Source organism: Homo sapiens, chromosome 6, assembly GCF_000001405.40.
Source record: "Homo sapiens chromosome 6, GRCh38.p14 Primary Assembly".
Classification (NCBI taxonomy): Eukaryota; Metazoa; Chordata; class Mammalia; order Primates; family Hominidae; genus Homo; species Homo sapiens.
In genome coordinates this window covers 36,586,558-37,134,836 of record NC_000006.12, presented here as the reverse complement: position 1 = coordinate 37,134,836, position 548,279 = coordinate 36,586,558, and the positions used below count along the sequence as shown (strand labels likewise).

The 548,279-nt window shown below is 48.6% G+C and overlaps 9 protein-coding genes, 3 long non-coding RNA genes, 1 other non-coding gene and 5 pseudogenes across 83 annotated transcripts, besides 108 other annotated features; 7 read left to right on the top strand and 11 right to left on the bottom strand.

Moving 5' to 3' along the window:
• Positions 2,540 to 3,457: an enhancer, noted in NCBI's record as "H3K27ac-H3K4me1 hESC enhancer chr6:37099156-37100073 (GRCh37/hg19 assembly coordinates)". NCBI's record gives its function as "activates a minimal SCP1, AML or CMV promoter by ChIP-STARR-seq in primed H9 embryonic stem cells {active_cell/tissue: H9 hESC(primed)}" and the evidence as "EXISTENCE:reporter gene assay evidence [ECO:0000049][PMID:30033119]".
• Positions 3,458 to 4,376: an enhancer, noted in NCBI's record as "H3K27ac-H3K4me1 hESC enhancer chr6:37098237-37099155 (GRCh37/hg19 assembly coordinates)". NCBI's record gives its function as "activates a minimal SCP1, AML or CMV promoter by ChIP-STARR-seq in primed H9 embryonic stem cells {active_cell/tissue: H9 hESC(primed)}" and the evidence as "EXISTENCE:reporter gene assay evidence [ECO:0000049][PMID:30033119]".
• Positions 7,129 to 7,806: an enhancer, noted in NCBI's record as "H3K27ac hESC enhancer chr6:37094807-37095484 (GRCh37/hg19 assembly coordinates)". NCBI's record gives its function as "activates a minimal SCP1, AML or CMV promoter by ChIP-STARR-seq in naive H9 embryonic stem cells {active_cell/tissue: H9 hESC(naive)}" and the evidence as "EXISTENCE:reporter gene assay evidence [ECO:0000049][PMID:30033119]".
• Positions 7,908 to 8,886: an enhancer, noted in NCBI's record as "OCT4-NANOG-H3K27ac hESC enhancer chr6:37093727-37094705 (GRCh37/hg19 assembly coordinates)". NCBI's record gives its function as "activates a minimal SCP1, AML or CMV promoter by ChIP-STARR-seq in naive and primed H9 embryonic stem cells {active_cell/tissue: H9 hESC(naive and primed)}" and the evidence as "EXISTENCE:reporter gene assay evidence [ECO:0000049][PMID:30033119]".
• Positions 8,230 to 8,524: a silencer, noted in NCBI's record as "tiled region #7886; K562 Repressive DNase unmatched - State 5:Enh". NCBI's record gives its function as "represses a minimal TATA promoter and a strong SV40 promoter by Sharpr-MPRA in K562 cells {active_cell/tissue: K562}" and the evidence as "EXISTENCE:reporter gene assay evidence [ECO:0000049][PMID:27701403]".
• Positions 8,887 to 9,865: an enhancer, noted in NCBI's record as "NANOG-H3K27ac-H3K4me1 hESC enhancer chr6:37092748-37093726 (GRCh37/hg19 assembly coordinates)". NCBI's record gives its function as "activates a minimal SCP1, AML or CMV promoter by ChIP-STARR-seq in naive H9 embryonic stem cells {active_cell/tissue: H9 hESC(naive)}" and the evidence as "EXISTENCE:reporter gene assay evidence [ECO:0000049][PMID:30033119]".
• Positions 9,866 to 10,844: an enhancer, noted in NCBI's record as "H3K27ac-H3K4me1 hESC enhancer chr6:37091769-37092747 (GRCh37/hg19 assembly coordinates)". NCBI's record gives its function as "activates a minimal SCP1, AML or CMV promoter by ChIP-STARR-seq in primed H9 embryonic stem cells {active_cell/tissue: H9 hESC(primed)}" and the evidence as "EXISTENCE:reporter gene assay evidence [ECO:0000049][PMID:30033119]".
• Positions 18,697 to 19,286: an enhancer, noted in NCBI's record as "H3K27ac-H3K4me1 hESC enhancer chr6:37083327-37083916 (GRCh37/hg19 assembly coordinates)". NCBI's record gives its function as "activates a minimal SCP1, AML or CMV promoter by ChIP-STARR-seq in primed H9 embryonic stem cells {active_cell/tissue: H9 hESC(primed)}" and the evidence as "EXISTENCE:reporter gene assay evidence [ECO:0000049][PMID:30033119]".
• Positions 24,353 to 25,177: a transcriptional cis regulatory region, noted in NCBI's record as "candidate enhancer chr6.2479 targeted for multiplex CRISPR interference". NCBI's record gives its function as "positively regulates PIM1 gene expression with high confidence in K562 cells {active_cell/tissue: K562}" and the evidence as "EXISTENCE:mutant phenotype evidence [ECO:0000015][PMID:30612741]".
• Positions 29,080 to 29,139: a silencer, noted in NCBI's record as "silent region_17129". NCBI's record gives its function as "represses an Ori minimal core promoter by ATAC-STARR-seq in GM12878 lymphoblastoid cells {active_cell/tissue: GM12878}" and the evidence as "EXISTENCE:reporter gene assay evidence [ECO:0000049][PMID:35858748]".
• Positions 31,467 to 31,516: an enhancer, noted in NCBI's record as "active region_24452". NCBI's record gives its function as "activates an Ori minimal core promoter by ATAC-STARR-seq in GM12878 lymphoblastoid cells {active_cell/tissue: GM12878}" and the evidence as "EXISTENCE:reporter gene assay evidence [ECO:0000049][PMID:35858748]".
• Positions 31,763 to 32,370: an enhancer, noted in NCBI's record as "H3K27ac-H3K4me1 hESC enhancer chr6:37070243-37070850 (GRCh37/hg19 assembly coordinates)". NCBI's record gives its function as "activates a minimal SCP1, AML or CMV promoter by ChIP-STARR-seq in naive and primed H9 embryonic stem cells {active_cell/tissue: H9 hESC(naive and primed)}" and the evidence as "EXISTENCE:reporter gene assay evidence [ECO:0000049][PMID:30033119]".
• Positions 31,955 to 32,134: a silencer, noted in NCBI's record as "silent region_17128". NCBI's record gives its function as "represses an Ori minimal core promoter by ATAC-STARR-seq in GM12878 lymphoblastoid cells {active_cell/tissue: GM12878}" and the evidence as "EXISTENCE:reporter gene assay evidence [ECO:0000049][PMID:35858748]".
• Positions 32,145 to 32,284: a silencer, noted in NCBI's record as "silent region_17127". NCBI's record gives its function as "represses an Ori minimal core promoter by ATAC-STARR-seq in GM12878 lymphoblastoid cells {active_cell/tissue: GM12878}" and the evidence as "EXISTENCE:reporter gene assay evidence [ECO:0000049][PMID:35858748]".
• Positions 32,371 to 32,978: an enhancer, noted in NCBI's record as "H3K27ac-H3K4me1 hESC enhancer chr6:37069635-37070242 (GRCh37/hg19 assembly coordinates)". NCBI's record gives its function as "activates a minimal SCP1, AML or CMV promoter by ChIP-STARR-seq in naive H9 embryonic stem cells {active_cell/tissue: H9 hESC(naive)}" and the evidence as "EXISTENCE:reporter gene assay evidence [ECO:0000049][PMID:30033119]".
• Positions 34,950 to 35,244: a silencer, noted in NCBI's record as "tiled region #7768; K562 Repressive non-DNase unmatched - State 7:EnhWF". NCBI's record gives its function as "represses a minimal TATA promoter and a strong SV40 promoter by Sharpr-MPRA in K562 cells {active_cell/tissue: K562}" and the evidence as "EXISTENCE:reporter gene assay evidence [ECO:0000049][PMID:27701403]".
• Positions 42,992 to 43,610, bottom strand: RPL12P2 (ribosomal protein L12 pseudogene 2; annotated as a pseudogene).
• Positions 50,754 to 51,254: an enhancer, noted in NCBI's record as "H3K4me1 hESC enhancer chr6:37051359-37051859 (GRCh37/hg19 assembly coordinates)". NCBI's record gives its function as "activates a minimal SCP1, AML or CMV promoter by ChIP-STARR-seq in naive H9 embryonic stem cells {active_cell/tissue: H9 hESC(naive)}" and the evidence as "EXISTENCE:reporter gene assay evidence [ECO:0000049][PMID:30033119]".
• Positions 56,884 to 57,412: an enhancer, noted in NCBI's record as "H3K27ac-H3K4me1 hESC enhancer chr6:37045201-37045729 (GRCh37/hg19 assembly coordinates)". NCBI's record gives its function as "activates a minimal SCP1, AML or CMV promoter by ChIP-STARR-seq in primed H9 embryonic stem cells {active_cell/tissue: H9 hESC(primed)}" and the evidence as "EXISTENCE:reporter gene assay evidence [ECO:0000049][PMID:30033119]".
• Positions 61,910 to 62,204: a silencer, noted in NCBI's record as "tiled region #8119; K562 Repressive non-DNase unmatched - State 7:EnhWF". NCBI's record gives its function as "represses a minimal TATA promoter and a strong SV40 promoter by Sharpr-MPRA in K562 cells {active_cell/tissue: K562}" and the evidence as "EXISTENCE:reporter gene assay evidence [ECO:0000049][PMID:27701403]".
• Positions 62,450 to 62,744: a silencer, noted in NCBI's record as "tiled region #8589; K562 Repressive non-DNase unmatched - State 7:EnhWF". NCBI's record gives its function as "represses a minimal TATA promoter and a strong SV40 promoter by Sharpr-MPRA in K562 cells {active_cell/tissue: K562}" and the evidence as "EXISTENCE:reporter gene assay evidence [ECO:0000049][PMID:27701403]".
• Positions 62,973 to 63,042: a silencer, noted in NCBI's record as "silent region_17126". NCBI's record gives its function as "represses an Ori minimal core promoter by ATAC-STARR-seq in GM12878 lymphoblastoid cells {active_cell/tissue: GM12878}" and the evidence as "EXISTENCE:reporter gene assay evidence [ECO:0000049][PMID:35858748]".
• Positions 63,697 to 63,746: a silencer, noted in NCBI's record as "silent region_17125". NCBI's record gives its function as "represses an Ori minimal core promoter by ATAC-STARR-seq in GM12878 lymphoblastoid cells {active_cell/tissue: GM12878}" and the evidence as "EXISTENCE:reporter gene assay evidence [ECO:0000049][PMID:35858748]".
• Positions 63,797 to 63,846: a silencer, noted in NCBI's record as "silent region_17124". NCBI's record gives its function as "represses an Ori minimal core promoter by ATAC-STARR-seq in GM12878 lymphoblastoid cells {active_cell/tissue: GM12878}" and the evidence as "EXISTENCE:reporter gene assay evidence [ECO:0000049][PMID:35858748]".
• Positions 76,607 to 77,106: an enhancer, noted in NCBI's record as "H3K27ac hESC enhancer chr6:37025507-37026006 (GRCh37/hg19 assembly coordinates)". NCBI's record gives its function as "activates a minimal SCP1, AML or CMV promoter by ChIP-STARR-seq in naive H9 embryonic stem cells {active_cell/tissue: H9 hESC(naive)}" and the evidence as "EXISTENCE:reporter gene assay evidence [ECO:0000049][PMID:30033119]".
• Positions 77,107 to 77,608: an enhancer, noted in NCBI's record as "H3K27ac hESC enhancer chr6:37025005-37025506 (GRCh37/hg19 assembly coordinates)". NCBI's record gives its function as "activates a minimal SCP1, AML or CMV promoter by ChIP-STARR-seq in naive H9 embryonic stem cells {active_cell/tissue: H9 hESC(naive)}" and the evidence as "EXISTENCE:reporter gene assay evidence [ECO:0000049][PMID:30033119]".
• Positions 77,656 to 78,542: an enhancer, noted in NCBI's record as "H3K27ac-H3K4me1 hESC enhancer chr6:37024071-37024957 (GRCh37/hg19 assembly coordinates)". NCBI's record gives its function as "activates a minimal SCP1, AML or CMV promoter by ChIP-STARR-seq in naive H9 embryonic stem cells {active_cell/tissue: H9 hESC(naive)}" and the evidence as "EXISTENCE:reporter gene assay evidence [ECO:0000049][PMID:30033119]".
• Positions 83,093 to 83,142: an enhancer, noted in NCBI's record as "active region_24451". NCBI's record gives its function as "activates an Ori minimal core promoter by ATAC-STARR-seq in GM12878 lymphoblastoid cells {active_cell/tissue: GM12878}" and the evidence as "EXISTENCE:reporter gene assay evidence [ECO:0000049][PMID:35858748]".
• Positions 83,804 to 84,822: a transcriptional cis regulatory region, noted in NCBI's record as "candidate enhancer chr6.2470 targeted for multiplex CRISPR interference". NCBI's record gives its function as "positively regulates PIM1 gene expression in K562 cells {active_cell/tissue: K562}" and the evidence as "EXISTENCE:mutant phenotype evidence [ECO:0000015][PMID:30612741]".
• Positions 83,950 to 84,525: a transcriptional cis regulatory region, noted in NCBI's record as "TAD2.SE1.HS7 sgRNA1-sgRNA3 range targeted for Mosaic-seq CRISPR perturbation". NCBI's record gives its function as "positively regulates PIM1 gene expression in K562 erythroleukemia cells {active_cell/tissue: K562}" and the evidence as "EXISTENCE:mutant phenotype evidence [ECO:0000015][PMID:28416141]".
• Positions 89,455 to 89,991, bottom strand: COX6A1P2 (COX6A1 pseudogene 2; annotated as a pseudogene).
• Positions 105,115 to 105,194: an enhancer, noted in NCBI's record as "active region_24450". NCBI's record gives its function as "activates an Ori minimal core promoter by ATAC-STARR-seq in GM12878 lymphoblastoid cells {active_cell/tissue: GM12878}" and the evidence as "EXISTENCE:reporter gene assay evidence [ECO:0000049][PMID:35858748]".
• FGD2 (FYVE, RhoGEF and PH domain containing 2) lies at positions 105,768 to 129,182 on the bottom strand. 8 transcript variants are annotated; one of them, NM_173558.4, is made up of 16 exons: positions 128,952 to 129,182; positions 125,772 to 126,003; positions 123,787 to 123,864; positions 122,983 to 123,131; positions 121,072 to 121,228; positions 120,737 to 120,875; positions 120,133 to 120,191; positions 119,799 to 119,945; positions 118,977 to 119,069; positions 114,217 to 114,296; positions 114,098 to 114,128; positions 113,233 to 113,325; positions 112,467 to 112,598; positions 108,899 to 109,045; positions 107,262 to 107,408; positions 105,768 to 106,889 (listed from the first exon to the last, which is right to left on the bottom strand). In NM_173558.4, exons 1-16 carry the CDS (start codon positions 129,017 to 129,019, stop codon positions 106,674 to 106,676), a joined length of 1,968 nt encoding a protein of 655 aa, NP_775829.2. In that variant the 5' UTR covers positions 129,020 to 129,182; the 3' UTR covers positions 105,768 to 106,673. The 8 variants fall into 8 exon arrangements, 7 of the variants coding, with proteins under 7 accessions (NP_775829.2, XP_047274289.1, XP_047274290.1 ...); XM_047418332.1 differs by lacking the exon at positions 105,768 to 106,889 and adding an exon at positions 108,512 to 108,746 and having other exon boundaries at positions 107,288 to 107,408; XM_047418333.1 differs by lacking the exons at positions 123,787 to 123,864; positions 125,772 to 126,003; positions 128,952 to 129,182 and having other exon boundaries at positions 120,737 to 120,870; positions 122,983 to 123,080.
• Positions 108,479 to 109,416: an enhancer, noted in NCBI's record as "H3K4me1 hESC enhancer chr6:36993197-36994134 (GRCh37/hg19 assembly coordinates)". NCBI's record gives its function as "activates a minimal SCP1, AML or CMV promoter by ChIP-STARR-seq in naive H9 embryonic stem cells {active_cell/tissue: H9 hESC(naive)}" and the evidence as "EXISTENCE:reporter gene assay evidence [ECO:0000049][PMID:30033119]".
• Positions 108,479 to 110,327: a biological region, named in NCBI's record as "MED14-independent group 3 enhancer GRCh37_chr6:36992286-36993485".
• Positions 109,128 to 110,327: an enhancer, noted in NCBI's record as "MED14-independent group 3 enhancer chr6:36992286-36993485 (GRCh37/hg19 assembly coordinates)". NCBI's record gives its function as "activates an origin of replication core promoter dependent on BRD2, BRD4, P300/CBP and CDK7 cofactors, and independent of MED14, by STARR-seq in HCT116 cells {active_cell/tissue: HCT116}" and the evidence as "EXISTENCE:reporter gene assay evidence [ECO:0000049][PMID:35650434]".
• Positions 120,319 to 121,036: an enhancer, noted in NCBI's record as "H3K4me1 hESC enhancer chr6:36981577-36982294 (GRCh37/hg19 assembly coordinates)". NCBI's record gives its function as "activates a minimal SCP1, AML or CMV promoter by ChIP-STARR-seq in naive H9 embryonic stem cells {active_cell/tissue: H9 hESC(naive)}" and the evidence as "EXISTENCE:reporter gene assay evidence [ECO:0000049][PMID:30033119]".
• Positions 122,467 to 122,966: an enhancer, noted in NCBI's record as "H3K4me1 hESC enhancer chr6:36979647-36980146 (GRCh37/hg19 assembly coordinates)". NCBI's record gives its function as "activates a minimal SCP1, AML or CMV promoter by ChIP-STARR-seq in primed H9 embryonic stem cells {active_cell/tissue: H9 hESC(primed)}" and the evidence as "EXISTENCE:reporter gene assay evidence [ECO:0000049][PMID:30033119]".
• Positions 127,047 to 127,216: an enhancer, noted in NCBI's record as "active region_24449". NCBI's record gives its function as "activates an Ori minimal core promoter by ATAC-STARR-seq in GM12878 lymphoblastoid cells {active_cell/tissue: GM12878}" and the evidence as "EXISTENCE:reporter gene assay evidence [ECO:0000049][PMID:35858748]".
• Positions 129,037 to 129,166: an enhancer, noted in NCBI's record as "active region_24448". NCBI's record gives its function as "activates an Ori minimal core promoter by ATAC-STARR-seq in GM12878 lymphoblastoid cells {active_cell/tissue: GM12878}" and the evidence as "EXISTENCE:reporter gene assay evidence [ECO:0000049][PMID:35858748]".
• Positions 129,422 to 129,584: a silencer, noted in NCBI's record as "fragment chr6:36973029-36973191 (GRCh37/hg19 assembly coordinates)". NCBI's record gives its function as "represses an EF-1alpha promoter that drives an FKBP-Casp9 reporter gene in an ReSE screen in K562 erythroleukemia cells {active_cell/tissue: K562}" and the evidence as "EXISTENCE:reporter gene assay evidence [ECO:0000049][PMID:32094911]".
• Positions 135,967 to 136,590: an enhancer, noted in NCBI's record as "H3K27ac-H3K4me1 hESC enhancer chr6:36966023-36966646 (GRCh37/hg19 assembly coordinates)". NCBI's record gives its function as "activates a minimal SCP1, AML or CMV promoter by ChIP-STARR-seq in primed H9 embryonic stem cells {active_cell/tissue: H9 hESC(primed)}" and the evidence as "EXISTENCE:reporter gene assay evidence [ECO:0000049][PMID:30033119]".
• Positions 136,591 to 137,214: an enhancer, noted in NCBI's record as "H3K27ac-H3K4me1 hESC enhancer chr6:36965399-36966022 (GRCh37/hg19 assembly coordinates)". NCBI's record gives its function as "activates a minimal SCP1, AML or CMV promoter by ChIP-STARR-seq in primed H9 embryonic stem cells {active_cell/tissue: H9 hESC(primed)}" and the evidence as "EXISTENCE:reporter gene assay evidence [ECO:0000049][PMID:30033119]".
• Positions 141,738 to 141,938: a silencer, noted in NCBI's record as "fragment chr6:36960675-36960875 (GRCh37/hg19 assembly coordinates)". NCBI's record gives its function as "represses an EF-1alpha promoter that drives an FKBP-Casp9 reporter gene in an ReSE screen in phorbol 12-myristate 13-acetate-treated (for megakaryocytic differentiation) K562 erythroleukemia cells {active_cell/tissue: K562(+PMA)}" and the evidence as "EXISTENCE:reporter gene assay evidence [ECO:0000049][PMID:32094911]".
• Positions 148,037 to 148,246: an enhancer, noted in NCBI's record as "active region_24447". NCBI's record gives its function as "activates an Ori minimal core promoter by ATAC-STARR-seq in GM12878 lymphoblastoid cells {active_cell/tissue: GM12878}" and the evidence as "EXISTENCE:reporter gene assay evidence [ECO:0000049][PMID:35858748]".
• Positions 148,286 to 166,702, top strand: MTCH1 (mitochondrial carrier 1). Of its 5 annotated transcripts, none has more exons than NM_014341.2 (12): positions 148,286 to 148,984; positions 153,165 to 153,249; positions 156,226 to 156,332; positions 156,682 to 156,759; positions 157,146 to 157,203; positions 157,587 to 157,638; positions 159,120 to 159,179; positions 162,041 to 162,134; positions 164,143 to 164,190; positions 164,364 to 164,431; positions 164,723 to 164,798; positions 165,863 to 166,702. In NM_014341.2, exons 1-12 carry the CDS (start codon positions 148,664 to 148,666, stop codon positions 165,932 to 165,934), a joined length of 1,119 nt encoding a protein of 372 aa, NP_055156.1. In that variant the 5' UTR covers positions 148,286 to 148,663; the 3' UTR covers positions 165,935 to 166,702. The 5 variants fall into 5 exon arrangements, 4 of the variants coding, with proteins under 4 accessions (NP_055156.1, NP_001397828.1, NP_001397826.1 ...); NR_130739.2 differs by having other exon boundaries at positions 148,641 to 148,984; positions 157,053 to 157,203; positions 165,863 to 166,696; NM_001271641.2 differs by having other exon boundaries at positions 148,641 to 148,984; positions 162,041 to 162,185; positions 165,863 to 166,696.
• Positions 148,337 to 148,926: a silencer, noted in NCBI's record as "silent region_17123". NCBI's record gives its function as "represses an Ori minimal core promoter by ATAC-STARR-seq in GM12878 lymphoblastoid cells {active_cell/tissue: GM12878}" and the evidence as "EXISTENCE:reporter gene assay evidence [ECO:0000049][PMID:35858748]".
• Positions 148,337 to 149,087: a biological region, named in NCBI's record as "H3K27ac hESC enhancer GRCh37_chr6:36953526-36954248".
• Positions 148,365 to 149,087: an enhancer, noted in NCBI's record as "H3K27ac hESC enhancer chr6:36953526-36954248 (GRCh37/hg19 assembly coordinates)". NCBI's record gives its function as "activates a minimal SCP1, AML or CMV promoter by ChIP-STARR-seq in primed H9 embryonic stem cells {active_cell/tissue: H9 hESC(primed)}" and the evidence as "EXISTENCE:reporter gene assay evidence [ECO:0000049][PMID:30033119]".
• Positions 153,509 to 154,109: an enhancer, noted in NCBI's record as "H3K4me1 hESC enhancer chr6:36948504-36949104 (GRCh37/hg19 assembly coordinates)". NCBI's record gives its function as "activates a minimal SCP1, AML or CMV promoter by ChIP-STARR-seq in primed H9 embryonic stem cells {active_cell/tissue: H9 hESC(primed)}" and the evidence as "EXISTENCE:reporter gene assay evidence [ECO:0000049][PMID:30033119]".
• A 3,297-nt stretch (positions 166,703 to 169,999) lies between the features above and the next one.
• PI16 (peptidase inhibitor 16) lies at positions 170,000 to 186,541 on the bottom strand. 5 transcript variants are annotated; one of them, NM_001199159.2, is made up of 8 exons: positions 186,433 to 186,541; positions 179,906 to 180,157; positions 175,471 to 175,692; positions 173,277 to 173,386; positions 172,863 to 172,951; positions 171,225 to 171,902; positions 170,875 to 171,014; positions 170,000 to 170,451 (listed from the first exon to the last, which is right to left on the bottom strand). In NM_001199159.2, the coding sequence occupies exons 2-7, from the start codon at positions 180,074 to 180,076 to the stop codon at positions 170,893 to 170,895; spliced, it is 1,392 nt and encodes a 463-aa protein (NP_001186088.1). In that variant the 5' UTR covers positions 180,077 to 180,157; positions 186,433 to 186,541; the 3' UTR covers positions 170,000 to 170,451; positions 170,875 to 170,892. The 5 variants fall into 5 exon arrangements, with proteins under 5 accessions (NP_001186088.1, XP_011512677.1, NP_699201.2 ...); XM_011514375.4 differs by lacking the exon at positions 186,433 to 186,541 and having other exon boundaries at positions 170,000 to 170,595; positions 179,906 to 180,099; NM_153370.3 differs by lacking the exon at positions 186,433 to 186,541 and having other exon boundaries at positions 179,906 to 180,099.
• Positions 170,567 to 171,191: an enhancer, noted in NCBI's record as "H3K27ac-H3K4me1 hESC enhancer chr6:36931422-36932046 (GRCh37/hg19 assembly coordinates)". NCBI's record gives its function as "activates a minimal SCP1, AML or CMV promoter by ChIP-STARR-seq in naive H9 embryonic stem cells {active_cell/tissue: H9 hESC(naive)}" and the evidence as "EXISTENCE:reporter gene assay evidence [ECO:0000049][PMID:30033119]".
• Positions 171,192 to 171,817: an enhancer, noted in NCBI's record as "H3K27ac-H3K4me1 hESC enhancer chr6:36930796-36931421 (GRCh37/hg19 assembly coordinates)". NCBI's record gives its function as "activates a minimal SCP1, AML or CMV promoter by ChIP-STARR-seq in naive H9 embryonic stem cells {active_cell/tissue: H9 hESC(naive)}" and the evidence as "EXISTENCE:reporter gene assay evidence [ECO:0000049][PMID:30033119]".
• Positions 175,195 to 175,694: an enhancer, noted in NCBI's record as "H3K4me1 hESC enhancer chr6:36926919-36927418 (GRCh37/hg19 assembly coordinates)". NCBI's record gives its function as "activates a minimal SCP1, AML or CMV promoter by ChIP-STARR-seq in naive H9 embryonic stem cells {active_cell/tissue: H9 hESC(naive)}" and the evidence as "EXISTENCE:reporter gene assay evidence [ECO:0000049][PMID:30033119]".
• Positions 175,695 to 176,196: an enhancer, noted in NCBI's record as "H3K4me1 hESC enhancer chr6:36926417-36926918 (GRCh37/hg19 assembly coordinates)". NCBI's record gives its function as "activates a minimal SCP1, AML or CMV promoter by ChIP-STARR-seq in naive H9 embryonic stem cells {active_cell/tissue: H9 hESC(naive)}" and the evidence as "EXISTENCE:reporter gene assay evidence [ECO:0000049][PMID:30033119]".
• Positions 194,449 to 195,039: a silencer, noted in NCBI's record as "fragment chr6:36907574-36908164 (GRCh37/hg19 assembly coordinates)". NCBI's record gives its function as "represses an EF-1alpha promoter that drives an FKBP-Casp9 reporter gene in an ReSE screen in HepG2 liver carcinoma cells {active_cell/tissue: HepG2}" and the evidence as "EXISTENCE:reporter gene assay evidence [ECO:0000049][PMID:32094911]".
• Positions 205,873 to 262,993, bottom strand: C6orf89 (chromosome 6 open reading frame 89). 11 transcript variants are annotated; one of them, XM_047418339.1, is made up of 12 exons: positions 262,870 to 262,993; positions 256,730 to 256,771; positions 255,705 to 255,829; positions 251,485 to 251,649; positions 240,234 to 240,333; positions 235,204 to 235,411; positions 232,403 to 232,616; positions 220,402 to 220,553; positions 220,144 to 220,283; positions 218,263 to 218,392; positions 215,136 to 215,259; positions 205,873 to 211,490 (listed from the first exon to the last, which is right to left on the bottom strand). In XM_047418339.1, exons 6-12 carry the CDS (start codon positions 235,390 to 235,392, stop codon positions 211,396 to 211,398), a joined length of 1,044 nt encoding a protein of 347 aa, XP_047274295.1. In that variant the 5' UTR covers positions 235,393 to 235,411; positions 240,234 to 240,333; positions 251,485 to 251,649; positions 255,705 to 255,829; positions 256,730 to 256,771; positions 262,870 to 262,993; the 3' UTR covers positions 205,873 to 211,395. The 11 variants fall into 11 exon arrangements, with proteins under 11 accessions (XP_047274295.1, XP_047274296.1, XP_047274293.1 ...); XM_047418340.1 differs by having other exon boundaries at positions 262,926 to 262,993; XM_047418337.1 differs by lacking the exon at positions 256,730 to 256,771.
• Positions 225,750 to 226,044: a silencer, noted in NCBI's record as "tiled region #12138; K562 Repressive DNase matched - State 5:Enh". NCBI's record gives its function as "represses a minimal TATA promoter and a strong SV40 promoter by Sharpr-MPRA in K562 cells {active_cell/tissue: K562}" and the evidence as "EXISTENCE:reporter gene assay evidence [ECO:0000049][PMID:27701403]".
• Positions 248,646 to 248,825: a silencer, noted in NCBI's record as "silent region_17122". NCBI's record gives its function as "represses an Ori minimal core promoter by ATAC-STARR-seq in GM12878 lymphoblastoid cells {active_cell/tissue: GM12878}" and the evidence as "EXISTENCE:reporter gene assay evidence [ECO:0000049][PMID:35858748]".
• Positions 249,046 to 249,125: an enhancer, noted in NCBI's record as "active region_24446". NCBI's record gives its function as "activates an Ori minimal core promoter by ATAC-STARR-seq in GM12878 lymphoblastoid cells {active_cell/tissue: GM12878}" and the evidence as "EXISTENCE:reporter gene assay evidence [ECO:0000049][PMID:35858748]".
• Positions 259,814 to 260,043: an enhancer, noted in NCBI's record as "active region_24445". NCBI's record gives its function as "activates an Ori minimal core promoter by ATAC-STARR-seq in GM12878 lymphoblastoid cells {active_cell/tissue: GM12878}" and the evidence as "EXISTENCE:reporter gene assay evidence [ECO:0000049][PMID:35858748]".
• On the top strand, positions 260,034 to 280,008 carry PPIL1 (peptidylprolyl isomerase like 1). Its single transcript, NM_016059.5, has 4 exons — positions 260,034 to 260,120; positions 262,965 to 263,119; positions 278,183 to 278,251; positions 278,804 to 280,008. Exons 1-4 carry the CDS (start codon positions 260,065 to 260,067, stop codon positions 279,022 to 279,024), a joined length of 501 nt encoding a protein of 166 aa, NP_057143.1. The 5' UTR covers positions 260,034 to 260,064; the 3' UTR covers positions 279,025 to 280,008.
• Positions 266,709 to 267,208: an enhancer, noted in NCBI's record as "H3K4me1 hESC enhancer chr6:36835405-36835904 (GRCh37/hg19 assembly coordinates)". NCBI's record gives its function as "activates a minimal SCP1, AML or CMV promoter by ChIP-STARR-seq in naive and primed H9 embryonic stem cells {active_cell/tissue: H9 hESC(naive and primed)}" and the evidence as "EXISTENCE:reporter gene assay evidence [ECO:0000049][PMID:30033119]".
• Positions 274,507 to 275,008: an enhancer, noted in NCBI's record as "H3K27ac hESC enhancer chr6:36827605-36828106 (GRCh37/hg19 assembly coordinates)". NCBI's record gives its function as "activates a minimal SCP1, AML or CMV promoter by ChIP-STARR-seq in primed H9 embryonic stem cells {active_cell/tissue: H9 hESC(primed)}" and the evidence as "EXISTENCE:reporter gene assay evidence [ECO:0000049][PMID:30033119]".
• Positions 288,424 to 288,593: an enhancer, noted in NCBI's record as "experimental_91463 CRE fragment used in MPRA reporter constructs". NCBI's record gives its function as "activates a minimal promoter by MPRAs in K562 erythroleukemia cells, with activity observed for both the introgressed and non-introgressed 6:36814105 variant alleles {active_cell/tissue: K562}" and the evidence as "EXISTENCE:reporter gene assay evidence [ECO:0000049][PMID:34662402]".
• Positions 293,485 to 294,035: an enhancer, noted in NCBI's record as "H3K4me1 hESC enhancer chr6:36808578-36809128 (GRCh37/hg19 assembly coordinates)". NCBI's record gives its function as "activates a minimal SCP1, AML or CMV promoter by ChIP-STARR-seq in primed H9 embryonic stem cells {active_cell/tissue: H9 hESC(primed)}" and the evidence as "EXISTENCE:reporter gene assay evidence [ECO:0000049][PMID:30033119]".
• Positions 294,720 to 294,929: a silencer, noted in NCBI's record as "silent region_17121". NCBI's record gives its function as "represses an Ori minimal core promoter by ATAC-STARR-seq in GM12878 lymphoblastoid cells {active_cell/tissue: GM12878}" and the evidence as "EXISTENCE:reporter gene assay evidence [ECO:0000049][PMID:35858748]".
• On the top strand, positions 294,839 to 394,062 carry CPNE5 (copine 5). Of its 27 annotated transcripts, XM_047419190.1 has the most exons (23): positions 295,393 to 295,554; positions 296,055 to 296,141; positions 311,377 to 311,446; positions 311,739 to 311,779; positions 312,677 to 312,723; positions 334,767 to 334,870; positions 336,343 to 336,382; positions 336,596 to 336,672; positions 340,188 to 340,247; positions 342,391 to 342,441; positions 342,741 to 342,804; positions 355,880 to 355,983; positions 359,772 to 359,876; positions 369,461 to 369,502; positions 371,845 to 371,920; positions 378,539 to 378,592; positions 381,742 to 381,803; positions 386,570 to 386,616; positions 388,260 to 388,441; positions 389,322 to 389,449; positions 389,687 to 389,789; positions 390,512 to 390,569; positions 391,075 to 391,586. In XM_047419190.1, exons 4-23 carry the CDS (start codon positions 311,758 to 311,760, stop codon positions 391,545 to 391,547), a joined length of 1,899 nt encoding a protein of 632 aa, XP_047275146.1. In that variant the 5' UTR covers positions 295,393 to 295,554; positions 296,055 to 296,141; positions 311,377 to 311,446; positions 311,739 to 311,757; the 3' UTR covers positions 391,548 to 391,586. The 27 variants fall into 27 exon arrangements, 25 of the variants coding, with proteins under 25 accessions (NP_001363818.1, XP_047275146.1, NP_001397816.1 ...); NM_001376889.1 differs by lacking the exons at positions 296,055 to 296,141; positions 311,377 to 311,446 and adding an exon at positions 393,087 to 394,062 and having other exon boundaries at positions 294,839 to 295,554; positions 391,075 to 391,148; NM_001410887.1 differs by lacking the exons at positions 296,055 to 296,141; positions 311,377 to 311,446 and adding an exon at positions 392,351 to 394,062 and having other exon boundaries at positions 391,075 to 391,148.
• Positions 309,030 to 309,324: a silencer, noted in NCBI's record as "tiled region #12831; HepG2 Repressive non-DNase unmatched - State 20:ReprD, and K562 Repressive DNase matched - State 8:EnhW". NCBI's record gives its function as "represses a minimal TATA promoter and a strong SV40 promoter by Sharpr-MPRA in HepG2 and K562 cells {active_cell/tissue: HepG2 | K562}" and the evidence as "EXISTENCE:reporter gene assay evidence [ECO:0000049][PMID:27701403]".
• Positions 323,645 to 323,813: a silencer, noted in NCBI's record as "fragment chr6:36778800-36778968 (GRCh37/hg19 assembly coordinates)". NCBI's record gives its function as "represses an EF-1alpha promoter that drives an FKBP-Casp9 reporter gene in an ReSE screen in K562 erythroleukemia cells {active_cell/tissue: K562}" and the evidence as "EXISTENCE:reporter gene assay evidence [ECO:0000049][PMID:32094911]".
• Positions 328,627 to 329,128: an enhancer, noted in NCBI's record as "H3K4me1 hESC enhancer chr6:36773485-36773986 (GRCh37/hg19 assembly coordinates)". NCBI's record gives its function as "activates a minimal SCP1, AML or CMV promoter by ChIP-STARR-seq in naive H9 embryonic stem cells {active_cell/tissue: H9 hESC(naive)}" and the evidence as "EXISTENCE:reporter gene assay evidence [ECO:0000049][PMID:30033119]".
• Positions 340,049 to 340,713: an enhancer, noted in NCBI's record as "H3K4me1 hESC enhancer chr6:36761901-36762565 (GRCh37/hg19 assembly coordinates)". NCBI's record gives its function as "activates a minimal SCP1, AML or CMV promoter by ChIP-STARR-seq in primed H9 embryonic stem cells {active_cell/tissue: H9 hESC(primed)}" and the evidence as "EXISTENCE:reporter gene assay evidence [ECO:0000049][PMID:30033119]".
• Positions 340,714 to 341,380: an enhancer, noted in NCBI's record as "H3K4me1 hESC enhancer chr6:36761234-36761900 (GRCh37/hg19 assembly coordinates)". NCBI's record gives its function as "activates a minimal SCP1, AML or CMV promoter by ChIP-STARR-seq in primed H9 embryonic stem cells {active_cell/tissue: H9 hESC(primed)}" and the evidence as "EXISTENCE:reporter gene assay evidence [ECO:0000049][PMID:30033119]".
• Positions 356,971 to 357,679: an enhancer, noted in NCBI's record as "OCT4-H3K4me1 hESC enhancer chr6:36744935-36745643 (GRCh37/hg19 assembly coordinates)". NCBI's record gives its function as "activates a minimal SCP1, AML or CMV promoter by ChIP-STARR-seq in primed H9 embryonic stem cells {active_cell/tissue: H9 hESC(primed)}" and the evidence as "EXISTENCE:reporter gene assay evidence [ECO:0000049][PMID:30033119]".
• Positions 362,420 to 362,919: an enhancer, noted in NCBI's record as "H3K4me1 hESC enhancer chr6:36739695-36740194 (GRCh37/hg19 assembly coordinates)". NCBI's record gives its function as "activates a minimal SCP1, AML or CMV promoter by ChIP-STARR-seq in naive H9 embryonic stem cells {active_cell/tissue: H9 hESC(naive)}" and the evidence as "EXISTENCE:reporter gene assay evidence [ECO:0000049][PMID:30033119]".
• Positions 365,638 to 366,169: an enhancer, noted in NCBI's record as "H3K4me1 hESC enhancer chr6:36736445-36736976 (GRCh37/hg19 assembly coordinates)". NCBI's record gives its function as "activates a minimal SCP1, AML or CMV promoter by ChIP-STARR-seq in naive H9 embryonic stem cells {active_cell/tissue: H9 hESC(naive)}" and the evidence as "EXISTENCE:reporter gene assay evidence [ECO:0000049][PMID:30033119]".
• Positions 368,209 to 369,106: an enhancer, noted in NCBI's record as "H3K4me1 hESC enhancer chr6:36733508-36734405 (GRCh37/hg19 assembly coordinates)". NCBI's record gives its function as "activates a minimal SCP1, AML or CMV promoter by ChIP-STARR-seq in primed H9 embryonic stem cells {active_cell/tissue: H9 hESC(primed)}" and the evidence as "EXISTENCE:reporter gene assay evidence [ECO:0000049][PMID:30033119]".
• Positions 374,597 to 375,565: an enhancer, noted in NCBI's record as "H3K4me1 hESC enhancer chr6:36727049-36728017 (GRCh37/hg19 assembly coordinates)". NCBI's record gives its function as "activates a minimal SCP1, AML or CMV promoter by ChIP-STARR-seq in naive and primed H9 embryonic stem cells {active_cell/tissue: H9 hESC(naive and primed)}" and the evidence as "EXISTENCE:reporter gene assay evidence [ECO:0000049][PMID:30033119]".
• Positions 374,597 to 375,590: a biological region, named in NCBI's record as "H3K4me1 hESC enhancer GRCh37_chr6:36727049-36728017".
• Positions 375,401 to 375,590: an enhancer, noted in NCBI's record as "active region_24444". NCBI's record gives its function as "activates an Ori minimal core promoter by ATAC-STARR-seq in GM12878 lymphoblastoid cells {active_cell/tissue: GM12878}" and the evidence as "EXISTENCE:reporter gene assay evidence [ECO:0000049][PMID:35858748]".
• Positions 378,276 to 379,475: an enhancer, noted in NCBI's record as "MED14-independent group 3 enhancer chr6:36723139-36724338 (GRCh37/hg19 assembly coordinates)". NCBI's record gives its function as "activates an origin of replication core promoter dependent on BRD2, BRD4, P300/CBP and CDK7 cofactors, and independent of MED14, by STARR-seq in HCT116 cells {active_cell/tissue: HCT116}" and the evidence as "EXISTENCE:reporter gene assay evidence [ECO:0000049][PMID:35650434]".
• Positions 389,704 to 389,904: a silencer, noted in NCBI's record as "peak5789 fragment used in MPRA reporter construct". NCBI's record gives its function as "represses an SCP1 promoter by STARR-seq MPRAs in K562 erythroleukemia cells {active_cell/tissue: K562}" and the evidence as "EXISTENCE:reporter gene assay evidence [ECO:0000049][PMID:32103011]".
• GPR166P (G protein-coupled receptor 166, pseudogene) lies at positions 396,954 to 397,727 on the bottom strand (annotated as a pseudogene).
• Positions 399,076 to 399,577: an enhancer, noted in NCBI's record as "H3K4me1 hESC enhancer chr6:36703037-36703538 (GRCh37/hg19 assembly coordinates)". NCBI's record gives its function as "activates a minimal SCP1, AML or CMV promoter by ChIP-STARR-seq in primed H9 embryonic stem cells {active_cell/tissue: H9 hESC(primed)}" and the evidence as "EXISTENCE:reporter gene assay evidence [ECO:0000049][PMID:30033119]".
• RAB44 (RAB44, member RAS oncogene family) lies at positions 401,653 to 437,011 on the bottom strand. 8 transcript variants are annotated; one of them, XM_024446435.2, is made up of 15 exons: positions 436,922 to 437,011; positions 436,498 to 436,547; positions 430,395 to 430,613; positions 420,898 to 421,009; positions 419,184 to 419,358; positions 417,418 to 417,564; positions 416,719 to 416,809; positions 416,249 to 416,344; positions 414,287 to 414,474; positions 412,104 to 413,686; positions 408,894 to 408,975; positions 407,146 to 407,260; positions 406,036 to 406,137; positions 404,088 to 404,164; positions 401,653 to 402,834 (listed from the first exon to the last, which is right to left on the bottom strand). In XM_024446435.2, the coding sequence occupies exons 3-15, from the start codon at positions 430,599 to 430,601 to the stop codon at positions 402,744 to 402,746; spliced, it is 3,066 nt and encodes a 1,021-aa protein (XP_024302203.1). In that variant the 5' UTR covers positions 430,602 to 430,613; positions 436,498 to 436,547; positions 436,922 to 437,011; the 3' UTR covers positions 401,653 to 402,743. The 8 variants fall into 8 exon arrangements, with proteins under 8 accessions (XP_024302203.1, NP_001244286.1, XP_024302205.1 ...); NM_001257357.2 differs by lacking the exon at positions 436,498 to 436,547; XM_024446437.2 differs by lacking the exon at positions 436,498 to 436,547 and having other exon boundaries at positions 416,249 to 416,311.
• Positions 408,039 to 408,178: an enhancer, noted in NCBI's record as "active region_24443". NCBI's record gives its function as "activates an Ori minimal core promoter by ATAC-STARR-seq in GM12878 lymphoblastoid cells {active_cell/tissue: GM12878}" and the evidence as "EXISTENCE:reporter gene assay evidence [ECO:0000049][PMID:35858748]".
• Positions 409,937 to 409,996: an enhancer, noted in NCBI's record as "active region_24442". NCBI's record gives its function as "activates an Ori minimal core promoter by ATAC-STARR-seq in GM12878 lymphoblastoid cells {active_cell/tissue: GM12878}" and the evidence as "EXISTENCE:reporter gene assay evidence [ECO:0000049][PMID:35858748]".
• Positions 414,551 to 414,730: an enhancer, noted in NCBI's record as "active region_24441". NCBI's record gives its function as "activates an Ori minimal core promoter by ATAC-STARR-seq in GM12878 lymphoblastoid cells {active_cell/tissue: GM12878}" and the evidence as "EXISTENCE:reporter gene assay evidence [ECO:0000049][PMID:35858748]".
• Positions 417,384 to 417,885: an enhancer, noted in NCBI's record as "H3K4me1 hESC enhancer chr6:36684729-36685230 (GRCh37/hg19 assembly coordinates)". NCBI's record gives its function as "activates a minimal SCP1, AML or CMV promoter by ChIP-STARR-seq in naive H9 embryonic stem cells {active_cell/tissue: H9 hESC(naive)}" and the evidence as "EXISTENCE:reporter gene assay evidence [ECO:0000049][PMID:30033119]".
• Positions 446,981 to 447,060: a silencer, noted in NCBI's record as "silent region_17120". NCBI's record gives its function as "represses an Ori minimal core promoter by ATAC-STARR-seq in GM12878 lymphoblastoid cells {active_cell/tissue: GM12878}" and the evidence as "EXISTENCE:reporter gene assay evidence [ECO:0000049][PMID:35858748]".
• On the bottom strand, positions 447,505 to 458,374 carry CDKN1A (cyclin dependent kinase inhibitor 1A). Of its 12 annotated transcripts, none has more exons than NM_001291549.3 (4): positions 458,267 to 458,374; positions 456,904 to 457,141; positions 450,291 to 450,740; positions 447,505 to 449,086 (listed from the first exon to the last, which is right to left on the bottom strand). In NM_001291549.3, the coding sequence occupies exons 2-4, from the start codon at positions 456,998 to 457,000 to the stop codon at positions 449,037 to 449,039; spliced, it is 597 nt and encodes a 198-aa protein (NP_001278478.1). In that variant the 5' UTR covers positions 457,001 to 457,141; positions 458,267 to 458,374; the 3' UTR covers positions 447,505 to 449,036. The 12 variants fall into 12 exon arrangements, 10 of the variants coding, with proteins under 10 accessions (NP_001278478.1, NP_001361438.1, NP_510867.1 ...); NM_001374509.1 differs by having other exon boundaries at positions 456,904 to 457,049; NM_078467.3 differs by having other exon boundaries at positions 456,904 to 456,935; positions 458,313 to 458,374.
• Positions 451,732 to 451,851: an enhancer, noted in NCBI's record as "active region_24440". NCBI's record gives its function as "activates an Ori minimal core promoter by ATAC-STARR-seq in GM12878 lymphoblastoid cells {active_cell/tissue: GM12878}" and the evidence as "EXISTENCE:reporter gene assay evidence [ECO:0000049][PMID:35858748]".
• Positions 452,132 to 452,251: an enhancer, noted in NCBI's record as "active region_24439". NCBI's record gives its function as "activates an Ori minimal core promoter by ATAC-STARR-seq in GM12878 lymphoblastoid cells {active_cell/tissue: GM12878}" and the evidence as "EXISTENCE:reporter gene assay evidence [ECO:0000049][PMID:35858748]".
• Positions 454,121 to 454,510: a silencer, noted in NCBI's record as "silent region_17119". NCBI's record gives its function as "represses an Ori minimal core promoter by ATAC-STARR-seq in GM12878 lymphoblastoid cells {active_cell/tissue: GM12878}" and the evidence as "EXISTENCE:reporter gene assay evidence [ECO:0000049][PMID:35858748]".
• Positions 455,242 to 455,829: an enhancer, noted in NCBI's record as "H3K27ac-H3K4me1 hESC enhancer chr6:36646785-36647372 (GRCh37/hg19 assembly coordinates)". NCBI's record gives its function as "activates a minimal SCP1, AML or CMV promoter by ChIP-STARR-seq in naive H9 embryonic stem cells {active_cell/tissue: H9 hESC(naive)}" and the evidence as "EXISTENCE:reporter gene assay evidence [ECO:0000049][PMID:30033119]".
• Positions 455,841 to 456,030: an enhancer, noted in NCBI's record as "active region_24438". NCBI's record gives its function as "activates an Ori minimal core promoter by ATAC-STARR-seq in GM12878 lymphoblastoid cells {active_cell/tissue: GM12878}" and the evidence as "EXISTENCE:reporter gene assay evidence [ECO:0000049][PMID:35858748]".
• Positions 456,081 to 456,310: a silencer, noted in NCBI's record as "silent region_17118". NCBI's record gives its function as "represses an Ori minimal core promoter by ATAC-STARR-seq in GM12878 lymphoblastoid cells {active_cell/tissue: GM12878}" and the evidence as "EXISTENCE:reporter gene assay evidence [ECO:0000049][PMID:35858748]".
• On the top strand, positions 456,278 to 457,228 carry DINOL (damage induced long noncoding RNA). Its single transcript, NR_144384.1, has one exon. It is a non-coding gene; the product is annotated as a damage induced long noncoding RNA (long non-coding RNA).
• Positions 457,223 to 458,422: an enhancer, noted in NCBI's record as "BRD4-independent group 4 enhancer chr6:36644192-36645391 (GRCh37/hg19 assembly coordinates)". NCBI's record gives its function as "activates an origin of replication core promoter dependent on BRD2, P300/CBP, MED14 and CDK7 cofactors, and independent of BRD4, by STARR-seq in HCT116 cells {active_cell/tissue: HCT116}" and the evidence as "EXISTENCE:reporter gene assay evidence [ECO:0000049][PMID:35650434]".
• Positions 457,223 to 458,471: a biological region, named in NCBI's record as "BRD4-independent group 4 enhancer GRCh37_chr6:36644192-36645391".
• Positions 458,402 to 458,471: an enhancer, noted in NCBI's record as "active region_24437". NCBI's record gives its function as "activates an Ori minimal core promoter by ATAC-STARR-seq in GM12878 lymphoblastoid cells {active_cell/tissue: GM12878}" and the evidence as "EXISTENCE:reporter gene assay evidence [ECO:0000049][PMID:35858748]".
• Positions 458,522 to 458,611: an enhancer, noted in NCBI's record as "active region_24436". NCBI's record gives its function as "activates an Ori minimal core promoter by ATAC-STARR-seq in GM12878 lymphoblastoid cells {active_cell/tissue: GM12878}" and the evidence as "EXISTENCE:reporter gene assay evidence [ECO:0000049][PMID:35858748]".
• Positions 459,392 to 461,087, bottom strand: LAP3P2 (leucine aminopeptidase 3 pseudogene 2; annotated as a pseudogene).
• PANDAR (promoter of CDKN1A antisense DNA damage activated RNA) lies at positions 459,711 to 461,216 on the top strand. Its single transcript, NR_109836.1, has one exon. It is a non-coding gene; the product is annotated as a promoter of CDKN1A antisense DNA damage activated RNA (long non-coding RNA).
• Positions 467,098 to 467,879: an enhancer, noted in NCBI's record as "H3K27ac-H3K4me1 hESC enhancer chr6:36634735-36635516 (GRCh37/hg19 assembly coordinates)". NCBI's record gives its function as "activates a minimal SCP1, AML or CMV promoter by ChIP-STARR-seq in naive and primed H9 embryonic stem cells {active_cell/tissue: H9 hESC(naive and primed)}" and the evidence as "EXISTENCE:reporter gene assay evidence [ECO:0000049][PMID:30033119]".
• Positions 467,098 to 467,883: a biological region, named in NCBI's record as "H3K27ac-H3K4me1 hESC enhancer GRCh37_chr6:36634735-36635516".
• Positions 467,404 to 467,883: an enhancer, noted in NCBI's record as "active region_24435". NCBI's record gives its function as "activates an Ori minimal core promoter by ATAC-STARR-seq in GM12878 lymphoblastoid cells {active_cell/tissue: GM12878}" and the evidence as "EXISTENCE:reporter gene assay evidence [ECO:0000049][PMID:35858748]".
• Positions 467,411 to 467,705: an enhancer, noted in NCBI's record as "tiled region #2703; HepG2 Activating DNase matched - State 5:Enh, and K562 Activating DNase unmatched - State 4:PromP". NCBI's record gives its function as "activates a minimal TATA promoter and a strong SV40 promoter by Sharpr-MPRA in HepG2 cells, with weaker activation in K562 cells {active_cell/tissue: HepG2 | K562}" and the evidence as "EXISTENCE:reporter gene assay evidence [ECO:0000049][PMID:27701403]".
• Positions 467,880 to 468,661: an enhancer, noted in NCBI's record as "H3K27ac-H3K4me1 hESC enhancer chr6:36633953-36634734 (GRCh37/hg19 assembly coordinates)". NCBI's record gives its function as "activates a minimal SCP1, AML or CMV promoter by ChIP-STARR-seq in naive H9 embryonic stem cells {active_cell/tissue: H9 hESC(naive)}" and the evidence as "EXISTENCE:reporter gene assay evidence [ECO:0000049][PMID:30033119]".
• Positions 471,967 to 472,046: an enhancer, noted in NCBI's record as "active region_24434". NCBI's record gives its function as "activates an Ori minimal core promoter by ATAC-STARR-seq in GM12878 lymphoblastoid cells {active_cell/tissue: GM12878}" and the evidence as "EXISTENCE:reporter gene assay evidence [ECO:0000049][PMID:35858748]".
• Positions 472,040 to 472,539: an enhancer, noted in NCBI's record as "H3K4me1 hESC enhancer chr6:36630075-36630574 (GRCh37/hg19 assembly coordinates)". NCBI's record gives its function as "activates a minimal SCP1, AML or CMV promoter by ChIP-STARR-seq in naive H9 embryonic stem cells {active_cell/tissue: H9 hESC(naive)}" and the evidence as "EXISTENCE:reporter gene assay evidence [ECO:0000049][PMID:30033119]".
• Positions 473,640 to 473,759: an enhancer, noted in NCBI's record as "active region_24433". NCBI's record gives its function as "activates an Ori minimal core promoter by ATAC-STARR-seq in GM12878 lymphoblastoid cells {active_cell/tissue: GM12878}" and the evidence as "EXISTENCE:reporter gene assay evidence [ECO:0000049][PMID:35858748]".
• Positions 492,825 to 496,148, bottom strand: LOC105375038 (uncharacterized). The gene is made up of 2 exons (XR_926759.3): positions 495,173 to 496,148; positions 492,825 to 493,497 (listed from the first exon to the last, which is right to left on the bottom strand). It is a non-coding gene; the product is annotated as an uncharacterized LOC105375038 (long non-coding RNA).
• Positions 495,165 to 495,270, top strand: RNU1-88P (RNA, U1 small nuclear 88, pseudogene; annotated as a pseudogene).
• Positions 501,179 to 501,379: a silencer, noted in NCBI's record as "peak5787 fragment used in MPRA reporter construct". NCBI's record gives its function as "represses an SCP1 promoter by STARR-seq MPRAs in K562 erythroleukemia cells {active_cell/tissue: K562}" and the evidence as "EXISTENCE:reporter gene assay evidence [ECO:0000049][PMID:32103011]".
• MIR3925 (microRNA 3925) lies at positions 512,325 to 512,401 on the top strand. The gene has a single exon (NR_037491.1). It is a non-coding gene; the product is annotated as a microRNA 3925 (primary transcript).
• Positions 519,723 to 519,772: an enhancer, noted in NCBI's record as "active region_24432". NCBI's record gives its function as "activates an Ori minimal core promoter by ATAC-STARR-seq in GM12878 lymphoblastoid cells {active_cell/tissue: GM12878}" and the evidence as "EXISTENCE:reporter gene assay evidence [ECO:0000049][PMID:35858748]".
• Positions 521,479 to 521,679: a silencer, noted in NCBI's record as "peak5786 fragment used in MPRA reporter construct". NCBI's record gives its function as "represses an SCP1 promoter by STARR-seq MPRAs in K562 erythroleukemia cells {active_cell/tissue: K562}" and the evidence as "EXISTENCE:reporter gene assay evidence [ECO:0000049][PMID:32103011]".
• SRSF3 (serine and arginine rich splicing factor 3) lies at positions 529,237 to 540,475 on the bottom strand. Of its 2 annotated transcripts, NR_036610.2 has the most exons (7): positions 540,356 to 540,475; positions 537,869 to 538,076; positions 535,854 to 535,988; positions 534,561 to 535,016; positions 533,647 to 533,685; positions 533,043 to 533,129; positions 529,237 to 532,875 (listed from the first exon to the last, which is right to left on the bottom strand). NR_036610.2 is itself a non-coding variant. In NM_003017.5 (6 exons), the coding sequence occupies exons 2-6, from the start codon at positions 538,072 to 538,074 to the stop codon at positions 532,848 to 532,850; spliced, it is 495 nt and encodes a 164-aa protein (NP_003008.1). In that variant the 5' UTR covers positions 538,075 to 538,076; positions 540,356 to 540,475; the 3' UTR covers positions 529,237 to 532,847. The 2 variants fall into 2 exon arrangements, 1 of the variants encoding a protein (NP_003008.1); NM_003017.5 differs by lacking the exon at positions 534,561 to 535,016.
• Positions 534,388 to 534,887: an enhancer, noted in NCBI's record as "H3K4me1 hESC enhancer chr6:36567727-36568226 (GRCh37/hg19 assembly coordinates)". NCBI's record gives its function as "activates a minimal SCP1, AML or CMV promoter by ChIP-STARR-seq in naive H9 embryonic stem cells {active_cell/tissue: H9 hESC(naive)}" and the evidence as "EXISTENCE:reporter gene assay evidence [ECO:0000049][PMID:30033119]".
• Positions 534,888 to 535,389: an enhancer, noted in NCBI's record as "H3K4me1 hESC enhancer chr6:36567225-36567726 (GRCh37/hg19 assembly coordinates)". NCBI's record gives its function as "activates a minimal SCP1, AML or CMV promoter by ChIP-STARR-seq in naive H9 embryonic stem cells {active_cell/tissue: H9 hESC(naive)}" and the evidence as "EXISTENCE:reporter gene assay evidence [ECO:0000049][PMID:30033119]".
• Positions 537,171 to 537,671: an enhancer, noted in NCBI's record as "H3K27ac hESC enhancer chr6:36564943-36565443 (GRCh37/hg19 assembly coordinates)". NCBI's record gives its function as "activates a minimal SCP1, AML or CMV promoter by ChIP-STARR-seq in naive and primed H9 embryonic stem cells {active_cell/tissue: H9 hESC(naive and primed)}" and the evidence as "EXISTENCE:reporter gene assay evidence [ECO:0000049][PMID:30033119]".
• Positions 537,672 to 538,172: an enhancer, noted in NCBI's record as "H3K27ac hESC enhancer chr6:36564442-36564942 (GRCh37/hg19 assembly coordinates)". NCBI's record gives its function as "activates a minimal SCP1, AML or CMV promoter by ChIP-STARR-seq in naive H9 embryonic stem cells {active_cell/tissue: H9 hESC(naive)}" and the evidence as "EXISTENCE:reporter gene assay evidence [ECO:0000049][PMID:30033119]".
• Positions 540,018 to 540,699: an enhancer, noted in NCBI's record as "NANOG-H3K27ac-H3K4me1 hESC enhancer chr6:36561915-36562596 (GRCh37/hg19 assembly coordinates)". NCBI's record gives its function as "activates a minimal SCP1, AML or CMV promoter by ChIP-STARR-seq in naive H9 embryonic stem cells {active_cell/tissue: H9 hESC(naive)}" and the evidence as "EXISTENCE:reporter gene assay evidence [ECO:0000049][PMID:30033119]".
• Positions 540,188 to 540,417: an enhancer, noted in NCBI's record as "active region_24431". NCBI's record gives its function as "activates an Ori minimal core promoter by ATAC-STARR-seq in GM12878 lymphoblastoid cells {active_cell/tissue: GM12878}" and the evidence as "EXISTENCE:reporter gene assay evidence [ECO:0000049][PMID:35858748]".
• Positions 540,808 to 540,967: an enhancer, noted in NCBI's record as "active region_24430". NCBI's record gives its function as "activates an Ori minimal core promoter by ATAC-STARR-seq in GM12878 lymphoblastoid cells {active_cell/tissue: GM12878}" and the evidence as "EXISTENCE:reporter gene assay evidence [ECO:0000049][PMID:35858748]".

Sequence of the window (548,279 nt, the reverse complement as noted above, 5' to 3'; positions counted from 1 at the left end):
CATCTAGACGTGATTCTGGTCCCCACCAGCTTCTGACCTCATTACTCATTCTGTTTACAGCTTGGCCTCACCCTTCAGACTGCCCTGATTTCCCAGATAGGAATTTGGCTGCCCTCACTGACTATGATTCAGATTTTCGCCCCAGCCACATTGCACCAGGCCCTCCTGTGTCCACACCCCTCCGCTCAGGCTGGCACCCTGGGACCCTCACCTCCTTCCCTCACTGAAACCCCTGTCAAGGATCAGGCAGGTCTCTATAAAATACATCCCACCACGGAGAGTCTGGGCAGGATTACGGAGGATCTTGAAGGAAACTTGGGAAACTCTTGAAGGATTTGGAGTTGGGGGATAACGTGATGAAGGGGGATAGATTAGAAGGAGGTAAGGCTGGAGGCAGGGGCCTCTGTCAATGAGCTATTGCAGTGACACAAGTGACCCAAGGAAGGGCTGAGGGGGGTGCCCTGTGGAAATGGAAGTGAAGCGTGAATGGGAGACAGAAGATGAATCTCAGGACACTTGGTCATTGCCTGGATTTGAGAGGAATGGGGTGAGGAGAGTCGCACACCGCGATTCTCCAAGGTTCCCATATGAAGCATCTGGGAAGCTGATGACTCAAGGACGGGACCAGGGTGCTTGTGAGGCAGTGGAAGAGCCTGGCCTCGTGCCTGGCAATTGGGAATAGGCTCAACAAATGTTTACAGGAGGAGGTATATTTATATCAAACCTCTAGATCTAGTCATTAAAATGTTAATGCCTGGCCGGCCACTATGGCTCACGCCTGTAATCCCAGCACTTTGGGAGGCCAAGACAGAATGATTGCTTGAGCTGGGGAAGGTCGAGGCTGCAGTGAGCCGGGATCCTGCCACTGCACTCCAGCCTGGGTGACAGAGTGAGGCCCTGTCTCGAAAAAATAAAAATAAATAATGTGGGTTTTTTGGGTTTGGGTTTTTTTGAGACAGGATATGGCTCTGTCATCCAAGCTGGAGTGCAGTGGCACAGTCTCAGCTCATGTAGCCTCAACCTCCTAGGGTGAAGCCATGTTCTCTCCTCAGATTCAGTAGCTGGGACTATAGATGCGCCACACCATGCCTGGCTAATTTTTCTATTTTTGTAGAGACAGGGTTTTGCCATGTTGGCCAGGCTGGTCTCGAACTCCTGAACTCAAACCATCTGCCTGCCTTGGCCTCCCAAAGTGCTGGGATTACAGGCATGAGCCACCAAGCCCAGCCCCACAAAAATAAATAAAATAAAATAAAATAGGTTGGGAGTGGTGGCTCACGCCTGTAGTCCCAGCACTTTGGGAGGATGAGGTGGGTGGATCACTTGAGGTCAGGAGTTCAAGACCAGCCTAATCAATATGGTGAAACCCTGTCTCTACTAAAAATACAAAAATTAGCCAGGCGTGGTGGTATATGCCTGTAATCCCAGCTATTTGGGAGGCTGAGGCAGGAGAATTGCATGAACCCAGGAGATGGAGGTTGCAGTGAGCCAAGATCACGCCACTGCACTCCAACCTGGGTGACAAAGCAAGACTCCATCTCAAAATAAACAAATAAATAAATAAAATATTAATGTCCCATGGAAGGATAAAACCAAGAGCCACAGTGAGCCTTGTACACCTTTGTCTTAAGAGAAAGAAGACCCAGGGGAAACCCGGGAATGAGGTTTGGGAGGCCCGCCTCGGCCTCCCAAAGTGCTGGGATTACAGGCATGAGCCACTGCGCCCGGCCTCCATGTACCTTTTTCTTTTTCTTTTTCTTTTTCTTTTTTTTTAAGACAGAGTCTCGCTCTGTCCCCCAGGCTGGAGTGCAGTGGCGCGATCTCAGCTCACTGCAACCTCCGCTCCCGGGTTCACGCCATTCTCCTGCCTCAGCCTCCCCAGTAGCTGGGACTACAGGCGCCTGCCACCACGCCTGGCTATTTTTTTTTGTATTTTTAGTAGAGATGGGGTTTCACCGTGTTAGCCAGGATGGTCTCGATCTCCTGACCTCGTGATCCGCCCGCCTCGGCCTCCCAAAGTGCTGGGATCGCAGGCGTGAGCCACCGCGCCCGGCAGGTCTACTTTTCTTTTTCACCTCTCTTATCTCCTTAGCAATTTAGGCCAGAACAGGAAAGAGTCCCCCAAAGAGAGAAAAACTCTTAAAAGTAATTGAAAAAAATGTTCTTGTGTTCATGTGTGACCATGCATATATATTTTTTTGGATACAGAGTCTCTTTTTTTTTTTCCAGGCTGAATCTTGCTCTGTTGCCTAGGCTGGAGTGCAGTGGCGCGATCTCGGCTCACTGCAACCTCTGCCTCCTGGGTTCAAGCGATTCTCCTGCCTCAGCCTCCCGAGTAGCTGGGATTACAGGCTCCTGCCACCATACCCGGCTAATTTTTGTATTTTTAGTAGAGACGGGGTTTCACCATGTTGGCCAGGCTGGTCTCGAACTCCTGACCTCGGGATCTGCCCTCCTCAGCCTCCCAAAGTGTTGGGATTACAGGCATGAGCCACCGCGCCTGGCCCAGATCAAGTTTTGATAGATAGAGATAATAGTCCCAGCAGCCACCATGTATTTTTCCATTGCTAGGTGCTGTGTTGATGGCCTTGTATTCATTCTCATTGAGTCCTCTCAGTGACTGTCTGTCACATATGCCTATCCCTGTTGGACAGATGAGAAAATTAAGACTCAGGGATTAAGTGACTTGCCCAGCAGTAGTTGCATGTTGATTCCTTTTATTTTATTCTATTTTTTTGTCTTGTCTGATTCCAAGCTGACATTTATTGAGCACTTACTACCTGCCAGGATCTATACCAGTGCTTCACAATGGGTCCTCAGGACCACACTATGTGAGATAATATTCTTATTGTCCTCATTTTTCAGGTCAGGAAGCAGGCTCAGAGAGGCTTAACTTGCAAATATCACACTACTAGGAAGTGGCAGAACCAGGCTGTGACCCCAGGCAGTGGGATTCCTAGCTTTTGACCACTGCATTTCGTCATTAAAAACCCAAGACAACCTCTCTGTGATTTAGTGTTACTCCTGAAGTGATCCCAGGGAAGGACCCTCAGGACACGTTAGATCAAGACTCCAGGGTTTGCTCTGACTGTCTACAGAAGGGAGAGCTGGGGAGGATAGGGCTGGGAGGTTGAATCTGTTAATATCTGCACAGAGGAGGGCAGAAGCAGCTAAGCGGTGTTCGTACTGCTCTGTGTGTGCCCTGGAAATGCAAGCAGCCCTCAGCTTCTGTGGCTGGCCTGGATGGCTGGCAGCAAGCCTGCAGGAGGGAAGCCCCATCTCAGGGAGGGGCAGCCAGACCCTCCGGCAGTGGCTTCCCCCTCGCTGACCTTTAGCTGGAGCTGATGAATTGGCAGCAACTGTGTGACATCAGGGAGACATTTTCTTCTTTGTGAGCTCAGAGCTTCCATTTAAAAATTCCTCAGTCACAGGACAGAGGCTGCAGAAGCCCGGGCAACACTTGTGGTGGCAGCAGGTGATGTGCACTTGTTCCAAGTCCTCCAGAAGTCTGCGTAATCCTCGGGATTCCGGGCGGCTGCTGGGATGGCCATGTAAGGTGCGGTTGTTGGCCTTATTTATCCCTGTGGCGCTGCCAGCTCTTAGAAGCCCTGCAAGGAAGGGATCATGGGGGGGCGGGGGGGAGGGCTGGTCCCATCAGCTGGCGCCTGGGAGTCACCAGCTTCCTCCAGCAGTTTCCTCTGCCTGGCCCCTCTCTACCTTCTTGTCTTTACCCCTGGTGAAAACCAGCACTCAATTTAAAATTAAGTGAGCTCAAAAGTTATCCAAACATGTTTGTCTTGACTTTTGTATGTGGGGCAGGTGGAGTGGAAGGAAGAGAGGCTGCAGTGAGTCAAGATTGCGCCACTGCACTCCAGCCCGGGTGACAGAGCAAGACTCCATGACACACACAAACACACACACACACTCACACACACACTCTTTTCCCTAAACTTGACGGTGGCAGAAGGAACCATTATTTTATTGCAGCAAAGGGCAAAGTTGAAAGGGAAATTAGATCTCTAAATACTCCAAGCCCCTCATTTTACAGAGGAGAAAACTTCCAGCTCAGAGAGGGGAAGTGACTTGCCCAAGGTCTCACCACAAGTTAGAGGCAGAGGCAGGACCAGAACTGATTACCTTGGGCAGGTTAGCTTTTCTCTCTGAGCTTCGTTCCTTCATTGATAAAGTGACACGGTGGGGTTTGATGATGCGCAAGATTTATCTCCAGATCTCAAAATACAGAACCGTAATTGAGTGACTCTCTCAGGCTCCCTGAGGGATCCTAGAGGATCCAGGGGAGCAGAACTCTGGAGAAGGCAGGATATATGGTAAAGAAGGTGGGGACTGTTTGATGAACAAGTAACTCCAGGATCTTGGGACAGACGATTCATTACCTTGGCTAGCTGCCTCTTCACCTCAGTCTCTCCCCCTGCCCTTGCCCTTGGAGAAAAGCATTCATCCCAGAACAGCCATCTTCCCTCTTTTCCCTTCTTCCCAACCCACAGATGTATATATTCCCTAATTTCTGATTATTTACTGGGCCGCTATTACTCTAGCTTATATATTTATAGCTTTCCGGTAACACTCATCTAGGAATCACTCAGTGTGCCAGGTACTAAGTACTTTACATTATCACATTTAATCCTCCTACCTCCATCCTCTGAGTTAGGCTATATTATCCTCAGTATGTAGATAAAGAAACCCAGGCTAGGTTGAGTGCTGTGACTTACACCAGTAATCCCAACACTTTAGGAGGCCAAAGCCAGAGGATCGCTTGAACCTAGGAGTTCAAGGTCAGTCTGAGTAACATAGTGAAAACTTGTCTCTATAAAAAAGAAAGAAAAGAAACCGAGGCTCAGAGACTTACATATTTGCATGTTCTTATAGTTAATAAGTGGGGAATCCCTAAAGTGACCCAAATTTGGCTGGAGACTAAGGGCATTTTTTTTTTATTTATTTATCCTTATTTTAAGATGGGGGTCTTGCTATTTTGCCTGGGCTCGAACTCCTAAACTCAAGCGATCCTCCCTCCTCAGCCTCATGATGCCATCATGCCTGGCGCTGAGCTCTAGTTCCTTTTTTTTTTTTTTTTTTTTTTTTTGTGAGACAGAGTCTCACTTTGTTGCCTATGCTGGAGTGCAGGGGCGTGATCTCAGCTCACTGCAGTCTCAACCTCCTGGGCTCAAGCGATCCTCTTGCCTTAGCCTCCAGAGTAGCTGGGACTACAGGAATGCACCACCATACCAGGCTAATTTTTTGATTTTTTTTTTGTAGAAATGAGGTCTTGCCATATTGCCCAGACCGGTCTTGAACTCCTGAGCTCAAGAGATCCTCCCGCCTCAGTCTCCCAAAGTGCTGGGATTACAGATGTGAGCCACCACACACCTAGTTCTTTTTTCTTTTTTTTTGAGATGGAGTCTCGCTCTGTCCCCCAGGCTGGAGTGCAATGGCACGATCTTGGCTCACTGCGACCTCTGCCTCCCGGGTTCAAGTGATTTTCCCTGCCTCAGCTTCCCGAGTAGCTGGGACTACAGGTGCATCCGCCACCACGCCCAGCTAATTTTTTTGTATTTTTAGTAGAGAGGGGTTTCAACATGTTGGCCAGGCTGGTCTTGAACTTCTGACCTCAGGTGATCCACCCACCTTGGCCTCCTAAAGTGCTGGGATTACAGGTGTGAGCCACTGCGCCTGGCCTAGCTGTAGTTCTTAACCACTGCCCTGGATTGCCTCTCTGGCAGCCCTGAAGCTCTGGCTATGGTCTATTAGTTGGGTTGGATGTAGTAGGTGCTAATGAGACTGTGAGGGCCCAGTGTATTTGTCCTAACTCGAGGCCAGAGACTGCACCCTTGAATGTGACCCCCTTATCTCACAATGAATACGCAGGATTGGGGCTCGGCATAGGGAAAAGAAGGAGGATCGTTTGTGTCTTTCATGACTACTGGACAAAAATTTGAAGTGATCAGGTATCATTTTGTTATGCTGAGTTTTCTAGTAGCTAAAAAGGATACAAGCCCACCAAGTTGTTAACATTGCCACACTACATTATACAGATCTGTTTGCAGACACTTCCTAGTGCAGCAGTTTAAATACTATCCTATAACTGAATCCTGTAGTTTTGGCACTAAAGTACATTTCGGTTACCCTGAGTCATGTTCTCGTGGCACCTCCAGCTGGTCAGCAAGTCACACAAAGTGGCGTGGAGATAGTAGCTGAAAATGCAATCATACCCTGTTTTCGTAGATTCCAGGGATCTGCCAGGAAAGACAATTCTCGAAGAGGTGCCATCAAAGGTCTGAGGGTTGAGAGGCCAGGTGGGTGGGACTTGGTGTGAAGCCATGCAGGTACCCTCAGGGACAAGCCATTCCTTTGTTCATTCCTTCCACATACTCTTACTGAGCACCCATAAAGGCAGGTTAGACCCAAGACTATGTTGGACCCTGAAAATTCTGAAACTATGTTAATATGCTATCAACATATAAGCAAGCTATTATTATACAATGTGAGACTTGCTATCTTAGAGCTATGAGCCCTTGGGGGAGGGAGGAATTAGTTTTGCTGGGCCAGGGGTGAAGTGCTGGTCTCGGAAGGCCTCCCTGGGAAGGTGTCCTTTGAGCTGAGTATGGAGATAAGAGAAGGAGGGGAGAGTACATTCCAAACCCAGACAGAAGCTAGAGCAAAGGTACAAAGGCCTGCGTGACCACAGCCTGATCAGGGAACTTGGAGTCCAGCATGTTCTACAGAGAGCTGGCTTGTCTTTTTATGCAAAGAACTTTTACAGGTATCAGTCTATATCATCATTATCGTCAAAGCTTACATTTATAGAATTGATTCTGTGCCAGACACTGCAAAGTGCTTTACTCACATCCTGTTTTATTTTTATTATTTATTTATTTATTTTTTTTTTGAGATAGAGTCTCACACTATTGCCCGGGCTGGAGTGCAATGGCACGATCTCGGCTCACTGCAACCTCTGCCTCCCGGGTTCAAGCGATTCTCCTGCCTCAGCCTCCCAAGTAGCTGGGATTACAGGTGCCCCACCACACCAAGCTAATTTTTGTATTTTCAGTGGAGACGGGGTTTTGCCATGTTGGCCAGGCTGGTCTTGAACTCCTGACCTCAAGTGCTCCACCTGCCTCAGCCTCCCAAAGTGCTGGAATTATAGGCGTGAGCCACTGCACCTGGCCAGAGGGTGGGCTTTTAAATATGGGGAGGACATGCAGTGGGGATGTTAGGATTGAAAGTTAATCAGATTTAGATTTGGAGGGCTATAAATGCCAGACTGGAGAGTTTGAACTTCATTTTGTAATGGTATAAAGAAAAATGGAGGGGAAAGGAATGTCTGTTCTGCCTGGGCACTGAAGTAGCACATACCTTATCACATTCAGCCTTGGTGAGCAATGAAGGTTTTGAACACAGCACAGATACATTTGAAGAAGGTAAACTGTATGGGATGCAGGATGAATGGAAGTGAAGGAGTTTACAAGTGGGGTTCCAGTTTGTAAGTTATGTGAAAATCCACTGGTGAAGAGTAGAGAGTTAGAGCCTAAATTACAGTGATGGCAATGGAATAAAAAGGGAATATTTAATTTTATCCATTTTTGTTTTGTTTTGTCTTTTGGAGACAAGATTTCAGTATGTTGCCCAGGCTAGTCTCAAACTCCTTGCCTCAGGCAATCTTCCCACCTCAGCCTCCCAAAGCACTGGGATCACAGGCATGAGCCACCGTGGCCAGCCCTGGCCCTGGGACATTTTATATAAATATGCTAATATGTGATAAATGTTTTTTTACAGTGAAATTATTCTTAAGGTTTTTGGAGAGAAAATGTATAAAGGCTTTAACTATATAAAGTATGTGTGATTTTAATAAAATTAATGTAGTTATAGTAGTTATACTGAATTGAACCGACAAATATCTTTTTAAACAGAAACTCTGGTTCATCAGTTTTCCACAATTGATTATTTGATTTTTGGATATTAGTTTTTTTGTTTTTTTGTTTTTTTTTACTATGGACCCCACTTGAACAGTTACAATACATTCTCTTGCAAATATTTTCAGCCCAGAATGCCACTTGTTGCCTGTACCCGAATGAAACTCAGATATCTGGAAGCTTGAATCGGAGCCTAAACTTAGCCCCCTACTGACTTGGAGAAGAATCTAAACTTGGCAAAATGCCTCCATCTCTCTTCAGGCAACGGTCAAAAAGTAGCTCCCTAGCCCCCCACCCTCAACTAATGAACTATATCTAATAGCCTCCCTTTAGAGAGTCCTTTGAGAAAGAGATGGCGTTTGTTTTTGACCTCATTATCCATTTCAGCCTGTCCTTGATGAAAATAATCGCCCCTTAGGCAGGTACATTCCTCACATTCCTCTCCCAGTTAGCTGCTAAGACGTCGTTAACCCCAGTGACCATGGGAAAACGCCGCTGTCTGCTTCAGAGAGTCTAAGGGGAGTGGGCCCAAGATAACAAGAGGTGAAGAGGTCAGAGTGGGAGCCCCTTTCATCTTTTCAGGCTGTTTCCAACCCAGACAAAGGATTCTGTCCAGGGGTGCAAAGCCCACGCGGCTTTATTTTATGGTGTGGCCCTGAAAGGGGGCTGGGAGGGCCGTGTCTTATCTGGATATTGTTTTGGAGGCGAATGCCGGGCTCCCGGGAAGTCCTCGACTCCTGGGGGAATGCTAAGTGGAAGGAAGGGCCAGCAGCCCCCACTTGGGCGGAAGAGACCACCCAGCTACTCAGAGGAGGGTGTGAAGGGCTTGAATGGAATGAGCTGCCCTACAGGATTTATCATTCAGACAGTGAGATTAAGGGTGTGAGACTGTTTAGCTGCTTCAAATCAGGGAAGCTCTTGGATTTGCCGCGAAAGAGAGAAAGGGAAGGGGGCAAGTGGCGGGGGAAGGGAGGTCGGGTGGTGTGGAGACGGACGGCAGGCAAGGACAATTTGGAAATCTGTGGGGGAGGGGGAAGATCCGGATTTCCTCCCATCTTGCCGCTAACCTGCTTTACACTTTGAGCAAGTCACTTCTTCCTTTTGCAAAATGAAGGGATTGGAAGGATACCAGAAGGTGCCTCAAGGGGCTGCCTTGGACTAAGGGGAGGGGAAGACTTGTGCTGCTCCACCTCCTCCCCCATACCCTTTCCCCTAACTTGCCTCATTGACTGTGTTTTATTAGAAAAGCAACACAGCCCGTCGGCCCGGCGCGGTGGCTCCCGCCTGTAATCCCAGCACTTTGGGAGGCCGAGGCGGCGGATCACGAGGTAAGGAGATCGAGACCATCCTGGCTAACAGAGTGAAACCCCGTCTCTACTAAAAATACCAAAAAAAAAAAAAAAAAAAAATTAGCCGGGCGTGGTGGCGGGCGCCTGTAGTCCCAGCTACTCGGGAGTCTGAGGCAAGAGAATAGCGTGAACCCGGGAGGCGGAGGTTGCAGTGAGCCGAGATCGCGCCACTGCACTCCAGCCTGGGCGACAGAGCGAGACTCCGTCTCAAAAAAAAAAAAAAAAAAAGGGAAAAGCATAACACACATTTCATTGTTTGTTTATTTATTTATAGAGATGGGGGTCTTGCTATGTTGCCCAGGCTGGAGTGCAATGGCAATTCACAGGCTCAATGACAGCTTTCTACAGCCTTGAACTCTTGGGCTCAAGCGATCCTCCTGCCTCAGACTCCTAGAAAGCTGGGCCTGGCAACAAACTTATTTATTTACTTATTTTTTTTTTTCTAGAGACTGGGGTCTTGCTCTGCCCCAGGCTGGAGTGTAGTGGCACCATCATAGCTCACTGCTGCCTCGATTTCCTGGGCTGAAGGGATCCTCCCACCTCAGCCTGCCTAGTAGCTGGGACTACAGGCACGCATGTGCCACCATGGCCGACTTATTTTTAAATTTTTTGTAGAGACAGGGTCTCGCCATTTTGCCCCGGCTGGTCTCGAATGCCTGGGCTCAGGCGATCCTCCCGTCTTAGCCTCCCAAAGTGCTGGGATTATAGGTGTGACCCACTGCACCCGGCCCAACAAATTCATTTAATCCAAGTTTTGCTTGATGTAGGAGCCTTCAGAAATGAAGGTCCAAAGACCCAGGGAAAATGGTCTCTTTTTTTGCTTAGGCTGGGTGAAGAATGGACAGCTGTGTAGAAACAGGATTGGACAAAAGGGGATGATCTAGTGGTAACAGACTGAGAGGGAGGCCCAGCAAGGCCTTCTGTGCAGATTCGCCTTGGTCTCCCTGTGTAGCATTCCTTCCTCCAGGGTCTGGGGCAGGACCTTCTGGAATGAAGGTCTTCAAGGGAGAATGGAGGCTGAGCGCGGTGGCTCACGCTGGTAATCCTAGAACTTTGGGAGGCTGAGGCGGGCGGATCAGTTGAGGTCAGGAGTTTGAGACTAGCCTGGCCAACATGGTGAAACCCCATCTCTACTAAAAATATAAAAATTAGTTGGGCTTGATGGTGTGTGCCTGTAATCCCAGCTACTTGGAGGTTGAGACAGGAGAATTGCTTGAACCCAGGAGGCGGAGGTTGCAGTGAGCCGAGATCGCGATGCCGCACTCCAGCCTGGGCGACAGAGCGAGAGACCCTGTCTCAAGAAAAATAAAAGAAGGGAGAAGGGAGAGAGAGTGACCTTTTTAGGTTTTAGGGCTTGCTATTGGGGAGAGGGATCCTAGTTTCCTTTCTTTCCCCTCTCCTCCCCTCTCCTCCCCTTCCACTCCCTTCCCCTCTCCCTCTGCTCCCCTTCCCCTCTGCTCCCCTTCCCCTCTGCTCCCCTCCCTTCCCCCCTCCCCTCCCCTCCTCCCCCATCCTTTTCTTTCTTTCTTTTTTTTTTTTTTTAATAGGCGGAGTCTTACTCTGTCACCCAGGCTGCAGTGCAGTGGCACGATCTCAGCTCACTGCAACCTCCGCCTCCCAGGTTCAAGCAATTCTCCTGCCTCAGGCTCCCAAATAGCTGGGATCACAGGCGCCCGCCACCACGCCCGGCTAATTTTTGTATTTTTAATAGAGGCGGGGTTTCACCATGTTGCCCTGTTGGCCAGGCTGGTCTCGAACTCCTGGCCTCAAGTGATCCCCCCCGGCTCGGCCTCCCAAAATGCTGGGATTACAGGCCTGAGCCACCGTGCTCAGCCTTGGGATTCTAGTTTCTATAACCCGCTTTGGGGAAGGGGAATTTTGTTTTCTAGGATTTTGGGTGGAAGAAGCAAGGGCGAGAAACAGGAGGGCAGGAGGTCAGAGAGAACTGACTTCTGAGGCTGCTTTGGAGGCCTTCCAGCCTCCTTTAGTTCATGCCAAAGTGCCACGCTTTGGAGTGTTGTTTTGGAGCACTAGCAACATCTCCTGTTTGCCCCTGCAGATTGCCCCCCATCCGCCTGCACCCTGCTGGGTGCTCCAGGAGGCTTCTGTGTGCTGCTCCCCTGTCCTCCTCTGGCTTCTGGTTGGGTTTGAGGGATATTCCTTCCCCTTCTTCCTCCCTTCCAGATCACCGAAGACTAACAGAGTCCCTCCATCAAAGCCTGCAGCTCCTGTCTGGGGGCCCTTGAACCCTCTCCAGGTAGTTCTCCCCTCATGTTCCAGCAGGGCCCCCCTTCCCCCTTGACACCTGGCCTAGCCATGGAAACAGCGCCCCTCTGCTCTGTCGCTTTTCCAGAGCCGCCCACACCTTTGTAAATAGCCCCTTTATTAGACCCTTCTCAATTTTCCCAATTTTGAGCGTGCCATCTGTTTCCTGCAGGGAGTCTGACTGTCACGGGATATACATCATTGGTATTTTCCACATTACCACATGTAATCTGTGTGGACCATAGCTGCATAGCATTGTGTTGAGCATATATACCATAATTCAGTTAACCATTCCCTTGTGGGTCCACATTCAATTGGCCTCATTTTTTTCTGTATGAAAACCTCAGTGAAATACTCCTTGCCTGAACTTTCTTTCCTGTCTGGGTTTAAGTTCACAGTAGGTGATTGGTCCTTTCTACAGGTATGTTTTCAGCTGTGATCCTTTGCTGCCCTCAGGAAACTTACCAGTTGACAGGACAAAATTGAGACACATTGTTAGAGCAACAATGGAGTACAATTACATGAGATGATTAGAAATTCAAAGATAGGCCAGGCACGGTGGCTCACGCCTGTAATCCCAGCACTTTGGGAGGCTGAGGCAGGCGGATCACTTGAGGTCAGGATTTCGAGACCAGCCTGGCCAAATGGTGAAACCCCATCTCCATTAAAAATATGAAAATTAGTAGGGCATGGTGGCACACACCTGTAGTCCCAGCTACTTGGGAGGCTGAAGCAGGAGAATTGCTTGAACCTGGTAGGTGGAGGTTGCAGTGAGCTGAGATTGTGCCACTGCACTCCAGCCTGGGCAACAGAGCAAGACTCCGTCAAAAAGAAAGAAAGAAGGAAAGAAGGAAGGAAAGAAAGGAAAGAAAGAGGCTGGGCGTGGTGACTCATGCTGATGCCTGTAATCTCAGCACTTTGGGAGGCTGAGATGGGCAGATCACGAGGCCAGGAGATCAAGGCCATCTTGGCCAACATGGTGAAACCCTGTCTCTACTAAAAATACAAAAAAATTAGCCAGGCATGGTGACACGCGCGTGTAGTCCCAGCTACTCGGGAGGCTGAGACAGAAGAATCGCTGGAACCTGCTAGGCGGAGGCTTCAGTGAGCTAAGATCGCGCCACTGTACTCCAGCCTGGGCGACAGAGCGAGACTCTGCCTCGAAAAAAAAAAAAAAAAGAAGAAGAAAGAAAGAGAAAAAAGAAAGAAAGAAATTAATTCAAAGATAGATGAGAAATGGTTGGTTGGAAAGAGACTTGCTGGCTGTCTGCACTCTCAGGACAGAGCCGTCTAAAGTGGCATTTATCACTGTGGCTAATTTATTTACCAGAGTAAATAAAAAAAATCAGACCCTTGCCTGATTTTGTCTGATTTTTGTCTGGTTTTGTTTGATTAGTATATAAAATAAGAATGCCAATTGTTTCGTTTACGAGTAGAAAAAATAATGTCTATTCTAATGTTATGTGGACCTGAATCTTTGCATCAAGTGGAAGCCCAGTGATAACAGGAACATTGTTTGGGGAAGCTCAGTTTCATTGCAAGGAATGGTCAGATGATTGAAAGCTTTAAGGACATCAAGCTTTACAGGCAGACTCAGCCATCTCCACAGTAGGGATTGCCTTGCCCGTCTTATGGGATGCTAATAAATATTCCAAGCCTGTTGGCCAAAACTCCCTTCTCTACGCTCTGGATAGTGCTCTATAAGCACTGTCACCTGGAGTAACTCCACCTTTTCCCAGCCTTTGACCCTGCATTTAAAGGATGCTTTGCAACTTTCATCTGCATGGGAATCACCTGGGGATCTTGCTAAATGCAGATTCTGATACTATGGATCTGAGTGGGGCCTGAGAGCCTACTTTATTTTTATTTTTAGAGACAGAGTCTCACTCTTTTGCCCATGCTGGAGTGCAGTAGCACAGTCATAGCTTACTGCAGCCTTGAACTCCTGTGCTTAAGTGATCCTCTTGCCTCAGCCTCTCGAGTAACTAGGACTACAGGTGCATGCCACCATACCTGGCTTTTTTCTTTTTTTCTTTCTTTTCTTTTCTTTTTTTTTTTTTTTTTGTTGAGACAGAGTTTCGCTCTTGTTGCCCAGGCTGGAGTGCAATGCCATCATCTCGGCCCACTGCAACCTCTACCTTCCGGGTTCAAGCGATTCCTCTGCCTCAGCCTCCCGTGTAGCTGGGATTACAGGCATGTGCAACCACACCCGGCTGATTTTTATTTTCAGTAGAGACGGGGTTTCTCTGTGTTGGTCAGACTGGTCTCAAACTCTCAACCTCAGGTGATCTGCCCACCTTGGCCTCCCAAAGTGCTGGGATTACAGGCATGAGCCACTGCACCCAGCAAGAGCCTGCATTCTAAATATGCCTCAGCAGATACCAAAATGTGTTCAAGCAATATGCAATGGAGTCTTCTGGAGCTGCTGAGTCTCTTTAAAACAATGTTTATCTCTGCTCTAATCTCCATGAGGTGGTTGCTTTACAATTTATTAGGGTGGGCCAGGCACGGTGGCTCACGCCTGTAATCCCAGCACTTTGGGAGGCCGAGGCAGGCGGATCACGAGGTCAGGAGATTGAGATCATCCTGGCTAACATGGTGAAACCCTGTCTGTACTAAATATATAAAAAATTAGCCGGGGGAGGTGGTGGACGCCTGTAGTCCCAGCTACTCGGGAGGCTGAGGCAGGAGAATGGCGTGAACCCGGGAGGCGGAGCTTGCAGTGAGCCAAGATCGCACCACTGCACTCCAGCCTGGGCGACAGAGCAAGACACCATCTCAAAAAAAAAAGCAAAAAAAGAAACCCCATCTCTACTAAAAAATACAAAAAGTTAGCTGGGCGTGGTGGCGGATGCCTGTAATCCCAGCTACTCAGGAGGCTGAGGCAAGAGAATGGCGTGAACCCGGGAGGTGGAGCTTGCAGTGAGCCGAGATTGCGCCACTGCACTCCAGCCTGGGTGACAAAGCGAGACTCCTTTCTCAAAAAAAAAAAAAAAAAAAAAAAAATTTTATTAGGGTGGTGCAAAAGTAATGGTGGTTTTTGCTACCCCCTTTACTTTTGCACCAATGCAATAATACTCAGGTGGGAAATTTTCTGTTTTAGTTACTAGTTGAGGAGTCACCTGGGTGAGAGGGGACCTTTGCAGTAGTTCCCTAATGCAGCAGGAGAGAGATCCCTGAGGAGGTGCGAGCTTCACCTGGAGTTGAAGGCCTGAGGGTCCCACTTTCATGCTATCTCCCCATGCCCAGGAACTACAGACTAACCACTCACCCTGCCCTTTTTTTTTGAGACAGAGTCTCGCTCTGTCGCCCAGGCTGGAGTGCAGTGGGGTGATCTCGGCTCACTGCAACCTCTGCCTCCCAGGTTCAAGCAATTCTTCTGCCTTAGCCTCCTGAGTAGTTGGGATTATAGGCCCACGCCACCACGCCTGGCTAATTTTGGTATTTTTACTAGAGACGGGGTTTCACTGTGTTGGCCAGGCTGGTCTCAACCTCCTGACCTCAGGTGATCCACCCACCTTGGCCTCCCAAAGTGCTGGGATTACAGGCTTGAGCCACCCCGACGTGCCTCACCCTGCACTTTTACCTAAAACTGGAAATCTCAGCTTATCTGAAATCTTTGTTTCCTCTTTCTACAGAGGAAGAAAAACAAAACCTATCTAAGTATTTGTGAAATGACTTAGCTTGAGCCTTCAAAGTCAGCCCCTCCATAACTTTAAATGAGTAATTGAGTAGACTATAGATGGAGGAATTAATCACCACCATATTACTAAAGTTGTCTTACATTTTAAAAACACTTGACAGTTTTCAGAGCATCTGAACATCTATAATCTTTTAGATCTTTTCAACAACCCTGGAAGGCAGAGCAGGCATTATTATCCCCTTATAATCCCCATTTACTAGATAAAACTGAGCCTCAGAGAGAGGGCAAATGATATATCCAGGCTCAACTAGCTACTAGTGGGTAAAGTTTGGTTAAAGCTTTTTTTTTTTTTTTTTTTGAGACGGAGTCTCGCTCTGTCGCCAGGCTGGAGTGCAGTGGTGCGATCTCAGCTCAGTGCAACCTTTGCCTCCTGGGTTCAAGCAATTCTTCTGCCTCAGCCTCCTGAGTAGCTGGGACTACAGGTGTGCACCACAACGCCCCCCAAAAATAATTTTTTTTTTTTTCTGAGACGGAGTCTCACTCTGTTGCCCAGGCTGGAGTGCAGTGGTGTGATCTCTGCTGACTGCAACCTCCACCTACCGGGTTCAAGTTATTCCCCCGACTCAGCTTCCCCAGTAGCTGGGACTACAGGCATGCACCACCACGCCTGGCTAATTTTTGTATTTTTAGTAAAGACAAGGTTTCACTATGTTGGCCAGGCTGGTCTCGAACTCCTGACCTCAGGTGATCCGCCCACCTCGGCCTCTCAAAGTGCTGGGATTACAGGTATGAGTCACTGCGCCGGGTCCAATTTTTATATTTTTAATAGAGACAGGGTTTTACCATGTTGGCCGGGATGGTCTTGAACTCCTGACCTCATGATCCGCCCACCTCAGCCTCCTAAAGTGTTGGGATTACAGGCGTGAGCCACCGTGCTTGGCTGGTTCAAAGCTTTTATTTATGTATTTATTTATGTATTTTTTTTTTCAGACGGAGTCTTTCTCTGTCACCCAGGCTGGAGTGCAGTGGCTCAATCTTGGCTTACCACAACCTCTGCCTCCCAGGTTCAAGCGATTATCCTGCCTTAGGCTCCCAAGTAGCTGGGACTACAGGTGCGCGCGCCACCACGCTGGGCTAATTTTCGTATTTTTAGTGGAGACAGGGTTTCACTGTGTTGGTCAGGCTGGTCTCGAACTCCTGACCTCAGGTGATCTGCCTGCCTCAGCCTCCCAAAGTGCTGGGATTACAGGTGTGAGCCACCATGCCTGGCCTGGCTCAAAGAATTTATTATAATATTTATTTATTTGTTTATTTATTTTCAAGATGGAGTCTTGCTCTCTCACTCAGGGAGTGCAATGGCATGATCTTGACTCACTGCAACCTCTGCCTCCCAGGTTCAAGCAATTCTCCTGCCTCAGTCTCCTGAGTAGTTAGGATTACAGGCGCCCACCACCACACCTGGCTAATTTTTGTATTTTTAGTAGAGACAGGGTTTCACCATGTTGGTCAGGCTGGTCTCGAACTCCTGACCTCAGGTGATCCGCCTGCCTCAGCCTCCCAAAGTGCTGGGATTACAGGTGTGAGCCACCACGCCCAGCTCAAAGCTTTTAAATGCTCATCATGAGTCCACATCTTTTGCCTCACGTGCTATCTGTCGCCATCCCCGACATGCACACCACATTTGCCCACGTTATGAAAAATTACTCAAGGACCCAGAGTTGGGAGCAGACTTGGGACTGAGACCTGTATTTTCCCTCTTAGACTGGGTCTCATGTCTTCTTTTTTTCTTTTTTCTTTTTTTTAAACAGGGTCTCACTCTGTCGCCCAGGCTGGAGTGCAGTGGTATGATCTCGGCTCACTGCAACCTCCACCCCCTGGTCTCAAGTGATCCTCCCACGTCAGCCTCCCAAGTAGCTGGGATTAAAGGCGCATGCCACCATGCCCAGCTAAGTTTTGTATTGTAGTAGAGATGGAGTTTCACCATGTTTGCCAGGCTGGTCTCGAACTCCGACCTCAAACGATCCGCCTGCCTTGGCTTCCCAAAGTGTTGGGATTACAGGTGTGAGCCACCACACCCAGCCAAGGATCACATATCTTCTTGACTTTCCATGTAAAAATTATCATTGCAACAGTTTTCTTCCTCTTCCTCCAGATATTCTACGATTTTGACCATGCTCATTCTCGCTGCCATCATCCTCACCCAAGTTTTCATCCTCACATGTGAATTATTGCATGGCAGTCACTCAGGTTATTAAGACTTCAGCAGGCCGGGCGCAGTGTCTCACGCCTGTAATCCCAGCACTTTGGGAGGCCGAGGTGGGTGGATCACCTGAGGTCAGGAGTTCGAGACCAGTCTGACCAACATGGTGAAACCCCGCCTCTACTAAAAATACAAAAAAATTAGCTGGACGTTGTGGCGCGTGCCTGTAATCCCAGGTACTCGGGAGGCTGAGGCAGGAGAATCGCTTGAACCCAGGAGGCAGAGGTTGCAGTGCGCCGAGATTACACCACTGTACTCCAGCCTGGGCAACAAGAGCAAAACTCTGTCTCAAAAAAAAAAAAAAAAGAGAGAAGACTTCAGCAAATACTCATGGAGCCTTACTATGTGTCAGGCCTGTGCCAGGCTTGAGGATCGGGCTGACTACATCCTTCTCCCTGCCCTCAAGGGCTTTCCAGGGAAATGGCCATATAGAGGTCTGAAACAGGTCACTACAACAGGGCACGAAAAGGGCATTGATGGGGAGATGTGCAGGGGCCTGAGGAGGGCCAGGTGGCGGCAGGGTGTTCCTTCCTGTTGGTCTTCAGGCCTTCGGGTTCTCTCCTGTCACAGGCACTCAATGTTCTATGCGTCCACTGGTCAAGATCCTTTAGCGATGTTACAGCACCAAGAGTTCAGCTTGGGATTCAGTGTTCTCCACTGTCTGGCCCCTGCATCTCACTGTTCCACAGGATGACCTTCTGTGCCAGTTGCAGCTGCCTCCCAATTGGTGCAGGTATTTTTCACACAGCTTCCTATCATATAGTCAAAGAATCACAGTAGTAACCATGGTACTACTCATTGCCTGTCTGTGGCCCTCCGCTAAGGACTTTATTGTGTTATTTTATGTAATCTTCACATCTCATTATGGTAGGTGTCATCTTCCTCATTTTGTAGATGAAGACACCAAGGTTCAGAAAGTTCAAATAACTTGCCTAAATCCTACAGCTGGAATAAGGCTGAGTAGAACTCGGCCCCCTGGTCAAGCCCAGAGTCATCCTACTATTCCCCTTCCACTCCACTGAGATGATAGGAAGGAAAGAGCAGAGGTTAGGGGTTAGTGATTTTCTCCCTTCATTCTTGCTGCTCCCACACCTGAAATATTCACTTTTTTTTCCTTTTTTTTTTTTTTTTTTTGAGGCGGAATCTCGCTCTGTTGCCCAGGCTGGAGTGCAGTGGTGCGATCTTGGCTCACCACAACCTCCGCCTCTCGGGTACAAGCAATCCTGCCTCAGCCGCGCTAGTAGCTGTGATTACAGGCACGCGCCACCATGCCCGGCTAATTTTAGTAGAGAGTCACTTTCTTTCTTTCCTTTTTTTTTTTTTTTTTTTGAGACGGAGTCTCACTCTGTCATCCAGGTTGGGGTGCAGTGGCACGATCTCGGTTCGCTGCAACCTCTGCCTCCCGGGTTCAAGCGATTCTCAGCCTCCCGAGTAGCTGGGACTACAGGCGTGCACCACCATGCCCGGCTAATTTTTGTATTTTCAGTAGAGATGGGGTTTCACCATATTGGCCAGGCTGGTCTCGAACCCCTGATCTTGTGATCCACCCACCTTGACCTCCCAAAGTGTTGGGATTACAGGCATGAGCCATCCCGCCCGGCTGAAATATTCACTTCCTCCTCCAACAGTGAATGAAACCTGAGAGACAAATGCCTTCCCCTTTTCATCCCTTGACAAACATTTCGGAATCTCCTTAGATGGTCCTTTGGGGTCAGGCATCTGTCTCCCATAGTGGTGAGCAGCTCAAGAATGCTCTCTTGAATTGTGTTCCTTTTTTTGCTGTTTAGCTTCTCCTGTCCCTCTTTTCTGCTCTCTGGAATTTCATTCCTATATAAGCTACCTACATGCAAACTGTTTATTAAGGTTCCCCTCCTAGGGGAACGTGGGTTATGCCATGTGACGTTCAATGCTATGAGACTAAATGAGATCAGCAACAGAGTAAGATAGGGAACAGATCCAAGGACTGAACTCTGCAACCCTCCAACATCTGTTTTGTTTTTAGAGAAAGGGTCTTGTGCTGTTGCCCAGGCTGGAGTGCAATGACGTGATCATAGCTCACTGCAGCCTCGACCTCCTGGGCTCCTTCCTGTCGCAGCCTTCTGAATAGCTGGGACTATGGGCGCCTGCCACCATGTCTGGCTCTCTCTAACATTTAGAGGTGAAGGAGATGAGGAGAACCTAGCAAAGGGGACCTTAATGAAATAATCAAGAGAATATAGTGTCTTGGAAGCCAAGAGAAAAAAAAATGTCTCAAGGAAGGAGGAATGCTCAGCTGATCCTTGCTGAACAGTCAAGGAAGGTGACGATTAAGTGATAGCCTGTAGGTTTAACCACGCTAGAGGGGACTGACAATCTTAATAAAGAGCAGCTTGGGTGGAGTTACGGAATGATTCAAATGGGTTAAAGAGAGAATGGAAGGGGAGAAAGTACAATTGTCCCTTATCCATCCCTCAGTATCTGCTGGGGATTGGTTTCAGAAGGTCCCTGAAGACTCCAAAATCCGTTGTTTTTTTTTAAAGATGGGGTCTTACTATGTTGTCCAGGCTGTTCTTGAACTCCTGGGTTCAAGCAATCCTCCCACCTCAAAAATCCTCCCACCTCTCAAATCACTGGGATTACAGGAGTGAGCCAAGGTTCCTGGCCCCTAAATCCTTGGGTGTGCAAGTCTCTTATGTAAAATGGTGTAATAGCTGGGTGCGGTGGCTCACACCTGTAATCCCAGTACTTTGGGAGGCCGAGGCAGATGGATCACTTGAGGTCAGGAGTTCCAGACCAGCCTGACTAACATGGTGAAACCCCTCTCTACTAAAAATACTAAAAAAATTAAAAAATTAGCCGGGTGTGGTGGGGGGTACGTGTAGTCGTAGCTACTCAGGAGGCTGAGGCAGGAGAATCTCTTGAACCCAGGAGGCGGAGGTTGCAGTGAGCAGAGATTGTGCCACTGCACTCCAGCTTGGGCAGCAGAGTAAGGCGCCATCTCAAAAATAAATAAATAAAATGGTGTAATATTTGCATATAACCTACACATCCTCCCATATACTTTAAATCTTCTCTAGATTAATTTAATAACTAGGACAATGTAAATGCTCTGTAAATAGTGTAAATAGTGTTATACTGTATGTTTTTGTTTGTTTTATTACTATTTTTTGAGACAGGGCCTCTGTTTGCCACCGAGGGGGGAGTGCAGTGGCACAATCATGACTCACTGCAGCCTTGACCTCCCTGGGCTCAGGCGATCCTCCTGTCTCAGCCTCCCAGGTAGCTGAGACCACAGGCATATGCCACCACACCAGGCTAACTTTTGTCTTTGTAGAGGCGGGTTTCCACCACGTTGCCTGGGCTGGTCTTGAGCTCCTGGGCACAAGCTGTCTGCCCACCTTGGCCTCCCAAAATACTGGGATTACAGGCTTGAGTCACCATGCCCAGCCTATTTGTATTATTATTATCATTATTATTTGAAGTAGCAGGATTTGATCTGTGGGCTTTAATTTGCCAACTCCTGCTGTATAATGTTTGAATGCTTTTTGTTGGTTTTTTTATTTTGTTTGTGACGGAGTCTCACTGTGTCACCCAGGCTGGAGTGCAGTGGCATGATCTCAGCTCACTGCAACTTCCGCCTCCCAGGTTCAAGCGATTCTCCTGCCTCAGCCTCCCGAGCAGCTGGGATTACAGGTGCGCGCCACCACACCCAGCTAAGTTTTGTATTTTTAGTAGAGACGGGGTTTTACCATGTTGGCTAGGCTGGTCTCGAACTCCTGATCTCAGATGATTCGCCAGCCTCGGCATCCCAAAGTGTTGGGATTACAGGTGTGAGCCACTGCACCTGGCCCTATTTGCACTATTTTGTTTTTATTGTTGGCTTCTTTTTTTTTCTTTCTTTCAATTTTTTTGTTTGTTTTGAGACAGAGTCTTGCTCTGTTGCCAAGGCTGGAGTGCAGTGGTGCAATCTCAGCTCACTGCAGCCTCCACCTCCCAGTTCCAGCGAGTCTCCTGCCTTAGCCTCCCGAGTAGCTAGGACTACAGGCACACGCCACCATGCCTGGCTAATTTTTGTATTATTAGTAGAGATGAGGTTTCACTGTGTTGGCCAGGCTGGTCTCGAACTCCTGATCTCAGGTGATCCACCTGCCTCGGCCTCCCAAAGTGTTGAGATTACAGGCGTGAGCCACCGCTCCCGGCCTTTTTCAAATAGTTTTGACCTTTGGTTGGTGGAAGCCATGGATGCAGAACCCACGGATATGGAGGGCCGACCACATAAATAATTATTTTATGGCGTTTTCCTATGAAGGTGAGTGGAGAAAGGGGATGCAAGCTGGAGAGGATGCTATGGTTTGAATGTGTCCCCCAAAGTTCATGTGTTAGAAGCGTAATCCCCAATGCAACAGTGTTTTGAGGTGGAACCTTTGAGAGGTGACTAGGCCGGCTGGGCGCCGTAGTTCACGCCTATAATCCCAGCACTTTGGGAGGCTGAGGCGGGCAGATAACGAGGTCAGGAGATCAAGACTATCCTGGCTAACATGGTGAAACCCCGTCTCTACTAAAAATACAAAAAATTAGCAGGGCGTGGTGGTGCATGCCTGTAGTCCCAGCTACTGGGGAGGCTAAGGCGGGAGAATGGCGTGAACCTGGGAGGCCCAGCTTGCAGTGAGCTGAGATCGCGCCACTGCACTCCAGCCTGGGCGACAGAGCGATACTCCATCTAAAAAAAAGAAAAAAAAAGAGGTGACTAGGCCATGAAGGCTCTGTCCTCACAGATGGATTAATGCCATTGTTGTGGGAGTGGTTTTCTCATTGAAGGATGAGCTTGAGCTTGGCCCCCTTCCTTCTCCCGCCTCATTCCCCTCTATGTTGCCCCTATGATGCCTTATGCCATGTTATGATGTGGCAAAAAGGCCCTCGCCAGATGCCAGCCCCTTGACCTTGGACTTCCCAGCATCTAGAACTGTGAACCAAATGAATGTTTTTTCTTTATAAATTATCCAGCCTCTGGTATTCTGTTATAGCAGCACAAAGCAGACTAAGACATAGGGTCAAGAGCAACTTTTTTTAAAAAGATGAGTGAAATTACACATATTTATGTGCTGATGAAAATGATTCAGCAAAGAAGAAAAAACATGACGCAGGAGAGAGGAGGGAGAATGGCTGGAGTGAGGGGATGGGATCTCGTGCTCAGTGAAGGTGTATGCCTTAGATAGGAGCATAGACCATTTATCCCTAAACTACAGAAGGGAAAGCCGAGCATGTGGGCAAATTCTCCCATCTCATGACTTATTGAGTGCTTGACTTGCAAGAGATCATTAAGACCTTGAGTCTGTGCTGCCTAACCTTCCTCTCCATTTTGCAGATGAGACCTAGAGGGAACTGACTTACCAAAGGACACACCAATGATTGTCATGTGTGCACCAATGATTATTTGTTTTGTTTGTTTTTGAGACGGAGTTTCGCTCTTGTTGTCCCGGCTGGAGTGCAATGATGCGACCTTGGCTCATTGTAACCTTTGCCTCCTGGGTTCAAATGATTCTCCTGCCTCAGCCTCCCAAGTAGCTGGGATTACAGGCACCCGCCACCATGTCTGGCTAATTTTTTTTTTTTTGAGACGGAGTCTTGCACTGTTGCCCAGGCTGGAGTGCAGTGGTGCGATCTCAGCTCACTGTAACCTCCGCTTCCCGGGTTCAAGCGATTTTCCTGAGCTGGGATTACAGGTGCCTGCCACCATGCCCAGCTAACTTTTTGTATTTTTTAGTAAAGATGGGGTTTCACCATGTTGGCCAGGCTGGTCTTGAACTCCTGACCTCATGATTCGCCTGCCTCGGCCTCCCAAAGTGCTGGGATTCCAGGCATGAGCCACCGTGCCCAGCCATGCCTGGCTAATTTTTTGTATTTTTAGTAGAGATGGGGTTTCACCCATCTCTACTAAAGGGATTGGCCAGGCTAGTCATTATTAGAGGCAGAGCTGGAAACAGAATCCAAGACCTTTCTTGCACCACCTAGCACATTAGGGTTCTCTCTGTGCTCAGATGTTCTACCCGCCCCACCTGTGCTCTGGGTAGTAGATGCATAGTGTAGGGGCCTCCAAGAAGACATTGGAAGAAGAAAGTGTAGAACCGAGCAAACTTCAGAATAGGATCAATAAGCCATTGGGTTAGGTGATTTGAAAGTCTACTGATGAGTCTAAGGGATCTCCCTAGATGTATTTAGGAGTAACTGAGTCATTGTAAGGAAAGCTATAAACTGGTAAACTGGACTCAGAAAAATCTGTCAAAATGCAGAAAGAGGATAGTGTAAATCCAAGTGCAAACAGAAGGGCGTGGATCCTTCTGGGATATAGATTCCTGGTTTCAAATGTTCCATCAAGCTTTGTTTCCTGATGTGGGGTTTGGAAACATAGTCCCTTTAAGCTTAGATGGAGTTGAATGCTGCTACTCTATTCAGGACTGGATGATGAGTTTCCAGAAGGGAGAGGCCGCAACAAAAGAGGCACAAACAAGCTGGTCCCATGAAGGAGCCAAACACCAGATTTCACCTTGACCTCCAGGAAACTTGTGAAACCACTGCATTCTCTTTCCCCTAATTCCACTCATTTCGAAACATTCTCTGAGCTGTTGTGCGAGGCACTGTGCTTAGTGCTATAGGTATGACGGGTAAGCGAGAGGTGGGGGGTGGTATACAGAACAGATAAACTGAAGGAGGTCCCACCTTCCAATTTTTACAGGCTTCTAGTAAGAATGAGCGATTCACACATTGGACTGTGATTTCATGCCCACTACTCAGTCTCCCGATTACTCATTCTGCTTCTCATTTAGCTCTGTGTTGGACAGAGGGGGCGTGTAATATGGGGGGAGTCTGTGTCTCTAGTCACTGCAAAGATAACTAACTCCCTGACTGTGGATTCAAAGATATAAATTATAAACTGCTATTGGGTACAAATTATTCCCATGTGAGCTTGTTGAGCGTGATCCACTTATCTCTAGGGCTGATCGCTAGTTAAATCCTGCCCAAGTAGCTGAAAGCCTGTTTGTTTTACGACAAACAGGAGACAGGGGCCCTTGCTGAAATTCCTGGTGTAGGATTGAACCTTAAGCCAATGCTCTAATATGTTTGTTTGGAGAATTCTTAAGTGGGTACGGTCTGTAACAGCTGTCTTCTGCCTCTGCACCAAAGCGGTATTGGAAGAGACCCACAAGGTCAGGGTTCTGACTTCCAACACTCAGGCTGTTGAGGATAGGTGGAGGAGATGAGCTAGAATGTCACCAAGAGATAATCCAGGAGACGCTTCTCTGAAGAAATTACCATGATCTCTTCATTTCTGCAGCCCTTTGCAGTTGTTTTCGAAGCATTTGCATTATCACTGATTTCATGGAATCCTCACATCGCCCCACGAAGTAGGTGGAGCAGGTTTTATTATCACTGTTTTGCAGCTGAAGAGACTGAGGCCCCAAGAGGTGGCATGACTTGGCCCAGGTCACATGGCTAATAAGCAGTTGAGCTGGAGCTCGAGTCCAGGTCTCCTGACTGTGAGTCGAATGCCCAGGTGTCAGCCAGCCATTCCTCGGCGGCTCAGCTGCCTCCTCAGCCCCCTTGGCTCTCAGATGAGAGGCCTGGGGTGAGAGCATGGGCTTCACTCCCAGGATGGACTGGGTTTGAGTCCCACCTCTGCCCTAACTAGCTGTCTGACCTTGGGCAAGTTGCCAAACCATCTCTATGCCTCTGTTTCCTTGTCTGCAAAATGAGCAAAATAACAGTACCTCCCTGTCGGGTGATTTGGAGGAGTAAACAAGATATTACAGAGAGAACAAAACACAATGTCTGGCATGGTGCAAGGCATCAATAAATGCTATATTACCCGCTCCCCAAAGCCTATTCTCCTCAAAGACGCAACCCAAAAGAGAATACTCAAGAATCTTGCAGGCCAGGCACCGTGGCTCATGCCTGTAATCCCAGCACTAGCACTTTGGGAGAATGAGGCAGGAGGATTGCCTGAGTTCAGGAGTTCGAGACCAGCCTGGGCAACAAGGCGAAACCTCATCTCTACAAAAACTACAAAATGGGCCTGGCGCGGTGGCTCACGCCTGTAATCCCAGCACTTTGGGAGGCCGAAGTGGGCAGATCACCTACATCGGGAGTTTGAGACCAGCCTGACCAACATGGAGAAACCCCATCTCTACTAAAAGTACAAAATTGGCCGGGCATGGTGATGCATGCCTGTAATCCCAGATACTCGGGAGGCTGAGGCAGGAGAATCACTTGAACCTGGGAGGCAGAGGTTGCAGTGAGCTGCGATTATGCCATTGCACTCCAGCCTGGGCAACAAGAGCAAAACTCCATCTCAAACAAAAAACAAAAATCAAAAATCAAAACTTAGCCGGGTGTGATAGCATGCATCCTGACCCTGGAGTTCGAGGCTACAGTGAGCCAAGATTGTGCCACTGCACTCCAGCCTGAGTGTCACAGTGAGACCCTGCCTCAAAAAAAAAAAAAAAAAAAAAAAAAAAAAAATATATATATATATATATATATATATATATATCTTACAAAAGGTTCCCTGATTTCCTTCCTTGTCATTTCTTGCTCTTCCCCCACCCCTCACTTTGTGATAATGCTACATCAAATTTGGACGGGCCAGGCACAGTGGCTGATGGGGCACAGTGGCTCATACCCATAATCCCAGCACTTTGGGAGGCCGAGGCAGGCAGATCACTTGAGGTCAGCAGTTCGAGATCAGCCTGGCCAATATGGCAAAACCCCATCTCTACTAAAAATACAAAAATTAGCTGGGCATAGTGGTGCACGCCTGTAATTCCAACTACTTTGGAGGCTGAGGCATGAGAGTTGCTTGAACCCAGTAGGCAGAGGTTGCAGTGAGCCAAGATCACGCCACTGCACTACAGCCTGGGTGAAAAACAAAACAATGATAATAATAATTTGTACATCTCTTTTTACTTTTCTTTTCTTTTCTTTTTTTTTTTGAGACGGAGTTTTGCTCTTGTTGCCGAGGCTGGAGTACAATGGTGCGATCGCTGCTCACTACAACCTCCACCTCCTGGGTTCAAGCGATTCTCCTGCCTCAGCCTCCTGAGTAGCTGGGATTACAGGTGCCTGCAACCACAACTGGCTAATTTTTGCATTTTTTTAATAGAGACAGGGTTTCACCATGTTGGCCAGGGGCTGGTCTGGAACTCCTAACCTCAGGTGATCCTTCCGCCTCAGCCTTCCAAAATGCTGAGATTACAGGCGTGAGCCACTGTGCCCAGCCTCTTTTTACTTTTCTTTCTTTCTTTTTTTTTTTTTAGACAGAGTTTTGCTCTTGTTCCCCAGGCTGGAGTGCAATGGTGCAATCTCGGCTCACTGCAACCTCTGCCTCCTGGGTTCAAGCAATTCTCCTACCTCAGTCTCCCGAGTAGCTGGGATTACAGGCATGTGCCTCCACACTGGCTAATTTTGTATTTTTAGTAGAGACGGGGTTTCTCCATGTTGGTCAGACTGGTCTTGAACTCCCCACCTCAGGTGATCCACCTGCCTCGGCCTCCCAAAGTGCTGGAATTACAGGTGTGAGCCACTGTGCCGAGCCCTCTTTTTACTTTTCTTTTTTTTTTATTTTTTATTATACTTTCAGTTTTAGGGTACATGTGCACAACGTGCAGGTTAGTTACATATGTATACATGTGCCATGTTGGTGTGCTGCACCCATTAACTCGTCATTTAACATTAGGTATATCTCCTAATGCTATCCCTCCCCCGCTCCCCCCTTTTCACTTTTCAAAGTGCTTCCCCTCTCTTGGGATCCTCCCGTCAACCCTGTAAGATAAATAGAACCCGAAATCTTCATTCTCTTATTTCAAGTGAGAAAACCAAGGTAAGAGAGGTGAATTGACTGCACTAAGGCAACACCCCTGTTAGCCGAGGAGCTGGGACTCTTCTTTCAGTGTTGATTCCTTGCCGGAAATCTTTGATGAATTGTGTGGGTTTCCTTTCCCACCTTTGACATATAGTAGCTAGGGGACCTCATGGACTTTCTGCAAACTCAGGATTATCTTTGAGAACCCAAACAGGGAGGAGAAAAGTGGTTTGCCTCCACGAGACTCCCCGATCCCACTCGATTTCCCTGCACATCAAGACCTGGGCCTGGGGATTGGAAAGGTAACCTAAGGTAAGGGGTAAATTCCATCTGCAGCCAAAGACCAGCTCTGAGCTGGCTTCCCATGAGCAGGGGAGGGTGGAAAGGTCAAAAGGGTGGTGCTCTTCCTGAGAGTCCAGCGTCGGCTCTGCCACTTGATATCTGAGAACACCTCGAACAAGGCAAGGTGCACCTCAGTTTCCTCATCTCTAACAGGAACACTGGATTAGATAATGTCTCAGCTGACTTCCTGATAACACAAAAGAATTTGCTTGAGGATAACAGTGACACATTATGGACCACTTTTAGAAACTTTTATTATGGAAAATTTCAAAGAAATTCAAAGTCAACAGAACAATATAATGAACCTCCATGTATAGATCCCCCAAATTCAGCAATCATCAGCATTCTTTCTTGTTTCATCTCTACCTCCACCACCTTGCCCACGTGATGGTTATTTCTTTTCCTCTATATGTGGTGGGAAGGGTTTGCTTTGTTGCCCAGGCTGGTCTCCACCTCCTGGCCTCCAGCGATCCTCCCACCTCGGCCTCTCAAAGTGTTAGAATTACAGGCACCTGCCACCGCGCCCAGCCTGGTTATTTAATGATTATTATTATTTTTGAGACAGAGTCTTACTCTGTCACCCAGGCTAGAATGCAGTGGCACGATCTCGGCTCATTGCATCCTCCACCTCCCAGGTTCCAGTGATTCTCGTGCCTCAGCCTTCTGAGTAGTTGGGACTGCAAGCGCATGCCACCACACCCAACTAATTTTTGTATTTTTAATAGAGACAGGGTTTCGCCATGTTGGCCAGCCTGGTCTCAAACTCCTGGCCTCAAGTGATCCTCCTGTCTTGGCCTCCCAAAGTGCTGGAATTACAGGCATGAGCCACCACGCCTGGCCAGCCTGGTTATTTCTTATAGTTCTTTTTTTTTAACTTCTAGTGAAATTTACATACCTTGAAATGCAGAAATCTTAACTGTGTAATGTTGACAAATGGAACCACCCATGTAACCAATGTCCATCATTGGCAAATGATGTACATTGTATTATGTACAAAGTACATAATATGATGTACAAAGTATTAATATAACTGAATTTATTAACAAATTAAACATTTAAATATGACTTTAGCACACTAGGGGTTAGCAAATACTCTCTTTTTGGGGCTGGCTAAGTTAGCACCAGATCTGCAGTCTTAAGTCATTATTTTCCTTCCTGCCTCTACCCATGCTGTCATCCTTGTGTGTCCCTGGAGCTTATGGCTTTCTCCTGCATGCACCTCTATTATGAGGCTTTTATTGTCTTGGCTACAAATTCTTATAAACTTGTTTTTTTTTTTCTTTCCTATACATTTATCCTTCTCCAGGTTTTTTCTTTTTTTCTTTTATGTTTCTCTCTTCTATAACCTCTTTCTCATTCCTGTTGCTGTTTTCTCCTTTAGAGTTCTTAATTTTCTGTGTTCACCCCACCTTCTCTGATCTCACTGTCCTGTATCTTTTGGTCTATTTATATGCTGGACGTTAGACACTGAGCCATAACCCCAAGGTCCAGCCCAGGGCTAGGCACTTAGTCAACAGTGAGTGAGTGAGTGAATGAAAGCGAAGGACGACATAGTCTGAAACCACCTGCAATCTGGTTACAGTAATGTGGTCAACTAAGGAACCCTAACTCGTTACCCTGGACCACATCTTTCTCTTTGCATTGAGCAAGAAGCTATTTATCTGCCCCCTTGGAAGCTCCAGCATTTGAAAGGAAGGAGGCTGATTTCCTGACAAAATGTGACCCAAAGGACCATCCTCCTCCTACTCCCCATCATTTAAAAAAAAAAAAAAGAGCAAGCAGGGGCTATCAGGGATACTTCCTGTTTTCCTCTCTTGAAAGCATCCTGGATAGATGAAACTGAAGGATCAAAGGGACTGCCTCCTCTGGGGCCTGGGGACTGGCAGAATGGCTTTTAACCCTCTGCTGTCTCCCACATGTGAGTGGCATGGGCAGTTGACGTCTTATATTTCCCTAGTAGATTTTGACTTCTTTTGGGCAGGGGCCTTGGCATTCATTCATTCGTCAAACATTACTGTACCTACCAAATCCCAGGCCTTGAGGATCTGGGGATATAGAGATAAATATGACAGTGTCTGGCCTCATTCATCTAACAGTAATGATCCCATGTGCTAACATGATCAAGTATTTTCTCCCTGTGAAGCTCTTACTACATGCTTTTCATGCATTTGGTCCTCACAACAAGCTGATGGGGTATTCTTGCCCCCATCTTACTGACAAGAAAAGCAAAGCTTCTGAAAGTAAAATAACCTGACACAGGCATGTGACTGGTAGGTGTCAGGCCTGGGGTTAGAGCTGAGCGGTCTGAGCAGAAACCATGTTTATGGCTGATACACTAGCCTGACCCTGGAGACCTGCCTCCGTGTTTGAAACATGGTAGTGACTTTATTGCTAGTAATTTTTACAAGTGCATTTTATCTCTAGGCTTGGTCAGGTGGCTTCTGGTGAACAGGTTTGTTTACATCCGACTTACTGTATCATATTGTATTAGAGCATAGGTGAGTCAGCTTGCGGCCCCCTGAAGAGTGACAACAAGGCTGGAAAAACCAAGAGGCAACCTTTGGCCCTATTTGAGGAACGAAGAGAGCGTCAGGCTCTTGCTTCCCCTCTCTCATTTCTGGAATAGATCAGATTCCACAGATTTGTTTTGCTTTTTGTTTTGTACTGCATTTTTTTCCAATCCTGGAAAGAAAGCCGAGGGAGGTTGGGTGCGGTGGCTCATGCCTGGCAGCCCAGCACTTTGGGAGGCTGAGGTGGGCGGATCACTTGAGGTCAGGAGTTTGAGACCAGCCTGGCCAACATGGTAAAACACCGCCTCTACTAAAAATACAACAATTAGCTGGGCGTGGTGGCAGGCGCCTATAATCCCAGCTACTTGGGAGGCTGAGGCAGGAGAATTGCTTGAACCCGGGAGGCAGAGGTTGCACGGAGCCGAGATTGCGCCACATAGTGAAACCCTATCTCAGCTAAAAATACAAAAAATTAGCCGGGTGTGGTGGCGGACACCTGTAATCCCAGCTACTCAGGAGGCTGAGGCACAAGGATTGCTTGAACTTGAGAGGCAGAGGTTGCAGTGAGCTGAGATCATGCCACTGCATGCCAGCCTGGCCGACAGAGCGAGACTCTGTCTCAAAAAACAAAACAAAACAAAACAAAAAAGGAAAGATATTTTCTCCATTTTTTCCGGAGAGGAATCGAGGCTCAGAGTAGTTAGTTAATATACCCCAAGTCACACAGCTAGACAGAGCCAGGATTTGATCCTAGGTTTGACTAACTCCAGACCCTCCACTTGAATTATTCTACTTCCCTGATGCTAAAGTTGGCAGAGAGAGGAAGAAACTCCCTTCCTGCTGAGGTTCCTGACAAACAGTAGGGGCAGGTGAGGGTAGCAAGTAACCCTGAGATCTGCTGGTTAGGGACGCCTGGCACAAAAGGATCTTAAGATGCCTCTGATTCTGCAATTCTATCTCTTTAAGACCCAGAGTTCCCATGCCAAGCCTGCTCTGTGATCCTCAGAGATTTCAGGGGTGGGGAAACTGGATTGAATGCGCTGACATACAAGCAAAAAAAGACCTCAGCATTTTTGCCTCGCCTCGGTGGCTCCGGCCTTTTTTTATTTTTTTTCCCTCTCTCATTTATTTATTACTATGCTATTCCCTGGCCCTGCTGCTGTGTCAATACTGATAAAAGCAAATCACCCCACAAACAGGTGCAGCTGGGAGCTGCCCCTTGGACAGCTGCCAGGGAAATGTGATCGCTCAGCTGGGGTGACCTGCCCCGGCCCAACCCCCTCTCAGGTTCCAGCCCAGGGCATGTGTCCTTGGGCAGTTAATGTTGGTCCACATGTCACAGCCCTGGTATCCCAGTTGGCATCATGGACTTGTGCTGGTGTGTGTGGTTTGGGTGGGGTGGGTATATGCAGGAGAGAAGGGAGGCTCCCAGGAATTTATTTTCTCTTTCGGTTTCTTCCAACAAATTCAGAAAATACAATGTCACCAAGTCCCCCTGCAAGAATTTGAAAATATTTCCTAAGAATATCACTGCCTTATTTGCCTAGGTAAGAAATATTTTTTCCCATTCCCAAATTCACACACACATGCAGTGTAATGATCCAAAAGAAATTTTCTGAGTATCTCCTAGGGCTTAGCTGTGAGTTCACCTAAATAAACATTTTGTGAGCCAACCCTGCTATCCAGAATGCATTTTGATGCTACCAAGCCATGTGACTTTGACTCTGGCTTGGAAAGATTTTATTTCATTTCCCCTCCCCCATTTCAGTGTTTTGTCCCCAAGCATCATTTCCCCACTTCCCTAGGGCACCAGCCTTTCCGGAAATGCCCTAGCTCTGCGTGCAGCCTCCGCCTCCCGGTGTGGAGAAGGCGGTGACAGCGCCGCGCCGGAGCCGCAAGGCGGGCCTGGGCGGAGGGCGAGGGGCCGGGGCGGCCGGGCCAGGCTGCCCGCCTGCCGCAGAGCAGCGCGCAGCTCGGGGAGGGAGGAGGTTGCCATGCAAATGACGCGGCGTCCTGCGGGCCCCCCTTACCCGGGGGCCCTCTGGTTGCCAAAACAGAGCATTCCCCAGAACAGTCGCCTGGAAACGAGCGCTGTCATAGCAGCCTTGAGCTCAGTAGCAGCGAGCCAGCTGTGCTGCCACGAGGAGCTGGGTCAGGATGTTCAGACCTCCTCAGCACCCCCTCCCCACCCAGTCTCCACCTCGGGGAAGGGAGTGGTGGCTTGGGCCACCGTGGAGGGGAGGGAGGGCACTAATTGGATTGGAACACTCCTGAAACACATCAGCTGCTCCTCCCTGGGGGAGGGGGAGGAGGAAAGCTGCAGACTGTCTTTGTGATCGGCTCAGCCTCTCCCTCCCAGCAGCCTCGCCCTGACCTGGTCCTCACTGGCCTCTGCCCACCTATCGCTGTCCTGGGGCACAATGGCAAGATCTTTGTAAAATGGAGGAGGCAGACACCGGATCAGATAATCACCAAAATGAAATTCAGCCTTGATATGAAGGGTACCGTGGTGATGCTACCGGGATCTGACCTGGTTTGGAAGGGTTAGGGAAGAATGCAGGTTTGCCACAGCTCCCACGTACTCTAACTACTTCATCCCTTAACAGCCCCCCGTCTTTCCAGCACCTTTTCTCATCAGCTCAGCTATGCCAACCTGGTCTTCCTTAAACCTTGGGAGCATTTGCTTTTTCCTATTTCATTTGGCACCCAGAGAGCTGCTCATCATTTAAGCGTGTGTGTGCTCACCAATTAAACTACAATATAAACTTTAAGAGGCAGGACCCATGTTATCATTGTCATGGCCCACCTTGACCATGAAGAACGAGACAGGCCAGGCGCAGTGGCTCACGCCTGTAATCCCAGCACTTTGGGAGGCCGAGGCGGGCGGATCACGAGGTCAGGAGATGGAGACCATCTTGGCTAACACGGTGAAACCCCGTCTCTATTAAAAATACCAAAAAATTAGCTGAGCATAGTGGCGGGCGCCTGTAGTCCCAGTTACTCAGGAGGCTGAGGCAGGAGAATGGTGTGAACCCGGGAGGCAGAGCTTGCAGTGAGCCGAGATCGCGCCACTGCACTCCAGCCTGGGCGACAGAGTGAGACACCATATCAAAAAGAAAAAAAAAAAAAAAGAACAAGACAGAGTTTTACAGACCTGCTTGAATTTAGGTGCCAGTGATCTTTGTCAACATAGTCATCACCCTGGGAGGCCTCTGGCGTTGCCTTTGCAACAACTGTTTTAGATTGGCCTTCAGAGACTAGTAAAACCTCTCCTGGGACTAGGGAGGGGAGGAGATTCAGTGACAGCCTGAGTGACAGTAAGCAAACAGGTGGGCTACAGAGAAAGTGGACGACTACTCAGGACACATCGAGCGTTTCATGTGGTCCGGAGGCTGTACGCCAGAGCTTACAGGTGTGACTTAAGCATGTATGTGCAAGGGAGTCCCCTTCCTTCAAATTCCTAAAGGGCCTTGGGAGTCTTATGTACCCAAACAGCAAGTCTTCATTCAACCTTGCTTGGTAAGGCAGCATGTAAATGTGCAATCTCTCTCTCCTCCCTCTTCCTTTCCTTTCTAGTGTATTGAGTTCTGCTGTCTGCCAGGCACTGAGCTAGGCACTGGAGGTTCAGAGAATGATTAAATTAGTATTCTGTATTTATGAGAAAAAAAAATCCTAAACCATATGTAGGGGGCGTTTGCCTTGCCTACAGTCACCAGCATTTTTTGATCAACTTTCCTATTTTGGGTTTTTCCCACATCATAAATCCCACTTCCCCAAAGTAAAGGCCAGAAACTGACCTTCCCAGATGTCCTTGCAACTAACATGTAAGCAGGTGACCTAAGTTCCACCGATCAGATGCACCCACATTAGATTTTTTTTTCATTTTCTTTTTCTTTTTTTTTTTTTGAGATGGAGTCTCGCTGTGTCGCCCAGGCTGGAGTGCAGTGGCTCGATCTCGGCTCACTGCAGCCTCCGCCTCTGGGGTTCAATCAATTCTCCTGCCTCAATCTCCGGAGTAGCTGGGACTACAGGCACGTGCTGCCACACCCGGCTAATTTTTGTATTTTTAGTAAAGACGGGGTTTCCCCATGTTGGCCAGGATGGTCTTGATCTCCTGACCTCGTGATCCCCCGCCTCAGCCTCCCAAAGTGCTGGGATTACAGGAGTGAGCCACTGCGCCCAGTCTTTTTTTTTTTGAGATGGAGTCTTGCTCTGTCGCCCAGGCTAGAATGCAATGGCATAATCTCGGCTCACTGCAACCTCCACCTCCTAGGTTCAAGCAAGTCTCCTGCCTCAGCCTCTCAAGTAGCTGGGATGATAGTTGTGCACCATTACGCCTAGCTAATTTTTGTATTTTCAGTAGAGACAGAGTTTTACCATGTTGACCAGGCTGGTCTCGAACTCCTGACCTCAGGTGATCTGCCCACCTCAGCCTCCCAGAGTGCTGGAATTACAGGCTTGAGCCACCACACCTGGCCTGTTTTTCCTTTTTTAGACAAGGTCTTGCGTGAACTCCTGGTCTCAAGCGATTCTCCATCCTGAGCCTCCCGAGTAGCTAGGACTACAGTTCTACAGTTGTGTACCACCAACGACATGAGTTGTTTTTTGTTTTTTGAGATGGGGTCTCACTCTGTCATCCAGGCTGGAGTGAAGTGGCACAATCTTGGCTCACCACAACCTCCGCCTCCCAGGCTCAAGTGATCCACCTCAGCCTCCTGAGTAACTGGGACCACAGGAGCGCACCACCAGGCCAAGCTAATTTTTTGTATTTTTAGTAGAGATGGGGTTTCACCATGTTGCCCAGGCTGGTCTCGAACTCCTGAGCTCAAGTGATTGTGCCCAAATTGGCCTCCCAAAATGCTGGGTTTACAGGTGTGAACCACTGGCTTCACATGAGATCTTGATTTGGAAGAAAGCAATTGAGGAAGAAAGCATCCTGGGGAAGGGGGCTTTCCATCCTCTGAACCCCACACCCATGGTTGTGCCCATCACTCAAAGGCATGCACTTGCCTCGTGTTGCCTTGTGACATGGTTCCTATTGTTACCCAACAGTCCTATTTTACCTTGAGCAAGGATGACATGCACATTTGTGACTCATTTCATATTGTTCTGCCCTCTCCCATCTCCAGACTCCCAGAGGCACTGACTGTCCCATGGCTGGCATGTGCAGTGCAGCTATTTTTCACATGGGCACAACCCATCACCCAGCATACCGTCAACTCCATGGTGTCTTGGGATTGCAACTTATGTGATTTTTGCCAACCCCCTTTCCTACGGCTTTACAAGAAATAGGATTTTATGATATGCCTGTGGAAAATGAGAATCATATTATTTATTTTCAAATTGATGACTTTCTCCATAATAAAATTATAAGCACTTGCAGACATAGCCCATTCATTCATTCATTCCTTCAGCAGTAAATGAGTGCCTATGGTATGCCTGGCATTGTGTTGAGTGCTGGGACAGAACTGAGTACAGCACAACTCCTCCTTACAATATGTTAGTTTATTAGCAAAAAACAGATACAGGCTGGGTGCCATGGCTTAAGGCCTGTATCCCAACATTTTGGGAGGCTGAGGCCTGAGGATTGCTTGAGCCCAGGAGTTAGAGAGCAGCCTGGACAGTACAGGGAGACCTTGTCTCTGCAAAAAATAAAAAAATTAGCCAGGTGGGGTGGTGTGCACCTGTAGTCTCAGACACTCAGGAGGCTAAGGTGAGAAGATCACTTTAGCCCGTGAGGTTGAAACTGCAGTGAGCATGATCATGCCACTGCACTCTATCCTGGGTGTCGGAGCAGACAAATAAGTGGGGGAAAGGTGGTACAAGCACTCTGATGGCCAGTGTGCAGGGTAGAGAAGGGAGTGGTTGGTTGGGCGCAGAAAAGACTCTTTCATAGGCACAACATCAAGTGCTTATTCTAGGACAGCTTTTTTCTCAGGACTTAATGTATATTCATTCACTTAATCTTCACAACAGCAATAAGGCAGGTGTTTTTTTTTTTTTTTTTTTTTTGTTTGTTTGTTTTTTTGTTGAGACGGAGTCTTGCTCTGTGGCCCAGGCTGGAGTGCAGTGGCGTGATCTCAGCTCACTGCAAGTTCCGCCTCCCAGGTTCACGCCATTCTCCTGTCTCAGCCTCCCGAGTAGCTGGGACCACAGGTGCCCGCCACAACGCCCGGCTAATTTTCTGTATTTTTAGTAGAGACGGGGTTTCACTCTCGATCTCCTGACCTCATGAACCGCCACCTCGACCTCCCAAAGTGCTGGGATTACAGGTGTGAGCCACCATGCCTGGCTTTTTTTTTTTTTTTTTTTTGAGACAAATTCTCACTCTGTTGCCCAGGCTGGAGTGCAGTGGCATCTCAGCTCATGGCAACCTCTACCTCTCAGGTTCAAGCAATTCTCCTCAGCCTCCCGAATAGCTGAGATTACAGGCACCCGCCACCAAACCTGGCTAAGTTTTGTATTTTTAGTACAGACAGAGTCTCACCATATTGACCAGGCTGGTCTCAAACTCTTGACCTCATGATCTACCCACCTCAGTCTCCCAAAGTGCTGGGGTACAGGCGTGAGCCACTGTGCCCAGCCAATACCGTATCTTACAGGTAAGGGAACCAAAGCCCTGAGAGGTGTAATGTCTTGCAGGGTTGCACAGCTGGTGAGTTGCAGAGCTGGGATGTGTCCTCCATACTCTAACATCCATGTGCTTAACTGCTGCACTGCACTGCCTTGAGCAGATTCTGGAAGGTGAAAAATTAGTGATCACCAGGGATCTTTACAGGCTCAGGGCATGGAGTGGCTGCCTGTTTTGTTCAGCTGGCACATGGTGCACTGGGAAATGGTATGGTGTAGAGGGCGGCCATCCAAAATACTTAAAAGTGATAGGTGAGAACTCAGTACCACAAGCTGGGACTTCAGTTGTTCTCTTTGTTCCTTGATGGATAATTTCACTTCTTAAGAGTGGTTGACCTAGACAAAATTGTAAGGTTGGCAGAATGGGCTTCTCCCTAGGCAGATAGAATTTGCTTTGGAATCTCAGGGACTTGGGTTCTGGTCCCCACTCTGCCACTGACCAGCTGAGTGACTTTGGGCAAGTCACTCAACATCTCTTAACCTCGGTTCTCTCCACTGGTAATTGAGAATAATAACCTCATAGTGCTGACATAGGATTAAATGAGATAATGCATGTCAATCAGCTTAGAATGCAAACAAGCCAAAAGTAACATTTATTCAATTTTTAAGTTCACAATATCTCATCTACAACTCCAAACACCTAAAAGCTCTGAAAACGAAACACATTTGGCAACAAAACCTGAGATTTGAGTCTCACTCTGTCACCCAGGCTGGAGAGTGCAATGGCACGATCTCGGCTTACTGCAACCTCCGCCTCCTGGGTTTAAGCGATTCTCCTGCCTCAGCCTCCTGACTAGCTGGGATTGCAGGCACTCGCTATCATGCCTGGCTAATTTTTGTATTTTTGTAGAGATGGGGTTTCACCATGTTGGCCAGGCTTGTCTTGAACTCCTGACCTCAGGCGATCCGCCTGCCTCGGCCTCCCAAACTGCTGGGATTACAGGCTTGAGCCACAGCACCCAGACAAAACCTGAGTTTTTTTTATTCCCACCTAGTGTGAATTTTCCATGTACTTTTTTGCAGGAATATTAAAGTATTTGTTTAAAGTATTTGATGACATCCCAGATTCTGCTGGGGGCTTTGCAAAATATGTGGCATGGCACTGTGTTCCTTTTCTAAAATCCGAAAGACTCTGCATTACAAAACACATCTGACCCAAAGGCATCAGGTAAGGGATTTTGACTAGCATTATCTCATCTCTAGACCACTCTCTCCACTCCCAGTCCCCCTCTTACTCTAACTGTTCAAATGGCCATTGGGCATCTAGAATCAACCCTTCTCTGCAAAAGAAATACACATACATCCATATATCCTTTGGGTCTCTCCATACACCTGTCTCCCTCAGCCAAGCTCCTTTGCTCCCACTATTTCTTCAGTCCTGATTTTTGCCAACCTCATTGAATTTAAATGCCCCCATACCCCTCTACCCCCACGCCCTGGTCAAGAACACAGATTTTAGAGATGGTGCCTTCTCTGAACTACTTTGGTAGTATAGGCCCGGCCAGTCGTTACTGCCTGTGGGCTGCAGAATTATTCCAAGAAGCTCTATGTCTATTTGAACTCCAAATACTATCTGCCAACTGTGTAAGTAATGTCTGGTGTATAACTGTGCTACTCCTTTTCAGCTGTGCTGAAGGCCTGATTGTTTTTTGTCACTATGAATTTTCCCCGTTTACCAAAGCCCAGAATAACAGCTTCTCTCCTTTGCAGGGCTGCAGTCATTTCCAAAGGGAACAAGGGGTCTTCATGCTGGGGCAGGTTACAAACCACTGAGCTGGGCTGTCTTGGTAGTGTGCCATTCCTCCTTGGTGGGGGGGAATCATGAGACCTGAGGTCAAGTTCCAGCTCTTCCCTGGCTGGTTAGATGATCTTGGGGGCAGGCCCTTGTGACTTGGAAAGCTTTGGTTTCCTCATTCTGGAGCAGAGATCATGAAAATTATTTGGCAGGATTGTGAAGAAGATTAAATGAGATAATGAAAGGACTTTGAAAACTGTGAGGTGTTGCACAAATGGAAAGCTTGTTGTCATCTTACACAAATTGTCAACTTCTTTTTTTTTTTTTTTGAGACGGAGTCTCTCTCTGTTGCCCAGGCTGGAGTGCAGTGCCGCGATCTCGGCTCACTGCAACCTCTGCCTCCCAGGTTCAAATGATTCTCCTGCTTCAGCCTTCTGAGTAGCTGGGATTACGGGCACCACCATGCCCGGCTAATTTTTGGATTTTTAGTAGAGATGGGGTTTCACCATGTTGGCTAGGCTTGTCTTGAACTCCTGATCTCAGGCGATTAGCCCGCCTCGGCCTCCCAAAGTGCTGGGATTAGAGGTGTGAGCCACTATTGTAGCTCTTGGAGCCACAATATTCCAAGTGCTCTTGGAGCACTTGGCCACATATTGTCAGCTTCTTAAAGGTGGGAATAGTCTCTTCTGTTTTCTTCAGTTTCCTCAGTGGCACTCCCCACCCCCATTCTGCAATCAACACAGGACTGGCTATAGAGATGGCCTTGTATAAAACACTGTGAAGTAACTTGCACAGTGGCTTAGCAAATAAGAGGTATTTAATAAATGGTGGTTAATATGCACGCATGTACCATCCATTGTGCGGAGAAGCAGTGTAGTGCAGCGATGTAGAGCATGGGCCCTGGTATTAATCCACTCTCTGCCACTTGCTTGGTTAGCACGTGTGACCTTGGGCAAGGTTAGCACTAATAGGCCCTAATATTCTCATCTATCACACATGGCTGATGATAGTAGTAGTTAATTCATGAAGTTGTGAAAACTGAAAGGGTTTAGTCTATGTAACAGAGCCGGGCACGAATCGAGCACTCTGTAGGCATCTGTTGTTTTTGTCTTTTTTTGCAACAAGATCTCAATCTGTCGCCCAGGGTGAGTGCAGTGGCACAATCATGGCTCACTGCAGCCTCGACCTCCTGGGCTCAAGTGATCCTCCCACCTCAGCTTCCTGAATAGCTGGGACTACAGGTGCATGCCACCATGCTCAGCTAAGTTTAAATTTTTTTTTTGTAGAGATGGGGTCTTGCTATGTTGCCGAGGCTGGTCTTGAACTCCTGGCCTCAAGCAATCCTCCCACCTCAGTCTCCCAAAGTGCTGGGATTACAGGGGAGCCACCACACCCAGCCCAGTTGTTATGTAACAAGAGGTGGTTGGTGGCTGGGCGTGGTGGCTCATGCCTGTAATCCCAGCACTTTGAGAGGCCGAGGCAGGTGGATCACCTGAGGCCAGGAGTTTGAGACCAGCCTGGCCAACATGGCGAAACCCTGTTTCTACTAAAAACATAAAAATTAGTTGGGTGTGGTGGCACGTGCCTGTATCCCACCTACTCGGGAGGCTGAGGCATGAGAATCGCTTGAACTGGGAGGCGCAGCTTGCAGTGAGCCCAAATTACACCACTGCATTCCAGCCTGGGAGACAGAGCAAGACTCTGTCTCAAAAAAAAAAAAAAAAAAGAGGTGGTTGGAGAAGATCGCCAGACAGGAAGTCTAGCTTCTGGTCTTTGTTCAGAGTCAGCATAGTCTTCAAAGAGGGTTAGATGCTCAGGCCAGCCTCTCAGGATCAGCACAAATCATGCAGTGGTGAACAGACTTGGGTGTCGTTTCCCCCAGGTGTGGGTGAAGTTCCTAGACTAGACCAGATATCATTGGGTAAAAGGTGTGCCTGTTTAACATTTGGATAAATATCACTATTGTCCAACATACAGAAGTTTCTGTCCACACCACCTCCTGCCAGAACAAGAATGCCTATTTCCCCATGTCCTAACCAACTCATATTTTTAAGTATTTTATTAATTTTTTGACTAGGTAATGTTTGCAGATGACACAAAATTTAAAAAGGTAGGGAAGGGCATGCAGTGAGAGGTCTCCACATTCCCATCGCAGCCATCCCAGTCCTGTCCCCAGAACCACAAACTTTGATCTCAGCCTTTCTGGTAAATGGAAAGTGGTATCTCACTCAATAAATCTCACAATTATGTTGACGTGAAAACAAATTACTATATATTAGGGAGTAGAATGTTGCATGTGAATGAATTTTAAGATTAAACAGGAGACTTCAAAGACATTTCACGCTCTAGGGTGGGGAGCGGCCCTTCTCTTGGGGGAAACCTTGATACAGCTCTGTGTTAGTCTGTGGAATGAATGCCTGAAGATGCCCCCACTCGTCTCGATCACATTGCGGTTTCCCTCATCCCCCAGTCACGTGTTTACCTTCCATCCCTTTGGGCTCTTCCTGCCCTTGGCCTGGTCACCACCTTGCTGCCTTACCTTAAGTCAGTCACCTCCTGCTCTGGGCTTCCTGACTTGTAAAAAAGGGGCTGAACTAGGCCTCATTCCAGGTGTAGCATTCCAAGACTGATCAACTAATTCACATTAAGGTGTAGATGACTGATAACAGCTTAATGTATTACCTCTCCTGTGGGTGGAAACATTTTAAGAGACGCAATTTCTCATCCTCCAAGAATGAATGTGCACGGTGCAATTTCAGGAATGGTCACAGGTGTGTGGGGATGATGTAGGGGGAGGGGTCCCTTTCCTGGCACCCCTCCAGTGGTCACTGTAGGCCCCCACCTGCTCCAGCCAGGGGTGGTGGCAGCCCTGAGGGGAACAAACCTGCTGGCTTCCCTCACACCACAGTCCACATTCATTTCTCTCTGGCAGCGGCCAAGAGCAGGGTTTTGTCATACAGAAAAATGCCTCATCAGGGAAACCCACGTGTGTGGCCTGGAAAACTACCTTGTCCCCTGGGGCGAGGGGTGCGGTGGAGGTGTTAGCAGCTTGATTTCTAGGTTCTCAGGTCAGTTCTTGTCCTGGGTGGGTGAGGAGACCCCCACTGGAGGGCCACTGGCCTTCCGCCAGAGCAGGTGGTCCTGCCACACCTGGATCCAAGACGTCTGCTTTTTACTGAGAGAAAGAGGCTGTGTCAGACACTGTCTGGTTTTGTTGGCTGAAGGAGGTTTGGTTTGGCTTCTGAATTTTCAGGGAGGGCTGATGGCCCGCAGCCACGAGCCACCGTTAGCCTGTGAGAAAGAGGAAAGGCGTTTCTTTAGCTGTGAAGTCTAGGCCACTGCATCCCAGCCCATGTTCCGCACTCACCCCTTGGGCCCTCATGGGGTGCCGTTTTGTCCCACTACTGTCTGGGCCTTTCTTCGGTGCAGGCAGGCGGCTGGGGAAGCCAGTCTGTGCTGCCCCCAGAACAGTGGTGGGTGGGGATGGAAACCAGGGGCTGAGGGGCCCAGGTCAGATCAGTGAGAGATGTGCCTCGCTCTCTGGCAGAACCTCCACTGTTGCATCCCCTCCTCTTTTCTGGACCAGGGCAGCTTCTCCAGACCTGATGATGCTTAACCCGTGAGCCTCATCACAGAGCATTCAGAGCTCTAGACCCTCCCTACGCAAAGGGTGGTGTATGACCAGCCTCATCCGCCTCACCTGGGAGTCGGTTATGCTGCAGGCCTTAGGGAGGTGGGAATGCCATAGAAGCTCTCTGGGGAGGCCCCTCTGAGGGGGAGACTCACCACAGGCCTGGTTCAACAGAGAGAGATGGACACTGGGAAAGGAACGCACGATGGGGCCGCGTGCTGAACTAGGGAGGTGTCTTCCCTTCCTTCCCTCCCTCTCTCCCTCCCTCCCTCCCTCCCTCCCTTCCTTCCTTCTTTCTTTCTTTTCTTTTCTTTTCTTTCTTTTTTTTTGAGATGGAGTTTCGCTCTTGTCGCCCAGGCTGGAGTGCAATGATGCCATTTCAGCTCACTGCAACCTCTGCCTCCTGGGTTCAAGCGATTCTCCTGCCTCAGCCTCCCAACTAGCTGGGATTACAGGCGCTCGTCACCACGCCCGGCTAATTTTGTATTTTCAGTAGAGACGGGGTTTCACCATGTTGCCCAGGCTGGTCTCAAACTCCTGACCTCAGGTGATCTGCCCATCTCAACCTCCCAAAGTGCTGGGATTACAGGCGTGAGTTACCACTCCCGGCCTTAATTTATTTCAAAACGGTTTCTTTTAGTTTTATTTTCATTTTATTTTAAATAGGCAACCCACTCACACAGTTAAAATTCTAAGGGCACAGGAGGGTATGTAAAATACAGTTTCTTTCACAGACTTGTTTCCTAGCTGCTTCCCCTCTCAAAGGCAACCCATGTGGCCCAGGGACATTAGATTACGCCAGTAAAAACATGCACGTGCGCGTGCATGTGTGTGTGTCACTAGACCTTTTATTTTTGTTTTGTTTGTCAAATGATCCTTTATTGAAATATTTTCCTTTGTGCTTAACTAGCTGGGCATTCCACAGCACCACTGTTGATGTCATCTATGATGTCATGAGGGTGGCGGCCATCAACATTGCAGCCCACAGACTGGGCAGTCCCCAGGATCTCTTTAATGGTTCCAGTGAGATCTCTGGCTAAAGATCGGTGCCGCATCCGTGGAGCAATGTTGACGATCTCATCAAAAGTGATATTCCCACTGTGTTTAATGTTTTTCTGTTTCTTTCTGTCTCTTGGTTCCTTAAGGGCTTTGATGATCAGGGCAGAAGCAGAAGGCACCACCTCAATCTGGGCCTGTCTGTTCTCAATGGTCAGTTTCACTGTAATCCTCAGGCCCTTCCAGTCACCCGTTGCCTTGGCAATGTCATCACCAACCTTTTTTGGAGACAGGTCCAGGGGGCCGATCTTGGGGCCCAGCGCAGACGTGGCACTGACTTCACCCCCAGTGCACCTCAGGTATACGACTTTGATCTCGCTGGGGTTGAACTTCGGCCACATGGTGGAGGCGGCTGGTGTTGGATGAACACAGATTCTGGACCGCCGAAGAAAGTTGCACCTTGGCCTCCTCTGAGCTGAGAGCCGAAAAGCCCGCTAGACCCCTTTTAAAAATTCAAAGGTTGGCTGGGTGGGGTGGCTTACGCCTGTAATCCCAGCACTTTGGTAGGCAGAAGTGGGCAGATCACAAGGTCAGGAGTTCAAGACCAGCCTGGCCAATATGGTGAAACCCCATGTCTACTAAAAATACAAAAAAATTAGCAGGGTGTGGTGGCACATGCCTGTAATCCAGCTACTTGGGAGGCTGAGGCAAGAGAATTGCTTGAACCCGGGAGGAAGAGGTTGCAGTGAGCCAAGATCACGCCACTGCACTCCAGCCTGGGCGACAGGGCGAGACTGTCTCAAAAAAAAAAAAAATAAAAATAAAAATAAAAATAGAAAAAAATAAAAATAAAAAAATTCAAAGTTTGGCCCATGGCACACAGTGTATGAACCTTACTTTTCTCACCTAGTGTGTCTTGTAGATCATTCTATATCAGTATGTAAAGAACATCCTAGATTATATTTCAGATGAATATTATTCTACTCTAAAGATAGACCTCAATTTATATAGCCAGGACCCTACTGCTGGACTTTTAGGTTGTTTAATAAATGTAGCCTAATTTTATTTATTTATTTATTTTTTGAAACGGAGTCTCGCTCTGTCACCCAGGCTGGAGTGCAGTGGCACGATCTCTGCTCACTGCAAGCTCCGCCTCCCGGGTTCACACCATTCTCTTGCCTCAGCCTCCCGAGTAGCTGGGACTACAGACGCCCGCCACCACGCCCGGCTAATTTTTTTGTATTTTTAGTAGAGACGGGGTTTCACCGTGTTAGCCAGGATGGTCTCGATCTCCTGAACTCGTGATCCGCCCGCCTCGGCCTCCCAAAGTGCTGGGATTACAGACGTGAGCCACCGCGCCTAGCAATAAATGTAGCCTAATTTTAGAATCTTAGAAAATAGAAGGTCATTTAACCCCAACTCCCATCCACCCTGTCTAGGTTTTTTTTTTTTTTTTTTTTTGGTAGAGATGAGGTCTTGCTTTGTTGCCCAGGCTCATCTTGAACTCCTGGCTTCAAGCTATCCTCCTGCCTCAGCCTCCCTCCCAAAGTGCTGGGATGTGCCCAACCCTGCCAAGGAGTTCTTTCATGGTGTCTGATTGCATGCCTGAGACCCAGCTGCAGTGTCGCCTCCTCTGGGAAGCTCCACCTTCCTCTCCCTCTCATCACCCTTGCACATACCTTAGCCAGAGCCCTAATCACATGATATTATTTAGGCAAAAGCGTGATAACTTTGCTTTTGTATCTTCTCAGCCCTGCCCCTATTGCAGAGCATAGTAGGTACAGAACCAATGTGAATTGACAGTCCTTGAGAGGGGATGCCTCCAAATTCTGCTGCTTGAACACTTCCAGTAACAGGGATCTCACTTCTTGAAAAGCTCATTCTGCCTGTGAAAGGCCGTATCAGACAGTCCTTTGATGGAGCAAAGTCTGTTTCCCATTGGCTTTTCCCTCTGGGTTCTAGTGCATCTTCTAAACACAAATGTAATCCCTCTTCCAGATATTTAAGATAACCTCCTTTCTCTAAGCCAGATACCCATCCCCCTAACCTCCCCTCCCCCCTTTCCTTTGGGCTCTGGTTCCAGATCCTGTGCCTTCTAGCATTTTCCTCTAGACACTTTTTGATTTGTAATATGATTCGTTTAAAAGTGATCTCTGTCCGGGCGCGGTGGGATTCATGCCTGTAATCCCAGCACTTTGGGAAGCCAAGGTGGGCAGATCACTTGAAGTCAGGAGTTCGAGACCAGCCTGGCCAATGTGGCGAAACCCTGTCTACTGAAAATACAAAAATTAGCCAGATGTGGTGGCACATGCCTGTCATTTCAGCTACTTGGGAGGTTGAGGCACGAGAATCACTTTAATCCAAGAGGCGGAGGTTGCAGTGAACCAAGATCACTCCACTGCACTCCAGCCTGGGTGACGGAGTAAGACTCTGTCTCAAAAGAAAAAAAAAAAAAGTGTTCTATTACACATCTATTAGAATAGCTACAATTAAAAAGACTGACCACACCAAGTATTGACCAGGATGTGGAGCATTAAAACTCTCCAGCACTGCTGGTGGGAGTATGAAATGGAACAGGCACTTTGGAACAGTTGGCAGTTTCCTAAAAAATAGTTAAAGATATATCTTTCATGTGACCTAGCCATTCCACTCCAAAATATTTACTCAAGATAAATGAAAGCATATGTCCATTCTAAGGCATATGCTCCTAGCAGCTTTATTTGAAATAGCCAATGTCCATCAACAGTGAATACATCGACTATAGTATATCCATGCCATAGAATTTGAGCAAAACAAAACCTGCTGATCCACTTGAACAGGTATTGATACGATGACAATGAACAATATTGATATATCTCAAAATAATTATGCTGAGTAAAGAAGCCAGATGAAAATTAACAAGTCCATACTGTATGATTTCATTTATATGAAATTATAAAAACTGTAAACTAGGCCTCACATCTGTAATCCCAGCACCTTGGGAGGTCGATGTGGGAGGATTGCTTGAGCCCAGGAGTTCAAGACCAGCAATCATAGTGAGACCTTGTCTCTCTCTCTCTTTTTTTTTTTGAGACAGAGTTTCACTCTGTGTCTCCCAGGCTGGAGTGCAGTGGTGTGACCTTGGCTCACTGCAACCTCCACCTCCCAGGTTTAAGTGATTCTCCTGCCTCAGCCTGCTGAGCAGCTGGGATTACAGGCGTGCACCACCACGCCCAGCTAATTTTTGTATTTTTAGTAGAGATGGGGTTTTGCCATGTTGGCCAGGCTGATCTCAAACTTCTGACCTCAGGTGATCTACCCGCCTCGGCCTCCCAGTGTGCTGGGATTACAGGTATGAGCCACCATGCCCAACCCAGACCTTGTCTTTACAAAAAAAAAAAAAAGATTAGCCGGGCATCATGGTGTGCACCTGTAGTCCCAGCTACTCAAGAGGCTGCAGTGGGAGGATCACTGGAGCCCGGGAATTGTGGCTGCAGTGAGTCGTGATTATACCATTGTCCTCCAGCCTGGGCAACAGAATGACACCCTGTCTCAAAAAAAAAAAAAAAAAAATTCTGATCTTAAAGAGTTGTGATCTTTCAATGAATGGTATATAAAGGAAATAAACTTAGCATTGCAATTGGTCTATCATGGCACTCAATGAAAAAAAGCTATTTTTATAGCTTCATCACTCTGGCCTGTCACAGTATTTTAAAATCTTCATTCTGCGTGTGGTAGACCTCTCATCTTGCAACATCTTTATATTTGATTAGCAGACCTACATGCTTTTTATTAGAATTTCTAGCACAAACACTGAAATGGACCAGGTCAAAACCTGCCCCATGGCACGTCACCATTGAGTCTCCTCCAGACCCTTGGGTTAGGAGAAATGAGTTCAGTATCACATTTTAAAGTGCGACAGCTAATATGCCAGCTAATGTAGGAGATGTCAGAGGAGTGTGGGATGAGCTTGAAAGGGGAGCAGCAGAGGAGTGTGGGATGAGCTTGAAAGGGGAGCAACAGCTGTAGTAAACAGCATGGTGGTTCCTCAAAAACTTAAAGAGAGTTACCATATGATCCAACAATTCAGTTTCTGGTTATATACCTCAAAGAATTGAAAGCAAGAACGGCCGGGTGCGGTGGCTCACGCCTGTAATCCCAGCACTTTGGGAGGCCGAGGCGGGTGGATCATGAGGTCAGGAGATTGAGACCACCGTGAAACCCCGTCTCTACTAAAAATACAAAAAAAAAAAAAAAAAAAAATTAGCCAGGAGCGGTGACGGGCGCCTGTAGTCCCAACTACTCGGGAGGCTGAGGCAGGAGAATGGCGTGAACCCGGAGGGGGAGCTTGCAGTGAGCCGAGATTACGCCACTGCACTCCAGCCTGGGCGACAGCGTGACTCCGTCTCAAAAAAAAAAAAAAAAAGCAGGGACACAAACAGATATTCATATGCTCATGTTAATAGCAGCATCATTCACGATAATCAAATGGTAGAAGCAACTCAAGTGTCCATCAACAGATGAATGGATCAACAAAATATGGCATATACACATAATGGAATAATATTCAGCTTAAAGTAGGAATTTGCATAATGGAATATTATTCAGCTTAAAATAGAAACTTGGTATGTTTTTTGTTTGTTTGTTTGTTTTGAGATGGAGTCTTGCTCTGTTGCCCAGGCTGGAGTGCAGTGGCACGATCTTTGTTCACTGCAGCTTCCACCTCCCGGGTTCAAGTGATTCTCATGCCTCAACCTCCCAAGTAGCTGGGACTACAGGCACCCACCACCACGCCCAACTAATTTTTGTATTTTTAGTGGAGAGGGGATTTCATCATGTTGGCCAGGCTGGTCTCGAACTCCTGACCTCAAGCAACCTGCCTGTCTTGGCCTCCCAAAGTGCTAGGATTACAGGCGTGAGCCACCACACCTGGAAAGCAGAAACAGAACTTCCGAACTTTGAAGATATTATGTTAAGTGAAATAAGTCAGACACAAAAGGACAAAAACATACTGTATGATTCCACTTATATGAGGCGCATACCCATAGAAGCAGAAAGTAGAATGGTGTCTGCCAGAGGCTGGGCCGGAGGAAACAGGGAATGGGGAGTTACAGTTTAATGGGTGTAGAATTTCAGTTTGGGAAGCTTAAATGTTCTGGAGATGAATGGTGGCAATAGTTGCACAACAATGTGGATGCTGCGGAACTGTACACCAAAAAATGATATCAATGGCATATTTTATATTATGTGTATTTTATCATGATTCTTTCTTTCTTTCTTTCTTTTTTGAGACACAGTTTCGCTCTGGTTGCCCAGGCTGGAGTGCCATGGCGCGATCTCAGCTCACTGCAACCTCCGCCTCCCAGGTTCAAGTGATTCTCTTGCCTCAGCCTCCTGAGTAGCTAGGATTACAGGAAACTGCCACCACACCCAGCTAATTTTTTTGTATTTTTACTAGAGATGGGGTTTCACCATGCTGGCCAGGCTGGTCTCGAACTCCTGACCTCAGGTGATCCACCCCCCACCCTTGGCCTCCCAAAGTGCTGGGATTACAGGAGTGAGCCACCACACCCAGCTTATCATGATTTTAAAAGGGGGAGAGAAGCATCATCCTGCTTAGTAGTAGGGAGGGCCTGGCTATGGGTTGGGTGGACAGCTGAGTTGGTATGAGTTGGAGAACAGGCTCACCTTGTCACAACTGGGAGGTGACAGGCGAGGAGGCTAAGCATGCCCTGCTAAGCCTTGAAGTCCAGATTGAGAAATTTGGGTTTGAGATCCTGAGTCACTTCTTGGGTCAAGTCTTTTTCTCCTGGTTAAAAAACAATTTCCTTGGGGTGGAGTAATCCAGGAGCTCTAAAGGTAGCAGGTTTTTGTTTCTTTGTTTGTTTTTGAGACAGAGTCTTGCTCTGTCGCCAGGCTGGAGTGCAGTGGCGCAGTCTTGGCTCATTGCAACCTCCACCTCCTGGGTTTAAGCCATTCTCCTGCCTTAGCCTCCCAAGTAGCTAGGATTACAGACATGTGCCACCATGCCTGGCTAATTTTTGTATTTTTAGTAGAGACAGGGTTTCACCATGTTGGCCAGGCTGGTCTTGAACTCCTGACCTTGTGATCTGCCCGCCTCGGCCTCCCAAAGTGCTGGGATTACAGGCGTGAGCCACCGCGCCCAGCCCAAGGTAGCTGGTTAAATTAATGCGGATTGGTTTAGTCATCAGCCATCGGTAGGGGTTTTATCATCAGAGAGTGGGGACAGATGGCATAGGACATTGTTCAGGAGTCTGACAGCTCTGGGCTTGTGTTGTGATTTCTCCATTCCCTAGCAGTGTGCCCTAAACTAGTGAGTGCCACTGTTTCCTCATCTGTAAACTGGGGATAATCACGACCTTGTGTAACAGGGTTAAAAGGAGAAAGAGTTACATACTAAGTATTTGCCACTTCTGTCTTCTTTCTCCTGCCAAGGAGGAAGGGTGGCAGCTGGCGTGTTTGTATGCTGTTTCAAGAGAGGTGAGGCAGAGCAAAATCCAGAGTAGATCAAATTTCTTTGAATAAGAAAAGATGAAGGCAGGGCGTGGTGGCTCACACCTGTAATCCCAGCAGTTTGGGAGGCTGAGGCGGGCAGATCAGTTGAGGTCAGGAGTTCAAGACCAGCCTGGTCTGGGCGGATCAGTTGAGGTCAGGAGTTCAAGACCAGCCTGGCCAACATGGTGAAACCCCATCTCTACTAAAAATACAAAAACGAGCCAGGCACGGTGGTGCACACTGGTAGTCCCAGCTATTTGGGAGGCTGAGGCAAGAGAATTGCTTGAACCCAGGAGGCAGAGGTTGTGGTAAGCCGAGATCACACCACTGCACTCCAGCCTGAGTGACAGAGCAAGAAGACAGCAACAGAACTAGGTTTGGGGTGTGGGAGGAGAGAAGCTGAACTGCTGTGCTGAGGACTGGGACTTGGGCAGGGATAGAAGCCCCTTGTGTTTTGTGAAAAAATTTCCTCTCTGTGCTTCCCCAAGAGACTCTTAGGAGAGACTTACTATGGTGCTTTCTAAGCAGCGTTGGAATCTCAGCCTTTTTTGAATGCTGGGACGAGCCTCCAGGTGGTCCAGTACATCTGGGTTCCATTTGCAAAATGTCTGACACATTTTAGGAGCTTAACAAAATGCTCAGTTATTCTACAAGAAGACAGATCTGGGAGCTGGAGAGATGAGGGCTGGGTATCTTCAAAGAGCAGACAAAACACCTTCCTGAGACACCAGGCCACTAGGTTAGGTTAAAGGAGTGTTAAGTCCCATGCCTTTCCTCTCTCTAGAGCTGCACTGTTCGGTGTGGTAGCCAATAGCCACAAATATTTGCATTGTATTATTTTATCTTATTTTTTTGAGACAGGGGTCTTACTCTGTCGCCCAGGCTGGAATGCAGTGGCACCATCTCAGCTCACTGTGACCTCTTCCTCCTGAGTTCAAGCAATTCCATGCCTCAGCCTCTTAAGTAGCTGGGATTACGGGTGCACACCACCACACCTGGCTAATTTTTGTATTTCTTAGTGGAGACGAGGTTTTGCCATGTTGGTCAGGCTGGTCTTGAACTCCTGACCTCAGGTGATCTGCCTTCCTCGGCCTCCTAAAGTGCTGAGATTATAGCCGTGAGCCACCATGCCCAGCTATAATTAAAAATGAAAAATAAAAATAAAAAATATGGTTCTCGTTCACACTTAGCCATACATCAAGTGCCCAATAGCCACATGTTGATAGTGGCCACCACATTGCACAAAGCAGATATAGAATCTTTCCATCAGCATGGAAGGTTCTGTTGGACAGCACTGTGCTAGAAAGATGAGGAAAAAGTCCAAGTAAGTCGGTTTGTTTATACCCTGAATTGTTCCTCAAAGGATCTGAGGCAGGCGAGGACAGCCTGAGGCCATCAGACCAGAGCCCTGTGGCTGGAGCGGGGGAAGGCTGGCGTGTGGGCTGAACCCAGTCAGGAGTGGAGCCACAGAGAGAAGCAAGGCCCCAGTGGGCTGAGCTCCAGGACCCAGATAGGAAATGGGAGGAAGGTGGGGGTAGGGTTGTTGTGGGAGTGAGTGTCAAAGGACAAGGCCATGTGCAATCAGATGTTGAGCAATGAGTCTGCTGCGGGAAGAGGCTCCCCCGTTCCTCTTAGCAGCGTATGGTTCTCTGACCTGTTTAATCAAGGAGTCTCCTGTGCCCTGCTGTTCTCAAGTACAGATTCCAAATTCCAGCTAATCAGATGCAATTACAGGATATTGTTGGGTGCAAGTTCTGACTTGCAGCACATCGGGTAGGATGCCAGGCCTGGGTCCCTGCATGCCGCCTGGCTGGTATGTTTTCAGCAGCCGTCCTGGAGGCAGTGGGGCCAGGAGACATCCTTCCTGGTGGCGGTGCTGAGAGTGGAGAGGGTGAAGGGAACCAGGCCTGGGTGCTATCCTGCAGCACTTTCAAAGCAAAGATCTGCTCCAGGGATGGATTCTTCTTGAGGGCAAGTCAGAGTTTAAAAAATATTCATTAAAAGTGACTTTGTGTTAAACTCATTTCTGGGGATTAAAGAAAAGCCAAACTTATATTAAGATCATTTTAATTTAAGCTTTGTTGGGAAGTTAGAAGATATCGCAGGGTGGGTTGGAGTGCCAAGGGAGCAGCTTCTTATTGCTTAATTTGAGATAATGTATTCCCGTAAGTTTTATTTTTACTTTTATTTTGAGGTATAACAGACTCACAGCAAAGCACACTCATCTTTACTGTACAGCTTGATAAATTTTTACATATGTATGTACCCATGCAATCTCCACCCAGATCAGAATACGGAACATTTCCAGCACCCTAAAATGTTCCCTCACCTCCCTCCTGTCCATCAGTCTCGCCCCCGACAGGTAATCGCTGTTCTGATCTACCACCAACAATCAGCTTTGCCTGTTCTTGAACTTCATATAAATGGAATCATACGGTGGGTGCCCATTTGTTCCCTGGCTTCTTTTGCTCATAAGCCTGTGAATGATTTTCTTTCTTTCTTTCTTTCTTTTTTTTGAGACAGGGTCTCGCTTTGTTACCCAGGCTGGAGTGCAGTGGCATGATCACAGCTCTCTTCAGCCTCAACCTCCCAGGCTCAAGCGATCTCACCTCAGCCTCCCGAGCAACTGGGACTACAGGTGCGCACCACCACGCCCAGTTAACTTTTTTTTTTTTTTTGTAGAGACAGGGTCTCACTATGTTACCCAGGCCAATCTTGAAATCCTGGGCTCGAGCGATCCTTCTGCCTCGGCCCCTCAAAGTGCAGGGATCACAGGCGTGAGCCAACGCACCCAGCCAGCCTGTGAACTTTTTTAGGAGAAATTTTTATAGCTACAGATTCATAGTCCTTTACCTGAAACCCTTGGGGCCAGATAGGTTTCCGAATTCAGATTTTTTCACCGTTTAGAAAAAAGCCATGGTGCGCACACTGTATATTATGAAATACCCACCGCAGGATCTGGGGCAGCACCTGGTAAACACATAAATATTTTTAAGCAAAGTCCATGAATATTCACACACTAAATGGTGTAAATAAAGGCTGTAAATAGCCTTGCGTCAGTTGGAGGCCATTTTGTTGCCAAATAAGTTCATGTCAGGTTAAGTTCTGCAGTCAAATGTGTTATGATAAAACTTGTTTTATCATATGGTTTTCAGAAGTTCAGGGATTTTGAAATTGAGAATAAGGGATGGTGGACCTGTTAGTTTTGGACAAGCCTTTGGCTGTGTGGGAGACAAATCCCGAGTAGTCTCCCACGCAGAGGGAAGGTTGCAGAAACCCGCTGCCTCACAGGGGTATGGACTGCACTGTCCACCAGGACAGCCTCTCCCAACCACAGCTCTCAGAAGGTCCAGACGTGAACTCCTGACACCGAAGGCACATCTTTGCTGGGTGGGTATTTTCCTGGGATCTCTACCTTTGCTTAGATTTTCAAAAGAAACCTAATACTTAAATACGGTCTAGAGCCCCAGCTAGAAAGAGTCCTTGAGATCAAAGAATTGCTTAGCTAGAGCCCTCAGTTATAGACCTGAGTTTGTTTCTAAGGGACATGAGTCTCAATTAATTGACGTTTCAGTGATTGGCAGGGGAGGGGAGTGAGAAGGGGCAGACATTGGAGATTGAGAGTGTGGAGAAAGATGGGGCAAGAGAAGTTAGGATGAGTGTGAGGGGAGCCAAGAAGAGAATACACACAGGTCTCCATGCAGGACTGAGCACGGGAGAGATCATCCCAGGGGCTGGGGGTTATGTCTTCAGTTTAGGAGCCTGCATGGAGCATCTACTATGTGCAAGGCGCTGGGGATGCAAAGATGAATAAGAGCTGCTCCCTGACAGTGATACCTATTTATGACTGTATTGCTCCTCTCTGAAGAGCTCTCTTTTCATTTCCTCCCTCCCTTCTCCACCCCACCTCCCCACCAAAGAAAACACACACACAGCCAGGAGTGGCCTTGAGGTTCAGGCCACAGGCTCCAGACCTTTTGGGCTCTTTCCTCCACTCCCAATCAAAGTGTCCGGGTCCGGGGGATCACGTGAGGCCAGGAGTTTGAGACCAGCCTGGGCAACATTGCGAGACCCCATCTCTACAAAAAATTTTTTCTTTCTTTCTTTCTTTTTTTTTTTTTGAGACAGAGTTTCCCTCTTGTTGCCCAGGCTGGAATGCAATGGCACGATCTTGGCTCACTGCAACCTCTGCCTCCCAGGTTCAAGTGATTCTCCTGCCTCAGCCTCCCGAGTAGCTGGCATTACAGGCATGCAAGATCACGCTTGGCTAATTTTGTATTTTTAGTAGAGATGGGGTTTCTCCATGTTGGTCAGGCTGGTCTTGAACTCCTGACCTCAAGTGATCTGCTCGCCTCTGCCTCCTAAAGTGCTGGGATTATAGGCGTAAGCCACCTTGCCCAGCACAAAAATTTAAAAATTAGCTGGTGTGGAGGTAGCACACCTATAGTTCCACCTACTCAGGAGGCTGAGGCGGGAGGATGGCTTGAGCCCAGGAGGTTGAGGCTGCAGTGAGCTATGATCATGCCTCTGCATTCCAGCATGGGTAGAGCAAGACCCTGTTTTTGTTGTTGTTGTTGTTGTTTTCAGACGGATTTTTGCTCTGTCGCCCAGGCTGGAGTGCAGAGGCTCAATCTTGGCCCACCACAACCTCCTCCTCCTGGGTTCAAGCAATTCTCCTGCCTCAGCCTCCTGAGTAGCTAGGATTACAGGCACGGGACACCACATCCAGCTAAGTTTTGTATTTTTAGTAGAGACGGGGTTTCACCATGTTGGCCAGGCAGGCCTCGAACTCCCGATCTCAGGTGATTCACTTGCCTCGGCCTCCCAAAGTGCTTGGATTACAGGTGTGAGCCACTGCGCCCAGCCGACCCTGTCTCTTAAAAAAAATAAAAAATAAAAAACCTGGGTCCTACATCCCATGTTGACAAAGCCCCTTGTAAAGGAAGGAATGCATTCTTTGCTGACAGTAATGTGCAGTTCATCAGGTGATAATGTTGATTAGAGGCATGGAGTGGTGTCACTGGAGTCTAGTTTCTCCCCATTACTTAGTTGTGCGACCTTGGGCAAGTCTCCTGCCCTGAGCCTTAGTTTCCTTATCTGTAGAATGAACTTAAGTCTATACTCCCTGCTTCACAAGGGTGTTGTGAGGATCAAAGGGAAGAATATGGAGGAAGACATAAGTGGTAAGTCTTGCCCATGTCTGAGCTATGCTTGTGATGTGCTTACTGTATTCCCACTTAAACAGGGAAGCTTCATTCTGCACTTTAGCACCTCAGGGATTGTACAGATTCCGTCCCCCTGCTAGGCACCTAGGGGCGCTACAGGGCTGTATGGCCTCATAGGTGACCCAGGAACAGATTCTCTGCACCCCAAATGTGGTTTCACTCTCTGGTTGCAATGGTTCTTTGGAAAATAATAGTTGTTCATTACAGTGTTGTTTATGATAGGCCAAGAAAAGTTATTTTTCACTACAATCCCCAAGCCCAGTGTAGTACAAGTGCTCAAGAAATGGATAAAGACTCACAGACCACACTTCCCATCCTCCTCAATGCCTCCTTTTGTGCTAATGAGGTAGACCCCTTCCCTAGCATGCAAGGATTAAATAAGGAGCTGGGGCAAGAGCCATGTGTAGCCTAGAACCTGAGAGTTTAAAATGGTCTTCAACATGAGCAACAGTCCTATTCCTTGGAATGTTTCTGTACAACAAAGATGGAAGTATGTGGCCGGGCGCAGTGTCTCATGCCTGTAATCCCAGCACTTTCGGAGGCCAAGGCAGGCAGATCACAAAGTCAAGAGATTGAGACCATCCTGGCCAACATGGTGAAACCCTGTCTCTACTAAAAATATAAAAAATTAGCCGGGCGTGGTGGTGGGCGCCTGCGGTCCCAGCTACTCGGGAAGCTGAGGCAGGAGAATGGCTTGAACCCCAGAAGTGAAGATTGCAGTGCACCAAGAGCGCGTCACCGCATTCCAACCTCGTGACAGAGCGAGACTCCGTCTCAAAAAAAAAAAAAGATGGAAGTATGAGAATGCTCATCATAACAGGGTTATTTATAATAGCAGTAAGTTGAAAACAACCATAATAATGTTCATCCATTGAGGGATGCTGGAATAAACCATGGCATACGCATGCAATTGGCTTCTCTGCAGCCATGATGAATAATGCATTTCCTACATGATGTTCCATAGACTCAAGCCCCAAGAGGATCCCTCAAGGGATTTCATGGTGAAATGTGTTTAAGAAGTGCCAGTCTCTGCTTGATGATTCAGAACACACATTAGTAAATTAGAGACTCCAAGAAGTCCTTCAGCAAAGCAGCCCATTTAAGTTGGCATAAGCCTATGCATCTCAAACAGTTCGTGGAAGACTCCCAATTAATAGCAAAATGGTCCTAGTGTTCTGTGGAGCCAATTTGGGAAATACCTGTGTAGCAGACACAACTGGAAAGAGTTGAGTGAAAAATGCAGATTTTGAGAGTCTTTGCAGCATGATTTAAACAAATAAACTTATGTATATTTGTATTTGAAAAACGTCTAGCAGGATGCATGCCAGAACTTTAATAGTAGTTGAGGCCATGGGATTATAGGTGATTTTTATTTTCTTCTTTGTTTTCGTCTTTTAGGTTATTTGGGATCTCTAAATTGCCTTTCATCACTGTATATAACATTTTATTTTATTTTTTCAAGAGATGGGGTCTCACTCTGTTGCCCATGCTGGAGTTCAGTGGCTATTCACAGGCACAGTCATAGCACCATTGCAGCCTGGAACTCTTGGACTCAAGCAATCTTCCTGCCCTAGCCTCCCAAGTAGCTGGGATTACAGGCACGTGCCACCACGCCCGGCTCTATATAACTTTTAAAATTAGTAAAAAAAGAAAAAAAAAAGCCAGCCGTCAAGAAAAGGATCCAGGGACAGCTGAAGACACTTTCATAGTGCTGCTGCACCTAGAGGAGCTGGGGCCTCCAGCTCCAAGAAGAAGCTAGGTCCTTATTTAGGCAGAGACATCCCGAGAGCCCACATTCCAGTGGGAATCCTTCCCAGAGCATTCCTCCTCCAGCACCGCCGCGGCCAGCTGCAGCCTGGCTGCTCCCTCACAGGGCCTCCCTCTCCTTTGGTAGCAGCCGCTGCTGGCCCGGGCCAAGCTGCACATCTGGACCTCATTAAGAGCCGCCAGCACCAAAGCCGGCACATCTGGCCGCCGCGAGACAGAGTGCAAGGCAGGGCAGCAAAGGGGCAGGGGCATGTCAGGACAGGGCTGCCCATGCGGGCTCCAAGGCAGCCAGGGCTCCTCTGAGACATCTGGAAGTGGGAAGGTGGTGGGCGGCTGGCCGCAGACGGTGTGCTGCTTGCTGGCGGGGCTGGCTCTGGCCCCTCTGGATGCAGCAGAGTCGTGCCCTGGCTGGCAGAGGCCTTTTAGGCTGAAGGGGGCAGGTCTGGCAGAGAGACAGGTACTCAGGACTCCAAGCACAGTGCTCTTGCTCTTGGGGAGGGCTGGAACTGGGAGCAGTCTCAGGACCATGTTGAAAAGAAGGACTAGACAGGAATGGGGTTGCCTAGCTCTGTGGTGACCGAGCTGTGTGGCTGCAGGTCAGGAGGCAGGTTTTCTACATCGGGAAGGAGAATTCCCATGTATGAAGTTAGAGGGGTGGAAGTGTAATGAGGCACCTTGGAAACAGAGCTTGCCTGCTGCCTGCTGCCTCCTGCCTTTTTCCTACACGAGGACATGCACAGGTCCCTGGCTCTACCCCTGTGGCACCATTATTTTTCCCTTTGGTGCCTGTGAATCTAAGGCTTTGTCAGCCCTGCCAATTTTTTCTTTGCGACAACAGCAGATGCTCCTAAGATCCTTTCCAAAGTCAGGCAGAGATCAAAGAAACCAACTAGTCGATCGAATGCAAGAATCTACCAGCCCTTCCCCTTTATCCTACAGCCTTAGACCTCAAATTGGTCCCACATGAATGGTACCCACCAGATTCTCCTGCCTCTGCTCTCCATCTTTAGCCCCTGCCCACCACAGCAAGGGGGTCCACGTACCCACACTAGTGCCCTCTGAAGAGGCCACAGCAAGAAAATTCTCAGATCTAGTGGGTGCCTGCCACTGAGGTAGAAGTGAAGGGACTATTGCAGAAAGTAAAAGGGCTTCACAGTAAACAGATGGGTCCAAAACCCAGCTACTTAACTTCTTTGAGCACCAGTTTCCTCATCAATAAGATGAGGATACCTCTTACACAAAGAACTATTTTAGGTTCTGTAATAGAAATATAATAGAGTCGGGCTGGGCATGGTGGCTCACATGTGTAATCCCAGCATTTTGGGAGGCTGAGGTGGGCAGATCACCTGAGGTCAGGAGTTTGAGACCAGGCTGGCCAACATGGTGAAACCCCGTCTCTACTAAAAATACGAAAATTAGCCAGGCAGGGTGGTGAGCGCCTGTAATCACAGCTACTCAAGAGGCTGAGGCAGGAGAATCGCTCGAACCCAGGAGGCAGAGGTTGCAGTGAGCTGAGATCATGCCAGCCTGGGTGACAGAGTGAGACTCCGTCTCAAAAAAAAAAAAAAAAAAAAAGAAAAAAAAAGAAATATAATAGAGTTACATGTTTCTCCAATAGAAATGTAATGTAATTATATTTGTAATGGGGGGGTATTTTACACTTTTCATTCTGGAATGATTTTAGATTTACAGAAAAGCTACAAAGATAGTACAGTGGGTTCCAGTAAACCCTTCACCCGCTTCTCCTAAGGTTGACATCTTGCATAACCAAGGCACATTTGCCAAAACTGAGAAATTAACATTGGCACAATACTATTAATTAAACTACAGACTTTTTTCAGATTTCACCAGATTTTCCAACACATATGTGATTTAAATTTTTCTATTAGGCACACTTAAAAAAGTAAAGAGAAACAAATGATATTAATTTTAATAATATACTTTATTTAACCAAAAATATCCAAACTATTGTCACATCAGCATTAATCAATATGAAAAACATAATGAATGAGATATTTCACATTTGTTCTCTTTTTTTGTTGTTGTTTTTTTGAGATGGAGTCTCAGTCTGTTGCCCAGGCTGGAGTGCAATGGCGCGGTCTCAGCTCACTACGACCTCCACCTCCTGGGTTCAAGTGATTCTCCTGCCTCAGCCTCCCAAGTAGCTGGGATTACAGGTGCCCGCCACCACACCCAGCTAATTTTTGTATTTTTAGTAGAGATGGAGTTTCACCATGTTGGCCAGGCTGGTCTCAAATGCCTGACCTCAGATGATCCACCTACCTCGGCCTCCCAAAGTGCTGGCATTACAGGCATAAGCCACCATACCCAGCCCACATTCTCTTTTTTAATGGTAAGTCTTCTAAACCAGTGTGGATTTTAAGCTCACAGCGCATCCCAATTTGGACACTAAATTTTCCCTGGACATACTTGATGTGCAGTTAGGCATTCACAAAATGTAGAGTGGAAACAGTAGCTTCACATACCCAAGTTGTTCCAAACATACTTAAAAGTTTTAAAAGTCTTCTGATAATGGAATTATCAGTTTTTAAATTTAAAATAAAATTTTAAAAATGCATTTCCGGCCGGGCGCAGCGGTTCATGCCTGTAATCCCAACACTTTGGGAGGCCGAGGCAGGTGGATCACCTGAGGTCGGGAGTTTGAGACCACCCTGACCAACATGGAGAAACCCTGTCTCTACTAAAAATACAAAATTAGCCCGGGCATGGTGGCACATGCCTGTAATCCCAGCTACTCGGGAGGCTGAGGCGGGAGAATCGCTTGAACCTGGGAGGCGGAGGTTGCGGTGAGCCGAGATTGTGCCATTGCACTCCAGCCTGGGCAACAAGAGCAAAACTCTGTCTCAAAAAAAAAAAAAATGTATTTCCTCAGTTGTACTAGTGCTTGATAGTCACATATGGCTAGTGACTGCCATATTAGACAGCCCGGGTTTAGAGGATTAAATGAGATGATGTATGGGGAACTGACCAGCACATGGTAGGTGTTCAGTAGATGGTGTCTATTGTTGTTACTGAAGCCTAGAGTTGCTTCTGATGAAATCCAATTTCTAACGTAATCTTTCATGCGTATCCACTGCCAGGTATAATGGAAGGATGCAGAGAAAGATCTTGGTCAGGGAAGAGAAAAAATGGAGGAGGGATGAGATGAAGACACCTCGTACTTCTGTAGGCCTTTCATGGGCTGGGCTGCCACTCAGGAGCACCTTCACTCTCCTCCATTCAATGCTCCTGACCGTCTTCCTTCAGGGCAGGCACTGTTACTTACCCCTGTGCACAGATAGAAAACCGGGGCTCTGAGAGTTGAAGCAATGGGAAGGCAGGGAGCCTTGAGTTCCCACCCAGCCACTGCTGGTCTCATTCTGAGGTATGGATCCTCATCCCCTCTTGGGGCCTCAGTTTCCCCAAAGGGGTTAAGTAAATGAGAGTGAGGTTGGTTTGGATTACTGGATCTGTCTCTGAAATTTTAGGATTATTCAAACAGGGGACATTTGGCTGGCCCTCATCTTGCAAAATTCACCCAAAGCTGATTTGTAAATAGGTAAATAGATGAGAGCGAGAGTGAGAGAGAGAGAGAAAGTGAGAGAGAGGGAGCGCACATGCACTCGTTTTTCGATTCACAGTTGGGGGTCGCGGCTGCCATGTAGTTTGTAATATTTGTGTCCACAGCAGGTTGGGACACCCTCTTCCAGTCTTGAGGTGCCTAGGAAACCTAATTAATTATGGAATAATGGAGCGCAGCTTGTGCTAATATAGAACCAGGGCCGAGGGAGTTAGGTGTCTCAGGGGATATTTATAACAAGCTGTGGCAGTCTGGTGAGTCACTGCTCTGCTCTCCAAGAGGACACACCTGCCTCCAAGAAGAGGAGGCCGCCACTCTCCAGTCAGGCCCCTCTTCCCGGGCAGGGCTGGAGACACACACACTGTTGGGCAATCCTCTCCACTTCTTTAGTCTCCCGTGGGATACCAATCATTACACTCCATCCCTCCTCCATTTCAGCAGAATTTCCCAGCAACCTCCCACTTCCCAGACTGAGGCTGTGCTGTCCACTGATGATGCTACAGACCATTTGTACCCTGGGAACATCTCATTCCAGAGAGATTTCTTCTGGGAAGGTTTCCTGCGGTCAAGCCAAGCTATGCAGCTAGGCTCTTGGGCAGCTTCCATCCAGGGCCAATTCTTCCTGGACATAGAAAGGCAAAGTCTGGAGAGGGGAAGGGGACAAGCATTTGTTGAGCCCTTTTTCTGTGCTCTTAGGCAGAACACTTGGTATCCTGTAAGCTCACTAAAGTGTCACAATAAGCTGTGTATTGGGTTCCATCATCCATGTTTAACAGATACAGAAACTGAGGCTTAGGGGAAAGCAGCTAAAAGGAATATACAGCTAGAACGTGCCAGAGTCAGGGTTCTAACCCAGGCCTGCCTAACACCATCCTAAGCTATAGGACTAGTGGTACAAGACACTTTACACACACACACTCACTTAATTCTCAAAAAATTGAGTTGAGGGCAAAGTCAAACAGAAAAGGACATATAACCTCCCAACTAATAGAGGGGAAAATTCAATAGCAAAAAGAAAAACATAAAAAACAACAACAAAAAAAAACCCTAATACCAAAAGAAAGGGAAAAAAGGAGAGAAAAACGAACATAGGACAGATGAAATCAATAGCAAGCACAGAGTAGATTTAATTCCATATATATCTGTAATTACATTAAATATAAATGGACTAAATGCTCCTATTAAAATATAAAGATTGTCAGAATGGATAAAGAACAAATCCCAACTCTGGGGTTTACAAGAGATACACCCAAAGCATAAGGGTACAGGAAGGTTGAGGGGAGAGCCGAAGAGTGAATCAGGGGTTTTTGAGGCTGCAGGACACACTCTGTCTTCCAGATCTCAGCCCTCTGACTTGTCCCTTTCTTGCCTTGGCCTCAGTCATCCTCAGTGACTTCTGGCCTAGCAGTGTTGTTCAATGGAGGGCACTCAGGCACTGGCCTTAGATGAATCAACCATGTGACCCTGGACTTTCTTGGGCAACCTGAGCCTTCATGTCCTCCTCTGTAAAATAGAACAAGGATTCATACCTCACAGGGCTGCTGTAAGAATTAGAGACCAGAAAAAAAAAAAAAAAGAACATGTTCATGGCATCTGGCACACAAAATTTGAATTATGTTAATTTTTTGCTATAATACATTATAATTTTACATGTGCCTATGTAGTAGATAAGGCCCTATGGGCTGCCCCTGACAGTCTGATAGAACATGAGAGCCTTTTTCATGTGTGTTTTTGGTGAGGGCCGTGTGTATGTGAGGTGCATCCACTCTTCCTCCCAGGCTCAGAAATTCAAGTAGGGCCGGGGGATGGGGTAACTCTAGGATGCCCTCTTCCTGTTTGTTTGCAAGCCTGACAAATCTGTTGCTCTCTGTCTTTGATTAGGTCATACTCCTGTTCAGACCCTAGCCTTGGTGACTTCCTACTGTTCGTGTGGCAGGGTCCCTCCTGTCTCAAAGGCCTCTGATGGCCTGCCTGCCTGCCTGCCTGCCTTCCTTCCTTCCTTCCTTCCTTCCTTCCTTCCTTCCTTCCTTCCCTTTTTTTTCAGACTGAGTTTCGCTCTTATTGCCCAGGCTGGAGTACAATGGCGTGATCTTGGTCACTGCAACCTCTGACTCCTGGCTTTAAGCGATTCTCCTGCCTCAGCCTCCCGAGTAGCTGGGATTACAGGCATGTGCCACCACGCCTGGCTAATTTTATATTTTTAGTAGAGATGGGGTTTGTCCATATTGGTCAGGCTGGTCTCGAACTCCCGACCTCAGGTGATCTGCCCGCCTTGGCCTCCCAAAGTGCTGGGATTACAGGCGTGAGCCACCGCACCTGGCCTGCTGATGGCATGCTTTCTGCCCCCTCCTTCTACATGTGGACTTGCCCCTGCAGGCAAACCACTCAGCCCTTCCTGCATCCCCTGCTAAGCTTGGTGGGATCTCCTTACCATCCCCATCGAAGGCTGCCCCTCCTCCTTTGTCATTCAGCTTCACACTCCCTGATCTGCAATTCTAAAAACCAAAAGCTCTAAAAAAGCAGACTTCTTTTCCCCCCTACAAGTTTGATATAAACTCATTTGGCCACAAACCTGACCTGACCTGGTGTGAGGTTATTTAAAAATCTTTACGTTGTCTCTCACTGCTCAGGCATTTTCCTGCAGAAATTTGCTGTGTTTAATTAAGGGCACTGCCCAGACCCTGCTGGAGTGTTATGTAGTGTCAGCACATGCATCGGGTGAACTTTCTGAAACCGCAAAGCTCTGGCCCCAGGGCTTTGGGTGAGGGTGTGAGCCTGCCACTGTGACAGCCTGAGGGCCCTTCCTGTGCTGTGCCTTCTGTACTTATCTCCCCTCCTATTCACAGCTCTGCAAGGTGGGCATCAGCCACTCCATTGCACCAATGAGGACACTGAATCCCAAGGAATCCAGCTGGGAAAGTGGCTGAGCCAAGTCCTTCTGAGTGCTCAGCCTCCTGCACTTTCTCTTTTTTTATATCAAGCTCCTCTCCTTCCCTCAAGGGCCAGCCCTCTGCTCCCACACCCTTCTCTATCCTGTTGATGCTCCTGGGACTTTCATGTATTAGAATGCCCAATTTCATTCATTTAACATTATTTATTGCGGGCTTCTCACACTCCAATGTGCACATAAACGTCTTACAGTAATGATCCTAATTCACCTGCTCTGGGTCTGACATTCTGCCTCCCTAATAAGCTTCCAGGTCCTGTTGGACCCCACTTTGGGGAATAAGGGGTAAGGGAACAGGTAAGCATACAGAGTTTTTGTTTTGTTTTTGTTTTTGTTTTTGTTTTTTTGAGACGGAGTCTCTCTCTGTCGCCCAGGCTGTTGTACAGTGGCGCAACCTCCACTCACTGCAACCTCCGCCTCCCAGGTTCAAGCGATTCTCCTGCCCCAGCCTCCCGAGTAGCTGGGATTGCAGGTGAGTGCCTCCACACCCGGCTAATTTTTGCATTTTTAGTAGAGACAGGGTTTCACCATATTGGTCAGGCTGGTCTTGAACTTCTGACCTCGTGATCCACCCACCTCGGCCTCCCAAAGTGCTGGGATTACAGGCGTGAGTCACCGTGCCCGGCCTTGTTTTTGTTTTGAGTCAGGGTCTCACTCTGTTGCCCAGGCTGGAGGGGAGTGGTGCGGTCATGGCTCAGTGCAGCCTTGACCTCCCAGGCTCAAGTGATCCTCCCACCTCAGCTTCCTGAGAAGCTGGGACTACAGGCACGTGCCATCATGGCTGGCTAGTTGTTATATTTTTTTGTAGAGACGGGGTCTCACTATGTTGCCTAGGGTAGTCTCAAACTCCTGGCCTCCAACAATCCTCCCACCCCAGCCTCCCAAAGTGCTGGGATTACAGATGTGAACCACCACACCCTGATAGCATACAGAATTGAATAATAAACACAACTCAGTGGTGGCAGAGCCAGGATTTGAACCCAGCAAGCCTGGCTTCAAAATCTGTGCTGTTAACTACTATGCAGCACACAAGTTGGAAGGTTGGACCCTGTCCGTGGAGTGTGGTGAAGCAATCACTGCAAGCACAGCTGGCGATGCCAGAGCACTGAGGGGAAGGCTGGGCTCCTTTTGACAACACAGTTAATTTTCTTTTTTTCTTTTTTCTTTTTGACATGGAGCCTTGCTCTGTCACCTGGGCTGGAGTGCAGTGGTGCCATCTCAGCTCAGTGCAACCTCCGCTTCCCAGGTTCAAGCGATTCTTGTGCCTCGGCCTCCCAAGTAGCTGGGATTACAGGCACGTGCCACTACACCCAGCTAATTTTTGTATTTTTAGTAGAGACAAGGTTTCACCATGTTGGCCAGGCTGGTCTTGAAATCCTGAACTCAGGTAATCCACCCACCTCGGCCTCCCAAAGTGCTGGGATTACAGGTGTGAGCCACCATGCCTGGCCTCAGCTTGCAGTTTCTCATAGCTGTTCCTAAGCACGCTTCCAGTGAACTGTGGACTAAGAAACCAACTCACCAAGCTCCTTAGAATTACATATAAAGTAAAGGTTTATAGGTACAGAGAGAGGGAACAGCAGTTTCTTGAAGACTCGGATGCTTCAGCTTTTATGCATGGAATTTATAAGGTTCAGTTTGGTTGCTCGTTTACATATCTTTGCTAATTTCCTGGTTCATGGCTATGTTTTTGAGAGTTGAGGGGGCTGGATAAGCATCCTTTCTCTCTGTGATTTTCAAACTGGAATGTGATCAGACTCCTAGGGGAGCTCTTCGAATCTGCAGAGAATCCTAATCCATACTCGGAGGGTGGGATTTGGACCTCTACATTTTGCGAAACTGCATTTGGAACCATCAGCACTTATTGAGCACCTACCGTATGCTCACAAGTGCTGGACACTATGGACAGAAAACCTATGCAGCCATCATGCATTATGTTACTACCAAGCCCTCATGCATTACCACATTTGAGTTGCAGTAGACAAGTTGAAACACATGAAGCAACTAAGGCCAGTTCACCTTCAAACAGAGAAGGCTAGCGGCAGTGGTAGCACAGCACAGTGAAGGCCTCTTCTGGGAGGAAAGGGAGACCACTCAGTGTGATGAAAACAGCCTGGACATGAGGTCAGCAAACCTGGTTCTGAGTTTCTCCTCTCTAATCTACCTGCCAATGGACTCATATCCTCTCTGAACATCAGTTTCTTCATCTATTACATGAGGATAAGGTGTTCTCCCTCCCACGTTTGTTGTGATGAGAGAATGCCTGGGAAAGCACCATGTAAACTGTGAAGTGCTGTTTGCACATGTGCAGTGAGGGTCCTGCAGGCTGCAGGGAGCACAGACCCACTCTGGTTGCTCCAGTGATGAGGCTTTATTGTAAAGCTAAGCAGCAGGGTGGGAAGCCGGGGAGGGCCTCAGCAGACAAAGAGCAGCCCTCCTGGAGGAGAAGAACCTCTTTCTGGAGTCCTTGGAGGCTCAGGCCAAGGCCAATTATGGATCCTTTCTGCCTGATGTCTTCTGCTACCTCCTGGCTTCCACCTCCTGGCCTCTGCCCACTACCTTCTCCTATGTAGCCCTTGCCTGTGGCCCACTTTGTGGTCCTCTGGTTTTCAGGCAGCCCCGTGAGAGACAGTCTGATGGGCTTGGTAAGTCACTGTCCAGTGTAGAAGGTCTCCACTGGGCAGTCTTTTTGCTGGGCTACCTCTCCCGCATATCCAGTCCATAAATGTCTGCCTTCGTGTCAGGCCAAACTTTGCCCTGGCACTTGTGGCCAGGGTGTGGGCTTTTATGTCCCAGCGGTGCACAGGAGCGCCCGTGGGGGCTGTGGGCACAGCTCACTCTCAGAGGCAACAGTGCAGGCTGTCGATCCGTCACAGAATGTGAGCGATTTTTATAGAGGGAAGATGGCACTCATGCAGTTAATCTACCCAGCAAACAGCACCTGCTTGTCACATCTCACGTGCCACTCAGTGAGGGCCAGCTGCAGGCCACGTTGTACAATCCCGGAAGGTTGTGGTGCCCTCGGTCTCCACGTTCTTCGGGTTTCCCTGGTGGATGACACTGTCTTCTCACTGCCCCTCTGCTCCCAGGCACTGGCATTCCCGTGTGTGCTCCCCAGTCCCGTGACTAAAACCTGCCCTTAGCATTTCTATAGAGGATATTCACTGCAGCATTGGACACAGTAGAGAAAGATTAGGACCAGCTTACATGTCCAGAGTGAGGGGAGTGGTTACCTATGATTATGTATATTTCTATGACTGTGCATGTATGAGGGGACTTCATAAAGTTTGTGAAAAAATGGGATTAAAAGATACAAATAAAAAACATAAACTTTTTTCTTAACATAAGCTCCATCGAGTTCAAAATACTTCTGTAAGTGATGATACCAGCCATGTAGTCCATCCCTAAAGAACTGAGCGTCCTGGGAGTTTAAGTGTGTCAATGCAGTCTTTTTAATGTTATTAACTGAAGAAAAATGGCTCCCCTTTAAATAGTTTTAAATTTATTTTATTTATTTATTTGAGATAGAGTCTCACTCTGTTGCCCAGGCTGGAGTGCAGTGGAGTGATCTCGGCTCACTGCAACCTCCGCCTCCCAGGTTCAAGCTCGTGCCTCAGCCTCCCGAGTAGATGGGATTACAGGAAGCTGCCACCATGCCCAGCTAATTTTTGTATTTTTAGTGGAGATGGAGTTTCATCATGTAGGCCAGGCTGGTCTCAAACTCCTAACCTCAAGTGATCTGCCTGCCTCAGCCTCCCAAAGTACTGGTATTACAGGTGTGAGCACTTTGGGAGGCTGAGGCCGGCAGATCACCTGAGGCCAGGAGTTCGAGACCAGGCTGGTCAACATGAAACCCAGTCCCAGTCTCTACTAAAAATACAAAAAATTAGCTGGGTGTAATGGAGGGTGCCTGTAATCCTAGCTACTCGGGAGGCTGAGGCAGGAGAATCGTTTGAACCCAGGAGGCGGAGGTTGCAGTGAGCTGAGATTGTGCCGCTACACTCCAACCTGGGCTACAGAGCGAAACTGTCTCCAAAAAAAAAAAAAAGGAAACAAGTTATAGGAGCCACACCGAGATGTCTAACGCTTTCCGATTGAAACGCTTGCAAAATTGCCCTTGTGTGTTGAGAGGAATGAGCAGGAGCATGGTTGTGGTGGAGAAGGACTCCTTGGTGAAGCTTTCCCAGGTATTTGCCTTGTAAAAGCTTTGGTGAACTTTTTCAAAACACTCTCATAATTAGCATATATTATTGTGATTTGGCCCTCCAGAAAGTCAACAGGCAAAATGCCTGCAGCATCTCAGAAAACGGTTGCCATGATCTTTGCTCTTTTATTTTTTTTATTTATTTGTTTTTTGAGACGAAGTCTTGCTCTTGTCACCCAGGCTGGAGTGCACTGGTGCAATCTCGGCTCACTGCAAACTCCACCTCCCAGGTTCAAGCGATTCTCCTGCCTCAGCCTCCCGAGTAGCTGGGATTACAGGCGCCTGCCACCATGCCTGGCTAATTTTTGTATTTTTAGTAGAGACGGGGGTTTCATTGTGTTGGCCAGGCTGGTCTCGAGCTCCTGACCTCAGATGATCCGCCCGCCTCGGCCTCCCAAAGTGCTGGGATTACAGGCATGAGCCACCGCACCTGACTGCTCTTTTATTTTTATTTTTTGAGACAATGTCTCACTTTGTCACCCAGGCTGGAGTGCAGTGGCACGAACATGGTTCACTGTAGCCTTGACTTCCCAGGCTCAAGTGATCCTCCCACCTCAGCCTCCCGAGTAGCTGGGACTACAGGCACATGCCACCATGCCTGGCTAATTTTTGTATTCTTTGTAGAGATGGGATTTCGCCATGTTGCCCAGGCTGGTCTCGAACCCCCGAGCTCAAGCGATCCACCCACCTTGGCCTCCCAGAGTGCTGGGATTACAGGCATGAGCCACTGCCCCCAGCTGATCTTCACTCTTGACTGGTCCACTTTTGCTCTGACTTTCACCTCTTGGTAGCCATTGCTTTAATTGTGCTTTGTCTTCAGGATCGCACTGGTAAAAGCCCTGTTTCATCTCCTGTTCCCGTTACAGTTATTTGAAGAAATGCTTCAGGATCTTTTTTTTTTTTTTTTTTTTTTTTGAGATGGAGTCTCGCTGTGTCACCCAGGCTGGAATGCAGTAGCATGAGCTCAGCTCACTGCAACCTCCGCCTCCCGGGTTCAAGTGATTCTCTTGCCTCAGCTTCCCAACTAACTGGGATTACAGGCATGCACCACCAAGCCCAGCTAATTTTTGTACTTTTAGTAGAGACGGGGTTTCACCATGTTGGCCAGGTTGGTCTCAAACTCCTGACCTCAAGTGATCTGCCCGCCTCCGCCTCCGCCTCCCAAAGTGCTGGGATTACAGGCATGAGCCACCATGTCCGAGAGGCTTCAGGATCTTGATCCCACTTGTTTGAAATTTCCATTGAAAGCCCTGCTGTTGTCTGCAGCTGATCTGGGCACAATGGCTTCTGGGAACAAACTTCGGAGTAGGAAGTTTGCTCAACTTTAATTTTTCAGTCAGAACTGTGTAAGGTGAACCAGTTGAGATGTCTATGGTGTTGGTTGTTGTTTCTGCTGTAAATCATTGGTTCTTTTCAATTAGGGCGTGCACAAGATTAATTCTTCACAAATTGCTCTAGATGGGCTGCCGCTGCAGGTTCCATCAATCTTGTTTTGTTCCTTATTAAAATGAGTTGGCCAGGCGCGGTGGCTCATACCTATAATCCCGGCACTTTGGGAGGCCGAGGTGGGCGGATCTCGAGGTCAGGAGTTCAAGACCAATCTGGCCAACATGGTGAAACCCCCCTCTCTACTAAAAATACAAAAATTAGCCAGACGTCCTGGCGCGTTCCTGTAGCCCCAGCTACTTGGGAGGCTGAGGCAGGAGAATCGCTTGAACCCGGGAAGTGGAGGTTGCAGTGAGCCGAAATCGCGCCATTGCACTCCAGCCTGGGCGACAGAGCAAGACTCCGTCTCAAAAAAAAAAAAAAAAAAGTCCAGGTGTGGTGGCTCACACCTGTAATCCCAGCACTTTGGGAGGCCGAGGCGGGCGGATCACAAGGTCAGGAGATCGAGACCAGCCTGGCTAACACGGTGAAACCCCATCTCATCTAATTCTTTAAAATACAAAAAATTAGCCAGGTGTGGTGACATGCGCCTGTAGTCCCAGCTACTCAGGAGGCTGAGGCAGGAGAATGGCGTGAACCCGGGAGGCGGAGTTTGCAGTGAGCCGAGATCACGCCACTGCACTCCAGCCTGGGTGACAGAGTGAGACTCCGTCTCAAAAATAAAAAAAGAAAAAGAAATCCTGTCTCTATTAAAAATACAAAAATTAGCTGGGCGTGGTTGTGGGCGCCTGTAATCCCAGCTACTCGGGAGGCTGAGGCAGGAGAATCACTTGAACCTGGGAGGCAGAGTTTGCGGTGAGCCAAGATCGCGCCCTTGCACTCCAGCCTGGGTGACAGAGCGAGACTCCATCTCAAAAAAAGAAAAAAAGAAAGAAAAAGAAATTATCCACTTGTATAATAAACTGCTGATTTTGGGGGGCATTTTCCCCATATACTTATTGTAAAGCATCAGTGATTTCACCATTCTTCCACCCAAGCTTTACCATAAATGTGACATGTGTTCTTGCTTCAATTTTAGCGGAATTCATGTTGCTCTGAAAGGAGCTCTTTTCAAACTGAGATCTTATCTTTCTTAGTGCCTAAAACTAGTTTTTTGTTTTCGTTTCTGTTTTTCTGTTTTTGAGACAGGGTCTCACTTTGTCACCCAGGCTGTAGTGCAGTGGCACGATCATGGCTCACTGCAGCCTCGACCTCCTGGACTCAAGTGATCCTCCTACCTCAGCCTTCCAAGTAGCTGGGACCACAGGTGAACACCACCATGCTTGGCTAATTTTTAAATTTTATGTAGAAAGGTGGGTCTCCTTATATTGCCCAGACTGGTCTCGAACTCCTGGGCTTAAGTGACCCACCTTCCTTGACCTCCCAAAGTGTTGGGATTATGGGCGTGAGCCACTGTGCCCTGCTGCCTAAAACTAGATCTTCTTTGGCCATGTTATAACTTTAGTATGACTTTATTTTGGTGCAAAAGAAAAATTGAAATTCAGGCAGGTTTTTTCATAATACACATTTTTAATGAACTTTTTGAAGACCTCTTGTATACATTAAAGCTATATGAGCAAAGAACATTTAATGACATGGTACAATAATAAAGGAAAGCGTCATTTCCGCATCATTAATATGTGTAAATAGGAATGTGTCTGTGTACCTACATTTATACACTGTACATAATTTACATAGAAAAAGACTGGAAAATTTTATATCAATATGATAGTTGTGGTTATCTCTGGGTGATTTTTTTTTTTTTTTTTTTGAGACGGAGTCTCGCTCTGTCACCCAGGCTGGAGTGCAGTGGCACGATCTCGGCTCACTACAAGCTCTGCCTCCCGGGTTCATGCCATTCTCCTGCCTCAGCCTCCCGAGTAGCTGGGACTACAGGTGCCCGCCACCATGCCCGGCTAATTTTTTGTATTTTTTAGTAGAAACGGGGGTTTCACCGTGTTAGCCAGGATGGTCTGGATCTCCTGACCTCGTGATCCACCCACCTAAGCCTCCCAAAGTGCTGGGATTACAGGCGTGAGCCACCACGCCCAGCCGATTTTTTTTTTAATTAAAAATGTTTTGGGGGCCAGATGTGGGGGCTCATGCCTATAATCCCAGCATTTTGGGAGGCCGAGGCGGGTGGATCCCCTGAGGTTGGGAGTTTGAGACCAGCCTGACCAACATGGAGAAACCCCATCTCTACTAAAAATACTAAATTAGCGGGCACGGTGACACAGGCCTGTAATCCCAGCTACTCGGGAGGCTGAGGCAGGAGAATCACTTGAACCCGGGAGTCAGAAGTTGCGGTGAGCTGAGATTGCGCCATTGTACTCCAGCCTGGGCAACAAGAGTGAAACTCCGTCTCAAAACAAATAAATAAATAAAATAAAACATTTTTTTGGCTAGGAGTGGTGGCAAACGCCTATAATCCCAGCACTTTGGGTGGTTGAGGTGGGAGGATTGTTTGAGGCTAGGAGTTTGAGACCAGCCTGGGCAACATAGTGAGACCTTGTCTCTACTAAAAATTAATGAATATATTTTTAACACTTTTTTTTTGTAACGATAATGTCTTGCTATATTGCCCAGGCTGGCCTCGAACTCTTGGGCTCAAGTGATCCTGCTTCAGCCTCCTGAGTAGTTGGGACTATAGGTGTGCACCACCATACCTGTCTTCTGGGTGATATTTTATAAGCAAGTATTATTTTTGTTTTTTTATTTATGCTTTTCTCTTTTTTCCACATTTTCTACAAGAAATGTGTTACTTTTATAATCAGGAAAACAACACCCATAAATATCATAATCTTTTAAAAAATCCAAACCACGTCCTCCGGAAAGAAAATCACAATGTATTTTTTTACTATCCCATACTCTTTTTTTTTTTTTTTGAGACGGAGTTTTGTTCTTGTCACCCAGGCTGGAGTGCAATGGCATGATCTTGGCTCACTGCAACCTCTGCCTCCTAGATTCAAGGGATTCTCCTGCCTCAGCCTCCTGAGTAGCTGCGATTACAGGTGCACGCCACCATGCTCAGCTAATTTTTGTATTTTTAGTAGAGATGGGGTTTTGCCATGTTGGCCAGGCTGGTATCCAACTCCCGACCTCAGGTGTTCTGCCCACCTCAGCCTCCCAAAGTGCTGGGATTACAGATGTGAGCCACTGTACCTGACTTCCCATAATCTTAAAGGATTCACAATTTCCATGTATTTTCAGGGAAAACAAAGTTTTCTGTTGAAGGAATGATGTCTAATGGTGGAATTTTGGGTATCGGTGATCTGATGAAAAGGCGGCTGGAGGGCGGCAAAGCCTTCTGGTTGCTTTGAAATCAAACCCCAGAGGCCTCCTTCTCTGGTCCTGCTGAAGGGAGATTGTAAGGGTGGCCAGAGTGGAGCCAGTAAAAGTGTCCCGAGTGGGTGGAGCCAGGAAACTCCCCAGAGTGCCTTGTCACCAACATGTTTCATACTTAAAAAGAATGAGAGTGAAATGGACATTTATGTTTTTGATCAAAACAGTGACTGAGTTTTGTTTCCCCTCTTGGGAAAACCCTGCACCACTCCTTCCAAAGGGAAGAGAAGAAGAGAGACGGCATCTTAGTAACTGCTACCATTATGACCTCGGATGGAGAGGGAAGGGATGAGAGGGAGGAGACAGGAGCATTTGCTTTTCAACTTTTGTACTTTATACAGTTAAAAAGAGACAGCCCTAGGCCGGGCGCAGTGGCTCACGCCTGTAATCCCAGCACTTTGGGAGGCCAAGGTGGGCAGATCATGAGGTCAGGAGTTCGAGACCAGCCTGGCCAACATGGTGAAACCCCCCCATCTCTACTAAAAATACAAAAATTAGCCAGGCGTGGTGGTGCACGTCTGTAATCTCAGCTACTCAGGAGGCTGAGGCAGGAGAATTGCTTGAACCCAGGAGGCAGAGGTTACAGTGAGCCGAGATCACGCTATTGCACTCCAGCCCAGGCGACAGTGTGAAACTTCATCTCGGGGGCAGAAAATAAAAAGACAGCACTATGGGTGATTTCTATTTCGTGCATATGTGGGGTTTTTTGGTGGTCCTCAGTTTGTCTATTGCGAACACAAGATACTTTTGCAATCAGGGGTAAAAATGTCATAATGAAAGGGCCAAAGAGATGTGGTTGGGCCATCCTGCTGCACTGTCTGCAGGCCACTGACCACCTTCACTCTAGGCCAGAATCCTCAGGCCCCCTTGGGCAAGGGTGAGTAACAGGGCAGAGAGCAATCAGCCTCGGTCCCCTGCCTGGCCCACTCCAGCCCCTCTGGCCTAATGTATCTCTAACCACTTGGACAGCAGACCTGGTCGGCTCCTGTAGACAGCATGGCCCTGTGTCCCCCAGCCTGACCCTGTCTGTGCCTCCCTGCGTGGTGCCAGCTGCCAGGCCTTTCTGCTTAGCTGGACTCTGGCCTGACCCTCCTGACCAGCCCTTTCCTGGGGCTGGAAATGCCCCCACGTGACACTCACTGGCACATGGTGTTTGGCTGAGTATTCATTGCAGCAACTGCAATCTCAAGAAAGGCGCCTGCAGCCTTCAGGACCGTCTGGAGTTTATTTGGCTGCTATGATCGAGACTTGCCGTCTCAGCAGCAGGTGAACACAGCACAAGATTAACAGAACCAAGAGTGAGATAGGGTGCCCAGCCCCAATTTACCAGGCCACCTGCAAAGGCAACACAGACTTTGGTGTCCTGAGACACCTGTTAAGTCGTGCCTACAGGAATTGTAATCCCAGCTGCATGACCTTAAACACATCCCCTGTGCTGCGCTTCCTCATCTGTGAAATAGATATGATAATGATCTTTTTTTTTTTTGAGATGGAGTTTCATTCTTGTTGCCCAGGCTGCAGTCTAACTGGCTCACTGCAGACTCTGCCTCCCGGGTTCAAGCGGTTCTCCTGCCTCAGCCTCCTGAGTAGCTGGGATTACAGGCACGTGCCACCACACCTGGCTATTTTTTTATTTTTAGTAGAGAAGGGGTCTCTCCATGTTGGTCAGGCTGGTTTCAAACTCCCAATCTCAGGTAATCCGCCCGCCTCGGCCTCCCAAAGTGCTAGGATTACAGGTGTGAGCCACTGCACCCGGCCGATAATGATCTCTTTTATCCAGTTACTCCATCAGGAGCACATAGGCTAATGTATGTGAAAATGCTTTATGAGCTGAAAGTGCTTAAATGATATTTTCTGTGAAAATTCATCATGGTTATTTGAAAAGTTGTTTTATTTATTTATTTTAAATTAATATTTATTTATTTATTTATTTATTTGAGACAGAGTTTCGCTCTTGTTGCCGAGGCTGGAGTGCAATGGCGTGATCTCGGCTCACTGCAACCTCCGACTCTCAGGTTCAAGCAATTCTCCCAAGTAGCTGGGACTACAGGCACCTGCCAACTCGCCCGGCTAATTTTTTGTATTTTTAGTAGAGACAGGATTTCACCATGTTGGCTAGGCTGGTCTTGAACTCCTGACCTCAGGAGGTCTGCCTGCCTTGGCCTCCCAAAGTGCTGGGATTACAGGCGTGAGCCACCTTGCCTGGCCTATTTATTTACTTCAAATCAACTAGTTCTTAAGTGTTTGATACCCACTAACTGCATGTGCCCAGCATTGTGCTTAATGCTTCCAGCAAGTCAAGAAATGTAAGATGAGTATGGCTTGTTGCCAAGGAACTTATGCTCAATTTGAGGAAATGGAGCACTCACGTTGAAAGCCCATTTCCTTTCTGTCAATGAGAGGGAGCACTCCGATTCTTGTAAATCAGTTTCTATCACTGGGCCTAGTTTCCTCAGCTGTGAAAAGGAAATGGAGATGCCCGCCTATAATCCCAGCACTTGGGGAGGCCAAGGCAGGAGGAATGTTTGAGCCCAGAAGTTTGAGATCAGCTTGGCCCACATGGTGAAACCCCTTCTCTACAAAAAATACAAAAATTTACCGGGCGTGGCCATGTGCACTTGTGGTCCCGGCTACTTGAGAGGCTGAGGTGGGAGGGTCACTTGAGTCTGGGAGGTCGAGGCTGCCCCTGTCACCAGGCCCTGGTGTGTGAGCCTGACAGGGTGGGGGTAGCCAAGACAGTCCCCTGGCAATGCAGACAACAGCAGGAGAGAATAAGAGCTGTGCTGAGGGTCCTGGCTGAGCCTGAAGGAGCACAGGAGCCGGGAAGTGTTGCTTCCCCCAGTAGCTGGGCCTGGGGGCGCCTTCCTGGGCCAAGTCTTCTCCACAGGGAGCAGGAGGCTCTGCGAGTCAGCCCGCCCTGTCTCTCCTCCTCCTCCAGGCATGCCACCCTCTCCGCACACAGCAGGGTCTGTGGGGGTGGAGGCTTTTTCCAGACATGTATTTAAGTGAGGAGAGAAAACAAGGCGAGTCGCCTAGGATTTGCCAAGTCAGTAGGCAGGAACACAACCCAGGAGGCCAGAAATAAGACGCTGGTGAGGGTCACCCTGCTCTCCGGAGCTGGGGACGGTTTATAGCCCGTGCAGAACGCGTTATAATCACACTTTTGTTTGAGGATGGCCCTTGATCCCCGGGTGTTGTTGCTCTCCTGGTTGGAAGGTAGCAGAGCCCTGATTGTGGGCAGTGAGTAATGGTGACTCAGGGAAATTCACAAGGACACAGGGAACACCCCCAAAGTCATCCAGGGACATGCCCTGGTTCCCCCTGCCGGTCAGGGAGCCAGAAGTTCTGGTCCCCTTTGTAAAGGAGGAATTTCTAAAGTTTTCTCTGGAACTTTGGCAGAATTCTGTAGGACCTTTCAGGGGAAGCATTCGGCTTTGGGAATTTTTGGGGGGGAGATTACTAAAAGTTTTAAGGCTTTGTATCTATTTATGAATTAGCTTCTTTTCTCTCTCTTTTTAAAATTTTTAATTAATTAATTAATTAATTTATTTATTTATTTTGAGACCAGGTTATGAGACTGGCTATTTTTTTTTATTTTTGGTAGAGACACGGTTTCACCATGTTGCCCAGGCTGGTCTCAAACTCCTGGCCTCAAGTGATCAACCCACCTTGGCTTCCCAAAGTGCTGGGATTATAGGCGTGAGCCACCGCACCCGGCTTTCTTTTCTCTTTTAGCTCCTAATTATATTTGTCTCTTAATCTGATTGGGCATTTGTTACCTTGTATGCAAACAATTCTCCAGAAAACAAATTATGACAATAATAATAACAGCTAATGTTTATTCACCCCTTACGACATGCCAGGTACTGGTCTCTCCGTGTATTTTTGTGTTTCATCAAATCTACAGTTCCATCAATCATTAGACATCACGTTATTTGTGTACCACTAAACGATGCTGCCAATTAATCCTTGATATGCCATTGATTTTCAGACTCACCCTGATTTCAGAAATGTTAAAATGGAGATCAATTTTAATCATCTTAGAATCCATGAAATGCAGTAATTAAATCTCAGTTACCATCCTTGCCTTACAGACGGGTAAACTGAGGGACAGAGAGGTTGAGTAAATCTGTCCCAATCTTACCCAGCAAGTATGTAGTGGAGAGGAGAGCCGAACCCAGAGTTGGGCTCCAAAGCCTGTGCTCATAACCGCTGCACTATATTGTGCCTTAGGAAGTCGGATCTGTTCACCGGCAAGACAGGAGGAAGGACACAAAATAACAGAGGGAAAGCTGGACCCACCCTCCACTCCCTTCTCACTATCCCCAGGGCCAGTGGTCACCAGGTCCTGTTGATGTCTCTTCCAAAAACTCTCCCAGATCGTGCTCCTCTTCTTGCTCCCAGCAGCTGACTCGCTGGTTCTATCCTTCCTTGCATCTGCTTGGACTATTGCAATAGCCTCTAAGCTGTTGCCCATCTCCAGCCCCGCCCACTCCCCAACATAGACACTGGAGTCAGAGTCATCTTTCTAAAATGTGAGTCTGATCTTGTTACTCTGCTTGGAAGCATCTGAGGGATCCAAATCCTAGTGCGTGTTTGCTCGCACCTGTGGCAGCCTCTGTTCTAGGCAAACCCCAACATGGTCCAAGCCCTTGTGGAGGCCATGGTCTCACAGAGAAGCAAGACCCCACGGTGGGCAGTTATGATACGATGTGAAACATGCTTCAGTGGGGGGCGTGCTGGGCCCATGGGAGGAGCCCTTGCTCTGGGACCTAAGGGACCACTTCGTAATATCTAAGCCAAGACCGCCAGGATGCATGGGAATTTACCAGGCAAAGGACAGTGAGGATTTCCAGGCAGAAGGAAGAGCAGTGCAAAGACCCAGACTAAAGAGAGATGTTGGAGCATGGACTGTCAGCTGGGGCACAATCCCAGCTGAGGCTGGAAGGACAGTTGCGTGAGGCTGGCTCCTACAGAACGGGCCTCACCTTTCTCTTTCAGCTTAGCTCCTTTCTGCTCCTCTTCCCACCAAATCCCCCTGCAGCAAGTACTTGTGTCCTGAACAGTCTTCCTCCTCTTCACATGTGCTCCACGGGCACCTCACCCCTGCCCAGCAAACTTATCCACCCAGACCCTGCTAGAAGGTAGCCTCCCAGTGAAAACACCCCTGACCCTTGAGTTATCTCTGCAAGCTCCAAGCCGGGCGGAAGAAGACTGAGGCGCTGGTCTCAGGTTCAACTGGGGGATTTGGGAGCATTTTGACAGAAATCAACTGAGAAAAAGCCAAAGTTCCTACAAAGGCCTATAAGACCCCACAAGTCTGCACCACCTCCACCTCTCTGACCCCGTCTTCCGCTATCTGCCCTGTTGCCAGCTTGCTTCAGCTACGTGTCTCCTGGCTATTCCTGAAACCACCCTGACTCCCACTCCCACCCCAGGGCCTTTGCACTCGCTGTTTCCTGGTATAGTTTATTTCTCCCTTATTTGCACAGCTCCCTTCTTTACCTCCACCTTCATCAGATTTTGCTCAAATACCACATTCTCAGAAAGGCCCACCCTGAACACCCTATTTAAAGGCATGGCCCCCATCTCACACTCTTCCTGCCTTTATTTTTCTCCACAGCACTCACCATCTTCTGCAGCTTATGTGATTCACTTATTTATTTGTTTACTGTCTGACTTTTCCCACAAGAATGTGAGTTCCAAGAGGGCAGGGATTTGGGTCTGCCTGGTTCACTCTGTAGCCCCAGCACCTCGCCCAGTGTCTGGCATACAGTAGGTGCTCAGTAAATATTTGTTAGTCAAATGAATGAATTGTGAGCTCTGACTGTGTGCCTGGTACACTCTGCCCTGGACACCATGGAGGACGGGGAGCTGAGGGAACGAGGTCTCTGCCCCTCAGAGGGTGCCTGCTGAGCTGGTTCCAGCGGGCAGTGGGACAGGTCCCTGACAGCCAGGTGAGTCCAGGTGAATCACCACTAATGAGATGGGGAGGGCCACGCCAAGCGGCTTCCCACACAGGCAGCCGACAGGTCACTGCCTGTCGCCAGGAAACTCCTCAATAAGGATTGAACAGGACCCTGGGCTGGGGCGGAGGAAGTGCCCGCCTCTCCTGGAGACCCCACCCATTCCTGAGGACTGAGTCGGCTCACCTGGGCTCCCCCACCCCCTAGGCCTTGGCAAGATGCTGGTTTCTCAACCTGGCCGAGATTTCCTTCCTAAAAGGAGTTTCGCTCGCTCAGCCCCACGCCCATCCCGGGCAGGACCTGTTTGTCAGCCAGCCCTGTCTGGGTCCCTGAGACTGCAGAGGGAGGACAGCTGAATCTGGAAAACCCTGGGACCTCCCCCGCCCCAGCAGCCCATAGGAGGGTCGGTAGACCAGAGCTTATTCAGGGTATGGACAGACCAATGGGGCTCATTAAACCCAACAAGACAGCGTGGGGTGGCCTCCGTGACCACATTCCACTCACCCCGCCGGAGCCTGGGGCCCACTAGAGTGCCCTGAGCCCAGGCCAAATGACCATCCCAGGGCAGGGCATGGCTGTCTCATCTGCACAATGGGGCAAAGCCTCCTGCCCTGTGGGTGGCTGAGGGCCGGGATGAGATCATGGGTACGCAGAGTAAGGAATGCAGGTGGGCAGCCAGGCCTCCACCCCGCAGCTCAGAAGATGTGGCCGATGTGGCCCATGTCTGGGGAGGAAGCTGTCCAGCCCTTGGCCTACAGTGAACTTGGCCAGTCCAGCACCACCCCCCTCCCTTCCTCTCGGCGGGGGGGCCGGGGGGCACTTGAGGCCCCACCTGGCCCTCCTGCCCCAGAACCCAAATAGCCCCTTGCTGAATTGCCTCACCCCAGCCATCTATGCAGGCCTAAAGTCGCCACCTGTAGTTACTCACATCATACTCATACATCCATAGCTTTCAACAAATGTACTTGGCCAGTCATCAGATGTCCCAGGAGCACTCCTAGCTGCCAGGCACAGGGTAAGACCAACGGACGCAAAGATGGTGGGGCAGGGCCCCATCTCAAGGGGTGCACAGTTTGGGGAGGGTAGTCATAAAAATATAGCTTCCATAAAAGCACCAGCAGGGCCCTGACACACACACACACACACACACACACACACACACACACACACACACACACACAATCTATGAGGCGCTGGAGGGGCTCCTCGGGGGCTCAGAGAAAGGATTGGTTGGCCTGGCAAGGTGAGGTGTCAGGTGGAGCCTCATGGGAGAGCTGCAGCTTGAGCAGGGCTGTCCCTGTGCCTTGCTTTGTCTTTGTCATGTAATCCTCACAACAGCCCTGTGAGGCCAACAGCACAGGGGTCACCATGCCCATGTTATGGGTGAAAAACTAAGGTTCAAAGAGGTGAAGTGACTTGCCCAAGGCCTAATGATGGTGAGTGGCAGGGGTTTATCTGGAATTCCAGTTTCCTGACCCCCATGCAGTGGTCTCTCCTGCCCTGCTGTGAGTTCCTTCCTGTCTTCATGTGTCCATTTGTACAGCGAATCCAACCTGGCTACTTACTAAATGCCAGGCAGTATCTGCGAGCTGGGGACCTTAGAGACAGTAAGGTATCACCCAGGCAGGGGAAGCCACACGCACATACCCAGACAGTGCAATCTCCCATTCAAGTCAACATTCAGCAGATGTACAGTGGAACACCAACTGGGAGCCAGGCGGCACACAGGTGCCAGGGTTGCAGCAGTGAACGAGACAGACAGAGTGCAGTCCTGTGGAGGCTTTCTACTACTAGAGAGGGCAGAGAATAATCGCAGAGTAAGGGAGCACGACGCAGGGTGAGGGAAGAGAGAGGGGCCAGGGCGCTTCTTCAGATGGGCTGATCAGGGAGGGCCTTCCCAAAGCAGATCCTGTTTGCTTATGATTGTTTTGAGATGACAGTTGAGGAGAGGAGCCCTGTGGGTACCTGAGGAAATATGCCAGGCAGGAGTAACGGCAAGTGCAAAGGCCCTGAGGCAGGAATGCACTTGGAGGTGTTCTGAGGAGCATCAGGGAGCTGAGAGGGTGCAGGGGAGTGGCAGGATGTTAGGTGAGGGAGGTGATGGGAGTGCGGGAGGCACAGGTCCTAAAGGCTTTGCGGGTCATAGTGAGGGCTTTGCTTTTACCCCACGTGAACGAGCCACTGGAGGGTTGTGAGCTCAGGGCTGAGCTGATGTAACCTAGGTTTTGAAAGGATCTCTCTGGCTGCTATGGAGAACAGACTCTAAGGGGGTCTTTTTCTTGTCTATGTGTCTGCTTCGTGCATACCGTGGTATCCACTTGACATCGTAGCATAAGCGTTGTCCTTTGATGTTAAAACTCTCAGAAACGGCCGGGCGCGGTGGCTCACGCCCGGGGAGGCAGAGAGTCAAAGAGGGGGCTACTGAGATAACCAGGTGAGAGGTGGGCCAGGGTAGTGGTGGAGAGAGGAGCTGTGGTCACATTCAGGATGTGGAGTTTTTTAAATTAATTCATTTTTTACAGGTGAAGTCTCACTCCGTTGCCCAGGTTGGAGGGCAGTGCATGATCATAGCTCACTGCAGCCTTGAACTCCTGGGTTCAAGCGATCCTCCCTCCTCAGCCTCCTGAGTAGCTGGGACTACAGGTGTGCACCACCATGCCCAGCTGGGGATGTTTTGAAGGTAGCCCCAAATGTACTTGCAGACATCCTGGACATGAGGTATGAAAGAAAGTGAGGGCTGAAGAACAATCCTGGCTCCAAGAGCGGGAGGGCAGCTCTGCCCAGGTCGTGCTTGGCCTGAGGTGCCACATCTTCTACCTGGAGTGTGACGTGGGACATGGCACTCCGCAGGTTGACCAATGTGGAGTTTGGACAGAGTTGGGCCCTTCTTCCCTGCTGGGGGGCTTGGGCCACCTCGTTTAATCTCAGATGTCAGGAATTGGGCTAAGCAGGGTTTTATGTGAGTTGAGCTGAGCAGGCTGTCATCTCCCTCCCACCCTAGGTGGGACCGTCAGCCGGCATATTTTTGGAAAGTATTTTGTCCATATGTATCAAGACTTTTAAACTTTCATGCCCTTTGACCCAGTGAATCCCTTTCAAGGAAGTTCTGCTGGGGAAGCCATCTGAAATGCAGGCAGCACTGATGGATCAAACCCTTCACAGGGGATTATTTAGAATCGCCAAATAAATAAATACACAGCCTGCATGTCCAACAGTAGGGAGTGTTTAAGTCAAGCAGATATAGTCTGGCACCTTGTTGTACTGGATTGTTGTGCTGACCTTAAATTCACGTTTCTGAGAGTTTTTTTTTTTTTTTTTTTTTTTTTTTGACGGAGTCTCACTCTGTCGCCCAGGCTGGAGTGCAGTGGATCTTGGCTCACTGCAAGCTCTGCCTCCCGGGTTCAAGCCATTCTCCTGCCTCAGCCTCCCGAGTAGCGGGGACTACAGGCGCCCGCCACCATGCCTGGCTAGTTTTTTTTGTATTTTTTTAGTAGAGATGGGGTTTCACCGTGGTAGTCAGGATGGTCTCGATCTCCTGACCTTGTGATCCACCCGCCTCGGCCTCCCAAAGTTCTGGGATTACAGGCATGAGCCACCGCGCCCGGCCGTTTCTGAGAGTTTTAACATCAAAGGACAACGCTTATGCTACGATGTCAAGTGGATACCACGGTATGCACGAAGCAGACACATAGACAAGAAAAAGAAATAGACTCATACTGATTAGCTCTGATTGACTGAAGTTTGGATTACTATTTTCATTTTCCTCTTTACAGTTTTCTGCATTGTACTAATTTCTAAGATGGACATGCATTACCTTTCTGACTTAAAACTAATATTTAAAAAAGGGGCCAGGCGTGGTGGCTCACACCCGTAATCCCAGTACTTTGGGAGGCCAAGATGGGAGGATTGATTGAGTCCAGGAGTTCGAGACCAGCCTGGGCAACAGAGTGAGACCCCTGTCTCTGCAAAAAATTAAAGAATTAGCCGGTTGCGCTGGGGCACACCTGTGGTTCCAGCTACTTAGGAAGCTGAGGCAGGAGAATTGCTTGAGTCAGGGAGGTTTAGACTGCAGTGAGCTATGATCGAGCCACTGCACTCCAGCCTGGGTAACAAAGTGAGATCCTGTCTCAAAAAAAAAAAAAAAAAAGGAGAAAGAAAACGTGAGTTCCCAGAAGCTGGAGCACAGTGTTGGCCAAGCCAGGAACTGACAGCCAACTAACCCATCCTTTCCAGGGCTCCAGGGTCCACTTCCTCCGGGCAGGGCCGGCAGGTGCAGTCAGGACAGGGATTATGTTGATAATTGTGGTGGGGAGAGACAGGTCCAGAGGCTCCTCCTTCTGCCCCTCCGGCCACCCCCATCATAGGGGTGTGTCCTCCCTTGGGCCCCCTGCAGCCCTTGGAATTTGCCCCTCTATGTCTTCGCTGGAGGCTGATGCTTCCTGCCTTGTGTGTAACCCTGTGGGTCTCTCCTGACTGACACCAAGCATCCCGTATACACTGGTCCTCACGGTGTAGTCCCCAGGCCCGAAGCATCAGCACAACCTGGGAACTCTTTAGAAATGCAGAGTCACAGGCCTCTCCCCAGACCTAGTGAATCTGCCACTCTGGAGGCGGGGCCTCTGTGTTTTCAAAAGCCCTCCAGACCTAAGTGTGAGAACTGCTGCCTTATGGTAGGGCCCCACTGTGGCCCATGTTTTACACTGACTAATTCATTTTACAGATTGCCATGATTCCTGCTTAACAGACACGGAAACAAGCTCAGAGAGGTTAAGGAACTTGCCCAAGGTCACACAGCCAGCAGAGACAGGGCTGGGAGTGCGAGCCCATGCCTTTACTTCCCCACTCCACAGCTGTGCAGCTGCCTGGACGCCAGTCCCTCCTGCGGGGTCAGGGTCCAGCTCCGTGCTGGGCACACAGATGGCCCCACTCACATGGGTTGGACTAGGGTTTTGGCTCCTGGGTCGGAAGACCAGGCTGATTCCCCACAAGACCCAAGCAGCCCTGACCCCCTGTGGGAGGAAGGAGGTGGGCTCCATGTGCCTGCTGAGGCCCCTTCAGTCTTGACAGCTGCCGGCGGTTTGGACCAACGAACCCGCAGAGGAGGGGCGCACCGCCACCTGCTGGCTGGCATCATGGGTGATGCTGGGGACAAACGCAGGGATCCACAGACACACGTCTCAGGGACACCGTGGCAGGCGTGCACGTGTCTCCTCCTGCCGCACGCGGGTGCACTTGCCCACACGTGGATGTCTGAGCATGTGGGCACGTGGGGCTCTCAGCCACAAGGCCTGGTAGATAGCACTAAATTCACCCATTTACTTATTACCTCATCAAATGTTCATCCAGAGATGCCAAGCCCACTGTTGCTGTTATCCGGGAGCCTATAGGCCAGCTGGGTGTTGCTCAGAGCAACCACCAAGTGATGTGGACAAGGGTCCCTGGGGGATATACTCAGTGAGGTCATGCAGGCAGCCCCTACCCATCTGGACTGGGGCTCAGTCTCACAGGGTGGGCAGGAGAGGGCTGGGTGAAGGAGGCAGAGGCTCGTCACAGCAAAGCCTGGAGGAGGAGCTGGAATGGAGCACAGGGGTCCCTGGCACAGGTCTTGTGCAAGGCCGTGCAGGCTGGACCCTGTCCCCACAGTGGTGGCCGGGCTCTGGTGCCACACCATCCTGACATGTTTATATTAAAGCTTAGTACAAATAAGCTTATACAAATAAGCTTTGGGACCCTTTAGGACCCAAGGATCTCTCGGCCCCTTTGGGGCTGGCCTGAGATGTGATTTGTACCTGTGCACTGTCCCCCTTGCCACAGCAGCTGCCCTTGGATATATCAGGGATGAGGAGAGGCATCCCCAGTCCCAGAGAGAAGCCTGTTTCTGATCTCCGAATGGACGCAGCAGATAGCAGTCACCGTTAAGTCAAGCATTCCTGCGTGCCCAGCAAAAGACCATTTTTCTTAATCTACAAGGCCATCCGAAGCAGCTCACAGGGTGTGACCTATTCCAAAGCACAGCTCCACGTGCCCGTGAGGTCCCCCAGGACTCCACGGGAGAGTCAGTGCCTCTGTGGGGGATGGGAGCTGGATGGATGAGCTTTGCTGGGTGGTGGGCATAGCTGGGGGTCCAGAACGCAGACACAGAACGATCCTGGTTGGAGGGCTGGTGTGAGTGGGGAGGGACCCATTGGCAGAGCTGAGGGGTTGGTGGCTCCCAAACAGGAGTTGGCAGGCGGTGCTGGAAGAGGAAATGTTGGCAGCTCCCCAGTTCTGCCGATGGGCTTAGATGGAGCCTGTGACTTTATCAATGGCCAGTCCTCACTAGCCTGGCCCCCGGCCTGGCCCCTGACCTGTGGTTTTGCTCAGCAGTGCAGCGGTGGCGGCTTCCGAGAAGCCCCACCAAGACTTTCCTGTCAGGGCAACGCCAAGTTCCTCTTACCGAGGAAGGGGAAGTGGCGGGGTTTCTCCTAAGGCCTTTCAGTTTCTTTCTAAGAAGGTGGGTGTTCCAACCCCAGGGCCCTCAGCAGAGCCAAATGTTAAAGGAAGAGAAGTTGATCTTCGGGGGCTTCCTCACCCCAGTTCCAACCGAAGTTCCTTTGTTGGGGCCCACAGCGGACATTCCGAAAGAGGAAATGAGACACGTGCGTTCCACAGGCCCCTTCCCACGCCCCCTCCTTTCTCCCTTCTCCAGGGACATACTCCTTGATACCCTCCCTCCCCACCAACATGCACACTTAGGAAGTATGGCCTGCTACCCTTGGGGGCATCCCAGGTAGAAAACTTGCTTTTTCCACCTTCAAAGCTGAACTCTTCTGAGTCCGGCCTCCTCAGGACCCTGCTGAGTGACTAAAAATCTAACCCAGGGCTGGCCATGGTGGCTCACGTCTATAATCCCAGCACTTTAAGAAGCCAAGGCGGGAGGATCACTTGAGCCCAGGAGTTCAAGACCAGCCTGGACAACACAGTGAGACCTTGTCTCTTAAAAAAAAAAATTTAAAAATTAGCCAGGCGTAGTGGTGTGCGCCTATAGTCCCAGCTACTAGGGTGTGGTGGGAGAATTGCTAGAACCCGGCAAGTCGACGCTGCAGTGAGCTGTGATTGCACCACTGCACTCCAGCCTGGGCAACAGAGCAAGACTCTGTCTCAAACAAAACAAAACAAAAAAACGACTAACCCAAACAAAGCGCTGACAGATGACACTGGCTTAATGCAGATTCCAGTCCAGGGGATATGCCCATATTAGAGGCCCACAGCTTTCTGAGGGGCAACAAACCATGGGCACCCAGAGAATTCCAAGCTCACCCTCTTCAGAAGACCCACTGGCTTGATGGCCAAGTGCATGTCCTGACGTTCTTATAACAATAGCCACCATTGATTGTAAGTGCTTATTGCGCACCAGGTACTGGGCCAAGCATTTTACATTAATTTCCTCCTATAATCCCCACAGTGATGCCATGACAAAGATACAATCATGATCCCACAGTCAAGTAACCTGCTCGGCTCACATAGCCCATGAGCCCATTCTTCCTCGTAGGCCTCTTCTCAGAAAGGTGGGGAAGGACGAGTATCAGACCTTGACAGGAGTTGGCTGGGAAGGTCTGGTCTCCAATTTCCCACGATTGTCAAAGCCAGCTGTGCCTCTCCCAGAGGTGAAGAGCCAGCCATCTAGTCGTGGCCATCTTGGCTGCACTAATGTGGCCGTGGCTGGGGCCTTCCCCGAGTCATTGGGAACTCTTGATGCCTTCTTTATTTTCCTCCCAGAGATGTTGTTTTAAGGTTTTTGCTTTGCTGAAGCATGTGTTATGGGGACAGCGAGGGGATTCCCCTAAACCGTGATGCTGTTCTGTTCAAAAACATTTGCCTGGAGGTCCACAGCTGTGTGACTCACGCTGTTGGGTGGCAGGAAAACTCACAGCTGCAGTGGGGAGGGGCCTGGCCCAAACGAAATGGGATACTTACAGGGTGGCCAGGTTTAGTAAATAAAAATGCAGGATGCCCAGTTACATTTGAATTTCAGATAAACAGCAACATTTAGGACACCTTCATGCTAAACAACTTATTTGTTATTTATCTAAAATTCAATTGTAACTGGCCATCCTGCATTTTATCTGATAACCCTAGATACTCAGCACCCAGGATAAATCTCCCGCCTTCCCCCTGGCTTCAGCAGGGTGTTGCCGAGAGAAGACAACAAAACCTGGGAGAAGTCCACTGACCTGGGATGAAGACAAATCTGAGGGTCTCAGTGGTCTGAGGAGGGTAGATACACTCTGCTTCCAGGGTTCCCCTTGAGCAACTGCAAAATCTCAACCTCAGCCCAGGGCAGAATTCCACATTCAAATTCCACAAAATGCAAGGATGCACCTGAAGGTCACCGCTTCATTCTCGGGGCCTCAGTTTTCTTATCTCTGTAATGGGAAGGACTTTTGGATTCTACGATGTCAAGTGACCCTCTTAGCCCTTAGCTTTTCTTGCATAGTGGAAAATCTGCTGGAAGCAAGTGAAGGTATGAGTGAGCTAGCCAAGGAGCAAGTGTAGAGAGGAGGAGGAGGCCATCTTGGCTTGGAAATGGGCCGCCCCTCTTGCCCTACAGCACTGCACGGAGACTGGGCCATTGTACCTGGATGTTGGGTGGTTTGGAGGGCTCCCCTGGGTCAGGCACACCAGTGCATGCCTGGACTTCCTTAGAAGGGACCCTGGGCATGGACCACAGCTAGGTCCATGACTGAGGTGCCCCAGCCATGAGCAGTGGCAAACGCCCATGGCAACACCTGAGCCACAGCAGGGAGGGGACGATCATTAGCTTCAAAAGCAGGGAAGTAAACTGTTAAGAGTGAAATTACTAAATGACTACAAAATGTTAACTAGACATTTGCAACTTAACTCCTATGGTTTATGTAAATTATATGTGATGCATGTGGGTGCATTTGAATATATTTGACACGTGGAAGCATGTGGCCTCAAGAATAAGGATGCCTGGGCCTCTAGCGCACTTGGAAGACAGGCTGGGGATATGGAGACAGTGAATTTCCTGCAGGCCAGAAACCACATCCGGGGGTCTAGGAGCAGCAGGGTGGTGGTGAGGGAGTGAGCTAGAACCTCTAGGGTTAGAGATGGGGTCCGGTCTGGGAGGCAGGAAGACCCCTCTGATAGGAGTGTCAGACAGACGAAAGCAGGTCCCAAAAGGTCCCTGCAGAGGTGACTGGTGAGACCAGACAGAGCCTCAGAGCCAGGCTGCAGCTCTGCACGGGGACCTGAGGACCCACCAGGAGCTGAGACCCGGGCTCTCCAGGCTCGTGGGATGGTGGGATTGCTTCTGCCTGCTGGGAAGGCCAGGGTGCAAACCTGCAGCCTGCAGTGGAGGTGCCTGGGGGCTGGAGGTGCCCAAAGTCCCCATAACTGCCATCAGCTCTATACCTCAGAGGCACCACTAGAAAATGTCTTTGTTTTGGACAATGGACATTTTCTCAGTCTTATATGAAGTATACATTAAAAAGTGTCTTCAGGGCCAGGCATGGTGGCTCACACCCGTAATCCTAGCACTTTGGGAGGCCAAGGTGCGCGGATTGCCTGAGCTCAGGAGTTCGAAACCAGCCTGGGCAACATGGTGAAACCTTGTCTCTACTAAAATACAAAAAATTAGCTGGACGTGGAAGCGAAGTGAATCCCAGCTACTCAGGAGGCTGAGGCAGGAAAATTGCTTGAACCTGGGAGATGGAGGTTGCAGTGAGCCGAGATCGCGCCACTGCACTCCACCCTGGGTAAAAGAGCGAGACTCCGTTTCAAAAAAAAAAATGTCTTTAGTAAACATGACGTCTTCATAACAAAGTATCATAGACTGGGTGGTTTAAACACAGAAGTTTATTTTCTCACAGTTCTGAAAGCTGGAAGTCCAGGAGCACAGTGTCATCAGGGCAGGTTTCTGAAGCCTCTCTTTTTGGCCGGGAGCCGTCTTCTCTCTTTCTCTTCACATGGTCTTTCCTCTGCACATGTCTCTCCTCATTTCCTCTTCTGATTGGATCAGGGCCCATCCTCATGACCTTATTTTACCTGAATTACCTTTTTAAACATCCTGTCTTTAAATGCAATCACATTCTGAGGTACTTGGGGTTAGGACTTCAATATAGGAGTTTTGGGGACATAGAATTAAACTTGTAACACTTATGATTTTTTTTTTGAGATGGGGTCTTGCTGTGTTGTCCAGGCTGCAGTGCAGTGGCACCATCATAGCTCACTGCAGCCTCAAACTCCTGGGCTCAAACCATCCTCCCACCTCAGCCTCCACAGTAGTTGAGAGTACAGGCACAAGCCACCACACCTGGCTAGCTTAAAAAGAATGTTTTAGAGAGGGGGTCTCACTATATTGCCCAGGCTGATCTCGAATTCCTAACCTCAAGTAATCCTCCTACCCTCAAGTGATCCTCCTGCCTCAGCCTTCCAAAGTGCTGAGATGACAGGTGTGAGCCACTGCACCCAGCTGGCCCCAGCCCACTTTTTAAGCTATGATGTAAGTACAAACAGTGGGCTGGCTTTGGAAGTGCAGATTGTATACTGGTCCCAAGATCATCCTATGCAAATTCTGGCGCCTCCCATGCCTACTAGTTTTGATTAGAGGTAGTTTAGGGACACAGCCTGCACTCAGGATGTCCCCTCTGGACATGGCCACCACTGGCCAGCTGGACTGGGAGGGGGTCAGTGTTGTCACCAACATGATAGGACTTCTTAGAACAGGCCTGGCAGCTCTCTCTAACCAACGATGTATGTCTGGTAATCTTTGACTTTGAAAACTCTGTTCTCTTTAAAAACAAAGTTTCAAATTCTGTATCTGGAGCTGCTATTTATAGAATCATCTAGGAATCCTTCACAAAAAAAGGAGACAAATTTGTAGCATTTGTGTTTTTACAAAGTAGCACATTTATTGTTGAAAAACACAGGTGAAAGAGAAGAAAACAAAATCAACAGTAATTGGACCTCCCAGAGATCAGTGTTAACATTTTGGTTTCTGTATCTATCTTCATCTCTCCCTGTGTTTTAATCTACATCTCAATCTACACTTATATAATTCAATTGACTTGAAAGATAAGATTACACGGTGCCATGTCATAACTTCTTATCAATTAGTATATCATGATCACTTCCCAGGGCATGGGATCGTTTTCTAAGAGGCCATTAAAGACGGTGGCCGAGTACGAGAATGGCATAAGCTATTCAACAAATTTCCTATTGTTGAATAATTGGGTTGTTTTACCTTTTTCACAATATCAAATGAAGCTGTGATAACATCCTTTAAGCTAAATCTTTGCCATGATCATTTACTAAGGATAAATTCGTAGAAGCGAAACTTCTGAGTTAAAGACAAAGCATTATTTTATTTTATTTTTTTAAGTTTAAGTTATTTATTTAAGCCATCTCCCGCCACAAGCAAAGGGATGGGAGACCAGTATACCAGTCATCATTTGATACAAGTAAAGAAGGTGAGCTTAAGGTCCCATATACTTTTTCTGGTCCATGTGCAGAGTAATGGTCCAAACCAGTGCTGTGGTCCCTGGTGCCCGGGTAGTGGTCCAGATTCTCTTTATTCATCTTCGTAGCCAGTTGGAAGTGGATTCACATGAGGGTTATGGAATAGAGTATGGTTACCATCTCCCCAGGGAAACGGCTTGGTCCTGATGCGGAGATGGGGGTAGGCGATGAACTCGGGTCTCTCGTGCTCTCCGTGGTGCGACTTCAGGTACACATTCAGCATGCTGACTGCCACCCCGGGGAGCGCGACGAAGAAGGTGAGGGTCTTCCACATGCGAGCTGAGCCCTCTTCTCCATGGGCGCCACTCGACATAGGCCGCCCCAGCTGTGGGCGGGACCGACCCAGCAGCCGAGAAACCGAGAACACACCAACTGCCGCCATTTTTGATCTGGACTGCCGCAGCGCCGCAAAGCATTATTTTAAAATGTTCAACTTTATTTACTTTTGAATAGATAATATATATGGTGTATATATACACATTACAAAATATATGTGTATTATCTCTATGCATATGTACATATATCTCTATGTGTGTGTATATATATAAAATATATAAATATATATAATATATAAATATATATAAAATATACATATATAAAATATATAAATATATAATATATATACATAAAATATATATAAATATATATAATATATATACATAAAATATATAAAATATATATAATATATATACATAATATATAAATATATATAATATATATACATAAAATATATATAAATATATATAATATATACATAAAAATATATAAATATATATAATATATATACATAAAAATATATAAATATATATAATATATATACATAAAAATATATAAATATATATATAATATATATACATAAAAAATATATAAATATATATATATTATATATATATATATTCAGAGACAGGGTCTTGTTCTGTCGCCCAGGCTGGAGTGCAGTGGTGCAATTGTAGCTCACTGCAATTCAAACTCCTGGGCTTCAGTGATCCCCCTGCCTCAGTCTCCCAAGTAGCTGGGACTATAGGCATGTGCCACTATGACAGGCTGCTTTGTTTGTTTTGTTTTGTTTTAATTTTTATTAGAAACGAGGTCTCTCTATGTTGCCCAGGCTGGAGTGCAGTGATGTTATCATAGCTCACTGCAACCTTGAACTCCTGGGGTCCAGTGATTCTCCTGCCTCAGCCTCCCCAGCAGCTGTGACTACAGGCACACATGCCACAACATCCAGTTAATTTTTGTCTTTTTCATAGAGATGAGGTCTTGCTATGTTTCCCAGGCTGATTTCGAACTCTTGGCCTCAAGTGATCCTCCTGCTTCAGCCTCCCCAAATGCTGGGATTACAGGCATAAGCCACTGTGCCTAGCTATTTTTTTTTTTTTTTCCACAAATGGTAGTTGCTATGGTTTGAATGTGTCCACCAAAGTTCATGTGTTGGAAACTCAATCTCCAATGCAACAGTGTTGGGAAGCAAGGCCTAATGAGAGGTGATTAGGTCATGAGGGCAGAGCCAGGATAATGCAATTACTGTGGGAATGGGTTAGTTATTTTAAGAATGGGCATATTATAAAAGTGAGTCTGGGGCCGGGCGCAGTGGATCATGCCTGTAATCCCAGCACTTTGGGAGGCCGAGGTGGGCGGATCACGAGGTCAGGAGATCAAGACCATCCTGGCTAACACAGCGAAACCCCATCTCTACTAAAAATACAAAAAAAAAATTAGCCGGGCGTGGTGGCACGTGCCTGTAATCCCAGCTACTCAGGAGGCTGAGGCAGGAGAATTGCTAGAACCCGGGAGGTGGAGGTTGCAGTGAGCTGAGATCGCACCACTGCACTCCAGCCTGGGTGACAAAGCGAGACTCTGTCCCAAAAAAGAAAGAAAAAAAGTGAGTCTGGCCCCCTTTTGCTCTCTTGCTCTTGCCCTCTCTTGCCCTTCCACTTTCTGCCATGGGATGATGCAGCACAAAGGCTGTCACCAGATGCCACCATCATGCTCTTGGATTTCCCAGCCTCCAGAACTATGAGCCAAATACATGTATTTTCTTTATAAATTACCCAGTCTGTGGTATTCTGTTATAGCAACACAAAATGAACTAAGACAGCAGTATCCTCTATACTATTCTGCACTTTGCATTTTTTCACTTAAGAAATTATCTTGTAGAGTTTTCCAAGTCAGTACTACATAATATTTTATTATATGCATTTACCATAATATATTTAAGTAGTCCCCTGTTGGATAGACGTAGTCCCTTATTGATGGTTACATATTAGTTATATATGACTGTATAACATATTATCCAGAAGTTCAGTGGCTTAGAAAAACAATAAAAAATTATTTTCTCATACAGTTTTTTGCTGGTAAGAAATTTGAGAAGGATTCATCTGGGCAGTGCTCACTTGGGGTCTTTCATGTGGCTGTAGTCAGATGCAAATTGAGGCTGAAGGTATCTGAAGGCTCAACTGGGACTAGAAGATCTACTTCTTTCTTTCTAAAAAAATTTATTATTACTGTTTTTGGAGATGAGGTCTTAGTATGTTGCTCAGGCTAGTCTCGAACTGGGCTCAAGCGATCCTCCCACCTCAGCCTCCTGAGTAGCTGGGACCACAGGTGTGTGCCACCAGGCCTAGCTAATTTTTCAATTTTTTGTAGCAATAGGAGTCTCACTGTTTTTCTCAGGCTGGTTTCAAACTCCTGGGCTCAAGCAATCCCCTACCTTGGCCTCTCAAAGTGCTGGGATTACAGGCATGAGCCACCATACTGGGCTCAAGAAAATCTATGTCTAGAGTTACTCACTCATACAGCTGGAAAGCTGGTGCTGGCTGTAGGTGGGGGCCTCAGTTCCTCTCTACATGGATCTCTCCACAGAGCTGCTCGAGTGTCCTCTGGAAGCTGTCCAGGAAGCTGAGGCAGAAGCTGTGATGCCTTTTATAACCGAGCCTTGGAAGCCACACACCTTTGCTTCCACTACATTCTATTGGTTATGGCAACTACAAAGGTTTGCCCAGGTTCAAGCAGAGGGAATTGACCCTACCTCTCAAAGGAGGATGCTAACATCGCATTATAAGAAGAGCATGGGAAATGGGATATATCAGTGCTTCCATCTTTAGAAAATACAGTCTGCCATAGGTTATTTCCAATATTTTGCTATTACCATATGTTAGTAAGTAGATTTTAAAGACTTTCTATATGTATTGCCAAATCTCCTTTAGAAAGTTGTACTAATTTAGATTCCAACCCCTGGTGATTGAGAAAGTCAATTTCTCTGTATCTTTACTAGCACTAAGTTTATCTTTTAATTAAAAATCTCTGCCAATTTGATATGCAAGAAATGGTATGTCATTGTTTTAAGAAAATTCCTTCTAAGAAAGCATAAGAGCTAAATTTGAGTAGCGGTATCTATATTAGTTTGCTAGTTTAGTTGCTATATTAGTTTCTGCCATAAGAAAATACCACAAACTGGGTCGCTTAAACAACAGAAATTTATTGTCTCATAGTTCTGGAGGCTGCAAGTCTAAGATCAAAGTATCACAGGTTTTTTTCTCCTGAGGCCTCTTTCCTTGACTTGCAGACGGCCGCCTTCTCACTGCTGCCTTTCCTCTGCACACGCATCCCTGATGTCTCTTCTTTTTCTTTTTTTTTCTTTTTTTAAGACAGAGTTTCACTCTTGTTGCCCAGGCTGGAGTGCAGTGGCACGATCTCAGCTCACTGCAACCTCCACTTCCTGGGTTCAAGTGATTCTCCTGCCTCAGCCTCCTGAGTAGCTGGGATTACAGGCGCCCACAACCACGCCCAGCTAATTTTTGTATTTTTAGTAAAGACAGGGTTTCACCATGTTGGCCAGTCTGGTCACAAACTCCTGACCTCAGGCAATCCTCCCGCCTTAGCCTCCCAAATTGCTGGGATTACAGGCGTGAGCCACCATACGCGGCCTGTCTCTTCTTTTACTTATGATACCAGTCATGTTGGATTAAGGCCCTTATGACCTCCTTTAATCTTAATTACCTCTTTAAAGGTCCTATCTCCAAATATAATCACACTGGGGACTAGGGCTTCATCATATAAGTTTTGGGGGGACACAGTTCAGTCTATAACAGCACCTTTACTGATTTGCTGAGTAATCTTGGGACAGCCACATATCTCTCTGAGCCTCAGTTTTCTTATCTGTTTAATGGAGAGATACCACATTTCCTTTTCCTCTTTCTCAATGGGTTGTCATGACAAATTAGATAGAACCTGTGGAGCTGAGCGTGGTGGCTCATGCCTGTAATCCTAGCACTTTTCAAGGCCGAGGCAGGCGGATTGCTTGAGCCCAGGAATTTGAGAACAGCCTGGGCAACATGGTGCAATCCCATCTCTACAAAAAATTTAAAAAATTAGCCAGTCATGGCCGGGCGTGGTGGCTCACGCCTGTAATCCCAGCACTTTGGGAGGCCGAGGCAAGTGGATCACTAGATAAGGAGATCGAGACCATCCTGGCTAACACAGTGAAACCCCGTCTCTACTAAAAAAATACAAACAAAAAAAAAATTAGCCAGGCGCAGTGGCGGGCGCCTGTAGTCCCAGCTACTCGGGAGGTTGAGGCAGGAGAAAGACGTGAACCCGGGAGGCGGAGCTTTCAGTGAGCCGAGATTGTGCCACTGCACTCCAGCCTGGGCGAAAGAGAGAGACTCCATCTCAAAACAAACAAACAAACAAAAATTACCCACGCATGGTGGCATGTTTCTGTGGTCCCAGCTACTCAGGAGACTGAGGTGGAAGGATTACTTGATCCCAGAGGGTTAAGGCTTCAGTGAGCCACGATCATGCCAGTATACTCCAGCCTGGGCTGCAGAGCAAGACCCTGCCTCAGAAAAATAAAAGGAACATGTGAAAGGGTTCTGGAGAATATAATTATTAACACATAAAATGCTTACAATTTGGGTCTCAATTCTGAGTTTGCACAACATGAGATACCCTTTGTTGACCTGAGTGGTACGCTGATAGTGTAGATGGATGTATCAGTTATGTAATGCTGTGTAACAAACCATCCCTAAACTTAGTGACTTAGAACAGCTGTTTATTATTCTTGCAATTCTGTGGGTTGGCTAGATGGTTCCTCTGCTGTTTTCATTCACACAGCAACAGTCTGCTAATGGCTTCGCTGGGTTAGGTGGTCTAGACTGGCTGGGGTGCCTGGGCCTCTCTCTTCCTGTGGTCTTTCAGGCCAGGTTCCTCACGTAATTATGAAAGCACTCCAAAAGCACGAAAGCAGAAGCCCAGCCTCAGAAGCTGCCCAGCATCACTTTTTTTTTTTTTGAGATGGAGTCTCACTCTGTCACCAAGGCTGGAGTGCAATGGCGTGATCATAGCTTACTGCAACCTTGGCCCCCTGGGCTCAAGTGATCCTCCCACCTCAGCCTCCAGAGTAGCTGGGACTACAGGTACATACCACCATGCCTGGCTAAATTTTAAAAAAATTTTTTTGTAGAGACTGGATTTTACCATTGCCCAGGCTGATCTCAAACTCTTGGCCTCAAGCGATCCACCCACCTCTGCCTCCCAAAGTGCTGGGATTTCAGGCATTAGCCACCACGCCCGGCCTGCTCAGCATCACTTCTGCCACATCCTATTGGTCACAGCAAGTCACAAGACCAACTCAGATTCAAGGGATGGTGAAATAGATTCCACCTTGTGGTAGTGGAAGCAACAAAGTTACATTGCAAAAGAGCATGGACACAGGGAACTTGATTCTGTTTGGGGCTATTATTGTTACAATTCTCCATGCGGACCCTTTGCAAAGCCCATATGTATCTGTTCCCATACTGAGTCAGCGTGCCCCACACACTCTCCCAGAGACTAGTGGACTTTGCCCTGCCCTTATTCTTTTTTTTTTTTTTTTTTTTTTTTTTTTTGAGATGGAGTCTCGCTCTGTCACCCAGGCTGTGGTGCAGTGGTGCAGTCTCGGCTCCCTGCAACCTCCGCCTCCTGGGTTCAAGCAATTCTACTGCCTCAGCCTCCTGAGTAGCTAGGACTACAGGCACGTGCCACCACGCCCGGCTAATTTTTGTATTTTTAGTAGAGACGAGGTTTCACCATATTGGCCAGGCTGGTCTCGAACTCCTGTCCTCATGATCTGCCCGCCTTGGCCTCCCAAAGTGCTAGGATTACAGGTGTGAGCCACTGCGCTCGGCCAGACTTTGCCCTTATTCTTGGCGATGATCCAGTGTCTCCCAACTTGCACCTAAGCCCATTCTCAGCCAGTCCAGCTCCAGAGCCCTGCCCACTGGCTGTGGCTCTGGTTTGGGGCTCTGTTTATACCCTCTGGCCTTGCTGATGTACCTGGGGATTTGAATTTGCATCATCCTGCTAGCCTTCCCACTCCTAACTAGCCCCTACTCTGTTTCCTGGAACTCAGCCCAGCCCAACTCTCTCAGCTGCCTTCTGGCAGGGCCAGACCTGCTCTTTCCGAGAAGTTCACACAACACCAGTCGGTTCTCTTGACCAATTTCCCAGGAAAACTGCTTAATACATCTAAAAGGGCAAAATAGTTCTTTCCACTTTGATTCACCTCAACCTAATAAGCTCCAATAATTCAGGCCTTTGAGAAATTCCACAATTTATGCTTCAAATTTCAGTCACATTTTTGTGTGTGTCTTACACATGTTCTTTAGAGCTCATGAGTTACTGCTAATATAAATCCGTGTGGTTATTATTGATAACAGCTATAAAGGAAGAGGTAATACCAAGACGGCAGAATCTCACAGCACGGTTTATTGGGAGGGCTGCCGAGAAGTTAACATGAATCACGTCTTCCTAATTGAATTGCATTTTCTGATGTAGCAGCAGGGCTTACTGCCTAAGGACCTTCAGAGGGCTGTAAAGCCAAGCATCATTGAAGTGTTTGGTAATGAAGGTTTGAATTTTAATAAACCAACTCTTTTGTAAGGGGCACTTTTTGGTAAATATATTAATTTGCTAATTATTGAAATGATTCTAGCATTGTAAGTTGTTAAGCAAAAAGTACACAATTGACTAGTTATGTATCTTTTGTGTAAAAAGGTGAGAAAATTAATATAGTATAATATGATATGATATAATATATAAAGTGTGTGTATCTCCTTTCTTTGGAAGCGTCTGCAAGAAACCAGTAATATTTTCTCATGGGAGAAAAAATGCGTGTCTGAGGCTGGACGCAGTGGCTCACACCTGTAATCTCAACACTTTGGGAGGCTGAGCTGAGCAGATGGGTTGAGCCCAGGAGTTCGAGACTAGCCTGGACAACATGGTGAGACTCTGTATCTACAAAAAATACAAACAATTAGCCAGGTACAGCTGAGTGCGCCTGTAGTCCCAGCTATTCAGGAGGTTGAGGTGGGAGGATCACTTGAGCCGGGGAGGTTAAGGCTGTAGTGAGCCGTGATTGTGTCACTGCACTCCAGCTTGGGTGACAGAGCAAGACCCTGTCTCTCCTCCACCCCTCCAAAAAATGGGTCTCTGGCAGCAGGATGGGAGGGAGATTTTCTAGTTTACCTTTTGTACTTTTTGAATTGTACCATGTGAATGTATTGCCTATCCAAAATTAAATCACTACTGCGGGGTGGGTACTGACTGGGAGGGGGCACAAGGGAGCCCTCCGGGGCCCTGGACGTCTTCTGAGCCTTCATTCTGGATCTTGATGGTTACGTGGGTGAACACACATGAAAAGTCATCAATCCATACACTTAAGTTCTATGCACTTTATTTTAAATTATGCTTCAAAAAAAGTGATGTATTCTAATGACATGATAAAATACAGTCAGCCCTCCATATCTGTGGGTTCCATATCCACAGATTTAACCAACCATGAATCAAAAATATTTTTTAAAATGGGTGTTTGCATCTGTACTGAATACATATAGACTTTAAAAAGAATCATTATTCTTCCAGCCTGAGGAACATGGCAAAACCCCATCTCTACCAAAAATACAAAAAAATTAGCTGAATGTGGTGGCATGTGCCTGTAGTCCCAGCTACTCAGGAGACCGAGGTGGGAGGATTACTTGAGCCTGGGAGATGGAGACTGCAGTGAGCCGAGATTAGGCCACTGCACTTCAACCTGGGTGATGGTGTGAGACCCTGTCTCAAAAAAAAAAATCATTGTTCTCTAAACAATATAGCCTAACAACTATTTACGTATACATATACTTTTTTTTTTTTTTGAGACAGTCTCACTATTGTCACCCAGGCTGGAGTGCAATGGCATGATCTTGGCTCACTGCAACTTCTGCCTCCTGGGTTCAAGTGATTCTCCTACCTCAGCCTCTTGAGTAGCTGTGATTACAGGTAGGTGCCTGCCACCACACCCGGCTATTTTTTTTTTTTTTTTTTTTTGAGATGGAGTCTTGCTCTGTCACCCAGCCTGGAGTGCAATGGCGTGATCTTGGCTCACTGCAACCTCCCCCTCTTGGGTTCAAGCCATTCTCCTGCCTCAGCTTCCCCAGTAGCTGGGATTACAGGAGCGCACCACCACACCGAGCTAATTTTTGTATTTTTAGTAGAGACGGGGTTTCGCCATGTTGGCCAGGCTGGTCTCAAACTCCTGACCTCAGGTGGTCCGCCCACCTCGGCCTCCCAAAATGCTAGGATTACAGGTGTAAGCCACCATGCCCAGCCTATTTACATATTTTTTACAGTATATTAGACATTATAAATAATCTAGAGATGATTTAAAGCAGCAATCTCCAAACTTTTTGACACCAGGGACTGGTTTTGTGGAAGACAATTTTTCCATTGACCGGGGCATAAAACTGTTCCACCTCAGATCATCAGGCGTTATAGTCTCATAAAGAGCGCGCAGCCTAGACCCCTCGAATGCTCAGTTTGCAATACGGTTTGCGCGCCTCTGAGAATCTAATGCCGCTGCTGATCTGACAGGAGGGGGAGCTCATACGGTCATGCTAGCTTGCCAGATGCCTGCCTCCTGCTGTGTGGCTCTGTTCCTGACAGGTATAGGCTGGTACTGGTCCACGGTCTGGGGTTTGGGGACCCCCCCCCGATTTAAAGTATGTGGAAGGATGGGCATAGGTTACATGCAAATATGGTACCATTTTATATCAGGGACTTGAGCATCTGAAGATTTTGGTATCTGCGGTGGAGGGGGGACGGTTCCCAGAACCAATCTCCCATGGATAGCAAGGGATTATTGTATATTAAAAATAATTTTATGTATTTATGTGTTTATTTATTTTACTTTAAGTTCCGGGATACATATGCAGAGTGTGCAGGTTTGTTACATAGGTATGCATGTGCCATGGTGGTTTGCTGCACTTATCAACCCGTCATCTAGGTTTTAAGCCCTGTATGCATTAGCTATTTGTCCTAATGCTCTCCCTCCCCTTACCCCCACCCCCCAAAATAATTTTAAAAATAAAGTCAGACCAGGATATATTGCCTTGCTCCACAAAAATAAATATGTTTCTAAAAAGTTTACTCAAGCCTGTTTCTAGAAAGTGAAGCATAACTTCCAACTGGCTTTCATTAAAACGTCTAAGATGTATTCATGTACTGACTCCATTCAAGGAGTGGCAGTACTGGTGTTGGTCTGAGCACTAGGAGCCTGCTGGGGTGAACCCACCCACTCTCTGAGTCTGGGCTTGATGATGGAAAGAGAAAAGGAGAGGTGAATTGAGTCTCCTTGAAAGACATGAGAAATTAGAGCCGGGCACGGTGGCTCACGCTTGTAATCCCAGCACTTTGGGAGGCCAAGGCGGGAGGATCACCTGAGGTCAGGAGTTCGAGACCAGCCTGGCCAACATGGTGAGACCCCCGTCTCTACAAAAATAAAAAAATTAGCTGGGCGTGGTGGCATGCGCCTGTAATTCCAGCTACTTGGGAGTCTGAGGTGGAAGAATCACTTGAACCTGGGAGGCAGAGGTTGCAGTGAGCCGAGACTGTGCCATTGCACTCCAGCCTGGGCGACAGAGCGAGACTCGATCTCAAAAAAAAAAAAAAAAAAAAATCAGAGAAATTAGAGCCCAGCAGAGAACACAGGAAGAGAAGTCAACACTGCCTGATCGCCTCTGCATCTGGGAGCTTGCTGGGCACTGTGCATGCTGGTACAACAGAAGCAGACAAAGAATTCTTCTGAGAGGCAAGAGAGGAAATCAAAATTGGAAAACAGAACCATATACTAATAATCCACTCATTTGCTGAGCACTTTACCATTTTCTTTTCTTTCTTTCTTTCTTTTTTTCTTTTCTTTTCTTTTTCTTTTTTTTTTTTTTTTTAATTTTTGAGATGGAGTCTTGCTCTGTCGCCCAGGCTGGAGTGCAGTGGCATGAACTTGGCTCACTGCAAACTCTGCCTCCCCAGTTCAAGTGATTCTCCTGCCTCAGACTTCTAAATAGCTGGGATTACAGGCATGCACCAGCCTGGCTAATTTTTGTATATTTAGTAGAGAAGGGGTTTCGCCATGTTAGCCGGGCTGGTCTCAAATTTCTGGCCTCAAGTGATCTGCCTGCCTCAGCCTCCCAAAGTGCTGAGATTACAGGCATGAGCCACCGCGTCCAGCCCACTTTCCCATTTTCAATATCCTTTTACGCCTGTTACATAATTTGACTTTGAAATGACCCTATGAATGGATGGGGTGCATGTTCATCGTCCCACCTTGTGAATGAGGAAGGAAGCTGAGACCTAGACAGCAAAGTCACAGGAGGTGACAGAGCCTGTATTCAAACCCATGTTTTACAATTCTAAGTCTGATGTGCTCACTGCTGCTTTCCAGAGAGGTCTCGGATCATCTAGACTGAGCTCTGGCTTCCCTATTTACCAGCTGTGTGATTTTGGGCAAGTTGCTGAACCTCTCTGTGCCTCTCTGTTCTCATTCTGTACAATGGAGCTGGTATAAGGATTACATGAGCCAATAAAAAGAAAGCACATGGTAAGTGCTCATCAAAAATTAACTTTTGTTTTTATTCCTAGAAAAAAAGAAAGTGAGACATGATAATGGCAAAGATGAGAAATCTGAGAATCATAGAGAGAAGAGGGTGAGAAGAACAGTTCAGAGGTGGAAATGGCTCTAGCATGTCAGTGCTCAGCTCCCCCAGGCAGTAAGAACAGGAATACGGTGGCCAGGCAGAGGCCAGGGCAGGCCAGCAGTACCAGTAGGAAGATGCCCTCACCCCTACCTTGGCCTTCAACCTGAAGAAGCTCAGTGTTTCCCTAGGCCCAAATCTAGCTGGCAGCAAGCCCAGGACAGAGAGTGAGGACAGGAGTGGGGAAAAGAGATGGATAAGGCATCTTGGCCACCCTCGAGGGGCTTGTGGTCTGGTTGTAAGATCGAGACAGGGCTATGTGAGCTAAGATGGCTTCCCTCAGTCTCCCCAGAATGCCAGGCTCCCTGTCCAGTGAGGTGCTGGTAAAAATGGAACAACTAGCTCTTTGTTGGGGGATGACAGGTCAGAGGGGCTGACATGCCAATTTTCATGTTTGCCAATTTCCATGGTGGAAATACTCTCATTGTGGCCATCTTCAAAAAGAAGCAGGTCCTGGTATCAAGCCATGAGGGCGGGACAGGCAGTAAGGTGAGGACAAAGGTGTGGGGTCACTGTCAGAGGTTGGAGACCTGCGTCCCGGTCCCTGAGAGAGTGCACAGGAATGCTACGTGCCTTGGACACATCATTTTACCTCTTTGACCTCCAGTCACCTCAAGGAAGAAAATGAAAATGTACTGTGTTGGAGGGTGGGCAGAGCTGGCGTGAATCCAGGCCAGAGGGTATTTTTCAAGCACTTGCTACATGCTAAGCCCTGGGATACAGAGACGAATAACAGAGCGTCATGCTGGGGAAGTGGAAAGATGTGAAAGTCCCATGACCTCATGGACATAGTGGTGGCGATGATTAGTAAGTACGAGGTGATGGCCTTGTCGTGTCTGAGTCACACAATTCATTCTGTCAGTCCCCAGATCTTTTGTTTTGTTTTGTTTGAGACAGAGTCTCACTCTGTCACTGAGGCTGGAGTGCAGTGGTGCCATCTCGGCTCACTGCAACCTCCGCCTCCCAGGTTCAAGCGATTCTCCTGCCTCAGCCTCCCAAGTAGCTGGTACTACAGGCGTGTGCCACCATGTCCAGCTAATTTTTGTATTTTCTGGTAGTGACAGGGTTTCACCATGTTGCCCAGGATGGTCTCAAACTCCTGATCTCATGTGATCTGCCCGCCTCAGCCTCCCAAAGTGCTGGGATTACAGTTGTGAGCCACCACTCCCAGCCAGTCCCCAGATTTTTATTGAGGACTGGCTGTGGGCCAGGCACTGGGAAACAGCAGTGAACAAAAGACCAACTCTCTGCCCTCCAAAAATGGAGACAGGACACTAATCTAAGAAACATAAAATAGAAGCCGGGTGCGGTGGCTCACGCCTGTAATCCCAGCACTTCGGGAGGCCGAGGCGTGTGGATTACGAGGTCAGGAGATCGAGACCACGGTGAAACCCTGTCTCTACTAAAAATACAAAAAAATTAGCCCAGCGCAGTGGCGGGCGCCTGTAGTCTCAGCTACTCAGGAGGCTGAGGCAGGAGAATGGCATGGACCCGGGAGGCGGAGCTTGCCACTCGCACCACTGCACTCCAGCCTGGGTGACAGAGCGAGACTCCGTCTAAAGAAAAAAAAAAAGAAAGAAAGAAACAAAATAGATAAAACGATTTGTATTATGTGAAGCAGAGTCAGGGGCAGAGTTGCCAGGAGCACTACGTGAGGCAGGTGGACAAGGAAGCCTGTCCGAGGGCCAATGAGGCAGAGACTGGAGAGAAGTGAGGGAGTGCATCGGGCGGATTTCTGGAGGAACAGCATCCAGGCTGAACGAGCAGCAGGTGCAAGAGTCCTGAGGTGGAAGTGTGCTGAGGGAGGGAGGTGAGATGGGGCAAGGGAAGGGGGAACTCTGAGAAGCAGCCAGGGGTCATCCCAAAGGGCCTGGTGGAGCACACGGAGGGAGGCATTAGATGGGCTTCTAACCCCATGCTACTGGAGGGCTGGGAGCTGAAAACTAGCTCAGCTTTCAGATTTGAAAGAATCTGTGTGAAGATGCCAGAGGACAAGTGTGGGAGCAGGAAGGGCAGGTGGGAAGCTCTAGCAATCACCCCCAGAGATATCACAGTGGCCGGGCCAAGTGACAGCATGTGAGGGGTATGAGGTGTGAGGACGGGCTCTGTTCGCAGTATATCCTGAAGGTAGAAGCAACCAGGCTTGCGGCCAGAACAAATGGTCCCAGGAAAGCAGAAACGTCCATGAAGAGCATAGCTAGTAACAACTCCCAGCCAGCGAGCTCCGTCTGTGGGCTAGGAGCTTTCCCTGAATTATCTCACTTGGTTTTCACACCAAATCCTACAAAGAGGCACTGCTTGTCAAGTTACAATGAATACATGGAGGCTCAAGAGGTTGGGTGATATCCCCAAGACCCTATGTCAAGCCTTCAACAGAACTGGAATTTGAGCTTTTCAGGCTATCAAGGGGGTGCCCTTTGCATGATATCAGCTGCCCCTGAGATTTGGAAAGTAGTAGCATATTACCTTGCCAGGCGTGGTGGCTCACACCTGTAATCCCAGCACTTTGGGAGGCCAAGGCAGGTGGGTCACCTGAGGTCAGGAGTTTGAGACCAGCCTGGCCAACATGGTGAAACCCCGTCTCTACTAAAAATACAAAATTAGCTGGGCGTGGTGGTGCATACCTGTAATGTCAGCTACTTGGGAGGCTGAGGCAGGAGAATCGCTTGAACCTGGGAGGCAGAGGTTGCAGTGAGCGGAGATCGTGCCACTGCACTTCAGTCTGGACAACAAGAGCAAAACTCCATCTCAAAAAAAAAAAAAAAAGAAAAGAAAAAGTAGTATAAGTAGTATACTACCTGGCACGTATTAGGTACACATAGTAGGTAATAATCATTTGCAAAATACCTACTTTTTTTTCATTTTGAGACAGGGTCTCAGTCTGTCACCCATGCTGGAGTGCAGTGGTACAATCATAGCTCATTACAGACTCAAACTCCTGGGCTCAAGCGATCCTCCTGCCTTGACCTCCCAAAGTGCTGGGATTACAGATGTGAGCCTGTATGCATTTCTTTGTATCATAAACATTTAAAAGGTCATGAGCCCTATACATTCACCAGAATGTCTAAAATTATTAATTTTAAAAAAACAAACTTCAAACCTGACTATACCAAATGCATGAGCAGGGGAAATGTCATACATTGCTGGTAGGAATGCAGAATGGTACAACCAATATGGAAAACAGCTTGGTAGTTTCTGATAAAGTTAGACACTTACTCAGTGACCCAATTTTAGGTATTTACCTAAGAGAAAAGAAAACGTGCTCACACAAACACTGAACATGAACGTTTATAGTTCATAGGAGTATTATTCATAATTGCCCCAAACTGGAAATAACCCAAGTATACTTAACCTGGTAAACAGATGAACAACTGTGGTATGCCCATGCAATGGAATACTACTCAGCAATGAAAAAGGAATGAACTACTGACATGGAGAACAAAATGGATGAATCTCAAATATATAATGCTGAGTAAAGGAAGCCAGGCTTAAAAAGCTATGGTTCCATTTAAATGACATCTGGAAAAGGCAAAATTATCAGTCAGAAACAGATCAATGGTTACCAGAGGCAAGGAGTAGGGGTGTGGGTTGACTACAAAGGGTGGCATGGGGACACTTATAGGGGGATTGTGGTGGTAGCTGTATGACTGTACTCTTCTGCCAAAACTTAGAAAATATACTAATAAGGGTGGATTTTACAGTCTGTAAATTACACCTCAGTAAACCTAACAATGACAGCACAAAGGTTGTGTGCCCTCGCTTCCCTCTCCTGACGGCTACCTCATTTTGCTCCACAGTGAAGCCACTCTCCATACTCCCACTCAGATTAAACCCCTGGAAAAGCTTAGGTATCAGTGCTGCAGAATCGACTCTGCTGTCACCGAGCCAGCTGCCTTCAGCATCATTGGCGAGTTTTAAAATGCTGATGCAGGCCAGGTGCAGTGGCTCATGCCTGTAATCCCAGTACTTTGGGAGGCTGAGATGGGTGGATCACCGGAGTTCAGGAGTTTGAGACCAGCCTGGCCAATATGGTGAAACCCCGTCTCTACTAAAAATACAAAAATTAGCCGGGCATGGTGGCGCACGCCTGTAATCCCAGCTACTTGGAAGGTTGAGGTAGGAGAATCACTTGAACCTGGGAGGCAGAGGTTGCAGTGAGCCAAGATGGCGTCACTGCACTCCAGCCTGGGTGACAGAGTGACAGACTCCATCTCAAAAATAAAAATAAAAATAAAAAATAAATAAAATGCTGATGCTGTCCGGGCATGGTGGCTCATGCCTATAATGCCAACACTTTAGGAGGCCAAGGCAGGAGGATTGCTTGAGCTCAGGAGTTTGAGGTCAGTCTGGGCAATATAGTGAGACCCCATCTCTACAAAAATTTTAAAAATTAGCTGGATGTGGTGGCGTGCACCTGTGCTTCTAGATACTCAGGAGGCTGAGGAAGGAGGATAGCTTAAACCCAGAAGGTCAAGGTTCCAGTGGGCTCTGATCACACCACTGCACTCCAGCCTGGATGACAGAGCAAAACCCTGTCTCAAATAAACAAACAAACACCCTACAGGAGGGAAGTGGCCTCAGGTTGGAGGCAGGCAAAGCTGCTGGGCCTGTGATGGGACAAAAACCTGTGACTCATCCATGCTTCCTCCTTTCAGGGCAGAGCCCAGCAATGGCTGGACCTGCTGAGAGCAGCTGAGGGTGTTCTGGCCACTGCTGGGGCCACTGCATGTGGCCTGCTGACCACTGCCACCCCCTGGTGGTCTCTTATGAAAAAGCATCCTCACCCACCAGCGAGGTGGGGATGAGGGGACAGGGATGCTCCTCCCGTCACCCTTCCTCCCACCATTCACCTTTCTCTCTTGTCTTCCCAGCTTCTTCACTCTCTTTCCCTCTCTTTTGCTTCTCCTCACTCTCCTCCCCTCTCTGCTTGTCTTATTGTTCTGCTCCATGATAGAAAGAGCTTTGACCTTAGTTCACCGGGTTAAAACCTGGCTCTGGCATCTACGAGCTACATGACCAATTGAGCCAATTACTAAACCTCTCTGAGTCGGTGTCTTCATCTGGAAATGGGGATAACTCTGGATGGTAAAATGACATAATCCACATAAAACACCTTGCACAGAGCCTGGTCCAATAGATGTTTATTATTATTATTACTACTATCATGACTGGCACTTGACAGGGGCTCAACCATTGGTTGTGGTAGTTTGCTCTCTTTATTCTTCATCCCAGGTAACCCAGGCTATATATTAGACTCCAGTGGGTACTCTTAAAAAATATGCATGCGCCAGGTATGGTGGCTCACGCCTGTAATCCCAGCACTTTGGGAGGTGGAGGTGGGAGCATCGCTTGAGGCTGGGAGTTTGAGACCAGCCTGAGTAACATGGTGAAATCCCATCTCTACAAAAAATAAAAAAATTAGCTTGGCACAGTGGCACACACCTATAATCCCAGCTACTTGGGAGGCTGAGGCGGGAGGATCACTGGAGCCCGGGAGAGCGAGGCTGTAGTGAGCCATGTTTGTGCACTCCAGCCTGGGAAACAGAGTAAGACTCTGTCTCAAAAAAAAAAAAAAAAAGACCCCATGCCTCCCCCAACTCAGCCCATTTAAATCGGTGGTGGTACTTCAGTACAGGCATTGTTTTTTACATTTTTAAAATTAATTTACTATGTGTTTTTCACCAGTACTCTTTAAAAGCTCCCCAGGAGATACAAATGAAAAACCATACTATGGTGACCACCAGTCCGGGGTTACCTGGGGCTTTCCCAGTTTTAGCACTGGAAGTCCCATGGCCCAGGAGCCCCCTCCCCGCAAGGCAAACTGAGACACTTGGTTGTCCCCTTTCTAGAAAGGAATGGACCCATATTTTCTAATCCCAGATCGGGACACGTGGCCTGGGCGCAGATGGCTGAATCAATTCTCTGAAAGCACCACTTGGGGCAGTGGGTCACTGAGGCCACAGGGTCAGTCTGTGGCAGGAGCTGGGTTCAGGGTGGGGAGAGGTGGGCAGGAGAGCGGCTGGCAGTGGCTCAGTCGGACAGGTCCCCATCGTTGGGCCAGCTGGGGCTCCAGCCACTGGCCGCCCGCTCCATGGCCTTCACCCAGCGGCCCTTCAGCTCCTCCGTCTCGGCCTTGAAGGTGTAGAGCTGGCCTGACTGCTGTAGCTGGAAGACCCGAGGGTCCCCCTGGGGCCCAACAGTCACCTGGTAGCCCAGCAGGGGGATGGAGGTGTGAGCCCTCATGTCCTGGGGGGAGGAGAGAGCAGTGGGCCACTGTCCCCTCTCAGTCCTACTGCCCCAGATAGCCATCGTGAAGGCAACAGCCACGCACGCACAGCTCACACCCTAAACCCCCATGGGTTGGGGGTGGGCTGGTGAAGGCCATCGAGGAAGAGGACAGAAGAACTGGCTGCCTCTGAGGGCAAAGCAGTGGTGACCTAGAGTCAGGGCACAATTCTGAAACCTACCAACCTTGAGACTCCAGGATACCATATCCTCATTGGGCCTCAGTTTCCCTATCTGACATATGGAGCTAGCAATACTCACCCCTGACCCCCTTCACACACACGCTGTGGGAAGGCCAGGGCCTGACGGGGGGCGGGCAGGTGGTGGCCTTACCTGAGGGGCAGCATAGACATAGAGCACGAGGGGGTCATCCCGAGGGATCACACACCAGCCCCGGGGGCCGCTCTTGCCCCACTTGTCCCCGATGAGCTGCAGGAAGCTGCACATCAGGCTCTGGTCAGGCGTGGCTGAGGACCCTTTCTAAAACCAGAAGGAGGGACTGTCAGGGAGCAGAGCAGCCGCAAGTGCCAGATGTTGGTCTGGGGGCTTGACAATCACTATCTCCAATCCTTACAGCAGTACTGAATGGAGGGGTCCTTGGTCCTTGAGGCTCAGAGAGGTCCCATCAAGTGCCTGTGGTCACACAGCTAGCTGGCCAGTGGCAGAGCTGCAGTCAAACCCCAGCCTGCCTGAACCTGTCGCGTGTGTGCCCACAAGGGGCAGGTGCCGGGAGGGTGCCTGGAGCTGCTCCAGGAAACAGAATTGGGCCCTGAGAAGGGGCTGAGCATCTCCAGGGGCAGGCTGTGTTGCCTAGTGGTCAGGGGGTCCTGGGCCTGGAAGGATGGGGAGGATTGGAAACGGGGTGGATGCCCGTGGAAAAAGGCCAACTTTTTTTTTTTTTTCAGATAGTTTCTCTCTTGTTGCTCAGGCTGGAGTGCAATGGTGCAATCTCAACACATTGCAACCTCCACCTCCCGGGTTCAAGAGATTCTCCTGCCTCAGCATCCCGAGTAGCTGGGATTACAGGCATGCACCACCATGCCCGGCTGATTTTTTTTTTTTTGTATTTTTAGTAGAGACGGGACTTCACCATGTGGGCCAGGCTGGTCTCGAACTCCTGACCGCACGTGATCCATCCACCTTGGCCTCCCAAAGTGCTGGGATTACAGGCATGAGCCTTCCCGCCTGGCCAAAAGAGGCCAACTTGAACCTGGGAGTGAATCTCAGCTGGCACAGGCTGGGACCTTCTCCCACCTCCCAGGGACGGTGGGATGTCAACCTGGCCTTCGTGAGGGAGGGGCAGTGGACAGTGGTATTGATGCTGAGCTGGTTGACATTGTATTTGTGCTGCCTAGCTGAGCACAGTTGTACCCCCACAGGGGAGCACCTGTGGGGGCAAGTGTGGCTCAGTGAGGCCCCCAGGGCAACAGAAAGAACATCTGTGACTGAGATCAGAGAGCTGGCTCCTAACTTGCTGTGTGATCTTGGGCAAGTCACTCCTCCAGCCCTGGGTCTCCATGGGATAAGACCGACTGGCCCCTGGAGTCCCTTCCAGTTAGAATGGAGTCTCCAATCTGTCTGACCTGGAGCGTCAGTGTTCCCATCTGTAAAATGGAAGCGGTGACACCAGCTCTTGGCACCCTGGGACTGTCGGGGCAGGACATGGGGACGTGAACATGAGCTGTCCAGAGGGGCCGTACTATCGGATGGGGACATAGAGGAAGTGCAGAAGAATGTGGACGACAGCCTGCAGCCAAAGGGTGCCTCCATTTGGTGACAGGCTCCACACTGCCTGGGCTGTGGCGAGAGGCCTGGGGTCTGTGGGCAGAGAGAGGAAGAGGGAGAGGGGGGAGGGTGTGACCATGGCTGGCTTGTTCCTCAGCACTGGACAGTGTCAGCCCAGCATGGTTGCCGGGCACACATTCCCTGAACAGAGGACGGATGGTGAGCGCGGGGACAGTGGCCCTCACCTCCAGGATGCCCCGCCTCTTGTCCTCCTTGGCCTCAGGCAGCACATTTCCAGTGAGGAATGCGTAGCAGTGGAGGCAGACTCGGTTGGGCCTGTTGTCGTCGTATTTCAGTTCGGCCCGGTAGTCGGAGCACCTGGCACACACCACCTGAGGAGGACACATAAGGGGGCATGGGGCTGAGACCAGGCACCGGAGGGCTGGGCTCCTGCCTTGGTGGGCAGGTGGGGGCATGAGAGCAACCAGGGACTGGGGGAGGAAAAGAAAGCTTCGAGGGAGGAATAGAGGCAGAGCGGGGATGCTCCCCCATGCTGGTGAGGCCCAACTGCCTGGAGGCTGCGACACATGGGGGAGCTCGGGCTCGGGGCTCTTAGGCTGAGGGTTCAAGACCCGGCCCCCACCGCGAGGGCCGTAACTTCTCTCCCCTCCAGGTTCCCTCCGAGTGAGGGCTGCTGTGAACCCAAGGGGCTTGCCCCAGACGGGCCACTGGCATCTGATTCACTTTTCCAAATGCTGTCCTCTCCGCCATCTCACCTGACTCTCCCAAAGACCCCACCAGGCAAGCAGGGCCCAGCTTTTGTCCTCTCCTGACCCTGAGAGCCACACTGTTACCTGGCAGACAGGCCCTCCACACACAGGGTGTGTCTTTCAAGTCCCACAGTTTAGCTTTAAGATTCAGGCAGACTTTGTATTCTGCGCCATCATGGAGTCAAGTGTGTTTTCACCTAAAAATGATAGGCTGGTTGTTTTTACATGGGTACTCTGTGGAGCGGGGCCCACTCTCAGCTCACCACGAAGACACCCCCCAAAGGCTGACATGGATCATGCCGGGAGGCTGGGTAAAAGGGGCCTGGGAAGACTCAGAGAGGAACACTGGGTGCCGCAAGGTGTGACTGCGAGGAAGACTTGGCTTTATGGGGAGCCCAGATGTGGGCGTGGAGATGGAGGGCAGGAGAAAGGGGCAGAGGGAGTGTAGTTCATCAGGCGGCACCAGCCTTCAGGGAGCTCCTCTGTGTGCCCAGCACAGAGTGTGGCCTGGCAGGGACCTGGAGAAGAAGGCCTGGCCCTGCCCCACCCTCACAAGGATTCCCGTCTGGCAGGCAGGGGAGACAGAAACTGGCACCCGAACCACCGAAAGGATGACTCACTGGCTCAGCAGGCACGAAGATCTGCACAGGCAAGAGAAACCCACGGTCAGGGCACAGCCCCACACGGGGGCTTCAGCTACCTCAGGAGCATTTTTTTTTTATTGAGCGATTTCAATGTTTAAATATAATTAGTAAATATTTTTTCCTCTACCAACGTTTAATTTTGAAAAATTTCCTACCGACAGACAAATTGAACAAATAATACAATGATACCACCCACTAGATTCACTAATTATTAACATTTGTGCCACATTTGCTCTCTGTCTCTCTCTATATGTATGTATTTTATTTTTTTCTGAACCATTTGAGGATAAATTACAGTCATCATGACACCTCACCCTTAAATATGTAGCTGGTGGTCTCCTAAGAACAAGGGCATCCTTCTACCTATCCACGGTGTCACAGTCACGCTCAGGAAATTTATTGATACAATATTATTATTTTTATTTTTTTGAGATGGAGTTTTGCTTTTGTTGCCTGGGCTGGAGTACAGTGGGGTGATCTGGGCTCACTGCAACCTCCACCTCCTGGGTTCAAGCGATTCTCCCTCCTCAGCCTCCCGAGTAGCTGGGATTACAGGTGTACACCACCACACCCGGCTAATTTTGTATTTTTAGTAGAGACAGGGTTTCACCATGTTGGCCAGGCTGTTCTCGAACTCCTGGCCTCAGGTGATCCGCTCACCTCGGCCTCCCAAAGTGCTGGGATTACAGGTGTGAGGCACTGCACCCAGCCAATACAATATTATTATCTAGATATGTTGCATCATCAAATTTCTCCCAATGGTCCCAAGAGCAACCTTGATAGCTTTATTTTACCCCAGAAAGAATCCAAGCAAGGATCATACATTTAATTTAGTTGTCAGAATATTTTCTATCTTAAGCTGGAAGGCAGCTACACAGGTGTTGTTATTCTTTGTGCCTCTTTGTATTTCACTATTTTAAGTAATTTTTAAAGAACTACTTTCACTCACAAGTGTGAATCAATTCAACTCTTATTTACAGAAGTGAATCACCAGGAACAGTAGCCAATCCCCACATCCTTTCTACCTGGCTTCGGGATGTAACTCATCACTGACATCTGAAGGCAGGTGTGTTCCCAGGTCCTAGAAACTGACTCTGTCCTGATTGCAGTTGAACACATTTTGGGGACACCTCCCTGACTGGCCCCAACCTGTCCAGCTAGACTCCTCCTGTCCTCTGGAGGTCATCAAAGACTGAGGTTGCAAAGGGCTTCTCTGTTTGCAGAGTAAACAGAGGGGGTTGTGATGTCAACAGAGAACAGCTCAAGTACAGGAGTGCTTAAAAAGCAAAGCGAGATCTACCTCTGGTAACTGGGCCTGGATTGATAAGAGGAGAAACTGTAGTGGACACAGTACCCTCCTCAAGAAGCTGGTAGCTCACCCGCACTGGATGCCCTGCCTGAGTTATGGAGGAGGGGGAAAGAAAAAGAGGAGAGGGAAGGGAAAGAATGTTTTTTGGTGGAATCCTCACTGCCACACTGGAGGTAGGTTTCACGATCCCCATGGCGGAGTTAAGGAGACTGAGGCCTGAACCAGTAGGCAGAGTTAACAACAGAATCCATCAGGTGCCAGGGTGCTGAGGGCTTGCAGAGAAGAGAGGACAGTTAGCCGAAGCGGGTAAAGAGAGGATGACGGGGTGGGTGAGTGCATAGTGGGCATGGGCCTGGTGAGGTGGTGGGGCAAGGCCTGAGGGGGTGCGGGGCTAGATGCCCCTCCACTAGAACTGGGGACCATTTCCTAGCTCTGGGTCTCAGGGTCGTGGAAAATGATGATAAGAATGCAGGTAAATTCATAGGATCAGCTTCAGGGGTACCTTCAGCAAGTAATTTAACCTCAATGGGTCTCATTTTCCCATCTAAAAAATGGGAAACAGCAGCCTCCTGAGGTGTGCTGTGAGGGCCAGATGAGGTAGTAATACACACACCTGGCTCAGAGCTAGTGCCCAACACCACTGGGCTGCATTGGTTGAAGCCAGCAGATTTGGCCAAGATGGGGACAGCAGCACCTGAGCTGGGTGGGTAGAGGCCCAGGTAGGGCAGGTAGAGGCCTAAGTGGGACAGGTAGAGGCCTGGGTGACACTGGTGGAAGCCAAGGTGGGGCAGGTGGAGGCCGAGGTGGGACAGGTAGAGGCCAAGGTGGGGCAGGTGGAGGCCTAGGTGGATCAAGTGGAAGCCTAGGTGGATCAAGTGGAAGCCTAGGTAGGAAAGATAGAGGCCTGGGTGACACAGGTGGAGGCCTCGGAGGGACAGGTGGAGGTGACACAGATGGAGGCCGAGGTGGGGCAGGTGGAGGCCTAGGTGGATCAAGCGGAGGCCTAGGTAGGAAAGGTGGAGGCCTGGGTGATGCAGGTGGAGGCCTGGGTGACGCAGGTGGAGGCAGGAGTGCTGGCAGGAGTACTCACATAGCCGCAGGCCCGGCAGTGGTGGCGACGGCGCGTCAGAGCGTTGAAGGGCTCCTGGCAGCGCATGCACATGGTCACCATCTTGTCCCGGACCCACTGCGGTGCCCGGAGGCCCAGCTCCTCAGACTGCAGCTGTGGGTTAAGGGGAGTTGGGCAGGAATGGGCCCTTGGTGACCTTCTTCCGCCCATCCTCCCAGGGCCTGGGGCCCTGTGCCCACCTGCTGTAGCAGGGATTCTTTGTGTTGGGCTTCCCTGGGGCTTCTACAGCAAGCTGACTGACCTGATCGAGACCTTATGATACGTTAGTTACCATTATTCCTATTGTATAAGTGAGGAAACTGAGGCCCAGAGAGGTCAAATGACTCAGCAGTCACTCAGCAAGCCAGAGTTCAGCTCAAATCTGAACTCAAACCACAGATATCCTCCCCAGCCCCCACCTCACTCACCTTCCATCTTCCCTGAGACTTTGTATTTCTCAGATACTTTCAAACCCAAAACCCTACTGCCCCCTGCAGCTGGAGCTGCAGAGACGTGAAACACTTCCCCAAGACAGCTGTGCAGACAGGCTCTCAAAGGAAGTTTTGCTAAAGGGGAATGCTCAGGCCCTGAGTCGGGGGATGCGCTGGGAAGGCTTCCCCTGGTCCCTTCAGTCTCTCCTGGCAGATGACACTCCCTCTCCCTCTGAGCTGGTATAGGCAGAACAGAGAGGGAACAAGCTCTATTTGGGTTGGTGGCTCCAGCAAGGGATGAAAAAGCCTTCATTTACCTCCTGCTCCTGGATGTCTCCCTCAGGCCCCTGGGCCGCAGCCTTGAAGGTTTCATTCCGCTTCTCGATTTGGTCAATGGCTGCTTGGAAGGCCTGGGGTGCAGGGAGGGGGAGGGTCGGGGCTTGAGGTGTGGAAGGGAGGGATTGCTCCTCTGTCCATCCTTCCGTGCATGCAACAGACAGGGCTGAAAGCCCACTGGGTACCAGGCGCTGGATTCTACACACACGCGGGCTGCCTTATCGGAGGAGAAACTACCAGCCCCAGGTTACAGATGTAAAAACTGAGGCTCAGAGAGGGTAAGTGACTGGCCCTGGACTGCCCAGCTAGGCAATGAGAAGCAGCAAGATAGGAACCCAGATCGGTCTCCAAACTACCACAGAGCAGCTCCTTAGGAAGAGCAGGGAGCAGCTGAGCACACGCAGGTGTGGGAGCATGCACACACACACACGCACGCACACACAAACACAGACACACAAAGACACATACACACAAGCACGTACATACACATGCATACAAACACACACATACACACAAACACATGCACACATGCATGCACACAAACACACATATACACATACACACATACATGTACACACGCACACACATGCATGCACACATACACACAAACACACACACAAACACACAGACACAGACATGCACACACAGATGCACACACATGCATACACACATGCACACACACACACACACACACACATGCATACATACACCACTCCCTCCCCTTCAGCCCAAATAGGCTAGGGAGAATCCCAGGAGCTTCATCAAGGTAGTCTAGTACCAAGAAAGAAAAAAAGAAAAAAGAAAGAAAGGAAAAAGACTCCCAGAAGCCTCGGAGCGTTCCCATACCTGCATCCAGGAAATCATTTCCTCCTGGGACCTGCTCGGAAAGTGAACACAGGTGTTGAGGAGATCAGCCCCTCCCAGTTTTCCCGCCTGGCCCTGGGCCGCCACCCCAGCTCCTTTACCGGGCTTGCAGCTCCAGGGTGCGCTGCTTCCCGGACACCAGGAAGGAGTGGGGAAACTCAGCATCCATCAGCTCCCGCACCTGCCAAGAGGAGGGAGGCAACCAGTTCAGACTCATCATAGCCCGGGTCCCAGGCACAGCACTGTGGAGGGGAGGGAGGTGGATTGTGCCCAAGGGACAATTCAAATTCGAGAGACAGGGATGCAGAGCTTGTTCGCCACCTCTCTAATCCTGTTGAGCCAAGCAAATGCCCCTGCAACTGGGCCTCGCTCCAAGCAAATGGAACCTATGGCTCCTGGAATTTTAGCAGCAGCTAAGTTGACCCAGTGTGACGTGGAGATGACAATTTTTGACAATGGATTCAACAAAAAAGGAAATTAGATTTCAAAACTGGATGAGTATATGAGGTTCATTATACCGTTTTCTTGGCTTTAAAATTTTCATAATAAAACATTAAAGAAAATAACCTTGGCTGGGTGCAGTGGCTCACGCCTGTAATCCCAGCATTTTGGGAGGTCAAGGCGGGTAGATCACTAGAGGCCAGGAGTTTGAGAACAGCCTGGGCAATATGGTGAAACCCATCTCTTCTAAAAGTACAAAAATTAGCTGGACATGGTGGCGCATGCCTGTCATCCCAACTACTCGGGAGGCTGAGGCACAATAATCTCTTGAACCTAGGAGGTGGAGGTTGCAGTGAGCTGAGATTGTGCCATTGCACTCCAGCCTGGGTGACAGAGGGAGACTCTGTCTCAAAAAAAAAAAAAAAGAAAAGAAAAGAAAAGAAGAAGAAAATAATCTTCACAGCAATCTTGGGAAGCAGATACTATCATCCTCATTTAGGAGATGAGGAAATGGATGCTCAGAGAGGGCAAGAGAGCTGCCTGAGGTCACACAGCACCTAAGGGGCAAAAGAAGGATTCCACCCCAGGTTTTCAGCCCCCAAGGGTGAGATGGAAGAACATCTATTTCCATCCTACCCCCAGAGTCCTGTAAGCACACTTCCTTCAGACGGTGTGGAGAGAGATTTGCAAAGAGAACCTAAGACACAGGCTGAGAGCACAAGAGCTTCTGTGTGGGGCAACTTTGTTGCCATTAAATTCCTCAAACACTTGAGCTCCTCTGCTGCCTCCCATGTGGTGGCCAGGCCTTTGCACACTTCCAGGGCAGCTCACCATAACCCAGACAGCACTGAGTACAAGCACATCTTTCCTCAGGTTAGGCCTAGTCTGCAGCCTCACTCCCCAGTCTTTGCCTTAGAAGGGGCTGATGTGATTTGGATTCGATGCCCTTGGCAATGAGGAGGCGGTCATGTGGAAAGAGGTATTTGGGAAAGAGCCAAATACCTCTTTGTGTGCAAGGGATGACAGGCTGGATGTGGGCCAAATGGGACAAACCTGTAGCCCAAAGGCCAGTTAGGAAGCAACATCATAAATGGTCCTGGCCTGCCCAGGTGCACTGGAGAGACAGAAGAGGTTTCTAACTGGGTCAGGGAGAGGGGAAAGGGAAAAGAAGGGAGAAATCCAAGGTTTGCAGTCCAGAAGCAGGAAGAAATATCATGCTTTTGACAGAAAAAAGGGAACTGGGGGCTCCTGACCTGAGGGTCCAGGCTGCCCCTGGGATGTTCATACAGAGGCTTCCAGCTCCCCAGCAGGTTTCAAGAGGAGTTTCCAGAACTGTGCTGAGCTGAGCCTCAACCACTTTCCCCAGGGCTAGGTCAATTCAGTCCCCTGCTAGTCCATACAGTACGTTTGTAGTAATTAGAAAAGGACAGCCTTCCTCAAAACACTTTACTGACATCTGTTGGCAAACTGGCATAATACCTAGATATTGTTGGAACAAGACATTTGACTGCCATCTGCCGGACAATTCTCACTATAAATATACCATCTATGATATATCATAGTCTGCTAATCTGCAGTTGGCTGCAGAAGACATCCTCTTAGATGAGGTATCCTTGTGCAGTGTACAACCTGCACAACTGTACGTGGAGCCCCTAGGTATGTGTGTCCACACCCCTTCCTTCTTCCCAGGCTGGCCCTGTGGGGGATGGCAAAATACTAAGACCAAGTCAGACCTTGGAGAGAATCAGCTGCTGTGAACTAGGCCTCCCTGACACCTAGGAAGGAGGAGGCCAGGGAGTCATAGGCCAATAGGAACCATCATGATGGTCAAAGGCAAGATTTGCCTCCAAATCACAGACTCAGAAAATGGTTCCTGCACAGAAGTAGGGTGAGTGGACAGCTCTGCACTTGCCAAGCCCATGCCGTCCAGGAGAGGGTGCTGTGCGGCTGCTGGAGTATCAGACATGTTAGCCGAGACTAGCAGACTCCAGAGACCCGGCACACACAGGGCTGGTGAGCTCTCAACACACACCCAAAGCATCTGATGCTCTCAGGCTCGGCTCTCTCTGTTTTCTCTCTATGACTCTGTTTTGGTTTCTATATTTCTTAGCCTTCCTATCTGTCGATCTCTATTTTTCTATGCCTGGGTCTCTGACAGTCCTTTGGCAGGGCCACCCGTCTCCATTTCTCTGTCTGTAGCTCTCTATAAACCTGCCTTTCTCAGCCTCACTCACCAAGGACTCCAGACATACAAGCCTGCACACGCCCTGGTCTATGTGACATTCTGGCCCCTTCAGGATGGAAAGCTAGATGCCAGGGCCGGGGCTGCACTCCTAAAAGACTTCAGTCAGCTCAGGTGTCGGGGTGAGCTGTGAACCCATGTTCCCTCATCAGCTTTCATCATTCCCAGGCTGCACCCCACCCCCAGGCCCTGGATTGCTCCAGATGCCAGGCAACCCCAGTCAGGAGCAGGGGTGGGGCTCTTTTGCTGGGGTCTCTGGAGGCCCCAGGGGCTCTAGAGGGTAGAGCATTCTGGTTCAACTCCTGCCTGCAGCTCCCTTCTGGGGCTGAAGGGGGTAGGGGTGATGCTGAATAGGAGAGTGACAAGATGGGCCAGACCAGACCTCTGCTTCTTCCAGTCCCAGCCCTCAGGACACACCAGGACTCAGGAGCCAGCAGAGAGGGGTGGTCAGGAAGCTTCTCTGGCTGTGTCCTCCACGATGCCAGAAATTCCACCATAGTCTTGAACCCTCTGGATTGAAGCCTTAATAGGCGACAGCAGAGCGTGGTGGTTAGACGCAGAAGCGCCAGCCTTTGTTACACCTGCATCTGAATCCTGGCTTGGTCACTCGAACTAGCATTTGCGATATGACCTTCAAGCAAGTTATTTAAGTTAGAAAGGTTTTCTAGGGCCTTGGTTTTCTCATGTTTAAAAATGGGATTAACTGCAGATACATTCACACACAGGCAGGCTGTACCAGGCTATTCACTGCAGCCTCATTTGCAGCTGCTGACAACTGAAAACAATCTAAGTGTCTCTCAGCAGAAGACTGGTTGAAGAAATTCCGGTGCATCTGCACAGTGGGACGCAATGCAGCTGGGCAGGAGGATGAGGAAGCTCTCAAGTACAGGGACACCTCAGTCTCCAGCATTTGCAGTTAGTTAAAAAAAAAAAAGCAAAGTGCAGAAAAATGTGTAGAGTATACCACTGCTTCTTGCATAAATGAGGAAACAATCCTATTATATGTTATTGGTTTGCTAGGCGAAGACCACCTCTGGAAGGCCTCACAAGAAGCAAGGATTGCCTTCAGGAAGGGGAACTAGGGGATAGAGTCGGGCGGAGACTTTCATTGTATATATTTTTTATATTGTTTGACTTTAGAATGTGTATAATCTGTATTTTTTAAGTAGTAAAATTAAAATATTTTTAAAAGATAAAAAACAGGCTGGGTGTGGTGGCTCATGCCTGTAATCCCAGCACTTTAGGAGGCCAAGCCAGGTGAATCACTTGAGGTCAGGAGTTTGAGACCAGCCTGGGCAACATGGTGAAACCCCATCTCTCCTACCAAAAATACAAAAATTGGCCGGGCATGGGGGCTCGCGCCTACAGTCCCAGCTACTTGGGAGGCTGAGGCAGGAGAATTGCTCGAACCCAGGAGGTGGAGGTTGCAGTGAGCCGAGATTTTGCTGTTGCACTCCAGCCTGGGCAACAGAGTGAGACTCGGTCTCAAAAAAAAAAAAAAAAATCCAGAAGATTCTAACAGCCCCTGCATCATGGGGCTGTTAGGAGGATCTTGTGGTCCCCCCATGGGCTCCATCATGGACTACTGGCCCTGCTCATTTGCCATAATCTCTGGATGAGGTAGATGGGGACACACACAAGCCAGCCGCTGAGCTGACACTGGAGACCTTTCCTACTCAAAACGTGTTCTGTGCTCCTACAGTATCAGCATACACTGCCCAGGATATGTCTCATTTCATTTAATTCTCACAATCCTGCAGGTGGGGTCAGTTGTCAGCCCATCTTAACTGGGAGCTGGTTAGAAATGCAGGATCTCAGGCACCCCCCCACCCAGACCTCCTGATTCAGAACCTGCATTTTTACAAGATGCCCAGAGGATTCGCGCACACATGAAAGTTTTTGAAGCAGTGGTATAAACAGTAGGGAAAGCACAGAAAGGCCAAGCTGGCTCATGCACTGCCGCGAAGGGAGGGCCAAACCTGTGGGAAGCTGGGAAGGACAGGGCAGGAGGGCTAGGATCCCAGAGGGGAGAGCCCCACACTCTTCCATCTCCATGTTTGCCCAGGCCCTGCAAGGGTTTGGTTCTGTGATTGAGAACCTGGTTGGCCCCTCCTCTTACTCCCTGTACTCAGTCCTACCCTTGAGGTGGAGCCCAGTGGTGTTTAGGGGGCCTCTTACCTTCATCCCGGCCACATCGATGCGGGTCCTCACCTGGAACTGGGCGCCCACCTGGATCACCCTGGGCACACAGTAGAGCAGCATGTTGTTGAACTGCAGGAGACACAGGCGTGAGTGGCCCGTGGCAGGGGCAGGGAGGATGGCTAGGTGGGGTTTCCCCGAGGGTGGGCCGAGCATGGGCTGAGCACCACTGGACCCGCTCCCCTTTGAACACACTCTGGCCAGCCTGCTCACAGGACATCACAGGTGATGATGTAGGTGATGAGGAAGGGGCTGTCAAGCTCCCAATTCCCCTAGGATGGTTACTGAAGGGTCACCCTACAAGGGACCATAGCAGACCTCAGAAACCTACAAGGCCTTTCTCAACAGGGGCTCAGGATGGCAGGGGTTTACAAGAGGTTATATCTCTGTTCCCCAGACCTCCAGGCAGGACCACCTTTCCAGGTGTCAGGAGATCCCCCGGCTTCTTCCGTGCAAACCCAGGGCAGTTCTTCCTAGTAGCTAACCTTACTCCTTCCTGCTGTGCGCTCTCTAGAGCACAGATTAATATCACAGGCTTTGCAGTCAGACTGGGTTCAAACTCTGACTCTGTTGCTTCCTAGGACATGTCTGGGAAACCTGTGGGTTGGAAATCTCTGAGGCTTAGAGGCAGCAGGTGACCTGTCCAAAGTCATCTGGGTGCCAAAGCAGAAAAAGACAGAGAAGCGTTCTCTTCCCTGTCCCCCTGCAGTGCCAGGTAGAGGCCAGGCAGTATGACTCGGGCCAGAGTGGCCCATGGACTTCCCTCCCCAGTGTGGAGAGGAGCTCCCAGCACCCTCTTACCAAGAAAAGGTAGCGCTCCATGGGGTCGTTGCGGCGGAAGGAGATCTTGAGGACCGGGCCCTCACGGAGCAGGGTGTTAGAGGGGTCTACTATGTCGTCCTCGAGGCCCAGGCGCTGGTACACCTCCCACAGGTCCTGCAGCCGCTCCTAGGGGGTTGGGGTGCATCCTCAGCCAAGTCTGGGCAGGGCTCACCTGCTTCTGGAAGGCTTGCCTTGTGGGGACGGGGACTGGGGGGTAACAGTGAGGGCAGCAGTGGGATAGGTGTCATGGGTGGGACCAGGCTGAGACCTGCAGGGAGGGGGACAGGGCTCCAGGAGAGGGCGGGCTGCTTACCATCTCAGTGATGGCTGCATTGGAGTGCTGGGCAGCTGAGAAGATCATGTCCAGGGCTTCTGAAAGGGGCAGGGCCGGAGTTTATTCCCTGAGAATCTAGGGCTGGTGGCTGGGGCAGGAGGTCCTTGAAGTTCAACAAAGGGCCCTCAGGACCTGCCATGACAGCCCCCAGGAGCAGCCCTGCCTGTGCAGCCCAGCCATGGGGTGTCTGAATGGCGGGAGCCCCCCAGGGCTGAGAGACTGGAAGCCACTGAACGTTAGCCATTAGGTGTTTGGCTTTGGTGACTCTCACTGCTTCCCAAAACAAGCCAGACCTAGAGGGTATAATGGAAGGAGCATGGGCTTTGGTATCACATAGGCATGGGTTCAAATCCCAGTTCTGCTACTCTCTGGCTGCGTGACCTTGAGCAAGTCACTAAACCTCTCTGGGCCTTAGTGTCCTCATCTGTGAAAAATGGCTAATGGTATGGATGATGTCTATGAAGTGCCAGTGGTTGATGTTGATGACTGATGGTCGTCAAAACCATTTTAGCAGGAGCTCAGTAAGTATATGGGAATGGCTTAGGCCTCCTCAGCCCCCTGGGACCCCTGGGGGTGTCCTCACTCTGGGCATCGGCCTGGTCTGGGGCCTGGGCTGGCAGCTTCTGGATGTACTCCTTGAGCAGCAGCTCGTAACGTGGAATTCTCTGCACTGGTTCCAGCATGTGGTGCTGCAGGGTCAGGCTGCCCGAAGCCTCGCTGCTCTTGGGGAGGGATGGGGGAGCAACACGGAGAGGGTGAGAGAAGGGAGGTGGGTCAGGCTGCTCCTGAGGGCCGGACGAGTAGGCAGGGGCCTATGGAAGCAGCTGAGCCTGGGAGATGCCCGGAATCACTCAAGGCAACCTGAGCCACTGCATGCTGGGAGTGGCAATGCTGACTCCAGCCCTCCCCCAGCCTCACCTGGATGCGAGTGAGAACCTCCTGGAAGAGTGGAGACTTGTCGGTCCAGGTGGCCAGCAGCTCAGCCGCTCGCTCAAAGTTCTTGACATACTCACTGTACATCTTCAGGAAGGGGGCCAGCTTCTGGATCACGTCACCGATGCGGGGGTTAGCTGTCCTGCAGGAGGGGCACAGGGATTGCCCTCAGCCTAGAGACCTCCTCTCGACTCTAGATAGGGCCAGGTGAGGCCAGGCTCCCTGAATCCCCCAAAGCAAACTTTCCACGGCAATTCTGGGTGTGGGCGGGGTACGGGGGTGTCATCCTCACATGCGCCCCTCTACTCCTTAGACTGTGAGCCTCCTGAGGCCAAAGGCTGTTCTGGTCCCAGGTTGGCCTCATCCACAAGGCCCGGCACAGTGTTGGGCCCACAGCAGGTGTTCAGTAACTGCTCAGTGCTTCATTATGTAACAATAACGAGGGCTACCTACCAAGCACTACCCAGGACATGATGCATGTCTCATTCCATGTAATTCTCACAACCCTGTAGGTGGGGGCAGCCACTAGCCCATCATAGAGGTGAGGAAGTGGAGGCTCAGAGGGGTACGAACTTCTCCAGGATTGGCCAGCCACAGTGGCTTACACCTGTACTCGCAGCACTCTGCAAGGCCTGAGGCAGGCAGGCAGGTTGAGCCCAGGAGTTCAAGACCAGCCTGAGCAGCATGGTGAAACCTCATTCCATGCCCCTCACACTGAAAAAAAATAATATATATACATATATATACACGTATATATATGTATACACACACACACACACACACACACAGAACTTTTCCAGGATCATCCCATGGCAGGGCCTGCTAGAGCAGAGCAGCAGGGAGCCATGGCCATGGCCTGGGAGTGAGGCTTCCTGAGCCTGACTCCTGGGATGCACAAATCATGCTAGCTGTGTTCCCAGGTAAGTCACTTAGCATCTTTGTACCCTGATTTTCTCATTGAAAAAAATTGGAATGATGGCAGGCGATCTCATAGGGTTATATCCTTCTCTTTTCTTTTCTTTCTTTTTTTTTTTTTTTTAAGTCAGGGTCTCTCTCTGTCACCCAGGCTGGAGTGCAGTGGCACAATCATGGCTCACTGCAGCCTCGACTTTCCGGGCTCCAGCAATCCTCCAACCTCAGCCTCCTGAGTAGCTGGGACTACAGGTGCCTGCTACCATGCCCGGCTAAGTTTTGTATTTTTGGTAGAGATGGGGTTTTACCATGTTGCCCAGAGTGGTCTCAAACTCTTAAGCTCAAGTGATCCACCCACCTTGGCCTCCCAAAGTGCTGGGATTACAGGCATGAGCCACCGAACCTGGCTATTATTATCTTAAAAAAAAACAACAGTTTATTATAAATGTTTTAAGCAATCAATACATCACTAGGTTTAACAATTACTAGCATTCTTCTTTGCCAAAGATCTTAAAGGACATCCTAGACTTCGTGGCAAACTATATAAGGCAAGTAACTTCACTGTTAAATGCTTTAGTGGCCATCTGTGAAAACAAGAGGGTTTCTTGCATAACCATGATGCCGTCATCACACAGCAGGCTGATGTGAAGATTGAGGGAGTTAATAGAGGGAAAGCCCAAGGCCAGGCGTGTAGGAAGCCCTCAGTTGGCACTGGCTATTTTCACTGTCCCAAAGTCACTTGGTCACTTGGCTTGGCCAGGACCTGATCCACCCCTTTCCCCAGGAAGCAGTCTGCACACACACAGCCTCTCAGAGCTCATTCACCCAAGCCCTTCACTGTGCAGACAGACCGAGCCCCAGGGAGGCATGGCCACACAATAAGGGCCTGGGCCTAGGAGGCTGAACCTAGCGCCCTGGGGTCTCCCCACCTCCACCTGGCCAGGGCTGTGGTCTGAGGCCTCAGGGGCTCCTGGTGGACCTCACCAGTCGTCCAGGCGCCGCTGCAGCTCTGGGAGGAAGAACTGAGAATGGAACTGATAGATGGAGGAGATGTTGGAGAAGATGACCCTGACCACATCCTCTGGGAAGGCCTTGCTGCTGCGGGCTGTCTTCAGCAGCTCCTGGAAAAACACCTGTAGCCGCCACGACAGGTCACTCACTGCAGTGACAGGGAGCCACCCACACATCAGCCCGGGGGAACTAGGGTCCCACCAAGCCTACTGCATGCTTCCACCTCCCTGATCTCCCGGCATCCTCACAGCAACCCCGGGAAAAGAAGGCAGGGGAGGTTGTGTTCTGGCCACTTTACAGATGAGCAAGGCAAAGCCTAGAGATGCAGGGACTTGGCCAAAGGCTGGCAGCTGATGAATGCCATAAACAGGCCCAAACTGTGGAGGTCTTGGACTTCATCAGACTAGAGCTCCCTGCGGTGATGAATAACCCTCTAGCCTTAGGGCTCCTGAAAAACTATGAAAGGTAAGATCGTTGTGAGGTTGTGGGCATTGAGATGACAGATGAAGATACCGTGTAGGCCAGCAAGGGCCAGCTGGTGTGTTCTCTGCTATACAGGGGCCAGCCTGGGCACCACAGGCAGAATGGGGAGTACTGCTAACAAGACCTCCTGATTCTACCCCAACCCCAGCCATTGAGGTTAAAGGGCCAAGGCTTCCTGGAGTCAAAGCCAGGGCTCCTGACTCAGCTCTGGTGAGCAGGGTGGGAAGGCTGAGAAGGGGTGAGGTGAGGAGACCCAGGGCTGGGGCTCTAGAGGGGGGTGTCCTGGTCACTGGCCTGGTCTAGCAGGTGGAGGCGCGCCACATAGGCCTGCTCTGTCTCCAGCAGCTCCTGGACGATCTTCTTCTCTGGCTCCTGCGGAGGATTGGAGGGGAGAGAAGGAGAAAAAGGGGGAAGACAGCTTTGGTCTCCTCTGATGGGGACCTCGGTTCAGTCTCCAAAGTTGCTGCAGTGAAGCATGCCTCCCGGGATTCATGGCCTCCCGCAGTGCATCTGGGCCGGCCCTGGGGTGGCTTTCACAGAATGCAGCTGAGTAAGGCTGTGCCAGTTCTCTGCCTTAGCCTTAAGAGGCCTGGAAGCTTCCACCTGTGCTGTCTTGGGAGCTGTGAATCACTACATCAAGGGGTCTGGCAGCTCTGATAGGGAGACCTCATGGACAGGCCACGTGGAGAGGAGAGGCCTGGAGAATACACGGAGAAAGAGCCCAGCCCTGCCAGCATCCCAGCTGAGCCCAGTCTTCCGGCTGTCCCTGCCCAGATGCCAGACTTGCGAGCTGAGCTGTCTTGGGCATTCCAGCCCCAGCCATCCTCTGACTGCAGCTACTTGAGAGATCCCGCTGGGAACTAAACTGCGTCCGCCAACCAAATTCCTGTGTTGAAGCCCTAACCCCCAATGTAAGTGTATTTGGAGATGAGGCCTTGGAGGAGGTAATTGAGGTTAAATGCGATGATAAGAGTAGGGCACTAAACTGGTAGGATTAATGTCAGAAGAGGAAGACACACCAGGGATGACAAAGAAATGGCCATGTAAGGACACACTGAAAAAGTGGCTGTCTTCAAGCCAAGAACAGAGACCTCCCCAGAAACCAAACCTGCTGGCACCTTGAACTTGGCCTTCCAGCCTCCAGCACTGTGAGAAAATAAATGTCTGGTGTTGAAGTCTGGGGCATTTTGTTACGGCAGCCCAAGCAGAATCACACAGACCCCCGAGTGAGGCCAGTAGAAAAACCTCCCGGCAGCATCCCAGTCAACTCACAAAATGTGAGAAACAATAAACAGTTACATTCAGCCCCTACATTTTTTTTTTTTTTTTTTGAGACAGAGTCTCGCTCTGTCACCCAGGCTAGAGTGGAGTGGCGCAATCTCGGCTCACTGCAACCTCCTCCTCCTGGATTCAAGTGATTCTCCTGTCTCAGCCTACTGAGTAGCTGGGATTACAGGCGCCCACCACCATGCCCAACTAATTTTTGTATTTTTAGTTGAGACAGTGTTTCCCTATGTTGGCCAGGCTGGTCTTGAACTCCTGACCTCAGGTGATCTGCCCACCTCGGCCTCCCAAAGTGCTGGGATTACAGGCGTGAGTTACTGCACCCGGCCAGCCGCTACATTTTTGATAGGTTTGTTCAGCAGCGATTGAAAACCAGGACGCATTACTATAACCACTATCCCCATTTTACAAATGAGGAAACTGGCACAAAGAGACTCAAGTGACTTGCCCAAGGACACACAGTTAGTAAGCAGACGTGCTGGGATGTGACTCCAGGGAATTTGGGTGCACAGTATCTGCATGCCAACCCTTGAACTCTGCAGATGAGAAAACTGCAAGCCACAGAAGAGATCAGACTGGGCTTTAGTCTAAGGGCAGGACAGTTCACACTCAGACCTCTATTTCTAGGTTGAGATTGTTGTCTCCTCCAGTGGGTAAACTGAGGCCCCACCTGAGAAGAGTATTAGGTTCACAAGATGGAGACTGTTCCAAGCTGTGTGGCCTTGAATAAGTTCCTTAAAACTGTGTTTCAACTTCCTTGTCCAAAAAACTCCTACACGAGGGACTCGCGAAGTAATCCAGCACGGTGCGTAGCAGGCAGTTAGTGAATCAAAGGCCATTAAGCATGGGGAAATCTAGCTCCCAGCTGACCTCTGATCACACCATACCCCCACCTGGGGAACTGCTGGCTCTGGCTAGGAAAGCATGTGTGGAGGGGAGGTCAGGGAGAGCTCCCCACCCCAGCACCCCACACCTCTACCTCAGCCCTCAGGCACCTGCGTCCCCGATCCTGAGAGGGTCACAGGCTGGCAAGATTTCCTCCAGGCTTCGCTGGACAGCTTGTTCTTCAGGGAGTTCAGGTACCTCCTGCTGACTGTCCTGGGCTCAGACCCCACGGCCTCCCCGACATTCGTCTTCTCCCGTGGTCCTGGGGACTCGGGAGGCCTGCACTCAGGGCGGTGATGCACGTCCTCTAGCCTCTGGCCTCTGGGTGCTGCTTCTGGGGTCCTGAGGAGAAGAGACAGACCTGAGGGCTTCCTCCCTGGAGAACAGGGAAAACAGCAGCAAGTCCCTGGTGTGGATTTGGGTTGCCTGGTGCAAATCCCCAGTGCAGGGGCCCCTGGGTGCCTGGCTTTCTTTGGGAACATGCTGAGTAAGACTTTCACTTCTCTCCCAACACATTCTTGGAGGGAACTCAGTGTTCAAAATGAGTCAGGGTGGACTATATTTTATTTTCTGGGGAACTGCATACTTCCTTGTTTAAAATGAAGCCACAGTGTCCAGGAATCCTTTCTGTATATAGGGGTTTTTGAGTGGTACCCCCTGGATTATCCTCACCTTTGGACCTCACCTCTGTTTTCAGTTTCCACATCAGTAACCTATACATCAAGGGAAGGTAGGAGCCACAGAACAATATAAAGTGAGAGCAGGCCTGCAAAAGCTGGGGCTTCTCAATGGGATCGACATCCTCCACACGTCCAGAAGCAGGGAGAGCCAGCCCAGCAGCAGATGCTCTGTTCTCCCAGGGACGGGCCTTCGTAGGTCACCTTTATTACCCTGTGTACTGGGTTCTGCAAGCCAGTCAAATTCCTTAGACAACAGGGCCCACCCTTGATGAATACACCCAACGTTGCCCTTGGTGTGGAAGGGCTTGTGATGACAGAACAGGGCAGGCATCCTTATGAGAAAGACAGGCCAGGAAATGGAAGGCCAAACAAATACGAAATCTCCAAAACTCCGTGAGAAAGGTTTTCATTACCCATATTTTGCACTCAAGGAAACTGAGGTCTGGACAGGATGAGTAACATGCGGCTCGGAAGTGGCAGAGGTGGGATTCAAATCAGGCGACTGCTTCCTGAGCCTTCACTCTAACCTGCCCCTCCCCATTTGAGTAAAGGAGAAACAGGTCCGCGGAGTCAAAGTGACTTGCCCCAAGTGACACAATTGGGTTTGTGGCAGCGAAAGCATTGGGACCTAGTGCTGTGTGGCTACTCCCAGGCTCTCCCACCCCTCCCTGGCACCCCAGTCCCTGGTTTCTCAGCCCATGGGTCTGCAGCTCATGGGCGTAGCTGGTTCTCAGGCTTTCTGTTCTACATTTGGTTTCAGGTTCTGCATTTCTGTTCTAGGGCCCCTGGCCAGCTTCTGTTTCCTCTTTGCCCCTCAGTTTCAGATCAGCTGAGGTGCTGGAGACCTCATAAGGAAGCCCAGGCCAAGGCAGTTGGTATGGGTCCCCTCACTCAGTAAGGAGTGGCTCTCACCCTCTTGATGCCTGCTGGGACCTAACTCCCGTCTAAGGGCTGCCCACTCCTGCCAGGGTTATTGCCTGGGCAGAGCACAGCATGCTGAGGGGCTCCACCCAGGTGTGCCTAGTCCACGTCAAGCATGTTGAGTGAGGTGGTACCATCCACCCACACCCAAGGGGGTGGTGGGCCAGGAAGGCGGCACCCAAGAGCTGTCTTTGGTGCTGAACAGGACGAGCTTGGCAAAGATCCCGGGAGAGGCAGGGGAGAATCACCCAGCTCAGGAAGTTGAAGACTTCTAGGTCTACATCTATGCCATCTCCACCCTGAAGCCTACAGGAAACATTGCCTGCCATGAGTGCCCTCAATACAGCATCCGGGCCATTCCTAGGACATCTACTGTCTATGACCTTGCATCATAGTTATTCGATGAGCTCAGCATCCAAATACTGAAACCCTTCTTCATCCTCTACAGTTCCTGTAGGATGCTGTGCTGTGCCACCCATGTCCCTCCTTCAGGAATGAGGCCTCCCCACACCATCCCCACCAGCTACTGGTAGTACTGGGGGCTGCCGGGTAATTTATTGGCTGAGTCCCTCTCTGGGAATCACTCTCTGGAAGAGAGAGCTGCCTCACCCAGAGTCTCTTGTCCAGTCCACATGGAGATACAAATACCCAGCCCTCTTCCTCAGCTGGAACAACCGAGAGGCATCCCAGCTCCAGAGCTCCCTGGGACAGGCTGAGGCCTCTGTGGCAGGTGCACTGCAGTTCAGCATCTCCCCCTGCCCGGCCCTGCTTCCCTCACACCCACAGCTGTTGTTCCCAAAAGCTCTCCCTGATAAATCACCTGAGGCAAACCTCTGTCTGAGTCTATTTCCAGAAAACCCTACCTGGGACAGCCCCTAACACAGTCCTGAGCTTAAGAAATGCCTGCAGAATGGATTGATGCCACACATAACACACAACACACACATACACACACGCGCACACACACAAACACACATGCTCCCAGGGCTACCAATGACTCCACGCATCTGGCCCAGCCTTTTCCCTCCAGACAGACGCCCCAGCATTGCCCCAGATACTTAAAGCACTTGGCATCCTCACCTCTCTGTGTCTCCATTTCCTCATCTATAAGACGGGAACAGAAACAGAATCTACCCCTATTAGGCTGTTCGATGACTAAATTAAATAAGTAAGGACATGAACTTAGAGTAGGGAGTACCCCATCAGGATGCTGCCCGTACATCCTGGTTTGCCTCATACGGTCCCAGCTTTACCTGTAATGCCTCCCCCACAACCACCACATTTTATTTGGCATTTACTTTCAGTTTCAATTGTGTGCTGAATGATAAATTATATGGTTATCCTAATCATAGGGCGTAAATTCTTGGTGAGTATCAGCTACCTTTTCTGAGAGGTGCTGGCAGGCACTGGGTGGGGTCCTGTGCCCACACACAGGCTTTGGTCTGCCCATGCTTGCTCGTAACCACACCTGTCTGGACTCTCCCAACACACACTGGCACTCTCACCCCTGCCTGGCTCCTGGTGTCCCACCGACACTCTCCCATGCTCCAAGGAATCCGTGACCGAGGAACGCGGGGCTGCCCCTGCAGGAGGAGGGTCCGGGGCAGGGCCCAGGGAGAGAGCTGCCAGAAAGGCTGGAGGGTGGCTGCCAGCCCACCATGGTGACCCTCCCACCCCAGCTGCCCATACCTGCTATTCTCAAACACAGTGACCAGGTTGGACACAGATGCCAGCTTCTCCTCACTTGCCCCCTTCATCCTGCCGGTTTCCGGGGTGGATCTCAGCTACCCTCGAAGCAGAGAGAGAGGCCTCCAGCCAGCACACTCAGCCACGCTGGCCTGGGACAGATAGGCTAAATCACCCATGAATCTGTTCTGATCTTTCTTGAGGGCTCAGAAGGTCGGCTCTTGGCTTCAGAGTGAAGAAAGAGGAAGTGGTCCCAGAGCCACAGCCCTGCAGGGGAAAGGCCAGCACTCCCGCAGTGGGAGGAGCCTGCTCGGGCCCCACCTCTCCCTCAGGGGGGCTGACCTTTCACACCTGTAGACCCCCATTCCAGAAGCCACCTAAGAGGTGGCAACAGGGCCCAGAGGTAGCTTCTGGAGCCCAGTCTGGGCTGGTGCAGTGGTTTGCACCTCTAATTCCAGTGCTTTGGGAGGCCGAAGCAGGAGGATTGCTTGAGCCCAGGAGTTCAAGACCAACCTGGGCAACATAGTGAGACACCGTCTCTTAAAAAAAAAAAAAAAAAAAAAGGCCACCCGGAGCCAGACCCTTGGCTGGTTTCTTGGCCTAGTGGTTCCAGCCAACCACACTTTCTCCTTCAGAAGGTCCAGTGGCTTTTACTTGGCCTCTTTCCCAGCACCTTCTTTTCTGCATCTGCCCCTGCTCACAGCTGTAAGGAAATAATGTCTTTTTTATTCTTTAGAGACAGAGTGCGGTGGTGGGATCTCGGCTCACTGCACCCTCTGCCTCCCGGTTCAAGCGATTCTCCTGCCTCAGCCTCCTGAGTAGCCGGGATTACAGGGCCTGCCACCACGCCCTGCTAATTATTTGTATTTTTAGTAGAGATGGGGTTTCACCATGTTGCTCAGGCTGGTCTTGAACTCCTGGCCTCAGGTGATCCTCCTGCCTCGGCCTCCCAAAATTCTGGGATTACAGATGTGAGCCACTGTGCCTGGCCAGGAAACAGCATGTTTTATTTAAAATAATCACAAACCTGGTAAGGGTGGCAGGGAGTACTGTGATGTTCCCACCTCCCCACTGGGGTTCTCTCATTTTAGTTGTTGCTGTCATCACCTCATTGCCCCAAGGGAGGGCAGTTTCCTCCCTGAAACTCAGAGGATAATAATAGCTAACATGCACTCTTTTTCATGCTTATGAGTATTTTCTTATTAATCCTATAACAACCTCATGAGGTAGGTACTATTCCTATCCCCACTTTACATAGGAAGAAACAGAATCAGAGAGGTTAAGTAACTTGCCCAAGGTCACCCAGGAAGAATACAAGAGAAGTTGGATTTCCAAAGCAAAAGTGGGTGTCCTACAGTTCCAGCAAAGGTTCGTTGGGAGCCTGGATGACCATGTTCTTGCTGCTCCATCCCCAGGCCTCCCTGATCCCAGGACACTGGGTTGTCTTTGCCTGAGGCCTCCTTTACCACCTGGTCTCCCGGCCCTTACAGAACAAATGGACGCTGCCTCTGTTCCCCTCCTTCAAGCCCCACAGGCCGTTCAGGGCCCTCCCACTGGGCTCTGGTCCCACCAGGGCTCTCCACTGAACCTGGTCTGTGTCCTGGAGTGCAGGGCCTGAGCCTCGGTGCTCTTGGTACGTGAAGTGCCTGGAACAGCTTCACGCTCCAGTAACTGTGAACCCCTGGGGCCTCACATGCCCAACAGCCGCCCTCACCCCAAGCCTCGTCTGAGTGGTTTCTCCCACCAGATGCCGGGCCCCCTGCCCCAAACCCTAAGTCTCACAAACCTCCATTTTTGTTTTTTACTTTTTATTATGGAGAATTTAGAACATATGCAAAACTAGACAGAATCATATAATGCATCCCATGAACCCCTAATCCAGACCATAACAAACCTCAGCTCACAGCCAGTCCCCTGTCCCTGCTGCAGCCACATCGACTCTGCCTTCTCATGTCATTTTGAAGAAAATCCCAGATGTCAGATGACATTACCCATAAACATTTTAGTGTGTATCTAGAAGATGAGAACTCTCTCTCTCTTTTTTTTTTTTTTTGAGACTGAGTCTTACTCTGTCACCCAGGCTGGAGTGCAGTGCTGCAATCTCGGATCACTGCAATCTTCACCCCACTGGGTTCAAGCGATTCTCCTGCCTCAGCCTCCTGAGTAGCTGGGACTACAGGTGTGTGCCACCACACCCAGCTAATTTTTGTATTTTTAGTAGAGACGGAGTTTCACCATGTTGGCCAGGCTGGTCTCGAACTCCCAACCTCAGATGATCCACCTGCCTCGGCCTCCCAAAGTAGTGGGATTACAGGCATGAGCCACCGCGCCCAGCCAAGAACCCTTTAAATAACTAAATATACACACACATAAATGTATATGCATATATACACATGTATAATAGTAATATTGTTTTATATAGACATACATGTTTTACATGTTATATCCATGTGTATATACATATGAAATAATATTACCGTTATCATACCCCAAGAGATATTTAGCAATAATTCCTCAATATAATTAAATATCCAGAAAACATTCCAAGTGCCAATTCCTTATAAATGTTAAATTAAAAAAAAAAATCAGAATCCAAATAAGGTCCACACATTCCCTGAGCTGTCACGTGGATGAATTCACTTTTCATCCACACGTTCCCCTGGTCCTTTCCGTTTTCCCACACAGCATAGTGGAGGGACCCTGGGTTGTTTGTCCTGTAGGTCCCACAGCCAGGACTTAGCCCATTGCAGCGCCATACCCTGGATTTCCTGTCGATGGTGGTTAGGTCTAGAGGCTCGATCAGAATCACCTTTAAATGCCACTTCTTCCCGATGCCCTCCCTGGCCTGGGGGCGCCTCCCTCCCTGGTGTTCCTCTCCTGGATTTCCTCCTCTGCCTCCCACCAGTCTCTCTGCTCACTGGCTGGCTTGCTCCCTCCACGCAGGGCACACCTGAGTACGTGCACTTCCTGGTGGGTCCCCAACCCCAGCGCCCTTCCCGCATACAGTGGGGCCTCAGAAGGCATGTGGAATGGACAGACATCACACCCCAAGCCTCAGAGGATTGTCTTACCCCTCAGCTGCCAGTGCTTTGAGCATCCAAGCCTGAACAATGGGACCTGCCCCTCCCATGGGGGCTGGAGGGTGGGTAGGTGGGCCTTCAAGAGGCCTCCAATACCCTAACCCTGAAGATGGCACAGGCACCATCAGAGCTGCTTCCCTCCAGGAAAAAGAGGCCAAGATGTCTACACCCCCAAAACAACCTTCCCTCATCATCCAAGGCTCTGCCTCCCCTGTCCCCTACCACTCTGACTTGGGCCCCTCACAGTCTGCCAGGCTTTCTGCCTGTACCTGCAGGCATCACCTGAGACTCAGCCTCGGCCTTCTGGTCTCCTGATTCACACACACCTCCCACCCAATTCAGAATTTATCCTGGAGGTCCCACTGGTACCTCTTCCTGCCCTTCTACCCAGTGGATATGTCCAACACCTTCAGGATATCACCAGGTAGATGCCTACCTTTGCTTCCAACTCAACACACAACTCTCTAAAGCCAGCACCATTATTGCACTGAAGTCATCTCAAACTCACTGGGGCAGCCATCAAGATCCTCCTGGTTGACACTCTCAGCTACTTCTTGCCTGCACACACCTAATCTGTGTTGGGATCCAAACCTGCCGGGTACTGTGGCTGAGCTAAGCTGAGCCACGCTGAGCCACAGCCCCAGAATCCCCTTCCCTGCATGGTCTGGACTACTGTTAGCCATGGATGCAGGAGGGGATATAGCAGCCCTGTTTTGTTCCTGGGTCAGTGCAGAGCTCCAGCCCTGTTGCAGATCATACATGTTGATGTGGGTCTGTTGCTTCTCCACTGATCTTCCTTTTCAGCTTGTCCAGCTCCTGGGCCAGGTGCATGCTTAGCTCCAGGACAAAGATAACCTGTGTCATCAAAGTTGATGGCTTGGAGGTGGCCACCTGTCCGTCCTCCAGAGTCCCAGCTCTTCCTGACTAGTTCAGTTCCTCTTTGCTCCCCCTACCTCCCTGCCGGCTTCTCCTCCCCACTGCCTGCCCTGCTTACTTTAGACTCAGAAGCATTAACTCTTTAAGAAGCTCCCACACTGTATAAGGTCAAATTCTGTATTCTGTATTGGATCCCTGCAGTTCTGGCTTGGGCATCCCTCCCTCACACTCTCTCCCTCCCACCTTCCCCCATCTGAGCTGCAGGGAACTGAGCTCTTCCATCTTCTGTATTGTGTCACTCCCGGTCCTTCTGCTTCTCTGTAGCACCTTGGACCAGTAACAGAACTTCACTTTCCTCTTCTGCCACATGGGGATAATTATACTGCCAACCTCCTGTGGTTGTTATGAAGATTAAATGGGATAATAATATATAGAAGAGGTTAGAGTAAGGCCTGGTACTGAGTAGGTACTCGGTGACTGTTGGCTACCAGCATTCTTACTTTTGAGAGAAGCCTTTGCTATAGCTCCGCTCTGCCTTGACCAATCAGTTCCCTTTGCCTAGAGCAGTGGTCCCCAACCTTTTTGGCACGAGGGACTGGTTTCTGGGGTTGCGGGGGGTGGGGAGATGATTTTGGGATGAAACTGTTCCACTCAGATCATCAGGAATTAGATTCTCATAAAGAGTGAGCAAACTAGATCCCTCACATGCACAGTTCACAATAGGATTCGCACTCTTATGAGAATCTAATGCCACTGCTGATGGGACATGAGGCAGAACTCAGGTGGTAATGCTCACCCGCCACTCACCTCCTGCAGTACGGCCCAGTTCCTAATAGGCTACGGGATCCCTGGCCTAGAGTGTCTTCAGTCTGTCTACAGCCGGTTCACTTCCTCCAGGAAGCCTTCCTTTATACCTACTGCTGGAAATTCATTTTCCTCCTCAGAGACCTGGTGTTCCTCTCTGTTTAATTTTGTCTTTTCCGCCCTATTCATTAAGTCACGCATTCAGTAGATAAGTGTTTCTTGAGCACCTACTATGTGTCAATACCATAGTAGAGGTTGTAGATAAAACACAGTCCCCAGCCCTTTAGCTCAAACTCTAATAAGGAAGATGGGCCTGTTAACCACTAAAATAGGATGTGATGAAAGCTTTGAACAAGGGAGTTATGAACATCCAAAGAAGGGTCATCAGAAGGCTTTGTGGCAGAGGTGACTTGAAGTATGAAAGATGAAGGATGGGCTGGGTGCGGTGGCTCAAACCTGTAATCCCAGCACTTTGGGAGGCTGAGGCGGGCGGATCACAAGGTTAGGAGTTTGAGACCAGCCTGGCCAATATGGTAAAACCCCGTCTCCATTAAATTAAAAAAAAAAAAAAGCAAGGTGTGGTGGCAGGTGCCTGTAGTCCCACATACTCAGGACGCTGAGGCAGGAGAATTGCTTGAACCTGTGAGGCGGAGGTTGCAGTGAGCCGAGATTGCACCACTGCACTCCAGCCTGGGTGACAGAGTCTCAAAAAAAAAAAAAAAGATGAAGGATGAAGGATGAGTTAACTCTGTGTGGACAAGACAGGAAGGGGCATTCAAAGCAGAAGGAACAGCATGTGCAAAGGGATATGGGCTTGAGAGACCATGGCTACCATGGCTAGACTGGGAAGAACACAGGGCCTCGCACACGTGGGTGTCCAGGGCCTGGGAAATGGTGGAACCCGCAGCTGAAGGGGTCCTGGAAGCCTGGCCTGCTAGGCTTTGTCTGCCAAACTGAGGTGCTTAGAAGGTTAGGGGAGTGAGTATAGCGTTTTCAGCAGAGTAACCCCTGATCCAGTCTACAGATCTCCCTCTGAGCAGGGGCAATGTCTCCATTTCAGGGCTCTTGGGGTCTTTGGCATGAATAAACCTCTTGTTTTTTTTCTCCTCTTCTCTGCTTTCAAGCCCAAGGGAAGATGGAAGAGCTCAGTTCCCTACAGCTCAGATGGGGGAAGGTGGGAGGGAGGGTGAGGGAGGGATGCCCAAGCAGAACTGCAGGGCCAGGTGGGGACTCGGCTGGCGAGGGATCTCTACCCTGGGGTGCATGCAGAGCGGCTTTGTGTGTAGACTGGAGGCGCCCAGAGGACCTCTTGGGGCAACTTTGGGAAAGCAGAAGGGGCATTTAGAGGCTGCCAGGGAGGAAGTGTCACAACTTAGGATCAGGATGCTATGAGTGTATATGTGTGTATTTGTGGGGTGTGTATGTGACATGTGTGTATCTGGTGTGTGTGTAGGTTGGCGTGTGTGCACGTGCATGTATGTATGTGTGCATTGTGTGTATGAACGGTGTGTGTGTAGCAAATCTGCAGGGGTTCACCAGGTGTAGCCTTTCCGGGGACAGTGAGGACTCCCCAAAGGAGCATTTATCTTCAGGGTGACAAGGACTGGAGGGGACAGGCTGGCATGTTCCCAGGCTCCCCCTTGCCAGCCATCCCACCTCCAGCCTCAGTCAAGCACACAGCACCTGCCAAGGGCTTAATGGCCCGTGACAGACAGGCCTGTGAGCTGGGATGATGCGGCTCTAGAGAGGATGCAGGCAGCCAGCTGAAACCTGTGCCAGAGGCTGCCGTGACCCTTGCCACCCCTCCCGGTCTCCGCCTCACCCCCTCCTCCTGCCCACCCCCACCCCCTGCTTTTGGAAGGCCCTAGTGAGGGCGCTGTCTGGGTAGTCACATGGTGGGCAGAGGCCACACTGCCGATGGGAGGGATGGGCGCCAAGGGCCTCCGATCCCTGGCTTGGAGGGAGGAAGCTGAACAAAGCTGGGCTCCCTTGGAGACTCGTCTCATCTGTCCCCTCCTCCAAGCAGCCAGAATTGTTCCACTCTGTCCCTCTGCCGGAAATTCCACCCTTTGCCGAGGCTTTCTTCTGGAAGGGTGCTGGCCCCTTCTGTGGAAGGCCCGCCGGCCTTCCCGCTTTCACCTTTTCCAGGAACCTCCCTATATTTTGCCTGCTATATGCCCCTGACCCTCTGTGGCCTGGGTGTTCCTAAATGTTACTGTCAACCTGAGGAGTGGAATTATTCCGAGTTGGTTCAGCCCTGTGAGGAATACCGGGAGGCAAAACCCACCTCTCTCAATACAGGCTCCTTGCGGCTCACTGCCCAGGAGGATCCGCTCTGAGAGCACAGCCCAGATAGCAAAGGGGTGTCAGGCCTGACGTGGGGGGCAGATGGGTGTCAGGCCTGACGTGGGTGGCCAGAGGACGTCAGTGAAGAACATAAACAGCTCTTTCTTCTTCAGCGTGTGAACTATCTAGTTTCAAAGTTGGCATTCACAAGGATTGGGCAAGGCTTGTGCCAGGATTGGGCAAGGCTTGTGCCAGGCCCTGGCACCCACCCCACTATTCAGGAAGAACTCAAGGTCACTAGAAGCAGAGATCAGGTGGGGCCCAAGGAGGGAAACCAAGAGTGAAATCGCAGGCGGGCTGAACCCACAGTGAATGTGCAGGCTGGCAGGAGATACGCCCCCGGGACACTGGGAGACGGCAGAGGCAAGGATTGTGTTTCTAGGGGAGGAGAGGGGGCCTGGCAGAGCCAGGGCCGGGATCTGGGCAGGGAGGCACCAGAAAGGAGCCAGTAAAGCAAGGCCAGAGCCCAGGAGTGGTGCCAGGCTGTGCCTGAGAAGGCACCCAGAGTGCAAGCACTCAGCCACCATGCAGGGGCCTCACACCCAGCGACAGGCTCCTTCTCTATCCAAATAGTTGTAGGCCTTTCTCGAGGCCCTGACTGCTTGGTTCTTCACAGCGCTCACACAGAAACATGAGTGGCTTGGAGAGAATTGACAGGTTTCCAAGTGGAGAAAGGGAACACATTGTTCCTGCACAGCCAGCCCGCTGCCCTCCACACTGACGACCTTTCTCCCACGACCCATTCCCCCACCTGTGCTACCTCTCCGCTATCTTCCCACACAATAGCACGACTTATTCTCTGCCTGTGATTTCTGCATGAATGCATCTTGTTACTAGGCTCCTCTTGTACCTTCTTCCAGGGAGCTGTTATGTAACAACCACACAGGAGCCCACTAACAGCCCATTGCTCCCATCAAGGAGCTGCCGAGTTCCCGCCCCTCCTCCCACCAGGTCCCTTCCTTCTTTGCTCTCAGCAAATAGCCCCTGTGCTGGGACCTTGGGAAACAAGGAGAAATGAAACCCAAATCCCATCCGAGGCCTCAGTCCTCACAAGATCCAGAAGGGGCAGGACCTTGGCTCATTTGTCTCTGGGTCCCCAGAAGTTAGTACAGTGCCTGCCAAACAGTAGGCCCTCCACACATCCTTTCTGAGTGGGGAGCAGCACATTCCAGCATGCGGGAGGGGGTTGTGGAAGGTTCTCTTTCCTCCGCCTCTTGCCTTCCCTGAGTTTGGCTTTTGGTCTTTCCTTGGAGCAGCTCCTATCAAGCCAAGCTCCGGCCCTGTTCCCCAACCCCAACCCAGGGCCTGGGCCCTCTGACCTGACAAATGCACCTCAGTTTCCCACCAGTTGTGGCCTCAGGGCTCCAACGTGAGTGAGCCACCCTCCCTTCTGTCATGCCCCATTCCCTCCGTCTGATTCCTAGGGAACAAAAGAAAAAACAAAACAAAAGAACCCCCAGACATTCCCAGTCCTCTGCAGGGCAATTCAGGAAGAAAGCTGGCTGGATGGCCCTACTTTAGCCTCAGTTTCCCCATTCTTTTCAAGGGTCCCTTCTTCTGGTCTACATTAGGGATATGTCTTTTTTTTTGAGACAGAGTCTCGCTCTGTCGCTCAGGCTTGAGTGCAGTGGCGCAATCTCGGCTCACTGCAACCTCCGCCTCCCGGGTTCAAACAATTCTCCTGCTGTAAAGCCTCCCAAGTAGCTGGGATTACAGGCACCTGCTACCACATCTGGCTAATTTTTGTATTTTTAGTAGAGACAGGGTTTCACCACGTTGGCCAGGCTGGTCTTGAACTCCTGACCTCAGGTGATCCACCTGCCTCGGCCTCCCAAAGTGCTGGGATTATAGGACATTAGGGATAGTCTGAATCAGGATGGTCTGATTGGTGTCTTACTGGGTGTGATTGCCATGTCCACAGCCAATGGCCTGCAAAGTCCAACTCCCTGACCTCATCTAGGCCACTCTCCCCTTTCTCTTGGCTCCAGGACCATGGCTTCCTCTCTGCCCTCCACCCCACCAAACTCCCACCTCAGGGCCTTTGCTCTTGTCCTTCCTCCTATCCAGAACTGTCTTTCTACAGTCACAGTGGCTCACACCTGTAATTCCAGCACCTTGAGAGGCCAAGGCAGGAACATCACTTGAGACCAAGAGTTCGAGACCAGCCTGGGCAACATAGTGAGACATCTTGGCACAAAATTTAAAAATTAGCTGGGTGTGGTGGTCAGCACCTGTAGTCCAAGCTACTTAGCGAGGTAGGAGATCGCTTGAGCCCAGGAGTTTGAGGTTGCAGTGAGCTATGATTGTGCCATTGCACTCCAGCCTCGGTAACAGAGTGAGATTATATCTCAAAACACCCCAAAACAAGGAACTCTCTTCCATGAGATATCTGCGTGGCTCACCCTCTGGTCACCTTCAAATCTTTGCTTAAATGTCACCATCTCACTGGCCTTTCCCTTCCCCCGGAGACTCCCTGAGCTGCAGCAGCACCGCACATTCCCAGTGTCCCTTCCCTGCTTAATTTTTCTCATGTATCACTTTCCGAGATATTGATTTATTTATTATATTTGTTGTCTGTCTCCCCACTGGAATATCAGCTCCATGGGGGCAGGCACTTTTGTCTATTTTGTTCTCTGCTCTTTCCCCAGCATCTATAACAGTGCTTGGCACGTGGTAGGTGCTCGGTGAATACTGGTCAAAGGAATTGCGGGAGAATTCTTGCTTTCTCTCTCTCCTAAGCTCTCACAGGACAGAGGCTCCAGGACACCCAGCTTCACTGTGAGCCGAGGCTCATGCTGCCTCTGGTCTCTGCTTGAACCGCAGGCTCAAGTCTCCTGGACAGGATGCAGCTTCTACCTGGTACCCAGTGGGGGTTGAGGTATGGCAAGCCACACTTCCCTTCCTGCCCTGCCCCTTTATTAGAGGTAGGGATTACAACCTAGCGAGGGAAACGAACTTAAAACTGGATGCTACATGTGACTCTTCCCTTAATCTGAAGGAAAAGGCACCTTAAATTGTACCTTCCTAAAAGGGGGAGGGCCTTCCTTGGTCTCTCTTTGAAAGTGTTATCTTCTGTGGGTCTATGACTCCCCCAACCTGGGAAACATCACTCTCAGGTTGCAAGATGCCAGCCAGATGCAAGCCAGCATCCTGGTCACTTTAGCCCTTGCCTCTGAGCACGCCATTGTTTTCTGTCTGGAACAGTGCGGCCCAACCCTCCAGCATATTGGAATCATCCGGAGAATCTTACTCAAACATTTTAGTTAAGACCTCGTCCCCAGAGATGCTTAGTCAACTCTCTGGGCTGAGGAGCGGGCTTATTTAAAATTAAAAACAATAACAACAACAACAAAGAAACCAACTCCTTTGGTGATTCTAATGCTCAGCCAGGATTGGGAATCGGGGGTCCAGGCAATGCCTTGGCTGGAGGGTGGCGATCTTTTGTGTCCCAAGTCCCATGGAGCACCCAGAGTGAGCATGAGTACCCCAAGATGCCAAGTCTGATTCCTCCAACTGGGGAAATTGTGGGTGTGCATGGGTATTCTTCAGCTCACCCAAAAGTTAACTGTTCACACAGACACACCCCAAACTAGCTCTCACAGTTGACACAGTTTAAGCCAGGATTTGCAAACTCAAATGATGACTAGAATCACACAGAAAATGTACCAGTTTGCAGCAGGTGCATTGTTAAGACGTGGATACTATGGGTGGAGAATCCATGCCCTTCTCATGGGGGCAGGTTTTACCCTGTTACAACCTGTTGTTACCAAGAAGGGATGCAGATCTTGTGGTGCCTGATTTTGCCCTTTGCTCTCCCCAGGAGAAATCAGGATTCAGGAATTTTAAATGAAATAACCCATATTTTTTTTCTTAAAAATCCTGATCCTGTGAATGGGTTGCTAACTTCAACCAAACTGCCACACCTGGCAAGGCTGACCCCACAGTGGGGTATTTCATATTACCACTTTATTTCTTTATTTTTTTGAGATGGAGTCCCGCTCTGTCATCCAGGCTGGAGTGCAGTGGTGTGATCTCAGCTCACTGAAACCTCCACCTCCCAGGCTCAAGTGATTCTCCTGCCTCAGCCTCCCAAGTAGCTAGGATTACAGGCATGCACCATCACACCCAGCTAAGTCTTGTATTTTTAGTAGAGGCAGGATTTCACCATGTTGGCCAGGCTGGTCTCGAACTCCTGACCTCGAGTGATCTGCCCACCTCAGCCTCCCAAAGTGTTGGGATTACAGGCGTGAGCCACCACACCCGGCCTCATATTATCACTTTAGGGCAGTGTCAGTTTCTTTACATCATCCTTAACATTCAGACTAATAGGAAATGGCTATTTGCTCCAGAGTAAGACACTGTTTAATGTATTCTCAGCTCTGCCAAGAATCCCTGAACCTTCAAAATAAAGGGTTGTTGCAGTGATGTGCCAGAGTTGGCTCACACTGGCTTGCAAAATTCAGTTGTGCCCAGCTCTTCCCAACTTCATGCTCAGTGACATCACATCAGCAGCTTGAAATCAGCCATGGCGAGAGTATTTATACCAGATGAATTGGTAAGTGCTGTAAACCAGAACATTTTCCCCCCTAGAGAGCCCGTTGTTACATGCTTACCAGCACAGCATTGCTTATAAGGATTCAGACTCTTTGCCAAGGAGTTGTGGAGAAGCAGTGAAGAGAGTAGTCCATTTTTCTGATTACATTAGGATTTACATGAATGTGTGCAGTCCCTTCCCTTTAAAACCCCCAGATGCCCACTAAAATGTGAAAATGTATTCTTAAAATTGTTAAATTTTAATAATACATTAAAATATATTCTTCCTTAATTAAAGAATAATGTTTGCACAATAAGATGGCCAGATTTGGCTGGGCGTGGCGGCTCAAGCCTGTAATCCCAGCACTTTGGGAGGCTGAGCCAGGCAGATCACCAGGTCAGGAGATAAAGACCATCATCCTGGCCAACGTGGTGAAACCCCGTCTCTACTAAAAAAACAAAAATTAGCTGGGCATGGTGGCGCATGCCTGTAATCCCAGCTACTCCGGAGGCTGAGGCAGGAGAATCATTTGAACCAGGTAGTAAGAGGTTCCAGTGAGCCGACATCGCGCCACTGTAGTCCAGCCTGGTGACAGAGCGAGACTCTGTCCAAAAAAAGAAACAAAACAAAACAGAAAAAGGCCCAGATTTTAAGAGTACTGTCTAATGGACTTCTACTATTACACACACCATGTAACCACCACGCTGATAAAGATGAAGAACATTTCCATCCTTCCAGAAAGTTGTTCATGCTCCTCTCCAGTCAGTCCTCCACCATGGGCAAGCACTCTTCTGATTTTATCCTGATAGATTCATTTTGCCTGTTTTAGAATTTTATATAAATGGAATCACACAGCAAGTGCTCTTTTGTGTCTGGATTTTTTTCTCTCAGAATAATGTTGCCCATATCAATAGTTCATTCCTCTTTATTGCTGAATAGTCTCCCTTTGAATTAATGGTCCTGATAAAATCTTAATCCTGAAACTCACCCAAATGCCATGCAAGAGCCCACTAAAATTTGATTTTTACTGATTGCCACAAAAGAGGAAAACATCTTTTCACCTCTTAGGATAAACAGACTGGGTCACAGAAGATTTAGGTGGACTTGCCTTTTTCCACGAAGAGAATGACAGAGCAGAACACAAACCAGGCATTTGATCCTTTCTGACATGGGGACAGTATTGGACTCACTGCAACGTACCACATCTCCTTGGAGTTTAAAGGCCCTCACTTCCCCTCTTTGCTCTTGTAAGTTTCATGCCAAAGCCTTTGGGCCTCTCAGTCCCAAGTTGTCTTCTGTGTTTCCCCATTAAAACTTGGGAATTAGCCAGGCGTGGCGGCCCATGCCTGTAATCCCAGCACTTTGGGAGGCTGAGGCGGGCAGATCACCTAAAGTCGGGAGTTCGAGACCAGCCTAGCCAACATGGTGAAACCTGTCTCTACTAAAAGTACAAAAATTAGCTGGGTGTGGTGGTGGGCACCTATAATCCCAGCTACTCAGGAGGCTGAGGCAGGAGAATCGCTTGAACCTGGCAGGTGGAACTTGCGTGGTGAGCCAAGATCATGCCACTGCACTCCAGCCTGGGTGACAGAGCGAATTTCCGTCTCAAAAATAAATAAATAAATAAATAAATAATAAATAAATAAAAACTTGGCAATTATTTGGCTTAGCAATTCCTCATGCCAATACACTTCTGGTGACCTGCATGATATGCCAGAATTCCTGAGATGACTGCAATTCTAATGTACCTTCTTTTAGCATAATAAGGATAAGAGGTGTTTTTTTTTTTTTAATTGAATGGCTCTATCTCATAATAATTCTCTGCTTCTTTAATTCAGTGTCCCCTTAGAACTCCTGGGGCTGGGCTGGGTGCAGTGGCTCACGCTTGTAATCCCAGCACTTTGGGAGGCCGAGGTAGGCAGATCACGAGGTCAGGAGTTCGAGACCAACCTACCCAACATGGTGAAACCCCGTCTCTACTAAAAAATTAGCCAGGCATGTTGGTGGGCACCTGTAATCCCAGCTACTTGGGAGGCTGAGGCAGGAGAATTGCTTGAATCCGGGAGGCAGAGGTTGCAGTGAGCCGAGATCGCGCCACTGCACTCCAGCCTGGGCGACAGAGCAAGACTTTGTCTTGGTGGGGGTGGGGGTGGGGAAGAACTGCCAGGGCTATCACCAGCTAGTAAGAAGTCCCTATTACTCTTTGGGTAGAAGTGGTCCCACACCGGCAAGTTAACCAACCTGCTTTGTGCAGAAAAGGGCTGGGTTGTACAAATAAAGAACCATCCACAAAGAAGGGAGTGATGGGAGGCTGGGGAAATATTTAAAGCAATTTACAGAGGAAATTCTCAAATCCAAAGATGAGGCATTCCCCCTGGATGTTTTTGCAGCATTTTAGACGCATGTATTGAGTGGTGACTTTGCCACTCTGTTGCCTCCCTTATCCCCTGTTCACACTGCACATCCAAGGAAAGAGAGGCTCAGAGAGGCTCTCAGGGCCACACAGCTGTGAGCAGCAATGCCAGGATTCAGAGCAAGCTGCTGTTGACTCCCATTCCCAAGTCTCCTTCACCAGGTAGAGTTTCTAGAGAAGTGAGCAACTGCAGAGCTCCCAAGGACAGACATGGCTGCAGAGTGTAATTTCAAAGGGAAAGTAATGACCCTTTAAGAAGGGGCTGTCTCAGGCCAGGTTCAGTGGCTCATGCCTGTGACCCCAGCACTTTGGGAGGCTGAGGCAGCCGGATCACCTGCGGTCAGGAGTTGGAGACCAGCCTGGCCAACATGGTGAAACCCCGTCTCTACTAAAAATACAAAACTTAGCCAGACGTGGCAGTGCAAGCCTGTAAGCCCAGCTACTCAGAAGGCTGAGGCAAGAGAATCACTTGAACCCAGGAGGTGGAGATTTCAGTGAGCCGAGACTGTACCATTGCACTCCAGCCTGGGTGACAAGAGCGAAATTCTATTCCCCCCCCCACCCAAAAAAAACAAAAAAAGAAGGGGCTGTCTCCACAGGTGGTATGATGACATGAATAAGGAAGACCAGAGTGAGGCTGGCATCAGGGTGTCCTCTGGCTCGCATATACATGGTACCCACTTTGGGTGTCATTAGTACATGTGAGCCACCAGGATGTGTGTCTCAACTGCTGAAATCTTGCTCTCTTCACAGCCTGTACATCCAGAAGACCTTTGTGTCAGCAATACCCTTGAAGTCACTGGCCTGCCTGCCAGCAGAAGCTGGAGGTCCAGGGTCATCACTTTGCATGCTTGTCCATTTTCTGTCTTTGCCCTCCATTCAAGAGTGTAGGGCATCACATTCAGGCAGAGCTGGACTCAAACCCCGGCTCCACCTCTTATTAGCTGTGTGATCCTGAGGAAGTTACTTAGCCTCTCTGGATCTCAGTTTCCTCATCTGTAGAATGAGGATAATCATCGTAGCCCTGGCCCCATACTGTAATAGTAAGAGGAGTTAATACTTGTAAAGCAAACAACAGTGTCAGGCAGAGTTGAACACCTGTGCAGGCTGCCTCACTTCACTTAGCAGAAGAGTCCCTGACTATAAGACAATTAATTGAATTTACGTATTAAAATTTTTCAGGCTGGGCACGGTGGCTCATGCCTATAATCACAGCACTTTGGGAGGCTAAGGCAGGTGGATCACTTGAGCTCAGGAGTTTGAGATCAACTTGGCCAACAGGGTGAAACCTCTTCTCTACTAAAAATACAAAAATCAGCCAGGTGTGGTGGTAACCACTTGTAATCCCAGCTCTCAGGAGGCTGAGGCACAAGAATTGCTTGAACTGGGAGGTGGAGGTTGCAGTGAGCTGAGATCTTGCCACTGCACTCCAGGCTGGGCAACAGAGTAAGACTTTCATAAATAAATACATACATACATACATACATAATTGTTCAGTATAATCCTATGTTGTCATTGTTTTCTTTTTATTTATTTATTTATTGCTTTTTAGATGGAGTTTTGCTCTTGTTGCCCAGGCTGGAGAGCAATGGCATGATCTTGGCTCACCGCAACCTCTGCCTCCCGGGTTCAAGCGATCCTCCTGCCTCAGCCTTCCGAGTAGCTGGGATTACAGGCATGCGCCACCATGCCCGGCTAATTTTGTATTTTTAGTAGAGACGGGGTTTCTCCATGTTGGTCCAGCGCTGGTCTCAAACTCCTGACCTCAGGTGATCCAGCCACCTCGGCCTCCCAAAGTGCTGGGATTACAGGCGTGAGCCACCACGCCCAGCCTTGTTGTTTTCTTTTTAAGAGGGTGGGGAGAGGCAGAGGCAAGTGGAATTGGAACCAGGACCTAAAGTCGGCTCCTTTTGCAGCTTGGCTTCTGGGTGGGGTTGATGTCTGAGGGTGGGACCCCAGGGATCCAAGACAGAAGAAAAGCCAGTGTTTCCACTCCCACCTCGCCCTCACCCCAGACAAGCAGGTGATCAGAGGCAGCAACCGGAACTAGTTCTCACCCAAAACTAGTAAACAGGAATCCTACATCGAAATGAGCCCATCTTCTTTACACCAAGGTTGATTCTCCTTACACCTTGTGCACCTTCCCTGGAGCTATGGTTTAAATGTTCCTGCCAAAACTCAAGTTGAAATTTAACTGTCAATGTAATGGTATTAACGATGGGAACTTTAAGAGGAGATTAATGCTCCTATCTCAGGAGTGGATTAGTGATCTCAAGAATGGGCTTCAGAAAAAAGGACAAGTTCAGCCCCCGTTTGATCTCTCTGTCTAGTGTGCTCACTCCGCCTTCCACCTTCTGCCATGGGATGACCCTCCCCAGACGCTGATGCCACGTTTTTGGACTTCTCTGCCTCCAGAACTGTGAGAAATAAGTTTCTTTTTTTATAACTTACCCAGTCTGTAGTATTCTGTTAACAGCAGAAAACATCAGGTGAGGCCAGAACTCTGATGCCGCCCTTGACATCACCTTAGTTCCCTCCTGACTGGATCAGTATGATGTCAAATTAATTGCAATGGTGGGTACTTACTAATTTGCATTTACTTTTCATTACAACATATCCCACAGGATTCCAGGGACCTGGGATGGTCTGTATTCTTGGCAGTTCTCAAGATCTACGAGTCTTATTTCCTGTTAACTTTTTTCCTTTTGCTTGATCCTATCGGGCACATGGATCTTCCTAAAGTTTTGATTCTGTAATTAGTGCTACCATAAAAAACTGTACAATTTTGGAGAGTGTTTTTGCTCAGTCATTCATTTTCTAGTAATATTTGTTGTGTTCCTATCATGTGCCAGGCATTGAGCCAGGCTTGGGGTTCAACTATGAATAGAACAGTCCTGGCTGTCAAAGAGCTTACAGTCTAACAAGGGAGACTGACAAGAAAACAGGCAGTCACAGTGCAGTGTGGTCAGCACTGCATATGTGAGGTGGCATATGCAGAGGGTGGTGGCACCGAAGTGGGGGGCACTACCCAAGCCCAGAGCTTACAGCCTTTTTTTTTTTTTTTTGAGATGGAGTTTCACTCTTATCGTCCAGGCTGGAGTGCAGTGGCGTGATCTCGTCTCACTGCAACCTGTGCCTCCTGGGTTCAACTGATTCTCCTGCCTCAGCCTCCCGAGTAGCTGGGACTGCAGGCATGCGCCACCATGCCCAGCTAATTTTTGTATTTTTAGTAGAGACGGGGTTTCACCATGTTGGCCAGGCTGGTCTCGACCTCAGGTGATCCACCCGCCTCGGCCTCCCAAAGTGCTGAGATTACAGGTGTGAGCCACCGCGCCTGGCCAGAGCTAACTCCTTTATAGCTCTAAAGGTTTATTGCCAGGTTGCTCAGTAGCTTGACTGCTGAGGAAGATTTTCTTTCATTCAATCATTTCAGTGAGTATACTTTTCATTTCTAGATGTTCTGTTTGGCACCTTTTCAAATACACCTGTTTTTTTTTTTCCTTTACAATTCCTGTTCTTTTTACTAGTACTTCCTATTATTTATCTTTGCCTTCATTTGAAACCTACTTCTTTCCTTTTAATTTTCTTTGAGATGGTTCTATTATCTCAAGTTCTTCCTGTTTTGCCCATTCTCTCTCATGATGGCACGTTTCTTTGAGCGGCTCATACATTTTTTATTGTGAGGATTCTTTTTTTCTTCCTCTTGGAGTCTCTGTGAGCCCTGAGTTGTAGAAATACAGCTATTGTGCAGTTTAACATTTGCTTCTGCTTGGTACCCTACGGGTCTAACTGGTTTAGCTGATCTATTTTTCCTTCAATTTCTTCACTTGGAGAAATTGTTCGATCATTTAGAAATACTTTACTGAACATGTACTATGTGCATAGTCCTATATCTGATGTTGTGGAAGATACAAAACAATGCAAGACAACACAAAGTTGCTGCTTCACATGAAACTACAGTTTGAAAGGGCCAAATACAGTATAGGCCCAAAGTTAGGTGACCATGTAAGGCAGAGTAAAAGGCTCAACGGTGAACAGCCAAGTTCAGAAAGAAAAACAGACAGTTGGAGAAAAATGGGGACGAAAAGCCCAAAGAAGGAAAAGGTTCCTGTGAGGAAGTTTCAGAAGGATGGGGAAGTAAATCATCCTCCCCTACCCCCACCCCCCACCCCCAAACTAAAACCTATCGCCTCTTCTGGGTAGAGAGTTAGTGTGGCACTAGGAACTTGACTTTGAGGTCCTTATTGAGAAAGCTAAATCAGAACCTAGGCAAAAGGAAGTCATTTAAGGTGCTCCTGGGGGATGTTTGATGAAAATTGTGTTTGATGGAGAAAACACAGCAAGTTGAAAGGGTTAGCAGGCTTTGCAAGTGATTTCACTAGGACAAGCCTGGGTTAGGGAGGCCAAGGTGAGGGAGAGAGGGAGTGTGGCATGCTTTGAACGTGGAAAGTACATAGTGTTCATTATCAGGAGTGGGAAGAGGGGAGGTAGCTTTTTAGGGGGTAAGGCAGGAAGGGAGTTAGAAAGGACAGACTGGGAAACCCGGACTAACAGTGGCAGGTGTCGATCTAAAGAAATTTCTCACAATGAACTGGCTATAGACTAAGTACAGACAAAGGGACCAGGTCTTCCATTGCTGTGTCCCTGCACACTCTAGGATCCGTTCAAACAGAAACTTTTATTGCGAACCCCCAAAACTAGCACGGTTCTGTTGTAGGTGTTGTTGCAGAGTGTCGGGCACGTTTACAAACAGGAACAGGGCACTTGCTGTCCTATCTTCCTCGCAGGGTTCTTGTGACGATTACACTTAAATCAACACGTATAAAGCATTTTAAAAAGTGCCTGTCACATAGTCCCTGCAATTTAAGGTCTAGTTGTGATTATTCACTTGTATTAACTAAGAATCAACTACAGGCGCCTAGCAGTGCCTGCATGTGCTCACACTGAGGCACTCACTAAAACCCTCAGGATCTAGTGAGGGAGACAGTCAAATACTTTAGAGCAAAACAAATTTTACAACCACGGACTCTGAGGAAGGCGTGCGAAGGCTCCACAGCTGGGGAGGGTGCCCACAGTCGCCGAGGGGACATCTGGATTTGCTCTGGTTGGGAGAGCATTCCTGGCAGAGGAGATGGAAAATGCGATCGGACAAAGAGGCTGGGACCGCGGAGGGGATCGGGCTCGGGGTCGGGGCTCGTCCTGCAGCAGGAGATTCAGCTCGCGCAGAGTTCCACGCAGGCCGCGGCGACTGGGATCTGGGCCGCAAAGGGGCGGGCAGAGAACTGCAGAGAAAACTCCCGAAGCCAGGGAGGTGGCTTGGAAGCGCCTCAGACCATATTGGGGACGTCTGGCAGCCAGAGGCGCCGAACCCCGCCCCCGCGTGCTCTGGGCATCCCGGGGGAGCGCCCCGGCCTGCGGCTGCCGCCACAGCTCCCGAGCCCGGGGCCCCGGCTGCCCGCCACCATTGACCCCCGGCCCGCAGCCCAGTGTCCTGCTAGGCCTCCAACCGGCCGGGGAGCCACATCCGGCGTGTCCCACCCGCCGCACCACGCTCCCGAGCTCCCCCGCGGCCTGGAGTGGTGCGCCCCGGCCCCGCCCCCTGACGCCGGTGAGGGGGCGTGGCCCCGTCACGTGACGGGGAGTGACCTCGCCGCCGGGCGCCATGGGAGCTTCGGACCCGGAAGTGGCGCCCTGGGCTCGCGGCGGTGCCGCGGGGATGGCGGGAGCCGGAGCTGGAGCCGGAGCTCGCGGCGGAGCGGCGGCGGGGGTCGAGGCTCGAGCTCGCGATCCACCGCCCGCGCACCGCGCACATCCTCGCCACCCTCGGCCTGCGGCTCAGCCCTCGGCCCGCAGGATGGATGGCGGGTCAGGGGGCCTGGGGTCTGGGGACAACGCCCCGACCACTGAGGCTCTTTTCGTGGCACTGGGCGCGGGCGTGACGGCGCTCAGCCATCCCCTGCTCTACGTGAAGCTGCTCATCCAGGTGGGGGACCAGAGGCGCCGTAGGGAGATGGGAGGCTGATGTGAAGGTGACAGGCCAGGATTTGGAGGATTGGGGCGGGCAGTCAATGGCGACGGATTTGGGGAGAGGGGTGGGGACGGCGGGTTTGGGGGGCCGAGTGGGTGGGATGGGAGGGAAGCCGTGAGGGAGTTGGGAACGCAGGGGTCACGGGTTTTAGGATACAGAAAGGAGACCAAGGGGTTAGAGTAATAACAGATACGGGAGAGGGTGGAAGGAACAAGCGATTTGGGGGAGTGCCAAGGAGGGAGCGATGGGCTGGAAAAACATATTTGGGAGATAAAGGAGTGGGGACGATGGACTTGGGATAGGGAAGGGAGCGAATTTGGGGCGAGGGAAGAAGCAATAGAATTGGGGGAGGGGCAAGAAGTTTGGGTGAAGAGATGGGGAGGAAGGTTGGGGGCCCAGGCAAAGTGTTTAGAGAATGAGGAGCACATAATTGGGGTAGAGGGGAACGGAGGCTCTGGATTTGATAGAGATGGATTTAAAACGTCTTGGGGTGGGGACAAAGTGGGCGCCAGGGCCAGAAATTTAGGAGGGAAAGAAGGACACCAGACTGGGGGTGGACAGAGGAGACGGAGGTCTTGGGTTGCATTGTGATTTAATTTGGTGGGAGAGTGCGAAGGCAAAGACTTTTGCAGGGGAATGCTATCGGTTTACCGGAGATGGGGGCTCTGGATTTGATGGCGACGACGGATTTGGTAGGAGGAGGGGACAGGGTGACGCGTATGGGGGGAGGGGAACAGATAGGGCCAGCATTGGGGGAGGGGAGTGGCAGCGATTTGTCTAGAGAGGGGAGCTAGGAGGAGGCTTTAAGCGGGGAAGGGGGATGACGCATTTGGAGGAGGAAATGGAAGTCATAGTTGGGGTCAGAGAGAGGAATCACAGTGCTTGTATCTGGGCAGATGAGGAGAAGGGGCACGGGAGTATTGAAATTGGGCAGAAGGGACAGTGGAGACATAGGTGGCAGGATAGGTAGGGACTACCAGAAATTGAGACCGAGGTAGGGATGTCTCTGGAACAGAGGGATGCATAGGCACTTGGCAGATTTGGTGGTGGCCAGCAATGCGGTACAGATGAAGTGTGCTGCTTGAGGAGTGAGCTGGAATGAAGGGCGTGTGGAGGTGTGAGAATTAGGTGGGTGTGGCTGGGATGGGTACAGTTTTGATGGGGGTCATTAGGCCAGAATTTTCCAGTTAAGAAGCTTGGGGGGAGGAAGGTAAAAATTGAATTGGAGACCCATCCAAGATTTGAGTTGAGGCAGGTGGGTGTCAGATTTTACCATCTTTATAATTGAACCGAGAGAATGCAAAATACAACTGGAATGAGAAGGCCTTGAGAATGAGAGTAATTGAAATCTGGGATCCGAGGAATGGTAATAGATTTGTGGGTGTGACCAGGAATATGACAAGGAATGAGGAGATTCAGTCAGGGGCATCAAGGTGCCTGACTAGACCCTAATTGTGACAGATTTGAAAATTGTTGATGGCGGAAGGTGTAGACCAGACTGGCATTTGGTTGTGATTTGGGAATGAGGGCTGTCTTACAGGGTTAAGATTGTATTTACAGCAGTTGAACTTGAAGTTTGGGAGATAAATTGGTGCTTTGGACCTGAGAAGTGAGGGTTCTGGAAACTGATGGAATGAGACTGAGTGAGGGCTAGGATTTTAGGGCACAGGTGGGAGAGTCTGTGGAGTGAAGGATACTGGAGCACAAGGGCTCAGTGTGAGGGAAATGAAGAAGTGGCTTCATCATTTGGATGATGGCAGATCTGGTTTGAAAGAACATTGAAATGAGGGTGGTTTGGGAAGGGAATGGGGGAATGAAGGACACCAAAGCGTGAGAAGAACTAGATGGTGGGCAGGTAAGGATGGATGAGCCCTGTTGAAGGACCAGAGGTGCCTGTCTGATTTGAACCCAGCTGGTGTTGAGTGTAACATATATTAGGGTAAGATCTTCAATGGGTATAGTTTGGGAATCAGAGTAATAACTTGCAGAAAGGCAAATTACTGGGAGTGGGGGTGTCAGGAGTGGAGTGACAGATTTGGGGATTGTCTAGATTAGGTGCGTAAGAATGCAGTGCCTTAGATTAGTGCATGTGGCTGTCAGGTTTGGGAGTCGGAGATTTTAAGATGACAGACTGTCCCTGCTGGTATCTGATATAGGGCCACAGCATTTGCCGTAGTTAGGACTGGGTTAACAGATTTGAGGTTGAAATTGGGTTTAATGACTTGGGAACAAATAATTAAAACTTGAAGGCAGGAGGAATGGGGGTGAGATACAGCCAGTGTGCCTATGATAACCCAATAGAAGTTAAGAAAATAGATTCAACAGATTTGGGAGCCATGGGGATATGGGATAACGTTACAAATTTAAGTATGAAATTGGGGTCAGTGGGACTCCCAAATAGTGTTGACTAAACTGGATAAGGACAGCAAAAGAGCAGTTGTGGCGATTTGGAGTGGAGGAATAAAGGAATACCACCTGTATTTAAGAGAACACAGATCAAGACAAAACTTAATTCAGAACAACCTTGGAGCTTTTAACCCAGAAGGGAAAAGGTCTAGAAGGGAAGTACTCACTGCCTGGGTCAGCTGACTCACCCCTTTCCTCCTTTGCTCCACTGGGTCAAAATTTTTTTCTTTTAAAGACAGTCCCCATCATAGAGGAGTTTTTAAATTTACAATCATTAATCTGTTAGGCATCTCAGAATCAGATCCATAGGAGATAGCCTGAACTTTGAAAAGCACTTGCTTGATAAAGGCAAAAGGGGACAGGGTTGATCCCAAAAAGCACTGGAAGCATACCTAATCCAGTTTACAAGGTAGCGCTTTCTAACTTGCCACTTCTACTGCCTCCCACAGCTGCAGGCCAAATCCTCTCCCACATGTCAGAGGAATCGCTCTGGTCCATGGGCCCAGCTGGCCTGCTTAGAGGGCACAGGGCTGGTATCCTGGCCCCTTGCCAAGGGAGGAAGGAGCCTTCTCACTCCCCACCTAGGTGCTGGTCTCCTTGACACCTTGCCTCCTCCCTGGCAGCAGGGGCTCTCACCCCTCGACAGAGACTTCCTGCTCCTCACATGGATATGGATGGTCCTTCACCCACCCGCGGGTTTAATAAATATTTCAGGCTGGGCGCAGTGGCTCATGCCTGTAATCCCAGCACTTTGGGAGGCCGAGGCGGGTGGATCACCTGAGGTCGGGAGTTCGAGACCAGCCTGACCAACATGGAGAAACCCCGTCTCTACTAAAAATACAAAAAATTTGCCGGGTATGGTGGCGGGTGCTTGTATTCCCAGCTACTTGGGAGGCTGGGGTAGGAGAATCACTTGAACCCGGGAGGTGGAGGAGGTGGAGGTTGCGGTGAGCTGAGAGCACGCCATTGCACTCCATCCTGGGCAACAAGAGTGAAACTCCATCTCAAAAAAAAAAATAAATAAATAAATATTTCAGATATAAGAAGCATCTGTACAGCAAGAACTATCATAGCCCTACAGAAATGAGGGGGTCGTTTTGTCACAGGGATGTAGGGTGATTGAGGTGAGAACGCAGCTAAGGATATGTTTGAGGAGTAGCTGGAATTTGAGGTAACAGTTTGCTAAGCCTGGGAATGGGAGGAATAGACATGGAGGTGTCTGCAGTAGATTTGGTAAGAAATTTGAGTTTGGGGTGCACTTTGGAATAGATGACTTAATGGCTGACCTGTCTGAGGTTTGGGTATGATGTATTTTCTTATTGCCACATTTGGAATTGAGGTTGGAATGAAGTTTTTCATCTGGAGATGAGAATAACTGAGATTTGTTCTGAGATGGGAGTAGGGTTTGCAGTACATACAAATGGAGGTTTCTCTACTGGGAATATTTGGGATTTGAATGTAAGAATGTTGGGGTGTGGGTGTGACTTGGATTGTGGTTGGACAGTGTCTGGGACCAGGCATTTCTGTTGATTGGGAGTTTACGTGCTGCCAATGGTTAGAGACACTGACGAGCTTTCTGGTATGCTTTGATGGGGAAAACATGAACAAGAGCCACATTAGAATTTGTGGGAGAAGAGTTAAGCAAAGGGGGCAAGAGGTGTGAGGAGAGGTGGTGAGGCTGAATCACCACGAGACTCTGAGCGTCCCTTTGTCTTTGTTAATTCTGAAGGTGGGTCATGAGCCGATGCCCCCCACCCTTGGGACCAATGTGCTGGGGAGGAAGGTCCTCTATCTGCCGAGCTTCTTCACCTACGGTGAGTGTGCCTCCCAAGCAGGAAAGCCCACACCAACAGAAAAGAGGCCTCAGGTGGGGAGCAGGACCAGCTGGCCCCGGGGAACTCACTGCGCAGCATGGCACGCAGTCGAGCTGGCATGGAGGAGGGGATCTAAGCGTGTACAGAGAGGACATGGTGTCGGGGTGCGAGCAGGTGAACCATACAGCTTTGGTCCAGCTCCTCTGCCTGTAGCTGCCAGCTGCCAGCCCAGACAGCAGGAGGGGACAGACACAGGTGCCTGAGAGAGGAGCCAATCTAGGACACTGGTCCCTATTATTTCTGCTGCCCCGGGTTGTGCCTGGAACATGCGTGGGGGTGATTTCCTTTTGTCCTGTGAGCAGCCTGGCCCTGCTACTCCAGCAGGAGGCCCGGGGGGTCCTCTTGAGTTTTTTTCTTTTATCCCACCTGGGTGTCTTGTTTCCCCTGCATTCCTCAGGCAGTGAGTGGTGCTCACTCACTCTGGTGTCTCCATCTGTTGGTTACAGAATGGTGTGCAGTGAATTGCAGCTTCACTTCTGTGTGCTGCGTGAGTTTGGGTGGGCCACTTACCTGCTGTGGCCTGGCTGCACCCCTTGTCTGCAAAGTAAGGTCAGCTTCTCCTGCCCAGGCCTTCCTGCAAGCTCCCCAACTGTCATCAAGAAGCCCACCTTGCTGCCTCTGCTGCCCATCACCTGGCCCACAGGTGCCGTCTGGCCAGGGCCTTTTCATGTTCACCCTCACTGTCCCTCTCCCAGTCCCTACCCTCACCAGATGACCATGATGAAGGCCTTCTTTAAATGTGCCCTTTTTCTCCGTGTTCACAGCTGGAGTTCCATTGCAGGCAAATCCCCTCCAGTTTCCTGCACCTCTGCTCTTACCTGTTTGGTTGTCTAGAATATTCTCCAGAATCTATCTTTCTGTTGAGTAACTTGGGGCTTGGCCTCTGTCTTACCTTTTCCATTTCACATGCTGTTGGCAGAATTGGGTGTCATATTTCTCTTCCAGTTTTGTCCCTGTGTTGTTGAGTGCAGAGTCTAGGGCCAGGTGGAATGTGTCATCTTGTGAGGAAATGTGTTTGTGTTGTTTTTTACTTAAAAATTGTCAGCGTAGTGGAGAGGGGAATGACAGAAGTAGGAAGGCACCCCACCATTGTGTAGTGAGGCAGTATACAGAGAGGTAAGGCAGCCGGGGCAGATGGCTGCGGCCCTGCACGGGGCTTTTTCTGGATCTGGTTGCACGTGCTGTGTTCTGAGAGGCGAGGTTAGAGCCCAGATCATCTCTATTCATGTGACACAGCCATTCCCAAAAGGACTTAGAGCAGAGGGAACTTGACCCCCATCTTAACTGTCTCTTTTGAGGATGAGCAGAGTTCTCAGGTGTGCCCCCAGCCTGGTTTATATAAATGTAGCTTTAATCTAGGTGTGAGCAGATGTCTGTTGGGGATCTCTGGACACCAGGCCTACTCTGGAGTCAGAGAGGGGACCCGCCATTTGGCTCTCTGGTACAGTGTGGACAGTGTCTGCTCCTCTACTTGTCATGGCTGAAAGTACTGCAGCTGTCATGACATTCTCTGGTGTAGAAGAAAGAACTTCCCAGAGGGTTTCCTGGCACTGCAGAAAGACCCAGAATGAGGGAGGCCCTGGGACCCACAGAGGCCCCTGCAGGCATTTCAGCACGCCTCCCTCCGCTCTCACTTGTTCCTCAGTTCTCTCAGAAATGGAGAGAAATGACGGTCCTTATTCCTTCTTTTTTTACAGGTGGGCAGATGGAAGAGGGTCGATGTTTTGCTCAGGATCACAAACAGAGGTCCTGAGGCTCCCTCTCCTCACTAGGATCCACCCTCCCCCAAAGCAAATTTTCCTTTTGCCTGTTCACTCTGTGAAGAGGGCTCCTTGCCAAGTCACCCAGCATCCCCTCCCCTCCTCCTCCTCTCCTTCCAGCCCACCCTCATCTCAGGCAATCACATATACAGGTAACAGGTGTTCTCAGCCTCATGAAAAACCCATGCTAGCTGTGACATTGAATTGCTGGGCTGGCAGACATCTGCGGAGGAGCAAAAGGCATATTTGCTTCTTCCTGCCTCTGCGCGGTGCCAGAGAGCTAAAGTCATGGTCTAACAGGGGGAGCATGCTGTCTGAGAGAATGTTCTGCTAGCTTCCAGATGCACAGGTTTATAAAAATACCACCCTGCCATTTAAAACATGTTTAAAATGTTGATAGAAAACAATGAATCGTATCCTTAGAAAGACAGACCCTAGTGAAAGAAACACTAACTCACACAGGTAGGGTCTAGCTTCCATAACATTTAAGTTTATTCTATGGAATTGTTCATTGGTGCTCCTGTTTTAGTTACTTCTCCATAGACTTGTTTTTCCCTTGACTAATCAATGCCATCTGGTGCCAGGTGGTATCCTGGGTGTAGCACAGTGACAGGGTGGAGACTGCCCTGGCCGTGGCATGTGCAGGGGGCGTTCTTGAGCCTGTCTTCTGGGAGCCCTTTCTTTTCCTTTTTCCCTCCTTTAGGTTGAAGACTTCATCATTCCCTGCGGGCAGTTTCTCTGTTTTTCCTATTTTCTTTTCCTCAAGAAAAATGTAATTTTTAAGTAACAGAATTGTTTTCTGTGTTGCAGCATTTAAGTTGCTGAGTTGAGAAATCATGGCTGAGTTTGCCAAGTAAAGTTTTTAAAGCAAAAAAAAAAAAAAAAAAAAAAAGGAGGGAGGGAGGGAAGGAAGGAAGAAAATATATGAACTTGTTTGTCAGAAATACATTTTGAGGCTTTTACTAAAAGAAATGGGCTAGAAGACATTTGGGGGTTAGGGCCTGACTGCTTCCAGGTCCTGGACAGATGTTACCTTCTGTGCCTGTAGTCAGCAGTTACCTGAAGGACAAGCCGAGCCTGGTCTGGGTGTGTGTGACCCAGGAGTGGGTGCCCCTGAACTGGGTGTGACTCCTCTGCCACCTCTGTTTTCTTACAGCCAAGTACATCGTGCAAGTGGATGGTAAGATAGGGCTGTTCCGAGGCCTGAGTCCCCGGCTGATGTCCAACGCCCTCTCTACTGTGACTCGGGGTAGCATGAAGAAGGTGAGCCCACACAAAGCCAGGAACAGTCGCCCGAGGTTTCCTCATACTCCCAGCCACCCCTGCAGCAGCCAGTTACCCTGGTCTTGCCTCCTCCTTCCCAGACCATTGGGGGCTTCACTCCAGCCCCATGGGGGAGCTCCCACCCCACAGTTCTGCTTTCCCACAGCTGTGACACCAGATAGTGGCTTTCTTTTCCCCCCAAGCTCCAGACCTGGAGGTTACCTGAGGTGGGCCCAGCCAATAGACACTGCAGAGGAAATATTTGGAGCTGGTTCCTGCCGCCCAAGTCCCCGAAGAGTTCCATGGAAGAGGCGTAGCTGAACTTGGTTCTTTCCCTTCTCTGTTTCAGGTTTTCCCTCCAGATGAGATTGAGCAGGTTTCCAACAAGGATGATATGAAGACTTCCCTGAAGAAAGTTGTGAAGGAGGTGGGTGTTGAGAGTTGGAGAGGGAGAGGTGCGTGGAGGGGAGCCTGATGATTTCTCACCCCCAAGTTGGGCGGGTCATTGACAAGTCGAAGAGTTGGGTCCTTGTGTATGCATGGGTGGGATGGTAAGGGAAGAAGCCCTGGCCTGGATGTGCCGGGAACCCCGGAAAGCCTTCTCAGCCATTGTTGGGCCTAGCCTGGGACCCGACAGCACTCCTGGGTGGGGGACTGGGGAGTGGGCAACAGGTGGAGCCATCCTTGGCAGACCGACCCCATGTGCAGTCCCTGGGACAGGTTTCTCCCTCCTGAGCACTTGTAGCTCCCCTCGAGGGCCAGTTCCAGAGACAGGCCGAGGGTGGCGAGTCCCCACCCCATGCTCTCTTCCAGACCTCCTACGAGATGATGATGCAGTGTGTGTCCCGCATGTTGGCCCACCCCCTGCATGGTAAGCCACCCCCCTTCCCCCGAGACTGTATCTAAGCTGGCGTCGGGGGCGTGGGGTGAGGGGCGCCCCCTCGTGGACTGTACATAGACAGCCGTAGACCTGTTGGGAAGTGGTAGTGGGGTTGGGGGTATTCTACTGGAACCCACCTCACTGAGGAGAGATTGGAATTCTTTCCAAAGGGAGGTGGGGCTCTTCCCAGGCAGTAGAAATGGCATGCTGTGGTCATGGGGTGTAACAGGGAATCCGAAAGGCCCTCTTCCTCTCCTGCTCTCTGAATAGGCCACGTTGTTCAGTGGCCACTCTGCACCTGGCACCCGGTGGCTGGAGCATTATGAAGTGTGGCCCACCACATCACCTGTGTGTGTTTTCTTTTTTTTCCTCAGTCATCTCAATGCGCTGCATGGTCCAGTTTGTGGGACGGGAGGCCAAGTACAGGTGGGTAACTCTTGGGACTGGCAGAGTGGCCCTGTTACCCTTTCAGAGTCGGCCAGGGCAGGCCGTGCTGGGATTGGTTGCTGCACCTTTTCTGCCCTAGTGCTGTGTGAGTTCAGCCTGCTGCCTGGCTTCTGAGGAATGTGGCAGTGGCTTCAATAGTCTGTCCAGGGTCATTTTCTCTTCGTCATCTCTTATCAAGGGCAGCCCTAGATGAGCCTAGATGCCTTTGCAGAGGGGTGAGTGGGATTGTAGTCAGCTTGGATTAGGATTTCTGGCCCCAGAGCTGATTCTGCCACTTAGGACTGAGCTGGGGTCTCCTTTTGGACTCCCGAAGTAATGCTCTAACGATTTTTCCGGCCCTCATAGGCTGATAGCTCTTTTTATCCCCTATGAAGAAGCCATCCACCCCATGGGCTTGGGGCTCATCCCTTCCATTGTGTACCAGACCCTCACCTAGATCTGCTGCGTGCAGCCCTGGGTAGGTGCCAGGGGCATATGTGTTGACACGGAGGTGGGTCTTGGAGGCATGTGTGAAGGACACACCTGGGTTGCCCTTCCTCTCTTAAGATTCTCATTTCCTGGGGTCGGTGTTTTTTGCAGCTGTCCTGCGGGGCCACCATCCCAGGAAGCTCAGCTGCCATGGTGCCTCATTTTGGGGTCATTAATGGGAAATTGGCCCATTCCCCTAGACTGATTATGAGGTTGGTAGTTGGGACCAGAAGGGTATAATCTGGCCACCACTGTTCTGAGTGGTGGGGCCGGGCCTGGCAGGGCTGGGATGATCTGGGACCGGGGCTACCCAGGGCTTTGCCTTCCACTGGCTCCCTCTGTTAGTAGGTTGTTATTGAGCTTCCTTGGCATTTCACACCCAAGAACCCACAGCCTGTCCTCTCATCCAGCTTGTCCTCTCATCTCTAACAGGGTGCAGTGGCCAGGGCATGAGTCCCCGGCTCCCTGCTGAGGAGTGCCAGATGTCTTCTCCTAGGCTGGTTCCAGTGCCTCCTCCTGCAGGGCCCTGTATTCTTTCTCTGCCCTCTGGGAAAGTACTTCTCTTTGCTTACTACCCCCTCCTACTCTTACTCTTGGGCGGGCCTGTGGGCTCCTCTGCTAGAGGGTTGTTTAACCAGAGATAAGTGTGAGGGCCGGGTAAGAGAAGGGCCTGCCGCCTCTGCAGCAGTGGCCCAAGTTAGGAGATGCATTCCTAAACTCCTATCTCCCAGAAAACACCAGTAGAGGACTGCTAGTGGGCTGCTCCCATGGGTGGTTGGGCTTCCCCAGTCTCCATGAACTGTGTAAACTCCTCCTCACCCTGAACAAGCGCTCTTTGCCTTTCTACTTGGTTCTTCATGGTAATAGTCCTCCCCATCCCTGCCAGGACTGGCTGGATTTGAGCAGAACTGGTGGGCTCAGCCCCACACCAACGGGTGGGCTTCTGGTAGGTGACTGCATGACCCTGTATCTCTGTCTTGCCTTCTTCACAGTGGTGTGCTGAGCTCCATTGGGAAGATTTTCAAAGAGGAAGGGCTGCTGGGATTCTTCGTGTACGTGAGTTTATACACCCCATAACTGGCCACGGGCATGGCTCTGCTAACAGGTGTGTCCTCAACCTCTCAGACCGCAGCTGCTGGCCTGGGACTTCACTACATGGCCCTGCCCTAGCCTGAGTGCTGCAGCCAGCTCTCCAGAGCTCCATAGCGTGTCCAAGCTGCTTAGCCCTTTTCAGGCCATGGCTCATGTAAAAGTGGAACTGTGTGTCTAGTACATGGGGGAGATGAACTGACCAGCCCCACTGGGCCTCATCCAGTTGTGGTGGGTGTGGGGCTGGTCTTCATGAGCTAAGTCACTGCATAGTCCTTGGCCTCACTGCTAAAACATGACTGAAAATCTGACTTGGACTGAGGGTGGAGCTCTGGAAGCTCACAGGCTGACCACAGCCAGTGGATTCTGTTTGACATTGCTTTTCTGACAAATTAGTTGTTGCCGTTAACATTTAAGATATGTTGCACAAAAATCCACATGTCTGGCATCTCTTGAAAAGCCAGAAAATCTTGTCCTGCTGAGCGGTTCTTTCTGTAGAGCATCCATCGGCCAGGACCCAGGACCTGCTTCTTTGGCAGGGCACATGGTCTCCGAGGGCCGCAGACACCCTGTACTTCGTCACGTCACATCCAGTGTACTTCACCTCTAAAGAAAGCACATACTGAAAAGACTAAGTTCAGAAAGAATAAGGTGCAGACAGAAGCCAGGCTTGATGAGTTGTATTTTGATTTGCCGTTTTAAGGTCTAGGCAGTGACATACATGCTGATAAGTATGTCACAAACGTGGTAGACACATGGTATACAACAGTATCCGCTGTACTAGATACAGGGCTCCATATTATTCATAAGAAGTCTTTATATCATGGTTTTCCGGTTTGTGAGATGTTTTTTATTTATGGCCCCTTGTTTAACCAATTAGTGACTACTTGTAGGTGCATGTGTGTGTATATGATATAGAAATATATATACGGTTCTCAGCAGGAGGTGATTTTGCTCCCCGGGGAACATCGGCAGTGTCCGGAGACATCTTGTGGTTGTCACAACTGGCATCTAGTGGGTAGAGGCCAGAGACGCTGCTAAACATCCTACAGTACACAGGACAGCCCCGCAACAAAGACTTATTCAGTCAGGTGTCGTTGCTTGCATCTGTGATCCCAGTTAGTTGGGATTAGTCTCAGTGGTTTCTGCAGCTGTCAGGAGACCAAGGCGGGAGGATTACTTGAGGCCAGGAGTTCAAGACCAGCCTGAGCAACATAGTGAGACTTCTGTCTCTACAAAAATGTTTTTAAAAATTAGTTGGCCGTGGCGGCATGCACCTGTAGTCCTAGCTACCCGGGAGGCTGAGGTGGGAGGATGGCTTGAGCCCAGGAGTTGGAGACTGCAGTGAGCTATGATTGCACCACTGCACTCCAGCCTGGGTGATAGAGTGAGACCCTGTCTCTTGGGGAAAAAAAAAATTATTCAGCCCAAAATGTCAATAGTGCCAAGGTTGAGAAACTCTGATTTATATTCACACACACACATATATGTATGTGTAAGTATTTATACATACATATATTTGCACATGTACCTGGTAACAAACCAACATTTGTGACATACCTATCAGCATGTATGTCACCGCCTAGACCTTAAAACAGCAAGTCAAAAAACAACTCATCAAGCCTGGCTTCTGGGTTCTGTCTGTGCTTTATTCTTTCTGAACATAGTCTTTTCAGTATGTGCTTTCTTTAGAGGTGAAGTAAGTTGGATGTGAGGTGACAAAGTGCAGGGCATCTGTGGCCCTCAGGGACCATGTGCCCTGCCAAAGGGGCAGCCCCGGGACCCCAGCCAATGGCTGCTCTACAGAAACAGCCACCCATCTTGAAACACTGCACATGACCACCTCTGGCATTTTTCACACTGCGTAGTTCTCTTCTGGTGTTTGAATAGGATTCCCGCACAACAGATGCCTACTCTTTGGGTTCTTTCTCCCCATGTGATTTTGGAACAGGTGATACTCATACATGTTACAGTGCATAGAAAGCACCAAAGGGTATAGCACAAAGTCAATCTGAGCACAGGCAGGGACGACAAGATTAGAAATTGCATTCACAGAGGTTCCTTTTATTAATACTCTTCATAGATGTATTACATATATTCTTTTGAGTTTTTCAAATATAAGATTTTTTTTTTTAATTCAAAAACAAAAATTCTGCTTCTCCTCCCAGGAGACAGCCATCCTTCTCCTGGCGAGCCTCCCAGGGCACTCTGTACCTAAACAAGCAAACACATTGTAAAAAACACAAGAGGCACATGGGACTCACTGACCTCAAACTGGCCTTTTGCCCTCAGCACTGCATCTTGGGGAACCTTCCTTAGCAGTTTATAGAGCTGTTTATCCTAAAGGCCATCACTTAAAAAGTTAGCCCTCCTTGTAAATGCTTGCATAGAATCTTTTTGATAGAATATTTTCAGGGGCAAAGAGAACAGATGCATTGAGCAGTGTGTCTTCTGAGAGTTGGTTAGGTAAAGAGGCCAGGAGAAAATTACCAACACGTCGGCACTCTTATTATCTGCATTTGGAAATTCCAAATTTGGCAGTATTCACATCTTGATCCCTGGCTTCTGTGGTTTGAAAACTGCTTGAGACTATTAGCTAATTTATGGCATCCAAAGCGGCATAGAACACCTCCCCATGGGAAAAGGAGCACTATCTTCCCAGTGTGCATAGCTGCTGGACCCTGCAGGCCTCCTTTCTAAGGCTGTGCCATTGGATATGCTAAGATTTTGAGCTCGGAACATCCCTGCCTGCTTCCTGGGTGTGGAGCCCCCAGGAACTGCTCCTCTCCCTCTCCTGCTCATCTCTGCTTACCTTGTTTTTTAGTGGATTAATCCCTCACCTCCTGGGCGATGTGGTTTTCTTGTGGGGCTGTAACCTGCTGGCCCACTTCATCAATGCCTACCTGGTGGATGACAGCGTGAGTGACACCCCAGGGGGGCTGGGAAACGACCAGAATCCAGGTTCCCAGGTTGGTTGGAACAAGGACTTGTCCTTCTTTCCGTGTGCTGCTGATGCCCAGGGTCTGGGACAAACTCAAGGATTCTGGGATTCTCAGCATCAGGCCGGGAGGGTGAGAGAGGACCTCTCATTATCCCTGGAGTCATCTTTGTCTAAGGGGAGAACGGCCTCAAGAGGCGAGATTCCAGATTAGTACCCAGACCTGGGAGGAATTAATGGAATGCTTGTCCCTGGGCGCCTTAGAAACAGACCCCAGCTTATCTAAGGCTGCTCCGAGGCAGTGACCCAACTAGGGCTCAGGAAGTCAGAAGATAGACCAGCTAATAGTGATCACCTCTTGACCTTTGTGTCACGTCTTTTGCTTTTTAAAACCCTTTTGTGAACGTTATGGCCTTTGATCTGACGGCATCCTAGTTGTGAAGGGAACAGGGCAGGTATAATGTTCGTTTACCAATACAGAAATCGAGACCCAGAGATCACAAATTCTGGAGAGGCTCTGGGCTCTCCAGAGTCACTCAGCTGGAACTGACAGGGCTGGAATTAGATCCCTGGCCAGGCCAAGGGTGCATTCCTCTGAGTTTTTTCAGATCTGCTAGGAAGTGTACAGTCCGATACACCCTCCTATTTTGTTAGCTGTGGTCTACACAGCCTAGTATACATAGACCTTTCAGCAGGTCGGGTCAGGCATAGGAAGGCCTGGTCCTTCTACACAGCACTTGTTGAGGAAGGCCATCCAGGTACCTGAGGGGTTGACTGGTTCTGCCTGAACCAAGATAAGAGGTAGGGAGCAGCGATGGCTGGGAATTGCAGTGTCCAGACATTCTCACAGTGGGGATCACCTTCAAGAAGGATGGCATTCCTTCTTGAAGTGGCTTTCCCTCCCAGGAGGCTAGGAGGGCCTGGGGACGTGTCTGCCAGAATCACCTGGGTGGGAAGGGGGTCATGTTCAGCATGTGTGTGTGTGTGGTACATGTCTGTTCTGTGTGGTGAGGAGTGCCCCATCCCAGATGGGAGCCTCTGCTTGCAGGGAGACTGGCCACTTGACCTGGGCAGGTGAGTCTTCACTGGCCTTTCGATGTAAGCAAATTAAAGTGGCTCCATAGAGACCCACCCCATCTGCAATCACAGTGGTACATTCCTGCAGTTCTGCCCCTTCTCGGGGGGCCTTGTGGGTGGGTAAGCTGCTGCTGTCACATACAGAGCAAGGGTGGCCAGGAGTGCACCGCTAAGTGGTTTCTCATCTAGGTGGGCAGCTGTCTGACCAGAGGCTGCCGTGCTTACATCAGCAACAACAGCAGTCAACAGATTTGTCTAAAGTGTTTTTCGAGTGCTTTTCTGTATGTGGCTTAAAGGCCGAGGTGAGGCTGCCGGGCTGTCAAAGCCACTCAAGCAGACATCTGAGCAAATCTCTGACCAAGAACCCAGGCCATCGATCTGGTGGGATGGCCGCTCCACAGGAAGCTGAGGGTGGGGGAGTCACCTTTCCTCACTAGGAGCTGTTTGCTTCAGCAAAGCAGGATTTGAGGAGTTGGGGTCTGAAGGGGGAAAAGCTTGCTGAGGTGGAGGTGGCGATAAGCCTGGACTTGCCCTCACCTCACCCCACAGGCCAGGATTCGTCTTTGGGTTTCAGGGTGCATGTCTGTCTTAGCACTGACTGCGTGCCAAGCCCTGGATGTTGATCAGGCAGACACGGGCTCAGCCCTTGAGGCTCACAGTCCGGTGGGTTGCACAGGCAGCGGCAGCTGATCCCTCTTACCGGGTCTCCTTCTCGGGACTCCCTTCAGTCCACTTACCCCGTTTCTGCCCCCCAGGCCTTCTCTGGGCAGTGACTGTGAGGGCTGACAGGAAAGGCATGTGCAGCGTGCTTGTGAGGAGCTCAGCACAGAGGGTGGGGTGAGGGCATGTGTTGCTGAAGTCTGCATCCTGAGGTGCCTGTGGCAAACCACTCTTCCCTTCTGTCTCCTCAGTTCAGCCAGGCCCTGGCCATCCGGAGCTATACCAAGTTCGTGATGGGGGTAAGTTGTGCCAGCTGTCCTTCCTTCCCACTGCCTTGCGGACCCAAGCGGGGCCTAGGAGGCCAACCCTGGTAATGGCTGGAGGCAGGTCTTGGTACAGGGTGTTGGCGTGGTGTGTCCCTGCTCCCTGGGCCGGGGTGGGTCACTGGCACTCAGGCCTCTCTGGGTTTCAGATTGCAGTGAGCATGCTGACCTACCCCTTCCTGCTAGTTGGCGACCTCATGGCTGTGAACAACTGCGGGTAGGTGTGCGCCCCTCTACTTGCCACTCTACCTACCAAGGCTGTGGGGTGGGGGAGACCCACCGAGCCCTTCCAGCACTCTGCCCCCTCCCACCTGCTCTGTGTGTAGGCTTGGCCTGCCAGGCACCCTGGCTTCCGCTGGGATTTCCCAGCACCCCCTGGGGTAAACTGTGGTGTCAGGGGTCAGGGTGTGGATGGGTGGTAGCCTGAAGGCATTCCTTCTTGAAGTGGCTTTCCCGTGGCTGGCTGTCTTCCACTGTTCTCTGCATCTACACTCTCCTTCTCCGGCAGGCTGCAAGCTGGGCTCCCCCCTTACTCCCCAGTGTTCAAATCCTGGATTCACTGCTGGAAGTACCTGAGTGTGCAGGTGAGCAAGCACTGGACGGCGGAGGCCTTTCCTGTTCTTTGCTACATCCTTCAGCTGAAATGGTTTTGTGGATGCTTCATTGCATGCAAAGATAAGTGGTTTCATGGAATTCAATATTGTGAGGAGATACTTGGTATCTATAAGGCATTTAAGTTTTCATCTTACATAATTTCAGAAAGGATTTGAGGTGGCTAAGTGTGGGTTTATTTTAAGATTATACATCAGACAAGACCTTTTCTTCTTTGAGTCTTAAAGACTCTTAGGATAAGGATAAGAGAACTCTGGCCCAGGTGGCAGGTGGTAAAGCCCAAGAACTGCTTCTCCTTCAAGTAACATGGGCTGAAAATTCGAGGTCTGTAACCAGTTGAGCTGAGTTCCTGGGTTGTTAGGGCGGCTGGCATTGGAAACCGACTCCTCCCTCCTGCAGGACATTCCTGGGCCCAGGAGAGCCTGTGGGTGGGGCTGGGCCACGTGGGGAACTGGCAGCAGTACCAACCTTGGGTTCTCGTGTTCTGTACCGAAGCTACCTCTCCGTAGCTGGAGCTCTTGGGCCCAGCAGTCAGGGGTCCAGGCTTTGGCCGAGGGCAGAACCTTGCCTTTTCCTGGCCTTGATTTGCCTCGCAGTGAAATGGGGCAGTGGCCCGGAGGGAGCCAGAACTCTGAGTGGCCTCGAGGCTGAGAAGAGGACAGATGGGAGGGAAGCAGGGAGGAGAGCCGCAGTTCTTCCCAGTGGCCCTGGTCAGCGTGAGTGTGTCTCGTCCTCCCTATGAGCACTGAAAGAGTCCTAGACCACTTGGGCTCTGAAGCAAGAGGGGCAATGAGCCTCCTCTCTAGGGCTCTCCTACAGAGTAGCCCCAAAGACACCCCTGGGCAGGAAATGAACCGCTCCCTTCTGCTTCAACACAGGCAGATTCTGCCCTCCAGGGATGTAGGCCGAGGCCGTCCACCCCGGAGCTGGGTCTTTGAGCTCCTGGACCCTTCTTTGCCTGACACTGGCCTTCCTCTCGGAGGGACAAGGAAGCGTGGCCTCCCTTTCACTCACCTTACTTTTCCTTCTGGTCCAGGGCCAGCTCTTCCGAGGCTCCAGCCTGCTTTTCCGCCGGGTGTCATCAGGATCATGCTTTGCCCTGGAGTAACCTGAATCATCTAAAAAACACGGTCTCAACCTGGCCACCGTGGGTGAGGCCTGACCACCTTGGGACACCTGCAAGACGACTCCAACCCAACAACAACCAGATGTGCTCCAGCCCAGCCGGGCTTCAGTTCCATATTTGCCATGTGTCTGTCCAGATGTGGGGTTGAGCGGGGGTGGGGCTGCACCCAGTGGATTGGGTCACCCGGCAGACCTAGGGAAGGTGAGGCGAGGTGGGGAGTTGGCAGAATCCCCATACCTCGCAGATTTGCTGAGTCTGTCTTGTGCAGAGGGCCAGAGAATGGCTTATGGGGGCCCAGGTTGGATGGGGAAAGGCTAATGGGGTCAGACCCCACCCCGTCTACCCCTCCAGTCAGCCCAGCGCCCATCCTGCAGCTCAGCTGGGAGCATCATTCTCCTGCTTTGTACATAGGGTGTGGTCCCCTGGCACGTGGCCACCATCATGTCTAGGCCTATGCTAGGAGGCAAATGGCCAGGCTCTGCCTGTGTTTTTCTCAACACTACTTTTCTGATATGAGGGCAGCACCTGCCTCTGAATGGGAAATCATGCAACTACTCAGAATGTGTCCTCCTCATCTAATGCTCATCTGTTTAATGGTGATGCCTCGCGTACAGGATCTGGTTACCTGTGCAGTTGTGAATACCCAGAGGTTGGGCAGATCAGTGTCTCTAGTCCTACCCAGTTTTAAAGTTCATGGTAAGATTTGACCTCATCTCCCGCAAATAAATGTATTGGTGATTTGGAGTTTTTTGTGGGGCGTCTCTTATTTTTGTAAGTTTAAAAATCTATCTATAGAGTCTATCTTTCCAAGTCCTTCCTGTTGGTGTGAGAAGGGGCTGTAAAGAGGCAGGGCAGGGGGCTGCCAGATTGGAGATGTAGGTACCAGAGCTTGGTGTAGCTCAGTCTCCAGGGAGACACTGGGTGATGAGGCTGGGGTGTCAGTTTCCACAGCAGCAATCAGTGTGCAGGTCTGTTGCCAGGGAGACAGGCCTTTCAGAAAGTGTTCCACTCACACCCCTTACTGTCATATCTCAGCACCATTTGAGGATAACGTAGCTTCAAGTTTTACGAAGAGTCACTTGGTGTAGTGGCCATGGTTACATCAGAACGGGCAGACCTCCCTTCCATCAAATGGTTTTTGCCCAGCACTGGAGTCTGTAAGCAGACAAAACTTACAAATATTTTGAGACTCAGCTGGGTTCCCCCAGGTATTTCTCTGCCCTTGCTCGAGGTGACCTGGCTTGTGAGAGTTGGGGTCTGGTGGGTTTGGTCATATTTCCCTCCACAGGTAGGGGCTGAGTCACCCCCGCCAAAGGGAAGGCCCCTGTGTTGCTTGTGCACAAGTGGGTGTTCCCAGTGGCCTAGTAACAGTGGACTCACAGGCAGTTTCACCTCACATGTCCTTGTTTCCCAGGAACGCAGAAGTGTGCCTGTGTGGGTATTATGTAACTACACTGGTTGAGGCCACTAAGGTCTCATAACTTTGTCACCCATATTAACTTTCCTAGGGAAACACCCAAGAGGGCTAAGGTAGTGGGAAGAACACATGCAGGGGTGGGCAGGGCAGGCCTGTAGAGAAGGAGGGCCTCGGGTTCCCAGGCCCTTCAGAGGGGAGTCTGCCCTGTGGCCTTTCTCCAGCCCAGCGTGCTTTCCCACAGCACTGACCACTGTTCTGGGGTATCTTTTCTTCCTGTTGCTCCAGCCTCAGATCCTGTTTTTGCATTGATTAGTTCCTAAGGCCCCCCGAGATTGAGGGGCACCTGTATCTCTGGAGCCTGAGCTAAGCTAGATCTGAAGAGCTCCTCCCAGAAGTTCAGAGAGGCTGCCCAGAGTAGAGAGCAAGGTTTTAGTGGCCTTGGCCAGTCACCTCTGGGAGGGCTGCTGCTGCCCCCAAGTAACTTCCTGAATTTGGGGGTTTCAACTTCATTTCCCAGGCCATCTTCCACACCCAGAAATGGCATGAAAATCTCTTGATACTGTGTCCCAGTTATTGGCTGAGCAAAGTACAGGTTTTTAATCTAATGAAACAGGAAGTTTTCAGTTCATTCAAATTCTTGTGTGTGTGAAATGCTCCTAGACCATTTGATCTTTGGGGGTGAGACCCTGTCCATCTGCCCTCCTAGCAGTTCGCGTGTTTCCTGTCGACTAGTCCTGGAAACTAGGATGCTGGGTCCTCATCTGAGAAAGGAGATTGGGTGGGATTGGGCAGGAGGAGACCTCAGCTGCTGGCAAAGGGAGGGGTGACAGGAGGAGTGTCCTCCTCCTCCCGTCCTGGGAAACCTCATCCAATGGGCAAAGCTGAAAGGGCCTCTGACAGGCCTTTGGGGACCTCCTTATATATATCCTTACGTATATACCCAAGATAATTGGAAACTTAACGTTCACACAAAAACTGGTATATGAATGCTTAGTAGTAGTATTCGTAGTAGCTCAGGAGTGGAAACAGCCTGAGTGTCCGATGACAAATGGAAATGTTCTATAGAATGTAATGAATATTCCATAGAATGGAATATTACTTGGCAATAAAAATGAATGAAGTTCCGATTCATGCTACGACATGGATGAACCTTGAAAGTATGTTGGCTGAGAGCAGCAACTCACAACTATAATCTCAGTCCTTTGGGAGGATAGCTTGAAGCCAGGAGTTCAAGACCAGCCTGGGCAACATAGTAAGAACTGGTCTCTACAAAAAATTTAAAAATCAGCTGGACATGGTGGCATGCACCTGTAGTCCCAGCTGCTCAAGAGGCTGAGATGGGAGAATCACTTGAGCCCAGGAGTTGGAGGCTGCAGTGAGCTATAATCCTGGATGTCAGAGCAAGATCCTGTCTAAAACAAATTATATATATTTATATGCTAAGTGAAAGAAGCAGTCACAAAAGACCATAACATATATGATATGTCAAGAATTTATATGGATGTTAAGAATAGACAAATCCATATAGATAGAAAATAGATTAGTGGTTGATTGGGGCTGGGGAGGTTGGAGGGAAATAGGGAGTGACTGCTAATGGGTATGGGGTTTCTTTTTGGGGTGATGAAAATGTTCTAAAATTGTGACGGTTTTACACAACCTTGTGAATATAGTAAAAACCGTTGAGTTGCATATTTTAAATGGGTGAATTTTATGTTGTGAGTTATATCTGAATAGAGCTGGAAAAAACATAGAGTAGACCGGGCGTGGTGGCTCACACCCGTAATCCTAGCACTTTGGGAGGCTGAGGCCGGTGGATCACCTGAGGTCAGGAGTTCAAGACCACCTGTTGACCAAACCCCGTCTCTACTAAAAATACAAAAATTAGCTGGGCGTGTTGGCAGGTGCCTATAATCCCAGCTACTCGGGAGGCTGAGGCAGGAGAATCGCTTGAACCCGGTGGGCGGAGGTTGCAGTGAGCCGAGATCACTTCACTCCAGCCTGGGCGACAAAGCAAAACTCTATCTCAAAAAAAAAAAAGAAAGTAAAAGAGGGGAGTGTCCTCCTTGGTTACAGGTCGGTTCCCAGCCCTGGCCTGACTTGGGTGGTGTCCTGTTTGACTGCTCACCTTCCAGCGGTGGTCTGGAGACTTGCTCTGCCCCTCCCTACCACCCAAGCCACCCTCAGTCATCCACCACTGCTACCCCAGCATATGTGTGCTTTCCTGATCCTCAGCACCTCTGGACAGTCCTGCTTTGCTCCCCTGGGGAGGGTCTGGGACTCCAGATCCCTTTCTTAGGACTCTTCCAAGCACCTGGGGCTGGCAGAGCCTTGCCTGATGTACATTTCTGACCTTGTGTCCCAGACAGGCCTGGATAGCAGCGCCCCCGTGAAGAGGCCGCATGCCATGCTTTGATCCTGGGCTCCAAACCTACCTAGGCCCCACTGGTGACTCCTGAAGCTGGGGGAGTCAGCCCAGCACCCTTGGCCTTCCTTTGGCTCTTCCCCTTCCTGCCTGCCACCTGTGATTAGGGGGAGGCGAGAGTTATAGGAAGGAAATGAAGGGTGGGTCCCAAAGAGGAGACACTAAATGGAGTGTTTTAGAGGAGGGGGATGAGAAAGAGAAGGAATAGTTGCCACAGGTTGGACAGGTTTTTATTGGAGAGTCAGGAGTTACTTTCCTTCCCTCGTCCCTGCCTCCCCCACTCAAAGAACCCCACTCCAGTGGGGCTTGTCCTTCATCTGCCCCTAGGAATCCCCATCCCCAGCTACACAGGCACTCAGGGAGAGCGCACATGCTGTGTGGGCAGACAGCCCCAGGCCAGGTAGGCAGTGAGCTCCCTCAAATCCTCCCACCCCCAGGACTCAGGAGGGAGGGGCAGGAGAGGTGTGGGCCCGGTGTGCAGTCCTCAGGCGGCCTCCTGAGCTCGCAGCCAGCCAGGCCTTGTGCCTCCAGGATGGATGGTGTGATGAGGCACATGCCCCGTAGCCTTTCCCTTCCGGAGGGCCTTAACCAAGAAGTATCTTGTTTAGGGGCTGGGGACAGGGTGGGGAAGATGACAGGAGGACAGCTGACCTCTTCACCCTGAGAAGGCAAGAGGCACTTCTGGGGAACAGTCCTGGACTCAGATGGCTCAAGGAAGAGGCCAGGGGACTGGGAGGGGCCCGGGGGTTCCTGGGAAGCCTGAGATCCTCTGTCTGGGAGAGAAGCTGATGGCCACAGGACAACCTGAGAGTGGGCACATGTAAATACCGCTCAGAACAGTCTGCAGCCAGCTGAAGGATGGGCCTACCCAGAGCCAAGGCACTCCTGGGGCAGTGCCAGGGGCTGGCCCTGTAGACGCCTCCCAGGAGGACAAGAGTGCTGGCCTGGAATCTGGCCAGAAGTTGGGGTGAAGGGGGGCTGCTGGGCCACAGAGCAGGACCTGCCCAGGAAGCTGTGGTCTCTCACTTGGAGGAAGACAATCCAGGTGGGTATGAGGCCAGGGCCCCCCTCACCAGGCCTTGCCTTTGAGTGGTATCCCCTTCAGAAGATTCCAGCCAACACCAGAGGAGGCAGGAGCAGTAGTCCCAGGAGAGGGCCCCACACATGACCAGGGCCCGAGTTCAGCCCTGACACGACGCTAGGCTTGTCAGGGCCCTCTGCACCTGTGGGAAGAAAGAGGCTTTGCCTCAGCCTAGAGACAGCTGTGCCTGATGTCCCGCCCACCCCACCATGCAAGGAGGTGGGGCAGCAGCCAGGGAGGAAGCTCCTACTCAGAGGGTGCATGCCCCACCATGCTCATACCACCTATGCTGGGGCAGGATACTGACATTCCAGAGCCAGGAGGAAAGTGGGACAGATGCTATGGGCCTTACCTGGCAAGGACGACTGCAGAGCCAGGGCACGCCCACCCGTGGCATTAGCGGTGGCAGAGGTATTGGGGAAATTGGGCAGGGACTTGGAGGAGGTGTGCCCCGTGTGGTCCAGTGTGGCCTGCAGCTCACCTGGCTTGTCCTGGGCTGGAAAAACTGAGGCCAAGACCTCACTGGAAGGAGGCAACTCAGCCTCAGCCTCAGCCTCCTCCTGGGCATGGGGTAGGAGTTCCCTTGCCCCTGTCAGGGACATCTTGGGGTCCAGAGAGTTCTCTGGGCTCCTAGAGGGCACTTTTGTTTTGTCTGTCACTTTGTCTGCTGATTTTGGGATAGGAACATGGGTCGATTTGGGGAAGGTAACTGGCTCCTCATCCAAGGAGGGCAGGCTGTGAGCTGCCAAAATGGAAGGGACCTCAGTTGTTACGCAAGGTGGAGCCTCTGTTGCCATGGAGGGCGGGTCTTTCGTTGCTAAGGAAGTTGGGGCCTGGGTTTCCACAGCAGGCAGAGCCTTGGTTGCCAGGGAGCCTGAGACCTCTGTTACCAAGAAAGCCGGAATCCCCGTTGCTAGGGAAGAAGGAGTACCCATTTTCCTAGAGTCTGATGCTTCAGTCGCCCGGAAGGATGGGGCCTCAGTTACCAGGTAAGGCAAATCCTGAGCATCTTCCGGGCTTCCGATGGGTTCTGATAAGACAGACGAGAACGGGCATGAGTGCTGCAAGCAGGACCCCACATCTCTCATGGCACTGCAAACCAAGTGACGCGACCAAATGTCCTACCAGGACACACAAACACACACATACACTTCTCCAGCTGATATGCCCCTCATTGAAAATAAAAGTTACAAGCCGGGCGCGGTGGCTCACGTCTGTAATCCCAGCACTTTGGGAGACTGAGGCAGGTGGATCACCTGAGGTCAGGAGTTCGAGACCAACCTGACCAACATGGAGAAACCCCATCTCTACTAAAAATACAAAATTAGCCAGGCGTGGTGGCGCGTGCCTGTAGTCCCAGCTACTCGGAAGGCTGAGGCAGGAGAATTGCTTCAAACCGGGAGGCGGAGGTTGCAGGTGAGCCGAGATCGAGCCATTGCACTCTAGCCTGGGCAACAAGAGCAAAACTCCGTCAAAAAAAAGAAAAAGAAAAAAGAAAAGAAAAGAAACGTTACTTCTGGTGATTGACACAGTTGCTCCTCTAGCCACCTCCTGGTCCAAGTCTCTCTACATTCGTACTTGCCCTTTTTCAGGGGACTTCTCCAGCGGGATCGCGGTCCCTCACACGCCCCCAGCAAGACTGGCCTCGCCCGTTTGAAGCCTTCTGACCACGCCCACCGGTCTGGCCCCAGCCCGCTCCTCGAGACCCTAAAGTGTGGCGACACCCACCTCGCGCGGGCCCCCCCGAAGCCGCCAGACTTTCTAACATCCTCCCTTTGAAGGGTTGAAATCCGGCCACTTGGAACGACAGGGCGCCAAAGTGGCTGCGCGTGGGGGGCTAAGGGAGCCGCCAGGGGCCCCCGGTGGTCGCATCCCACCAGGCTCCTTCCCTGCCCACGTCCCGCTCAGTCCAGGGAGGCTCTTAGACCATCCAGTCTGCATCGCATCATTTCCACACCCCCTGCCCCTACCCATCCACCCGTGGACTCACCACAGAGGGAGTTCTTGCAGTGGTAGCCAGAGGGACATTGGGAGCACGGAGTCCCCTCCTGGTAGGGCCGTTTCCCCTTCACGTTCCCCCTACAGGAGGTCAGGAGGATGCTGCGGGGAGGGGGTCGACCCCTCCCAACCCTCTCCCCAACTCCTATACACACACCTACTCTGGAAATGCCCTTGGGTCTCCTGACTGCCAGCCACTGACTTGCTGGGCGAACTTGGGCTCCTCCTGGCCCTCTCTGGCAGATGACAGCAGACCCCCATTGGTGCCTTCACAGCTCCCTGGACAGTATTGCTCCAGACTGACCCCTCTCCTCCCACTCCCTCAGGCTGTGGCCGACTCTGCCCTCCCCTTGGCTCTGCCTGTGCCTTCCCCCTCTCCATCTCCAGGGTTCCCCCCGGCACTCACGGAGGCTCATAGTTGCACACCAGTAATTCGATGTTGGTCTCCTCAACACCCTGGAGCTTCTCACAGAAGTGGGAACCACAGCCGATCCTCTCTGTCTTGGCCCATACCACCTGATGAAGGGCAAACCTAGCAGCTCAGCCCCATGCGAGGTGGCATGGTGCCTTCCTGGCATCCCACTACACCTGCCTTACAGGAGTGGAGAGAAGAGGCACCCTATAGCCTGTGACATCCACGTCCCCAAGGCCATGCAGGTTCAGGACAAAACTCTAACCAGGGGGAGGGATGGGGGAGTTTGTCCCTAACAGTCTACTCTCCTCTGCCAACCACACATACCACTTTGCCAGGTCTCTTTTCCTCTCAAAACCTTCCCTCAGCTCCAGGACTGTGATATACCCTCATTAATTTTTTTCTGTGGGCTAGAAAAAAAGGCCTAGAGGCCCTTGCATTTTAAGTGAAGGATATATCCAAACGAAAGAATCTCAAATGGTAGAATTTTAGACCTCAGCAACAAGAAAAGTCCAAGGAGGGGAGCAGGAGGAGCCATTTTGGAAGTGGAACTTCCCCCAAATCACAGGTGAGCAGGACCTGTTCTGGTTGTTTCTCAGTGTGGGTCTCTTAACTGCTAGAAAGACTTCTATCTTTATCAAACAGAAAGTCCAACAACATTTGTGTGCTGCCATGGGGTGAGACCAGCAGCCTTGCCTTGCTGGTTCTAGGTTCAATCTGCCCAGGAATCTCTGCTGAAATCAGCTGAAGGTCTCCCCGTGTTGAGCACCTTCTGGGCAGAAACGACTCCAGAGTGCATGCACCCTCAGCCCCAGAGAAAGCTGGGGTGGAGCTGGGCTGACTCACTCCCTGCTGGGTCCTGATAACAATCCCTGCAGGAGCAAGTGGGTGGGGGTAGAGGGAGGGGGGGGGTGGAGGGAGAGGGAGGGGTGGCAGGATCCAGAGGGAAAGGGCCAGGAAGGGTGCTGGGCCCTCACAACTTTCTGACCTGGGTGGGTGCTGCTGGGATTTCCTCCCTAAAGATGAAGACTAAAAATACCATGAAAAAGAGACACTGAGAAATGGAATTGGTGGATGTGGGTGGGAAGATGGTTGGTTTCTTTTCTTTTGTTTGTCATGTTATTATTTGTACAACACATAAGCACTGGGAGGAGAAAAAATAATTCAGTAACACTAATGTTAATTCCCCTACACACACACACACACACACACACACACACACACACACATCTTATCTGCAAGCCCAAACTTTCAAAATGCAGTGAGAACCCAGACAGGAGCAAAGTGTGACTGGGGAGCAGGAAATTCTATCAGAAATCTCCCTGAAGCCTTTCATTCAGCCACAATTTGTTCTTCATCGTTATGCATAATTGTTAAATGCAAAAGAAAAACTAAGCAAAATTGTCAATTTGCTTTATTAGTCCCTGGCAGATGAGAAGTAGCAAATTAGACACCATAATAAATGCAAAAGAGCCACAGAGAGAAGTTAAGGGACTATCTGCTGCTGGGGCAAACAGCTCTGCACTATCTGGGGGAAGTGAGGCAGGATCACTTGGAGCCCAGTACAGTATGGCCTAGGACAATAACCATGGTCCATAAAATTGGCTCTGTGACACCTAACATGTCCCACCGTCCCCACCCCTTTTTATTTATTTATTTATTTATTTAATTTTTTTTTTTTTTTTTTGAGACAGGGCCTCCCTCTGTCGCCCAGGCTGGAGTGTAGTGGTGTGATCACGACTCACTGCAGCCTCAACCTCCTGGGCTGAAGTGATCCTTCCACCTCCGCCTCCAGAGCAGCTGGCGCGCGCCACCGCGCCCAGCAAAGTTTTTTGTATTTTTTTGTAGGGACAGGGATCTCGCCATGTTGCCCAGGCTGGTCTCCAACTCCTGGCCTTAAGCGATCCTCCCAGCTCGGCCTCCCAAATTGCTGGGATTACAGGGGTGAGCTACGGCGCCTGGCCTAGCAGACTAGGAGCAGCCGACTCCGTCAGAGTCTTAGACAGCGTATTAGCTGCAGTGAGAGGACAAGATTTGCAAAGTGTCTGAGGGGGCTTGGAGTGAAGCCCGCCTACTTGCAGCGAGGACGCTTAGGAGGGGTGAAGGCAGAGGTGGCCCCGCCCAGGGAGCACGTGGCCCCACCCCCACGCCGCGAGGCTCCGCCCCGCCTCGCCCGCCGGGCCCACACCTGCGTGTAGTGGCCGCACATCTGGCCTGGGCTGCAGGTGGCGGCGCTGAGGTTGTAGTGCTCACGCTCGTGGTGCCACTCCTCCATGGCCAGCGGCACGTCCATGCCCTCGTCTGTGATGGCGAACAGATTCTCGCCGCGGCGCCCGCGCTCCTTGTTGTGGCCCCACACGCACTGCCGTGCGTAGGCCTTGGCGAAGGCGGCCAGCTCCTCGTCCCATCTCTGCAGGGCAGGTGAGAGAAGGGAGGTGAGGATGCCCACAGATGCTGTGGGGACCAAGCAAAAGGTCGAGGAGGTCGTGGGGAAATCCTTCCGGCACCTCCTTAGCAGGGTGACTCTTGGGCATGGCCTAGAACAGGTCTCTGCTCTGGGTGGGCGTCTGTGGGGCGGTGAAGGATGCCACCCCAGGCCGTGGAGCTGGACCATTCACCAGCTGTGTGACTGCACGGATTGTCTAAACTTTCCGCACCCTCAGAGGGCTGGGAAGAGTGGATGAGGTGGTGTTGGTGACAGTGTTATTATTAAAAGCCTCATGTGAAAAAGGTGGCCATACATGCCCCTGCCTACCTCCCAGTCCTCCTTGAACTTCTCTGAAGAGCACAAGATCACGGTGTGATCGATGTTGAGGGGCTGGGTTGTTTATTCAGCCCATTTCCCTACCCCTCAACCATGAACCTGACTTGAGGGCCGGCACCTTCCTCTCCCTCTAAGCCCCCACCCTCCCCTTGGGTCACCCAGCCCCCATGCCTTTACCCTCTGCAGGCTCCCGCCCCAGTGCTGTTCCTAACTGCTCCCAACCCTTGTCAACGGCAACCCCCTTTCTCCAAGAAAATTAAGCGTCTCTATGTGACACTGAATGTCACAGGCCTCTCACCAAGGGGCCTACTTTCAGAGCCTTGGTAACCCACTGTCAGACCCCAGTGACAGTGTTCTCCAGTGGGGACCTCAGGTGAGATGGTGAGAGGGGGAATTTTAGGTTCGGGGCCTTTGCGATTGTGTCCCTGGCTGAGAGGACAGGCCGAGTGTGGGTGGGAAGAGGGATTAACAAGGCATCCGACCCAAAGGATTGAGGAGGGGAAACCTGGATCCCATTAAACGCTGTCCTTGGCTTCTCCTGGAAATCCATGGCCTGGCGGCAGCTCTTGCTCCACCCTATGAGGGCCCAGCCAGCTCTGGGAGCCAGACAGCCCATAAAGCGCCAAGAGCTTGGGTGACCCTGAGGGGAGGTGGCTGTGTGGCCACACCTACTCCCCACCCACTCAAGGCTTTCAGGAGCCGCTGCCTGGCATGGGGATGGGTGCACCTGGCTGGGATAGCTCCACAGCTGTGACCTTGGGTGAGTATCTTTCCCTCTCTGGACATTTTTGTCCCAAATCACTGGCCCCTGAGATTCTCTCAACTCTGGCAACAGTGGGAGACTGGGAGTGGGAAAGGGGCAGGGCGCTGGGGGCCAGGGTCAGGGTGTCTGAGATCACCTGCGAGGTGCCGGGCTGGACTGTAAGTGCCATCACGGTAGGGCATGGATGGATCCCCAGTGTCTGGCGCAGTGCTGGCACATAGTAGGTGCTCAACAGATACTTGTCAACTATTGATGACTGAGACAGGGCCCTTCTTAAAGCAGTCTACCCCTACAGAGCCTGGCTGTAATTTCCATTCTGACTAGATATCTGGAGCCCCACCATTAGCATCATTGCTTTGGTCTTAAGGATTCTCAGTCAGTCATCCAGAGCCCCCTGTGGAGTTTGTAAGACTCTCAGCACCCACCCACATTGGCCACATGGTCACCATCTAGAAGCAAGTCCATTCATTCATTCATTCAACAGTCCTGGGCATTGTGTCAGCCCTGGGACAACAGCAGGAACCAAGAAGCCCAAATTTCCATTGACATAAAAGTCATTTGGGCCACCACATGGTAAATGACAGATGTGCCACAAGTACTATAGAGGCACCAAAGAGGGCCATCTAGCCCAGCCAAAGGTGGAGAGGGAGACACCAAGCTAAGTGTTAAAAGATGAGGCATTAGTCAGCTGGAGGGGAGAGGCATCCTAATCAGAAGGTACACATCAGCAAAGGCATGAAGCTGGGAAACATTTTGGCTGGGAAAAGACAAGCTGTTCAGGTGACAGAAGAATAAAGGGCAAGCGGGAGAGGAGGATGGAGAGATAGGCAGGGGCCAGAACACACAGAACCTTCTCAGTCAGGAGCTGGAGCTTTAACCTGAAGCAGTAGGGAGCCATGGGAGCCACTGAAGGATTTTGAGCAGGGTCAGGCCCATGTGTTGGATTATTCATTCTGACAGCAGAGGCCAGAAGCTGGGGAACAGGTAGAGGCTATCCTAGGAGTCCTTGTGTGGAAGAATGAAAGAAACCTGAACCAGGATTGTGCTGAAAAGAGAAGGGGGTAGGGGTAAGGGTTAGATTTCAAGGACAATTGAACCTTCGGGGTGGCAAAACTGGTGCTGATTAGCTCTGGAGGCTGAGAGAGAAGGAAGAGTTCATGATAACCCCCACCTGCCTCACCCTGGATCCATTCCCTCTTTTGTGTTAATCAGACACTTACTGAGCACTTACTGTGTGCCAGGCATTCTTCTGAGTGCTTTACACATATTCACTCACTTAACCCTACAACCACTGTAGCTACAAGGGAATTATCCCACTGTTATCATCCCCATTTTACAGATGAGGAGACTGAGGCACAGAGAGTTTAATTTGGCCAAGGTCACAAAGCTAATAAGTAACAAAGCTAAGATTTGAACCCAGGCCATTTGGCTGCAGAGTCCCTGCCCTCACCACTGCTGAGGTTGAACCTGAGTCTTGTCCTGAATGTTTCCTGGCATCCCAGCCCCAGCCTCATCTCCTCCTCCTCATGTCACTCCCCATTAGGCAGCAGCATATCCCCTCAGTATCCCAACTGCCTCCCAGAATGTTGCCCCACTCCAAGGCGCACCTCTGTCTGAGAAGCAGCTCCCAGCCTGTGTGGCCCCCAGTCTCAGCCAGCAAGACTGTAGGGCATCAGGGATCTACAGGTGGGGAAACTGAAGTCCAACAATGAGTCACAGGCCTCAATCAGGGAGCTGTTGGCAGAGCTGCATCTGTGACGCCTGGTTTGTTGTCCACCTTTCCTCGATGTGCAGGCTGGCACAGCTGTGAACGGCAGTGCTGGGTGTGTGCAGAGCTCTTCCTAGATCTTTCTTACGTGTCATCCTGTCTGACGCCCAGGGCAGGGATCGCCAGCCCCATGTTTCCATCTGGAAACAGAGGCCTTTGAAGGGAAAGGGGTCCACCCAGAGTTACTTCAGCCAGATCACATTAGGCTGAGGTTAGAACTTAGGTTTGGGGCCCCAGGCTCACTGTTATGTTCCCCAAGGTGCATCTGTTCTCTCAGGCACCAGCTCCAGGGGTCCCTGAACACTGCCCAGCAACCTCCCCAGTCACCTGAGGGTGGCTGGAGGGGACAAGCTAGTTCAGCCCTCAGGGAGGGCAGGAAGTGGGTGAATTTCTCACTTTATCTCCTTTAATTCTGCATATAGACAGCCCGCCTCTCACCCTACCATAAATAGCTCTTCCTGACAGAAGTAACCAACCCTAAATCTGGCTTCTGTCTCCTGTGTGCATGTACATGTAATGTTTACTACATCTGCGTGTTTCACCAGGACATAAATAGTATTTTTACATGTTTTCAGACTTCATGTAAAGAGATCCTACTGTGTATTTTTTAGAGATTTTATTTCCTCCCCCATTCAGTATGATATCTGTGAGATTCAATCCACACTGGTATATACGTAGCTCTAATTCTGACCGCCTTTTACAGATGAGACACGGGATCGGCAAGGTTACAGGACTTGCCTCGAATCATAGGTCTTGTAGGTGACCGAGACAGAATTTGGACTGTGTGATCCAGAGCCCTCTCTGCTTCTGGATCCTGCTGTCACCCACCTCCTTAGCACCTGCCTCCTACTCCACGTGCCCACGCCCATCCTGCTGCCCTGCTTCCTCTTGTCCTCTCCTTGGCAGGCATGTGAAAGACCGTTTTCACAAAGGTGTTAAGAACTTCCCGGGTTCCCCCACTGAGGGCACATGCATTTGAGGAAGTGCTGGGGAAAGCTCATTGGAGTGGGAAGCCAGGGCTTTGGGTCTGGCTCTACCAGCTGTGTGACCCCAACAAATCCCTCTGAGCCTCACTTTCCTTATCTGTATTATGAGGCTGCTTATAGGGGCCTGTGAATTTTATTAGGCGGGTGCAAAAGTAATTGTGGTTTTTGCCATTTAAAGTAATGTAATACCATGTCAGGGACTCGGGGACTCTGTCACTGACCAGAAAAAGGAGAGGAATTCTGAAATAGCTTCAGCATGAGGAGCAGGGTAAGAGAGCCTGGTGACAGACCCTGGCCAGCACCCCTTCCATCCCAGCCAGCAAGGGCCGTGGCCACACTTACCATGTGCAGCATGTCTGAGGCCGTCGGGGATACCTGGGCCCGGTAGAGGTTGTGCAGCTCCACCATCAAACGTTTCTCCTCATCTGTGAGGGCTCCAACGGGGCCTGTGGTGGCCACCAGCAGTAGCAGTAGCGGCAGCAGAAGCATCAGGAAACTGCAGGAGCCGTGCATGGTGGCCAGCCGTCTCTCCTTCTCCCGTCCAGGGGTCTGGCAGCTGGATTTAAAGTCCTTCCCACACAAGCACCACCCTGGCTGGGGTGGGGCAGTGGGGGCCGTGTTTGAGGCCCAGCCCGACTCACACAATGTCTCAGGGAGGGCTGGGCGCTTTGGGTCCCGACCAGCATCAAGTGCACTCCCCTTGGAGTCCTTGGCAAAAACCTCCTTTCTCTTGGTAACGGGGGCTCAGGCCAAAAGCTGTGTGAGTTCCTAAGTTGTGGACAGATCCTTCAGGGGCAAAATCACAGTAACCTCTGCAGAGCTGTGACTGGTTGCACCCAGGTCACACCCACTGTGTGTTGAAGATAGATAAGAGAAAGGAAACCACAGACCCTACCCACAGAGGAGTGGGCAAGATGAGGAAGCTATAGGCTTTTGAAAGGACAGAGGAAGACCAGATGTATTTGATAAAAGGCTGAGCCAACCTAAATCAGAATCCTGGTTCTGCCCCTTGCTATCTGTGTTTTGGCAGCTTTCTCAAGTGAATCAGTGACAATAATAGTACCTATCTCACAGGACTAGAGGGAAGATTCAATGACATATAATGTATGTAAAGCACCTAGTATGGTGTCTGGCACATAGTAGGCCCTCAGTAACAGTAGACAACCCACTCATGTGGCCTGGGCCTTAGCAGGCTACCAGCCCCCTGTGGAGGCAACATTCTTGCCTGCGGGGGGAGAGGCCAAGGTCTTCCCCACTCTAGCTGTATTCAGGAATAAGGCCTTTCACTATGGCAAAATTTTGGCTTCCAGGTATCCTCTCTGAATGCATGTGCTTGACATGCTCATTTGGAAGTGGGATGCTGGGACCCCTGTGCTCTAACTATGTAGAAATATAATGTGTCTGTTTCTTAAATCAAGAGAGAGCAGAAAAGCAGAAGGTTGAATGAGCTGATGCACCAGGAGCTCTGAGGGGAAGGTATTGGAAGGGAAATAGCCTTAGCAGTCAGGTGCTGGCATTATAATGACCTTGACCTTGCAGGGGCCATGACCGGTTCATGAAGCAGGAAGCTGGAACCAGTACTCTTGAGGACAGCTGGGATCCTTGAAGCCTGCTTCTTCAATGAATAGGGACCTAGAAAAAGTCTACCCACAGGCTTTGGAAGATGACAAGAAAACCTGTCCCTGCCTGAGTCTCCAAGTAAAAATAAAAACAAAACCAAGATGGATTACACACACATACACACACACACACACTTATTAGAATTAATAAAGTCAGCAAAGTTGCAGGATACAAAATTAACACATAGAAATTAGTTGTTTCTATACACTAATAATGAAAAATCCAAAAAGGAAATTAAGAAAACAATTTCATTTATAAAAGCAATGAAAAAGAATAAAAAGAATAAAATTCTTACCAATAAACTTTTTTTTTTTTTTTGAGATGGAGTCTCGCTCTGTCACCCAGGCTGGAGTGCAGTGGCATGATCTTGGCTCACTGCAACCTCTGCCTCCTGGGTTCAAGTGATTCTCCTGCCTCAGCCTCCCAAGTAGCTGGGACTACTTGCCCACCATGCTGCCCACCATAGCTGCTACCATGCCCGGCAAATTTTTGTATTTTTAGTAGAGATGGGGTTTCACCATGTTGGCCAAATGGTCTTGATCTCTTGACCTCGTGATCCGCCCGCCTCGGTCTCCCAAAGTGCTGGGATTACAGGTGTGAGCCACTGCGCCTGGCCCTTAGCAATAAACTTAACCAAGGAAGCAAAAGACTTGTACGCTGAAAATCACAAGTGTTGACAAACAAAGTGAAAGAAGACACAAATAAATGGAAAGTCATCCTATATTCATGGATTAGAAGACTTGATATTGCTAAGGTGTCAATGTTGCCTGAAGCAATCTACAGATTCAATGCAATCCCTATTGAAATGCAAATCATAATATTTTTATAGAAACAGAAAAATCCATCCTAAAATTTATATGGAATCTCAAAGGACCCCAAATAGTCAAAACAATCTTGAAAAAGAACAAAATTGGAAGTCTTACAGTTTCTGATTTTAATATGTAACCACAAATCTACAATAATTAAAATAGTGTGGTATTAGTATAAAGACAGACATTTAGACTAATGGAATAGAATAGCCCAGAAATAAACTCTTACACATATGGTCAAATGATTTTAGACAAGGGTACCAAGACCGTTCAACGAGGGAAAGGCAAGTCTTTTAAAGAAGACTTAGAAAACTGGAATGTCCACATGCGAAATAATGAAGTTGAATCTTTACCGTAAGTATATTAAAAAATTAACTCCAAAATGGATTAAATACCTAAACATAAAAGCTAAAACTACAAAACTCTTAGAAGAAAATATAAGGGGGACTTCTTGGCATTGGATGTGGCAAGGATTTCTTGGATATGACACCAAAAGCATAGGCAACAAAACAAAAATAAATTGGACTTCATTAAAATTAAGAACTTTCGGGGGCAGAGTGTAGTGGCTCATGCCTGTAATCCCAGCACTTTGAGAGGCCAAGGTGGGTGGATCACTTGAGGTCAAGAGTTCGAGACCAGCCTGGCCAACATGGTGAAACCCCGTCTCTACTAAAAATACAAAAATTAGCTGGGTGTGGTGGCAGGCGCCTGTAGTCCCAGCTACTCAGGAGGCTGAGGCAGGAGAATTGCTTGAACCTGGGAGGCAGAGGTTGCAGTGAGTCAAGATCCAGTCACCGCATTCCAGCCTGGGTGACGGAGTCTCAAAAGAAAAAAAAAAAAAAGACACAATTTCCCATGAACTGGGAAAAAATATTTGCAAATCATGTATCTGATAAGGGATTAATATCTAGGATATATATTTTGTGGGTTTTTTGTTGTTGTTTTTGAGACAGGGTCTCGCTCTGTCACCCAGGCTGGAGTGCACTCGCGCAATCTTGGCTACTGCAACCTCCGCCTCCCGGGTTCAAGTGGTTCTCCCACCTCAGCCTCCCAAGTAGGCTGGGACGTCAGACATGCGCCACCATGCCTGGCTAAGTTTTGTATTTTTAGTAGAGACAAGATTTCGCCATGTTGGCCAGGCTGGTCTCAAACTCCTGACCTCAAGTAATCTGCCCGCCTTGGCCTCCTAAAGTGCTGAGATTACAGGCATGAACCACCACACCTGGCCAATATCTAGGATATATTTTTAAAACTCCTACAACTCAACAACAACAACAACAACAAAACAATTTGAAGTCGATTCAGTGGCTCAGCACTTTGTAATCCCAGCAGTTTGGGAGGCTAAGGCGGGCCGATCGCTTGAGACCACAAGTTCAAGATCAGCCTGGGCAACAAGGTGAAACCTCATCTCTACAAAAAATACAAAAATCAGCTGGGCATGGTGGCATGCACCTGTAGTCCCAGCTACTAGGAAGGCTGAGGTGGGAAAATTGCTTGGGCCTGGGAGGTCAAGGCTGCAGAGAGCCGAGATCACACCACTGCACTCCAGACTCCAGCCTGGGCAACAGAGGGAGAGCCTGTCTCAAGAAAAAAAAATTTGATTAAATAGGCAAAGGACTTGAAAATTCATTGTTCATTTATGCAATTATTCATGCAATTATTCATTGTCGAAAAGACATTTCTCCAGAGAAGATATACAAGTGGCCAATTAGCACATGAAAAGATGATCGACATCACTTACCATTAGGGAAATACAGTGAAATACCACTTCACACTCATTAGGATGGCTATTATTAAGAAACAAAACAAAACAGAAAATAGCAAGTGTTGACAAGGATATGGAGAAATTGAAACCCTTGTACATTGCTTCTGGGAATGTAAAAGGTGCAGCCACTGTGGAAGACAGTGTGACGGTGCCTCAAAAAATTAAACACAGAATTACCATATGAGCCAGAAATTTCACTTCTGGGTATATACGCGAAAGAGTTAAAAGCAGGGACTTGGCCGGGCACGGTGGCTCAAGCCTGTAATCACAGCATTTTGGGAGGCCGAGGCGGGCGGATCACCTGAGGTCAGGAGTTCGAGACCAGCCTGACCAACATGGAGAAACCCTGTCTTTGCCAAAAGCGCAAAATTAGCCGGGTGTGGTGGCACATGCCTGTAATCCCAGCTACTCAGGAGGCTGAGGCAGGAGAATCGCTTGAACCCAGGAAGTGGAGGTTGCGGTGAGCCGAGATCGTGCCATTGCTCTCCAGCCTGGGCGACAAGAGCGAAACTCCATCTTAAAAAAAAAAAAAGCAGGGACTCAAACAAATATATTTGTACACCGGTGTTGATAGTAGCATTAGTCACAATAGCTAAAAGGTGGAAACAACCCAAATGTTCATCAATGAATGAACTAATAGTGTAGTATACACAAAATGTACGATCACATATACAATGGACTATTATTTTGCCTTAAAAAGGAAGGAAATTCTGACACATATTACAACATGGATGAACTTTGAAGACATTAGGCTAAGTGAACTAAGCCAGACACAAAAGAACAAATCTTACATGATCCCACTTATATGCAGTACCTAGCTAGAGTAGGCAAATTTATAGAGACAGAAAATAGAATGGTGATTGCCGGGGGCTGGAGGAAGGAGAGAATGGGGAGTTAGTGTTTAGTGGTGTAGAGGTTTGGTTTGGGAAGAGGAACAAGTTCTGTTGATGGACGGTGGTGATGGTGACAATGCTGTGAAAGTCCATACTTAATGCCACTGAACTGGACACATAAACATGGGTAAGATGGTAAATTTTATGTTCTATATTTTACCACAGTAACAACCACCACCACAAAAACAGGAATTCTTACATTGGCCAGGAGTACGGTGACAAAGGAAAAATCGTGTCTGGAGGGAGCCTTTACAACCCAGGCCACTTGAGCCACCATGAGAAAAAAAAAAAATATCCAACTTTAGCTCACAATCAGAAAGTATCAAATGCATCAGGAACTGAGTCACCATGAGCAACAGACAGACAGCATACATCACAATAGGAGAATTTCTGACCCTGAAACTTGAGATAATAGAACAATCTGAAAAAGACTTCAAATAACTGTATTTACAATGAATATGCAAATAAATGGGTAGCTGAAAAGGGGAGAAGGAAGACTTAGGGGGTAGAGGGGAACAAGATGTGGAAAAGAATCGGAAGAATTCAGGAAAATGGGTTAGTCTGGGGAGAAAGGGACGCTATTTGAGAAAAATCCAAGTGGAGGAAAGAAGACTGACCAGATTAGACTACAGCCCAGACCCCTGGGCAGCTGTCCCAGGGTGTTCAGGTGGCAAAGCTGTGAGATGGATCTCTTTCCTCCATAGACGGGAGAACTCAGTGAGTTCCTGACAACTTAGGCTTGAGATAGAAATAAGGGGACTTAGTGACCGGGCGCGGTGGCTCAAGCCTGTAATCCTAGCACTTTAGGAGGCCAAGGTGGGCGGATCACCTGAGGTCAGGAATTGGAAACCAGCCTGGCCAACATGACGAAACCCCATCTTCACAAAAAATACAAAAATTAGCCAGGTGTGGTGGTGTGTGCCTGTAGGCCCAGTTACTTGGCAGGCTGAGGCAGGAGAATCACTTGAACCCGGGAGGCGGAGGTTGCAGAGATCACGCCACTGCATTCCAGCCTGGGCGACAGAGCAAGACTCCAGTGAGAAGAAAGAAAGAGAGGAAGAGAGAGAGAGAGAAGAGAGGAGAGAGAGAAAAAGAAAATAAGGCTGGGTGCGGTGGCTCACACCTGTAATCCCAGTACTTTGGGGGTGGATCACGAGGTCAAGAGATTGAGACCATCCTGGCCAACCAACATGGTGAAACCCTGTCTCTACTAAAAATCCAAAAATTAGCTGGGCGTAGTGGCACACGCCTGTAGTCCCAGCTACTTGGGAGGCTGAGGCAGAATAATCGCTTGAACCCAGGAGGCGGAGGTTGCAGTGAGCCGAGATCGCGCCACTGCACTCCAGCCCGGGTGACAGAGTGAGACTCTGTTTCAAAAACAAAAACAAAAACAAAAAAGGAAAGAAAGAAAGGGAAGGGAGGGTGGGAAGGGAGAGAAGGAAGGGAAGGAAGGGGAGAGAGAGAGAGCGAGAGAGAAAGGGAGACAGTAAGGAAAGGAGGGAGGAAGGAGGGAGGGAGGAAGGAGGGAAGGAGGGAGGGAGGAAGGAGGGAAGGAGGAAGGAAGGAAAAAAAAAAAGAAAGAAACACAGAGCTGGGCGTGGTGGCTCAGGCTTGTAATCCCAGCACTTTGGAAGGTGGAGGTGGGCGATTGCTTGAGCCCAGAACTTTGAGACCAGCCTAGGCAACAAAGTGAGACCCTTTCTCTATTTCTAAAAACTTTTAAAACATTAAAATGAATAAAATAAAATAAAAACAGACTTCCCAAGGAATTAAAGTGCTGACCTGGCCTGGGAAGTGCTGGACTCAGGAATGGAAGGACACAGTTCTCAGATGCCCCCCGGGTGGAACCAGGCACTGGCACTACAGGTTGCCCTGGTGTGGTCATCTCTGTGGCCTCTGCCTCCAGTCATGCCCCTTCAATAGCAAGGAAAACAGCTCCGTAGATGCAGGACAATGGGCAGCATTCATTCACTCAACAAAGGCTTACAGAGCCTCTCATTGTGCCAGGCGCTGAGCTGGGTGAACAACAGCAGGAAACCAACCAGCAACCACAGGCAGTGTTGTGGATGAGAGTGTGGGGCTTACCGGCTGGGTGGCCTGGGGCAGGTGATTTCTCTGCTCACTGGCCTGTTTCCACATCTGTACACTGGGGCTTAGAACAGAACCTACCTCCTAGGATGGTTGTGAGCATTAAATGAGTTAGTACATGGGTAGGGCCTGTGATCATCCCTGGAACATAGTAAGTGCTCATTGAGTTAGCCAGTATTCACATACAGCAGGTCCTTGAATAACGTCATTTCATTCCATGTCTTTTTGTCATGACATTGGTAAGAGAAAAATTCGATTCCTGCAGGGGCCACTGTCTGCGTGGTGTTTGCATTCTCCCCACGTCTGCGTGGGTTTTCTCCCATGTCCCAAAGCTGTGCACGCTAGGCTCATTGGTGAGTCTGCATGGTCCCAGCACGAGTGAGTGTGGGTGTGTGAGCACCATGTCCTGTCCAGGGTAGGTTCCCACCTGGCATCCTGAGCTGCCAGGATGGGCTCCAGCCACCCACGACCCTGAACTGGAATAATTGGGTAAATAATTATCTTGTTTTTCTTTCTTTCTTCTTTCTTTCTCTTTCTTTCTTTTTTCTTTCTCTCTCTCTCTCTCTCTCTTTCTTTCTTTCTTTCGAGAGAGTGTCTCGCTCTGTCACCCAGGCTGGAGTGCAGTGGCACAATCTCAGCTCACTGCAACCGCCACCTCCTGGGTTCAAGTGATTCTTGTGCCTCAGCCTCCTGAGTAGCTGGATTACAGGTGCCCACCACCACAGTCAGCTAACTTTTGTATTTTTAGTAGAGATGAGGTTTCACCAAGATGGCCAGGCCGGTCTCGAACTCCTGACCTCAGGTGATCCACCCACCTGGGCCTTGCAAAGTGCTGGGATTACAGGCGTAAGCCAGTGCACCTGGCCTAATTATCTTGTTTTTCTTAATTTTTCTTAAATGTATGTATAGCTTACATTCATTTCAGTGTTTAATATTAGAAGTGTTTTGATCTTTAGAAGTTTGGTGATGTTTTTGTCACCAGAAATATGTCACAGGAATTCTATTCATTTATATCAATTAGCCTATGGTAAAATTGGTTTTGTTTCCCTTAAAGTTGCAGTTTCCAAGAGTCTATCAGCAACTTAAGTGAGAACTTACTGTATTTGTTATTATATATCTTCCACCTGTTATATATAACAGGTGGAAAAGTTTGCATAGCCTGAGGCTATAGCAAAGAAAAAAAATACAGCAACCTGACTTGGCTTTTACCCTGGGGAGGACTGCCTTGGCCTGGGAGAGCTCCTAGGTAGAAAGGGAGGACACACCCCTCTCTGAGGGACAGGGGCACTGGTTGAGTGTTGCCAGGATGTGGGCTGGGGAGGCCTCCTGGGAAGGGCATTTGGTTGGAAGCAGAGACACCTGGCTTGCCTGAGAGGGTTGGGTGAGATGGGAATGAAGACTGGGAGGCTGACCAGAGCCAGCCAGCGCATGTGGGGACCCAGGTGTGCAGACAGAGTCCACTCTGCGTGTGCACACTTATACGTGGTTCACAGAGCTTCTCCCATTTGAGTGACCTCACCCACTCCTCACAGGATAGCTCTCCAAGGTGAGTCTCACTGTCACCCCGCATAAGGAGACTGATGCTCAGAAAGGTAAGTGATTTCCCCAGTATAGGTCGGGGAGGGTCTGGAATAGTGACAAAGTGGTGGGACCAGAGCCAGGGACCTGCCACTAGGAAAAGAGGGCAGTTAAGGCAAGCACATGGAGGAGAGAGAGGAATGGAAGAGGTGAAGTTAGGGGAGGGTGAGAGGGAGAAAGAGAAGGCAGCATCAGAGTAGACGGTGTGTTTTATCCATAAACCCAGACTTGGGGAAAATAGATTTTCTTCTGTATTATTATTTCTGTATATTTTAAATCAAGTTTTATTTTGAACAGCAGTATAACTCCATAACAAAAAAATAAGCCAAAAAGGAAAAAAAAATAATTCCATCTCTGGCATTTGCTTCTCGTCTGAGCAGGTGGTCCACAGCCACTCAAAGTGTGGTCCACGGCCCGGTGCTGGTCTGCCAGAGATTCGCCACTGTTTTTCAGCACAACAGGCCCAGAAAATGAGAGTAAATGTTTAGAAACTCTTACAGCAATTGGACATGGTTGTTTTCTGCCTGTTGAATCTATGATTTAAAAGTTGGGCTTGTATTTCATGTATCTGCTTTTCATTTCATTTTTATTATTTATTTATTTTATTATTTTTTTTTGAGACCAAGTCTCGCTCTGTCACCCAGGCTAGAGTGCAGTGTCACAATCTCTGCTCACTGCAACCTCTGCCTCCCCGGTTCAAGCAATTCTCCTGCCTCAGCCTCCCGAGTAGCTAGGATTACAGGGGTGTAACACCACGCCCAGCTAATTTTTGTATTTTTAGTAGAGACGGGGTTTCACCATGTTGGCTAGTCTGTTCTCGAACTCCTGACCTCAGGTGATCTGCACCTGCACCGTCTTAGCCTCCCAAAGAGCTGGGATTACAGGCATGAGCCACCAAGCCTGGCCTGATAACTTTTTATTTTGAAATAATAATAGACTCACAGGAAATCACGAAAAAAGTACGTAAAATCCCATGAGCTGTTTACCCAGATTCTTCCAATGATGACATCTTATATAACAATAATACAATACCCAAACCAGGAAATGGACATTCATTTTCCTAATAGGTAATGATTTTGAACATCTTTTCCTGTGTTTTCTGCAACCCACATATCCTCTTTGGTGGACTGTCTGTTCGTGTCTTCTAGTTCTATTTGGATTTTTTTTCTGTTGAGTTTTGAGAGTTCTTTATGTATTTTAGATACAAGTCCTTTGATGGATATACATTTAATCATTTATTTTTACGATATTTTACAAAACTTTACATTTGGGATGGATTGGAAATTTTATAAAATCAAACTGGTCAATCACCACTGACAGTTTGAGAAGCAATCTTAGCATCTTCTTGCCTTAATGAAACAACCGCACCTGCACCATATTGAGTCCTGACTTTTTTCCCCAGATAATTTATTATAAATAATTTCTCCAACTTGCTCCATATCTTTATAACCACCACTTACAAGGTTTGCACACCTTCCATAGAGCAGCTGTACTGAGATTTACTCAGCCAATTCCCAAGGTTAGACATGACGTTATCACCCATTTCAGGGTCTTAGAGAAACTCTGAGTCACTCACCTTTGGTCACAAGGCTTTCTCAAACATTTTGGATAGAATGTTCTTAGTTTCCATTCTCACCATTATAGTTCAACTTGCTCTTTCATTAGAATTTAGGCATCAAGGTCAGACCAGATTGCTGGTTGGCCACATTCTGTGTTCTCATGGAAACAAAAGATCAGCGGCACTGAATCCAAACCACCCGAGCAACCCGGCTTTTCCAGTCCCAGATGCTTGATGGCACGGCAACAGTGGAGTCACTAAGAAATTTTACTTTAGTTCTATCACAGCAAACTCCAAACCAGGGGTAGCAGTCATCTGAAAAATGCAGAGACTATTTTAAAGGACAGACAAGTGCCTCAGATAGCATCAGAGAACAATGCCTAAGGTGCATGGATGGAAGCCAGTCTGCACAAAATGCTGAAAATAGGTCGTTCTGAGCAAGGGGGTCATGGAGAAGAAAGTACCAGCCCTCCATTCCTTACGCCCACTAGGCAGGTGCCTCTTCCCCTGCACCCAGGCTGACCCCTCACCTGGAAACTGACCCCTTCTCGGGTTTTCACACCTGTCTTGGACTTCCCCTTCTCCCTCCCTCCTTCCCTTTTTCTTTCTTTATTTTCTTTCTCTTTCTTTCTTTCCTTTTTTTTTTTTTTTTTTTTTTGAGATGGAGTCTCACTCTGTCACCAGGCTGCAGTGCAGTGGTGTGATCTTGGCCCACTGCAACCTCCACCTCCCGGGTTCAAGCGATTCTCCTGCCTCAGCCTCCCGAGTAGCTAGGACTACAGGCGCACATGACCATGTCCAGCTAATTTTTGTATTTTTAGTGACAGACAGGATTTCACCATGTTGGCCAGGATGGCCTCTATCTCTTGACCTCGTGATCCGCACGCCTCGGCCTCCCAAAGTGCTGGGATTACAGGCGTGAGCCACTGCGCCTGGCTCTTCTCTTTCTTTTCTTTTCCTTCCTTCCTTCCTTCCTCTTTTCTTTCTTTCTTTCTTTTTCTTTTTTTTTTTTGAGACAGAGTCTCGCTCTGTCGCCCAGGCCGGAGTGCAGGGGCGCGATCTTGGCTCCTGCAACCTCCACCTCCTGGGTTCACGCCATTCTCCTGCCTCAGCCTCTCCGAGTAGCTGGGACTACAGGCGCCAGCCACCACACCCGGCTAATTTTTTGTATTTTTAGTAGAGACGGGGTTTCACTGTGGTCTCAATCTCCTGACCTTGTGATCTGCCTGCCTCAGCCTCCCAAAGTGCTGGGATTACAGGCGTGAGCCACCGCTCCCGGCCCTTCCTTCCTTCTTTCTCTCTTTCTCTTTCTTCTTTTCCTTCCTTCCTTTCATTCTTTCCTTCTTTTTCTCCTCTTTCTCTCTCTCACTGTTTCCTTCTTTCTGTTTTCTTTTTCTCTCTTTTTTCTTTCTCTCTCTTTCTTTGGTTTGTTCTTTTTTTTTTTTTTTATTCCTGAGATGCATCCAAATTGGTATCTTTATTCTTTTCCCTTGCTATACAGTATTGCATTGTGTGACTATACTACATTCTTTAAAATTTCTTGTTGATTATACCTTTCTTCTTTAGTGCTGAAGCCAGTTCTGAATGATTACACTTTTATAAAAATTCTTGTGCAGCTCTTACTACACAAGGGCAAGAGTCTCTAGGGTATTTATCTAAATGCACAAAAGCAGAATTGTGCGGGGATAAGAGGTTATGGGCACCTTCAACTTACTAGGTGATGCGTGTTTTTCCAAATCGCACCCCTAGCCAGGAGTGTGTGAAGTGAGTTCTCATTGCTCCATATCCTTAGCAACACTTGTTATTGCCATTTTTTCTAACTTCTGATGACCTGGTGGTTACAAAATGATTGAATTGTAAATTTCAGTGATTTGTTTCTAGGCATACCTTTAGTAACTTTAAATATTTTTTTCAAAGTCTTTCTCTCTAGTTTTAAACAGTTCTCTTTATTTTTAAATTGTCCTAGGCTTACTTTTATATTGTTTTTTTAGATTTTGTTTTATCTGAAATTCTTGGTTTTAGCCATCCTATTGTGTCTATTAATTCTCATACTAGAGGATATCCTTTTGTGTTTTATAATTTTTTATTGCCTGCTTATTTCGGTGGTATTGTATCTGATAGAATCCTCTGTAGCCAAAGGTGCTATGTGGTTTGTGTTTCATTTTGTTTTTGAGACGAGATTTCACTCTGTTACCCAGGCTAGAGTACAGGGGTGTGATCATGGCTCACTGCAGCCTTCAACTCCTGGGCTCAGCCTCCCAGTTAGGCAGGATTAGAGACATTCATCATTATGCCCAGCTAATTTTTTAAAAAAAAATTATAGAGATGGGGTTTTGCTATGTTGCCCAGGCTGGTCTTGAACTTCTGGGCTCAAGTTACCCTCCTGCCTCAGCCTCCCAAAGTGTGGGATTACAGGCATGAGTCACCATGCTGGGACTAGTGCTATGTTCTTTCTCTAGGGTGTTTTTTCTTTTTCTTTTTTTTCTTTTTTTAATTGATCATTCTTGGGTGTTTCTCGCAGAGGGGGATTTGGCAGGGTCATAGGACAATAGTGGAGGGAAGGTCAGCAGATAAACAAGTGAACAAAGGTCTCTGGTTTTCCTAGGCAGAGGACCCTGGGGTCTTCCGCAGTGTTTGTGTCCCTGGGTACTTGAGATTAGGGAGTGGTGATGACTCTTAACGAGCATGCTGCCTTCAAGCATCTGTTTAACAAAGCACATCTTGCACCGCCCTTAATCCATTTAACCCTGAGTGGACACAGCACATGTTTCAGAGAGCACCGGGTTGGGGGTAAGGTCATAGATCAACAGCATCCCAAGGCAGAAGAATTTTTCTTAGTACAGAACAAAATGGAGTCTCCCATGTCTACTTCTTTCTACACAGACACAGTAACAACCTGATCTCTCTTTCTTTTCCCCACATTTCCCCCTTTTCTATTCGACAAAACCACCATTGTCATCATGGCCCGTTCTCAATGAGCTGTTGGGTACACCTCCCAGAAGGGGTGGCGGCGGGGCAGAGGGGCTCCTCACTTCCCAGAAGGGGCGGCCGGGCAGAGGCGCCCCCCACCTCCCGGATGGGGCGGCGGCCGGGCGGAGGCGCCCCCCACCTCCCGGACGGGGCGGCTGGCCGGGCGGTGGCTGCCCCCCACCTCCCTCCCGGACGGGGCGGCTGGCCGGGCGGAGACGCTCCTCACTTCCCAGACGGGGCGGCTGCCGGGCGGAGGGGCTCCTCACTTCTCAGACGGGGCGGCTGCCGGGCAGAGACGCTCCTCACCTCCCAGACGGGGTCGTGGCTGGGCAGAGGCGCTCCTCACATCCCAGACTGGGCGGCGGGGCAGAGGCGCTCCCCACATCTCAGACAATGGGCGGCCGGGCAGAGACGCTCCTCACTTCCTAGACGGGATGGCGGCTGGGAAGAGGCGCTCCTCACTTCCCAGACTGGGCAGCCAGGCAGAGGGGCTCCTCACATCCCAGACGATGGGTGGCCAGGCAGAGATGCTCCTCACTTCCCAGACGGGGTGGCAGCCGGGCAGAGGCTGCAATCTCGGCACTTTGGGGGGCCAAGGCAGGCAGCTGGGAAGTGGAGGTTGTAGCGAGCTGAGATCACGCCACTGCACTCCAGCCTGGGCAACATTGAGCACTGAGTGAATGAGACTCCATCTGCAATCCCGGCACCTCGGGAGGCCGAGGCTGGCAGATCACTCGCGGTTAGGAGCTGGAGACTAGCCCGGCCAACACAGTGAAACCCCGTCTCCACCAAAGAAATACTAAAACCAGTCAGGCGTGGCGGCGCGCGCCTGCAATTGCAGGCACTCGGCAGGCTGAGGCAGGAGAATCAGGCAGGGAGGTTGCAGTGAGCAGAGATGGCGGCAGTACAGTCCAGCTTCGGCTCGGCATCAGAGGGAGACCGTGGAAAGAGAGGGAGAGGGAGACCGTGGGGAGAGGGAGAGGCAGAGTGAGAGTGAGAGTGAGAGTGGTTTGTTCTTTCTTTCTTTGCTCTTTTGGCAGGGTTTTGCTCTGTCACCTGGGCTGGAGTGCTTCCGTGCAGTCTCAGCTCACTGCAGCCTTGTCCTCCCCAGCTCAAGCAATTCTCCTGCCTGAGCTTCCCAAATGGCTGGGACTACAGGTGTGTACCACACCCAACTAATTTTTGTATTTTTTGAAGAGATGGGGTTTTGCAGGCTGATCTGGAACTCCTGGGCTCAAGTGATTCTCCTGCCTTGGGCTCCCAAGGGTGCTGGGATTACAGATGTGAGCCACCATGCCCGGCCTCACACCTGTATTTCTGAGACAGCTGCGCCCACCCCGCCTCCTTTTCTTCTCCCTCTCTCCTGAATTGCTTCTGTGGTCTCGACCTGAATTGTGGTATTGCTCCTCCTCTGGTTTCTCTGCTTCTGCTTCTCTGCCCTTCTCCTTAGCCCTCACTTTGTTTGAGGCAAGTCCTAGATGTGAGGTCTGCAGCTTGTCATGGACCAACCACCTGGGCAGGTCTGACCCTTTCCAAGACTCCTTTTGCCCAGCCTTGTTGGGAAGTCATCATGAGGTGGACAATTTGGGAATGGCCCCACCTAAAGGCTAGTCTTTGCTGTCATTACAGGGCTTATGTCTGGGATCCTCACAGAGACTAGAAGTGTCTCCCATCCCCATCGCAGTCCCTGGCACTTCCTGGATTGTCGAGCGGCTCCCTGCCTCTGCCCTTTTGTATTCGGAGCTACAGCCTTGCCTCCCCTGTTCCCACCACCCTGACCACCCCTCAACACCATCCCGCTGTCAGCTCCGCCGCCAACTGAGGCGACACCTGTTCATGGAAACCCTGTGAGCCTCTTCTGTATCCATACACAATAGGTAATGTTGTTTTACGTGTTTCAAAACATCAGTGTTGTCCAACAGAACTCTCTGTGATGCTGGAAATGTTCTCTGTCTGCCGTCCAATACAGCAGCCACAGACGGCACATGGCTTTTGAGCACTTGAAATGCAGCTAGTGTGACTGAAGAATTGCATTTTGAATTTTAGTTGAAGTTTAAATAGCCGTGTGTAGCTAGTGGCTACCACATTGAACAGCGCAGCCTAGACCCTGCTAAACCTTGTTTTTTTCCTTTCTTCGTTTTTGAGATTTGTTGATGTCGAGGCATGCAGATGTACGCCACTCATTCTCCCTGCTGTGTTCCGTCGTATCAATATGCGGCTGCCTGTTTATCCATTTTCCTACTGTTGGACATAGGGGCTCTTCCTTTTCCTTGTTTCTGTTTTTTTGCTGATACAAATGATGCTGCAGCAATCTTTTTGTATATATCTCCACACGCCTCTCCTAATGTCTTCATTTCCCACCATGGTGGACGGTCCCATGACCCCATGCCCAGGTGACTCGGTAGCCTCCTAGGTGCCTACCCAGCCCAAGTTTCTTGTGCCACCACCCCTGACCCCACACCCACTCCTCCCCTGGCACCTGTCAGCCCAGCCAGCTGGGCTGATGACTCTGGAATATCACTTTCATCCTGTGTCTTTCCCACTCAGGAACCCAGCATGGCTCCCATTGCCCGGAGCATCAGAGCTCAGCCCCTTGCTGGGCCTCAGGCCCCCACCATCGGGCCCTACCTTATGACTGCCTGTGTTTCCCAGCATCCTCTCTCAGCCTCCACTGAGCCAACCTCCTTCTGGTCCTCTGCACACATCCCACTCTTCCTACCTCTGTGCCTTCATTTTTGATGGGAAGCCCCCATGCCCTCATTCTGGAATGTTTTTGCTTCCTGACCCTCCTCCACATACTTCAATCCACTCAGATCCTTCCGGGCCCAGTTCAGGCCTGGCCTCCTCTGGGTGGATTTTCATTCTGCAGCATTCATTCAGGAAGCACTCATGAAGAGCCTACCAGGTGCCGGCCCTGGCCTGGGGCTGGGCTTAGAGCCGGGGCAGGATGGCCCGGCATCTGCTCTATGGAGCTCACAGCCCAGCCTAGGCTGGCAACTCCAGTCTGCCCCAGTTTCCAGTTCTGTCCATTCCCCTTGCAGCTCAGCATGGATGAAGCTTTGAAATCCAGAGAGGAAGATCAGGGTTGGGATTATGGCTGGGGTTCAACAGGAGTGGGGGGCTGGGGGTGGCTGGTTCCCAGGAGGCCTGAAAAGGGGGCCTGGAAGTGGGAAGATCAACCCCAGTGCAGGGCCAGCCCTTGCGTCACAGGATCACTGCTGAGAGCCTGGAGGTGAGCGATCCTGTCAGCACCACCATGCAAGAGACTGATGACTCCATCCGCAGGAATGTCGGGGTGCAGATTACACTTCTCTCCCAGAGGCACACTGTGTGGGAAGCCAACTGTTTAGTCTAAATGTTTGCATCCCTCCATAATTCATATGTTGAAACCCCATCTCCAAGGTGATGGTACTAACAGGAGGGGCCCTTGGGAGGTGATTAGGTCATGAGGGCAGAGCCCCCATAGATGGGATTTGTGCCCTTATAAAAGAGACCCCAGAGAGCTGCCACTCCCCTTCTGCAATGTGAGGACACGGTGAGGAGATTGCCATCTATCAACCAGAACGCAGGCCCTCACCAGACATCGCATCTGCTGGTGCCTGGATCTCTGGCCTCCAGAACTGTGAGAAATAAATTTATGTTGTTTATAAGTAATTAGTTTATGGAATTTTGTTATAGCAGCCCAAACAGACAAGATACCAACTTATTAGAAGGTTGCCTGGTGAGCAGGAAGGCAGAGGAAAGTTCTGCTTGCTATAGAATCTGAGGCTTGTTGAATCTGAGGCTTGCTATAGAATCTGAGGCATCGCTGCCTGTGGCACCATCCGTCCAACAAGAGTAGGCCTGGCCAGGGCCAGGACACTGAAGCCAACCACCCCGGGGTACTGTCTCCCAATCAGATGGCCACTGCCAGCCTCTGCCCATGAGGTTTCCCCTTTCTGGGCTTCCATTGGTGGCCACCGTCCCCGTCTTCTGATGGGCACTGTCTTTAACATTCCTCTGTGCTGTAGCTCCATTCTGACCACTGAATCTTGGAATCATTTCTTAAGGTGACTTTCTATATCTCTGTTCGGAATCATTTTGTATCATTTTTTGGTTTAATTCTTAGCATCTTACTTCCCAATATGTAGCTCTTACAATGCACCTTACACTTGCCCCTGTGTCTCAACAAGATTATAAAACCTTAGGGGGCCGGGACCATCTTCCTTTCTGGCCCAAAGTTGGACATCTGGACAAAAGCCCATCACGCACAGCCCTTGATGCTTTGCTCTGCTCTGGACTTGGGATGCCTGGAGACTGGCAGGCACAGAGGGTGTGGGGTGGCTGGGAGCTGAGCAGTATCTTCTGGGCCAGGACAGTTCTCTCCGAGGCCTCCTGAGCATGCAGTTAGGGCTGTACAGCCTCAGTTTTGTCCTCAGCCAAAAAGGGATCTGTGTTAGTGGAAGGAGAATGTGGCTGCCTCCACTCCTGTGAGCTGCCTGAGGGAACCAGATGGCAGGAGGGAAACAGAGCACCTCCAGAGAGCACCTCAGGGCCCAGCCTCTAGAAGGAACTAGGCATGGGTGCAACCAAATGAATGAGCTGTGTCCTCATCCCTCAAACCTAGGCCAAACAGGTGAAGAAAAGCATTGAATGCTGGGAGTTGTCAGCAAAGAGGATAAGGGTTAAGCTTGGGGCTGTGTGGATATCCTCTGGGTGATTTTTACAGAGGGTTCAGGATGGAATGGGGTAAGGAGAGGACTATGAGGGGGTCAGGCAGCAGACGCGGATGGTGTTTCCACACACTGAAGAGAAAACTGGGTGAGTTCTCCTCATTCAGCCACCAGCTATGGGCCTCAGCTTCTTCCCTATTCATAAGGAAGAAGGGGGTGGTCAGAGAATCTTCTGGGTCTAGTCCAGCTCTGCCATTGGTGGCTTGGAGGAGGGCTGTCCACAGAGGAGGGCAGAAGCAAACACTGGGGGATGGAGGCTGATGATAAGAGGGAAAGGGGACAGCAGCCCAGCGTCAAGTATCTGCTCTGTGCTGGGACAGAGCTGGGCACTTCGTCCACACCGTCTCACGTATCTTTACGCTGACCCCTTGAAGATGGCATTTATTTGCTGCATTGATTTAGGGGTGAGGAAACCAAGGAGCAGAGGGATTGGCAGAACCCTCCAAAGTCACTCTCCTGGTATGCCAGAGCTGGGATTTGTAATGAGGCTTCGGGTTCCCAAGTCCCCAGGCCTCCACGTTGGTGGGTGGGCTCCTGAAGAGCAAGTGGCTCTGTGTCTGGGTATGTGCCTGAGTGGCTGAAAAGGAAGGGGTTATCAAGTTGGTTTTTAGATTAGTGCTGTGTTTCTTATATTTGCTAGGTTTTTTTTTTTGTTTTTTTTTGTTTTTTTTTGAGATGGAGTTTCGCTCGTTACCCACGCTGGAGTGCAATGGAGCGATCTCGGCTCTTCACAACCTCCACCTCCCGGGTTCACACAATTCTCCTGCCTCAGCCTCCCGAGTAGCTGGGATTACAGGCATGCTCCACCACACCCGGCTACTTTTGTATTTTTAGTAGAGATGGGGTTTCTCCATGTTAGTCAGGCTGGTCTTGAACTCCCAACCTCAGGTGATCCACCCACCTCAGCCTCCCAAAGTGCTGGGATTACAGGCATGAGCCACCAAGCCCAGCCCATTTGCTAGGTTTTTGCTAACTTGGTTCTCAGTAATTTTCCTTAGTGGGGGTGAAAAATAAGGATTAAAAAAAAAAAAGTGAAGATAGAAAATGGTAGGTGGTTAAGAAAATCTTAGCTCCTGATTAGCACAGAGTGAAGAAAGGGAAAGTCAACTGGAGGTCAGGAAGGGAAGTACAGTTTCAGTTGTTTACCTGTTGAGGAGATACCTCAGTTACAACAGAGTAAAGATGGGGGCGTTTCATGGCAAGTACTAAATGGGTTGCATGAAGCAATGCTTTTAAAATACAGTAAAATGTTAACATTTGTTAAATCTAAGTAGTGGCTACAGATACTTTTGGAATTAATAATGTACTCATATTTTACAGAAGCAAACAAAACGTCTGGCCAGAGGCAGAAGTACAAAACATATAAAAGAAATGACATGGCAGATACACAAACATATGAAAGGAAAACAGTGAAAGGAAGGAACATGCATGTGATTGATGAGAGCCAAGTCCAGAAGAAAATGTAATCCAAGGAACAGGAAAAAAAATTCCCAGTAGTAGTCTCAGCTATAGAAAAATGTAAAAAAAACATGAATTCAAGAAAGTAGGCACTCAAAGCTGAAACAGATGAAATAACAAGGAAAGAAACTGACGGCACTTCTTCAAAACTCATACATGAGAAATAGCAAGAAAATGAACAGATATGGCTAAAAATCAATCTGATATCAAGGAAAGGCCTGAGATAATCATGGTGAATGAAGAGAAAAGAGACATGCATTAAAAAGAGAGATAGCTATGAAAGGTATAAAAAATATCAAGACAATGAAAAAAAGAATAAAAATAGAATTTAAAACAGAAAACCTAACACATGAAAAAGAAAAAGTATTCATCAAGAAAATACAAGACATCTTCCCTAGAATGAAGAATAGAATTGCACCTCTAAAAAGCACACTTTGTTCCAGGAAAAACTGATAAAGAACAAGAAAGAACTATTCAGACATATAGATTTAAAAAGAGAAAGAGAAAGGAAGAAAAGAAAGAAAAAAAAGAAAGAAAAAGCCAAGGGAATATCTCGTTAGAGGGTATCCTCTTAGATGGGACTCTTCGGCTGGCCTCAGTGTTGTCCCTACCAACAGTCAACACCAGATGACAATGGAGAAATATATCCAAATTCTGAGCAAAAGAAGGTGTGATGCAAGAATATTTTATTCAGCCAAGGTGTGCACAACTATAAAGACCACAGAAACATTCCCTAACGCAGAAAATACAGAACTCATGAGCCATTCCTGAGTCATTCCTAACGGTGCAATTCAGCCAATCAAGAGTTTGTTTGTTTGTTTGTTTGTTTATTGAGACGGAATCTCGCTCTGTTGCCCAGGCTGGAGTGCAGTGGTGTGATCTCTGCTCTTTGCAACCTCCGCCTCCTGGGTTCAAGCTATTCTCCTGCCTCAGTCTCCCAAATAGCTGGGATTACAGGCGCCTGCCTCCACGCCCAGCTAATTTTTGTATTTTTTATAGAGATGGGGTTTTGCCATGTTGGCCAGGTTGGTCTCGAACTCCTGAACTTAAATGATCTGCCCGCCCAGACCTCCCAAAGTGCTGGGATTACAGGCATGAGCCACTGTGGCTGGACTTCAATCAAGAGTTTAAAAATAACAACTCAGAAATGAAGAAGCAATGGCAAAAATACTGGTGGTGAGCCACAAAATCAGTTTAAATATAAAATGAAGGCCGGGCGGGGTGGCTCACATCTGTAATCCCAGCACTTTGGGAGGCTGAGGTGGGCAGATCACCTGAGCTCAGGAGTTCAAGACCAGCCTGGCCAACAGGGTGAAACCCCGTCTCTACTAAAAATACAAAAATTAGCCAGGTGCGATGGTGTTTGCCTGTAATCCCAGCTACTCAGGAGACTGAGGCAGGAGAATCGCTCAAACCCGGGAGGCAGAGCTGCAGTGAGCTGAGATTGTGCCATTGCACTCCAGCCTAGGTGACAAAGTGAGATTCTACCTCAAAAAAATAAATAAAAATAAAATAAAATGAAGTCCCAGCTACTTGAGAAACTAAGGCTGGAGGATTCTTTGAGGCTGGTGAGAACAACATAGTGAGACTTTGTTTCAAAAAGAAAGAAAAAAAGACTGTGGTGAGAATTAAGGTTTCAGAGCAGAAGGAAATGCATAGACTTTAAAAACAAAATCAATATAGGAATAAACAAATTGAGGAGAAAGAGCAAGCTATTTCCTTATCTTTAGAGCCTTGGATTATGCCATCTAAAAAGGAAACCTTATTAAGAACAATTCTAGTTTCTTAATGTTTCTCATAATATTAACTTCAGGGAGATCTTTTGGGAACTACTAATTTTTGTGGGGAAGAAACATCTACTTCAGTTTCTTTTTCTCCTGTTAGATTCACATAAAATTAGATTCAGAACTTTTCTTTTTAAAATAGCATTTTAATATAAGCATTTCTATTTAGCATTCTACCTAGAAATACCTTAGACATACCTAGAATGCTGTTCACCTAATGTTAGTAGTTATCTCTGGGTGGTTTTTGGTTTTTTGTTTTTAAGAGACAAGGTCTCGCTCTGTTGCCTGGGCTGGAGTGCAGTGTTGCAATCATGGCTCACTGCAGTCTCAACCTCCTGGGTTCAAGCGATGAGGCTGAGGCTGGGACTACAGGTGTGCGTCACCACACCCAGCTAATTAAATTTTTCTTTTTTTTTTTTTTTTTTTTTGTACAGACAGGGTCTTACTATGTTGCCCAGGTAGGTCTCAAACTCTCGGTCTCTCCCCTTGGCCTCCCAAAGCACTGGGATTACAGCTGTAAGCTACCGCACCTGGCACTGAGTGGAGGTTTCCATAAGATCACCCAAACTGTCTTCAGTTCTTTATAATAAGAATGTATTATTTTAAAAAAAATAATAGAGTCATTATTCTGAAAAAATAAGATTGGTGAAATGTCTGTCTTCAGCATGGTGTCTAGAGGCTTGTCAGTTTGATTTAGTAAGAAAGCCTAAAGGACATGTGTCATGTCACAGGAATGTGCAGTAATAAGATGGAATTCAAACTAAGCAAAAATTCATACTGAATTTCAAAAACATCATGGGCTAGGAATTATAACTTCTAATTAAAACCGCCTGGATGCAATTTGATCTATGGATTCAATGCAATCCCAATCAAAATCAAACACAAGCTATTTTGTGGATATCAATAAACGGATTCTAATGTTTAAATGAAGAAGCAAAAGACTCAGAATATCCAACTTAATACTGAAGAAGAACAAGGTAGAAGACTGACACCACTCTGACTTCAATATTTACTATAAAGCTATAGTGATCGAGACAGCGTCCTATCAGCAAAAGAACAGACAAATATATCAAAAGACCACGAGAGAGAGAGCCTAGAAACAGATCCACATAAAGATACTGATTTTTTTTTTTTGTTTTTTGAGATGGAGTCTCGCCATGTTGCCCAGGCTGGAGTGCAATGGCTCGATCTCAGCTCACTGCAACCTCCACCTCCCAAGTTCAAATGCCTCTCCTGCTGCAGCCTCCCGGGTAGCTGGGATTCCAGGTGCCCGCCACCATGCCCAGCTAATTTTTGTATTTTTAGTAGAGATGGGGTTTCACCATGTTGGCCAGGCTGGTCTCAAACTCCTGACTTCGTGATCTGCCCGCCTTGGCCTCCCAAAGTGCTGGGGTTACAGGTGTGAGCCACCGCACCCAGCCAAAGTGTTGATTTTTGACAGAGGAGCAAAGGCAATATGCTAGAACAACTGGACATTAACATGCAAAAAATGAATCTAGACATAGACCTTATACCTTCCATAAAAATTCGCTCAGAATGAATCTAAATGTGAGTATAAAATGTAAAAGTATAAAACTCTTAGAAGTTAACACAGGAGAAGGCCCTAGATGACCTTGGTTATAGAGGTGACCTTTTAGATACAACACCAAAGGCATCATCCATGAAGAAACCAATGATAAGCTGGACTTTGCTGAAATTAAAAACTTCTGCTCTGGAAAAGACAATGTCAAGAAATGAGAAGACAAGCCACAGAACTCTTAAAACTCAATAGTAAGAAAACAACCAACCAGACTATAATAAAAAAAAAATGAGCAAAAGATCTGGAATCCTCACCAAAAATGATATATAGATGGTAAATAAGAAAACATGTTCAACATCGTATGTCATTAGGGAATTGCAAATTAAAGCAGTAAGGTGTTACAAACCTATTAGAATGGCCCAAATCCAAAACACTGACACATGCTGGTGAGGCTGTGGAGCAACAGGAACTCTCATTGCTGGTAGGACTGTAAAATGGTACAGCCACTATGGAAGACAATTCAATGGTTTCATAAAAAGCTAAACATACTTAGGCCGGGTGCGGTGGCTCACACCTGTAATCCCAGCACTTTGGGAGGCCGAGGCGGGCAGATCATGAGGTCAGGAGAGCGAGACCATCCTGGCTAACACGGTGAAACCCCGTCTCTACTGAAAATACAAAAAATGAGCCGGGCGTGGTGGCGGGTGCCTGTAGTCCCAGCTACTCAGAAGGCTGAGGCAGGAGAATGGTGTGAACCCAGGAGGTGGAGCTTGCAGTGAACTGAGATTGCACCACTGCACTCCAGCCTGGGTGGCAGAGCAAGATTCCATCTCAAAAAAAAAAAAAAAAAAAAAAAAAAAAAAGCTAAACATACTCTTACCATATGATCCAATTATTGTACTCCTTTGTATTTAGTTATATGAACTGAAAACTTCTGTCCACACAAAAACCTGCGCATGAATGGTTTTAGTAGCTTTATTTACAATTGCCAAAACTTGGGAAGCAAACAATATGTCCTTCAGTAGATGGATACATAAATTCTGGTATATCCAGACCATGGACTATTATTTGGCACTAAAAAGAAATGAACTATTGAGCCATGAAAAGATGTTGAGGAAACTTATGTGCCTATTACTAAGTGGAAGAAGCCAGTCTAAAAAGGCTACAGGCTGTATGATTCCAACTATTTGAACATTCTGGAAAAGGCAAAACTATGGAGACAGTAAAAGATCTGTGGTTGCCAGGGGTTAGTGGGGAGAGAGGGATGATCAGATAGAGCATAGAGGATTTTTAGGGCAGTGAAACTACTCTGTATGATACTATAATGGCAGACATATAACACAGGACAACATACATTTGTCCAAACCCATATAGGATGTAAAACACCAACAGTGAAGTGAACCTAATATAAACTATAGACTTCAGGCGATAATGACCTGTCAACGTAGGTTCATTGACTGTAACAAATGCACCACTCTGGTAGGGATGCTGATAGTGGGGGAGGCTGTGCACATGCGGGAACAGGGGATATATGGGAACTCGCCGTACTTTCCATTCAATTTTGCTGTGAACCTAGAACTGCTCCAAAAATTAACAAACAACAAAAACCCCAGCCTGGACGTTTCCAGGAATTAGGATGGTCCAGTAGAGGAGGGGCACAGGAGATGAGAAGGGGAAGCAAAGGAGATGAGGCTGGAGTGGTGGCCAGGACTTCTCCTGTGGGCAATGGAGAGTCACTGAGGAGCAAGGAAGGGAGGTGACCAGACATCAGGGCAGCTACATGGATGGTGAATTGGGATGGGGAATGTGCGGCGAGAAACCAGTGAGGTAATTACTGGCAGAGTCTAAGAGTGAAGCAAGCTCTTAGACAGAGACAGCAGCAGTGGAGCTCGATATGTGATAAGGAGGCAGGATTGTCCTGAGCTTGGTCCTGGTCAGAAGTAGAGGCTAAGAAAAAGGAGAGGAACCCCTTGCGGCTGCCATAGACTTTTTGGACATGGTGATGTAGAGGTGCTTTGGAGTTGGCAGAGATGACCTCCCATCACGTGGATGCACAGGGCTACTGCTCAAGTGAGAGGTGTGGGCTGAGCATAGACTGGAGGTGATCTGCCCATGGCTGGAGGGTGAAGCATGGAGTTGAGATATCCCAGGGAGAAACTGCAGGCAGAACCATAGGAGAGACCAAAATTTCAGAGACAGGCAGAAGAGGACGATCCTACAAAGGAGACAGAGTAGGAAGAAGAGGTCCAGGAAGGGGTAGTGAGTACCACAGAGGCCAAGGGAGGGAGGGACGGGTTCTCCACAAGTCAGTATCAAATGCTATAGTGGGGTGGAGAAAGAAGGGGACTGAAAACAGGCTATCTCATCATGTTTTAACAGGGAATCAAGCCCTTACCCCCCGCCCCGTTTTTGGGGAGGGCTGAATTCCAGTTTTCAAGCAGGTAAATGAACAGAATTGTGGAAAGGAATAATATATCTTATTCCTGAATAAAATATATTAGGGTTGGAACAAACAAGAATGGACATTTTGTAAAAACAAGTATTTTAAAGTGGACTCCAGACTTCTTGACTTATAGCCCGACTAATCATTTAACAGGATGTGACTTACCATCAATAAGACAACAGCAGAATAAATGACAGCACACCCACGCCACGGAGTATTAACCATCAAGAAGAAGGGACTGGAGCCCTACCAGCTGACCTGAAGAGAACTCTGTGAGGAGTTGAGTAAGAAAAGCAGGACAAAGAAAGGGCCTGTAATATGATCCCATTTTCGGTAAAGCAGTAACAAAACCTTGTTTATGATTAGAGAGCATGGAGGAAATTATGGAAAAATACACGGCAGAGTATGGCTGTGTATATATCACAGTTACCTGACTAGGAAAAGGGGTGGGGTAACATGGGGAAGAGGAAGGGGCAGCAAGTAACAGAGAAAAATTAAACAGGAGGACACTTAACAGCATATAAAAAATGGTCATATTTATGCATTTATATGAAAGTATATATATATATAATGGCTAAAAAATGAACACACACAAAAATGTCTGACTGAAATCCACCGAGTTAACTAAGTGCTGAGAGCAGCCTGTCATCTGGGGGCAGCTGGGGTGAGCCAGCAAGGGGCCTGGAGTCCCGCACACATGCCTGGCCGTCCTGCGAGAACCAAGGACGCCGTGGGTGAGGCATCACTGGGAGGGCATCTGGGCTGTGTGCAGCAAGCTGGTGAGAAAAAAAAAGGCGTCCAGGGGCTCACCTGCATTCTGGGTGAAGTGCACAGACAGGGGAGGGTATTAACAGGGGGACTGAGATTTGAGAATTCATGGGAATAGCAGATGAGAAGCCGCTGTGGGTAACGTCTGGGGTGCGGAGAAAGTGGAGGCTGTGAATGCAAGGACAGTGCTGGGTGCAAATGGTAGAGACCAAAGCCAGGCGGGCACAGAGGAGCCCCACAGGCCGGCCTCATGAGCGAGATATGGCTAGAAGTCTCTCATGTCATGGGAGAAGGGGAAACAAGAGAAAACTGGAAATTAAAGAATGACACCAACAAGAGGAAAGTTCTTATCAACCAACACTTTTAATTGCAAAAAGTAAAAACCTTCATTACAATAAACTTTAATTTACATACATTCTTCACATGGTGGAAGTCTTTACCAGTTTGTAGTATCCTGCACTTGAACACATACTAAAAGCTCAAGCCATTCAGAGCCGCTGTGGCTGTGACAGCTGCCTGCCTCCCTCTGCTCCCTGGGACCATCCAGGGCCACCACACCCTGCTCCCGGAAGGAGAGCTGCAGCTGACCCTGGCACCTGTCCCCGATGATGGCGGGAGCACTGCGCTGAGTCCCTGTCTTGCCTGTGACTCCTCCTTCCCCGACCCTCGGCATTGGTTACTGACCCTTCCCCAGGGTGGAGGTGAAGGAAGGGAAGACTGCAGCCAACATTTTTCTGAGGGTAAAACTGTGGAAAGAAGTATGGAGGGAAGCCTGTCTGGATAAGATGGGGCTTTCTGGGAATGTCATGTGTCTGCTGGCTCCTGTCACCTCCCTGGAAGGGTCCACAGTGCTGGGGGGTTGCAGTGTGAAGAATGGGATGCTACTGTGAGTAAGGGTGGCTGCACAGGTGAGCCCCCTGCCCCAAGGAGCTGCTGTGGGGAGCGATGGTGTCAATGAAGCCTGGCACAGAGAAGATGTCCCAACTCCCCAGTTTCTGTCTGAAACTCAGACCTCGGCTGGGTTCCTTTCTCCACACAGTGCTTGCCGCCATGGCTCATTCTTGGATTGATGGCTGCTGCCTGCCTGACAGACACACTAGGCAGAGGCGGAAGGGTCTCTGGTCCAGCCCTGTCAAATCCTGACAGTTCCAGGCCTCCACTTAGTTATGTAACATTCCTTCCCTCCACTAGTCTGAAAAAGTCTGGACATTTCGCAGTCTCCAGGGAGAGGAATATGACAGATGTATTTGGCACTAATGCTTAAATTATGCAGGGCAGGGAAACCAGAGACACTGAGGGACCTGGACAACAGACAAGCTGGCTGAGGGTTTCTCTTCAAGGCCAGCATTTAGTCACACTGCGTCCACGGTGGGTGGACTTGGATGTGGTGCACGAGAAGGAGAGCACCTGTCCGTCTCCCTGACATGCTTCTGGAAGAGGCTGCTGGGGATGTGGAGACTGGGGGTGGGGAGGACAGGGAAATGCCTGCTGCTGGTGACACAAACACATTCCCGGAGGCTTCCGTGTTTCATTTGCTACAGAGCTGTCTCCACAAGCGCCTTCACTCTCCTAGCTTCCTGACCCTGCCATGCATCGGTTCTGTACACAACATCTGCAGGTCCAAATACAGAGAGAATTTCAGCCTAAAGTACAACTTTAAAGCATATCTCTGACACTCCCTTCCTTCAACAAATTGTAGTGGGTGATGGGTCACCACTGAAAGGTAATGAGTGTGGAACTTGTATACTCAAGAGAGCTTTTCCTTCATTGTCAGGAGAGCTCAAAATCCTAAGAGGCCCTTCTGTTTATAACTGATTCTCGAAAGGTAGACAAAATTGCCTCTCTCTGTGCAAACAGACATGCGCCTTTCTCTCTCTTTCTCCTATAACCTGGCTTTCTCCTTTATGGACAAGGAGATGCAAACATTTGCTTTGGGGTTTGAACATTCACTACGAAAGTGACTGGGTAATAAGCAAACTCATTCCAGGCTGTATTAAAATGACTGAGGCCATCACCTGCAGCTAAGAAATGTGAGTTTTTGTTTTAAAGTAAGTGTACACTGAGTCCTATGCTGGGTTTTGGTAGAAGGGAACAGAAAACCAAGAATTGAAAAACAAGTGATGTAAACTCCAAGGGGACCCACAACTGGAATTGAGCAGAGTCCCTCCTCTGTCACACATCTGGAAGAATGTGGAGACAGGAAAATGGCTGGACACAGTTGTGTTTCAGCTACATTCACTCTTAAAAAGAGTTTTCAAATGGGGAGGGGAAAAGTGAAAGGATTTTTATAAAAGTCATATGGTTAGATTCTTTCCTCCTCCACTTCTGTCCAGCAGAGTTTTAAAAACAAACCCTGCGGAGTTCCTGGCTTGCTGACCCCCATCCCTGGGTTCTCCCACCCCAACGGAGGCACATCTGAGTCAACGACATCCACAGCTGTCTTCTTCGGCACCATGCCGTGATGCCGCAGGAAAATGATGTGCTATGGAACCAGCTACCTACCTGCCAGCGGTTAACTGCTCTAAGCCTCCACTTATTTACTTGCAAAATGGGGATCTAACACCTACTTTACAGGATTGGGTGAAGATTAAAGGAGATCATGTATATCAGGCACTTTGTAAACTGGAATGTACTAGACAAATGCTATTATTCCTTTCTCTCAGAACATGAGCCCCCCCAATCTGCTCTCCTCTCCTCCCCTCCCCTCCCTTCCCTTTCCCTCCCCTCCCCTCTTCTTTTCTCTCTCTCTTTTTTTTTTTCTTTTCTTTCCTTTCCTTTGACAGAGTTTCGCTCTGTCGCCCAGGCTGGAATGAAGTGGCACAATCTTGGCTCACTGCAATCTCCGCCTCCCCGGTTCAAGCAATTTTCCTGCCTCAGCTTCCTGTGTAGCTGGGATTACAGGCGCCCACCATCACGCCTGGGTAATTTTTGTATTTTTAGTAGAGATGGGGTTTCACCCTGTTGGCCAGGCTGGTCTTGAACTCCTGACCTCAAGTGATCTGCCTGCCTCAGCCTCCCAAAGTGCTGCAATTACAGGTGTGAGCCACCATGCCCAGCTTGAACCACTTTTATTTTATTCCTTCTCTTCCCTAAAAAAAATTGAGGATAAGCTCTGCCTTTTTTCATCAACCATAATAAGTATGGTATCCATTCACTACTTGACTGCTGGAGAGCTCAGGACATTTGGACAGAATGCTTCAAACTGGGGCCAAAGTAGCCTGTCTCCTCAGAGAGCTGACTTCTGGGCATACGCATCTCTGTAGTGGGAGGCCACATGAAAGTGAACCTAACTCATGTACAGAGGTCATCGCCATGTCACTTCCTAGTAAATGCTCAATAAACTTGTAAACCACCCCCTCTCTTTAGAGCCCTACAGTTTTGTTCTTATTGTGGTGGTGGAGGTGGGGAGTTGGTTAGGTGGTCTTATCGTCACCCTGCAGCCCCACTTTCTCATCCTGACAACCCTCTTTCCCACACCGGGTCATACAGAGGGACTTTTGATGCTTCCAGCTAGATGGCAGGGGCATCCTGTGGCATCCTGCTGTGCAGGGCCTTGATCATCAGAAAGGGACTGGCTGGCAACCCCTAGCCACTCCTGTCGCTCTGGCCAGTAGTAGATTCTGCTTATCAAAATTAACTTGAGAAGTTGAACTGCTTCTGTGTATGTAGAAAACCCTCTTTGGAGAATTTTCCCCTAATACAAGTTTACATTCAAGTCTGAACTGGGTAGATTTTAAGTAAAATGAGTAGTATATCCATAAAAGTCTCCACTTATCTTCTGCTACAGTCATTTTTTGTTGAAGTACAAAATGGGACTTAGGGGACTTTCCCACGGGATGCCTCAGAATACCAACACATGCAAGGGTTTCTTATGGACATTTAAGATGTGAAGGGCAAGAGTGAAATGGGGAAAGGAATACAGAGTAACTCACAGAAACAAAACAGAGATCTCAGTAATCAAAATAGTTGCTTTGTTCCTAAGAAACCCTCTCTTTTGTTAATGGGTCTGATTTTTAAAAACTCTCAGAGGCCTCTAAAGCACTTGTTTACACATAGCCCTTCCCCATGTACAGCCAGGGTAAGGACACTGCAGAAGGCTGTAAAAGCTTGCACAAAGCCGGCCTCCAGATGATCCCTCTGACTTAAAACCTCTTAAATCATAACTGCTTAACAACATGACTTTCATACGTACACAAGTTTTGTTGTTCCTGTATTCATCCACACAAGGGGTTGATTAAGAAAAAATTCCCTCAGGTACAGTTCATCGGAGTTTCACTGAAGCCCGTGGAGGAGGCTCTGATGTTTCTATCCTGAGCTCTGTGAACTCTGCTTGTCCTTTGCAAGCCCATAGACAAACAGGCCATTCAAGTGCTCAATGGTCCCCACTGCTGTTCATGAGACCCACAGAGAAAGAGGGCCTGAGAGATGAGATGCAGGCTCCTCCAGGAATGAAGAGGGCTTCACAACCATCTTCACTCGTCATTGTCTGCCTCTGATCCATAATTCTGACATAGACACCTACTGCATCCTTTGATTTCTGCAATTCAGAACCAGAGGCCAAAGTGTAGTTTGCTTTTTCTTCATCTTGGCAATGGCATGACCAGTGGCCAGCTATCTAGTGGTGTCAATAAAAGAATAATAAAGAGAGAAAAAAATAAAAGGAACAGGAAAAGAACATCCTTATTTACACCATTTGATTGCTACCTACTAAAAGCACTTAGGAGAAAACAATGCACATAGTGAATCATCCAATCAGAAACACACAGCTTTATATTATTACAAAAAAGAAAAACACCTCACCTTGTCTTTGTTTCGCAGCACAGACAGAAATCATTTTAAGACAGAGGATCACATAGGCAGTTGTACACCCAGCTGACAAACACTTTGGGTCTGGATTTCCTCCCCCAACCACATTACATCAGCTTTGACACATCTGTAAAACATCTTCTCTGCAGAAAGTCAGACCCTAAAGATCAAACCCAGGGAGGCACCCTCTCCCCAGGCCAGCTACTCTAACTCATAACCCTCTGAAGACACTTGGTAAAGGCAACACAGCTGACGAGAGCAGTGCTGCCTCAGCAGTAGTGGGCTCTGGCCCCGCCAAGGCAGGGAGGACTAGGGCCGAGCTTCTGAGAAGCCATCCAGATAGGCAAGGGAGAAGGGGAGGGGGTGCAGTGGGGATAAAAGAACCTGATGAAATGGAAGAAAGCATTACCTTGGGAGTTACCATTTTGAATTATTATATAATCAGACTCTAGCCTGGCATCACGGAGACTCCAAGAGCCACGGACAATGGGAAAGAAGTGTACTTCTTGAATGCAATTCAAAGTTATCTGAACTTTTTTCACTGTTTCTAGATTCCACTTTGCTTGGGAAACTACAAGAACTTCTTTAATCAGCCATGGCCTTCCAAAAAGTAGAGTGATGTGGCAGGCAAGACAGGGACAAGCAGGCCCACCTGGTAAAGGATGGCTCTGACATTAGAACCTGTTGGCTGCCCTCTCCACTGCCAGGGAAGGAAGCTGGCCATGCAGGTGAAGAAAGGCACCAGCCCTGTTTCCTGCCTGAAGGGCAGCATCAAGGTCATAGTGTCCAAAGGCCCGGAAGAGGTCAGTCTCAGATGGGTGCTGGCAGAGTCCTAGCCAAGTGGCCAGGCTGAATCCTTCCTGAGCCACCTGCAGGAAGAGTCAGGAGGGCGAGGCTCTGGCCACTGCCTTGCAGCTCACAGCTGGTTCACACATGCATGCAAAGGGCAGGTAACTAAGTAACCAACCCCCAGAAAGCAGTTTCATCGTTTTTGTTTTTATTTTTCCCCTTTCAACCTGGTTTTCGGCTCTGGAAGCTGTTCCTGTGCACAGTTCTATTTCCTACAGTTCTGAGAAAGCGGTTCCATCGCAGATGACCAAAGGCTGGACCCCTCTGGCTATAACGTAGACCTTCCAGTGGGTGGTGTCGACATAGCCTTGAGGGGAAATAGCAAGAGGAAGGCATGTAAATGTCAGAGGGTGGGCACACCTGTGGGCACGAGCAAGGCAGGTCTGCCAGAGCTGGCCCTCAGGGTGCACTGCAGAGTCAAAGACAAATCTTTTTCTATTTAATTTAGTTTCCTTTTTTTTCTTTTTCTTTCCTTTTTTATTTTTTAAGAGATAGGGGTCTCACTATATTGCCCAGGCTGGTCTTGAACTCCTGGGCTCAAGTGATTCTCCTGCCTCAGCCTCCCAGAGTGCTGAGATTACAGGTGTGGGCCACTACACCTGGCTTAAAGACAAATTGCTCTGAAAGTCTTCTGGCACTTCCTAGCATAAGTATTCCTAGTTATTATCAGTCCTCTTTAAATGCTTTATCACCACCCCTCACCCAGGGAACTGTGAATCACAATTCAGCAGGCTTACAAAGGCAGGATGCTCTAGATGAGGCTGCTGTTGGGCATCAAGTCTCAGCTTTTACAGCAAGAAGACAGAATGGATTCCGAGGGGACACAAGACCTACTAGCCAATTTTCCTGTGTCTATCTATAATGTGGTTTCATTACAGAACATCCAGATTAACCTAAACCTAAACCAGCATTGCCCAAATTGGGTTTGGCAAACAGTAGTGTCCTGTAAGATATTCCAAAGAAAATAGGTTCCATGGCCAAGTAAGCCTGAGAAACACTAGGTTTCCCCAAGGCTTTTCAACATCTTTGATACACTAATAATGTACTATGCATCAACAAGACAGGCATTTCCCAAAGTCGACTGACTCGAGACCCTACTTGCCAAGGGTCTTTTCAAAGGCCTTCTGGTCCCACCTGTGGGGTCATGAGTAATCTGAAGAATCGTTTAGGAAACACTGACCTATCATTTGAGTGGGCTATGAAGGTAAACCTAAAAACTTCAACCTTTCAATAATCCCCAGTGATGCTGAACATCATTGTGCCTATAGTTTACAATACTTTTAAAAATTCTTTTTTTCTTTCTTTTTTTTTTTGAGACGGAGTTTCACTCTTGTTGCCCAAGCTGGAGTGCAATGGCGCAATCTCGGCTCACTGCAACCTCCACCTCCCAGGTTCAAGCAATTCTCCTGCCTCAGCCTCCCGAGTAGCTGGGATTACAGGTGCACACCACCATGCCTGGCTAATTTTTTCTATTTTTAGTAGAGACGGGGTTTCATCATCTCTTGGCCAGGCTGGTCTCGAACTCCTGACCTCAGGTGATCTGCCCGCCTTGACCTCCCCAAGTGCTGGGATTACAGGCGTGAGCCATCGCGCATGGCTTTAAAAATTTTTAATTCAGTGATTTTAGAGACAGGGTCTCGCTTCATTGCCCAGGCTGGAGTGCAGCGGTGCAGTCATAGCTCACTGCAGCCTCAAATTCCTGGGCTCAAGAGATCCTCCCAACTCAGCTTCCTGAGTAGCTGGAACTACAGGCGTGTGCCACCACGCCTGGCTAATTTTGTAATTTTGGGTAGATACAAGGTCCTACCATCTTGCCCAGACTGGTCTTGAACTCCTGGGCTCAAGCAATCCTCCTGCCTTGGCCTCCCAAAGTGCTGGGATTATAGGTGTGAGCTACCCTGCTCAGCCCCTAACAATGCTGTCTTGTACACTTAAAAATTCGTTGAGAGGGTAGATCTCATGTTAAGTGTTTTTACCATAAGAAAATAAAATTTTAAACAAAAAAAATCTCTTGATGGGAAATTTATTCTAGCGTACTATGGGCCCTGCTCATCTTTAAATGAAGAGCACTGAGTAGAATTCAACTTTTACTTGGTGACTTGGTCATGATGGGCAATGACTATCCTGTACAGTGACTGCAGATGTTGTACCTGACCCCCAAAAGGTTTTCTGGTGATCTGGAACCCCTCTCCCCTCCATCTCCACAGGAAAATGTACATTTTGTCAAAAATCATAGAACTTGCATGTCATGGTGCCATTCTTAAGGGTCCCTAAGGTAGAGGAACCGCCATCTGTCCTGTAACACTGAATGATTCTTCTTGGTCAGGGTCTGCTTTCCTGTCCTCATTGTTAACCGTGGCAGTGACAGCCATCATGTCTATTTCTGTCACTGCTTCAGGTGCTCGCTGGCTTCCCCACCCCTCCCTGCCCCCATTCTTCTCCCAGACTTGCTCTCCTCTTCTTCTTCTCTTCAGTCCCCATCCATCTCTGTGTTCTGTCATGTGACTGGCCTTTTATAGACACTGCCAACTATAGGGGTCCTTTCTTTCTAGTCAACAAACCAGCCAGGCACAGCACAGCAGGTATCATGCACCGGATGTTAGGCTAATCTGGACTATCTGTACCAGCATTTGATGCTCAAGCTTTCTTGATCACTGCCAGACTTTTTTTTTTTTAATTTTTCCCTAATTCTGTAATTGGTATTCCGGTTGCTCGTGGGAGCCGGAAGTCTGGAATTCAGATAACTAAGGTGTTTCTGTAGTTGTCTGAATTGTTAGGCATTTGTAAAATATAAAACAGAAACTTGTTCAAGCACAACCACATGCTCCAAACCTAAATATGCCAGAGAGATTTTCGCAATAGTCATCTCTTGTGTTAAGAGTCACTCCATTACAGGAAAAAGATTCAGAACGATTTCCATACAAGAATCCTCGTTTTTGTAGGAAGTTTCCCAAGAGCCAGGCCAGCTGTGCTCCATTATTAGTTAATGCTTGATTTGTACCTTATTTTTATTTTTCATTTCTGAATTGAAATAAAAGTTATGTAACCTAAATTAAGACTTGGCATAGCTTGCAGTCCAATTCCTACCCTCATATGAGATGCAAGGTTTCTAGGGGCTTGGGGGTCTTCTGAATGGGTAAAATTAAAAGAAATCAATTGGAAAACCAGTCTGGGCTCTGCCAGAGACTCCAGGTCTTGCCTAGGTTTTGTGAGGCAGGAAAAGCAAGGAGGTCAATGGTGACACTCGCTGATTTATTTGCTTCTTCCAAGAAAACTCGGCTGTCAAACAGATTGCTACTGACAGCAGTGGATTCAAACCTGTTTCTTTGGAACAGATTTTTAATTAGGATATAAGGCACAGGACAAGTCACATTTGGGCAAACACTGAGCCAGGGTCAAGGGTGAGTCATCAATGTGAGGCTGTGACTTGGCTGTGGCAGCCACACAGAAGGTAACATTTCCTTGTGTGACCATTGCCCTTATATACTGCTTGGTATTGTTTTATTTGCAAAATGGGTATATATTCCTGTAGTCCTTGATTGTCCCTCTCCTGGCTTGACTGTGTTCAAGCAGGCACTTAAGACCTGACGCTCTGCTCGACTGACAGTGGGGCCTTGGGGTGGTCACCTCTCCTCTCTGGGTCTCAACCTTTTCATCTATAAAACGAGGGATTGGTCTAAATATTTTCCAGAATCCTTCCTAACTTGAAGTTTCTATGATCAATAGACACACGCATTCTATATGTTGTATGTACAAGCCATTTCTTTCTGCTATGTTTTCTCATTAAGTTGTTTCATTTCTAAGCATAAATATTGAGCCTGTTAACAGGAGAATGTTATTTTTGATTCTACTAAATAAAACTTTTGTGAAGGCAGTATGTGATTCTTAAAATAGCTTTTGAGTTAAAAACTAAAAAGATCCATTGACCCTGCCCTCCTGGGGCCCTACATACCGATATCCCCTGGCTCTATTGGCATGGCCACAGACTGACAATGTCTTCGGCACTGGAAGGGAGGGATGAGCTGCAACATGGCCTCACCGCTGCCAATGATAAATAGGTCAGGCATCTTATGCATCTGGAGGAAAGAATGAGGAGGGGAGGAAAAGGAAGGCAAAGAAAACGAAATAAAACCAGGGGGTTTAGTAAATAAAAATGCTTTCACATATGGCTCTGAGTTTCCTAGCATAAGCAAAGAGGAAATAGAACCAATAACAAAAATTTGCAATTATGTCCAAAAGACAAAAACAAACTACTTTCTCCTAAGAATGGCATCTCTTGGTACTAAGACCAGAGTAAAATCTCTTCTATGGGTTCTCCTAAAGAGGCACTGTGTGATTTAGTGGGCAATACCCTCAACGAGAGCCCCAGAGTAGATCCTGCATGAGCTTTGTAATTTGCAACTATTTTTAGCCACAGCTTCAAAGTAAGCCAAAGAAAAATACCTAATTGCAATTTAACAAAGGTAGTTCCAGCAGAAACCAGCACATGGTGGCTGAAGTATACAACATTCTGAGATTCTGGTTTGATGAAAACTTTTTAGATAAATAGATAATCAGCATATCCTTTGGGCACTCTTCCATGGAATGTTATTTCTTACTACCAGGGCCCTGATAAGAATTGTACAGCAGCAAGTTTAAGTTTACACTGCCTGGCAAGACCCAGGGGAGCAGATATGCCATGCTACCGATTAAAAACTAATGACACTAAGACTGGCCTCTGATTTTGAAAACTAAGGAGACAATCAGCATATGCACCTGCACAGGTAACTACTGCCCCTCTGAGGGCATGATACTGCCAGCAACAGGCATTAAATGCAACCTGCTATGTGCCAGGGAAGGAGCTGTGAACCCTGGGGTGGGGCTGGGACCAGGGCAAGGAATAGGGATAAAGAGAGAGATGGGTCTTGCTGGGACATTTCTCCTTACCTTGATGATGACAGAAAACCCCTAGGGCCTCTTCTCTCATCTCTTCCTCCTATCTCTTGCCCTTCAGAGAAACCCTTTATATGCCCATATAAAGTGGGAGCCAGAAGTCTGACTCCCTGGGCCATGTCTTGGTTTTCTCTTCACCACTCAGGGCCTCCAGAGTCTTGGGTTTTGGCCCCATCTTCCCCTGTCCCCAACCCTGTTCTCTCTGCTGCTGCCACAGGCCTTGCCCATAATGTTTTCATGGCAACACCAGAGCCATTTCACCGGCTAATGTGGTGACAGGGACAGCCTGGTGTCTTCAGCTAGCCTTCAGTTGACTGGTACTAATATTGGCAGAAGCCTTAACATCTGTAGTCCTCAAAACAATCTCAGAAGGACCAAAACAAGTGGCTGTATCCCTTCTTCACACAGGCCTGAAGTGGGCAGGGTCATGTTCATCCATTCCCAGGATGGGAAGAAACAGACAAGAGGGTGGCACAGGCCAGCCCTAGGCCACACCGTGGAGTGGGTGAAGTGGGCCTTGGAGGCCCTCACCTTCTCCCCGAGTGCCACTTAACAACCAGCTCCCCAATTCTGTCCCAAGGCTGCCTTTGGACACTGGGCCCACAGACACGTGACTTTAACAGGGCCCAGGGCCCAGGGCCCAGGGATGTGGACAACAGGGTGGGGTAACAAGGCTGCGGGGAAAGGGGAGCTTGGGCCAGGGTGGGGAAACAGATTCTCTAAGAAACTGGGTTCTCAAGAGTTTTGCCTGTCTGGCCACTGCCCTTCCCAAAACATCCTCGAGAACCACAGCATGACTCTCGTAAGCATTTGAGTAACTCTGTATTTACTCCTTTGGCTGGGCTCCTTGGTGTTGCACACGCTGGAGAAATTAACTTTGGTATTCAAGTGGTAAAACCAAGAGAAAGATAAAGCCGTGTCCCAGAATTATATTTATGAAGATGAAATCATACAAGGGCCTGGAATTCCAGCCGGCGACAGCAGGATAAACTTCTTTAAAATCTGAGGCAAGAGCCCAGCATCTCCACCCCAGTGCTGGCAGACAGAACTTCTTACTTCTAGACAAAATGATTGTTTTTATAGGCTTTTAAATTCCTTTAACACAATTCAGCAAATTTGGAGCCAAGCGATAGTATCAGGAGGTGGAAGCCATGGTCCAGAGGTGGCAGGGGGCCATAGTTTGGGAAATTTATTTTTTTATGAAGGAAAATGCATGCTTTTAATTCTCCCAAACCGATCCAGGCTCAAAAACCTTCCTTAGGAATGAGACTCAACAAAAGGAGCAATTCAGAGAAAAGTAAACAGACACAAATGCAGAACAGCTTCTCCCAGTCCACTGGCCCCAGAGAGGTAACTTTGGCTCTGAGCACTTGGCCCCAGACTGAAGTGGGAAATGATGGGGGCAGAGTGGGCTTTTCTACCCCAGCTGGGCTGCCTGCCTATCAAATCCTTCCCAGGCTCCCACACTTTTTGCCTTTCAAGTTCTCTACCTGAAATCTCTTAATTGTTTATTTCTGGCAAAAACCATCCTGGGGGTGAGAGGGTAAAGGGTGTGTCCTTGGGCAACTCACTTAATCTCTCTGGGACTCAGTTTCCTTATCCACAAAATGGAGCAGTTATTCTATTCATCCACATACTATTACCTTATAGCTTTCTTTTCTTTTTTTGAAAAAATAGAGATAGGGTCTCCCTATATTGCCCAGGCTGGTCTGAAACTCCTAGGCTCAAGCAATCCTCTTGCCTCAGCCTCCCCAAGTGCTGGATTACAGGCGTGAGCGACCACCGATCATGGCTGCTTGCCTACTTTCTAATTTAAGGTAGGAAAGCCAGACTAATTGCACCCTCAAGTCCTTCAAATTTTAAGATTTCACTTCTTTTAATATAGAAAAGTAGTTTGCCTCAGGTGTTAAGGGCAGGAGGCAGATTTGCAAGGTAACTAGATTTTCTGGAAACCTGCCTTCATGACAAGGTGGGCCCCTGCAAGTCTCCTGGCTAGCAGCAGGAGGGGAGAACTAGACTGTGTGGGTGTCCCCTCAATTCACCCTGTAACCCTCTAAGCCAATATGCAGGGAAGGCCTTGGTTATGACATCAGTCCAGGTCCCAAATAAAGAAAATTCTAGATCCAAGTCCTCTCAAAATTTCCTACCTTACTCCCCACAACAGGTTCTGGGTGAAGAAAGGAGCACTTGTTTAAAGAGGCATCTTTTGGAAATGGCAGGTGAGTGAAAACAGGAAAAAGCTCACGTAACATTTGTGATCTGTTCAGAGGTCTCCTCCTGTAGAAGTATGAAACAGAAAAAAAGTAATTAAACTGGTCAAGCCAGCCCATGACTAAGAGAGAGCCAAGTAAGGGTGGGAAAACTGTGGGCGGTGGGTAAAGAGGGAAAAATATGAGTACAGTATCTTAAGTACTAGGTCCCTGAAGAATAGTTGCACAGAGTCAATGAACTATAATGTGTACACACACAGGCATAAACTCTACAGCCATGATTTGAGTATGTGGGTGGAGTGTTTCTAAATTGCAGCTAAAACAATATATATTGGAAGGAAAGAAATAATCTATTCATTCTATCTTGGAAAAGACTGAAGTAACAGCAGGCCAGGCGGGGGAAGGGGAGAAGAGAGAAGGAGGAAGGGACAAAAAGCATGACCCTTCTTCTGAGGCACAGGGAGACGCAGGGGGAAGCCTGCTCAGCTTGTTCAACTGGGCACTCTAGCACGCAAACAAACAGCACATTTAAAGAAAGATAGAAGCATTAAGAAATTAACAAAAAGCCTGAAAAAGTCATTTTAATTCTTTCGAAACAGTTCTAAGATGGAAACTGGCTTTCTTTTCTTACTAGACAGCAACCTTAACCACAAGGAATGAACCATGTCTTCCGCAGGGCACAGGAAGGAACAGCAGGACAAACTGGGGTTTCGATCCTGGCTGGGTAACCTTAGGCAAGTTACTTAATCTCTCTGTTTCCCATTTTTCTTTCTTTCTTTCCCCCTCCCCCAACCTTTTTTTTTTTTGAAACAGGGTCTCACTTTGTCGCCCAGGCTGGAGTGCAGTGGTATGATCATGGCTTACTGCAGCTTCAACCTCCCAGGCTCAAGCCATCCTCCCACCTCAGCCTCCCAAGTAGCTTGGATATTTTTTGTAGAGATGGGGTCTCCCTATGTTGCCTGGGCTGGTCTCCAACTCCCGGGCCCAAGTGATCAACCCGCCTCAGACTCCCAAAGTGTTGGGATTATAGGCATGAGCCACCACGCCTAGCTACTGATCCCCACTTGTCTGATCTGAAGAATGACAACAATCATTCCTACTTTCCAGAGTTATTATCAGTGTCCCCAGTGAGACACAGACACTAAGCACCAAGCCACACTGCCTGGCAGAAACAAGTGCCAAAAAATGCAATTCTCCTTCTATTATTTGCACTCTCTCTTCAGCCCCCTGCATGAGGCCCCATTCTACATAAAATGCTAAATGCATACTTCGAAATAAATTATGACTCTATTAGACAAACTTGCTGTCCCCCCCATGGTGGCACCCCTCCTTCTGACACACCTCTTCATCCATCCCTTTTATCTCTCATCACTGGTTTATCAGTGGGATCCCAGCATTGGATTTGTAAAGTGTTGGGCCTGTGGTAGTGGCTCAGTGATAGCTATTACTGTTTTGCAGGTATTTCTGGTCTGCCCCTTTCCTACTCGCACGCTAAGTGCCCCCATAGCCCCCCCATTTTTTTGAGACACAGTCTCACTCTGTCACCCAAGCTGGAGGGCAATGGCGCGATCTCAGCTCATGGCAACCTCCACCTCCCAGGTTCAAGTGATTCTCATGCCTCAGCCTCCAGAGTAGCTGGGATTACAGGCATGCACCACCATACCTGGCTAATTTTTGTATTTTTAGTAGAGATGGGGTTTTGCCATGTTGGCCAGGCTGGTCTGCAACTCCTAGGCTCAAGTGATCTGCCTGCCTCGGCCTCCCAAAGTGCTGGGATCACAGGCATGAGCCACTGTGCCCGGCCCTTTTCACACTCACCATGGATAAGGAAATGGGAACCACCGCTCAGGAAAGCAGCGCCACCACTTGGCGAAAAACCCTTCAGAGAAGCCTTCTGTCGCCTCAGGGTACTGGCACAAAAAATGCTGAATCTCTTCCTCCAACAGGGGCTTTCCCGTCTTGGCAAGGCAGGAAACAAAACAAAACAACACAGAGTTACTTGTCAGAAATTTCCTAGAGCTTGACCTAGCCTTTAAGCAAGCAGCCAATCAGCGGGAGACTCAGGCTTCTGCTCACCTTGATCACCAGTGGATGGAGCCTCTCAAATTTCCTTGGGGCGTCTTCCAGGAGCATCACCTTCAGGTGTTTCTGGGCACAGCCAGTGCAGTTGGCAGGAATGGGCTCTGACTCATTCTGCTCACAGTCGTTTGTCCACCAGGGGTCAAAGTCTGAGAGAGGAAGGGATATGGAGAAAACAGATACTGAAAGAGCATAGCTGGTACATCCAGTAGCTCCAACAATGAAACAAGAAAGGAAAGACATCATAATGACTTTTATTTATTTATTTATTTTGAGACAGAGTCTCACTCTGTCGCCCAGGCTGGAGTGCAGTGGTGCCGTCCAGCTCACTGTAACCCCTGCCTCCTGGGTTCAAGGGATTCTCCTGCTACAGCCTTCCGAGGAGCTGGAACTACAGGCGCATGCCACCACACATGGCTAATTTTTGTATTTTTAGTTGAAACGGGGTCTTGCCATGTTGCCCAGGCTGGTCTTGAATTCCTGGGCTCACATGATCTGCCCACCTTGGCCTCCCAAAATGCTGGGATTACAGGCGCAAGCCACCGCATCCAGCCCATAATAATTTTTAAAAACAAACAATGATAAGCACTGGAGACCGCTGAAAAGGTAAGGTATATATGAAGCAGCCTCTGAGGAGGGAGTAGAGGACAGGAGCAGGAAGGAGAGGTACTCTTCTCTGTATACCTTTTTACACTTTGTGGAAAATATCTTTTAACCTGTCATGCATTTCCTAAATCAAATCAACAAATAAAGCATAACAGCTAGGAAAAACATTCAGCAATGTGGAGCTAAAGATGTAGTTCCCCCAACATTTTCTAACCTATGACCCATATGGCTGAAACGTCTACAGCACAGGGGGGCTGGTGTGGATAGAAGGGTGACCCCTATTATCGCTGTGCCCTAATGCACTTCTCACACATGCTGGATGTGTGCATAGACCCTTGCTTCACAAGTACACATGGGAGCCAGGACTCCGGGAAGGAAGAGTGAGAAAAGGACACAGAAGAGGAAAGGGATGGAGAGGGTAGACAGGACTTTTCTGGAGCCATCTTTGGAATAAAGTGAATTGCATCTGTCCATAAGACAGCCCTCTATCCCAGCTCAGGAGGGGGTGGGGCCGCCAGCCATAGTTTCCAGCCCCACATGCTGGTCAGAAATGGAAGACCCCCAACCCAGACCCTGCTGTGTGACAGCGGCTCCCTGACATGCCTGTCTGGTTTGGCTCCTTCTCTGAGGGGCTCTTGTTTCTGCACAGCCTTTCCCAGCTTCCCTCTGTTACCATGCTGTTTATAATGTTATTTCATTATTTCTTGTTTACTTTCTGTTCCATTTTGGATTTCGTCTAGGTTCTCTGAGAGATGTGTTTGTTTTAAACTCTGCTTTGAATCTAAAACGTTTCAGAAGACGGTTCTGATTAAAACCCAATGGAAACCAAATCAGGAGAGAGCCTACGACAAATGATAACAGACAACCAAATGTGGCTGAAACGAAGTCAATTTTTTAAACCAATAAACATACTTGGAAACTGACTCTTAACCACAAAACATTTTCTGTGGTTGGCAGTAAGCACTACATGCTTGTTTTCTCTGAGGCAGTAGTAGTGGGGCATAGGAAATCCTCGTCAGGGAAAGACCGTGTTTGTTCTTGGCCGGTCTGCTGAGCATCCTCCATCTCTTGAAGATAGTATCTGTGTTTCCTGGAGGCAACTGCCACCTACCTTTCTCAGCCAGTCTCAACTCGCAGGAAGATTATTAGTCAGAGGATTACCGCTACACCCTGCTCCTGGGAGGGCGCCTCTCCTCCCACAGTACTCTGGGGGTAGCTGAAAACCCTTTAGTACCACCTGTTTCAGTGGCACACTGAGGCTGCAAAGTTGCATTTTTTCTTCTCCAATATTTTCAAATGCTTCTTATTCAGTGTCAAATATGATAAATTCTTGCCAATATGCAAAAGCTCTGGGTAATGGACACACCATGGGGCATAATCATAACAACATGTTACAATTATATAGCATTTCGGTTTCCAAAGTACTTGCGATGGAAGGGGAAGGAGAAAGCAAGCTAATGCACTGAGTGCTTGCCCTATGTTAGTCACTTTCCCATGTTATAGCATTTAATTTTCACTGTGTAATTACTGAGGAGGAATCACTATTCTCATTCTGTGGATGAACAAACTGAAAGTTAGAGGTGATAGGAAGTTCCTGAGGTGCCAGAGTGTGGCAGGAAGAACACAGCAGATGCTGGGCGTGCAGTGGGGGTTTGGGTAAGGAAACAGGCTGCAGAGGAAGATGTGGTGAGGGCTTCCAGGGCTTGAAGCATGTCTGGCTCTACTCAGAACAAAAAGAGGAACTGTTGGAGGCTTTTGAGCAGGAATTTCTCGATGTTCTAGGAAGATTATTCTGGATTGTGATTAGGGTGCCCTAGAAGAGAGAGGCTGGGAAAAGGAAGATCTGGTTATATTTTGGTTTTGCCCTTTTTTAGGGAAAAGGTCGGGGGGGGGGGGTTCACTGTGATGAGAAGTGAAATATAATGAATGAGGCAGTGGGAATGGAAAAAAGGGGTGGATTCTAGAAGCAGTGAAGATGAAATCTACAGCCCCAAGGAGCACTACTGTGAATGTTTGCACTATACTGTCCTCTTGGTCAGTGTCATAATAAACCTGCAGATCTCTGGTATCACCTATGTCATTAGTGCTCATCTAGGGAACGTCATCTGCAGATTTATTATGACACTTTTCTGTAGTAGCGTGTCATATTCCAACAGAATCAGTTAATTATGACAGTCTTCCCAGGAGATGAGAGTAAAGCACCAGGAGAAAGGGGCACCTTCCTCGAATTTGTATAAAGGTGCTGCATGGGCTAGCACCGAGCAGCTCTTAACCTAAGAGTTAGGAGAATTATTTTAACTATAATTTATTTAATTATTATTATTATTATTTTTTTTGGAGATGGAGTCTAGCTCTGTCGCCCAGGCTGGAGTGCAGTGGCGCGATCTCGGCTCACTGCAACCTCCGCCTCCTGGGGTCAAGCGATTCTCCTGCCTCAGCCTCCTGAATAGCTGGGATTACAGGTGCCCGCCACGAAGCCTGGCTCATTTTTGTATTTTTAGTAGAGACAGGGTTTCACCATGTTGGCCAGGCTGGTCTCAAACTCCTGATCTCAGATGATCCGCCAACCTCAGCCTTGCAAAGTGCTGGGATTACAGGCGTGAGCCACTGCGCCCAGCCCAGCCTAACTTATTTAATTTTAATTTTATTCAGAGCTTTAGATATTCTTGGGATTTCCAGGTGGAGATCCCTTTAAAAAGCAGGTAGAAGAAAACCCAGTAAAGGGAAATCAAGAAAGAAAAAGAAAGTAGGAATAGCAAACTAAAAGAAAAACTTGGAGGTGGTGTTCCTTGAGGGAACTGAAAGTTAGAGGCGAACACAAGTAAAAAACTGTTAGTACTAAAAAGAGAATTTAATAAGGTGACAGAATACAAGATACAGATTTTCAGATACATAAAAATCAATAGCTTTCTTACTCTACTGGCCACAATCAGTTAAAAACTGAAATGGAAAATAATCTCATTCATAATAACTAGCAATAAATTTAACAAGATAAAACATTTATGGGTGGTGGCTGATGCTTGTAATCCCAACACTTTGGGAGGCTGAGGTGGGATCGCTTGAGCCCAGGAGTTTGAGACCAGCCTTTTTTTTTTTTTTAGAGACAGGGTCTTGCTCTGTCGCCCAGGCTGGAGTACAGTGGCACATCTCAGCTCACTGTCGCCTTGACCTTCCAGGCTCAAGTCATCCTCCCACCTCAGCCTCCCAAGTAGCTGGGACTACCAGTGTGTGCCATCACACCCAGCTAATTTTTGTATTTTTGGAAGAGACAGGGTTTCATCATGTTGCTCAGGCTGGTCTTGAACTCCAGAGCTCAAGCAATCCACCCGCCTTGGCCTCCCAAAGTGCTGGAATTATAGGTGTCAGCCACCATGCCTGGCCAATAAAGGATAAACATAGATTTTTAATTAAGTGAGGAAAGGGTAGATTCAATAAATCAAATTGGGACAAGTGACCATCTATATGGAAGAAAATAAAGTTAGATTCCTACCCTTTCACCATATACTAAATTAAATTCTAGATTGATTAAAAGATACAAATAGATAACATAAAATTTTAAAAATAACTAAAGGAGCTGGGCATGGTGGCACTTTAGTCCCAGCTACTCAGGAGGCTGAGGCAGGATAATCTCTTGAACCCAGGAGTTCAAGGCTAGCCTGGGAACACAGTGAGATCCTGTCTCAAAAAAAAAAAAGCTAGAGGAACTACTCCAAACCATAGAGAGTTCACATATATTCATGAGTTCTCACCTGTATAAAAATGTGTCTGTAAATGTGAGACTTTAGATAAATTAGTCAATCCCTTGGCACATCAGTTTCCTCATCTTTGAAATGGATATAAAAACAGTATCTACCCTAAGTGACTGTTGTGAGGACTGAGAAATGAGTATTTTTATAATCTTTGGGACAAGGAAGGCTTCCTAGAGGCTATAAAGGAAAAATGGACAGATTTGACCAATATTTGCATATACGAGACAAATAATCAGTATTTCTAATATATAAGCCTCTGTTTGAATTAACAAAAAACTTTTTTTTTTTTTTTTTTGAGACAGGCTCTCATTCTGTCACCCAGGCTGAAGTGCAGTGGTACAATCACGGCTCACTGTGGCCTTGACCTCCCCGGGCTCAGGTGATCCTCCCACCTCAGCTGCCAGAGTAGCTGGGACTACAGGTGTGCACCACCATATATGGCTAATTTTTTGTATTTTTTGTAGAGCTAGGGTTTCTCCATGTTGCCCAGGGTAGATAAAAAAATTTTTAATGGGGAAAAAATATGAACAAGGAATTCACAGAAAAGTATTATAAATATAAATGGCCTATAAACCATTTGAAAAGACATGCAATTTGACTAATAATCAATGAAATGCAACTTGAAATGAGATACTATTATTTAGTTTTCTAACTGGCAAAACATTGACAACATCCAGTGTCAATGATCAACATATGCTGTTAATGAAAGTATAAGCTGGTATAAGTTTATGAAGACAATTTGGTTGCATTTATTAAAATTTAAAATGCACATGCCCTTTGACTCAGCGAGTCCATTTCCAAGAATATATCTTACAGAAAAAAAGTATATCTATATAAAGATATGTGTATATGAATCTCTCAGGTACATATTTTTGTAATAGCAAAAAAAAAAAAAACCCACAACAACCCTAGAAAATGGTTAAATTATAGAAGAGTCACAGAATCAACTAATATAAAATCCTCAAAAATATATAGAGAGGGTTTAATTATGTTTTCCCAAAATCCACATTTTCCTGGAACCTCAGAACATGACCTTGGAGATAGGGTGGCCACAGATGTAGTCATTTAAGATGAGGTCATACTGAAGTAGGATGAGCCCTGAATCCAATCTGAATGATGTCCTTAGAAGAAGACAGAAGACACAAAGACACACATAGAAAGCAGATGGCCACGTGAAGATAAAGGCAGAGGCTGAAGTTATGCTGACACAGCCAAGGAATGCCAAGGACTGCTGAAAACCACCAGAAACTGGAAGAGGCCAGGAAGGATTCTTCCCTAGAGCCTTTGAGAGGGGACGTGGCCCTATCAACCTGGATTTCTGACTTCTAGACTCCACAACTGTGAGGTACTGGATTTCTGTTGTTTTAAGCTGCTCGGCCTGTGATGCTTTGTTTCAGCAGCCTTAGAAACTAATACAATGTGTCTAGCCAAAAATATGTATATGAGATCTTTTGTATGTGTGTGAACAAAAAAGTATTTCTATTTATATATATTAAGTATATCTATTTGTATAGACATGGAAAAACTCAGAAGGATGTATACCAAGTTATTATTAGCAGTTGCTTGAGTAGAAAAGTTAAAAGGATAGAGATGAGAAATATTACTTTATTATAAGTATTTTTAAATATCAAAATATTACACCTCTTACTGTCTTTGTATGCATGTATTTTATGTACTTTCCAAGTCAAAATGTCCTTGGAGATCATGAAAACTGAAGCTGAGAATTCAATGCTGAAGTGTAGAGGTAAATCATCTCAGAAGGCTGGCCCCAGAGAGGTATCTGACAGGAGCAGAGGTGGCCAGGCTGGTGGCCCGCAAAGAAGGAAGGGAAGTAACAAGAAAAAAGGATCACTGGAATGGGGTAGCCTATGCCATCCACCTGAACTAAGGGAGCCCAAACTTTAAAAGAAAGAACTACTTTTGATTTCTCTGTAGCCTGAGATCACCAAGGTGGATAAAGCATAAGCTTAGAGAGAGGAACGGGCAAACGGTGAACTAGGGGTGGAGGTAGGGTGCAGGCTCCTCTTCCTCTCCCCACAGAGTCCCTGACAACAGAAAGAGATGTGGCCAGACTCCAGCTTGGCCTCTGTCCATCTGAAAAGGTTTTGTCTGACGTGTTCTCTATACAACTGGCTGGAGCCATCATGCCACAAAGTGAACAAAATTCCATCCTGGGAAACAGCCAACAGCACACAGCCAGCCGAGCCCATGCCACCCTAGTTTACGGCTTTTGACTACCTAATATGCTGCATCTCACTTCTTTCCAGCCCTCCTGTTTCTAACCACTTTTCCTGAAGCACCAGACAGAAAAGTCAGCGTAAATTATATAGCAACTTCCTACTTTTAATTTCTAAGGCTTCTTTACTCCAGATATCCCTCATACCAGATATTTTAAACATTTTTTAAAGGTATGACAGAGAAGAGAAATCCTACATATAAAAGTTCAATAAAGCTTATAACTTGTATTTCAAGTTTTCACTATGATTTGGAATGATTTCACTGTTGGAGATGTCAAAAACAGTCTCTCAGACAAAACACAGCCTTGAAGTCAACGTGCAGAGACCATAACTATCCACCCTTCTTTACAAGTTGGGCACTGGGCAGAAAAATGGATGGGCCAGCGTCTCACCCATCAGGGAGCTTCCTGGTGCCTGAGAGTTATTTACAAGAAAACTCACTTAGGCTGGTTCTCTGTAGACAACCATAACATATCCTGGAATTCTGAGTGGGGAGAGTACTGTTACATAGATTATTTACCTGGCAAAAACAAAACAAAACAAAACAAAACAAAACAAAACAAAAGATTTCTTTCCAGGACAAAAAACTCCCTCTGGATAAAAAGGATAGGGAAGAAAGAAAAGAACAAAGCCAATACTAGCTCTACAAGAGCAGTGGTTTTGTCTGTTTTGTTCACTGCTTTGTTGAGAACAGTGCCTGGCATATATAGCAGGGTCTCAATAAACATTTACTGAATGAGTGAATGAAGTTGGGGAGAGGGAGGAAGGGATGGAAGGAGGAAAAGAAGGAGGGAGGAAGGCAGGAAGGCAGGCAGGAAGGCTGATTTTTCAGAAGCTTTAACAATAGAATTAAGTCCATGGGGAGAAAAATCAAATGAGCAATCTGGATTCACAGAAACCTCAAAATAAAGATTAAATAAATATAACTTCATCATTTCTTGCATTATAAATATAGCCAAGAAAACCCTGCAAAGCCCATGACAAAGTTCCCATGACTTTCACTAGTGTGTGCTCAATATTTAATCAGGCTGCTCTCCAGAAGCTTGTTTGTGCATAGCACCTCTTCTAGTACCCCGGGCATGAGGCAGGGGTGAAGCCTTGACAATGAAGGAGGCTTCTGCCAGGTCCCTGCATGTGTGGCACCATGCCCAGAGCCATTTTCACACACCGTAGAGGGAAAGAGCCCAAGAAATCATTTCACCAACAGCCTTGCCTCCAGGAAGCAATGCATTTGAACCACTCCAAACCACAGAGAAAGTCTATTTTCATGAGTTCTCACTTGTACAAAAATTTGTTTCTAAATGTGAAAATTTATTATCAAAAACACAGCAAAAGAAAAAATTAAAAATAAATAAATGTGAGACTTCAGATAAGTCAGTCAATCCCCTTGCACATCAGTTTCCTCATCTTTGAAATGAACATAAAAACAGTATCTACCTTATGTGACTGCTGTGAAGACTGAGAAATAAACTGCACGGCACAGTACCTGGTATACAGTAAGTGCTTGACAGAGCTGTTATTATCACAGAAGGTAAGCTTATTTTGCAAATAAAAGAGGAAGGTTTTCCTTGCGGTCTAAGCAGTTCATCTTTGAGCACAGATCTGGACTCTCTAAGTCTTACTAGATTCTTAGTTTGAGGCCAATAAATGATTTGCTATTTCCAAAACTTCTTGATGTTGCTGGATCTACTTCATCCTTCCTTTGAAGGTTACGGGATGCATCGAGTTCCAAATGTGTGCCTTTTCACTGTATGTGAGAACTATCCCAGGCTTCCTCAGTAGAAATGAATATGTTATTTTTAAGTTGGCCAGAAAATGACCAAAGTAAAAAAAATAATTGGCTGAACATGCTAGCGCCTGGCTTGACTGAGGGCAGAGATGGCAGGCTGTAAGTGTGATATCTTGGACAGAATGCTAGAGGGAGTTAAGAAACTAGGGTTCAAGTGTGATTTTGCCACTTTTAGCTGGGTAAGCAAGCTCCTTTACCTCTCCTGGCCTCAGTTACCTCTTTTATAAAATGGGGTATGTACTAGATTAACTCTAAAATTCTTTTCTGGCTTTAAGACTCAATGATTCCATGGAAATGGTAAAAACCAAGGGGATGGCCGGCAGGAGTAAAGTGACTATAAAGATATGAAGCCAGGAGGGGAGAAAAGCAGTAAGAATGTGAATGTAAAGAGAAAACTCTGGGTCAGTAAGAGGAAGGATTAAGTCAGTCAAATATTATCCATAAGGGTGCAGACTAGGGAGGATGAACTGGGCTGAATGTCAGGGTGCAGACTAGGGAGGATGAACTGGGCTGAATGTCTAAGACAACACCAGGTCGGGAAAATTCTAAAGGGTCAGAAGCTTGGAAGACCACTTATCTTTGGAACAGCCAGAAAGAATATTGTCTCTTCAGGGACTAGGGAGTTAAGAGAAAGTAACTGATGATCCGAGAGAGACAGTGGTAGAACTCCAACATCAGACTTAAAGCTAGACTCTTCAGGTCTACTGCACAGCTACAGACTACTCACATCAGAGGCGAAGGGCTCAGACTCTGAAGACTGGCTGCCTGGGTTCAAATCATGGCTCCGTGACCAGACCTGGGACCTTGAGCAAGTGACCTAACCATACTGTGCCTCAGTGTCCTCATCTGTAAAATGGGCATAAAACCTGAAGCTACCCTATAGGGATGTTGTCAAGATTAAATAAGCCGATATATGGAAAGCCCCCTGAACAGGGTCTGGCATCTGGTAAGTAATAAACAACTGTCAGTTTATTTACTTATTTTTTGCTGCAGAGCGGGATGTTTCCATGACTCGCTGCAAAGTCACTTCATTCTTCTTATTGAGAGCATTTAGGGGCAGGATTTCCTATCTAAGGCTGAAATCTAGAAAAAGAACCCCACCTCTGTCACCTTTTTGTTCCCTGGGTGGGGTCAGGGGAAACTTCCAGTCATTGGTGGTGGTGCCTCTTGTACATCACCAAGGCTGCAGCTGCCCTCCATCATTCCCGAGGTGCCACTGCAAGGAGCACCAGATGACCCTGGGAGTGTGAGACAGGCCAGCACTTCAGGAAACCATATGGGGTTTCCTTTCGGGAATCTGTCACACCATTCTCCCCTTGCATTTACTTTAAATGTATGGCCAACTAATCCTAACCTGAAGGTAGTTGTTTTTTGATACCAGGACATTAAAAAATGATATATTTTTACTTTTCCTGCCCTCTTACAGGCCCAGATTAAGTTGCACTTAATTCTCCCTCATGTGTTTCTGTTTACTCTTCATATAATTACGTGTTTTTAACTTTTCTTCCAAATGCTACGCAAAATGCTGTTAGTTTCACATGTCTACAGCTTCCCAGAATTATCATACATAGGAAAATATGGTGCTTCCACATCCACATTTACAAGTAAAAACAGCACTTTAATAGAATCAACAACATTAAAGAGCTAAAGCCACACCCTTCCAATGCTCACTCGCTCTCTCTACAACTGAGCTCCAAGGACTCATTTTATTTCCATCTGCAAGGCAAAATATTGATTTGAAGTAGTCCAAATAATCCAGCTTGTTTACAAGACACTAATGTTTCTGGAATGTTTAAACTATGATTTAGAGAAGAAGCGAGCAGTGTTCATTGACGATGCCCCATTTCTCAGTTCAACCGTGTATGGAGATTTACTTTATAGGACTGGGGAAGAAGATAATGCCATCAACCAGGTCAGGAAAACTCATCAGGAGTTGCCGTTAGGGAGGCTTTGAGGGGAAGACAGTCAGGAAAGGAGACTGGTGTGTCTGAGGAAGAGGCACAGACTGGCCTAACTGACAAGTTTCTCTCGCTGTTTCCTCCAAACACTTTGAACCGTTCTAATAGGAGTTTGAGACTGCATTTTTTTTTTTTTAGCTCTGTTGGTGACATTTCAAAAGCAACCTTCCCAATAAATACAAGGAAGTTACATCTGAAATTTTCAAATGAAATATCTGAGCTGTTGATTTTTTAAAAAAAAACAAAAACTCCTGAGGTGGAATTCTTGTCTTACAATGTTCCCTTCCTCTGATTTTGATACAATTTTGGAAACCTTTCCATGACTTCCTCAAGTATACAAAAATAGCTTTCGATGGAGACCCAATCCAAGGGATGATTTTTATGACTCATTAGATCTTAAAGAATGACATTATGAGACCATCCTGGCTAACACGGTGAAACCCTGTCTCTACTAGAAATACAAAAAATTAGCCGGGCGTGGTGGCGGGCACCTATAGTCCCAGCTACTCAGGAGGCTGAGGCAGGAGAATGGCGTGAACCCAGGAGGCAGAGCTTGCAGTGAGCCAAGATCGCACCACTGCACTCCAGCCTGGGCGACAGAGCGAGACTCCAACTCAAAAAAAAAGAGAATGACATTATGATTATAAAGCTTAAATACATTTTTTCTGAAAGCATTTTTCCTAAAATTTAAGACACATTCTAAAAGTTTCGGATCATGGTTACACAATAAATTCTATAATCCATTTGTGATATTAATACACATATTATTCTACATTGCCAAATAAGATAAACATCACCAAAAAAATCCCAAAATAATATCCCCCTTTCTCAAAAAGTAAATTTCTTTACACACACACACACACACACAAAATTGGAGGCAGGGTCTCGCTATGTTGCCCAGGCTGGTCTTGAACTCCTGGGCTCAACCAATCCTTTTGCCTCAGCTTCCCAAATTGCTAGGATTATAGTTGTAAACCACCACACCCAGCCTGAAAAAGTAAATTTCAACTCTTATTACATGTTAACACTGTTCTCAAAAGGAAACCCCTCAAATAGTCTATCAGACTATGAATTCTTATGCCACCGATGCACTGTTACTAAATTTATGTGTTTTTTAATTTCTACTTACTGGCAAAATTGATATACTTTAGAGGACTAAATTAAATGAGCTGTGACAGACAGAAGGACTAAACTGAAAGAGTGGGATATACCCAGACAAAAACCTAGCCCAATAGGCCAAGGACTGTTAGAGGACCTTTAGAAGCAAGCTGAACTCGGTTGCTTTCAATAAACCAATACCTATGTATTAAATATGCATTATGGACAGGAATCACAGGAGAGAAAAGGATGAGATACAATCAAATCCTTTTTATGGGCAAAGACATTTGTCCCCATCATGTGTGTTCTGGAATTTGGGGGTGTGTATTTGGCTCTACCAGATGTTCCTCTAGCGAGTTTCTTAATCTCTCTGACCCTTGGTTTCTTAATCTGTGAAACGGGGATAATAAACCCCATCTCATAGAGTTTTAGTGGGGACTGAATTAAAAGATACAATATAGGGAGCTTGCCTCTCATTAGGTATCAATAAATGTTACTTCCTTTCCTATCATATACTGTCAAGAAAACTATATCTAATAAGTAATAAATGTTGCATTTTACCTGGAAAGGGTCTGTCTTCATCACCCCCATGCAGAGGAACTCCCTTATTTTCTGACATGTACTTCTTGGCAATGGGCAAGGACATCAGCCTAATGTGATGGATGAGTGAGCGCCAGGTGTGAGCTCCAGAAAGCACTGGCTCAGGTGCTAATGGGCTGAAAGGTTGAATCACAAAGTAGGCAGTGAGCAAGATTAATCCCAAGGTTGCGAGAACCTACAAGGAAAGATAGAAAAGGCATTAATCCCAGCAAACAAATACCTTAATACCAAGAAAAAAAACAAAACAAAACAGGCTTCTTCTGCTACTTCCAATGTGCCTTAAGAACTAATCCATTTTCATAAACAAGCCACTTAGGTTTACTTCTGGAAGAATTTAGAATTTGAGAACTATAGGGACTGCAAGGCTCACCAAGCTGCTACCATATAATCAGTGTATTTTAAAATTCACCATTTAAAAATACACAGGCTGGGCATGGTGGCTCTCGCCTGTAATCCCAGCACTTTGGGAGGCCGAGGCGGGCAGATCATGAGGTCAGGAGATCGAGACCATCCTGGCTAACACGGTGAAACCCCGTCTCTACTAAAAATACAAAAAAATTAGCCAGGCATGATGGTGGGCGCCTGTAGTCCCAGCTACTTGGGAGGCTGAGGCCGGAGAATGGCGGGAACCCGGGAGGCGGAGCTTGCAGTGAGCCGAGATCGCGCCACTGCACTCCAGCCTGGGCGACAGAGCGAGAGACTCCGTCTCAAAAAAAAAATAAAAATAAATAAATAAAAATAATAATAATAATACACAAAGGGGGCCGGGCGCAGTGGCTCACGCCTGTAATCCCAGCACTTTGGGAGGCCGAGGCAGGTGGATCACGAGGTCAGGAGATCGAGACCATCCTGGCCAACACGGCGAAACCCTGTCTCTACTAAAAATACAAAAAATTAGCCGGATGTGGTGATGGGCGCCTGTAGTCTCAGCTACTCAGGAGGCTGAGGCAGGAGAATGGTGTGAACCTGGGAGATGGAGCTTGCAGTGAGCCAAGATCGCACCACTGCACTCTAGCCTGGGCAACAGAGTGAGACTGCATCTCAAAAAAAAAAAAAAAAAAAAAAAAAAAAAAATAATAATAATAATAATAATAATAATAATAATACACAAAGGGGCCGGGCGCAGTGGCTCACACCTGTAATTCCAGCACTTTGGGAGGCCAAGGCGGGTGTATCACCTTAGGTCAAGAGTTCGAGACCAGCTTGGCCAACATGGTGAAACCCCACCTCTACCAAAAATACAAGTATTAGGCCAGGCACAGTGGCTCATGCCTGTAATCCCAGCACTTTGGGAGGCTGAGGTGAGTGGATCACCTGAGGTCAGGAGTTCGAGACCAGCTGACCAACATAGTGAAACTCCCATCTCTACTAAAAATACAAAATTAGCCGGGCATGGTTGCGCATGCCTGTAATCCCAGCTACTTGGGAGGCTGAGGCAGGAGAATTGCTTGAACCTGGGAGGCGGAGGTTGCACTGAGCCAAGATCACACCATTGCACTCCAGCCTGGGCAACAAGAGTGAAACTCTGTCTCAAAAAATAAATAAATACATACATAAAGGCTGGCTGCAGTGGCTCACACCTGTAACCCCAGCACTTTGGGAGACTGAGGTGGGCAGTCTCGAACTCAGTCTGACAGTGATTGACTGGACTCAAGTCACTTGAGCCCAGGAGTTCGAGACCAGCCTGGACAACACGGAAAAACCCCCATCTCTACAAAAAATAGAAAAATTAGCCAGGTGTGGTGGCACATGCCTGTGGTCCTAGGTACTTGGGAGGCTGAGATGGGAGGATCACCTGAGTCTGGGAGTTCGAGGCTGCAGTGAGCCATGATGGCACCACTGCACTCCAGCCTGGGCAACACAGTGTGACCTTGACTAGAAAAATAAAAAATCTGTTCAGGTGCGATGACTTAGGCCTGTAATCCCAGCACTTTGGGAAGCCGAGGAGGGCAGATCACCTGAGGTCAGGAGTTCAGGACCAGCCTGACCAACATGGAGAAACCCTGTCTCTACTAAAAATACAAAAATTAGCCAGGTGTGGTGGCACATGGCTGTAATCCCAGCTACTTGGGAGGCTGAGGCAGGAGAATCGTTTGAACCTGGGAGGCGGAGGTTGCAGTGAGCTGAGATCACGCCACTGCACTCCAGCCTGGGCAACAGAGTGTGACTCCATCTCAAAAAAAAAACAACAAAAAAAAACAAAACACAAGGCCAGGCGTGGTGGCTCACGCCTATAATCCAAGCACTTTGGGAGGCTGAGGTGGGCAGATCACCTGAGGTCAGGAGTTCAAGACCAGCCTGACCAACATGGAGAAAACCTGTCTCTACTAAAAATACAAAATTAGCTGGGTGTGGTGGCGCACGCCTGTAATCCCAGCTACCTGGGAGGCTGAGGCAGGAGAATCACTTGAACCCAGGAGGCAGAGGTTGCGGTGAGCCGAGATTGCGCCATTGCACTCCAGCCTAGGCAACAAGAGTGAGACTCCGTCTCAAAACACACACACACAACAAACAAACAAATAATAAAAAATTAAATAATAATATTACACAAATATAATTTAACTGTAAATATGCAGCTTTCATCTAGGACCTTTAACAACACAGTCAAATTTCCTAGTAACACATGGTAACAAGAGCAAAGGCCAATTTATTCACGGAAAAACCAATGCTCAGTGGTGGGATTAGTCAACAATAGCATTTGTGAAGAATGTTGAACAGTTTGTGTTCTGTTGAAGCAATTACCAACTCAGGAAACATTTTACCTTATACACAACTATAAGGAGAGGATACTGCGGGGGGGGTCTCTGAGGTTCATTCTTTTCCAGCAGCTGTCTGATAAATTTTTCAATTGCCTTCTCTGACATGCCACACTGATGGCCGGTCTGTCTCACCAAATCAACAGTCTCTGAAAGTTTGTCATAAATGCTGATCTCGTTGGCAGCAAGATCCATGTCTTCCAATATAAAATCCCTGAGAGAGACGGAGAGAAAATAAATGTAAAAAGAAAGGTGGTTTCTTTAGGTACTTCCTCTTCAAAGCTACTTGACCATCTGTAGAGAAGGACCAGTTTTGTGCTTTCCTCAATCCTCTACAGACCAATACTTTCATGAAACACAATGAATACACAGAGACAATGTCAAATTGCCATACAAGTTTTAAAATATTCGTTAACTGTGGGCCAGGAACAGTTTACAGACCTGCACTAGTTCCCAAACTAGTGCAAACTGAGGAGCACTGGTCTAGAGCACAATATATCCTAATGGGACTCTGAAGCACTAATGACATCCAAAAAAGATTTCTGACACCAATGATGGGAGATCTGCTACTGGAGATTCCTTAAAATAAAAAAAAAATGGATTATGCACAGTGTTGTTTAACGCTGTTGTTGAACATTTGTGTTCAACACAAGAGGAAGAACTGATCACTGAAGATTACTGAAGGTGATTTACTGAGAGCAACAGGCTGATAAGCTTTGTTCTTGGCAGAGCAAAGATTTCAGACAACACAAAAACCATGGCATGTGGCTTGCAGTCCTCACACTTTTCTTTCTTCTTCTTTTTTTTAATTTCTTCTGGAGCAACCAGAGTCCTCATGCTTTTCTACAAATACAATTTTAGAAAATAAAGGGCATTTTATTTGTATTTTATATACTTAAAATACCTAAGATTTTTAACTAATTTAAAAATTCAATTTGTGTTCCTATAGTTATTTTAAAGACAGATTGTTTCATCATGCCCAGAGAACAAAAGGTAAAAACTAATGGGGCAAAGTAGAGTTCTCTCTGTATCATTTGTAAAATGAAATTAAATAGTTCCAAGGCTGGACGCAATAGCTCGTGCCTGTAATCCCAGCACTTCGGGAGGCTGAGGCAGGCGGATCACCTGAGGTCCGGCGTTTAAGACCAGCCTGACCAACACGGAGAAACCCCGCCTCTACTAAAAATACTAAATTAGCCTGGCATGGTGGCGGGTGCCTGTAATCCCAGCTACTCGGGCGGCTGAGGCAGGAGAATCTCTTGAACTCGGGAGGCAGAGGTTGTGGTGAGCCGAGATCACGCCATTGCACTCCAGCCTGGGCAACAAGAGCGAAACTCCATCTCAAAAAAAAAAAAAGAAAAGAAAAGAAAAGAAAAACAAATTTTAAAAATCAGCTTGGCCTGGTGGCACACACCTGTAGTCCCAGCTACCTGGGAAGCTGAGGTGGGAGGACTGCTTGAGCCCAGGAGTTTGAGGCTGCAGTGAGCTATGATCATACCACTGCACTCCAGCCTGGGAGACAGAACGAGATCCCATCTCTAGAGAAATAAAATAAGATAAAATAATTAAATGGCTATTTAAAAAGGTGTTTAAGTTACAGAACAATAATATTTTTCTTCATTTACAGGAGGAAGAAGAGTGCTTCTTCGGGTTTGTGCTCTCTTCTACTGGGCTTTATTTATTTATATATTTATTTTCAATACAGAGGGTCCTTTTATTTTGCATACTTCATTCCTACAGTACTTCTAGCCCCAAAAAGTACTGACATAGTACGTGTATTCTCTCAGTAAGGAGATGCTGCCACCTGTAGGGTGGAGGACATAGTCATGTTGTTACAACACAACCCAGCGCACGCCAGCACACCTCCTCTTCCAGCAGTGTGCCTCCCAATCACTCCTGTTTGGTCCTCTTTACGACTATTAAGTGTTTAGTTCATTAGGTCTTAACCTGGCTTGCACATTAGAATCACCTAGAGAGCGTTTCATAAATGCTCATACCTGGGCATCAACTCAGAGCAATTAAATCAGAATCAGAAGACTTCTAATGGTGGATTAAAAGGCATGCAATCTAGACTTCCAGGAACTGGGGGAATGAGAGAAGAGCCCACCACACTATACCCCCCACATTCAGATAAAAAGACAGTACAAACTACAGTTGAGACTTGAACAACATGGGTTTGAACTATGTGGATACACTTAAAAGCTGATTTTTTTCTACCAACCCAGGATTGAAAATACAGTATTTTCAGGGTGCAAAAACTGCATATACATATACAGAGGGATGATTTTTTGTATAAACAGGTTCTGAAGAATCAACTGTGAAACTTGAATATGCAAGGATTTGGGTGTATATGGAGATTCTGGAACGAATACCCTACATATACCAAGGGACAGCTATATAATTTTTAATGTATTATTTTCAATACATGATGCTAGGACCACTGGATATCCACAAATGAGAAAATGAAGTTGGACCTTTCTTTCTTTTCTTTTTTTTTTTTTTTTTTTTTTGAGACAGAGTCTTGCTCTGGTTGCCCAGGCTGGAGTGCAGTGGCGCGATCTTGGCTCACTGCCACTTCCGCCTCCCGAGTTCAAGCGATTCTCCTGCCTCAGCCTCCCAAGTAGCGGGATTACAGGTACCCACCACCACGCCCAGCAAATTTTTTTGGATTTTTAGTAGAGACGGGGTTTCACCATGTTGGCCAGGCTGGTCTCGAACTCCTGACCTCAGGCAATTCGCCTGCCTCAGCCTCCCAAAGTGCTGGGATTACAGGTGTGAGCCACCATGCCTGTCCCTTTCTTTATACTATACACAAAAATTAACTCAAAATGGATCAAATACCTAAATTTATAAGCTAAAATGATAAAACTTCGAAGAAAACACAGAGAGGGAGGCTTCATGATTCTGGGATTCGGCAATGGTTTCTTAGATATGATACCAAAAGAACAAGTAGCAAAAGAAAAAATAAATTGGACTTCATCAAAATTAAAAACTTTTTGTAGAAGACAAGAGGAGGGGAAAAACCTCAAAAATTCTGTGTCTCAATACCATCAAGAAAGTAAAATGACAAGCCACAGAATGGGAGAAAATTTTTGCAAATTATATATCTGATAAGGGGGTGGTCTATATAGAATACATCAAGAATTATTACAAATCAGTAATAAAAAGACAACCAAATAAAAAAATAGACAAAGGATTTGAATAGCCATTTCTCCAGAAAAGATATACAAATGGACTGGGTGCAGTGGCTCACGTCTGTAATCCCAGCGCTTTGGAAGGCCAAGGTGGCAGATCACTTGAGGTCAGGAGTTCGAGATCAGCCTGGTCAACATGGTGAAACCCTGTCTCTACTAAAAATACAAAAATTAGCCGGGTGTGGTGGCAGGCACCTGTAATCCCAGCTATCTGGGAGGCTGAGGCAGAAGAATCACTTGAATCTGGGAGGCAGAGGTTGCAATGAGCCAAGATTACACCACTGCACTCCAGCCTGGGTGACAGAGTGAGACTCCATCTCAAAAAAAGATATACAAAGGACCAATAAACACACAAAAAGATACTCAACATTATTAACCATCAGAGAAATGCAGATCAAAATCACAGTGAGATATCATTTCACATCCACTGGGATAGCTACAATCAAGAAGTCAGACAAAAAGTGTTGGTAAGGACATGGAGGAATTGAAACATAAAATGGTACAGCCACTATGGAAAACAGCCTGGCAGTTCCGCAAAGAGTTAAACACAGTTACCATATGACCCAGCAATTCTACTTCTAGGTATGTGCCTAAGACAAATGAAAACATATGTCCACACAAAAACTTGTGCACAAATGTGAACAGCAACATTATTCATAACAGCCCCCAAATGGAAGTAATCCAAATGTCCATGAACTGATGAAAGGATAATCACAATGTGGTAGAGCCATATAATGCAAAATCACTGGACGATAAAAAGGAATGCAGTACTGATACATGATACAATATGGATGAACCTTGAAAACATTATGCTAGGTGAAAGAAGACAGTCACGAAAAACTACAGATTATATAGCTGCATTTAGATGAGAAGTCAGGAATAGACACATCTTTTTTTTCTTAATACCTTTTTAACAAACCTGCAAGGAATAGGCAAATCTATAGAGATATAAAGTAGATTTCCAGATGGGAAGTGACTTATCTGAGACCACCCAGTCGGTTGTCACCTGAGCCTCATTTCGACCCCACATTCTTTTCACTAAGCCATTTTTGATTAGCAGCCAGGAGGATGGATTACAAAGCATTAAGAGCCATACTAACAATAACACCAAAAAAACCCCCAGAAATTAAGATGTAGCATTTCCAATTAAAAATAATTCAGGAGTAGATGATCTCTGGAAAATGAGATCACAGCTGGTTTTTATTTTCTTTGTGACTTTCATATTTCCCAAACTTTTCCTGTATCAATTTTGTAATCACAAAATTCTCACAGTCACTTCTAAGGAACATCACTGGGCACAAAATGAGTCAGAGATGTACAGCAATGCATGACCATGGCACCATAGGGAAGAAGCAAGGCATGATTTGCCATGCCAATGACTTTTTGGTTCTCTATAGAGTTGTATTCAAATATTACAGCTGGAAAAATGAAACAGCATTGAACCTGGAGACAAGCTTTGCCAATTGCTAGTGAGATGATTTCGGTTAAATTACTTGGTCTACTTCTGCATCCAAAAAATAAGAGGATTGGACTACAAATTTTAGAGTCTCGCTCTAAAATTCTAAGAATCTATGAACACTTCAGGAAGGAGAAAAATTCAATTCATTAGAAACTGAAGACTCATGTTCAATTGCACTCCTATTCCTGTTCCCACCCTATATGCCAGGTGCCTTGCTAAACACTCTGGAAATATTATCTCAGTGAATCACCACTGTGATCCCATAAGGTAGCTGTGATCGATCCCATTTCATACATGTTCAAGGCTCAGAAAGGTTTCATAACTTGCCAGGATGTGAACCCAAGTGTCCTGACTTCAGGGTTGTTGCATGCTGCCTCCCTTACCAAGTTATTTTCCTATTCTGAGCTGGCAGTTCGGAAACCACGTGTCCCTTGATCACAACTGAGCGGCTGAGAACTGGAAAATGATTGACTACAATGATTCCTGCAAATAGAGTAAAGGGATAACTTATTACAACATTTTTCACATCTTGGTTTTGTGATCAGTGATTCTGAGATGCCATTTTCCTGTTTAAACTAACAAAGACATTCTATGAAAGCAAGTAGGAATAATATTCATTTAAATATGTTACAATTCATTATCTAACAATACCCAGTCAAAACCCATTAAAACTCAGTAGAGGACCAGAATGGAAAGGATCCAGAAAGGACTGCTAGAAACAAATTCCAGTGAAAAACTAGTGTGGATGCTGGGAGGTGGGGTCACAAGCAAGTATCCCTGAGGCAGAAGAGAACATCACACACAGAAGAGAACACGGTGTGCCGGTAGGAGAATCCTGAAGGGGACAAAAGTACAGGTGAGGAAAACAGGATTAATCATCATTATTTTTGATGGCTGTTTTGCAACCTTTGTAAGCCTCCTCAAGTCTTTTTTTTTTCCTTTTTTTCCTTTTTTTTTTTTTTTGAGACAGAGTCTCGCTGTGTTGCCCAGGCTGGAGCACAGTGGTGCAATCTTGGCTCACTGAAAGCTCCGCCTCCCGGGTTCAAGCGATTCTCATGCCTCAGCCTCCTGAGCAGCTGGAATTACAGGCTGGGATTAAAGGATGATATTTTTTGTTGTTTAATTACTATCATATCCAACCAAATGCCAACAGTGTCCCTCTAGCAAGACAATAAAAAATGGCACATGCCACCATACCCAGCTAATTTTTGTATTTTTAGTAGAGACAGGGTTTCACCATATTGGCTAGGCTGGTCTCAAACTCCTGGCCTAAAGTGATCCACTCACCTTGGACTCCCAAGTGCTGGGATTACAGGCATGAACCACCGCGCCTGGCCTGTAAGCCTTTTTGATACACATAAAAATCTTATTAAACTCCCAGTTTGTATCACACACAAAAAAATACGTTTCTTTTCTTGTTGGGTAATTCAAGTTAAAATGATATTAAAACACTGAATATATTTTTGCAAGCCATGCATCCTTCTTCCGAGAGATTATGACACATTTCTCAAGTTATCAGAAAGGTAGTTAATAGCAACTTAGTGACGTTTCTAAGAATACCTGTGGATTGTGATAAGCCCTCTTTTTGGCTTTGGTTATATCAGTCGTCCTAAACTGGAAAAGATTCTGCCCCCAGGGATGCCTGGAGACATTTTTTATTGTCTTGCTAGAGGGACACTATTGGGATTTGGTTGGATACGATGGTAATTAAACAAGAACAAAAAAACTCATCCCTTAAAAAAAAAAAAATCAAGGCCGGGCGCGGTGGCTCACGCCTGTAATCCCAGCACTTTGGGAGGCCGAGGCGGGCAGATCACGAGGTCAGGAGATCAAGACCATCCTGGCTAACACAGTGAAACCCCGTCTCTACTAAAAATACAAAAAATTAGCCGGGCGCGGTGGCGGAGGCCTGTAATCCCAGCTACTTGGGAGGCTGAGGCAGGAGAATGGCGTGACCCCAGGAGACAGAGCTTGCAGTGAGCAGAGATTGCCCCACTGCACTCCAGACTGGGCGACAGAGCGAGACTCCGTCTCAAAAAAAAAAAAAAATTCAAACATAAGGTCATTACTATGCATCAAGCATGAGAGGATTGAGTGAAATCGGCTGAGGCTTGATGGCAATCCACTTACCTGCAGAAAGTAGTTCCAACTCTGGCCAAAGTGAGCTTTGCTACAGGGGGAAGTTCTGAAGAGTTAGCCTGATTCTAACAGTGGCATAGACCTGCAAGGGCACAGGCAGGATCACTAGTGGAGTTATTAGGATCAAAGTATCATGCACCACCTCGGATATGCTAAGTTGCCAGAACTGTTAGGAGTGGAGCTCAGGTGTGTACGCTTTCAAGCCTCTTCTCTGCTGATTAAAGGCACACACCCCCAATTAAGAGACACTACTTTACAACAATAGTTCTCAGGGTAATTCTGCTCCAAAGGGGACATTTGGCAATGTCTGAAGACATTTTTGATTATCAAAACTGGACAGGAGTTGGGCACAGCAGCACATGCCTATAGTTCCAGCTACTCGGGAGGCTGAGGCAGGAGGATCACTTGAGGCCAGAAGTTAGAGGCTCAGTGAGTTACGATCACGCCTGTGAACAGCAACTGCACTCCCGGCTGGGCAACACAGGGAGGCTCCAGCTCTTTTAAAAAAATTAAAAATCAACAAACTGGAGGGGTACTATTAGCATCTGGTGGGTAAAGACTAAACATCCTGCAATGCACAGGAGAACCTCCTCCTACCCCTCCTCAAAACGAGGTCAAGAAACCTTGCTTTCAAGAGAGGCCTGTCGGAGGTAAGCCAGGGAGTTGTTTCACTTCTGGAGTACTTCAGAAATAGGAGGAGACAACTGAGAGCTCTGATGAGATGTTCTCCACAATTCCTTCTGGGTCTCTGCCTATGAAGAAACAGGGTAGAGGCATATCTGACAGAAAAACTCTGATAGAACTTACCAATACAAATGTTTCTTTAAAGCAGAAAAGAAGTTAAGAGAAATGTAAACTTCTCTTTTGCCCTGTTTAACAGAGAACTAATTCCTCTATAGAGATAAGTAAGTCCTGAACACTGATATGCCATTACCCTGGACGTTCTGTTTTCTGAAGAGCTATGCCAGCGAGGTAACTCTAGGATAGAAAACTGATTCATCTAGTTAAAGCACAAAAGGGGAAACAGTACAGTTCAAAAGAAAGTTTCAAAAGTCCATCAAGATACATCCCAATCTTCAACACTAGGAGCTATATCCAGAGTAAATTAAATTTTCTTTTTTCTCTACTTGGCTCTTTAATATTACACTACCCATGAAGTATGGTATCCATTCTTTAGTGTTATGAATATATTCCATTCTATTTTATCCAGTGATCCCATTAATTAAATATATGTTCTAGTAAAGAAAAAGTGCTCCTTCAACCATTGTGGAAGACAGTGTGGTGATTCCTCAAGGATCTAGAACTAGAAATACCATTTGACCCAGCCATCCCATTACTGGGTATATACCCAAAGGATTATAAATCATGCTGCTATAAAGACACATGCACACATATGTTTATTGTGGCACTATTCACAAATAGCAAAGACTTGGAACCAACCCAAATGTCCATCAATGATAGACTGGATTAAGAAAATGTGGCACATATACACCATGGAATACTATGCAGCCACAAAAAAGGATGAGTTCATGTCCTTTATAGGGACATGGATGAAGCTGGAAACCATCATTTTGAGCAAACTATCGCAAGGACAGAAAACCAAACACCGTATGTTCTCACTCATAGGTGGGAATTGAATAATGAGAACACTTGGACACAGGAAGGGCAACATCACACACTGGGGCCTGTAGTGGGGTAGGGGAGTGGGGAGGGATAGCATTAGGAGATATACCTAATGTAAATGACGAGTTAATAGGTGCAGCACACCAACATGGCACACATATACATATGTAACAAACCTACACGTTGTGCACATGTACCCTAAAACTTAAAGTATAATAATAATAAAAAGAAAAAGTGCTTCTTAGATTATAATAAGAACCACTACAAAGAAACAAACATCAATTAAAAGGAAAAATAACTGATAAAACATTGAAATGATTAATACGATTTAAAAGAGTAATAACTTAAAACTACAATAAATGCTTAAAATTTACAATCAAGGTACAGGCAGGGCACAGTGGCTCACACTTGTAATCCCAAAACTTTGGGAGGTTGAGGCGGGTGGATCACTTGGGGCCAGGAGCTGGAGATCAGCCTGGCCAACATAACATAGCAAAACCCTGTCTCTACTAAAAATACAAAAATTAGCCAGGCATGGTGACGCATGCCTATAATCCCAGCTACTCGGGAGGCTGAGGCATGAGAATCACTTGAACCTGGGAGGTGGAGGTTGCAGTGAGCAGAGATCACATCATGGCACCCCAGCCTGAGCAACAGACTGAGACTCTGTGTCAAAAGAATAAAATTTTTTTTTTAAATGTAGTATATACATACAATGGAATATTATTCAGCCTTAAAAAAGAAAGAAATCCTGCTATTTGTAACAATACGGATGGACCTGGAGGACATTATGCTAAGTGAAATAAGCCAGACACAGAAAGATAAATACTACATGATACCACTTGTGCGATTAATCTAAAATAGCTAAACTCATAGAAGCAAAGAACAGAATGGTGGTTGCAGGAGGCTGCAGGCAGGGGGAAACAGGGAGGTACTGGGCAAAGAATACAAAGTTTCAGTTATACAAGATGAATAACTCCTAGAGACCTACTATACAGCACAGTGCCCAGAGTTAACAATACTGTATTGTATATTTAAAAATATGCTAAGAAGGTAGGTCTTATGTTAAGTGTTCTTATTGCTAATAGTAATAATAAGTAAGAAGGCAGGAGGAAACTTGAAGGTGATGGATAGGTTGATGGCATGGATCATGGTGATGGTTTCACAAGGGCATACTTATGTCCAAATTCATCAAGCTGTACACATTAAATGTGTAAAGCTTTTTGTACAAAAATAGTACAATGAACACCTGGATATCCTTCATTTAGATTTACCAGTTGTTTACATTTGGCTATATTTTCTTTCTGTTTTTACCAGAACTACTTGAAAGTTATTTGCAACACATTATAAAATCATTTCTAAATATTTCAACATGCATCTCCTAAGAATAACGACGTTATTCTACACACAACCATTGGCATTATTGCCATACCCATTAAAATGAGTAATCTCTTAATATTACCTAATATTCAGTCTATAGTCAAGTTTCCTTAACTATCAAATTTTTTTAAAAAGATCATATAGCTATTTAAAAATCCAGGATCCAACCAATGACCACACATTGAATTTGGCTGCCATGCCTCTCTTTAATCTACTTAACTTCAGAACAAGTCCCCAGTGTGTGGTTTTTCTTTTTTTTTTTGTTTTTGTTTTTTGGTCTTTTAGGACATTGACATACTTGAAGAAGTCTTCACATTTTTAAGCTTACCTCTACTTGCTTCCATCCTCACCCTTTCCAGTTTCTACTATCAGAAAAATGCCATAATAGTTCCTTTCTAAGTTTCTGGTACTCTCTCCCTCCCTCCCTTCAGAGGAAAGCTCCTTTGGGGGTTGGGGGGAGAAAGTAACACACTTTCTTGTTTCTCAGGTTTCCATTCATTTATTAACCTGTTGAAATCATATTTCTGCCTCCTCACTCCACCGACATTGCTTTCACTGAGGCCACAAATGGCTTTCTAAACGCCAAGTTCGAAGGACGTTTTTTTCAGTTATTACCTTATCTGACCTCTCTGCAGCAGCTGCTGTTGCTACCCCATTATCTATCTCCCTCAAGTGTACTCAAACCTTAACATAATTCTCTCGTTCTCTGCTGGTATCCACCAGTTATCCTTGACCTTCTTATTCCCTCCAACACTTTGACCACCAGCTATTGGTGATTCCCAAATCTCTTCTCCAGTCTACAACTCTCTCTAGGGTTCAAGACCCATTTATCTACCTGCCTACCAGACACGGTGATCCAAGTTTCCCATAGCTCCCTGTATGTAATGTGTCTATAACCCAACTTACTGTTTTCCCCTTCAACTCATTCCTCCCACTGCACCTCTTTTCTTAATGGAAACACTAATCCTCCAAATTTAAAAACTATTCTCCTCCTACCTCACTCCCACCAATGAAACTATCACTAAGTCCTCTTGATTCAGCCTCCTATATAATTCTCACATTCATCCCTTCCTCTCTACATTAACAGCACAGTTAAGGTCTTCAACATCTCTCCTATGGACCATCACAAAGATGTAGTTAATCTCTATACTTCCAGTTCTCCTCTTCCCCAATCCATTCTCTACCTTGTCCAGTTTTTTATTTTTATTTTCTGAGACAGGGTCTCACTCTTCGCTCAGGCTGGAGTGCAGTGACATGATCTCAGCTCACTGCAACCTCTGTCTCCTGGCTTCAAGAGATTCTCGTGCCTCAGCCTCTGGAGTAGCTGGGAGTACAGGCACGCGCCACCACACTCAGCTAATTTTTGTATTTTTCTGGTAAAAAATGGGTTTCACCATGTTGGCCAGGCTGGTCTTGAACTCCTGACCTCAAGTGATCCACCCACCTTAGCCTCCCAAAGTGCTAGGATTACAAGCGTGAGCCGCTGCACTCGGCCACTTATTTTTTTGAAACACAAATTGGCTCATGCTAAGCACCTTCCAAGACTCCCCATCCTCTGCAGGAGCAGTTTAGCATGGTGACTAAGAACACAGATACTGGAGTTGGAAAAAGCTGGATGCAAATTCTAGATTTTACCACTTACTGTGTGGCCATGAGACACTACTCATCCTCTCTAAGCCTCAGTTTTCATGTATAAAATGGGGATAATTATTTCTACCCCACAATGTTTTATTTCAGAGAATTATAAAATGATGTAACACATTTGTTCCAATAGCCAGACAAATTAAATACCTAATAACAATCATTTTAAGATAAAGTCCTAAGTCAAGCATGGTGGTTCATGCCTGTAATCCCAACACTGGGAGGCTGAGGTGGGAGGACTGCTTGAGCCCAGGACTTCCAAGACCAGCCTGGGTAACATAGCAAGACCCTGTATCTACAAAAAAAATAAAAATAAAAATTGGCCGAGTGTGGTGGTGCCTGCCTGTAGTCCCAGCTACTTGGGAAGCAGAGGTGAGGGGTAGCTTGAGCCCAGGAGTTCGAGGCTGCAGTGAACCGTAATAGCACCACTGTACTCCAACCTGGGTGATGGAATGAGATTCCTGTCTTTTTTAAAAGATAAAGTCCAAATTACTTACCATGGCCCTTTATGATCTGGTCACTGCCTACCTGTTCAGTTTCATTTCCCATCAATCCTTCTTCACATTCTACACTGTCATACTATTTCACATCTTTTTGCTTTTGCATACACAATTTCCTCTGCCTAAAAAGCCTAGTCTCCAGTGCTTTGTCCAATAAGTGAACTCTTTAAGACTCTGACCTCAGTTTTTGTCCTATGCACCTCTAGGGCTTGGCATTACATCTATTTTCCTGTCTACCTCCCACCCTAAATAGTGTTTCTTGAAAGCAGAGATAAATGGAGAAAACACAAAAAACTAAGAACAGACGTGGGAATTCACCTCAGATGTGGAATCAGATCAATGTTGAACAAATTTATAGAAAGGACCTAAAATTATCATTCCGAACTAATTGAATGTAACTCGTGGCTCATGGTTTATTCATTTTATGTTTTATTATTTTATTCATTTTTAAAAATGCAGAGGTCGGGAGCCTGAGGCAGGAGAATGGTGTGAACCGGGGAGGCGGAGCTTGCAGTGAGCAGAGATCACGCCACTGCACTCCAGCCTGGGCGACAGTGTGAGACTCCGTCTCAAAAAAAAAAAAACAAAAAAACGCAGAGGTAGCAACAATGTGATGAGGGTTTAAGGTTAGCAGGTTAGGAATCTAGCATTTGGACATTGTTTCTGGTGTGTGGAGTAGCTGTGGAGGAACAGGTATTCAAAGCAGGTCTTGAAAAATGCCTCAGTCCAAGGCAGAAAAGGTCTGACAGAAACAGGACCTCTTTCTGGTATGCAAGTTGGGCTACATGAACCTTTAGTCAAAACTTCAATGTAGCAGAATTGAATTTATTAGTTATTATTTTAAAGGCATGTTATTCCCTAGAGGGAAATTTTGACAACCCAAATTCAAATGAACGAATTTATTAAGGGAGAGACGTCTATAGAAGATCCCACCACAGGAACTACCAAATGAGCCATCAGAAAAGTCAGAATACTAAGTATCTGGAAGTAGTCTCTATTATAAAGTGATTTATGACTAAATACTTTAAAAGAAACATATTTGCGAATACAAAGGCTATGAGGGCTCTGAGACTAGAAAGTGTGGCCTGCACGGTTAACAGTCTTAAAATACTACAAAACACGACGCAGGCAAATTTCCTTCTACTAAGAGGTGATTACAAACAACTATTTTACTTGTGTCAAGAAACCAAGTCATATTTCTTTCTGAAATCCAAGATGCCAGGTTTATCACATACCAAGTACACATTTAAAGAAAAAAAATTATTGCCCCCTAACGATTATTAGAAAAAGATCTTTCAGAAGGGGGTGGGGAATCTACTCTTAATTTCTTAAAAATTCCGTCAAAAGGGCAGAAATCTGGACTTCATTAGCAACGCTCAAGTTATGGACACTGCTGTGATGCCTGAGAACCAAGTTCAAGCAAGGTCCACCTCGTTTTGCTCTCCCCGGCGGAGTCAAAGAAAGTGACAGATGTCTTAAGGGAGTCGACCCCGGGGGAGCTGCCAGGGGATGCTGTCAGTCTACAAAACTGGAGAGACTGAGAAAAGGGATCCGCGCTGGGATAGAGGGTGGTAGCAGCGGCGAGAAGCGGCTGCGCGAGGATGTCAGAGACGGGCGCGGCGAGGCTGTCACAGGGCGGCCTCCCCCCACCCAGCCTCGGGCCCCAGTCACTCACATGCGGGGCTCGCGCCCCTCGGGCTCCTCCCGCCTCGGGGACAGCTGCCGCCGGGCGAGGAGGATGGGCAACTTCCTGTTTCCGGGAGCGCGACCCGGAAGCAACCCCCCACTCCTGGGCGAGGCCTTGTACCCTAGAGTAATTCCTCCTCTCGTCCAGCGCTTCCGCCCAAAACAGAACACTCAGTGTCGTGGCGAGCGCGGGACCTCTCGCGATATCTGGAGAGTGTAGGTTCTTGCTCCCCCTGGCGTCCTTCTTCCGTTCTGGCTCTTTTCGCCCCAGTCCTAAATCCTTGTCTTCCTAATTTACCTGGACTGGCTCACACAGACTTCATAGCTGAACTGATCCATAGAACAAGCATTTACTGAGTCCCCTACTATGTGCCAGGCAGCATGTTAGGCATTAAGGGATGGGAGTGGAAGGGAAATGTAAATGAAGAGCAGCCCCTTCCTTCTGGAAGCTACTACTCTTGAGAAAGACGAACAAATCCCTCCAGTTTTCACTCAGCCCACTCATTAGTGAGAGCTTACTCTGTTGATAAAAGAAAAACTTAAGCCGAATTAAGTATAAAGGAGTTTAATTGAGCAATGGAAGATTCACGAATCAGGCAACCCCCAGAATCACAGCAGATTCACAGACTCCCAGGGTGCCTCATGGTCAGAACAAATTTATAGATAAAAAAGGCAAAGTGAGGCACAGGAATCGGAAGTAAGGTACAGAAACAGTGAGGTTGGTTACAGCTCGGTGTTTGCCTGATTTGAACGCAGATTGAACATTCAGCAGGCTGTGAGTGGTTGAAGTATGGCCGCTGGGATTGGCCACCACTCAGTTATTGTTACAGGTGTATACTATTAAGTTAGGTTTTCAATTTTGTTTGACTATTAAGCTATGTTACAGTTCATCCACAAGGACTCAAATATAGAAGGACAGAGTCCTTCTCAGGCCATATTTAGTTTGCCTTAACAATTCCCCCGTTTTGGTCATTTTCTCAATTTTGAGAGATTGACCAAAACCTTGGTCATTGATGTTATTATCGCTGTCATAAGTGTACCTGTATGGTTTTGAAACTCACTAGGAAACAGTAGAACAGTGGGTTTTGCAGGAAGAGAATAAGGGCTGAGTAGAGGATACCTCCTTATTCTGAAACATCTGTTTACAGGAGAAAAAACCTGGTCTGTTCTAGCATTTTGTGTTTTTTTAAAGCCTTGGTTTGATTATGTCACATTTAGCATGAGTGACTCCATTTTAGTTTGGTTTGGTTTGTTGGTGCCTAGTGCATGAGCTCAGTCCAAAATAATGGCCTCCCATGATTTTGTTTAAAAAAAAATTCCTCACTTTTGGCCAGGTTCTTACTTAGGTGACAGCGTGACCAGAACTTAGGGCCTTAGCGCCACTCTCAGTTACATCATTTTGGGTTTCTGGTCTCAGCATGTCATTCATAGGTTACGGTGCCTTCATGGTCACACATTTCTTTCAGTTTTTGTTATTCCAGTTGAAAAGAGATCATTTGACGTTGTAGAGATGGCTGCATGCAAGCATTTAAAATCTTTGAGAGAATACAGTGCACCAGGGAGACTATTATTATCATTATCGGGCGGATAATAGCAAGAGTTTGGAGTATGCTCCTTACCCAGGGTCCCCATAAGCCAAACCACCTAAAATTAAATAGATTGAAGAATGAGTTAGATGAAGAGTCTCCTTGCTTGACTAAGTGGTCTTTTCACTAATCCCCTACAACTGGATATTTATTTTTATTGTATTTATTTTGTGAGAGGGAGTCTTGCTCTGTCACCAAGGCTGGAATGCAGCGGCGATCTCAGCTCACTACAACCTCCACCTCCTAGGTTCAAGTGACTCTCCCGCCTCAGCCTATTGAGTAGCTGAGATTACAGGCACCTGCCACCACGCCAGGCTAATTTTCATATTTTTAGTAGAGACAGGGTTTTGCCATGTTGGCCAGGCTGCTCTCAAACTCCTGACCTCAGGGGATCCGCCTACCTCTGCCTCCCAAAGTGCTGAGGTTACGGGTGTCAGCCATCACGCCCGGCCAGAATTGTTTATAATTTACATTTGCTGTATTTCTCCATAGGCCACAGGTGTCAACAGCTGCACAGGTACTTTTCTGTTTAGCCAATTCTATTACTTAGTATAATTTTCAAAGGAGAATTTAAAGTCTGTTGTGTAACGATAGCCTTTAAAGTAGAATTTGCTGTAGAGCCTATTATGAGGGAGACATTTCAAATTATTGCCTCTTTTATTCTAAACCATGGAAAAAGGACCTAACAAATGGATGTCTTTCTAGAAGAGTGAAGGCCTCTTGTCAATGTTCTCTTTAATCCATGATGTGGGTTAAGAGGAGTTTTGACTGATTATGAGGCAATGTATGTACCACTAAAGTTTGTTACCTACATTGGGCCTTCATCTTTTATCTATTGAAATATAAGGTTATTCATGTTTAAGGCTGGCTGCAAAATCCTTCACAAATAAAAGTATACCCTATAAGTGCATATAATAGACCCACTTTTAATTTCTATTGTTCATAGAGGCATAAACAAGGAAAAAATATTCAAAGATAAGAGTCTTGTGATAGTAGAAGTTTTGATCTATGATCTTGGGAAAAGCTATTCTAATCAAGGATGCCATCTTCTGGGGAGAAACTTTTCTGGTTAGTTTTACCTTAAGGGTTCCAATGGATGTACAGTTCCAGGAGTGTGGAGGGACCCTTCTCAGCTGTGAGATTATGAACCCAAGGTTTAAAGCTCCAAAGTTTTGCTGTAGTGTGGATGGCAAGGACAGTCTTTCTCTTTCTCTGGTGTTCTCAGACGATCCAATCTGCAGGTTCTAGATTGTGAAGGGATTGTCCTCAGTGAATCATAAAAAGTTTTCTTTGTCTGGTGAAAATACACTATAATCTACTGTTATAACATCAGCCCTATTGCATGGGAAAGCTTTTATACAACCAGAAAACATGCATTGAAAATGACAATTCAGGCCGGGCGCGGTGGCTCACGCCTGTAATCCCAGCACTTTGGGAGGCCGAGGCGGGTGGATCATGAGGTCAGGAGATCGAGACCATCCTGGCTAACAAGGTGAAACCCCGTCTCTACTAAAAATACAAAAAAAATTAGCCAGGCGCGGTGGCGGGCGCCTGTAGTCCCAGCTACTCGGGAGGCTGAGGCAGGAGAATGGCGTGAACCCGGGAAGCGGAGCTTGCAGTGAGCCGAGATTGCGCCACTGCAGTCCGCAGTCCCGCCTGGGCGACAGAGCGAGACTCCGTCTCAAAAAAAAAAAAAAGAAAAAAGAAAAAAAAAAAAAGAAAATGACAATTGAATGAAATCTCTTTATAAATGTTTAAATGGCCCATCAGGTAGCCAAACGCATCTGAAGCTTTGATCGTCTTTCCAGGAATATGGAACCAAACATTGGATTTAAATTATTTCTGCAATTTATAAGTCACCACATCAATATATTAAATTTGGATTATTTTATCTTTTCCAGAACGTTTAATAACAAAAGCTTTAAGGACTCAAGAAGGACAAGGTGGCCATCCTGGTTCTTCATGAGTCCATGCTTAACACGGGACTTACGTCCTCTTGAATACCAGTTGTTTCTCCAATTTAGGTGCATAGCACTGATAGCTAATGGGTTATCATAGGTAATTTGACTTAGACCATGGAGTTCATTCAAATTGTATATTTAAACAATTTTAGTATTGGCTTATTTAGCATGATAATCTAGAGCTTGATTTTGAAAGGTTTGTTAAATACCAAAGGTTTAAAACATTGGATATTACAAAATAGAATCTTAGGTTACCATAAGTCATTCATTTAGCCAAAATGATAACTTAAAAAATTTTAAAGGAAAAAACAGTATTTTGATAGAAAGGAGACTCAGCTTTCCAAACAAGATCCAATGAGGATAGCATGAGGCCAACTGACTATCTCCTTTCTTTCCTTCCTCAACCATTTTTTTTTGTTGTTTATTTAAAAGGTAAACAAAAACCTTTCATTATCTTTTAATATTAAATAAAAATCCTTTCTAAAAGAGGGAACCAAATTTTATGTTTCCATTAGTGTATTTTTAATGTTAAAGCTAGTTTTTAATAATATTTTAGAAATCTATTCAGTTTTAATTAGTTTGACCATAAGGTAAGATTTTTATAAACCTTTTATAACCCTTTACTATTTTTTTTCTCAGAGCAGAACAATCTTCTAAGAAAACTCTGTTGTGCTTTTATTCCAATGTCCCATTTATGGAAAAAAAAACTGAATAATGCCATTTTAACTTTAGCCAATATGTTCACACATAGAATCCTAATAATTAATTGTTTTGTTTTGTTTTGTTTTGTTTTTTCGAGATGGAGTTTCACTCTTGCTGCCCAAGCTGGAGTGCAATGGTGTGATCTTGGCTTGCTGCAACCTCGGCCTCCCAGGTTCAAGCGATTCTCCTGCCTCAGCCTCCCCAGTAGCTGGGATTACAGGCGTGCAACACCACGCCTGGCTAATTTTTTGTATGTTTAGTAGAAACGGCATTTCACCATGTTAGCCAGGCTGGTCTCGAACTCCTGACCTCAGGTGATCCACCCACCTCAGCCTCCCAAAGTGCTGGGATTACAGGCATGGGCCACCGTGCCTGGCCCCTATAATTAATTTTTATAAACCTTCCACAACTTGTTCAAACCTTTAGCTTTATTTAATTTAAAACAATCCTTTAACCCTCTAACCTAGGCAAAAATTTACATTCCTGTATTTTCTTATAATCTCTTACAAAAAACACATTTCATTCTCCTTACACACCTTGCATGTAAACCTATTTTTTCAGTACTCTCAATTACATATTACAATGTTAACTCTTAGCAACTTTTACTTTTGGTGAAAACCTTGGTAAGTAAGGATTTTAATTATGTACTAGGTGTGGAGCCCAGGACCCAGACAGAAATGCAGATAAAGGTCCGACTCTTTCCAGCATCTAACTACAGGTGTCCCAGGCCTTACCTAGCTATAAAGCAGGCAGGCTGTACAGTTAAGAGTCATGGTGGCATTTTATGAAGCATTTAGGAGGCCTAATCACCTTAAATTGTACAACATGTCTGGCATGAATTCCTTTTCATAAATTTTTTCACAACTTACACAGACTATGTGTGACATGTTTAGACTTTCTGACTTGCCCTAAACATCCCTCTTTTTAAACAACCAGTCATTTTACTTTAGGACAAGAATTTACCATACAACATCCTTTCTTAATGAAATCTATTTTCTTTATAGCCTTTGTATAGCTAGGGGGCATGGCTAATTCCATATATCCCCAGGCCTTATTTAGAATTTAATGTCTCCAAAATAAATTGAACAATTTTCAAAAGTCAAAGCAGTTTATGACCTTGAAGCATATAGCAAAGCTAATATCTGACCTGCATAATTTAGACAAAATGTCTTTATCAATAATATTTAAAGTTGTTTTTATTTCCCAAAGATTACTAAAGTTACATGAACCAAGAGGCATTACAGTTTTTATTTTGCTTTCAAAATATTTAAGTGCTTATTTTTGTTTAAGCCAATTAATTTGAGCTCTTTTATATAAACATTACACACAATACATATATAATTAGACAGACAGGCAGAAGAAGATTACTATAGTAGTTGTAAGATTTTTCTTTTGCCAGTTTTTAAGTTTCTTAATTGGTTATTGGCTTTATGGTGGAGTCCTTGGAGGAACAGGGCCAGGAAAAGGGTTTCTGGTGCCTCCTGTTTTTCCCATGGATTCCAGGCCATTAGAGCCTGAATATTCATTTTTTAATTAACCTGACTTTTAAGCATAGCACTCTTTAATAAAGTCCTTTTAAATTTCTTATTACTGATTTTACCCAGGCCAAATGGCTGATATTTCTGGCTTTTGAACTTTACCAAAGGTAACTTCCTAGGTGCTCGAGGAAGGAAAATTTAAGATAGTCTGTGGAGGAGAAGAGACTAGAGAAGGTTATGCAGATATTAAATCAGAAATGACTTACTTCCTAAGCAGGGAATGGAACTGGAACCGCCAGTGTGAAAGGCCAGTGAGCCACAGCACAGAGCAGTCTACTGCCCTTCCCAGAAGGAGTCTAGAGTAGTTAATTTTGAGCTTGCAGAGGCTTTTAATGACTCAGGATAATTTTTAGAGCTAACTATGGCATAAACCCTAAAATCCCTGTTCCCTAGAAGGTGGAGACCAAGAGAAAGTACTGCCACGTGGTTACGAGGTCAAGTTCCCAAGGACATAAAACAAGATGGAGACCCCATCCAGTTTTTTTTTTGTGTTTCAGGGACCTGCAGGAAAGTTTGTTATTGACCAGCGAGCTTGTGGGGTCCTAAGCCCGTGTTTTATCCTAAGGTACCCCTTGACCCAGAAAAACGAATTCATAGCACAAATACATCAGTTTAAGACTAACCTCAGAATTTTTTTTGCATTAATCAAAACCTTAGAGAAGAGATAAATAAACAGTGATTTTTACCATTCATTCAACCATTTGCACAGAGAGAGAGAAGCCAAAAATCTGACTGGTAAGAAATTCTTACTCTTTTGCTGGCATGCCAGCCTTCTGGGTTCCCTTTCCCTCAGCGGCCCCAGTGACCCAGCTTGCCACACCATCACACTGGGGGCCAAGCCGCATCATAAAGGAAAAATTTTTTGTTGTTGTTCCGGCCAGAGCAAAATACATGTGATAAAACACAGACATTAGCCACTCTGCTTAGCACTCAATATCAAACTGGCAAGGTTTATATTTGCCCTCAGATGGGCCCCGTTATCTTTAATCCAATGTCTGACTAGGGGTTTCAACACGTGATCTCTGGGCAAGCTGGTTGCCCTGAGTAATAGAAAAGATAAAAAAGGGAAAGGAAAGAGAGATCCGAGAGGGAGCTTACCTGTGATCCCCAGCTGCTGTGAGAGATCAATAGACACAAGTGGATCCTGCAGGTACCTTGCATGTTCACTCAGTGCTCCTGGGGGTCGCTAGAAGCTCCACTTTAGATCCCATTCCTGACACCATCTGATAAAAGAAAAACTTTGGCTGAATTAAGTTTGAAGGAGTTTAATTGAGCAATGAATGATTCGCAAATCGGGCAACTCCCAGAATCACAGCAGATTCACAGAGACTCCAGGGGTGACTCGTGATCAGAACAAATTTATAGACAAAAAGGTAAACTAACGTACAGCAATAGGAAGTGAGGTACAGAAACAGCGAGATTGGTTAAAGCTCAGTGTTTGCCTTATTTGAATGCAATTTGAACATTCGGCAGTCTATGAGTTGTTGAAGTATGGCCGCTGGGATTGGCCAACATTCAGCTATTGTTACAGGTATATACTATTAAGTTAAGTTTTCAAATTTGTCTGACTATAAAGCTAGGTTATAGTTCATCCACAAGGACTCAAATATAGAAGTACAAAGCCCTTCTCAGGCCATATTTAGTTTGCTTTAACACTGTGACAGACTGTACTAAGCACTTTCAATTCATGGAGCCACTTCATCAACCCTATGGCATAAATAGCCCCATAACATCCTCATACAAACAAAACTGAAGTTTATGGAGAGGTTAACTTGCTCAAGATTTTACAGATAAGGAATGGAAGGATCAGCATTTGAACCCAGACTCCTTAACCTGCCCTGTGTGTAGCGCCAAATCTCTTAACTGCTTTCTACAAGAAATCTGCAAACAAAATACTACTGGGTTCAGACTAATGCTATAGCTACAGAGGTAGTGTGACAGTGACATAAATGTATGAAACCAATGAAACAGAATAGAGAGACCAAAACCAGAAAACACATATATGGACACTTGATTTATGACAAAGAGGTGAAACAGAGGAGTGAGGAAAAGATAATGCTTTCAATCAATGGTGCTGGGTCAATTGTATATCCATATAGAAAAAAATGAAACTTGGCTCCTACCTCATACCATACACCAAGATAAGTTCTAGATGCATTGCAGATCTATATGATAAAAACAAAACAGAATTATAGAGCTGCAATATTGAGATGTCCAATAATGTCTGTCCAACACTGACATGTTCTGTAAGAGAGAAAATGCATATGTTGGACTACATTAAAATTAGAAACTTTCCAGTGTTATATTCTGTCCAGGATATATAAGGAACTTTACAAATAAGAAAACAGCCAAATAGAAAAATAGGTAGAAGATTTGAACACAAAAAGGTATCACAAAGAGGATATCTAAATGGCACACATATGGAAAAAGAATTCAACTTCATTAGTCATTAGTTGTTAGTGAAATTACTACTGAGATATTGTTATAGAGGCTTCAGGATTCCTTAAATGAAAAAGACTAGCAATACTAAGAGTTGGCTTGGAAGCAGAGCAACAGCAATTCTCACAGGCTGCTGGTGCATACATAAATTGCTACAGCCACTGGCCAGGCGTGGTGGCTCATGCCTGTAATCCCAGCACTTTGGGAGGCCAAGGTGGGCAGATCACAAGGTCAAGAGATTGAGACCATCCTGGCCAACATGGTGAAACCCTGTCTCTATTAAAAATACAAAAATTAGCTGGGTGTGGTGGCATGCGCCTGTAGTCCCAGCTACTCGGGAGGCTGAGGCAGGAGAATCGCTTGAACCCACGAGGTGGAGGTTACAGTGAGCTGAGATTGTGCCACTGCACTCCAGCCTGGCGACAGAGTGAGATTGTGTCTCAAAAAAAAACAAAAAATTGCTACAGCCACTTTGCAACAGTCTAGTGTTAACTACTAAATTATACATGTTACCTATGACACAGCAATTCTGCTTCTAGGTATATACTCCCAAAAATTCATGCACAAGTGCACTAAGATACATACACAAAATATCCATCGCAGCACCATTATACATTGTGGTATGTTTGTACAACAGAATACTACACAGCAAGGAAAAATGAAAAATGGCCACTACATACAACATGAATACATCTCACAAACATATTGTTAAGGAAAGGAAGCCAGGCACAAAAAAATACGTACTTTATAACTCCATTTATATAAAATTCAAAAACAGGGAAAACCAATCTATGATATTAGAAGGCAGAAAGTGGTCTACCCTTTGGGAGGAAGGAATGGGTAATGATTAGTAGGGGGGCTTCTGAGGAATTGGAGACATTTTATTTCTTGATTTGATTTGACCCCTCATGGCTTCTGGCTAACTCCAATTTATTTTCTGGATCTCAACCCAGGCTGTCACTCCAGGGGAAATTTTTGACTGTCCAAACCTACTCTGGAGTAACCAGAGCTCAGGGAAAACTGTGTTTCTTCTTCTTCTTCTTCTTCTTCTTTTTTTTTTTTTTTTTGAGATGGAGTTTCACTTTTGTTGTGCAGGGTGGAGTGCAAAGGCAAAATCTCTGCTCACTGCAGCCTCCACCTTCCGTGTTCAAGTGATTCTCCTGCCTCAGCCTCCGAAGTAGCAGGGATTACAGGCATGCACCACTATGCCCAGCTTATTTTGTATTTTTAGTAGAGACAGGGTTTCACCATGTTGGTCAGGTTGGTCTTGAACTCCTGACCTCAGATGATCTGCCCGCCTCGGCCTCCGAAAGTGCCAGATTACAGGTGTCAGCCACTGCACCCAACCTACTGTGTGCTTCTTATTACAGTCCTCATTCCACGCTCCTACAGCTACGTATTTAGTTGCCCATCTCTCCTAGAATGTGAGTTTCTTTAGGGCAGGGCACTGTGTGTGTGAGACTCATCTCTGTCTCCTCAGTGCCAAGTGACTGGTAGGAGCTGCAGTAAAAGATTTAGGAAGAAAGTGATCATGATCTTGGGGGTGGCTTTTCAATATTCAGACATTGGAGCCTGGGAATGGCACATGACTCCCGAGATACACAGTAAAGAACTACATAAAGTCCAGAGAAAGGCAACTTAACAACAGACTAAACAGACCAAGGATTAAGACTTTTTCATCCAGCTCAAGGGCCACAAGGTGGGCATGAACTTGAAACTGCAGGAGGTGTAAAAATTATACTTTAGCATTTATCAGTTTAAAATGTAGTGTTCCGTTCATTATTCATTCAGCAAAGCTGAGCACCCTGTGCTCTGTACTGTGCAAGAAGAGCACAAAGATGAAGGAGGCCCAGCTCCTCTCTCAAGGAGCTGTCTAGTTTATCTTTACAACCTTGTACATCCTTATTCCTTGTTGACAATTAGGGACATTACAGTTGAACTGTCGTTAAGAGCACAAGTGCACCAGCTGTAGTACTTTAAGCAAGTTATTTAATCTGTAAGGCTCAGCTTCCTCAAAGTAAAATGGGAATAGTAATATCTACCTTGTGGGATTTTGAAGATTAAGCGTGAAAATACGCAATAAAATGCTTAGCTTGATGCCTGGCACATGGTAAACATTCAACCATCATTATTAAGTGGTGTGCAAAGCATTTACAGCGTTAAGTTTAGGTACTCTATTTCATTTTTGTCCTCCCTCCAAACATTATAGCTCCTCTAATTTGCTTCTGTTCCTCGCGCCCTGCGCAAACCCTCCTAACAACTTTCAGGTACCATCTATCCCAGCCAATGTTAAGCCTTGTTCTTGCTCTGATCCGTTTGTCCTGTTTTCTCCTGTCTCTTCCTTTCTTTATCTCCTATTTTCTTCCTGCCCCTTCCCTCTCTTTTCTCCTCAGACTCCTCGTCTTTGGATTCTGCAGGCTCAGATTTGCTTTATGACTATGGAAAAACAAGTATTAACTGCCGAGTCTATTTTCAGATCTGAAAAATGGTAATAATACTATCTACTTATAGAATTGTTTTGTGGAGTAGATGAGATAAGAAAGTGCAAGCACTGTGTACATCGTACAGCGCCTTACAAAAATTCTTTACTGGCATCTCTAAACTACCCTCTTTCATTCTCTGCCTCCCCTTCCCGTCCCTGCCCAATTGTGAGACTAAGAAATTCTTCGAATTTAATATTAGGACATAACTCCAACCAGAGCGCAGCTTTTCTGGTTGTTCCCGCCTTCCATGCCTAAACGAACCAATCAGATCGCCCAGAGTGGCGCGGTATCGCCACTTGGAGACCACCGCGAATGAAGTTTGCATTTTCCTCTGTTCTTGAGCCCAGCTTCTTCTCGTCTCCCACCCCAGCTTCCCGGCATTGGAAGAAGGGACCGTCCTCTTCCTTGTCTTGGCCACCCAAATCCTGGTATCGAAAGGGTTGAACGGACCGGAAGTGTGCAGCAGCGACGGGTCCCCAGCTAATCGACGCCGGAAGTAGCAATTACTAGACAAGCATTCCGCCGCCGGCTTCGCTATGGCGGCAATTCCCCCAGATTCCTGGCAGCCACCCAACGTTTACTTGGAGACCAGGTGAGGGGGTTCGGGCGTCTGGGGCTGGCAGAGGAGACGCGGAGCCCGGGCCTCACCACGGGTCTGCGTTCCTGGCGCGTTCCTCCGGGAGGCCGGCCTCCACGTGGAGGGGCGTGGAGCAGCGGCCGAGACGGCCCCCAGAGGGTTGAGAGGGGACCGCCATCGCCCGCGTCCAAGCTCCGCGGGGTCTTGTGCTGAGGTCTCAGCAATAGCTGCCTGATTGTCCTCCTTCCCCCAGTCCGCTCATTCATTCATTCATTCATTCAACAAACGTGTAATGAGTCCGCAAGCCAGGCATATGGAATATGAGTTCTGAGGATACAGAGGTAGATAAAACACAGACAGCCCTGCCTTTAGGAGCTTACGGTATAATGAAAGAGACAGACATGTAAACATTACGTGATAAGTAATACAGTTGTAGAAACAAATTCCAGTAAAATACAGGAAGAAGCACATTTTCCCCACTATCAAAGAGTGATGTGGTAACCAACCTGCTGGCGCCATGCCCCGCTGTATGTCATCTCATTTAGTTTAATCTTAGCAACTCAAATCATGAAGGTATTATTTAACTTTCTCCCTTTCAATATTAGCAGGAGGAAACGCCGGAATTTACAGCTTAAAGCCTTGACCAAAGCCACACAGCTAGTAACTGGAAGAACCTCGTTTGGAGCCTGGTGTGCTCGTCTCACCTTGCTAGATCCTTTAGCTCTATTCATTCCATTGCCTCTTTGGAAAAAGCTCAAAGTGATCTTTACAAAGTAGGACAAGGAAGGGATCCTGCTCAAAAAACCTTTAATAACGTCTTGCTGCTATAACAGTATAAAGTAAAAACGTATTAATCCTGACATTCAAGGTGATTTTTTTCATCTGGCCCTTGTCTACCTGCCATTCTCCCCTCAACAGCCAGGGACCAGCCAAGGTCCTCTGCCTTTCTGTTCTTGCCCATTGCTGCTTTCAGCTAAAGCAGAGTTCTGTCAGTCCTCTCTCTATTTGCTCATGCTGTTCATTTCATGCTCCCTGGCCATCTTCCCCACCTTATATGGCAAAATTCTACATCTTCAGGCTCCAACCTGTAATTTCTGAATTCTCCTGTTGGTATTTTTTAAAGTTACAAAATAAATTGTTAAATCCAAGCAATGTAGACATACAGAGTAAGAAGTGAAAGTCACCTCCTTCCTGAAAACACCATCAACAGTTTGTTGGATGATTGTCCAGACTTTTTTCTATGTACATATAAACCTCTCTCATGTTTTTTTAACAAAAAAATGGGATCATATGATCATACTGTATGTATGTTTTTTCTGTAACTTGGTTTTCTTTCACTCAGTAATTCAGGTAGCTGCCCATAGTATGGATAGTTGATATTTTAGGCATTTCCTATTTCAAGGACATTTAAGTTGCTTCCTTTTTTTTTGGCTATGACAAATACTGAGATGAACATCCTTGCACATATTGTATCCTTAGGCACTTTTGTATATTTTCCTAGAGGATACTTGGAAGTTGAAATTACTGAGGTATGCACATTTCAGAATTGTATACGTACTTCCTGATTGTCTTTCCAAAAGGCTACTTTCTGTATTTTGAAAATATCCTCCAGAATGTAAGCTTCATGAGGGAAAGAGTACCACACACAGAGTAACTGTCAATCTGTGTTGAATGGGAGCAGTGTGAAAGATGAATTGGATGAATTTCAGGCAGAAAGGCTGTTAGCTATTTTCTAGCACACTCCTCATATACTTATAGAGTGTTTACACTGTGCAAGGCACTGGGTATCCAGACTATACAGAGTTGACTCAATTCTCACATCTGGCCAGGTGCCATAGCTCACATCTGTAATCCAGCACTTTGGGAGGCCAAGGCAGGTAGATTGCTTGAGCCCAGGAGTTCAAGACAAGCCCGGGCAACATGGTGAAACCCCATCTCTACAAAAAAATACAACAAATTAGCTGAGCTTGGTGATGCATGCCTGTAGTCCCAGCTACTCAGGAGGCTGAGGTGAGAGGATCACTTGAGCCCGGGAGGTGGAGGTTGCGATAAGCTGAGATTGTGCCACTGCACTGTAACCTGGGTGACAGAGGAGACCCTTTCTCAAAAAAAAAAAAATTGTCACATCCTTGGAGCTTAAAGTCTAGGTATGTGCTGGAGTAGAGGGGAAGGCACTCGTCCTTTCTCTTGCCTCTTCCTTATCTTTTAGTAGTACTGGTGAGGAAAAAGCACTCATCCTATTGGGTAGGTGCAAAGATTCAAAGTTACCAGGTTTTGCCTTTGTTATACTCCCTCCCAAACAAACACAAACTGTACCTTTTATTGAAATTTTTTGAATAGGTAATGTATTTACATGGATCAAAAATACAAAAGTTTTTAAAAGGTATTCATTAAACATCTTCCTATTTTCCATCTACCCAGTCCCTACCCCCACCCAGAAACTTCTAAATAAATATGAACTCCTGATATTTTAATGTCTCTTTTTTTAAAAAATTAAAAATTAAGTGTAAGAATTTTTTTCCTAATTTAGGGGTTGGTTATATTGGTTTCAGATAATCAGATATAGCTATATATATATACATATGTATATATGTATAGTATTAGAATTTTGAGTTCTCCATGCTTGTTATTTTGCTGAAAAGAAGTACCCAGAACACCTGCGTGTTTTACTCAAAAAAGATAATGGGTGTTTATGTTACTTGCATTGTGGTGTTTTCCTTTGCTGAGCATGAAATCCAGTGGTTATCACAATTTCATGACTTACAAGCTTGAAAATCAAGAGTCCTGGAGCAGTTCCATAATACTCCTGTCTGCCCTGACCTTTTTGTTTACTGGAGCTGTTGTCCTCTCCCTCTGCAGCATGGGAATCATTGTGCTGGAGCTGTACTGGAAGCATGCTCCAAAGACCTGTAAGAACTTTGCTGAGTTGGCTCGTCGAGGTTACTACAATGGCACAAAATTCCACAGAATTATCAAAGACTTCATGATCCAAGGAGGTGACCCAACAGGGACAGGTACAGTTAAGCCAACATTAGTTTATGTTTTCTTTTTTTTTTCTCCTTTTCGTCTTTTTTTCTAAAGCCAGCATTAGTTTCTGAAGTCTCTGTCGTAAATAGGTGATAAGGCAGCCAGAGCTCTCTTTTCCACTTACTAAGGTCTGTGTTGGTTGATTCTGGTGACAACGCCTGCCTTCCTCAAACACACATGTGTGGAATTGACCAGAAACCAACCTTTACTCCTAGGCTTGGTAGAGTTTTTCATAACTTACATGTACTGCTCACTAAGAACAAATAATATTTGTCTGAATTATAGTGATGCAAGTAGTCTGATCAATAAGAAGGAAAGACTTTATAATATTTTGAGAATAATAAAATCCTGGGTTCTTTTATCGATTCATTCATTTAACAAATACTGAGTACCTGTTTTGTGTCAGATACTTTTTTAAGCTCTAGGGAGATACCTATAAACAAAGAGACAGAATTATTGCTCTCAATAAAGCAGGAAAAGGGTGTGGGGATGGAATTTTAGTAGAAAAGTCAGGGAACTCCTCTCTGACATTATTGGAGAAGAGATCTGAATGAAGTAAGAAAGTGAACCTTGCAACTGTGGGGAGAACATTTTGGATGGAGGGAAGAGCAAACACAGAGGCCCTGAGGCAGGAACCTGTGCTGGAAATCATAAGATATGATACCTTATAGGGCATGGTAGAGACTGGGTTTTATTCTGAGTAAGATGTGATGTGAGTCATTGGAGAGTTTTGAGCAAAGGAAAGACATGATCTGATCTATGCTTTAAAAGGATCACTCTAGGCTGGGCACGGTGGCTCACGCCTGTAATCCCAGCACTTTGGGAGCCCGAGGCAGTTGGATCATTTGAGGTCAGGAGTTCAAGACCAGCCTGACCAACATGGTGAAACGCTCTGTCTACTAAAATACAAAAATTAGCCGGGCGGGTTGGTGGGCACCTGTAATCTCAGGTTCTTAGTCGGGAGGCTGAGGCAGAAGAATTGCTTGAACCCAGGAGATGGAGGTTGCAGTGAGCCAAGATCGCACCACTGCAGTCCAGCCTGGGTAACAGATTGAGACTCCCTCTCAAATAAATAAATAAATAAAAGGATCACTCTAGCTGCTGTTTAGAGAATAGATGTAGGGGCAAGATGTAAACACTATGTAAATAGTTGTTGTACTGTATTGTTTGGGGAGTAATGACAAGAAAAATAGTTCTATACATGTTCAGTACAGATGCTTCCCCCCAAGATGTTTTCAGTCGCGGTTAGTTGAACCCATGAATGTAGAACCCACATGTAGGGAGGGCCGACTATGCTCATGAGTAAGTAGTTGGATAGGAATATGGGGTTCAGGGAAAGACCTGGTATGGAGGTATTAATTTGGGAGTTACTGGCATTTAGATGGGGTTTATTAGTGAACTGGTGGAACCCTTACTCATTTCAAGGGCCCTTGCTTCTCAGTCTGCTTCTTCTCTGCTAATTTCTGCTCGTTTGCCTTTAAACAAGTTTGGTTTTCTCTATAGCAGAGTCTTTTCTCAGTCTTGTTCTTTTTTGTCATTCTTAATCGTCTCATGATTTATCATCTATGGTCAGAAGCATTCAGGTTTTTGGGTTTTTTTTTTTTTAATGTATATGGATGCATTTCAAAATACAGAATATATAAGAAAGCAGAGAAAAGGGGAAAAATCATTCATAAGCATAGCTCCTAAAGATTTCTAACCATCATTAACTAATCCCTAAATATCCCATCTTTCAGAAAGGAACAGTGTTAACTTTTGGTGCCCATCATGTCTGGTTTAAGGGATGACAGGATAAATGGAAGTAGTTTCAAAAAAATAGGATATATAAGCTATTGTTTTTAAAACAGAACATATTACATTTAATTTCATATATATAGAACAGAATATTTGACTTCCTACAGTGAAAGATGAGGCAATTAGTACTTAAATTTCTACCCATTCTTATTTTTCCCCGACCTTAATTTTTGTTGTTAGTTTTATTATTATCTGTTCTGCACTCATCATTCCTTCAGCTACAGTGTGGGTCCTACGTTTCAGTGTATTTAGTGTTCACAACTTGCTTCGCTTTTACCTTCGCAAGTGCTGGAGGGCAGGATTTCTTGTCTAGTGGTTTTTTAGTGTTTTTTTTTCAGAATGCTCAAGAATCACAATTGTCCAGTGGTTTTTTGTTACAAGAGCTGGAATGTGTTGTATTTTTAAGTTCATTCATGTTTCAGAATTTCTGCCTGTTACTTTTATACTTGAAAAGAGATAGCATGTTGGCATGCTCAGCCCCCTCACTGTGTGATGCACTGTGCCACTTTGGGACTTCACAGAGTCCCCACCAGCAAGAAGGCTCTCACCAAATGTGGCCACTTGACCTTGGACTTCTCAGCCTCCACAACTGTAAGAGATAAATTACTTTTTTAAAATAAATTTTTTAGGCCAGGCATGGTGGCTCACACCTGTAAGCCTAGCACTTTGGAGGCTGAGGCGGGAGGGTCACTTGAGTTCAGGAGTTCAAGACCAGCCTGGGCGACATAGTGAGACCCCGTCTCTACAAAAAATAAAAAATTAGCTGGGCATGGTCGCATATGCCTGTAATCCCAGCTACTGGGAGGCTGAGGTAGGAGGATCACTTGAACCTGGGAGGTTGAGACTGCAGTGAGCCATGATTGTGCCCACTGCACTCCAGCCTGAGCGACACAGTGAGACACTATCTCTAAATAAATAAATTAAAATAAAATAAAAATATTTAAAAGGAAGAAAAAAAGACCATAACTGGGTATAGCATTCTGAGATCTTTTTAGACATTTCTGATCAATTGCCTTCTGGTTTGGTTTTTTGTTGTTGTTTGTTTTTGTTGTTGTTGTTGTTGTTTTTGGAGACAGGATCTTGCTCTGTCACCTAGGCCCAGGCTCGAGTACAGTGATACAATCATGGCTCACTGCAATCTCCATCCCCTGGGCTCAAGCATTTCTCCTACCTCAGCCTCCCGAGTAGCTGAGACTACAGGCATTCACCAGCATGCCTCACTAATTTTTAAATTTTTTATAGAGTTGAGGTCTCACTGTTGCTGAGGCCGGTCTCAAACTCCTGGGCCTAAGTGATCCTCCTGCCTCGGCCTTCCAAAATGTTGGGATTACAGGCATGAGCCATCATGCCTGGCTGCCTTCTCATTTTTGAATATGGTTTTGGAGAATACTGAGGCCAGATTTACTCCTTCCTTTACATCAGGGTTAATTTTTTGATTTCTATTTCTGAATATTTTCTCTGTTATACTTACTGGATTTTCTATTTCAGGAAATATAGTTATTTGTTTCATCACCTTTGCCTTCCATATCTATCATATTTCTTTTGATTGTGTGATAGGATTTTTTTTTCTTTTTTCCCTGCATTCACTAAAATAATCTCAGACCTTTACTCTGTGCCTTACTCAATTTTCAGTCATTTTTATTCTGTTCTTTACTGCTCTAATTTATCTACTAGCTCATTACTGATGCCATTTGAATCTAAATTTGTTTCCTTCACTCTGCAATCTTTTCATCTTATTCTGTGGTGTATTATCTTGTCTTTGAGCTTTTGTTATATTATATTTTTACTTCTCTTGAATCATCCATAGCTTGAGATAGCCATGGAGAAGCCACTTTCTCCCAGGCTGAGTTCCTGGGTTTTCTTTTCCTTTCTCCCCTCCTCCTTTCTGTCCTTCTGTTGGTTGTGGTATGTTTGCCTAGTTTCCATGCCATTTGTTTTCATCTTATCCATGCTTGATGTCAACACCTACATTATCCCCACCTTTTACTTGCTCAGATACAGTGTAAGTGGAGTCTCCTTGTCATTCTCCCCACTTATGTGGAACTGGTTGTCTTCCCCACTTCAAATGTTAGGTTGCTTTCTCTCTATTCTATTCTAGCCTGAAGAGGTGTGGGAGAGAACTGGAGCTCAGCTCATGCTGAGCGAGCCCCTTGTGGGAGGGCTAGCCTCTGTTCTATCTTCCCAGACTCCCTTAAAGTCTTGTCCCAGAGCCCCCTCCACCAGCCAGTGGTGTCCCTCTGTCACCACTCCAGGCTCTGGGTAGTCCCCAAGTATGGCCCAGCACCCTGGAAGGTGGCCAGCCCTGCGTGCCTGCCCTGCCACTCCCGAGCCCCTGTGATATGTGTGGGCTTCTGCCCTCAAGGGCTTTGTTTTCAGAGCTGCTCACCCACTCCCCTGTTGGCTGTTCAGAATCGGAGGGTATTTGTGAGAATCTCAGCATGACATTTCTTTCCTGGTTACTGGTTTCAGGGAATACAGATGGAAGAATTTTCTATTTTTTCCTCTTGGCTGACTCTTTTTACAATTTTAGCATGTTTGGTTCCCTTTTCTTATTTGGTTGATGCTGGTGAACTTTTGACTTTTTAATTTTTAATTTTTGTATGTTCACTTTATTGGGTGTTGGGAGCATGTGGTAAACGTGCCTGATAGCAATAACTGAAACATACCCTTAGAATGACCCTGTATGGCAGACGCATCTGAATGTGTGTTCTGAGCTAGGGAATCCAGGAGTAGCCAACCTGGAGGTTCCTTCCTTGTCTATAAAGGGACATCTGAGCCCCTGGCTCGTCCTGTGAAACATGGGCCGCACACGGGTTGAGGCCCCGAGTTTTGAGTTGAATGAAGATTGCCAGGTGGAGATTGTTAGGGAGAAGGTGCTAAGTGGAAATGCTATATAAACTGCATGCTTTTTGCAAGCCATTGTGGTTCTCCGCCACCATTGGACTCTCTGCCCTGTATGTAAGTCCCCAATAAAACCCCATGTCTCATTTGCTGGCATTAGGTCTCTTCGGTCTATTGAACCTGATGCCATCCCCATTGGAGTCAATAGAGGTTCGGCACAACAGGGAGGCAGAGTCTAGTCCTGCTTCATTCTACTTTCTTTGTCTGAAAGGGTTCCGTCGGTACTTCGATGTACTTCTTTCCTGTCTTCTTCCTCTCTCCCCCTCATGTTGTTATGAAATAAATTTTAATTCTTAATACCAGTGAACTGAGAGTCCATGATTAGGGTACAAGTATTGGAAGTGACTCAGGTGTGAGTTGCTCATGCCACAGCTTTTCTGTATTTCTGTAGTTGGTTCATGATCCTTCATAATGTCACATTTCCATGGTGTAATTTTAATGAAATTGAATCACTCAAAAGATCTTCAAATAACTGCACCCAGCCTCAAGTATAATGAATGACTGAGCAGCCCACTGGCAGGTCTATGGTGGAAGGCAAGCAGGAGTTAGGCTCTCCTGGGTCACTAGTTCATATTTTCTAGCTGATTAGGTGACACGTTTTTTGTTAAACATCTCAGATGGGCAGCAAATGACATCCTGGGCTCTTCAGCAAGTTGATGTACCACTTCCATTCCCAGCTGTCCCTCAGTCTGACTACTGTGGAACCATTCTTTCCACATGCTTTCTTGTAATACATCTTTGCCAGATGCCTTGTCAATTCAAATACCCTTTGACTTCCTGCTTCATTTCATTTTAAACCATTTTTCTACCTTCAACTTTCCCATATTATAATAACTATAGAGGCTCTTTCCTTAGCCCTCTGAGTGTCTTTTATTTGTTTCTACTAACCTTTCTGTCCTCTCTGTAAGACATAACATCCTGTCAAGTTCTTCCTTTAGCTCTTCCTGCTCTGCACTTGGCCTCACAGTGCTCACCAGCTGCTGTGATTAATTATATGCTGATTATCCTGTGCGTCACTCTCACTTTGATTTCATCTCTCCTCTTGGTAGCCCCAGGAACACCTGAAATGTAACGTGTTGAACAGCAAGCTCTGTTAATTTTATTCATTTGATGAGTATTTGCCAAGAGTCTGCTGGGTATCCTGTGCTATTCTAAGGCCTGGGAGAAGCACTTAAGCATTAAAAGCCAAGGCATTTTCTTTTTCCTTGCAGTTCCCTGCCCTGCCAGGAAACAAACTATTCATTATAAGAAACAACTAGAATGGGATAATATAAATATGCAAATGTATGATAGTACGGTGTGGATTATGTATATAATATAGGTTGGAGTAATTCACAATAAGGGAAAAAGCACAATGGAATGAGATTAGGATGGGAAGGAGGCATATGCGAGATGGGTCTTGGGAAGTAGAGGGAAGGGCATTTTGAATTTAGGAAGAAGGGTGGGTACAGGGCAGGAGTGACAGAGGCATGCAGGGGTAGGGAGGGAGCCCGCCACCCCCGGTGTCACATCTTCCACTCTAGACTGGCTCTTGTGACATCACCCAGCCACCTCTCCACACCCAGAACAAATGCATCAAATGTGATTCAAAGGCCCCTGTAAAATTTACAGATCTCGGAACTGCCTGTTTAGGGGACAGTAAGGAGCAGTTTGGGGCCAGTTAATGGAGACTCCTAGACAGAGGAGTTCAGATTTGATTGAGCATGACTCAGGGACCATTTGGGACTCTTGAGTCTGGGATAAGACAAATCTGAGGAAATTTCATCCAGCTGTGGACTATGGCAAGACAGTTTGGTTCAGGGTAGAGCAGGACTGTGGAGCTTGGGCTTGCCTTGTGCTTCACATGAATACTTACTAAATGTAGAGGAGTTGCCTTACCCTGCTGAGCCAGCTCACCTGTCGGGAGTGTGGTTACGTGCACCTCCTAGGCTGGTTGTGAGTAGTAAATGAGCTGATGTTGGTACAGTGGTTAGCATGGGCTTGACACAAAGTGGGAGCTCAAACAAATGTGACTGGTTTTTTTTTTTTATTGTTAATTCATTTAACAAATACCTATTAGACTCCTTCTGTAGGCCAGGCACTCTTCTAAAAGCTGGAGATACAACAGTGAATAAGAAAGCCCTCGCGGTGCTCTCATTCTGGTGAGAGACGGAGAATGAAAAAGTACATAATATACTCTCAGGGATGGCAGATGATATGGAAAAAAGAATGTACTGCTGGGATGGAACAGGATTTCTCAACCTAGGCACTATTGACATTTAGAGCTGGATGATTCTTTGTTGGAGGGGGTGCTGTCCTGTGCATTGAAGGATGGTTAGCTTCGTGATGGCTTCTAACTGCTTGATACTGATAGAACCACTCAGTGTGACAACCCAAATTGTCTCCAGACATTGCCCACTGTCGCCAGGGGTCAAAATCACTCCCCGTTGAGAACCACTAGGCTAGAGGGTGAGGGAAGTGCTGGTTTGGAGAGTGTGATTAGGGAAACCTCTCTGAGAGCATTTGACCATAGTTCTGAATGAAATGAAGTGGTGATCCATGAGACCATCCAGGCCAAGGGCACTCTGAAGAGAACAGCAGCCAGAGGCCTTAGACCAGAGTGTGCCTGGCAGGAAACAGCACAGGGGCCAGTGTAGCTGGAACACCTGAGAGAGTGGCAGGAGATAGCTCAGAGAGTAGCAGAGTGCCCAATCGTGGGGGGTGTTGTAAGCTGTGGTGAGGATTGTGGATTTTGTTCTCAGAGTGATACAGTGTTGATGGAGGGTTTCAAGCAGGGGAGTGCTGCGATTAGGCTTGTTTGAAAAGGATCCCTGTGGCTACCATGTGAAGAATAGAGGGTGGGGAAAGAGGGAGGCAAGGCTGGAAGCAAGGAGACCAGTGGGAAGCTTTTATTCCTATTCAAGCTGGAGATGGTTGTTGTTTGAACTAGGGTGATAGCAGCTGTGTTAGTTCTGGTCCTCTGGGAAGCAAACACCAAGATAGAGGTTTATTGGGTAACACCTGTGAAAGATAAAGGGTCAGGGAACCAGGTTTGGAAGGGAAGGTCTTCACACAGCAGCGCAGGCCTGAGTAACACCTGTGAAAGCAGAGGGGCGGAGGAGGAGCAGCTGCCAGTGAGCAGCGAGGAACACCAGGAGAATGTGGAGTCGTGGAAGCCAAAGGAAGACAGCAACTCAAGCAGAAGGGTGACATCGAGTGTGGATCAAGTAAAGTGAGTGCTGAGGATTGACCACTGGGTATAACCACGTGGAGGTCACTGGCGACCTTGACAAGAGCAGTTTCAGCGGAGCGGTGAGGGGCGAAAGTCTGAATGGAGCATGTTCAAGCAAGAATGGGGAGAAGTAGAGACACTTGGTGTTGACAGCTTTTTCAAGGAGTTTTTCTGTGAAGGGATGTAGAGAAATAGGAGGATACTTGGAAATAGAGTTTTGCTTTTTAAAATAGGAAATATCAATAACATGTTTAAATGCTGACAGGAATGATCCATTAGAAAGAGAAAAATTGGTCTACTAGAGGGGGAGGTTGTAGTTGCTGAGTTCTTTAAAGGTGAGCGGGATTGGGTACGTGGTGGTAGGATAGTCATGGACAGCTTATTCACACAGTGTCTTAGGGAAGGGAGGTGGGTAGAGGTGTAGGAAGGGAAGGGGCTTTGGTGGTGAGAGCATGTGAAAGTTCTCTTCTGATAATTCCTTCTTCTCAGTGAAATAAGAAGCAAGGTTCTCCTCAAAGAGTGAGCAGCAGCGAGGGAGTGGTGGAAATTTGAGGACAGAGGAACTGAATAAACCCAGGCAGGCTGCCTCCCGAGGTGGCACTTTGAATCATGACCAGCAGCTTCTCAGAGAAAATGCTCGGGTTACCTCAGTTAAAGGGGCTCTTCATCACTGACACTACTGTGTGTTTGCCTCATGTTACACACCAGATAGCTTCCATATGCTGTCTCATTTAATTCTCATAACAAGCCTGTGAGACATAGGTGTTACTGCTACTCCCATTTTGCAGACAGGGGAACTGAGGCTTGGAGAGAAAGTGTCTTGATTAAGGTTAAACAGTAATTGGTGGGGTCAGAACTGGAATCCAGACGTCTCTGACCCCAAAGGCAAGTGAGAAAGAGAAGACAGCATCTTCAGAACCACAAAGCCCCTTGGAGGACTGTGGCATTGTTCCCGTCTGGTATATTAACAAAGTGTTTGTGTCAGGTAGCACTGCTTTTGGCTACAAGTAACAGAAAACCTAATCCCACGGGCTGTTTTTTCTTACACAACAGAACGTCTGGAAGTGAGCAGTTATTGTCATCTCTTCACCAGCCCAGAAGAGTTGTCAGGGATCTAGGCTTGCCATATCTTTCCCCACTTCATTCGTAATGTGTTGGCCTTTGGTCTTGAACTTGTTAGTCTTATGGTTGCAAGATGGCTGCTGCTGTTCTGGCATCACCCTACTTTCAAAGAAGGAAGATGGGAAAGAGCTGTAGATGAAGGACAAAAGAGTATGTCTGTTTTTATCAGGAAAGCTGTAGCTTTCTCAGAAGCTTGACTCAGCGACTTCTGTTTGTATCAGTAAGTCACAACTGGGTCATCTGGCCACGCCTGTCTGCAAAATGGACTTGTCAGCACCTGCCTTTTTTGTCTCTGAGGTTGAGGCAGGCTGTGGAGGAGGAGGCTGGGGATGCTCAGGAGACTACTGACGGACAGTGTCTGTTAGAGGCACTCTTGCCAGAAGAGAGGCTTTGATTGGTCAGTTGCCCTCTGGTGTCAGGTGCCCCACTGGCTCTCCTTATAGGCCACTGCCCATCTGTGGGGCTGGATATTAATCTATTGTCCCATCAACTGTGGGGTGGGAGGGGCGGGGACAAGTAGCACCAAGTGTGGTCATCTTGGTGTAAGACACTGCATGTCCCATGCCTTAGACATCATTTTGACAGGTTTCCACAGTGACTAAGAGGAGGAGGAAGGGACATCACAGGAGTCACAGGGATGAGAAAAGGGTTTTTTGTGTTTTGTTTTTAAGAAACAACACAGGCCAGGCACAGTGGCTCACACCTGTAATCCCAGCACTTTGGGAAGCCGAGGTAGGCAGATCACCTGAGGTCAGGAGTTTGAGGCCAGCCTGACCGACATGGAGAAATCCCGTCTCTACTAAAAATACAAAATTAGCCAGGCATGGTGGCGCATGCCTGTAATCCCAGCTACTCGGGAGGCTGAGGCAGGAGAATTGCTTAAACCTGGGAGGCGGAGGTTGCGGTGAGCCAAGATGGCACCATTGCACTCCAGCCTGGGCCACAAGAGCGAAACTCTGTCTCAGAAAAAAAAAAGGAATTAAAAAAAAAAAAAAACACAGATCATAAAGAAGAAGGTTAAGAAATGTTAACTGCAAAGGTTCTGTTCATTGGAAGATCCCATTACAAGAGTGAAAAAAGTTAACTGGGAGAAGGTATTTGCAAAACATTCACTGACAGAGGATTAGTATCTATAGTATATAGTTGAGCCTTTACCAACATGGGTTTGAACCATGGAGGTCCATACAGTTTTCTCAGAGCCCACAGCGGGACTTGAGCGAGCAGGGATTTTGGTGTCACAGGGATCCTGGAACCAATCCCCTGAGTATACCAAGGGATGACTGTATGTATCAATTCCAAAATGTCATACCACTGAGTGGCCGTTCACAGAGGGGACAAGCTAAATAAGCCAGTAAACATGAAATTATGCCAAACTTCAGAGAAATGCAGTTTAAAACACCACAAGAGGTCTCACACTTCTCAGACTGACAGAAGGACCTAGAGCAGTAAGAGTGAGAGTGCTGCGGGGTGGGGTGCATGTTGGTTCATCCTTTTCAATAAGGCACTTAGAAAAATCTAGCAATGATGAAATACTCAAACTATGACCCTGTGTATCCCCTGTGAGGTATTGGCCCCCGAGAGCTCTTGCACTTGGATTTCGGAGACAGTATAAGAATAGTTTTTATAGCATGGTCGATAATAACCAAAACATTGGAAAGATCCTCAGTATCAACACCAGAAAAGATAAGACAGAGCATTATGGTCATACAGTGAGGTGAACACTACAGAGACCTGCCTGGAACAAAGTAGATGAGTCTCTCAAACAGTGTTGAGAATATATAAAGTGTAATACCACTTATGTAAGCTTAAAAACATGCAAAACAACAATACTTTTTTTTTTTAGGGGTACATAGATGTGTAGTAAAAAAGCTTAAAAACATGCAAAACAGCAATACTTTTTTTTTTTTTTTTTTAGGGATACATATATGTGTAGTAAAAAAGAAAATGCATGGAAATGCCAAATTCTTGTCAGAATAGTGGTTACCTGAGAGGAAAATGTGATTCTTTGAATCAGCTGTTAGCTCTCAGGAGAATGAGTGGTGGGGAGAGATGCAGTGGGGTGTATGCATGGGGTCTTAGCTGGATTTGCAATAGTTTATTTCTTGGGGGCGGAGGTGGTCATAGATATTGGTCATATTATTCTTTGTATGTTTGCGTGTCTGAAATAAATACATTGAATAAATGATCCCAAGAGAGGACAGAGGACAGAAGAGGAAAAGAATCTCTTTTTTTTTGGAGACAGACAGGAGTGCAATGGCGCAATCACAGCTCACTCTAGCCTCGACCTACTGGGCTTGAGTGATCCTCTCACCTCAGCCACCTGAGTAGCTGTAGCTGGGACTGCAGGCACGCACAACCACGCCTGGCTAATTTTTGTAGAGACGAGTTTCACCATGTTGCTTAGGCTGGTCTCAACTCCTGGGCTTAAGAGATCCGCCCCCTTCAGCCTCCCAAAGTGTTGGGATTATAGGTGTGAGCCACTTGTACCTGGCCAGAAAAGAATCTTGAAGGTTCTTTTCTAACCTGTAATCAAAGGTTAGAAAACAGGTCTTGGCCGGGTGTGGTGGCTCACACCTGTAATCCCAGCACTTTGGGAGGCCGAGCCTGGCAGATCATGAGGTCAAGATTGAGACCATCCTGGGCAACATGGTGAAACCCCATCTCTACTAAAAATACAAAAATTAGCTGGGCATGGTGGCGGGCGCCTGTAGTCCCAGCTACTCAGGAGGCTGAGGCAGGAAAATCACTTGAACCCGGGAGGCAGAAGTTGCAGTGAGCCGAGATCGCACCACTGCACTCCAGCCTGGTGATAGAGTGAGATTCTGTCTCAAAACACACACACACACACACACACACACACACACAATAGAAAACAGGTCTGCCTATCTTCATTGTGTCTGTGCTAGACCAGGCACAGAACCTGCAAAGCTTCCAAATTGTTGGCTTTCTAACTGATAATTGACATCTGAGTAGCATGCTCTGCACTGGAGAACTCTTTAATCATTCTCTGTCCCTCTGCCACCTCTCACTTATTCCACGTGCCCAGAGGAATGTTTGAATTAGAATGATTTGTCTTTCTGAAATTTTGCCGCAAACCCTACTGAGTTGAATTGGGTTATGAAAAGATAACATATTATGAGTAAGATATTATGAAAACTCTGCCTATTGAGTAAAGGTGATCTCCATGCTCTTTCCTCCTGTATCCTCTGATTCCCACTTCATCTGTGACTTTTTTTTTTTTTTTTTTTTTTTGAGACAGGGTCTCACTCTGTTGCCTGGGCTGCAGTGCAGTGGTGCGATCTCAGCTCACTGCAACCTCTGCCTCCCAGGTTCAAGCGATTCTCCTGCCTCAGCCTCCCAAGTAGCTGGGATTACAGGCACGTGCCACCACGCCTGGCTAATTTTTGTATTTTTATTAGTGATGGGGTTTCACCATGTTGGTCAGGCTGGTCTCAAACTCCTGACCTCATGATCTGCCTGCCTCGGCCTCCCAAAGTGCTGGAATTACAGGTGTGAGCCACCATGCCCAGCCCATCTGTGACTCTTGACTGACCTATTCCTTAATGCACTTCTTGTTTGTGGTGATGTTTGTGTGATAGTTTACCATTCCTAGAGGGCAGGGTCCTGGGGGGTTTGTTCTGGTAGCCCTCAGGTTGCAGGGATCACACTTTGAAGCTCAGGCCACAGACTGACAGCGTACTACTGAACTGAATCCTTAGCTTGCTCACTCAAGTCCTGCACGCAGAGCCTGGCCTCTGTGGCGTCTGGCCCCACAGCCCTCTCCCTAGTCTCTGGTAACCCCAGCCAGGAACCTTGACTCTCTAGTGGTTGCCAAAGGACCAAGCAAAGGGGAGGATTGAGTCAGAGGGAACATATTGGTTATATAATTGCTGTTTGGAAGTATACTGACAGGTTGGAATTTTTGGAATGAGTTTTACACAGTTTAGTGTGGTTCAGTATTTTTCCAGAAGCATAGGTAGCCTGGGCCAAGTGGGAGGTTTCCCCTAGTCTGTTAGGATTCACCCCCATCCCTCTTTGCATGAGAACAGTGTTTTCTTCCGGAAAAGAAACGGGGGCTGTGACAGGCTCCCTGTGGTGAAGCCGACTAAAAGGTAAAGCAAAGGATTTTTGCCATGGAAACACCTTAGCCATGCCCAGGGGCCTTGGGGGTGGACTTGGTGCTACTTTTATAGCAGGCAGTAGAGGAAGTGAGCTGCCAGCACTGGGCTGCAGGGCAAGCAGAGTACCAATCCAGTGTTTACTTTGTTCTAGGCTGTTTTGTCGTGACCGTTCAACTTGGAGAAACCAATGTAGTTCAGTAAGGCATATGATTGACTACATAATTGATTAGTATTGGTTAGGAAAGTTGCCTCCTGTTTTGACATGTTTTCCTGTGAGAAAACCATGTTTAACTTACATCTTTTTTTTTTTTTTTTTTTTTTTTTGAGACAGTCTTGCTCTGTCGCCCAGGCTGGAGTGCAATGGCATGATCTCGGCTCACTGCAACCTCCACCTACTGGGTTCAAGCAATTCTCCTGCCTCAGCCTCCCAAGTAGCTGGGACTACAGGTGTGTGCCACCATGCCTGGCTAATTTTTTTTTTGTATTTTTAGTAGAGATGGGGGTTTCACTATGTTGGCCAGGCTGGTCTCGAACTCATGACCTCGTGATCCACCTGCCTTGGCCTTCCAACGTGCTGGGATTATAGGCATGAGCCACCGCGCCTGGTCTAACTTACATCCTTTTGCTCTTAGAGCAAAACCTGCCTGAGCTTAGGGTATCCAGCCCAGCACCCTGCTCTTGTGGGCATAATATAAATAACATTTGGTGGTGATGCTGCTAGCAAATAATTCCCAATCCCATGTTTCTTCATTTTCCCTTTATTCATTTATTTAGAGTCAAGGTTTTGCCTCTTGCCTAGACTGGAGTATACTGACATGATCATAGCTCACCGTAAACTCAAACTCCTGGGCTCAAAGCAGTCCTCCTGCCTCAGCCTCCTAAGGAGCTGGGACTACAGGCATGTGCTACCACATCTGGCTGAATTTTAAAATTTTTTTGTGAGCCAGGTGCAGTGGTTCACGCCTATAATCCCAGCACTTGGGAAGCCAAGGAGGGAGGATTGCTTGACGCCAGGAGTTTGAGACCAGCCTGGGCAACGTAGCAAGACCCCATCTCTAAAAAAAAAAAATTTATGGAGTCAGGGTCTCGCTCTGTGGCCCAGCTCAAACTCCTGGCCTCCAGCAGTCCTCCTGCCTCAGCTTCCCAAAGTGCTGAGATTTTAGATGTGAGCCACCACACCTGGCCCTGTTTTCTCTTAATGATGTACTGCCTCACCTCTCAGTGGACTCTGCCGACCGTAATGTCCCTTTCTGCCACATTGCCACTTACCAGCTATTTCTCCTTCAGCTGGATAGCTTTAACTTAAATGAATTTTATTTTCCATCACCTAGGTTAAGGGTGGCAAATAGGTTTCAACTCTGGGGCTATTACTGATTAATTAATAACGGCTGCCTGAGTTCTGGGTTGATAACATTCAGAGGCAAATCTAGCTCAGCAGGGAAGAATACTGATTGATTGGCAATGTCTGTGATGGGCACAGGGATAGGACTTGGGGCACTCATGTCTAAAATACTCAAAAAAAGGTTAAAAATCAAGAAACCTCTTAACACATCAGATTATGAATGGTGGTTATCTCTAGATGGTCAGGTTACAGAGGATTTTAATGTTCTTTTGATAATGTTCTATGTTTTCTACCTTTTTGATAGTGAACATGTATTATTTTAATGTGCAGGAAAAAATAGCGTTATTTTGAAAAGGAAAGTCTTATCGGAATGAAACCAATGATTTGAATGTGCTATTAGTGCTAGATTCTGTAGTTGCAATATACCTAGCAGTGGGGTAGGTGTCACTGCCTTTTCCTTTCCTCTACTCTGAGAAATCCTTTGACCCTGGGCCATCATTCTTGCTGTGAGATAGAATGTGTGACTGGCTGATTCATGTGTCATCTTCCAATCGGGCAGGTCGAGGTGGTGCATCTATCTATGGCAAACAGTTTGAAGATGAACTTCATCCAGACTTGAAATTCACGGGTAAGTGTATAATTTGGCTGGACTGGGTAGGAACGGGGATTTTAAAAGCTCACTCTTTTGGCCATGATTCAAGGTGAATGCCTGACACCGTGGCATGGTGCCAGATAGCTGCCCAGCCATGGCGCCATGAAGTGCCCTGGTGGATTAGAGAAAGCAGCGCCTCTCACAAAGTTCTGAGCAATTCAGAGCACTGGTCGGTGTGTTCTAGACTCTAACTACTTGTTAAAGGTCACAGGATATCAAAAGTGTCCTCAAAGAAACAGGAAACCTTGCTGGGTTTTTGAGGGCAGTCAGGAACATGGTCCACAGTTAGTGAGGAGCATCAGGGGTCAAGGCTGGGGAATAGGTGAGGACAAGGAAGATGAAGTCGCCAGAATAGTGTAGTGATGGCCTTTGTACAGGGCAGAGAGACTGCCCTGAGGGGTTGTCTGGGTCTGGACAGAGGCCAGAACAAAGTCCTGGCTGCTTTTTCATCCCTAGGATGGGGCAGCAGCTCTACACTGGACCTGTGGGGTTATTTATACTCTTTCCTTTCTTCCTTTTTCCCACCAGGGGCTGGAATTCTCGCAATGGCCAATGCGGGGCCAGATACCAATGGCAGCCAGTTCTTTGTGACCCTCGCCCCCACCCAGTGGCTTGACGGCAAACACACCATTTTTGGCCGAGTGTGTCAGGGCATAGGAATGGTGAATCGCGTGGGAATGGTAGAAACAAACTCCCAGGACCGCCCTGTGGACGACGTGAAGATCATTAAGGCATACCCTTCTGGGTAGACTTGCTACCCTCTTGAGCAGCTCTTCTGAGATGGCCCCAGTGAACCAGCTTCTAGATGACATAGAATGACATGTAATGCTAAATTCATTTTGGCTTTGCAAGTCATGAAGCTTAGGAGGCCTGGCATCTTGGGTGAGTTAGAGATGGAAGTACATTTTAATAGGATGCTTCTTTTCTCTTCCCCCAGTGCCTAGGTTGCCAGAGCATTTGCACAAATGCCCCTGTTTATCAATAGGTGACTACTTACTACACATGAACCATAATGCTGCTTCTTGTGCATGTCTGCTCTGATATACGTCGAACAATGTAGCAGCCACTGTCATTTCTCAGTGGTTTTGCCTAACCAAACTTCTTCCTAAGGAGATTTATATTCTGGCCTACACAGCAGTCCTTGATGGCTGACAGCCACAGAATTCCAAACCAAGTAGTGTCTGTCAGCCCTCTTAACTCTGTGCACGCCCTATTTCAGTCTTTTACATTTGTTCTTCTAGGGAATGTATGCATCTCTATATATATTTTCCCTCTCAAAACCAGAACATCAACAGTGCTGTTTCTGACACTTCAGACATCCCACGCAAAGCCACATTGAATTTTTGCCAAATGAAAAACACATCCAACAATCAAGTTTCTAAGAAGGTGTCAAGTGGGGAATAATAATAATGTATAATAATCAAGAAATTAGTTTATTAAAAGGAAGCAGAAGCATTGACCATTTTTTCCCAGAGAAGAGGAGAAATCTGTAGTGAGCAAAGGACAGACCATGAATCCTCCTTGAGAAGTAGTACTCTCAGAAAGGAGAAGCGCCACTCAAGTTCTTTTAACCCAAGACTTTAGAGAAATTAGGTCCAAGATTTTTATATGTTCAGTTGTTTATGTATAAAAATAACTTTCTGGATTTTGTGGGGAGGAGCAGGAGAGGAAGGAAGTTAATACCTATGTAATACATAGAAACTTCCACAATAAAATGCCATTGATGGTTGAAATTGCTGCTGTGGTCTGATTCTAAATATTGTATGAGGTTCCAATGGTCATTTTAATCCCAGTCATCTTAAGTAGTAGTACAGAGATTGAATGTTCAAGATTTCACATCATTTTAGGCTTGTGGATCTCCAGTAGACTTCTCCCTCTTTAAGAGCAATTCTAACTTTAAAAGGGCAGAACCAGAGAAAGAATTAAGTGACAGAAATTGACATTTCTGAATAAGAGGTGTATTCATCTGTTTTCACATTGCTATAAAGACACTACCTGAGACTAGGTAATTTATAAACAAGAGAGGTTTAATTGACTCACAGTTCCACATGGCTAGGGAGACCTCAGGAAACTTACAATAATGGTGGAAGGCAAAGGAGAAGCAAGCACCTTCTTTACAAGGTGGCAGGAGAGAGAGCGAGCACGGGGGAAACCACCATATTTAAACCATCAGATCTCATGAGATCTCCCTCACTATCGTGAGAACAGCATGCAGGGGGAAAATGCCCCATGATCAGTCACCTCCCACCAGATCCCTCCCTCGACACAGAGGATTACAATTCGAGATGAGATTTGGGTGGGGACACAGAGCCAAACCATGTTGGGGGGATTACCTGTAAGTGAACCAGGTGTATGTGCTAAGAGACCTGCACCATCCCTGGAATTTGCAGAGAGCCCACCTGCACATTATTATGGGACCAGAGGCAGTATATGTTGTGGTGTTTGGTTCCTTAAGCTGGTAGCTCCTTGAAGAGGGGATTATAACTTTAATGTTTCTTACTACTCTATCAATTTTGGAAATGGTGATTTACTTTATGGAATGGCCAAACAAGGTTCTGTTCCCCAAGCCTTCCCTACCTTCAACCTCTTTCTCTACCTTTCTCTTTTCTCTCAATAGCAAAAAAGCAAAACCCAACAACAAACCATATAAATGACTTTGTAACTTCCCAGAGATGGTTTTTGTATGCAAAGTAGTGTTCTACACTCTGGAAAAAATAGAAATGTATTTCTTTCAGCCTGAACTGGGTGGACATAATTGGATCTGCCTCTGAGAGCAAGGAATAGCACCTGTTCACTAACCTCCCAGAATCGTAATCCTGAAAATCTCCACTTTCATCCAAGGCACAGGCGTGGTGGAAACGTATCATGGCTACTCTGAAGCAAAGAAGGTTCTGCATGCCTTGGGAGGAGAGCCACACAGGCACAGTTCCTTGTTTTTGGAAAGGGACACCAAATCCATGCTAAGGCAGTCACGTGGGCACATACCAGTTTTCATAGAGGATATGACCTCAGAGAGTGAAGCTTGAATTGTTTCACAATTTGTGGTTCTGCCAGTTAGCCAGAGTTGTAGAAGTTCCCGTTTCCTTATAAGGGAAGCTCATCTAAAAGGAATCCTGCTTAATTCTTTGGTCATATGAGTGTCTACATCCTGTCAGGATTAGTACCATTGAGACAGGTCTCATAAAAGTGGGGTGTACTAGAGATAGTTCATTTTTGTTACATCTCATCACGGTGAGGGTGGTGAGCTTTCTCCTGGCTTATCAGGAGAAAACAAGGATAAGTTTAAAACTTGGATGGGGATTATTGAAGATAGGTGTGGAGGACCATGGGGGGCTCATCAAGGCACAGGAGAGAGACAGCTCTCTGCTGCTTCTCGTGGGGGAAGGGAAAGAGATTCTAGACATTTGGAGAAGGCTTAAAGTTGGAAGTAGATACACCAGTGGAAAAGGCTTTCAAACAGGTGCCCCTGGGATGATGGATAAGAGAAGCTTGGCACACAGACTATAAAGAATATGGCCCAAGGGCCCTAGCCCAGGGCTTCTCACATGACTACATGCAGGAATCACTGAGGGAGCCTGTTAGGAAGCAGCTTCTGACTCAGCACTCAGCCAGAGAGTCTGCAGTTCTCGCCAGCTCCCAGGAGATGGTGACTGCCGGTCCAGACACCACCCTTTGAGTAGTGAGGTCCTAGAGGTCACATTTGTCCAACATGAAACTGGGGAGGGGGGGTTTCCCTAAGAGCAAGGGCAGTCAGGACCATGAACCAATCTTATGCCTCCTGGAGCAGAGCTCTCCACCTCATCCTGGTGGTCTTGGAAGAGTGAAGAGATTCAAAGCACACGATGAGCTTTAACATAAGCTGCTGGCTTTGGCTACTGGGATTGAGCTTTATGAAAGTGTTCTGTTCCCACAGCAGTACAACATGGACTTCAGACCCTGGTATGTGGCACTGAGATACCTTGTGTGGACACCAGGGTGGGTGAGATTGGGTGATCAGTAGACATCACAGAAAATGCAGGGAAAAGAGCATCAACAAAGATGACATTGGGGGAAAGAGCTCTGGAACCTGACTGTCGGGGTTCAGATCCCAGCTCCACCACTTAGCAGCAGCATGAACTTAAGTTTCTTAATTTCTCTGTGCTTTAGTTTCTTCCACTATAAAATGAGAATAATGGGCCAAACTTCAAGGGCTATTGTGAAGATTAAATGAGCTAGAACAGGTATTTAGAACAGGAACTGGCATTTAGAAAACACCCCCAAAATGCTAGTTGTTGTTACTACCAGTGGCCCTTGAAGCCACCACACACCTGTCCTACCTCTTCATCTCGACATATACACAGCCTGACCTGTCTCAGCCTCTCACCTCACAGCTTCTCCCTCCCACTGGGCTAACCTCTGAGAACAAGGACCTTGTCTTACTCCCCTCTGTAAGTCTTCCCAGCACCTTGTGTAGTAATTTGAGGTTATTGCTGAATGTATCAAATAAAATGTTCTCCATCAGAAAAAGATTGAGATCCTCTTGTAGAAATTGCTGTACCCCAACTCTCCAAACCCAGGCTTCAGCTGGTATGGCAGCCAAGCCTTTCCACTGAGCTCTCTGGAAGTCCTCAGCCTGATGTATTTTTGGATTGTGTCTCCAGAATATGTCAAAATAGCTTTCCCCACACAAACACGATTGCTGCCCCCAGATCCTCAAGCCAGTCAGAGCCATCACTGGGGCCCCTTTTGGCACCATATTCTTGCAACATGTGGAGGAGGAAGCATTGAAAAGCACGTTAAAGCGGTGGAGTTTACCGCTTACAAAGAAGCACTTTGTGGTCTCAGAGTCCTGTTGCCTAAAGAGTGAGTTACTACTTTTTAGGTAAATACCAAGATAGGGGATCTTCCAGCAACACTCTTACAGATGAGAGAGAAGCAAAGTGGGAAGAAAACATGTTAGGGTCTCACTCTAAGGTTGGCTTGGCCTGATTTGGGAATTGGGTTCCCGATTGTTTTTCCAAATGGATAACTCAAGATCCTTAATTGCATCTGAAACCACAGATGGCCAGTTGTGGGCAAGGTTTATGGACTGAGGGATGTGAGGCCTTTTTGTGACCTTTGATGAATCACTTTACTTCTGGAACTTGGAGCGCTCATTCATTAAGGGAAGATTTGAACTAGCCCCCAGTTTGGGAATCTAGGTCATTCTGAGAAGATTCCTCCAGCTGCCAAGTTTCCATTTAGCATGCTATTTTGGAAATTTGCCACTAGAGGCCGCTGTGAATACAGTTTAGCCTTGCAGCTTTTTCAAAGGCAGAAGCCTGCAGAAACCTTTCATGAGTTACTAAGACTTGCCTGCTATTTCTTGGTTGTGGAAAGCCAGCAACTGCTCAGATTGTGAGAGGGTAGAGTTGAGATGTCCACCTGGCACAGAATGAGCCTGTAAACGTGCTCCGTTGACACGGGCTGGCCGGCCTTCTTTTTTGTCTACGGGACTAGATGGAGGAGCCCTCCGTGCATGGTAAGGTTGGCTGAGTCCTGTGACCAGGTCCTGGTTCTGTAGCGTACCTTCTAAAGGGCTAGTTCCCTCTTGGCTGTTTAATATTCTGCTTTACAGTTGAATTCATTCATTCAACAAGTAATTTTGGAGCTCCTCTTATACATCCACCACCAGCAAATATTTTAAAAGAATCAGAGAAAGTCAACGAAAAGGAACCTTAGAGGAAAGCAAAAAGTTATTGTCCCTTCTGTGTTTCATGGTCTGTGGATGCTCCTCGTACGTATTTTTCTCTTAATCCCCCAAACCAGCCTCTGAAGTTGGTATTATTATGCCCATTCCTGGATGAGCAAACTGAAGACCAAAGGCAAGTAGCACAAAGCCTTGTACAGACTGAATGGATGGAATAAAGGGCCGGACCTTGCATGGCTAATAAAAGGCAGGGCTGGGGCTTGAATATGGGGAATTTGGATCCCAAGTTCTGCTCTTTTCCTATGATCTCCACCTTTGACATACAGAGGAGAAAGATGAGGTGCAGGAAAGGAATAATCTGGTGGCAGGGCAGAGGTTAGAACCTGAATCTCCTGCCTTACTGGCTGGGGTTGTTCAACTGACTTCTCCATCCTAGCGTGTCCCCAGGCCAAACTGACTGGCTGGCCCTAGCCTCAGCTGTCTCTACGCTCCTTCCAATCAGAGCCTGAACCAGGCCTGTGGAGGCGCAGCAGGAGGAAGGGCACACAAATGACCCTCATCAGGATGTTTATTGGATCATAACTGTATTATCCTCACCACTCAGCTAATCTCATAGAAATCGCTTTCCTCTCCGTGAGGATCTGGCCACAGCTCCATTAAGAGCTGCTGCCCTGCATACCTGTGAGGAAGCTCTTATACAGCAGAAATAGTGGAGAGGAGAGAGAAGTCATATTTCTACTTCCTCATTACACTGACGGGGGCAAGTGGCAATTTCACTGTATAAGAAAGGCCCTCAAAGGAAAGGGAGTTCGAAGTTCGTGATTTTGGGGGCAACATTCGGCTCCGAAGGAAATGTTTCCTTTGTGCTTCCCTTTTTGAAAGCATTTGTGATGCTGTTTAAGATCAAATAAGAAAAGGGAAGGAATTTGTGTTTGGGGAGCTCACGACGTGCCAGGTACTTTATACATATTATTCCATTAATCCTCTCTGAAGAGCTGTGGACAGGGCATCACAATGCCCCTCTCATAGATGAGTCTGTTTCATAGATGAAGGCACCGCCTTAGTTGTCTGGGCCTTGGCGGGGCTGAGCTAGGAGTCTGTTCTTTCCCTCTGTTGCACTCTTAATTCACACAGGGATGGTTTCCCTGCCGTTCTTTTTCCCCTCCTCCCTCCAGCTGAAAAAATATGGAAACTAGTTTTCAAGCCAGGACTAGTCACTGTCTGACTTTGACTTTGGTAACTTCCTTTCCCAAGCCTTAGTTTTTCCATCTGTAGAATGAGAGGCCCAGACTCTCATTCTAACTGCATCTAGTTTAAACCTCTATGATTTTATAATAGTATTTTTCTCCCAGGGAGCTCCCAGTACATCCTCATCTAATTGGAATCTCATACCAACTCTGGAAGGAATGGTAGTATGGTTATATTATTAACCCCATTTTTAAGCTGGAGGAAGAGACCAGAGAACCCGGCACTCTGTTGCAAACTCCCCCGCCGGCCCCCTCCGCAGGCCAGCTGCCTCCAAGGGGCTGTCAGCAGCAGCTCCTGCAGCCTGACACTTGAGCCTTACGCAGGCTCCTGACAGAATTATCAGAGAACTGGGGAACAAATACTTCCCGTAATCGGGGCGACGGTTCTTAGCCAGAGGTGGAGGAGGCAAGATGTGAAGTGTGTCTGATGAGTTCCTCTCCCAGTGTAGGGTCAGAGCTAATAAAACCCAAGGAAATCTCGGCGGGCTGCTGGAGATGCGAGCGAGCAGGCGAGCCCTGGGGGCAGGGCCACCGGGACTTAAGCTTCCGCACAAAGCCAGGCTTGTGGCATTTTGTGCACATTTCAGTTACCTTCGGCAGCCAGGCAGGCAAATACAAGCAGCTTGGCATGAAAATGAATTTAGAGCTTAAAAGAAAAGAAGTGTTTCACCCTCGGTGGCTTCTCAGGCTGCCCCGGTACAGGTACAGCCAGGGGAGGCAGGTGCCAAGGAGCAGTGGTGACAAAGAATCTAAGGGCTGGAGTGAAATGTCAGTTCCCTTCCCCTCCCACACACATGGCCTGAGGGAGGGAGGGGCGGAGTCCTGCAGCTTGAGCCGATAACCCTCACAGCCGCTGGAGCAGGAGAGAAAGGAGAGGCCGCCCACGTGAAAATCAGCTGCTCCGTCTCCGCCCTTGATGCCAATCAGGAAGGCATCAAGTGTTGGGAGGCTGAGACTTCAGGGTGGGACCTAGTTTGCTTTTAAGCATCCGAAGAAATGTGAGGACTCATTTTCCATTTCCCAAGATGCTGAAACAAGAGGAAATGGGTTTACATTGAATGGACAGAGAGAGAGTTCAGGAGGCCTACGAGTAGACTGGCTGGCTTGGCGGGTAATGTACTTAAATGAAATTAAACCCAGCACAAAGAAAGAGAAGGAGGCTGAGGCTGAGGCTGGGAAAGGCCAGGCTGTGGAGGACCAGGGTAAGAAGGCCCAGTCCCTGCCATCAGGACACATCCCCTGCCAAGGGAGAAAGGGGAAACATCCACCAAAGTGAAGAGCTTGGGTGTTCAGTGGAAAAAGAAACTCGGTTAGACTGCGAGAATCCAGGCTAGCTTCTTGGAAGAGATGGTACCTGAAACATGGTTAGGATTTGGGCCGGGCAGAGAGGAAATGGCAGGAAGAAAGGCCCAGGGGCAACCATATGGGGCTGGTTCCAGTTGGATATACCTGGTAGTGAGGGTGGGGCGGTGAAAGGTCACTTTGGTCTTCCTTGTGCCAAATGGCACAGATGGCACATCTCTGCTTATCAATCGACAGAAAGTCAAGGCAATCCATCCCCCCTTGAAGTAGCTGAGGTGAAGGAAGGAAGGATCCAGGAGACTGATTCTAATCAGCGTGCCTATGAGCTATTTGCTCTAATTACTGCTTGTTAACAAAACAACTTTGGGTGAATGTCTTTCCTTCTCTAGACCTCAGTTCCCAGATCTGTAAAATCTAGGCGAGTTGGATTATCTTTAAAGTCCTTTGCAGGACTGAGGCCTCTAATCCCATGACTGACAATATTAAGCTAAATATTGGGTTAAATGTGTATGAGGGCAGGAGTGGGGGAGGTTACAGACTGGGATGTCTACACTTGGACATAGTGAAGAGTGGAAGGGTCACAGCCTGGGCACAGATCTTGTGGTGCTGGGCTAGGCACTGCAGACGTGTGAGGGGCTCAGATCTGGGCCTGGGCCATGGCAGAGGCTGAGGCTTCTGGACAGGCCCCTGAGTCAGGTCAGGGAGCAGAGGCACTGTCCTAAGGAGCAAAGACAGCAGCTTTGGTCATACATTGTTCTAGGTTTGCACCCTGTCTCTGCCACTGACCTGTGTGAGTTTGGGCAAATTAAATTACCGAACTACTTTGGGCCTTAGTGTCCTTATCTGAAAAGATGGAGCAAATAATGCCCATTATTCTCCTACATATTTCCCAGAACATAAACTCAAAATTTACGCTGTAACCCCACTGGACTGAGCTTCTAAGGAGACTGTGTCTCCCTCTTCTCTCTCTCCCTCATGGTGAACTATGCACAGCACATGGTACAGAGGAGTACAGTTTTGTTAAGTGGGATAATGAGCTTATTGTGAGGATTAAATATGTGATGGAGGCCAGGCGTGGTGACTCACATCTGTAATCCCAGCACTTTGGGAGGCCGAGGCAGGAGGATTGCTTGAGGCCAGGAGTTTAAGACCAACCTGGGCAACATAGTGAGATCTTGTCTTTAAAACATTAAATTCAATTTAAAAAATAAGGTCGGGTACGGTGGCTCACGCCTGTAATCCCAGCACTTTGGGAGGCTGAGGCAGGTGGATCACGAGGTCAGGAGATTGAGACCAGCCTGGCTAACGTGGTGAAACCCCGTCTCTACTAAAAATACAAAAAATTAGCCAGGCATGGTGGCGGGCGCCTGTAGTCCCAGCTACTCAGGAGGCTGAGGCAGGAGAATTGCTTGAACCTGGGAGGTGTAGGTTGCAGTGAGCTGAGATCACGCCACTGCACTTTAGTCTGGGTGACAGAGCAAGACTCCGTCCAAAAAATAAATAAATAAATAAATAAATAAATTTTAAAAATAAATAAATAGGCCGGGTGCGGTGGCTCACACCTGTAATCCCAGCACTTTGGGAGGCCGAGGCGGGCGGATCACGAGGTCAGGAGATCGAGACAATCCTGCCTAACACGGTGAAACCCTGTCTCTACTAAAAATACAAAAAATTAGCCAGGCGTGGAGGCGGGCACCTGTAGTTCCAGCTACTCGGAAGGCTGAGGCAGGAGAATGGCGTGATCCCAGGAGGCGGAGCTTGCGGTGAGCCGAGACCGCGCCACTGCACTCCAGCCTGGGTGACAGAGCGAGACTCCATCTCAAATAAATAAATAAATAAATAAATAAATAAATAAATAAGTGATGGATGTTAAATTCTTACATGCTTATTGCATGGTGAGTCCTTAGTAAACACATAAAAATCCCTTCCCTTCTCTGTGGTATTGGCCCAGGGGCCCAGAAAGTCACAATGTGATAGTTGTCAAACAACAAGTAAACAGCTCAATTCATGACAGATGCTGAATAAATGTTTAGGAGTGGGGAGATAGATAAGAAATGTGTGTAGTGGGGGAGATTCAGGCCCTGTCTGAGACTGACACGTGCTCACCAGGGGTCCTCATGAAGGAGTCACTGTTTTGGAGGCCAACAGTGGATTTGGACATAGTCACCTCACAAACGGGGCACCTACCATGTGTCAGGCCCTGCCCTAGGGGCTTGGGATGCAACAATGAACAAGACAAAGTCCTTGCCTGCAGAAAGCTTCTATCCTAGTGGGGGAAACAGGCAAGGATCATGCTATGAAGAAAAATAAAGGCGCGTAAGGGGAGTGAGAGCAACGTGGTACTATGTTGGGTAGTGTGACCAGGAAAGCCTCTTCAAGGAGAGGGCATTGAGGCAGAGACCTGAGGGGCCTCAGGGACCCAGGGGAGAGTGGTCCGGGCTGAGGGAGTAGCAAATAGAAAGGCCCTGAGGCAGGTGCCTGCAGGGCCAGTGAGGGGCCAGTGTGGCTGGAATGGAGTCAGTGCCAGGGCGAGAGAGGAGATGAAGTCAGGTCACGAGCAGAGCCCAAAGCCCAGCAAGTCCTTTTTCCGTAGAATGAGATGGGAGCCAGGGGAGGGTCTTAAGCAGAGGAGCGACACGACCTGACCTTGCTTTTAAGTGGATCCTCTGGTTGCTGTGAAGGTTCTGGTATCTAGACTGTAAGCATGGGGGGCCTCCCTTACTTGGAAAAGCAGGAGTGGCTGGAAGGAAGAGGAGGCCAAGAGAAGTGAGCAGGGAGCTGGTGCCCACCAGGTTGCAGACAGATGCCAGGGCCAGGCAGGGTGGAGGGGTGGATCCTGGGGGCAGAAAGGGCTACTGGGCTGGCGGCAGGAGGGCCATGGGGCTTCTTGCCCAGATGCAACATGGACTGAGCTAGCTGGCACTGTGACATGGCGGAAGGGAGGGGCAACATGGGCTCTGGTTGGGATGGTGGGGCATTAAGCAGGGAGGCTGCCACCCTTCCAGCAGGAATGAGGGACTGGCGACATGGAGAGTCCCATGGCTCGCCTCTTGCCACACCTTTGGAGTCAGGTCCTCATTGCTCTTGGGTACCTGGCCTCACTGTTATTCATGGAGTTTCTTATCAAGGGAAGAGTCGGATGACCTTGATTCCATCACTCTTCCTCTTTAAGCTTTTCAGTAAAAGAAGGGGTTTTACCTGGATGGTCTCCAACCAAGCCCCTTCTAGGATTTCTATTAATGGGAGGAATCAGACACTGCATCTCCCCTGCCTCTCTACTCCGATGACGGTTTCAGTTCCTGCCATGCCTTGTCTTTCCTTCTCTCCCCGGGGCTACAATGAATAGTGGTGCAGGGTGTTTAGTGCACAAGGGCACCCAGCCAAGGGCGTGAGTGGGGGCTCAGTCCAGCTCACATTCTGTCCAGAAAACCTTGTGTCCTGCCTGACTCAAGGTTGCATTTACCCACAGTAGAGAATGCCTTTTTCTAGTTTGTTCTAGGTGCAGCATGGGCAGCCCTACTTTCCTGTCCCCTGCACAACCCCGCTTCTGCTCTTCTGTGCCCTTTTCTCCCACCATCCCCAGCCTCAAACGGGGAGAGGAGGGCAGCATTTACAAGTAGTGCTTTGGGAGGGGTGAGGGGACAGCAGCTGTCTCTTCTGTGAGGAGCTCTGCCCCCTAAGCCCGGTGGTGCTTTTCCCCTCCTTATCAATGCTGTGAGTTGCCTCTCAAAATTGCTCTGCCGTCATTAACACCGTGGATTAGGTCAGATGAGAGCATGTTTGCAGTCTTGGATGGCAAAGGCAAAACGCTGATGCTGATTATTCCAGATCTTCTGGGCATGGCCCATTCCGTGCTTGACGTTCTTAATCAGAGGGACGAGTGGTAGTTATGTGGCGGGTGGGCCAGGGCCATGGTTGTTTCTAATCTGGCTGCCAGGCACAGACGGCACGTCTGCAGCACCTGCCAGCCCACGCACTGGCCTGCCTGGACATCACAAGTGACCAGGGTTACTCGGCACTATCATATCTCTCAAAGAAGAAACAACTCCTCCAACGGCAACATCTGTGGGGCTGCTTTTGAACTATCAGCAATTCATTTGAGCAAGAGCTGGGAGCATTTTTCCCCTGGGCCTGATCAGTAAGTTGCTTTTTTTTGTTTTTTGTTTGTTTGTTTGTTTTCTTTTGTTTGTTTGTTTGTTTGTTTTGTTTTGCTTTTTGAGACAGAGTCTCACTCTGTCGCCCAGGCTGGAGTGCACTGGCGCAATCTCAGCTCACTACAACCTCCACCTCCCAGGTTCAAGCAATTCTCCTGCCTCAGCCTCCTAAGTAGCTGGGATTACAGGCCCGCACCACCACGCCAGGCTAATTTTTTTTGTATTTTTAGTAGAGACAGGGTTTTGTCATGTTGGCCAGGCTGGTCTCAAACTCCTGACATCAGGTGATCCACCTACCTCAGCCTCCCAAAGTGCTGAGATTACAGACTTGAGCCACTGCACCCAGCTCCTGATCAGTAAGTTTTACGTTCTGGTTGGCCATGCAGCGGGAGGGTGTCCTTCAGACCACCCCTCCTCCAGTGTCCCCTTCTGAAAAGCCTCTGTGCCCAGCGGAGGCTGTGGCCTTGCATCATGGCCCATCGCCTCCTGGCCTCATATTCTACCTCCACCAACCCTGACCCTGTGCTCCAGCCACACTACAGCCCCCAGTCGCAGATCTCTGGCCCTTCCTCATGCTAGTCCCCTGCCAGGAATGCCTGCACAGCCTTGTCCTCCAGGCAGAAGCTCATCATCTGTAGCAGCCGCTGCCTTGCCAGTGCCCACTGCAGCCTCTAACTTTTCCCACTTCAGTGTGCTCCAGTCCCACACCCGACTGCCTTTCTTTGCCTAAGGCTTTCTCTGGCTTCTGGAACCTGCATTGGCCTCTCTGTGCTGGTTAGGCCAGAAGTGCCAGGAAATTAATACCCTCCAAAAGCAGCCCTCAGCCACTGAGCCAATGACTGGCAGAAGTTGGTATAAACATATCCCAGCTTCCTCACCCCTCTGGCAGCCTAAGTTTGAAATGCGTTCTACAGTCTCCCAGAGTTCTGCAGCAGGACTATACCCTAGTTGCCTGTAGTGATGACTGGCTTGATAAAGCACCTTTTATTGTCTACCTTCCCTTCCCCGTCTCACCTCTGCCCTCATGAATGGATTAATGCCCTTATGAAAGGCATTATCCCTGAGCTAGGCCCCTTTTTGCCCTTCTGCCTTCCACCAAGTGAGGAAGTGTTTGCCCCTCTGGAGGACACAGCAACAAGGACCATCTTGGAAGCAGAGACCTGGCCCTCACCAGACACCATACCTGCCGGCACCTTGATCTTGAACTTCTCAGCCTCCAGAAGTGTGAGAAATACATTTCTATTATTATTAAATTACTCAGGCTAAATAATTTTGTTATAGCAGCAGGAACAGACCAAGACACCTCCCAAATGTACTACTCACATACAAATCTTTGTCTCAGGGTCAGCTTCTAGGGGAAACAAACTTCTAAGACATCACCTCAATGTCCATCTCAGTATCACTTCCTTTTTGCAGTTTCCCCTGACCCTGACCCTCCCTTCTTCCTGTTCCTGGGGCAGAACCATTGGTCACTCTTCTCCCAGAGCCGTTTTTTTGTTTTTTTTTTTTTTTGAGATGGAGTCTCGCTCTGTCGCCCAGGCTGGAGTGCAGTGGTGCGATCTCGGCTCACTGCAACCTCTGCCTCCCAGGTTCAAGCAGTTCTCCCACCTGAGCCTCCCAAGTAGCTGGGATTACAGGCACCTGCCACCAGGCCCAGCTAATTTTTTTGTATTTTTGGTAGAGACGAGGTTTCACTATGTTGGCCAGGCTGGTCTCAAACTCCTGACCTCAAGTGATCCATCTGCCTCAGCCTCCCAAAGTGCTGGGATTACAGGCGTGAGCCACTGTGCCCGGCCTCCCAGAGCCCTTTCTACCTACCTCAACCGCATTCCTCATGCTGCACTGTGGTTTCTCTCTCTTCATGTCCTGGGGCTCCCAGTAGCCTGGGAACTCTTTGGGGATAGATACTGTGTCCTTTTTGCCTTTTATTCTCTGAGCCTAGGACTGCACCCAGCACACAGCATGTGTCATATATATACATTTTTTTCTTTTTTCTTTTTCTTTTCTTTTCTTTTCTTTTTTCTTTTTCTTTTTTTTTTTTTTTTTTTTTGCCAAATAGCCAGCAGTGAAAGTGCAACGACTAAAAGGGAATGGAGTGACACAGACAAGTGTCTACAAGAGACCCTGGGGCTGCTACTCCAAATGCTGTCACTTTGCAAGGTTACTGGGTAGAACTTCAATCTTACTACTCACCTGCTCAACAACCTGCAATGGCTCCCTATTGTTGCCTTTCCCAACAAGGCCTCATTTCATGGATGATTTTCCATCGTCTGGCCCTATCCTAAAAGAGAGTGGAGCCTCTTGCTCAGAGTCAGGCTTTGGTCTCAACTGCCTTGTTTCACATTCTCACTATGCCAGTCCCCAGCTGGGTGATGATGAGTAAGTTACTTAGCCTCTCTGGGCACTGGCTTCCTTACTTATTAAATGTAGATAATATTAGGTTGGTGCAAAGTAACTGCAGCTTTTCCCATTAAAAGTAATAATATCTCACTTATAAAATTATTTTGAGAATTTAAAATCATGCACGGTCCCTGTGAATATGCTACAAACCGCTGATTTATACAACTTAAAATGGTAATTTTATGGTATGTGACTAATATTTCAAAAAAAAAAAGTAAGCATGGTGTCTGGCCCAGATCTTTGAAAATAAAACGATGCTAATTATTGTTATGAACAAGGTTTCCCAAGGCCCTGTCACTGGGCCAGGCACACAGCAGATGCTCAGTAAACACTCCTGGAATGAATGGAGAACATATTCCACAAGCATGCTTTGAGCATTGTTTATGCCAGGTATGTGGGGGATGGGGAACATAGAGATTCCGAGTTCAGTTTTGCATCCTCAGGAAGGGAAGACAGAATTATTCTCCTTGGAGTGGGGCCTCCTGACCCAGCTGTGCCTGGCTGTCAGGGGAATTAACAGCCTCTGTCCCTTGCTGCCTGTTCCAGGAGGCAGAACCCAGTCCAGCTGATTCTGAGCCATGGGGAAATTGTAACAGGCAGAGGAATGTGTTCTTGTATTTATCTTTGACTGACAGTATCTGATGTTCCAGGAATTGACTTCAAACAGAATCCGGAGGAGCCCCTTATGGTCCCGCTGCCACAAACAAGGCCCAGAGAGCGCAACTCTGCCCAGCCCAGCACCAGGTTTTTGGCCTCCCCGCCGGCCCGAGGCACATCGGCTTCGATGTGCCAGGCGGTGGGCGAGGAAGTGGAGGTTCCAGCTCGGCAAAGCTTAGGCTGAGGCTGAGGATGGGCTAGAGTCAAGTCTACGTGTGCAGCCTTACTCAGGGAGACGCCTCTGCGCTGCAACCTCATGCCCGGGAGGGCAAGGCTGGGCTAGGGCGGGGGATCGCGAGGGGCTTGGCTGGGAAGAGGACTGCAGGAGAGGTGTCCCAACTCTCCCCTCGCTCGCCAGGCACACAGCACGCGCCTACTCGGTGCTGGCTGCATAGAAGCCCAGGGAGCTCGGGCCGATCTCCCAGTCTGGTTGCCACCAGACTGGGTGGCAGGAGCTTCTAGACCTGGAGGCTGGCTCAGTCGTGTGGTCACGACGGGCGGGGGAGTGGAAGGGCGCTGGCGCGTGGTTTCGGCAGCCGACTTGGCGAGGCCGCGGCTGGCGGGAACCACGGATGGGGGAGGCGCCCATGCACCGACCCCACCTGGGCCACTGGGAAACCGAGGTAGTCCCTCCTGGCACTGGGGTCGCCCCCACACACCTCCCCAGAAGGAGATGTAGGGTCTGTTTCTGAACTGAGACCCGCCCCCGAGTAGGGCGCACACTCAGCAGAGACCCTCCACACCCAAGCCCCTGGGAGGGGATCTTTTTTGCACACCTCCCTCCCACTTATGCCCCCTCTCAACCCTGCATAGACCTTTCTCAAAAAGGCGCCCGTTGGTTCCCATAACCCTCCCCCTCCCCCAGGATGGAGACCCCTGATGGGAGATAGGGGTGGTGAGAGGGGGCGGGCGCAAATGAAGATGCGCGCGACCAGGACCACCTCTTGCTGTCACCCGCCACGTCCCCAGCATCTGGACCGCGTCCCCCGGCCCGCCACGCGCGCACACACACACACACGCGCACACACACACGCTCACACTCACCCTGCGCGCAGACCCCGCCCGCGGCCCCGCCCCGGCCCCTGCGGGCGCCCCCTCTGGCGTTCCCGGGCGGCGGGAGGCTGCGGCTTCGGGCAGATTTGATTTTCCCGCAGCCCGGGCGCCCCGGAGCCGAAGCCCGAGCCGAGGAGGTGGCGCTCGCAGCCGCGTCTCAGCCCCGTCGCCGCCGGCGCCAAGACCCAGGGAGAGGCGGCGCAGCCCGGGCGCTCGGGCTCCGCGCTGCCGGCGCCCCGCCACCCCCGCCGCCAGCGCCCCATCCGGCGCCTCCCGCTCCTCACGCCCCTCTCCCTGTCTTCTGCATCCCCTCTACCTCTGCCCACAGACGCGCGTCCCTCTCCTGGTGCCCCTCTCCACGACTCCGCGTTTCCCTCCCGGTGCCCTCTCCCCGAGCCCCTCTCCCCGCGCCCCTCTCTGCCTTCCCCGCTGTGCCCCCGCTCCCTGGGCTCCTTGCCCTTCCCCACTGGGCCCCTAGCCTCCTCGCGGCGTCACCCGAGCCCCCTCCTCGATCCGCGGCCCCCGCTCCCTCCGCCCTCTTCCCTCTCTCACTTCCCACGCCCCCTCTTCGCGCTCCTCTCTCCTCCCCTTGCCGCCCAGCCCAGGCTCTGGAGTTGGGGGAGAGCCCAGGGCTCCAGTCGCTCCGGAGGAGGCGTGAATCGCGCAGGGATTGACTAATTTGGGGTGGGGGGTGCGGTGGGCGATGGAGCAGCCTGAGGACATGGCGTCGCTGAGCGAGTTCGACTCCTTGGCGGGCAGCATCCCGGCCACCAAGGTGGAGATCACCGTGTCCTGCAGGTGAGCCTCCCGCTGGCCGGGTCCCCTTGCCCCGGCCCTGGACGCAGAGCCCCGCGGCCCCTGCCGCTTCGATCCTAAACCTCCGCGCGCCCCCTTCCCAGAGTGTCCTGGTCTCCAGGACTGCGCCCCTGCCGATCTGCCAAGAGCCCCTGTCCTGTCCAGCTGCGGGTGGCGACGGCAGAATAGGAAGCCAGGCTGGGGTCATATCCCAGAAAGTTTGCGCTCCAGGCTGTTGCATCGAGGAGATATGAAGACACAGGAACAGGGGGTCCAGGCACCCAAGTGGGGAGAGGGAGTTGGTAAAAGGCTGTACTACGGTCTCTGCTCAGGCTATCTCTGATCACCCCATCCCCAAATCACGAAGTGAGTGATTTGCCCCCATCCCTCCCAGGCTCGTCCACCCTCTCCCTTCTGTGCCCTCCTCTCTTCTCTCTTTGCCCCTTCTTTGCCCCAGCATCCTGATCCTCCCCTCACCAGTCTCCCCCACCCCACTGTCCTAGACTCTAGGATTTTAAAGCCTTCCTTCATCTCTATCAACAACGAAATCGACTCCTGGAAAAGGATCAGATTGACTCATTCATACTAAGGTGTGGATACATGATAACAACTTAAAGTGGCACCATTAAAAAAATAACTTGGGTCAAAAATCTTAAGCCAAAGGAATAGAACACTGATTGTGAAACTGTAGAGTCCAACAGAGGAGGAGGGGGAATATTTTTGTGGGCTACCACGCCCAAATCTTCACTCATGTCACACAGGGTTTGGGGGTAACTTCTCTGTCTAAGAGCTGGGTCGACCCCAGGTTCTCCTAGCTAGGGGAAGGCTGCCCCTGGCAGTAAGAGGGTATGGGTGGCAAAGGGGGATTTTTCCCTAGTTCAGTCTCTCTGTGGCTGGCCTAGGATCATGTGCTGCCACGCAAGCATCACCCACTTTGAGGTTCCCCCACAGAGGCCATGCCCCCTGCCCCAGATCACCGACAGCATTTCTGGAGCCCTGGCTGTGCCCTTGTTCGAAATCACCCATCTCATCCTCTTCCAGGTTGCTCCTTGGTCAGACCCTCCATGAGAGGTAACCTTGTTGCCCCCCAGTCCTGTATTACAAAGTTGTGGCATTGATGAGGTGTAGGTAGAGCTGGAGAGTCTGGGCAGGGGCGTGAAGGAGGGAAGGACTCAGTGTGACTTTCTCTTGAAGACTTGGGGATAAGTGGCAGTGAAGGCTAGTCTGGTTGAACGTAGCTTCCCCCCTAAGCCAGGCCCTCTGGGGGCTCCTGTGATAGCTCCCAGGTCCCATACACCATGCCGTCAGGATCATCTCCCAACGCCATTTGCATCTTGTCATTACTCTGCTGGGAGATTCCTGATGGCCCATTAGCTCCAGTCTCACCTCCTCAGCCATCAAAAGCAGCACGGCCTCCCCACCCTTCTCCTGCACGCACATCCCTGCGCCTGGCACTCCCTCCCAGCCTTCAATCATGCCTGTCATCTTCAGTTGTCTTGGGATCCTTCCCACCTCCAAGCCTCTGAACAGCCCATTCCCCATCCAGATTTCACTCTTCCTTTATCTCCCCAAGTTCATGATCCCCCCACTCCTGAAAAGCCTGGCCTCACGCTCCCCACTTTCAGGCATCCTCTCACCCATGAGACACACAGCTCAAATCATTGTCTTCTGTGTCCCGTGGGCCCTAGGTACTCAGCCTGGGCCACAGGGTCACTCACATACTGAGGATGAAACCTCTTGAGACGTCTCAGGTGTGCAGACGTCATCCCTCCCCTCTCAAAGCAACTGTGTAAGCATTTGAGGGCAGGGATTCCCACCCTGAGTCAGACCCATGCACCCTCTACTCCAGTGGAGAGGAAAGGAGATGGAGGGCAGATAGTGTGGCTTTGGAGTCAGATACCTTGAAACAGAATCTCTGCTTCACCACTTGGGGCAAATTTTAAGCCTCAGTTTCCCCCACCTGTCAGGTACAAACAATAAGCAGCATGTACTCATGGAGAAACCTTGTTCACCAAGGTAGCTCATGTGCTTAGAGCAGTGCCTGGCACTTGCCAAATACTGTTGGAGGAATTAACTTGCAGGAGTGGAGGAGCATGAAGCACCTAGCAAGCTACTTTGCACTTGCTTGGCACACAGTAGGTGCTCAATAAGTAGCTACAATGATCACCGGAAGGCGGTAGCACCTGGCCCCTCCTGTTTGCTTTCTGGAAGTAAAGATGTCCAAAGGACTCAAACCTCTTGCATAAGAGGCCTTCCTGGGGGATGTGGTTCTGGGGCTGACCCTGGGTCAATACCCTTTTGGGGGACATGATCCATGAGCTGAGGAAGGCCCTGACCTGGGGCCTGCTCATGTTCTCCAGAAAGCCAGAGGTGGGGGGAAGTGGGTTTTGGTGGGGAGAGATGAGGAGGGAGCAGTCACTTAGAACAGAGGGGAGGTGAGAAAACAGTCTGGGTGGCCTGGAAATTGTAGATGCATCTCTCTGCCTCAGCCAGGCCCAACTATTCAGGTTCTAGAACAGAGAGAAAGAGGAGGAGGAAAAGGAGGAGGAGAGGAGCACAGGGAGGAGGGAGAAATGCAGACAGTGGCTTTCTCCAGCATATTCTTCACTCCATGGTCGCCAGTTAAAGTCAAGTCCCTCCCCACTGCACCCGCTCTCAGGGCTCCAGGAGAGGAGGCTCTGGGGAGGCTCTGCCCTGGGCATCTGAGTGACACCTGCTGGTGGGCCCAGAACAGTAGGGCAGGCAGAGGGGCTGGCAGGTGAGAACTCCAGGGGGTTTCAGGATGGGCAGCTGGGGTAGAGGGGCCAATGTTTCAGGGAAGATTATGAGTTGCCACCTCTGGCTCCCAGGAACACTTGTTTCCACTTGCCTTCCTCCTCATGAAGGGGCCTACCACTCCCCTACCACAGAGCCTTCTTCTGCTCTGTGCCTAGGGGAGGATCCTGCACCTGCTGTGCCCATCCTAGGGCTCAGCTAGCTAAGCAAAGCTGCCTGGCACAGGTGCACATCTGAGTCAGAGCACAGGGCCACCACGGGGCCAAGTCTCCACTGAAGGCAAATGACACTGGGGATGGACAGTTTCAGGCCCCTGCTTCAGGTAGAGTATACTATACTCCCAAACAATTATTTTTACTGACTGTGGTAAACTCAGGGCCCAAGATTAGAAAGCCTTTGGTTATTTGGCACAACGGTTATGAATGTGAGCCCTGGAATCTGTCTCCTTGGTTTCAAATCCCAGCTCTCTTCCTATGACCTTGGGTAAGCTACTAAGCTGTCTATGCCTCAGTTTCCCCATCTGTAAAGAAAGCATAATGATCCTTATCAGTTATGAGGCTTAAATGAAGTAATCCATGAATAGCGACTGATGTTGTTGCTTATTTGATACCTGGAAGTTAATAAAAATTTGCCTCTATAGCTGGCTCCCAGGGTCTGTGTGTGTCCTGGAGATCTGATCAATCTAGAGATTCTTTTTTTTTTTTTTGAGACGGAGTTTTTGCTCTGTTGCCCAGGCTGGAGTGCTGGAGTGCAAAGGCGCGATCTCAGCTCACTGCAACCTCCGCTTTCTGGGTTCAAGTGATTCTCCTACCTCAGTCTACTGAGTAACTGGAATTACAGGTGCCTGCCTCCACACAGGGCTAATTTTTGTATTTTTAGTAGAGACAAGGTTTCACCATGTTGGCCAGGCTGGTCTCGAACTCTTGACCTCAGGTGATCCACCAGCCTTAGCCTCCCAAAGTGCTAGGATTACAGGCGTCAGCCACTGTGCCCTGCCAATCTAGAGATTCTTAAGGGTTGTTTTGGAAGTGAGTAGGGCAGATGGTTTGTGGAACTAGATACCAGTAGACATCATAAAAAATGTGACTTTAAAGACCCTCCTCCCTCGAGCCAAGAGCTCTTCCTTCCTCTGATGGCCTGTTCTAGACCCTTCCTGACTGTGTGAGCCATCCTGCCGAGTCAATCAAAACTTACCTGTCTGACGTTCCATTCTCCAAAGGCGCCACTATTTTTCAGGTCTCCACGCAGGGATCTGGCCCAGCATGTTGGTTAGAAAGAATGATTTGCATTTTTTACATAACAAGAAACCTTTGCACTTGCGCAGGGTCCTGCTGGAGAAGCAATGCACAGTTCCACATGGTGGGTTCCCAAGACCCAGGGAAGACGCGGCGGGGCGAGTCTGGAAGCAGCCCATTGCTTAGCCCTGCTGGCTTCCCTCTCCCCACCAGCTGGTATGGGGCTGGTGGGCAGCTGTTGTTCTGCCCCAGAGATATTGTTTTCTGCTGTCTGTTCGGGTTGGCGTTTTGTTGCCCTGGAGCCAGAGAGGCAGCCCGGCTCAGGAGCTGTGCCCTGGGTCTCTCAGAAGGGGTGTGAACAGCTCTGAGCGCTTTCTTCTGACAGGCAGGGAGAGGGTGGTTTGGGGGAGGGAGGAGCCTGGGGGAGGGCGGCAGCTGTCAAAGCCAGTGCTAGGAAAAGAAGTCCATTTAACCATTGAATACACTAAGGTACTCAGGTCAGTGGAGCTAGGGGAATAATAACAGTGGCATTTACTGAGTGCCTACTGCATGCTAGGCACTTTACATCATATTAGGCTGAACCGTATGCAATTTCTACACTCAACTTTTTTTTTTTTTTTGAGATGGAGTCTCGTTCTGTCATCCAGGGTAGAGTACAGTGGCCCAATCTCGGCTCACTGCAACCTCTGCCTACTGGGTTCAAGCGATTCTCCTGCCTCAGCCTCTTGAGTAGCTGAGATTACAGGCATGCACCATCACGCCCGGCTGAGTTTTGTATTTTTACTGGAGACGGGGTTTCACCATGTTGGTCAGGCTGGTCTTGAACTGCTGACCTCAGGTGATCGGCCTGCCTCGGCCTTCCAAATTGCCGGGATTGCAGGCATGAGCTACCGCACCCAGCCCATCTGTTTTTAACCTATTCAAATAAATAACACAACTTGTTTTTTTTTTCTTTCCTTCCTTCCTCCCTCCCTCCCTCCCTCCCTCCCTTCCTTCCTTTTTTTTTTTTTTTTTTTTTTTTGAGATACAGTCTCTGTTGCCCAAGCTGGAATGCAGTGGTAGAGTCACAGCTCAATGCAGCCTCCAACTCCTGGGCTCAAGCGATCCTCCTGCCTTAGCCTCCTGAGTTGCCAGGACTACAGGCGCACACACACCACCACATCTAGCTAATTTTTAAATTTTTTTTGATTTTTTTTTGTTCGTTTGTTTTGTAGAGGTGAGGTCATACTCGGTTGCCCAGGCTGATTGGCTGATCTCAAACTCCTAGTCTGAAGCAGTCCTCCAGCCTGTGCCTCTCAAAGTGCTGGGATTAGGTGTGAGCCACTGCACCTGGCCTCACATAATACTTTTATATATTTCAAACTAAGGTTATTATATTAGTTCTCAATTGCTATGTGACAAATTACCACAAACTTAGTGGCTTTGAACTACAGCCATTTCTCATTTCCTAGTTTCTGTAGGTTAGAAGTCCAGGCATGACATAAAGTGGCTTTTCTGCTCAGGGTCTCACTAGGCTGGAATCAAGGTATTGGCAGGGCTGTGGTCTTATCCAAGGCTCTGAGTCCTCCTCCAAGCTCACCGGTGGGTGGCAGAATTCAATTTCTTGCAGCAGATAGATTAAAGTTCTGTTTTCTTCCTGGTTATTGGACCAGAGTGACTCTCAGCTCCTAGAGTCCACCCCCAGGCCCTTGCCACATGGCCCCCTCACAGCATGGCAGCTCATTTCTTCAAGGTCAGCAGGAGAATCTCTCCTAATCTGCTATGACAGAGTCTTATGTAAAGTAACTGTAATCACAAGAGTGAATATCTGATCGCCTTTGTTATACATCATAACCCAATCGCATGAGTGACTAACCTATCATATTCCCAGGTCCCGCCCACTCTCAAGGGGAGGGGATTATACAGACGTGTGTGCCACGAGACTGGAATCTTGGAGGCCATCTTATATTTCTGCCAATCACAATTGCTACGTCTTTTAAACTAGGATAGATAGATAGTAGTATTTTCTCTTTTTGCTGATTAGGAAATTGAGGCTCAGAGAGGTGAAGGGACTTGGCCAAGGTTACACAGTGAGTACACTTTGGAGAGAGGGATCCAACTCCTATTCCCTCAGACTTAAGACCTTGAGGGCTTCTTGAGATTGGAGGTTGGGTTCTCCAGGAGGATGGTGGTGGAGGCCTGAGTACCAACTATGGTAGGTGTGACCAAAAGGTAGGCAGTCTCTCCCCAGGGATGGGAGAGGCCTTCCTTGCTAACAGCTGCCTGTGGTTCTGAGCAGCAAACCCAGAACTGGAGGAATCCTTGGGGAGCAGAAACCACAAAAAGTCACAGGATGGAAGCCAGCCTTCGATGCCATCCAGACCGCACGGTAGTAGTTTACCATCCCTCCTTTCCCAGCTCACAGTTCACCCTGTTTAGACTCAAGGCGATACTCGAGATGGTCTACCCTTGGGAAGAAAGGGTAGGGAGGAGGCTGGGGAATTAGGCTGGAAAGCTCTGGGGCAGAGAGGAGTCAGGCTTGGGTAGGAATGATTCAGCTGTAGGTAACAGAAAATCTGACTGATGGTGGCTTAAACTTGATATGCATTTATTTTTCTCAGATCACAATGAATCTGGAGGTAGGTTATATCAGGGCTACTTTGTCAGCTCACTTTATCATCAAGGACCCAGTCGTCTTTGTATTTTGCTATCATCTTAGCAGTAGGCCTCGTTGTTACAAAATGGCTGCCTCTGCTTCAGGCATCACAACTGCATCCAAAGACAGGAAGCTAGGCATGAGGCCAGAGTCCTCTCTCTGAAAAGTTCTTTTTACCGGGAAAGTACAATCCTTTCCAAAGTCTCTCAGCAAACTTTCCTTTCTATTTCAGGGGCCAAAGCTGGGTCTCATGTGCACTCCTAGACTAGGGACAGGGGCCATCTTCCCGGATTTCAGGGAGTCGTCATCAGATCTAAACAATGTGGATTCTGTCAGCAGGAAGAGAGTGGGCAATGTTTGCTGGATGGGCAAACGTGGCATCTATGGGGCCATTTGGAAAGTAAGGAGGCTTTCCAAGAGCCTAGAATTTGCATCTCTGAGGCCTGCTCCTCAGATTTTCCTACGGTCAATGGACAGTGGACAGTGTTAGGTGACTGATTCTCCAAGCACAGCTTGACTGAACCCATGACTGCCTTTCTTTCTGCCTGTTTGCCAGCCAAGAATAAAAAGGCTTAGTGTGATTTCAAATCATTGCAAGGTTCCCTAAGGTCTCTTCTGCTGGCCTCACACAGACCTCATAGTAACAACAGGACAGCTTTATACCTTTGGGTATGGAAGAATCCTGGCCAGGACACTGAAAGTCAGTGCCACTCCTGGCTTATCTTCTCTGGGATCCTGGCCAGATTATTTAAGTTCTCCAACCTCAGTTTCTCCATTTGTAAACTGGTGGAAAATACTGGTCCTGTCCACATCCTCTGTCTTCATTGTTCTGAAGACTAAAGAGATTAAGTCTGTGACATTCTATATAAACTGTAATGTGCTAAATCAGTTTAATCATGGTAATAGGTACCAATAACTGAACACTACTGACACATTCATTTATTTGATAATTGATATTGATCTTCATTTGCTATTGAGAGGCCTTTTTTTTTTTTTTTTTTTGAGATGGTGTCTCACTCTGTCACCCAGCCTGGAGTGCAGTGGCGTGATCTCTGCTCACTGCAGCCTCCACCTCCCTGGCCAACATGGTGAAACCCCGTTTCTATTAAAAATACAAAAATTAGCCAGGTGTGGTGGCGGGCGCCTGTAATCCCAGCTACTCGAGAAGCTGAGGCAGGTGAATTGCTTGAACCTGGGAGGCGGAGGTTGCAGTGAGCTGATATTGTACCACTGCACTCCAGCCTGGTTGACAGCAAGACTCTGTCTCAAAATAAAAAATAAAAAGAGTCCGGGTGCGGTGGCTGTAGCCTGTAATCCCAGCACTTTGAGAGGCCAAGATGGGCAGATCACTTGAGGTCAGGAGTTCAAGACCAGTCTGGCCAACATGGCGAAACCACATCTCTACTGAAAATACAAAAATTAGCCGGGTGTGGTGGTATGTGCCTGTAATCCCAGCTACTCTGGAGGCTGAGGCAGGAGAATAGCTTGAACCCAGGAGGCGGAGGTTGCAGTGAGCTGAGATTGCACCACTGCACTCCAGCCTGGGCAACAGAGTGAGATTCCATCTCAAAAAAATAAAAAATAAAATAAATAAAATAAAAAGAATTCTGGTCATCGTGAAGAGAAGGGACTGATGAAGGGTAGAGAGAGGCAGGCATGGAAGCACATTGCTAGGCAGAAGACTACTGAGGCCTCCAAGTGAGAGATGATACTGATGGTGGCATGGGGAGGAGTGGACAGATCTGGGATATATTTTGAAGTAGAAACATTTAAAACTTGCTGATGGGACAGGAGGGGGAATAAGGGAAAGAGAGGAATTGAGTGTGCTTCCTACGTTTCTGTTTGAAGCTGTTGACTTCACAGCAACTCCACAGGCAGGTATGTGACCCCATGCCCAGATGAGGAAACTGAGATGAAGCACCTTGTCAGGGCCACATGTCGCCATGTGGGGACTCCAGCTCAGAAGCATCTGAGGCCAGAGCTCCTGCTCTTTTCCCTTGGCCATGTAGTGTGAGAGGGACAATTATTACAATAATTAATAACAATAAAAATGCAAATTGCCCCAGGAAGGAGAGCTCTTTAAGCCATGTGAAAATTGCTTTTTAGACCTTGGTGAGGTTGCTTGGCAGGGAAGCAGAGCACGCGGGTGAGAACAGGATCTGAAAGGGGAGATGGGTAAGTGCCAGGGGCTAGGTGCCAAGGCTTCTCTCCTCCCAGCTCCCGCCCTGCTTTCCTCGGATTACTTCTGCCTTTTAGGTCTGGGAGCTGGGCAGGAGGACATGGGAAACCCTCCCATTCTCCTCTTCAGTCGTTTGTTTGGGAGCAGCTCCGAGAGGCTGAGGATGGGAAGCAGGACAGTGAGGATAAGACGGAGCATTGCTGGCCCAGATGGGGCTTTGGGAGTCCTTGGCTTTGGTAGTGCAAGCACTCCCCAGGGCACCTTTAAATGAGCTTGAGCTTCAGAGTTCAGAGTTCACATTTCTGCATGCCTCTTGACAAGCCGGTGACATCAGGCACATCGCTCAGCCTCTGTGGCCTTGCCTATAGAATGGGAGCAAAGTCTACTTTCTGGCGTTGATATGGAGGGTAAATAGAGTGTCACAGGCTAAGTACATGACAAAGGACTTGGCACAGATTATATACTTGTTGGGTGTCATCTCTCTCCCACTCCATTTGCCAGATGTTTATGCAAATTGCTCCATGCAGAAATGGGGTGACGCTGGTCAGTACCTCAGGGGCCTCTGTGGGACCATCAGGATTCCTGTTGGGTATTTTTTTTTTTTTTTTTTTGCAATTCCTACACTCAACTTTTTTTTTTTTTTTTTTTTGAGATGGAGCCACACTCTGTCACCCAGGCTGGAATGCAGTGACGTGATCTCGGCTCACTGCAACCTCTGCTTCCCGGGTTCAAGCGATTCTCCTGCCTCAGCCTCCCGAGTAGCTGGGACTACAGGTGTCTGCCACCATGACTGGATAATTTTTGTATTTTTAGGAGAGACAGGGTTTCACCATATTGGTCAGGCTGGTCTCGAACTCCTGACCTCAAGTGATCCACCCACCTTGGCCTCCCAAAGTGCTGGGATTACAGGTGTGAGCCACCGTGCCCAGCCTTCTGTTTCTTTATTTATGTATTTATTTATTTTTGAGACAGGGTCTCGCTCTGTCACCCAGGCTGGAGTGCAGTGGTGTGATCACGGCTCACTGCAACCTTGACCTCCTGGGCTCAAGAGATCCTCCCACCCCAGCCTCTTGAGTAGCTGGGACTACAGATACACACCACCACACCCGGCTAATTTTGTTTATTTTTTTTAGAGACAGGGTCTCCGTATGTTGCCCACACTGGTCTCAAACTCCTGGCCTCAAGTGATCCTCCTGCCTCAGCCTCCCAAAGTGTTGGGATTATAGGCATGAGCCACCAAGCCCAGCCAGGATTCCCGTTTCTACCTGACCTTGGCTCTCCTGTCCCCACTCTCTCCTCAAGGAAGGCTATGCAACCAGTCAGCAGTGGTGGGCAAGGGTAGTAGGGCTTGGGTCCTGCTAAAGCCAAGCTTTAGGGAGAAGAGAGGGGGGAATATGGAGCATTCTTAGGTGCCATCTTCATTCTCCACAGGCCTTTGTTGAGCACTTATTGTATGCCAGGCACTGCATTGCAACTTACTATGTGAGTTTAATCTCACAAAACTCCTGGGAGGGGGGGACTGTTATTAGCCCTTCTTTACAAATGGGAATACTGATGCACAGAGAAGCTAAATGACATGCCAGAGGTCATATAGCAAGTAAGGGACAGAGTTGGGTGTTGGATTCAGAGATGAAGCTTGAAGTCTATGCTCTCAATGCCCCCACTTTTCACCCCCAAGGTTGGACGGATGCTTAGGGTGAGTTGTTGGGAAGAAGATACACCACCTTTTCTTGAGCTTTTTAGACTCATGAATGTCTTCGGGTAGCTAATGAAAGCTCTCCAGAAGAATGTATCCATATATGTGGTATCCGTATATACCAATATGCCATACTTTGCCTATTGGGGGCCCATGACCTCCATTATGGGTCCTGCCCCAGGAAAATGTTTCTTTCTATGCTGAAGCCAAAGCCTTTGCTCAGTGCATTGATGCAGCACTTCTGGGCTTTGTTTAGAGACAACCAGGGATGCGTGATGGTCAGTTCACCCAGCATCTCAGCTCAAGAGCAAATATGCCTTTCTGGCTGAGGATTCCCTGAGGCAGAGGCTATGTCTCCTGGTCAGACCGGGCTCCCTGAGTGCAGGGTTGTATCTCCCTCTCGGATGGTACACCCCAGCCTCTACCCATACCTTTCTTTTTTTTTTTTTTTTTTTTTGGTTTGTTGTTGTTGTTTTAGAGATGGAATCTCACTGTGTTGCTGAGGCTAGTCTCGAACTCCTGAGCTCAAGTGATCCTCCCTCCTTGGAGTCCCGAGTAGCTAAGACTACATGTGCCCAGCTTCTTTCTTAAGCTCCCCCAGATGGGAGGTGTTACCCTGTGGCCCCTCCTTTAGCACCTGCCAAGGGCTCTCATTTTGCCCTTCCAGTGTTTTCTGTCCTTGCTGGGGCCTTGGAGACTTCTGACCTCACAGCCCAATGAATGACCATTTTCTCACTGCCACTGAATTGGAAATGATTCCGCAAGGGGAAGCAGGGAGGAAAGGGGCTCTTGGCTCTGCTTCCTGGCCTTGATTTAAGGAACAAAAGAAGCCAAGCTCCAGGCTGCTGTGCAGACAGCGGAAGGGTTGTATGCTCTTTTAGAAAAAAAAAAAATACGTTTTTCCTGCTAAAAAAAATTTCTCTTTGTGCTCTCCAAAGAAAGAAAGTGGAGAAAAAGTACTTGTGGTCTGGTCTTGTCTGTGCCCTGGTGTCTCGGGCCCTTCGTCAGGGCGGAAGACCCGGTTTCCTCCCCCAGGCTTTTGGCTGTGTGCTTGTGGGCAAGTGACTCATTGCCCCTGGGCCTGGAAGTCCTCAGTGGATCATGGTGAGGATCAGTGGGGAAGGCGCTTTACCTCGAAGAAACTTCTGGTGCTACACGTGTGTGTGTTGTGGTCTGTGCCTTTGCAGCGGGGGAAACTGAGGCCCTAAGAGACGGTGTCTCAACATGTGGTATTTGGACGGCTGCCATCAGAGACATAATAGGGGGATCTCTGGCGGCCACTTGGATAAACATGGCCTCTGGAGCCCTGCTTCAGACCTACACAGCCAGACTTGGAACAGAGCCCAAGGAACTGCCATTTTATACCCCGGGGCAGGGGTGAGCCCCAGAAGTGCGAGGCCCATTGTTCACGGGGTGAAGCCACCCGTCCAAAGCCAAGGTAGGAGGTTTAGCAGGCTCTGAGGGTTCTGTCTGGACAGGCAGTTAGGGAGAGGGATGGACGGAGGCAAGTGTGGACGAGGTGTGGGATCAGAGGGTGTAGGGCGCAGGGACATAGGCGAGAGGCAGAAGGTCCTCAAGGCTGAGAGTGGGGAATGGAACGGAGGCTGAAGAGGGGCTGAGCTGGGGAAGGGACTCAGCAGGGAGCCCTGGGAGTGTGTTGGGGGCGGGCTTCTTCCTTGGACCTGTGAGGGTGGAGATTGCTTGTGCTGCGCTTGTCACCAAGTGTGCCTGAGCATCCACCGGGAGAGTGACGGCTCCACTCAGCACCGGGCCAACGACAGCTGACCTGTCTGACAAGGCTGACGAGGTCCCAGGTGCTCCACATATCGAATCTCCACAGCAGCCCTGAACTATTTTTACTGTGCCCCACCCCCCACTTTACAGATGGGGAAACTGAGGCACAAGGTGAGCAAACCCAGCTTGTCTGACTGCAGAGCCCATGCACTTAACTACTACATGCCACAGCTGAGAGGAAGTGCAAGGGGCCGTCCCTGAGCTTGACCGTGTGCCACCCAGGTGGGGAGATACGGGCTTCGCTCACCCATCTGGCCATTCTTTTTGGTCGTCCTTCATCCATCCAGCTTGCCAGGCCACTACTCTGACTCAGGTGCTAGGCTGGCCTGTGGCAGGGTGGGAAACTCTGCCATGGAGGCATGCACAGCCAGTGTGAGAGACAGATACACCCATGATTTTGCAACCGATCGTGTACAGAGTATGTAATGGGGTCCTACGAGTCAGAGGGCTGCACACTCCAGGCCAGAGAGAGCTCAGGGGAGAGGAGAGGAAGTAGCTGTCCATCAGTGTCCAGGAAAGGCAAAACTGAGGAAGGACAGGAATAGTCTGGAAGGATGGCAAGAATAATTTCAGCAGAGTGGGGAAGAGAGGGTTTGCTTTATCCTGGGGTGCTGGTTGCCAGGGTGACCCTTGTCCCAGGATTCGGTGAGGGTCTTGAGGTCACCAGGCAAGGAGCCAGGTGGCTAGATTCTGTTTCTTAGTCTAGCTGTGTGCCTCTAGCCCAGCTGGGAAGTGGGCAGGACCAGGGAAAGCCCCATCTACTTGTCTTTGAGGATAAGACCTCCCCCTCCCACCGCCCATAACACATGCGCATGCACACACGCAAACACACACACGTATCTAGGCTGATATCCAGGGCCTCACTCTCTTTCTCCCTAGCCTGGATATGACCAGATCCGAGTTCTAGAGCCACACTTGGAGGAGACCCAGACCTTGGAGGAGTTAAGCGTTGTCCTTCCGAGTCTCACAGTCCTGATTTGTAAAGGAGTTGGGAAAGGTGACCTCTGAGGTCCTCTCCAGCTTGAACATTCGAGGATTTTATGTCATTGCTGAATTTCATTATAGAATTCAAAGATAAACCTAAAGCGCTTGCTTTAGTAGAGAAGTCCCCCTCCTCCTTATCACTTTCAGCTCCTCACTGTGCCTCAGGTTCCACCACTGTAGAGTCACCTTTGGTCTCAAGGCATTTGTCCTTTGTTTAAATCAAGATAGACACCCCTACCCCCAAACTTAGCACACTTCAGGATGAGAATGTCGGCCCAGGGAAGTCAGCCCGCCTCGGTGTGAATGACTGTATGTAGAAGTGGTGTCTCACGTGCAGCCCCTGCTGCCTACTTCTCAGAGATGCCTTGTTTATCGTTCATCTGATGCTCTCTGTGGAGGGCTGGGAGGTTTATCAGATGGTTTCCGAAATGACAGCTGACTGGGAGCAGGTCTGGTCTGGTGGAGGGGCCAGTGGTGGCCAGGAGAGAGGTGGTTGCCTGTGGGGTCAGGGAGGCCCAGTTGGGGGTGGCTGCCTTTGGGGAGTGGCCCCTGGATGTAGAGACTGGAGTTGGGGAGGGGTGAGAGTTCTCCAGGGACTGGTTTCCTGAAGCCATTTGGGAATTCCTCTCTTGGGGGCATCTCTAGGAATCTGCTCAGGGACTGGAGCTGGGGGTATTAATGAATGCAATCTGGGGCTTCCCCAGGCACCAGAGGATGCCATGTGTAGGCCTCAGGCTGCTGTTGCGTTTGTCCATCTGTTGATTGATTTTTGGCTCCCACCTTAGGGCGTGGGGCATGAGTGGTAGGGTTGATTATGGGGTCAAGTTGCCCGACAGGCTGTCACTGCCGAGGGCTTTGGTGACACTGACTCAGGGTAAGGCCTCCTTCTAGACTTTTCTGTCTCTACCACTGCTTGCTGTGGGCCACGGTCGCCCTTTGCCTCTCCCTGGTCTTTCATGTCCCCATCATGGAGGAGAAAGAGGAACAGATCCTCCTCAGGGCCTCATCTAGCTCTGACATTTGTTTGTTTTGTTTTGTTGTTGTTGCTGCTGCTGTTGTTTTGAAAAAGGCTGGAGTGCAGTGGTGCGATCTCAGCTCACTGCAACCTCCACCTCCCTGTTTCAAGTGATCCTCCTGCCTCAGGCTCCTGAGTAGTTGGGATTACAGGCGCATACCACCATGCCGGGCTAATTTTTGTATTTTTAGTAGAGATGGGTTTCACCATGTTGGCCAGGCTGGTCTCGAACTCCCGACCTCAAGTGATCCACATGCCTCAGCCTCCCAAAGTGCTGGGAATACAGGCATGAGCAGCCACACCCGGCCTAGCTCTGATATTTGAAGTTGGCTTTCGGGAAGCAACACAGACCAGTGTTGACTGTTTCTTTTCTCCAGAAAAGCAGTTCAAGGGGCAGAGGCCCCTGTGGGGGGTTGTGGGAGTAGAGAAGGAAGGTGACAAGATCCTTTGGGACCTCCGGAAGGGAGGCGGGACAAGGCTGAGATGGTTGGGAAAAGAACCAAGACTTGAGGGCAGTGTTGGCAGGAGTAGCCGCACAGGCAGGAAGGGCTTGTCTGGCAGCTTACAGGGGAAGCAGGGAAGGGAAGACCTGGTCAGCGTGGGATGTGTTCATGGGTAGGTCTCCTGGCGGCCCCTGGGGCTCAGTCCCTCTGGCACTTCGGAGAGACTGTAGAGCAGAGCTGTCTCCAGGGTGAGTGAAGAAGCTGAGCAGTCAGTCCTCCAGCCCCTTCCTGTTGGTTGAGTGCGGCCTTTTGGGAGCATAAACTTTCTGGCCCTTGCAGACAGCCTGCCCGAGAAAGCCCGCAGGAGAGAAACAGACACAAGAGGAAACCATGGATGTGTACAGGAACTGTGAGGGCTGAGGGGATCCATGCAGGGCATCAACAGCCTTCAAGACTGATACTACCGTCTCATTGTACTGATGAGGAAACAGGCTCAGAGAGGTTGAATGACTTCCCAGCCAGAGACTGCGTTTCCACTGGGCTGTCTTGCTTCCCAATGGCAGCAGGTCGCTGTGAAACGAGGGATACCAGATGTGCAGGATGTAGGCTGCCCATCCTCCCCTCCTCTCCCCTCCACTTCCACATCTGTAAGATGGGACAATACCTGCCTAGGATCAACCTTGTAGGGCAGCATGAGAATCGGGAGCTCATATTTGTAAAACAGCGCACTGCCTGACCCATCGCCGGGGCTCAGTAAATGGGAGCCTTTATTGCATGGAGGCAGGACAAGGGGAGCTTAGCACCTGTTGAAAGACCGTTCTGTCCCCAAATGTTGTGTCCATCATCTTGCTGCTGTGCCGTCCAGTCTGATTATCAGAGCCATGTGTTAGCCCTGGTCTTGACCACAGAAGGACCTTGTCCAAATGAGTCGGCTTCCCCTGGGAGGTGTAATTCATTAATCTATCAGTACAGATGAGACCATCGAATAAACTGGCTGTAAGTAGAGCCTTGAGAAAATGGGAGAGTAGGTGGATATGTTTTGATTGCTTTATCTTATTTTTTTGAGAAGCAGAGAAGTGATTAAAGGAGAGCTTCTAGAAAGGGCTAAGACATTGGGCAGTTTCGGAAATCCCCCGATGGTGAGTGGCTGTGCGACACAGGGCACCAAGACCAGGGCACCTACCCGGAGTGCTTGTGGTGATGATAGGGGTGGGAGGTAGGGAGTTCTGCACACCTTAGGCAGGTGGGCTGAGGAACCTCCAGGGCCTGCCCAGTGCCTGGCTTTTAATGAAGCCTAATAAACGATTGTGGAACTGTTTTGCCTGAGGCCAGGCCAGAGGCAGCCTCTGGGTCTCGGTAACAGCCTGAATCCCCTGAGGTCGCCTCCTCTCAGCTGGCCGTGCTAACCCCTCCTCTCTCCCCCTCTTTCAGGAACCTCCTGGACAAAGACATGTTTTCCAAGTCCGACCCACGTAAGTCCTGCTCTGACAATAAGAACGGTAACAATAGCGGCAACGCTATGACTAATTACAGCGGCAATGCTTGAGCCCTTACTGAGCACTAACCATGTGCCAGGCGCCGTTCAAAGTGTGTCAAGCCTGTTTAATGTTTCTCCCATAGTGTCTGAGAAAGATAATTGCGGAGATTTGACCCTTCCCAGCCTGCACGCTTGTGAAGCCTCAACACAACAGAGCAGGCTGGGAGGGGTTGGAGGTCTGGGGCTACAGGGTCCCAGAGAAACCAGTAGGCCTAAGAGCTCCAGCTGGCTGTGACCTGGTGGGATGAGCACTGGTTTTGGAGTCCAGGTTCTAGCCTTGAGCAGTGCCACCCAAGCGTGTGACCTGGATGGGTCTTTGGCCTCCTCTGAGCCTGTTTTCCCATCTGTAAAGTGGGGCTGATGATAATCAGAGGCCTCATGAAACTGCTCCGGGCTGTAAAGGAGCAATGCGGATTTCTGATGCTCTCCCCCACCACACCTCTGCTTGTCGTCCATCACACCCACCCGTCTACCTGCCTCACACTTCAGACCCTTGCTGTAGCCTAGAAGGCAATGGTGCCGACCCTTCTCCTAAAGGTTGCCCCTTCCAGGCACACCTAGTCTCCCTTCTCCAACGCAACCCCTCCGAATCGGTGCATCTACAACCCTGTCCAGGCTTGGGGGGCCAGATTCCTGTCCAGGCTTGGGGGGCCAGACTCACTCACCAAGATCTCAGCCACCCCAGGAGACACCCTCTACCCCTACCCAGATCCAACAGTGCTACCCAGGCTGGGTCTGCTGAGGCGCCTGCCCAGCCAGGATCCTTTTCATCTGGGACCCCTCCTTCCTCTTGGCCTGAGGTATTAATCCACTGTTTCTCCTCCCCCCGCAGTGTGCGTCATGTATACCCAAGGGATGGAGAACAAGCAGTGGCGGGAGGTAGGTGCAGCTCCTTCCCACACCAGAAACACCAGCCTGTTCCTGTCTGCCTGTCTGTCTCTAATTCGGGAGCAATTTCCCTGACATGTTTCTAACTGCAGCATCCAAGCCCCGCTGAAGGCTAGTAAGGTGTGCAAAGCATGAAGTCCCATCCCTGTTGTTGCATGAACAGACTGAAGATGGAGGGGATGGTTCCTGCCCTCAGGCAGCCCCAGTCTGAGAGGAGACATAGCCCTGTTCTCAGGGAGCCCCAGTCCCAGGGAGACGCAGAAGGAGTCCGTGCCCGTTAAGACCTTGTCTGCTGGCTGGAGGCGTGAGTGCAGCTTCTAGCACCAGGCCTCATCCACAGCAAGCTTCCTTCCCGTGGCTTCTGACTAAGGTGAGCGTGGCTTCAGTGAGGTGATTTCCCTGCTCAGAAAACTTTGTTGACTCCCTTCTGCATTGAATCAAGTCCCGGCTCCAAAACCCACCCTGGCTTCCAAAATCCACCCCAACCCAGGATGACGCCCTTTTCCAGCCTCATCTCATTTCCAGTCCCCTCCCCACCCCCACTCCATGTGCCTTTTGTCCCTTGTAACAGGGAGTAGGGAGAGAGGGCTGACTTGATGGGCCCACTCCAAGAATGGCAGGGACATTTGTGAAGTGAATGGGGTCTCCTAGACACCCTCACTCTATTCCTCACCCCGCGGCCAGAGGGATCTTGTTAAAACCCGGGTCAAATTCTGTCTCTTTTCTGCTCAGAGCCCTCCTGTGGCTCCCATCGTGCAAAAGCACCGTCCCTTCATGGCCTCCCAGTCCCCCCACCTTGTGACTTCCTTTCCCTGCTGACCTAATCTCCTGACGCTGGGCCCCTCCCCACTCCACTCCAGTCACACGGCCCGCCCCCGCCTCCAGGCCTTTTCACCTGCTCTTCCTTTTTCCTGGAATGCTCTTTTCCCACATGGCTTAGTGGCCCTTCCATGGAATGCTCTTTTCCCACATGGCTTAGTAGCCCTTCCATGCTTCCCTAAGGTTTTAACTCAGATGTCACCCTGTGGAGGCCTCCTCTGGCCACCCTATCTAACATTCCAACCTTCCAACACTTCTTATTCCCCTTAACTGGTTTTTATTTTCTCTGTATCACTTTTTCTCATCTCCCATACCCTGGTTTACTTTTTTTTTTTCCTTGAGACAGTGTCTTCCTCTGTTGCCTGGGCTGGAGTGCAGTGGTGTGATCATGACTCACTGCAGCTTCAAACTCCTGGGCTCAAACGATCCTCCGGCCTCAGCTTCGGGTATTTAGGACTGCAGGCACATGCCACCAAGCCTGGCTAATTAAAAACAATTTTTTTTTCTTTTGTAGATATGAGGTCTCAGCATGTGTCCAGGCTGGTCTGGAACTCCTGGACTCAAGCAATCCTCCTGCCTTTGCCTCCCGAACTGCTGGGATTACAGGCACATGCCACCCTGCCAGGCTACTTATTTACCTTGTTTGTCATGTGTCAGCTCCACAAGGGCAGAGATTTTCATCTGCTTTATTCACTACTACATTCTGAGCACCTAGAACAGTCCAGCACACAGTAGGTGCTTAATACATGGTTGCTTAAAAAATGAATGGATTAGGAATTAGCCAGGCGTGGTGGTGCGTGCCTGTAGTCCCAGCTATTTGGGAGGCTGAGGCAGGAGAATTGCTTGAATCCAGGAGGCAGAGGTTGCAGTGAGCCGAGATCGTACCACTGCACTCCAGCCTGGGCGACAGAGCGAGACTCCATCTCAAAAAAAAAAAAAAAAAAAAAAAAGAATGGATTAGGAAAGGAAGCTGGGCCTACAGAGGCTGCCAAGGCCATGGTGGCTGTTGCCACATTGCTACCTCTGCCTCCTCGCTCCCTCACTGAGCCCTCACAGGAGAATGTTTTCAGGTGGAAAGAGGAAAGCGGGGAAGGGGAACTGGGTCAGGATGAGGGGTCCGGTCCTGGGAGCCACTAGCTCCTGTTTGAACAACAAAAGGAGCGATCCCTCCTCTCTCTTGGAGAAGAGGGTCTGGCTGAGCAAGGACAAGGTTGAAGTCCAGGAGGTCAGGGGTCGAGGGAGGAATGTTGTTTTCTTCCATGGTGCGAGGTGGGATGTGCTTGCTGAGCGGCGGAGCTGAAGCTGGCTTGCAGGGGCCTTTATGGCTGCCTGAGCTGGCTGGAGATTGCGCTTGCTCCAGGTGATCAGAAGAGGCACCAGAATGGGGGGAGAGGGGATTTGCCTGAAGCTGTGGCCCTGTTGGCCTTGGCAGCCTCATCCCATGCCCATCTCCACTGACTCCTGGGAGGGAGGCTGGTGGACTCCTGACAGAGACTCCGCCTGGGGTCTCCACTAAGAGAGGGGTAGGAGGCAGCTATGAAGAACAGAAGGATGCAGGCTTGTCCCCAGGGTCCAAGGAAAGGGGAAGGGAGGGGGACAGTGCACAAAATGACCAATGACAAGAGCCTGAGGGTGAGGAGGCCTTCCCAGACTTAATAAAGACTTAATAAAGTCTGAAATCAAGTCTGAGTGACACTTCAGTAACCCAGGCTTTATTAATGAATTTCCCTTCTTCGTTGGTGGACTGGCCGGAACTGTCTCCCTCTGCCCCCAGTCCCCAGACTTGGTGGGACCAAGAGGTTGAAGGGGGTGAATTTTATTCATGAAACATGTGGGAAGTTCATCTGTAAAACAAATAAAAAAAAGAAAGAAAGGAAACATGTGGGGGCCAGACGCCGTGGCTCATGCCTGTAATCCCAGCACTGTGGGAGGCAGAGGCAGGCAGATCACTTGAGGTCACGAGTTCGAGACTAGCCTGGACAACATGGAGAAACCCCATCTCTACTAAAAACACAAAAATTAGCTGGGTGTGGCCCATGCCTGTAGTTCCAGCTACTTGGGAGGCTGAGGCAGGAGAATCGCTTGAACCCAGGAGGTGGAGGTTGCAGTGAGCTGAGATCGTGCCACTGCACTCCAGCCTGGTTGACAGAGCGAGACCCTGTCTCAGAAAAAACAAAAACAAAAACAAAAAAAATGTGAGAAATATTTCCACAGGGGCTGGGCTAAAGTTTACTATTCCACCCTGTCCAAGAGTCTATGCCAATTAAAGCATAAACCAGATTGCTAGGGAAACATTTAGCCTGCTTAAGTGAACTAATGACTTTTGAGGCCTTTTGGCTGTGCTTCATAAAAACCAGGAATGTGTTCATGTCCTCGTGATTCATGAAGGAAAGTGTGGAAGGGCTCTTCAGAAGGGCACTCTTTGGTGAGCCATTAATTACATTCTGTAATTGAGAGTTGTCTTCATTTGGTTGAGGGTTTCTGATTGTCCAAGTCACATCTTGTTACTACACCCGCCGCAGGGTGGAGTAGAGGGAAGACAGGTGGCCTTGGTGTGGAATACACCTGTGCTTGCTCCTGGCTCCAGCCCTTTCTGGAGGTGGGGCCTAGAGCAAGTTACTTAACCTCTCTGCACCTCAGTTTCCACATCTGGCGTCTGAGGGTAAATCCTACCTTATAGGCCTGCGGTGAGGGTGAAACGAGATGACGGAAGTAAAGTGCCTTGGTGCATGGTCAGTGCTTAGTAAATATTCATTATACAGCATCATCCAAAGTGTTTGGGGCCTTCCTGGTCACTCTTCCCATCTCAGTTAATATTTGCAACAGGAAGCATTTATGAAGTGCCAGGCGCTGGGGAAAATAGGGAGATGGGTCAAAAGAACAGAGCATCACCAAATGTGTGAATTGGAACTAGAGTTGCAGCCTGGGAGGGGAGATGCATGTGGATGAACAATCCTAACGGGAAACGACGAGAAGGGAAGTATGGATGGAAGAAAATGGGAGTTCAGGGGAGGGAAAGTCGCAGCCAGAAGGCCACATTCAACTAAGGCATTTTGACAGGTCATTTGGATTTTTTTAAATGGAATTTGAGCCCAAGCACAAGCCATTTGCCTGGGGTGCATGATGTGGAACAGAGGAGATATGGGTTGGAAGGAACTTTCAGGATCATCTGGCTCAACCTCCTCATCCTACAGACGGGGGCAGGACTGGCCTCAGTCTGTGGAGGAGCTGAGTTGAGCTGGGTTTCAGGTTTCAGTGACGTGCGAAGACATAACCCAGGGGCCCAGTAGCATCCTGCACTGTTGAGGGATGTAATAAAGGGGTGGATGGGGTTCAAGGAAATCAATGAAAGATGGTGAGTCTCAAGGGTAGCAATAGGAGGGAGCCATTACTACTCCAGGCCTTGGGAGGAAGGGGAGTCCTGGTTTCTAGAACCCCAAGGGACTTCCAAACAGGACCAGGAGCCCCACTGGAGGGACAGAGTCAACTCAGGCAACCTCAGTCTCTTCCCGTCCTCCTATCTCCTGCTGGTGCCTCCCATTGGTGGAACCTCAGTAGGAGACCTAGGGCCAACAGACCATTGGGGCAGTCAACTTGGGTCAGTCTTTCTTCCTGGGCACAGAGCAGTGTGGGGAAAGGCTGGGTGTAGAAGCAGAGGGGCCAACGGGGGCTGTCCAGCACAGACAGAGGAGCATGGCTGGTGTTCAGGATGTGAGGCTGGCAAGATACAGGAAGAGTCAATACAGGGAGTTCATGGATGTCAGGCTGAGGACAGCTGGAGTTGTAGAGTGAGAATGTCAGAGCAGAAGGGTCCGTAGAGATCAAGGAGGCTGACCTCATTTATGAGAGGTGAGCAGGACCCGTGCCCAGACTCCAGGAGTGAAGATGGCAGAGCTCAGCCACGTGGGCCACCCCTAGGGCACATGCTGTTTCACAGAGCTTTATTTATTCATTTATTTTTGCGTAGAGTTTCACCCTTTTTGCCCGGGCTGGAGTGCAATGGCATGATCTCAGCTCACTACAACCTCTGCCTCCCAGGTTCAAATGATATTCCTGTCTCAGCCTCCCGAGTAGCTGGGATTACAGGCATGCACCACCACGCCCAGCTAATTTTGTATTTTTAGTAGAGACAGGGTTTCACCATGTTGGCCAGGCTGGTCTTGAACTCCTGACTTCAGATGATCCATCCGCCTCAGCCTCCCAAAGTGCTGGGATTATAGGCGTGAGCCACTGCACCCGGCCTTCACACAGCTTTTTCTGGAGAAAGGAAGATGCATCTAAACATACTGGGGATAGCTTAGCCGACTTGGCAAGACCCGTCCCTACTGAAAATCTAAAAATTAGACAGGCATGGTGACCCACACCTGTGGTCCCAGATACTTGGGAGGCTGAGGCAGGAGAATCGCTTGAACCCAGGAGACAGAGGTTGCAGTGATCCTAGATTGTGCCACTGCTCTCCAGCCTGGGCAACAGAATGAGACCCTGTCTCGAAAGCAAACAAACAAACATACTGGGGACGGGAGAGGGGCTGTAATTCCTTGCTCGATTCTCTGTGCGACCCACAGAGGAAAGTATCAGGAATGGAGAATTAAAGAAAAATCCAGATTGTCTCTATGGAACCGCCTCTGGGATAGAAGACTGCCCTTGCAAGTAAACAGGAACCAGTTCCCACCACTCCTCCATCTAGTTCATTGCCCTTCAGGAACAAATCACCTCTCTGTTACCAGAATCTTGTCCGAGAAATAATAATCCTGTGGTCAGGGGAAGTCAAGTGCAGGCACAGCACTTTCTCTGTACGTGGGGTTTGCATGAGGCTGCAGATGAGCCAATCCTGGGAGGGATGAAATCTGCTCTCGTGGCCCCTGGCTGCCGGCTTTCAGCTGGTTTTAACCATTTGGGTCATTTTTATGCCTTCTGAGAAAGCTCCATCTTCCCAGCACCTAAATCTGTCACCACATTTCATGAAAATTGACTCAAGATGTAATTTTAGCCCAGAAAATCAAGCACTGTTTGCATCAAGTCCTGCCAGGGCCTTCTGCATGTCCAGTCAAATGCATTTGTCAGATGAGGCCTGAACTTGATGTCCAAAACCCTGGGTTTTCAGACCAGCTCTGATATTTACTGACTGTGTGACCTAGGTGAGTTATTTATCTTCTCAAGTCTCAGCTTACTAATCTATAAAATGGGGCTAAGAGACCTTCGTGGGTAGACTAACTAAGGCAGGATGGCCAGGTGGGAAGAGTCCCAGAAATGCTTCCACTGGGAAGAGGGACATGATAGGGAACCCCTCTAGGTTTCCCATTTGAAAAGTGGGTATGGAGATCCCTGCCCCTCCCTCACCAGGCAGCTGTCTTGGCTGAGGGCCTCTTGGAAAAGAAATGGGAATCACAGAATCTTAGGGTGTCCAGCAGATCGCCCCATACCACTGCAGTCATTGGCCCCAGCCACCACACCCACATGTCCCTGCCAAAGCACTCAGTCTCTTTTTTGAGGAGAATTAGCCTGTTAAACTTTTCACCAGCAGCTGAAATTGATGGTTCATCTCTAAATATTCTGAATGATCTTCCTCGGGGCAACTTGACATGTGTCTTCACATAACCTCTGTGAGCATGTGTTGGGCACTGTCTTAGTCTGTTCAGGTTGCTATAACAAAAATACCATAAACTGGGTAGCTTATAACCAACAGAAATTTATTTACACAGTTCTGGAGGCCAGGAAGTCCAATATCAAGGCACCAGCAAATTCAATGTCTGGTGAGGGCCAGTTCCATCTTGCTGTGTCCTCACATGGTGGGAGGGATGAACACACTCTAAGCCCATTCATGAGGGCTCTGCCCTCCTGACCTAATCACCTCCCCAAAGCCTCACCTCTGAATAGCATCACAATGAAATAAGAATTTCAACGTGAATTTCAGAGGGACACAAACATTCAGACTACAGCAGGCACCTACTATGTGCTGGGGGATGAATGCTGGGGGTGCAAAGGGGGACCAGACACTGCCTACAACCAGAGGAGCTCACTTTCAACCCAGGGAGATGACACCAATCACAGTAATGATAATGGCAAACACATGACAGCAATGTGCAGACACTGTTCTGTTCTTTTTTTTTGTTCTTTTTTTTTTTTTTGAGACAGAGTCTTGCTATGTCGCCCAGGCTGGAGTACAATGGCACGATCACTGCTCACTGCAAACTCCACCTCCCGGGTTCAAGTGATTCTCCTGCCTCAGCCTCCTGAGTAGCTGGGATTACAGGCGTGCACCACCACGCCCGACTAATTTTCTATTTTTAGTAGAGATGGGGTTGGTTTCAGGCTGGTCTTGAACTCCTGACCTCCAGTGATCCACCTGCCTTGGCCTCCCAAAGTGCTGGGAATACAGGCGTGAGCCACCGCACCTGGCCATAGACACTGTTCTAAGTACTTTACCTGCATTAACTCAATGAATCCTCACAACAATCCTATGAAGGAGGTATTATTATTATTATTGGCCCCATTTGACAGAGGAGGAAACTGAAGCTTTTCATATCACTGTTTTCTGTCCCTTTACCAACCTGAGCACCCTCCTGGACAGCATGTGTCCCCGCCATCCCCTTCTGCAGCCCAGAGCATCATGGGCTGGCTTCCTCCACACAGGGGCTTGCCTTAGATCATCACGCTCCTCCCTGCTGGCCTCTGCATTCTGTGTCTGCTTCTGAGGATTACACATCTAGCGACACTATCTAATATGCCACTGATCTTTTGGCAGGTGTTTTTGACTTAATTCGTACTGAGTTTGGGGACTTCTGTGTCTTTCTCCATGAGTTGCTGTCCAAATAGCTTTGCCAATTTCCCTACCTCAGAGTTGGCAATGAGTTTTTGAACCTAAATCTGTGATTTCACATTTATTGCCATCATGTGTCGTTTGTTGGATTCAGTCCGTTGTTACAGTTTATGGAGACCATGTTGAATTACGATCTTGCATTCAGCATCTTGGTTATGCCTCTTGGTCCTGGGTCAGCTGTAGTCCTCACCGACACAGGTGACAAGGAATTGAATGGGATGGAGTACTGCGTTCCTCCACTAGAGATCTTTTCCCAGATTGACTTCAGTTTTTTAATTGACCTTTGGGGTAGGCCGTTCAGCCACCTATGTGCTATATTTTCCCATCTGGTCCCTAAAGACATCATGAATAACAGTCAAATGCATTTGTCAGATGAGGCCTGAACTTGATGTCCAAAACTCTGGGTTTTCATACCAGCTCTGATATTTACTAACTGTATGACCTAGGTGAGTTATTTATCTTCTCAAGTCTCAGCTTACTAATCGATAAAAAGGGGCTAAGAGACCTTTGTGGGTAGACTAACTAAGGTAATGCTTATGAAAATGCCTGGAAATATTAACCGCAATCTACCATTGACCTGGGCACTCCATCACAGTGGGAGAGGCCGCCCTTGGAGATCCTGTGAACCAAGCCAAACTTGGTGGCACTGGAGCTGAGTCTTGAGTGGTGCCATGCATCATTCTGGGGGGCAGGGTGTTGCAGGTGGAGGGAACAGCAAGTGCAAAGGCCCTGAGGTGGGAACAAGCTTACTGTATTTCAAGGACAAAAAGAAGGCTGGTGTAGTTTGAGTGGTGTGAACAATTAAGAAAGTGGACAATACGGTCACAGAGGTCATCAGGTTCAGATCCTGTAGGGCTTCAGAGGCCATATAAAGAGTTCTGATACTGATCTAAGTGTGATGCTAAGCTACTTGAGGGTTTTATTTTGTTTTGTTTGAGATGGAGTCTTGCTCCATTGCCCAGGCTGGAGTGCAATGGCTCGATCTCAGCTCACTGAAACCTCTGCCTCCCGGGTTCAAGTGATTCTCCTGCCTCACCCTCCCAAGTAGCTGGGACTACAGGCATGCGCCACCATGCCTGGCTAATTTTTGTATTTTTAGTAGAGGCAGAGTTTCACCATGTTGAGCAGGCTGGTCTTGAACTCCTGACCTCAGGTGATCCTCCCTCCTAAACCTCCCAAAATGCTGGGATTACAGGCGTGGGCCACCACACCTGGCCTATTTAAGGGTTTTAAGCAGGGGAGTGATGCAACCTGGTTTATGTTTCAGAAAGACAGCCCTGGCCACTGTGTGCAGAGTGGACTGCAGGGGAAAGGGCAGAAGCAGGAAGATAATTTGCAGTCTTGTGGAGGTTTTGGAATAAGACTGTGGTGGGCATGAACACAGGGGATCCAGTTCGTTCAATGCCAAGAGTTTAAATCTGAAAAGAAATAACCCTCTGCCTGCCTGGCCTTGAGCCCAATTTAGGATCCCTGGTGACCTGGCCTTGGTCATTCCACATAGACCATTATCTAAAGATACAAAGGAATGAGTGGACCATCAGCATTGCTAAGGCACAAAGCGGAAGGCAGGCCTCTCTAAGAGGTGGACTCCAAGGCAAGCTTGGGGTAGGCTTTCTGGACTCTCTCCTTTTTGCAGAGAAGTCTGCCTCTGCAAAGAGAGGTCCCTCCTGAGCCTTAGGTCACTTGGAAAGCCTTTAGTGGCCTTTGCTCTTGTCATGCAGCTGAATTTTCAGGGCTCTGACTCCCCGTGATCAGGGTTAGGCAGTCCAGGACCAAAGCTTTACTTTAGGGACTAGATGGGTCTATGGCCACCTACTCACAGTCTTAGGGTCAGGGCTTTAAAACCTGCTTTGACACAGTGAGGTGCTGTCTGGGATGTCCCTTTGAATCCTGACTTTGCCACTTTCCTTAACCTCTCTCTGAGCCTTAGTTTTTTTCATCAATAAAATGGGTTCCCAATGCCTGCTTAGTGGACTGTGGTAGGGACCACATGGCAGAATCACTTAGCAGTGCCTGCCTGTGCTCAGGACCTGTAAATATTCTTTTTATTATTAAACAGTACCATCAGGCAAGCTGTAAAGAGGCTCTATCCCTTTCCTTCCCCTCCTTAAATAAGAGGGTGACTGATATGCCTTCTACCCTGTACAGTCTCCACATCAGCAGCACCCCATTATCTCCCTTGGCCCTCACCACACCCAGATGAGGAAGCAGAGCTCAGAGGGATCCTGGCTTTGCCCAGCAACACAGCTAGGAAGTGGCAGAGCTGGGATGTGAATGTGGTTTTCCGAGTCGGAGTCCCTGGTCTTCTCCTCTGCCCAGGCCACTGACTTTCAAAGTGGGCTTTTCTTGTTTGTTTGTTTTTGAGACGGAGTCTCACTCTGTCGCCCAGGCTGGAGTGTGGTGACACAATCTCGGCTCACTGCAACCTCCACCTCCTGGGTCCAAGCAATTCTCCTGCCTCAGCCTCCCGAGTAACTAGGATTACAGGCATATGCCACCACCCCCAGCTAATTTTTGTATTTTTCGTAGAGATGGGGTTTCACCATGTTGGCCAGGCTGGTCTCAAATTCCTGAGCTCAGGAGATCCGCCCACCTCGGCCTCCCAAAGTGCTGGGATTACAGTCATGAGCCACTGCGCCCAGCCCAAAGTGTGCTTTTCTATCCCCAGGATTTGAGGGTGGCAGCTCCAGGATCCACCGTGAATATGTGTGTAGCCCCTGCCTCCCTTTCCTCCTTCAAGCAGAGGTGTTCATTATTTCTGTGTAATACATTAGACATGAGCCTGAGATTTCATTTGAAGAAAGGAGTTGGCTTTTCTAATAAACCCTGAGTTCTAGGCCAGGTCCCCTGGTGGCTGATAGATCTATTTGCTTTTCAGTGTTAGTGTCCAGGTGCACTCTACAGTTGTGGCTGAGCTGTTGAAAGTGTGCACTCCAAAGTCAAGTTTAAAAATGGGCCCACCACCTGCCCAGGTGGGGGATCTTGGCCAAGCACTTAGGCTCACAAGCCTACTGTGAGGAGTAAATAAGCTAATTCGTGTAAAGTGCCTGGCCTGCAGAAAAAGCTCAATAATGGCTCTTCTTATAAGAAGCCCTAAGTAAGAAACCAATGCTTTATCTGGAGGAAGGAACCATTGACAGTATCATTTCAGACATCGTGATGCCATTTGGCAGGAGCTATCGATGTTTTGGAGTGAGCTGGGGGACAAGTCCCAGGGCCCCCTCCATGATGCTTGGCTTCCTTTAGGGTGGGGACTGCTCAGGCCCCCCACCCTCTACAGTCAGACCCGGGGCTAGAAGGCTGGGGGTGGGGACAAGGTGGTGGAGAGTGTTTTGTTGGCAGCTTGGCAGCCAGGCTCATTGGTAAAGGGTCGTTCCCCGTTCCCCGAGGAGCTGGGATGATTGAACAGATTATCTGAAACAATGGCTAATTAGGAACTAAGCTTTTTGGCAGGAAGTCTTTCATTCTAAGCTTGGTAAAGTTTCATACCCTGACCCTGGTCTCTGGGCGAGATAGGGAGGCTTCTCTGACCAGGCTTGAGAACAGGGAGGCCTTTAGAGCCTGGGCTTCCCTAACTCAGGGCCCCTGTCTCCACCTCTGCCCTGCCTTACCTGGAAGCCTTAACAAAACAGGCAGCCATTTGGGAGGTCACCAGGCCTACGAAACGAAAGGTGCCAAGGTCATGGCTCACTCCCTGTAATTTTAGGCAAGCCCCATCTCTCTCTGGGCCTGGTTTTCCTCACTGCAACGAGGAGGGGTGGCCACAGAATTCTGGACTCCTTCAGTGACAGAACCAGAGAGAACTTTCCAGACCCAAGATGGTGCAGGCCTGGCATGGCCAGATCCTCCGTGCTCCTCCGCCTCCCCAGGCCCTCCTTTCCTGTCCCCAGATCTCAGGCCACTCTTCCCAGCCACTGGGCGCCCCCACCTGGCTCCTATTCCCAGGGCCAGCCTTGGAAAGCACATTCCCTTTTTCCGTTTCTATTTGAGTCAGGTAGCTTTCTGGCCTCTAATTTTAATCCTAGTGAACATGATTCATGAGGGGCCAGGGCTGGGCTCTGCAGCGAGGCTTTTAGAATCCCCAATTAAGGAGCCATCAATAATATATGAAAAGTATTGAGGGATCTACGGCTGGGGAAGGGTGAGCAGCTTGTGAGGTAGACAGCAGTCTGTCAGCTCCAGCCTCCTATCCCACCGGCACAGCCCCTGGGGGCTTTGCAGCTGGGGGATGGCTCCGAAGCTCAATCCAGCTGTAATTTGTAAAAAGGCAAGAGCTGCCTAAATCCAGGGCCATGAAGATTGTTCAGGCTTGCAGAGAGCCACCCACGCATGCCTGAGGTAGGGGCTGTGGTGAGCACCAGGGATGCTCTGCCTTTCTCACTCCTGAGAGTCCCGGCCCTTCCTCGCCCACCATGGGTTGCCTCTGGGAGGGCTTCTCTGGCCTCCAAGAGCTCCGTTCTTTCATCGGTAAAGTGGAGATGATAATAATTTCATTGTCACGGGGTCATTGGAGGGGGTTAAATGAGATCGTGGATGTATGGAAGTGTTTCAAAGTTGAGAAGTCAGGATACCAAGCAGAAGGAGGAGGAGGAGGATCGGGTGGAAGGGAGAAACCTGAGCAGGGATGTCCACAGGCTTCTGGGTGAACCAGGGCTCCACTCAGCGCTGGGAGCCCCACTGGCTGGGGTACCCGTCAGCATCCATTTCCTAATGAGCTGTGTGACCGTGGTCAGAACAGCCCCCCTCCCACCTTCTCTGCCTTTGTTTTCTCATGTGTTAATTGAGAGGATTTGGTTTCTTCCAGCTCTAAAATCAGGTCCTAAGTCAATTTGATTTTTTTTTTGGTTGTTGTTTTGGCTTTTTGTTGTTGTTGTTTGTTTTTTTGTTTTTGAGACAGCGTCGTGCTCTGTCGCCCAGGCTGGAGTGCAGTGGCACAATCACGGCTCACTGCAGCCTCAATCTCCTGGGCTCAATTGACCCTTCTGCCTCAGCCTCCCAAGTAGCTGGGACTACAGACGTGTGCTTCCATGCCTGGCTAATTTTCTTATTTTTTGTGGAGATGGGATCTCACTATGTTGCCCAGGTTGGTCTCGAACTCCTAGGTTCAAGCGATCCTCCTGCCTCCCAAAGTGCTGCCCAACTTGTTAACATTTTTAAAAGGAAATCACAGGAGGGTTGAGGACTCTTTCTCTCCTCCTCCTCTCTCTCTCTCAATCTCTCTCTCTCTCTGTCTCTCCCTTCCTCTCTCTCTCTCCTCTCTCTCTCTCTGCGTAGGGGCTGCAAGGGGAGGGATAGAGGTTGGGCAGGGTGTTAGGTCAGGGACACTCACATTATGACCTGATCTGTGGGTCCACCCAGACCCACAGGGAGTGTTAACAAGGGAGCAGGCACAGTAATCCCAGAAGTTCAGAGACTGCGCTAGGGAGTAGAGAAACTACAGGGCTGAAAACTGTCAGACCTAGTCCCAGCCTCCATTCACAGCATAAGCCTCTTACTGAATAGTGACTATATCAACTCCTTATTGATTTGGAGCCAGCCAGCCTGGGTTTGAATCCCGTTCCTATCGCCTGCTAGCTGTGTGACCTTGGGCAAGTCTCTCAATCTCTCTGAGCCTTATCTTAATTTACTTATCTGTAAAGTGGGGATAATAGTTCTGCTTCGGAAGGTTGTTATGAAGCTTAAATGAATGACCTTATGGATAACACTTAGTGCGTGGCACGCAGTAGGGCTCTGTGAGGGTTACTATCAGTATTGGAGACCAGCTCTGCAACAGACACTCCCTGCATGTCCCTTCTGTCCTCCATCTGGAGGAAGGAATGATTTACTCTGTTTAAGCAACAGGGAGGTACACCCTCTCAGGGGGTGTCTCAGGCAGATCGTAAGCAACACAAGGCAGGCCTGGGAGGGTCCTGGGCCCTCCCTGGCCCTGGGCCCCAATGTTCTGCAGCCATGGGCATTTGTGGGGAGTTGACTCACGTGCCGGGAGATGTCCTTGTGCTGTCTGTTGCTGCCTCCCAGCTGGTGGGTGATGAGGAGGAAGAAGGGGCCCAGATTTTAGAAATCTGGAAGCAGGTTGAGCACAGTGGCTCATGCCTGTAATCCCAGCACTTTGTGAGGCCGACGGTTGGGGGTGGATTACCTGAGGTCAGGAGTTCGAGACCAGCCTGGTCAACATGGCCAAACCCCGCCTCTACTAAAAATACAAAACTTAGCCAGGCGTGGTGGCAGGCACGTGTAATCCCAGCTACTGGGGAGGCTGAGGCGGGAGAATCACTTGAACACAGGAGGCAGAGGTTGCAGTGAGCCAAGATCGCGCCACTGCACTCCAGCCTGGGCAACAAGAGCAAAACTCCTCTCAAAAAAAAAAGAAAAAAGAAAAGAAATCTGGAAGCAACAGAGAGGGCACCTCTTCCTGGGCTGCCTTTCTCTCCACATCCTAGTCCATGATCAGAGGCTGAGCGGGCGACCTCTCTCCTTTACTTTCACTACGTGGCTTCCATGCCCAAGGGCTCCTCCTGCCTTTTGTTTCCTTCCCTGCTGGTGGCCACAGTGAGTTTCTTCTCTAGGCCCCAGGTCTCTAAGAAAACCTTAGGTTTTCTGCGGCCTTTTTTCAACTGAGGCCTGGGGTACTAAGGACCCTGGTGTTGTGGGTAGCCCGTAGGGAGAGTAGGGCCTGGATCCTGATGGAGAAGTCGGTTTGTTCGAGCAAAGGGCCAGCCCTGCATTTGCCTCCAGTCTCACCCCGCATACAGAAGATATCTAGAGAGCAACCACTGAGAGCTAGGGCTTTCGGGAGACCCCTTTAGATGGAGGACGAAAACCCTCTCAGGTGTGGAAGATGAGCAGAAAGGAGTGGGAGCTGAAGAGGAAATGTTAGTGGTAGGACTGGGAGCATCTTAGAGATAAAGCTGAGTTTAAAGGCTTGGGAGATGAACACAGTTCCTGGATGGCTGAACCAGAGTTAGGGATGTAGAAAGAACCAGAGTGTGGGATCACTTACGTACAGAGCACGTTTTATGTCCCAGGCTCTCTTCTAAGTATATTATGTAAATCAAATCATTTAGGCCTCCAACAATCCCATAACATGTAGATAAATTGCCATTCCCATTTTACAGAGGAGGAAACTGAGGCACAGAGAGGTAAAGGCATTTGCCCAAGGTCACATAACCAGGGAGTAGCAGAGCCAAAATTTGAACCCAGAGGCCTGGCCGTAGACTCTGCACTATTAACGACTTCACTTTACTGCTTTATGTGGGAAACCTTGAGACCTGTCTTCAAAGCTAGGGCCAGTGATTCTTAAAGCTTTTTGAAGACGTGCTTCCCTCTGAGAAACTGATATAAACCTTGGCTGTTCTCCCCAGAAAATGCAGGCATGTGTAGACAGACATTTGCATTCAATTTCAGGATGTCACAAACCCACATAAAGCCCAGGTTAGGAGCCTCAAACCCTGACTCTTATTTAGGAATTTTCCATCCCCCAGTCCTCACTCTGGCACCTATGTGGATGGGGCCAGGATGGCCACTTTCTACAATGTGGAGGAGGCTGGTGTTGGGGGGCCATGGCCCCTGAGAGCCCCCAATGAAGCCCTTAAGTGGGACAGCAGTGCTGAGATCCCACGTCCCAAAGGGCTGGCACAGGACATTGGTATCTTTGCTGCATGATCGGGAGTCATGCACTTTCTTGGTGACATGAATGTTATACACTGGAGTCTGAGCAGAATAGGGTGGAGGCAGGGGCTGTCTTGGTTTACGTTCAATTGAGTTGGAAATTGTATGTGTGTAAACATGTTTGTGAGAGATAAATTTTATCAGTGAGGGTCCCAGCAGGAAAGAGAAACTCAGAGGGTTTAACTGGAGAGATTTTAATGAAGAGATTTCTCTCAAAGGTATGGATGAGCTTGGGGAAATCCACAAGGGATAGAGCATCACCTGGGGGCTTGCAACAGCAGGGAGCTGTGACCACCCAGGCTTGCCGTGGCGATGGGAGAAGGCACTGCTGCTCTCTGAGTGGGAGGTGGAGGGCCTGCCTGGTGGGGTCTGTGGTCCTGGAGGGAAGCAGCCTCTCCCAGAACCATGGAGCTGAGGCTGGGCAGGAGTGGGAAGAAATACCCCAACCTCTGTCTCTTCCTGTCTCCCATCTACCAGTGTCTCCCACTGGCCAAACCCCACTGGAAGCCACAGGGTGAGGGAATGATAGTGATGCTATTCAAAGGGAAGCAATCTCCTGTAGGATGAAGACTGGAGCTGGGGCGGGCAGCAGGCAGCAGCCCGAGACTCTCCAGCCTCCGTATCAGCCCAGGCCCAACCGCCAGCCCCAAGAGCCCCCTACAGGCTGGGCACCCGTGTCTTGACAGAGGCTGTCCCCTCCTGGCCCAATAGTTGGATGTGGGGCAGGAAGACCTTGCTTGCCCAACCTGGGTTCTCAACCTCAGCCCTGCTCTGGGCTTCCCTCTGAGGGCAGTTTGGCGACACTGCTGTCTACCTGCCCCATACATCCCAGCTGTCACGTGTAGCAGAGTCCCAGAGAGTCGCCTAATTTAGTCCCCAAAGAAGTTTCAAGTCTGCCCCCACTTTGAGGGTCTCACTGGAACTGATGGTATGTAATTAACACTGCTTAATTGATATTCATGCAGCTTAGTCATAGAGGTTTTAGGAGCCCTTGGGACCATCTTTTGGGGCATGTCAGAAGCTCTTTCCACTGAGTTTTGTTGCCAGGGAGAGAGTCTTTCAGAAGGCAAATTCCCTCATTTCCAGGCTTCCTTCTCATTTGTACTTTTTCTTTCCTTCTGCCCAGTAGGAGACCGTCCCAGCCCTGGGGCCCAGGGAGGTCCCCTGTCACCTCCCCTGTCACTCAGCCTCCTGCCCAGTTTTCATCCCTCAGCCTCCCCAGTGCACACTTGCGCACCTTCCCTAACAATTCTCTAGGGCTCTCTGCATCACATCCTGCATGCAGATTGCTTGGGCATCCTTCAGCCTTTGTTTATCAGAATTCCTGTGCTTACCAGTGTTTGGTGGTCTGTGAGCAACGTGAGGATCCCCCACTCCCAGTATCCTCAGAGCCCAAAGTGTGGACAGAGGAGCTCAGAAAGGCTTGGAAGCAGGGACAGGCATGCCCAGGGAGCTGGCAGAATGAACAGGGCTGGCTGCGCTCTGTATTACGGGTGGTGAGGGGTTAACCCCCCTGCTCCTTCCCTAAGCAGGATTTGCTGCACAGCAGTTAGATTGCATGCCATCCTGTGGTTCCCAGTGCTCGGGTGCTAATATCTCATCTCTCCAAGTCCCTTCTGGCTTGAAAACTCTATAAGTCTATGTAGAATGAAATACAGCAGCCAAATTGATTTTTTTTTCAACGTCTCTTCAGTTGTGTTCCTGCCATCATTAATGGGGTATAAATTGGGCCTGACAGGACCTGGTGGCTTCTCAGATTTTAAAATCCAAGTTTTAGCATTTTTCCCCTTTGTTATTCGTCCAAGTAATGAAGGCTATAAAACATCTTCAGTAAGTCCCCAGATTGTGGATTTTGCGGTTGTTTGTGATCTGCACGTCTTAACTACCTCTGAGTCTTAGTAATCTGTCACTGTCCAGCCTAGCTCATGTGCCCCCTTTCCTGCTCTAGGAGTTATTGGGGGTGGGCTTGGAGTTCCCCTCCGTGTCCTGTTTCCAGGGGAACTCCATTGTCTTCTTAGGCAGAATCAATCTCTAGGGTATTCCCCTCTATTGAAGCTGCAAGTGCCATTTTAAAAGCAGCCTTGTCATCTTCCTTAATGGGTGTTTTCCTTGGAGCCTATGCTGGGGGTGGGGTGGGGTGGGGAGGGAAACTGCATATAGGATGTCTGCTCCTTCTGGGCTGGGCCTTATCTAAAATCCTGCTAGAGGGATGCTGTGAGGTTGTTGAAGGAGGAGGGCAAGTGTAGTGAGAGAAAGGAAGTAAGTCCCTTCCTTAAAGGAGAATTTTCTCAAACCTGGGTGTTTACCTGGAATATTTTGCAAGAAAGCCATTAAGAGACATGTTCCTTTTGTCTGAAGGCAGGAGGTATTCATCAAGAATAAGAGCAGGAGAGGAGAATGCAGGAACTCTTTTGGAACAGGGGTTATGCATTGTAAGATTGTTATTGAATTTAGGGAGTGGGAAAGGAACCCAGTCTTATTCAATCTGATGTCCTTTCCATTGCTTGACACATACTGGGACTTGTACAAATGCTTGTGAAGTAAACCTCATCTTTATTTGATTTTCATAATGCTTGATGACTCCTCACAGTTAGATGCAGTAAAAATATAATGGGCTTTGGAGTTAGATATACCTGGGTTTAGGTCCCAGCTCTGCCTTGCTGTGTGATCTTGGGCAAGTTACTTAACCTCTCTGATTTTTAGTTTCCTCATTTGTACAATGGGTAATACCTCACAGGATTTTTGTGAGAATTGAATGAAATAACTTAATGATGCACTTAAGCTATTGAGCATTCAGTAGGGGCTCAGTAAATGTTAGTTTACTTCCTTCCTCCTGCTGTATTCTCATTCATTAGTGGTTCTCAACTCCACCTGCACATTACGATCACCTAGGGAACTTTAAAAAAGCACAGTTGTTCAGGCCCCACCCACTGAGATTTGTATTTAATTGGTCTGTGTTGGGGCTGAGCATGGGTATTTTTAAAAAACACCTGTTAAAGCATATATTTTTTAAAAAGGTAAAATCATGACTGCCATACAAGTTTAAAATTAGCGTGACAAATATTTATTATCAAAGCCTGTTAATTAATGAGGAAACCAGTAAGATGTTGCAACCAGTTCAAATAATTCAAACAACACACACATATAGGTGATCAGGAATGTTGAAATGAATTTACACATAGATGCAAAATCGGTCAATATCCATACGGCACAAAATGTTTAAAACCGCTCCTGGTGCATTGCATGTGTTCAATAAACAGTAGCTATTATGATCTAAACCCGCGGCTGTGTATTAAATGCTGTGTTAGGTCCTGGGCTACAAAGATGAGGAGAACTTGGATTCTCCTCCTGCTTGAGAAGCTCACAATCTAGAGGGGTAGAAATAGACTCAGTAGATCATTATCAGGCCGCAGAGTAAGTGCAGCCTTAGAGATGCAGGAGGATGATGGGCGCACACAGGAGGGGTGGGGAGTTGGAGAACAGGATGGCCAGGGAGCGGAGGCTCCAAGCATTAGGAATTGGCACATACTGGGGGCCCCTTAGGAGGTTGCCGTGGTAGTCGAGGTGACAAGGTGAGAAAGTGATGAGGCCAGACCAAGGCCACAGCAAAGGAAGAGATTTAGCCGATGAGATTGACTGGAACATGAGATTGACTCACCAAGGGAGTGAGGGACAAAAGATGCCAAATCTAGTGTTCCTCAGATGACCCCATGTTACCTGGAGTGGGAGCTTCCCTCTCCAGTGAGACAGAGTCTTTCTCTGTCGCTCAGGCTGGGGTACAGTGATGTCATCTTAGTTCACTGCGACCTCCACCTGGGTTTAAGTGATTCTCCTGCCTCAGCCTCCCAAATATCTGGGACTATAGGCGTGCGCCATCAAGCCTGGCTCAATTTTATTTTATTTTTTTTTAAATAGAGATGGGGTTTCACCATGTTGGCCAGGGTGGTCTCAAACTCCTCACCTCAAGTGATCCGCCCGCCTCAGCCTCCCAAAGTGCTGGGATTACAGGTGTTAGCCACCGCACCCAACCCCTTTGGAAGTTTCTAACTTAATTCAGGGTAGAAGGGACACTCAGGGTAAGCCCCAGGTAACCCAGGGCCTCATCTACCACATGTGTGAGGGGCCCATGTGCTGGTGTTTTCCTGGACTGCAGAGCCCCATCAAGGAAGACTGACACTCTGACACTCAAGATTATTAAGAAGGATTAATGCCCATTTAAAATATTTTGCTTTGCACCTGCCTGTCTTACTACTTTGAGACTCTGGTAAATATTGTAACGAACAGCACCCCTGCCTTCATGGAGCATACAGTGTGGTGGATTTTTTGTTTGTTTTTGTTTTTAGAGACAGAGTCTCTCTCTATTGCCCAAGCTGGAGTGCAGTGGTGTGATCATAGCTCACTGCAGTATCACCCTCCTGGGCTCAACCATCCCCCAACCTTAGCCTCCTGAGTAGCTGGGACCCCAAGTGCATGGTACTATGCCTAGCTAATGTTTTTTGTTTTATAATTGTGGGGAAAAAAAGCATATAGCATAAAATTTTCCATCATAACCTTTTTTTTTTTTTTTTTTTTTTTTTTTTGAGATGGAGTCTCACTCTGTTGCCAGGCTGGAGTACATTGGCGCAATCCTGGCTCACTGCAACCTCCGCCTCCTGGGTTCAAGCGATTCTCCTGCTTCAGCCTCCTGAGTAGCTGGGTCTACAGGCGTGTGCCAACATGCCCAGCTAATTTTTGTATTTTTAGTAGAGACAGGGTTTCACCATGTTGGCCAGGATGGTCTCGATCTCTTGACCTCGTGATCCGCCCACCTCGGCCTCCCAAAGTGCTGGGATTACAGGCGTCAGCCACCGCGCCCAGCCGCATCATAACCATTTTTAAGTGTACAGTTCAGTAGAGTTACAAATGTATTTGCATTGTTGTGAAACAGGTCTCTAGAACATTTCATCTTGCAAAACTGAAACCCTATACCCATAAACAACTCCCCCTATACCCCTCCACCCTGCCCCTGGTCACTGCCATTCTACTTTCTGCATCGATGAATTTGGCCACTTTAGATACCTCCTGTAAGTGGACACATACATTATTTGTCCTACTGTGACTGGCTTATTTCACTTAGCATAATCTCAAGGTGCACCCATGTTGTAGCACATGACAGGATTTCCTTTCTTTTTAAAGGCTGAATGATAGTCTATTGTAAATGCAGTGGGTTTAAACTTCACCTCTTAGCCCCTCACCCCTTTTTTGAAACAAAAATTTTGCTCAAAATGTCTACTGTATTGAGCAGATATAAAAGAGAGCCGCTTTGATGGGATGGTTGGCCTAGAATCGTGCCCATTCTGCCCTCCTCTATGGCCTATGGAGCCTCCAGGGGACTTGGATCCCAGTGGAACACCACCTAGCCCAGTGGTTCTCAAAGTGGAGTCCCCAGACCCACAGCATCAGCATCACCTGAGGACTTTTAAAATGCAGATTCCCAGGCTCCACTAGACCTACTGAGTCAGAGCCTCTGGAGTGAGGCCCTCCACAATCTGTATTTTACCAAGTGATTCTGATGCCCAAAGATGGGGAGTGATTTGGCCTAAAGTCATTTGCAAAATTGAATGGGATTCAATTATTGACTGCCTATTATGTATAAAATTCTAGAATATCAGCTGCAAGGGCAACCAAGACAATTCAGTCTCTGAATTAGTTAGCTATTGCTGAGTAATAAATTATCCCAGAATTTAGTGGTTTAAACAGCAGGCAGGAATCTGAGTGCAGCTTTGCTGGGTCCTCCGGCTCAGGGTCTCTCACAAGGTCACAGTGAAGGTGTTGGCTGGGGCCTCAATCATCTCAAGGTTCAACTGGGCAAGATTTGCTTGCAAGCTCACCCAGTGGTTGTTGGCAGGATTCCAATTCTTACGGATGGGCAGATTGACAGCCACTGTTCCTCACTGGTATTAGCCTGGGGCCTCATCCTTTCCTTGCCGCCCCTTCATAAGGCAGCTCACAACATGGCAGCTGGTTTTATCAAGTGAGCAAGCAAGACAGAGCAAGAGAGGGTGCCCAGACGGAAGTCATAGTTGTTTACAACATAACCTTGGAAGTGACATTCTATGACTTGTGAGATACTCTGTTCAGTACAAGTGTGTCACTAGGTCCAGCCCACGTTCGAGAGGAGCTGATTATGCAAGGGCATGAATACCAAAAGGTGGGGATCTTTTAGGAGGTGGTCTCCTACAGTCCCTGCCTATGCCCTTGTGTTTGCAATTGGGAATCAAATAAGTACACACCTAATTGTGGAATCAATTCTCAGAATGGTGGTCATGGAGTGGGCGCAAGTTCGGTGGAGGCTCAGAGAAATAAAATTCTCTGATTGGAGGAATCAGGAAGGCTTCCTGGAGGAGGTGGCATTTACATCAGGCCTTGAAGGAATGAGGATATGCCACTGGCAGAGACAGGGAGGCCAGGTGAAGGGAAGGGCCTGCTCAGGTATTAAGACCATCAGCTTGCATGGAGATGGGAAGAAGCAGTACGGGTTGGAGCCATACTGTACATGGCTTCCACTGTCAGATGGAAGAACTCGTGCTTTGATTGGGAGGGGATGGATGTCAGGAGCCTGGAGAGACAGGGCTTTCATAACTGCCAGAACCAGGACTAAGGGGCTCTGAGCCCAGTGCTCTCCCCTGCCCCACCAGCCGGCCCCACCAGCCCGGCCCTGAGGTTCACCCTCCATCTTCTCTTGCAGTTTGGGCGCACCGAAGTCATCGACAACACGCTCAATCCTGACTTCGTGCGCAAGTTCATTGTGGATTACTTTTTCGAGGAGAAGCAGAACCTCCGTTTTGATCTGTAAGTGGAAGATGGTGCTGAAGATGCAGCCAGGTGGGGAGGAAGATTGCTGGCAGGTAGGACCACAGACCTGTGGTTGAGGAAGGAGCTGAGAAATTAGTGGGAGCCCAGGGTTGGCCTGGGATAGAAGTGACAATTAGCTGAAGTCGCCTGCACCCTTACCAGGAGAGATGGAAAGGGGGAAGAAGAGAGAGAACAATGGCATTCACCCCAGTTCGTCTCAGTTAAGTTGGGGATGGCATCAGGCAAGCTGCTTGGTGCTGGGGAATGTCTGCTGAGGAAAGATCCTGAAGGCAACTCTTGGCTGTGCCTCTGGGAGCCCTTTTCTCCCCTGGCAACCAGGAGGTACCCACTGGCTGCTTCCTCCATCTAAGCGTGTTCTGGGAGAGGGTCCCTGCAGCCTCCCCGCCTGCAGAGGTGGCCTGGCTGATGGGGCTCAGGCATCCAGCATCCGTCGGAACATGAGAGTGCCTTTCTCCTGACATTAAAGATCAGGGTGGAATTTCAGGCTTGGTAAACAGGCTGGGGAGTTTGTGATGTTGTTTTTATGGGGTATGGGATGGTTTGAAAAGTCTTTGCCCCACAGAAGAGTGGTCAGGGTGGGAAAGAAGGGGGTTTGGGATCTTAGGGAGAAAAGGAAAGAATGCAGTGGAAGGAAATGACTTTGGAGGGAGAGATGGGAGGTATTGAAGCTGAGGAGAGTCAACACAGCCTATTGTAGAGAAGTCACCTGGTGACATTTTGGAGAAGGTTGATAAGAGAGTGACCATCCCTCAGCAGGAGTCATCTGGGCCTGGCATGGCTGTTTGGCTGCAGAGATGCCAGTGGGTGGGTGGGAGATGCTGGGGGAAGGTTGCAGGTGAGGCTCCAGGTGATCAGGCCCCCGGTGAGCAGGCCCCAGGTGAGGGGAGGAGGCCAGCTGTAGCATCACGCTGCCTGCAGCCAGCTGAGGTGAAGGTGTCAATGCCTCCCTCCTTCTTGAGTGACCAGGCCTGTGGGCAAGCTGGGCAGGCCTGGGTAGGGTGAAGCTATAAGGGAAGGTCAGAAGCAAGGTATTAGCACCACGGGCAGCCAAGGCTAGGCTGCAAAGAGCAAAGATGGAGAACTCTGTAAGTGAAGGGAGTGAAAGGTAAGATGGCTTAGCCACCTGTGAACAGAGCTCATTGATTTAGTTTTTTCCATTTTTAATGAGGTATAACATATATACAGTGAAGCGCATAAATCTTTGTGCCTACTCCACGATGCATTTTTACATCCGTTTCCACCCCTCTGATGTCACCCAGCTCAAGGACAGAACATGTCCAGCACCCAGAAGGCTCCCTGTCATGTCTTCCAACCATTACTCCTAGAAATATTCACTGTGTTGGGACCTGTTTTTTGGGGGACAGGGGCCCTGACTCAACTTGAGAACCCAGGCAGGATTGGGCAGAACGTCCGCAGCTGCCTTCATCGTTTCTCTGTGTTCCCTGCAGATACGACGTTGACTCTAAGAGTCCTGATTTATCCAAACACGTGAGTTCTGCCAGTAACTGCTCAGCAATTCCATAGTTTCTGAAATGCCATCCTCTGGGTGAGCCTGGGGCTTTGCTGTGATGGAATGTGTGTCCGACGCTGCGTCCTGTCATTTAAGGGCCCTCACGCTTCCAGGAATTGGGCGATGGGGGAGGTGGGATAGCTGTGAGCAGAGTGGGTGACACTGGTCTCTTCTGTTCCCTGGATATGCAGGATTTCCTGGGCCAGGCCTTCTGCACCCTTGGAGAGATTGTGGGGTCCCCTGGGAGCCGCCTGGAAAAGCCCCTCACGTGAGTGTCTGGGTTGCTTTCCCAGTGGTAGGCCAACTTCCCGCCCATTCTGCTGGGGGCTGGCTCAGGATGGGGACAAAGCAGTCAGCTGGCTATGACTGGCATCTGCAGGGTTATTAGGAATAAAGAGACCCCATGCCTCACTGCTCTCACAGGGCTTCTAATCCAGGTATTTCAGGGGAACCCAGGATGGGTTATTAGAGTCCCATCTCCTGGGAAGGCCCAGGAGGAAATAGACTAGACACCATATAGTCTATTCCCACCCTGACCCCTATCATAGTGTGGAAGAAGAAACTGAAGCCCAGAGAGGGGAAGTGACTTGCCCAAGGACACACAGCTAGGAAGAGGGAGAGCTGGGAGCTGGGATTTGAACCCAGGGCTCTACTCACATAGCATATTCCTAAGATTGTTCACAGCTTGTAGGCCAGAGCTGGGTACAGTGAGGCTCCTCCCGTCCCATCCTGTCCCTGATGGTCCCTGACCTTAATTTGCTTTTAGGGAAAAGCTGTTACTCTGAAGCGGGCTCTGGGATGAGGAATCCAAGGCTTCTCACAGTGGAGCCTGATGATGTCTTCAGGGACCAGCCAGGGCTGGCCGTGTGGTGAGGGTGACCTCTCTTGTCCCTATTTCTCAGGAAGTACCAGGGGCAGGGCCCTTGCCTGTATAAACGATTCTTACCTTTCCCCACACTGGGGAACACTGGTCACCATTCTTTGGTGTCCATATTTCTCTGGACGGCCACCCTCACACTTTGCATTTAAATAAACTAATTTAACTGGATCCCGAGGCTTTTGATTATTTTAGGTTGACACTCGTGGGCAGGGCCCAGGAAAGAGAGGGCAGACTGGGACAGGCATCCAGGCCACAGGGCAAAGCGGCCGGGAAAGGGAGATCATCAGATCTTCTGCCAAGTTCCCACTGGACGCTGTCCCCTCACCATGATCAATAACTGCAGTGTGAACCGGGCACGGTGGCTCACGCCTGTAATCTCAGCACTTTGGGAGGCCAAGGCGATGGATCGCCTGAGCTCAGGAGTTCGAGACCAGCTTGGCCAACATGGTGCAACCCTGTCTCTACTAAAAATACAAAAAAATTAGCTGGGTGTGGTGGTGCACACCTGTAGTCCCAGCTACTCTGGAGGCTGAGGCACGAGAATCACTTGAACCCAGGAGGTTGCAGTGAGCCGAGATTGGGCTACTGTACTCCAACCTGGGCAACAGAGTGAGACTCTGTCTCAAAATAATAATAATAATAATAACTGCAATGTGTGTGTGTGTGGTCTCTCTTCCAGATCCTTGCCCGTGACCCCCAGTAACTCATGATAACTTCAGGGCCCCCGGAAATGTTTCCTTGGCCCCCAAAAGGTCTCATCTCTGGGTTCCTAGAAAACAGTGAAAATAGCTATCATTTATTGAGAATGGGGGAAAACCCCTGTTTTGGGGGTCTCTATAGCTTATAGAATTTGAGGGCCTCTTGCAAAAAAGCATACAAAATTCACATTCATATTTGCTAGGCCCCTCCCTCTTAGGACTTATTTCTAACAGTTTTCATTCGTAATTTTATATTCTTTCTCTAGGAACATCTGCCCCTGTGCCCACTTCAGTGTTAACCATGTGCTGAGTGTAGCATACCCATTAGCATCTGCTCTTTCCAGCAGCACCCCCACCCGTGGCTTTACCTGGGTTGCCAGGATGGAGATGCCCTATGAGGGAGGGTGTCTGTGCTTCCCAACTCCCAGCTGCCTGGGTCCAAAGCCACTAGTCATTTGGGTCTGTTTCCTTCCTGATCTCACCTGGTCCACCGTTGGTGACAGGAAACACCCTCTGGGGGTGGGGGAGTATTGAGGGAGACTTCCTATGGAGATGGCTTTTGAAACTGAGCCTTAAAGGACAAGCAAGTTCTAAAATATAGAGGTTGGCAGGGCTCAGTAGCTCATGCCTGTAATCCCAGCACTGTGGGAGGCCGAGGCGGGTGGATCACCTGAGGTCGGGAGTTTGAGACCAGCCTGACCAACATGGAGAAACCTTGTCTCTACTAAAAATACAAAAATTAGCCTGGCGTGGTGGCACATGCCTGTAGTCCCAGCTACTAGGGAGGCTGAGGCAGGAGAATCGCTTGAACCCAGGAGGCGGAGGTTGCAGTGAGCTGAGATTACACCACTGCACTCTAGCCTGGGTGACAGAACGAGATTCCATCTCAAAAATAAAATAAAATAAAATAAAATACAGAGGTTGACGGCAATGTTGGAGGAGGAGGTGGACCTTTTACCCCATCGAAGATTTCACATATCTTAGTTTAGTTGTCTTCCTGACTAAACCCTGTGAACAGCTCCTGTTTACTGGGCATCTATTTTGGGCCAGGCATGAGGGTCAGTGTTTTGCTTGTGAAATCTGTGTTAGTTCGCTGGGACCATTGTGGCAAATACCACAAACTGAGTGGCTTAAATAAGAAAAATTGATTTTCTCACAATTCTGGCGGCTAGACGTCGGAGATCAAGATGTCAACAGAGTTCATGTCTTCTGAGGATGGCTGTCTTCTTTTTCATCTCTGTGTCTTCAGATTGTCATCTCTCTGTGCACCTCTGTGTCCTAGTCACCTCTTCATATGAGGACACCAGCCATTGGATTAGGGTCCACTGCCATGACCTCATTTTACCTTAATTACCTCCTTAAAGACCCTATCTCCAGGCTGGGCATGGTGGCTCACGCCTGTAATCCAATCACTTTGGGAGGCCAAGGTGGGCAGATCACCTGAGGTCAGGAGTTCGAGACCATCCTGGCCAACATGGTGAAACCTCGTCTCTACTAAAAATACAAAAATTAGCCGGGCATGGTGGTGCGTGCCTGTAGTCCCAGCTACCTGGGAGGCTGAGGCAGGATAATCACTTGAACCTGGTAGGTGGAGGTTGCGGTGAGCCGAGATCACGCCACTGCACTCCAGCCTGGGTGACAGAGCGAGACTCTGTTTCAAAAATAAAAATGAAAATAAAAAAATAAAAAAGACTCTATTTCCAAATATAGTCACATTCTGAGGACCTGGAGATTAAGATTTCAATACATGAATTTTGGGGGATACAGTTCAGCCCATATCATGATCTCATGTGATTCTTCCAGCAGTCTCCCCATCTTGCAGTCTGGATGCGGAGTCTGGAAAGGGAGAACAGGGGTTCCCAAGCTGCAGCAGGTACCAGTGTCACCAAAGATTGCTGGGCTCCACCCCGCAGAGTTCCTGATCCTGTGGGTATGGGCTCGGCCTGGGAATTTACATTCCTATTAATAACATTCCCAGGACATGCTGGTGCTGCTGGTCTGGGCATCCCACCTTGAGAACCACTGAAGGAGAGGAATTTGCCCAGAAGAAGGACTCCACTTGCTCTGGCCTGTGGCTTTGATCCTGTTTTAATGACTTCCAGAGCAGCCGCTTGTCTCCAAGCATCTGGATGCCAAGTGCGCTGGCCTGTCTGGGTGGGGGTACTCAGCTCATGGCATGCTCTCTCTCCCCCTCTCTCTCCACAGGATAGGCGCATTCAGCCTGAATTCCAGGACGGGCAAACCCATGCCAGCTGTGTCCAACGGGTACGTTGCCAGACATCTCTGGCCCTGGAGTCCTTAGACATTCAGCCAGCTCTGCAAAGGGGGCCTCAGAGTCTGGGCCTCGTCCCTGCTCCCATCACTGCGAATTTGGCCCTGATCCGGGGACAGAGAGTCCTGGGTTCCTCCTTAGGCACCCAGGCTCTTTGGGCCCTGAACAGAGGCCCCCACTCGGCAGTGGGCCCCTCCCCCATCCAAGCTAGAGCTTGGGCATCTCAAGCCCCAGTGGCTCCTGGGACTTCAGGGAGAGGGTGGGGCTTACAGGTGGGGGATGTTGTCTATGAATAGCGGGGCTGGGCACTCTCTGTTCCCTTCCTCTCTCCCTGGCCTGGCTTCTCTAGGCCCCCAATCCCCACCCTTCTCTCCCCCTCTTTCCTCCCCTGTCTTTATCCTTTCCCCCCTGTTCCCCTCCCTTGTTTTGGCTGCTGGATGTCCGCCTCCTCCTCACCACAGAGTAGATCCAGCTGAATCCCCACTTTTCACGTTTGCTCGTTTGCTCGCCAGCTGCGGTGGGCCAGCCTCACTCCACCACCCTGACCATCTGGCTTCGGCTGGCCTCATGCAAATGTGGCCAACGCAGAGCCTCCCCCTCCTTCCCTCCCCTTCTTTCCCGGTTGGGGAGTTCCCACCCTGGCTTCTTTCTCACGCCCACTCGCCCACTGGGGCTGGAGGTGGGGGTGTGCAGGGCAGGGAACCTCTGCCTGGAGGGGCCTCTGCAGAAGGGCATTTTGTTGGGGTAAGCAGAGCTCCCCTGGCCTTCCCTGAGAGCTCTCAGGAATTGAGGTTGCAGCAGCTGGATATGCCACTGGACCAGCTGCAGGTGGGGAAGGGGCCTCCGGCGGGCCCGGGGATGCTCACAGCCCAGGGAGAGCATGGATGCTAATTCACCTGGAGAGTAGAGAAGCAGCAACTGGGGAGGCAGCAGGAGTCAGACAGAGATACAAAGACAGGGAGGGAGGGAGAGAGAGAAAGGAAGGCCAAGAAGGTGGGAGCAGGTTGGGGCTGGAGAGGAGGGAAAGAAGGATCGGAAATAGAAGAAGGACTCAGAGGCAAAGAGAGGAACAGATGGAGAAACATGGGGCGGAGGAGGCTGGCGTGGAGGATTCTATCTCCCTGGGCAAACAAATCATGTCTTTACTACCATGGAGGACCAGACCAGCGGGTGGGGAGGGGCTTTGAGGCACTCAGCTCAGCTGCCCAAGTCTAGGGGGACAACCTGGCAGGCACTGTCCCCTGTCCGTGGCAGGGGATGCCCCAGATGTGGCCCCCGCTCTGCTCACCTGATTTGGAGAGATCTGGGCTGTCCTGCCAGCCCTCCAGGGCCGGCTTCCCTTCCTCCCCTGCCTCCTCTGTTTGAGAGCCTCTCCCTCCAATAGCTGGTGCTGGGAAGAGCTCCATCAGTGGTTCTCAAAGTGTGTTCCACAGACAGCATGCTGGTGGCCCTGTGGCTGGCCTGAGGTGTGAGGCTGGATTTTACCAGCGTTGCACAATTGTGAAGTAAAGGGTGCAGGGAGGGGGATGCTGCTCACTGCGGGCCTTCTCTGTGCCAAGCACTGTGTGGTATATACAGTCACGCTCATTATATAGGGGAGAAAACTGAGGCTCAGAGAGGTACAGGAATGAGCCCAAAGTCACAGAGCTGCTGGACAAGCCGACATTTTCCTCTCCCTCCCAGTGGCCCCTGACTACACTGGGACTCCCCCACCTCTGGCTTAGTCCCAAACATTAGAGTGGGCTGGGATGGTGCCTGAAGGAGGGGGTCCTATCTAACCAGGGGAAGAGGTGGTTCAGTTCCCCTGAGTGGAGCCCCAGCCGAAGAACTTGCCCTCCTGGAGGGATGTGCTGGGGTGGACCGACTTCACGGACCTTGATCTGGTTGCCCACTTCACTGGGGAGCTGCACAGTCGGCTGGGATCTCTCACTCCCAGGGAGACCCCAGCCAAGGCATTTAAGGGGAGGTAGCCATGGGAAGGAGCCTGGGCAAGCTGCCAGCGAGGGCCCACCAGCCCTCCTGCCTTCCTCCCTCCCGTGACACATCAGAGTGGCTCAGAGCTGGACTGTCCCGGGACGCTGGGGGTCAGCTGGGTGTGAGGTGGGGTGGCTAGCCCATGAGGTCTTTTGCCCACAGAAGTGGTCTTTGGATGGAAAGTTTGAGAACCACTGGTCTGGAAGCCTCCGGGTGAGTCTGGATGCTTTTCCAATTCTAGGACTTTCACTGCAGGCACTACCCTTCCTGGTGGGCTCTCGGGGAGCAGGGGGTGGGGCAGCTCCAGGCTCGGGGACCCGGTCCCAGGAAGCAGTGCACTAGGCCACACTGCCACAAGGATCTCAGGAGACTCTGTCTTCTCAGGGGCTTTGGGGTGATCTGCTGGATGGTAGGGGGCGGGGGAGGATGGGCAGGGGGCTGATTGAGGGAGTGTCAGGTTTATGGCTCTGTCTTTGTCTGGCTTTCCATTCTTTCATCTTCTCCTCTCCCAGTGGTGTCCCAGGAAAGAAATGTGGCACCATCATCCTGTCCGCTGAGGAGCTCAGCAACTGTAGGGTGAGTGGCAGAGGACTCCAGCACAGGACGTGGTTGGGGTGGGGGTGATGGAGTGCAGGCTGGCCTCCCTGAGCCCCTGGAGGGAACCGAGGGTAGACAGGGCTCCTGATGCTGACCTGGCTGTCATAGAATTTTGCAACATCAGAGCTAGTGGGTGTTTTCCCTTTTTATAGCTGAGCAGACTGAGGCCCGGAGAGGAGAAGGAGCTCACCCACAGTCAGCAGCAGAGCCCAGCTGAGCCCCGTCCCCTAGCTCCCATGCCAGGGCTCCCTCCCCTCCCCATCACAGCCACCACTCACGTGTCCTTGAGCCGAGACTGCCTTGGCACCAACACTGTGGCAGCAAAGACCTTTTCAGTCTTGAAGGAAGCCTGGGTGCTTGACATTTAGCTGTCATTTTTCACTTTCAGCTCTGGAGTAGGGTGACACCCTGCATGGGGCGGATGGAGTGTGTCTGTGCGTACGCATGTGTTGGGAAGAAGTCTGCAGTCCCAGGCAGCCCTTGGTCTTGCTTTTACTGTAGGACTGTGGGGGAGCAGGAGATGGGGACAGCTGAGCACACAAAGAAGGGGCTCAGGGGACCTCATAATTAATAATAATGATAAAGTATCATAATGGTGATGGTCAGTATTTGTCAAGTAATAGGCACTTTACATAAGTTATCGCTGCTCTTGACAATCATCCTAAGAGGCAGGTACTAAAATGTTACTCCCATTCTATGGATGAGGAAATTGAGGCTCAGAGAGGCAAAGTCACCTGCTCAAGGATGACAAACAGCAGAGCCATGACTCTACTCCAGGTCAGCTTGATTCTAAGATCCGGGCTCAGCCCCAAAAGCACCACCATCTAACCTAAGAGTGGCTATAAAAGTGGGAAAGTGGTGGGGCTTGGAGAGAAGAGGAGGCTGGGACAGATGCAGGGAGAGGCAGGGTGCAAGTGTAAACAAAGCCTGGGCTACCCTGGGAACACAGCTTCCCATGGAGCTGGGAGGGATGACCAGGAGAAACAAGATTTTCCTACCTTCCTGGGAGGTCAGTGCTACGGATCAGCTATCAATCAATATTTACCCTACTAGAAATTTAAACAGAATTTTAATGTATGTATTAATTCCTTTAAAAATAATTTAATTCCTTTAAAAATAACAATAGTTGAACCCATTATGGGTCAACATAAATAACGCATTTTTTTTGGGGCCGGGCACGGTGGCTCACGCCTGTAATCCCAGCACTTTGGGAGGCCGAGGCGGGCGGATCACGAGGTCAGGAGTTTGAGACCAGCCTGGCCAGCATGGTGAAACCCCGTCTCTACTAAAAACACAAAAAATTAGTTGGGCCCGGCAGGCAGAGGCTGCAGTGAGCTGAGATTGGAATCTCGGCTCCTCTGCACTCCAGCCTGGGCGACAGAGCGAGACTCCATCTCAAAAAATAAATAAATAAAATAAGACATATTTTGAAAAACAACAATAACTCCCAATAATCATTTAATGAGAAGAGTGGCCTTGTTTTACATTTTTGCAAATCTCTTTAACGTCTGACTTAATGGAAGACATCTGGATTCTCATAGCTGCTTCTGTAGTCAATCTGTTGTGAAATCCCTGTCAGATAACCTCTGGAAAACTCTTCATCTTAGCATTATTATGTAAATAGTTTTGACCCCACGGATCCCTCGGGGTTCCTGGTCCATACTTTGAGAGCTGCTGGTATAGAGGTATAACAGTGTTAGAGAACATTAATTGAGTCATTATTTTGGGCCATACACTGTGGTAAGTGGTTTACATGTATTGACTTGCTTACCTAACATATTATAATATATAATGTAGTATGTAGTATGATGTGTTATAACATCTGATGAATTATGGTCCTCATTAATTTTCCTCACTTTTATAGATAAGGAAACTGAAGCACAGAGAGGTTAATTGATCGGTCCAAGGTCACACAGCCACTGAGTAGAAGAGATTTGAAACTTGGCAGTTTGGTTCTAGAGCCAAGGTCTTTAACCACTGGACTGTGGTGTTACAAACTCTGTTTCCAAGGACTTCCAGTGGAAGAATAAGACACACGAACACAGAATCGATAGTACAGGGCAGTCTAGAGATGACCAAAAAAATTCATATGTGACTGCTCACCCGGGTTGCTTATCTGTTAATCTCAGTGGATCTGAAGGCACTTGACAGCGGGAATGAACCCCACCCAGTGTGCACCCCCAGGGCAGGACTCGGGGTGCAGTAGGCATTCCCGAGGACCCATCACGAATATGTGACTGAATGATTAGGAAGCACAGACCGAGTGTTCAGCACCAGGTCATGGACAAAACACACGTGTCTGCTGAGGATCTGGATGCCACTGGAGTTCAGACAAGGGAGAGAATTCGGTTGCCCTGTGGAACAGAGCTGTTGCAGCTCCCAGAGCCTCCGTTTTCCACCTGCAGCTTGGCGCTGATAGGGTTGCTGTGAGGATTAAAGGAGTTCATGAATGTGAGTGTGTCTAACAGATGCCTAGGAAAGGGTGCATCTGAATTCCTTGAACCTAAATTCAGTGTTTCCCCAAGCTTCTAGCCCAGCTGGTGACTTTCTTCCTAGTTTATAACCAAATAAAGTCACATACATGAAAGCGCTTTGGAAATTCTAACGCTCTAGACAATGCTGGTGGCCGTTACTGGTCTAGCATTCCAGGGGTTGGTAAGCAGTCTTAGGTTGAATACCTATCAGGTGTTAAACCCTTCCTCTTCCTCCTTCTTCCCCAGTCCTCCCTACTCCTTCACCCAGGGATAGCAGCAGTTTTCTTGATTTAAGCTGTTCCAGCACCAGGGGTCTATGTCGGGGGCAGGGAGCGCCCTCCCTTCCTCCTGAGATTGTCAGCTCCTTTTCTTCTGGGGCATCTTTAGCTGAGTTCTGTCTCTCCCTAGAATCCTTGCAAGGAAAAGAGACTAATTCCCAGCATCTGGCTGAATTAAAATAATTACATCTGAACAGCTTTGCTTCGTCTTTCCAGCTCAGCATTCAGTGGGAGGATCAAAGGAAGAGGGTGGGGTCTGAGAGATGATTTTTCACCAGAGCAGGGCTTCCTGCTCAAATGAATACATTTTGCCGAAGTAGACAAACCCTCTCTTCATCCATGGGGATGACGTGGGCGGGTGGGAACCAGCAAAGGATGACAGTGGACTCCAGTGTGTCACCAGCATAGTTTGACAGGTTATAGAAAAGCCTTGTTCATCTGGAATTTAAATGTCAAAGAAGTTCCCACAATCAGAATTTGATCCAAATACTATCGAATGGTACTTGATGTTGACAGTCATGAGGTTGGTCTCCCGAAGGGCCTTCTGAATCACCCAAGGTTCAATTCTGCTCAGCAGTAAAACGATTGTTACTGCCTGTAATACAGCAGTAAAACGATTGTTACTGCCTGTAATACTGGCCAACATTGGTTTACCGAGACCCTCTTATTTAGTCTTATTTGATTCTGACTGCAAGGCTGGGGGGCTGGGTGGGTGTGAGTAACCCTGTTTTACGGATGCAGAGAAGTTAGTGGTCTGCCTAAGATTGCTGGGATTCTAGCTCAGGCCTTGGAACTCCTAATCCTCAGTCTTTCCCTCACCCCTGGAGCCTCGAGCCCTCACGGTACAGGGAACAGTCACCGACCTTCTGTCCCTTGTGGGGCTACTGCCCTCAGCAGGCAGGGTGGCTTTGAGCAGTGGAGGTTGGGGTTCACGCCTATAATCCCAGCACTTTGCGAGGCTGAGCAAGGCAGGAGAATAGCTTGAGCTCAGGAGTTCGAGACCAGCCTGGACATCATAGTGAGACCCCCCCCCGACCATCTCTACAAAAAAATTTTTTTAAATTAGCAGGGTGTGGTGGTGCACGCCTGTGGTCCCAGCTAATCAGGAGGCTGGGGTAGGAGGGTCACTTGAGCTTGGGAGGTCAAAGCTGCAGTGAACCATGATTGCACCAGTGCACTGAAGCCTGGGGAACAGAGTGAGACCCTGTCAAAAAAAAAAAAAAAAGAAAAGGTAGGGGTTGTTGTCAATACAGAGGGTTGGATAGCTCTTTGCCCTCCACTTCCCAGCCCCTTGGTTCCCCCTAGAGACCTGTCAGCCACCCAGACCTGCCTTGCTCTGGAGTCAGGACTTCCCGGCTCAGGATAGTACGTCTTTACCACCTCCTAGTCAGGTCCTTCCACCTGACTGGCCGTCCCAGCCAGGATGGTGGCGGTGGTCATGGAGGAGGCAGTGATGGAGGAAGAAGGGTGTGCCTCATCTCTCTCCTGCAAAGGGAGTTATAACTTCACACCATAACTGCCCCGGGGGCCTCCCCACCCCTTAGGTGTCACCAGCGTGCTCATGTATTCTTTCATTTCAGTTCAGGAAATATGCTTTGACTGAGTCCCTGCTGTCCCAGAATTTTTAATTTAGTATGAGAGATGGAAATGCCAACCGGCAATCACATGAGAGCAGTGGTCCTCAGCCCTGGCAGATCCAGCGCCTCTTCTTACAACAACTATTTTATCACACTCTTGACTATCCCGAAGGAAAATGTGTAGATACTATGTAATATGCCAATATATATAGACAGGTGGGAGAATGAACCCTTCCAGTTACCTGGGGAATATTGGTCCAAGCAGACAGAACAGCCAGTGCAAAGGCCCTGGGGCAGGAGTGATGGATGAGGAATCGGAAAGATGAGACTGTGGGTGGTGATGGTGGGAGTTGGGGCCAGATTGTGTGGGACCTCATAGCTGGGGAACTTAGCAGCCTGGATCCCAACACAATCAAAACTTTTGTTTTTCCAAAGATAAGCTTCAGGGAGAGGCCAGTTTCTCTACCTGAAAGATGAGGGAAGAAGGAAGAGCCATGGAGAAAGAGAGATGAGAAGGAAGAGTCAAAGTAAGTGGGGGAGGTGGTGAAGGTTCTCTGAGACTCGGAAGTATGCAGGTTGATACATAGGAGAGTCGTGTGTTGTGGCTGAGACCGATATGAGCATCCCGTGTAACCAGCATTCAAACATCACCCTTCTTAAGGTTAGTTTGAATTTTTTTGGTCTTAGAAATAATCTATCTGGCTTTTAAAAAGCCAAAACAAAGCAAAAGCATTTCTTCCTGATGCTAAAAAAAAATAACATATTCATTATGGACAAATTGGAAAATACAGAAAAATATAAACAGCATGGAAAAGTCACCCAGAGATAATCACTGTTGACATTTTGATGTGCTTCCTCCAAGGCTTTCTTGCTGAGTGTCCATGTACGTAATTTTTCTTATAATTGATATAATATAGTATCCAGTTTTATAGCCTGCCTTTTCCTGTATCATTATACATTTTTAGAAAACATGCACTTAATAGCCGCATGTTATTTCTCTATTGTATGGATGGGCTATAATTTATCAAAGCTGTTCTTTTTAGGAAACAATATAAATAATACTGTAGTGAACATCCTCATATCCAAATCGTCCTGTTTTTCTTTTGAACATCAGTTGATGGATTTTGGTTAGTATCCCAGAAACACAGGCTCGGTGAGTGGGAGGGAAAACGGTCAGTCTGGGGTTTTCAGCCTCTGAATGACCAAATCAACAGATGCACAACTGATTGGATTGTTTGGGAAGTCAGTCATTAAGACAACAAAGAAAAGCTAGCTTGGCCTCAACATGGTTATTACAGTCAATGCATAAAGACAGGCCCAGTCTCTCAGACCAGCTTCTGTGCCCACCATCTGTGTATGAATAACCTCCAGCCTGTGGGGTGTTCGCTGACGCCCCAGGTTTCCTGCTTCTGCCATCCTATCCCGTGAGCCCAGCTCCAGGCTCCTCCTCCTAGAGGGCCCTACTCACAGAATCACCCCCAGCTCCTGGTGTGTTTCCTCCTACTGGAGTGCTGATTCCTTTTCTTTTTCATTGATGTCTTATTTTTTTCTGACTAAAAAAGACAATATGTTAATTCTAGGAGATTTGGAAAATCCAGCACATTTTAAGGAGAAGAAAATAAATGTACCGTGGTCCTTCTTTTTAAATTTTTTTTTTTTTTTTTTTTTTTGAGACGGAGTCTTGCTCTGTCTCCCAGGCTGGAGTGCAGTGCCACGGTCTCGGCTGACTACAACCTCCTCCTCCCGGGTTCAAGCAATTCTCCTGCCTCAGCCTCCCGAGTATCTGGGATTATAGGCATGCATCACCACACCTGGCTAATTTTTGTGTTTTTGGTAGAGACGGGGTTTCACCATGTTGGCCAGGCTGATTTTGAACTCCTGGCCTCAAGTGATCTGCCCACCTTGGCCTCCCAAAGTGCTGGGATTACAGGCGTGAGCCACAGCGTCAGGCCTAAATTTTTTAAATTGTTATTTTTTTAGAGATGGAGGTCTCACTATGTTGCCCAGGCTGGTCTCAAACTCCTGGCCTCAAACCATACTACTGCCTTAGCCTTCTGAGTAGCTGGGGTTCCAGGTATGAGCCACTGTTCCTGGCTTTAAAAGTGCTTCTTAGGGCATGTAAGTTGTAAGGCACGGTGATTAAGAACTTGAGCTTTGGATCCAGACCAAAAGCCATTGCTTACTCCCTATGTGACCCTGGGCAAGTTACTTTTCTGTGCCTCTGCTTCACTTATAAAATGTCTTCATTTAAAATTTTGATATTCTGTTTATTATAGCTTTTGCATTGATTTTGATTTTTTAAATGTCACATTAAAAAAAATTTTTTGATGACCGAAATTTTGAGCCCCCTTTAAATTTTGCACACACCTCATACTTGTTCTGAATCTGGAAGCTGCCATTGAGACCCAACAGCCTTCTTCTGTTCTCCCCCTGACCTCCAACCTTCACAGCCCTCTTCAGGGGAGGGAGGTCTAAGATGCCAGAGCAGACCAGGCCACTCTGGAGAGCAAGGCTGTCTGCTATAATCTCCCCAGCAGCCCCATTAACATGCGGAGAGATGCAAATGGAGGCAATCCTGATGTTTTAGAAGAACTTAATATGTTTTTTAAAAAGATAGGGTGAAAGACAGAAATTGTAGGAAATTATATATTGCAGGAGCTGCTTTATCTTCTCTGTGATTGATTCCAGTGATGTTTCTGGTGGGAATGGCATTTCTTTTCTTTTTTTTTTTTTCCTCTCTCTCTCTTTGTTTTTGAGATGGAGTTGTCCAGTCTGGAGTGCAGTGGCATGATCATGGCTCACTGCAACCTCCACCTCTTGGGCTCAATCCTTCCACCTCAGCCTCCTGAGTAGCTGGGACTACAGGTGCGCACCACCACACATGGCTATTTTTATGTATTTTTAGTAGAGATGGGGTTTCACCATGTTGTCCAGGCTGGTCTCGAAATCCCGGGCTCAGGCGATCCTCCTACTTCGGCCTCCCAAAGTGCTGAGACTACAGTTGTGCACCATCATGCCCGGCCAAGGGGACGGCATTTCATGTGCTCAGAGAGCACGACTCTCAGGCTGAGGCTGTCAAATAGCTGAACCTCTGACCCTCAGCCAGAATTTGCTGCTCTGTTATCCTGCTGGCCCTGTCCATCTTATTGCCACTTTCTCCAGCCTCTTCTTGGGTTCACACATATATCAAGGGGTTGAACCATTCACAAGCTCCCACTTGTTCCTATGACTGTTGACGAAAGGCAGAGTGACCTTCCAAGGCACAGCCCCCAGGCGGTTAGTTACACACTCTTTGTCTCAAGGACTTCCCTGTGGCATGGGTACCCATTAGGGAGGAAGCTTGCCTTCGTTTCAGTCTAGAAATTTCTCTGAAGGCCTGTTTTATCCCCCACGGAGTCTACAATGGTGCAACAATGCAGATGATCACAGTGGACTTTTGGCAAATGTTTCTGGGTCTAGATTGTATTAGGGAGGGCAGATAAGGCTAAGGAACAAAATCAGCTGCCAACCCCCCAGCAATGCCTCACTTATCTGCCATCAGGGTTAGAGGGAGAAAGTGTTGCACACTGGCGGATTTTTCCAGTTAGCTGAGTTTCAGAGCCAATCCTTTTTTTGTTTTTAATTTTAACTGGTTTGCACAGAGGCCTTTCTAAAATGGATTTCACACTTCTCTGACTTCTCAAACTGAGGTTGGAATGTAATTAAACTTATCTTGATGACTTGAGGTCATCATTTGGAATCTCAGTTATTAATCTTTGGAGCCAGACTGTCTTGTTCCCATCTTAGCGCCTCTTGCTAGCTGTGTGACTTTAAGCAAGGGTGTTAACCTCTCTGTGCTTTGGTTTCCTCATCTTTAAAATGGGAATAATAGCCAGGTGCAGTGGCTCACATCTGTAATTCCAACACTTTGGGAGGCTGAAGTGGGCAGATCGCTTGACCTCAGGAGTTCAACACCAGCCTGGGCAACATAGCAAGACCCTGTCTCTGCAAAAAAAATTTAAAAATCTAGCTGGGCATGGGGCATGGTGGCACACACCTGTGGTCCCAGCTTCTCAGGAGCCTAAGGCAGGGGGATTGCTTGAGCCCAGGAGGTTGAGGCTGTAGTGAGCGGAGATCGCACCACAGCACTCCAGCGTGGGTGACAGAGAGAGAGAGAGAGAACCTGTCTGAAAAACAAAAAAGGAATAATAACAGTGCCTTCCTCATAGGGTTGTCGAAAGGATTCAATGAATTAATACATATAACATTATATCTACCTACTATAGCACGTACTAGGTAGAACCTTTTTTTTTTTTTTTTTTTTTACTTTTACTGCAAGTTCAGGGGTATATGTACAGGTTTGTTATGTAGGTTAACTTGTGTTATGGGGGTTTGTTGTGCAGATTATTTCACCCCCAGGTATTAAGCCTAGCACCCATTAGTTATTTTTCCTGATCCTCTCCTTCCTCCCACCCTCCACCCTCTGATAGGCCCCAGTGTGTGTTGTTCCCCTCTGTGTGCCTGTGTGGGTAGAACCATATTATATTGCCATTTTCATAGGCAAACAACAGCTGATTATTGGCAATTTCATATGGTTCACCCTAGTATGAGGTGGCACTCTGCAAGTGTTACCTCCTGCTCTGTGTGAGGCACTGTGGACCAGGATGTGACACAGGCCATCTCCTTTCGCCTTCTCCACAGGCTCACAAGGGGGCGCTATTCTTCTACATTACCCAGCCTCAGAGAGGTTAAGTTACCCACTAGGAGCTGCTCAGCCGGGAGGTGGCAGAGCTAGGATTCCAACCAGGTGGCCCTTGGCTCCTTTGTGCCGTTTTGTGTGTGTGTGTGTGTGTGTGTGTGTGTGTGTGTGTGTGTGTGTGTGTGTGTTTTGGTTTTTGTTTTATTATTTGAGACAGAGTCTCGCTCTTGTTGCCCAGGCTGGAGTGTAGTGGCGCAATCTCGGCTCACTGCAACCTCCACCTCCCAGGTTCTAGCGATTCTCCTGCCTCAGCTTCCCAAGTAGCTGGGATTACAGGCATGCCCGGCTAATTTTTGTATTTTTAGTAGAGACGGGGTTTTGGCATGTTGGTCAGGCTGGTCTCAAACTCCTGAGCTCAGGTGATCCACCACCTCGGCCCCCCAGAGTGCTGGGATTACAGGCATGAGCCACTGTACCTGTCCCTTTGTGCCATTTTTCGCCATCGGGTGCTAGGCTGAGACAGCAGCCCTCCCAGTGGAGCACTGAATGTCCCTGGAACTTATGGCCTGTCAAGTTCTTTCATTTTTTCTAATATTTCTCCCCCATTCCTGATCTCACAGGGCCTGAGGGGTTCCTAGGAAGCAAAACTAAGAGCTGTTGCCTCTGGATTTTGTGGCCTCTGTTTGGTTGTTTCAAGTGTATGCATTTTATAGTCAACCAGTGCAGGCTGAACAGGTCCTGGGTGGCTTGCCTGTGTTTCTTCAGGTAAGAATGTCACTCAGGCGACTTCCAGATTCGTGCGAGATCATGATGATGACAACCAAACCCTGGCCAGGGCTGGGAAGGCTGGGGGGATCCTGGCTTTCTCACTGTCCCCTGAGTGCCACTGCTCCCCACAAGAGATGGCTATTTCAGTGTTCCCCATGTGGCACCTACTGCTCAGCTTAAAAGGATTGTGGTGGTCATCCCATTCCACGCTCCACAGACGAGGAAACTGAGGCTCTGAGAGCTTGAGTGACCTGCTCAAGGCTATGCAGAGCCAGGACTAGAGCTCTGAGCTCTGAGTTCCTTGCTGGGGCCATCCCCGCTGCTCCCCTGGGAATCTGGGCCTCTCTTGGTGGTTTTCTGATGCCACTGCGGGTCACCTCTGTGGGAAGGAGACAGGGCCAGCTGCAGAGGCGTGTGGCCTGTGTAGTCACACGGGGACCTGTGCTTGGTTTAATGCTCTGCTGTCACTATCTTGAATCTCCTGATTGTTTTTGAACAGGGGGCCCCACGTTTTCCCTTTGCTCTGGGCCCCACAATTTATACAGCCAGCGAGTAGCCCATCAAGTCCTGGGCCACATCCCTGTCCCAGGACATGGATGGGGCTCCCTAGGGGGGCATTTAAAGTGTTCCTTCCATCCAGCATGGGACGGGATTAGAACTTTCTCCTGAGGAGGGTGTGCCTGCCCTGCTGCTTTAGAAGCCTAGGGACTTTTCTGGAGGGATAAGAGTGAAAACTCTGAAATCTGACTGTCTGAGTTATGCACTCTAGGACTTTAGGCATATGATTTAACCTCTAAAAACCTCAGTTTCTTCATCTGTAAAATAGGGAAACAAGAGTTATTTTGTATGGTTGTATAAAGTATGAAGGCTTAACACAGGTCCTAGCATCTAGTAAGTGCTCAGTAAGTCAGCTGTTCTTTTATTCAGGGCCTGAGGTCCTAGATTTCTCTGGAGGCTCCAGGATTCTTGGAGCTTCTAGGGCCTTGGAAGCCCCCAGTCCAGCTTCCTTCTCCCTGTCTGGTGGGCGATGATGAGAGGCATAATAAAAGTCGTCATTACCTGGGCACCTCCTTGGGCAGGTCATTCTGTCTCCAGCACCACCCGTGCTTACAGCCTCTTCCCCATCCCAGGGTAACCGGAATGCAGCCCCTCCCTGCCCAGGCAAGCCCAGAGTCTGAAGAAATCAGCCGATTCTAAAGAAAACAGGGAAGTGGTGAAATGTAATTTGTTCTCTCTCAGGGGGGCAGAGTGGTACTGGAAGAGGCATGACTTTGAAATTAGTTTATTTATGTGTGAATTTTCTGCTTTACCAGTTACCAGCTGGTGATCTCGGTCAGGTCACCTAACTTCTCCAACCTCCAGCTTCCTCATTTGTAAAAAGTAACAAAGGATTATTTTGAGGACTAAATATGATAAGGGGTGTAAAGTGCTGAGCTCAGTGACTGTCCTACACAGACGGCATCTAATAAATGTTGAATGAATGAGTGAGTGAGTGAATGAATGGAGGCTGTGTTTGTTGTCATCAGATGTCCCCGAGGGAAGGCAAGTGAGGTGCTGGAGGTGGGAGTGGGGCAGGGACAGAGGTCACACACACTGTGGCTGGGCGGGGAAACAGGTGTTCAAATAATAACAGCTCACACGCACACAGCGCTGTACTCCTGTTAACTCACTTTATCTCACGAGCCTATGAGATGGGCACTGCCATTACCTCCATTTTATAAGTAGGGAAACTGAGCACACAGAGGGTGAATAACTTGCCTTAAGTCACGCAGCTAAGGAGGGATGGGATTGGGACTGAAGTAGGCAGCCTGGCTCCAGCAGCCGTATTCCTAACCACCGTAGCCACCGCTGAACCTTGTCACTGAGTCCTTCAACTTCATGGGAGCTACGTCTTCTTCTCTGCCACCGTTTTGGCCCTCACTGGGCTGTGGGTCACCCTTCTCAAGACACTCCCCCTCATTAAGAGGAAGGGGGGGCCAGGTGCAGTGGCTCACGCCTGTAATCCCAGCACTTTGGGAGGCTGAGGCGGGCGGATCATGAGGTCAGAATATCGAGACCATCTTGGCTAACACAGTGAAACCCCATCTCTACTAAAAATACAATAAATTAGCTAGGTGTGGTGGCGGGCGCCTGTAGTCCCAGCTACTCGGGAGGCTGAGCAGGAGAATGGCATGAACCTGGGAGGCGGAGCTTGCAGTGAGCCGAGATGGCGCCACTGCACTCCAGCCTGGCAACAGAGTGAGACACCGTCTCAAAAAAAAAAAAAAATAGGAAGGGGGGATGTGTGAGGGAGCGGAGTGACCCCAAGAGCAGGGCAAGTCCTGGGGTCTGGACGACAGAGCCCTGAGCTCAGCTGGCTCGAAGGTGATTTGTCAGGATGCAGAGTTTTCAAATTGCAGAGGCCACACGGGAGGGGTGAAGGGGACAACAGGGACATCTCTGCCCAGTGCCCCGTTGGCCCCAGAGAGCTGAGGGGCTGAGGGGTCCAGAGATCCTCACCAGGGCCGGGACACCTCTGCGTGTTGGGTCAGCTGGGGCAGGGAGCAGGGCTGGGGACTCAGCAGGTGGGCTCTGCTTGGTGAACTTGGGGAAGCCACTCCCTGCTCTGAGCCTTTGGCTTCTTAGCTGTGAAATGGGCCACAGACCCCACTGTATCTACCTGAGAGCATTGGGTGAGCCTCTCATGAGTTGGTGGGTGTGAAAGTGATGCCAAAACTCGAACTTCCTCCAGGAACCACACATAGGTGTGAGGTGGTGAGGCAATGTGGCCAGAGAGAGGGCTTTGGGGCTTGCAGATCAAGCTCAGACTGGCCTTGGGTTTGCTATGTCACCTTTCCGAGCCACTCAGTGAAAGTGTAATGAAACCACGTGTGTTCACATCCATCAAGGGGTTGCCACGTGCCTCACTCTGCCAAGTATGTCACACACTTGATCTCATTTAGTCCTCATGAAAACCCCACGAGATGTGTGCTATCATCAACCCCATGTTCCAGAGGGGAAACTGAGGCTCCAAGAGGTCACCTACCTTGCCCAAGTTCACACAGAGGAAGTGGCAGAGCTAGGATTCACACTGGGGCAGCTGTGGACTCCATGTGCTTCCCCACCCAAGTGGTCTGCTAGGCCTGCTGGGGGGCCGTCTGAGGATGGAATAAGGGCCTGGCACTTAGTCGGTGCATTCCAACCAGGGCTGGTGCCTGGACTCCTCATGCTTGCCGGGGTCTGGGAGCTGTGCTTCCACTTTCTCCTGCCTCACACCCCGTTCTCCCTCCCTCCCACCAGGATGTCGCCACCATGCAGTTCTGTGCCAACAAGCTGGACAAGAAAGATTTCTTTGGGAAATCTGACCCCTTCTTGGTATTCTACAGAAGCAACGAGGATGGAACGTGAGTTTTCTGGGGACACTTGTGCACTGCACCTTCTCGTCCCTTCTGGGGTCAAGGACGGACGGGTGGTGGTGACTTGCCAGGCAGGGTGGCTTGGGCCCATCTCCTTCTGCTCTAGAGAGGGCAAGGGCTCTGGGTGGAAGTCCGGGGCCCCAGGGTAGTGCCCTGAGCACCTAGGTGTGGTCGGTGGGAGGTGGCAGCAGCCTCTAAGCTGGTGGTGCCATTCTGTGGGTCTCAGCAATAGTACTGAGTGGTGGGAGCTAGGTATTTGGAGGGTGGGGGGACTAGGCAAAAACAGGGCTAGGGCAGGAATAGGGGGCCAGTCCCTCATGGGAAACCTCTGATAGCTCCTTCATTCTACACAAATCAGCTCCTAGCTCCAAGCCCAGCCCCCTGTCCTCACAGCCCTCTGAGCAGCCCCCAGTCTGGCCCCCCGCTACTGCCCACACAACAGGGCCAGTCTGGACCCTTTCTGCTGCCCGGCCCCACACTCTGCCATAGGCTTCATTTGGAACTCCAGACTTTGAAGCCCCTATTTCCTCCTCTCTTCTCCCTAATCTAGAAGCCACCCACAATAAGATGGAAGCATACACAACATGTTGGCAAATGTAGGTCAGTAATATATGCAGGGAGACAGATTCTGGGTGGAAGGTCTGGGGACCTAGGTCTTCCCCAGCAGCCTGTTGTGTGACCCTGGGCAAGTGAAGACCCCTCTCTGGGCCTGTTTTCTCATCTGTAAAATGAACCAGTTGGATTATGTGGTCTCCACAGTCTCTTTAAGCACCATGATTCTGGCAGGCTGTGGCCACTTACAGGCTGGGATTCTGCAGAATGAGGAAGCGATGGGGCCAGGGAGGTTAATTAGAGAAGCGCTGCTGGAGAAGGGAAAATTGGAAGCGGGTTTTAAAGGAGAGGAAGAAAATGGGTCCCTGCCATGGGGGTGGGGGAAGCAGGGAAGAATAAAGGGCTAGAGAAGGGAGAAACGTTTGGGCAAAGCAAGTGTGCCCAGAGGGCAGAAAGACCGTCCCCCCAATCCAATTCCCCTTGAAATTGTGTGTGTGTGTGTGTGTGTGTGTGTGTGTGTGTGGTGGGGGGGGGGGTAGGCAGGGGAGCAGCGAGGAGGAGGTGTGTTTCAGTTCAAGGGAAAACTGATTTAAAAATCAGTTTTCCTGAACGTACAAAACAAGGGAAATTAGGTATGATCATTTGCATGACAAAAGGATTCTTTGTCTCACCAAAGGACTCCCAGAAGGATTTCTTTAAATAATTCTGTTGACTTTGACTTGACTTCATATTGGGGAGGAAAAGGCCTGCATATTGTTCCGGGCGTCCACACAGGCCCCCTCCAGGGAGGCAGAGTCAGGGTCAAGCTGGGCTTGTCTGGCTGGGGCCGGCTGGGAGGAGGAGAGGGATTTGGGAGCAGGAGAGGGGTGCACTGCAAAGGGTGCTTGGGAAAGATTGCTCTAGCAGAGCGCTGTGTAGGATGGGTGGGGAGGGTGCGGGGAAAGGGAGAGCCTCGTGACCGACATGGTGAACAGGTGGGAGGTACTACCAGCTCCCACCCTGGAGCTGTGCCGTGGAAATGCAGGGGAAGGAACTGGGGAGGGGAGGAAGGGGGCAAAAGGACAATGAGGGGACCTCACTCGGCCGGACTTGGATGGGACCAAAGTCAGAGCCCTCTCCCTGGCAGTGGAGCCAAGGAAACCCAGAGTGCTTGCAGAGCAGCAGGGGAACTGGTCTGATCAGACCCGGGAGGTCATGGGAGTTTATTTGGGGGCAAGTTTCATTCCAAGTGTGAGCTGGAGCATTCCGGGGGCAAGGAGACACTGATCCCTTCTAGGGGATCCCGTGGGGCACTGAAGAAACTGATCCGGAGGCCCGCCTAGCGGTGGGCCAGTATCCTGCCCCTGTGAAAGGGCGATGGCTGCGCTGGTGAGAACAGGGTGGTCACTGAGGGTTTGCCGGGAAAGGAGTGGAAGGCCTGCAGAGACACCCCCAGTTAGGAGGAAGGTCAGTGAGGGAGCCAGGAGAGGGAACTGTCACACCAGCCACAGGAGGAGGGACAAGGCAAGGAGGCACCTGCTGTGCCCCTGGAGCTGTACCTGATCACTTAGAACACCTGGTGAAGCTTGGCTCTCAAGCGAGAGGAGGGAAAGGGAGAAGTCAGTGGTTCCAGAGATGGGAGGCTGCAGAGGGTCCACAAGGGTCTGTGTGACGGTTGGGGGGTGGTATTTGGAGCCTAGCAGGGCTTCTGCACAGTATCATCCCCCATCCCTCTGGGACCACCCATTCCCTACTCCTTGTTGTCCCTCCAGCTCCCCTCCCACCACTGCCCCAGGCTCCTCTTCCTGCCCCACCTGCCTACCCCAGTCAGGGGCAGCTGTGGCCCCTCCTGCTCCCATCCCCATTCCCATCCTCACCACCAGCTCTGAGGTGTGTGGGGAGGTCTCCCACATGCATCTCCACACTCCAGTGGGTGGGCGAGAAGGAGCAGAGAAGAAAAACGCTAAGCCATGGTGACAGAATGACATTTTGACTTGAAAATTGCCAAAGAAGAAATGACACCGGCTGTGTGGGTATGGGTGGAGCCCAGGCACTTATTTGGGTGACCTTTCTAACCAGAGATGTAGCTGGGGCGGGTTGTGGGAGATCTCAGAGAGACGCCCCTGCCCCCAGCTCAGCCCTGGTAGTGACTGCCCATCCATGTGGCAGGGCTGGCCTCCAGGATGGGTCCAGCCAAGCATGGCGTGGGGCATGGGCAGGGACACCAGATTCGGGCCCATCTGGGATAAGTCAATTCTGAACTTTTAGCTTGCAAAACAGGTTCATGGATTCAGATGGGAAAAGCAGAAAGGGTCTTAAAGATCGTCTAAGTTAGGGGCTTTAATTTCATTGGATTGACATACCAGTGAAAGCTATGGAAACTCGCCCCCCAAGAAATACATTGATTCATTTAAAAAGAATTATTGAATACCTACGAAGTGCCAGGCACTGTTCTAGGCACTAGGGATGTGCCAGTGATCAAAAGAGACAAAAATCCTTGCTTTTATGAAACTTACATTTTAGTGACAGACCATGAGCAGAATAAATAAGGAAAAAATAGACTATATCAAAATGTCAAATGGTGACAAATGAAATAGAAAAAAAAAAGTCTGGGAGGAGTCTAGGGGATGTGAGAGGCAGGAGACCAGGCAGTTGTCAATTTTAGATACGGTAGTCAGGGGAGGTTTCGTGGAGATGGCGTTTGAAGGTAGTGAGGAGTGAGTCACAAAGATGGAAGCGGAGGAGAGAATATTCCAGGCCAGGGGAACAGCAGGCACAAATGACCCATACATCTAATTTCTCCTAGTGTTTCCGGGGTTCACAGACCCCTGAGGTTCATCTGCTCATCCTTCTGTGAATTGCAGATGGAGAATCTTTGATAGAGGGTAACTGCCTGCGTTTACAGGTGGGGAGCTGGAGGCCCAGAGAGGGGAGAGCTTGCTCAAGGTCACACGGTGAGGTGGCCCCAGAGCAGAGGCTAGAACCCAGGGCTCCTGACACCCTGGGACTTGTCCCCACCTCCAGGTCCTCACCTGGTACAGGAACCCTTTCTGCAGGATCTCCAGCAAATGGCCGCCTAGTATCAGCTTGGCTGCTGTCAGTGATGGGCAGCTCATCACCTTTTGAAGCCATCATTTCCGTCGTCCAGGAACCAGAGATGTGAACCAGCTGACTCCTCTGTTGACCTGCATTCGCCTCCCTTGGGTTTGGGCCTGACAGCCTTTCCCTCTCTTCTTCTTCACCAGGTTCACCATTTGCCACAAGACCGAGGTCATGAAGAACACCCTAAATCCAGTCTGGCAAACTTTCTCCATTCCCGTGAGAGCCCTCTGCAACGGCGACTACGATCGGTGAGATGAGAAAATGTCCCTTCTTTTTTCCTTCTGCTTCTGGGCCCTCCCCAAGCACAAGTGAGGGTGGCCCCATTCATATTGACGTGGTCAGTCCCATCAGTAGAAATGAGGCCTTCTGGAGTTGTGCAGTAGGGGGTGCCCTGCACAGGCTGGGGCTTGGTGAGCCCCTCCACTCTTTCCCTGCTGCACCCGGCAATGTCTGCCTCTTCACAGCCTCACAGATCCTCTTCTCCCCACCCGCCCCACCTCTTTCCCCTCTGTCTGGCATCCCCACTGGTGGGAAACTCCCAAGGTTAGGGGGATGGGAAGTGCCCAGGATTCCAGGGAAACCCAGATGGGTGTCCCGGGTGCCCAGGCCTGGAGTTCAGCAGCTTGTCTTTTCATTGTTCCCAGTGGAGGAGCAGATGGCAGCAGGGAAGCAGGGTGTTGATGCAGGCAGAGGCAGCTGGTCCCAATTCCTGGCCAACAGACTGGGGAGTCAAGATCCTAGGGATACATCCTGCCAGCCTAGTTGCCATAAACAAACGGGGTAGAGTGCAAAGAGCTTCTGGGATTTCTTTCTCTTTTTTTAGACAGGGTCTCGCTCAGTCACCCAGGCTGGAATGCAGTGACAGTGGCGCCATCACAGCTCACTGCAGCCTGGACCTCCCAGGCTCAAGCGATCCTTCCACCTCTACCTCCTGAATATAGTTGGGACTACAGGCACCTACCACCACGCCCAGCTAATTTTTTATTTTTGTAGAGACTGGTTTCGCTGTGTTGTCCAAGCTGGTATCAAACTCCTGGGCTCAAGCAATGCACCCATCTCTGCCTCCCAAAGTGCTGGGATTACAGGTGTGAACCACCATGCCTGGCAGATTTTTTTTTTTTTTTTAATTGAGATGGGATTTCACTCTTTCACCCAGGCTGGAGTGAAGGGACATTTTCTCATCTCACCGATTTCAGCTTACTGCAGCTTCCACCTCCTGGGCTCAAGCAATCCTCCCACCTCAGCCTCCCGAGTAGCTGGTACCACAACCATGCACCACCACGCCCGGCTAATTTTTTGTGTTTTTGGTGGACATGGGGTTTCACCATGTTGCCCAGGCTAGATTTTTTGTTTTAACATATGCCTACTCTTATTACATGTTGGCTATCATCTTCATCATCATTTGAGTGTAGATTGTTGAGTGTAGATACCAGATACCTGGTTGCTAATTCTGACTCTGTGACCAAAAAGCACTGTCAACCTGGGCAATCCTTGACCTGTCTGAGCCTGAGTTTCCTTATCTGTAAAATGGGTATTAAAATGTCTGCCTACTCTACAGGACTGCATTGACGCTCACACGACACAACCTACACAACGAGGCTCTGTTGTGCCTAAAATACCAAATTCAGCATCTCATCCACAAATGTTTAGGGAACCCCTGTCATGTACCAGGCACTGTGCTAGATGCTGGGAAATCAGCAGGGTGCAGTCTTCACCCTTCACCCAACCTAGTGGTGTTTACATGCCAGTAGGGGAGGCAGACATTAATCCAATAATCACACAAGGAAACATGTAATTATACATTGTAGCAAGCGCCGAGAGAGCGAGTGGGGCCACCACCCAAAATGGGAGCTGTGAGACTGTGTTGGTTTCTGTTGAGTCAGGAGAACCCATCCCTGTCTCCTGGTGATTGCTGCAGCTCAGGTGGGTGAGGTGGTAGGGGGCTCATGGGCAGGGCTCTCTGGACAGCTAAGAAAGCTGGGCCTCTGGGCCACTCCGACAGGAGCACTGGGGTGTCGAAACAGACACCTGGGGTCAGGCGTGGTGGCTCACGCCTGTAATCCCAACACTTTGGGAGGCTGAGATGGGCTTGAATCCAGGAGTTCAAGACCAGCCCGCGTAACATAGTGAGACCCCCATCTTTACAAAAAAAAATTTAAAAATTTAAAACTAAATTTAAAAAAATTAAAACATTAAAAAAAATTATCTGGGTATAGTGGCGCACATCTGTGGACCCAGCTACTCAGGTGGCTGAGGCAAAAGGATCACGTGAGCCCAGGAGTTCAAGGCTGCAATGAGCTATGATTGCACCACTGCACTCCAGCTTGGGATGCTGTCTCAAGAAAAAAAAAAGAAAACCTTAAAGACAAAAAAGAAAACAAACAAACAAAACCAGACACCTTGGGGCAGCTGGGAGCCTGAAAAGGCATGTTGAGGGGATGATCAGCAGATGAATGGCCTCCAGGCACCCCTGTTACACTCCGAAGAAACCCCCAGGCTGCCAGTTTGAGACATGAGCTTGTTCTTTTTCCTGCCTCTTGGCTGGGACAGAAGAGCCACAGTCTGTTCCACAGGTGGTCACTGAGTGCCTCCTGTGTCCCAGCGTGGCGCCTCTAGCTGTGCGGATTTAAACGAACAGGGTCGCCTTCCCATCTTTAGGGAGACTGTGGTCTGACCACAGGCAGCACAGATGTGCACATGTATTTTAGACAGATAAATAAGTGCACAAAATAAGACTGGGAACAAAGACGGTCTTAGCGCTGCAGTCAAACAAGCCTCTGTTACACATCTAGCTGGCTCCTGGGGCTTCTAGAGTGGGTGAGGGGATGAGAGGACAGGCTGGTTGGAGCAGTGAGAGGACGGGCTGGTTGGAGCAGTGAGTTCTAAAGAAGGCCCAGGAAAGGCTGGAAAGTCAGGGGTGGAGGATCCTGGGGACAGGGGCACGGGAATAAAGGGAGATGGAAACAAAGTGAGAGGAAATTCAAGGTAGGGGGATGGGAGAGTATGGCAGTTAAAGTCTCACAGGGCAGAAGGAATTGGGGATCCCTGGCCCAACTGACCCCTCACAACCCTGTATCTCTAGAGAGGAGCTCCCAGGGTTGCAGGAGCCAGCTTTGTCAGGGACAGTGAAAGGGGCAGCAGGGCTCGGAGGCCTGGCTTCACCACTGGGCCGTTGGAGGAGGTGGGTATTTATTTGGTGGGAGGGGCAGGCTCCCACCTCCCACTCTGAGGCAGAGCCTAGCCTCATCTCGCTGCAGGATGGCCCTCCCCCATGTCCAGAAGCAGATCTTCCATAATGTGACTGACAGTAGTGTTAATCAAGGAGGCCAGGGATGTCACTCTGGCTCCAAGAACGATCAGGCCTATCCCCCCGCCCCCCAGCCCCAGTGTAACCCACGCACCCAACAGACACTCAGGAGGTGCCAGTATCAGAAGGCCCTCCAGGGTAGGCAGGGGAGGGCCCTGTGCAGGAAAATGGGGCCACTGTCCCCTCCTTCCAAGACACCTCTTGGAGCCTCACAGAACGTAGTTGATTTAATTCAGCAGCCGTGTCTTCCAAGCCAGTCAGGCCCCAGGCACTGTGTTGGGTGCTGTGGGGGCCTATTGACCCAAGCCTCCCTCTTAGGTTGCTCCCAGGCCAGTGGGGAGACAGACAGGTCATGATAATAGCAAAGACTCCTATAGCACTTAACCATGGGCCAGGCCCTGCTCTAAGTGCTTTATGTATAGGAACTAATTTAATCCCCCCAACAATTAGCTCATTGCAAAGAGGTGCTGATGCTAGCCACATTTTACAGGTAAGGAGACAGAGAGGCCCTGAGAGATTAAGTCACTTGCCCAGTGTCTTGCTGCCAGCCGGTGGTAGAACCAGGATGTGGACCCCGGCAGCCTGGCTCTAGATTCTGTGTTGTTAATCCCTATGCACTGTTGCCAGATAGCCAAGACATGGCATGACAGGGCTGTGACCAGGGTGCATCTGGGGGAGGCTTACTAATGAGCACCTTGCTCAGGGGTTAGGGGCAGTTCTGCTTTCTGATTAGAGGTAGGGAAGCTGCTTGGATTGGTTTTAGTCCTCAAAGCATTAACGTCCTTCTGGCTTTAATACCAAATAATTCAGAGGGGAGAGGAGAGGGGAACAGCAAGAAGGAAGAGGAAGACCCAAAAGGCCTTGGTACCTGCCTGGGTAAGGGAGTGAAAGAGGGGAAGGGATAATGGTTCAGCGTTTGAGGGCAGGAAAAGGTGGCACCACCGACAGAAATGGGCAGTGTGATCGGCAGCCAGATTCTTACTCACAGATTTGTGTTCCGCAGTTCTTTTCACAGCCTATCTGAAACCCATTTTTAAAAAAATTATCCTTCTTAAGTTATAAAGATTATGTTTGTTGTTTGAAAACGAGCTGCTGCTGTTGAGAGGTTGGGGAAAGAGAGGTAAACTTGGTTTCAGCCACATTGAGAGGAGGCAGCTGTGGACCAGGCACCGCTAAAGCAGGAGGGGACAGCAGTCTAGGGTCTCCAGGAGGGGGGTGGCCAGAGATCTGGTGCCCTGAGAGGCCCTGTGGGTGATGCCAGAGGCCAGGAGCAAGAAAGAAGAGGAGATGGTCAGAGGGATAGGAGGGAACTAAGAGGAGGGCGGCACGGTCAGGGATCATTCCCTCCTATTGTGAGAAGAGGTACAGGAGGATGAGAACCCGGGCCTGATGAGAAAGGGCAGTGTTCTCGGAATGATGGGTGTAGAAGCCAGGTAATACGATTACAGTTACTGAGGACTTAGGACATGGACCAAGTTGTATTCTAATTGGTTTAAATGCGTTATCTTATTTTGTGAATTTAAATTTTACAATAACCCTAGGAGCCGGGTCTAGTGCTGTGCCTATTTTACAAGGGAAATAGAAGAGAAGATATTATATAACTTGCCAGAGTAAGGAGAAGCTGCATTTCCCTCCTGTTGAAATTGCCTCTGGCCTGGCCCTCTGGCCTGGAGTCTCCCTGCCTTTGCTATGTGTCCAGTCCACACAAGGCCAAACCTGAGTGACCTAGCTGAGCAGAGCTGAAGTCACAGGAAGTGGCATCAGGATCAGAGCCAAGCCAGCCTTCCGGTGGGGTAAAGTGGGGTGATGACAGGAAGCACTTCCCCTGCCTTCCTGGAATTTGCCCTACTCTCTTAATGTTCTGTGACTTGAGGATTTGTCCCTGTTAAACCACAGTTGTCTGGGTCAGGCTGCTCACACCTTGATGCTGAATGAGTAGATTTTAAGAGGGTGTTAAGAGTGTGGAGTCCTCACCTGGAGAGAGGAAAGGAGTCACCGCAGCTTCCCACTTCTGCCTGGCACCCTTGATGTGTGAGTTCCTTCTCTTTTGCATCCGGCCACAGATGAGCTCCCAGGAGGGCCAGGCGCCCTATCAGGCATCTCCACAGATGGCCTCGATGAAGGGCATCGTACCGTTCTCGGTATTCACATGCAGAAGCTGAGGCTCAGACGGGAGGCACGGTCACCGCGGCACTGCCCGGTGTTGCGCAGTGCAACCTGGGGGCCGAGATTGCTGCCAGTCTCACTGCCTGCCCCAGATGAGGCCCTGATGCTCCTCTTCCTGAAGAGTTGAGTGTTGGACTGACTCAAGTCCATTTAAGGCAAAACCCCTCAGGGCCTGTCAGCCCTCGGGACTTGTAAGCCGCAGGGAAACCTTCCCCCTGCCAGGCAGAGGCTCATTAGGAGGCAGACCTTGCAGCTCAGCTGGGAGGAAACTATAGATAGAGCTAGTTGGTATGCCGTGGGGGCAGCCTGGCGTTTTGGCTGGTGTCTCTCATCCCTGCTGGCTTGCCCAGGCTCACACATATCTGGCTCTGTCATTGTGGCTCTAGGTGTCCAGAGGCCCAGGTCACTGACTCCTGGCATCACCACTGACCAGCTGTGTGACTCACGGAGAGCCACATACTCTTGGCCTCCTTTTGTGATTTTGTAGAATGACGGTATTATTACCTGCACAGCCCATTTCATCACGTTGCTAGGAGCTCTCAGTCAGCCAACAAATATGTATACAGCACCTGATATAGGCTAGGCACTGTTCTAGAAGCTGAAGATACAGCAGGAAACAAACAAACAAAAATCCCGGGCCTCATGGAGCTGATATTTTCAAGAAGCATGGGAATTGTTTGAGAGACAGGAGCTTGGATAAAGGGATGGAGTGTTTTAGACAGGAACAGAGCAACATGTGTCCAGCGCTGACTGTACGTGGAGATAGTTTACTTGCACAGCAGCTCCAAAGTGGCTGTGATTTTTCTCAATTTGGAAAGGAGGGGAGTGTCTGAGGGTTAAGCCAGTTGCTCGGGGCAACAGACCTAGTACTTGGAAGAGCTGAGACTGCCAGCCAGGGCTGCTCACCCCACAGCCGAAGGTCTTTTCTGCCCACTTTGCTGCCTCCTAGGTTAGGCCTCTGTCCTGAGCCTTTGTATGCCAGATAAGGTGTTCATTTGGTGGTCTGCAGAAGCCCATTTCATTTTCCCACACCCAATAAGCCTGTTCTCTTGGGTGCCGGCCCCAGAAGTCACAGTCAGCTGGACCGCAGCTTTTGTTGGCCCTGTGCTAAGGGGTTAGGAGCCAAGGCCAGCAGGTGACAAGTGACATCTGCAGTGACTTCAGGCAGCCCAACCAGGGTGGACAGCCACAGAACTGTGAATATGGCTGGGCACGCTGGTTCACGCCTGTAATCCCAGCATTTTGGGAGGCCAAGGTGGGCGGATCACTTGAGGTCAGGAGTTTGAGACCAACCTGGCCACCATGGTGAAACCCCGTCTCTACTAAAAATACAAAAATTAGCCGGATATGATGGCATGCGCCTGTAATCCCAGCTACTCAGGAGGCTGAGGCAGAATTGCTTGAACCCAGGAGGTGGAGGTTGCAGTGAGCCGAGATCGTACCACTGCACTCCAGCTTGGGCGACAGAGCGAGACTCTGTCTCAAAAAAAAAAAAAAAAAAAAAAAAAAAGAACTGTGAATAGAGTAGTCAAAGCCTTATTTGTCTTCTCCCCATGGTCTTCCCCCTGTCTCTGGGCACTATTTCTCTCACCTCCTTCTCTCCCAAAGCTGGAGGTGCAGACTTTGAGCTAATCTGACCCCCAGGCTGCAGCCATCCCTGGAGCCTTAATGGAGGCCAGGCCGAGTTTGCACAGGAATCTCATTCAGTGGTCTCAACCTGGGTTGCAAGTTCAAATCCCCCTGGGGAGCTTTTAACAATTCCCATGCCCAGCTTGCACTCCAGACCAACTGATCATGAATCTCTCGGGTAAGACATTGGTGTCAGTATTTCTAAAGCTTCTTGGGGGGATTCCAAATTGCAACCAAGTTTGAAAACTAGTGCTGTCTTCTAGAGAAGGTCAGTGGCTCTGGTTGCATGTTAGAATCCATCACAGAACTTTTCAAAACTACCCAGGCCTGAGTCCTATCCAGACCAATTAAATTAGGCCCTCTGGCCTGGGATTAAAATTTTCCCCAGTGATTTTGTGGATATGCAGGGCTGTCACCATGACTGGGGTCCTCCTCCAGCCTCTGAGCATGTGGTCATCACCCATCTAGTCACCCGAGGGGCTGGTGTTGGTGGTCAGAGGAGAGCTATTCTTTGCTGGGGTCTCTGAAGGTCCCCTGCAGAGCTTAGCGGTCTGGGGAAGGACTGGGAGGCCACTGGGCAGGGGTAGAGAGACTTCAGCCTTGTGGGGCCATGACCGAAGTCCTGGACTGGGAGTCAGGGCCTTGGTCTTGTTCTGGCTCAGACCCTCAGCTGGGTGACTCTAGGCAAGTCACTGGAGGCTCTTAGGGCTCAATTTTCCCATCTGACAGTGGGGTGGAGGTCATCACTCCGGAACACATACAGCACAGTCACTAGGGAAGCCTTGAAAACAGATTCCTGAGTCTTGCCCAGAGCTGGACCTGGGAGTCTGTGTCTGAAAAGCTGCCACTGATTTGGCCAGGCAGTCAGGCTTGAATCAGAAGTTGCAAAGCCCAAGTACCTAGGCTCAAGTGTCCCTGATTGAAGTAAATTTCATACGAAAAACTATCAGAGGCCGGGCGCCGTGGCTCATGCCTCTAATCCCAGTACTTTGGGAGGCCGAGACGGGTGGATCACTTGAGGTCAGGAGTTCGAGGCCAGCCTGGCCAACATGGTGAAACCCCATCTCTACTAAAAATACAAAAAATTAGCCAGGTGTGGTGGCTCATGCCTGTAATCCCAGACACTTGGGAGGGTGAGGCAGGAGAATCAGTTGAATCCGGAGGCGGAGGTTGCAATGAGCCGAGATCACGCCATTGCACTCCAGCCTGGGCAACAGAGCAAGACTCCATCTCAAACAAGCAAACAAACAAACAAAAACCTATCAGAGCGCGGCCAAATGATGAAGTGGAGAGAAGGAGGCATTTTTGTAGAGACCCTCCCATGCAGCAGGCGGGCCTTACTAGCTTGTTCTTGCAGCTGTTCTGCAAGGCCGTTATTACTTCTCCTTTCAATGGTGGCTTATGGCTCGGGGAGATTAAGTGACATCTCAGGTCCCATAGTGAGGGGCCCAGGTCCAAGCGTAGGGCCGTCCTGGTCTTTCCACTCTTTCCAGCTCATCAACCCACCTTCAGGGGCTTAGGTGATTTTTTTTTCCTTTCCACAATAATTCACCTCAGAGAGACATGGTTTTTTGTTTTTCACAAGAATCTAAAGGATTCCTTTAAATGGTGGGCTTCCATGCCTGCCTCATTGTACAGGAGTGCTGGTTTACAGAAATCCAGTGTGTGCACAACCTACTGGGCATTCCTTCATTCAGAACAGTTTCTGCCCTGCTGCGGTGGATCTGTCGCCTACCCTTGGTCCTGAGGATGCTCATCTGAAAGGAGACAGCGCCTCCTCCTGGAGGGGCCACAGAAGCCCAAGGCTGACTCCTGGCAGGCCCGAGGAGATGGGCGAGATGATGGGATGTTAACAAAGATAGGCCCGGGGAGCTGCCTCTCTGCACCCCACTAAGAACTGAAGGCTGAAGACCCCAGCTCCCCAGGCCCTTCCCACCTCCCCAAACCTGACCCTGCTGTGGGACCCTGGCAGCTCCCCTGTCCCTGGGCATCCCTGGAGGATCGAGCAGCTGGCACCAAGGGTTAACCGCAACCCTCCACCTCCCTCCTCCCAGCTCTGGTCCGCTAGCCTGTTGCCATGGGAACGTGGCTAAAAATAAAATGGGCTCTCAAAGCCCATCCGCATGCATAGGAGTCAAAACAAACTAATTAAAGCAGCCAGGCTAAAATATGAAGATAATTACACCCTCACTCAGGAGCCAGTCGTGGGGATGGAAAAGCTCAGCGGGCCATCCCCGAGCCAGGGCCCTGGGCTCCTCCCTGACGTGCAGGGCTGGCTCCCACACCCAAAGCCCTCAGACCCTCAACAAGCAGTCTTCTTCCCTCCCCTCCACCCTGCCGGGGCCTGAGATCCAGGGAGCACCACACTCCCACCTCCCCGCTCCTCCACCCCTGGTAAATCCACAGTGCAGCTCCATGCTGAGCTTATGCCCCTTCTGCAGTGGCCAAGAAGAAGGTGGGGTGAACTGAAGTCTGCAGCTGTTTTTCCCACATTCTCCTTGAAATTCTGGGCAGTCCCTACACAGCCCTGGCTGCCCTTTTCCTAAGGCCTTTCCTAAAAGGCCTCAAGAGAGATCCTTGTCTCTCAAGCCGCTGCCTCCCCACCCAGGGCCCTGGGGCCCAGAGGGAGTCCTGGCCTCCCTATCTGGTCCGGGAACATGAAGAGGGCCCCATCCTCAGCCACGTGGGTGTGGGGTTGGGCCCATCCCAGCAAAGGCCTTTGTTTTGCAGGACCATCAAGGTGGAGGTGTACGACTGGGATCGGGACGGCAGGTAAGCAGGCAGGAGGGCAGGGGCGAGAAGGTGAGTGGGGATGGGGACAGCCACTGGGCCCTGCCCTCCCATGCGGAGCTGTGACCAGGCTCCCCCCCGCAGTGGCTCTGGGGGTGAGGGAGCCTGGGTTTGCGTGTGTGTGGAGGGTGGGGGAGGGGTCCTCTGCTGCAGTAGCTCCTCCCCATCCAGCTCCACGGAGGCACCAAAGCACCTCTGTCCTGCAGGATATGGTGTGAGGGGCATAAGAGGCCTCCTTTTTCCCAAATAGCTGCCCAGGGGCCCGCCAGTACCCACAATCTCCCCACGCGTGGCAGAATTTAGGGCTTTCTGAAGAGTGCATGTTCTAGGGCACAGACACCAGTGAACTTCAAGCATTCATGGACACATTTTCCGCGTGAAGACTCGGGCTAAGCATTGTGGGGTGACGGAGATGCAGAGGAGCCCAGCCCTCAGAGACTCCCCACAACCTAGCAGGGAGGCCAATTGTACCCGTACAGCCCTCGGCTCATCAGAGGAGCTGTTTGCAGAGAGCCAGGACTGAGGGAATGGGCTGTGGGAAGGGAGAGCTACGAGGCGTGAGTGGACTCATGGGCCGTGAGACAGTGCCTGTGTAGGGCTGTCCCTGGCTGCTGGGAGGGTGCTTCCCACTCGGGGTCTTTGGGAGGCCAGTACTTCTGGGAATCCATAGAGGAGGACAAGAGCAGGCCTCTCGAAGCTTCAGTCCAGAACCCACCCTGGCTTCTACTTGTCGGCTGAGCCAAATCCAAATATGTCACCCTGACTTTTGTGACATTTCCATTCTGTGGCACTACCAAGGAGTGACTTAGGAGGACTTCAAGGTCCCCCAGTGTCCGCTGGTACCTCCCAAGTCTGTGATATGGACAGGGGGTTTGTTTTATCTTATGTAAAGTGCTATGCAAATGCAGCTCCAGGTGAGACCCAAGCCCCCTTCCAAGGAACTCTCCTTCCCCTGAGACCAACCATCCTGCAAGAAGCTCCAGAGCCGCTATGCCCTCCCCTCCTTGCCTCTCAGCTACCTCACAGTCAGCTTCATTGTTTCCACCTGGAATTTGCCTCGTCTTACCCTGGCGTTCCTGTACTCCTTTGCCTGGAATAGTCTCCTCTTCTGTGCCAGTTGGGGACAGCTACCAGGTGCCACTGGGTCCCACCATGAAGTTGCTCATAGTCAGAATGCTGAGAGCTGTAAATATGTAGACACAATACAGTGTAGGCTCACGGTGGGGGGTGGGGGGGTGGGGCCCCAGGGACACCTCTTGGGCATCAGTCTCCGGCTGGATGCCCCAGGCCAGCACATTGACCAAGGCCCTCTGGCAGTGACTGGGGAAGTTAAAGGAGCCAACCCTGGGGTCAGTGGGAGTTCTGCCATGTACAAGTCTTGGCCGTGCTTGATGTAAGCACTCCAGAAGGTGTGGGCACTGCAGAAAACACTTGCAGCCACCCAGCTGGACATCGCTCTCATTGTGTTTTAAAAATAATCTCATTAGAGAAGGGTTTAATGAACACCTTTAATCCCATCACCTGAATTTAACATTTGTTATATTTGCTTCATCTATGTTTTGCTAATGTAGCTTAAATTATAGACTTCATGGCATTTTACCTCTAAATGCTTCATTGAAAATGTCTAAAAAATAAGGGCACTTTCCCACTTACCCACAAATGCCATTATCATACTTGACACATTGAACAATATTCTTTTTTTTTTTTTTTTTTTGAGATAGAGTCTCGCTCTGTTGCCCAGGCTGGAGTGCAGTGACACAATCTCAGCTCACAGCAACCTCCACCTCCTGGGTTCAAGCGATTCTCCTGCCTCAGCCTCTGGAGTAGCTAGGATTATAGGTGTCCACCACCACGCCTGGCTAATTTTTGTATTTTTAATAGAGACGGGGTTTCACCTTATTGGCCAGGCTGGTCTCGAACTCCTGACCTCAGGTGATCTGCCCGCCTTGGCCTCCCAAAGTGCTGGGATTATAGGCATGAGCCACCGCGCCCGGCCACAATATTTTTAAATACCATTCACTATTCATTTCATATTCAAATTTCCCCAGTTGTCCCCCAAATACCCTTGTTCAAACAAGGATCCAAGTAGAAGTGGGTGCTGTTCTTCCAGGGCCCTGCTCTTTACTGGGTGACAATTGGGTTTCTTCCTCTGTGGGCAACACTGGGCTCTCTTCCCACGGACCCAGCCTGTCTGCTGGCGTGTGCCCCTGGAGTGGAGTCCCAGGTAGAATTGGGAGCCAAAGAAACGGATGTGTGCAAGGCTGGGGCTGGGCAGAGGCAGGGCACAGCCTGGCCTTGGTCTCAGCAGCCGTCTTCCCTTGCAGCCATGACTTCATTGGGGAGTTCACCACCAGTTACCGGGAGCTGGCCCGTGGGCAGAGCCAATTCAACATCTATGAGGTGAGGTGGGCACCCGAAATCCAGGGTTTGCACTACTAAGTGGCCCAGTCACTGAGGACTGTAGTGAGCCATGCACTGGGCTGGGGGCTTGGTGTGTTTTCCTGTGAGAAAGGGGTTATTGTCCCATTCTACCGTTAAGGAGACCAAGTCTTGGAGAAGTGCGAGAACTTGCCCAAAGTTCCACCATTCAGTAAGTGGCAAAATCAAGACACAAACAACCCAGACTTGGCTGATTCCAAATCACCGAGTTATAGTGTCCCCATAAAGAGCAGTTCTCACAAGCAAGAGAGATAGGAGCACGATGGGAGCCAGTATACGAAGGTTCTGGGCTTGAGACCTGAGGTCCTGAGTTCGAGGTGGCCTTGTGCTTTCAATCAGAACAGTTTCAGGGCCTGCTGAGTATCTTACCTGTTTCAGAATGAAAACTTCAAGAGAATGAGGTCAGGATACCTTCCTTGTTCTAGCCCCAGAGCTGGAGAGCCTCGGACAAGGCACCTGGTCTCTCTGGAGGTGTAACAGTAGCATTTGCCCTCAAGGGACAATGTCTGCATGTGTGTGTGTGTGTGTGAGCATGTATTTGCGTGTGTGCGCATGCGTGTGTGTGTGTGTGTGCATGTATGTGTGTGTGCGCGTGCGTGTGTGTGTATGCGTGTGCATGTGTGTGTTCTCCCTCTTTTTTTTTTTTTTTTGAGACAGGGCCTCACTCTGTTGCCCTGGTTCACTGCAGCCCCAATCTCCCAGGCTCAAGCGATCCTCCCACCTCAGCCTCCCGAGTAGCTGGGACCACAAGCACGCACCACCATGCCCAACTAATTTTTTAAATTTCTTGTAGAGACAGGATCTCGCTATGTTTCCCAGGCTGGTCTTGAGCTCCTGGGCTCAAGCGATCCTCCTGCCTTGGCCTCCCAAAGTGCTGGGATTATAGGCCTGAGCCACCGCGTTCTACTGTGTGCTCTCCCTTTTGCAATTCCCTCCCCACCTTCCAAATCTAGCTCAGGTCCTGCTCCTCTGTGAGGTCTTCCCAGCCACTCTTGTCCCCGTGCTTTCTTGTCTGAACTTCCACAGACATCATGGTTCATGCCAAACCCACTTAATGGCAGATACTTATAACCCAAATAACTGCTTGTGTTCGTATCCTGACTCTACCACTTACTAGCTACGTGACCTTGGCTAAGTCTCTGAACTACTCTGTGCCATGCAAACTGAGAATTAAATAAGTTAATGGAACAATGCCTGACCCAGAGGTCAGCACTGTCTTCTGTCACCATCTGCTGAGCACTGTGTGCCCAGAGGTTCACATTTTACAACCATCCTACCATCCTGGCACTGTCCTCATGCTAGCAGCCACTCAGCCAGCAAAGTTGAAGAGCTGGCCTTGAGTTCCATCACTGAATCCAAATCCCATGCTACCCCCACTCCTTTGCCCTGCATGTCGGTTCTGAGTGGGCAGGTCTTGTGTTCCAACTAGACTTTCCAAGGGCTGGTGAGGTGACAGCCCTGTCTGTTGCCTCCCCTCACTGGCCAGGGCACTGCCGGGCACACAGTAGGTGTGTTATACATTCGCATGCTGAATGAGATTGAACATGGCTATTGTGAAGATGGAGTGTGGATGAATTTATTTGAAAGGGCTCTAATACAGTACATTGCTTTGTTTTCTGCATCTGCAAAGAGAGAAGCTGTCTTTGTCCCCGCTCCCCCGCCCCACCCCAGTCAGAGAGAAGCAGATGCCACCATTCTCTGGCCTCCTTTGAGGAGATTTAGGGAGGTGAAGGGAAGGGGTCAGATCTCTCCGAGCTTGGCTTCTAAAGGTGCTTGACAGGCCCAGAAGGAGCTGTTTCTCTCGGGCTAAGAGCAGAAAGCATTCAATTGACTTGTTTTCTCAGTTGTTGATCCCTGCTTCTTTGTAATCAACAAGAGAAAGTGCCACACTGGGAGGCAGAAGCACTGTCTGCACACATCGGAAGGCCATCAGCTGAAAAAGGAGCACAGCTCTGGCAGTCCCAGGGGGAGGCTGGTTTGGGGCAGGAAGGCCTTGCTAGAATCAGAACTGCCTGAAAAGGGAACAGGCTCCAGCCAGTAAAGACCTGTGCCTCGGGCCCTGGCATTGCCCTAGTGTCAGGCTCCTATGTCCAGCTGTCTGCTGGCCCTTCCTGTAGCTCAGCCTTCCAAAACTGAACACATTAGCTAAACCTCCCACAGCACTCCCGTCCTCCTGGCGAGCCGGCTTCATCTCAAATATTCCCATCATGGGGGCTCAGGGCACCTTAGGGGTCATACTTAACTTCCCCATCCCTCATTCCATATCCAGTCCACGAGCAAACACTGCTCGCCTACCACCCATGTTTTCTGACATCGTTCCCCTCATCTCAGGCCACCACCACCAACTTCATCATCTCCCCCCTTATGGGGCTTTGCCACAGCCTCCTTTCTTCCTTCTGTCCTCTACACAGTAACCAGCGTACTCCACCAAAATAGTGATCTGATCACATCGCTCCCCTGCTTAAAATCTGTGTAGGGCATTCCACCCACCTCCTTAGCCTGGTTCGCACATGGGAGGTGGGAAGAGATACTGAAAGATGCTCCCACCGCAGCTGAGATCCACTGACCTACAGGGTGAAGTTCCAAGCTCTTTCATTTGGGATGCTGTTTCCCCAGCCAGCCACCCGCAATCTGTGTATGCGTGCTTTTTTTTTTTTTTTAAGATGGAGTCTCATTCTCACCCAGGCTGGAGTGCAGTGGCACAATCTCGGCTTACTGCAACCTCCACCTCTACTTCCAGGCTCTAGCTATCCTCCCACCTCAGTCTCCCAAGTAGCTGGGACCACAGGCACACACCACCACCCTGGCGATTTTTTTTTTTTTTTGCATTTTTGGTAGAGATGGGTTTTTGCCATGTTGCCCAGTCTGGCCTCCAACTCCTGAGCTCAGGTGATGCACCCGCCTCGGCCTTGCAAAGTGCTGGGATTTCAGGTGTGAGCCACCACGCCTGGCTGTGCATGTAAATAAAAACACACATCACATGCCTTTGGAGGCCCCTAGGAGCTGGCCCCTGCCCCTTCCCTCTGCCCATTCCCACATTCATCCCCGTCCTGCCACCTGAGGCTCTCTGAACCTCCGTGCTGTCTCAGCCTCCAGGGCTCGATTCATATGGGTGCCTCCACCTGAGACTCCCTCTTGTCTTCTCCTGGGTAGGAGCTATTGGTCCACGGAGCCTCCCTGTGGGTGTTCCTCCTCCAGGAAGTTGTGTCCACCTGCACACCCGCCCCACCCCAGAGCCTGGAGTGGACACTTGTCAGTGCTCCTGGGGTTCCTTCTGGCTATTTTCTGTTTTGTGACACTATTCAACCCCTCAAAGACCTTGAAGTCCTCAGGGTGGGGGTTGTGTTGCACTTACTGCTGCATCCCCAGAGCCAGCACAGCTCCTGGCCCCTAGGAGCCCCTCAGTGCCCCCACCCACCCCACCTAATGTGCGCAGGAGGGCAGATTCCAGACCTGTCCTGTCCCCGCCTGACCACCAAGAAGAAGGGAGGTGACTTAGTGGAGGGGCAGCTCCTCGGCTGGCCCCTAGGTGGCGCTGGCCCCCTGCATGGGATTCACCGTGGCGGGGCTGGAGAGGCTGAGGCTGGGAGCATGAAACCTCAGGGTAAACAGGGATCTGAGAACAGAACATTGCTTTAACATTAAAGCAGTTATATCAGAGAGTGGAAATGTGGAATACAGGCTAATTTAAAGATAACATAGAAAGCTTAGAAGAAACATGCTTGTGGCCAAATCTTTGGTTACTCTCAGGACTCCGGGTTCATTCTCCCCAGCTGGGAGGGCTATGTTGGAGCAAAAGTTTGAGATGCTGTCCATTCCGATAGTTCAACACCCTCAAGGGAGAGATTGGGAAACTGAGGCACAGTGCAGCACTGGGGCTGCCATTTTGCCCTCATCTTAACAGCTTGCCTACTTAAGCTGTTTTCCCATGAATGTGTCCGTGAGCACCTCACCATCTGGGTAACCCCGTGGAGGGGGCGTCCTCCAGTGCTAAAGAGGGTGCTCTGGTCTTCTCTCCCGGGCTCTCTCACCATCTCGCCCAGGCCCTCAGTTTCTACCTGCACAGCTTGCCAGACCTCCCACGTGAACTTCCCACCTGTGCCCCAAATCCAGCGCCTTCCTTCTGTGTCTACCTGGTCACCCCAACCCCTCCCTCTCTCGAACCTCTATAGCCACGCCCAGGGCCCAAGAGGCGTGGTCACTTCTTGACAGCGCTGTTCTCACCATAGCTCAGCACCTGTCCCAATACCCCCAAGTCCTCATGACCTCTCGCATGGACTTATGGTGGCAGTAATAATAGTAGTAGTAATTTTGAAAAATAGCAACTAAGGCTGGGTGCAGTGGCTCACGCCTGTAATCCCAACACTCTGGGAGACTGAGGCAGGAGGATTGCTTGAGCCCAAGAGTTTGAGACCAGCCAGAGTAACATAGCGAGATCCTATCTCTACCAAAAAAAAAAAAATAGCCAGACATGGTGGCAGCTACCTGGAAGGATTGCTTGAGCCCGGGAGGTTGAGGCCACAGTGAGCTATGACCCCACCACTGCACTCCAGCCTGGGCCATAGAGCAAGACCCCGTCTTAGAAAAAAGCAACAGACACGTATAGATAATACTTACTACATTCCAAACTGTTCTAGGCACTTTGCTTGCATTGGCCCATTTAATCCTCATACCTTTCCGGGAGGCAGGTACTTCTTATTCCCATTTTAGAGATGAGGAGACTGAGGCACATTGAGGTTAAGTAACCTGCCTAAGGTCACACAGCTATTATTAGGTGGCAGAACTAGGCAAATATTTCCTGGATGAGCCTCCTCCTCCCCTCACACTCACCTCCACCAGGCCCCAGTGTCCTAGAGCCTGCTCTGATTTTGTCTCCTACCAGCTTGGGGGTCATCAGAGTTCCCTGCAGGCCGCTGGGTGACATTCAGACATTTTTCACTGGGCATTCTAGGCTCTCCTCCAACCAGCCCAGCTTACTCTTCCACCCTGTGGTTCTGCCATCAAACTGGGCCTGGGTTCTATTCATTTCTCCCACAGAACCTCCTCTGACATCCATCTCTCCGTGCCCAGAGCCTTCCTGTGCCTCTAAGTCTGCCTTCAAGACTTCCTGCTCCAGAGAGGCTTTGCTGACACTCTCACCTAGAGTGGTCTTTCCTTCCTCTAACTCCCCTGACACTTCTGTGATCCCCCTTGTTCCATGGCCCTTGTCACTTTTTGCCCTGAGGACATATCTTCTCTCTCCAACATAGGTGATAGATGATTCCAGGGGAGAAGCAATATATGTCTCCACCCACCCCATAAATGTATGTCAAAGAGATCTGTTTGTATCTGTTATCAAGGTGGCACCAATGTATGCACCACTGGCCCGGGGGCAGGAAACCTGGTTTCTAATCCTGTCACTACCCAGATGGCTGTGTGACTTTAGGCAAATCACCTGGTGTCGCTGTGCTTTAGTTTCCTTCTTGCTGGAAGTAGATAGCAATACTCACCCAGACAGAAGAGACCACGGTAAAGATCAGCTGACGGCCTCTGTGGGAACAAAGACAGGGAAAGGGGAAATGAGTTCACCAGAAACCAACAGGCAGCACAGGAGGTATGAAAATTGCCTGGCTTTGTTTGATGGGACATTAGGGAAAAGTTGTGCCTAGACTTCCCTTATTAAAAACAAAACAAAGAAAAACTGGCGAGGGTCAAATGAGAATACAAATACAGTAAGTGCGGAAGTCTCGTGGGGGGCCTCAGGGCTGGGTGGCTCTCGTCACTTTGCCCAGTCTTGGCCTTGGCACTACTGGGATTTGGGACTGCATCACTCCCTGCCGTGGGAGGCTGTCTTGTGTACTGTAGGATGTTTAGCAGCATGCCTGGCCTCTACTCACCCCCTCAGTTGTGGAAACCAAAACCGTCTCCAGATGTTACCAAACGTTCCTGGGGGTAAAATCGCCCCTGGTTGAGACCGCTGAGTTAGCCACCAACAAGCCTTCTCTGAGCACCTACTCTGAGCCTAGCCCCATGATTTATCTGACACAGGTCTGGTTTGGAAGTTAAAGCTTACACTCAAAGAATAGCTAAAGAGGTTCTTGCTGCCAAGTAAGAGGGATGGTGATGGAGAGGGGAGCCTCAGAGGCCCTGGGCAGCCCTTGGGCTGGGTCCCAAAGGAGGAACAGGGGAGATTGGAATTGGCTGAGAGAGGAAGGGGGTGCATTTTTGGTGAGGGGAGCAGCCTCAACCAACACAAGGGACAGGTACAGATAGGGCCGCTTTGCAACATCAAGACTTCTTTGGCTATACTGGGTGGAGGGTGCGTGTGTTCCGGGGAACAGTGGGAGAGAAGGTTAAATAAATATTCCCGGTTGATCGTGGGACCCTGGGTCTGATGGGAGAACCCAGTTGTGTAACCCAGACTCAATACCAGTCTCCCACAAATCCTCCTTAAACCCTTCTCCCCTGGCCCCGTGGTCTTCACACCCCACACTCTAATGGGGCTGGGCTTGGACCACACCCATGGGTGGTTGGAAGCCCTCAAGACTCACCCTGACTGCCTGGAAGCATGCCTTACCTGGTAACTGGTTTTTCCTGCAGGTGGTAAACCCGAAAAAGAAAATGAAGAAAAAGAAATACGTGAATTCTGGCACAGTGAGTAGCCACCCCGGTCTCTGCAGCCGGGTGTAGACATTCTGAGCCCCAAGCTAGGTCTGGTATCAGGGAGGCCCGTGCGTCTGTGTGTGTGCAGGGGCTGAGCGTGGGAATCAGACATCCAAGAGAGATGGGGTGGGGAGGGGTGGGGCAGATGGAGCAACAGCCAGGGGAGAGAGTTGACTTGCAGACCACACAACAGGCGCTGGCTGTATCTAGCATGAGGAATCGCAGAGACATCCACGGGACTTCCTGCAGGAAGGAAGAGGAAGAGAAGTCGTATTTATTGGGCCCCTACCCTGGGAAATTCCCCACGTTGGTGCTTTTCACAGGTTGTTGCCCTGAGAGGCAGATATTATCATCCCCTAGTCATGAAAGAGGAAACCAAGGCTGCAAGCAGGAAAGTGACTCAGCCAAGGTCACACAGCTAGAAAGTGGTAGAGATGGGACTCAACATGACATCTCACTCCAGAGCTGGCAGCTGCTACGGGCGCTGCCCCTGCTTAACCGTGACCTTCCTGGGATGACACGCCGGCCTAGTGGCTTCTCGGGGCTGGTCTTGAGGACATTCATACGCTTCTTCAGCAAATACTTACTGAGTGCTACTGTGTGCCAGGCACTATTCTAGGCACATCAGATACAGCTGGAAACAAGACAGACCCAAATCCCTGGTGCTTATATTCTAGTGGGAGGAGACAGAGAAAAAAAAAAAACACACACACACACACACACATGCCTGTGTGTGTCAGTTGATTATGAGAGCTATGGAAAAAGTATAAAGGGTAAAGGGACAGGCAATGGAGGAAGTATTGAGGATACTGGGGAAAGGGAATTCCAGCATTCCTGCTGTAGAGAACAGCACATGCAAAGGCCCTGAGGTGGAGCTCACAGTGCATTTCTAGAACAAGCCACTTTCTCTGCAGTGCAAACACACCCAGATTCATCCTCTCTGTGTTCCTTCCTCACTCTAGAGGCCCATGGCTAGTGCAGCCAAGCCTGGTCATTTGAGTCAGGCAGACTGTATCTCCAGACCTAGAAGAGGTTTTCAGGAGCTCTGGGGTTCCTCTGAGAAGCCTCATTTTCTCCGTCTGTAAAGTAGGACTAATAAATCATCCCCACCTTGCCACTGCACAGGGCAGCTGTGACAGACACATGGGAGATGCAGGCTTGTGAACTGTAAAATTACTCTGCTCATTCAAAGGGGACTGAACACCACTTCTTTGATTGTAACTGCTTCACAGACTGGGGCTTGGAGTCATATTTCCTTTGTCCAAGGCTGCGGTGTTTCTTAGTGGAGAGGCTGTCAGCATTTGGGCAGGAAAATTCTTCATCTCACAGGATGTTTAGCACCCCTGGCTGCTGCCCATAGCTACCAGTAGAGCCCCAGTCATTATGAGAACCCCCAAAATTCTCCCACGCCTTCCTAAATTCCCCTAGGGAAGACAGCACCTTCCCCAGCTGGGAATAAAAAGGTTCAAAAACCACTGATCTCATCCAGCCTTCTTACTTTAGAGACGAAGAAACTGTGGCCTAGAGAGGGCATGCGATTTGTCCCAGGTCACACAGTGAGCTGGAGACAGAGCGGGCCTAGGCCCAGGTCTCTTGACTTTCCTTTTACTCCAGCATTTCCCCATCTTCATCGCGAAAAATCACCCGGGATGCAGAAAGCTTGCTGAAATACAGACGCCCAGGCCAGTTCCCTGGGATTCCACTTTAGGAGGCCCAGGAATCTGTGTTTAGTGCTTTTCATCCCTTACTTATGGTGTGCAGAATCCCCTGGGGATCTTGTGAAAATGCCAAGAATCTGCATTTCTGCATTTCTACCTGGCATCGAGGTGATGCTGACGCTCTGGTCTAGGGACACTACCCTTTGAATAGGGGAAAGTCTGCTTTCACCCTGCGAGCCCCTGGGTGAACCCATATGGTCAGGGCAGTTAGGGCATTGCTTCATCCTGGGGGTTGGAATGGGGAGTGGTCAACTGTGTCTGCAGATTAGACTTACGTGAAGAGCTAAAAAAAAAAAAAAAAAAGAAGATCTCTGAAACATTCATGTAGCCCCGGAAACTCGGCTATAATGGGTCTGGGCTGCAGGATGATCTAAGAGCCCCCAGGGCATCTCATGGTCATCAGTCAGGGTTGAAGCCACTGCCGTGGTTCCTAGTAAGTCTGAGCTGCCACACTTGGAAGGAGGCCTGTGGTTCATCCAGGTGCCTAATACCTTAACCACAATAGCTGGGGGTCTTACTGCCAAGTAAGGGTGGTGCTCTCACCTGGCCCTCCCAATGAGCCTGTAAAAACAGCTGAATCTTCATGAATAGGGGGCTCCCAAACTACCAGAGAGGAGTTCGTTCTCTTACACAGGTGAAAGGTCCTCTGCCCTAATCTTGTCTCATATAATTGGCCTAGGATGCCAGGCTTTCATTTGTCTCCTTGATTCTAAATTGTTATGATAATGAGCTGCCAGGTAGCTGCCTGTCTTGGCAAAGCCAAAGCTAACTTTGCCAGGGCATAGGTTAAAAGGCCTCTGCTTGGGGGAGGGGGCCTGGGGTAGTCAGTTACCTCTGGGGAAAAGGATGGGCTACTTATGAGGCAGGATCTTGGGTCTGAGAGGGATGAGATGGGACCAGTAAGATTTAAGATAAGCACAGTCCAAAGAGGCACATTTCAGGACTAATAGCTCTAGGCACATGGAAGCCTGAAGCTGGTCGGCATTGGCAGGTTGTTAGGCCTGTGCCAGGAGGGCCCCCTTGTCCTCCACACCCCACCCTAGGTCCCTGGGGCTGAAGAGCCAGTGCCCACTTAGAGGAAACTAACACCCTTGGCTTGGACCCCGGTTCCACTGACACAGATGGGACCCTTCCGTCAAGGTCAAGAGTGCAGGCTCTGAAGTCAGACACACCCTGGTTTCAGATCCCTTCTCTGCCCTGGCAGTGTCCTTGGGCACATTGCACCACCTCTTTGGGTTTCAGTTTCCTTGGCTATAAAGTGGGGATAATAATAGTACTTCATGGGGTGGTGTGGGCAGTGCATGCAGTCATGCATGCAAAACTGGCACATGCCGAGTGTTCTGTCAATGTCAGCTCTCGAATCATAACCCATCTCCCCTGACCCCAGGCTCCCCACTGACCAAGCTCCCTTTTGTTTTGAAGGTCACCCTGCTTTCCTTTGCTGTGGAGTCAGAGTGCACCTTCCTTGACTACATCAAAGGAGGGTGAGAAGAGATACAGCCAATTTCATGGGCCTTGGGGAGAGGGAAAGGGCCCCACACACCGACAGGACCGGCTCTGGCCCCACCCTGGCCTCTTCAAAGCCCTGGTTGAAGGCTGTGGTGCTGGGCTCTGAGCAAACCCTGGTGTTTGGGCTGAGACAACTCATCCAGAGCCCTGCACATCCCCAGATCCCAAGCAGCTTGGAGGGAACTCCTGAGCCAAGGAGGCTGGCCTGGGTCATGTCAGGTCTCCATGCAGAGACAGGACCTGGAGCTGGTAGGGACTCCGTGACAGAAAGCCAAGGGCTTGGGGATGTAGAAAGAACCCTGCAATAGGAGTCAGGAGGCCCAGGCTCTAGGCCTCTCTTTGCCATTAATTTGCTGGGTTCCTTTGGGTGAGTCATTTTTCCTCTCAGGGTATCAGTTTCCTCCTCTGTACACAAAGAGAACGGAATAGGTAAGTGTTAAGGTTCCTTACAGCTCTGAGCTTCTGACACCTCTGATCTGTCTGGTTGGGGGAGGGGGACAGTGATTAACCTGCTCACTGTTATTAGGGCCCTGTAAGGGCAGCGGGATTGGGGATAAGCCAGGGATTGGTCCTGGGGCCAGCAGGTGGTCAAACATGAGTTTAAGGAGCAGAAAGAACCACCAGGCACAGTGTCTAGGCCCAGACAGATGGGGGAGCCAGGAGGCCCCAGCCAGCAGCTCACGGAAAGAGCCTGGCTCTAAGGGTAGAGCCTGCCCAGCATGCTGCCTGCCAGGACAGGTGCCAGGTCAGGGCGTGGGCAGCCAAGAGCCCGCAGGTGAGTGACTGCACCTGTCTGGAAAGGAGACAGGCAGGAGCAACTGCCAAAGGCTCATCCCAGCCAAGTGGACCCTTGGCTGCCTGGTTCTCCAGGGCAGAGGGAGAAGTCAGGTCCTGGGAAGCCACACTCACTTTCCCATGACAACACTCCCTGCTGCCTTGAGCTTGCAGTCTCAAGGCTGCAAGCTCTCCTCCTACCCACTGAGCACACACCCTGCCTCCAGTCACTCAGGAGCTCCTCTGCTCTTACCTGCCCCTCCTCTGGGCTGACTCCAGACCCCGCCTTTGCACTCTTCCCCCATCAAAATTGCTTCCCTCTCAATCCCATTAATCAGCCACCCCTTACAGTCCATAGCACCTGGTAACTCTCAAACACCCCTCATCCTGTTTATTTTTATTTATGTTTATTTTATTTTATTTTATTTTATTTATTTTTTGAGACAGAGTCTCGCTCTGTCACTCAGGCTGGAGTGCAGTGGCACAATCTCGGCTTACTGCAACCTCCGCCTCCTGGGTTCAAGCAATTCTCCTGCCTCAGCCTATCAAGTAGAGTAGCTGGGGCTACAGGCATGCGCCACCACCCCCAGCTAATTTTTGTATTTTTAGTAGAGACGGGCTTTCACCATTTTGGCCAGGCTGGTCTCGAACTCCTGACCTCAGGTGATTCGCCTGCCTCGGCCTCCCAAAGTGCTGGGATTACAGGCATGAGCCACCACACCCAGTCCATCCTATTTATTTTTTTCATTTGCATAGTACCCCCAACTTACAGAACACAGTGGGCAGGATCAGAACAGTTATCCCCATTTTACAGAGCTTGCCTGAAGCCACACGCCTAGATGGTGGCAGGGTTCCTTCTCCCATAACATGCTGCCTTTCATTCTATAGTAATGAATCAGTCTAGCCTGCCTGACTTGCAGTTAGCGGGTGGGGTGGGATGAAGATGGAGACTGATGAGTTAAAGGGCTGGATGCTGTGAGGTTTCATCGAAAAGGAGCCCTCAGAGGCTGAGCTAAGCTGGTGCCACCCATACTGGGCAGGTTATAGCCCCAGAGCCAGCCCTCTCTTTAAACTCTCTGGAGAGCCTGAGTGAGGGAGCTGGCTCCAGGGACTGAGAGCCTGGCATGCATGCCCAGGCAGGAAGCTGATGTCTAGGGATCCTCTCCTCCCTGGCCTCCCTCACCTGCCCACCTGGACCCAGGAGGAAGGGTATGGGTACTTTGGCCCCACTGTCAGAGGAGGAGCTGGTTGCTCAGCAGCCTGTGTTCTACCCTTAGGCAGGAGACACTAGGCTGCTGCGAGTAATTTTCCCACAAGAGGATCTGCTTTCCAATTGCTTCCTTTCCCAAGGCTTTTCAGAACCCAGGGCAGGGGAGGACTAGTTAGAGCAAGGCCTGCCTTTCCCCTCACCCTGTATTTGGAAGAGCCAGTCCAACAGTGTCCCTCCAGTATAGTCCCACAGGCCAGAATCATCTTCCCAAGAGTGGCCCTGGGAGCGGGACTTTCACCCTCCAAATGTCTCCCTACCTCTAACAAAGACATGCGTTCTACATTCCACACTGAAGCGGGGGTGACAACAAACAGCAGATGAGTATGGTAGGTCAACTGCTGTAACACATAATTCCCTAACCTCAAGCCTTCATACCAATAAAGGTCTGTTTTTCATCTGTGGGATGGCAGGGTTGGGTGGGGAGATGATCCACGCAGTCATTCAGGGACCCAGGTTCTTGCTAGCTTTGCGGCTCCTTCTATCCTACTGCCTGGAATCCTCTGGATGCTCTGCCCCCAGCCAGCAGAAGAGGAGAAAGAGGTGGGGATGACTGTCTGTGGCCAGCAGACCCTGGCTGGGGTCTCCTGCTAACCATGTCCTTGACATTTCCCTGGGGGTGAGTGAGGGTTCCATGAGCAGCAGCTCAGCTGTGATCAGGTGGTTTCTGATAGGGACCTTCTGCTGTGTCTGTGACAGGGATCTTGGGCTGATAGAGCTGTGGTTTCTGATAGGCACCTTCTGCTAAATGCAAGTGAGGTGAGGCCTACCTGATCTTACATCATCCATAGCCCCAACTAAGAATTACTAGAACAGAGTTTTCCCCAGCGTTATCCCAGCCTCGTGTCCTCATAATCCCTGGATGAAGGCAGTGGACATTTTTTCAAGAGGTAGATTCTGGGAGCCACTCCAGACAAACTCAATTGGCATTTCTGGGGTGGAGCCCTGGAATCTTCTTAAGCAAGCACCCGTAGTGATTCTATGCTCACTGCCGTGTGAGAACCATAAGACTAGACTTTATCAGGGACTTGTGTTTGTCAGCTTTGTTCTGTCTGGACCCGGCAGAGAACCTAGAATGGCCAAGCCCTCAGAAAGTCTCAAGCCTGAATCTGAATCCTCAAAACCTAACTTTTTATTATAGAAAACGTCAAACACATGCAAATGTGGAGAAAAGGTATAATCAACATGCAAGTACCCTTCACCCAGCTTCAGCCATTACCACATCATAGCCAGTCTTGTTTCATGCACTCCACCCTTCATTCAGTCATTTATTATTATTTTTTATTTTAGTGGGTTTTTTTTTTTTATTTTTGAGGTCTCACTATGTTGCTCAGGCTGGCCTTGAACTCCTAGTGTCAATCAATCCTCCCACCTCAGGCTCCCAATATCCAATTTGAAGCAAATCCCAGCCATCATATTTTATCCCCAAATGCTTTAGGATGTCTTTCTAAAACATAAGGACTCTCTCTTTATCAAACATAACCACAATACCATAACCACACCTAAAAAATTAACAATTCCTTAATACTAAATATCTAGTAAATGTTTACATCTCCCCAATTATCTTATAGTTTTAAAATTGGTTTGTTTGAGTCAGAAATCCAGGCAAGAGCCATAGGCTGTGATTGGTGGGTTGGTCTCTTAATTCTCTTTTCATCTATTCATTCCCCCCAAGCACCTGAATGGCTTGCTAACACAGATTCCTGTACCCCACCAAGAGAATCTAATATTCAGCCAGATGTGGTGGCTCACACCTGTAATCCCAGCACTTTGGGAGGCTGAGGCAGGAGGATTACTTTTGCCCAGGAGTTCAAGACCAGGTTGGCCAATATAATGAGACCCCATCTCTGCAAAAAGAAAAAAAAAAGCCAGGTGTGGTGGTGCGTGCCTGTGGTCCCAGCTATTTAGGAGGCTGAGGTGGGAAAACTGCTTGAGCCCAGGAGGTTGAGGCTGAAGTGAGCTGTGATCACGCCACTGCATTTCAGCCTGGGTGACAGAGCGAGACCTCTTTTCCAAAAAAAGATTCAGGAGAGCTAGATAGAGTCTGAGAGGCCCAGCATATTCCCAGGAGATGGTGCTGCTGCTGTCTCTGGTAGTGCTTCTACAGAGTTTCCCAAAGACTGGATTTTGCTGGCTGCATCTCCTGTGGTGTCATTTAATGTGTTCCTCTGTCCCTTGTATTTCCTGTAACTAACTAGACAGCTCTGGAGCCTCAATCAGAATCAGGTTCAATTTTTTGGTAAGACAACTTCATGGGTGGTATTCTATTCTTTCTTTAGGAGATGCATAATGTCTATTTGACTCTCTTTTTTGTCAAATGAGTTTTCGTCCTGAATCTCACTCCAAATTTGAGTCAGCAATCCAATGAGACCCAACCTCACCCAGCCTACACAGGTGGGCCCAGGGGGTAGGGTTTGTGGAGGAAATAAGTGACCATAGCCACATGCCCACACAGAACACAATCATCTTCAAAGAGCTTTCCTACTGCATAACTCTTCTGATGCTCATTAATCCTGTAAGGGGGGCATAGCTGGCATTACTATCTCAGCTCTCCAGAACTAGAAAGAGATGAATGACTTCACCAAGGCCACACACCTGGCAAGCAGCAGAGCCAGGGTGGTAGCCAATGTCTAGCACTGTCCCCCCTCCCACAGCCCTGCCTCCCTCCAGGTGACTCCCCTGCTGTTCTCCCTCTTCTAGGACCCAGATCAACTTCACTGTGGCCATTGATTTCACTGCCTCCAATGGTGAGTTGGGGGATGGGTAGAGGAGCAGGGTGGGAGGAGAGAGCTTTTAAGGGCTGTGGCATCTGGCCCTGGCTGGGACCATGACCCTCATACTCTCTGGCCTCTTCCTCACCAAAGAGGATGTACCTAGGTCTGGAGGACCAAAGATACAACCAAGATGGCAGTAGTATCCCCAGGTTGGACCATTGACATAAATCTGGGCTCTGAGCCACAGCCTTGTCCTTGAGGAACACCCAGTCTCCCTGGGGGAATGGGATTGTGTGTACTCTGGGCCTATGGAGGGCCCTGGAGATGTTTCCCCCCGGGATCAAATCCCAGCTCCTCTGTGCAGTCCAACCCACAGGCTGGAGTGGAGAATCAGAGCCAAGGCTGAGCTCTGTGGTGTTCAGGGAGGCAGGATCCAGCCCAGGGACCCCAGTCCTTACCTGGCTGGGGCTGCCCTGGCTTCCTTACCTCCTCCCAATTTCTCCAGTGTCAGCCTGTGGCTGAGTCACTAGGAGCAATAACAGTGCCCAACTTTACATGATTAGAAACATCACAACCTCCCTTGGGCTCTGGGCTCTATTAGGGGTGCTCAGTGCTAATTTTTGCACCAATCAAAAATGCCCAGGTCTTGCCCTCTACAGGTGTCAGGAGCTCCTCTTATAGCTGTAAGTCCTAGCATCATAGAGCACTGGGCTATCAGAGCTGGAAGGGGCCTTAGTAATAATAACACTGAGGATAGTTATCATAATATCGATAGCATCTGTGTAATATTCACATCAATCCTATGAAGTAGGAACTATTATTGCTCTGATTTTACAGGTGAAGAGACTAAGGCTAAGGTTAAGGAACTTACCCAAGATCACATAACTAGCAGGAGGTAGACAGGATTGGTACCTTGGCAATCTGTGCTGTACTACCTCCCATCAATGAACAAATAAGTTAAATACAGACTATATTGGCAGCGAAGAGGGCTCTGGGGGGGGAAATCAAGCCAGGAAGAAGGATAGGAAGGATTGGGGGAGGCTGTAATTTTTAATAGGCTGCTTGGAAAAGATCACACTGAGGAGGTGACACTTGAGCAGAGACCTGAAGAGGCCAGGGAGCGGGCCAGGGAGTGGACATCTGGGGAAGAGTGTCCCAGGTAGAGGGAACAGCCATCACCAAGGTCCTGAGGTGGGAATGGCGAGGGGCTGGTGAGGCTGGGACTGGCGAGTGACAGGGAGGAGGGTAGGAGATGACCTGGAGGCCAGATCATGAGTGCTTGCGGGCTCTTGTGAGGACTTTGGGTTTCATTTTGGGGGAGGTGGAGGCATTGAGCGTTTTGGGCAGAGGAGAGGCATGATCTCTCTGAGGCGGATAGGCTCAGTCACTGCTGTGCTGGATATGGGCTGGAGGCACAGGGGCAGAAGGAAGTGGGAGATCAGTTAGGAGACTGCTGCATCCTATAAGCAAGAGGGTGGTGGTATGGGGAGGAGGAGAGGCGGAGGAGGGATTCTAGATCTGTTTTGCTGAAGGATTTAACATGGGGTATGAGAGAAAGAGAGGAGTCAAGAATTAATAAAAGTTAGGGGTGCCCTTGGACACCCCCTTCTTCATTCTGAACCCGGGGTGACTTGGAGGGTCCAGATGGTCAAAGGCTCCCATGTCCTGTGTTACAGGGAACCCCTCACAGTCCACATCCCTGCACTACATGAGCCCCTACCAGCTGAACGCCTACGCGCTGGCGCTGACTGCCGTCGGAGAGATCATCCAGCACTACGACAGTGACAAGATGTTCCCTGCCCTGGGCTTCGGGGCCAAGCTGCCCCCGGATGGCAGAGTGTCCCACGAGTTCCCACTGGTAGGTGGTCCCGCTGGTGGGAGAGAGGACTGATCAGGCTGGGGGTGAGGTGACAAGCTGGGGGTGGGGGGACGTTTCCCTTCCTCTGAGCCCGGGGACTTAAGGCTCAGCCTCAGTGGAGGTAGACTGCCTGCTGTGTGTAGGGGGGCTCCAGAAATCCACTCCCTTCCCTGATCACAGATGCTGCCCCTCCATGTCTGAAGCTGCCTGCCCACAGCTGGCCCTGGCTTCCTTGTTCCTGACAAGACGCAGGTGCAGGTGGAGGCGAGCTGTGGCTGACCCATCCCTCAGGGCCCCAGAAAAGTGAACAAGGTGGTGTGGGTTGGGTATCCCTGAGTCAGTGCTGAGATGGGATGACGTGGATCTCCAGGGTGATGTGGAGCATGGCGTCATCTGGGCATCCCGGGCCCTGTGGAGATGATTGCACAGGCCACCCCTTTCCCTGGCTCCCACGAGCTGGGGACACTCAGGCACAGCAGACGTCCCTCCCATGCCTGAGGGTGCAAGGTGCTGTGCTGGGCCCAGTGTGCACGTGGACAGATCAGCCACAGGTCCTTCCTGAGTTGCTGAGACCCAGCAGTCATTTTAGGGCAGAGTGGATTTACCCAAGGTTCCCTGAGGGAAGCAGCCAGGGATCTTGGGGCATCTCTGAACAGGTACAGGGAGCCGGGTAAGGAGCAGGTTTGGACCCAGCTCACCTGAAGCATGCACTGCTTCAGGATGGGCCCTGGGAGCTCCCTCCCCTGCCCCGCCACCCCACACCAGAGAAGACCTGGGGGAGCCCAGGCCTGCTGGCCTCCCCACCTGGACTCAGTTCCCACACATCGTGCACCCCTGTCCTTCCTTCCTGGGCTCAGCCTCCCTGCCCTCTGTCCCCCAGAATGGCAACCAGGAGAACCCCTCATGCTGTGGCATCGACGGCATCCTGGAGGCCTACCACCGCAGCCTGCGCACTGTGCAGCTGTACGGCCCCACCAACTTTGCCCCCGTGGTCACCCACGTGGCCAGGTGAGTGCCGCTGCCACCGCCTCCAGGCACTCACAAGGCCTCTGTTTCCACACCAGCTCTGCCTCTGGGTGGTGGGAGGGGGTTTCTCTTCCCACGCACTTGCCTTTCAGGGAGCCCTGACCCTGAAGAGATTCCCCCAAGAGCTGTCACCCTCCAAAGTGTTCAGGGTCCTTGTTTAGGGGGGAACATGCCCAGAGGTCCCGCAGACAGACCTGAGCCCACACCTGCCCCACCCAGGAATGCAGCGGCCGTGCAGGATGGCTCCCAGTACTCGGTGCTGCTCATCATTACTGATGGGGTCATCTCGGACATGGCGCAGACCAAGGAGGCCATTGTCAACGTAAGCAAGGAGTGTGCGGTGGGGGAGGCGGTTTGAGGAGTGTCTTCCTCCCCGTTAGGGGAACCCTGGGGATGTGCCTACCTCCTTGACCTTAGGGAAATGCTTGGAGATGACTTGGGCGTGGCTTCTCATTTCCCTGCCTCACTGGGCCCCACTGCCCTCATCCACCTTCTGGCCTCTGGCTGCAGAGTCCGGTGCTGGATAGTGGATTCTAGCGGGTGGAAGGGGTGCCCAGATCATGAGAGATCTGGCTGGTGAGCTCTGTTCCCACCTCTTAGTCACGCTCTGGTCTACTCCCTCCAGACCCCAATGACTCCCTCATTAACCCATCTCTAGGACCGCTTCCCCCTTTCCCAGGCCAGCCTGGCCAGGTCAAAGGAGTGGGAGGGGAGGCTCAGAGTTGGGGAAGCTCAGGAACATGGCTCCCCAAGCCGGTGGTCTCCCTGTAAGAGGGGATGGGGGTGACTCACCAAAGCAGACCTATGACCCATTCCCCCTGCCACCCTCCCTCTCTCCTCCAGGCGCAGCCTGGTTTCCTTTGCTCTTTATCTCTGAGTGCCCTCCCTCTCCCTACCCCCTTTTCTGTGTTTCTCTGTCTCTCCATGTTCACTCTCCCATTTCTTTCCTGCCCACCCCTTCCTGTCCTACCCCTGATTTCTCCTTCCTTTTAACTGGGTCCCAATTGGGTCCAACCTTTCCCTGCCCCCCATGCTGTCTCCCAGGCTGCCAAGCTCCCCATGTCCATCATTATCGTCGGCGTGGGCCAGGCAGAGTTCGACGGTGAGTCCAGCTGCTGCCTTCCCCTCCTTTCCTTCCCTAGCCACGCAACCCTGCCCCCACCCCAGATGTTTCCCCAGAGGCTGTGGTCCCCTGGGAATGACCCCTCCCAAAAGAGTGAGAGCTCCCGCCTGGGCGTGTGTGTCTGGGTGAGTGTGCAGGGTGTGGGACGCATTTGTTTGCTCAGGGAAGGGTGTGTCAGGTCTGGGTGTGCACCCACACCCACATCCCAAGGCTGTGGGGAGGAGGCCCCAAGTCACTTCTTTCTCCTCCAGCCCTGGGAGTCTGGGGAGGGTGGTGAACCAAAGCACTGGGCTCAAAGTCAGAGGCTCACCTGATCGGGCTCCTCCTGGCCCCTGGCCTCAGTTTCCTCATCTCTAACACGGGGCATGGGCCAGTGGTCTCGGCCCTGGATTGGCCTGGGATGAAAGGACAAGTCCACTCTCCTGCTAGGGCCAGGGGTCCACCGTTAATCTCACCCCGCCCCATGACACTCCTCCCCTCACAGCCATGGTGGAGCTGGATGGCGACGACGTGCGGATCTCCTCCCGGGGGAAGCTGGCTGAACGCGACATCGTCCAGGTGAAGCCCAGGCCTTGCCTGCCCCATGGGAAATTCAAGAGCCCCTCTAGCCAGGCGGACCTCACACCCCCTTTGGGGGCTTCCCTGGTGAAGGGCCCAGAAGGGAGGCACTGGGAGCCCCAAAGTGGCCCAGCCACCACCGAAGGGAGTAGGAGTCAGTCCTCGGCCATGCTGTGGTCTGGGCTGGGCCCCCCTCTGTCACATCTGGGACACACTCCTAACATTGCGGGTGCCCAGCCAGAGGCCAGAACCCTCTGCCAGCCCTTCCTCAGCCTCCAGGCCTCTGTGGTCAGCCTCGTTCTGGTTTTTTTCTGCCCCTTGAAGGCTGAGGCAGTGTCTTTAGTGTTGCTGCAGCCTTCTCCAAGAATAGGCATTGCTCGGTTAACTGAATCAATGTAAGCATCTCCATGAACGGTGCAAATATAATGAGCAGAAAGACCTTTGTCCTCAGGGAATTCCCATGCAGTCTCACGTGGAAGAATGCACCCTCCGCAAGCACTTCCCCCACTCATCCCCTGCAGAGGAGGCCCTAGTGCTTAGGAGATGCAGAAGACAAAGCTGACATCCTGCATACCCCCTTGGTTTAAAAATTGGGGCCCAGTATCCCAGGTGTGGAGACCAAACATAGGGGGCTGGAAACCAGAGCAAGACAACCTGGGAGGTGGGACCGGCCCATGCTAAGGCCTGGAGGCAGGAGTGAGCCAGAAGAGGCGCTCAGGATGGAGGGCACCCCCGGGAAGAAGCCAGATGGGCCTGGCATTAGGCATTGGCCAGATTAGCCCCAGAGAGAAAAGGAACGAAGAGAGGCCAGAGAGAGAGGGCTCTGCTGGACAGGTCGGGGGAAACCCAGGAGGGCACGTGCCCCAGAAGTCAGGGATTCAGTTGGCATTTCGGAAGCACCTACTCAGAGCCTGTGCTTAGTGCCGAGGTGGAGAAATCGTGTTCAGTGGTGTGTCCTGGTGTGGAATAGGGCTCAGTTTTTGTCGAGTGAATGAAAGAATAGTGACTATGACTATAGTTACTGACTGCCCAAACCCAGGGAGTTGAGGGATACAGTCCCTCAGGTAATTCAGAAAGGTGGGGGGATTGAGTCAAGTGAGCAGAGGCTGGGAGGGGGGTGGGGATGCAACCCCAGGCCTGGAGATTTTGGGGGCCAGGGTCCCACAGGAGGCACTGCCTGACCCTGCCCTCCCACTTGCCAGTTTGTACCCTTCCGGGACTACGTGGACCGCACAGGCAACCACGTGCTGAGCATGGCCCGCCTGGCCCGAGACGTGCTGGCAGAGATCCCTGACCAACTGGTGTCCTACATGAAGGCACAGGGCATTCGCCCGCGTCCCCCACCCGCAGCACCAACCCACTCGCCCTCGCAGTCCCCAGCCCGCACGCCCCCTGCGTCCCCCCTGCACACGCACATCTGAACCTGGTCTCAGCAGGCAGGTGGCTGGGGCCTGGGAGAGGCCAGGTGAATGGGAGGCCAGGGCCCCAGACTCCCCGAAGTTGGCCTGCCCGGCCTTTGGGACATCTGTGTGCCTGGGAGGCTGCCAGGGGGTGGGGCTTCTGAAGACCCCTCCTCAATTTCTTGGCCTCACTTATTGCCCAAACCCAGGGAGTTAGGGGGGTACGGGTGAAAGAGGGGTACACAGGGACCCAGCCCTTCTCTTCTTCCCCAATACCTGGCTCTAACCCAGCCAGGAAGGTGTAAACAATAAGGGTGATTGGGGTCCCTGTCGCCCACCCCCGGCAATCCTATTTGCTTACCTGTCACCCTGAAGCCTGGGCTTGGCCTCCTCCAGCCCCCCATCTCCGTCCCATCCTCCCATGGTGTCTACTCCTGTCCCTGAGCCCCGCCCTGTGGTCTATCCTGTGCCCGATTTCCAGTGAACCCCATGAAGCTGATGGGTTTGCAGGAAGGCCTGAACATGTGCACCCTCCCAGGGACACTGGATGCGCTGGGAGCCCCGGGGACCCCATGGGGTGCTGTAATCATGGACCGTAGGCCATGTGATGGGCCTGAAGTGGAGGCTGCTCAGCACAGAGCCCTTTCTGGTGCCTCTCGAACTCAGTACGATGCAAGTTCTAGACACACAGATGGCCTGTGGAGGCCTCTCCCTGGTGTGGGCCCACAGGTACTTCCATGGTTGACTCCTGGCTTCAGGAATCCCTTCCTCCCTCCAGAGGCTTCCCAGGGCCCTCGGTGCCCACGCCTCTGCCCATCTGGAGGCCTGAGTAAGGAGTGGCTCAGCCCCACGTTCCCACACTGCTCCTGCTCTTTGCCCTGTATCCCATGAGGCTAGGAGACAGGAGTCCTGGGTTTGAGCCCTGCCTCCCCCCACTGCCTAATGTGGGAACCCAAGCAAGGCCCTTCTACCTTTTGGGCCTCAGTTTCCATGTCTGTACCACAAGAGGGTTGACCAGATGGCCCCAGGTTTTCCTTTAGGTCTGACATCCTGAGGGTCATTCATCCCATGCCCAGTTCCCCCCATCCTACTCCTAACAGATGTGACCCTACTTGAGGCCGCCTTGGCTTTTGGGTCACCCTGTCTCATCCCATCACCCCAAACATACCCTAGTCCTTCAGCCTGGGGCTCTGGCATCTGAGCCCGAGCTCCTGCCCCTGCTGTGGGAAAGGTGGGGAAGAAGGGGATCTCCCTCCCGGGCCCACCCAGCTGCCCAGCCTTTGCCCACTCGGGGAGCAGATCATGCATGCCAATCCCTGTTGCCGCATGGAGCTCCTCAGCCCACTGACCTCTCCGTGCCTGGTGCAGGCCAGGCCCCCGTCTTCCGCCTGCCTCTGCTTCCCCGTCATGCATGGTGGTGGTGTTTCTACGGTGTCTGGTTCTGTGCCCGTCTCTGAGACAGTCTCTGTGTGGAATTTGCCTTAAACTGAAGTAAATTTGGTTCTTTTAGTAAAGCACGAAGTTTTTCTTTCTTCTCTGAAAAATAGCACTGACGTTGCTGCTTGACAGGGTCCAGTTCTCCTCTGTGGCTTCCTTCAATTGTTTGCTTCAGTGAGATTTACAATCAAAGGCCACGTGCCACGCTCTGTGCTAGGCATTGAGGATGCAGCCATGAACAAAGCACAGACCCTGTCCCTGCACAGGGCTTACAACACACACACAGATAATATGGGAGAGACCCAGCAAACACATCAACAAATAGGCTAGTAACATCATTTCAGGTGGTAGCAAGAGTTCTAAAGACACATGAGGGAGAAGGAGGGTGATGTTTTCGATGAGGTGGTCAGAGAGGGCCTCTCAGAGGAGGTCATGGTTGAGGTGAGCCCCCAGGAAGTAAGACAGGGAGCCACGCTGATATCTGGGGAAGGGAGCTCTAAGTAGAGGGACCAGCAGGCGCAAAGGCCCTGTGGTAGGAGCTTCCTTGGTGCATTTGCAGGAGAGCGAGGCCAGTGTGGCTGGAGCTGAGTGCAGGAAGGGAAAGTGCTAGAGATGGGGTCGGAGAGGTGAAGAGGCCAGAATGCACAGGCCGCATAGGCCATGATGAGGCCTTTGGCATTTACTGAGTGAAACGGGAAGCCATTGAGGAGGTGAGAGAAGTGAGTAACATCATCAGAATTTCCTCTAAAATAAACGGATTGCTTTATTGCATTTGATCACTCATTCACTCATCTCTCAACAAGTATTTACCAAACATGAGTGCCAGGCCCCACTCACGTATTGGAGACCATGCTGGAGATGCACACACAGAATTGCACCCTCAGGGGTGCCCCTGCTCTGGGGCAGTGAGCGAGGAAATACTACAACCATGGGGTACTGATGCCAAGCCATCAGGAGGGGCTGGGTAATCTGTGGGCACCAGAGTCACTGTGCCATGAGGAGGAGTCTGGCATCCCCTGTGCAATGGGGTCGTCACCACCACCCCCATCCTTGCAGGGTCATCGTGTGGCCAGAGTGACGAGTACATAAGGTTGCATGTGACATATGTGACATGCGCCCAGGACCCATGGCATTTTAGGTGCCCAAGAAACACTGTTTTCCTCTTGTTCCTCTTCACATATAAATCCCTGTGGCCATCAGGGACCAGGATCATAGCAAAAGGGGATTTCTCCCTTCTCTGGGCAAGTTTGTTCCCAGATTAGCCCTCCAGGCAGCCATTCCCACCCTGAACATCACAAGAAATTTGGAACTAATTATACCAAAGTTTGGGACTTGTTTACTTCTTATGATTTTATAGTAAATGGGTGCTGATTCACGGCTGTCCCTATAATTACATGCCCCTGTGACTTACATTCTGATATGCTTTGAGTGGGAACAGGGTGGGGTCACAGCTTGGAAGGAGGGAAGTTCCCATAACCAGCAGCTCATGTCACCTCACCACAGGGGCCGTGGGAAAGTGTCAGGAGAGGGTGCTTGCCTGGCAGGGGGACTGAGGCACAGAGCCACTGCCGGGGGCGGGACGGGACACCAAGAGCATCTTTGCTGTGCCCAACACCGTAGCATCTTGTGGATTCTTTCCCAAGGTGTGTTCCACAGAATACTGGCTCTCTGGCATGGAGTTTGGGAACCTGCCTGCTGTGCGTCCCTCTCGAGAGTCTCAGTGGCCTTTTGGGTATTCAAGGCTCTGGTAAGTCCTACAGCAAAGGGACCAGTATGATTTGGTTCAACCCAACGTTTCTCAAGCTTTGTATCACAGAGTCAGTGTGTGTATGTGTGTTTTGCTGGTAACACCGTCACCAAGCAGAACGTGCTGTCTTGGGAATTTCAGTAGAGACAATCTCCCGGGTTTCCAGGCCAACATGGAAGCCTGAAGCCTGCCCTGAGCAGGCCAGAGGGAGGGCACTGAGGGTGGGAAAAATGGAAACCTCAAATTGGGCTCTGGAGAGAAGAAAAGGGCTCTGAAAGGGATCCCTGCCCCAGGTGCTTCAGGAAGAGAAGCCACAGGGAAGAAAGGAGGGCTTCAGACATTCACAGTCCCGGAGTCATGGCTGCATGGTTGACTGGATTTTTGTCCCCCTATTGGACTGAGGGGTGTGTGGAACAGAGCTGGAGGGGTGGGCAGAGAGGGGAAAGGCTGTCCTGCCTCTGAGCTCACCCCCCAGGCTGTGGCTGGCCCTCTGCTCCCCCTACTCAATCTCCTGGCCTTCAGGATTAAGGACCCTAGGCTGTTACCCCCCAGATCATTCTCCACCCACTTCTCTGCCTTTGGAAGCCCCTCTGTCCTCCTCTTGTCCACTCACCTCAAATACCCCTGAATTAATACAAATAAAATAATAATAGTAGCAATGACCAGCACGCATATGCACTTACTAAGCATCCTTCTAAGCACTTTACATGTGTTTAGCAAATTCATCTTCATAACAACCCTGTGAAGAAGGTATGTACTGTCATCATCCCATTTTCCAGATGAGAACACTGAGACACAGAGGCTCAAGATCACACAATTAGAGAGCAGTGGAGCCTACAGAGATCTGAGCCTGAAAGTGGAGTGGGAGGATCCATCTGGTTACCTAGAGATGTGAGCTCTAGCTGAGCCATTTAGTTGCTTTGTGACCTTGTTTGGGCCATCTGCCCTCTGGGTCTCAGTCTCTCCACTGGTAAAATAGAGGGGATGGGCTGTCAGGTCCCTAAGGGTCTTCCCATCTCCCTTGAATCTCAGCGCATCCATCAGCCTATACTCTTAGACCCCCGCCAGGCCCCACAGGCCTCCTGAGGCCCTGTCACGGCCAGGCTGGACAGTCGCCACCACTGAGGCTGCCACTCCCACACCTCTGGGATGCCTGGCCATCATCGGCCTGCAGAAGAGGTCCCTGAGTCCTGCCTGGAAGGGGCGGGAGAGGTAGAAGCAGAGGATAGGGCTGACAGCGCAATTGGAGTAGGCCAGGATGGTGCAGAGGCTGGAGGCCACAAAAGCAGCCGGTGTGGCAGGCAGGTAGCCCATGGCTGCCACATAACCCAGCATGGAGCAGGGCCCCCACATCAGCACAAAAACCACCAGCACCACAAGGCTGAGCCCTATGTTCTCTTAATGCTCCTGGATGCTCTCTCCCATGGGACCTTGGGGCTGGGTCCACAGGAGCCAGCCCACGTGGCTGAAAGAGCAGCCCAGCCCCAGCGTGCATGGCAGGAAGGCCAGGGCTCCCAGCAGGCTGATGTAGCAGGAGGTCCCAGCAGGGCTCAGGAGCAAGAGGCAGGCCTGGGTCTTGGGAGCCCCCGCTGTCTCCTCCTCCACTGCCACCCTCTGGAACAGCCAGTTGGGCAGGGATTCTGTAAGGCCCAGGGCCCACATGGCCCCACAGAGCAGCAAGAGGGTGCCCCAGCCGGCTGGGAAGGCCAGGTCAGGCCGGGCCACAGCCACATGGCGCAGGAGAGCTGTGGCCACCATGCTATAGAAGATGCAGAACGTGGTGGCTGTGTTGGTGGCCTGGCTAATGGTGCAGATGGCAGGGCCCAGCCACCAGTTGTGCTGCAGGAAGCTCAGCAGCAGCACAGGCACCACGCAGGCCAGGAAGAGCAGGTCAGATGGCGTGATGTTCATCATGAGGCTGTGGGTCAGGGAGTGGAGCGGGTGGGGGGAGCCCGGGCCCCGGCCCACCACCAGCAGCATGAGCCCATTAGCTGACAGCCCCACCAGCAGGATGAGGCCACAGACCCCAGCAGAGATGAGTCGGAGCAGTCGCTCAGGTGTGGCCGTGAGCTGCGTGGTGAACGTAGCATTGGGCTCCATTCTGTTTCAAACACACAAGGACAAAGTAGAAACCAGCCAGCCCCAAAGGCCGCCTTCCCCATTCCTGCTAAGCCTCCTTTTTTCACAGACCCCCTGCATGTAGTGGGCCCAGATAAGGCCTGTCCTTGGCACACATTAGCCCCTGCAGACCTCATGACAACCCCATGGGATGGACTCCATTAGTACCCTGGGTTCAAATCCTGCCTCTGCTGCTTGCTAGCTCCAGTACCCTGGGATTTATTTATTTATTTATTTTTTTAGAAACAGAATCTCACTCTATCACCCAGGCTGGAGTGAGATCTTGACTCACTGCAACCTCCGCCTCCTAGGTTCAAGCGATTCTCATGCCTCGGCCTCCCAAAGTGCTGGGATTACAGGCGCCACCGCACCTGGCCCCTGGGAGAGTTACTTAATGTTTCTCTACCTCAGTTTCCTCAGCTGTAAGAAAGCAAGGAAATAAAATAAAACAGATGTCAATAGTAACTATCATAAGTGGTAAGACTAGGGTAATTTTCATTTTCTTCTTTAAAATTTATTTCTAAAATTTCTGCAGGGAGTACACATTGTTTTCATAATCTGATAAATATATATGTGCATACATACACACACACATATGTATCTATTTTTTGACAAAACAAAAACCCTGCCCTGTGAAACAAGCAGGTTTAATTTGAGGTTCAAATGGAAAAGTGGGTCTGAAAGGGCTTTGAGAAGGTGTGAAGCCCCTTCCAGTGGTTCCCAAGCTTCTCTGCACTTTGGGATCACCTGAGGAGTTTCACAAATACAGAAGCCTGGGTCCCACCCCCAGAGACATGACATAGTTGGTCTGGGCTTTAGCATTTTTGAAAGATCCCAAATAATTCTAAGGGCAGACCAGCCTGGGAATCATTGCCCTCTAGGTTATGCTGTGCAGGCCCCTGGCAGAGTGGGGGAGTCTGCACCCAGTGGTCAGACCTTTCTTCTCACCCCCACTCTGTCCCACATGTCAAGGGCAGGGGGAGTCCCCGATTGGGAGGACTCTGGCTACAAGATGGGATGTAGACATCCTAGAGCCAGCCCAGTGGCTGATGTCACCATTGGCCGCCCTGCAGGCCAGGCCAGGGCCCGGGAGCTTTAGCTGGAGGCTTGCCTGCTAACTCAGTACATATTTCCTGAGCATTTGCTCTGGACCAGGTTCCCGGAATCCAGCAGCAAACAAGACATAGCAGAGGAGTCCTTACTGGAGTTGCCCTCCCCTTTTCTACCACACCGGGGTGGGGGCTGGAGACACTCTTCTCCTGCGGGCTCAAAGCCAGGTTTGAAGGAGTCTCTGAGTCCCTCCTGCAGAGCCCCAGCCTGGGGAACTTGGCTTCGTCTCTGGGGCCCCAGGGCAGCAACGTGCCTGAGGGCAGCTGAGGGGAGACTGGAGAGGGGGCCTCTGTGAATTCTGATGTCGGCCACCTTCCCGGGTCCCACCAGCTTCAGAGACGGCAGGAGGAGGGGAAATGAAGGACCTGTCCTGGATGAAGGCTGTCATCCAGCCACTTTCCTGGCATTTATCACTGCCTTTTCGTCTCTTTTTCCTGGTCCACACCCACCAATGACATGGACTATTACTGGAGAGGAATTGGCAGGGAGCAATACGAGGCTTCAGGGACCTGGCCCCTCCTTCCCCGAAGCATCCGCATCTTCCTGTAAGCAGTTGCATAACTTCAGAGTTAAGTCTATGGGTATCGGCGTTTGCGTTTAACACTGGCTCCAGCACTTACTTGCTACGTGACTACGGGGAAGTTACTCAGCCTCCCTATGCAGTACTTTCCTTTTCCGTAAGATGGGGGAGCACGCCTGATGGTGTGAGGGCTAAATGAATTAACACGAGCTAGGTGCTCAGAACAGTGCCTGGCATACGGTAGGCACTGGGTAAAGGAGGGATGTCATTCTGCCCCTGCTCACCCTCAGCTCCCAAAAGCCCTCTTCTCTTAGAGCTCCTGCCCAGCCTTCCTTCTCTCCCCATGCCCTCCCTTCTCACTCCACAGCCTGAGTCCCATCAGCCCAGTCCCACCCTCCTTTTCTTAATCAGACTCTGGCTAAGCCTAAATCAGAGCCTCCTTGGCTGACATGCCCCAAGAACTCACCACTTGCCTGGAAGTTCACTCTGAAGTCTACCTCAAGTTTCTCCTGCTGCTGTCGTTGCCTACTTTGTGCTGCTCTGAGGTTCCTGGGTCCTGTTCCCTGGCTTGTGAGCCCTTTGACAGCAGGAAAGGCTGGTGGTCCTTGCACAGCTGTGCCCTGCCCAGCAGGTGGATCCGGCCCAAGAAAGCCAAAAGAGGGTGCTGGGCAGTGTGGAGTTCCTCCCAGAACTCCACCTCCTGCGAACCTGAGTTGCCTGAGGCCACAACAGAGCTGAGCTGAGACGGGGAGGCCTGGGGGCCACTCCCGTACCGGGCCCCCAAACGACAGGGGCTGTCTGCTCTACTGCCTCTCCCAGGAATCACACCCTGCCTACCTGCCTCATTAATTCCCTGGCCTACAGGACAGAGATGTTGGTGCCTGCCAGGTCCCTGGGCCCCAGAGAAAGAGCCATTAGCAACTATAGGACCTGTTTCCCATCCTTATCCAGGGCCAGCATCACTCACTGCAGCCCACACCCCTCTCTCTCTCTCTCTCTCTCTCTCTCTCTCTCTCTCTCTCTCTCTCTCTCTCTCTCTCTCTGAGCACACTGAGAAACTGCTCAGTTCAGGGGCAGGCTTGTGGGCTGCGGGAGGGGACCTGAGATGGGAGAAGACATTGGGGTAAAAAGGATCAGTGAAGGGCCCAGTAAAAGAATCAGCTGGAGGGCCGGGCGCGGTGGCTCATGCCTGTAATCCCAGCACTCTGGGAGGCCGAGGCGGGTGGATTATGAGGTCAAGAGATCGAGACCATCCTGACCAACATGGTGAAACCCCGTCTCTACTAAAAATACAAAAAATTAGCTGGGTGAGGTGGCGGGCGCCTGTAGGCCCAGCTACTTGGGAGGCTGAGGCAGGAGAATGGCGTGAACCCGGGAGGTGGAGGTTGCAGTGAGCCGAGATTGCGCCCCTGTGCTCCAGCCTAGCGACTGAGTGAGACTCCGTCTCAAAAAAACAAAACAAAACAAAACAAAACAAAAACACACAAAGAATCAGCTGGACCATGGGAATCATCCACATGGAGTCTGGAGGTTGAATGGGGTCCATTAAGGGAATCTAATCCAACTTTGGCAGCTTCAGATGCTGGGATCTTCTCTACCTCACCTTTGCCAAGCATTACCTGTCTTCTTGTGCGCCTCTGGTGATGGAAGGCTCACTGCTGCTGAGACGTTCCTTTCAGAACTGAGAAGAGGGGTTGGGGCCAGGGCCTAAGACTGTGTGATGCAACAGCCCTCTGTTGCTCCCTCTTTCTCCTTCGTTCTCTCTCTCTGTAACTCTGTTCCTTGAACTGTCTTTGCTTGTCCCCCTATGAAACTGGGGTTTCCATTGATTCAGCCAGGAAATTCCCCAGTACCTGAAGGATTACAAAATACCAAACCCAGGCTGGGGGCGGTGGCTCACGCCTGTCATCCCAGCACATTGGGAGGATCACTTGAGCCCAGGAGTTTGAGACCAGCCTAAGCAACATTGCAAGACCTTGTGTTTGCAAATAGCTAAAAAATTAGCCGGATGTGGTGGCATGTGCCCATGGTCCCAGCTACTTGGGAGGCTGAGGTGGGGGAATCACTTGAGCCCAGACAGTTGAGGCTGTTGTGAGTGGCGATCATGCCAATGTACTCCAGCCTGCGCAACAGAGAGAGATCCTGTCTCAAAAAACAAACAAACAAATTCAGTGCCTGGCACATGTTGTATATTCAATTTGTGATGATGGTAAGATGTGACAGACATACAAACGAAGACCATGGCCGTCTCTCCAAGACTCTAAAGCAAGCTCTCCGAGGGCACTGGAAACCCCAGCCCTAGCTGATAAGGGGCAGCCACCATTCAGGAGGTGAATATTATGGAATTCTGGAAACTTCCACAAAAGCTCCAAATAGAAGTGTGTGAATGATTCTGAGTCTCGGCTCCCCAGCTGCTTGGACCCCCCAGCCACACCCTAGCTGCCCCTCAAATGCATCCAGAGACTGACAACTCAGGCCAAAGCCCTGTGCTTGGGGACACCATGGCATTGGAGCAGGGGGCGGGACCCCCAAATGTGACCCCTGGGAGGTGTGTTTTGTATGGTGGGGAAAGGGAGTGAGGTTGGGGCTCTGGAAGACAGGAGGGCATCGAGGCATATCAGAGGCCTTTGGAACATTACTCTTCCCAGGAACCAGATTCTGCTGGGAAGAAAGCCCATGCTTGCAAATAGAAATAGCGAGGGAGACCAGGCCAACAGCGCCCTGCCAAGCAGAGCACAGAGGGACCGCTCTAACACCGAGCAACATGTGATTAACAGGTTACACTAATTAGGAGCCAGCAGCACCCAAGGGAGCTCCTTGGGAAGTTTCTCTCCTCCTCCTCCACATCTCTTTTTTCTGATTATGTATTGAATACTGTTATTGTTGAAAATCTGAAAATACAAATATGTGTAAAATGGAAAGTAACACCCCCCCCCCACATTCTCCCTAAAATTTTACACCCACAGATGTGCGGCCAATATTTTGGTGTATTTTCCTTAAGTCGTTTTTCTAGACTTTCTTTGTTTGGAGAGTTTTGCCATACCCCTGCCCCTCAAGCCTTGTTCACTCAGCAAAGCCCTCCTTTGGAGTGTGAAAGGCAGAGGTGATGCGGCCCTGCTCTGGGATCCGAGTCCTGAGTTGAGAAGGGTTTTCCTGAACCTCCAAGCTGGTCCTCTGTGTCGTTGCTGTCCAGGAACAAAGGACAGGAGCTGAGGGACAGGAAACCCCATGGGTGTCCATCCTACCCAGGACAGGACAGGTGATCAGGAGCAACAGCCGAATCTCTTGGGCGGCCTCTTGGGGGCCACCTTCACCAGCGAGTCCTTCAGGCCTTCTTCTTGCATCCTGAGTGACCTATGTGACAGTGCCAGGCATCAGGCCTCTCTCTCACCTCCTACGGGCAGCACGGATGGGCCCATGGGTGCAGCTGGGGGGTGGGAGGCCGCACCCACAACCCCCACAACAGCTCTGCCCCTGCCCTGCATTCCACATGAGACCCGAAGAATTGAGTCACTGAGACTTTGACCTTCTCTTTCTGGCCTACTATGTGCCAGGCACTGTGCAGGACTCTGACTATGACAAAGAAGCCACCATTCCCTCCCTTGAGTAGTGAGAGAGACAGACAGGAAAAGGGGTGACTGCAGCCCGGGAATGATGGGGAGGCACACAGGGACTTCACACCAGGTCCTGGAGGGATCTGGGGAGGAAGGAGATGGTGACCGAACTGAGCCATGGACAAGGTATGCCAGCAGAAAGGGTGGGGGAGGTGCATCCCAAGCAGAGGGCCATGGCGCGGCTCAGTGCCGAGAGAGCTTGGAGGCTGGGGAAGCAAAAGAAGTCCATTCATTTCTTCGTGATATATTTACTGTGTGCCAGATGGTGCTCATCTGATCTAGCTCCCCTCATGCCTTACTCATTTTATTCATTTATGGAGCACCTAGGTCCCAGGTATGGGGAGAGGGGCTGAACAAAACAGACATGGCCCTGCCTTCCTGGACAACAAGAAAACAGATAAATGCATATATCATTAATATGTGTCGTGTCAAGAAGGGCCATGAAGGACACAAACAGGGGCTGTGATCCAAAATAGTGATGGCAGGTGGGTGATCAGGGAGGGAGTCTCTGAGTGGCTGGAACTTGGCAAGTGTGTGTGTGTGAGTGTGAGTGTGTGTAAGAGTGTGAGTGTGTGTGGGTGTGAGTGAATGTGTGTGTGTGTAGGGGTGGGGGAGATGGCACTAGAGATGCTGCAGGCCATTGCAAAGCATTTGGATTTTAATGGAAGCTACTGGAAGTTTGGGAGCAGAAGAGAGACACTCCTTTTCTCAGCCCTCTTTGCAAATGAAAAAACTGAGGCTCAGAGAGCCTAAGTGCCTGTGGGGAGTGATTCAGCGAACGGGAAGGGCAGAGCTGGAGTCAGGAGACTCTCAGTGCAGGGCTCTCTCTCCCCTCAGACTGGTGAGCCCAGGTCTTTAACTAGGTGCTTCCCTGACCCATTTCCTCAGAATGGGCCTTCCTGTCCCACCTGGGAGTCAAGAGTGGGGCCGGAGCTGTCCCAGAGGATTCTGCAAGGGGGGGGGTGGGGGCGGCGGGGGGCGGGCAGCACTTACCTGGCCAGGTTTACTACAGGCTCCAGGATGTTGTGACCCAAGGCGGCACTGCACTCCCCAAAATAGACCCCCAGTTCCTGCAGGCCAGACAGGGAGGGACATATGTGCCTTGGGAGAGACAACTGAAAGGCCAGGCCATACCCCGCCACTAAAGTCCCGGCCATCAGAGTCCCAATGCATCCCTAAGCTGACCTCAGTGGCGAGCAAGACAGCCCCATCTCAGCGTGGGCCACGGTCCCTGCCTGGAGCCCTTTGCCCACTGTCCCTTCACCCCGGCTGGCCAAGGTGTCAAGGAATGCATTGAAGAGACATTTCACAGCCTTCGGAGTGGCATGGGAAGCCTGCATCCCAACTTGGAGAAATGCCCCTGGAGACATTTTATAAATGTTAGTTATGTTTTTTAATTTCAGAAATATTTCATTGGGGGAATATTGGAAGATATAGTATAAGACAGTACCAGCTCAATATCTAAACCACTGCTGTTAGTGTTTGGGTAGATATTGCCATTCTGTTTTATATAACCCTTTTACGGGGCGGGGGCTAACTGTCCTGTACAGTTAGGTTAAACCACACGAAATTGCTATTTTTGGCAAGCTCCAGTCAAATATCAGCAATTTCATATGTTTCAACCTAACCTATATCTAGATTTGTAGCTGCTTATATGATTTTCTATTATATTGTAAGCATTTCCCCCACACCCTTAAATATTTTTCCAAGACAGGATTCTTAATGGCAAATACTAACCTCTCACATGAACATCCACAGTTTAACCACCAATTGCTGCCAAATGTTTGTTCTTATAAATAATATTTGAAAACCCTCATATAAACCTGTTCGATTGTACGTTATACATGGGTATCCATTAGGTGTTCCTTTAGGGATTATTACTTCTGAGTCTTCCCTTACGATAAATTGCTAGAGGATAAATTACTATGTCAAAGGGATGAGTTACTACTTTTAAGAAAAAGGCCGAGCATGGTGGCTCACGCCTGTAATCCCAGCACTTTGGGAGCCCGAGGTAGGCAGATCCCTTGAGGTCAGGAGTTCCAGATCAGCCTGGCCAACATGGTGAAACCCCGTCTCTACTAAAAATACAAAAATTAGCCGGGCGTGGTGGCACATGCCTGTAATCCCAGCTACTAAGGAGGCTGAGGTGGGAGAATCGCTTGAACCCGGGAGTCGGAGGTTGCAATGAGCCAAGATCGTGCCACTGCACTCCAGCCTGGGTGACAGAGCAAGATTCCATCTCAAAAAAAAAAAAAAGAAAGAAAGAAAGAAAAAAAATTCCCTTCCAGCAGGAGCCACAATGATGACCTCACAATTTACGGGAAGTGGGAAGAGAAACAGGAAGGAAATACAGTAGGAAGATGCCAAGAGGGGTTGTGTGAGAGGTGGGGCGAGGAGTGATTTTTCCCTCTATTTTTATTACTCTCCAGATTTTCTGGAATGTGGTTAAATGCCATTCATGAATAGATAGTGTTCACTGTCTGGCAGTGGGGCTTTTGATGTAATCATCCCAAGGGAGAATTTGAGTCTTAAAATAGGAGAACTTAGAAGGCAGCACGTTAATTAGAGACCAGAGATAAAATTAAAATTTGATTGGGAATTTTAAGCAAAGCTTTCAAAACCTTTTTACTCTGAAGCTATTTCTTATGTAGGTGGGGACATGGTGTGGGAATGTGCTAATTCAACAGTGAGGTTCAGTGTCACGCCCGCCACTCCAGCCTTGGGTTTGGGCTTAAAGCGCATCTCCAGAGGCCAGGGCTGTGTGGGAGGCAGAGGTGGCTAGGCTGCTGTCCACTCTGAACAGGCCTTTGGTTGGGGCAGGGGCAGGAATGGGCCACGGGTTCTTCTCGGCTGCCCAGGTCAGGTGATGCCTATCCACCACCTGCCAGGGAGGTGTCTGCCCAGTCCACGCACAGAGACGGGCTGATGCCCAAGTGCTTACCTGGGCCAGTTGCTGCCCAGCTTCCACGGACACTTGCCGTTCCTCCTCACAGTCCATCTTGTTTCCCAGGAGAAGGATGACCACCCCATCCGACCCTGCATCCTGCACACAGAACATGTTCTGTCAGCCACACCCACTGTGTGCCAGGCTCCTGGCACATTTGCCTTCCTAGAAGCTGAACTGTGTCCCCCGCATGTTCCCCCTCCCAGGCCACATCCACTCCATAACCTTCTCACCTGGACCCTTTCCCCCATCCTTCCTCTCTGCTGATAAACATCTCACTTATTTTCCAAGGCCAACCTTAAGAACACCTCCCCCAGGAAGCCTTCCTGGGTTGTTCCTGCCCATGTCCTCTCTTCCTGCCTGTTCTGAACAGTCCAGCACTTGATTATACATTTTCCCAATTGTCTCATGAATAATAATAATAGTTTCTGATTAGTGAGTGATTGCTATACACCAGGTGCTGTGCTGAAAGCAATTCTATCAATTAATTGTCACAACTCCCCTATGAGAGAATTCCAGAAATTGAAGTTCAGAGAACTCAATTCACTTGTCCAAAGTCACAGAGTTCGGGTGGGTGGGATTCAAATGTAGGTCCTGTCAGACCCCAGTGCTCAGCTCCCCTCTTCACACATTACCTTATCCTGCTTCTTTTGCTAAACTAGAAACTTCCAGAGAGAAGGCAACATGGCTAACTTCACACCCCTCTGCTGTGCTAGTACACACTGCAGAATTTCAGTATATATGCTTTGAGGAAGTAAGCAGGGGAAAAACTAGAGATGTGTGAACAGAGGAATTACCACATGGAATGGCACAAGAACTACATTAGCCTCAAGTGTAAGAAGAAGACATTACAAACAGCTGCCATATGTAGGAAGAGAATGTTCACAGGATAAAGGAAGTAGTTTGGTTTGAAGTCTGTACTATGTGGTTGTGGTTTCTTTGTACTACTGCATTCCCAGCTCATCCAACCACATGCCCTCAGTGGGTGGTGTCACCCATATGTCTGTCATGTCATTTGTAATCCTGGGAGAAAAGAGGGAGTGGGCAGGATATAAGATCCCTCTTGACTGGAGGGACTGGGGCCAACCCCAGCAGCCATCTGCTCACCTGGAGACAGTCTAGCCAGTAGCGCACGTGGGCAAAGCTCTCCTGGGAGGTGATGTCGTACATGAGCACCACCCCGTCAGCCTTGCGGAGCAGCTGTCGCGTCATACTGTGGTACCTGCCCAGAGAGTCTGCATGAGGCCACACCAGGCATCCAGACCCCAGGCCCTGGCCTCTGCAAAGTGGGAGAAGTAACCTATCCTACTTCTAATTGCTTCCCACAGAGCATGTCCGTATGCTTTTCTTCGTACAGTGTAGTTATTGTTGACTAGGTAACAGTTCTCATGGCTCAAATTTCAAAAGGTCTCAAGGAGAACTCAATGAAAAGTCTCCTTCCTTCTGCCCCATCCTGGAGCCACCCAGTCCCCCTCCCCAGAGGCAACCAGGGTTATCAGTTTCTTAAATATTTTTCCAGAGGCATTTTACGTATATACATATATATACACACACATATATACACCCATACACATACATCTTTCCCCCTCTATTTTATACAAATACAGTGTAAAACATTCATCATACTCATTAATATTCAGTGTTCTGCATTTTGTTTTTTTCCAGTTAACAGGATGTCTTGGAGAAATTTCCCTATCGGGCTGGGCACGGTGGCTCACGCCTGTAATCCCAGCACTTTGGGAGGCTGAGGCAGGAGGATCACTTGCGGTCAGGAGTTCCAGATCGGCCTGGCCAACATGGTGAAACCCTGTGTCTACTAAAAATACAAAAATTAGCTGGATGTGGTTGTATGTGTCTGTAGTCCCAGCTCCTCAGGAGGCTGAGGCACAAGAATCACTTAAGCCCTGGAGGTGGAGATTGCAGTGAGCTGAGATCACACCACCACACTCCAGCCTGGGTGACAGAGCAAGACTCTGTCTCAAAAAAAAAAAAAAAATCCCTATTAGTACATAAAGAGAGTCCTCAGTCTTTGTGTGGCTTTATGGTGTTATACTGGGTAGATTGACCCTCCTTTATTTAACTGGTCCCCTATTGATGGACATTTAGGTTGTTTCCTATGTTTCATAACACAAGTGAGAATACTATGACTGGTCCTGGTCCCTTTGTTATTATAGTCATATGAGTCTATTTATAGAATGAATTTCTAGAAGTGGAACTGCAGAATCAAATAAGATATGCCTTTTAAGTTTTTATCACTGCCAGGTGCCGTGGCTCATGCCTGTAATCCCAGCACTTTGGGAGGCCGAGGCAGGTAGATCACGAGGTCAGGAGTTCGAGACCAGCCTGGCCAATATGATGAAACCCCATCTCTACTAAAAATACAAAAATTAGCTGGATGTGGTGGTGGGCACCTGTAGTCCCAGCTACTCAGAGGCTGAAGCAGGAGAATCGCTTGAACCCGGTAAGTGGAGGTTGCAGTGAGCCCAGATCACGCCACTGTACTCCAGCCTGAGCAATACAGCGAGACTCCATCTCAAGAAGAAAAAAAAATTTTTGATCACTACTGCCTAGGTTGAAAGTAGAAGACCAGCATTTTTAGAAGGACAGGTGATTGGGTGGCTGTCCCCTAATGACCATGTTGGGAAGCCCTAATATATGCCCTGCCAGGCTGAGGGACCTCTGGCTCTGCTGCCCTCTCTCCCCTGCCTTGGGCTTGACTCATCTCTCCTTCCCTGACCTCCTGAATCCTTGGGGGGCAGTTGCCTCCTGCCTGTGTTATTAGGGCTGCTCCCTGTCCCTCTGCACCCCTACGCTCAGCCTAGGTTCCTGACACACTGATATACAGTGCCTGTTACCTCTCTTGGCCAGCTGTGTCCCAGAGCTGCAGCACAAAGCACTTGTTGTCCACCAGCAAGGTTTTGACCCGAAAATCTACTCCTAGGACACATAGAGAGGGGTGAAGCCTACTAAGTTACCATCCAGGACTCCTAGCCAAGGCCTACCCCAGTATACACCTGTCCCCTGTACCAGCTGCGGTGCGATGGAGCCCTTGGCTGCCGGGCTTCCCCTCGGCTCTGCATCCCATCCATACTCGAGGACCCACTTCCTCCAAGAAGCCTTCCCAGACCTCCCTGCCGCAAGTTGTGCCAACACAGGGCACCTTGTCTATGTTGTTCATTCCTTAGGCCACCCAGAATATAAGTTTCATTATTTTATTTTTACAGTACTCTTTGTTCCATTCCCTAATTATTGCATGCACTTTCCTCTCTTAACGAGACAGCAGGGGAGACAAGGAGCCCAGAGGGGCAGAAGGAATGCTGGCTTCAGGCAACTGTTACACTGGTTACAGGACCTCAGGCAAGTCACTTCACCTCTGTGAGCCTCTCTTTCCTTGTCTGCAAAGTGGCAAATTAGAAAGACCTACACTGCAGAGTGGCTGGAGGATTAAAATGCTGTTTTAAAAGGCGTGGTGACACATGCCTGTAATCCCAGCTACTCAGGAGGCTGAGGCAAGAGAATCACTTGAACCCGGGAGGCGGAGGTTACAATGAGCCGAGATCGCGCAGCTGCACAATCTTGTTGCCTGGGCAACGAGAGTGAAACTCCATCTCAAAAAAAAAAATGCTGTTTTAAGTGACCCAGAGAGCATGCAATTCTGAACTGAAAAGAGGATAAAACTTCTGGTGTGGAGGCAGGGCTTTTAAGGTAGGTGGCCTTAACTTTGGGGGCCCAGCTAGGGCAAGAAACTGAACCAGGTCTTCAATTCTCTGCTTTCCTCATCTGTAAAATGGGGATAGATATGGAAAATGTACATTCAAATATAACTCCGTTGGCTCTGATTCTCTATCTGGTCCCGTCCTCAAATGCAGGCAGGGTAGAGTTCTTATTTTGTGAGGTGGGGGAGCAGGAATGGAGGGAAGGTGACACTAGGTAGGGAAATATTGACCTATGAAGGCAGGATCATTTCCTGTGGTATTTAAACCAGAAAAGACGATAGCCACCGGGGGGCAGCAAACCATAGCTTGGGATTGGGACAGATCTGGACCAAGCACTTGGATCTCAGGTACTCCCAGCAGGCTAGCAGTGCATGCCGGCTTGCCTGGTTGGTTGGTTGGTTGGTTGGTTGGTTGGTTGGTTGGTTGGTTGATTGGTTGGTTGGTTTCACGATTATGCAGCTGTGTTTTTCTTGATTGAATTTTGTGAGAACTTCTTACCACATAATAAAGGAGGAGGCTCCATTCTAAGGAAGGCTGTTGTAAGGAATAAGACATGTATGGAAGATGCCTAGTGCATGGGAGGTGGTCAGTAAACAGTAGCTTAGGTGACTAATAATGGTAGCCTTGGCCAGGCACAGTGGCTCACGCCTGTAATCCCAGCACTTTGGGAGGCTGAGGCGGGCAGATCACCTGAGGTCACCAGCCTGGCCAACGTGGTGAAACTTCATCTCTACTAAAAGTACAAAAATAAGCCAGGTGAAGTGGCACACACCTGTAGTCTCAGCTACTTGGGAGGCTGAGGCAGGAGAATCACTTGAACCCAGGAAGCAGAGGTTGCAGTAAGCAGAAATCGTGCCACTGCACTGGAGCCTGGGTGACAGGGCGAGACTCCATCTCAAAAAATAAATAAATAAATAAATAAATAAATAAATAAATAAATAAAATAAAATAATGGTAGTGTTGTAGAACCTGTGACCCCACTCAACATCAGGCCAGCCTGCTATAGGTTTCCTCTTCCCGAGGGAACTGCATTTCTAACTAGCTCCCAGGTGAGGCTTCTTGGGCAAGAAAAGTTTGAGAACCTGCCCCAGGCCTCTCTTGTGGGGGGCTGTCATTTACCGACTGGTCTGGCTCTGATCCCCAGTCGGCATGTGCCCTGGTCTAATACAAAGACAGGCGTGACTTCTTTGTCCCTAGGTGGGTCTCCCCTCCATTCCCTCGGGTTTGCTTTTTTTTTTTTTTTTTTGGGAGACGGAATCTTGCTCTGTCGCCCAGGCTGGAGTGCAGTGGTGCGATCTCGACTCACTGCAAGCACCGCCTCCTGGGTTCACGTCATTCTCCTGCCTCAGCCTCCCGAGTAGCTGGGACTACAAGCAACCGCCACCATGCCCGGCTAATTTTTTGTATTTTTAGTAAAGACAGGGTTTCACTGCGTTAGCCGGGATGGTCTCGATCTCCTGACCTTGTGATCCGCCCGCCTCAGCCTCCCAAAGTGTTGGGATTACAGGTGTGAGCCACTGCGCCCGGCTGGGTTTGCTTTTCTGTAGCTCTGTACAGGGTTCAGTGGCCACATATCCTGATACTTTTAGGGAGGGAAGGCTCTCTGCTTTCGGCCATTTCTTGCAGGAGCCACTGAGTTAGACATGATCAAATATTTACTTATAATAATAATAACAACCATAATAACTAATACTTACTGAGTACTCACTACATGTCAGTTATGATTCTAAGATCTTGACATATTAACTAGTCCTCAACCACTCTAGGAAGGCAGCACTACTGTTGTCCCCATTATGCAGATGAGGATTTGGGGGTTCAAAAGGGTTAAATCATTTGTCCAAATTCAGACCCTAATAAGTGGCAGGGCTAAGATTTGAACTCAGGCACCTGGCTTCCTAATTTACCACACTCTACAAATACATTCTGTGTAAAATATCCAACTTGCCCAAGGTGACTTCTTGCCAGACCATGGCTGCCCAGCCTGGAGCTAGTCATGAGCAAATCCAACCAGCACAGAACCTGCTCTGGCCTGCCCATGGGCCACATGAGTGGATACTTGCTTGTTTTCACCATCAACTCTCGCAGGCACCTAAATTGCAGGGTGCATTGTTGATGTGGCACCTTATAAGCTAATCAGATCAATGCAGAAAAAACAAATTACCTGTAATTAGAGACGATTAGTGAAATAGTAAGGTTATGCCCATATAAAACAATGTCTAATGCAGGGCCCGTGGCCAGGGCAGAACCTGCAGCTTCCTCAGGGAGGGCTTGGTCTGGGCCCGCTCTCACTCGTTGGCCCTGGCCCCTGCGTCTCTCCTTGCTCCCTGCCGCCCTCCCCAATGCCCTTACCCACGGTAGCTGTCAATCCGGTGGCGAAAGAATTCTGGTGCAGCAGGTGCAGGAAGGATGTTTTGCCCACGTTGGAGTCTCCCAGAAAGATGACATGGAAGAGGTAATCAGGGTTGGCCTGGGGTCCCCCTCCAGCCATGGGGTCTCCCGGGGATGGGGTCAGCCCAGCTTCCCTGGAGTCCATTCCTGGATCTTCAAGCCTGCTCTCTGCCCTTGGTTCCCTGGAGTGAGGCGGGCCTTGTTCTTCTGCGTGAGCAGTCGTGAGGGATGGCCTGGGTTGGGCTTCCTGCTCAGCCATGGTGGGAGGGGTTTGCGTGGGTTCCTGGGGTCCTGCTCCAGCCCCAGGCTGAGCCCCCCTGGGAGGAGAGCCCCTTGGAGGTGCCGATTTTCCAGGAGTGGGGCCTTCTGCTTCCACCTGAGCCTGTGGTGTGGCAGATGGGAGAGAAACAAGCAGAGAGTCTTGCTGGGGGAGTTCCGAATGCGCAGTTTCTAGGCCGTGAGCCTCAACCGACTGCTCTGACTGCTCTGAACTGAGGTCCTGCCCACCTCTGCCCTCTTGTTTTCCTTCCTCAGACCTGGGTTCCTCTTCCAGCTCCTGGTGGGGGAAGGCAGACAGCTCACCCAGCCCAAGGACCTGGCCATGAGCTTCTCTTAGCCCCTCAGGAAGGCCCTCCTGCACCGCTGGGCCCGCCTGGCCCTGCTCCAGCCTCTCTGTGGGCACCGGACCCACAAATTCCAGGCCCTGGAAGGGCTCAGCTGGCCCCAGGGTGAGGGCTCTAGCCCTCTGGGTCCCCAGTCTTGGCTCAGAGCCAGTGGCATGCAGGTCCTGCTGGAGGGCATCTCTCTGCCTGGGCGGCTTGGCTGGGCCCACTCCTGTGAGGGCAGTTGTGGGTGAGGGTCCGGGCTGGGTTTCCCGCTCAGTCATGGTGGGAGGGGTTTGTGTGGGTTCCTGGGGTCCTGCTCCAGCCCCAGGCTGAGCCCCGCTGGGAGGAGCCCAAGACCCAGGGCCCTTGTCATCTGGGTCTGAGGCCTGGATCTGTTTGCTGGACCCAGCTGGGGCCTGGGGAGGGGGAGAGTTCGCAGGGGGAGGGGGCCCATCCTCCAAAGGAATGAGCACTTTGAATGCAGGTGCCACCAGGCTTCCTGAGAGACCCCAGAGGAGGCGGCCCTCGGGTGTGGACCCTGGCTCCTGGTTGGGGTCCGGGTCGTGCGGTTCAACAGGCTGCTCTGCTCTAATGTCCTGCTCATGTGGGTCCACTCCTTTATTGTCCTTGGCGCTGAAAGTCACCCCAGGTGGGGTCCTTGGAGCCCCATCTGGATCTGAAGATGGCTCCTGACCAAATAGAAAAGCCTGTGGCTCCGAGATGGAGATCTGCCTGACCACACGGGGTGTCTGGGGGCCTGAGGTGGCTCTTGGGGTCGGGGGCGGGCTCCAGCAGAGCTGCAGGGCTCCGTGCGGAGGGCTGCCAAAGTTGCTCAGTAGCTGGTCCCAGTCATCGTTGTCCCCAAATAGCCCAGGCAGGGGGGCCTCCTCAGGGGAGGCAGCCTGAGGGTCTGGGGTCTTCTCACCCGCTCCAGGAAAACTGGAAATGAAGCAGGGAAGCAAAGATCGGGGAGGGGCAGGTAGGTGGTGTCACACCCATCCCACCTGCAGCCCTCACCATCCCTTGCTCTCCCCATGGCCAGGTCTCCTCCCAGTCCTTGCTCAGGCAATCTTTCTCACCTGGTATGTGCTCCCCATTCCTCCTCCTCATCCAATCCTGTCCATCCTCAAGACCCACATGAAGCCTCACCTCCTCCAGGAAGCCTTCCTTGATCATTCTGGCCCATCCCACTTCTCTGAGCTATAACAAGTAGAGTGAGTGCCTGCTAGGGATCTAGCACTGCACTAGGACATGTGTGTGTGTGTATGTGTGTGTGTATGTGTGTACACGTACATGCACACATGTGCATGTTTTACTTCTAGCCATGTGGCCTTGGGCACAGGTGTTTCCCTTTTTTGTGCCCCAGTTTCCTCATCTGAGAAATGGTTGTGATAGTTCCAGCTTGGCAGAGGGTGGGGTTTAAGGAAGGAGTCTATGTGTGCACTGTGTGCTAGCTAGATCCTTAGAGAACTCAGAGTTCCCCACTGGTTCCAGGAGGCCCTTAGAGTCCACCCCAGTCCAGGGATAGCAGCCACTTGCCTCAGTTTCTCCTCCACCTGCCAGGACACCCGGCCCCTGGCGGCGTCCAGGCGCCCCCTGGTCACCTGCAGCTGCCCCCGCACCTCCTCCAGCCGCCCAGCCAGGTCACGCTTGGCCTCCTGCAGCTGCTGGTTCTCTGAGGCAGCCTCCTGATGTGTGCTCCTGAGGTGGGAGAGCTGGGCCTCCAGCTGCAGGGTGGAGGGTGAGGCGGAGAGAAGCCCAGATGCCCTCCAGGGCGCAAAAAGCCTCCCAAGGCCATTGTGGGACACAGACCCCCACCCCCTGTCCAGGCTCCTGGAGACCCAGCTTAAATCAGAGTAGTGGTGGGCGGTTATCCCTCCTTGGCCTAACTAGCTCCATTAGCTCCTATCTAGGAGGGGCACTGGAAATCCTAGGGTGGGGAGGGCAGGGAGACTGTGTGAGAAACAAAAACCACCAGCGCCACAAAGGCCCCACACCCAAGCCAAATCCCACCCTCCTCTACTCAGCGCCCTACAGTGGCTGCTGGCCCCTGAGCCTGTCTGGTCTACAGGGGGCTCCTGATCCAACAGCAAATCTCATGACCCAGAGAGGGAGCATTGCTTGGCCAAGTGAAGGGAAAGGCAAAGCTCTTGCAATGGCCTCCGGGACACTGCACAGTCTCCTGCAGCCTCCTCACCTCCCCTCATGACCCTCACCTCCTTTCCTATGGCTGTTGCCTCAGTCTGTTCCAGTCCACAGCTCTGCTTACTGTTCTGTGAACTTCCACAGCTCATGCCCGCTCAGGGCCTTCGCACCTGCTGTTCCCTCTGCCTGGATGCCCTTCCCCCACATATCACACTTCTCCAGGTCTTCGCTCCAATGTCATCATCTCAGCCAGGCCTTCCTTGACTCCCTTCTCAACTTACTTTGACTACGATTTCAACTCCTACGACTCTTCTATCCCCCTTCCCTGTTTTACTTTATTCTCCTTAGCACTGATCACCATTTCCTATGTTATTATGTCACCTGTCTCCCTGACTAGATGGTAACTCTGTGGGCAGAGGTTTGTGTCTGTCATGATCCTCAGGACCTGGAACAGTGTCTGGCACATAGTTGGTGCTGGATAAGTAGCTGTGGGGTGAAGGAATAAATGATTGGAGGGGAGAAGCTTCACATCCACAGGGGACAGGACGAAATGGCCCCATGTGTAAAGCCCTATCTCTTCACTTGGCAGGAGGGGCCTGCCTCGATTTCCAAGGAGCAGCAGCAGAGGCACCTGGGAAATCAACCTGGTAACAGGGCCAGCCCAGGCCGTGGTGAGGACGGCTCGAGGAATCTTGTCCCGGGCTGAAGGGATGCTTCTTGTCCTGGTTACAGCAGAGCACAATTTTACCAAGGTCAGTGGTCTTCAAGTTGAGAAAGGAAGAGATAATGGGGCGCTGATCACAAGGTCAGGAGATTGAGACCACGGTGAAACCCCATCTCTACTAAAAATACAAAAAATTAGCTGGGCGCAGTGATGGGCGCCTGTAGTCCCAGCTACTCGGGAGGCTGAGGCAGGAGAATGGCGTGAACCATTCTCCTGAGGTGAACTGAGGCGGAGCTTGCAGTGAGCCAAGACTGCGCCACTGCACTCCAGCCTGGGTGACAGCATGATTCCGTGTCAAAAAAAAAAAAATGGGGCAGGGTCTCAGACCCAAACACTCAACCACAGTGCCACCTGGAAGTGACTACAGGCTATAAGACCTGCAGTGTCCGGGCAGCAGCAAGTAACCTGACCCTAAGCAGGAAGCTAGGTCAGTTTCAGAGATGGAACAACTGAGGCACAAAGCACCTACTACGTGCCAGGCACTGTCTCAGGCCCTCACATGTAGTATCTCTAATCATCACAGTACCTTCTAAGGCAGGAGTTCTGATTTCCATGTCTCTGATAGGAAACTGAGGTTCATAGATATTAAAGACCTGTTCGGAAGTAGGTTTCTGGGAAACCCTATTACTCACCTCCCTCTGGCCCTCAGCTAGTCGCTGCACCTCGCGCTCCTTGGCCTCTAGGACGTCCTGCATCTGGGAGGTGAGGGCCAGGCCCCGAGAGTCGCTCTGTGGAGTAGGTAGATTCAGCCCTCACCCTGCAGACTCTAAGAGCTAGCCAGGCAGGCCAGCCCTTCTCACACTCCACCTCCACCACCTGGGGTGCCTGGGCCAGGATGCCCCAGCAGGGAGGGTTCTCAGGACAACTCCTCCAGTTCCAGCCTAGATTGTGGCAACAAGGAGACTTGGCAGAGATGGGAAGGGGGCCCAGGCTCGACACTCCCCACCTCGTCTCTCTGGGGAACACCAGCTGCTCAGGGCAGGGAGAGGATTCACTACAGCAGCCTCCTGTTCCCCACCCTGGCCAGTCACTGGCCCCATTCCTTAGCCAGCAGAGGTGTCCCGGGCAGTGGGAAGGAGGCAGGCTGCCGGCGGGAGCCCACCTCAGCCTGCAGCTGCTGCTTCTCCTGGCGGATCTGCTGCTCCATCTCCTCATAGAGCTGCTGGACCTCGCGGTGGTGGTCAGAGTCACGCCTGGGAGGAGCAGGAGTTGGGGCCAGGCAGCCCATCAGCACCTCTGGGAGCCTGCTGCTGGCAGGGGCAGTCTGGGCTTGGGTTTGGAATCCATCCTATTGCTTTCCTCACTCTGCCAGCAGTCACTGACCTCTGTCACCCTGAGAACAGCCATCCCAGTAACAACCCCCTGACCCATACAACTTTGACATTGGTCCTGCTGATCCTACCACGCCGACCCTTGTAACCGTCACCAGTTCCCCTGGCCAGGGTCTCATTGTCCCCATCACCCCATCACTCAGTCCCCACTCCCTCTTTCACCGTCCTCCTGCCCTTATAACCCAACTCCAGGGTCACCACATGCATTACAGTCTACGGGAGCAGGCCCCCTGGAGTTGGGCGTCACAGTGGGTCCTGTACCAAGACACACCCTGCCCTTCCCACTCCTGCCATTACCAACTCTGTCCTCCCCACCCGGTCCCCTGAGCCACCTCTTCCTCCAGCGCAGCTCTGCCCTATCCAGCTCACAGGCCCAGCTGCAGGAGGAGCTGGGGAAATTCAACCAGATTCCACTGGAATGTGAAGAGCACCTACTTCGTATCAGACACCCGGCCAGGCCCCCCACTCACTTCCTCAGGGTCAGCTCCAGGGCCTCCTTGTCCGCCTGGGCCTCCTGCAGGCGGCTGGTCATCTTGGCCAGAAAGCCTGCCAGGTTGCCTGCCAGCTGGGGCTCCTCCTGCCGCAGCTGCCCCCACAGTTGCCAGATTTCCATCTGCCTGGGGAGGGGAAGACAGCCAGAGATGGGAGGGTCAGACACAAGGTGGGATGGAGAAGCAAGGGGAGCCCCACTCCTCAGTTTTCACTGCAGCGCTCCAAGAGACTTTGGCACCTGGGCCAAATCTATTGACACCCTACAAGATGCAACTAAAACGCCACCTCCTCCAGGAACCATTCCCAGATGTGCCCTCTCCCTTCTCGAACCCCCGCCACACTGTGTCTCTCTATGATTCCGTAATAGTGGGATGGGGGGATTTGGGAGCCTGATGGCCCAGAGCTTCCATCTGCCCTCTCTCTTCTCTCACTCTGAGGCTGTGTGACCTCCAGCAAGTCCCAAGCCCTCTCTGGGCTCATTTGTAAAATGGGGTGGGGGCTGATACCTGCCAAGCAAGGTCACTGGGGAATGAGAAACACCTGATGAAAGCACCAGCTCAGGGCCTGCCACACGGTTGGTGCCCAATAAAGGCTGCTTTCACATGGATTTAATTAAGTCATGAGGATGGATGCCAGAGGGCTGAGCCTAGGCCAAGATGCCAAATGAATACAAAGCTCCCCACCCCCTTGCCCCACCAGTCTACACCCTAAGTCCTACCCTGCCTGCCTCACAACACCTGGCCCCACCCTCCGGGAGCCAAGCGTGAGGAATCTTGTCCTCACAGAACCCCATGGGTGGGGCAAGCAAACCTGGGCCAGTGGGTGAGGGCAATTCCCTCACTGGTTCTAACAGACCCGGGGGTCCTAGGAGGGGACGTTAGCAGGCAGGGCTCCCTTTCTATCTCTCTCTTTTTTTTTTTTTTTTTTTGAGACAGAGTCTTGCTCTGTCACCCAGGCTGGAGTGCAGTGGCGCGATCTCAGCTCACTGCAACATCCGCCTCCCAGGTTCAAGCAATTCTCCTGCCTCAGCCTCCTGAGTAGCTGGGATTACAGGCATGTGCCACCACGCCCGGCTAATTTTTGTATTTTTAGTAGAGATGGGGTTTCATCATGTTGGCCAGGCTGGTCTGGAACCCCCGACCTCAGGTGATCCACCCGCCTCAGCCTCCCAAAGTGCTGGGATTACAGGCATGAGCCACCGTGCCCGGCCAGGGCTCCCTTTCTCTAAGCAAAGGCAAACCCCTGACACCTAGAGCCTGAGATGGATGGGAGGAAATGCACTTCTGTCTCCAAACCCGTTCAACCCAGGGCACAAAATGCCTGAAATCGCCCCCAACTCCAGGAACCTTCACTGAGTGAAGAAAGGCACCTGCAGGGACCCCCATGGTTTTAAGAATTCATGTGCCTTGGGAAGCTGAGCCCAATCGCTAGTCCTCCTGGAGAGTGACCCTACAGGGCAGGACAGGGCCGGGAGGTGCAGGGGTGGGAAGGACTCCCCATGAGCAGGCATCCTCTGCACGTGGTTTTAACCCCACAACAACTTTTAGGCTCATTCTGCAGCCCAGGAAACAGAGGTCAGAAGTCAAGCCATCCCTGTGGTCACACAGCTAGCCAATGGCCAAGCCAGAATTTGCACTTGGCTCTACCTGGCGCCTGCCCCCTTGACCCCTGCTGTGTCCAGGAAAGCCCCTGCCGTCAATGGCTGGCAGAGCCTCTCCCCATGCACATGCCGCCCTGGCCTTACTTGGGAAGTAAGTGTCCAGTCCCCAGCTGCTCCATGAAGGCAAGGAACGCCTCCTTCTCCTCAGCATCCGCCTCCTCCAGAGCTGGGAAGCTGGTGGTAGCAGATACCCGCTTAGAGGGCAGTGGCTTCCTTCTGCGGAGCCTGTGGGGGCTCTGGCTGGAGCCAAAGATGTTTTCTGTGGGACAGAAGTGGACAGAGGGGAGCACAGTGGTGTTGGGCCCAGACGCCTGGCCTCCCACCCAGCCCTGGTCCAGCCCTCAGGGAAGTAATTCTACCTGTGCCAGTCACATTTACACAAGGCTACATTCACATATTTCTCATATCAACCTTAGGAGTCTATTTAAGGTACCCATTTTACAGATGAGTACCTGAGGCCCAGAGACGCCAAAAGACTTGCTGGAAATCACACCACACCTCCAAGGTGGTGAACAAATTCTTCATGCACTCAATCAATGGATATGTATTGAGCATCTACATGACAAAATTAACCAAAATCCCTAACATGGAGATGACATTCTAGTGCGAGTTGAAAAGAATATATATATATATATTTTAAGCCAACTTGCTAAGTGAGCCAAAGGAATATGCAGGGTAATTTCCACTGAGAGACTGGGAGGATCGACTTAGATGAGGTGGCTAGCAGTGTCCTAAGGAGGTGACATTGGAACTGAGATGTGAATTACAAGAAGGAGCAAACCATGTGGACTCCAGAGAAGTGTGTCCCCGGCAAAGAGAACAGCACTGCAGGGGCCCTGAGGCAGGAGCCAGGCTAGCAAGATGGACGAGGTGAATGGCACTGAGTGAGCCAGAGAGGTTGGCAGCGTCTGGATGGTGCAGGCCTTGCAGGCCCCAGGAAGGGGCTTCCAGTTTGTCCCACAGGCACTGGGAAGTTCCTGGCGTGGCGGGCATGATTCGATTCAGGAATGAAGACGGCCCCAAGGCTGCGTGGACAGCAATGCTCCCTCTGCGCCCCACCGGCAGTTCCTCCTGCCCAGCCCCTGAGTTCTCCTCCCCACTCTCAGCTTCTCCATTGCCAGAACTGGAGCAGCCTCCTCCTGGAGTGGGCCCAAGCGCAAATGCAGATTCCTGGCCCCCTTCTCTGCTGGTCTCCAGGCTTTTGGAGACTCAGCTGACCTGAGAACTCTGGGGGGCTTTGTGGACACTGAAGGCTGATCTGTGTCTTGCAGGGGCTCTGTGAGGACACCACACCTTCCATTGCCTGGGCTGGAAGGTCTTCCCAGGGAGAGGATTAGCGGGAGGATTGTGCCCTGCTGGCCATGGGCTCCCTAAGTCTTGTCAGCCCATCTAGAGAGGCAGGTGCTGGGGCAGCCCTGCCCAGTGGGGGCTCAGCACCTGGAAAGCCCCCACCCCTAGATATCACCCTCTGCTGCTCCCTGGCCCATGGAATTCCCTTAACCAAAGCCACAATGTTACTCTCCTCAGGCGGAAACAAATCTGTGGTGTCAAGACCTCTGGCTCAGGAGAAGCCTTTTACTGGGGAGAAGACATAGGAGTCAGAAAGCAAGCCCGGAGGCCTCCCTGGAGGGGCAGAGGGGATGCACAGGGGAGGGCCCCGGACCACTGTGGCAGCCGGGGATGGGGGGTGAAAGTCCCTGGGAAAAGGGTTGCCTTTCTAACGACCCAGCCTAGCCCCATGCAGGGCACACTGCACGGAACACCTGGGTGCCCAGAGGCCCTCCAAAGACAGACATACTGAGTCCAGAGCTGAATTCTTCAAGGGACAGGTGTCCCTTCCGCTCCACATCCACCCAGTCGAAGATCATCTCTGACTCTTCCTTGCTGCCCAGGAAGCTGAACTTGGCCACCTGGAAGGAATGGGCAAGTTGGGCAGGTGTTCCCACCGGGGAAGGCTCTCACCCTCCAAAACGGAGAGATGTTTGTCTTCAGCCACCCCTACCTCACCTCACCCCAATGTCAGAGTCCCTCCAGTAACCTGACCCAGGGCCTAAGCTTGACATTCCCAACCCCACCCAAGGCAGCCCTCCCAGCAGGGCCCTGAACTGGCTCCAGCTCTTTTCACTCTCTCCATCCAAAATCAAAACGTACGTGTCCTAAGTCCCATGTCTTTAGGAACTTGATAAAGGACAGCAGCCAATCCTCCCCAGAATGTGGTGATCAGTGTCCAAAAATTACCTGAGGCCAGGCGCGGTGGCTCAAGCCTGTAATCCCAATAGTTTGGGAGGTCGAGGTGGGTGGATCACCTGAGGCCAGGAGTTCAAGACCAGCCTGGACAACATAGTGAAACCCCGTCTCTACTAAAAATACAAAAATTAGCCAGGCATGGTGGCAAGCGACTGTAGTCCCAGCTACTTGGGAGACTGAGGCAGGAGAATCACTTGAACCCAGGAGGCAGAAGTTGCAGTGAGCCAAGATGGTGCCATTGCACTCCAGCCTGGGTGACAAGAGTGAAACTCCGTTTCAAAAAAATAAAAATAAAAAAGTCAATGAGTTAAATCTCCTATAAGAGTTCATTTTATATATCATGGCCTACAGGTCATGATTTTACCTTTTTGAAAATTATAACAAGTTTTGGACTAAGGTCTAGGAGATGGCCCAGTGGGCTCCTCTGGCAGAATCAAGCAGCCTGCGTGGCTGCACAAGTGCACGTCATGGGCTCTTTAAGCCCACACACTTTGGCTCTCAGAGAGGGAATCCCCAAGCATAATAGAACTTTGAGTTTGCTGATTCTCTGTTTCTCTAGTTACTTTTTTTCCTTTCTGTGAATTTCGTGTTTTTATCTGAGGCCGCACATGACTGATAAGTTATTCCCCATTGGTGGCAGCAGTGATGGTCTGGTCTAAACCAGTGATGGTCTTTATGTTCTATTTGGTGATCTCTGGGGGATGCATCATGGAGACTTAATGCCTATTGGTTGAAAAATAACAGAAAAACTGGTTTGCTAATCGTTTTGTTGTTGCTGTTGTTGTTTGTTTTTCTATTTGTGATCTCAAATTAGTTAAGAATTCCAGGCCGGGTGCAGTGGCTCACACCTGTAATCCCAGCACTTTGAGAGGCCGAGGCGGGCAGATCACTTGAGGTCAGGAGTTCGAGACCAGCCTGGCCAACATGGTGAAACTCCGTCTCTACTAAAAATACAAAAACTAGCCGGGCATTGTGGTGGGCGCCTGTAATCCCAGCTACTCAGGAGGCTGAAGCAGGGGAATCACTTGAAACCGGGAGAAGGAGGTTGCAGTGAGCCGAGATCGCACCACTGCACTCTAGCCTGGGCAACAGAATGAGACTGTATCTCAAAGAAAAATAATTTCATATCCACTGGGACTGGGAAGGAGAACAGCTCTTTGAGATCTGGATTGGTGAGTTTTCATGTTTCATGTTGTTGTGTTTACTGTCATTCAGGCTGGAATGCAGTGGCACAATCTTGGCTCACTGCAACCTCCACCTCCCGAGTTCAACTAATTCTCCTGCCTCAGCCTCTTGAGTAGCTGGGATTACCTGTGCCTGCCACCACACCTGGCTAGTTTTTGTATTTTTAGTAGAGATGGGGTTTCACCATGTTGGCCAAGCTGGTCTCGAACCCCTGACCTCAGGTGATCCACCTGCCTCAGCCTCCCAAAGTACTGGGATTACAGGCATGAGCCACCACGCCCAGCCTGCTGTGTTTACTTTTGATCTGTGGCTGGAACTGTAGAAATGAAGCAAGACATTCTCTGTGTGTCTGTGTATCTATATGTCTGTAATAGACAGGCCTTTAACTCTTTTTTTTTTTTTTGAGATGGAGTCTTACTCTGTCACTCAAGCTGGAATGCAGTGGCGCAATCTTGGCTCACTGCAACCTCCACTTCCTGGGTTCAAGTGATTCTCCTGCCTCAGCCTCCCGAGTAGCTGGGATTACAGGAATGTACCACCACGCCCGAAAGGTCTTTAACTCTTATGTCAGTGTGAAATACTTTTGTACATCTGGAAGGTATTAATAACTTAGCGTACTATGTCTCTTAAAGGAGTTCTGTGTTGATTGGTTTATAGAGACAAATAAGTGATTATATAACTCTAATTCTCCTAAAAATAACAGAAAATAACTGAAATTTGAATGCTTTAAATGACTTAGACTTAAAACAATTCTTCTTAGAAATCGCTAGCTCAGAAAATTTTTCAGGAGCCAGGTCCATATAATTAACATGATTCTTTGAACAAATTAGACTGGTTTAATAATTGTTTTGATAAAACACATATAATAGCTATCTGTCTTTTCTGTGCTTTATGTTAAGTATAATTCAAGTATACATTCTGTTTTTCATAAGATCTATATTTGTTTTCTGTGAAGAAACGAGTTAATCTAGATTTCCTATACTTCTCATTTCGACTTTCGGATCAAATAAGTCAACTTTATCTTTACATATGTTTGAGATTATAAACATGTAAATTTGTGCCCCACTAAATTGATTAATTACTCTAACAAATAAATTTTGTATCAACAGTAATTATAACTTCCAGTGTGTCACCTTAAACACAGTTTCCAAGATTCTTAGGTAACTTTAAAATTTTGAATTAATATTGAAGTACATCAATTAATAAATAATTTTTGGCTATCTGGATAATTTCTAAAACAAATTTAATACTGAAACATTGATTGCTAGGCATATTTTTAAGTTGATATATTTTTTACTTCTTATTTTCACATGCTGGAAAGTAGCTATATCTTTAGGTAATGTTAAATGAATTCATTTTTTTCTGCTTTAAAAAGTTGTGCAGTCTGGGCGAGGTGACTCACGCCTGTAATCCTAGCACTTTGGGAGACCAAGGCAAGTGGATCACCTGAGGTCAGGAGTTCAAGACCAGCCTAGCCAACATGGTGAAACCCTGTCTCTACTAAAAACACAAAACTTAGCCACACGTGATGGTGCATGCCTGTAATCCCAGCTACTCTACTCAGGAGGCTGAGGCAGGAGAATCACTTGATCCCAGGAGGCGGAGGTTGCGGTGAGCCAAGATCATGCCACTGCACTCCAGCCTGGATGACAGAGTGAGACTCCCAGGAGGCGGAGGTTGCAGTGAGCCAAGATCATGCCACTGCACTCCAGCCTGGACGACAGAGTGAGACTCCATCTCAATTAAAAAAAAAAAAAAGTTGTACAAAAGAAAGCGGCAAAGACCCAGATATTTGTATGCCCATATTCATAGCAGCATTATTTACAATCACCAAAAGAATCAACCCAAGTGTTCACTGACAGATAAGAGGGTAGACAAAATGTGACGTATATGTACAACGGAATATCATTTGGTCTTTAAAAAGAACATTTGGACACATGCTACGATACAGATAAACCTTGAGGACATTCTGCTATGTGAAATACACCAGTAACTAAAAGACAAATACTGTATGATTCCATTTCTATGAGGTATCTAGAGTAATCAAAGTTATAGAGACAGAAAGTAGACTAGGGATAGCCAGGGGTTGGGGAGAGGGAAGTATGGGAGTTACTGTTCGATGGGTGCAGAATTTCAGTTTGGCAAGATGAAAGAAGCTTTGGAGATGGCTGGGGAAATGGTGGTACAACATCGTGAATGTACTTAATGCCACTGAATGGTACATTTAAAAATAGTTAAAATGATAAATTTTCTGTTATGCATTGCATATTTGACCACTTTTTTTAAAAGTTGTGTTAGGGATATGCAAGGCTGTAGAAAGTTGGCTTATGTGTATTTGTGAGCTTTGCTTGTCTGCTAAAATGCTTGTATAAGACAGTTCTCAATTATTTACCCTTAGTTCTTTCTGTGAAAGAGGTTAATTACACTGGTTAAAAGTGCAATTAATACAGGCTGGGCATGGTGGCTCACACCTGTAATCCCAGCACTTTGGGAGGCCTAGGCAGGTGGATCACTTGAGGTCAGGAGTTCGAGACCAGCTTGGCCAACATGGTGAAACCCTGTCTCTACTAAAAACAGAAAAAATCCTCCTGGCATGGTGGCGGGCGTCTGTAATTCCAGCTAATTGGGTGGCTGAGGCATGAGAATAGCTTGAACCCAGAAGGCGGAGGTTGCAGTGAGCTGAGATTGCGCCACTGCACTACAGCCCGGACAACAGAGCAAGACCCTGTCTCAAAACAACGGCAACAACAACAACAGTTCAATTAACTACAGATGCTTGAGGCTTTACTAGGAGCTATAGCGACAGACAAACAAAACTTTGTCTGCAAGGAAAATGGGATGCACTGTTGTGTGAAATTGTCTGGTTATTCTACAACATGAAAAAGGATAAAAAGGCAAAACTTGAATGGATATAGAATGTCGTAGAAAGTTTACTGAAAGAGAATTTTATTTGCCTTGATTTATAATGCCTGAGTCTGAAAATAAGCTATGAAATGTATTAACATTTTGCCAAATTTGGCCCAGTTTTAATGGGCTTAAAAATTGATGATAAATAGGCTTGGCACAGTGGCTCATGCCTGTAATCCCAGCACTTTGGGAGGCCGAGGCGGGTGGATCACCTGAGGTTAGGAGTTCAAGACCAGCCTGGTCAACATAGTGAAACCCGTCTCTACTAAAAATAAAAATAAAAAAAAATAGCCAGAGGTGGTGGCAGGCGCCTGTAATCCCAGCTACTCAGGAGGCTGAGGCAGGGGAATCGCTTGAACCCAGGAGGCAGAGGTTGCAGTGAGCCAAGATCACGCCATTGCACTCCAGCCTGGGCAACAAGAGTGAAACTGTCTCAAATGATAATAATAAAAATAAAAATAAATAAATAAAAATAAGTAAAAAGAAATAATAAAAACTCATGAAAATTTTATGGCCACATATTCTATTAAAGCAAAACTAGAATTTATCTTTATCTCTACTAAAATAATAAATTGGTCTTAGAGCTCTTAGCAAGGGTTAAAAAGAGGCTACTGTTTAGCTTCTGTGTAAGCCTCCCAGATAACAGAGATTCCCTATCTATCTCCCCAGAATCATTTCCTCTGCTTTGTTTTGAACTTATTATATCTTATTTTAAAAAACAAAAAGCAAAGGTATCTCCCTTATAAAAAAGCTATCTACTCTTGTAATCATATTACCTTCTTCTATGTTTATTTCAAAATATTTTATTTTATTATTACTTCGATTAAATAGATAACAAAGTAATATTTCTTGGTCTCCCATGACGTCTTAATCTAGTGCCTAAATCTTCTCTAACCGTTCTTTTGATTTTGCCTTCCCAAGATCAGATCCTAAATTTAGAAAAAAATACAATAAAAATTTTAAGATATCTTTCTCTATATGTTTTAAATACTTCAACACTATTACAAGATCATCATGGGAAGAGCAATCAAATCAGAAGAGATGTTCAGGCTTTCCTAGGCTAAATTTTCATAGGTAAAATGCTATTAATATCAATATTTCAGAAATTGCATGCTTTATGTGAAGGCCCTGGAGATTTTTCAATGATTTTGCTATTTATAATATGTTCTTTTTTTTTTTTCTTTCTTGAGACAGGTTCTCACTCTGCCTCCCAGGCTGGTGTGCAGTGGCGTGATCATGGCTCACTGCAGCCTTGACCTCCCAGGCTCAAGCAATCTTCCCACCTTAGCCTCCCAAGTAGCTGGGACTGCAGGTGCACACCACCACACCTGGCTAATTTTTTAAACCTTTTTATAGGATGGAATCTCTCCATATTGTCCAGACTGGTCTTGAATTTCTGGGCTCAAGTGATCCTCCTGCCTCAGCCTCCCAAAGTCCTGGTATTACAGGCAGTATGTTTTTATCTTCAGGGGAAAAACTGATCAAACCATTATGAAATAGTTGTGCATTGTACCCCAGGAGAGAATTCCACTGTCCTCCGTTCTGATATTATTAGGTAGTGTAATACATAACCACAGCCTTTCAGTGTCATTACTGGACATGTTTCTCCTTTCCAATGCCTGCCTGAAGCCTCTGCTATAAGCTGCAGGCCACAGACTGCATCTTCAACAAAGAAAAACACACTCAAAGTCTAGAGAAAAAGGACTGTACCAGGTTCGATGAACTATTTATGCTTCACTTGGGTGTAGGCTTCCAAGCTGACACTGGATGTCCTTTTGACTGAGCTAGTAGACTGAGGATTCCTACAACTCTTTTGAGTCCAAAAGCAGACAGCTTACCCAAGATCCGGCAGAACAATAATTGATTACATGGTGTTGATTGAACAGCCAAAGGAAATCTAGTTATGGCTCTTTGTGGGCAATATAGTTGATATTATTTTTTATTGTTCTACTTTAATAGATCTGTAAGGAAGCTCTTTCCTGGTCTTCTTGAGCTGTCTCTAACCCTCAGTTTAGTAGATTATACTTTTTTTTTTTTTTGAGACAGAGCCTCACTCTGCTGTCACCCAGGCTGGAGTGCAGTGGCTTGATCTCGGCTTACTGCAGCCTCCGCCTCCCACGTTGAAGTGATTTTCCTGCCTCAGCCTCCCAAGTAGCTAGGATTACAGACACACATTACAGCCTCCCAAGTAGCTAGGAATACAGAAAATAGCCACCACGCCTGGCTAATTTTTGTATTTTTAGTAGAGACGGGGTTTCACCATGTTGGTCAGGCTAGTCAGGAACTCCTAATCTCAGGTGATCTGCCCACCTCAGCCTCCCAAAATGCTGAGATTACAGGCGTGAGCCACCATGCCCTGCCAGATTATACTTTTGTAAACTGATATTCAACATTTCAAGTGGTATCTGAATCTCACTGACCCCCTCACAATTCAGAAACCAATAATTTTAAGCCCGGGCAACATGGAGAAACCCGCAACCCTGCCTCTATAAAAAATACAAAACATCAGCTGGGCATGGTGGCGCAGGCCTGTAGTCCCAGCTACTCAAGAGGCTGAGGCGAGAGGATCACTTGAACCCAGGAGGCGGAGGTTGCAATGAGCCAAGATCGCACCACTGCACTCCAGCCTAGGTGAAAGAGCAAGACCCTGTCTCAAAAAAAAAAAAAATTACTTTTACAGACTCTCCTTACTTTCTATGGCAATATAATTATTTGCACAGGTTCAACAGAATCTGTCCTCCTTTTTTATCAAGATATAATTGGATAAATCAATTGTGCAATCAAGGCCTTACCTGGAGTGTCTTTTTATGGGATGTCCTCATTTAATCAGGTGTGACAAGCCTACTATAAGGAATGCTCATGGAGCTACTTCCTACAAAACCCTACCAGGAAGCTGGCCTGGAACGACAGGGATTGCTTCCTGGCAGAAGAGGGACCTTAGAAAAATCAGGGACCTCAAGAAGACAGGAAGCCATTTAAATTTACAGGTGATGCAGGTGACATCTGGTGAAGAGAATATCTTGGGATTCCTTTTCTAGCCTTAGGACAGAAGTTGGGTAACCAACTCATCCTAGTTTGCCCAGGACTTTCCAATTTTAGCACTCGAAGTCCCACATCCCAGGTACCCCATTAGTCCTTGGAAAACTGGAGCAGTTGGTCACTCAATAGAACAAACTACAGATTTTTAAAAGTCCAACCAGCCTGGGCATGGCAGCTCACACCTGTAATCTCAGCAGGTGTGAAACCTGAGGTGGGGGGATTGCTTGAGGCCAGAAGTTAGACAACAGCTTGGGCAACATAGCAAGACCTCATCTTTATAAAAAATTTAAGAATCAGCCAGGCGTAGTGGCCTGTGCCTTTAGTCCTAGCTACTTGGGAGCCTGAGGTGAGAGAATCGCTTCAGCCCAGGAGCTTGAGGTTGCAGTGAGCTATGATTGCACCACTGCACTCCATCCTGGGTAACAGAGTGAGATCCTATCTCTTAAAAAAAAAAAAAATCCAACATAAATCCAAATTTCATACATAAGATTCTGTATGAAAGCGTCCAGACAGAAGCTAAAATGTCTCAATACTGTCTCTGTTTGTAGGGCAAATTCAGAGACTCACATTTAATTACATCCTTGTTGCTCCTATGGAAATAAGCCAATGTAATGACAGCAGCCTTTTATACATCAAGAAAATTTTGGAGATTATCTATGATCACAGAAAAATTATCTGGCCGGGCGCGGTGGCTCATGCCTGTAATCCCAGCACTTTGGGAGGCTGAGGCAGGTGGATCACCTGAAGTCAGGAGCTCGAGACCAGCCTGACCAACATGGTGAAACCCCGTCTCTACTAAACATACAAAAACTAGCCAGGCGTGGTAGTGGGTGCAGGTAATCCCAGCTACTTGGGAGGCTGAAGCAGGAGAATCGCTTGAACCTGGGAGGCAGAGGTTTGCAGTGAGCTGAGATCGTGCCTCTGAGATCGAGCTGAGAAGGAAGGAAGGAAGGGAGGGAGGGAGGGAGGGAGGGAGGAAATCTGAAACTTGGAACTTGGATATGAGGCAAAAAGAATGCTAGCACAACACATTGTTTACCTTTCATGAAAATCCCCAAAATTACTGAAGTTACTAGTAGAACAGATAGCCTGAAAGATTGATGGCCTGTTAGATATTAGCCATTTTAAGAATTGAACTCCGTAATTTTATCCTAATAGTTTTCTGTCAAATTGCTGGCTTCTCAAACGCTCTTTGAACCAGTCATAACATCTTACTGGTTCCCTCATTCTTCTTTTTTTTTTTTTTTTTGAGATGGAGTCACCCAGGCTGGAGTGTAGTGGTGTGATCTTGGCTCACTGCAACCTCCACTTCCTCAGGCTCAAGCAATTCTCATGCTTCAGCCTCCCAAGTAGCTGGGATTACAGGCACCTACCACCATGCCTGGCTAATTTTTGTATTTTTAGTAGAGACGGGGTTTCACCATGTTGGCCAGGCTGGTCTCGAACTCCTGACCTCAAGTGATCCGCCCGCCTCGGCCTCCCAAAGTGCTGGGATTACAGGCATGAACCACAACACCTGGCCACCCTAAGACTCTTTATGGGGACACACAACCATGGCTGATCTTATATTTCATTGAAGTTTACAGTCATTGACATGGTTTGACTTCCAGGGCTCTGACTGCTTCCCAAGATAAATGTCCTTGCTTAATGAGTCTAAAATTATACCATTTGCAAATTACTTCTTTGGCTTAAAGTACTTTCGCTGGTTAAATGACAAATGTTTCTGGAAAAGGGCAACACATAAAGCCTTACCTGTCATTTTCACATTAGTATAAACACATCCCTAGCGTTTTCTGAGAGCTCTAAATGAGAGAAAGGGGCAGGGGTAGCAAGCCCTGCCTTCCTGTGATGGGGGAGAGGGGGTGTCAGGAGCTGCGGAAAAGGGATTCAGCATTCAAATGGGGGTCTTGGGCTCACCGCCAGGTCCTCGCGGGTGACAAAGCCCCTCTCCTTGGCACCACAGTCCTGGAAGAAGGCCTGCAGTTCTGCCGCTGCCTGAGAGGACCAAGACTCTGGCTCTGGGGCCACTGCAGCGCCTTCACCATCAGCTGGCTCTCTTGTCTGCCGCCGCCGGTTGGAGCCCAGCTTCCGGACTTTTCGAGATGTTCTCTGTCCAGTCTCCATGGTGCGTTGGCCCTGGGGACAGAGGAGTGAGGGGCACCGGGCTGCTGGACAGTCACGCCCTCTCATGGCTCAAAACCCTCCCCTGGCTCCCATCACCCTTGGAAGAAAATCCACTGTGGCTGCCAAAGCCCGGCCTGATGGTGTCCCGCCGGGTCCTCTGACCTCGTCGCCCAGCCGCCTCATGGCCTCTCGTCCATTCTGCTCAACGCCTTTGCCCTTTCTAAGTTCCCTCTACCTGGAATGCCCTTCTCCAAGCTACCCACCTGCCCTCATCTCTTCAGGCTACTACTCAACTATCAAAGTCTTCTCCGACCATTAGAGAATATATCCTATTCACCGCACGCAGAATCTATCTCGTGTTTTGACCTGGAGGGTGGTTACACAGGGTTTTCCAGGATCTAGCTGTCTGAAGGGCCATAAGCAGCTTCTGAGCCATCTCTCTGATGACTCTTCTTGCTCATTAACTCATCTCAGCTGCGTCAGGGATCCCTCCACCGACACCTCCTCCCCTGTCAGCCTCACCTCTCCTCCAGCCTTTTCTCTCCAGCACCATGTCTCTAGTCCTTCGACACACGCAGCATGGAATCAGTAGCACCCCTATGCGGCTCTTAGGGCCCCACGTGACATGGCCTCAGCTTCATCCACCCCACCCCTGTGCCCTTGGGGTCCATGGCAACACCACTGAACCACTCATGGTTCCTGGAATTCCTGATTCCCTCCCACCCTGCTCCCTTTGCCCCAAACTCCTCAACTCTCTCACTCCCTTACATAGTTAATACCTTTTGCTTCCTCACCTTACAGGCTGCCTCCTCCAAGAAGCCTTCCCTGCAGTCACCCCTGCATTCAAGCTGGGCTCAGTGCCCCCTTGTCTGCAACCCTGCTATGGTTTGAATGTGTTCCCCAAAGTTCATGTGTTGGAAACTTGATCCCCAGTGAAGCAGTGTTGGGCGATGGGGCCTGATGGGAATTGTTTGGGTCATGGGGGCACCGTCCTCATGAATGGATGAATGCCATTATTGTAAAAATGAGTTCCTTGTTAAAAGATGGACTCAGACCCTCGTGCTCCCTGTCGTCCTTCTGCCTTCCACCATGGGAAGACACCACAAGAAGGCCCACGCCAGATTCTACCTCCTTAATCTTGAACTTTCTAGCCTCCAGAAGGATGAGGAAATAAATTTCTGCTCTATGTAAATTTCCCATTCTATGGTATCTGCGGTAGTACAAAACAGACTAAGGCAGGCCCCATGCTGCCCCAGCTGTGGATATCACTGTTTATCTAGGTCCATACTGCTCCCCGCCCCCTTAGCACATGTCAAGTGCTCAAGTAAGGGGTGTCAAATTCATTGTTCATTCACCTGTCACTGAATGTCTTAGTTCAGTCAATTGATAAGGATTTTGATGGTTGGGGATTCATCCAGGTGAGGCCCCTGGGGTGAGGAAAAGAGAGGCTGTGGTTTGAAAGGGATAAAGTCTGAGCCTGCTTTGCGGGAACAAGTCTGGGGCCCATAAAGCTATGGGATGAGAAGGACTTGATGTCCAGACAGACAGGGCAGCTTCCTGCAAGTGGTGGGGCTTGTGCAGGTTCTGCAGGAGGCATGTAGGATTTGGAAGCAGTAAACAGTGTGTGTGAAGGAATCGAGGCAGAATAGTAAGGCTCATGCCCAGGAGATGGAATAGATATCTCCCCTGGGCATTCTCTGTTGAGGCCGAAGGCCACAGACAGGCTGGGTGGAGTGGTTAGAGGGCTCTGCTTTAGGCCTCATGGGCTCATTCCAGGGGGTCATTCCACGGCCTCCCCTTGGGCAAGCTTCCCAAGGGGAACGGCACAGGTTGCACAGAACTGGATGAAGCAATCTCTCATCCTTAGGAGGCCCCAAACTTCAAACAGAAGTACATTCTCTCTCTCTCTCTCTCTCTCTCTCTCTCTCTCTCTCTCTCTCTCCCCCTTCGAAGTCTGTTTCAGATGAAGTTTTAAGATCATAAATGTAAAACCGCAGTGGTGAGCTGGAGTCCACTATTAGGGGCTTGTGAGGGCTGACTGTGCACACCCCTTCCTATCCCAGCAGCTTGGCATCAGCCACTGTGGGAGTATTGGCACCATGGGAATCAGCAAATGCCATGAATCAGGTCTCCTGCCCCCACCAAAGAATAGTCACCAGCACACCTCTTCTGAAGACTTTCATCTGCCCCAACCCTTCCCACCCTCTATCATGCACATAAGCAACAACCATTTACCGAGCGCCAACTGAATGCCGGTACAGTGCTAAGCAGGCCCGCTGCAATCCATATGTTTCCTTTAAGTGAATTAGGAAAAGGTACTTCCTGCTGGCAGACACAGCCCAGTGCCAGGGCTCATGGTTTGACAAGTGGAATGTGGGCTGGATTCCAGTCCCCATGCACCCCCTTGGCTGGGCATCCTTGTGCAGGACACACCTTGTACACCCCAGCAGAGTCCCTGGCCCTGCAGGTAGAGGTGTGACTAACTCCTGTTCTCCCCTAGGGGTCCTCACAGCCTCATGCAGGAGACACAAACATAATTACAGTGCAGCACAGAAGGGGCAGCATACCTGTGTGTCAGGTGCTGGGAGAGCACTGAAAAAGGAGCAACTCACTGATCAGGGTGTCAGAGAGGGCTTCCTGGGGGAGGTGACATAGCTTAGCAGTGAGCTCCAGGGCAGGAGAGATTATACTTAACCCTGATGCCCTCATAGTGCCCAACCTTGCTTAGGATATGTACTGGGCTCTCAACCCACTTCCTCTGCTGATTCATGGTCCCCTAGAATGTGGAATGTTCTAACAGACAACTGAAGAGACTCAGAAAATATCACGGCCAGACACAGTGGCTCACACCTCTAATCCTAACACTTTGGGAGGCCAACGGGGTGGATTACTTGAAGCCAGGAGTTTGAGACCAGCCTGGGCAACATGATGAAACTCCATCTCTATCAAAAACAAAAAATTAGCCAGGCATGGTGGCGTGTGCTTGAAGTTCTAGCTATTAGGGAGATTGAGGTGGGACAATCACTTGAACCCAAGAGGCAGAGGTTGCAGTGAGCCAAGATTGCACCACTGCACTCTAGCCTAGGCAACAGAGTGAGACACTGTCTCAGAAAAAAAGTCTTTCTAATAAAAAGCAGGGAGGCAAAAAAGCCAAGAATGAGGAATAAGATTCTACGGGTTAGAATAGGGAAGTCCCCATGCTAATCTAACTGGCCTTCACGCGGTATCTCTCACCCCTAATTCATCCCATGTTGCTCCATGGAAACAGTGACCACATAGATACCCCTTCTTGGGCCTAGAGGCCTTCCACACCTAGAAAGACACCATCTATCTCCATTCCCCATCCCCCCTAAGAGGGGAGCCCCCTCCCTCCATGGGCCTATGACCCTTCTTCAGTGGCTAATGGGGTTTGGCCTGGCAGTTCCAGCCTTGCAGGTTACACTCAAAGAAAGACTCCCTGTAGCATAGAAGGGGATTAATAAACAAAACAACAACAACAAAATAAGCTGGGCGTGGTGGCCTGTAATCCCAGTACTTTGGGAGGCTGAGGCGAGAGGATCACTTGAGCCCAGGAGTTCAGGACCAGCCTGGGCAACATAGCGAGACCCTGTCTCTACAAAATAAAATAAAACTAGCTGGGCATGGTGGGGTGCCTGTAGTCCTAGCTACTTGGGAGGCTGAGATGGGAGGATCACTTGAGCCCAGGAGGTCAAAACTGCAGTGAGCTATGATTCACCACTGCACTCCAGCCTGGGCGACAGAGTGAGATTCTGTCTCAAAAAAATAAAAAAGTAAAATTAAAAGAAAGACTCACTGAGCCTCAGAACTATGAGGGTCAGTCCCACTCTCGTGACCTGGAGATGCAGAAAAGGAGGCTCACAAGAGAAAGTGACTTCCAGTCCCATTGCTGTGAAGTCAGACAGACCTCTGCTTCTCCCAGCTCTGCTGCCCATGGGCTGTGCAACCTTAGGGAAGTCAATCAGCATCTCTGTGCCTGAGTTTCCTCACTGGAAACTTAGGACTAATATCTCTCCCACGGGGATGCTGCGAGGATTAAGCAAGATAATTAAAGTTGAAACATCAGTTCCCATTCCCCAGCATGGCCCACCTCCCTTTCCAGCTTCACTTTCTCTTAGCACTTGTCACCTTCCCAGAATAGAGAGCCTTTTGCTCGTTTTTGTTGTAAATTTTCCTTCTCCTCATGCTGAAATAGAGGCCTCACGTGAGTAGGGAGATGACCATTCTGTTCACTGTTCTATCCCAAGAGCCTAGAACAGCGCTTGGCACACAGTTGGTACTCTGCAAATATTTGCTGAATATATGATCCACATAAAGCCACTTAGGAGTGCGCTTGGTATCAGTGACTACCAGGTAAAGGTAGCAATGACAACAGTGGTGATGATATTGATAAAGGTGAATTCTATTTGAGGCACATAAAAGCCAGGTTCCATGCAGATACAATTGATCCCATTTGACAGATGAGGAAACTGAGGGAGGTTCCAAGAGGCAGAGTGACCTGCCCCAGCCATGATGTCAGTGGTAGAACTACACCAGACTCTGCTCTTCTGGTTGGTCATGGGATGGACTTCCCCAAGGCTACAGAGGTGGCTCTTCCCTGGGCAGAAGGCCCCTCTGGGGATGACAAACACCCAGTGGAGTAGCCCTGAGTGGGACAAGGGCTTTGGAACGGGGTGGGCGTTGACAGGCTTGGCTCCTGTGGTGACGCCCAATGTCTCATGTACTTCCGGCAATGGAGCTAACACGGCCAAGGGAGCAAGATAAGATTCCCTGTGCAGAAGCCTCCAGAAGCAAAGTCCACTGTGATGTGAGTGTCACATCGCAGCCTGCCGGGCTCCCACAGGTGTAGGATGTTAGAATCCTGGAAGAAATTCCCTGCAGCCACATCCTAGGACATGTGGCATTCCTGACTTTCCTTTCTGGGAGTTCCTAGCCAAGCTACACCTCCACAGCCCATTTCCAGCAGTCCCCTGGCATTTTTTAAGAAAATAGCACCTTCCAGACACCTCGCCTGCCCCACCTCAGCATCTGCCCTCTCTGCCAGTCAATCCTTCTCTCCCAGGAGGGGTACTCAGCCACCCGCTCCTTGCCTGACAGGTGGCCTGGGGCAGGAAGGCAGCAGGTGCCCTCCAGCCATCGCCACCTCAAAATCAGTCACTTGTCACCATCAGGTGGGATGGTGCACTCACCCCTCGTGCCTTCACATTCAGATCCCTGACAGCACCCCCACGGCCTGACAGCACAACCTAAAAACAGTCTGTGTCCCTTCTAGGCCAGGCCTGGTCCCTCAGAGACAGCAAGGACATCCTTCAGTCAATCCACAAATGTACACGTGCAAACGTGCACGCACACACACCCTCCTTGGCCATCATCCTCACCCTCCAATCCCTCACCATCAGCCTCTCAGTCAGACACAGCACCCCTCACGGCCATTCCATCATTCCATTCTGCATGTGCAAATGCCGTCGCCCAGCACACACATCCCTCCGAGTCAGCTGGCAGGGCCACCCTGCCAGCGCCCTTCTCCTCCACCACTTTCCCCTTAGTGCATCCTCATGCCTCACGTCCTTAAGAGTGGGGGACCCCTTCATGGCTAGGACACACATATAGCCCCTCAGCATGACCACCTCTCCCCACATCCCTCACCTAAGAAATCGCATAAAACTTGAAGCCAAACATGAGAGCAAATGAATCCCACTCCCAAGCACCTGCGGGAATCCACTACCACCGTGGTATTCTGTTAGGCAGCAGGCACCACAGGCTGCCCACCAGGAAGTGGAAGCCAGAGAAGAAGAGTGGGGTGGGGCAGCAGGCAGCAGCAGATTACAACCTGGCATGGGCCCTGCCTGGGGCCTCCGGGTATCCATCACTGTCTCACCAAAGGGCGCTCAGAACTGGGTCTGCTCTCCACTTGGCTGGCTTCAATAGCTGTAAATAATAGCCACAGTCGCTAAACCCCAGTGGTCCAAGTCAGTGGGCCTGAGAGACCACCTAGTGTCTTGTTCCAGTCTACTTATCCTCACTCCTCCTCTCCTAACTAACAGAGAAACTGAGGCTCTGAGAAACCAGGTGACTTGCCCTAGGTCACACAGCCATTTACGGGTAGTGATGTACCCCAGCCTCTTGCCCAAGTGCTTTCCCATCCCCTCCCTTAGACCATGCAGAGAGCTCCAAATGCAGGAGAAAAGAGGGCTCTGCCTTTTGCACCCTTGACATAGAAGTTAAACAGGGACCCCAGCTCCCTCCCCCATCCTCATCCTTCCAAAGAAAAAGAAGCATTGCAACCTTGGGATGGCTCCTACCTCTCAAAGGCTCCCAGTGGAACACACAGCCCTGGGCTCTGGGACCTGGTGGTAGGGTGACTGCTGCCCTGCGGAGCCCACGAGCTCTAGAACTGTTAACAGTCTTGTCTTGCTTAATCTCCCTTTCCGTTCCCCAGCGAGCCAATCTCCTGTGCTCATCTACAGGACTTCCTGTGGAAGCGACCACTGGCGGCCCTTTCACAATTTTGCCTGGCACCCCCAGGCATCCCTGCCCTGATTGGTGTCTTGAAGTGGAGAATGCTGGAGCTGGCAGGGAGGCCCTCCTAAGCAGAGGCTCCAAAGAGTGAGATGGACTGCTCAAGATCACCCAGCCCTTAGTGGCACAGCCAGGACTGGGCCTCAGTCTCTGGTTGCCAAGGCAATGCCTTATCCCAGACAGCAGCAGGTTGATGGGCACAGCCGTGGCTGAAGCTAAGTGTATGGGATGCCCCGGGAGAACTGCCCATCCTGCCTCACTTCAGGCCCTCACTCTCAGACAGTGTCTTTGAGCCTCAGGGGAGGCTTTATATCTAAACCACCTTTTAGGGAACAATCTAGTCTGATACCAAAATACACTGTAGAGCTACAACCATCAGAACAGTGTGGAATTGGAGCATGACTATAGACAGATGAATCAGTGGAACAGAATAATGAAATAGACTCAAATATTTGTGGGACAGGAATAGACTCAAATATTTGTGGGGATTTAGTGTATCATAAAGGCACCACTTCAAATCATTGGAGAAGAGATGGTTTATTCAATAAACTATGTTGGGAGAATGGGCTAGGTATCTGCAAAAAACAAAGAGCTCTAACTCTAAAAGCATTCCAGATGGATAAAAGACATAAGCATTTTAAAAATCAAAATCACATAATTATATGTTGTTTGGGATTTACTTCAAAATTATTGAAGAGTGTGGAGAATAGGTAGGACATAGATGAAACAAGACTGGCTCTGGACCTGTTCTGATCCCTGCTGGAGTTAATGAGGGTACTGCAGGCTCATTATGTTCTTCTGCTTTTCTGTATGTTTGAACAAATGCCATAAGAAATCATGGCATAGTTCATTTGCCATGGTTGCAGAAGAAGGAAGGAAAGAAAAGGAAGGAAGGAGGGAAGGAAGGGAGGGAGGGAGGGAGGGAGGAAGGAAGGAAGAAGGAAGAGAGAGAAAGAGAAAGAGAAAGAAGAGAGAGAAAGAAAGAGAGAGAAAGAGAAGAAAGAAAAAAGAAAGAAAGAAGAAAGAAACTAAGAAAGAAAGAAAGAAAGAGAAAGAAAGAAAGAAAGAAAGAAAGAAAGAAAGAAAGAAAGAAAGAAAGAAAGAAAGAAAGAAAAAAAGAGGAAGGAAGGAAGGAAAGATAGATCTGTCATGGGATAGGCTGGGTGTGGTGGCTCATGCCTGTAATCCCAGCACTCTGAGAGGCTGAGGCAGGAGGATCGCCTGAGCCCAGGAATTCAAGACCAGTCTGGACAACATAGTGAGACCCCGTCTCCATTAAAAAATAATAATAATAAAGAAGGAGAAGAAGAAGGAGGAGGAGGAGGAAGAAGAAGAAGAAGAAGAGAAAGAAGAAAAAAAGGAAGAAAGAGATCATGGGATAATTTTTAAATAATCTTGGATTAGGCAAGGCCTTTCCAGATATATCACAAAGCATTAGAAGCCACAAAAGAAAATATTGAGCCATTCAACCATACGGAAACTTTTTAAAAATAAATAAAACTGAATGGCAAAAAAAGGTCACCACTGATAAGTCAAAAGGCAAACTCTGAAAAAATACTTACGTATCATAGAAAATAAGTTAATTTCCTCCCTCTGTAAAGAACTCCTGCAGATCAATGAAAGACCAATAATGCATTAGAGAAATTGGCACCATATGTGAATAAACAATTCATGGAAAAATAAATATCAATGGATTTAAACATATGAAAAATATTTATAAAAGTAAACATTTCTGTTTATAAAAATATAATAAGAGAAATAAAAGATAAAACTACGTACCATCACAAAGAAGATGAGGGTAAAAATAAAAAATAAAACTACACCGAGACATCATTTTCAGCTATTCAATTAGTAAGATCCAAAAAGTGATATATTATGTCATAAAGGATGTAGGAAACACATTCACACATTATTGGCAGGAATATAAACTGGTACAACTTTTATGAAAAGAAGTGTATAATATCTGTCAACATTTAAAATGCAAAAATCTTTCTACCCAGCAATTTCACTTTCAGTCATTGATTCCACAGATGATATACAATATGACAGTATGGAAGGATACTCATTACAGTATTGTCTGTGGTAGCAAAGGATTGGAAATGATCTAAATTTCCATCAGTAGGGAGCTGGTTAAATGAGCTCTGATACATCCGAACATTGGCATACTCTGCACCGTGAAGAAAATGAGAAAGATCCAGGTGGAGTGATATGGAATGACCTTCAAGATATTGTGTCATATGAAAAAAGTAAGGTGCAGAACAGTGAGGATAGTGTGCTTTTTATGAAGAAAAAAGTGTATGTGTGTGTATGAAATATATGCAATAGATAAGGGCCGTGATATAGTTAAGTTTTATGTCCTCACCCAAATCTCATCTTGAATTATACTCCCTATGTGTCAAAGGAAGGAAGTGATTGGATTATGGGGGCAGTTTCCCCCATGCTGTTCTCGTAACAGTGAGTGAATTCTCAAGAGAGCTGATGGTTTTATAAATGGCAGTTTTTCCTGTGCTTATATACTTTCCTCCCCTGCTGCCATGTGAAGAAGGTCCTTGCTTCCCCTCACCTTCCGCCATGATTGTAAGTCTCCTGAGGCCTCCCCAGCCATATGGAACTGTGAGTCAATTAAATCTCTTTCCTTTGTAAATTACCCAGTTTCCGGTATTTCTCTATAGCAGTGTGAAAATGGACTAATACAGGCCAGGTGAGGTGGCTCACACCTGTAATCCTAGCACTTTTGGAGGCTGAGACAGGCAGATTGCTTGAGCCCAGGAGTTAAAGACCAGCCTGGGCAACAAGGTGAAACCTTGTCTCTATAAAAAATAAACAAAATTAGCCAGGCGTGGTGGCGCATGTCTGTAGTACCAGCTACTCGGGAAGCTAAGGTGGGAGGATCGCCTGAGCCCTGGAGGTCAAGGCTGCAGTGAGCCGTGATTGTACCACTGCACTCCAGCCTGGGCGGCAGAATGAGGCCCTGTCTCAAAAAAAGAAAAAAATAGATAAGCACACACATTCATATATGATTGTAAATGCATAGAACATTTCTGACAGGATATACAAGAAACTAGTCAGATTTGGGCTGGATAGAAGTGTTGGGATGGAGGAGGGGGCAGATTTATGTTTCACTGTTTACTTTTAATGTATTTTATGTTGTGTACTATCTGTATACATTACCTATTCAAAAAGAAACTTAACAATAGTATGTACATATACAAAGAGAGACTGATGAAGGAAACATGGTAAAATGTTAACATTTAGGAACAATGGTAAAGGGTATATGGGGATTATTTTACTATATTTGCAACTTCTCTGGATGTATAAGATTATTTCAAAACAAAAAGTTTTAAAAATTATTAAATTTAATTTCTAAATAAATGAATATTCTCACAACCAACTATCTGAGGAAATTGATACTCAGAGAGTTTCTGAGGCTTTATTGAACTAAATAAGGTACTCATTTATTTATTATTATTATTATTTTTGAGACAGGGCCTCACTCTGTTGCTTAGGCTGGAGTGCAATGGCACAATCATAGCTCACTACAGCCTCCCGGGCTTAAGAGATCCTTACACCTCAGCCTCCCAAGTAGCTGGGATTATAGGCATGCACCAACACACCCAGCTAATTATTGTATTTTTCGTAGAGATAGGGGTTTCACCATGTTGTCCAGGCTGGTCTGGAACTCCTGGACTCAAGTGATCCACCTGCCTCGGCCTCCCAAAGTGCTGGGATTACAGGCACTAGCCACCGCACCCGGCTTATTTATTCAACAAATGTTTATTAAGCACTTCTAGGTGCTGGACACTGTGCTACGAAATACAAAATATAGAAAATATAGAATATGAAAATGTAGAAAAATGTAGGGTAAAAAAAGCCATATGTAATATAATGCCAAACAGTGGTAATTGTTTTGAAGAAAAGCAAAGTAGACTGAAGGGCTAGAATGGTGGTGTGAGGTGTATTTTAGATGAGGTGCTCAGGGGAGGCCTGAGGAGGTGATGTTGGAAAGGACATGTGAGAAAGAAGATCTGGAAGAAGAGGTTCGAGGGGGAGGGAACGGTGAGTGCCGAGGCCCCGAGGCAGGAGCACGCTTTGTGTGCAAGAGAAACAACGAGGAGAGCTCCATGGTGGGAGCACGCGGGAGAGGGAAGGATGGGCGGAGATGGAGACAGAGGAAACAGGCAGGACCCGGAGACCATATGGGCCCATTTGGAGGGCGACATGAACCGACTTAGGTTTGAAAGGGATCCCCCCGCTGCTTTCATTCTGGAGAAGAGGCTGTACTAGGCAAAAGCAGCAGCAGGGAGACCCATGAGGAGTTAACATAATCCAGACAAGAGGCAGTGGCTTGGCCGCGGAGGGCAGTGGTGGAGGTGATGAAAGGTGGCTGGACTCGGGATATGTACTGAAAATAGGGCCAGCGGGGCTTGCTGCTCTATCTGGGCAAATGCAACAAGTCCAGGACCTTCTTTGCAGCAAAGGACTCTCTCCACTCCTCTGAGAACAGAGTGGGGTTGGATTTTTAAGGCCCAGCCCTCAGGATCTCAAGGCATCCTCAGTTTATTTGCCCCCCAACCCTCACCGGCCCTGCTCCCCACCATGGAAATAAAAGGGACATGGGGAAGGCAAGAGTGGTCACACCCTCGCGGGTGGAGCCGGAGTGCCAAGGAGTCCTGCGGGTGCTGAGAGCTCAGCCTGGCCTTGTCCTTGGCACCAGCCCCAGGGAAAAAACCTGCCAGGACACACCAAGCGCTAGGAGAAAAATTAGATCCAGGCACGTTTGGAAACGATGGAGCTAACTGAAAAATACGATGTTGCTGAACTTAAAAACACTGTGCTCGGAACTAGGTTTTGCAAAAATAGAATCAATGGACAAGGATCAAGGGCAGTGAAACTGTTTTACAATTAGGAAAGTTTTCACACTCACTAATTTTTAATTCCTTACAGATGCTTGAAAGCTCTTCACAGCTTGTTAAATCCTGAAGCAACAAACTCTCCATTCTAGGGCCCTGCAGTGTGAGCTGATGTGCAAGCTAGGACCTGAGCCTCCCTGCCTCCAGCTACTGACTCCAAAATAGCTCAAGGAGCTTAGGCAGGTGGGCAATCCCACAGAAAACCAGGGTCAGGGAGCTTGCTTCAAAGCTGCATTTGGGTAGCATTTTACATAAGATTGAGAAAACCTAAGTTACATCAAAGACTGAGGAGGTGCACAGAAAGAGGTGGGTCCCTGCAAGCCTCCTCTTAGAATTGTCACGGCAGCAGTGGCCCTGGGTGAGGCACTTCCCCTTTCTGGTGTATTGAGCAGGCAGTGTGATCTGGAGTCATCAGCGTGGACATCCTGGCCCCTCACCACTTCCTAGGGGCGTGAGCTCAGGCACTATCTGGCCCATATCTGTGTTCACCTAAACCTTTGGTAGATAGTTCCTGGCAGGCTAATGATTTCCCACCTCAAATGTCTTCATCCCTCTGGTTTTCTTCACCATTACAGGAATTTCTTCCACCCCATGAGGAGCAATCTGGACTAGGCCCTAGAGGCAGCCCTATCAGTGATGGACAGTGTCCTTAGATAAGTAGCCTAGATAGCCAGGTGAGTACTCCAGAGAGAAAATTGTAGGGTGTGTTCCACACGGTTTCCTTGAGGCTCCCTAGCAGGTTTAAGCCCCAGTTGCACACAGTGGAACTTGTTCACTGACACCTTTATTGGCCTTCTCCTTTTCTTTCTCACATTCTCTACTTTCCTGCTGTGCCTCCAGGGACTACCTCCCAGGCATTCCACCTGCACACAAGTCCTTGTCTCAAGTTGTTTGGGGAGTGGGGGTTGGGGGTGACTAAGACAGTTACCAGAAATGGCAGAAGCAGGATGGGCTTCTGAAAACAGATCCCTCACCAGTGAAGTGACAACGCGGACCCAAATGCTGGTAGTGAGTAAGGTGGTGATAACTCTTGGCAGACTACAGCATCACAGTGTCCACAATGTGTGTAGTGGATTGGGATGAGGCACAGGTAAAATTTCAGGGGCAACACTGACTTACACTGTAAGTCTAATACTTGAAAGATACAGGGCAATAGTAATGATAAGGATTATGGGGTTGGTTGGCTTTTGTTAATTGCCCTAGAAACCTTGAAGAAAACTCAGGGTATGTTGTGAAGACAGAACTCCATAACAGCATTCTAAATGACACTTATCTCTCATGGCCCAAGAGTAGGCTGTGCTGAAAATCAGGCCCAGGATCTGATTGTAAAAGGGGTGAAGCTTCAAGAGAGACTAAAGGCACAGCCTCAGCAGACCTACTACCCTAGGGTCAGAATTCTGATAGGGAAAGAATGGGGCATTAGGACCTGAATGGAGATATTTGGATAGACGCACTTGAGAAGCTTGTACCCTCAGCTTCCTTGAGCCTTCTAGGCCTGCAGAAGGGCTCCTTCCGTTACTAGAGAACAATCACCCATAACCTGAAGACCACACTAATGACTCACCTGAGGTGGATGTCTCACAAGGTGATGCTTATCTTCCTAAAGATCCTTCCCTCCTTTCCTCACTGCCTCTAGACCAGGGTCAAAAAACATTTTCTTAAAGGGCAAGAGAGTAAATATTTTAGATATGCAGGCCATGTGGTCTCTGTTGCAACTATTCGATTCTACTTTTGCACTTAAAACGACAGTGCAAAAACAACCATGGGCAACAGGTAAACAAATAAGTGTGCGTGCATTCCAATAAAACTTTCTATACAAAAACAGGCAGCTGGTGCATGGAACTATGGTTTGCCTACCCCTGCTCTAGACCAGTAATTAGGGTCAGGTCTTACCATTGCCCAAGCAGGAAAGTATATAGTCCCCATTGCTGGAGGAAATAGCTTATTCACAAAAAAAAGCTACAGGTCTGGCTGACAAATATTAGTAGGAACAGGAAAACACATATAGGAGGAGATCTTGAGGATGTGGGACTGGGGCTGGGAGGAGCTGAGGAATACAAAGCTAGATAAAGAGGGTTTTATGGAGGGACCCTTCCTTTGACTCAGAATTTAACATCCTGGCGAGACCACTGGAACTGGTCTTAACACACTGCTGAATTGGTCCTTAAGGTTTAGACACAGTGATGGCTGACAGTGAGGTGGCAATGCTGAAACAGCCTTGGAAGAGTACTAATGACGGATTAGAAGGCTCAGAGACGAGGGCCCAAAAGGCCTTCCCTTTGCAAAGCAATAAAGAAGTGCCTAGTGAAAGGAGCTCAGTGCTGGGTGTCCTCCATAGCCCAGGTTGACAGAGGAGATACTCCCATGGAATGCCATGGCCACTGTCGATGGAGACATTAAGGTTCTGGAAGAGCAGAGACCACATAGGGCCACTTAATCATCAGAGGCAAGGTGGACACAATTATAATGACAGGCAGCAAGGCCTGAATGTTAACCAGGGGTCTTTGGTCTGCAGGGCTCTGCAGCAGTGGTGTCCTTAGGGCAAGAGAGGTGAGCATTTAATGAGAGTCTTGCTTGACTTAACCACAAAAGATCAAGGTGAGTGAGCAGAGGCTGATGTCAGCTGCCGAGACAGAAAATCGCAATCTCTTACCTAGTTTCCAGCTTTGAGCCAGTTCTGACCCAGGACGCACTGATGGAAGAGAAAGATCCGTAATGCCACTATAAACATATAAAATAAACGTTTCCTTGATTCTTCCCGAAAGCACCCTCTGGCTATTTACCGGAATAGCTGTACAGTGTGGAACTGGGAATAACCAGATCATTTGAGGTCTGTTAGATAAAGGGTTTGAGCTTTCACTGCTTCTAGATGACCCAAAACACCATTATAGCCTCCTTTCAGAGAGGGGGACATAGAAGGCCAGATGGTAATAGAGTCCTAGCCAAGCTCATCTCCCAGTGAGTCTGTGGACCTACTCTATGGTTATTTCCTAGCCCTTGAGTACAAATTGGGATGCATAGCTTCACAGATAGTAGAACTCTCACATTCTGCCACATTCTCACGTTCTCTGTCATCTGTAGAATAAGAGCCATTATAGAAAGAAAGACCAAGTAGAAGTCTCTAAAATTATCCCGCTGGTCAAGGTAGTAAATCAGAAGCAATAGCATATCCCAGGTGGGTAGAAATTAGTGATTCCCTCAGAGACTTAAAGGATACTGAGGTGGTCCCTATAGTATCTCCATAGGATCCACCACATACTGCCCCTGTAAAAACCCACTGAAGCATGGTGATTGATGATTATCCACGGGGCAGCCCTAATCACAGCCATGATCAGATACCGTATCCTTACTAGAATAGTCTACACAGCCTCTGATGGTAAGAAGCCAATACTATGACAAGTGTGTTCTTTTCAATCCGTATCAGGAAAGGGGATCAAAAGTGGTTCACATCCACTTTCCCTACAACAATTTAGAGATCTATCAAATCATTAAAGTTTTAAGTGGTCAAATAAACTGGGGCATGCTGGGTCATTCCCTCTGTGGTAAAGGACAACTTAGTATATCTTGCACCTCTTACCATTTTTTTTTCTTTTTTTTAAATTATACTTTAAGTTCTAGGGTACATGAGCACAATGTGCAGGTTTGATACATAGGTATACATGTGCCATGTTGGTTTGCTGCACCCATCAACTCATCATTTACATTAGGTATTTCTCCTAATGCTATCCCTCCCCCAGGCCCCCACCCCCCTCTTACCACTTTTTAATTTGGGTTTCAGAGGCAGTGTACTAAAGATCACTCCAGCCCATTTATTGGATGATTTAGTAAGCTGCCATGTTTAAGCAGCGGCCGGAGCAAGAGAGGGCTCTGAAACAGGTGCAGGCTATGGGACAAGCACTTGGGTCACACGCCCCAGTGTATTCCCTGGTCCTGGACTTTTATCTGTGGATAAGTAGACAGTTGTGAAGTCCCTGGAAGTCCCCTCTGGCGGGGAGAGTCTCGTTTCAGAACTCTATGATTCTAGTAGAAAGCTCTGCCCTGTGCAGTAGAGAATTATTCCACATTTGAAAAGTAGTTCTGGGCCAAATTGCAGTGTTGGGAGCAAATAAATGATTATTGTTTTAAGCCACTCAGTCTTGGGGTGGTTAATTATGAATAGACAACCAGAAGATGCATGCAACAGCACCTTGTTTTTTGTAATGTTGGATAACTTTCCACTATATAAATATACCACAATTTGCATATCTATTCTGTTATGGACATTTCAGTTATTTCTAGCTTGGGTCTGTTAATAATAATGCTGCTGGAAGCATTCTTTTGGTTTTTTTCTTTTTGAGGGAGACAGACAAGGTCTCACTCTGTTGCCCAGGCTGGAGTGCAGTGGTGCAGTCAGGGCTCACTGCAGCCTCGACTTCCCAAGCTCCTCAAGTGATCCTCCCACCTCAGCCTCCCAGGTAGCTGGGACTACAGGCACGCTCCACCACGCCTGGCTATTTTTTTTTTTTTTTTTTTTGTAGAGATAAGAGTCTCGCTATGTTGCCCAAACTGGTCTCACACTCTTGGGCTCAAGCCGTCCTCCTGCCTTAGCCTCCCAAAGTGCTGGGATTATAGGTGTGAGCCACTGTGTAGAACATTCTTATGCCTTTTTCAGTGGAAATATGAACTCATTTCTCTCGAGAACATGTCCAGGAATAGAATTACTGGGTCATGAGGTAGCCATGAAGGTAGGCATCTTTAGAAGATATTACCAAACAGTTTTTTATTTATGTATTTATTTGAGATGAATCTCACTGTCACCCTGGAAGAGGCTGGAGTACAGTGGTATGATCTCAGCTGACTGCAACCTCTGCCTCCTGGGTTCAAGTGATCCTCCCACCTCAGCCTTCCAAGTAGCTGGGATTACAAGCGTGCACCACCATGCCCAGCTAATTTTTGTATTTTTAGTAGAGATTTCACCATGTTGGCCAGGCTGGTCTTGAACCCTTGGCCTCAAGTGATCTCCTGCCTCAGCCTCCCGAAGCACTGGGATTCTAGGTGTGAGCCACTGCGCCCGGCCCAAACAGTTTTTTTAAATAAGAGATCCAGTTGCTCCATAACCTTGCCAATGCTTGGCACTGTCAGTCTTTTTTAATCATTCTGGTAAGTGTATGGTGGTATCTTATTGTGGTATCTTAATTTGCATTTATCTGATGAATAATGATGTTAAGCTATAATATATTCTTTACAAAAAGATTACACAACAAACCAAAATATTGACATTGGTGATCTTTGCAGAGGTGTGACAGTAGTTTTTGTTTTGCTGTTGTTTTTTGCAGCAGTCTTTCTGTTTGCTAAGTTTTCTGCATTCTCTAAATTTAAATGCTTAATTTTTAAAATTATTTAATTATGAAATCCTTCCCAAAAGCCCATTTATTTGTTCTTATAAGGTATAATAACCACAATAGTAATATTACAAGTAAAGTCACTAAGAATCATTTATTGAGCACCTGCTGTATATTCAGCATTGTGGGAGGAGCTGTGAAAGACACAGAACAGTACAGGGTGTGGTCCCTGCCCTCGAGAGGTTTACAGTCTAGGTGGAGAAACGGGAACCAGGACACATGGGGAGCCGAGAGAAAACAGTCCAGGCCAGTATGTTACAGGAGCTGGAAGGTGTTTGGGGTCAGACCCCAATACTCCAAGTACACTAAGCACTTCAGTGCCTCCAGGGGCTCAACGTTAGTGCCAGGAAAGACAACTACTCCCAGCCCCATATGAGCCCACGTGGCATGCCCTGTCCATAGCCTCTACTGCCACCATCTTAAAATGTCTGACTCCTTGTTCCGCTGCTAATCAAAGTGCAATGAACTGGGGAGGGATGGGGTGGATGAGGAAGGTCGCTGGACGATTTGAGGGGCCAGTGTCTCCCTCCTAGAAAGATCTACTCCCCCATCATATACCCCTAACACAGAGATAACCCCACTCAAGGGGGCCTGTGCCACCACATGGGACCCTCACCCCCACAGCTAGAGGAGGGGGCGGTCGCTGCTTGAGCTGCCTGAGGTAGAACTAGGGTGCCCTTCTTCTTGTGTGTCCCTTCCCCTTCCAGTCCATTGAGCTGGGGGTGGGGGTGGGACAGGCACCTCAGAGCCACCTGGAGCTGAGAGGGTACTGAAGGGAAAGGACAAGGGGGAGGGACAGCAGCAGAGGGGAATTGCAGAGCCCAGCTGGAGAAAAAGGGTAGCTGGGGCTCCTCAAAAGGTACAGGGGAGCCAAAGAGGGAAAAGGCTCAACACTGAGACGGGCTCCCCAGTGCAGGTCAGAGGGGCCATGAGGGCAGGCGGGGTGGTCTGCTCCAGGACCCCACCTTCCCCCTGCCTTCACAAGACAGAGGGGGGTATCAAGAGCCAGGAGGGTACCAGGTCCCCAGCTCAGCCCTAGGCTGTGCTCACTTCAGGGTCACCCTGCCCAACCTTAGAGGAGGTGAGGGGACTCCAAAGTTTTTGATGATGCCCCCACTCGGTGAGGCCCCTTCAAAGTGCCATCTGTTTACTTCTCAAATGAAAAAGAATTCAGGTCTGAGTGTCCAGGAAAGGGGGTGAATTTCATAACCGCCTGTGACAGCGATGGGAAGGAGCCACACCCCTCCAGAGGGTACCACCCAGCGGACAAGTGGGGAGGAGGAAGTAGCTGGCATGAAGCCGGCCCACCCAACCTCCGGGAGAGAGGAAAAGGAGAACACGGGATGAGGAGGCTTTAAATAGTATTTCATAAAATAAAAATGCCCAGCACTCTTAGGAACCTCTCATTCAACCGCCTAGTTTTTGTTTAAATAATTCTAATGCCAGAGGCTGGGGGGCAGGGGGCGGCCAGGGTATGTACATGAGGAGGTGTTTAAATTAAAACACAAATAATAATTAAGACACACAAACTGAGACTAAGGCAGAAGATGTAGAGCGGGCCTTTGAGGCCCTCGCGCTTCCAGGACTGCAGGCTTCCTGTGGGCGGATTAGGGCTTCCTCTTGGAGAAGATCAGCCGGCGTTTGGAGTGGTAGAAATCTGAGGAGAGACAGCAGAAGTCAGCCAGGCCAAGAAGAAGAGGACGCGGCGGAGCTGCCCAACTGAGGAAGACAGTGGGGGGCCAGGACACCCTTCCCTGGGGCCAATGGGGCCGACTGCTGAGAACAGGAAGAACTCGGGGAACGTCCACTCTGTCTCTTGAGGGGTATTATGGAGTGTCCCACCATGCTTCACAGATGTGATTTTATCCATCACCGCACCCGCACCCATGGGTCTGCTCTAAGTCAAGCTGCCCAGCAGAGGAACCACTACTAGCTCTGTGTGCTTGTTTAAACAGACTACAATCAAATAAAATGAACAATTCAGTTCCTCAGTCACATGAGCTGTGTGTCAAATGCACAACAGCCGTATGTGGCTCGTGGCCCCTGTACCGGACACTCCCATCCCTGCAGAGTTACTGGACAGTGCTGATCTAGGGATTCTGTTACAAAATCCATGAAAGTGTTCAGCACAATGCCGGGCCCATATAAACGTCAGTAGTTGTTGTTATTATAATTAGTCTTGACCCAACGGCAAATTCACTTTGAGACCTTAGATAAATCACTCTACCTCTCTGAGCCTGGTTTCCTTGCCCTAAAAGGATGGCAAGGGGCTGGGCATGGTGGCTCACGCCTGTAATCACAACACTTTGGGAGGCTGAGGCAGGAGGACTGCTTGAGCTCAGGAGTTCAAGACCAGCCCGGGCAACATGGTGAGACCTTGTCTCTACAAAAACTCAAAAAATTAACCGGGCGTAGTGGTGTACAACTATAGTCCCAGCTTCCCAGCTACCCAGGAGGCTGAGGTAGGAAGATCGCTTGAGCCCAGGAGTTTGAAGCTGCAGTGAGCCATGATCGTATCACTGCACTCCAGTCTGGCCAACAGAGTTAAGACACCTGTCTCAAAAAGAAAGGCGGGCAGGGTGACAAGAATGTCTTATGTTATAACATTGCTATAAGGACTAAATAAATCTACCTTAGAAGCTTGGCAAAGGGCCTGGCATAATGAACATTCCCAATAAATGTTAGCTAGTTGGTCTTTGCTGCCTACTTGCTGTGTGACCTCAGGGAGGTTGCTTCCCCTCTCTGGGCCTGTTTCCTTCTACCTGGAGCATGCTGGACCAGGACCAGACAGGTCAGCCCTTGGACCATGGATTCTGAGAATCCTGGTCCCTTACAAAGTCCTTCCGTGCACATGTCCGCACCTGTCATGCTGGTCTGCCGCCGTTTTCGACCCTGAGAGTCTCCAGGTCCACCTGGGGACCCTTCAGCCTGCTCCCCTGAGCGAGGCACAAGGGTACAAGACAGTGACAGGTCCACATGGTCTTCCTCTGCTGTCCCCTGCAGCAGAGCAGGTGAGGTGCCAGGCCGCCTGCCTCCTCCCAACTCATCCCGGCCTCGCCGGGGCCCCGTGGGAAGGTAGAGCTTGGGCAGGCCAAGGCCCCGCACACGCTCCCAGGCGAAGTCACCCTCCAGTGGTGTCTCGGTGACAAAGTCGAAGTTCCATCGCTCACGGGCCTCCTGGATGCAGCCCGCCATTAGCGCATCACAGTCGCGGCTCAGCTGCTCGCTGTCCACTGGGCCGAAGAGGCGGCGGCAGGCCTTGCTGCCGCATGGGTTCTGACGGACATCCCCAGCCGGTTCTGACATGGCGCCTGCAGCAGAGATACAAGGAAGGCCCTGGTCACGGCGGAGATTAGACACTATGTTACCTGGCCGGGCTTTGCTGTGTCACCTCAGGTGACGTCTTCCTACCAGAGGGTCTCTCTCACTCCTTCCAGCTGGTCTTCCTGCTTCCTTCCCACAGGAGGCCTGACCCCCACCAGCAGAGCTCAGCCAGCCTGGCACACCAAGGTCACTGGGAGAGCAGGCAACTGAAGGGCAAGCTAATGTCAACAAAGGCAAGTCTATTGCAAGAGCAAGGACCAGGGTCCTGTTTGCCACCAGGTATTATCAGCTAAAATCAATTTGTTTTCCCCCCAGAGGTGTCCCTCATGGGTGTGAATGCCCCCCAAATATGTGTGAATTGCCAGAGTCCAGCAGTTTCCTAATCGCAGCCCTGGCCAGAAGGTCAATTCCCAAAAGAAGAAACAGTCTGACAGTTCCTCCAGCCTCCTAAGTCCCCCGACCCAGATCCCCAAGTAGGGTAACCCTGCTCTGCCAAGTAAAAGTACCCGGGACTTTGGGGCAAAAAGCACCCGGGTTGTGGTCCTAGCTCTGCCAGTTACTACGTAAGCTTTAAAAAGCCACTTAATGTCTCTAGGTCTCAGTTTCCTCATCCATAAATGGGGCCATGTACAAGTTTAAAGAGCATGGCTACAGACACATACTCAAGAAATTGATCACAGAGTCCATGCAGCAAGGCAGACAGAACAGAGCTGAATGAAAGGCTGTATCCTGGTGGTTAAGCAGGAGGGCTCTGGAGCCAGATCACCTGGGCTGGAGTCCAGGTTTTACTAGGTGACCCTGGGCAAGCAACTTAACTTGTCTGAGCTCTAGTTTCCTCATCTATAAAATGGGGATAGTAATAGTGACTGTCTCAGAGGATAGACATGAGAATTAACTGAGTTAATGTAGGTAACGTGCCAGCAGCACTTCGTATAGAGAAGTGCATTGAAAACAGAAGTATGATTATTCCTCTCTGCCTTCAGTTTTACTGAGCCTCCCCCCTATCACTTCCCCCTGCCAACTACCTCCTTCAGACAGCAGCTGACAGGTGCTGTAGGCTGAGGGCCTTTCCCAAGGATGTCGTCAGGCGGGTGGCCTAGGGGTAAGGAGGGGCCGGGCGGGGCAGCGCAAGGGATGATTTCTCCCAGGCTGAGCCACATCCTGCCAGGCACATCAGGTGATCTGAAGTCTAGACACCTGGCAGCCCCTGCCTCGTGTTGCCTGTGTCCAAGGAAACCGTTTTGCAGGCAAAAAGAAAATTAAAGGTGGCTGGTCTACCTGGCTCCTCTCCTCCCCCTTCAGGAGAGGGAAAACGGAGAGTGAGTTTGCCCATGAGGGAGCCCTGGCACCTACCTGCCTGCTCTGGCTTGACTCCAGGGCTGAGTGACTGCACGACCTTGGCAGCAACTGGATTTTCCTAGGGACAAGTCCCAACTTGCAGTTTCTGGGGGTGAAAGCTCTGCTGAGTCCTCATGAGGCAGGAAGCCCGGGACACATGCCACATCTGCTCCACCCCACCTCACCCCACTGCTTGTGATCAGTGGAGCCCACAGTTTCACGTCCCAGCTGGTTGGGAGAGGAGGCTCTTGGTAACTTCACACCAAGTTTAAAGGGCAGGAGATGGAAGAGATATGAGACTTGCCCCTGAGTCATACAGCTAAAAAGGCCAAAGGCCACTGCCCCATAAAGGGGTCACCCAGTACAGTGGACAGAGCCCTCAAATAACCTCTATCCACCCTCTGCTAGGCATGAGTTGGGATTTATTTATATATTTTTATGTTTGGGGGCTGTTCTAAGCAGTTTAAAAATATCAATCCTCCTAAAAAGTGGATATCTATTAGCTCCCTTTTTACAGAAGAGGCAACCAAGGCTCAGATAAGTTAAGTAACTTGCCTAACATCACACAGTTCATAAGTGGCACAGCCAGGATCTGAACCCAGGCCTGTTTGCCCTGAGTCCTGTGCTGTAGTATTGAACCCCACTCCCTCTCTAATTTTGAGGTTTCTTAACCAGAGAGGCCCATCACAATCACTTGGGGAGGCCAGGGGCAGTGGCTTATGCCTGTAATCCTAATACTCTGGGAGGCAGAGGTGGGAGAATCATTTGAGCCCAAGGGTCCAAGACTAGCCTGGGCAACTAGCTGAGACCCTGTCTCTACTAAAAATAAAAATAAATAAAAATTAGCTGGGTGGTTGGGTGCAGTGTCTCACACCTGTAATCCCAGCACTTTGGGAGGCCGAGGAGGGCGGAGCACGAGGTCAGGAGATTGAGACCATCCTGGCTAACACGGTGAAACCCCGTCTCTACTAAAAATACAAAAAAAAATTAGCCGGGCATGATGGCAGCACCTGTAGTCCCAGCTACTCGGGAGGCTGAGGCAGGAGAATGGCGTGAACCCGGGAGGCGGAGCTTGCAGTGAGCCGAGATCACGCCACTGCACTCCAGCCTGGGTGACAGAGCGAGACCGCATCTCAAAAAAAAAAAAAAAAAAAAAAAAATCTGGGCATGGGGGCGGGGGGATCACGCCTGTGGTCCCGGTTACTTGGGAGGCTGAAACAGGAGGACTACTTGAGTCCAGGATGGTGCCATTGCACTCCAGCCTGGGTGACAGAGTGCAACTCTGTCGAAAGAAAAGAAAGAAAGAGAGAAAGAGAAAGAAAGAGAGAAAGAGAAAGGAAGAAAGAAAGAAAGAAAGAAAGAAAGAAAGAAAGAAAGAAAGAAAAGAAAGAAAAAGAAAGAAAGAAAGAAAAAGAAAGAAAGAAAGAAAGAAAGAAAGAAAGAAAGAAAGAAAGAAAGAAAGAAAAAAAGAAAGAAAGAAAAGCACCTAGGGAGTTTTTTCAAAATATAGATTGCTGAGGCCCTGCCTCCCGAGACCAACTTAATCCAGATTGAAGATTCAAGCAAGTGTTTGGCACAATTCCTCAGATGGGCACTCTTGGGTTGCCAGCCAAGCGGAGACACACTGGTATGTTTGAAATGGACATTCTGGGTCTCAATACATCATAGGCACAAGGAGGAGGCGCCCGCCTAGGGCTTCATCAAGGTGCTGGATATTCCCTGGCTCTCGGGAGTTCAAGACAGGACTAGGATCTAGGCAGGCACCCTCTCCTCTTCTACCACCCCTCCTTCTCTTATGGCTCTCATAGGCCTCTCCTCCCCCATCAAAATCTGCTCTCATGCTCATAATAACTTTCAGCCCAAAGAAAACTCAGAAACGCAAACCCTTGTTTTAGAAACAATTAAAAATAGCCTCCTTTATTGGCCTTCCTGCCTTAGACTTCAGCCATATTTTAATTTCCAGTAAGAGCTCAGTGAATACTGTTGAACCTAAGGAGTGCTCCTTTGAAGGGGTGGTAATGGCATAGGGGTTGATCTCGGATGAGCCCAGGAGTAGCCGCGGCGGTTCGCGCCGGCCAGCCCCACTCCGCGGGAAAGCCTGTGTGCTATTCCCGCCAGGGCCGGGAGGGGGCGCCGGCCTCCAGGAAATCACGCGCGGAGTGGGAGGTGCGTGGGCAGAGCCTCGGACCGCTGGAGGGAGTAGTGATGAGTCAGTTTCCTGCAAGGCGCTGCTCGCCCGCCAAAACTGCTTCCACTCCGGCTGCGCGTCACCCTGGGGTGGGGAGGGGGAGAATGGGAGGGGACCGGGGGGCCGCGAACACGTCACGCTGAGCCGGCCAGGCTTCCGAAACTCCCGCCGCTGTTGGGAAACCGCGCGCTCTTGTGCCGTCTCTGACACAGACACACACACACACACACACACACACACACACACACACGCCCGCGCAGACACGCACGCGCGCGCGCGCCGGGAGCCGGCCCCTCCACCTTATCTCCACGCCCAAAGCACGGGATGAGTCAGATCCCTGGAAAATAAAAATAGACGGGAGCAACGAAAACAAAACCGCTCGCAAGTCCTCCCAGAAACGCGACGTGGAGGGAGGCAAGGAGAGGGGAAGCTGCCTGGGCGCCCCAAGTTCCTAACCCAGCTCCAAGATGCTTTTCCTCACGAAGAGGGCGCAAGTGTCCCCCAGGGGTTTGGGACGGAGAGGACGCGCTGTGGTCCGCGCCAGGCGGCGGCGCCCCAGGGGGCGACTCGCCCCCCTGCTCCGCTCAGCCCTGTAGCTTTCGGAGAGGGAATCTGGGCTAGGTCGGGAAGCCCTGAGCCCCCGAGGCAGCTGATAGAGGCCCTGAGCAGCGTCGTGCCCCCCAGACCCCCCACCCCTCAAAGACATGAACCCTCCCCGCCTCCCATCCAGGCGTGGGCTCCGCTCCCGCCCCGGAGTCCAGCGCCCCGACCCGAGGACAGGCTGGGCCGCGATTCTCCCGGCCGCGGTGGGAAAGAGGTAGAGGAGACCCTTGCCCTTCCCCGACTGACAGGCTGGTTAGAGCCCGCCCAGAGCAGGGCCGTGACTCCCCGACCCCTACAGCGCGCCGCGGAGCGGGGACCCGACGCGGTGTCCCGGACCTCCAGTGCCCGGCTTCCTTGGGAACAAACTGTTCCAGCCAAATAGGTCACTGTGCCGATGGGAGGACGGAGACCGCGAAGGGGCAGGGGAGAGGGCTTCTGGAGTCCCGCTGTACCCCATCCCGGGCGGGGTTCTGACCTCATACAGTCCGTTCCCTGGGGTCTCCTTGTCACAGTGAGTCACCTCCTCGCTAGTCCTTAGGGGACGGGTCCTGGCACATTCCCAAGGGCCAGGAAACAGCCCGCGCTGACCTCAGCGCTCAGCCAGGTGGTGGACACAGTGGCGTAAAGGACCTGAACCTGGGACCTGGGCCAGGGCGGCGCAGATTGGATCCCAGAGCCACCCGGGACCGATCCTAGACGAACTTACTCCACTCCGCTTTCCTCGCCCTTCCTGGGCCCCTCCAGGGACACGGACTTCATCCCCACGCCGCGAGCAAACTGCGCCTGGGGCCTGGAGCCAACCGCAGCCAAAGGCGAGCTCCCAGAACGGTCCCGTCCACGCCCTCCCTCGCCCCAGCTGGGTTTCCAGGGGCGGGGAGCGTGACCAGGGATTCCTGTACTTGTAATCCCGCTCTCCGCCCCGGGGTCTCCGGCACATCCCGACTCTCGTCACCCGCGCACTTAGAGACACCGTGTGCGCAAGCCGAGCGCGCACCGACCCACGCCCGTCATTCACCTGCCGCAGAAACACCTGTGAACGCAGCACACACCCGCGAACACGCATCCTCGCGGACACGCAGGGACACACGCGGGCACGCTTGGCTCGGCTCTGGGCCGCCGGCCCGGGGTCCCCTGTTGTCTGCCGCCGCTCTCTCACCTCCTCTGAGTGCCTCGGTGCCTCGGCGAATCCGCGCCCAGCTCCGGCTCCACAAGGAACTGACTTCGGCAGCTGCTCACACCTCAGCTGGCGCAGCTCAGCGCGGCCCTGATATACAACCGCCCCGCCCGGGCCCGCCTCAAGGAGGCGGGACCCGCGCTCGGCCCACCGCGCCGCCCGGGACCGCCCTCCCCGGGGCCCAGGCTCCTGGCTGCCCAGCGCCGAGCCAGCTGAGCCTGGCCGAGTTCCAGCAGGCCAGCCGGTCCCGGAACCTCGCGTGCTGCAGGAGGGCACTTCCCTCCTCCCCCAGTCCCTCGCCTGCGTTGGTGCGCTGGACACATTTCCCCACGAAGTGAGCCACAAATCTGGCTTTTTTTACTTGGAGAATGAGTTGGCACTCTCCAGGAGGACACAGCACTGTTAGAATGAGCCCCCTTTCTGGCTCACCGCTGACCCACTCTGGCAGGCAAGGATTTACCCAATGCAGCTGAAAAGATCAGGAGGATGACATTAATACATAAAAATTCATAAATTATAAAAACGATGCACCTCTCTGCAATTTCCAGAAAAGCCCCACAATATCACCTCTATTCCCACTGATCCCTCACTAGGTCACCTCTCCCAGAAGCACCTGGAGCACCTAGACACCCCAACAAAGCATCTTGAGGCCAGAATGATTTTTCAGTCCCGTTTATTTCACAGATGAGGAAATTGAGGTCCACTGAACTTAAGTATACAAAGTTGTTGATTGTCACATGCTTCCGGGAAGGAGGGAATTGGAGAGACTACCAAAAAAGGGCAACCTGATCTCCAGGGAAACAGAAGAATTGGACATTGAACCAATCTCCCTACACCCTACACTCACCTGAACAGAAGAAATCCCTGTGGTTGCAGCAGCTTTGTTGGCCAGGAAGGGGAGGATTTGACGAGTGAGTTGTCTGTCTCCTGAATACTCCCCACATAGCCCGTATACACTGCTGGGGAAACTGGGGCTCAGAGAAGTCTGGTGACCTAACTCAGATCATGCAGCAAAGAAATGACTATAGTTGGAACACAGGACTTTTGCCTCCTGCCCGGGGCTCTCTGCTTGTCATCCTTTATTTCTGTGGCTCCAAAATGACAAAAATGCCAAATAACCCTCATTTGCAGATGGTTTATGGAGATGACATAAATAAAGGACAATTCTGGAAGTGTCTACTGGTTCTTCTGACAGACACAGAAATGAGTGATGTGTCTATCCGCTCCCATCTACCTCACACCCCTGACCTCCCCTGGACTTCACCTTTGCCTCCTTTCTGTGCCTGAAACATTTGCAGTTTTGCTTTTAAAAAATTGCAGAGGATGGATTGTTCATCTGAACAGAAATCCCACTAAAAAACAGAACCCAGGCTTGGAGCAGCTACAATTACTGACATCTCAGGCTGCTCAGAGTCTGGAAATCTCTGCCCAGACATGCCCAGTCTTCTTCCTCTAACGCAGCTGACCTCGGGGAGGACAGGCTTCTTTCTCCTCTGCTGTGGGGATGGGAGCCCAGGTAGGGGTGGGAGGACACAGTAGCAGACCCCCTTGGCCTGCCTCGCCCTGGAGTCAGGCCAGGATTGTGGCTAAACCCCAGAAAGGCCACGGCACAGCCTCAGGACCCCACTCTAAGCCCCACTGCTGTCTGCACCTTCGCTCCTATACATCCAAACCATCCAAAGGGCTGGTTGTCAAATGTCCAGCAGAGGACAGGCACCTTCTCCCACTGCCTTGAAGCCCCTCTGCTTTCAGGCATTTCAAATAGACTAGACATTGTCTGTCTGTTTACTTTGGGGAGAAAATTTTTTTTAATAAAGGCTTGTAATGAATTATTTAAATTTTTGTGGTACTGAGCTTCACAATGAAATAATTCTTTTTGTTGTTGTTTTTGGGAAAGAATTTTTTTTATAACTTCTAGCTCACCACCACCACGACATTCAATATTTCTTAAGTACCTACTAAGTGTCTAGTACTATTCAGTGCTTTAAAAAAAAAAGTTTGCAACCATGCACTTGAATGTGTACCCAGACACACTCTAAGGGAGGACTTCTGCCCTGAAAAAGGCAAGGGAGCAGGCTGTTAAAAGTCACACACAGAATCTGACTCCCAGCACACACTCACACAAGCACACATGCATCAGATCCCAGCCCTGTCGCAAGGATCTGCTGGCAGATCACATACCCTGTTCAGAGTAACAGGCTAAGGTTTACCTGGGGTCTTTAGAGGTCTCCTGTCTCCTACCATCCCCTTCCTCACCTGAAAACAGGCAGCCCAAGGACAAAATAGCCACCAGCCTCTTCTATGCCAGAGCTCAACATGTTGGGACATGTTCCTGACGGCCAGAAAGCCAATCAGAGCCACAGCCTGCTGCCCAAGCATGTTCCTGGGAAGCAGGCAGCATAGGGATGGAGGGAGGCTCAGCCTGGGGGACAAGAGTGCCCAGTCCAGCCCCCTCCCCAGAGTGCGGTGGAGCAGCATGGGGTAGGGGAATGGTGAAAGGTGGAAAGCCCAAGCCTGAAGAAGGAGGATGTGAGGAAGGCTCAGTGGTGGCTGCAGAAGCTGCCTAGGAAGGGAGAGGAAGTGCTGGGAACAATGTCACCATTTCTCAGAAAGAGACTGGGGAGTCCCAAATAGGGGCAGTCAGCTTTCAGAGGAATTCACCTTCACACAGGCTCCCAAGAAGTGAGACCCCAGAGAAGAGGCGGAACAAAGATAGAACATTATTGAGCAGAGGCAGCCCTGGCTTTTTGTTTTCATTTTGTTTTTTTGTTTTGTTTTGTTTTTTGAGACAAAGTCAGCAGTGGCACAATCTCAGCTCACTGCAGTCTCCGCCTCCCAGGTTCAAGCAATTCTGCCTCAGCCTCCCGAGTAGCTGGGATTACAGGCATGCACCACCATGCCCAGCTAATATTTGTATTTTTTTTTTTGCACAAAAAGTTGGATTTATTGTTTCTGACAAGTGGTTAGTAATTTTCAGTTTGCTCATGTTCCTAGCATCACAAATCTGAAGTACAATTTTGCTTCTCAATTAAAAATATATACTGGCCGGGCGTGGTGGCTTACGCCTGTAATCCCAGCACTTTGGGAGGCCGAGGCGGGCAGATCACAGGGTCAGGAGTTTTGAGACCAGCCTGGCCAATATGGTGAAACCCCGTCTCCATTAAAAATACAAAAATCAGCCGGGCATGGTGGTGGGCACCTGTAGTCCCAGGTATTCAGGTGGCTGAGGTGGGAGAATCGCTTGAACCTAGGAGGCGGAGGTTGCAGTGAGCTGAGATCATGCCACCTGCACTCCAGCCTGGGTGACAGAGTGAGACTCCGTCTCAAAAAAAAAATATATAAATCTTTGTGTAAAATGAAAAAAAAATCAAGGCATAAAAATTTCATTGTGTTCTACATTTTTAAATATAAATTGCCTCCTTTAAAATATTTTCATCCATTCATTCAAAAACCTTTTAACTTCAACTGTCCAATTTAAGATAGAGTGAAGACATTTTTGAGTATCTGAACTAAGCATTGTCTTGACTGAAACGAAGTAAGAACTCTATGAGAGTCCTTGTGGGCCTCCCGGTCATGCCTTTCCATAGATAGGGAACCTCATCTTTGTTGGTCATCACACCTGCTATGTCTAAATGTGCCCACTTAGGATGAGTCACGAATTCTTTCAGGAATGCCGCAGATGTACATGCTCCCGCAGATCTATATTTTCCAATGTTGTTAACATCAGCCAGCTGGCAATCTACAACCTGTCTTGTACAATGTTTGAAGAGAGGCATCCTCCAGACACGGTCCCCTGTTTCAATGCTGGCCTCGAAGAGCTTGTTCCAGAGCCAGGATGAATTGGTAAAGACCCCAGTGGCACCTGACCCCAAAGCTACATCTATGACACCTGTTAAGGTGGTGGCATTGAGGATGACCTTCGGGTTAAATGTGTGCACGTAACAGAGCGCATCAGCCAGTATGAGCCTCCCCTCAGCATCAGTGTTACCAACCTGGATGGTCTTCCTGTTCCTGGCTCTAACAACATCCCCCAGCTTGTTGGCCTTGCCGCTGGGCATGTTTTCACAGAGGGGCCAGACCTATAATATTAATGGGCAAACTGAGATTTGCAGCAGACACAATGGCTGAGCATATAGTTGTAGCTCCTCCCATGTCGGCCCTCATGAGGTCCATATTTGCAGAAGCCTTGATGGAGATACCACCACTGTCAAAGGTAATTCCTTTCCCAACAAACAAGGGGTGGTTTGTCTGCATTGGGGCTGCCTATGTAGTGAATTTCCAAGAAGACTGAGGGCTCGTCAGATCCTTTGGCCACACTGAGGAATGATCCCATTGCCTGTTCCTCAATCCAAGACCTGGGTCTGATATGAAACTCGGTTTACTACTAGCGCTTTTGAGATTCTTCTCAATAATTTCGGCAAATCTGGTTGGCATCATCTCGCTGGCTGGCGTCTCCATCATGCCAAGTTCTGCCCAGAAGCAAACAGGACTCCTTTCTGCCAGGCCTCCTGATCCCCAGTTCCATAGAGCTTCACCGACATAGCCATCTTCTTTTTTTGCTTTAGGTCATCGTATTCATAGAGACCAAGCACCGCGCCCTCCTCAGCAGCCTGAGCATCTCTACAGGGATCCACCTCCACGGAAGAGAGCTCCAGGTCTTGAATCTGCCTGCATCCTGCTGCAACAGCAGCTCTGATGTTTTCTTTGCCTTCCTGCCAGTTTTCCTGTTCGTCGATTCTGGCTGCCTTTTTGCCGAGGCCAACTAGCACCACGCTGGGGAAGTCCTGATGCAGACCATAAAAGTTTCGAGTCTTGCCTGCCTTCAGAGGTGGTCCAGATATGTTCAAAGTCTCTCTCAGCTTTCCAGCTATCAATTTATCAAGATTCTCTCCTGCACTTGTGAACTGTGGCACATCATCTTCTTTTTCTTTGGAATAGATTCCTAAAACAAGGCCCTTCGTCATGTCTGCAGCGGAGAGACCCCGGCTCCCGAAACATCTCACGGCCAGACGTCAGACGATGACTCGCCCCACCCAATGTTTGTATTTTAGTAGAGAGAGGGTTTCTCTATGTTGGTCAGGCTGGTCTCAAACCTCGACCTCAGTTGATCTGTCTGCCTCGGTCTCCCAAAGTGCTGAGATTACAGGCGTGAGCCACTGCGCCCAGCCTATTTTTATTTTTTATATATTTTTTGAGATGGAATCTTGCTCTGTTGCCCAAGCTGGAGTGCAGTGGCGTGATCTCAGCTCACTGCAACCTCCACTTTCTAGGTTCAAGCGATTTTCCTGCCTCAGCCTCCCGAGTAGCTGGGATTACAGGCATGTACAACCATGACTGGCTAATTTTTGAATTTTTAGCAGAGACGGGGGTTTCGTCATGTTTCATCATGTTAGCCAAGCTGGTCTTGAACTCCTGACCTTAAATTATCTGGCTGCCTCAGCCTCCCAAAGTGCTGAGATTACAGGTGTGAGCCACCATGCCAGGCCTATTTATTTATTTATTTATTTATTTATTTATTTTCGAGATGGAGTTTCACTCTGTCGCCCAGGCCGGAATGCAATGGTGCGATATCAGTTCACTGCAACCTCCACCTCCCAGGTTCAAGCAATTCTCCTGCCCCAGCCTCCCAAGTAGCTGGGATTACAGGCTCCTGCCACTATGCCTGGCTAATTTTTTAATAGTTTTTAGTACAGACGGGTTTCACCATGTTGGCCAGGCTGGTCTCAAAGTCCAGAACTCAGGTGATCCGCCTGCCTCAGCCTCCCAAGTGCTGGGATTACAGGCACGAACCACCACGCCTGGCCAGGCCTATTTATTTTTATTTTTAATAATTTTTTTAAGGCTAGTTAAATGAAGCAGTGGGAGTGGAGAAGGAGCAAAGAAATCTACAACTAAAAATACAAAATTAGCTGGACATGGTGGTGCATGCCTGTAATCCCAGCTACTTGGGAGGCTGAGGCAGGAGAATCACTTGAACTCGGGAGGCGGAGGTTGCAGTAAGCTGAGATTGCGCCATTGCACTCCAGCCTGGGCAACAAGAGCAAAACTCTGTCTCAAAATAAATAAATAAATAATTAAAAGAAAAGACATGTATTCTTACTGTGAGGCTCTGTTCTTCATTAAATATGATCTTAAAAGCAAAGTGCTTAGCTTGGCACATAGAAATCACTCCATGAATATTAGTTATGATGATAATTGCTGTACAAACATCCCCAGGAAAGGCATCCCTTGGAATTTAGTAATTATCTATATTTTAGTGGGTATCTTAGGTAGGTTTCCCAGAAATCACATTCTGACATAGAGTTTTGCTTGAAGGGAGTTTATTGGGGAGTGCATTCACAATCAACACTTGTCTGGATATAAAAGAAACGGAATTGGGCAGAGAGAAGAACCGGGAACTGATGGAGGCTGGAGGCCCACAGAGGACTTGGCTGATCCCACCAGGAGCCCTGGAGCTGGGATGGTCCTGCAGAGTTCGCTGAATTGAAGCATGAGAGCTAGGCCCTTACACCCTGGGTTTCCAAACAGTCATCTAAACGTGGCTGCCCCTGCAGTAGGGGAGTGCATGCCCTCGGGCAAGAGAGCTTCCTCCTCTAAGGCCAAGGAACGACTTGGCTGTAACCATCGGCAACCAACACTCATGGCAGCCATTGTGGAGGACAAGTGCCTGGCTCTTGCAGAAGCTTCTGGGTGGTACAGTACAGAGGGAGTAAGTTGATCAGATCATTTAGGGACTAGAAGGCAGTGAGGAAATGCTGTGAACACAGGCCACCTGAGGGGTGAAGGCCTCTTTGTGCCTTTGCACAAATCTTCCTCTCTTGGTAAAATGAGTGTCCCTGACCAACTTGCCCCACCTCCACTCCATTCTTCACCTTTGAATTCCTATTGATTCTTCATAACCCAACACATGTGACTTGGGGTGAGGCCTACTCGGGGCTCCCTCTACTCCCAGAGCTCCCACTGAGCAAGACTCTCCACTGTACTTTGCCCTCCTGCTTGGTTTATGTGTCTACTGAATCCTCTGAGCTGGGCACTTAGAGGGGCTGAGCCCATATTTTATTCATCTTTGTACCTTGGAGAGGCCTACCAGCTTCAGCTGGGAACTCAGTGAATGTTTATTGAAGGGTCATTTTTGGCCTGTACTGTGAGGTTAGGCTTCAGTGCTGCTGCCTCGAGCCCTCTCTTTTATTTATTCATTTGTCCATTCATTCATTCATTTGTTTTAAAAAATAATTAACACTCACTGCTCAAACCAAAAACTAGAATATTACAAATCACTGACACTTTCTTGTGTGTTCCACCCCTACCCCAAAGTGAACACTACCTTGCATCTTATGTAAAACTTTTTTTGTTTTAAATAGTTCTATCACATGTGGCCAAGACAGTAATGCTCAGCCATTTTTCCAGGTGTTCTCCAACATTTTCCAGCCCCACTTACAGTGTAGATGGGATCATGCGACTAGTCCTAGCTGATGAAATGTGAGCATAAGTGACATTTGTCTCTTTAGAGCTGAGGCCAGGTGAAATTCTCGAGCCTTTCTGTCCTTCACAGTTGTGGCAAAGGTGAGGTCTCATGTCCCAGGTGGTGCAATGGTGCCACTCCAACATGGTGGAGCCTCCATCAGCCTGGATCCCTGAGTGAATGCGTGGAGCAGAGTGCCCCACCAACTTCTATGGGATAGGTATATAAGAAAAAAGTAACCATTTGTGTGTGAAGTCACTGAAATGTAGAGGTTATTTGATACTGAAGCATAACCTAACCTAATATTTATCCATGTAGTTGTGGGTAGTTGTGGTTTGTGGAAGTCAATGTCTCCCAGTGAGGTATACCTCTGGGTATTCACACTGTTTTGTAGTTGCCTCCCCTTGAACATTTCTGGCTTGTGACTCTTTTAGCCAATAGAATGGGACAGAAGTAACCCTGTGCCCATTCCAGACCTAAGCCTTAAAAAGGTATAGTAACTTCTACTGCTTTTGTATTCTTAGAGACCTTAAGCCACCATGTAAGAAGTTTGATTACTCTGAGACCATCATGCTGTGAGAAGTCTTGTGGAGAGGTCACACGCAGGATAACCAAGGCCCACTAGCTAAGAGTTCCAGCAGACCTCCCAGCAAACAGTCAGCATCAACTTGCCAGCCATAGGAGGACCATTTTGAGAGTTGATCCCCCAGCTCCAGTTGAACCTCCCCAGGTGGAGCCACATGAAGTAGAGACAAGCCATCCCCAGTAAACCCCGACTGAATTATAGAATGTGAGCAAACAAATGATCGTGGTTGCCACTGTGTTTTAACATGATTTTTTAGGCAGCAATGCGTAACTTAAACATGATTCAATCGTTTTCCGGTTTCTATGTTATTTACTTATTTATTTTGAGACAGGGCCTCAATCTGCCGCCCAGGCTGGAGTACAGTGGTGTGATCATGGCTCACTGCAGCCTTGACCTCCCAGCCTCAAGCAATCCTCCTACCTCAGCTCCCAAGTAGCTGGAACCACATGTGCACACCACGAAGCCTGGCTAATTTTTTTTTTTTAAATAGAGGTGGTGTCTCCCTATGTTACCCAGGCGGTCTCAAACACCTGAGCTCAAACTTCAGCCTCAACCTCCCAAAGTCTTGGGATTACAGGCATGAGCCACCATGCCCGGCCCATTTTCAGTTTTTTAAATATCCAATTATTCCTTCTCCTATCAATGGGTTTGGGTTATCGCCAATTTTTGTTATTACACATAGGGCTACTATAAGTATTTTTATCCGTGTTTCTAGGGCACATGTGCAAGAGTTTCTGGCTATATACCTAGGAGTCGAGTTGCCCGATAATCACTCTGTCAGGAGAAGCATGATTGAAGAAGTAGCCACACCAGGTATCTGGGCCTCACTGTCTGTCTGTGTCTTTTAGGATTATTGGAACAAGTCTAAAGCCCTGAACACATATTGGGGATTATCATTGCTTGCATTTTTGTATAGAAACAAAAAGTAATCCAAAGGAATGAAGCCCTAATGGAAGAATTTCAACGATTGTGACACCTGAGAATAGACATTTGGCAGCAAAGGGAGCTGCCCACAGATTCTGAATTCAGTCCTGTGAGCTGCCTTCAAAGCTCCCAAGACACCCCCTCCAGGTCCCTTAGCTCACAACAGCCTTCTGGATGATCCCAAAATAATAGGAATTGGGCACTTTGATTTTTTTTTCTTCCCTAACATATTTTTTAAACCCCTCCCAAGAAAAAGCCTCAGCATAGGCTGAGGGGCTTGGGTTCGGGGCCTCTGATTGCACAGCAGTGTGGAATCTCAGGGACATCAGGTTTCAGATCCATTCTCTCACTCCTCACCATCCACATGCTCCTCCCTCCCCCAACCAGGGCAGGGGTATTAGACGCTTATACAGACAGAGAAATGGAGACCCTAGGAAGTGCTGGCTTCGGCTAAGGGGACACAGACCAGGGTCAGGGCAGATCCGGGGCTCTGGCTGTGGCCGCAGCCCTTCTGCTCCCCCTCCCATCAGCTGCTTGTCCTTGCCTTTGCTTCCCTAGGGTGGCTCTAAGTGTCATCTGTAATTGTAATGCCATCGGGGCCACTGTGGAATGCGACAGCTGCAACCCCCAAGCCCCAAATGCTAGTGGCCACACTAGAGCCAAGTTCAGAGCCAGGGAGGAGATGTCACTCCCTCTTCCCTATCCTCAGTGGTTTCTAACAACCCTGTATCTGCTGGGAGGAATCATTGCTGATGTCTCCTCCTACGCCCATCCTAGCAGCTTAGGACTGGACTTATGAAGAAAAGTCAGGGTGAGTGATAGGACGACACTAGCTCCTGTAATAAATAAACTCTCACATTTCAGTGACAAGCCAAATACAAGTTTATTTCTCACTCACATATGAATCCAATAGAGGTGTTCTGGTGGGCCGGTGGCTGCCCTCCGTGTGGTGATTCAGGTTCTTAGGTTCTTTCCACCATGTGGCTCCACCATTCCCTGGGGCCTCATGATCTCTGACTGCAGCTGGAGGTAGGGGAAAGTGCCAAAGAAGCCACGTGCATTTCTTCACACCAGGCTCAGAAGGGACTGGCATCATCTCCCACCCACGTTCCATTGGTGAGAACTTGGATGCACCCCCGGATGCACAGGTCAATGTAGTCCCCAGAGGGCCGCACAGATTTGTGATGACCCACTAGCCATCTCCATCAAAGCTGGGAGCATGGCAGACAGGACTCCTTCCTCTCCCCCATCTTCCGGTAAGAGGGTCTTTTCCTACTGAGTCTCTGGACGCAGCCACAAGAATAAGAAGAATGCCACCTGTGCAGAACATGAACTTGGACCTCAATATCTTCATGTCTAAAATGGGTGCTTTCATAGCTATAATCTTACCATTCTCCGGAGAGACTGAGAAAAATGAGGTAGGCATGATCCTCTTCAGTTCCCAAAGGAGGAAACCAGGCCACAAAGAGACAGTGAGACTAGCCTAAAGTTACACAGCAGGACCCAATTTCCTCCTTCTGGTACACAGCTTTTCCTTTTTCTTTTTAAACTAGTCAACATCAAAGTCTGGGGCCACACACTGCCTCACTCCTGTAATCCCAGCACTTTGAGAGGCCGAGGCACAGGGATCACTTGAGCCCAGGAGTTAGAGACCAGCCTGGGCAACATGGTGAAAACCTGTCTCTACAAAAAAATACAAAAATTAGCCAGGTGTGGTGGTACACGCCTGTGGTCCCAGCTACTGGGGAGGCTAAGGTAGGAGCCCAGGAGGTCGAGACTGCAGTGAGCCAAGATTGTGCCACTGCACTCCAGTCTGGGCAGCAGAGTGAGACCCTGTCTCAAAAAAAAAAAAAAAAAAAAAAAAGGAGAGACACAGGAAACAGTGGCAATGGCTGCCTCTGGAGAGAGGAGCAGGTCCATTGTGTTACCCCCTCCAGGGCACCATTAGGAAGCCTGGGTGGACAGCACCCACCAGTGGAGTTGTGCTGTGCACAGCCTGTCTGTCTTGGGGTGTAAAGTAGGCTTATTCTTCTTAATATATATTTTTAAATCGTTAATACCATCTTAGATAATAATTAACACAATTAAAATACATATTCCAAGTGCCAGCCCTATCTCAACCCACTGAATTAAAATTGGATAAGGGTCTGCCGGCTGCACAAGTGTACAGATATTTTGAAAAAATCTCCCCAGGTAATTGAAAGCTCCCCACCCTCCATCCTCAAGGCTTGGGAAGCCTGATTTAGTCTCTCCTTGCACAGGCCCCTCTATCTCACTTCTAGAAGTCTCAACGGACCCTTTAACCCCTGGGAGACTGAGTGAACTAGGAATAGATTCTGCCACTGAACAGGGAGGAGGGAAGGAAGGAGTGAGCCAGGGTTTGGGGTAGAAAAGCTCATGGCTGAGTGAGCAGGAGGCCAGTTTTGCCTCCTGGGCAGTTGGGGCCTCCCACTTCCCTGCAGCCCTGAAACACCCTCCCCACACCCGTGCATCGCCTCGCATCAGCAACTCTGGCCGGCAGAGCTCCCGCTGGCCTTGCCCGGGCTTGTCTTTTGTTGCATTGTTGCATCATCATGCGGCCTTGCAGGGTGCCAGAAGAGTGAGCCACCCACTCACCACTGGAAGAAAACAGCTAATTATATCACCAAGAGACCCAGGGCATATGGTCACTCTCAGCTGGCCCAGCCTGTTTCTACTTGCTTTGCATGATTGTTCTGGATTTTTCAAAATAATAATAACTACCAACCAGGAAAAAAAAAAATCACCCCTGACTGTGGAGCGTGCTGCTGAAGTAGGAGCTTTAGTCTACCTGCTGCTCTAGGAGAGACCTACACAGCCCCCTGAGCTCAGAAAACAAAAAGCCAGACTCCCAGACTAGGGTTCAATAGACAAGTGGCTCTGAGAACAGGATACACTGGAATCAGCAGAATCCAAAAGACAAGCATTGCTTTGACAGCATCACAGTAATTTATTTTTTCCAAAATCTTTAAAATTCTATTTGTAGTTTAGTCAAAAGTGCAGAGCGTTTTGTTTGTCCATAGTTTCCTGTATTTATTTTTTCAGTAGATAATACATTCACATGGTCCACAGTCAAAAGATGCAAAAGGCTATTCAGTGAAAACTCTCCCTCCTACCCCTACCCTCCAGCTACCCATTTTCTTCCCAGAGGCTGTGGCTGGTGGCTTGTGTCCCCTTCCCACAGATAGTCTAAGAACATCCAGGTCCTTCAGCTGAAACCCTTGGGCACAGATGGGTTGCAGAATCTAGAACTTTTCCCATTTTAGACAGGTAATAAAGTGCATACAGCCTGTATTCCACAACACCAGCGGGCTCCGCCCAGGGTGAGCAGTCAGCCAGTTTGCCCCAGACTGTTCCAGTTCCATGTCCAGGGAACCCCTTCAATCCCAGGCAAACCAAGACAGTAGGTCCTGCTAGCTGTGGGCTGTAATGTATTCACACTAACAGGGACAATTAAAAACTGCAAATGGCTTCACATCCTTTTAGCTCTGGTTTTGCTACCAAATAAATTTGCCACAAACCAAAGAAAAAAGTTTTGGTTTCCAGAGCCTTTTGGATTTGGGAATTGTGGATGAGGGGCTGGGGACCTATACACAATATACATATATATTTTTAATCTGCTTGAATGGAAACACAGTGTTGGGCACATTGTTTTTGCACTCAATTTATCTTAGTGGCTTTCCACATCAGTACATAGAAATCCTGCCCTTTCCTTTTTACTGCTGCATTGGACTTCAACACACGGGTGAACATTTAGGATGTCTCTAGTTTTCTGTTATTACAAACACACATAGTTTTACAAGCAGCTAACAACATGGGGAGGGGGCAGAGGAGGAATGGAATCATTCTTTTTTTTTTTTTATTGGAGATGGAGTCTCACTCTGTTGCTCAGGCTGGAGTGTAGTGGTGCGAACTTGGCTCACTGCAGCCTCCACCTCCCAGGCTCAAGCAATTCTCCTGCCTCAGCCTCCCGAGTAGCTGGGATTACAGGTGTCTGCTATCACACCCAGCTAAAGTTTTTATATTTTTAGTAGAAATGGAGTTTCACCATGTTGGACAGGCTGGTCTCGAACTCCTGACCTCAGGTGATCCACCCGCCTCAGCCTCCCAAAGTGCTGGGATTACAGGCATGAGCCACTGTACCCAGCCAGGGATCTTCATTCCTAATGTTTGTTTATGACTGAAAGTTTATGTCCAAGCCTGCTCAGAAGTTGCGGGGCAGAAACAAGACCTACTGAGGTCTCCCAGACCAGCTGCCCCGCCCATCCACCTACATCACGAAGAGTCACTCCCATTCAGAATGATTTTTCCAAACAAGAAGACAACTTACATTCAGACCTACTGTATTAGTCGGGGTTCTCCAGAGAAACAGAACCAATACAAGAATATATTCAGATAGATATAGACATAGATAGATGATAGATAGATAGATAGATAGATAGATAGATAGATAGATAGATAGATAATGTTCCTCAATTTTATGATAAAGTAAAAAAATTATAAGCTGAACCATCATAAGTCAGAGACTATCTATATATCTATATACAGGCTCATGTGGGCAAAAAATACCACCCAGGGTGGGTCTCTGGTGACCAGATCCAGTTAATGAAAGGGGCTAGATTTCAGCTGATGGGGCCGTGGAAATCTGAATTGGGAGCCCCCTTCCTAAAACCAAGAGAAGATCCATCCATGTGTGGTGGGGCTGAAGTTTATGCAATGATAGAGGCCTTCTTCACGATAAAGAAGGCAATTATAATACTAGGCACCCCTATGCAAATGAGAGTCCTAGAAGCCTCCTTTCATCGGTTTCACCATCAACCCACCTGTGTGTGTGGCTGAATAAAGATCAGGGAAGTAGCGGTCTCTGGGGGGCAGATGTGACACCTGGGGGGCCACAGTTCTAAAACTTGAAGGACCAGAATAACCCGAGCTGAAGGAGGACACAGGAGAGGCAAGATAGAGAGAGAATGGGGCCATCCTGCAGTGCCCACCACAACCGTCTATGCATCCTGGACCCCAGGCTGGCACTATACAGGGTGCTGTGTGATTCCTCACCCTCATTCTCTGCCTCCACCAAGAGTAATAGGCTGGGCGTGGTGGCTCACGCCTGTAATCCCACCACTTTGGGAGGCCGAGGCAGGCGGATCACTTGAGGTCAGGAGTCCAAGACCAGCCTGGCCAACAAGGCGAAACCCTGTCTCTACTAAAAATACAAAAACTAGCTGGGCGTAGTGGTGGGCACCTGTAATCCCAGCTACTCGGGAGGCTGAGACAGGACAATCGCTTGGACTCCGGAGGCAGAGGTTGCAGTGAGCTGGGATCGTGCCACTACACTCCAGTCTGGGCGACAGAGCAAGACTCTGCATCAAAAAAAAAAAAAAAAGAAAGAGTAATAATAAAAATGAAAGTAGTTCATACTTACAGAGGCCCGGTTCTAAGTACTTGATCCATAGTTACTTGGTTAATTTTCACCATTACTCATTTCAGGAATGAGGCACCATTACTTTTATCCCCATTTTACAGATTAGGAAACTGAGGTAGAGATAGAGATGAAACCACTTCTCAAGCCAGACAGAAACAGAGCAAGGATTTGAACCCAGACAGGCTGGCTCCAGAGGCAAAGCTCTTAACCACTAATGACAATAACCACTGACACTCAGGTTGTGATTATCTTATACCAGTTGCTCTTCTGAGTGTTCACATGTATCAGCTCAACTAATCCTTACAGGTACTGTTATTACCCCCATTTTACAGATGAGGCAACTAAAACACAGAAAGGTCAAGCCATTTGCCCAGGCCACACAGGTACAGAAGAAGGATTTGAAACCAGGCAGTCTAGTTCCAGAGTCCATGTCCTTCTGCACTGAACTGTACCTCTGTGCCATGACTAGAGCTAAGAGCAACAATGACTATGGCTTCCAGCCTCCACATCACATGTGGTGTCAACACTGGAGAATTTAATAAGCACTCAATAAATAATCAATGAATCCTCCTCTGAAACAATCCTTTTCATGATATTAAAAAAATCATATTCCAAGTTCATTGAAGAAAATCTGAAAACTATAGAAAGGCTCCACGAAGAAATGCAAGTCACCCTTGATACAGCGGGGATAAGCACCACTAATGTTTTGATGTCTTTCCAGCTATTGTTACAAAATAGGGATCCTACTCTATGTTCTGTTTTTTCTTCACTCATCAACAGATCACAAACATTTTCCCATGCCATGACATTTTTTTCCTTCAGCTTCCACAGAGGAGTGCTCTGTGATTGCCTACAAACCAGAATGTCCCCCACAAATAGCCCCCTCCTCAGGCACAGACCCCTACTCCCCAGAATATGCTCATCCTATACGCTCAGCCCTTTTTTACTTCCTGTCATCTCTGGAAAGCTCGTGTAATCCTTCTGCCTTCCTTCTTAGACTCAGGGTCTCCTCCACTCCTGCCAAGGACATGTCCCATCCTTCTCAACACCCTCTACCTCTTCTATCATGTTTCCCCCTCGCTAAGTCACTGACCCTTCTCACACCCTCCCTCACCCAGGCTCAGAACTATTCTATCCTGTGCCCCATTCCCACAGGTCTTGCTAGAGACAATCTAATTCCATCAGCAAGCTGGCATTAGGCAATGTCTGTTGCAATGCACGGAGTGACAGGCAAGACAATGCCAGTGAAGGTGCTGGAGGCTGCAGCGTGGGAGTCCTTCCCAGGGACACAGGTGCACTTTGAACATGTCTTTGAGGTACGAAGCCTTAATCTAAAAGGGGACTCTCCTGGTATCATTTCAGGCTACCAGGCAGGGCTTGCAAGTGCTATTTTGGTGCAGGGAGCTCTTTTGATGTACCTTAAACCCCAACAGGGAGGCGGAGACCTAATCCACCCCTAGGGTGGGGCAGCCTTGGCGCCTTGCCCCATTAGGAGGGAATGAAAGGCTTTTGAAGGTGGTAGCTCAAGACGGGTGGCTTCTTGATTCCAACCACGGTGTCTCAGCCAGGATGGGGAATAAAGGGGGTTGTGCAGACAGCTGACAAGAGAGGAGGAATCTGGGTAGGGGAAGCAGGGGGATGCGACTCCCCCCAGACCTGATCTGTCTGACCTGGACTTCTCCGGCATCGCTGTCATAACAGCACCTATGCTCACATGTTTTTGTAAGGATCAGATGAGATAAGTTCAGTAAAAGTGCTTTGCCAAGGGTAAAACCCCTAAGTCAGGTGTGGTTAGGCCTCTCTGCTTCTTTCCTTTTTTTGGAAGGTGTTGACAGCTCCTCATTGTTCTTAAGGCGTTTCCTCCCTGAAACACATTTCACCTTCTAGACAGGAGGTGGGGGTCTTGGTGCTCAGTGAGGCACACCTGGGTTCCCTTAGCTCTGGGCCACTGCAGCTTCCGTCTCTATTCCCCCACAGCAGCTCAGGTTTTGTGTTTTTTGAGACAGAGTCCTGTTCTGTGGCCCAGGCTGGAGTGCAATGGTGCGATCTCGGCTCACTGCAACCTCCCCCTCCCAGGTTCAAGCGATTCTCCTGCCTCAGCCCCCCGAGTAGATGGGATTCCAGGCCTGCACCACCATGCCCAGCTAATTTTTGTATTTTTGGTAGAGATGAGGTTTTAGTATGTTGGCCAGGCTGGTCTCAAAGTCCTGACCTCGGGTGATCCACCCGCCTCAGCCTCCCAAAATGCTGGGATTACAGGCATGAGCCACTGCGCCTGGCAGCAGCTCAGGTTTTATAACTGGTGTTTACTGAGGTCCCAGGCATAATTCATCTAAACAATGCATAGGGTGACTAACTGTTCGGGATAGCGCAGAATTGAGGGGCTTCCAAGGACACAGGACTTTCAATGCTAAAACCGAGCCAGTCCTGGGCACACAGGGACGGTTGGTCATTCTAGGTGTACGTAGGGGTGTGTAGGTCAGATGTGGGTGTGATTTCGTTTGGCGTGGTACATATAAGTAGTGTGTGCTGAGGTGTGGTTACACATGTGATTATTCATGTTTGGCATAGAGGGCTTAGTGTGGATCTGGTGGCACATTTGGATTTGTGTGCTGGGTTTACGTTGCTATGTATGTGTCCATGTTGCTTGTAAGATGCATGCATGCGTTAGGGCTTGTATATATAGTGTGTTGGATTTAGCGTATATGGGTAACCTTCGTACGCATGCCATTTGTGTGCAATGAATGTGTTTTTTCAGTAGTGGTGTAAATGTATGTTTTGTATTTGGTGTAGTGTGGAATGTACATGTCGTTCGTGTGAGGAGGGAAGAATGCCAGTGGTGTAAATGTATGTTTTGTATTTGGTGTAGTGTGGAATGTACATGTCGTTCGTGTGAGGAGGGAAGAATGCCTGTGGTGTATATGTGTCTGGTGTGAAACTCGCTATGTGGGTGCTAGTGACTCGTGTAGTCTCTTGCCTAAATGCAGGTGTTTGTAGTGTGTGCATGTATAAGCACTAATGTGTGTATTGTGTGTGCTGTGTTTGGTGTGTCAAGGGACATATTCAGGTCATTGGTGAGCAGAGTTGAGTGTTGTGTATATATTGTGAGTTGTGTTTGGTGTGGAGGCTGAGATGTGTGTGTCATTTGCGTGCAGATGCGTTTGTGCGACGCTTTGCGCATGCTGTGTGTGCCGCCAGCAAGATGTCGGGGTGTGCAGTGGTGCGTGGCCTTTGTTGGGCTCAGAGAGACTTGTGTCATTTGCGTGTTGTGTGTGGAGGTGAGTGCTAGTGTATCTGTGCCGGGCGTGAGGTGTCCGAGTCTGCACGCTACGCACGTGTGTGGGTTGCGCAGCGAGACGCTGAGGGCGGAGGCGCGGCTGGGGCCCAGACGGTGTGACCTCAGGCGGTGTGACCTGGAGGGAGTCCAGCGCCGGAGCTAGCGCGCCGCGGGAGGCGGGGCATTCTGGGAAGCGGCCACGCCCACCGAGGGGGAGGCAGGGGCTCGGGGACCCCGCCGCGGCGACGCTAAGGTCGCTGCCTGCCTCCTGAGCTCCGGCCGCTGTTTACCTCTTACTACTTAATAGTGACTCCTAACCAAGCAGGGAACTATTGGGAATAAAAATGAAGACATGAGGCCGGGCGCGGTGGCTCACGCCTGTAATCCCAGAACTATAGGAGGCCGAGGCGGGTAAGTCATGAGGTCAGGAGTTCAAGACCAGCCTGGCCAACATGGTGAAACCTCGTCTCTACTAAAAATACAAAAAAGTAGCTGGGTGTAGTGGCGGGCGCCTGTAATCCCAGCTACTCGGGAGGCTGAGGCAGGAAAATCGCTTGAACCTGGGAGGCAGAGGTTGCAGTGAGCTGAGATTGCGCCATTGCGCTCCAGCTGGGCAACAAGAATGAAACTCAGTCTAAAAAAAAAAGATTGTCGCTCCTGTCGTCGGTGTATTTCCTCGTTTCATCCTCTCAGCCCACCTAGATGGTAGTCGTTATCCCCCCCGCACCGCTGAGTTCCCCGGGGGTCCCGGAAGTGAGGGAGCCCGCCCCACCAGGGTCTCGAACACCCCGCTGGTTGCCCGCGAATTGACAGGAGAAAAACACTGAGGGGAAACCGAGCTCCCTGGATAGCGGGACCCTGAGGGTCCCCCCAAAACCTGTCAAAAGGTGCTCGCAGAAATCTTTCCCCAGAGACCTTTCTGAATTTCTCACCAAGGCTGGAAGAATGAGGGTGTTAGGTAAGCTTGTAAGGTATAATATGATGCTTCCAAGAGGTATGTAGTTGAGTTAGGACAGTAAAGTAGTGAATTGTCCAAAATTAATACTTTTTTTGGATTGAGGGATTAACATCGCTTTTAAAACTCCAAATGCTCATACTTCGGATTTGCTTCTGGTAGGATCTACCTCCTCCTCCACCTCTACCTTCTTCCTTCCATCCTTCCTCCTTCTGACATATTTTCATGTGTATTTGATCTATTAGGTTGAATCGTATGAAATTGCCCTTTATGTAGATCAAAGCTGATCAAATACTTGAAATTTCATTTGTCCAACCTAATGCATATTGAAAGCTCTTTTTAGATACACGAGCACTCACCTCCACACACAACACACAAATGACACTCATCTCTCCACGCCCAACAAAGCCCACACACCACTGCACACCCCGTCACATCTTGCTGGCCGCACACGGAGCATGCGTAAAACATGGCACAAATGCATCTGCATGCAAATGAAACATGCAGGGGAATTGTTTGTGTTTGATGAGAGTTGCAAAAGTCCTGAGCATCACACTGATTGGAGCAGTTTGCACTTACTCACGGCTAGAGGGGTGGCATGTGGTGTGCTGGAGCCTGCTAGTACTGGCTCACCAGGCAATTGTTAAATATTTGGGAACTTTGCCCAGCCAGTTGTTAAACCACTGGTAGCTTGACATTGTCCATGAGGGAGTATTTACAGCATGGAAACTTGGGCTTCCCTCCCCATCCTCCTGGGAGCTGGTTTACCAGCACACTACTGGTTGTTTGGCTCATATGAGGCCACATTAAGGCTCAATGAAATCAGTTTCCTCAGAACCACATAAATCCCCAAGTACAAATTGAGAGTTGTGGGAAGAGTGGAAGGGATGCTGGGGAGGTGTCTTAATCGATTCAGGCTGCTATAACAAAGTACCATAGATTGAGTGACTTATAAGCAACAGAAATGTATTTCTCATAGTTCTGGGGACTGCAAGTCCAAGATGGGGGTGCCAGCATGGTTGGGTTCTGCCGAGGGCCCTCTTCTGGGTTGCAGTCTTGTTATATCCTCATATGAAAGAAAGAGAGAGTCCAAGAGTTCCCTGGGATCCCTTTTATAAGGGCATTAATCCCATTCATGAGGGCTCCTTCCTCGTGACTTTATTACCTCCCAAAGGCCCAACCTCCCCACCTCCTTACACTATCACATTAGGGGTTAGGATTTCAACATATGAATGTTTGGGAGGACACAAATATTCAACCCATTACAGGAGGCAACCAACAAGTTCAGTGGTTGCAGGAGAAAACATTGGAAATTTGGGAATGAACCATGTCAGTTCATAACTGTAGCACTTTGGTTAATATTTATTAAACATATACCAGGCACAATTTGAAGCACTTTATATATGTTAACTCATTTGATCACCACAATAACCTTATGAGGTGGATATCATTCATATCCCCATTTTACAAATGGAGAAACTGAGGCTCAGGTAACTTGGCCAAGGTTATACAGCTAGTAAGTAGTAGAGCTTGGCTTTGACCCCAAGCTATGTAACTCCAGGGTGCATGCTCTTGACTACTACGCTATGCTACCTGTATTATATCTTTTAGGTTAGGCTGCAGAAACAACCCCAAAATCTGTGTCTTAAAATAATAAAGGTTTGTCCTTGTTCATATTAGTGTGTCAGCTGTGGTTATGCTTGACCTGTCTTGTTCTGAGACCCAGGCTGAAGGAACAGCCCCTATCATGGTATTTCCCCAGAGAAAAGACCAATTCCAGTAGCAGGTGATGAATCTGAGGAGTCAAGTAATGTATGACATACAGTATTTTTTTATCACATTCCATTGTTGAAAGCACATCACATGGCCGAGCTTGACTCAGTTGGGGCTGAGGAATAGATTCCTCCTCCTCCTCCCAGACACTGCAAGTCACATGGCAACCTGTTTGGTAGTGAATAATTGGGAACTGTTTCAGGATAGGTTCCCCAGAAGTAGACCCTGAGTCAAGGACTGTGGGCAAGTGATTTATTAAGGAAGTGTTCCTAGGAGAATCCATAAAAGGAGTTTGAAGAGCAGGACAGAGGAGAAGATGAAGCCAAGAAAGGCTATAATTTCAGGCAAAGTCCTGGGCTCAGCCTGCCTGGAGTTTAAATTATACCTCAGAGTTTATCTCAAGGCAAGGAAGCTGGGCTTTCATGTTTCCACAGCTGTCAAATTGGTTAAGTACTTAAGATGGGCTAAGTACTGCTCTAAGGGGACATAAGCAACTAGTTTCTGAACCTGGGTGAAGCAGTTCCAGTAGCCCTGGAGTAATCCTCCAAAAAGAGTCACAGGTGCATGGCTCTTAGAAACAAAATCACACAGAAACTGGGAGAGAGAATGGAACCTGAGAGATCTGAAAAGATCTGGGCAGAGCACCAATAATGCCTCTTTTTATACTGTCTTATTTTAGCATTAAAGGTAAGACATTATTTCTCCCATAGTTAATGGCATGTCTTTGATGCTAGGCAGAGGGGCCAGGGTGCACTCCCATTGGAACAACAGGCAACAAAGAGTCATTACAAGTTTTTCAGTAACCCAGTATAGTATTTACTGGGCAGATGTGTCTAACACAAATCTTTCCAAAGTGAAGAAAGACACAAGCCCTACTGCAGTGCAATTCTGGCAGTAACCACCTGGAGTTAATGCAGACTCCACTGGTTAAGCGTGCAGTCCCCAGTAAGACTGCTCTACAAAGATGTCAGCTGCAAGATCAGGGGTCCTGAGGCCAATGACACTTCTCATGAACTGGCTACCAATTCAAGGGTCCCACAACCCCCTCAGCTTCCATAATTTGCTGAGATAATTCACAGAATTCACAAAAGTGCTACATTTACAATTGCAGTTTTATTATAAGGATACAATCAGGGCCAGCCAAATGAAGAGAAACATAGGGTGAGGTTGGGGAGCATCCCAAACATGGAGCTTCCATGCCCCCTCCCTGTGAAATCAGGACATGTTGCTTTTCTTTTCTTTCTTTTTTTTTTTTTTGAGACGGAGTCTCACTCTCGCTCAGGCTGGAGTGCAGTGGCGCGATCTCGGCTCACTGCAACATCCGCCTCCTGGGTTCAAGCGATTCTCCTGCTTCAGCCTCCTGAGTAGCTGGGACTACAGGTTTGCGCCACCATGCCTGGCTAATTTTAGTATTTTTTAAGTAGAGACGGAGTTTCACCATCTTGGCCAGGCTGGTCTCAAACTCTTGACCTCAGGTGATCCACCCACCTCAGCCTCCCAAAGTGCTGGGATTACAGGCGTGAGCCACTGCACCTGGCCAACATGTTGCTTTTCTAGCACATTGTTGTGTTCGCTAACCAGGAGATTCACCCGAGCTTTGGGTATCCAGGGTTTTGAGGTTTCATTATGTATGCATAATTGATTAAATCATTGGTCATGAGATTGAACTCAATCTCCAGCCTACCTCCTTTCCCTGAAGGAGGTTGGGCTGATATCACGTGGCTCAAATCTCCAACCCTGTAACCACATAGTTGGTCATTCTGGTGTGACCAGCTCTTACCGTGAGTCATCTCATTAGCATAAATCCAGGTGTGGGCTGAGGGTCCCACCATTATTAACCAAGACATTTCTATTTCTTCAGAAATTCCAAGAGTTTAGAAGCTCCTTCCCGGGAAAACCAGACAAATTCTTTATTATAGAACATGTATCATCAGAATGAAGAATCATATTGAGCCCTGAGCAGAATCATTTTTCTAATTCCACAGGTAGACACACATATATGAGCAAATGCAGTACACCAAAGACAAAAGGAAAAATCTTACATGCCTCTGGGGAAATAAGATGATGACCTACAAAGGAACTCAAATATAGTAACAACAGACTTATCTTCAATATCAATAGAGGCTGGAAGATGATGGAATGATATCTTTTTTTGTTTTTTAGACAGAGTCTTGCTCTGTCACCCAGGCTGGAGTGCAGTGCTATGATCGCAGCTCGCTGCAACCTCCACCTCCTGGGTTCAAGTGATTCTCCTGCCTCAGCCTCCGAGTAGCTGGGATTACAGATGTGTGCCACCACGCCCGACTAATTTTTGTATTTTTAGTAGAGATGGGGTTTCACCATGTTGGCCAGGCTGGTCTTGAACTCCTGACCTCAGGTGACCCGCCCACCTTGTACTCCCAAAGTGCTGGGATTACAGGCGTGAGCCACCGCGCCTGGGCTGGAATGATGTCTTAAAAAGATCTATAAGGTAGGTTGCTCTTTCTCATTGGAAGGTAAAACATAAAATACCTATTGGATACTGTAGTAATATTTGTCTATCATTATAAAGGAAAGTTAATCTCATGTCATTGAAGTAATCCATTTAAAACCCAAAACATTATTTTAATAATTTCTGATGTAAATCATTCCAAAATATATCACCCCATGCTTAACTTCCTAACAGAAGACTCAGGTTCAACATTCTTTGCTGTTGAATAGTGAGAGTTTCAGGCGTTACCGAGGTCAGCTAGGCAGCTTGCACCTGCACTAAGTGTGTCTGCGCTCTGTGTGTCACACATCCTTTTTAGAGTTCTGTCTCCTCTCTGCAGCAGCAGCTTTATCAGCCTCTTAATCTTCTGCTACATTTTATATGCAGTTGTCTGCATGTGGGCCAGGGGCTTTCTCCACTCTCTCCATCCTCCTAACATCTGTAGCTCATTAGCTATAAGTGGCAGATTATATTTTCCAAAAACAAGCACTGCAATATCTCCCATCCAACATGCAACGTAATGTTAACACTCCATCCATCATTTATACTCTCTCCTCTTAAATCAGGTATCTTCCAAGGCTGGGTCATAAAAGGTGATATGGTTTCCACCCAGTCCTCTAGGAATGCTTATTCTTGGAACCCAATTACCATGCCACAAGGAAGGGGAGAAACCACATGGAGAGACCATGTGTAGGTGTCTGGCGGAGAGCCCCAGCCAGGGCCCCTTTCAGCCAGCACCAGTCCTCAAATGGGAGCAAGGGAGTGAGTGAGTGAGGCTTCCGTGATTCCACCCTAGGCTTTGAATTCCCCTGCTGATGCCAAGTGGAGCAGAAACAAGCTGTCTCTACCAAGCCTTGCCCCAAGTATTTATGAGCAAAAGAAGTGATGGTTGTTATCTAAGCCTCCAAGTTTGAGGTGGTATCATTCACAACAATAGATAACTATATGACACCACTTTTTACTGTGCTTAAAAGCTGCTCCAGGGCTGGGAGGTGTGGCTCATGCCTATAATCCCAGCACTTTGGGAGGCCAAAGTGGGAGGATCACTTGAGGTCAGGAGTTTGAGACCAGCTAGCCAACATAGTGAAACCTGGTCTCTACTAAAAGTACAAAAAATTAGCCAGGCATGGTGGCAGGTACCTGTAATCCCAGCTACTTGGAAGGCTAAGGCAGGATAATTGCTTGAACCCGGGAGGCGGAGGTTGCGGTGAGCCAAGATCACACCATTGCACTCCAGCCTGGGCAACACTCTGTCTCAAAAAAAAAAAAAAAAAAGCTGCTCCATGTGACACGTTGGTTGGAGTCCTTTGGGAACTCTTAACCCAGAGGTTCCTTTGTCAATTGTAAAGAAGTTCAAGCCTTGTAAATTATTTCAAGTTTCCTCCTACTCTAGACGAAGCCTCTTTGGTTTCAAGGAAAAAAAGAAAGAAGAAAAGAAAAAAAATTAGTATTCTGTGGTGGTGCATGCCTGTAATCCCAGCTACTTGGGAGGCTGAGGCAGGAGAATCACTGGAACCCGGGAGGTAGAGATTGCAGCAGCTGAGATCATGCCACTGCACTCCAGCCTAGGCGACAGAGCAAGACTCCATCTCAAAAAATTAAAAAAAGGAAAAAAAGAAACCCATCCACTGTATCTCAGGAAAAGGGGGTTTTAGGCTTTATGGAAGGATTCAGAGGGGCTCATGGAAATCGAAGAACAGCAACTTCTGCACAGCATGGCCTCATGGCAATTGTTGTAGATATATATATATACACACACACACTATACACACATATATATGTATATATGCATACACACATACACATACACACATATATATACACACACATACAAGTATTTATAACTTTTCTGTTACTTTCTGCACATATACTCTATTCTTTTCTCATTTCATAGGCATAGGCTTGGTTTTTTAATTCATCAATTCACTGGTTCATTAAGCCCTTTTCTACTTTCTAGTTCCCTATGTACATCACAGCCTATGATACAGGTGCCACTACTGATCAGTGCCTGGTTCCAAAATTCCCGAAAAGATGTCTAATTAATACAGCTCCTCTTTGCTAAGCAAGGTCCCATAAAGCACAAGTAGCTGGACTAATTACACCTGAACTGACCTTGGTCAGGTGTCCATCACAGAGCAATCAACTGGGGCCCTGGAGGGCCCTTTTGGAAGAGAAAAGTCCCCTAGAAGGGATTTGGGCAGGACATGCAGTGACTGACATTTTCAGGACACCTCCCCATTAAGGCTGTTTACTCCTCCATACCAGAAAATGAAAGCTGAGATGGGCACAAGTGTGACCTCCAGATAATAGCAGGACACAATCAGGAACTGCCAACCCAGGGGAGGATCTGGAGCAAGGGCGGATGAAGGGGTACCATGTCTGGCAGCAGATGGTGGTACCAGTAGGTAAGGAGATGAGCCTAAAGGCAAAAAGTCCCCCAAGCAATCCCTGCTGTCGATTTAGAGAGAACTGTACTAAGACTCGCAGATAACATTTCACTCTTTAAGCCTTCATGGTGGGCCAGGCGTGGTGGTTCACACCTGTAATCCCAGCACTTTGGGAGGCCAAGGCAGGTGGATCACAAGGTCAGGAGTTCGAGACCAACCTGGCCAACATAGTGAAACCCTGTCTTTACTAAAAATACAAAAATAAGCCAGGCATGGTGGTGCGCGCCTGTAATCTCAGCTACTTGGGAGGCTGAGGCAAGAGAATTGCTTGAATCCAGGAGGCAGAGGTTGCAGTGAGCCGAGATCTCGCCACTGGACTCCAGCCTGGGTGGCAGAGCAAGACTCTGTCTCAAAAAAAAAAAAAAAAATGCTTCATGGTGTCCTAGATACAAAATTGCTGGAGTCCAACAGGCAAGGCTCTATGAGCTTTGATTTCTTCATCTGTAAAATGAAGATAGTACCGACTGGCTGGATGTGATGGATCAAGGCTGTAATCCCAGCACTTTGAAAGGCCGAGGCGAGTGGATCACCTGAGGTCAAGAGTTCGAGACCAGCCTGGCCGACATGGTGAAACCCCGTCTCTACTAAAAATACAAAAATTAGCCAGGCATGGTGGGGGGTGCCTGTAGTTCCAGCTACTTGGGAGGCTGAGGCAGGAGAATTGCTTGAACCTGGGAGACGGAGGTTGCAGTGAGCTGAGATTATGCCACTGCACTTCAGCCTGGGTGACAGAGTAAGACTCTGTCTCAAAAAAAATAAAAAGTACCAACCTTGCAGGGCAAGGGTGAGAATTAAATGCAATAACTCTGTCCAAAGGTTTAACACAGGCTCATGTTTATCACAGCTGCTCGCTAAACATTTGTGAACTCCCTTTCTTCTTCTACTGGGGAGTCAGAGCTCCCCCTTTCAGGTTGTGAAATGGGCTGGGACAAAGATCGCAGAAGCTTTTTGACTGGAGGTCAAAATTTCAATTTTCAATCCCTAAAAATCTTCAGGGGCTGGGCACAGTGGCTCATGCCTGTAATCCCAGCACTTTGGGAGGCCAAGGCAGGTGGATCACTTGAGGTCTGGAGGTTGATGCCAGCCTGGCCAACACAGCTAAACCCCGACTCTACTAAAAATATAAAAATTATCTGGGCGTGGTGGCGGGCACCTGTAGTCCAGCTACTTGGGAGGCTGAGGTATGAGAATTGCCTGAACGCGGGAAACAGAGATTGCAATGAGCCGAGATGACGCTGCTGCACTCCAGCCTGGGCGAGACAGTGATACTCTGTGAAAAAAAAAAAAAAATCTGCAGAACAAAGAGAATTAGACTATAAAGAGTTTACAGAGTCATAACCAAGAAATGTGCACATTAGAAATCAAGGAGTAGAGTTTATGGTGCAATGACATTGAAGCAATGCCCTGGATGGGCCCCACTCGTTTTAAGAACTCAGTGAAATTGTGAAACCTGTGGGGCAGACCTCAGTCCCCTGAAGACCTCCACATTCCTCAGGGAGTTCAGCAGCTCAGAACAGTGGCAATTCCTGAATATCCAGGATGGCACGTCAAATGCCAGAATGGAGGCACCAAGGCTGAAGGGAGGAGCACTAGATCAGGAGTCCAGCCCTGGGTTCCATTTCCAGCCTTGCTGCTGACTAGCTGTGTGTCCCTGGGCAAGTCATTTTCCTACTGGGTACAAGCCTGTATCTCCACAGCAATAAAATATGAAAGCTGGTCCAGATTATTTCCAAGAGGCCTCAAACTAAAGTAGGTAAGGGGATCTTAGTGATTCTAAGATCCTGCGAACTCCAGACCTCAAGTGATCTGCCCGCCTTGGCCTCCCAAAGTGCTAGGGTTACAGGCATGAGCTACTGTGCCCAGCCCTTGCAGATTTTTAGGAATTGAAAATTAAAGGCTAAGGCCGGGCATGGTCTCACACCTGTAATCCCAGTACTTTGGGAGGCTAAGTCGGAAGGATCAAGTAGGATCAAGTAGGTAAGGAGATCTTAGGGAACTTTTAGAGTTACACAGACTCAGCTTAAATCCTGGCTTTTCCTGGAAGGACAGTGATCCCAGGCAAGTTGTTTAACCTCTATATGCTTCACACTTTCCTTATCTGTAAACTGGGGGTAATAGCAGTATAAGGTTGTGAGGATTAAAGGAGAGAATCCATGAGTGCATGTAACACAATACTTTGCACATAGTAAGTTCTCAATGAATGTTAGATATTATTGTTAGTGAAGGGATATTTTAAAATACATTTGTGAAAGCATAACTCCTTTAATCACCTTGGCCCCCGGGGCTCCCCAGCCCAGAATCAACAGGTTCCCTGTATTAAAAGAGGAACAGATACCAGTTTGAAAGACAAAGTCATTGCTTTCCCTCAACTAACAAGTTTCCTTTATCTGGCAGCTGGGTGGGGTGGGAGCTCCTTGTAAACAATAACCTTCAAAGCCAGGCTTTGAGGCAAAGGGAATTGTCCTACAGTGTTTGAAGTTTCTGTTCCCTTAACAAGTCGGCCTGAAGGACTTGGCCACTGAGGTTACTGTAAGCCTTGCTGGAGAGAACTCAGTATCTGGCATAGAGCAGTGTGTCTCTAACTTTCTGGGAGAGAACTAAAATACATGGATTCCTGGGTCTCTCCTCAAATCTACTTAATCAGACTCTCCAGGGTAGGCACAGGGAATGAATATTTTATTTTATGGTTTTTTGTTTTGTTTTGTTTTTTTCTGAGACGGAGTCTCGCTCTGTCTCTCAGCTCACTGCAACCTCCACCTCCCGGGTTCAAGTGATTGTCCTGCCTCAGCCTCCTGAATAGCTTGCTGGGGCTACAGGCGCGTGCCACCATGCCCTGCTAATTTTTTTGTATTTTTAGTAGAGACGGGGTTTCACCATGTTGGTCAGGCTGATCTCGAACTCCTGACCTCAAATGATCAGCCCGCCTTGGCCTCCCAAAGTGCTGGGATTACAGGCATGAGCCACCGCGCCCAGCAGGGAATGAATATTTTAAACCAGTGCCCCAGTTGCTGCTTCTGGTCAGAGAAGCCTAGGAAGAGACAAAGTGTCTTAGGCAGAGACAAAGGGTCGGCTCCTCAGGTCCCAGTGTGTTGTAGGGGAAGAAGGGAAAGGGGCAGGGAAGCGGTAGGTTCCATGTGTGACCCCTCTCCAAGGTGGCATGGAGACAAGCGGGTAGGGAAGGGAGAAATGTCCCTATTCATGTGGTGACTGAGTGTTTACCCGTTAGATACACTTCAAATGGGAGTAGACCAAGGCACCTACTTGGCAAATTGTCCCCTTCCCTTCCCAGCTCCAACACCCCGAAGTGGGACTCGTGGGAGAGATTGAATCAGTAACAGGAAGAAAGAGAGAATATCTTCTTTGTGCATCTGAGCGTCCTGTGGGTAAATTGCTCTTGTTATGTCACTTCATCAACATAAAAATGTTGCATCATCATTGTCACCAAAAAGTCTTCATCCAAGAGTGCCTCCAGCTCTGGGGTCACTCAGGAGCTAAGCCAGGTGTGTGCCCCTTTTGGTTCAGGAAGCTGCCCCTTTGCCCTCAGGCAGGAACCAGGAAGCACGGTCTTCCAATCTGGCTGGGAAACAGTGTGGGCGCAGGAAGCTGGGGATTAAATCTCCCCCAAGGGATCACACAGCCACCAAATTAAAGGGTGAGCCCACGCAGATGGAATTTGAAATTCCCAGGTCAGTGTGCTTCCCTGGCCTCGCCACTCTGGGTTTCCCCTCTGACCACACTTCTCCTGGGCTAAGCCTGAACAGTGCGTGTCTCTGGAGCTCTGCACACTTTCAGGGTGGGATTGCCTTTTGTTTTGTTTTTCTAGTCACTTCTTTCTCTGCCCTAAAATGGAGGAAGAACTCTGAAATTCTGGACACTTATTCTTTTGATTATTAATTGTGGAAATAATAATCATAATAAACTCAGATTTGAGCCATCGTTTATACTTTTTTCAGTTTTTAAAAACTGTGGTAAAAGACACATAAGACTTACCATTTTAACCATTTTAAAGTGTACAATTCATACAGAGAAAACAAACACAACAAAAAAGTGTACAATCCAGTGGCATTTAGTATATTCACAGTGGCTTGCAATCATCTCCACTGTCTAGTTTCTGAATATTTTCATTGCTTCAAAAGGAAATCCTGTACCCATTAAGCAGTCACTCTCCATTCCTCCCTCCTCCCAGCCCCTGGCAACCACAAATCTGCTTTCTGCCTCTATGGATTTGTCTATTCTGAGTATTTCATATAAATGGAAGCATACGTATGTGGTCTTTTGTGTCCGGCTTCTTTCTCTTAGTGTAACGTTTTCAAGGTCCATCCATGTTGTAGCATATATCAGGACTGCATTCCTTTTTATGGCTTTTTATAATATTCTGTTGTACGGATATACCACATTTTATTTATCCATTCATCATTTGACATCCTTTACACTTTTTTGTTGTTGTTGTTGAGGTGGAGTTTTGCTTTTATTGCCCAGGCTGGAGTGCAGTGTCATGATCTCGGCTTACTGCAATCTCTGCCTCGCAGGTTCAAGCAATTCTCCTGCCTCAGTCTCCCAAGTAGCTGGGACTACAAGCACCCGCCACCACACCCAGCTAATTTTTGTATTTTTGGTAGAGCCGGGGTTTCACCATGTTGGCCAGTATGGTCTCGAACCCCCGACCTCAGTTGATCCGCCCGCCTCGGCCCCTTTACACTTTTAAAGTGCTTCATGGCCAGGTGTGGTGGCTCATGCCTGTAATCCTAGCACTTTGGGAGGCTGAGGCAGGCAGATCACTTGAGGTCAGGAGTTTGATGCCAGCCTGGCCAATATGGTGAAACCCATCTCTACTAAAAATACAAAAAAAAAAAAAAATTAGTTGGGTGTGTGGCAAACACCTGTAATCCCAGCTACTTGGGAGGCTGAGGCAGAAGAGTTGCTTGAACCCGGGAGGCAGAGGTCGCAGTGAGCCGAGATCGCACCACTGCACTCCAGCCTGGGCAACAGAGTGAGACTGTCTCAAAAAAAAAAAAACAAAAGGGTGCTTCTACGTACACTGCATCACCTCATCGTCACAAAAACTCTGTGAGGTGGAAAGAGCAGATATGATTCATTATTATTATGATTCTCTGCATTTTACAGATTGAGGAGACTGAGGCTTACAAGGTGAAATGATTTTTCCAACATCTCACAGCTGGTTAATGGCAGATCCAGACCCAGAATCCAGGTCTCTTGAGTTTGAATGAGCAAAACCACTGGGCAGTTTGCTTTGTAATCATTAGTGGTGTTTTCTCACCAAGAAGATTCTGGGTGGACATGTGCTCACAGTGGCAAGGCAGGTGGGGACCAATGAGGCTTTGACCCTTGGACAGGCCTAATTTTGTCCATTGGTAAAGTTGGCCACTTCCTACAGGGCTTGGTCTTGCAGCCTCTGCTCAGACCTCCTTGAGGATGCCCCTTGCCCTAGGATGCCATAGAAGGCTGGCGCTCAAGTTGGGCAGCAACTGGGGCCTCCTATCTTTGTACTCCCCCAGCACCAAGCCTGGCAACTGGGGCTCCATAAAGTATTTGCTAAGACATTTTAAAGGTTTAAGGGTGCTCTGATATTTTGCATTCTTTCCCCCAGCAACATGTTACTGGTAGCAATTTCCTATCACCCAAGTAACTCCTGAGCCTCCTTACTTGGAGTGAATAACAAGCAATTAGGAGCTGTAACTCTTTAACACAAATCAGCAGGACTTTGGGGAGTGGAATCCTGCTCTGCAACAGTAAGGGTTTTGTTCCTGCTAAAATAACAACAAAACCACCTAATGAAAAGTTTGGAAAACTGAACAAAGCAACAAAAATAACCATAATCTTACTACCCTAACACAACTGTTGTTTTCAAGAATTCCCTTTACTAATTCGCTCCCTTTCTTTCTCCCTCCCTTCCTTTTTCCCTCTCTTGAGTCCTTCTGTCCGTCCATGATGAAAGTAGCACGAAATCACTGCCATATTCTGAAAATCACCTATTATCTGATACCCAGAGTCAGTCACTGGGAACATCTTGCACATTTCCTTCCAGTCTTTTTCAATACCTTGTTTAATAATTGAGATAATGCAGGCGGGGCACGGTGGCTCACGCCTGTAATCCCAGCACTTTGGGAGGCTGAGGTGGGTGGATCACGAGATCAGGAGTTTGAGACCAGCCTGGCCAGCACGGTGAAACCCCATCTCTACAAAAAAATACAAAAAATTAGCCCAACATGGTGGCTTGTGCCTGTAATCCCAGCTACTCGGGAGGCTGAGGCAGGAGAATTGCTTGAACCCGGGAGGCGAAGGTTGCAGTGAGCTGAGATTGAGCCACTGTACTCCAGCCTGGGCAACAAAGCGAGACTCCATCTCAAAAAAAAATAATAATAATTGAGATTATGCAGAATGGACAATTCTCTTAGTGTTTCCTATGTCACTAGTTTTTTCTAATAATGAAAACAACATATGTATATTATTGAAATCTATGGAAAAAATTACAAGAAAGAAAGAAAGTTTCCCTAGAATGTTTCTTCTACCAACAGAAATCTTAACATGCATTTATTATATATGGTTGTAATCCTACTGAATATATAGTACATCATTTTTTAATCCATTTCCAACTTATAAGCATTTTTCCATATTGCCTCAGAGTCTTTATAATTTTTTATTTGTAATAGATAACACATTTACATAACACAATATTCAAAAGATTCAAATGCGATTCAGTGGAAAGATTTCTTTCCACCCCATTCTCCCACTAGCCTATTTTTCATCCCTAAATTGCCCACTGTTGCCTGTTTCTTGTATGTCCTCCATGAAAGTTTTTTTATGCTTTATCTAAACAAATGCAGGTATATTTAAGTGTATTCCTTCCTCATCTCCCCACCTTTTTTTTTTTTTTTTTGGGACAGAGTCTTGCTCTGTAGCCCAGGCTGGAGTGCAGTGGCACGATCTCGGCTGACTGCAACTTCCGCCTCCCGGGTTCAAGCGATTCTCTTGCCTCAGCCTCCTGAGTAGCTGGGACTACAGGTGCGTGCCACAATGCCCGGCTAATTTTTTTATTTTTAGTAGAGACAGGGTTTCACCATGCTGGCCAGGCTGGTCTCAAAATCCTAACTTTGTGATCCACCCACCTCAGCCTCCCAAAGTGCTGGGATTACAGGTGTGAGCCAGCGCACCCAGCCCATCTCCCCATTTTTTACACAAAGAATAATGAGCTATATACACTGTCCTCACCTTCTCCTTTTTAAAATTTGTTTGAGCTGGGGTCTCCCTATGTTGCCCAGGATAGTTTCAAACTCCTGGTCTCAAGCAAGCTTCCCATCTCAGTCTTCCAGGTAGCTGGGACTACAGGTGCAGGCCATTGTGCCTGGCTTTACCTTCCTTTTAAACTCTTAAACTTAAAAGTGTATCTTGAATGTCTTCCTATTTATGCTCAAGACAGCTTTCTTATTTTTTTTTACAATAGTATTGGAGTCTGCTCTATATAGATAGGTATACCATGATTTATTAAAGTAGGCCCCATAGATGAACATTTAAGGTATTTCCAATTTTTTTTTTTTTTAAGAAACAGGGTCTCACTCTGTACCCAGGCTCAAGTGTGGTGGCACAATCATCACTCACTGCAGCCTCCAACTCTTGGGTTCAAACAATCCTCTCACCTCAGCCTCCTGAGTAGCTAGGACTACAGGCATACACCACTACACCCAGCTAATTTTAAAAATTTTTTTGTGGAGACAGGGTTTATGTTGCTCAGGCTACATTATTTCCAATCTGATGCAAACAATACTACAGTGACTACCATTGCGTGTGTATCAGTTCACATGTGTGAGCATCCATCTGTCAAATAAATTCCTAAAAGTGGAATTGCTGGGTCAGAAAGTGCACGCATTTATAATTTTGATAGACATGGCCAAATTGTCCTCTGTCGGAGAGCAGTACATACTTTTTAACCCAGCATCTAGCCTTAAGTATTTTCTCCATCTTTTGTTGTCCATAAATAACAAAGTTAGGACTTAGCTTCAGGCATAAACCACTTCCTCTATTTGTCCACTCAAATGTAATCTGCAATATGTCAAAGGCCTCTTAGGTGACAAACACTTGCTGGGTGCTGAGAAACAAAGATGCACAAGACACAGGTGCTGTCCTTGGAAGTGAGTCTGGATGCTGGGGGTAGGGGAGGCGAGAAGGAAGGGATGTGTAAGAAGAGTTCCTGCTGCTGTCCATCAGGCCCTAAATACCTGCGGAAGAAATGACCTCCTTATCCCAGCACCCAGCAAAGCAGGGCATGGATCAGATGCCCAGTACACACTGAACGGGTGAAAGATTGAATCATTGAACGTCTGGTGTGGAGGAAAGAGGGAAAGTCAGCAGATTGGAGCATCCCCCAAGAGTCTCGCTCTGTCGCCCAGGCTGGAGTGCAGTGATGCAATCACAGCTCACTGCAGCCCTGACCTCCTGGGCTCAAGCAATCCTCCCATCTCAGCTTCCTCAGCAGCTGCGACTACAGGCACATACCACCATGCCTAGCTAATTTTTGTATTTTTTGTAGAGATGGGATCTCATCATGTTGGCCAGGCTGATCTCAAACTCCTGGGCTCAAGTGATCCTCCCAACTTGGCCTCCCACAGTGTTGGGATTACAGGCATGAGTGACTTTTCTTGAGAATCAATTTCAACATACGAAATTCTGAGTCAGAGGAGCTAAATGTCTTCTGGCTTCCTGACTCACAAGGATCAGTTTGGGACTGGGCGCGGTGGCTCACTCCTGTAATCCCAGCACTTTAGGAGGCCAAGGTAGGCAGATCAGGATTTCAAGACCAGCCTGACCAACGTGGTGAAACCCCGTCTCTAGAAAACACAAAAATTAGCTGGGCATGATGGCAGATGCCTATAATCCCAGCTAGTCGGCAGACTGAGGTGGGAGAATTGCTTCAACCCGGGAGGCAGAGGTTGCAGTAAGCCGAAATCATGCCATTGCACTCCAGCCTGGATGACAGAGCGAGACTCCATCTCAAAAAAAAATCAGAAATTAATTAATTAAAAATCAGTTTGATTGGTGAGGAGGTGTGAAGGTCAGGAATGATCTAGAGGCAGATCTGAGTGAGTGGAGTTTGGGAGGTCCTCTGATTAACCCTGGACAATGGGCATCTCCACCAAATAAGCCAGACGACCTCTGAGTTGAGACAGAGGTGAAGAAGGGAGGATACTAGTGAGAGCTGCCCAAGAGAAGTTCCCCATTTCCCCACTCTGGGGTGGAATGCAGCTGCTGTGTGGGGAACAACCATTCTCCCTGCCCGCTGCAAACTAGAGCACACCCTTTGCAGTCCAGAGTCCGCACCCTCCTAGTGCAGGCTATGGAAAGGATGCCCATCCCCTGCCCCACCAATGAGATTCCAAGCCCCGGAAATTGATCTGACAGTTTGGAAACTCCAGCTGCATCCCCAGGAATGCAGGTACCCATTTCTCTATTTGGAGAAGGAAACCAGCGTAGTTTCAGCTCCTCTGGTTCATGCCCTAGAATTTTAGAAAGAACAGTAAAATATATAATGCTTACAAAAAAAATCAAGAACCAATCAAATCCACCCCTGTTTTACAGATGAAGAAACTGAGTCCCAGAGAGGTGAAGTGGGCTGCCTGAGGTCACACAGAGGGTAAAAGGCTGAGCAAGATCTGGAAACAGGGCTCCTGGCTGTGTACCCAGTGCTCTCTGCTCTGAACGAGGGGGTGGGGGAGGGGATGGTGACCTAGACGTGGCTCTGGGAAACCAGAGAGAAGAGAACTGTGCCAGAGCTGGAGGCAGGTTCAGAGCTGGGGTCGTGGGTAGGAATCATCTACCTACACCTGTCCCAGTTTCTGGATTGTAAGTCCTCCAGGAATTCCTGATATTCTACTTATGTCCAAGTTCCCTGCTTGGAAGCAGGTTTGCCAGCATGGGTTTCCAAGTGTTGTCAGCCCTGAGAAGGGAGGGACGGTGTGGAGAGAAGCAGGCTGCCGAGGCTGGGGTTGCTGGGCAACCAAGCCCAAGGACCACCTTGAGGGAGAGCTGTCCCAGCTCTGTGCTCCCCGTGGACCCAGCTCTGTGCTCCCCGTGGACCCAGCTCTGTGCTCCCCGTGGGCCCAGGGTGGCTTCTAGTAGTGACTCAGGGCTCATGGGCAGTGTTCCTGGGAACAGAGTAGGAAGGGGTGGCAGCCAGCCAGGATCTCCTGTTCCCTGGACAGAGGCTGGTGGATGACTCCTCCTCCTGATCTCTTAGGACTTTGACTCCCCTTTGGAAGCTGCTTTGAAAGTTTTCCAGAACTTGATTTTACCTGCATTAAACCCTTAGGAGAGTCTCACCTTGGAATTGAGCTTTTGAAATACTTTTCTGGGTACTCTTGACCCCCTGGCCTAGCCCCAGCCAGGGATTCCAAGGGGTGAGGGACATGTGTGTTCCTTTCTCCTGAGGTGGAAGAGCAAGAAAACAATTCCCCTCCTAGAGCAGACAGACTTGCATGAAATGGTGAAATAACAAACCACCTCTGACATCAGCAAGGGCCTTCAGGTTCTTCAGCTCCTGGTAATCCTCACAGCACTCCATGACAGATTTTTTAAATCCCTTCTACAGGTAGGGACATTGGGGCACAATGAGGGACATTGAGGCACAGGGACATTGAAGCACTTGCACAGGCAAGTCATGTCACTTGCCCCAGGACACAGAGAGGAAAGAACCCAAGGACAGGGCTCCATGGCTCTTTGCCTGGACAGAGTGACTTAGATCCATTTCAAGTCCTTGCCCTGGAGGCCCAGCCCTCACCCCCATAGACTCCAAGCCTCCCCAAGAGCTGACTAGCTTTATCTTTAAATTTTATTTTATTTTTTGAGACGGAATCTCGCTCTGTCGCCAGGCTGGAGTGCAGTGGCGCAATCTCGGCTCACTGCAACCTCTGACTCTCTGGTTCAAGCGATTTTCCTACCTCAGCCTCCTGAGTAGCTAGGATTACAGGTATGCACCACCATGCCCAGCTAATTTTTGTATTTTTAGTAGAGATGGGGTTTCACCATGTTAGCCAGGATGGTCACAATCTCCTGACCTGGTGATCTGCCCGCCTCGGCCTCCCAAAGTCCTGAGATTACAGGCATAAGCCACCGTGCCCAGCCCTGACTAGCTTTTTAACCACAAACTCACTCTGAAGGAAATTGGAAAACACTGGTAGGTCAGTGTTTTCAAAATTTTTGGGCTGAAACTCACAGTAAGAAATGCATTTAGGCCAGGTGCAGTGGCTCTCCCCTGTAATCCCAGCACTTTGGGAGGCTGAGGCAGGAGGATCACCGGAGCCCAGGAGTTCAAGACCAGCCTGGGCAACATAGCGAGACCCTGTCTCTATTTTTTTTTTTAAGAAATGTATTTAACACCACAATGCAGTAATCGGACACACAAACATAATCATAGCTCTTAGGATAATTTGTAATTATTCTGTTTATTTATAAATATGTAAAATCAAACAAAGTTGCATGAAGTAACACTTTTACTGCCTGAGAAACACGCTGGCATTTTCTATTATCTGCTCTTCTGTCTCATTATTTCCAAAAAGTACTCAAGTGGCTCCCTAAATTATTTCCATGACTTGAATTTTGAAAAGCACCCTGGGTGGATAGCAGCTTGGGTCCCCCTGACCCTTGTCAGCAGGTCGACAAAGCTGGCAGTGAGGACAAAGGTCTGATTCTGTGCACTTTGTGCCTGGCATTGAACTGCACCCTGTGGGGACACAGGAAAAGATACTCCTTCCTGGATGTCGCCCTCAAGTCATTTACAAGCAAATGAAACAAGGCCACACATAAAACAAAGCCAAAGCAAATTAAAGGCAGAAAGAATAGGTGCCTCTGAAGGACTGTATTATTTTGCCAGGACTGTCATTGCAAAATACCACAGGCTGGGTGGTTTCAACAATAGAAATTTATTTTCTAACAGTTCTGGAATCTGGGCATCTAAGACCGAGGTGCCAGCAAGGTTGGTTTCTCCTGAGGCTTCTGTCCCTGCTTGCAGACGGCTGTCCTCCTACTGCCTCCTCACACGGTCATCCCTCTGTGCACGTGCACCCCTGGGGTCTCCTTCCATGTCCACACTTCCTTTTCTTATAAAGACACCAGCCATATTGGATTAGGACCCACCCTAATGGCCTCATTTTACTTAATTACCTCTTTAAAGGTACTATCTCCAAATAGTCACATTCAAACGTACTGGGAGTTAAGACTTCAACATATGAATTTGGGGGACACAGTTTAGTGTCCTACTATGTGTGCAGTACATTAGCTCATGTGTTTTCACCCTAGCCTGGGTGCTGCAGGCCTTATTCCTTTTTTGGGGGTGGGGGGGGTTTCTTGAGACAGAGTTCCGCTCTGTTGCCCAGGCTGGAGTGCAATGGTGCGGTCTCGGCTCGCTGCAACATCTGCCTCCCAGGTTCAAGCAATTCTCTTGCCTCAGCCTCCCGAGTAGCTGGGATTACAGGTGCCCACCACCACACCCAGGTAATTTTTGTATTTTTAGTAGAGACAGGTTTTCACCATGTTAGCCAGGCTTGTCTTGAACTCCTGACCTCAGGCGGTCTGCCTGCCTCGGCCTCCCAAAGTGCTAGGATTACTAGTGTGAACCACCACACCCAGCCTTACTCCTATTTTAAAGATGAGGAGTCTAAGATAACGGTTTTGGAAAATAAAGAAAACAAAAAGGCCAGGCGCAGTGAGTGGCTCAGGCCTGTAATCCCAGCACTTTGGGAGGCCAAGGCGGGTGGATCACCAGGTCAAGAGATCGAGACAATCCTGGCCAACATGGTGAAACCCCGTTTCTACTAAAAATACAAAAATTAGCTGTGCGTGGTGGTGGGCGCCTGTAGTCCCACCTATTCGGGAGGCTGAGGCAGGATAATTGCTTGAACCCAGGAGGCAAAAGTTGCAGTGGGCCAAGATCACGCCACTGCGCTCCATCCTGGCGACAAAGCGAGACTCCATCTCAAAAAAAAAAAAAAAGAAAAAAAGAAACAAACAAACAGAAAAAAAAGGAAACTGGACGCAGTGGCTCATGCCTGTAATTCCACACTTTGGGAGGCTGACGTGGGCGGATCACCTGAGACCAGGAGTTCGAGACCAACCTGGCCAACATGGTGAAACTCCATCTGTACTAAAAATACAAAAAAAAAAAAAAAAATTAGTTGGGCATGGTGGTGCATGCCTGTAGTCCCAGCTACTAGGGAGGCTGAGGCACAAAAATCACTTGAACCCGGGAGGCGGAGGTTGCAGTGGGCTGAGATCGCACCACTCCACTCCAGCCTGGGCAACAAGAGCGAAACTCCGTTTCAAATAAAAAAAGAAAAAAAAAAAATGAGGAGGGCCGGGCCTGGTGGTTCATGCCTGTAATCCTAGCACTTTGGGAGGCCAAGGCGGGTGGATCATCTGAGGTCAGGAGTTCGAGACCAGCTTGGTCTAAAAATACAAAAATTAGTCAGGCACGGTGGTGCACGACTATAGTCCCAGCTACTTGGGAGGCTGAGGCAGGAGAATTGCTGGAACCCAGGAGGCGGAGGTTGCAGTGAGCCAAGAGTACGCCACTGCACTCCACCCTGGGTGACAGAGCGAAACTCTGTCTCAAAAAAAAAAAGAGGAGGCTAGTGTTGGGAGCAGCTGGTAATGGCCAGTGGTCTGCCAGCTGAGAAAGAATGTCGCAGCATTTGGGTTCACACTTTGCCCCTCACATGTCGCCTTGCTGTGGTTGAAGCAGGTGGGCTGAGTTTTAAAAGGCCATCCTATACTTACCTGGCAGGGGAGATACTATGATCACGAAGGTGGTTTTCCCAGGGCGAGGCTTATCCATTGCACTCTGGATGTGCTGACCCCTGTGATTTCCCCAAATGAAAAAAAATTCAAAGAAAATAAAAGGCCATCCTGCTGTGCAGATAGGAGATGAGTGAGGCCGGAGGAGTGGCAGGAGGAGGTGCCTAGGCCGGTCCTCATAGCTTTGTCCAGATAGAAGGAAGAGGAGAGCTTTCCAGGCTGGGATGGTGGGAGCTGAAAGGGCCCACTGAGAACTCCTCCCATGTCATTGGGGTGCTGGGCCGGGGGTCTGAGGCCTGGAGAGGAGGAAGTGATGCAGTACTCACATGTTTATCTCATGTGAAGGCTTGTCTTCTCCCTCTTCTCAAGGCCAGGCAGTGCCATTCATTCCTCCGTGTTCCCCATCTGGCCTAGCGTGCCGTTCAGAATGAAGATCTCTGGGTATCCATAGGACCCTCTAGACATGAGACCGTGGGAGGAAATGGGGCAGTGGGTCTCAGTCTTATGCCCCTGACCTTTAAAGGTGTATAAGGTGTGTACCTGAGGAAGAAACAAGCAATTGCTAGTTACAAACACTCCTAGCACATGGGGGCATGGTATATTTTTCCCGCTATTTTTAACTTTCCACAGAGAGACACCCTTCTGCCCATATGGAGTCAGCATCAGAGGGTCCTTTCTCTCTTCCGGCTCCTCTTCCTTTCTTCCCTGCATCCACTGGAATTCTCCAGGTCCTCCCATGTTTCTTTGAGTGAGGTTTTTGCTAGACAAACCCATCTTTCTTTGACTAAAATCAGTCGCCTCTCATGCTGCCTATTATTTCACCAAAAGACCCGCTCAGTGGTGTGTTGGTAAATGTTGCACAACCAGCTCTCCAGGGGAGAACAGGTATATCCATGACCCCAAAAGAATCAATAATAGTAAAGTGCAGCAAAACAACTAGGAAGTGCTGTGCTGTGAGTATATGTTACCTTTGTTTTGAATATAATTTATTTAATTCTGAGTTTGTAGCATGCATTCTCAATAGGGGCAAAAACTGATTCTTGATGGGGAAACAAAACAAAAAGTCTTGCTGGGTGCAGTGGCTCACACCTGTAATCCCAACACTTTGGGAGTCTGAGGAGGGCAAATCGTTGGAGCCCAGGAGTTTGAGACCAGCCTGGGTAACATAATGGAACCCTGCCTCTACCAAAAAAATACAAAAATCAGCCAGGCATGGTGGTACGCGCCTGTAGTCTCGGCTACTCTGGAGGTTGAGGTGGGAGGATCACCTGAACCTGGGAGGAGGAGGTTGCAGTGAGCCGTGATCACACCACTGCACTCCAGCCTGGGCAACAGAGTGAGACTCTGTCTCAAAAAAAAAAAAAAAAAAAAAAAAAAAAACCAAGAAACTTAATCCTTTTGTGTATAAAGCACAGATATCTCTCCAGTACTTAAGCAGATATACAGTATCTGTGATATTAAAATTTTATGGGACAGTGATGGTAGGAGATTGGAGGAGAAAAATGTCTTGAAAGTCTTCTCAGGAGGCAATGATGAACAAAAGGTTGAGAAACCCTGTCCATATAATTTAATTTAATTTTAATGATGGCTGTGTTTAACAACCAGCTCACTAAATTCCTGAATATTTAACCATCTGCTCTTGCAAGCCTATGTGAGCTGGCTCCAACACACTCCCAGACCTGCCCACTTGGGGTGAAAGATGCCCCCAGCCCCCCACCACCCAAGCGGTACATGAGGCTGGTAGAAGAGATGGTGGTGAGTGGTGCTGCGGGTGCTGAGGGGGTAAGGGGACCCAAACAAATCAGTGGGGGTCACCTCCTCTGTCAGGCGCTGAGTCCCTGCCTGAGCCCCTGGCCCCTGGGTCATGTCATCCGACTCCACAGCGGTTCTCCTGTCTAATAGCCCCAGGACCTAATCAGCATGGCAGATGGGTGGTGACATCCTGCAGGCCCCCCAACCCAACAGGGCACAACAGGGATTTGTGCACACACCCTCACCCTTGCCCTGGAAAGGAGGCTCAGGGAATCCAAATCATCTTTATTCGGAGCCTCTGGTCGGGTGGTTCTGCTGAAAGGCCTACCTCAGGCATGGGGGGTCAGGCAGGGAGGGGAAGCCTGGCCTTCCCATTTCCCATTGGGACTCAGAGGGGCCCATTCAGTGATGTTCCTCCTAATCAGATGCTCCCAGGGAGAGTAATGAGGATGACATAGTCCTCAATGCTTGATTAGATTGAGCCCACGGAAACTTGAATAGCTATGGGGCACCCTTTCAGTGCTAGCTGGAGTGGAGGAGGGGGCTTGGGGACAGGCCAGGCATGCAGATCCCAACAGACACAACATGGGGCCCCCAGTTGGGCCTTCAGCTGCTGCCTGGAGGGAGGGGGCGTGATGGGGGAGGGGGAAGCTGTTCTTCCTGGAGCACTGACAGTGGTTGCTCTAATTGCTTTGGGGGAATCGGTCCAGAGTCAACCAAAGGCACTTTGTTTTCTGTAAACAGGGCAGAGAGGAGGCATGGGGAACCAATGAAGAGGCGGTTCCCTTTCTTCCTTCTGCTCTCTGCCTCTCCCCTCTTTGAGCCATTAGGAGTCTACTATCTTGTCCACTGATCCCAAAAGCTCTCTGGATCCCACACAAAGACACGGTGAGACTCCTCAGAACCTCATTCTCCAAACGCCCAGCGGCCTCCTGAAAGGGTCAGGCTGAGAAGCTGCCCCAAACAGCAATGTTCTTCTCCAGCCTCGTCCTTGGCCTGCGTTCATCATTGCCCTCCCAAGCAGTCAAGGAGTGGGAGTTAATTCGTGTGGCTTCAGTACTGCAAGTCTCCTAGTCAGAGCCCTCGTGGTGGGGTGGGGTGACTATTCAAGCCCCCCTCTCCCTCGAGGCTTCATTTACATGGTGCACTCAGTTACTCTCCAAAGACTCACTGGGAACTTACCCCACTTTCTCTCCCACAGGACTGCCCCCATTGGTCCCCAGAGCAGCTTTCAGCTTTGGGGCTTTTTCAGGCCTCCCTCAAGAGTCCCCTGAGCCCGCCCTGTTCCTTGGAGCTGTGGGAGGCTGGGACCCAATTAGAAGGTGATGGCTGGCCTCCAGCATGATGCAGGAAGGGCTGGCTAGACGGCTCCAAACCGGAGTGGTGGGAGTCTTGATGGGTGGGCTGCATGCCAGGGAGGGCTGGCCAGAGTTCAGGAGCAGGACTAGCAGTCCTCACACTTACCATGACCCCGACCCTCACCCCAGGGCCTTTGCACATGCTGTGCCCTCTGACCAGATCTCTTTTCCTTCTTCTCTCCATTGAATTAACTCCCACTCATCTTTCCTGTCCCAGTGCAATCATTACTTCCTTCGGGAAGCAGGCTCTCTCATTCCTATGTTTACAACAAACTCCCGTGATTACAATTTTCACAGCAAGAACCTGTTGGTTGGAGCTTGCTTTTTTTGGATATGAAAATTTGAGTAATATCTGTGTCTCCACTAGGAACTTCCTGAGAGCAGGCAGAATGTCTGCTTTTGTTGACCATCACACCCCAGTCTAAAGACCTATTGAATGAAGCCGGGCATGGGGGCTCATGCCTATAGTCCCAGACCTGCGTACTTGGGGTGAAAGATGCCCCCAGCCCCCCGCCATCCAAGGCCGAGGCAGGCGGACCACCTGAGGCCAGGAGTTTGAGACCAGCCTGGCCAACATAGTGAAACCCTGACTCCACTAAAAATAAAAAAATTAGCCAGGCGTGGTGGTGGGCGCCTGTAATCCCAGCTACTAGGGAGGCTGAGGAAGGAGAGTTGCTTGAACTTGGGAGGCGGAGGTTGCAGTGAGCCATGATCGCAGCACTGCACTCCAGCCTGGGCAACAGAATGAGACTCCGTCTCAAAAAACTAAAAAAGACTTATTGAATGAATGCATGAATGAACTACCACTTCTGTGAGGCCTCCCACCCATTCCCGGTGGCATTCTCCACCCTGTGCTGTGGTCAGCTGTGTACAGTTCTGCCTTTCCAGGACTTGAGGCAGTGAGGGGGCTTCATGAAGAATGTAGGTCGTGGAGCCACTCTGCCTGGGTTCATAGTCAGGCTCTGCCAATTACTAGCTAAAGAATAGCCTTGGGCAAGCTGCTAAACGTCTCTGTGCCTCAGGCTCCCCATCTGTAAAATGAGGGTAATAGTTAATGTATTAATGCATATGACATGCTTAGAGCAGGGTCGGGCACTACGTTTGCCAATGAATGTGGATGCTGTTACCATATCTATATCTGTGGCACCCAGACCCCAGGGCGGGTGCAGCCTAATAGGTGTTCAGCAAAGCACATTATTGATTGAGCCAGCAAAGTATGGGGTTGTTCCTGGAAAAAAGAATACTGAGAGGGGAGTGTGAGCCTGCAGGTGAAGAGGGATAGACCCTAAGAACAGGGAGGAATTAACCGGAAACCCAACTGCCCCGACATGCCGCTACCCTAGAAACGTTTTTTTCCATCTGACAGCAGCAATTCACTCAAGGAGCAGCAGTTGATTCTGGTTTGTGTTTTTTCCAGTACTCACAGAACCAGCCCCCTGGCTCCCCCTCAGAGACACCAGCACCACCAGTAGGCAACCCATCCCCAAAGACTGAGCTTCAGCACCACGGGCACTCCCGCAAGCTTCTAAGTTTTGTTGTTTTTTTTTTTAATACTTTAAGTTCTAGGGTACATGTGCACAACAGTTCTCACTGTTTCCCTTTGTTCCTCCAGCCCGAGGGAAGCCCTGGCTCCTTCTTGTGGTTGTGACTTCCATAATGCTTCAGCGTTCTCTTTTTGCCTTTTCAGTTTTTCAGTACCTAATTAACAATTCTGCATGTTAGATTCTCACTGTTAAAATAACTGGTGTAGGCCGGGGCACGGTGGCTTACGCCTATAATCCCAGCACTTTGGGAGGCCAAGGCAGGCCGATCCCTTGAGCCCAGGAGTTTGAGACCAGCCTGGGCAACATGGTGAAACGCCGTCTCTACAAGAAAAACAAAAATTAGCCTCTTACGGTGCCCGGCATGTAATCATGTTCGCAGGCGCATGCCTGTGGTCCCAGCTACTTGGGAGGCAGAGGTGGGAGGATGGCTTGAGCCCAGGAAGTTGAGGCTGCAGTGAGCCCAGATTGTGCCACTGCACTCCAGCCTGGGCAACAGAGCAAGATCTTGTCTCAAAAACAAGCAAACAAACAAACAAACAAACAAAACACTGGTGTGGTTTGTGTATCCTGACTGGACCCTGACTGATAGACTCACTGAATCCTCAAACTCGAGGTTCGGAGTGTTACAGAGGCAGGAGCCAGGCCCCCTGTACCTCTGACTTGCCTCATGGCTAAGAGAAACAACGGTTTCGGCCCCTTTTTCAGGAATCCTGTGGACTAGAAATGGATGTGCTGCTCACAGGGATATCTAATCAGCACTGGAAAAACTGGGCCAACAGTTAAACCACACAAACAAAAGAGCCACAGCTCCACACAGAACTGCCTGCTGGGCAAATGCCAAAACAAACGGCCACGGTCTCTGGGCCTCATCACGGCTGCAGGCTTCCTGGTCCCTCACGGAGGCCTCTCAAGAAGTAGGGGCTAAGGCCAAGTGCAGTGGCTCATGCCTGTAACCCTATCACTTTAGGAGGCTGAAGCGGGAGGACCACTCGAGCCCAGGAGTTCAAGACCAAACTGGGAAATAAAGCAAGATCCCCCATATCTACAAAATAAAAAAACTAGCCAGGCGTAGTGGCATGTGCCTTTAGTCCCAGCTACTCAGGAGGCTGAGACAGGAGGATCACTTGAGCCCCAGGAGGTCAAGGCTGTAGTGAGCCATGATCACACCATTGCACTCCAGCCTGGGAAACAGAGCGAGACTCTGTCTCAAAAAAAAAAAAAAAGAAGAAGAAGAAGAAGAAGGGCCTCAGAGTCTCTCCTTTCTGGACTCCAAGTCTTCTCTCATTCCCACCAGGACTGAGGAATAGCCAAATGAATCAGGCTGTCCCATTCTGCTCCTCTAGAACATTCTGGTCAAACAGGGAGCCTTCAGTGGTTATTGTCCTGAGTGCATGTCAATGGAGTGACATGCTCATTACATTCATCTGGAGAGCTTCTAAAAATACTGCTGCCTGGGCCTCACCCCAGAGATTCTCGTCCTGGACAGCACTGGTCATTATGTCACTAAAGCTCCCCAGGTGATTCCACTGTGTAGTCAAGATTGAAATTTGGCCGGGCGCGGTGGCCTGCGCCTGTAATCCTAGCACTTTGGGAGGCCAAGGGGGGTGGATCGCCTGAGGTCAGACGTTCGAGACCAGGCTGGCCAACATGGTGAAACCCTGTCTCTACTGAAAATACAAAAATTAATTGGGTGTGATGGTGGGCGCCTGTAATCCCAGCTATTTGGGAGGCTGAGGCAGGAGAATCACTTGAACCTGGGAGGCAGAGGTTGCAGTGAGCCTAGATTGCGCCACTGCACTCCAGCCTGGGTGAGAGTGAGACTGTCTCAAAAAAAAAAAAAAAAACCCAAGATTGAAAAACGGCCAGGCATGGTGGCTCACGCCTGTAATCCCAGCACTTTGGGAAGCCAAGGCAGGCGGATCACGAGGTCAACAGATCAAGACCATCCTGGCCAACATGTTGAAACCCTGTCTCTACTAAAAATACAAAAATTAGCCTGGTGTGGTGGTAGGCGTCTGTAGTTCCAGCTACTCGGGAGGCTGAGGCAGGAGAATCACTTGAACCCGGGAGGCAGAGGTTGCAGTGAGCTGAGATTTCGCCACTGCACTCCAGCCTGGTGACAGAACGAGACTCCATCTCAAAAAAAAAAAAAAAGATTGAAATCCACCTAACTAAAGAATGTATTTGGATGGCAATTCTCAAATTTGAGAGTGTATCAGAATCAGCCGGAGGGCATATTAAACCAGGGGCTGTACAGCCTCGCCCCAAGTTTCTTAGCAGGTCTAGGGTGGGGCCTGAGAATGTGCATTTCTCAAAAGTTCCCAGCTGATGTTCCCGGTCTGGGGACTATACTTTGAGATCACCTGGGTATGGAGTCCAACAGCCCAGGTTCAAATCCCAGCTCTGTCAGATGCAGTTGACTCTCCACCCGGGAGGGTTTTGGGAGGACTGAAGGGCATAACTTGGACAAAGAGCCTCATACGGTGCCCAGCGTGTAATCACGTTCAGGGAATGTGTTTTCACCATGATGTGATTATTAGTAGGAGAGGCTGCAGAAGTCTTGAGTTATAGCATGTGACTTTGAACTATCGTTTTAATCAGAGCCTCAGCTTCCTCATCTGTAAAATGGGATAATAATATCCTGTGGCTCAGCCCTCCTCACAGGCTGTGAAAGGATCAAAGCCGTTCCCAGATGTGAAAGTGTTTGGAAAGCGGCCGGGCGCGGTGGCTCACGCCTGTAATCCCAGCACTTTGGGAGGCCAAGGCGCGCGGATCACGAGGTCAGGAGATTGAGACCACCCTGGCTAACACAGTGAAACCCCATCTCTACTAAAAATACAAAAAATTAGCCGAGCAAGGTGGCAGGCGCCTGTAGTCCCAGCTACTTGGGAAGCTGAGGCAGGAGAATGGCTGAACCCCGGGGGGCGGAGCCTGCAGTGAGCCGAGATCGTGCCACTGCACTCCAGCCTGGGCGACAGCGAGACCCCGTCTCAAAAAAAAGAAAGTGTTTGGAAAGCTGGAAAGCCCAGTAAGGGGGTTTGATAAGACAGGGGTGAGGCGGGAACAGCCCCGTCCTGCAGACATCGTGTAGGGTTCTCTGCTCTCTAGAGACACTGAAGTAGCAGTTGCACATGCTTGTGAAGCGGGTTCCGATGCCCCCCCTCCAGCTGCTCACATGCCTCCCTGCCACCCCTAGCATTTGGAATGCCAACTTGACATGCCTGGAATGCAGGAGTGGCAGGTTGGCTCTTCAGACATCTAAGGGGAAGAGATGGGGGCGTTGTCACACTCCCAGCCCACCCCCCACCCCAGCCGTATTTCTGCCAGGAAAGGGAATGTGGCGGAAGGGATCAAAGCTGTCCAATCAAAGATTCCCTCCACAGGCCCGCACCACACAGTTGCCATCCCTGCGACCCTTCATCTCCCTTTCCATCTGCCCACCCATGCCCCTCCGTCCACCTGGCTCCAGGGAGGGAAGATGGGCAGTAGCTGCACCCCCCAGCCAAGCCAGGAGGGCAGCAAGGAGACAACTGTTCTTCTCAGGTCAGGAGCTCGTCCACTTGGTTTCACACCCTTTCAGTTCAACTTGCAGACACATATTGCACGTCTGCTAGTATACAGCTAGTTAATATTAATGCTCTGTATTTTTTAAAAGAGGTATTCCAGAGGAATGTCCTCACAGGGCCTGAGTTGGAAAGAGCTGAGAGCCCTTGGCTGTAAGGACATGAGAAGTGAGGGGCCCCCACACTGCCAGTGGGGACAGGGGGACAAGTGGGTTTGACTTAATTCAGGGGCAGTTTGGCAGAACAGGTCAAAAGCCTGGAAATGTGCATGCTATGACCCAGGGATCCAGGTCTAGGAATCTGCTCTAAGGAGATATCACAAAATGATCAGTCTGCCGGGCACGGCGGCTCACGCCTGTAATCCCAACACTTTGGGAGGCCGAGGCAGGCAGATCACCTGAGGTCAGGAGTTCGAGACCAGCCTGGCCAACATGGTGAAACCCGGTCTCTACTAAAAATTAAAAAATTAGCCAGGTGTGGTGGCTACTTGGGAGGCTGAGGCACGAGAATCACTTGAACCTGGAAGGCGGAGGTTGCAGTGAGCTGAGATGGTGCCACTGCCCTCTAGCCTGGGCAACAGAGTGATACCCTGCCTCCAAAAACAAACATACAAACAAACAACCAAAATGATCAGCCTGGTTTGAGTCTTGGCTCTAGTGATGGGTGACTTTTTAGCCTCATCCCTAAAATGGGACTTCATGGCATCCCACCACACAGGTTTGAGGAAAAACTGAGACAATGCCTGCCTGCAAGGCGCCTGGGACACAGTAAGTGCTCAATAATATAAGCATCTTGGTTTGGGATCCTCCAGAGGCTGACCCCAAGACAAGGATTTTGGAGGTAAGCCCAGGAAGCACAAGTGGTAATGTGGGGAAGTAAGACTGGGAGGAAAGGAAGCCCAGGGAAGGTGCATTTATCAAGCTCCACCCGGAGCCAGCCACCTGCTTGCAAAAAATGCCTGGAAGTGGAGTCAAAAAGGTGAATGGTCCAGGATTGTCTCTGCTCCTTTAAGTCTTGGTTTTTGTTTTTGTTTTGGTTTTGGTTGTTGAATTGCTTGTTTTGTTTGAGATGGAGTCTCACTCTATCACCTAGGCTGAAGTGCAGTGGATCTATCTCGGTTCACTGCAACCTCTGCTGCCTGGGTTCAAGCAATTCTCCTGCCTCAGCCGTCCAAGTAGCTGGGATTACAGGCGCCTGCCACCGTGCCTGGCTAATTTTTTATTTTTAGTAGAGATGGGGTTTCCCCATGTTGGCCAGGTTGGTCTTGAACTCCTGACCTCGTGATCCACCTGCCTCGGCGTCCCAAAGTACTAGGATTACAGGCGTGAGCCACTGAGTTTGACTTGTTTTGTTTTTTGAGACAAGGTCTTGCTCTGTTGCCCAGGCCGGAGTGCTGTGGCGGGATCTCCACTCACCGGAGCCTTGACCTCGTGGGCTTAAGACTTCCTCCCACCTCCGCCTCTGGAGTAGCTGGGATTACAAGTGCATGTGACCAGGCCTTAGCTAATTTTTTGTTTTTACTTTTTGTAGATATGGGTGTCGCTTTGTTGCCCAGACTGGTCTCAAACTCCTGGGCTCAAGCGATCCTCCCTCCTTGGCCTCCCCAAATGCCAGGATTACAGGTGTGAGCCACCACACCCTGGCATAAGTCTTAGTTTTGTCTGCCTCCATAATTATTTTATGTAAAAGAAAAATCAAACTTTCTCTGGTTTAAGTGACTGACTTGCCTTTTCTGTTATATGTGGCTGAATTCAATCTTTATCTGATGCTGGAGACCAGTGGCTGTCTCACCAGGAAGTTGTCCAAGGGACTCACCCACCTTGGAGACCCAGTGTCATGGTCAGGTGCTATGGTGCCAATATCACACCAAGGAGATGATCTCACCAAGAGACCCTACTCCCTCTTGGAGCCTTATGATGCAGTGAAAAAAAAGGCTTCCTAGGCAGGGGTTCATACTTTTGGCCCAAATCCCCAGGTGTCTGTTACCTCCTCACTGTCCTCTAGCCGCTCAGAGCTCTGTGGTACCACTCCAAGCAAGTACTCCACGCCCCCAACCCTTTCCACACGCTCCCTCGAAATGTAGCTGTTCCCTGTGCCCTTCTCTTTGGTCTCTGCTCGTAGGCAACAGATAGCGCATCTGATATGTGAATTGGAGTTACTGGGTTAATGTGTCACCCTCCCAAGTAATAGATGTGTATTTTTGACAGGGCCTTTCTGGAAACAAGGCCTTATGCCCAGAATTCACCCTCCCGAGTAATAGATGTGTATTTTTGACAGGGCCCTTCTGGAAATAAGGCCTTATGCCCAGAGCTGAATGACGTAAAAATCCCCAGAAAAACAAGAGGCCGCCCTGGTGCTGGTCTCACTTCCTCTGTTCCACTCCTGTTTCCTCCTTTTTTTTTTTTTTTTTTTTTTGGAGACAAAGTCTCACTCTGTCGCCCAGGCTGGAGTGCAGTGGCGTGACCTTGGCTCACTGCAACCTTCATCTCCCGGGTTCAAGTGATTCTCCTGCCTCAGCCTCCAGAGTAGCTGGGATTACAGGCATGCACCACCACACCTGGCTAATTTTGGTTTTTTCTTTGCTTGTTTCTTTGTTGTTGTTTTGTTTTGTTTTTTGAGATGAAGTCTCACTCTGTTGCCCAGGCTGGAGTGCAGTGGTGCGATCTTGGCTCACTGCAGCCTCTACCTCCTAGGTTCAAGTGATTCTCCTGCCTCAGCCTCCCGAGTAGCTGGGATTACAGGCATGCACCACCATGTCTGGCTAATTTTGTTGTTGTTGTTGTTGTTGTTGTTGCTGTTTTCTTTTTTTGAGACAAAGTCTCACTCTGTTGCCCAAGCTGGAGTACAGTGGTGCCATCTCAGCTCACTGCAACCTCCACCTCCTGCATTCAAGTGATTCTCCTGCCTCAGCCTCCCAAGTAGCTGAGACTATAGGCACGTGCCACCATGCCCAGCTAATTTCTGTATTTTCAGTAGAGACGGGGTTTCACTATGTTGGCCAGGCTGGTCTTGAACTCCTGACCTGGTGATCTGCCCGCCTTGGCCTCCCAAAGTGCTGGGATTACAGGCGTGAGCCACCATGCCCGGCCTAATTTTGTACTTTTAGTAGAGACGGGGTTTCTCCATGTTGGTCAGGCTGGTCTCAAACTCCCGACCTCAGGTGATCCACCCGCCTCGGCCTCCCAAAGTGCTGAGATTACAGGCATGAGCCACTGTGCCCAGCCCTGTTTCCTCCTGTATCCTGTCCTCTCCCTTGGCATAGCTGGCCTTGGCCACAGCTCCTAACTCAGCAAATGCCAGGTCCCCACCCTCCTCCACCATTCTGCCTGAGCTCCCATACTGAAAGCGAAAGGAGGCGGTGGAACAGAAAGAAAAAAATAATAAAACCACTGAAAGAGAAGAAACAGCTGGCAGAATATTGGAAAGATTCCCAGGTGGGAATTCCCAGCCCTCAAGGCCTATGTCAGCCAGGCTGAGGAAGTTCTTGAAGAGCAATCTTGAAATCAGCTCTTGACATCGTTCCCAGCTCATGGGAGCACCTAACCCCTTGTCCCTGCCTTGGCCCGGAGGGAGGTATGTGCCTGAAGTTGGAGTTGAATTTTGAGGGACAGAGCAGAGCTAGGGTGGGAGGGAGAGGGTAGGGCAGGGGGTACTCTGGGGAAGAATGGACCCTGGTGGGTAGGGTCACAAGGTGCCTGAGGGTCCAGGCCCTTCTGGGCTTCCAGGGGACAAGGCCTTTCCCCCCAAGGCAGTGCACAGTGAAAAGGAGGCTTGGCAAAGCCATGTGCCCAATGGTATGTGTGAAGGTGTGGGGAGGGGCACTCTAAGAGGCTGAACTGACAGCAGCCAAAAAATAAAGTTGGCTACTCTTACCTAAGGCACGGTGAGATCCTATATCCATTCAGGAAACATGGAGGAAAACTGGAAGAGGCTGGAACAGAGGTCTGGCTTGTGCTTGTGGGAGTCTGGATCAGGTGTGGCAGTGATGGGCAGACAGGGAGACAAGAGCAGTGGTGTCACCTGTGTAAAAGTGTGGCTCTGGCCATGCAAGGGGTCTGCAGACTGGCCACCAAGGGGCTGGTGTCGGAATTTCTCAAAAAGAAATGTGGGCCAGGCACAGTGGCTCACGCCTGTAATCCCAGCACCTTCGGAAGCCAAGGCAGGCAGATCACTTGAGGTCAGGAGTTCGAGACCAGCCTGGCCAACGTGATGAAACCCTGTGTCCACCAAAAATACAAAATTAGCCAGGTGTGGTGGTGCACCTGTAATCCCAGCCACTTGGGAGGCTGAGGCAGGAGAATCACTTGAAACCAGGAGGCGGAGGTTGCAGTGAACCGAGATTGTACCACTGCGCTCCAGCCTGGGTGACAGAGTGAGACTCCATCTCAAAGAAAAAAGAAATGTGAAGGGCCCTGCCATGAAGAGAAGGGAAGAGGGGACAGGTGTGGGTTAGAGTGGCGGATGGGAGTGGGTGTACAACTCATCTAAACACCAAGTTTGGGGATCGGCTGAGGGAATCTGGACAGAAGGCCTGAGCACTATGCAAAGCATCATCACATCATCTGGCTGAGCCTGTGAGCCCCAGAAAGGCCCTCTCACTCCTCATGAATTTCAGTGAATAAAAACAAAAAGCCTAACCCATGGTGAACTGGTAATCAGTCCACTTTGACCAGGGAGGAAATGATTTCTGCCAAGTTCACTAATTCCTGTTAAGATATGACCTGAGAAATGTTCCAAGCCCTATACTGATTCTTCTCTGTCTTCACTCTTTTTCTCCTCCCGAGTGAGGCCCCATATCCCTCCAGCTACCTGTCCTCCCATCAACTCCACACATTTCCAGATTAATCTTCCAAAACCACCAGCTCCCCACTCCCCCTGCCCAGTATTCACCACTCTCCAGACGTGCCCTTGTTCCCTGGTTGACTGGACTTTTGGCTACTTTCTTATTCTCGTGGAGTAGGGGAGCATCATGGTCACCACATGGGCTCTGGGTTTGAATTCTGCCTCCACCATTCAATGCCTTTACTTCCTCATCCATGAAATGGGAATAACAATGCTACTACTTCATGCGGGTGCTTTGAGGATTAAATGAATAAATATATACTCAAAATAGTGCCTGGAGCCGGGGGCGGTGGCTCACGCCGGTAATCCCAGCACTTTGGGAGGCCGAGGCAGGTGGATCACGAGGTCAGGAGATCGAGACCATCCTGGCTAACATGGCGAAACCCTGTCTCTACTAAAAATACAAAAAAAATTAGCCAGGCACGGTGGTGCACACCTGTAATCCCAGCTGCTCGGGAAGCTGAGGCAGGAGAATGGTGTGAACCCGGGAGGCGGAGCTTGCAGTGAGCCGAGATCGCACCACTACACTCCAGCCTGGGCAACAGAGCGAGACTCTGTTTCAAAAAATAAATAAATAAATAAATAAATAAATAAATAATAGTGCCTGGCATGTTTTGAGCTTTTGTTCACTTTTATTATTTATATTGTTGTTAGTCACTAAAATGTCCATAGAGGATGGATTTTGTTTTGTATACCAAACCTATCTCAGTGACTAGAACAATGTCGAGCACGTAGTAGAGGCTCAATTAATAGTGTTGAATTTTTCTATTCTGTAAACTCTGTTCCAGCCAAACTCTTTCCCATGACATACCTTATACATTACCACCTCTCTGCCTTTGCTCATGCTGCTCCCACCTCTTAAAGGGCCCTTGCTCCATCTCACATAACTCCTACCAGCTCCAGCTGCCCCTCTCCTCAGAAGCCCTCCCTGGACTCAGAACCTGCACAAAACAAATGTTCAGTGGTTTGTGGCTAAGGTTTTTTTATGCTTTGGCTCCAAAACAGAGTTTCCTCTCTTCCTGGCACTTAGTGCTCACCACCTCCGGAGATGGCCCCTAAGAAGTGGACCACCCTAGCTACTATATATATGTCCTTTATCTCATGGCTTTGACATTCAGAAAGGGCTTCCCAGGTGAAGCCATCTGAATTACTAGACATAACCAGACATGTGGTCTCCAAGCCACATTTTCTGGGCTTCTTAATTGGTGAGTTGAGAGACACGGCATCTGTTTGCCCAAGAAATCTGAGCCAAGCAGTTCCACATCAACAGGCTGCTTTCCACCCTGGACGGCACAACAGCTGCCTAAAACTTAGCTGTTTACACACTAAAAAAAGAAATTCCATGGAGACCAGTTGACTCAAGCCAGCTCCCAGTGTGAGGCAGAGAAGGGTTTCAAAGCAATCCCCAATGACACCAAAAGCTCTCCACCCAGTTCTCGATAAAAATAAAAAAGAAAACAAGAGCGAAATTAGAGCCAAGAATGAAGACTGCCTGGAGGATGAGGTGTTGGAAGCTGGAGTTGGACTGGGAATCAGCCTGACAGTTCCCTCCAGGCAGGCTTGTCCGCTGCCACCCCTGTCCCCACCGCAGGGATGGGACACTCACCACTTCTTGAGAAAGCCCATTTCGCCATTGGGAAGGTTTATTAAACATGAAATGAGGGAAAAGCCTAGTAGCTCCATCGGATTGGGAAGAATGGCAAAGAGAGACAGGAGTCATTTTCTAGAAAGCAATCTTCACACCTGTTGGTCCTCACCCATTGAATGTCCTCACCCAATCTCCAACACAGAAATGAGTGACTGTGTGTGCACATGCGTGTGCATGTGTGAAGGTATGAGTGTGAATGTGTCTATATGGGAACATATATGTGATTGTATGTGTGTAACTATGTGTGACTGGCAGCGTGGGGAGTGCTGGTTGGGAAGGTCCTCTCTGGAAGGCTGGGAGTGCAGAGGACAAGAGACTGACCTTGCTGAGTGGAAGCCATGGGCCAGGCTCTCCCCAGTCCTCATTGCCTAGAATGTCTTCTCCACACCCACCAGACGAGTACCACTCACACCCTAGACCTTCTTCTAAGTGCATCACGTACATAGCTCTTTTCATCCTCACACACTGCCGGGAAGGTAAGCTTGGTTACTTCTGCCATTTTACAGGTGGGGAAACTGAGGCTAAGAGAGGTTAACTTCTGCCGGCAACACTTGGAAATGGTTGGTATGGTTGGAAGCCGGCACCGCTGGGCCCAGGGTCTGGGGCTAAGTGGAATTCAGTGTGGGTCTTTCCTTTCCCATTAGAACCCCTCAAGTGTCAGACCCTCTGCCCCTCCTCGCAGTACTTCCGCCTTGCCTCATGCCTCCCAGGCACTATCTCTGTGAACTTTGAGCTCTGCCCCTATTGCCCAAGAAAGGCTCGCTGATGAGGAGGAAATTGCCCAGGTTTATAGTTTCCTCCCAGCCTCTCTGGCGACACCTGAGCCTGCTGCTTCTCCCCTTCCGCCTCCCGCCACAGTCATACACACAGCCACTCATGCATACTCACATCACACCACACTCCAACCAGCACTCCCCACGCTGCCAGTCACACATAGTTACACACATACAATCACATATATGTTCCCATATAGACACATTCACACTCATACTTTCACACATGCACACGCATGTGCACACACAGTCACTCATTTCTGTGTTGGAGATTGGGTGAGGACATTCAATGGGTGAGGACCAACAGGTGTGAAGATTGCTTTCTAGAAAATGACGCCTGTCTCTCTTTGCCATTCTTCCCAATCCAATGGAGCTACTAGGCTTTTCCCTCATTTCATGTTTAATAAACAAGCCGCTCTTGCGGAACGATGGTTGGATCCCTCATCAACCACCACACACTCCCGACCCCACCCTCCTTCCTGCCCCTGCCAGCAAACCTGACAGGTCCAAGGCCTGGAATTGAGAACCTGTTTTCTTCCCCATCCTGCCCCCTTGTGACGGGAGCCTAGAACTGCTGGCTCTGCGCCCAGAGGTTAACCACATTTCTCAGGAAGGTTCCAGTAGCCAGGCGGGTTGTTAGGAGAGGTCTGTATCCAACTCCCCTCCTCCTGCAGAGGGGCAAACTAACTAAATGAAGATCCACTCTTCCTTCACCCCGATCCTCAGGGCCACCAGAAGAGCTGACTGCTGTTTCACAGGCACACTCCACTGGCACAGGAGATGGGTGGGTGTGCCAACTGGACCAGCATATGGCAGGACCCTTATGATGATCAAGCCTACAGTCATCATACAATCACAGGATTGTTGCCCTATATCCATATTTTCTTGACACCCTAATAGTGCATTTGGCTAAACCTTGGTGAAATAGGCATGACAGCATGTGACTGTGCCGCCTCTGACACTGACCACCCAGGCCTTTCTCTTCACTCCTTCCCTGAGGCCTTGGAGGGTCTGCCTGTGGCCTTTAGTCTGGTGTTTGAGCTCACAGAACTGGGTGTGGTTGACCCTCCCTTTGTCCTCACCCCCTCCACACACACACAGGGATGCTCTTGCAGGCTCCTGGTTTGATGAGGCAGCCCAGGATGTGTCCCCACCTTTCCTCTTTGAGCCCAGGGCCAGTGTATTTCAGGCCGAGTGATTTCACCCAGGGTCTTGTTTCCATTCCATTTTATTTTTAGTCCTCAGGTGCAGTGGGATGAGTCCCTCCTATTCCCCAGGTGATGGCTGGCTGTCATCATTGGTCCTGACTAGTCACCTCTTGCTTCATGTATTCCCCCCTCACTCCATTGTCATTTCCATGCCCCCACCCCACAGGCAGCCATTCTACTATATCCTTTATTTGTATGTGTTCTTGTGCAGTGCTTTGTAGGCATGGATTTTGGTACTGCAAAGTGCTGCATTGTACACATAGTATTGCATAGTGTTGCCTTATTACCATTTCTGTAACAAACTGAATGTGTTACTTTATGTTGGAGCGTGGTGGAGCCTTAAGAATTTATTGAGAATCTCTGCATTAATGATTATGAAAGTGACTGCAAGTTTTCGCTGAGTCTTATTTCCTGAACATAAACTCAGGATCCTGGACCATGGTCATGTGGGAATAGCAAGAGAACTGAAAGTGGAGCCTGTCACATCTCCAGACTCCAGTTTTAGTTCTCTTGCTATTTCCACCACATCTTTCATCACTTCCTCCACTAAAGTCTTGAACTCCTCAAAGCCATCCACGTGGGCTGGAATCAACTTCTTGATGATGGATGAAGCCACTTCCTTGTGGCTGGAACCAACTTCTGTGTTTCCTAAAATGGGGACAGCAATAGTACCTACTCTCTAAAATTTGTTGTGGGCTAGGTGCGGTGGCTCACGCCTGTAATCCCAGCACTTTGGGAGGCCGAGGCAGGCAGATCATGAAATCAGGAGATCGAGACCATCCTAGCTAACATGGTGAGACCCTGTCTCTACTAAAAATACAAAAAATTAGCCGGGTGTGGTGGCGGGCGCCTGTAATCCCAGCTACTCGGGAGGCGGAGGCAGGAGAATCACTTGAACCTGGGAGGTGGAGGCTGCAGTGAGCCAAAATCACGCCACTGCACTCCAGCCTGGGCGACAGAGGGAGACTCCGTCTCAAACAAAAAAGAAAATATTTTTTGTGAAGATCAAATGGGTTAATACAAGTGAAGAGTGCCTGGCACTACTAGTGCTCAGTAAACATTGTTTATGGATGCTTTCTTTTTTTTTTTTATTAGGCCTTATAATAGCCCTATGAGGTAATATAATTAGTTCCATTTCACTGATGAAGAGACCAAGGTCCAGGGAACAAAACAACTTGCCCAGGTTTGCATCATGATACTGCCAGAAGCTAAATCTAGATCTTCAGACCCCAAGACGGCCACAGGACCTCGATCCCCATGTGTTCCCTAGAGGTGTTGTGCAGAACCTTCCTGATGCTGATCTGGATGACGAGCGGTCACCCACAGGCTGCTGGAGATGATTCCTGGTCGGGTGGCCCTCAGTCCTCCTTGATCTTTCTCCCACACTGTGATCTTCACACCCACTGGCCATTCCTGAGAAAGAACCTGCCTTCTCCAGGGCTTTTGTGGGTGCCCATGTTCACCAAGCAGCCTCTAAAGTGATGTGAATCCTAGCGCCAGGCCTGGTAGTAGCACATATGCATGGTAGATGCGTGCTGGAAAAGCAGGAGCCCTAGGAGCCTGCCTTGGGTTCTAGTCCTAGCCATCCATTGCCTCACCCTAGGGTCTAACTTTCTATCTCTAACCTTCAGTTTCCACATCTGCACAATGGGGATAGGAACTTTTCTGTGAGGATCAAGTAGGTTTTAGGAGACTATTCCAATCTTGATCAAATACTAACAGTCGCCTGAACCCTGCAGAACAATCCCTGCTTGTTGTACAGTCTGATGCCACCTCAGATGAACCATTACCCACTGTATGCACTGAACATTTTCCCCTCCCCTCCAGGAAGATCATCCTCTGGATCTGCCCTCCTCACAACGGCCTTATTGCTTTTCTGGAGTCACCGAATCTTAGAATATCGGTGCTGGAAAAGAACTTGAGGACCATCAGTCCCAGTGTGGCAAACTTATCTCCTTATCAAGGACCCCCGCTGCCTAAAGCAGTGGTTGACTCAGTCATTGCTCCCCTCACTGCAGGGTGCAGTGTGAAGAGGGGACAGATCATCCTGTGAGTTACAGGCCACCTTCAGCCCAAATACCCCCTTTCTACAGATAGGCAAACTGAGTAAATGATGATCCCAACTTCCTTCACCTGACCCTCGCCTCAGGGCTACCAGGAGATAGGGACGCCATGTTGGCACAGGAGATGGGTGGGTATGCCACCTTCCCCATGGGCAGGCCCCTATTGCGGTCACATCTCAAGTGACTACTTACAACCATCAAACAATTAGGGTTTACTGGTGGATGTCTTTATCTTTTTGACATTCTGTAGAATTATGCTAACAGATTTTGGAAAACAATTTGCCCAAAATCTACGTGACTTCATCCTTTGATTTTTGTTTGTTTGTTTGAGACAGGGTCTTGCCCTTCACTCAGGCTGGAGTGCAGTGGCGCCATCACAGCTCACTGCAGCCTTGACCTTCCAGGCTCAAGTGATTCTTGTGCCTCAGCCTTCCAAGCGGCTGGGATTACAAGCGTGCACCACCACGCAGCTTTTTTGTTTTTTTGGTTTTTTTTTTGAGATGGAGTCTTGCTCTGTCACCCAGGCTGGAGCGCATTGGCGTGATCTCGGCTCACTGCAACCTCTGCCTCCCGGGTTCAAGCGATTCTCCTGCCTCAGCCTCCCAAGTAGCTGGGACGACAGGTGCGTGCCACCACACCCAGCTAATTTTTGTATTTTTAGTAGAGACGGGGTTTCACCATATTGGTCAGGCTGGTCTTGAACTCCTGACCTCATGATCTGTCCTCCTCAGCCTCCCAAAGTGCTGGGATTACAGGCATGAGCCACCGCACCCAGCCATGCCTGGCTAATTTTTGTATTTTTAGCAGAGACAGGGTTTCGCCATGTTGGCCAGGCTGGTCTCGAATGTCTGGCCTCAAGTGATCTGCCTGCCTCGGCCTCCCAAAGTGCTGGGATTACAGACGTGAGCCACCACACCTGGCCTTAATTTTTGTATTTTTTGTAAAAATGCAGTTTTGCCATGTTGCCAGGGTGACTTCACCCATTTTCAATGCAGAATTTTAACACAAGAGTGTACTTTAGCCAGTGAAATGTGCACGCTTACTTCTTTTAGGAAAAAACTGAAATATTTGCTGGGAACCCCACAACAGTTGCCACAGGAAAGACCAGAAGAAAGCAAAAACAGGTAAGGAGCATCCTTTAAAGTGAGGGGAGGCCGGGCTCATGCCTATAATCCCAGCACTTTGGGAGGCCAAGGCGGGCAGATCACTTGAGGCTAGGAGTTCGAGACCAGCCTTTAGCAACATAGCCAAACCCTGTCTCTAATAAAAATACAAAAATTAGCCGAGCATGGTGGCACGCACCTGTAATCTCAGCTTATTGGGAAGCTGAGGCAGGAGAATCACTTGAACTCAGGAGGCAGAGGTTGCAGTGAGCCAAGATCGCACCACTGCACTCCAGCCTGGGTGACAGAGCAAGACCTTGTCTCAAAAAAAAAAAAAAAAATGTGAAGGGAAAGCCCACAATGATAGCACTTTCATGCTGGCAAGCCCACGGATGGTGCATACTCAGTGTCTCTGGGGGAGCAAAACTCAGGAGCCGACAGCCCTCACCTAGTCAGGTGGTTTATTCACAAACTGTCCACTCCCAGGACTTCAGGATGGGGCAAGTCACAAAGCAGGATGTTTTCAGTGGGGAATGTTTAAGTCCTTCAAGGAAAATACCGTATCATGAGCTTTTCAGGGACAGGTATCTGTGACCCACCTGTGTGCAATGCCTCTGTGGTCCTGATATTCTGGTGCTGGGCTTGGACTCAAGCTGTGGGTTTCAACCCAGCTTAACCTTATCTGCATGACCTTGGGGAAGGCACTTCCTCTTTCTGGAATTCAATTGTCTCGTTTGCAAAGTGGGACCATGATATCATCTCTACAAAACCCTCTAAACACAAATGAAGAAACTTCCCATACCAAGCACCCAGAATAAAGAAAAAGGCTAGAAAAACCAGAAGCTATTGAATCACTTTTTTCCCTTTTTTTGCTTATATGTGCTAATTTTTCTACCATGGTCATGGGTTACCTTTGAATTATTATAAAAGTGAGTAATTAAAGGGGGTGGAGCAGAGCTGATGTGAAGGAAAACGCTGAGCTTGGCAACTTTCAGGGCCTCCTCTGTGCCAGGCACAGTTGCTGATGCTTCACCTATGTGACCTCATCTCTTTGTCCCAACAAGCCTGAAAGGGAGGCATTATGGCTCCTACTTCCAGCTGGGGAGACTGAGGTTCCCGAAGGAGTCAAGCCCTCACTATCATGAGAGCCTGTGGTGATGGTGATGTACCAGGAAGGCGCATACAGATGTGTGGCAGCAGCAGCAAGGTGAGCACTGCAACTCTGAGAAAGCGGAGCCTCCCCCCTTTCTTGAGACACTGCCTCAGAGCCTCTGAGAAAAGCCTTCCCCACTGGTGATACGCCACGAACCTGCTCCTGGGGGACCTGCTCTGGATTCTTTTAAGATCAAAAAAGTTTATTATTAAATAGCAGCATCGTGTCCAGTCAGAAAAGCTTAAGTGTATGAACGTCCTTTTTTATTTTATTTTTTTTGAGACAGAGTCTCCGTCTGTCTCCCAGGCTGGAGTGCAGTGGCGTGATCTTAGTTAACTGCAAGCTCCGCCTCCCGGGTTCACGCCATTATCCTGCCTCAGCCTCCCGAGTACTGGGACTACAGGCGCCCACCACCACGCCCGGCTAATTTTTTGTATTTTTAGTAGAGGCAGGTTTTCACCATGTTAGCCAAGATGGTCTCGATCTCCTGACCTCTCGTGATCCGCCCACCTTGGCCTCCCAAAGTGCTGGGATTACAGGCATGAGCCACCACGCCCAGCCTGAATGTACTTTTAAAACATGTTTCTGCTGCTGGGCGCGGTGGTTCACGCCTGTAATCTCAGCACTTTGGGAGGCCAAGGTGGGTGGATCACTTGAAGTCAGGAGTTCGAGACCAGCCCGGGCAACATGTCAAAACCCTCTCTACTAAAAATACAAAAATTGGGCGTGGTGGCACATGCCTGTAGTCCCAGCTACTTGAGAGACTAAGGCAGGAGGATCACTTGAACCCAGGAGGCAGAGGTGAGCCGAGATTGCGCCACTGCACTCCAGCCTGGGCAACAGAGCAAGACTCTGTCTCAAAAACAAAAACACATGTTTCTGCATAAAAGCATTGTTTGTATGCCATATTCTCCTTCTATTGAGTAGCAACACAATTCATCCTCTAAACAAAAAATGCTAATTATACTTTGCTAAAACATATCTCCAAATATGGATTTAATAAAATGCTTTTCTCAAAAAAGAAAATAAAAAGGGTCCTGCCATTTATAAGTAGATTGCTTCTTTCAAAAGGCAAATGCCAATAAATGACACTTCATCCTGGAGATGTGTAGTCCACCTGTTCTGTGCCCCTGAGCCACCACCTGTTGCCAATGTGTCTGCAGCCAACAGGGCTAGTCCTAGTAACACGGTGCCCCACCCCACACCACTGCCCCACCCTGATACTGAAACTGCAGCTGATGGGGTAATGCTCTGAGCTGCCCAGAGGAATGAGGCAGACAAGTCCTGCTGTGGCCTGGAAAACCCTCAAAAGAGTCAGTGCAATTCTCAAGATCACAGGTATCTGCCTGTTGCTCAAGAGTCCCAACCTGGCCACAGTGAGGGTAGTGAGTGATAGAACAGGGGAAAGGAGACAGCCTGTGGCGCTGGCTCGGGCACAAACCACTGGTGAATCAGACCTGAATTGATTCCTGGAGCCAAGTACTGTTTGCCATCTGTCTGAGGCTTTATCTGCCAGGGAGATGGGCAAGTGGCCAGAGCCCTCTCAGGGTGAGGGGTTGAACAGCCAGGCTCCAGCACACTGCCATACCAGATGTCATGACTGGTCACTCAGAAAGGGCACCGGATGGGGTGGCAGGAGGCCGAGCCCCTGGAGATGGCCCCCCTAGGCTCCCTGAGTCTCAGCCACCCCCTCCTCCTCCCTGGGCCTCAGGCTCTTCATCTGTAGCATGAAGGTGTGGGCAGTATAAGGACTTTTCCCACTATGGCTGCAGAGGGCTCACAGGCACTTGGTTGAGTTGAAAATATATACAGGTCTAACAATTTTTAAGTTTTCTGTTTTTTCCCCCACATAAAACCTATTCAACCAAATGCCTATAAACATGTTGGGGTGATGTTCTTCTGACGTCTGTGCTTCTAGGTTGTTTATGGGATGGACCTTCCTATCCTGTCACCTCGGGGATTGCAAAATAAAGTGTTAAAAAATGTTACCATTTGCACTTCTCTATTCAACCAAAATAACAGAAGGAAATTGGATTTCTCTTGTCTTTATGAGCCAATATTATTAGAACCTATACTTTTTATAGCTATACCATTTTTAGCTGTTTTCTGTATTCTACATAAGATTTCATTCCAAAAACTTTAACTATGTTTAAAGTTTGAAAATCACCATCCCTGGCTGGGCATGGTGGCTCACGCCTGTAATCCCAACACTTTAGGAGGCCGAGACAGGCAGATCACCTGAGGTCAGGAGTTCCCGACCAGCCTGGCCAACATGGTGAAACCCTGTCTGTACTAAAAAAGCAAAAATTGGCCGGGCGCAGTGGCTCACGCTTGTAATTCCAGCACTTTGGGAGGCCAAGGCAGGCAGATCATAAGGTCAAGGAGATCGAGACCATCCTGGCTAACACGGTGAAACCCCATCTCTACTAAAAATACAAAAAATTAGCCGGGCGTGGTGGCGGATGCCTGTAGTCCCAGCTACTCAGGAGGCTGAAGCAGGAGAATGGCGTGAACCCGGGAGACAGAGCTTGCAGTGAGCTGAGATCGCGCCACTGCACTCCAACCTGGGCGACAGAGCAAGACTCCGTCTCAAAAAAAATAAATAAATAAAAAATAAAAATTAGCCAGGCGTGGTGGCAGGCGCCCATAATCCCAGTTATTCAGGAGGCTGAGGCACGAGAATTGCTTGAACCCGGGAGGCGGAGGTTGCAGTGAGCCGAGATCACATCACTCTACTTCAGCCTGGGAAATAAAGTGAGACTCAGTCTCAAAAAAAAAAAAAAAAAAAGAAAAAGAAAAAGGAAATCACCATCCCTGATAATCTCTAAGGTCCCTGTAGCTCTGACATTCTACTAGTCTACCTACCATTCTAAAGCTCTGAACAAATTCATAGGGTTTTAAACCTGTCAACATGGAACCTTTTAGTTTCCTGCCTTTGTTTTTATGCACTTGGCTCTTCATATATCCAACTTCCTATCCAAATCCCATTCTTTCAGCACTTCAGTAAAACCCCTTCCTCACAAAGCACTTAACATGGGTCTTGGATCTAAGCCTTGGTTTCAAAATAGGGTAACAGAGCCTCCCTCAAGTGGTTAGGTTTAAGTGAGTAGGTAGTATGTATATGTAAAATGTTTAGCAAAATGCTGATACATAAAGCTCAAGGATCAGTAATTACTGTTATGATTATCTTTGTTAATGTGTTATTATTGTCATGGTGGAAAAGTCAGTGCAGACTCAATTCCCTGAAGAGATGTGCAACCTCAGGCAAAAAGTCTGGCCCATTCTCGATGGTGCAGTACTGCCTCCTAGTGGGTAGCTGGGCATTTTTTTTTCTTTTTTTTTTTTTTTAGACTCCTGTCCCCCAGGCTGGAGCGCAGTGATGCAATCACGGCTCACTGCAACCTCAATTTCTCAGACTCAAGCGATCCTCTCACCTCAGCCTCCAGAGTAGCTGGGACAACAGGCACGTGCTACCACACCCGGCTAATTTTTTATTTTTAGTAGAGACAAGGTCTTGCTATGTTGCCCAGACTGACTCCTGAGCTCAAGCAATCCTCCCACCTCTGCCTCTCAGCCCAAGTGCTGAGATTACAGGCATGAGCCAGTGCGCCCAGCCAATTTTTTTTTTTTTTAATGACTGTCACACTGGCCAGGGAGGTTAACTGGCTGTAGGGTGAAGAGGACAGAGATATTAAATGTCTGGCACACAAAGAATTGCCCATGCCCACAGGACTGAATCCATTACAGGTATAAAATATAAAAAGTGCTTTAAATTTTTCGAAACCTGGCTGGGCACGGTGGCTCACGCCTGTAATCCCAGCACTTTGGGAAGCTGAGGCAGGTGAAATCACCTGAGGTCAGGAGTTCAAGATCAGCCTGGCCAACATGGTGAAACCCCGTCTCTACTAAAAATACAAAAAAAATTAGCTAGGCTTGGTGGCAGGTGCCTGTAATCTCAGCTACTCGGGAGGCTGAGGCTGGAGAATCACTGGAACCCAGGAGGCAGAGGTTGCAGCGAGCCAAGATCGCGCCATTGCACTCCAGCCCAGGTGATGGAGATTCCATCTAAAAAAAAAATAAAAATTCAAAAGCTGGGGAACTTAGCACAAGAAAACATTATGTGCACATTTCACATATAGACATACCTCAGATATATATGGGTTCAGTTCCAGACCATGTCAATAAAGCAGGTCACACAATTTGTTTCCCAGTGTATATAAAAGTTATGTTTACATTGTACTGTAAGTGTGCAAAAGCATTATGTATTTAAAAATGTACAGGGGCTGGGCATGGTGGCTCATGCCTGTAATCCCAGCACTTTGAGAGGCCGAAACAAGTGGATGGCTTGAGCCCAAGAGTTTGAGACCAGTCTGGGCAACATGGTAAGATCTCATCTCTAAAAAAATACAGGCCAGACGCAGTGGCTCACGCCTGTAATCCCAACACTTTGGAAGGCCGAGGCAGGCGGATTACCTGAGGTCAGGAGTTCGAGACCAGCCTGGCCAACATGGTGAAACCCTATTTCTACTAAAAATACAAAAATTAGCAGGGCATGGTGGTGGCTGCCTATAATCCCAGCCACTCGGGAGGCTGAGGCAGGAGAATCACTTGAATCCAGGAGGCAGAGGTTGCAGTGAGCCAAGATCGCACCACTGCACTCCAGCCTGGGTGACAGAATGAGACTCTGTCTCAAAAAAAAAAAAAAAAAAATTAGCCAGGCATAGTTGTGTGGGCCTGTAGTCCCAGCTATTCAGGAGGCTGAGGCAGGAGGATCACTTAAGCCCAGGAATGCTTACAATCATATAAGCCTTCAGCCACATAACCTTGCTGGTGGAGGGTCTTCCCTCAGTGTTGATGGCTGCTGACTGATCAGGATTGTGGTCGCTGAAGGCTGGAGTGGCTGTGGCAATTTCTTAAAATAAGACAATAATGAGGTTTGCCGCATTAACTGACTCTTGTTTTCACAAGATGTCTCTGTAGTATCTGATGCTATATGATAGCATTTTGCCCACAGTAGAACTTCTTTCAAAGTTGGAGTCAATGCTCTGAAACTCTGCCATTGCTTTTTCAACTAAGTTTATGCAATATTCCAAATCTTTTGTTGTCATTTCAACAATGTGTGCAGCACCTTCAGCAATAGATTCCATCTCAAGAAACCACTCTTTGCTCATCCATTGAAACAAGTCTTCATTCGTTCAAGTTTTATCATGAGATTACAGCAATTCCGTCACATCTCTACGCTCCGTTTTTAGTTCTCTTGCTGTTTTTTCCACCACATCTGTCATTACTTCCTCCACTGCAGTCTCAAACCCCTCAGTCATCCATGTGGGTTGGAATCAACTTCTTCCAAACTGCTAATGTTGATATTTTGACCACCTCCCATGAATCGCATGTGTCGTTAATGACATGTAAAGCAGTGAATCCTTTCCAAAAGATTTTCAATTTACTTTGCCCAGATCCATCAGAGGAATAAATATCTATAGCAGTATAGCCTTATGAAATGTATTTCTTAATAAGACGTGAAAGCTGAAATGACTCCTTGATCCACCGGCTGCAGAGTGGATGTTGTGTTTGCAGGTATGAAACTACTAATCTCCCTGTACATCTCCAGCAGAGCTCTTGGGTAACCAGGTGTATTGTAAATGAGCAGTAATATTTTGAAAGAAATCTTTTTTGAGCAGGTCTCAATAGTAGGCTTAAAATATTCAGTAAACCTGGCTGGGCACGGTGGCTGACACCTGTAATCCTAGCACTTTGGAAGGCTGAGGCAGGCGATCACTTGAGGTCAGGAGTTCAAGACCAGCCTGGCCAACACGGTGAAACCTCACCTCTACTAAAAATACAAAAAATTAGTCGGGCGTGGTGGCAAGCGCCTGTAATCCCAGCTACTTGGGAGGCTGAGGCAGGAGAATCGCTTGAACCTGGGAGGCAGAGGTTGCAGTGAGCCGAGATAGCACCACCGCACTCCAGCCTGGGCGACAGAGCAAGACTCCTGTCTGAAAAAAAAAGAAAAAAAGAAAAAAAAACAGTAAACCATCCTATAAACAGATGGGCTGTCACCCAGGCTTCGTTCCATTTATAGGGCACAGGCAGAGTAAATTCAGCACAATTAAGGGTCTTGGGAATTTCAGAACAATAAATGAGCATTGGCTTCCACCAGCTGCCTCAGTCCTCAACGAGTTAGCCTGGGCGGGGCATAGAAGCTCCACGCCTGCAATCCCAGCGGAGTTCAGGAGTTTGTAAAGATGGGGTCTCACCAGACTGGTCTCCTGGGCAACATGGTGAGACCCAATCTCTACAAAAAAATTTTTACAAATCAGCTGAGCATGGTGGCGCGTGCCTGTGGTCCCAGCTACTTGGGAAGCTGAGGCAGGAGAATCGCTTGAGCCCAGGAGGTTGAGCCGTGTTTGTGCCACTACACTCCAGCCTGGGCCACAGAGCAAGAGCCTGTACCAAAAGCAAAACAAAAAATCAAGAGTAAGACTGTCCTTTGAAGCTTTGAAACCAGGCGTTGGCTTCCCCTCTCTAGCTATGAAAGTCCCAGATGGCATCTTGTTCCAATGGAAGGCTTTTTTCTACAATGAAAATGTTTAGTGTAGTCACCTTCATCCATTATCTTAGGTAGATCTTCTGGATAACTTGCAGCTTCTACATCAGCACTTGCTGCTTCACCTTGCACTTTTTGTTTTTTTGTTGTTGCTGTTGGTCTTTGTTTTTGTTTTTGTTTTTGAGACAGAGTCCTGCTCTGTCACCCAGACTGGAGTGTAATGGTGTGATCTTGGTTCACTGCAACCTGTGCCTCCTGGCTTCAAGCAATTCTCTCCTGCCTTGGCCTCCCAAGTAGCTGGGATTACAGGTGTCCACCATCATGTCCGGCTAATTTTTGTATTTTTAGTAGAGACGGTGTTTTGCCATGTTGGCTAGGCTGATCTCAAACTACTGACCTCAGATGATCCGCCCACCTCGGCCTCCCAAAGTGCTAGGATTACAGGCCTGAGCCACCATGCCCAACCTGACTTACATCTTATAGCACACTCATATCTGATATTTACATACAGAACGTTTATTTTATAAACTGCTTTTCTTGTATTTTTATATTATTGTTAAGGCTTTGCATTTCTATAATCCATATAGAAAATGGATCTCACTTCAGAAGAGTCAAGGGTCATTACCAATTTTTTTTTTTTTTTTTAACAAAAAAGGGGCCCATGTCTGATAAGTCAAGACCACTTGTCCTCTCTGAGCTTCTTGAGTAATGGGAGATAATTCCAACGTCACAAGGTTGATGAAAAAAAGCACCATTCATGTGCCTGGCATCTATTTATTCCACTTCAGTTTTCTTCCTATCTGGTTGTCTACTTTTGCTCTCCTACACCTTGCTCAGGGGATATCCCCAGTACTGGCAATATGAGTGTGTTTAATAAAGGAGCAAAGGAAAGCATTTTCTGGTGACAAGTCTCATCTGGCTGTTCGGTGACACCAAGGCACATGCCCAGGAAACTGGTAGTTTCCAGTCTGGCACCACAGCCTCTAGAGAAACAGAACCAGGGCACCTTTCCCAGCAAGTTTATGGAGAAAAAACAGGGATGGGCAGGTATCATCAGGAAGCAGGGTCCCAGGCTGAGGGCAGAGATGTGGCTTGTTTCCCTATCTAGGGATGCCTGGGGGGAATTAGGGTAAAAAGGCAAACAGCAGGTCAAGGTAGCTTATTTGGGCCAAGGTTGAAGACTGCAGCCTGAGACACTTCCAGGTTGCCTTGGAGAGTATTCCAAAGGACAGGCTCAACTTTTTACAGAAAAAAGGATGAATCAGAAGACGGGTGATTACAAAAGTTGTTCGTCAGGAATTCTCATTGGTTTACAGAAATAACACTGGTTAGTGATTGGCTATCCACTGTTGAATTACAGGACAATGGCATTTTATGGCTACTTGGCATCACAGTCTAGAACCCACATGGCAAGTGACTTCAAGAGGTAATTATTTAGCTCAAGGAGGGAGTGAAGACAGGACTGCTGTTAAATGCCTCTCTGGCCCTAATAATTTAAAAGGAATCACATTCCTCAGATTAAAAGGTGTTTTTCTTCCTTAAGACATACTGGGTCAAAGTGACAAACTGCACTTCTGTGGTATCAGAAACAGACTTTAATCTTGACTGCCCAGGCCGTAGTGCAGTGGCGCGATCTCAGCTCACTGCAACCTCTGCCTCCCAGGTTTAAGTAATTCTCCTGCCTTAGCCTCCCCTCCCCAGTAGCTGGGATTACAGGCGCGCTCCACCACGCCCGGCTTTTTTTTTTTTTTTTTTTTTTTTTAGTAGAGATGGGGTTTTGCCATGTTGGTAAAGCTGGTCTCGAACTCCTGACCTCAAATGATCCGTCCACCCGGGCCTCCCAAAGTGCTGGGATTACAAGCATGAGCCACTGCGCCCAGCCCAAGTTATTGGTTTTCTAAAGCTCCCCGTGATTCCAATGTGCAGCAAAGGGGAGAGAAAACACCATGAATACCCTGTGAAGTATATTGTTATCCCCCAACTTTTCAAACAAGGGAACTAAGAAAGTGACTTGCCCTCAGCACACAGCCAAAAAAAAAAAAAAAATTTGAACTCAAGAAAGCCTAATTTGAAAACCTATTTTAAAACAGCTATCTAGCAGTTTTAACCCACACCATCTTTCCTACCTACCTATCCCTTCAGAATCCCCTTTCTTAACATATGCCCATACTCCCTTATCCACAAATGTCCCTCTTGACCTTGGACCATTCAACTCAGTAGTCCCCCTTCCGCACTCTTCGAAATTGGACAGATTCAAAAGTGGTTGAGGAGGAGCAAGGTCAGCGGAAGCACACTCACAGCAGGCAAATTAGGGTAATTTCTGCCTGCCCAGCACCCAAAGGAGCCTTTCTTAAGCCATTACCTGAGTGCTTACTGCATGCCAACACAAGCCTGCACAGAACACCTATTATTTACTGAGCAGTGTGCTATGCTCTGTGCTGAGTGCTTTACTTGCATTACACTATATTCTTGATATTAACAATAGGGGATAGGTGCTTCCTATTATCACCATTTTAAAGATGAAAAAAATGAAATCCCAGACATTACACAATTGGCCCAAAGCCACAGAGCTGTAAGGAAGCAAGGATTCAAATCTGGGCTGCTATTTCCAAGCCTGACGGCCTTAACGTTACACTGCTCCCTATAACAAGCCCTGGATTTGCTGTTGAGGCACCAGAGCCCTGCTCTGCCACTGTGTCCCTGTGTGACCTTGAACAAATCCACTTTCTTATCTCTAAACTAATAAGAATTTGGACTATCGACTCTGAAGCCCTTTCCAGTTTATCTACACCTGGTCCTGTAACCAAGTTTATAGTTTCAGCTCCATTACCACTGGGCTGCGAAGTTAGACAACTTGCCAAGCCCCTCCGAACTTAAATCTCTTCCTCAATAAATGGAGATGATCACATTAACCTTACTACTAACACCCTTTTGAATCATTTTATTCCTGTCAACTGCTGTCATACCCAAGAGCTGGCAGTGGCTCAGGTACCAGTCTTGGATGACAGAGTAAGTAAAAACCTTTCCTTCCACCCACTTCTGTTGAGAATTAATCAAAATTACTTGAGGAAAGGAATGGAGCTTTCTTCCAGGTCAATAGACTGCCAGCTGCTGTAGAGAGCTTGTTTTTGTTTTTTGTTGTTGTTTTTGAGACAGGGCCTCACTCTGTCACCCAGGCTGGAGTGCAGTGGCACAATCTCAGCTCACTGCAACCTCTACCTCCTGGGCTCAAAGCAATCCTCCCACCTCAGCCTCCTCAGTAGCTGGGACTACAAGCACATACCACCATGCCCAGCTAATTTTTGTACTTTTTGTAGAGACGGGGTTTTGCCATGTTGCCCAGGCTGGTCTCCTGAGCTCAGGCAATCCACCTGCCTTGGGCTCCCAAAATGCTGGGAAGAAAAAGAGCTTTAATTACCAAGTAAGTGATCACTTAAATTTGTCTACTTAACTTCGACCACTATTTTTTCACCAGCAACTCAGAAATAAGACACAACAGTCTCCTAACTTGGGCTATCATTTTTAAACAAGAGCTCATGAATCTCTGGAAGAAAAAAAAAAGAGACACACAGAGAAAAAAAAGGTTTGTATACTTTTCTCTGTAAAACTGAAAAGTCCTCCCTGTTTGATGTTTTGGGTTTGTTTTTTTTTTTTGAGACAGTTTCACTCTTGTTGCCCAGGCTGGAGTGCAATGGCACGATCTCGGCTCACTGCAACCTCTGCCTCGCAGGTTCAAGCGATTCTCCTGGCTCAGCCTCCCCAGTTGCTGGGATTACAGGCATGTGCCAACATGCCCGGCTTTTTTAAGTAGAGACAGGATTTCTCCACGTTGGTCAGGCTGGTCTCAAACTCCCGACCTCACGTGATCCACCCAACTTGGCCTCCCAAAGTGCTCGGATTACAGGTGTGACCCACAGCACCTGGCCTAAGGCAGATACTTTCAATGATTCAGTTCTTAGCCCTCCTTGTCAGTGTGTTCATACTCCAACTTACAAAGCACGTGACTTCTTCCAACCTCACTCTTTGAGGCCAATTTCATGTCAAATGGATTGCTATATATTGCCAACTGAAATCTAACCAAGACTGCCAGCTCAGTAAACCTGTCCTCATTAAACTCCAAGCAGCTAGAATGAGCGAGCCAGCCATTCATCAATGCACTCTAATACTCCCAACTTCTTGGCTTTCCTGTCAGTGTTAAAGCTGGACAAGTTATCTTATACACGCTTGTTCAAATACATGGCTAAAGGAAAGTAAAAAAAAACCAATCAGATTTGGACCCACTTCAAACTTAAATAAACCCTTTTATCTCTAAATCCTAGTGCAGTTTACATTCTCAACTGTTTCTGGCTCTAAACCCCTATTTCATGATTAAGGCATTTATTTCTTCCTCTTCACCTCAGATTGGTTAGTCTCTCCTTATCATTTGAATGTGAGCTCTGGAACTGGGATGGCCAGTTGCAGTGGCTCATGCCTATAATCCCAACACTTTGGGATTACAGCCAAGGCTGGAGGGGTCCTTGAGTGCAGCCTGGGCAACAGTGAAATACCATCTTATAAAAAACAGCCTGGGGCGGGGCGCAGTGGCTCACGCCTGTAATCCTAGTACTTTGAGAGGCCAAGGCGGGCGGATCATGAGGTCAAGACATCGAGACCATCCTTGCCAATATGGTGAAACCCGTCTCTACTAAAAAATACCAAAAAATTAGCCAGGCATGGTGGTGCGCACCTGTAGTCCCAGCTGCTCAGGAGGCTGAGACAGGAGAATCACTTGAACCTGGGAGGCAGAGATTGCAGTGAGCTGAGATCACACCACTGCACTCCAGCCTGAGTGACAGAGTGAGACTCCGTCTCAAAACCAACCAACCAAAAAGAAAACTGGGGTGAAAATGAATTGTTAAAGGTCAACAGCCTAAACTTGCACTCCAGTCAAACACAAATATTATATAGATTTTTCTTTCTAGATATTGAGCTGGTGTTGTGATTTATCACTGTATCCCAGTCAGTGTTTGTATCATGGACTTTTGACATGTAGGAAAATTATGAAACAATTAAATGACAAATCAACATTCCAATTTGTATTTGTAAAATACTTTCATTGAAAACATGGGTAGTTTTATCTAAACTAAAAATAAATGTCATTATGAGATTCTGGTGGCAGCCAGCCAGCTGGATGAGGTTTTTTAAAGTTACCAGCTGCCTGAGCTTAAGATTTAGAATTGTTTCCCAAAGGAGTTATTCTTTCAAAAATGAAACTTCTAGGCCGGGCACGGTGGCTCACGCCTGTAATCCCAGCACTCTGGGAGGCCGAGGCAGGCGGATCACTTGAGGTCAGGAGTTCAAGATCAGCTTGGCTAACATGGTGAAACCCTGGCTCTACTAAAAATACAAAAAGCAGCTGGGCGTGGTGACACGCGCCTGTAGTCCCAGCTACTCGGGAGGCTGAGGCAGGAGAATTGCTTGAACCCGGGAGGCGAAGGTGGCAGTGAGCCGAGATCGAGCCACAGCACTCCAGCCTGGGTGACAAAGAGAGACTCCATCTCAAAAAAAAAAAAAAATACATAAATAACATTAAATAAAAAATAAACTTCTGTATCTCAAGACTTACATAACATTTTTTTAAAATATTCAAATATTTCCTTCTCCAAATGACCAATATAAACTTCACATCTCCACCCCACCCCCTCCCCGACCCCCCATTGCCACTGCCCAGCTCCAGGCAGCATTAGGCAACAACTTCAACAACATTCCCCTTAGCTCTACATTTTGGGGCTTTGTGAGCAAATAAAAAAACAGTGAACAACGCTAACTTGGCCAGGGAAAGGTGACTCAGGCCTGTAATCCCAGCGCTTTGGGAGGCTGAGGCAGAAGGATCGCTTGAGGAGTTCCAGACCAGCCTGAGAAACATAACCACGTCTCTTAAAAAAAGTTTTTAATTAGCTGGGCATGGTGGTGTGTGACTGTAGTCCTAGCTACTTGGGAGACTGAGGTGGGAGGAACGCTTGAGCCCAAGAAGCCAAGGCTGCAGTAAGCTATGTCACCACTGGTCTCAAAAAACAAAACAAAAACAGGAATGCTAACTTGCCCCAGATGAAATCTGAATGAAGTATATACTGAAATAAAGGTGCACAACCACAAATGAACAAGGCTTTCAAAAGAGGAGGACTCCTTCAACCTATAGACTACTTTTCTGGAAGGTTTAATTTTGCCCTGGAAATAGTATCCATCTCAGGACATTCCAAATGATTAGGGAGAAGCAAAGTATCAATGTTTTGATATTTCCACTTGCTCAAGACACATGTACTAACTTACAGTGAGGCACTACATGGCCATATTCTACATCTTTTATAGTAGAACAACTATACAATGCCTTACATCAGAAATGAGGAAAACTAAAGATTAAAACAGCAATGTTTTACACACGTATTTCATGTGTTAGTTTAGGAATCATTTTGGGTACCTTCATCAAATCGACAGAGAAAGCAGGATACTAAATGAGAATCTAAATACTGTATTATTAAGTACAGAGTCCAACAAGGGGAAAGTTGCATGGACAAAACTAATCAATTATACTAGGCTTACCAAAACAAACTTTTTTTTTTTTTTTGGAGACGAAGTTTTGCTTTCACTCAGGCTGGAGTGAAGTGGCTACATCTCGGCTCATGGCAACCTCCACCCACCAGGTTTAAGCACTTCTCCTGCCTCAGCCTCCCAAGTGGCTGGCATTATAGGCGCCTGCCACCACACCCAGCTAATTTTTGTACTGTTAGTAGAGACGGGGTTTCACCATGTTGACCAAGCTGGTCTCCAACTCCTGACCACAAGTGATCCACCTGCCTCAACCTCCCAATGCACCGGGATTACAGGCATGAGCCATCACACCCAGCCAAAACAAATTTCAATGACCTTGTCTCAGAACCTTAAGGGGTCTACAGCTGAATTATCTTCAGGTACCCGATGAATCCCCCTAATAAAACAGGATGAAAAAAATTAGAGTGGACATAAAATCAAATTCAACACTACTGGATTATTTAGAGAAAAATGTACTTCCAACCCAGTTTTTCTTCAGTAACTTTAACTAGAAATCTTTCTCGAAAAGATGGAAAACCAGAAGGCAACAATCTGGTAGTACAAAAATATACAACTAAGAAATTACCACCAACTAGGTATGACAACTAAATCTCATTCAGAACTCTGAAAAAAAGCATACTTGGACAAAATACTAAACTAGTGGTTCTCACATCACCAAGGGTATTTATCATGTAGAACTCCTCAAAATTACACAGGGTTAGGTCACCCTGAAAAACTAAGTCAATGAGCCTGGAGTCTGGCTGTATCTATTCTGAAATACCTCTTCAACAAAATTTCTAATTAGGCAGCACTGTACTAAAATGAATGTAGTAATAACCTGGATTTTCCATCCACATATGGGTTTGTGTGAAAGCCACTGACAGCAGTCTAACAGGGTGGGAGTGTCATGGACGCTGACGGGATCACGTTTGTAAGGATCTCTAAGATACTCAAATGGTAGACACAGGGTACCTGTGCTTGGTAAAACTACAACTTCCCTACTTTCTGCTTAAGACATGGAGGTCAGAAGCAACCCACAATGAACTGTGAACCAGAGATCAAACTAAATATTCCTTTTAATAGAAATGTGAATCTTGCCATGTTGGGCAGACTGGTCTCCAACTCCTGGCTTCAAGAGATCCTCCCACCCGCCCTAGCCTCCCAAAGTGCTAGGAATTACAAGTGTGAGCCACCACATCCAGCCAGTGTCTTTGAAAACAATCAAATATAATCCTTAATGTTTCTTTACATTGTCATCAAGTATTAGTAACAGTGACTTCTAGTGAACACCTTGATCCTTAAACCACAGGTCTAAGTTCAGTTTTGTGATTCCTTTCATTTTTACACTCAACCCTGAATATGGACAAGACCGGTTAGTGTGACCTGTTATTTTAGGAATTACAACTTTAAAAATTCCTAATAGCCACAATCTAAATGTGCAATTCAAAGCTTTTAACAATTTCCATGTTCTAAAGTTTCTAAGAGTCTTGAGGTTATGCTAGGGCTCCTGGTTAAAGTAACTGCCAACTGGGACTGTATGTCACCTAAGTCAGGATAACTCCCTGGTGAAGTTACTTTTATTTCAGGTTCTGTATTATTTCTCTTAGCCATATTATACCCGTAACTGTCCTTTTTACAGAAACCCTTCCAACTTAAGAGCCTGCAAGGAAGTCATATACTGCCCAAAAATGCCCACATAAGTTGTCCATTTATAAAAAGCAATGTAATTGACATATTGCATGGCTTCCGTAACTTCTTAGCTATCTTGGCTTGTTCCTAACAGGAACAGGTTGTAGGCTATGTGAGAATACTAAAGACAAAATGCCCAATGCCAGAGCTCTCAGTAAATAAACAGGCTGTCTGAAAAGTGTCTTTCTTGAACATGCTTAACTTTAAGGCTGAACCTTCCTGACACCAATTCTCCCAAGATTTGTGTAAAAGGTGGAAATAAATAATTTGTTTAGGAACTGTATCTTAATGTATCCATTTAGCTTGAACTCTTAATGCAATGACTTATCTTTCATATTTAAGACAGTCAATACCGCATAATCCAAAACTATCTTAAGAGCATATTTAAGGAAACTAAGCCACAAGACTGTTGCATTATGATTTAATCTAATTGCACAAAAATTTGAAATTACAACACCTGCCATTTTCTAAGAGGAAGGTTATGCATGCCTCCATATTCAATTCTGCACTGTTACATTTGAACCATATTGTGAACTTTTACATCATGATGGATCAGCTTAGAATTCCCATGCAACACCTCAAATTATAAAATGGAAGCAATTTTTAGACCTGTGGAAAGTTTTCATGCTAAAGATAAAAGCCATTTGTTAATGGGCAACTTACTTTGTGTTTAAGAACCAGGTTGCTGCTATACTTTAAAATGTTGGTCACTAAATATTATGGACCCTGAACTGGCTTCTATGCCTAAAAAAAAAAAAAATGGGTTAACTATCACTTAGGTGACATCTATATTTCCTTCACTTCAGAAGACTAATCCATAGTGCCTCTCAGCTGTTTCTTATAAAATAAGAATCGTGTAACCAACTGCTTCCCATGGGATAAGAACAATGGTAACAGTGGGTTCAACTGACTATACACAATTATGCTAATATTTTATTAATTCAAAAGCACTTTACAAGAAAATATAAGTATGGCTTCCAATAGGAATGTTATACCTGGACTTGGTACCAAGCTCACAGATTTGAGTTTGCAAGGAAAAACAGGCTTTCAAGTTAAAGAACAATTTGTAACCAAAACTTTAATCCCAAGGATTCTCACAAAACATATTACAAATGACAGCATGAAAAAAAAATCTTGCACAGTAACTCAAAGTTCGGCTCTACAATGTACCCTTAAACTGGCAGGACATTTTTGAAATCACAAATTTGCACATAAAGAATGTCACGAACAGCCATGTATCCATATACAGCAATCAAATAAGGAACTTATGACCTAAAGCAAAGGTAAACTTTCTTGAAACTTAACATTCTATACCAACTAGGCAACCTCTGCCCAGGATGAGAGTTGGATTTTTCAAAAACCTCTAATTTAATAGTGCAGCATTTCGTTTTCCCTGATGGCCTGTGTTTCACAGCAGTTTTTAAAGACTGCTTGTTCAACTATAGCTGCAGCCTATATCCCAGCTATGGAAAAAAAAGTAAATCTTAGTTCAATTTTTGCCAGTTGTTTCTGTATTTAAATTTAAAAAAAAACACACTTCCGCTGGGCAGGTTTAGAGGTTTATTATCAGTCTGTGCATAACTAAAAGTTCAAAGCAAATTCAATTTTGCTTAAGGGAACATTGTAAAGTAACAATTCTTGGTATTACATGCCTCGTATGATCCATTTCAAACCATAGAGAATTACACCTTTGTGTCACTGTTTCAAGAGACAAACAGATTTGAACAGCTAAAACATCTTAAAAATGCACCAAGCTTATGAAGTCTCAAACAAAACTTGAATTTTCTGTACATACTCCTGTCAAATGAAGTAATTTCCTGTACACCACTTCTCTTGCAAACTGTCTTCTATTTCCTTTCATTTGACCTAGATCGACTAAAAAAAAAAAAAAAAAAAGAAAACAAAACATTACATCTGTAACTTGGTGACACTTTAGTGACATATCGAAATAGAACTTTAAGGTAAAAAATTTATGGCTTAGAAGACAGGCCTTAGCATACTATGTATGCAAAGTCTTAAATACAAGTTATCAAAGATCTTACCTACGAGACCTAGAGAAGGATCGGGACGGCTTGTGATTTCTCTCCCGAGACAGCGATCTCTCTCTTCTCCTATCTCTAGAAAGGGACCTAAACAAGCAAAAAAACATTAGGACCAATGAGGTATGATAAAATTATACATAAATATTTTCTTGATCTGGCATGGTGACTCATGCCAATAATTCCAATATTTTGGGAGGCAGAGGCAGGAGGCTCACTTGAAGCCAAGAGTTTGAGAACAGATTGGACAACAAAGTGAGATCCCATCTCCACAAAAAATAAATTAGCCAGGTATGGCAGTACTTGCCTGTAGTCCAAGCTACTCAGGAGGCTGAAGAGGGAGGATCACTCCAAGGCCAGGAGTTAAAGGCTACAGTGAGCTATAATCACACCACTGCACTCCAGCCTGGGTGACAGATCCTTTTTTAAAAAATTAAATACTTTCTAAAAAGCCTTTGAAAACTCAAAGAAAGCTGACTCATCCTTACAACTTGATTCACTATTAAAGCCAAGGTTTATTCCCATTAACTAAGCCACCTGGAAAAGTTTAGGAATAGCAGAAACACTGCCATTTCTAAGAACGTAGCCAAAAAAGGTAGTCATTTACCTGCTCCGGCTGCGAGAGAAGCTTCTCCTTCTTGGAGATCTAAAAGCAGAAACAGGAAAATTAGGCTCATCATCAATTAGTATTTATGGCGTGAGGCATTTCCCAACTTTTCAATCTCACTGTTGGGCCCAGTGAATGTGCCGAAGAACTGGCACCCATCGTCCAAAAAAAAAAAAAAAAAAAAAAAAAGAAAAAAAAGAAAAGAAAAAAAAGGCACAGAAGGATTAAGAAACAAAAAGCTCAAGTGAAAAGCAGGTATTCCAACCATGGATTCACTTTAACAAAGAATGCTTCACAGCAGATCTGTCCAATGCAAAACTTCATGTCAAACTAACTTCACTACCCAAACACCACACCAAAATATAGTCCCACAAGTAGTTCCAAAAACAGTACCATAAACCAGTATTTGGAACCCATGCAAACCTGTAAGTCCATGACAAGACTTAGGTACCAGGTGGATAGTGTAATTTTGTGAAAACGCGGTAGGTGTAAATATTGATGCCATTAAGTGCTACATTAGAACTGCATTTGTGATCGTCACATTTAAGAGTGTGTTTAGGCTTACCAAAATTACCTTAGCTTGGCCCACACTTCAACCCCAAAATTTTAAATTTTGAAACTGTTAGTAAAACCATTTAAAGGTGATAGGATTCAACAAATTTTTGCCAGAAAAGCTAATCTGTTAGAGATATTAAAATTTTTAGTTTGGCATCTTGCACATGCAAATAAGTTTCACTTGAAGGCCTAGTTACATTACGAGTTCCCTATCACCCTTAAAAGTTTTTCAAGCAATATATATGTACGTTACCATTCAATTATGCACAGCCAGCCTTTGATCCAGAAAAAAGAATTACTTTAAGCCGCTTACTCCTTATTTTAACCAGCAGTAAACTGTATAAGCAGGAAAAACTTACTAGTTTTGGGTTTCAACAAGCTAGAAATGGTGAGGTGAGGCTGCCGGACTGACGGCCAGGAAGAATTTGCTGAAAAGGTTTTGCCAGATGTTGCGTTGGATTTAGTTGGTTGGCGAAGGGGGTGTTGTGGATTTTTCCTGCTTTTTTGTTAGCCGAAGGCTGCTGCTGTAGTTGTTGTGAAGACATTTGGTAAATAAACAGCTGAGCTGATTGGCCAGGAATGTGTGGGCGGTCGAGGTGGCTGCTGCCGATTTGGTTAAGGTTGGAGAGAAGGCTGAGAGAAAACAGCATGCTCGGGAACCAAAGGGCGGTGCAACCTGACGACTGGCCAGCCTGGGTCATGTGAAACGACACCAGCCAAGCTGAATGGGGCGCGCTGGTCACATGACGCTGAAAGGGCTAGTTGACTGGCTAATGCAGATTCAGAGGGTGGTGAGAAGAGACATGATGGTGACTCTGTAACGGGGTTCATTTTTATTAATAGATGGACCAAAAAGCACAAAAAAAATGAAAAACAAGCCATCAGTACAACCATCTATTAGCTAACAAATACTCTTTATTATGATGGGCAACAGTGTGCTGTTGTTTTTCAAAATAGCAAAAGGGGCAAGATTTTGAACTCCTGTCTCCTAGAAGGACTCCACTCACCTGTAAGAGGTAAATTTAGTCCTATAGAAACTATTTTGGAGGTCTGAGGAGATGTGGAGTTAGCACCCAGACAATACTGCCTGGTCCAAGAATGATGCCATTTTCAATTATAAAAAAACTGAATTTTCTCCTATTTGGGATTGAAGAACAGATGACTGGGATTACTTCTTTTTTAGCCCCCTTTATTGGTCAGTGACTTAAGTTAGTCTCAGAATGATTTCTACTTTACCAGTTGTAACATTAAAACAGCTGCCTGTTTGATAAATATTACAATTGTGCTAATAGTAGAAAACACAAATTTGTGAAGAGCTAGAGTTGAATGTAATGTTTGTCATTATGGAGCCAAGAAATGGAAAAAGGCCTAAACTGAAGTATAAGGGAAGATTTGGAAAGATGCAACTAGAAAGATGAACTAGAAGACAGATCCAAGATAGAAGTTACTGACTACCAACATGAACAGTGACCTAAAGACAAAAGCCAACACTCAGCACAACTCACATACCCCAAATTACACCCAACAAATGTTTCACAGAAACCTCCGATTCTTCCAAAGTTTAAAACCCACCAACAAACTTAAGAGAAATACCTGCTCCTACTAGCTACTCCATTACACCAATACCTCTTAACAAGCTTTCTCTCAAGTACCTGCGACGAGGTGGAGGACTCCTCCTACGATAATCATCTCGAGGGCGACGACCCCAAGAGGGAGGTGGGCCACGATTTCTACTTCTTTTTTCACCATTCGACAGTTCCACTCTTACACGGCAGCCACATAGTGTTCTGAGGGGGCAAAGATATTAAACTTAAAACAGCCTGACTTTCTGACATGCGTATTAAAGCCAAAAGTACTCTCAGTTGGCTATTCTGCAAAGAACACACCTAAGTGTCTGTGCAATTTAACATCAAATTTCTAGCTCCCTTATTTTTACTAATATAAAATGAGCTTTGGCCAGGCACGGTGGTACACGCCTGTAATCCCAACACTTTATGAGGCCGAGGCAGGCGGATCACAAGGTCAAGAGTTCGACACTATCTTGGCCAACGTGGTGAAACCCTCGCTCTACTAAAAATACAAAAAATAGCCAGGTGTGGTGGTACATGCCTGTAATCCCAGCTACTCAGGCGGCTGAGGCAGGAGAATCACTTGAACCCAGTAGGCAGAGGTTACAACGAGCCAAGATCACACCATTGCACTCCAGCCTGGGGGACAGAGCAAGACTCTGTCTTGAAAAATAAAATAAGCTTGTTTCCCAGTTTCAAATTAAAATTTCAATTAATTTCAAATTAAACAAATAGGATTTTCTAAAGTACCAATTCACAAGGAAGTCAAATTCTATTTTATCACCTAATTGTTAGAGCCAGTCTGATTACTGAGCTCAATGTTAATTTGTTAACAGTTGCAATTTAAGTGTGAAGATCCATTTATCCTTGAAAAACAAGTTCTCCTGTATCTTCATTATGATTTCTTCCCTTGAAGTCCCTGCACTTATTTCAGTTATTTACCAGGCTGTATTTATTGGTCTCCCCCTGCCCCACTCCAAGTAAAAAATCAGTTCAAGACAAGACAGAACCATTTTGGCCATTTTACAGCACCCTCTCCCCTCAACAGTCAGCACAGAAGAAATTATAGCTGTGGCCAGGTGAGGTGGCTCATGCCTGTAATCCCAGCACTCAGAGAGGCTGAGGCAGGAGGATGGCTTGAGCCCAGGAGCTTGAGGCCAGCCTGGGCAACACAGACTGTCGTCTGTATTATTTTTTAAATAATAAATATACATTTTTTTAAAAAAAGAAATTATAGCTCACAGTAGTAAAAAAAAAAAAAAAAGACCATTATTCCTCACCCTTAATACAACCAGTCATTAAATTTAGATAAGCTATCATATTTGAAGAGTGACTGGGAAGAGGTGGGCCCTGGAAAACTTTACTACAACCTGCTTGAATTGACCAACCTTTCATGCAGCTTTACAGTGAACACTCAGCTCCTTTTTCCCATTATACTTCCAAATATGAGGAAAGGGGGGTGGGGGCATGGAGGTCAATACTCAGGCCTTACTCAGCCAGCTAACAGGACACTATTAACACAAAGGGAAATAGTAAGTGATTCACTTTCTGGAGTATTTCAAACACATAAAAGTAAAGGTACAACCAACCCATGTAACCATTTTGTAAACAATTTTTTAAACAAGGATCAGTTCACAACTACTCTTAAAAATATTTGATCCTGGCTGGGCACAGTGGCTCCCACCTGTAATTCCAGCACTTTGGGAGGTCAAGGCGGTCAGATCACCTGGGGTCAGGAGTTCGAGACCAGCCTGGCCAACATGGTGAAACCCCATCTCTGCTAGAAATACAAAAATCAGCCCCGCATGATGGCACACGCCTGTAGTCCCAGTTACTCAGAAGGCTGAGGCAGGAGAATCACTTGAACCCCGGAGGCCGAGGTTGCGGGGAGCGGGAGACTGTACCACTGCACTCCAGCCCAGTGACAGTGCAAGACTCGTCTCCCCACCAAAAAAAAAAAAAAAAAAAAAGATCCCAATTGTATCTAAAGATACAATTGGCCAGTGATTGGGAAAGCCATCTAAGAGCCACATATCCTGTAGATTTTAAATATGAAAAACACAAGCAACACATTTTTATCAGCGTAATCATTAAATCACCTTCCATCTAGCTCTCGGACTGCATCAGCTGCATCTCGGGGATCTTCAAATTCAACAAAAGCAAAGCCGGGTGGGTTTCTAGCAACCCACACACTTCGGAGTGGTCCATAGTAGCCAAAAGCCCGTTCCAATTCCGTCTTGTTGCCATTGTTTCCAAGATTGCCTACATAAACCTTACAGTCCAATGGACAGGAATCACGATGCATTTCTGTAATGAAAAATACCAAAAATATTCATTCATCTAAACATCTACAGTTAAAACCACAGATCCTTAGAAAGAACTCCATTAGAGAGGACAAGAGAGTTTAAGGTAGCACGTAAAGAAAAAAAAATTACAAAAATGCTAGAAACCAAACAAGAAATGTTACTGCTAAGCACCCATTTCCCCCCCCCCGCCACCCCGCCCCATTATCTTTACTCCTAACCCTCAGGAAGCCAGCAATTAGTGAAGAAAAAAACAGCTTCCTTGGAACGTTGAGAACAACTGGAGGAGCATTTACCACCATCTGGGCCGTGAGTTAAGAGACTTAACCTGTTATTTCATTTAATCCCCAAAATAAAGCATTTCTAGAAAAACAGAAGAGAATTCTGTTGGGGACTCAAAACTAAATAAAACAATGATGAAGAAAGCTAGTCCTTAAGGTTATACTACCAGGCAAGCGATTCAAAGTACCTACATAAGCCAAAACTTACCAGCTTTAATAAAAATAAGGCCAACGATTTTCACTTTTAAAAAAATGCCCATGGACCGGGCGCGGCGGCTCACACCTGCAATCCCAGAACTTTTGGGAAGCCGAGGCGGGCGAATCACGAGGTCAGGAGTTCGACCCAGCCTGGCCAATATGGTGAAACCCCGTCACAACTAAAAATACAAAAATTAGCCGGGCATGGTGGCGCACACCTGTAGTCCCAGCTACTCGGGAGGCTGAGGCAGAACAATCGCTTGAACCCGCGAGGCGGAGGTGGCAGTGAGCCGAGATCGCGCCACTGCACTCCAGCCTCGGCGACAGAGCGAGATTCCATCGCCAAAAAAAAACCACAAATAAATAAATAAATAAATGCCTATTTTGGTCATTTGGAACTATAGGAACAAGGCTAGTATCAAATGTCATTAGATAGACCAGAGTCTTACGCGGTAAAAATTTATCAAGCAACGAGACCAACTTTACAGTTTTTTAAAAAATGTAAACTCATAGTAGCACTTATTCACAGTAGCCCAAAGATGTTAACCCAAATGTCCATCAACAGAAACGGATAAGCAAAATGTGGTATAGACATAAAATGAGTATTATTCAGAATGATGTACTGACAAATCCTCCAACGTTGGAAAATCTTGAAAACATTACGCTAAGTTAAAGAAGCCAGACATAAAAGTACACGATTCCATAAATACTAAATATCTAAAATAGCTAAGTTCAGAGAGACAGGAAGATTAGTGGTTGCTAGGGACTAGAGGAAGGGGGACAGGGAATCTGGGAGTAAGTGCTCAATGGGTAGTAGTCTCCTGCGGGGGGAGGTGACGGAAATGTTTTGGAACTACGTGTAAGTGATGATTACACAACACTGAATATACTAAATACCACTTAAAGATAATTTCACTTTAATAAAAAATTACAAAGAGATATTTGCTACTAAAAAATTTACTGCACTTTGGGGACTTATTTTTTTGTTCTTCCTTGGCGGACTTGTATTTGATAAAGCTTTATTACTGAGTCACTTCGACGATGAATCTGATAAACTTGTAGACCAGTTTCAATTACATAAAAACCATCTACTCAATAATTCAGCTGAAGTGCTTTCCATAAACACCACGTTCTTCTTACTCTGGGCTTGTCTAATTAAAATATCCAGTCCAGACACATCCTATTTGCCGTGACCACACCCTGTGCCCAGGAGTAAGTTCTAAGACCAAACCACTGGTGAAAATTTTTAAAAACACTGCTGGCACCTGTCTTAAGCCTCCATTTTAATGGGAAGCGATGAAAGAACGAATCTTAAGTTCAAGGAAGATCTTTCGGTCTTAGAAAAAGGTGATTAGATTCAGGCTGCAAAATCTGAAACTACATGAAAGTAAGGTGACTACGGGGGCCATTTAATATGAACTGAAAGGTCCGGTCTTGGTTAGTGACTTTACAAAAACATTCTGAGAAGCTTCCCAATTAAATGAGGGGCCAAAAAAAAAAAAGGCGCCATAAAAATAAAAAGGCCGTGACCTGGAATACAACTCGGCTATCGGCTCCCCTTTGTGGTTCCCAACTCCCAGGTAACCCCCATCCTGGCTCATGCCCCAATGAGGAATATAAAGACTTCCACTCCAAGACTAGGAAACCCTCCGATGGGCCGGGAGCCCCCGCCACCGCCCCGTGCTGAACGTCACAAAATGGCGGCGGCGCCTCTTTGTCTCAATCTGGCGCCGCCATTGGGCCTGGCTCCTTGGTACTGTTAAATTCCATTTCCACCTCATTCCCTCTTTCGCTGGTCTCTTACCGAGATCTAGGGTTAAAAAATGCGGCGGCTCAAATCCACACGCTCCGATGAGTCTTCCCGCTTTCCTCCGGCCCAACACCAACCAACTCTCTCACTCACCCGGCGTCCACGAAATGGCGGACCACCGCCTTCTCCTCGCCTTTATTTATACGCCATACTGGAATCACATGATTGGACGGGCTCCCCCAATGAGAAGCAGAAGAGGCCGTGACGTATGGCTACAAACGCAGCGAGAGCCGCGGTTGCTGGGAGCGCGCTCTGGCGGTTGCGCCGGGTGGGTGGAGACGTGCGTCGGCGCGCGCTCGTTGTAACAGGCCTGGTGCTCCCTCGAGCGTTCCTCCCGGTCTGTCGACCTCCAGGTTACCCACAGACTCCTCTTCCTCACCTCCAAATAGGCTAGGGCTTCATAAACAGCACCGTCGCCGTCACGCTCAAACACTAATAGGAGCCGTTGGCCCCTAACAAGATTAAGAGATGAATTAATTAAGTGCTTCACCCTTGTGAGCGGTTAGTCTGGAACTAAGAGCATCGCGTTTACAAACAGGTCACGGAGCTGTTTGTGACCCAGCTGGCACCAGACTGTGGCCGCCTAGATTCCACACTGAAGGAAAAGCCTGGTTTGGAAAGTTTGCCCAACTCTTGCTGGTTTCTCGTCTCTCAAGCAAACTTGCAGGACTTGGCGCCGACAGCAAAGGAGACCGGTCAGGTGACCTGGAAACTATCACCTTTAGCAAACACCCGGAAAGGGAAGTTTCTGAAGAAGATTGAATGTAAATTCTGGCCCCCAAGCAAATGCCAGGAGGGGTATCTCGAGCCTTTCTCCTAGCAGCCGTTGCACTGCCTGGCATGTATTTTGTCCGGGCCACTTCCCTTACGAAGACAGAGCCGCAAGAGTAATTAAGGGGAGAGAGACTGTGATTGGGTTAGAAAAATCACCAAGGGCCGGGCGCGGTGGCTCATGCCTGTAATCCCAGCACTTTGGGAGGCCGAGGCAGGCGGATCACTTGAGGTCAGGAGTTCAAGACCAGCCTGGCCAACATGGTGAAATCCCGTCTCTATTAAAAATACAAATGGCCGGGCATGGTGGCAGGCGCCTGTAATCCCAGCTACTTGGGAGGCTGAGAGCAGGAGAATCGCTTGAACCCAGGAGGCGGAGGTTGCCGTGAGCTGAGATCCTACCACTGCACAAAAAAAAAAAGAGAGAAAAAGAACCTGTCTTTTTATTTATTCCCTCTTAGCTGAAAGATATGCCAATTATTATGTTTTTTTTTTTCTTTTTTCTTTTTTTTTTTTTCTTGAGATGGAGTCTCGTTCTGTTGCCCAGGCTGGAGTGCAATGGCGCGACCTCGGCTCACTGCAAACTCCGCCTCCCGGGTTCAAGCGATTCGCCTACCTCAGCTTCCCGAGTAGCTGGGATTACAGGCACCTGCCACCACACCCGGCTAATTTTTGTATTTTTAATAGAGACGGGGTTTCACCATGCTGGTCAGGCTGGTCTCGAACTCGCCACCTCAGGCGATTCTCCCGCCTCGGCCTCCCAAAGTGCTGGTATTACAGGCGTGAGCCACAGCACCCGGCCAGCCAATTAATATGTTTTAACTTTCCCAGGTATTTTTCTTTTGAAGCCTTACCTCTTATTGTGGTTCTAAAAGGTTTATCTGTAGTGGAGGAAAAAAATACAGATTTATTACATCTCAGCCTAGTTTCCTCACCTGTAAAAGGGGAGAAGGGGATCCTAGCAAACCTTTTCTTATTTCTCTCTCGTCTAGATTTTTTTTTCTGGCTCACTTATATTTGCCTTGATTTGTTCCCCTCCTCTATGTAAGCTTTTCTCCTCTTTTTCATTTTCTTTCCTTCTATCAAATCAAAGGCTCTGGAGTCAGGCAGTCCTGGATTTGGCCCCAGCCCCCACTGCTAGTTACTGGCTGAAGCATCCTGAGAAGAACGTTTAACCTCTCTATTTCCTCTGTATAAAATAACCCCAGGCTTGCAGCGTTACAGATGTTAGGTTTTGTCACTTTGGCCAATTGTGGTCACACCTGCATCCCCAGGGCTTGGAAACGATACAGCAGTCAAGCAATACATATTTGTTTATTTTTAGTTAGTTATTTATTTTTGAGACTCTGGGTCTGGCTCTGTCACCCAGGCTGGAGTACAGTGGTTCGATCTCGCCTCACGGCAACGTCCACCTGCCGGGCTCGAGCAATTCTCCTACCTCAGCCTCCCCAACGACTAGGACCACAGGCGCGAGCACAGATGCCCAGCTAATTTTCGTATTTTTTGTAGAGACAGGATTTCACCATGTTGCCCAGGCTGGTCTAGAACTCCTGAGCTCAAAGCCATCCACCCTCCTCTGCCTCCCAAAGTGCTGGGATTACAGCCATGAGTCACGGCACCTGGCCTTTTTTTTTTTTTTTTTTTTTTGAGACAGGGTCTTGCTCTCTTACTCAGGCGGGAGGGCAGTGGAGCAAACTTCGCTCACCACAACCTGGACCTCGTGGGCTGGACCTCATGGGTTAAAATTAGCCACCATGCCTGGCTAATTTTTTGATTTTTTTGTAGAGGAGTCTCACTTTGCTGCCCAGATTGGTCTTGAACTCCTGGCCTCAAACGATTCTACCACCTTGGGAGAGTTGTTTGAGTTGTTCGAGACCAATCCAACTCCTGAGATTGGTCTTAAACTCCTGGCCTCAAACAAGTCTCTCAAAGTGCTGGGATTACAGGCGTGAACCACTGTGCTGGGCTGTTAAATTATTTAATTAAGAGAAATGATGTATGTAAATCATCTGGCACAATCACTGCTTTTAAAAATGCTGGCCGGCTGGGTGCAGTGGCTCACGCCTGTAATCGCAGCATTTTGGGAGGCCTAGGCTGGTGGACCACTTTAGACCAAGAGTTTGAGACCAGCCTAGGCAACATGGGGAGAACCTGTCTCTACTAAGAATACAAAAAGTTAGTCGTGGTGATGGGAACCTGTAGTCCAGCTACTCAGAAAGCTGAGGTGGGAGAATCGCCTGAACCTGAGAAGTTGAGGCTGCAATGAGCCAAGATCGTGCCACTGCACTCCAGTGCATTCCAGTGTAATCGAATGAGACCGTGTCTTATAAATAAATAAATAAATAAATGCTGGCCTTTTAAAATTTTTCTTTTCCCATCTCATTTTCCCATTCTTTCCCACCACTTTTCCTGTTTTTTGTTTGTGTGTTTGTTTGTTTTTGTGTGTGGTGCTAGTCAAGTCTAGTCAAGTGTGTTGTCTTTCAGTGGAACTCTCTTAATCCCTCTACCTCTAGTAACAAAAACATTCTGAACCTCCCCTGGCCATCCACAACTTTTCATCTTCTAGCGACTTCAGACAAATGAATTATCCACTTGCTTTAGAGGTGTTTTTTGTTGTTGTTGTTGTTGTTGTTGTCTCACTCTGTCACCCAGGCTGGAGTGCAGTGGCACAGTCTCCATCTCGGCTCACTGCAGCCTCCACCTCCCAGGTTCAAGCGATTCTCCTACCTCAACCTCCCGAGTAGCTGGGACTACAGGCATGCGCCACCACGCCAGGCTGATATTTGTATTTTTAGTAGAGATGGGGTTTCATCACGTTGGCCAGGCTGGTCTCGAACTCCTGGCTTCAAGTGATCTGCCCACCTTGGCCTCCCAAAGTACTGGGATTACAGATGGGAGCCACCACACCTAGTCCTGTGGAGTATTTTAATATTCCTTTAAACTTATACGACCACTACTCTTGTCTGGACCCTCGACTACCTGAAGCTTCAAGGAGACATATCAGGGTTTTTGGTACAGACACAGAATGGGAATCATATGTTGTAGGAATATCTCTTGATTTTCTTTGGGAAACCACCTTTCTCACAGTAGTACATATTATTGATTTGAATGTGGTTGGGTCCTACACCCCTCTTTTTCAGGGGTAGGGAGGTAACCATTCTGGATTAATTAAATCATCCAAGTTCTTAGTCCTTCCCTTGTGCCTCCCCCACCATTAGGAATGAGGATGAGTAATCCAGTCAGACCAGTCAGCTGCTGATCCAGCACTGTTCATAGGCCAACCAGAGAGAGGTGTGCTATTTCCCCTGATTAGCACAGTCCTGAGCCGGGGCAGCCAGCCTGTTTCCAGGAGGGAAGAAGCAGCCTGAGGTAGACCCAACACAGTGGGAAGGAGAACTGCAAGGTGGGAAATAAGGAGCCATGGAGAGTCTTGCTTAAGAAGGCTTTTTTTTTTTTCTTTTTTTTGAGATGGAGTCTTGCTCTGTTGCACAGGCTGGAGTGCATCGGCGAGGTCTCGGCTCACTGCAACCTCCACCTCCCAGGTTCAAGCAATTCTTGTGCCTCAGCCTCCCAAGTAGCTGGGATTACAGGTGTGCACCACCACACCCGGCTAATGTTTGTATTTTTAGTAGAGACGGGGTTTCACCATGTTGGCCAGGCTGGTCTTGAACTCCTGACTTCAGGTGATCCGCCCGCCTCAGCCTCGCAAAGTGCTGGGATTACAGGTGGGAGCCACAAAGCCCAGCCTGAATTCCCAGTTACTTGAACATACAGTCAGCCCTCTGTATCTTCAGGTTCCTGCAACCAACTGCAGATCAAAAATATTTTTTAAAAGAATAAAACATAATACAGCATAACAACCATTTACTTATATTGTGTTAGGTATAATTAATGTAGAGTTGATTTAAATTATAGGGGAGGATGTGCATAGATTATATGCAAATACTACATTTTATATAAGGGACTTGAGCATCCTTGGATTTTGGTATCCTCAGGGGTCCTGGAACCAGAACACCCACCACAAAGAGATCACCATACAAGTTCCTACACTTTCCTCAAAGTGGCTTAAGCCACTTTGAGTTAGATTTTTTCCTGTCATTAGACATCAGAAAGATTCTAAATACAAATATTCTTTTTTATTTTATTTTACAGAGGTGGGGGTCCTGCTATGTTGGCCAGGCTGGTCTCGAGCTCCTGGGCTCAAGTGATCCTCCTGCCTCTGCCTCCCAAAGTGGCCACCACACCAGGCCAAGATTCCAAGTACAAAAATTATTCTGACACAGACTTCTCACTATCTCAAGTTGAGAGCATGGTACTAAGTTACCTTTCAATTCTAAAATTCACCTGTTACCAATTCACTATTTTTGTTTGTTTGTTTGTTTGTTTTTGAGATGGAGTCTCACTCTGTCGCCCCGGCTGGGAGTTCAGTGTGTGATCTTGGCTCACTGCAACCTCTGGCTCCTGGGTTCAAGCAATTCTTCTGCCTCAGCCACCCAAGTAGCTGGGATTACAGGCGTTTGCCACAACGCCCAACAAATTTTTTTATTTTTAGTAGAGACAGGGTTTCGCCATGATGGCCAGGCTGGTCTGGAATTCCTGACCTCAAGTGATCCGCCCGCCTCGGACTCCCAAAGTACTGGGATTACAGGTGTGACCCACTGCACCTGGCCACGTATATATATTTTTTAACTTAAAATTTAAAAAATGTTTAATTTAAAATTAAAAACAAAAAATGCTGGGCACAATGGTTCATGCCTGTAATCCCAGCACTTTGAAAGGCTGAGGCGAGAGGACCACTTCAGGCCAGGAGTTTGAGACTGGCCTGGACAACATAGCAAGACCCCCCCGCCCCGTACAAAAAAATACAAAAATTAGCTGGGCATGGTGTTGTGCGCCTATAGTCCCAGCTACTTAGGGGGCTGAGTTGGGAGGATCACTTGAGCCTGTGAGGCAGAGGTTGCAGTGAGCTGAGATTGCACCACTTCACTCCAGCCTGGGGCACATAGTGAGACTCTGCTCAGAAAAAAAAAATTTTCAAAAAAGAAAGAAATTACTGATGGCCAGGTGCTAAGAGTTTTGTATAAGGTTTAATGTTTTTGTTGTTGTTGTTTTGTTTGTTTGTTTGAGACAGATTCTTGCTGTGTCACCAGGCTGGAGTTCAGTGGCATGATCTTGGCTCATTCCAACCTCCACCTCCCAGTTTCAAGTGATTCTCCTGCCTCAGCCTCCTGAGTAACTGGGACGACAGGCATGCGCCACCAAGCCCAGCTAATTTTTGTATTTTTAGTAGAGACAGGGTTTCACCATGTTGGCTAGGATAGTCTCAATCTCTTGATCTCGTGATCTACCCGCCTCAGCCTCCCAAAGTGCTGCGATTACAGGCGTGAGCCACTGCACCCAGCCTGGTTTAATGTTTTATGTTTTGGGGGGCCAAGATGGGAGAATCGCTTAAGGCCAGGTGTTCTGAAACCAGCAGTTTTACTATTGTCTCTACAAAAATTTAAAAAAACAAATTAGCAAAGTGGTGCTGCATGCCTGTAGTTCTAGCTACTCAGGAGGCTGAGACGGCAAGGATCTCTTGAGTACAGGAGTTCGAGGCTGCAGTGGGCTATGATTATTTCACTGCACTCCAACTTGGGCAACATAGCAAGACCTTGTCTCTAAGAAGAAAAAAAAATTTTTTTTGGCTATAATCCAAGCACTGTGGGAGGCTGAGGCAGGCAGATCATCTGAGGTCAGGAGTTTGAGACCAGCCTGGCCAACATGACGAAACCCTGTCTCTACTAAAAATACCAAAATTAGCCAGGCATAATGGTGCGCGCCTGTAATTCCAGCTACTTGGGAGGCTGAGGCAGCAGAATCCCTTGAACCCAGGAGGCAGAGGTTGCAGTGAGCCAAGATACCACTGCACTCCAGTCTGGGCAACAGAGTGAGACTCCGTTTCAAAACAAATAGATAAATAAATAAATAATAAAATATTTAATGTTTTAAATATTGTGATTGACTTCAAGTATCCGTGAAGGAAAATCTTAAACAGTATGAACCTTCACAGGCTGGGCGTGGTGGCTCATGCCTGTAATCCCAGCACTTTGGGAGGCCGAGGCAGGTGGATCACCTGAGGTCAGGAGTTTGAGACCAGCCTGGCCAACATGGTGAAACTCCATCTCCACTAAAAAATACAAAAATTGGCTGGGCGCGATGGCTCACGCCTGTAATCCCAGTACTTTGGGAGGCCGAGGTGGGAGGATCACAAGGTCAGAAGATCGAGACCATCCTGGCTAACACAGTGAAACCCCGTCTCTACTCAAAATACAAAAAATTAGCTGGGCATGGTGGCACTCACCTGTAGTCTCGGCTACTAGGGAGGCTGAGGCAGGAGAATCGGTTGAACCCAGGAGGCAGAGGTTCAGTCAGCCGAGATCACACCACTGCACTCCAGCCTGGGCAACAGAACGAGACTCCGTCTCAAAAAAGAAAAACCCAAAAATTAGCCAGGCATGGTGGCTCACACCTGTAATCACAGCTACTCTGGAGGCTGAGGCAGGAGAATCTCTTGAACCCGGGAGGCAGAGGTTGCAGTGAGCCAAGGTTGTGCCACTGCACTCCAGCCTGGGCCACAGAGTGAGACTCCGTCTCAAAAAAAAAGTAAAAATTTTTTAAAAAAGAGCATGAACCATCACAATAGTTCATTAACTACATGGTTCAGTCAAGATCCTGGCAGAAACCAGATGGCACACTTAAAGAGTTAACCACATAGGGAATTATGTACAGGGGTGTGGGCAGAGTTAAGGAAACCCATAGTGGGTAAGGGCAATCCCAAAGGCAGCTCGTAGGCCCAATGGGGCAAGGAAGGGAGCAGGGTTACCAAAAACAGCCAGCTGCTGTTGCTGTGGGAGATGAGCTATTATAGCTTTAGATAGAGGAACTGTGGCAGCCCAGTTTTGGGGGTGTGGGGCTAGAACCACTCTCTCCATTGTCCCATCTTTTAATGGTGACATCTTTTGCTCAAAACCAACTGGAAGCCTGAGGGCAAGAGAGCTGGGTGATACAAGTCTAGAGGTTGGTTGGCCAGGGCACAGAGCAGGGCTGAGAAGGCTAGAGAACTGATCTAGGGTTGTGCTGTCCAATATGGTAGCCACAGGTACCT

What these genes read in the sequence shown, in the direction of transcription:
- FGD2 (NM_173558.4), bottom strand. Translation starts at nt 129,019, where the DNA reads ATGAAGGGGGCAAGTGAGGAGAAGCTGGCATCTGTGTCCAACCTGGTC. An exon ending in TCGATGTGGCCGGGATGAAG is followed by an intron (nt 114,297 to 118,976) that starts GTAAGAGGCCCC and finishes TCCTCTTGGCAG; the next exon opens with GTGCGGGAGCTGATGGATGC. An exon ending in ACTGCCGGGCCTGCGGCTAT is followed by an intron (nt 109,046 to 112,466) that starts GTGAGTACTCCT and finishes TGTCCTCCTCAG; the next exon opens with GTGGTGTGTGCCAGGTGCTC.
- MTCH1 (NM_001410897.1), top strand. Translation starts at nt 148,664, where the DNA reads ATGGGAGCTTCGGACCCGGAAGTGGCGCCCTGGGCTCGCGGCGGTGCC. An exon ending in GCCGAGCTTCTTCACCTACG is followed by an intron (nt 153,250 to 156,225) that starts GTGAGTGTGCCT and finishes GTTTTCTTACAG; the next exon opens with CCAAGTACATCGTGCAAGTG. An exon ending in GGACGGGAGGCCAAGTACAG is followed by an intron (nt 157,639 to 159,119) that starts GTGGGTAACTCT and finishes CCTTCTTCACAG; the next exon opens with TGGTGTGCTGAGCTCCATTG.
- PI16 (NM_001199159.2), bottom strand. Translation starts at nt 180,076, where the DNA reads ATGCACGGCTCCTGCAGTTTCCTGATGCTTCTGCTGCCGCTACTGCTA. An exon ending in CCTCAGACATGCTGCACATG is followed by an intron (nt 175,693 to 179,905) that starts GTAAGTGTGGCC and finishes CCTGCCCTGCAG; the next exon opens with AGATGGGACGAGGAGCTGGC. An exon ending in TGTGCGGCCACTACACGCAG is followed by an intron (nt 173,387 to 175,470) that starts GTGTGGGCCCGG and finishes GCCCTTCATCAG; the next exon opens with GTGGTATGGGCCAAGACAGA.
- C6orf89 (NM_152734.4), bottom strand. An exon ending in TCCATCCACTGGTGATCAAG is followed by an intron (nt 220,284 to 220,401) that starts GTGAGCAGAAGC and finishes TGCCTTGCCAAG; the next exon opens with ACGGGAAAGCCCCTGTTGGA. An exon ending in TTCCCATTTCCTTATCCATG is followed by an intron (nt 218,393 to 220,143) that starts GTGAGTGTGAAA and finishes ATACTTCTACAG; the next exon opens with GAGGAGACCTCTGAACAGAT.
- PPIL1 (NM_016059.5), top strand. Translation starts at nt 260,065, where the DNA reads ATGGCGGCAATTCCCCCAGATTCCTGGCAGCCACCCAACGTTTACTTG. An exon ending in AGGTGACCCAACAGGGACAG is followed by an intron (nt 263,120 to 278,182) that starts GTACAGTTAAGC and finishes CCAATCGGGCAG; the next exon opens with GTCGAGGTGGTGCATCTATC. An exon ending in TCCAGACTTGAAATTCACGG is followed by an intron (nt 278,252 to 278,803) that starts GTAAGTGTATAA and finishes TTTTCCCACCAG; the next exon opens with GGGCTGGAATTCTCGCAATG.
- CPNE5 (XM_011514768.2), top strand. Translation starts at nt 295,460, where the DNA reads ATGGAGCAGCCTGAGGACATGGCGTCGCTGAGCGAGTTCGACTCCTTG. An exon ending in GTCCTGATTTATCCAAACAC is followed by an intron (nt 336,383 to 336,595) that starts GTGAGTTCTGCC and finishes CTGGATATGCAG; the next exon opens with GATTTCCTGGGCCAGGCCTT. An exon ending in ACTGGTCTGGAAGCCTCCGG is followed by an intron (nt 342,442 to 342,740) that starts GTGAGTCTGGAT and finishes CTCCTCTCCCAG; the next exon opens with TGGTGTCCCAGGAAAGAAAT.
- RAB44 (XM_024446435.2), bottom strand. Translation starts at nt 430,601, where the DNA reads ATGGAGACTGGACAGAGAACATCTCGAAAAGTCCGGAAGCTGGGCTCC. An exon ending in AGCAGCAGCTGCAGGCTGAG is followed by an intron (nt 416,345 to 416,718) that starts GTGGGCTCCCGC and finishes CCTACTCCACAG; the next exon opens with AGCGACTCTCGGGGCCTGGC. An exon ending in CAGGTGGAGGAGAAACTGAG is followed by an intron (nt 413,687 to 414,286) that starts GCAAGTGGCTGC and finishes CTTCATTTCCAG; the next exon opens with TTTTCCTGGAGCGGGTGAGA.
- CDKN1A (NM_001291549.3), bottom strand. Translation starts at nt 457,000, where the DNA reads ATGTGGGGAGTATTCAGGAGACAGACAACTCACTCGTCAAATCCTCCC. An exon ending in CAGGGATTTCTTCTGTTCAG is followed by an intron (nt 450,741 to 456,903) that starts GTGAGTGTAGGG and finishes TCTCTGCTGCAG; the next exon opens with GCGCCATGTCAGAACCGGCT. An exon ending in GCGGCAGACCAGCATGACAG is followed by an intron (nt 449,087 to 450,290) that starts GTGCGGACATGT and finishes GTCTCTCCTCAG; the next exon opens with ATTTCTACCACTCCAAACGC.
- SRSF3 (NM_003017.5), bottom strand. Translation starts at nt 538,074, where the DNA reads ATGCATCGTGATTCCTGTCCATTGGACTGTAAGGTTTATGTAGGCAAT. An exon ending in AGTCCTCCACCTCGTCGCAG is followed by an intron (nt 533,686 to 535,853) that starts GTACTTGAGAGA and finishes TTCTGCTTTTAG; the next exon opens with ATCTCCAAGAAGGAGAAGCT. An exon ending in TCCTTCTCTAGGTCTCGTAG is followed by an intron (nt 532,876 to 533,042) that starts GTAAGATCTTTG and finishes TTTTTTTTTTAG; the next exon opens with TCGATCTAGGTCAAATGAAA.